The 543,120-nt window shown below is 36.7% G+C and overlaps 12 protein-coding genes, 1 long non-coding RNA gene and 1 other non-coding gene across 28 annotated transcripts; 7 read left to right on the top strand and 7 right to left on the bottom strand.

The window, feature by feature from the left end:
* The first annotated feature begins 10,060 nt into the window (after positions 1-10,060).
* Positions 10,061-95,932, top strand: LOC139118329 (mediator of RNA polymerase II transcription subunit 14-like). 4 transcript variants are annotated; one of them, XM_070681588.1, is made up of 40 exons: positions 10,082-10,115; positions 10,542-10,708; positions 15,950-15,976; positions 17,367-17,472; positions 18,235-18,329; positions 19,800-19,878; positions 36,044-36,173; positions 36,841-36,881; positions 37,369-37,485; positions 40,678-40,756; positions 42,585-42,628; positions 45,254-45,342; positions 47,360-47,510; positions 47,861-47,959; positions 48,628-48,670; positions 49,093-49,218; positions 50,711-50,789; positions 53,561-53,723; positions 53,988-54,189; positions 54,329-54,360; positions 54,809-54,946; positions 57,371-57,447; positions 59,530-59,641; positions 61,675-61,870; positions 62,020-62,105; positions 69,088-69,237; positions 69,644-69,718; positions 70,398-70,474; positions 71,481-71,530; positions 71,930-71,997; positions 74,938-75,274; positions 75,980-76,081; positions 76,190-76,372; positions 76,763-76,983; positions 77,473-77,596; positions 88,423-88,484; positions 89,420-89,527; positions 91,265-91,384; positions 91,855-92,050; positions 92,554-95,932. In XM_070681588.1, exons 2-40 carry the CDS (start codon positions 10,548-10,550, stop codon positions 92,613-92,615), a joined length of 4,407 nt encoding a protein of 1,468 aa, XP_070537689.1. In that variant the 5' UTR covers positions 10,082-10,115; positions 10,542-10,547; the 3' UTR covers positions 92,616-95,932. The 4 variants fall into 4 exon arrangements, with proteins under 4 accessions (XP_070537690.1, XP_070537691.1, XP_070537693.1 ...); XM_070681589.1 differs by having other exon boundaries at positions 10,061-10,708; positions 47,891-47,959; XM_070681590.1 differs by lacking the exon at positions 75,980-76,081 and having other exon boundaries at positions 10,061-10,708.
* Positions 95,933-104,663: 8,731 nt separating this feature from the next.
* LOC139118330 (uncharacterized) lies at positions 104,664-106,141 on the bottom strand. The gene is made up of 2 exons (XR_011548681.1): positions 105,626-106,141; positions 104,664-104,783 (listed from the first exon to the last, which is right to left on the bottom strand). It is a non-coding gene; the product is annotated as an uncharacterized lncRNA (long non-coding RNA).
* Positions 106,142-112,748: 6,607 nt separating this feature from the next.
* On the bottom strand, positions 112,749-114,416 carry LOC139118327 (methylglutaconyl-CoA hydratase, mitochondrial-like). The gene has a single exon (XM_070681586.1). The coding sequence runs from the start codon at positions 114,381-114,383 to the stop codon at positions 113,430-113,432; it is 954 nt and encodes a 317-aa protein (XP_070537687.1). The 5' UTR covers positions 114,384-114,416; the 3' UTR covers positions 112,749-113,429.
* Positions 114,417-120,983: 6,567 nt separating this feature from the next.
* Positions 120,984-141,717, top strand: LOC139118328 (sucrase-isomaltase, intestinal-like). The gene is made up of 22 exons (XM_070681587.1): positions 120,984-121,634; positions 123,415-123,560; positions 126,433-126,625; positions 127,527-127,626; positions 127,892-128,004; positions 128,192-128,317; positions 128,545-128,676; positions 128,955-129,065; positions 129,223-129,336; positions 129,644-129,731; positions 129,881-129,998; positions 130,221-130,357; positions 130,612-130,646; positions 130,992-131,108; positions 131,356-131,510; positions 135,034-135,118; positions 135,268-135,324; positions 135,906-136,036; positions 136,269-136,369; positions 137,142-137,191; positions 139,841-140,011; positions 140,425-141,717. Exons 1-22 carry the CDS (start codon positions 121,155-121,157, stop codon positions 140,491-140,493), a joined length of 2,829 nt encoding a protein of 942 aa, XP_070537688.1. The 5' UTR covers positions 120,984-121,154; the 3' UTR covers positions 140,494-141,717.
* Positions 141,718-144,287: 2,570 nt separating this feature from the next.
* Positions 144,288-160,029, top strand: LOC139118326 (ectodysplasin-A-like). The gene is made up of 10 exons (XM_070681585.1): positions 144,288-144,808; positions 145,395-145,473; positions 146,216-146,242; positions 146,808-146,861; positions 147,693-147,800; positions 154,223-154,294; positions 155,205-155,233; positions 155,481-155,553; positions 156,020-156,135; positions 157,399-160,029. Exons 1-10 carry the CDS (start codon positions 144,554-144,556, stop codon positions 157,630-157,632), a joined length of 1,047 nt encoding a protein of 348 aa, XP_070537686.1. The 5' UTR covers positions 144,288-144,553; the 3' UTR covers positions 157,633-160,029.
* Positions 160,030-161,927: 1,898 nt separating this feature from the next.
* LOC139118346 (LIM and senescent cell antigen-like-containing domain protein 1) lies at positions 161,928-201,183 on the bottom strand. 2 transcript variants are annotated; one of them, XM_070681617.1, is made up of 13 exons: positions 201,027-201,183; positions 185,578-185,697; positions 183,184-183,229; positions 181,074-181,140; positions 180,057-180,177; positions 179,538-179,578; positions 179,173-179,203; positions 178,770-178,847; positions 177,932-178,082; positions 174,972-175,064; positions 173,463-173,514; positions 172,852-172,927; positions 161,928-165,652 (listed from the first exon to the last, which is right to left on the bottom strand). In XM_070681617.1, the coding sequence occupies exons 1-13, from the start codon at positions 201,038-201,040 to the stop codon at positions 165,499-165,501; spliced, it is 1,044 nt and encodes a 347-aa protein (XP_070537718.1). In that variant the 5' UTR covers positions 201,041-201,183; the 3' UTR covers positions 161,928-165,498. The 2 variants fall into 2 exon arrangements, with proteins under 2 accessions (XP_070537718.1, XP_070537719.1); XM_070681618.1 differs by having other exon boundaries at positions 201,023-201,153.
* On the top strand, positions 201,169-227,683 carry LOC139118340 (sodium/hydrogen exchanger 6-like). Its single transcript, XM_070681604.1, has 16 exons — positions 201,169-201,617; positions 202,640-202,857; positions 210,007-210,084; positions 210,474-210,550; positions 211,499-211,596; positions 211,971-212,076; positions 214,766-214,892; positions 216,663-216,768; positions 217,152-217,240; positions 217,674-217,787; positions 218,822-218,933; positions 219,964-220,117; positions 220,523-220,577; positions 222,808-222,893; positions 225,266-225,362; positions 225,633-227,683. The coding sequence occupies exons 1-16, from the start codon at positions 201,368-201,370 to the stop codon at positions 225,861-225,863; spliced, it is 1,998 nt and encodes a 665-aa protein (XP_070537705.1). The 5' UTR covers positions 201,169-201,367; the 3' UTR covers positions 225,864-227,683.
* A 14,672-nt stretch (positions 227,684-242,355) lies between these two features.
* LOC139118338 (centrosomal protein of 63 kDa-like) lies at positions 242,356-294,278 on the bottom strand. 2 transcript variants are annotated; one of them, XM_070681601.1, is made up of 17 exons: positions 293,941-294,278; positions 292,946-292,988; positions 292,287-292,473; positions 284,789-284,884; positions 281,972-282,115; positions 274,583-274,696; positions 274,210-274,338; positions 273,364-273,489; positions 268,856-269,001; positions 266,520-266,663; positions 265,901-266,018; positions 263,362-263,559; positions 255,136-255,303; positions 254,795-254,925; positions 246,940-247,100; positions 243,972-244,177; positions 242,356-243,724 (listed from the first exon to the last, which is right to left on the bottom strand). In XM_070681601.1, the coding sequence occupies exons 2-17, from the start codon at positions 292,984-292,986 to the stop codon at positions 243,575-243,577; spliced, it is 2,259 nt and encodes a 752-aa protein (XP_070537702.1). In that variant the 5' UTR covers positions 292,987-292,988; positions 293,941-294,278; the 3' UTR covers positions 242,356-243,574. The 2 variants fall into 2 exon arrangements, with proteins under 2 accessions (XP_070537702.1, XP_070537703.1); XM_070681602.1 differs by lacking the exons at positions 281,972-282,115; positions 284,789-284,884.
* A 279-nt stretch (positions 294,279-294,557) lies between these two features.
* Trnav-cac (transfer RNA valine (anticodon CAC)) lies at positions 294,558-294,630 on the top strand. The gene has a single exon. It is a non-coding gene; the product is annotated as a tRNA-Val (tRNA).
* Positions 294,631-309,196: 14,566 nt separating this feature from the next.
* On the top strand, positions 309,197-312,925 carry LOC139118341 (zinc finger protein 91-like). 4 transcript variants are annotated; one of them, XM_070681607.1, is made up of 3 exons: positions 309,197-309,336; positions 310,000-310,072; positions 310,740-312,925. In XM_070681607.1, exon 3 carries the CDS (start codon positions 310,743-310,745, stop codon positions 312,660-312,662), a length of 1,920 nt encoding a protein of 639 aa, XP_070537708.1. In that variant the 5' UTR covers positions 309,197-309,336; positions 310,000-310,072; positions 310,740-310,742; the 3' UTR covers positions 312,663-312,925. The 4 variants fall into 4 exon arrangements, with proteins under 4 accessions (XP_070537708.1, XP_070537709.1, XP_070537706.1 ...); XM_070681608.1 differs by lacking the exon at positions 310,000-310,072 and having other exon boundaries at positions 309,199-309,336; XM_070681605.1 differs by lacking the exon at positions 310,000-310,072 and having other exon boundaries at positions 309,206-309,424.
* A 3,565-nt stretch (positions 312,926-316,490) lies between these two features.
* Positions 316,491-360,952, bottom strand: LOC139118344 (remodeling and spacing factor 1-like). 2 transcript variants are annotated; one of them, XM_070681612.1, is made up of 14 exons: positions 360,797-360,952; positions 355,486-355,580; positions 347,390-347,482; positions 346,905-347,036; positions 346,192-346,268; positions 339,964-340,067; positions 338,837-339,641; positions 330,889-330,993; positions 330,000-330,079; positions 329,530-329,581; positions 328,872-329,049; positions 327,277-327,442; positions 324,208-324,419; positions 316,491-323,309 (listed from the first exon to the last, which is right to left on the bottom strand). In XM_070681612.1, the coding sequence occupies exons 1-7, from the start codon at positions 360,924-360,926 to the stop codon at positions 338,941-338,943; spliced, it is 1,332 nt and encodes a 443-aa protein (XP_070537713.1). In that variant the 5' UTR covers positions 360,927-360,952; the 3' UTR covers positions 316,491-323,309; positions 324,208-324,419; positions 327,277-327,442; positions 328,872-329,049; positions 329,530-329,581; positions 330,000-330,079; positions 330,889-330,993; positions 338,837-338,940. The 2 variants fall into 2 exon arrangements, with proteins under 2 accessions (XP_070537713.1, XP_070537712.1); XM_070681611.1 differs by lacking the exons at positions 339,964-340,067; positions 346,192-346,268; positions 346,905-347,036; ... (1 more) ...; positions 355,486-355,580; positions 360,797-360,952 and having other exon boundaries at positions 338,837-339,506.
* An 8,452-nt stretch (positions 360,953-369,404) lies between these two features.
* LOC139118337 (P2R1A-PPP2R2A-interacting phosphatase regulator 1-like) lies at positions 369,405-411,623 on the bottom strand. 2 transcript variants are annotated; one of them, XM_070681599.1, is made up of 8 exons: positions 411,219-411,623; positions 409,202-409,310; positions 406,561-406,658; positions 397,811-397,862; positions 389,650-389,775; positions 383,577-383,733; positions 379,427-379,517; positions 369,405-375,374 (listed from the first exon to the last, which is right to left on the bottom strand). In XM_070681599.1, exons 1-8 carry the CDS (start codon positions 411,335-411,337, stop codon positions 375,233-375,235), a joined length of 894 nt encoding a protein of 297 aa, XP_070537700.1. In that variant the 5' UTR covers positions 411,338-411,623; the 3' UTR covers positions 369,405-375,232. The 2 variants fall into 2 exon arrangements, with proteins under 2 accessions (XP_070537700.1, XP_070537701.1); XM_070681600.1 differs by lacking the exon at positions 389,650-389,775 and having other exon boundaries at positions 373,580-375,374; positions 411,219-411,473.
* An 11,462-nt stretch (positions 411,624-423,085) lies between these two features.
* LOC139118335 (conserved oligomeric Golgi complex subunit 6-like) lies at positions 423,086-499,629 on the bottom strand. 3 transcript variants are annotated; one of them, XM_070681596.1, is made up of 19 exons: positions 499,285-499,629; positions 491,147-491,290; positions 484,159-484,230; positions 472,410-472,468; positions 470,195-470,306; positions 462,413-462,495; positions 454,932-455,002; positions 453,826-453,919; positions 451,261-451,337; positions 450,827-450,970; positions 446,971-447,035; positions 442,573-442,664; positions 435,432-435,546; positions 431,866-431,997; positions 430,888-431,055; positions 430,502-430,609; positions 429,243-429,296; positions 427,792-427,871; positions 423,086-424,733 (listed from the first exon to the last, which is right to left on the bottom strand). In XM_070681596.1, exons 1-19 carry the CDS (start codon positions 499,411-499,413, stop codon positions 424,586-424,588), a joined length of 1,947 nt encoding a protein of 648 aa, XP_070537697.1. In that variant the 5' UTR covers positions 499,414-499,629; the 3' UTR covers positions 423,086-424,585. The 3 variants fall into 3 exon arrangements, with proteins under 3 accessions (XP_070537697.1, XP_070537698.1, XP_070537699.1); XM_070681597.1 differs by lacking the exon at positions 499,285-499,629 and adding an exon at positions 498,998-499,096; XM_070681598.1 differs by lacking the exon at positions 429,243-429,296 and having other exon boundaries at positions 499,285-499,615.
* A 6,565-nt stretch (positions 499,630-506,194) lies between these two features.
* On the top strand, positions 506,195-538,181 carry LOC139118325 (ras-related C3 botulinum toxin substrate 1-like). Of its 3 annotated transcripts, XM_070681584.1 has the most exons (7): positions 506,217-506,376; positions 507,654-507,781; positions 524,529-524,643; positions 525,113-525,230; positions 529,132-529,292; positions 529,823-529,859; positions 536,624-538,181. In XM_070681584.1, exons 2-7 carry the CDS (start codon positions 507,669-507,671, stop codon positions 536,629-536,631), a joined length of 552 nt encoding a protein of 183 aa, XP_070537685.1. In that variant the 5' UTR covers positions 506,217-506,376; positions 507,654-507,668; the 3' UTR covers positions 536,632-538,181. The 3 variants fall into 3 exon arrangements, with proteins under 3 accessions (XP_070537682.1, XP_070537685.1, XP_070537684.1); XM_070681581.1 differs by lacking the exon at positions 529,823-529,859 and having other exon boundaries at positions 506,195-506,376; XM_070681583.1 differs by lacking the exons at positions 506,217-506,376; positions 529,823-529,859 and adding an exon at positions 506,397-506,585.
* The last annotated feature ends 4,939 nt before the right edge of the window (positions 538,182-543,120 follow it).

Below are 543,120 nucleotides of genomic sequence, written 5' to 3'. Positions count from 1 at the left end.
ATTATTATTAAAACTAGCTGCAGTAGACCTACTGTAGCTCAAGGTTTTGCCTGTGTATTTGGTTGGACGGCAAAGGCAAAACCTCGAGCTGCAGTGCTGTTTCCATTTCATACAAAGTACGAAATTTATTTTTATGATTTCTTTGTCTTACGTCATTGTGTAATACTGTTATGTTCAAAAGCTACGCTCATATTTTCATTGCAAGGTTTTGACGAAACAGCTAGTGTGTTCTACCACATTTCTAGCTGTATTCAAATTGGTTTCTAAGGTACTGGTCAGTTTCTTCGGCCGGGGATGGATCTTTTTTGCGGACATCAAGAAGTGGCTGATCCCCCCCTGGAAAAAACAAAACAGTGGCTGACTTCCATCTCCCATTATCTGATGTGCACTGTGTAATTGAAAGTCCCTTTTTGTAGCTGAAACCATAAAACCACAGCTAATAATGACAATAATGCCTTTATTTGAAAACCTGTCGCTGAAAGTAAAATACTTTCCTTTTCAGTGCATCGATGAGAATGTCATTTTTGCCTTTGTAAAATATGTCACTGTATCAATGTCTTGTGAAATATTTCTTAATGTTGCTTTCTCATACTGAGTTCTCATAGAGAAAACAATAAAAGATCAGGCTTTCGTCATGCTTTATATATTAGCTGCAGCTTTCATAATGATGAGTACGCTTTGCGAAACAAACTTTAGGCTAAATTTACAAACATCCAGATGTCTCTGATATATTTGTATGTATTCGTCAAAAAGGTGCACCAAAACTGTAAGTGAATGATGCTAGTGGCAGGTATGATGCTTTGCAAAGCCGACTTTCAATTTGCAAATAGGGCCTATCCAGACATGTATCACTGATATGTATAAAGTAAAACGCCCGAGGACGCGCTGAAAACTGTAACTGAACGATGCGATTCGTGGCTGGTATGGTGCATTTTATAAGCCCGTGTCAAAAACACACTGACCCCAAAAACGTAGTGAAACCCTGAATGACCAGAGTAAAAATCAGGGTGAACCCCCTAATGGATCCAGCGATCCCTCCTGACTGAAGAACCTGACCAGTTCCTTAGTGCACATATTCCATAGCAGCCTGAAACCAAAATTTCATGCCCGCTGATCAGCTTTCACAATAAACGCCCGAATAAATGTCAGTCGTGCGGTCCGAGACTGAATGTTTTCCTTCAGGATAGAGAGTTTGCCATACAGATGGTCCTTGTGACTGACCAAATACATTTACTGTATTATTTCGTTGGCATTCTAACAACCGGTTGGTTTCATAATAAAGATGTTTGGCCTTTTTAGTTTTTTTTTGTTTTTTGTTTTGCATAGAGAACCGTCGATCGTGAGAAACGTTTGACCGATCAGATCACACATGGTGAACTGTTAACCTGTGCAACGTTTGTTTTTAATATCTTACACAATCGGCTTATTTCACGGGGCTTTTATCTTTTTAAACACAACTTGAAATCATTCCGGATGGCAGAAATGTAAGCTTTATATCCCAATTTGTCGCACGTATTTCACTGCGACTTGGTTTCAGTTTCAGCCAGAATATGATCCAAAACAAGTCGAGATCGTTGAAGTTTTCTTGACAGGAGGAAATTCAGGTTCTTAAACCATAGGTAATAGGGTAGTCTTGGTGTTTAATGTGTGTTTTGTTGTTGTCTGTTTTATTATTTGGTAATAAAATTGAAGAACACAAGAATTTTCAGCTTTTGTTTCATTTCTATAGTTTACCTTCAAAATAATAGTAAAGAAAATTAAAATTATACAGCTTCCAATCCAAGGCTTTGATCGAGGTGCACTTTATTGTCCATTGAAATTTGAAATGCCACGATAAATTTCCTTTTGGCAACTCAGAGTCCCAGTATACAATCAAACACAACGCTGACTTGCAATCAACACAACAGACGATCCACAAAACAGTAACAATGCATTCAGCTACAAATTGTACGTATACCAGACTCAATTATAATTGAGAGAATCCAGAGTTTTAAGTAGAAATAGCTGATGGAATAAAGTATTTTTTTTAATTATATAGGAAATTTTCCGTCCAAGGGGAACCTTGAGTCGCCGACTTGACGGTAGGATTTGGAACTGAGCAGTGCTTGTGATTGATTCTTGAAAATTGGTAATTATTAGTGAATGATATTGTGATGTTAAAATATCCCTACTAACGTTAAAACTATCAAACTCAAGAAGGAGGTAAAGACGTTATTTGCTCTTCTTTAAAATGTAGTCTAAGGTTGGAATAAAGAATGGTTCCAAGACATTTATTTATTTATTTATTTATAATTTACTACCTTCTCTACTTCCTCTCCGCTTTAATGATGCATCGGTGATAGGTAGACAAAGCGACGAGTCTTCTTTCCGCACACCTCCTTCGTTTTCCGAATCTGTGAGTTCAAGGAAACTCATCTCAAACCAAGATATTAGAGTTCTGCAGTACTGGCGCAAAGAATTTTTTCTGCAAGTGAAAATTTACCTTTCAAGCGGGCGACCAACGCAATGCCATCTGTTAATTTGATTATACAGTATAAGAATTCACGTTATTACACATAAGTTCATGTAAACAGAGAAAAGGACGGAAGACCAGACTCATCCCTGAGGAACACCCTTGTTCAGTACTAATTCGTTTGAGAAAATCATGGCCTTTTACGTTGACATGCCGTGATCGATCGCCTACGCTTTATTCCGAAGTATGAGCGCCGTGTGTAGCTGGATGGTACTAAAAGCGTACGAACAAAGGCTACTTAACTGGAGAATCCATGCAGGTGGCGTGAAACCATGTCAAGAAGTTTTAAAGTGGCACCCCCGGCCTTATAAGCAAGCTTAGGGTCCTGCCAATTTGTATTTTGTGTGTTTTTTTTGTTTGTTTATACAAATGAAGAGGTACAGGTGTACATTGTTAACTATAATAAATATCTTGAGGTACTGCGTTGAAGGAAAATTAAAAGAGAAGTTTAAATTGATGTTGCATTGAAAGGGATTTAAAGGATTCATACGGGATACATGGTGAAATTTTAAAAGTGTTGCGTTCGATGTACTCTCAAAACAAATCCTGTATAAAATGTTCCTCTGGTCTTAAAGATTTTTGATTGTGGCATTGGCACCAGACAAGGGTGTATGTTAAGTCCCTTTTTATTTTCACTCTTCATAAACGAACTGTCAAACTATTTGGGTAGAGAGTCCGATGGTATATATTTAAATGAGCGTTTTCCATCTGTCGACCTCCTAATGTATGCAGATGACGTAGCCGATTCAGCCGATTTGCCAATTCGATTGCAACGTAAAATTAACCAACTTAAGACGTTTTGTCATCAATGGGCCATGGAAGTAGATCTCTCCAAGTCTAAAGTAATGGTTTTTCGTAATGGGGATACTTAAGAAGCTATGAAAAGTGGGTTTTCGGAGGAGAGAAAGTGGAAATAGCCAAATACTACAATTACCTTGGTCTTTTATTCTCTTCGCGTTTGTCTTGGTCTCCAGCGAAGAAAAATCTAGCACTTAGGGTTTGAAGGGGCTCTTTTCTATTCAATCTGTTATCAAAAAATTGGGTGGGCTTTCTATCTCAAGTGCTTTCAAACTATTTGATTCTGTAATTGTACCTGCTATCTGCTATGGAAGCGAAATATGGGGTTATGAATATTCTGATGAGTTAGAGCGTATTCAGCTGAGATTTTGTAGATATCTACTAGGTGTTAATAGCAATGCTAGTAATTATGCTGTCCTTGGAGAATGTGGAAGATTGCCATTATGCTGTATTTATTATAAAAGATGTATTATGTACTGGATAAAACTTCTTGAAATGAGTGACAATAGACTACCAAAGGCTTGCTATAGTATGTTAAAAAACTGGATGACGCAGGTAGAACACTTGGGCCACCCACATCAAAACTATTCTTTTTAAGTATGGTTTTGGGGTGGTCTGGATAGAACAGCAAGTTGGGGATAAAAACAATTTTTCACATATTTTTTCACAAAGAATAAAAGATTGTTTCCGGCAAGAATGGCATGGTAATGTAACAGAGTCACCTAAATTAAGTCTGTACTGTAAATTTAAATCGCTGCTTGAGCCAGAAAAGTATCTGAGTCATCTCAACGGTATTAATAAGATTATTTTTTCAAATTTTCGTTGTTGTAGTTATAGACTGAATGTTGAAAGAGGACGACACCTAAAATTGCCACTTCAACAAAGAATTTGTATGCATTGTGAGATTGTAAATGACGTTGAACTTGTAGAAAATGAATTTCACTTTGTTTTTATTTGCCCACTTTATAGTGATATAAGAACAAGGTATATATCCACATTACTGACAACATTTCCATCCGATGAAAATCTTATTCGTACTTTATCTTCGCAGAATATTAATGAGATCCAACAGTTTGCCACTTTCCTGAGAAAAGCATTAATTTTAAAAGACGAGACGAAAGTGTAACAGAGTTAATTTAAATGTGATTGTAAACTATTTCATCATCGTATTGTATTTATATGTTTATTTGTCAACATTTGTATTTTTGTTAATTTGTTTAGTGATATGTTTGTCACTGACCATCTTCCGTCTTTTGTATTCTTCTTTCATTGAATTGTACGATGGGCCGAGGCCTTGTACTGCAATAAATTATATGTTATATATGGATTTAAAGGAAAATACAACAACACCGTACACAGTGCGATGTGATATCTTTCTGCTTAAATTCATGTAATTCCCTGCATACATTCATAGAGTAAGATGAGCTATAATTATGCCCATGCGCGTGTCTACACTTGCCGTGTTCATCATGTCTTGAAAACAAAATAATATCATCAAAGGTATCAACTCTCTGTGACGACAGTGGCCATGTATCGATCGTTGTATTTTGCACATCATCCATGGCCAGTAGTCAAGAATTATGCACGTTTGCACCGTTGCATTTATTCATGCACGGAATACATTTCAATGATGTCCGGAGGAAATACACCTAATGACTATCAGGACTCAGTCGGGAAGGCCGGTCGGACATCATCGGGAGTTTTGGTCTTGCACGAAATACATTTTTTACATTGAATACAATTATTACATGGAAGGTCTGCACGAAATACATTCTGTACATTTAATACATTTTTACATTTACTACATTTTTTACATTTATTGCATGCACGAAATACATTCTTTACATTTAAGGCTGCATTCACAAACACCTGCGGAGGGGGCCGGGCGGGCCGCAAATTCCCAAAAAAGTTCTCATATTTATTTTCGAATACCCCCTAACAAACTCGCAATATTTTGAAGTCCCCCCTTCTGACTTGCTATAATTTTGAAACCCCCCCCGGAAGGCAAAATGTGGCCGATATAGTGCTTCGTCCAAAAATATCGAATCATAATACATGGCAGTCTGTTGGGCAAACTATTAACATTTGTCCCATAAAAACAAGCTATATCTCTACATTTACATATGTGCGGTAATTTATGAAAATGTATCTTGCTTGAAGTGGCAGGTAAAAAGTGCATGTGTGTAAAAAAATTGAATTTTGGATTTCATCAATGTTGTTGTACATGGTAGTCTACAAGAAAACTTTACTATGAACGCGTATTTTTCAATATAAAACTAGCATTATTTTAATACGTTTGACTGTGATATGTATTGCCAATAAAGAATACTGCCAATATTTGGTGTCTTGGTCTAATGTTAGCACTGGTTTTGAGACAATTTTCATTCTCCTACTTGTTACGTATTTGTCCTTTGACAATCTTACGCGAGGTTTTGTCGTATCTGATGCGTTTGATTGCCTAATGCACCAAAGCAAGCAAGGCTAAATCATTAATCTTTGGACGCTGTCACCAAATTATCACCGGATTAACTTTGACAAAGTCAACAACGAACGCACCAGCAAGGGCTGGTTCTCGAGTCCAGTCCATGTTTTAGACTCTGCCACCAGCAAAGTATAACAGAAGATTTTTCGTTGTTGACTTTGTCAAAGTTAATCCGATGATAATCTGGTGACCGTGCGTCAAGGATTAGTAATTTACCCTTGCTTGCTTTTGCGCTTTAGGCGATCAAACTTCAGATAATAGATGCAGCTCGGTTATAAACCGTTTACAGAAGATTGTCAAGAGCAGTGTAAGTTAAGACCAAATGTAAAACACCAAAGGTTGGTAGAATACACCTTTACTAGCAGTACAACAAAACACCCATCCACCCTAGGGTGTGATCTTAGAATGTATTTCGTGCAGACCTTGCGTGTAATAAATGTAAGACCCTGAACAGTTCATCAGTTCCACAGCCACTACGTATTTCTCTCTCTCTCTCTCTCTCTCTCTCTCTCTCTCTCTCTCTCTCTCTCTCATATATATATATATATATATATATATATATATATATATATATATATATATATATATATATATATATATATATATATATATATATATATATATATAAAAGCTTATATATACTGAGAATCTAGGAACTTGTAGTTGTCACTCTACGGGCTGTTTCATGCGCTAAGCAATCAATCATCCTGATGATTGCTTAGCGCATGAAACAGCCCGTAGAGTGACAACTACAAGTTCCTAGATTCTCAGTATTGCCGCCCTGCAGAAATGCATTGAGCACTATACTTTGCCAGCATTGATTTTCGTATATATATATATATATATATATATATATATATATATATATATATATATATATATATATATATATATATATATATATATATATTTATGTGTGTGTATAATTAGATAGACAGGTAGATAGGTATAGATAAAGATATAGATAGATATAGGTATATATATGAGTGTCTGTCTGTGTCTGTGTCATGCAACTTTAAGGCATTGCATCAAACATACGCCAATACATTATCATTTTAAAATTACTCAGTATTTTCCAGCAGTGAGATGAAAGAAAGGAAAGCATACGGCTGCAAGAAAATACAGGGACATTTTGAAACCTGATACTGTGTTAGTAGTCGCTGTATTATGCGATACCGCTAGTGTGTTCAATGATCAGACAGCTGTATTACAAGTAGTGAATTTATGGTGAGGCCACAGTCACTTGTGATCGGTCTATTCCGCTCGGCGTTTATGCCCCCATAGACGTGTGTACATGTCTAGGGGGGGGGCATAGACGCCGAGCGGAATAGACCGATCACGAGTGACTGTGGTGAGGTCAGGAGTCTTAGTCAGCTCCTGATGTAGAAACGTTTGAAAATTTTACGTTAAAAACGGTCGTTCTCTCGAGGGACACCATTCGGTAACACTTTAGAACAATTGTTACGCATGAACATTTTTATTAGCTCACGTGTTCACACACTTGAGCTAATGTCACAGCGATATCTGTCTGTATATGTGTGTCTGTGTGTGTCTGTGTTTGTCTGTCTTTGTGCTCGATATCTCAAAAACGGCTCATCAGATCAGAATCAAATCTGGTCATAGATTTAGTATGCAAATGGCAATGACTCATGACTCAACATTATCGAAAGTCATTAAGCATAATTTACATATTAGGGATATATATTTTAATTGACTTGACCAAAGTTGATGAAAGTTGCTACATATATTGACACAACATTATTGAAAGTCGTTACATGTAAAGGCACAATAGCTGTATCTTTTAGCATTATTTTTGTAATTTTACTTCCAAACTAAAACAAGTTCTTGGGAATGTACTCATTCAGGGGTGTTTATACAAGCATAAGAAACTGTCCACTGGGACTGCATGTGCAATTTTGAGCAAAATAAATAGTAAATGTTTGCCCAAAAAAATGACACCCTCATGCAAATAAAGCAAAAAACACTATATGGTCTGTATGGTGTGCATATATGTATTGGAATCTTCACAGAAACAACAGAGTAGTCCAATATAATGCATAGTGCTGAATGTTTCTACTGGGACCTCATATCTTTGTAATATTACCAGTTAAAAATGGTGGGAATCAAAGTGACAGTTAAAATTTAAATTTACTTGTCCAATTTTCAGTTGTAACAGACTGTATCCTTTAAATTTGTAGAATTTAAAGAAAACTAGAGAAAATAGAAAGCCTTTTTCAGGTTAACAAATTTCACAGGTTAAAGTCATTAAGCTATTAAGCAATTTTACTTCAGCCAAATTCTAATTTGCATAATGAACTTTCCTAATTGGGGATATTTATCTGAATTTACTTGACCAAAGTTGACAAAACTTGCTATGTACATTAAAGATACTATGATACAACATTCATGAAAGTCTTTAAACGTTTTTACTTCAGCCAATTCCAAATTTTGCATATTTAATGAGATCATATCTGTCAATTCCTTATTTGAATATTTAATGAACTTTCCTAATAAGGGATATATACTGAGGATTTACTTAATCAAACAGCAATGAGGTTCAAATTTACACATAACTGCAATATATAATGAAACACCTGAGTATTTTCAGTTCATATCTGGTTACATAAGACGCTATTTGTTATATTAGTATAAAGCAAAGGAAGGGTCTGCTATATTGCATATGTGGCATTGTATCAGAAATTTTATTAAGTATCATTTGTCGGACATGTTTTTAAGTCAATAAATAAATTATAAACAAGAAAGCATGCAAGCAAACAAACAAAAACACAGCTTTTTAACTGACCACAGTCACCTGTGGTCTATTTCGCTCTGCGTCTATGCGCCCCATTGACTTGTCTACATATGCCTTAGAAGATCTCAGGTATATGTACACACGTCTATGGCAGAGCGGAATAGACCACACCTGATAGGTGACTGTGAACTGACCCCGGAGGGTAACTCCCATAGATGGCTATACGGGGAGGGTCCGCGCGAAAGGGGTCGTTTTTTTTTTCTCTGTTTGGTATCAGAAAGGGTATACTTTTCACGAGGTGTTGGTATGAGAAATGGTCCGGTTTTAAACACAAACTGACATTTGTTAAAAAATCATGCTGTCAACACTGGAAACCCATGTATCTAGGCCTACATCCCAGATCTAGGCCTACCATCAAAATTTCCGATCTGTCGGTTGGACTGTTGGTACCCCTGGTACCCCTAGACTATAAATATATTGTATGGTATCAGAAAGGGTAGGGTTTTTTGCTCAAAACTGGTATCACAACAGTTTGGGTTTCCATGTTCGTGAGGAGCCCCCTCCCATACTATCGTACTGTTAGCCATGGTGTTACCCCCCCCGGGAACTGACACGCAAACATGGACAAAATTACAACTCTTTATTCATTTTTTGTCGTTTATAGTAAACACATCTTATGTAATAAACAAACACGCATTTAAACAAACAAGCAAACTAGAAGCTGAACCGTGCCGTGTGATTTGACTGCAGCATGCAGAGCCCTTGCAGAGCGCCTGTCTGTGAGCCCGGACGTTGGACGTTGCGCGTTGCGGATAGGCCGCAAAGCCCAGCAATGCCAGTTGAGCCACAGGCGGCCCAATCACTATTTATAAGCTTATTATTGAGTTTTTCTCAGTTTTCTCTATCAGTTCTCCTCCTTTTCTTCATGCTCTAACTGATTGTAGTAAATAAAAATAAATGACTTCATAGTCTAACCTAGCCTCTCGACTATTTATTTATTTTACACCCCATTACAAGGACGTTTATCTCTCATATACACACATCATGTAATTAATAATCAACATGACTAATTATGCTAATCTGTGGACTTATCAGGGATTTCACGGGTTAGTCAACATCGCGAAAGATAGGAAAGGTAACTTAAACTTTTTCATTTACATCTCTATCTTTGCAATGTTGACCAACCCATGATAAGTCCACGGATTAGCATAATTAGTTTTGTTGACTAATTAATTACAAGATGTGTATACAAGATGTGTATACGAGAGATAAGCGTCCTTGTAATGGGGTGTAAAATAAATAAAGAGTCAAGAGGCTATAGGTTAGGCTATATAGTAATTTATTTTATTTACTACGATCAGTCAGAGCATGAAGAAAAGGAGAGGGGCTTACACTGACAGAGAAAACTAAGAAACTCAATAATAAGCTTATTAATAGTGATTGGGCCGCCTGTGGTGTAGCGAATAAAATAGCGAAGGCTGGAGTGAATAAATTACCACCAAACAAACTATAGCTCTTCATTTTGCTCTTATGCGCGTATCACCGGAACGTGTCAATACGATGTGATACATGTGAGTATGTATATCTCAGTTTGCAAGCATTTGCACTCAAGTCGTAACGCCTTTTCGGAGCTTATTGTGTTTCTCTTGGGATAAGGTGTCATATTACCGTGAAATTCAACGAGTTACCGCAATCTGCGCCTCAGTCTTCATTGGACTAGAGTTGTCGTTGGTCTGCAGGTTTTCCAGAACTTAGGACAAAACATTTCCGGATAGATAAGCTTATCATTTTGGTGAATATCGTAACAGCGAATCGAAACCCTACAGCAAACCTGTGGACAATCATTTTCTACAATCTACGGCAGATCGTGCATATAAGTTACTACGGTAGATATGAATTAAAACACAGTGTTTTGCCGACGGCACTGGTGCGTAATTGACTAACGATACTCGATAGAGGCGATTCGCGACATTTTACCTACCATTTTTGCAAAATAGAGCACCATGCCCCCCATAGAAAGTCAGAACCAGATGGCTTTAACGCAAGCTACTACACCAGGGGGTGCTGGTGGTGGACCAGGAGCCTCCAACACTGTGTCACTCTCGATGTTGATCGAGTTCCTATTACAGAAGACATATCATGAGATTACTGTTCTAGCAGAATTGTAAGTAGCTTCATTGTTCTCCGTACACACCAAAATATTACCGTGAGTCTTTATTATTATTATTATTATTATTATTATTATTATTATTAATTCTTTATTTCGGACAATGAGCATGTCCATATATGAGAATGATTACAGGATTGGGAGAAAAGAATGATACAAAAATGGGGACATCAAGAAATATTTATGGGTTAGACCATGAAGACATATCTCTGTACAAAGATTAGAAGACTGAATTTATAACGTTTAGGGTGACTTTCACATGGGTAGTCCATATGTCAACCATTCCATCGATCTTCAGTGCTTTCATCTGCAGTTTGAAAATGGCAAAAGCTGAGTCTGTGTTGTGCCTTGTGGTTAGCTGCAAAATTGTAGCTCTAGGGTGAGGCGGTCGGTGAGTTTTGGTTTTTGCGACCTTGCTCAACAGTAGCTACAATACTGAAGGCCCTGTAGTGTTCAAATAAGCACGTTGCACGTGACGTGGCATTTTGATATGAAATCCCACATAATTACTGCATTTGGTCATACCAATTTATCACTACTGAAGACTAAACACTATACTACATTAACATTGTCGTTTATGGGGTTTGGTATTAGTTCAAAAACATCGATCGCGTTCCAAAAACATTGAGCGTGTTTTAGGGAGCTGCCATAACTGGAAGTTAATTGCGGCTCCCAGAAATGTTTTTGGAACGCAATCGACATGTTTGAACAAATACCAAACCCAATAAAAGATGTAGTTAATGTAGTATAGTGTTTAGTCTTCAGTAGTGATAAACCGGTACGACTAAATGCAGTATATATGTGGGGTTTCGCATCAAAATGCCGCATCATGCGAGACGCGCTTATTTTGAATGCTACAGGGCCTTCAGCATTGTAGCGCTTCTGGTGAGCGAGGTCGCAAAAACCAAAACTCACCAACTGCCTCACCGTAAAGCTACAATTTTGTAGCTACCTTGTGGTACCTTCATCGGATAAGTTTCCCTACCATTTGGCCTTTACGGCAAGATTTTCAGCAATTTGGTTAAAAATAAGTATTATGAAGTCTTCCGGGTAATTGGTCTAAAATTGTTCATAATATTTTTACATGAAATGAATTTTACATGCAAAGGGAGAATCTTATAAAATAATAAGAGATACACTGTATTTGAAGCAGCAATAGATTTTTATTAAGAAATTTTGCTTTCTAAAAATAGTGTATATTCCTTCTAGATTAGAGACATACTAAAAGAGGTAACTCAGCTGTTGAATGAATTTCTGTTGTGAAAAGAAAGAGGTAATCAGTTTTGATAAATAAACTGAAATAAAGCGTAATTGTTTATAGCTGATAGGTATGGATGGAATGATCAATGCTTTAACCCTTTCACCACCATGGTTTGGTCCAAACACATTGTTATCAATGGTAAGTCCGGACCTCTAGGCCGCGTTCAAAAAAAAATTGTGAGGGGGGGGGGCTGGAGGAATCGCGATTGAAATCTTATTTTTTTTCAGATCCCCCCTCAATACCCTCAAAAATTTTCAAGTCCCCCCTCAATACCCTCAAAAATTTTCAAGTCCCCCCCCAATTACCATATAGCCGCGTATTTATTAGGAATGCACACATAGTAAAAAAAATATGTAATGTGTCGTTCTGCACACAGATGTTCAACACTATCTCTAATCAGCAGGTTGTAGAGCTATATACCTAGGGCAAGTTCTTGAATTGATTCATTTTTAAATGCATCAGTGAACTTTTTGGATTTCTCAGTCTAAGCCGACTTGAGTTTATCCAACTCTGGCCAGTTCAATGGCACCAGCTGAAAAGCACACAAAATGACAATCATGAGAGAGTATGAAAATTGTGTATTCCTAGCTACGTTTAACCAAATTGTGAAAAAATGAGCACAGTGACCTACCAAATTTTTTTTTCAAAAGTACAAGACATATACAACTTAGATGCCACTGATAAAATGTTTTACAAAATTGAAAATACTGGAAGGTCAAAATATTCCATGAAATTAATGTTTTAATCTCAGAAATTTTGGGTGTAATAATGGCAAATTTGATAAAAAATAAAGTTTCCATTTAGTCACACATTTTTCCATTTAAATTAAAGTCTTTACTGTTCAAAGTTTTACTTTTGTGTTATTGGTACAATGAGATGTGAAAATTTCATTCACTGCATGAACTTGAAATGAATGGTTTTATATATGATTTTAAGTGATTTTAGAAAAACTGACTTTTTTCATCGTACATTTGTATAAGATCAAATGTGGTGACCCCATCTTTTTTCTCTAATATTTGATTGTTCTCATATGCCAGAATTCAAAATCCATGGTAACTGTTAGTCCCCTAGTCTTCTATGTGTTGCTCTCTGGCTGGATCTTGTGTACAAGTGATGTATGTTTCACTGTCAATTGAGTGTCCTATGACCGAAACTCTTCTTAACCCTTTTCCTGCCGAGCGCCCTTGTCCGTTGTCCTCGCCAAGTCAGTAGAAAACCGCCCCATAATATGTGCCTGCAAAAGATTGGCTCTCCTGCATGTTATCCTGCCAGGCATTTGGCAGAAATCGCCCATTTTCAGGGTAGTTTTAGCCGTACTTATACGTGTTAGACTTCAATAATTTCTACATGCCCGTAGACAGGGGAAGGAGCTCAAGGGTTACTGCAGAAAAAAATTGAGGTCACCGGCTTTGTTTGCCCCTGGGAGTGCGTCATTTTATTGCCGTTTCATGTTTATTTTTTCGGAAATAAACTCCTTCAGTATTGCGCACGTCCGCTAGGCACAAACATCACCTCACTCGTCTGTTAGTCAGAGACCCTGGGGTCGTGCTAGGGGTGCAGTGCACCGGCAAACCTGTCCTGTTTCCCCAGGGTAGGGTCAATTGAATACGTACCTTCAACAACTTGGCAGTGTAGCACAAAAACTACGTTTTTGCCGTTGTATTAACGACATGGCTGAGCCATTGAAGCACAGCTCCACGTAGTTTAGCCAGCTCAGTTGGGAGTTGGTTTACGAGTGTTACCGTTCATTACTGACTTAATCGAGTGGTCCTCAGTCAGGTACGGGTTTGTACCGACATGGCTTGGGCTGCAGCTAACCAGTGATAACCAGTCACTACACCCAAGTCTTCAGTTCACTTTTGCGATGCACGGGTGCAACGCAATATGCTTCCATTGTTCTAGCTATCGACGTGTCCACATGCCTGGCAGCCATATTGTACTGCTAGCTGGTTTGCATAACAAAAGCAGTCCCTGCTCAGTGCAGGCGGTATCCCCGTAGCTTATTGACCTTATGTCACCTTTTGAATTCTCTGTACGCAAACAGCGTACGTAGTTACCAATGCGTCGGCAAGAGGATACGTTTGCCTGCAAACCAGAGCCAATACTTCGGACGATGGAATAAATAAAAAATCCAAAGCTACGTCCATTGAATGGCACGGCCAAGGCGGTGAAGGACGTTGCCTGGCTTGAACTTGCAGAGCTGAAGCCCAGCTTAGTACGTCGGACACCAGTTTGTAATGGTATCGTCGTTTACAAGAGGTAGCCTTCTAGATTAGCATTGCCGAGTTGGTCAAGTTCGGCAGCAATCTCTATAGTGCCAGGCAGCCAAGTACGTCCAACTCCGCCAGAAAACGTCACCATGCTATCCTGCCAAGTCCGCTAAAAAGCGGTAAAAAAAACCCAGCCCCCCTCGGGTGTGGGGGACTGGCGGACAGGTTTCTGCACCTTTCCCTGTCTATCGACTCCCTGTGAACCCATTTCGAGGGGAAAAGGCGTTCCTTGTCAGAAAACCTCTCCTCGGATGACCCCTAAACGCACAGGGGATAGCAAAACGTAGTGCCGTCGACTTGGCAGGAAAGGGGGTACCCAAAAAGGGCCCGATTTCCACCGGGTTGGGAGAATAACGGTCACCAGTGCTTAGATTCTGGCTACACCGAATTTCAAGCGGATTTTCACCGACTTGGCAGGAAAAGGGTTAAACTACATCGGAGTCAGAGCTACATGTATCACTGTCACTGCCAGTGTGTAGTAGCAGGGCAGTAGTTGTATTAACATTTTATTTTGACAATATTTTTGTTCAGTGTATACAATTGCATTCTTGTTCTACACCCTACAGCATGTTGAGCTGTCCAGTTTCAGCTTGCCAACACAGCCTACGTGTACCGTGCATTTGCATCATTCAATTATCACCAATATTTAGACAAACAGACTTTGTTGACAAACTGAATATTGTGTTTTTCAGCATGCTGTAGAGAGACACCAAGAAACTGTGTTTGATACATTGCATAGAAATATTGAAAAATTATCAACAGTTGTAGCTCCTGCCCCATTACAAGGCCAACTTGTTCTACGAAAATTTAATGGCATTCATACATTTTTAACTTTTTCGAGATTAAAGACATAAAATATGACAAAATGGTTTTAGATTTTGTTTAATTATTACTAACGTTAGAACCATTGGACGACATCAAAATGTTGGGAGTCAAATATTTTCAGGTCCCCCCCCCTGTAGGCAGAGCAAAAACTTTCAAGTCCCCCCTCGACTACCCCCAAAATTTTCGAATCCCCCCCCTGAATTCCTCCAGCCCCCCCCCCACCACTTTTTTGAACGCGGCCTAAACAGGGAATTGGGGGTGAAAAGGTTAAGATGTAGATACATGGCAATATTCACTTACAGTTAGACAGAAACCAAGGCTGTCGTACTGGAATAATACAGCTCCAAATTACACTTTCTGTATAAAGTAAGGTAAAAAAGGAGTGCAATTTGTTGCAAATAATCTTCCAACATTTTATGATTAAGTGCTTTTGTGTTGGACAACTTTGAACAAGAAGAGGGAACAAGTTGTAAAAATAAAAGAATTTTATACTCCAAATAATATAGTTCCAACACATTATTTAGAGCACCCAGTTACTTAAATGATATAACAGCACCTTGAATTTAGAGAATACATCAATGTTGATTCAAATTGTATGTCTGATGTGTTTGTAAACAGGTTGGTTTTATGAAATGATAAAGGAAAAATTGATATTGAAGGAAATATTTAAAAAGGCAATTCCAAAAGACTGGTTGTTCAATATGGGAAATTAAAGGTGTACACTCATTTAAGTAGAAACAAGAAAAGTACAGGATAGAGGCCATGAAGCTGAAACAAAGTATCCATTGGTCATAAATTTTTCCTTCTTATGTCCACTGAAGAGCAAACCAATAAGAAAATACCAGTGATACAAATAACCATTTCTTTTCTTGTATGTTGTAGGTTGCCAAGAAAAACAGATATGGAAAGGTAAGTATTTGCCCACATCTTATTCAGGATATCCAATAATTAAAGTGGTTGTATGAGTTATCCAGACAGTAAGTAAACTTGCTAATTGCCAAGCAGGTTCACTGATGATAAGGAGACTTTGATCAGTAATTACTGAGGCACTTGTTTATACAAAAAATATAAAATTTAGTTGAAGCTGAGAATTTAAAGTTTCATATCTGAGAAGCAGCACTTAAATGGTTCGATGGACAGACAGACAGACGAACAGATCCAAATCCATAAGTCCCTGTTCTACACTTTGTCAGGCATGGACTAACAAGCATATCAGGCCCAAGATGGCAATTTACCATACAAAGATCACATAAAAATACAGCTTGCCAGACAGGGTTATCTAGTGGGGGATTACAGGGTAATCTACTGAGGGATCTACCCCTGTCGGCCACCCCTCTGCTTTGAGCAATTGATTTATTGATATACAGAACCATGTGAAAGAATACCTTTTTGCAATGTGTGAAGACATACAGGTGTAGAGAAGTTTTTTCGTGATATGATCTTAAATAGCTATCTAGTATCTGTCAGTCATTTGCGAGGGTGTTGTAGCATGAAGTGCAAATGCATGTCAATAGTTTTATGTGATGTCATTCAATATGGCCGTCTGGTGGCTATCTTGTTTTAATTTTTGTCAGACTTGAGCCGTAACTCAGACATGCCAAGACCAATTCTATTTAAACTTGACACAAAGAAAAGGTGCTATGATGTGTAGCTTTGAGTGTATATACATATGCTTAGTAGTCACATATTCTTATTGGTGCATTATTTGGGCTTTCAGTTATGATTTATCCAATCATTTTAGTTATCAAATCAAATCAATGTGTCATTTAGAATGACTTGTTGGACCCTTTGTTACCGTTGTGCATCAAATCAGACTTGTAAAAGCCAAGTGATGTCAGGTGAAATTAATGTTTCTAACATTAGTGTACAAAGATAATACTTTGAACTGCAGTGACCCTAAAAGACCTTACATGTAAACCTCTGATCATATCTCTTTACCCTAAAATTATATGATAGGTATCCCTTAAATTTTACTTGGGATGTCAAAGTAATGTTACCAGGTTTCCCTTTGGAATACCAATGCAATCCTATATGAGACGACAGAAATGGTACAGATATTGCAAAGCCATTAACGATTTTCTCAAATCTTTGGCAAAACCCCTGTTGTATTACATTTCCATTGAATACCATGAATTGGATTTCTTATCTAGCATTTGTTGACAAAAATCAATTTCATATCCTCATTGACGCCTAAGAGGTCCATTATGTAGCTATTAGATATCTATTAAGTTACATTGTATATAAATGTATCAACCTAGACCTTAAGTTTGACACGAAATCATGCTGGTTTTTTTTTCAGAAAAATTGAAATTGTTCAATTTGCAAGTCGGACCAGACAGCAGTTTGTAAGATTGCTAGCATTAGTGAAATGGGCAAACAGTGCTGCTAAAGTTGATAAATGTGGGGTAAGTCATTGATCAGCAATATTTCTTAGAATAATACAGGGTACAGTATCTCGCACACAGATTGTCATTGATCCATACAGTTTAAAGATATGTTGTAAATCATTGCTGAAAATGGTAAATGTGGGGATGTCATTGATCAGCGATAGTTCATAGAACCATACAGTTTACAGATACTGTCGTAAATCATTGCCAAAGTTGGTAAATGTGGGGATGTCATTGATCAGTGATAGTTAATAGAACCATACAGTTTACAGATACTGTTGTAAATCATCGCTAAAGTTGGTAAATGGGGGGATGTCATTGATCAGCGATGCTTCTTACATAGATATTGCTAACAAGGGCATTACTAAGAGGTTTCCATACGAATTGTTTTAATTTGCAGAGATGCTCCAAAATCGGTTTTGTTGAAGTACAATGTTTCACCTGTTATACTCACTGGAAGCTTTTAAGCTATTTTCAATGTGTTGTTTCTCAAACAAACAATGGTAGGCATTTGGTGAGAGGAATTCAATTCAACGTACCAAGATGATACTTAGTGATATGTGGTCCTGTAGAATTCATTGGAAATTTATCTGTTCAATTTCATCACTGTAATGGGGACGTGATAATGTCAAATGTTGATTGTTGTCTCCAAGCTTGTTTGATTCTTGCATAAATCATAACATCCCTTAGATCTTTTATTTTTCTAATCACATTAATTATATGGACTTGACAATAAACATATGGTGGAAAATTAATAGATCATTCAATCCTTTTTTCCAGACAATATCCAATTTTCTTGATCAACAAGCCATGTTGTTTGTAGACACTGCTGATCAGCTAGCCAGAATGGCAAGAGAAGTTCTTGTGAATGCCAGGTAATTGACACATATCATTGCTTAGCTATTTTGACTGTAGGAACAATAATTACAGTACCATTTTCTGAAAAAAATAATGGTGATACATACCTGTATTTCAGTAATAAAAAATTAGAATAAAGTTATAAAACATGGTACATTATTATATGAATACTTCCATAAGGAGAAGACAGGTAGGTACACAGGGATAAGCATTTATGATGTCAAACGGCCAAATACTCTTGCTCTTTTACTTTCAACCTGGCCTTTCCACCAGTGTGATAGACTAGTAAATTGCATTGCACCTGTGTATGCAAAAACTAACAAACTAGAGTAGAGAATTCCTGAAGTTACATTGATACTGATCCATGGACCACAAACTTTGCATGTATTTGTTCAAACTTTGGTACTGCAAACTAAGATTCCATGGTGATACCAAACCACTTAGCAACTTTTACTAAGGCTGTGAAACATTAACCTTTTTCCTGCCAGACAGTATCACTTCCCCATCAGCCAAGTCACTAAAAATTGGTATTGAGCCAAAACATGGAGTATTTTCACCCACTTGGTTTGGTATTTTATAGCATCTTTAGTCCCAAAAAAATCAAGTTTACAGTATTTATGTTTTCAACAGCCTTCAAATGTACAGTATTATGTTAAAATACACCATATGGAATATGTTGTGTTTCCTTAATTTTAACCATCTTGACCTGATGATGAAATATTGACTTGGTAGGAAAAGGGTTAATATAGAATTACTTGAAGTGAAAACAGGAGACTTTATGTATATATAGCATGTAAAGTAAAACATGGAGTCTTAAAAACGAAAATATTTAGTGCTTTTTGACTGCGTTAAGGGCCCGTGCATAATTAAAACATGCGCACAGCAAACATAACTTCTGCATTTAGGGCAGGGTGTTTAGCTGTATTTCGATTACCATGCGCAAAAATCACACTACATGTTTTCATATCAACATCTTGCTCCACTCTTTACTGTATCGCAAAATATTGCGCTATACTGTTTGTAATGTACCAGGCCAGTGCAGCACCTGAGCCATTCTTTTGACATACATGTGGTTCAGAGTACGGTGTAAAATAATAACAACCATTTTGTATACATTGCGTTGGCGCTGAACAAAGATTGATTTTAGAGGGGGTATGCCAGGGGTAGTGGGAGCGTGTGCGTTATGCGTGATTTTGCCAAGTATTTTTGTCTGTCGCTTCCCCTCTATGTGACTGGATGCTGTATGTTGTGGGTTTGAACCCAATTGAAAACACTATTCATGGCCACGTGGTTACCAATTGTAGGTATATGATACAGAATGAGGCTGCGTTGGATTTTGGCACTTCCAAACTTTCTTTTAGGAGGGGGTGTTGAGGCCAAACGCACTTAGTTTTGTTTACCATGGGCATGCTTTAATTATCTACGGCCCCTAAGTATGTGCTTTCTGTATTCAGTTATTTCATTGCATCTTTTGATTTTCTTTTCAGACTTCCAAATTTTTCCATTCCACATGCTGTTGATGTGCTTACAACAGGCACCTTTCCAAGATTGCCAGCCTGTATCAAGGTATAAATTAGTTATATATATCAGGATACATTATTTTCCCCAGGAATTTATGAAACAGTATTGGCTAATTTACATAACAATATCCATTTGTAAATTTGCATTTATGCTAATTTTGCAATACAAATCACTTTGTAACATCAGAAAAGAATCACCACCCACAGGATAAAATAGTCTTTTTATGCTTTTTTATTTAAACCTAATTTTAATTACATGTACTGGTATATCATATATATATATATATATATATATATATATATATATATATATATATATATATATATATATATATATATATATATATATATATATATATATAGATGAAAGTCCGGAGCTGGATTATAAGATTAAAACATTTATTCGCTACTCAGAGTTTCGTGCATCTTGCGATGCAGTCATCAGGCAACTGCCAAATACAAACCAATACATTCTAGAGTAATGAGAAAATAGAACAAAGGCATTCTGAATGGAACATATCGTGATGCGCGTATTTACGCGCGCGTATACGTGTTTAATTTATGTGGGATAGCAGAAATCTTTTAGAGTGCCTGCAGCACGAAATTAGCTCATTTCTTTTGTTGAGCGTTGCCATGGTTGGTCTACATATGATAAAAACTTTTCCCACAAACACAAGTTGCACTTCTTGTTGGTATTGGAGTATGGCTTAGCTTGTTTTACCTTTCTCCATTTGATTTCATACTCAATGTTCTGGTCTTTTAAGTTCCAAATATATTTACTTAACTCAGTTGCATTTTTATAGCATTGGTTTTTGAACGAGCAAATATGGTTTCTATATCTAAATTTAAATGTTGTATCACATAGTCCGATGTAAGTTTGTTTTGTGTCCGATGTAATGACTTCCGCTTGGTATATTATGTGTTCATCATTGCAACTACCATTCATCGGGCATTTATTATTGCAGTTGCAGTTTGTCTTATTCTCTTCACTGGGGTTTAAGTTGTTTAATTTAGCCTTGTTGTTGTTTGTTATTATTGTACCAATATTACTCATGCAACTATAACTGATTTTTAGTGTATTTCTCGAAAAGATTTTGTGCAAAGGATTTGATTTGGTGAAATGCTTATCGATCAGACTAAGGAAGCATTTTCCTATATTAGTATCCACGCTTTTGCTGTAAGGGGGGTTGTACCACGTAATGTTTCTTTGTCTATTTCTTTTCCTTTTAGGTGGTTCTTCTTTGTATGTAAGATTGTAATGGTACCCACTCTTATCCAAGGCATCCTGGTATGCAGATTTGGTGTTGTCGAAAGATTCTTTGTCTGATGATATTTTAGACAGTCTCGATTCAGGGATATTTTTCAGGATGGATGGTGGATGATTAGATTTGCGGTGTACATACAATGGCACATTACCCGGTTTCATGTATGGCGTGTGCTTACCACTCTTCAGGTCTAGCGTCACATCCAGGAAATTGACAATGGTTTGGTTAGCCTCAACTGTGATCTTTAAACCGTTGTTGCGGAAGATTTCGCAGATTCCTTTCTTGATGTTTTCAATCTCTTGCGGTTTTCCCTTGAAAGCTGCTAACCCGTCGTCCCTATAAAGCCCGACATTTTGGCCGTACTTTTCAGTGAGTAGAGACAGTATATACAACCACCGACCAATTCACATATTTCCGCTCCGTCGAATGAACCCATGGTCACGTCGAATTGGTCAGATGACGATTTCTTCTCCCATGGTATGTTGGTTTCGAATAACAATGAGCGCCTGGCCTGCATGATGATGTCACGTTCGTCACTACTTATTTGGCGGTATTTGCTGGCAAAATTTAGGGCTTTGGTCAGTAACTCTTCATTGATCGATGGGTAAAATTCGCATATATCAAAGCTTATCAAGGAAAGCGTCTCTTTATGCTCTAGATTGTTGAACCATTTAAGGACGTCTGATGTGTTCTTCCACAGGTTGATGTTCGTGGCATTGATGATTGGCTTATTAATTTTATCGAGGATTTGCTTGCTTACCATGCCAATTTCTGATTTGGTTGGGTTGACGTCGATGATCATTGAATGTGGGTTTATGGTCTTTAAGGTGATATATATGCCTCCTTCTGTGCTATTTTTTCTATGCGATCGTCTAATTCAAGTTTATAGGCTATTTTGGCTGCTTCTGCGTCCTGCTCGTATATATATATATAATATATAATATATATATAATATATATATATATATATATATATATATATATATATATATATATATATATATATATATATATATATATATATATATATATATATATATATATATATATATAATATATATATATATATATATATATATAATATATATATATATATATATATATATATATATATATATATATATATATATATATATATATATATTAGTTCAGTTTCTTCCAGTTCTCTTTCAAGTCACATTCCAAACCAATGACATTTCTGTAACCCTCTGTTGCTACTTGTTTGTTAATAGTCAGCTTGGTAATATGGGTACCCAGTACTTGAGTCCAAACACCCAAAGCTGTTGTGTGACTGAATGTTGTATTTACTGCACAGTTGGCAGAGCATGCCTGCAAAGGAAATTTACAGACATGCATTCAATTCCGAAATGAATGCCTGCAAAGGAAATTTACAGACATGCATTCAATTCCGAAATGAAGAGTAGTTTGAAAAAAAAAGATACCAGGTTTTTCTGAGAACACAATGTGAAATTTCACTGAGTTACTTCAACAGCAAACGCACAAAACTTCAACAACTTCGAGCGTCGCAGCATGGGCCACCATGTTTGTTTGGGTGTTTGTTATGCACTGTACATCACATGCAACCTTTGAACCACATGGTATACAGTCTGGGTCATTTCCAAAATTGGCGACTCATTATGATACTGTATTCCAACTTTTAGCCAATCATCGACCAGATTATGTCAATAATAAAGTACAGGTCATGCCAGGTCACAAAATTATGTGCCAAGTGTGATCGGCAGTTTTTGACTGCTTATTGAACCTCTGTCTTATGAATTTGGACAAATTTCGACTGTCAACATAATCCATGTGTTCTGTAGAAGATCAACAACACAGTCCGATAAGTGAAAAAATATTTGAAATATTTATGATTCATTTCTACCCCCAAATTTTCGATTTCTCTCAAGTACTGAGAATCAGTTTGCAGATGTCTGTCATGTCTATTAGAAATACTGTTTTCAAGGTTATTTGTGTAGGTACACATATGGCATATGCAAGAAGTAAAAGCGATGTCAAAGCTTTAAAATGATACCTATGTTGTGGTAGTCCGACGCAGAATTAAAATGGTATGCAATTTTGAAAATGTGTTGACAGAGTGGCCACATAACTTTGACATTATGACAGAGAATTTTTGATAGCTGCCATCTCTGATACAAATGGAGTTTTCTGAACAATCTGTGTGGGTGCACAATTAATATTTCACAGAACTTCAGGCCAGAGTCCGGGGATCACAGCGATATATGGGGTTTGGTTGTCTGAGCCAGACTAAAAATGGTACGCAATATGTGTTGACATAGTGGCCACACAACTTTATGACAGAATATGGTACGATTAATTGTTATTTCACAAACAACATCCGTATTCCCGTGAAATGTGCAATCCCTAGTGTTTTAGCAAAACCCCTCTTTGACAACTGACAATATTTTTGGCACGGATCTACGGTAATACACAAGAAAGTTATGTGAATGGTGCAGCAGAGGAGTTCTTAGCAAAATAGAGTTAAACAGAGTTCAACACACTATGGTGTACGTAACCATGGATGCATGTGGAGATTGCCAGGAAATGCAATTTTTTCTGAACGCGTGCTGGCCGCTGATTGGCTAATGATAGGGAAACAATATTATGGTATAGCATCGCCAATTTTGGAAATGACCTGGACTTGTATACGGTATACCCTAATCATACATACATAATGTACTCTATTCATATGATCATATGAATTTATGATTTTACTTGTGCAGTGCGTTTTTATTAGCTTACATTTGGTTATACCAATGTGAGTTTATCATATAAGCTGAAGTCGATGGCGTCTGTATTTGTGTGTGTATGTATGTATGTACAGTATGTCCGTCAACATCAAAAACACGCAAACCGCTGCACATTCCAGCTTGGTATTTGGTGTGTGGATGCATCCTGGGCTATAGATGGGATTTTGTTCAAATGAAGTCTGCATTGCCAAAATTATGCAAATGAGCTCACAAAATGTGAAAATGGTCAAGAATTAATATCTCCAGAACCGCTGTTTTGATTGCTTTGAAAATTTGTGTGCAAGTACCTTAGGTGAACTTTATACAGTTTTATGAATATTGTGAAGATATCCTTAATTTTGTATTTTTACTGAATTTTTTGGTGATTTTTCTCATTTTCAGTAAAACTTCTTCGTCTCTGAAACTGCCTGCCCAATCGCTCTCAAATTTGGGTTTTGGGTCAAAAAATCTTAACAGTATTTTCTTTTTAAAACCCCTGGACAGACAGCTTTTGTATTTGGTACACAGATGTACAAAGATGACAATACTTAGATATGTGGAAATTGTCCTGAAATATACAAATTTGTATTTTTAAGACAATATTGTCATTTTTGGTCAAGAAAACTTGTCCTCAAAATTACTTGTTTGATAGCTTTGTAATTTGGTATAAAGTCCCGAGGGATGTTATTAGATAAATTTTCTGCTCAAAGTGTTTGGAAACCCCCAAATTTGTATATTTTAGGTAATTTTCTCAGTTTGTGACCTTAAAGTCCATATTACCTCTGAAAAAATATTTTTTATTTTTTTACTATAACTCTTATTGGAGTCATGTGTCAAAGGCTGGTATCATTTTATTCATTTCTGTTGATAAATAAATGCAATCTTGCTATAAATTCACGGCTTGAGAAAAAAATCTCTGTTTGAACCACGCCCTCATCTGTGACGTCACGTGAGGCAATCGTTGTGCAAATCAATCTATGCCTCCTGCTGTACATACACAAGCAACAATGGCGTCAAATTTAAACTCGGCAAGCGCAAATGAAGAGATAGTTTTTGGACTCGGAGTGTATGATTCAGATGATAATGAGGAGTCTTGGGCTCTACGGTACTATTGTTCAGGAAATTCAGAGCCACGGCCGTATAAGTTTTGAGCCAGCGAGGTGCGAGGATCTCCCCAACCTGCGGATCAATGGGCCAAGCGACAAAATACCTTCAGACCCAGGTTCACCCGAGCCTTCACAAGTGGGAAACAGAGATAGGTAGTAATAAGAATCATTTAGGCCTTCGATTTTATGATAATATGCCCAAACGAAATTTTTTAAAGCGGCTGTGTGAAACTCAGTCTGTCATCAGATGCCGATATACGAGTCTGAGTAACAGCCTGGGTAATGAGAAGAGAGCACCCGGTATACACGCCACGTTGTACTCGGCATCGCACTAAAATGTCTTGTGTTTGCCCATTGTTTTAAAAACGCTTAAAAAATCATTTTTGACATTTATGTAATAAACAACAGATGAAACCACGATTATTTATTTCCCTTGTTGTTGTCCACTGTGTCATGCACGTAAAATAAACCTACATTGCTGTATGCACAGTGCATACACGCTATTTTTGTCGAAAGTTTACCGGTACAATTAGTCAACATCACCTTCCCTGCAGCTGTAGTGGCCGGGGCCGTTTTGTCCGTGATGTACCTCAATATAATCATCGTTGCTGGAGTTTTGATCTGCTTCTCCAACGTTATCCGACAGTACTGGCACAGCAAACGACCTTCCCGCGTTCCGGAAATAACTACTGATATTCGCACTGCATTAGTTCCTTGAACCTTCATTCCTTGTTGAAAGACCAACAAAACGATCTGTGAAAGTTTTTTTCTCTTGACCATATTTGTTTGTATCGCAGGATTACTAATTTTGTAATGGAGTCAGGTTGATTCGTGTATCTCCACCGATCTTCACAGTATAGTGGAGCCTAGCCGGACCAGGTACGCGGGCTCTCCGACTCATTGATACCTACCAGACACTGTGTCATACCGTCGTACGCATTTCGTGACATCGACACAACCTTGATTTAATCATGTCTCGCAGTCATACTGTGTTAGTCAATCTGTTTTCAAAGTTGGATCACATACTTTGACAAGCATACCAAAAGCAGTCTTCAGATAGAAAGAAACCACAAAGTATTGAGATAAGAGTTTCATGCCCAGTTTATTGAAGTTAAAAAATAGTGTTTTCAATTGGCTTCAAACTCACAAAATACGGTTTCCAGTCACCTTGTGGAGATGCAAGAGACACACGTCAGACGCAACGCAACGTAGGAAATATGTCAACAGTGACAACACATAAATTTGTAAACAAAGGAGGTCACCGCTCTCGATCTCGCTACAGGCTGGATAAGGCACGATATCAACAGCTTATCGATTGCAAGTCACTTGAAAATCAACACAATACACTTCAGTTTAACTAAAATCTTACAAATTTCTTTATCATGCACATTGAAAGAAAACGTCAACCACGGGGACCGGAGCATTCAGCATCATGCAATGCAATGGCCATGCTGCCATCCAACACTAAGTTCAATCGCAATCAACTTGGCTAGCAAATCGCTCGATTTTTCCATAGAATATTATCAAAAAGAGGTAAAAGCTACCATTTCTATCACTCAGAGAGCAATAGCTGTACATGATATAATCGTCTTCTGTGTCTGAGTTGTAGAAAAGCTATCATAAGGTCTCTCGACTCTCGTTGAGTGCACGGCATGGCAGCGGGGCAGCCGACCTGATTAAATATTCATGTAAACCACTGACCCCTTCTCGGAAAGTTTCGCATAATTACTGGATCTCTCTGCTGTTAGGGTGGATGATGTCATTATTTTAGTCCTTACATGGTACTAAACTGGGTTCAAGGGTAACAAAAACTTTTATGGCTTGCCGAGTTCGGCAATGAGTACCTAAGCTGGACAGAACGCATAGTACGCAACCATGGTCGGGTATTGTAAACTTACGTGGCGCTGAGAGCGAGAGTATTGTCACATTGATTTAATCACCTGATAGTATCACATTGTCCACCGTGAATTTGACTGGGGTCTTTTAGTTTGACGACAGTTCGCCACAGTTTCATGAGTGTGGCGAACCAAGAAGACATTTTATTTGCCACTCAGCACTTTCTGTCACATTTTGCGAATGTAGCGAGCGCTAGTGCGACCCTGTCACTACACACTGCACTGATGGCCTCACATGACGTCATGTCACGTGACCATTTTGCGGCCAATATGAATTCAGATTTTTTCTGAGGACCAGTATTTCGAGTGTTTTATGTATGAAATATAATATTTTAGAAATGAATACCAAAAATAATTTTTAATTATTTGAGTATTATGGCTTTTTTACTAAACAATAGTATTAAGTTCAAATTAAACAAAATCAGGTAATATATGGACTTTAAATGACCTACACCAACCCAGGATATGTTGTGAGACAGTTTTGAAGGCTGTGAACATAATTTTGTCATATTTGGTATCAATTTGTATGAAAATTTGATCCAGAAAACAAAGCTGAGGTGAATTTTTTCATTGCTGACCAATTTTTGCAACTTTTCTTTGTAAGACATATAAGAAGTGATGAGAAATTTGGATCCAGGATAATTCCAGATGTGATCACCGCCCACAGTGGAAGGCATTTCACCATCTGTAACTAACTTAAGTGCTGTTTACATTAGAATGATAATACTCATGGCATTAATTAAAAATCCCCAAGGTTTTACATATATTTCCTGTCATCTGGCGTTATGTAATACCAAGGGATTGAACATTTGATATTCAGGAGGGGGTAGGGTCTAAAAGATTGATGAGGTAGCATTACTTTTTTACCAGATCCCTTGTACATTTTTTTACCCACTCCAACCTTTTCTTCTTATCAAATCTTCTCTGTCTATTTTTCGTTGTTGACATTTGCTTATGTATTTAGGATCTGCTTGTCCCATTGCTATAGAAGTTGATATGCATGTTCCTAAAGATGACCTCCAATACCTAAGTTGGAGACCTTATTTGCTTTTGTCATTCTTGTTTTTCCTGGTTTAAATATTTCTCGAATGGACCAATTCAAACCGAATGTGAGCACACTGTCCTTGGCGGTATTTTTTCATTTCACGATGCCATAAATATTGTAAAACTGATTATAGATTTTGAAACTGGATCAACTGCAACTGTTTCTCAAAGTCAATTGAATAAATCCGTACAAGCTACAAATGCATGACACACATGGCTTTTGATGTCGTGTGGATACACACAGATCTGGAAATGGGTAACTCAGACATGCAACTATCTATACAACCCAACAATGCTATACACCAAGGATACAATTGCAGCCATTTCTGATCAAAGCCACGTCTCAGGGATACTTACCACTACCAGACATCGGTGACAATGGCAGTTGTTTGTGCTTTAACTGAGTGCCCGCAAGCAAAATATGCAACTCTGAGCCTTTCTTCGAGTACACTTCCTGTCCAATGTAAGCGTTGTGTGAACAATGGGCAGCTGAACACACTTCACACTTTAAAACTGAAGTTTCCATCCTTCTTTGGTCATGTTTGTGCGTCTGTGCGGTCGTCCATTCATGCAGAGATCTCAGAGATGACTGGAGCGATTTCATTCTAACTTGGCACATGGATTACTCCCTATGTGGATGTCATACATATGCGTATTGATTTGTTGATTTATTTGATCCAATATGGCCGCATGACAGCCATTTTGTTTCCTGTATTTGATGTGGGTGCATCCGTTCATGCAAATTTCTCAGCAAGGCTGGGAGCGATTTCATTCAAACTTGGCATATGAATTACTCCCTATGTCATACACATTGATTTATTTTTTGATCTGATCCAATATGGCCACGTGATGGCTATTTTGTTTCCTGTGTTTGATGTCGGTGTGTTCGTTCACGCTAATTTCTCAGTGATGCCAGGAGCAATTTCATTCAAACTTGGAAAATGGGTTACTCCCTATGTCATACATATGCACATAGATTTGTTTTGTGATCGGACTCAAAATGGCTGCATGACAGCCATTTTGTTTCCTGTATTTGATGTTCATCCACAGGGGCTCCAGGATCCATCAACCTACAGATATTGCAGACATGCGTGAACCAATTCTTTTCAAACTTGGTACAAGGATAATACAGTGTGGCATACATATGCACATCCATTTTGGTTTGGCATGCATAATTTGTGCTAATTTGTATAAGTAGTGATTGGAACTCTGTTTCAGTTGCGACTTGGCCAAATTTGATGAAACTTTGTACAGATGTTGGTCAGACAGATTTCTAATAGCAGATAATGACATATGTCAGTATTGTGTCAATTAATTGCTACTTTACACATTTTGATGAATTTTTGTAATTAGGGTGATTCGTCAAGAAATACTGCAACAAATTTAATGAAACATGGTACAAATCTTCAGCACATAGTCCTTCTATAGTGTACAAAGACATTTAGCAGTATCATATTAATTAACTGCTAATTATTATATTTAATTTCATAATTAGTTGGCTGTGTCCTGAAATACTGCATTAAATTCTATGACGTGATACAGATGTTGATCTGACAGTACTGTATTACTGTGTGAAGACGTTACGAAGTATCATGTCAATAAATTGTTAATTTGCGTATTTTATGAACTTTCATAATTAGTGTGATATGTCTAAAAACTCTGCATCAAATTTGATGAAACGTGGTACAAATGTTGATATTCCAGTAATGGAATGGCGTGCAAAGATATGTAGCATTATATTACCATGCCCTGTCCATCGCGTTTTAATTGGTCGAGCTGAACCACGTGACTGCCCACAAATACACTGTAATGGTTTGTTTTCATGCCTGTGAATATGAATAATATCGTAAACACAGTTACTTTACGGCTAAAACGAAAAATGTGATGTGTACAAAGGTCAACCACAAAATAAAATGGAGCATTTGTGGTCCAAGTTTAGACACTTTTTTCAAAAAATCTCTGGATTTGCAGAATATTTGCAGTGCGCGCACTACTCACTGACAGGTTCTGGGGCCCTGTTGTCGCTCACACGGGAAATTTTCGTAAATTTTGATGGTTTTTCAGGGTTTGTTGATAATATAATGGAAATAACAGACTCCGCGTTGACCATTAATGTTTATTTATGGGCACGGGCAAGAGGAAAGCCAAATTAATGGGCTTGGCAAGCCTCGCCCATTAATTTTTGGCTTTCCTCTCGCCATTGCCCATAATAAACGTTAACGTTCAGCGCGTCGTCCGTTTTTCTATAGTATCCTGTCAATTAACTGCTGATTTGTATATTTAATGAATTTTCATAGGTAGGCTGTCAAGAAATGGTTCATCAAATTTTTATGAAACTTGGCACAAATGTTGAGCTTACATCTTTATTCACTGTTAAAGCAATTTAACAGTGAATAAAGATGTTTATTAGTGTCACGTTAATAGATTTTAATTTTCAAATTTAATGAACTTTACTAATTAATGTGATATGTCCAGAAATACTGCATCAAATTTGATGAAACATGGTACACATGTTGATCTCATAGTGCTGTAATAGAATTCAGTGCCACTTAGCATTATCGTTTAAATTAATTTGCTAATTTGGGATGACTTGTTATTTATGATACTTGTGATTCATAGACTAAACAGATAAGATATAATACTTGTTTTCAGTTTTTAAGACTATTAATCCCAGTGGACAAAGTATTTATGGATTAGGCTCCATCTGTGCAGCCTTCCACAGCTGTTTCTCAGACAAGCATGGACCAATTTTATCAAACATGGAACAAGAACAATATAATACCGTATTAAATGCATATGCTCATTAATTCATTTTGATATACCTCCAGATGACCATTTTGTTACTGTGTTTTTTACCTTCTCGTGTCTATTTATAGACAGAGAAGGTATTAGAGTTGAAAACCAATATGCTGCTGTCAAGAACTTCCGTCTGTCAAGACTTCCGTCTGTCAAGATCCGTTGACGTCATGCCACTGTGATGGGTCATATCATAAACTGGTGGGGGTGTTCATGGCTCAGGTTGAGTGTGGGAGAACGATTTTGAGCTATGACAAAAATCAAAAGGGACTTAGCGGCATAGCCACAGTGTTAAGCCTTTCTCCAAGGTTTCTTAGTTGACTACAATCTATTACAGACTACTGAGCTGACGTTAGGGGTACTCACTTTGTGTTTGCTCACTCTGTGAGCGCTAGTGTTTGGTACTGAGTTGCGTGGATATCCCCTCATGGCCTCACGTGATCTGGGCCTGTTGCATAATCTGCAGAGATGATCATATGCCTCCGAGTCTGAAAACTGTCATTGTGTAAGCCTGTCGGCATTTTCCTTGCATTTTTTCTCATTTAATTTTGCAAAATATCGGCGAGTACCTCAATATTTCAAGATAACCCTTTCTTCCCAATCGTTTCCTGGAGTTTCAGAGTCATATGAACGAAATGAGTGAAAGTTTTAGACAGGAAAATCGGACGTCGGCCATGTTCAATGTTTACAGTACAATCAGAAGTTTACGTGGAGGAATTAACCAACAAACACAGGAGTGTTCATGATGCCCGCCCTCTAGAGGCAGACCCTCCTATATGAAGTACCACATTTGATGCTTGTGGAAAGCTTGACCACACAATGGAGCATTTAAACTTTTAGAAAATGACAAACTGAATAAGAAGGTATTCAGAAAATGTCAAATACTGAGGAAAAATGCGCAAATATTCAAAATAAACAGGTTAACTGATTGGTCAGCTATAAAAAACAATGAAAATGTTTATGATCAAAAGTTTTTGAGATGCGCACATTTTAACAAATACAGAAATTATTAACATTGTAAATATAAGACCAAACTATTTTTTCAGGGATGGGACAGGTTGGAAATGAGGGGTGAGAGACAAAGGCACTCCTATTGCTGCATGTGGATGCAGCCACACCATTTCATTTACAGCATACTTATTCACTGTGTTGTGTTCAAGTTCCATATTGTACTGACTGTCATACAAGGATAACATAAGCAAATCAATCAAATTAGAAAAGGATCGATGCTGTTGTGTGGATTTTGCTGAACATGGCTGATATTTCGCCCTATATATTTGGTATCCAGCAAAGGCATATTTTGATGTAAAGTCAAAATTAACACTACATTGCTGACAATATATTTTACGTTTCTGCATGAATTTTTCTTTTTTAAATTATAGTATATTAGTACTTCAAACAGATTAACAGTTATCGTGATGTCAACCCATAATTTTACATCACAAAGACTGTAATTCTGCCAATTTTTTTGTTTTTCAGTCATTTTATAAATTTTGCACTGCACAAGATGATTGAACAAATTGCAATGTTTGAATTTGTAAACTCAAGAATAAAAATCCTTTGGTCACAGATTAAATTATTTTTTGAAAAGAAATTTACTCTTAAACACTTTTAGCACATATTCTTTACACGGTCATGTATTTCAAGGAAAATATGCCTATTGAAAACAGTAATTTCTTCACTTTCAATTTTTTTCAATACTATGACAATTATCAGCCATGAGGTTATACAAGCACAAGACCAGATAAGCGTTTTTAGCTACTATAGACTATAGTCTATAGAAGCTATTGGGATGGGTATCCGTCCGGCGTCCGTCGTCAGTCTGTATGTATGTATGTATGTATGTATGTATGTCCGTTTGTGAGGCGTCCGTCCACTCAAATATCTTGAGAACCGCAGTACTTACTGATTTGATATTTGTTGTGTAGATGAAAAATATGATTTTGAGAAACTATTTTTTTTAATTTTTGATATTGTTGAAAATAGGCAAATTAATGCCAAAAAAGGTGTTTTGGTAAAAAATCTTCTTCATAACCGCTGGTCAGACAGCTTTGTTATTTGGTATACAGGTCCCTAGGGTAACCCAACTTAGATTTGTTCAAATTGTGATGAAATATGCAAATGTGTATTTTTAAGGAATTTTTTGTCATTTTGGTCAAAATTTGACTTACATTGTATGTAATTCTTGTACTGTATAAACCCTATCAATTCACCCAGAAAAAATAATTAATATGATTTTAAATAATTGAATTAATTAGGAAATCATCAAAGCCAAATAATTTTAGTGTAGAATATCAGAAAGTTCAACTTTTTTGACAGTTCATAGTGAAATGCTTACCATCTTGGAGGATTAAAACATGTAAAGGCAACTTTCCTGAATCCCAACTTTGACATATTCTGAACCGTCATTTATTGTGCCTTGTATGTTATCTAAAAGAAATTGCTCAAAATAGTCAATAGAGATAGAGATAGAGAAAGTTCTAATTTCCATTTATGGTTGACTTGGTAAGGATAAAATAAAATTACTTTTTGAGGAAAAAAATAGAGTGGTCAATTAAAAGAGTGGTCAAAGTGATAGGGTTTTTATGGTAAAGCTGGGCTGTAAGATTCCTCATGTGCTATTTATAGCAATTATGCAATCTGTGTAAACAGTGCAATGAAAGTTACATGATTCCTCATAATGCTTTTGATGACCTTGAACTTCTTAAGTTTCAAACATTTGTCTCTTCAGTGTGCTTTCTCTGAGTATGTACAGTCTCAACTTATTCAACAGAACTCACTTACAATGTTAATCAAAGATATCCACCTTCTTCATCAATAATCAGGGTTCGCGGTAGAGGTCGCCACAGTCGCAAAATGCGACTAAAACTTGTTTGTGGCGAACAAAAACCCATCGGCAATCGCCACGATCTCAAAAGCGTGGCGACAGCTGATTTCTATAGTCGAAATTGATAAAACAGTCCAAATCTTAATGCTTTTCCACTGATATGCTAAAGACAACATAAAAAACTCTTTATTTAAAGCACTTACTTGAAATTGTAAAGGAAGACAAAATACAGAAAACAGTTACAATTACATTCTCACGATCTCGATCTCCATGAACTGGCATTCCGATCACGTTGATACTATTTAAAGATAGACAACCATAGCCAAAAGCAGCAAAACTCAGTGACGATTCCGAGCTTTATTGACACAGTATTTCATATCGGACACAGTATTTCATATCGGAGTATCAAATCAAACTGATTACACAATCCCTGGATCAGCGACGTTTTAGTGAAATTTCCACATTAATCATAACTTGAAAAAAGTAAACGTGAAACAAAGACGTCGTGTATGCTGTCGATCAACAGCATAGTGTGAACCGTAAACTAACTGGCATGGCATGTGCATTGACTGCACATAAAAGCAAGTCGACATTGCAATATCAAACGGTCTACATCTTGTGAAAACAACGACATAACAGTGAAAGTTGTAATAGTCACCGGTAAAAACTCTTTACTGATGAAAGGATAATAGCGTCAAACAAATGAAATTGCATATTTAGAGAAGGAAAACCAACGTCGCATCGTGGCCTTGAGTGAGAATAACAATGGCGGATGTGCGGAGTGGGACTATTCCATTTAGGTAATGGGGGTACGGAGGGACACAGATTCATGAAGGTACTGGCAAAACGTGCCATTTCCCTAACGATGCTGTCGCGAGAACTTCAATGTCTCATTGTTGTAACACCTTTTTAATAGTTTTGCTGATCGGAAAAGTAATTTTACTAACTTAATGATCTATTATACGCTCATCACCTTTCCGTATCGGGGTTTAACTAGGGTAGGCATGTAAAGTAAAGTGAAGTAAGCCTTTATTGAAATCCTATCCCAATTGGGGATCTTGATCATAAAGTGCAATACAGGTTTTGCAAAATCAACAACAAAAGAGTATATATAGATGAGGATGTAACATGTTCATCAATATTTTACTCTTTTTCATTTTTATTTTGGTCTGAGTTCAAACAATTTTCCCATATCACATAATCATGATAATGATGATTTGACTGTTCTTGAAAAATGTTTATAAGGTCTTGTGTGTCTCTGAATGTGTTTTTACAAATGTTTAGTTTACTTAAAGATCATGTCTACTTTCTGTGTAGCCTTTGCAGTGAAAAAAGAAATGAATAGTCTCATGTATCTCATATATATATATATATATATATATATATATATATATATATGTGTGTGTGTGTGTGTGTGTGTGTGTGTGTGTGTATTTATGAATGTATCACATCAAAAACTTCAAGACTGAAGCATGTTTCTACCAGTATTTAGTATGTGTGGCTAATGAAAGTTGCGTGTGGCTAATAAAATTAGGACCAAATTAGCCACACTGAGTAAGTGTGGCTACTAACTTGAAAATCCTACCGCTAACCCTGTCAATACATGTGTCACAAAAGGTATTCTCTACATAACACAGCAGAGCTCTGCAAACTGTTGAGTTGCTTGTTCTTCAAAAACGCTGGTCAGACAGCTTTAATGTTTGGTTTACATGTCCCTAGGATGACCTTAGTGAGATAATTTCATAGAGTCAGGAAATACTTAATTTTGTATCCATGTCTATAGTAGCTTCAGGGACTTTGGCCCTATGTTTCATCATTTCCACAGGACTCTTTGGAAAATCCATTAAAAACAGTTAAAAGTGACTTAAAATGATCACTTGGTATACATTTAATTTACAGATGCCAGGTTGTGTATTTCACATGCACTCAGGTCAGTAGGGAAGTGCGTCATTACTATTTTGGACTGTTAATTCTTATTTCTGAATTATTTAACTTTTTCCACATTGAACTATCTATCTTTAGGCAGTTTATACTGTAGCTTAGAATTTTTTGATTGATGTATTTAATCATCTTTTGGGTTCTTTGGGTCCATATCCCACCTCATGCCCCTACATCATCAACTATTTACCAACAACTCCATGCCAACAACCAATTACCTGACCTGGCCACACATTAGAGAAGGTACAGCGTCATTGACGGTATTTTTTAACATCTAGAGTCATTATGCAGACATGTTTGGCAGATGTGTTGAAGCAGCTCTATTTCAATCAATCATGGTTATACCTGTATGGACAGTGTACTGTGATTTACATACATGTCAATTTGTTTTGCAATATGGTCAATGTACCATGATCTACATGTGTGTCATTATGCAGCATGGTACAGGCCATATGTCAATTAGAAAAAAAACTACAACTAAGTCATTACCAAAAGGGATCAACATTTCCCATCAATGGTTGATCCATTTGGGGACTTTGTCATTGTGTTGATATAATAATTGATGCAGTGACTTCTCTTATTTTGTTGATTTAGGAAAAAATAATCCCACCTGACCCAATCACAGCTGATGAGAAGGCAGCAACATTGTCACGATTGAATCAAATCTTACAACATAGACTAGTTACCATAGATTTACCACCACAACTTGCAAATTTAACCATCAGTAAGTATATGAATTTTTTTGAAATTGTGGCAAAAATATACTTCAGTATTGCGACTTTTAGAGCATTTATATTGTGCATATTTTCACTTTTTCTTCTTTTGGGAACATGTGGAAATGCTCAGAATTAGTTCCGTCAACACTGGACATATATATATGCAATCCGTCAACACTGGACATATATATATGCAATGCCTTTTCTATTGTATACATTTTTAAAAAACTAGACTTCAGTCATGAAAAACAATGTAACTTGTGGGAGATTTGGCTGGTTCACCCAAAAAAAATTGTAAAAAATTGCTCACTACCCCTGTAGCTTTGCTTAAAATATCCCAGGAGTTTTTCAGTCTCTGGCCTCACCCGAAAAAGTATGGCATGACTCAATAAAGAGGCATTTTGACCCTTATACGGCCATTTGCCATCTTTGTAGCATGTATGTACATAGGTGTAGCATGGCTTGAGACAGAGATGTTTTCAAAATGTGATCAGAATATGATTTCGACTCGAAGGTAAAGAATTGCTGAATAATCGTATCCTTCTGTTGATGTACATTTGTGTACCATGCATTATTTCTTGAAGTAGTGAATGCAAAACTTACTGTTATATAAAACGATGCATTTCTCATGGACAATGGAGTCTACCAACCATCTAATCTACATTTATATTACAGAGGATGGAAGAGTCAAATTTCATGTTCCACATGAATTTGAGGTGAGAATATCAATCTTTATTACTCACTGAAAAATGATGTAAGGAAGCCAAGAAAATCATCTAATATTCAAATCAATACAGATAACACATTCTGATCAACCACAAGGATGTCACCATCTGTGTGTCTGGTGGAGAGACTTTTAATGAAACGCTCAGTAATCTTGCAGAGTATAAAGCTGCAATAAAATATTATGAGATGATTATCAAATGGACATAGAGGTACACCATTGTCACTCATTACCATCCAATACTAGTTCATTCTTTGTAGCATCCAGCATGATGTTTAATGGTTATCTGAGTTTCATTTCCACAACAGTGACTGAGTTCCTTCACATACTTATTTTCAAGGTCACTAACAAACAGAGTAACACAAGATATATCTGAGTATCATTTGTTGTTCAGGAAAAGCAAAGGTTTGTCTCAAGTAAATACAGGATTCTGTCATTTGATACTGGAATAGTATATGTTATACTGAATATCTACATAGGCAACATTGACGGTGATGGGTGATGACCCTACCATACCATGGAGGTTACTCAGTATTGAAGTGTTGGTACAAGATCCTGAGACTGGTGATGGCAAAGCGTTGGTACACAGTGTACAGGTAATGTTGTAATTGTAGTAAAATGAAATGTTGACAATTGAAGACACGATTAGTACTAGAGGAATTATCTCCATCTGCAGTGTTCAATCTAGGTTGTCAAAACGGGGCCACTGTGGCCCCACTCCTGTCCCAAGGGGGCCATTTAGAAAATCGGGGCCATCATCAGCACACATGTAAAACCCTTGAATTTTCTGCGGAAAATACTATTTATAGTTTATCAAGTCAAGGAAAGGAGAATACAAGAGATCACACCCCTGCAACCAACCAAGCCGCTGTGAAAAGTTGTCCCCATCCATATCCAACAGGCCCAACAATGGCAACAGCAAACTAACCTTTTAGTTTGATTCGATTGTTTATGAAACTTATGTGATGAATTATTGATATATATGTCAGACTTGAACAACTGTACAAATTGCTAAGGACTGTGATTTTGACAGTGGAGACAATCAAAGCTTAGTGTACCCGTAGGAATTCTCTGAGAGAAGTCCCAATTTGCATACATCGACAATTACTCATACACTGATTTAGTACGAGAGAGTAACCTGTGTGACCCAAATAAAGTGATCGATACATCACTTTTAAAATAACATGTATGTACTAGAAAATTTATGATCAATGGTTCTGACCAAAGGTTTTTACACAACGGATTTGTTCTATGCAAAGAGTCGGCTACTCTAGAAAACGAGATATGCCCGACCTAAAATGTTGCTGTTCAAAACAATCATCTGGATGCTTTCCTTGCAGTGTTCAACTTTTGTATGGATGGTAGACATCACAAACGCTTCAATTTAAGGGCCTGTCCCATCATCTTTATCTAAAACGGGTTCATCAACTATTGGTGTTAAAAATTCAAGTGGCAACTAGCCTTTCCCCAGTACATGGCTGCTACTGCCATAGTTTACATTCATTGGCCATATCACATGCACACGGCTCCAATGCACCATTGCCCATACATCAGTCCTTTCTACCCAGCTTCCTACACACCACCTTGTACGCTGTCCTGAGGTATGTAATCGTCTCAAAACGGACGAACTACGAGCAGACCTACGAGCTCGTACGAGCGAAGTACGAGTGACGTAATGTGCCGTACTTTCAAAGGACGAGTGACGTATGCAAGCTATAAGTTACACATGCCTTTTGACCTAATTTTTTATGAATACGCCTAGGACTATGTTGTATTCCATAGATGAAAGATTTTTGTTTATGTGAAAGGATTTTACGACAAACGAACGCTTAGACACATTTTCTGTGTATATTCGAAACTCGGAAGTAGGAGCGGGTGTGAACTTCGTATGATTATTTTTTTGGTCGTGAGAGCGGGTTCAGTGCAGTGCGGAGGAATACTAGGCTTTGACTTTCGGACGAGTCTGTACGTACGGGTCAAGACTGGAGACGACGCGACACTCTCTCACAGTGTACAATGAATAATATGAAGGATTTTATGAGTTGGCGGGTGTTTTTGTGGCACCCGTTTGTACCTCATGTTGTACAGTCTATTTGAAAATGACCTCTACTCAACAATGATTTTAAAGACTAACATTTTTCTGACCTCGCATTCAACTTCAAGTTTTGAAAAAGCACATTATCGGAACTACACTATTATTGGTGTGTATTGTTGAGAATACGGCCCCGCCTATTGAATAATGGTATAGTCAGGTCACTGTGGGGTCAATATTCCTGTTTGTCATCGCGGAACGTGCAGAGGCCATACAAGATATCGATGCTCGATACTTCTATATTCAATTCGTTCGTTCGCGCTCCTGAACAAAAAAAAAAAAAATCACTCAAAACCAACTCATCACATTCCAAACTTACCTAGCTACACTCAGTTCGGTAGATAAGTTCCAGGCATCAGTCGTAGTATAAATGTTGACGTCAATTTGTCGACGTCAATGAAGTCGGCGTCGACGTAATAATGTATTTTTACAAATATATTTATTTATTTGGCGTTAATTAGAGGAAAATCACATCAGAGGGTGGATGACGTATGTATTACAATATCGTGGGTAGGCTAAACTGGCCGTTTTGTTTATCGCTATTATTGCCTACTCCCACAACCGTACCTCCCCATCGTCTGTAACTTGCACGCGATGTTTGCACACGAACGAACGCCCAATGCCAGTCACTCAGACGTCGGTTTTCTTGCTACCCAAGTTGAAATATATGCAATTATGAATGTCATTTTTGAAAATTCACTAATGCATGCAATACCAATTATGATGAACCCACAATTTATTGTTGTTGAGATTTTGTCAACAGTGTTATTGCTGCAAAGTCGTAGTTGGGCCTACCCACGTGAAAGACGTTTTGAACTCGTTCCTGTACTTGCTATATTCAAGCTGAAATCAGTCAAGTCATTACTTGTTTATTTCGCACCCGTACTCAGAACCCCACTTTGACATTCTGTTTGGCATGTTTCTACGTTCATTTCGAATCCTATTTTGTCTTTTTTTTTCAACGCTCAGTTCGACGCTGTTTTTGTTTTTCCACGCTCAGCTTGACGCTCACTTTGTCGATTTTGGGACATGCATTACGTCACTCGTCCTTTGAAAGTACGGCACATTACGTCACTCGTACTTTGCTCGTACGAGCTCGTAGGTCTGCTCGTAGTTCGTCCGTTTTGAGACGATTAGATAAATGCTGTCTGTGTATTGAAATTACAAAGGTCGATAGGCAACTGAATCGTTTTACATGTCACACTGACTGAGGTGATGACAGTTACTCTCTTGCATCGCTAAGGGGAGCCCAACTTCACTGCATGAATGTATGTACTACGTAAACCTCTGCATGACCGACCCATTGAGAGAATGTTGTGCCCTCAGTGGCGCATCAAATTGTAACATGAGGGCCATTTGAGATTTATTGCGTGAATTACGCAATGGCGCATCCTAGAATTAGTACTGCATCTGTAGTATACTGATGATATTTATTTATGCTAAGATGTGCTATGGTCGTAAATTCTGAGCAATTAGAAAACCAGTTCAAATTTGTTCTTCTTTACACACAAAACTAGTATGAAAATCCCTTGCAATAAATAAAGGCATAAGGTCATAGTATAATAATAAAAATGCTACTCTTCAGAACCTATTCACAGGAGATGTACCACAAGGTTCTTTCTATATAACTCTCTATGTAGCTGTGTCACTGCAACATTTGCTTGCATGACCTGTTCTGTCTGTTTTTGCTTCACAGGTCAATTACATTCATCAGTTGATTCAGTCCCGACTGTTCGACGATGACAAACAGTTACTGGATTTGTATAATTGTTTACGTATCCTTTTATTATTAAAGTAAGATAAAAGTACAATTCACTGGCAACCTTTTTGGGGCAAACACTGACTTTTGTTGTCCATTGTTAACACTGTAGTCATTCTTTTGGCCCGGAAAATATTTTCAGCTTTAACAAAAAACCAAGCAAATCAGCCAAGGTCAATGATGGAAAATTGTTGAAGTTTTAAAAGCCAACATTGACTTTTGATGTGAAATTATTGACAGGAATAAATGCTTTGTATCGAAACAACTGAGCTATCATAAAATGGACAATTTACCTTTGAAATCAGCTGAGGAATCTACTGAGTAGATAGGATAGGATAGGATAGGATATTTAAATAATAACACATGAGAGCGAGGGCCATATCACGATTTATTGCCTGCCCAAGGGATGGTGGTCATGATCGAAATACTGATGATGCCCGAGCCGTAGGCGAGGGCATCATCAGTATTTCGATCATGACCACCTGCCCGAGGGCAGGCAAAAAATTGTGATATGGCCCTAGCTCTCATGTGTTATTATTTTTATTACACCGAACAAGCAAACATGCAAAGAAACAAAAGTACAGTACGCCTTCTGAGTCCGGACCTCAGCGTATAGCCTAAAGTTGTCAGTGCCGAGTCTAGGGTTGCCGCTAAAGTTTGCCGATCTCCTCGGTGGCGTATCCAAATTTGCTGCTTGCATAGTCGCTGAACACAGAAATTGCATTCCTTGTTGCCATTTTCGTTCGTTTGCTGTTTACTTGCATCAAAATATCGTCTAAGTGTGCCGGTGACAGCTCTGCATGACATTTCGCAGCCATAAGTTGCCAAATGCAAAGTACAACAAGCGAACGACAATTTGTTTTGCGCAGAAAGGATGCGCAGTAAGTAAAATGACGTCATCATGTAATATCAAATGCAGAGGGCATCATCACATTCGCAGACGGCATCATCACATTCGCAGAGGGCATCATCACGTTCTTTTACATGTCACGTGAGTCGTGTTTAACCAATGGCAGTGCACGCTGAATGAGTGAGGTGTAATAAATAATTTATATAGCACCTAGTATCCATCAGCAATGTTCACTGGCGCTTTACACTAGGTCACAGGTAAGCTCTCTTGAAGAAATGAGTCTTAAGCAGAGATCTGAAGGTGCAAATGTCCGGGGCTGATCGAAGAGGAGCTGGCAGTTTGTTCCATAGAATTGATGAGGAATAGGAGAAGGATCTGTCACCATATGATTTTAACCGAGTTCGTGGAACTTTAAGTTCGTGGAACTTTAAGTGTGGTTTGTAGACTTGATCGGAGAGATCTGCTAGGGGTGTTGACTTCAATGAGTTCAGCCAGGTATCAAGGAGCAAGTCCATGTATTGATTTATATGTGAGAAGTAGGATTTTGAACTGAATTCTGTAAGACACGGGGAGCAAGTGAAGTTCCTTCAAGATTGGTGTAATGTGATCCCTTTTCCTTGCTTTTGTGATGAGACGGGCAGCCGAGTTTTGTGCTCTTTGTAGTAATCTGATGTATGAGTCCGGTAAACCGTAGAGAAGGGAGTTGCGGTAGTCTAGCTTGGCAGAAAGAGTTGAATACATGAGAGTCAGATAAGTCTGTTCAGAGAGATATTTCCTGATGAATCCAATACGGCGAATAAGTAGATAGATGCTCTGACAGGTCTTAATTATGTGTTTCTTGAAATCGTGGCTACTGTCAAACAGGAATCCAATATTGCGTGCTGCGTCTGCCATTATAATCATACAAAGTGGTAAATTATATATTTCTATATTTGTAAATGAATATAGATGGCCTTCATAGCTTGTGTCTGTCATTCCTAAATGATACAAACAGATAGCTTTTGTCAGTCTCTACAGTTAGAAGTCCTGCACTCACAGGTAAGTTTTGCAGTCTATAGTATTAAAATAATAATAATAATATTAATAATAACAACTTGTGTTAATGAGGGCAACATGGTAAGTATTCACATCTCTTCCCTATGGCCCTTAAAAAGTAACACTATATAACTGCAATCAATACAACAGAAAACAGCAACATAAACAGTAAATCAATATATACAAAGTCAAAGCACATGTAAATTGTATCTAAAAATCACTTGGTAAAGAGATCATTGGCAGCCAGCAGCTGCATATCTGGTATTAACATTGTGAATATTTCTAGGATATATTAACCTGTCTCGGTATTGTATTTGTATTGTATAAAGGAGAGGAGATGTATATATTAGAGTTGCAATACAGAATTACTTGGGAAGGGGTAACCAATTAAGGGACCTTTAAAGAGTGGGTCCAGTCCGTCCGTCTGTCCGTCCGCAGCCGTTTCTCAGACATTGCTGAACCAATTTTGTTCAAACTTGGCACAAAGGCATAGCAATATGACCTACAGATGCACATTGATTTTATATCAATATTTTGCGATACGATTCAATATGGCCGCAAGGTGGCCATATTTTTGTGATTTTTCATGTGTTTGAATCATAACTCAAACATCCTTGAACCGATTCTGTTCAAACTTGGCACAAAGGCATAACACTATGGCCTTCATATGCATGTAGAATTATATTGCGATATGATCCAATATGGGCGTGAGGCGGCCATTTTGTTTGTGATTTTTCGTGTTTTTGAACCATAACTCAAACATCCTTGAACTGATTCTGTTCAAACTTGGCACAAAGGCATAACACTATGGCCAACATATATGCATGTAGAATTACATTGCGCTATGATCCAATATGGGCATGAGGCGGCCATTTTTGCGATTTTTCGTGTTTTTGAACCATAACTCAAACATCCTTGAACCAATTCTGTTCAAACTTGGCACAAAGGCACAGCACTATGACCTACAGATGCACAGGTCCCTAGGGATGACCTATCTTAGATTGTTCACATCGTGATGAAATATGCAAATTTGTATTTTTAAGGAATTTTTTTGTCATTTTTGGTCAAAAAAGTTATTTCATCAAAACAGCTTGTTTGACAGCTTTGATATTTGGTCTAACCCTTTTCCTGCCAGACAGTATCACTTCCCCATCAGCCAAGTCAGTAAAAAGCGGTATTGAGCCAAAATATGCCGTATTTTCACCCACTTGGCTTGGTATGTTATAGCATCTTTAGTCCAAAAAACTCAAGTTTACAGTATTTATGTTTTCAACAGCCTTCAAATGTATAGTATTATGTTCAGAATATACCATATGGAATATGTTGTGTTTCATTAATTTTCACCATCTTGACCTGATGGTGAAATATGGACTTGGTAGGAAAAGGGATACAGGTCCCTAGGGATGACCTGACTTAGATTTGTTCACATTGTGATGAAATATGCAAATTTGTTTTTTTAAGGAATTTTTGGTCATTTTTTGTCAAAAAAGTTAGTTCATCAAAACTGTTTGTCTGACAGCTTTGATATTTGGTACACAGGTTTGTAGTGATGAACTGAAGTTGATATATTAAAATTATGATGAAATCTGCAATGTTGTAATTTTGAGGCAATTTTTGCCATTTTTAGCTCATATTTGGTTTTGTATATAAATACCAAAAAGAGCTTATATGATGAGTCGGTGGTGTCTGTATGTCTGTATATTTGTGGGTATGTATGTGCGGATGTATGTGTCACACACAAAGGCTCCCATACCGCCAAAGCTACCATCTCAGTATTTGGTGTACAGGTAGATGCAGGGGTTGAGATGTGAATTTGTTCAACTGAACATGTCAGTGTCAAAAATGTGCAAATGAGGTAAGAAACAGGGAAATCCTGTAAATGTGCAGGAGTGATGGCCAGTGTCTGAAACAGTCTTGAGTCATTTCCTGTCATTGTTTATGAACTGTTACATATTAACAGACCAGCTCAAACCATAGACAGTAGAGGGGGGAAGACTGTCTATGGTCCAACTAAGAGGGACTAACTGTTTCTGCTATGCATGTTGCTAAAGTTGACCTCCAGTACCTAAAGTTTCAGACCTTATTTACTTTTGTCATTCTTTTTTTTCTGGTTTAAATATTTCTTGTTGTTTTTCTGGTTGTACTGTGCAGAAATCATTGTCATAACATCAACGTAGAATTTTCCTGCACTGAACAGATAGAAACAATATTTATTGTTGATCTTTGGTACCCATACTGGTATATACCAATCTGATCAAATTTGAGCGACACCGTATAATTGCGGTATTTTTGATCAAAAAATTTGTCTCTCAAAAACTGCTCATCTGATAGCTTTGATATTTGGTACACAGTTTTGTAGGTGTTATGCATCAAAATAATGATGAAATCTGCAAGTTTCTATTTTTCGGGCAATTTTTGCCATTTTTATAGGCATAGACGGCAGTTTTCTATGCTAGCTATTGATGAGTGTCTGTGTTTATAGGGGGCTCTGTAAGTATGAGCGATACTGAAACAGTTCTCCTGCCATAAGAATACATTGTATTGCCAAAGGACCTCAGGTGTTATGTCTTCTGTACCATCTATAGTAGCTTCAGGGACATTGGCTCCATGTTTTAATCTTTCCTTCAGGCTCAAAGACTGATCAGAGAAAGATGGGGTGAACATTTAATGATAAGCAAGTACACCGCTGGACAAAATCTAACTCTTGACTATTGGAGGTATGATTTTTTGCAACACATTTCATTTATTGCCAACATAGGTAATGATTCCTGGAATGTTTTGAGTGTGTCTGTTTTGAGTCTATCTATGTTTTGTGTCCATATTGTGTTACGACTTGTTTCCTTCACTTATTGGTATTGTTACCAGATCATATTATTTATCACAAGAAACAGAAAAAAACGCAGCCATTGACATTTTTTTACAGACAAAACATACAGACAATGTAGCAAATGTCATGACATCTTTTTCTATCAAAAAAGACGTGCTGGCGTTACCAGGACTTACTTTTTTTAACATGTTAATTTCATCATGGATGGGTTAGACAAATATATCCATGTCTTGAACAAAAAAAACGGAAAAAAGTTTAATTTCAATACTAGTATTATCAATGATTTTATCCAACTCACAAACTGAAGCAAGGGTTTTTCATATTTAGGAAAAACAACTGATACCAAACAAGGCTAGTGCCTATGCAAAAACACTACAGATAGTCGCTGGTGTGTGTGTGGAGGGGCAGAGGAGTCAGTCACACAGTCGATGACAGTGTGATCGCTGTCGTCGAAATTTCATGTGGATGTTTATAATAGACATACTGTGATGAAGGTGGCATCGAATAATATAGAAGGCAATACGATGGCAGCAATATGATTTTGAGCTGCTTAATGTGGTGTTTGTTCGTTTGATGCTGTCTCAGTCTCACTTAAGATACCACCTCGATTAACCAAGGAAGTTTGTGTAGATGCAGACGCACAAAACGTGATACCGTGCCGTTCAAGCTCATGTGCAGTATTTTTTGTTTTATTCTCAACTTATCATGAGGAACTTTTTGATATAATGAGAATACAAATTGACGTTTAGTTTGGTGTTCTGTCTGAAAAAAAACCAGTGGCTGCAATCATATAATTACATAATTAGTATCATACTCAGTGTTCACACTAACTCTCACCCACTCACAAAATGCGATAAAAACTTGAATGTGGCAAAAATTCTATTAAATGATTCGCTATGCTTCTGTATATTAAAATTTTGACATGAAATTTAGTTTTACCAGCCAAAGCTACCAGTTTTGCCAATTGATCGAAGCGAGTAACACTCCCTGGTTGAAACCGAGGCAAGTTGGAAGCAATGCCTGTCTGAGGGCGTATTGGCCACAGTCACTTATTGTTCCATACACGATGGCTGCTGCTGTGTGGTATGCATTATGTATACCACACAGCAGCTGTCATGTATCGAATCACAAGTGACTGTGGTACTGACACATTGGATGTATTCGCTTTGTACATGTCCACGGAGGCGTCATTGGCATGAGCTTCCTGGCGTAGAAGTCCACAATGGATTTAAATCAGGGCAAACCGTCACGTTTAATGAAGCAGACTGAGCTTGCAGCATTCTTTGGGTTGAGCAATTCTCCAACAGAAGTAGCGCTAGTGGGAGAGTCTACTGGTGAGAAACGGAAGGCTAGCGTGGATTGCACTGATCACAAATGGGCCTTACTTTGTTGTGTTAGTGGATATGAGGCAGAGATACACGAAGGCATTGGACTGCTATTCAATGTAAATGAAAAGTGTTTTGAGGTCACAATGCCATTGACCATGATCCCACTGAGGGTGTGGCATAAGTGTAGCAAAATTACCGATACACATTGTACATAGAAATATACAAAATTAACACTTGCGCATACTTTAAAGTTGCAATTCTGTTGCGAGTGTAACAATATTGCCCACCCGACGTTATGTAGTCAGCAGAAACTGGTTGATTTCACCAGACCTTTAAAAGTTGCAGCTTCAACTCTATGAGGAAAACAAAATTTTGGTTTTCACAAAAAAGCCAATGAAATCATTTCTTACTCCATGAGCTTCAAAATGAGCCCCATACAAGTAGTAGACCAAAAACTTAAATGTTTGACAGTCCGATTGTCTGTCCCCATGGTGCATTTTATCTAACAAGACAAAACTTTGCAATGAAAAGAGATCTGAATCAGTGAATATGACATTGATTTCATGACTTGTCTTTCAGAGCTCAGAATTATCATGCAGATAAATTTAAGAGAGAGACTTACACATTGACAGTGTGTATAGATCAACATGATAGTTGTAAGCCATTGCAAGTACAACATCATCCTGTGATGAGCAGCGATGAGTCAAAACTAGCTGACCAAGCCATCAAGGTAAAGCAATCTAGTCAAATTCAATATTCACCAGTGACTGTGCTTAGCTTGAGTTCTAAAAATACATATGTTGGTACAGCCTGTGATACCTTAGCAGCATTCTGTAGTCTGTAGTCTGTCTTACCAATTACTCTCATTATCCTAGTAACTTTTTACAATGTGACAGACTGGTGGATTGCTTCCTTCCTACATACTCTTCAGTGGTGTATCAAAATTTGACATGATGTAGTGGACCAGTGTGCATCAATGATTGACTCGTTTGGTAACGACATTATTTAACAAGGAATTGTTTGGTTGTTGTATATTTAAGTACTTATATATTAATGTTGGTTGTTTGTGACATGCTGTAGTGGATGTCATATGTCATACATCTCTTGCAGTGTGATCAATTATCCATAGAGAAGTTACTTGTCCAAACAGTTCAAGTCAGGTCAAAGGTCAAACTTCAGGTAAGAATTATGGAGCGTATGAATTACAAAGTAATGTCAAGTTTGTGTCAGCCTTTTAATTATACTTTCATTCTTCAATTCATTTACATTCAGTTTGTTGCTCTTGACAGCTGGTCATATGTTATCATAAAAACTTTATGATGTGGAATACTTCCTGCATGTTAATCGGCCTCTTGTTTTACATTATTTTTACTTTAGCTGATAGATATTGAATCAAACTGGCTAATGAAAACCTTCAAATATTGACATAATGTGACAATTGATAAATACCATGTTCAATTTATTTATTGAAACAATGGATTTACCATCCATTCTATGAAGAAGCTATATTTATAAAATTTTATGTGATTATAACTATATTGGTTTGCCAATGAATGACATAGTACTGTTTTGACTATAAATATTGAGATATCTTCCTGTGCAATAATATCAGGGAAGGGAATTTTGTATGTTTGTTTGATTTGTACAAAAGGCCATCACAGAAAATTGATTTCCTTCCCTCATGATATAGTTGCTGAAATTATCAGTGACTGTTGTGTAACATTTTTCACATCAGAGATGTAGTCCTGGCAGCACATTAGAAAGCCAGTGTATGCATGCTGGCGTGATTGAAATCAATGATTTCCATATTAATTCTAGCTCTTTATCTTTTCTGTTTTCTCTTGTAGGAATTAAAATCAGTTTTTGAGACTGATTTGTCAGAACTCATAGGTAAAGTACTTATTGACCAAAGGCAAAGTGAAACTATAAGTTGAATGTGCTCTTTGTTTTATCTTCAATTTGAATTACACCTTTTCCAGTTTTTGTCTTGAAAGCTTATAAAGGCTTCCATTAAAGTTCAGTTTCTAAATCTTCAGAAATCCCTGATGGCATTCTTTCTTGTTTGTTTACTCAAGCTTATAGCAGTGAAGAGGTCGTCTAGGCTGAGGATAAAATATAAAGTGACAGTGATTTAAATCAGTGAATGATATCAGTATGAAGCTTGCCAAAGTAAACTAATTCAATGTTCTACTTTTACTTTATATGTACTGGTCAATGAAACTCTATACTGCTGCAGTACATGGAAATCTTACCCATAGTAGTGCTATCAATAAGCCGTATTGTTTCATCTTCTATGGTTTATACATAAACAGTGTATCTAGATGGCAAGACACCAGTGCTAACAATTGCTGTTCTCCAACCATGTGCAAGATCTGAGATGCTGTGCATTTCATTGGATTTACAAACTGGTACACTGCAACCAAGTCTACCTTATTGTGGTAAGTTTTTAATAGTTCACTAATTGTCTCACAAAATATTAAAGATTTGCAGCAAGTGCATCTCTTTGTCGGAAACCGTTACAAATATGCTCCAACATTTTTTCAAATTTCTTAATTTTAGGTATATCACTAACATCAGTGGTTATGTTTTTTGGTTTGTATATTAACTAGATGAAGTTTTACTGATATATAGAGAATTGTGTAGGTGCATAAGATGAAGTTTTACTGATATATAGAGAATTGTGTAGGTGCATAAGATGAAGTTTTATTGATATATAGAGAATTGTGTAGGTGCATAAGATGAAGTTTTACTGATATATAGAGAATTGTGTAGGTGCATAAGATGAAGTTTTACTGATATATAGAGAATTGTGTAGGTGCATAAGATGAAGTTTTACTGATATATAGAGAATTGTGTAGGTGCATAAGATGAAGTTTTATTGATATATAGAGAATTGTGTAGGTGCATAAGATGAAGTTTTACTGATATATAGAGAATTGTTTAGGTGCATAAGATGAAGTTTTACTGATATATAGAGAATTGTGTAGGTGCATAAGATGAAGTTTTACTGATATATAGAGAATTGTGTAGGTGCATAAGATGAAGTTTTACTGATATATAGAGAATTGTGTAGTGCATAAGATGAAGTTTTATTGATATATAGAGAATTGTGTAGGTGCATAAGATGAAGTTTTACTGATATATAGAGAATTGTTTAGGTGCATAAGATGAAGTTTTACTGATATATAGAGAATGTGTAGGTGCATAAGATGAAGTTTTACTGATATATAGAGAATTGTGTAGGTGCATAAGATGAAGTTTTACTGATATATAGAGAATTGTGTAGGTGCATAAGATGAAGTTTTACTGATATATAGAGAATTGTGTAGGTGCATAAGATGAAGTTTTACTGATATATAGAGAATTGTGTAGGTGCATAAGATGAAGTTTTACTGATATATAGAGAATTGTGTAGGTGCATAAGATGAAGTTTTATTGATATATAGAGAATTGTGTAGGTGCATAAGATGAAGTTTTACTGATATATAAAGAATTGTTTAGGTGCATAAGATGAAGTTTTACTGATATATAGAGAATTGTGTAGGTGCATAAGATGAAGTTTTACTGATATATAGAGAATTGTGTAGGTGCATAAGATGAAGTTTTACTGATATATAGAGAATTGTGTAGGTGCATAAGATGAAGTTTTACTGATATATAGAGAATTGTGTAGGTGCATAAGATGAAGTTTTACTGATATATAGAGAATTGTGTAGGTGCATAAGATGAAGTTTTACTGATATATAGAGAATTGTGTAGGTGCATAAAAACACAGTCCCACTTCCCTGTGATGCAACTATGGTTTATAACAGAATCAACAGGATCACAAACAAGAAAGAGACAATATTACAGTTTAGTTATAAATTCAGATATGAATTAACGTACTGTGTACATCTGACCACAGTTTTCTTATCTTACTTGATTTGATAGAAGGAGCTTTATTAGAAGATTTAGAACAGTCATTGAATACAGATTTGTCACACCTGGATGAACTCATCATAAAGATAAGGTAAAATATAGATATCTTTTGTAGCAAATTTGTTGTGCCATAAATGTTGCTATTTCGCAGCTGTAGTTTCTCATTTACCAAGAATAGAGTAAATTAGACCAGTACATTGTGGCCAAACAAGGCACTTTGTACTCATAGTAGACAACCACTGTGATCCTGTACTCATAGTGGACAGCCACTGTGGTCCTATACTCATAGTGGACAGCCACTGTGGTCCTATACTCATAGTGGACAGCCACTGTGGTCCTATACTCATAGTGGACAGCCACTGTGGTCCTATACTCATGGTAGACAGCCACTGTGGTCCTATACTCATAGTGGACAGCTACTGTGGTCCTATACTCACAGTGGACAGCCACTGTGGTCCTATACTCATGGTGGACAGCCACTGTGGTCCTATACTCTGTGGTCCTGTACTCATAGTGGACAGCCACTGTGGTCCTATACTCATGGTAGACAGCCACTGTGGTCCTATACTCATGGTAGACAGCCACTGTGGTCCTATACTCATAGTGGACAGCCACTGTGGTCCTATACTCATAGTGGACAGCCACTGTGGTCCTATACTCATAGTGGACAGCCACTGTGGTCCTATACTCATAGTGGACAGCCACTGTGGTCCTATACTCATAGTGGACAGCCACTGTGGTCCTATACTCATAGTGGACAGCCACTGTGGTCCTATACTCATGGTGGACAGCCACTGTGGTCCTATACTCATGGTGGACAGCCACTGTGGTCCTATACTCATGGTGGACAGCCACTGTGGTCCTATACTCATAGTGGACAGCCACTGTGGTCCTATACTCATGGTGGACAGCCACTGTGGTCCTATACTCATAGTGGACAGCCACTGTGGTCCTATACTCATAGTGGACAGCCACTGTGGTCCTATACTCATAGTGGACAGCCACTGTGGTCCTATACTCATAGTGGACAGCCACTGTGGTCCTATACTCATAGTGGACAGCCACTGTGGTCCTATACTCATAGTGGACAGCCACTGTGGTCCTATACTCATAGTGGACAGTCACTGTGGTCCTATACTCATGGTAGACAGCCACTGTAGTCCTATAATCATGGTAGACAGCCACTGTGGGCATCTTCTCTGGTAGACAGCCACTGTGGTCCTATACTCATAGTGGACAGCTGCTGTAGTATATCGCATGTTTTGTGCTTTCTTTGTCTGTGATTAACTTTGATTAAATTACCCAAAACTTCAAAAATTTAATTTCAATTGATCACTGAATTAGAAACTGGTCATCAAAATGGACTACTGTCTAAAAATTGAAAGTTCAAATTCTTTGCAAACACAATAGCACTTTTACTTCACAAGTGAAATAGGAATACATCTTTTTGTTTGCTTCATTGGAGCAACATTGTGCACTTGGTGGTATTTTCTTTATAGCCGCACTTTTCAATCCCAGGTTCTTGCATTAGTGGAGTTCTCCTCCCAGTCAAACGCTTGGCCAGTACAATGTTTGATTTCTATAACACTGATTACACAAACTGATCTCAGCCTTTTGTCACATTTTGCTAATGCTGCAAACAGAGTTTATGCAAGCTTTTGATTGACGGTCGGTTCAAATCGCCAACGGTCATTGATTCCCCACCACAAACGCTTGAATTTCCTAAAAAATTGTCTTCCAGTTGCGTTAGACTTTGAATATAACCACCGAGTATAACCGAGTTCGATCGGCAGCAACTTCATGCTGACCGCTTGGCAGTCTGTCTGTGTTTTTGCGGCCGGGAAAACTAAAAAGTTGTATTTTCTGGAGCGTGTGCCTGCGTGTTGCCTGTTTGGTGTCCACTTACACAATGAACACCACCATAACTTGGCGTCCTTTCAAAGGGAGGCTCCACCTTTAAATTGCTGTGAGAATTAATTTTTATTGCCAATGTTATTATTAATTATGGTTTTGCCAAAAAACGACTCGCACCCATCCTGTGAACTCTCTATAATATCACAGCACAGCTATATCAACCACTAGACTATTTGTTGAAACATCTATTTCCATGGCTTTTATCTACCTACTGCTATGCTAAGTGAATTAATATTGGAGGTGTTTTGAGTTCAAGCCCTTAAAAAGTAATGTATCCAGTAAGACTTTCAAATTTGATGACACTTACTATACATGTTTGTTCATACAGAGAACTACTGACACTGAACAGTACTGAGCAGTATCAAATTATTGCTTTAATGAATCTTCCTCAAAGAAACCGCTTGTCAAATAGGTCTTTAACATTTTTAGATTGTTTATCCAGCTGCCAGTATAAGTGTCCACCTAGTGAGAGAGACAGATGGCAAAGACACTATAAGCATAGATGGCAGTTTTTTATGCTGGCTATTGATGAATGTCTGTGTATATAGGGGGGTCTACAAGTATGGGCCATACTGAAACAATCCTTCTGCTATGAGAATATTGTCTAGGACCTGTATACTCACTGTATCTGGTGTAATGCTATGTACATATTCCATACCATCCATGTCTATAGTAGCTACAGGGACATTGGCCTCATTTTAACCCTTAGAGCGCCAAGGTCAACTTTTGTCACATTCACAAAATATACCACAGTCAATTTTTTCAGATTTTTGCTAGAATTTTGCTAAAACATTGTAGTCAATTGAATATGGTGTCAATTTGGTCCAAAATTAGCAAAAAATTACAGAAAAATTTATAAAAATTTGAAAAATGTTGCACTATAATTTTGGTGGGAAAAAATTACAGCACTCAAATTGTTAAGTGTTTAGGTTTGGTTTTTTTTTTTAGGTTCAGACTTGGTTTGGAGAGATGTTATCGTACTATCAGTTCACTGCCATGCCATTGGACAAAGAAACTGCCATTGTTACCTGTCAGTGAAGATCACCCACTGATGAAACTGTCAGAAAACAAAGTTTACATTCAGTTCACAAGATATCCCAACTACTATTTGGTGAGTTTGCCCTTTTAGTTGTTTTGGATGCTTTGTAAAACAGCAGGAATGTGTCTGGTCATTTAGAATGGTCCCTTGGTCCATGGCAATAATAGAGCCATTCATCTGTTTGTCAAAGTCCCAACAATTTCAAATTTACACCAAAATTTAAAATTGGCAAGGAGATTAATAAATTCTTTTTCTGGCAGGTTTTGTAATTACTTTTGACACTTCTGTGAGACTGTGATATCAAGGCTTGGTTGTCCCTGTATTTTATCTTATTAGCTTGTTGAACTTCAGCAGAGTGGAGGGCATGCAGAACTCTACTATAAATATCACTTACTGTTTGTGAGGCAAGCCACATACCAAGAATCCACAGCTGTATCACATATAGATACAGATACATCAGAACATTACCTGCAACCTATCAGTTTGATACCAGTCAATCCACACAGTACCACACATGGACCTGATACATACTTACATGGTAGGTACAAATACATAAGTTTAGCTAATTCTGTCCGTACTATCCACCAATCCATTGATTTCATTTACATCTTGCTTATAACAAGCTTCAATCAAGGTGAGTGTTTGATGAAACAATACCGTTTTCTTTTTCATTTCAGACAATAACATCATATCTGGTCGGAAAAGAAAGGTAAGCTGAGTTTGTCAAATAGCATTTCCATTCTACAGAAAGACAGCTTTATACCAATGGCAAAGTTGACAGTGCTATCAATGAGAAATCTGATTTCAGCAATCATTTTACAAGATAGTCAAGTTTGAATTTAAAACAGGCTATGTGCCTTACAATCTCTATTCTATGATACACATCAATAGAACAAATTACTAAAAAACTTTGGAGTAAGATTTCAAATGTTGAAATACTGCTGCTGTAACAAGATACTGCCTTCCATTTTATAGCTTTTGGTAGAGCCCCAGTACTTATAATTTTTCAGTACAGTTTTGGAAACTCTAAAATATCGTTTATGTTTTCAGGCATACATCTACCTTGTCATATGAAAGCTGACATTTTTGAAAATTGCAAATCTATTTACATCGTTTATCTATATTTTCTCTGAAGTAAGTTTTTGTCCTTATTTCAGCATACTGCCCACGGACTGTCAGAGCGATTATCAAAGTTACTGCGTAGTTCAGATGATATCCCATATTTCCTACCAGAATTAGCTCATACAGTTGCTATGTGTGATGCTAGGATTCCATTTATTGGCCTATGTGATGAGGTAATTTCAAGCTTCATATTTTGGAAAAATTGTAGTTGTTTATTCATTCAAAGCCAGTACTGTACCTTACAATTATTACAGAAAACATTTCAGTACAACTATCATAGTAACTTACTTGGCAACATCTACCCAGGAGGTTGTGTATATTGAGTTATATTGGTGGTGTGCCTCTCTAAGGAATGTGCTCATCCATCAGTCAACAAGCAAATGCTCAAATGAATATACGTTGTCTTAAAGAGAAAGGTTATTGTATCAAGAATTCAGTTCTGTTTGTCTGTGTTCACTGATTGACACCAATGCTGTTTGTCTGTGTTCACTGATTGACACCAACTCTGTGTCTGTGTTCACTGATTGACACCAGCTCTGTGTCTGTGTTCACTGATTGACACCAACTCTGTTTGACACCAACTCTGTTTGTCTGTGTTCACTGATTGACACCAACGCTGTTTGTCTGTGTTCACTGATTGACACCAAACTCTGTTTGTCAGTGTTCACTGATTGACACCAACTCTGTTTGTCTGTGTTCACTGATTGACACCAACTCTAACTAGCTATTATAGACTATAGTCTATAAAAGATATTGGGATGAGTATCCGTCCGGCGTCAGTCTGTATATATGTATGAATGTCCGTCCACTCAAATATCTTGAGAACCGCAGTACTTACTGATTTGATATTTGTTGTGTAGATGAAAAATGTGATTTTGAGAAACTGTTTTTTTATATTGTGATATTGTTGAAAATATGCAAATTAGCGCCAAAAAAGGTGTTTTTGGTAAAAAATCTTCTTCTTTATAACTGCTGGTCAGACAGCTTTGTTATTTGGTATACAGGTCCCTAGGGATAACCCAACTTAGATTTGTTCAAATTGTGATGAAATATGCAAATCTGTATTTTGAAGGAAATTTTTTGTCATTTTTGGTCAAAACTTTATTTTATCAAAACCACTCACCTGACAGCTTTGATATTAAGTATACAGGTTTCTACAGATAAACTAAATATGATATATTGAATATATGATGAAATCTGCAATTTTGTATTTTTGGTGTAATTTTTGCCATTTTTGGTCAAAAAATGTGTTTCTCAAAAACTACTTGTCTGATGCCTTTGATATTTGGTATACAGGTTCCTAGGGGTTGTTTCAGTGTGATGTATTGAAATTTGATGACATCTTTAATTTTTGTATTTTTGGGTCAATTTTTGCCATTTTTGGTCAAAATATTTGTTCCTCAAAAGTTACTCATCTGATCGCATTGATATTTGGTATATACAGGTCCCTAGGCTTTATCTTCATATAATATATTGAAACTATCATGAAATCTTCAATTTTGTATTTTTTGCAGCTAATTTTGCCATTTTTGGTCAGGCAATCCTGAAATGAGCTATCAAAGATATCCACCTTCTTCATCAATACATGTGTCTCAAAAAGCTATTCTCTACATAACACAGCAGAGCTCTATCGACAGTTGGATCACAGTTTTTTCAAAACTGCTGGTCAGACAGCTTTAATATGTGGTTTACAAGTCCCTAGGATGACCTTAGTGAGATAATTTCATACAGTCAGGAAATACTTAATTTTGTATCCATGTCTATAGTAGCTTCAGGGACTTTGGCCCTATGTTATTGAAAATATGCAAATTAGCTAAGAAAGCCATTTCTGGTAAAAAATCTTCTTCTTCATAATTGCTGATCAGACAGCTTTGATATTTGGCATGCAGGTCCCTTGGAATGACCTTATTTTGGTTTGTTCAAATATGCAAATTTGTATTTTTAAGCTTTTTTTTTTCTTTTTTAGTCAAAAAAAAAAAAATTTTTCAAAACCCCTTGTCAGACAGCTTTGATATTTGGCATATAGGTCCCTAGGGATGACCTATTTCAGATTTGTTCAAATTGTGTAGAAATATGCAAATTTGAATTATTAAGAAATTTTTGTCAATTTTGGTCAAAAATTTGTTTCTCAAAAACCACTTGTCTTATAGCTTTGATATTGGGCGTACATGGATGATCCAAATATTATATATTCAAATTATGATGAAATCTACAATTTTGCAATTTTTGGTCAAAAAATTGTTTCTCAAAAATTACTCAACCAATAGATTTTGATATTTGATATACAGGTTCCTATGGATAAGCTTAATGTGATTTATTGAAATTGTGATGGAATCTGCAATTTTGTATTTTGGGAGCAATTTTTGCCATTTTTGGTTAAAAAATTTGTCTCTCAAAAACTTCTTGTCTGATAGCTTTGATATTTGGTATACAGTTTCCTAGGGTTTATAGTAATGTGATATATTGAAATAATGATAGAATCATTAATTTTGTATTTTTACAGCTATTTTTGCATGCTTCCTTGACATTGGCTGGCTATTATCATATATAATTATTGAATATGGTATCTAAAATACATGTATAATTTTATTTTTCAGTTGGCATTATTTAATTTGTGTCATCAAGGAGTACAAGTAGAGGGAGAAGGTCTTGGACTTTGTGTCAAAATTGTCAAGTAAGCTTATTTTATTTATTTATGTGTTTTACAGTGTCTTTTTACAGATTAAGGGTGATCAATTAATTGCCTTTACGTTCTAAGACAAGTATTGAAGCCTTCCAATTAATGAACTCTCTGCAGAAAAAATGAACTCGTAACCCCATCAAAGTATATATTTTGTGGAAGCCAGATATTGGCAAATACTGTGTTTTGTATTATTAGGCAGCTGTTTACATAAGGACCATGTGACAGTCAATTTGAATAACTTCATGAAAATCCGTTTTTACATTTCCCTGTGGCAATGCTCAAAATTAGCACGATAAAAAGATGTCTTGCCAATCTTCCAAAGTGTGTCTGTGATTTTATAAAATGTGTTCTATGAAATTGGTCTTAGGGATCCCTGGTAATTTTTGAGCAGAGTTCTGACGACACCCCCCCCCACCCCACCCCACCCCCAGACACCCCTGGTTAAACAATAAGTTACATTCTTAAAACATTAATGAATGATTTTAGTGGTATAATTAGTGAGGACATTGTATAGTTGCAATACTTGACCAGTAAAATGTGTTGTATGACATTTTTCAGTAGTTTTCTTTGTATACATCCCAAAAGGGATTCTCTGTGCCATTTGTCCAATTTCAATTGATGGCAGGTAATTCTAAGTTTCTGATGGTTGCTTCCTCTATGCGCTCATCTTGTTGCAAACTTCATGTGTAACTGGAAAAGTGTTTTGTCCCCGTACCATGTTAACTGAAGAAAGTACATACGGGATTCAAATTTCATATCATGGAAGGAGGAGTTAGATAAGGCTACATTGAGGGTCAGCCAACCAGTATCTGACAACAATCACCCAGAGTTTCAGATTGGAGTGCTCTGTCCTCACTTCCCACATCCAGTTTCAGATTGGAGTGCTCTGTCCTCACTTCCCACATCCAGTTTCAGATTGGAGTGCTCTGTCCTCACTTCCCACATCCAGTTTCAGATTGGAGTGCTCTGTCCTCACTTCCCACATCCAGTTTCAGATTGGAGTGTTCTGTCCTCACTTCCCACATCCAGTTTCAGATTGGAGTGCTCTGTCCTCACTTCCCACATCCAGTTTCAGATTGGAGTGTTCTGTCCTCACTTCCCACATCCAGTTTCAGATTGGAGTGCTCTGTCCTCACTTCCCACATCCAGTTTCAGATTGGAGTGTTCTGTCCTCACTTCCCACATCCAGTTTCAGATTGGAGTGCTCTGTCCTCACTTCCCACATCCAGTTTCAGATTGGAGTGCTCTGTCCTCACTTCCCACATCCAGTTTCAGATTGGAGTGTTCTGTCCTCACTTCCCACATCCAGTTTCAGATTGGAGTGCTCTGTCCTCACTTCCCACATCCAGTTTCAGATTGGAGTGTTCTGTCCTCACTTCCCACATCCAGTTTCAGATTGGAGTGTTCTGTCCTCACTTCCCACATCCAGTTTCAGATTGGAGTGTTCTGTCCTCACTTCCCACATCCAGTTTCAGATTGGAGTGCAATATATTGAAGTAGCTCATACCTCTAGCACTATGAAGGAGATTTCATGTATAATTACCTCTGAACCATATCACTGTGTTTCTACAGCTTAAGTATTTCTTATGTTGCGACATTTCCTTCCAGCTTCATCCAAGAAATGAACTGCGTGCAGGTCTTGTTGAGATATGATATTGATTTAGTCAAATATTCTAACATTGTTTCACGCAGATAATTGTTCTGCTTGAACTTGGGTTATCCATTTATGTTCAGATCATGTGTCCCAATGCTTTCTCAGAGATGAGAGGTTTTCTCAGCAACAAATATTGTGTCACAATAGCTCTGAAAGGATCTCTATGGGGTAGATCCATGGTTCTTTAATATCATAAACTTGATCAATGTCACAATTTCAACAATCAACTTCTGCCTTTTACCCGTACCGGTCTTTTACCCTGCAAAATACAAACCTGTAAGAGGTCATTTTTGCTGTTAGTAAGTGCTAATCAATGATAAGTTGCCCGACATTTGAAGTTGCTGCCCTGGTACAGTAAAAAAGTAAAACTTAGACATAAAGAGTTCGATTATGTTATGATTCTTTGACCTTCATTGCAGCATGCCAGTATGTGAAGGTATACCATGTGAAATAAATGACATGTTGAGTAAATCTGTATTGGACTGTTCAATTCGATTGCAAGGAAAAACAAACAAGACATGGCTTGTACATGTAAGTATCTAAAACGAAAATTTACACAGATCATAACCAGTACAGTGAAAACTTCCAGTGCCCTACATAGAAACACAGGCCCTGGAATCACAGGTCTGTGATTACAGTGGTTTGTTCTTGAGAGTCAAAATCCTACCTACCATACAATATTTAGGGGTTATTACACGAAGTTTGGGCGATACGGCGTCGTATTCGAGTGATGTGTCCGTATTTTGACGAGTTGCGCAGCAACGAGTCAAAATACGGACACATCACGAGAATACGACGCCGTATCGCCGTAACTTCATGTAATAACCCCTTTATCATACATGCATGCTTTGGTTATGACTGTTTTCCTACAGACGCTCCAAAATTAGCAACGAAATCAACTTAAAATCGACCTTGCTTCCTCCAGGCTGTACTTATAAAAAGTTGGTTGCTAAGGAGTGATGACAACTGTATCACTTCTTGATATTATTCCGCTATCGGGCCATTCCACTTCAATGGCGGGTTGATGGAGCACTTTTAAAGCAAACAATTTAAATATTATGATGTTAACACAGGTTTTCACAATTTGAAGAAGATTTATTTTAATTTAAAATGGCGGTGGATGTAAAACATCATAGGCTGGAATGTGTAAAATAAAGTGTTTTCGTGTTTCGATACATAACCTCATCCCTGTGTGAAAGTTATGAGGCCGCCAAAATCAGGTCAAAATGGTCGCGCCACGCCAGCGTTCGATTTCACACTTGATCGAGTATGAACAGCTTAGAGTATGGAGCAAGTAGCTCTCTGCGACATCTATGAATGCACAGTGGATATAATACCCGTACCAGTCAGTTTATCTCGAAGAATTTTACATGTCCCCAGACGTCAAATATGCCGAATTTACCATCTTAGTTAGCGGATTAGGGAAAACATGTAGTGAGTACACTGTAAGCTGTAGTGTCGTAACTCGTTCGTGATTTTGTTGCTGTACGAATAAAACATTTCAAAGGTATTTCTGTCGTCTGCTCGTATATTTTCGTTCCTGGCTTGCTTAAATAGAACTAAACATCCTTTAACAACCTAAGCGAAAATTTGACTTTCCCTAGACCTTACATGCACATTGTATCTGAAACCCGCACCGCATCAGTGCCACCAGACACGATCATGACCTGTGAATCTCACTAACAGGTACAAATCGGAAATATGATGTGCACCTTCAACCTTGTCTGTCGCGAGTATTTTCAGTGCGGTTGGATTTTTGTGGCTCATTTACGGCTGTAAACGATGTAATTAACCGCCCAGATACTTAAGCTAATCAACAGGAAACTTGTCGTAAAGCGGTTCTATCATGATGCACTGTCAACCGATATCTTACATGTAATCTTCAGCAGCGTACACGGACACGAAAACACTGCACCTCCACGGGACCGGCGTGAACGATAACAGGTGTCGGCAAATGATACAAATTTTCAATACTTTTGTTTGTATGTTTTTGGTACAACTGTACTTGTGCCTGAGTGCAATGCCCATGAAATGACTGCAAACAACAACATTTCGACCATAATCATAATGATGTTTCGGATTGTCATTTGTCTTATTCGCTCAGCTGTTTTATATGTACATATACCAACGAAGGTCATGCATACCAGCAAAGGTCACGCGTACGCGTTGCTTTAAGTAGTTCGGTTACATTGAAAATATAATTCGTATTTTCACTAGTTAAAATATGGGTTCATATCAGTACCGTTTGAACAATAGAAAAATGGCAATACAGGCATAGCATGTATGATAATAATTAAGTTTTTACTTGTTACTGGCTTGTTCTCACAGAAGAGATATATGTTTACAAGACAAACAATCCAATATTTAATTTAGATGGTGCATGATCATAATAGTAAAAACCAGTGCGTTGACAAAAAAATTATTTGTGACATAACCCAACGCAATATTTTCCATCAAATCATAATTTTGAAAATGTATCACTTTGTATAATGTACTCTCAAGTTTCTTTTACATTAATCTTGCTATGTTGTTGTTATTTATTTTCTTTTCTCTTTCTATATCAGTTTATTTTCAGTGACTGTCCATTGAACAGTAGTTACGGTAACCATCGTGAGCAGGCTGATGTCAGGCATATCTATTTACAGTATGACAGTTTTAGTGGACAGACATACACACCAGTGATACAACAACTAGTACAAGATTGGCAAGCCATTGGCCAACTGTATGTTTTGGCAGCTGATCTTGCTACGGCAATACAAGGTAAACATCTGATATCTTTATTCACGTGCACTCACGGAAGAATTTATTCTGAGGGCATTGTAAATGTGACACTCTGTTTGATCAATATTTTAAAATTGAAAATATCATAGCTAATATCAGATGTATTCATGTATTAATTTATATTTCAGATCCCACATTCAGTGCCATAGTTGAAGTGAGATCATACACATATCGCAAACTCACTCTGGCCTATGGAAGAGACAAAAGTAACATAGTAAGTGTTATTTTATTCTGTAGTGTGATTGTCTTTCAAATATAGCAATAGCTGGCAGCGGTCTTTGAAATGTGACCATAGCTGGCAGTTGTCTTTCAAATATAGCAATAGCTGGCAGCGGTCTTTGAAATGTGACCATAGCTGGCAGTTGTCTTTCAAATATAGCAATAGCTGGCAGCGGTCTTTGAAATGTGACCATAGCTGGCAGTTGTCTTTCAAATATAGCAATAGCTGGCAGCGGTCTTTGAAATGTGACCATAGCTGGCAGTTGTCTTTCAAATATAGCAATAGCTGGCAGCGGTCTTTGAAATGTGACCATAGCTGGTAGTTGTCTTTCAAATATAGCCATAGCTGGCAGCGGTCTTTGAAATGTGACCATAGCTGGCAGTTGTCTTTCAAATATAGCAATAGCTGGCAGCGGTCTTTGAAATGTGACCATAGCTGGCAGTTGTCTTTCAAATATAGCAATAGCTGGCAGCGGTCTTTGAAATGTGACCATAGCTGGTAGTTGTCTTTCAAATATAGCCATAGCTGGCAGTGGTCTTTGGAATGTGACCATAGCTGGCAGTGATCTTTGTAATTGGACCATAGCTGGCAGTGGTCTTTTAAATATAGCCTTAGCTAGCAGTGGTCTTTGAAATGTGACCGTAGCTGGAAGTGATCTTTGAAATCAAGCTAAAGCTGGCATTGGTCTTTGAAATGTGACCATAGCTGGCAGTGGTCTTTGAAATATAGCCATATCTGTCAGTGGTCTTTGAAATGTGACCATAGCTGGCAGTGGTCTTTGAAATATAGCCATAGCTGGCAGTGGTCTTTGAAATGTGACCATAGCTGGCAGTGGTCTTTGAAATATAGCCATATCTGTCAGTGGTCTTTGAAATGGCAGTGATCTTTGTAATGTGGCAGTGATCTTTGTAATGTGGTTGTAGCTGGCAGTGATCTTTGCAATGTTGTAGTAGCTGGCAGTGATCTTTGCAATATAGTTGTAGCTGGCAGTGATCTTTGCAATATAGTTGTAGCTGGCAGTGATCTTTGCAATATAGTTGTAGCTGGCAGTGATCTTTGCAGTATAGTTGTAGCTGGCAGTGATCTTTGCAATGTTGTAGTAGCTGGCTGTGATCTTTGTAATGTGGTTGTGATCTTTGTAATGTGGTTGTAGCTGGCAGTGATCTTTGTAATGTGGTTGTGATCTTTGTAATGTGGTTGTAGTTGGCAGTGATCTTTGCAATGTTGTAGTAGCTGGCAGTGATCTTTGCAATTTAGTTGTAGTTGGCAGTGATCTTTGTAATGTTGTAGTAGCTGGCAGTGATCTTTGCAATATAGTTGTAGCTGGCAGTGATCTTTGCAATGTTGTTGTAGCTGGCAGTGATCTTTGTAATGTAGTTGTAGCTGGCAGTGATCTTTGCAATATAGTTGTAGCTGGCAGTGATCTTTGCAATATAGTTGTAGCTGGCAGTGATCTTTGCAGTATAGTTGTAGCTGGCAGTGATCTTTGCAATATAGTTGTAGCTGGCAGTGATCTTTGTAATGTGGTTGTGATCTTTGTAATGTGGTTGTAGCTGGCAGTGACCTTTGTAATGTGGTTGTGATCTTTGTAATGTGGTTGTAGTTGGCAGTGATCTTTGTAATGTTGTAGTAGCTGGTAGTAATCTTTGCAGTATAGTTGTAGCTGGCAGTGATCTTTGCAATATAGTTGTAGCTGGCAGTGATCTTTGCAATGTTGTAGTAGCTGACAGTATCTTTGCAATATAGTTGTAGCTGGCAGTGATCCTTGCAATGTTGTAGTAGCTGGCAGCGATCTTTGTAATGAAGTTGTAGCTGGCAGTGATCTTTGTAATGTGGTTGTGATCTTTGTAATGTGGTTGTAGCTGGCAGTGATCTTTGTAATGTGGTTGTGATCTTTGTAATGTGGTTGTAGTTGGCAGTGATCTTTGCAATGTTGTAGTAGCTGGCAGTGATCTTTGTAATGTGGTTGTGATCTTTGTAATGTGGTTGTAGTTGGCAGTGATCTTTGCAATGTTGTAGTAGCTGGCAGTGATCTTTGCAATTTAGTTGTAGTTGGCAGTGATCTTTGTAATGTTGTAGTAGCTGGCTGTGATCTTTGCAATATAGTTGTAGCTGGCAGTGATCTTTGCAATATAGTTGTAGCTGGCAGTGATATTTGCAATATAGTTGTAGCTGGCAGTGATCTTTGTAATGTTGTAGTAGCTGGCAGTGATCTTTGCAATATAGTTGTAGCTGGCAGTGATCTTTGCAATGTAGTTGTAGTTGGCAGTGATCTTGATAATGTTTTAGTAGCTGGCAGTGATCTTTGCAATGTTGTAGTAGCTTGCAGTGATCTTTGTAATGTGGTTGTAGCTGGCAGTGATCTTTGCAATGTAGTTGTAGTTGGCAGTGATCTTTATAATGTTGTAGTAGCTGGCAGTGATCTTTGCAATGCAGTTCTAGTTGTAGCTGGCAGTGATCTTGATAATGTTGTAGTAGCTGGCAGTGATCTTTGTAATGTGGTTGTAGCTGGCAGTGATCTTTGCAATGTAGTTCTCAGGGCTGTCAATGTTTTTCAGAATAGAAGGGTACAAGTGAAAGAACAGGAGGGTACAGCCATGTGCGGAGCCAAGTGGAGCAAGGCGTGCGCGGGGGGAGGCCAGGAGGGGGGTGTCCCCCTCCTGAAGCTGAAGCTTTTCTAATTATTCATCTTCAATTGGTGGCCTGTGGTGGCACTTTTTAGGGCAATTTACTGTCAAGTTTATTATAACTGAAGCCCTATCAAAAGTAACATGAAATTGGATCTTGTGAAATAAATTATGAAAGACAAACAGAAGTATTACAGAGTTTATATGTTTATTGATACACCAGGTTATTATTATTTGCATACAAATTCTGTTGAATTACAACCTTAATAAAGATCATAATCTGAACCATATTTAGAATCACTGGAGTACTCGTCTAAGCCCAAGGCTTGTATGGCAGTACCAGCTGACAATACCTCAATATTGTGTGATTCTCAGGCTGATGAAACAGTAGCTTCAGAGACTACATCTGCAAAAACTATTTCTTCAGATGTAGCTTTAAAAACTACACCTGCAGAAACTATTTCTTAAGAAACAACATCTGCAGAAAGTAATTCAATAATTGTATTACGTTCCCATTCAAAAACAGCTAATCGTATTAGAGTTAAAAAAAATCTTGTCCCCACTGCAAAACTGATGTTATAACGTCACGACAAATAATTCCGATCTGTGTCTGGTTGATACTGCTGTAATTTTATTTTGTCTCTTTCAAGACCTCTCCTCAGAGTTACCGGCTATGAATTTCCAGTGTGAAAATTTACAAATGTAATGGGGTAAATAGGAGACCATTACCAGAGACAATTTGAGTAGACGCTACGTCATACAATTACAATACTCAAGTTTACATCCGCTAATGAAATTGCGTGGCTTCGTTGTCCGTCGGCCTCTCAATCGACAAGATTGAGAATATGTTGATTTATTTACGTAGTAAATCCTTGCGCGTGAAAGTTAATGATCAAATCTTTTCTCCTGATGACTATCTATTCTAAAATCCCTCACAGTAGTCCGAGTTTTGTCGAAACCCACGCCTGCCAAGTGGGTAGGCTCACTACAATATCCATATTCAAAACATGGTTTACCACCATACATGACGTAAGTGCAAGATACAGCGAAAGTATATAGTCAAGCCTAGCTAAATTTTGTGATTGCCCTAAACATTAAAAAAAATGTTGGTCATGGTAAATGATTTTGAAGGATCGGAATACCGATATTTGCTTTTGAGGAAAGATTTCGGATGTCGGTAAATATTTATCAAACTTCAATTCTCGGGCCTTCGAAACAACCACAGTACACAGCATGTACTACCGTAACTAAGAATACATTTCATAGAACGGCGGCTCGGTGCAAACAATTTCAGTGGTAGTCAAAACTCACTAAAAATTTTGTCAATCCCCACAAAGTTTTTTTTTGCACTGAGTAAACGATTCTTACTCATTGTAAAGAGTGTTCACGATCTGCAAACAGGAAAACAAATCAAAAATTCCAGTCGCTAAATACACGTAATGCTATGGCATTTTGCTCAGACGCGGCGTGAAATCTACATTGCATTCTATACCATTGATGGATTGAACCCCCGATCACTGAAATTCCTCAGGAAAATAAAATGATTTACAAATATGAACATTACTTTTATATCCAGAGCTAGTAGTGTAAGCCTCTCGGGGTCTTTTTAGACCTATGAATCCAACATGTCTGTCGTTCTTTTCGTAACCATATCGATCGTTGTACGTCCGAAAACCAATCAGAACACGCAAAGCTTTTTGACAGTACCAATTGAAACCAATCAGAAATCGGCTACCAACGAGCCTTAGGGGCTGAGCCTCTATAGCACAGCGCAGCCAACGATAGAATTGGGACAGGAAAGAATTCATAACGTGTGTAAAGATCATCACTGCAGGCCTTGAATAGGGAAAACAGCCAGCGGCAAGACCTGTCTCAGATGGCGATTTGCCGCCGGTGACCGGCTATAATTGAAAGCCCTGAGTTCTAGTTGTAGCTGGCAGTGATCTTGATAATGTTGTAGTAGCTGGCAGTGATCTTTGCAATGTAGTTGTAGCTGGCAGTGATCTTTGCAATGTAGTTGTAGCTTGCAGTGATCTTTGCAATGTAGTTGTAGCTGGCAGTGATCTTGATAATGTTGTAATAGCTGGCAGTGATCTTTTGTAACATGGTCATAGCTGGCACAGTGATCTTTACAATGTAGTTTTACCTGGCAGTGATCTTTGTAATATGGTTTTAGCTTGCAGTGTAGCTGTAGCTGGCAGTGATCTTGATAATGTGGTTGTAGCTGGCAGTGATCTTTGTAATGTTGTAGTAGCTGGCAGTGATCTTTTGTAACATGGCCATTGCTGGCGCAGTGATCTTTACAATGTGGTTTTACTTTGGCAGTGATCTTTGTAATATGGTTTTATCTTGCAGTGATTTTTAGCTCACGTTTGGTATATGCGTATACAGTATAACAAAGAGAGCCTATATGGTAAAGTCGGTGGCATCTGTATGTCTGTATATATGTACATGTGGATGTATGTCCGTCCACATCAAAAACTCCAAAACCACAGCACCTTACATCAAAGTAATTTGGTGTACATGGGGTGGAGATGTGAACTTATTCAAATGAACATGGTAGTGTCAAAAATATGGAAATGGGTTATAAAGGAGAAAATCCAGCAAATTGCAGGCCAGATTTGGTTGAAACTTGGTATGCAGGTTTTTAGTTAGATTTGTTCAAATTGTTGTGAAATTATTATATTTGTATTTTTGGGCAATTTTCTCCATTTTTGGTAAAAAAATCTTTTCTGAAGGTGCAGGTCCAATTGCTTTGAAACCTGGTATGCATGATCATAGGATTTGCCTCGGTCAGATTTGTTCAAATTATGGTGAAATTTTCATATCTGTAATCTTTTTGCAATTTTTCCCATTTTTGGTCAAAAATTTTCTCCCACAGTTCTCATTGGATTGCCTTGAAATTTTATATTCTCTGATCCTAGGGTTGACTTCTGTCAGATTTGTTAAAATTGTGGTTAAATTTTCATGTTTGTACTTTTGGGGCAATTTTTTGCATTTTGGGCGAAAAATCATTTTCTCTGAATAACTATTCTGATTGCTTTTGAATTTGGTATGTATGTACCAGGAGGCAACCTTCATTGAGTGTCTTCAAATTGTAGTGAAATTTTCATATTTGTATTTTGGGGGCATTTTTCCCATTTTTGGTCAAAAATCATTTTCTCTGAAATTGCTCGTCTGATTGCCTTGAAACTCGGTATGTGCCTTGAAACTTGGTATGTATGAGTAATGACATACTTTGTAAACTTAGTTAAAGTGTCTATGCCAGGCCCAAAACAACATTCTGTAAAAACTAGGCTGGGCAGGTTGAGCCTCTGAAGCCAGCTGAGGTATCTGCATACTGCTGACCAGGTACATATGATGACAATTGTCCTATTTGATATGCATGATATGTAAACCAAACAAAGTGGTACTTCTGAAATCCGATTCACAAAGAAAGCTAAAATTGACACAGTCTGGTGGATGCGATGCTCAGGACAAGCAACAATGTACCAGCATGGAGGTCTTCTGGTACCTCCATGCCTACACTCAATGCAATGCGATGTTAAATTATTTGGAACAAAGATGCTGATTTTACAAATAAATGGCCATTGTCCCAGAACCGATTTTGTTCAGTGTCGGTACAAAGATAAAGTACTATGGCATATTTGTGCAGGTCATTTTATTTTGTGATACAATCTAATATGGGCATCAGGCAGCTATTTTGATGGAATTTTTCATGTTTTTGAACCATAACTCAACTATCCCTGAACCAATTTCGTTCAATGTTGGTACACAGATATAGTACTATGGCATATATATGCACATCAATTTATTTTGCGATACAATCCAATATGGCTGCCAGGTGGCCGTTTTTTAATTATATTTTCATGTTTTTGAACCATAACTCAACTATCCCTGAACCGGTTTCGTTCAGTGCTGGTATAAAGATAAAGTACTATGCTATATATATATGCCTGTCAATTTATTTTGCCATATGATCCAATATGGCCACTGGGCAGCTGTTTTGTTGTGATTTTTTCATGTTTTTGAACCATAACTCAACTATCCCTGAACTGACTTCGTTCAAACTTGGCACACAGACATTGTATTGTAGTGCAAATGTGCATATGTATGTCAATTATAATCCAGCGGGGACTGTGTCATCAGCGATGACTTGTTAAACTCATTTTGCCTGAATACAATACTTTTTGGGGGATCTTGCTTTTAGAATCAACTTGACTCCTCCTGAATTCATATCTATTTCAGGCCCTTCACCAACTTGTTCACAAGGTATGTCATTACACTCATTTTAATTGCATAGTATTTTTTCATATCACTTACATCAACATTTGTTTTGCATATGATAGGTTACTATCCATTGGCAGCCATCTGATGGAAGATTCCATTTGAGTGTTGGTGTAGTTGGTCCGTCAAGTCTTGCTAACTGTCATTCATTTGTGTTGGCTCAATTGGAACAAGAACTCAACCAGCATGGCAACCTTCCCTATCTTGTACAGGTTAGATAATTTTGCTCATTCATTTCTGAAAATATCAGCTTTATATATCCTATATCAGTTTATCATCCAGGTTATACAACTTCACAGTTTTTTTCAGTATGACAAGCCACACATCACTTGTCAAAAACATTGAAGGCATCGCTCATTGCATCCTGGAAGATGAATTGTCATACCATTTTCTGATTAATGAAAATGTGAAGACATTTGCTGTTACCCACTGACAAAACAAAGCAATGTATTCAAGTACACTTAAAATCATCTAGCTCTAAAATGGATATTTGCTTGTATCATTGACAGTAAAGCAGAACTACTGCCGTCTATGCTTCTACCATAATTTTATTGCGGTTTTATAGTGAAGTGTCAGAGTCGGATCAACTTATTCTAAGATTCTCAATCTATGCTGCAGGTTCTTAATGATACACAGAGTCCACTACAAGCCATATGTAAACTACAGATGTCACCAATGTTAGGACTACAAACTGTAAGTGAAATATGTCTTCTTTTCTTTAAATGTAGTATGCACCTCATAAGTGAACAACGTAAACCTTTGCTCAAACTTTCTGCAAGGAAACTTTTAATTACTCTTTTTCAAAATCAATTATGAAAATTCTAGAACTAGAAAAACAAATTATCTTAAATTTCCCAACATTTGAAATTCAAAAGAGATGCTCTTCCTGTATTAATTCCATAGGAAAAAATTACATTTTCGATTTTCACAAAAAAAACTGAAAATCTTATTTATTCCAAGAGCTTCAAAGTGATCCCACGTAAGTGGTAAATAAGTTCTGTAAAAAAGAAAAGTGCTGTAAAAAATGGAGTCTGAATATCTGTCCTAGAGGTGCATTCTACCTAAAATAAACACTATAATCGTCAGTCATTCACTGTCATCTATGTAGTCTTGAGTATTGATCACTCTAAGCAGTTTCCATTATTCATTAAACCAAACACAGTGGGTTTTTTGTCCAATTCACAATTCAACTCTTGTTCTTCATTTAAAATTCATGTAACTACAGTTGATATTTTGCATGAAAAGATCTGGAGGCAAGTGTCAGTTTCCTAAGATGATAAGTCATTTGATGAATTGTTTAGTTTAAATTAATTATATGTGATTTCCATATTCCTTGTAATGCTGGCATTTTTTAATGTATTGTTACTTTCAGAGACCATTGGCACCCTGGCAGACATTTAGTATATTGCCTCAGTCATCAACCCACATTAGAATTGCATTTAGAAGCATGTATCCTCTATATACACTGTTCAGGAACAACTTAAACAGGAAAATTGACCTTCCTGATTTATGGTGAACATTTACAAAATTGAGAGGTACAATATTATGTTCAAACTTTACCATCAGTTCTTAACAGTTGATGAAAACTAAGTTCTATAAAGCTTGACATATTAAAGTAGGAGCCTCCCTTTAAAAGGACGCCAAGGTATGGCGGCGTTCACTGTGTAAGTGGACACCAAACATGCAACACACGGGCACACGCTCAAGAAAATGCCACTTTTTAGTTTTCCTCGGCCGCAAAAACACAGACAGACTGCCAAGCGGTCAGCGTGAAGTTGCTGCCGATCAAACTCTGTGGTTATATTCAAAGTCTAACGCCACTGAAAGACAATTTTTTAGGAAATTCGAGCGTTTGTAGTGGGGAATCAATGACCGTTGGCTATTTGAACCGACCGTCAATCAAAAGCTTGCATAAACTCTGTTTACAGGATGAGCAAAATATGACAAAAGGTTGAGATCAGTTTGTGTAATTAATGTTATAGAAATCAAACATCATACTGGCCATGTGTTTGACTGGGAGGAGAACTCCACTAATGCGAGAACCTGGGATTGAAAAGTGCGGCTTTAAGGAAGTTCAAGCTTTGGAATTGACCTTTTCGTTTTGAAATCCAGAATAAAAATTAGGGTTAACTTTATGATGAAAACATTACATTTTTGAAATCAGCCGTTGATTACTCTTGTTACTCTATGAGCTTCAAATTTGCCTTCACATGTGATAGACCATAATATTGATCAAATATCTGTTGCTATGGTGCATTCTATCTTAAGCCAAGCAAAGTTGTGTGGGATGGTTTCATGTACATCATGTACTTTTTTTCTGTGTTGAGTAAGTTTCATTTTGTTCAATACAGGCAACAATCCTGCAATACATGTCATTGGCATTTTCCCATTCAAACATTGCAAATGCTGTCTTCTAGAAAGCTCGTCAATGTAACATTCCTCAACACTGTATCAGATATTGTCTTGACATCCAGTGTAAAGGCAAGAACATGATTGCAATACGAGGTAAGAATCGGATATTTGCTACATGTGGTGCACACATAGTAGTCTGATTTGCTATCAGTAACTCACTGTGTTTGTATCTATTCTACAGAACACATACATTATCCTAAGAACTTCAATTGGCCATAAGCTATGTAGTTGTTGAAATACAAGTGTTGTTGGGGTTTTTTTTGGCATGTGAATATTTAATTACTCATACTACTCATAGCAAGGAAAGAGACGACAGTTCAGTGTAAGATAAGTTGACATAAAAGTGCTAGAGACAAAATTCATATCATGGCTGACTATAGCATACTGAAACTTGTGAAACTGTCAGAATGTCAGGTCATGAAGCAGGTATTGAAATTCACATCGTGTGAAAGTTAAAACACTGAGTGCAGTATAATGTATTTTTACGTACAGATGGAGCTTATAGTCTGTTTGACATCAGCAAAGTAGTAGAAGCATTCACACCGACCCCTGGACTCAAGGTAATACAATTCCGTCTCGATGAATTCAACTATACTGCTTTATGTCAAGATTATCAAGAAAGTTTTTATTTACTATTCTACTCCTAATTCAACCATGCTGTGTGTCAGCATTTAAGTGTTTGTAAGAAGTAGGTCTATGACTGCTCTTTGCATCTCACATTGATATGGCAAACACCATGTGGAACTGGTCTCGGTGCCATCGGTGACTGTACACAATCATTATGTGTGTCTCACAAAGAAATAGTCATGACAACATGAAAAGATGATACTATTGGTGAAATTATAAATGATTATTTGTCTCCTCCTAGAATGATAATAACATATTATTACATACAGTGCGTTTCACCTAGCTACAGCAACTCAGCCTATGAGACGGACACAATCCACGTACAAAACACACGATTAGCTTGGGTATTTGACAGTCACGTCACCGACTCATTGATTAATTACAGTAAACCAGCATGGGGCAGCCGCTCTGGCTAGACTGAGAGAGACACTTGATCTACAATGTGTGGCTTTTCAGTTAGTTTCTGTTGAGAATACCTTCACCTCTTGAACTCTTAGCTGAAATTGTAAAAGAAACAGTTACATTGTAGATCAAGTCTAGTCAACTGTTTATCTCTCAGTCTAGACAGCAGCTGCCCCCTGCTGGTTTACTGTAATTAATCGACAAGTCGGTGGCTTTGAAATGTGTCCGTGATACCCAGCTAATCGTGTGTTTTGTACGTGGATTCTGTCCGTCTCATACGCTGAGTTGCGGTACCTAGGTGAAACGCGCTGTATGTACCACAGATTGCCAATCTGTTGGCAGCGAAATGTATTTTCATAGACAGAGTATATATAGTCCCTCTATTTTTTTAGCATTTTCTCAAAAACTTTGAGACTTTTCTAATTAATTTAACTTTTGACTGAGCTAATTATCACTGCTTTTAAATATTTTACTAATTGCTTGCTTTCAGCAAAATATTTTACATGTTTTGCCAACTGCAAAGCATTTTGAAAACAGGTCACGTGCCATTAAATAATGTTTACATAGAAAACCATGGTTAAGAAATTATTTCACGCTAAATTATGCAAATTAGTTGACATTTGCTTGTGTATGTAGGATCTGCTTGTCCTATTGCTATAGAAGATGATATGCATGTTCCTAAAGATTACCTCTAGTACCTAAGTTGCAGACCTTATTGCTTTTGTCATTCTTGTTTTTCTTGTTGAAATATTTCTTGAACGGTCCAATTCAAACTGAATGTGAGCACACTGTCCTTGACGGTATTTTTGTAATTAGGATGGCGGCCCAGATTGGTAATATACGTTTTCACTACCATGGAGCTCATCTTGGCCATTAAGCCTCATCTGTAATGCTGTATTTTTAATCACAGACCCAGTTAATGAACAGGACTCTATCCTTGCTCTCCGAGGACCTGCGATCCGTTATCAACGATGACTTGTTTGTGTCTGTTTTTGTAGTCTTAGTCGAGATGGAAATACAGTGATGTAGAGTGAACTTGGTACGCTGCATCAAAATATGTGCATATACATAGTAGAAGTTTCCTTAGCCAATCAATGAGCTCACAGCTTATGAAAAGTTCGTTGACAGCATATCAATGCGCACTATATAGAATCTATGTGCAATCAGGCCGTGTCACGATTAGCTGTTTTTTTCGACGGCGATCGACAAAATTGTGGAACGTGTAATAATAACAGCACCCCATTGGCCTTGGAGGGTGCTTTATGGCGTTCCGAAGGTATTTCCCTTGAATACAGTGTATTCTGCATGTACTTTTCCTTACTTCACTCTGAAAAGTACTGGTGGCAGAATACACCGTATCCCTCAGGAAATACCTTCGGAACGCCATAAAGCACCCTCCAGGCCATGGGGTTCTGTCATATTATTGCCTGAGCACAGATGAAGCCAGGGAGCATGTACAGTAGCAATTATTCTTGATGCAAGTCAAATGGTGTCGCCATCATGTTGCCACAAAAGCGTAGTTTTCAGGTAGTAATGTACATGTGCCTCAACAGCCAATGATTTTCAGCTCAGTTTTTGCGTGCGTGTGTGTGTGTGTGTGTGTCTCTCTCTCTCTCTCTCTCTCTCTCTCTCTCTCTCTCTCTCTCTCTCTCTCTCTCTCTCTCTCTCTATATATATATATATATATATACATACATGTGTGTGTGTGTCTCTCTCTCTCTCTCTCTATATATTATATATACATATATATATATATATATATATATATATATATATATATATATATATATAGTGTGTGTGTGTGTGTCTCTCTCTCTCTCTCTCTCTCTCTATCTCTATATATATATATATATATATATATATATATATATATATATATATATATATATATATATATATATATATATATATATATATATATATATATATATATATATATATTATACCAAACACAGCTTTTATATGGTCAGTCAGCAGCATCTGTATTTCTGTATGTATGTCCTTTAAACTTTAACCTTTAAAACCACAGCACCTAGCTACCATCCTTGTATTTGGTGTACAGGTGCACCCATGGGTGGAGATGTGACTTTGTACAATGATCATGTCAGTGTGAAAAATATGCAATGGAGGTGAAAAGAAAGATCCTGCAAATTGTTAAAACTTTTCTAAACAGAGGTCAGATTGGATTGAAAGGTGTTATAAATTTTGGTGAAATTTGCACTTTTGGGCAGTTTCTACTTCTCTGAAAACACTCGTCCTATTGCTTTGAAACTAAGTGATAGTTGACTTAGTGAAATCATAGTTGGCTGAATCCTACCATCACAATGAAATCACAAGCTGGGTTACAAAAAAAGGATATGATGAAAAATGTTAATACAATGGTACTATGTTCAGTTGTTCATTATCTGTATTATCTGTATATTGTCAGAGCCATTATTAAAATAAAATTTTCAATTTTTCTAATTTTTCAGTCTTTTCTGACGCTGTTTGTTGATGACAGTGTTACGCATCCCAGACGTCGTTCCATCAGTGAAGACGATGATCCTCCATCACCAATCAGATTGGATACCATAGAAACAATTATGACACAGGTATCCACAGCATCTCCCATTTCTAGGGCAGGGGGATTTGCACATCCAATGACCCCACCAAGTAATCCTGCAACCCCTGCATCACCACATGGTTCAGTCGTATCACAAGGTCAGCAGTATGGTTCATCACCTGGAGCTAGTGCATATCCATTAGCATCTCCCCCCTCTATCTCAAGTGGTATCACCCCATCTCCAATGATAGGAACTCCTTCACCAGGTAAAACTCAGACTTGTTTTATTCACCATGCAATTTGATGACTGTGATATTGATGCCCTTGAGAAGTCCAAGACACAACAAACATACCAGCTAGTTACAACAAAAAGGAAATAGTTCAGCCCGGGTTACAACAAATTCTTTTATGAGCTATGTAGGATTTTATGATTGCTGAATATCATGGATAAATTGTAGAAGAAGTGAATATACAGAACTTCTCATTTATATCCAACTGTACAACTTATGCTGTGATTAGATCTCTTGTAACAACTTCCAGAAACATAGTGACAAATACTGTTTATTTCAACCAGTTACAGAGGAGGTATTGTGGTTAATCTAATCACCGCTTACATGTACAACCTCCATTGTGTATAATTTTATTGCTCAATATTTGGAAACATTGCATTCCAAAGACCATTAACACTTGTAACTTTCCTTGAATCATGCTAATTTTCCAGATAAATGTGCATATACTATGATATACTAAATTATTTGTCTTAAATGTTTAAGGAGACTTGCCATGGCTAATAATTAATAAAGTTTTACCATTTTTCCCATCAAAAGCAAATATTAATCTTTGTAGACAATTCAAAGATGTTTAATGCTCCCCAAATGACTTGAATCACTGCATTTGTTGCCAGTGGCTTTCACATTTACTAGGTTTCCTTACAAAATCAAACTGAAAATTACTCTTGTTTACAATTGTAGGAAACCTTTTGATGGCAAGTTCACCTAGTAGTGCAGTTCATGTACCATCACCAAGTTCATTTGTTCATAATGCTTCACCAAGTCCATTTATAGGTCATACAGGTGAGAACTGTCGATCATTGCATTGACAATAACTTGATACATCACTTCACTTTATGCTCTTATCTGAAATTCTCTAACACTTAATTGATATCTTTATCCATGTTGTAGGTCTTGAAGGAGGCTCACCATACCCAAATATTGGAATTACTATGCCTTCTCCTGGTACTCGGAATTGGCCTGGTAGTCCCTCCCTACCAGGTCCCTCCCCTGTAGCTCGGCTTGGTATGGTCCATTCCCCTGGTAACCCTATGATGCACTCACCAGGTGGAGCCACTTCTTTACTTCCTGCAGGTGAGTCTTTCCTGTCTGTCAGTGTCAGTGTTACCATGTGGTCAATTGAATCAATTATTCATTGTCTTCTTTACAAACACCACAACACCACACTGTCTAGTTCCTGAGTATCATCAGAATGTTTGGAAAGCAGATTTATAGTTAAAATGATATGTAGGATTTTTAAACCCAACTCTTCACTGCATGTACTATTGTCAACAGGAATAGGCTACTTTGTACCCTCTAACTCACCAACTCTGTGAGTCAACTTGGAAATGTCTGGCATCAGGCCAATACAAGTACATGTAATATGTAAAATATTCTTGCACCAGAGATAACTTTCTTGTATCCATGATGTGTCAATTAAATTTTGAAGCACGCTGATTGGTTATTGTCATGTCACTTTTTCAGCTCTTACCAGTCCGCCATTCAGAATATTGCCACAAAGATCCTGGGCAGCATCAATACCAACACTGCTATCCCATGAAGCTTTGCACAGTTTATTCACGCCATCGCCACCACCTGGGGTCATAGGTGGCCCATCATCATACATGTGTTGTCCCATGGAACGATTCTTAGGTTCTGTGTTCATGAAGAGACACTTGCATCGAGTTATTCAGACAGATGATTCTGTAAGTATAAATCCATCTTAGCCTTGACAGTTATGACCCTTTTACCCCAGTTCCCTGTATACAGGTCCAACTTTACCATAGAAAACAATGGATTTGGGACAAACCATGATGGTGAAAGGGTTAAACTAGTCTTAATTATTCTCCCCAAATACAGTTACTGTAGCCTAAAATGGACCTTAGGAGAGTTAGCCTTTTACTTCATTTGCACAGAATGTACAAAACATTGAATTCTCATACTACTGATAAAGAAGAGACCTAGACACTCAGGATAAATATGTGCAAACCATCTGTTCATAAAGTTTTGAGAAGAATCTCCCTCTCCAGATCGAAAAGTTTGTTTCAAAATAAAAATGTTTATGTGAAAATCTACAAGGGCCTTATTGTGGAATCCTACGCGTTATTAAAATGTTGATGATATTGCAGCCCTGTATACAAGGATGTTGTGGGAAACTTTTACAATGTTTCTTTTTTTACTTGACTTTGCATTAGTTACAATCAGCCACATCAAATGAGCCAGGAGTTATCCAGTTCAATGTTGAATCTTTACAATGCAGAGTTAGTCTCAATCCTAACACACTGCAAACTTTACATCTCAAATTGACACCCAAACCAGGTAAGTACATTGCAGAATTGATTCTAGTTTAAACATACCCCTACAAAGTTATCAGTGCTGTTGTGTTTTCTGTACCAACAAATTGCTCTGAGTTTCCTTTCAAAACTTTCCTTTAGGAAAATTTCAACCATTCTCTTACCAAATCAAGAGTAAAAATCAGGGGTCATAGTGCAAATTTTGGTACTGGAAAAAAAAATTACACAATGTTTACCGACACTCAAAAGTCAAGATGGCCACAATCCGTGTGTTAACTCTAAAACATATTTTGTGATTTTCAAACAATTAAGCTAGTGAAAACTTTATTTACTCCGTGAGTTTCAAAATGAGCCCCAACAAGTGGTATAACAAAAGATTATTATATTGTAAAAAATTTGAGAGTCTGAATATTTCTCCCTGAAGCACATTCTATGAGAGATATTAATGTTTTGTTTGTCCCCATAGACACCATCTGGGGGGGGGGGACTTATAGGTTTGGTCATGTCAGTGCGTCCGTACGTCTGTCCGTTCACGCAGGTATCTCAGAGATACCTGGAGCGATTTAATTCAAACTTAGTACAAGGATTACTTCATATGTCATACATATGCATGTCAATTTGTTTTGCGATACGATCCAATATGGCCGCCGTGCAGCCGTTTATTTTATTTTTCATGTACAAAGCCATAACTCAGACAAGTTTAAACCGATGTTATTGAAAGTTGATACAAGGACATTGACCTATTTCATACATATGCACGTCAATTTGTTTTACGACATGATCCAATATGGCCGCATAGCAGCCATTTTGTTACAATTTTTTCATGTCCTTAGCCATAAATCAGGCCCGTCTCAACCGATTTTATTCAAACTTGGTACAAGGACTTTGACCTATGTTATGCATATGCACTTTGATATGTTTTGTGATACAATCCAATATGGCTGCCATGTGGCCATTTTTACCTTCTCGTGTCTATTTATAGACAGAGAAGGTATTAGAGTTGAAAACCAGTATGCTGCTGTCAAGAACTTCCGTCTGTCAATACTTCCGTCTGTCAAGATCCGTTGACGTCATGCCAATGTGATGGGTCATATCATAAACTGATGGGGGTGTTCATGGTTCAGGTTGAGGTGCAGGAGAATGATTTGAGCTGTGACAAAAATCAAAAGGGACTTAGCGGCATAGCCACAGTGTTAAGCCTTTCTCCAAGGTTCTTAGTTGACTACGATCTATTACAGACTACTGAGCTGACGTTAGGGGTACTCACTTTGTGTTTGCTCACTCTGTGTGCGCTAGTGTTTGGTACTGAGTTGCGTGGATATCCCCTCATGGCCTCACGTGATATGGGCCTGTTGCATAATCTGCAGATGATCATATGCCTCCGAGTCTGAAAACGGTCATTGTGTAAGCCTGTCGGCATTTTCCTTGCATTTTTTCTCATTAAATTTTGCAAAATATCGGCGAGTACCTCAATATTTCAAGATAACTCTTTCTTCCCAATCGTTTCCTGGAGTTTCAGAGTCATATGAACGAAAATGAGTGAAAGTTTTAGACAGGAAAATCGGACGTCGGCCATGTTCAATGTTTACAGTACAATCAGAAGTTTACGTGGAGGAATTAACCAACAAACACAGGAGTGTTCATGATGCCCGCCCTCTAGAGGCAGACCCTCCTATATGAAGTACCACATTTGATGCTTGTGGAAAGCTTGACCACACAATGGAGCATTTAAACTTTTAGAAAATGACAAACTGAATAAGATGGTATTCAGAAAATGTCAAATACTGAGGAAAAATGCGCAAATATTCAAAATAAACAGGTTAACTGATTGGTCAGCTATAAAAAACAATGAAAATGTTTATGATCAAAAGTTTTGAGATGCGCACATTTTAAAAAATACAGAAATTATTAACATTATAAATATAAGACCAAACTATTTTTTCAGGGATGGGACAGGTTGGAAATGAGGGGTGAGAGACAAAGGCACTCCTATTGCTGCATGTGGATGCAGCCACACCATTTCATTTACAGCATACTTATTCACTGTGTTGTGTTCAAGTTCCATATTGTACTGACTGTCATACAAGGATAACATAAGCAAATCAAATCAAATTAGAAAAGGATCAATGCTGTTGTGTGGATTTTGCTGAACATGGCTGATATTTCGCCTTATATATTTGGTATCCAGCAAAGGCATATTTTGATGTAAAGTCAAAATTAACACTACATTGCTGACAATATATTTTACCGTTTCTGCATGAATTTTTCTTTTTTAAATTATAGTATATTAGTACTTCAAACAGATTAACAGTTATCGTGATGTCAACCCATAATTTTACATCACATAGACTGTAATTCTGCCAATTTTTTTTGTTTTTCAGTCATTTTATAAATTTTGCACTGCACAAGATGATTGAACAAATTGCAATGTTTGAATTTGTAAACTCAAAGAATAAAAATCCTTTGGTCACAGATTAAATCATTTTTTGAAAAGAAATTTACTTTTAAACACTTTTAGCATATATTCTTTACACGGTCATGTATTTCAAGGAAAATATGCCTATTAAAAACAGTAATTTCTTCACTTTCAATTTTTTTTCAATACTATGACAATTATCAGCCATGATGTTATACAAACACAAGACCAGATAGGCGTTTTTCATCATTTCCACAGGACTCTTTGGAAAATCCATTAAAAACAGTTAAAAGTGACTGGAAATGATCACTTGGTATACATTTAATTTACAGATGCCAGGTTGTGTATTTCACATGCACTCAGGTCAGTAAGGAAGTGCGTCATTACTATTTTGGACTGTTAATTCTTATTTCTGAATTGTTTAACTTTTTTCCACTTGAACTATCTTTAGGCAGTTTATACTGTAGCTTAGAATTTTTTTGATTGATGTATTTAATCATCTTTTGGTTCTTTGGGTCCATATCCCACCTCATGCCCCTACATCATCAACTACTTACCAACAACTCCATGCCAACAACCAATTACCTGACCTGGCCACACATTAGAGAAGGTACAGCGTCATTGACGGTATTTTGTTACAATTTTTAGCTCCCATTTGCCATACATATATGGCAATTGGGAGGTTATATGGTTGAAAAAAGTCTGTATGTGAGATGTCTGTCTTTATGTATGTATGTATATATGTATGTATGTGGGATGTCTGTCCGTCCAACGCAAAAACTCACGAACCGCAGCACGTATTAAGCTGAATTTTCGTGTAGTGATGCCATATATGGTGTAGATGTGCCGTTGTTATAATGAACTTTTTAGTCTCATAAATATGCAAATGAGGTAGAAAAAAGGGCGAAAATGGTCAAAAATCAATAACTCAGTAACTACTCATCTGATCATTGTCATATTTGGGTTTTAGGTACCTTAGGCCAAACTCATTTAAACATATAGATTTGATGTCAATATTTGATGCTTTCTATTTTTAATGAATTTTTTTCTTTCTTTTTTCGCCATTTTAGTAAAAAATCTTTTTCTCTTAAACCAATGGTCGGATCGCTTTAAAATTTGGCGTGCAGGTGCCTTGTGATAACTCAAAATAGAATTCTACAAAAGTGTGGCAAAATTTGCATATTTGTATTTTTGGGCAATTTTTGCCATTTTTGGTTAAAAAATCTTCTTTGAAACTGTGTATGCCATTACTTTCTAATTGGGTGTGCAGGTTCCTAGGAGTGACCTGAAGATGACTCTATGAACTCAATACTCTGTGAACTCAAGGCGAAATTTGCAAATTTGTGGTACTTTTTGTCATGCTTTCAAATTTGATACATAGGTGAAATGTAGTAGGTCATTCATTCAAAGTCAAGTACTGCCTGTGTGAATGAGCAGATTATGATTGTGCTGTTCCAGGCTGAGGTGCTATTTATGGGAATGATGCAATGTTAGACGGTAATTGATGTTTTAACTGAATTTGACTTACATTGTATGTAACTCTTGTACAGTGTAAACCCTATCAATTCACCCAGAAAAAAATAATTAATATGATTTTAAATAATTGAATAATTAGGAAATCAACAAAGCCAAATAATTTTAGTGTAGAATTATTAGAAAGTTCGACTTTTTTGAGAGTTCATAATGAAATGCTTACCATCTTGGAGGATTAAAACATGTAAAGGCAACTTTCCTGAATCCCAACTTTGACATATTCTGAACAATCATATATTGTGTATCTAAAAGAAATTGCTCATAATAGTTTGTCATGATAGATTGGTCAAATAAATAGAGATAAAGTTCCAATTTCCATTTATTGTTGACTTGGTAAGGATAAAATAAAATTACTTTTTGAGGAAAAAAATAGAATGGTCAATTAAGTGTGTGGTCAAAGTGATAGGGTTTTTATGGTAAAGCTATGCTGTAAGATTTCTCATATGCTATTTATAGCACTTATGCAATCTGTGCATACAGTTCAATGAAAATGTTACATGATCCTTATAATGCTTTTGATGACCTTGAACTTCTTAAGTTGCAAACATTTGACTCTTCTGTGTGCTTTCTCTGAGTACCTACAGGCTAAACTTATTCAACAGAACTTACTTGCAATGTTAATTTGAAAGTTAAAATGTGCTTTGTTAATAGGATGAAAATACTGATTATCCAGCTTAAGATTCTTTATAACCTGACAGATATACTTGATAAGCAAGTCTTGTTTACTTTAATTAGAATGTAACTGACTCTCGTTTATATTATTATAAGCAGTAGTATCAAGTTGAACAAGCTGATATTGACAAGTTGGTTGGCTGTTGGAGGTTAAAAGCTGTAAAAATAAATGTATGCATGTATGCATGTCTATCTGTTTGTCTGTCTGTATGTATGTATGTATGTATGTTAGTTAGTATATGCGGATGTATGTCCGTCCACATTAAAAACTCCTAAATCGCAGCACCTACCATCTTAGTATTTGGTGGACAGGTGCACCCAGGGGTGGAGATGTGAATTTGTTGAAATAAACATGTCAAAGTCAAAAATATGCAAATGAAGGGGAAAAAAGGAAAAATCCTGCAAATTGCTAAAACTCTGTAACCACTGGCCAGATTTGGTTGAAACTTGGTATGCAGGCTCTTTATAGTGACTTAAGTTACATTTCTTCAAATTGTGGTGAAATTTTGAAAGTTGTATTTTTTAGGCGATTTTCCTGGATTTTGTCAAAAAAATCTTCTTTTCTGAAAGCGCTCATCCCATTGCCTTGAAAACTTGTATGTATGATCCTAGGGTTGGCCTTTGTCAGATTTGTTCAAATTGTGGTGAAATTTTCATATTTGTAATTTTTGGGCAATTTTTCCCATTTTTGTCAAAAAATCATTTTCTCCCAAAGTATTTGTTGGATTGCTGTAAAACATGATAGTCTTGATCCTAGGGTTGTTTTCTGTCAGATGTGTAAAAGTCATTATGAGATGGAGCATTTCATATTGCTGGGGTATAAAATTAATTCGGACTTGCAATTAGAATGCAATGTCATGTGTGTACTAGTACTTAGTATCTCTGTAAAATGGGAGCAAAGTGTCATTGACACTATTTTTGATGTACGGAGCCATAACTTAGGCATATCTCAACCGATTTTATTCAAAGTTGGTACAAGGTCATTACCCCATGTCATACGTATTGACGTCAATTTGTTTCATGATATGATCCAATACGGCCGCATGGCAGCCATTTTGTTACAATTTTTTCATGTCCTTAGCCATAAATCAGGCCCGTCTCAACCGATTTTATTCAAAGTTGGTACAAGGACATTGACTTACGTTATCCATATGGATGTGGATTTGTTTCACAATATGATGCAATATGGCCACATGGCGGCCATTTTGTTATGGTTTTTTTATGTCGAGAGCCATAACTCTGGCAAGTCTCAACCGATTTTATTCAAAGTTTGTACATGGACATTGACTTATGTCATACATATGCATGTTGAGATCAAGATCAAATATTGCTGCGAGGTGGCCATTTTGTTACGATTTTTTCATGTACAGAGCCATAACTCAGACATATTTCCACCAGTATCACTCAAAGTTGGTACAAGGATATTGACCCATGTCATACATATGCACATTAATTTGTTTCACGGCATGTAGCAGTATCATGTCAATTACTTAAGTTTCATAATTAGGCTGATATGTCAGGAAATAGTGCATCAAATTTCATGAAATTTGGTATAGATGTTAAGCTTACATTGCTTTAACAGCAAAAAAGACATTTATCAGTGTCATGTTAATTAATTTGTAATGACTTATGTAATGAACTTTCCTAATTAGAGTGATATGTCCACAAATACTGTGTCAAATTTGGTACAGATGTTGATCTCACAGTGTTATAAATACTGCATCAAACTTTATGAAATGTGGTACCGGTGATAATCTGTCAGTGTCAGGATAGTATGCAACAATGTTTGGCAACATCCTGTCGATTAATAACTAATTTCCTTATTTAATGACCTTTTGTAATTAGGATGGCGGCCTACATTGGTTTTATGTTTTCACCACCATGGAACTCATTCTTGGCCATTGAGCGCCATCTGTATCGCAGTATTTTTATCACAGACCTAATTAATGAAGAGGACTCTATCCTCTCTTAGGACTTATAATTGAAGTACCCATTAACAAGTGGGGACTGTGTCATCAACGATGACTTGTGTAACTGTCAAACAGTGTGCGAAATTAAGAGAAAATAGCTTCAGGTCATAAGGGCCTGCACCAAGCCAAAGCTTCAGGTCCTTACAGAAAACTGCCGGTCCTCAATAAATGCAGTTGTTAACGACCATTAAAGTCAACTTCTCCACCAATACTATGCTTTTGAATGTTGTAATATTTAATTTTTCATGTCCTTTTATCAATAGAGTCAGTAAGTATTCACTCAAAAGGACTATTGTTCACATAGATGCAGAATAGTGTAGGTGAATGACAATGAATCATGATTCATCAACATGATCTGGAATCTGAAATAGATCACAGCCCTCATCTTCCTCATTGTCATGCGCACACATTTATCAATGTTTTCTACCACAGAAGAATTTGACATTTTTTCTAGCCATGTCAAATCCCCCACTCTCGGACTATAAAATGATGTCAAACACCCAGGGGCCGGGGAATACAGGCTCATGCACTGGCTACATGTGGCTGATGAAAGCGAGAAAATTTCTCTCTCATGACTTTCAATGGGGAATGGTGTTCTCTACATTGCTGTGTACAAATGTACACTACACCAGGGCATGTGATATTTTGATTTGAAAATGGTTGGCAAGCTGAAAATCACTTCTGAAATTAGCCAACGCAAGTGGTAGAAGAGTGAGTGAATAACTTGGTACCTTGAAAACAGTCATATGTGTATGAATAATTTTTATGCAAACATTGATTACTGCGTCTTTTTTAAACAGAAGGGAGAAAATACTTGGTATGTATTTTGATATGACATATGCATTACTTTCAACATTTTTCAAAAAATAAATATGCTTAAATGTGGCCTCTGTTGCATTCATGAAGAAACAGATGAAGTTATACTTTTAATTAAAAGGACAAGTATCGTAACTTTTCTCGATTATAGAAATTGCAGACAACATGAATGGCAAACGCCACTCGAGGAAATGAATGCATATTTTCTGATCGAAAAGTTTTGCCTGAGCGATTGCTGGGTCTCATCGCCCTTTGAAAGCTTAAAGTTATTAAAATGACTCTGAAAAAATTGACAGACACTCGATACTGCTGAAAACCATCGACACCGTAAAATCTTAAAAGACGTATTTTTGCGACATTTAGGCCTACAGCCAAGGATGACGGTGAGTTTGCATGCCTGTCGTAAAATGGTGCCGGTATACATCGAAACAATTTGAAGCCCTACTCTCGGCCTCAGAGAGTATACACGACGGATCGTGCAACTCGACAAAACTGTTATGATAAGGCCGCTCTGTTTTATAAAATGTATACTTATTATCGCGTCGATATATCGTGGTAACAGTCGGCCTTGTGAACTTTGGTTAAAGACCAACGAGCAAGCAAGATGTTCTAGCGGTCCACAAACAAACGCAGCGAAACGTGAACTTGATTGTCGACTGCAAGTAGCACAATTGGGCTGTCGTGTAACATCTAGTCCTTGTATCGGGCGTAGTTCAAAACCCCATGTTCAAAACCAAATATGATTAGTCAACATCATTGTTCTCTTAGTAGATTTTTTTCTTAAACTCTTCTATGAACAGTTTGTGTTTTGAACGCTTCAATGGAAAATCAAATCAAAGAAAACTGAGTCAGTTTGATAAAACAAAGGGCTGTATTATGTACTTTATGTACATGTAAAGTCCGAACACTTAAAGTGTAGAACTAGTGAAGTGATACTGGGTGTTGTTATCATATATGACACAGATATGTTAACATTACCAGGGTTACACTCACTAGACGAGTATTATTATAATATTGTGTCGCATTATTGCACCAAAATCAATTCATTCATTGCTAGAATCTGCATTCATGGACATAATCATACTGATCTGAATGTAATCAGCTGCACCATGCTATGCGCGTCGATCGGAGGGATTAGACTCTTCGTAAATGCAAAAAGTCGCAAGAAAAAAATTACTATGTTGCAACATTGTCAACTCCCCATCCCCAGTCTGGCGTACCATAGAGATCAAATTCCCCACTACCAGGACACGAAGTGCGATCAATATCCCCTGTTGCCCTGCACTCCCATGATGGAAAACATAGATAGATGCATGGCATTCAAGTCTGAATCACATGATTCAGAGTCAGTCATCATCTGCATCTTTTACAGGTCTTGACGGAGAAATTTTCATCATTTATTCCAAATTTCAGTCGGTCATAAGGACCGACATGTTGCTGAAAACTTTCGGCCCGACGAGATATCTGTCGGTCTCGGACTGTCAGACCGTCGTTAATTTCGCACACTGCTGTCAAATGGTACGAATGATAGCATTGAGATTGAGAGGTGGGGTAATTATTGAAATAATAATTATAAGACATTTTTGTACTGTTTAGGATCATAGCCTCACATTATTGAAAAAATCTTCACAAATTATGGTGGAGGTAGTAGTAGTACAAGTCTGGTCAAGCTTAAAGCGCAGTGGTGGTCAAGCTGCGTGTGCGCGATATTTATGTTGATAAACATAAATGTTTGTAAACATCATAGTCTTCTCACCTTCAATCGGAGGGAGATGGGAGCGGTCCCTCACTTTGTTAACGCCTTTGTAAGACTCAACATAATGCAATAGTAAAATATTAAGATCGGAAACGAACTTCAGAGGTGTATTTCTATTTATAAACTCATGTAAGGCTACGAACATTGAGACACTACACTTGGCACATTATGTCGCTGAGTTTACTGCTCGCAGTCACAGTGGACAAATGGGTTTGATCGCGTGCAGTCATGCTGGTTGTACACAATGCTATGTGCAGTACAGTAAAAATACATCGCTGAAATGATCAACATTGTATATATATGTAGACCAGCAAATAGCACAATGCCTAAAACAAAAGTTACACTCAAGACCATGATCGGCAAGCCAGAGCAGGACACGGGAGATGCTGTTGCTTCGATAAAGGGAGAAGGTCACCGCGTTGACGTACACCGATATAAGAGAATCTGGTCCCACAGCGTACCAGCCACGGGACGACTTGGCCCACGACCCACTGTTGATTACCTTTTCTTACTTCTTCAAGTAATACGTGGCAAGAAAAAGTCAAATGAGAGGACACAATAGACAAAACAAGCAGGTTTTCGCGGCATTTGGCAGGAAAATTGCACGGCTACACATAGGGTAGCTCTGCATGGCAGGGCTGTGTGTTACGGCATTACACGGCCTCCCACCACCACCGGTAACACACAGCCCTGCCATGCAGATCTACACATAGGGACGTATTGAGAGATCCTGTGCACGGTCATGGCAGTGATCCAACGGCTGGCTAGTGTGTAGGCACAGAGTCTCGCGAGCAGTATTCATCTAGAAGTTATGAATATGATCAATAAATGTCTTGCATTAAACTTTTATTTTTCATTATACAAGCCTTACCTGTGTCTAGTGTGTGCCTATTACGTTACCCTAGCTATCTGTGTATATCTGTGTACAGTATTTCAAAGAAAACAGTCTATATCTGTTAATTGCCCTCCCCAATCCCCTTCATTAATTTGTTCTGCCGATCACCGACGCGGGGGCTTATCGCCCTGACCAAATACCTCGTTAGCAGCTCATAAGGTAGTAGACAACTACCTTATGAGCTGCAAATATGCAAATGAGCATAACTGATGGTCAAACAGTACAGCCAAATGAACTTAGTAATGCTCCTGCTACTTTCAGTGTCGGAATATTCTAATTGCAAAGCTTTCTAATTGTAGTAAAAAGTGAAAATTTATGGAATTTCTCCGGAATATCTGTAGTATTTTCACACATTGTTCAACTTGAATCACATTGCCAATTATGATAATACTTTTTACAGTCAATTGTATTAAACTTGTCAGTATTTAAATTGATCAATTGAAATTGAACACTTTGTAAATAGCTTATTGACTGGAAAATTCCAGCATTTACAGAAACATTGGCATAATTGATGTTGAAGTGCACACTTTCACATCTTTTAATTGTAAATGTGATGTGTATATGTACCTTCCAATCAGAATGACAATGAATATTCGTGTAATTTTTCAAGATTTTTTTGGTAATTTAATATATAAAAAGTATATTTTGGATATGATATTCATCAAGTGTGTTCTTTTGTACTGTAGATTTGTCATTGTTGTTAAGAACTTCAAAAAAGAAGTAGACAAAATTCAAGATGAAATCATGCAAAGAGCAAGAAGAATTGGCAATTTCAATCTTTTTACATTGACAGATACCAAAGAAAACTGGTCACAAGAAGAACTACAAGTTTTGGAAAAATTCTTTGAAACCAAGGTAAGGCTATTCATGGCTGTTTTAGGGTACTCTGTGTAACGCTCAATTGCTACAGTTAGCAACTGTGAATATTACGCCATTTAATTGCTACAGTGGCAATTGTGAATATTACGCCATTCAATTGCTACAATGAGAAATTGTGAATATTACGCCATTTAATTGCTACAGTTAGCAATTGTGAATATTACGCCATTTAATTGCTACAGTTAGCAATTGTGAATATTACGCCATTTAATTGCTACAGTTAGCAATTGTGAATATTACGCCATTTAATTGCTACAGTTAGCAATTGTGAATATTACGCCATTTAATTGCTACAGTTAGCAATTGTGAATATTACGCCATTTAATTGCTACAGTTAGCAATTGTGAATATTACGCATTTAATTGCTACAGTTAGCAATTGTGAATATTACGCCATTTAATTGCTACAGTTAGCAATTGTGAATATTACGCCATTTAATTGCTACGGTGACCAATTGTGAACATTACACCTTTCGATTGCTACAATGAGCCATTCAAATTTCTATGACAGAAGAATAACACAATACCATCAAAAGTAAGTCTTGAAGCTAAACAAAGCAAAACAAACTTCATGGAGAAATGGAATTTTGTGCTCTGCTGTTCTAAAGCAAACCATAAAACATTCTTACTTCTTACTGTTGTAAAATGTCAGGTTTTCCTTTGTTATTGTCTAATTAACAAGGTGTGTATTTATTTAGTAATATTTCAACCTGGCAATATACCGTACTTCTAATTATTCACATAATGAAAAAGTCGGTGGCTAAAACTGTTAGCTAAATCTTCAACTCTATCAATGGTGGTTCAAGAACTAGTCTTCAACTCTATCAATGGTGGTTCAAGAACTAGTCAAAGTTGTTGAAGGTTTACACAGCATCACAAAGCAAGAATTCTGATCAATTGTTTTCACTTTAGGTTGTATGTCCACCATTCAAAGCTAATGCCTTGACTGCATTTGGAAGACTACTGGGAGCACCAAGTGTTATTCTCAAAGATTGTGTCAATATTATGAGACTAGAAATGGTAAGTTTGTTTTTGACACTTCCATACTTTTACAGGTTTCCTATCCAAAACAATGACTTATTGATGTACCCTCACTGTCACATATTGCTTGACTAATTTCAATGTTGTAACAGCTTTTGTCATGAATCATGTGGCTGTCATGTCACTTACAATGATTCTTTTATCCTAATGCGTAAGTTTTTCTCAGAATTACTTCACGCAATTTTCGTGGCATGTATGATCACAGGCAGTTGATAAACACTGATATAAGTTTGAAACTGTAGTATCTTTGACAGTTTTCAGTCCGTCATTTCTTCCTGGAATAATAAAGTGGAGAGCTGTAGTAGATGTATTGAGTTACACTTAACTTTCTTGCCAGAATTACTTTCGACGTCTAGTGTTCGGTTCAGAAGGTTCAAATGTTTGTCCCCACCATACTGAGTCCGGACAGGGGACTTATAGATTGGGTTGCATGCATTGATGCATCTGTCTGTCCAGAACTGTTTTTCGGACATGACTGGACTGATTTGTCTCAAATTTCGTTTATGTACAACACACTATTGTATATGCATGTCAAATTATGTTGTCATCTGTTCCAATATCACAGCCAGGTGGCCATTTTGTGTGAAGAGCTATGATTTACACAATCATGCCCTGACTGATATTATTCAAAGTTTGCACAAAAGTAATACATATGTGCATTTCAGTTTGTTTGGCGACATGTTCCAGTATGGGCGATCGGAAGCCATTTTGCTTAAATTTTTGTCGGTGAGAATCCAGAATTCTGACATGACTAGACCAATTTTGGCAGGAGGATGTAGTACCATGACGTTCAGATGCATGTTAATTTACCCTGCAATGCAATTCAATACAGTAGCCTGGCAACATAGGTTTTTAAATATGGGTTCCCCTCCCAACTTTTAGAGATTTTTGAATTGTGTAATTAAGATTGTGATTATTTTGAGGCATTTAACACCTGATGTTCATGTAATTTAATAATATTGGATGTTGGTCAGTTTCAATGAAAATTAGGTATTTGCATGACATTATGACTTGTTTTACATAAGGTACCTCCATGGTGGATTCAGCTAGCCCAGTGATGCAGCATAGTCTTATGCACTATGAGCTATTACTGTTCTTGATTCAGTGTTATGTGGACATTGCCCCCATGCTCTCTTGAGGCAATTTTTGGCCAATCACTGCAATTTCTCGTCTATTATAAATCCCCATGCTTTAGCTGCCAAGTTACATATTTTTGACTGGCTAGGTCGTCATTTTTGCCAGCTGCCAGCTTTTAGTAAAAGCACTGCAATTCCATTTAACCCTTTTCCTGCCAGACAGTAATAACTGTTTCACTTCCCCATCAGTCAAGTCAGTAAAAAGCAGTATTGAGCCAAAACATGGCGTATTTTCACCCAGTTGGCTTGGTCTGTTATAGCATCTTTAGTCCAAAAATATCAACTTACAGTATTTATGTTTTCAACAGCTTTCAAATGTACAGTATTATGTTAAAATACACCATATGGAATATGTTGTGTTTCATTAATTTTAACCATCTTGACCTGATGGTGAAATATGGACTTGGCAGGAAAAGGGTTAAACATGTACAAAGACAAGGTACTATGATGTATAGTTGTGACTATACATACCTATGCTTACCAGCCATGTGTTCTAATTGGCACATTATTTGGAGTTCACTCTCATCAAATCAAATTAAAGGTGGGGACTGTGTCATTTACAATGACTTGTTGATTTCAGGTTCCAGATAGGACATTGAAATGGACAGTGCAATGGTGTCTGAGTATTCCACCCAGTGCACCACCAATAGCACCACCAGGAACACCAGCTGTTGTCATCAAAAATAAAGTCTTGTTCTTTGTAAGTTTTTATGTTTCTAAAAAGTCTTTTGTGGTATATGTTTAGCATACAAGGTCTTTTAAATGGAATAATAAAACGTTTTCAAGAGCAGATCAAAATAAATGTGGATTAAACCTATGGTATAACAAACCACTTGAGAGCACATTTCTTTTTATTCTTCAGAACAGTTGTTAGACATACTTACCAAACGTGGCATGGAGTGAAACTCTGGATTGATTATCATACATGAGATTAGGTTTAACACACTTTCTGTGGCATTTTAGAGGGAGGCACAGCAGCTCTGCCAGACACTTTGTCTAAAATTATCTCTTGCATTCATATCTTAGGGATTTTAATACCATTTGGTTCAGTTAGGGCACAACTATCAGTACCAGAAGTGTGTCCATACTTTGCCATTATTGAAATGTTTTTGAATTCAATACAAAACAAAATATTACAAATAATAATTGACATGTCATTTATAACCATAGATCCAACTGACTCGTATTGGAGTGAATTTAGCGGCTGGTACAGAACCACAAACCATTGTTGTACCTATCATATATGACATCCAGTCCAATACAACACAGCAAACTGATGTCGCATTACGCAACTCTCCAACACCACCAGTAGCTACAGCTGTCAGTAACATGCTGCGACGATTTGCTGAAATGAACCCACACAGCAGTGAGTAACTGGCATTATTATTCACCTGTTGCCAGAATCAATGGTGATCTAGCATTCAGCAATTGTCTTCATTTTCACAGTGTCAGAATGATGCTAGCAATAGTTGTACATGTGAATTTATCACAGCAGCATACGTGTGTTTGATTCATATCATGTTGCATGTCTTTCAACTCCCAAAATAACCCTATTAAATGATGTAAAATGAGTGTTTAATTTGGATGTTTTCGCACGCTCAGTGTTTGAAAATAATTATGAAATTTCTTACTTCATAATCATAACTGAAAATGACAACAACAGATCTTTAGATGAGTAATACAATTGCAAGGACAAGTCTCTTTTGAGCAGAAAATGAATTCTTTTTGATTATTTTATTTCATTTTCAAAACCACATACTACCCCAATGCAATTTTTTGAAAGAGTTCAAAATAGTTGAAATTTAGAGTTTTGGTCACATTCTAATATTATTCTTGTGGATGAAAATTGTTCCATAATGTTGTTTGCAGGTGACTGTACAATATTTGCTGCTGTACGAGAACTGATGGCAAATCTGGTAATTCCACATTGAATTTGATGTCTGTCAAGAAACCATCAAACTACCTGATTCATATCAAGGGATTTCACCACAGAAACAGCTGAAATGAAAATAGAATAACCATAGGTTTCTCTGTTATTGTCTTTATTATCTAAATCATGTGTTCCGTTTCCGTAGGCACATTTCCATTTTCATGTATGCATGAATTGAACACATTTATATGTATTGAAATCCATGAAAACACTCCTTTCCTTTGTGGATTGATTTATTTATAATACATTACAAGGAAACAAATGGCTGCAATGACCTGAAAGCCTTTGTTCTATACATATGTTAAGGAAATGATTTTTGGCCCTACTTCAGAAACTTGTCGTAATACTGTATGATCATAATGATGGTGAAAAGCCTGGAAAAATTACCCTTACATCAGTATTTGGGAAGACAAGATTTCCCACCGTATTTCCACATATGGTATCATTTGAAATGCATCACCTAGGCAATGTTCATTTGCCTCAGCTTTTTTCTGAAATATCTTGTGTTTGTAAGACAAACTACAGCCAAGACATGTTGATGCTCTAGGAATGTGTCTTTTGGATCTCTGCTACCAAGTCACAGCTACTTTCACAACAAGGTTTTTTTTTGCCCGGATCGAATCCTTAGAGCTGTATCCGGCATTCATTCTTCATAACAACATGACAGAATGGTAAACATGATGTACTCATGGATGTACATGTAGCTTCCTCCATAGTGTACTCTATGGACATGTAAAATCAGCAATTTTAACTCCTAAGTAATTATTAGCATCTGTTTGCTGTGTGCGTATTTCACTTTGTTAATAGCTGGATTCTCTCTCATTATTTCAGGAAGTTATTATTGCCACTGATTTGTTGACAAAGCTTCATTTCGACATGCTTCAGAACTAGGGCCATGTGTTTGTCTGTTTTGAAATATGAACCACTATCCTTTAGTTCATTAACAGTTTCTAGCCAGGCTTCAAAATAGAGCATTGGTGTCCAGGAAAATTGCTTACAAGGTGTTTTTTCTGTGAAACAGAAACAGAAACAGACGCAAAACTTATATATTGATGGTACTCAATGTATTCCCTATGTTAGCCATTTCTCTAGGACATGGGAACATGCTTACATTTGGAAACAGATAACGTTATCTTTACTATGAACAGCTTGTACCATTTCAATGAGAACTTTGTTAAAGAAGTGTACCTATCTTTTTAGTCCCCATGGACACCGTCAGGGGGGGACTTATAGGTTTGGTCATGTCCGTCCGTCCGTCCGTCCGTCTGTTCATGCAGATATCTCAGAGATGCCTAGAGCGATTGCATTCAAACTTGGTACAAGGATTACTTCATAAGTCATACAGATGCACGTCGATTTGTTTTGTGATACGATCCAATATGGCTGCCAGGCGGCCATTTTATTACGATTTTTTCATGTACAGAGCCATAACTCAGACATGTTTCAACCAATGTTATTCAAAGTTGGTACAAGGACATTGACCAATGTCATAGATATGCATGTCAATTTGTTTTGTGATACGATCCAATATGGCTGCCGAGCGGCCATTTTGTCATGATATTTTCATGTACAAAGCCATAACTCAGGCATATCTCAACCGATTATATTCAAAGTTTGTACAAGGACATTGACCTATGTCATACATATGCACATTGATTTGTTTTGTGATACGATCCAATATGGCCGCCGTGTGGCCATTTTTTTACGATTTTTTCATGTCCTGAACCATAACTCAGACATGTATCAAGCGAATTTATTCAAAGTTGGTACAAGGACATTGACTTATATTATACATATGTACGTCGATTTGTTTCACGATATGGTCCGATATGGCCACATGGTGGCAATTTTGTTATGGTTTTTTTCATGTTGAGAGCCATAACTCTGGCAAGTCTCAACTGATTTTATTCAAAGTTGGTACATGGACATTGACTTATGTTATACATATACGTGTTGATTTTTTAAACAGTAAGATCAAATATCACTGCGTGGCGGCGATTTTGTTACGATTTTCTCATGTACAGAGCCATAACTCAGACATATTTCCACCAGTATCATTCAAAGTTGGTACAAGGACATTGACCTATTTCATACATATGCTCGTCAATTTGTTTCACGTCATGTAGCAGTATCATGTCAATTATTGAAGTTTCGTAATTAGGCTGATATGTCAAGAAATACTGCATCAAATTTCATGAAACTTTGTACAGATGTTAAGCTCACATTGCTTTAACAGTGAGAAAGACATTTATCAGTGTCATTTTAATTAATTTGTAATTGCATATGTAATGAACTTTCCTAATTAGAGTGATATATCCACAAATACGTCAAATTTGATGAAACTTGATACAGATGTTGATCTCATAGTGTTGTAAATACTGCATCAAACTTTATGAAATATAGTACCGGTGTTAGGATAGTATGAAAAAATGTTTTGCGACATCCTGTCGACTAATTCCTAGTTGACTCATTTAATGACCTTTAGGATAGTGGCCTACATTGGTTTTATGTTTTCATCACCATGGAACTCATTCTTGGCCATTGAGCGCCATCTGTATCAAAGTATTTTTATCACAGACCTAATGAAGAGGACTCTATCCTCTCTGAGGACCTGTAATCAAAGTACCCATTAACAAGTGGGGACTGTCATCAACGATGACTTGTGTTTCATAACATGTGTCATTAATTGTGATCACAAGTGCAGTGTTAATATTTTAAAACTTTAATGTAAACTGCATTGCAGGCTGTTGAATTGTGTTTGACTTTCACACATCACACACATATGTATCTGCTTTGTCATGGTATACATACACACTTTGTAATAAAGTTTATCAACAATATGCATGAACAAACCTAATACTCAATATCTTTTTATAAAATGAAAAGAAAGATCTTCACCTTCTTCTTATACTTCTTTTTGATCATGCTTTCCATCAGGAAACATTTTGTTGCTTTTCATACAAAAGAATGCAATCTATAAATTGCTCCATTGGGAAACAAACCACAGCATGGATATCTATCTAATTTCAACCTCCATATGTATTATTCAGTGTCCACACACAATAGTTCCTGACATTATCATTGTGTGGGACTGCAATATTTTATGTTTTGAAACAACTAGGATTTTCTTCAATAATGTTGTTGTTAAGTTTAAAGTATTTTGTTAAGATTATATCACTATTTTAAGATATTTTGGTGGATTTAGAGTTCAATAGCCATACAGAAAAATTTCAAAAAGTGCTGAGAAACTTGATGTAGTTGACGATGTCTCCACAGAAGTGAATATATGTGAATAAAAAATGTTTGTAAATACAACAATGACATAAAATCGTTTATATTTTGACATAGAATTGAAGGAATTCAAAAATGTATTGATGTAATCCAAACTAGGCAAATTTTGACATTTCTGTTAATTTTGTTAAAATCTTCAACAGTAATTCTGATACCATGGCATTACCAGCCAACATGTAGCCTTACCCAAATGCCTTGCATCTTTTACATTATTAGCTCCCATTCATGATGTGAGTAGCTGCTTGGATGCATCAGTACTCTATGTGTATTTACGTCTGTATGTCCATGTACTGCAAAAACGTAAGAATTGTTGCATTTGTCACCCTGGTTGTATGAGTGTGTATAGTTGACATACGCTGTATGTAAAGCTTGAGTTGAGGAAGTTTTTACGATGGCTATCAGTCTCAGAGAAACTGGAAGTTGATGGTATTTCTGCAAAATTGTTTGGATAGTACTGCAAATGTTTTCAGCAGTTTGTTGTCGAACGACTGGCATAAAATGGAAGGACTGATATGAAAAATAATGCCAATCTGTTGGTGAGTGCAAAAACAAAAAGAAGAAAACAGGAAAGATCTGTCAGACTCAACCATTTTTAGCAAGTTATGCTGATTTGAAAAGATCAGGGTGATAAAATGATACAGGAACACAATACATCAAAGGAACAGACACATTCAACCAATAGAAAACAACAATACATCAAAGGAACAGACACATTCAACCAATAGAAAACAACAATACATCAAAGGAACAGACACATTCAACCAATAGAAAACAAAAGACATCAAAAGAACAGACACATTCAACCAATAGAAAACAACAATACATCAAAGGAACAGACACATTCAACCAATAGAAAACAACAATACATCAAAGGAACAGACACATTCAACCAATAGAAAACAACAATACATCAAAGGAACAGACACATTCAACCAATAGAAAACAACAATACATCAAAGGAACAGACACATTCAACCAATAGAAAACAACAATACATCAAAGGAACAGACACATTCAACCAATAGAAAACAACAATACATCAAAGGAACAGACACATTCAACCAATAGAAAACAACAATACATCAAAGGAACAGACACATTCAACCAATAGAAAACAACAATACATCAAAGGAACAGACACATTCAACCAATAGAAAACAACAATACATCAAAGGAACAGACACATTCAACCAATAGAAAACAACAATACATCAAAGGAACAGACACATTCAACCAATAGAAAACAACAATACATCAAAGGAACAGACACATTCAACCAATAGAAAACAAAAGACGTTTGACAACCTGAATACATTGCCATGATGATGTTTCTATTGTATTCTTTATAGTTTTCAAATTGTCAGAATATTGGGGCTAATGTGCAGTGTCTCAGAAACTTATCCAATTGGTTGGCTGAATCTTACCTTGATAATTGAATATTACAAGTAGACTCCCTAAGTTGCTATGAATAGTGACAATCGACCAATCAGATATAACCTTTTGAGCATGTTGCACACCAGCAGGGAATAATGCAGTCAAAATTCACGAACTTCACTTCATCTAGAGCTTTTGAAGCAAAACTTTTATTCTTACCAACTGTGAAGTCTATCCTGTGCAGTTTTCACTTGATTTTATTTTCAAATGTCTACATTCAGAAATTGTCAATGGGTCACAGTCATGGTTCAAATTTGGACCATGAGATGTTCATTTTTGTCCAATTTATTTTGGAAGTTTGAATTTTACTTTCATTCTACCAGTATTATGCAAAAGCAGGTTTGTATCTGCATGTTACTAAGGACACTGGTAGTTCACAGGTGTTTTGTACATAGCTCTTTTATTGAATCAATGATATTCAAATTTACCATGCATGGAGTTGGTCCACCCGTAGTTCAACTCCATCACTTGCGGTCAGCACTTTGGAAGAGTAAGACTTGGTTTCTTGATCTCTGTCTGTTCATTTACTACCTCTGAAAACATCACCAATGTAGGTAAGACCCATATTTATTACTCCTAATGAACAGAGCCATGTCTGCAAGTTCACAGTAATTTTTCCCATGGTGTATACTAATTTCTTCATTTCAATTGCTCAACAAGCATTTTTTAGCTCATATTTGGTATGTATATAAATACCAAAAAGAGCTTATATGGTGAGTCGGTCATGTATGTATGTATGCATGTGTGGATGTATGTCCGTCACACGCTAAAGCTCCCAAACCGCCGCACCTATCATCACAATATTTGATGTACAGGTAGACCCAGGGGTTGAGATGCGACGTTGTTCAAATGAACCTGTCATTGTCAATAATATCTAAATGAGGTAAGAAAAAGGGGAAATCCTGCAAATGTGCGGGAGTGGTGGCATTAACTGAAACAGCCCACACATCTGAGTTGGAGATTCTGTAATCTCTAACCTATTTGTATGTAGTGTACCTATTATGTGTAGGAGTGGTGGCAGTGACTGAAACAGACTACTCCACTGACCTTGAGTCATTTCCTGTCATTGTTCATGAACTGATACATATTGGCAGACCTGCTGAAACCATGAAGGACTGTGTTGAAACATTCCTCTGCTAAGCCTGTTCCTAAAGTTGACCTCCAGCACCTAAAGTTTCAGACTATATTTTACTTTTGTCATTCTTGTTTTTCTGGTTGAAATTTTTCTTGATGGACCAATGCAAACAAATATGAGCACACTATCCTTGACGGTATTTTTTTAGGAACCTGGAGGACTCTTGATTTCAGGGTTGGCCTTAGCTGCAAAATTGTAACACTACGGTGAGGCGGTCAGTCAATCCCGTTCCGAAACATTTCTGGGAGCCGCTATTACCAACTTCCGGTAATGGCGGCTCCCAGAAACACGGGTGCCCCACGCTCAATGTTTATGGAACGCGATCAACGTGTTTGAACAATTTCCAAACCCCATAAACGACAAGGTTAGTGCAGTATAGTGTTTAGTCTTCAGTAGTGATAAATCAGTATGACAAAATGCAGTAATATGTAGCATTTTACATCAACACGCCTGGTCCAGTGGGATGCGCTTATTTTGACCTCTACTGGGCCATCGGCATTGTAGCGCTACTGGTGAGTGAAGTCACAAAAACCAAAAATCACCGACCGCCTCACTGTAGCACTACAATTTTGCAGCTAGGTTGGCCTTTGTGTGTCTTGACTTACATGGTTTTTAAGTTTAAATCAATTTTAGCTTTCCAAATTGTTTGGATTTTTATTATTTTTTATATGAGATCTTTCATTCTCTCATTTTGTCTTCTATGGTTAAGTTGACATGACAGAATTCTATCTTTCAGTTGCTGGTGCACGTTTTTTGTTCAGAAGCATGTGTGCATTTGTCACACCTGTTCCACACAGTCTCTGAATTGTATTGAACAGTGCTTGTAACAGTCAAACGCTATGCTGTATAGCATTGCCGTTAAAATGCATTTTGAGTCTTGTGATTACAAGTGTCCAGAGAGAGAATAAGAAGGGCTCAAGTTTATAGGCTGCTGACTGTAAAAACAAAAACACCTGCTGCATTGATCTCTTTGATATTTAGAACGTAGCTGTTTATTGGTGGTTAGAAACTCCCATTGTTTAAATGTAGGTACAAATCTCCAAAATTTGCAAATGAACCCAAAAAGTGAAAATTGTAAAAACGTTCAAATGTACAAACAACCAGTCAGATTGTTCCCATATTGGAGTTACAGATATTGCATTCATAGTTGCCTTGGGTTATCACTTGACAGCAGTATCTTCAATTTTGTTTTTCAGTCCGTGATTTTTTTTCATTTTTTTCCAAAAAATGTTCAACACTGCCAGATTACAAAGAAAACTTTGGCTGGCAAGTCTCTGTAGATGTTCTCAATCATAATAAAATGAGCAAATTGTAAATTCTATGTATACTATTATAATTGTTTATTCATGAACCAACCTTACTGTTTTGAACTTTATTATGGAATGGTTGGAAGTGATAATGGCCTTATTGAACATTTTGTCAGGTTTTAGTGATGTGGAGCCTATCTAATTGGTGGATGTGTGCTGTCAGGCAACATTTTACATTCAAAACTTCTTCAAAACGGCCAGTCCGATTCCTTTAATTTTTGAGTACAGGTTGGCAGGGATGACCTTAATCAGATTTGTTCAAATTGTGATGGAATATACAAATTTGTATTTTGAAGATAACTTTGCTTTTAATTTTGAAAAAACATTTCTTTTGCACCGTTGGTCTGACAGCTTTAACCCTTTTCCTGCAAAGTCCATATTTCACAATCAGGTCAAGATGGTTAAAATTAATGAAACACAACATATTCCATATGTTGTATTTTAACATAATACTGTACATTTGAAGGCTGTTGAAAACATAAATACAGTAAACTTGATTTTTTTGGACTAAAGATACTGTAACAGACCACGCCAAGTGGGTGAAAATACATCATGTTTTGGCTCAATACGGCATTTTACTGACTTGGCTGATGGGGAAGCGATACTGTCTGGCAGGAAAAGGGGTATTATTGAGTAAACCGGTCCCTGGAGGTGACTTTAGATTTGTTCAATTTATGAAACATACAAATTTGTAGTTTAAAGGCAATTTTTGTCAAAAATTTTTTTCACTAAAAAACCGCTCATCTGATAGCTTTGATATTTGGTATACAGGTTCCTAGGAATTATTTTAATGTGTGATATATTGAATTCTGATAAAATCTGCAATTTTGTATTTTTTCTGTAATTTTGTCATTTTAGGTCAAAAAAATTTCTTTCTCATAAACTACTCATCTGATAGCTGTGATATTTAGTAGACATGTTCTTAGGGATGATCTCAATCTGGTATGTTCAAATTATGATGAAATCTTCAATTGTGTATTTTTGCAGCTATTTTTGTCATTTTTGGTCGGGCCATCCTGAAGTGAGCTATCAAAGATTTTCACCTTCATCAACACATGTGTCACTAATAGTTATTCTCTGCATAACACAGCAGAGCTTTATTGGCCACAAGGTTGCTTGTCTGTTCTTCAGTGACATTTTTAGCTCCGCTGTCAGCGACGCGGAGCTTATCAAATAGGTTGATTTTCCGTCGTCGTCGTCGTCCGTCAACAATTGCCTTCTCCTCTGAAACCGCAAGTCCATTGCTTTGAAATTTTATATGCAGTTCACTTGGGGTGACCTCACTTAAGTTTGTACAAATCGTGGTGAAATTTGCATATTTGTATTTTTGGGGCATTTTTTACTGTTTTTGGTAAAAAAATCTTCTTCTCTGAAACCGCTTGTCCGATTGCTTTGAAATTTGATATGCAGTTTACTTAGGGTGACTTCAGTCAGATTTGTTCAAATCGTGGTGAAATTTGTATATTTGTATTTTTAAGCCAATTTTTGTCATTTTTGGTAAAAAAATCTTTAAAAATCTTCTTCAAAATATCAGTCAGATAGCTTTGATATTTGGTACATATGTCCCTAGGGATGATCTATTTCAGATTTGTTCAAATTGTGCAGAAATATGCAAATTCACATTTTTAAGGCAATTATTGCCATTTTTGGTCAAAAAATGTATTTCTCAAAAAGTACTGGTCTGATAGTTTTGAAATTTGGTATACAGGTTTCTATAGATGAACTAAGTAATATATATTGAATTTCTGATGAAATCTGTAATTTTGTATTTTTGGGGCAATTTTTGCCATTTTTGGTCAAAACATGTGTATTTCCAAAACTACTCATCTGATAGCTTTGAAATTTTGTATACAGGTTCCAATAGATGATCTAAATGATATTTATTTAAATAATGAGGAAATCTGCAATTTCATATTTTTGCAATTCGGGCAATTTTTCCATTTTTGGTCAAAAAATGTGTTTCTAGAAAAGTACTGGTCTGATAGCTTTAAAATTCGATATGCAGGTTCCTACAGATGAACTAAATTTGATCTTTTGAAATTATGATGAAATCTGCAATTTTTATTTTTTGGGGCAATTGTTGCCATTTTTGGTCAGAAAATTTTATTCTCAAAAAACTACTCATCAGATAGCTTTGGTTGACATGTTCTTAGGGATGATCCGATGTGATATATTCAAGTATGATGAAATCTTCAATTGTGTATTTTTGCAGCTATTTTAGCCACTTTTATTCTGGCCATTGCATTGAGCTATCAAAGATTTCCACCTTCTTCATCAACATGTGTCAAAAATAGTTATTCTCTACACAAACACAGCGGAGCTATATCGGCCGCTAGGTCACTTGTTACCACTATGAACAATTGAGTTCATAATGTAGAGATTTAGGAACCATTTGGCATGTTCGAGTACTATAGGTGTCAAACTTGGGTGAAATTTTAATGTAGAAGTAATGCTGAAGGTGAAATTTGAAAATTATATCTTTCAAAGATGTACCATAATTTTGGCAATATTAAGTATTATCAAGCATATATCAATTTATATATTATATAATAATATGGCACAGAAGTGTTGATACCTACACTTTCTTTGATCTGTACACACTGAAATCACTCATTGAATTGAAGCAAATTACTTCTGTACACATGACACTTTGGTTCATATTTCAACAGCTGCTGATAAATTTACATTGAAAGGTGTACAATTTTTAGCACCTGAAAACATTAGCTTCTTATTAAATATACGCTTGAATTTTAGACATAATTGGTGATTTTGGAGCACTTTTAACAAATCTTAAAATCACATTCTAGGTTTCAAATTGTTCAGAAATGAATAAAATTGAATTGGCCTTTAGCAAACAGTGTCTGTATGTACAAATCAAGGAGCATTGTGGGTAACCTCACTGTGTCTGGCCCACCAAGTCCTAATCACACAGCACTGAAGATATCCCATGATTCTTTTGTGAAGTCTTTCATGTTTTCCATGTGTAGACAAATTAATAAATTTTGTAAATTTTGAAAATGTACTTACAAGTACACCATGTTTCTTCTTCATTCATTTTGAATAGTTTGAAAAAAGTTTGAGTGAGAGAAAAGATGGCACTTTTGTTAATTCTTCTGGTTAGTGTTGTCAGCCGTAGATAATAGTGTAATAAAAATTAGAGAAATTTGTCAGACCTGTTTTGTCAAACAAAAGACTGATTTTTTTCTATGTTGGCTTTCCTTAACAGGTGACCACTTCAGTTGGTCAAACTTTCATTCCAAAAGTATGGCATTTGTAGTACCTGCAGACCATGACTTTTGTTGTTGTTTTACAGTAATTTTGAAACTTTTACAGTAATATCTAATTGTATTTTTATTGGATATAATTAAATAATTTTTGGATACTTTACTTTATTGCCAACATGTGAAGCAGAAATTAGGCAACCTTCAAGGGTAAAAATCAAAAAATTGTAGGTAATTTATAGTTATGGATCCACTTCTTTGGTGTCAATACTTGTAAAGAAAATTAATAAGAAGAGGCTTCAAAAAATATAGTTTGGTCAAGAGATTTGAAAGGTGAAACATTCTGAGGGAATCCTAAAACATGACAGGATTTATCTTAAGAGAATTGAAACTCAAATGAGGAAAGTAACTACCCATTTATTATTATCTCCCAGTTTACAATATTTCAATATCAGTGTAGATAGTCATACTCTGTCTTTTGTATGTAACTGCATAAACTGAAAACTGCATGTATGGTATTTTGTAGGATCATAGGTTGGACTTTGATTCAAATGAACATGTCAGTCACAAAAGAGAGTGAATGAGCCTCAGGAACCAGTCAGTTGACCTTGGGTGTATATGACAGACAGTGGTGAAATAAATTTTTTAGCGATTTTCTCCATTTTGCAGAAAATTCTAATTTTTGTAAAGAAGTTAGCAGAGAGTTTTTGAATTTGACTGGCAAGGTCATACAATATATTTGGTGGCATTTGAAATTTTTGGAATGGTGAATACTTTGTATCAGTTGTATGTCCAGGGTCTAACCAAAAATGAAAAGACTTCCCATGTTATACAATCTACATACCAATAATGGTCTTATAAATTTGTTTAATTGATTCAATATACTATGGTTTGGTCAGACGTATTTATGTAGATTAAAATAAATTGGCAACATTGTATTCATGTAGATATTTGTATCACCTTTTATGGTTTTCTTTTCAGAAATCTGTGGCTTTCAAAAGCGACAAACAGTCTGACTACGCCCTGTCAAGATCTTCACAACCTCCAAATAGAGAGAACCCCTGGGTCTACTAAAATTGCTCTACAGTACAAGACTCCTCAATATTCTGATCAGAATGGGGCGCCTAGCGTCACTGACACTTTGTAGCAAATTCAGAAAATAAAATATTTAATAATACTTCAGAAACTAGTTTTGGTGATGAGTATTTAGATTCCCGATTGTAACCATGACAAAAATGGAGTATCCCTACACAAATTTGTAACATCAATGGGATGAATGGAACAGCCATAGCAACCCAATTTTTAGCATGGATACAGCCCTCAACTTTGAACACTTTAGCCTTTGTGTATACACACGTATGCCCCATATTGAAATTGATCAGCCCCAAAATACACTTGATATGGAAGAATCTTGGTACAATTTTACTCTTATTTACTCCTTTATCAAATTGGTTCAGCATCTGTATAATGGACACCCCAAAATTTGCAATGGTTTACCCCAGGTTCCCTGCCCAAAGTCTTGCTTATATATACTCACAAATTTTCAGTTTTTGTGCTATGCCCCTTTGCTAAAGTAGCATAGACCAAATAACTTACAAATTTGTAAAAGCCAGTCTTTTCCCCGATTCATCAACATCATCCTGATAGAAAAGCCAATAACGTAAAAATGTATGAAACTTTATTAAATTGAGTCGTGTATTGTTTAGGTTTCAATTCTGGATCTCATTTTCTGTATTAGTGTATTGGATCCATTTCTTCTGTGGGTTGATGCCATTGCATACCTGGAAAAAAGTTTATAAAAGTTCATCTGTGAATGAATATTTTAAAATGCAGTGTTTCAATAGAAGCGTTGTTCTCCATACTACTACTTCACATAAATCACTTTTTGCATAGACAACGAATTCCGCTTTTAATACTGTTTATGCATAGCAAATTATGTCGTTGTAGTAAATCACTTTAAACTCCAGGAAACAAATGATTGGGAGTTTGAACTGGTGAAAATGTGTCGGGGTAATTGGTGCAGGGGTACAAAAAAGGCTGACGAAACCTATCATGACAAGTATTTGAAGGCACGAGCTATATAATGTGCTTCATCTTGACTACCCGCTGAGATCTACCCAGAACCCACATTCCCATGTTCGAAGCAAGTTTCAGGCGCCAATATGCAAAATTGAAAATCAAAACCAATGAAACAATATCACAGGTGCAACTGACTATCATAAAACTGAAAAGCATTATATGTGACCGTCTGCAATGCAGACTCCCCAAACCTTACCATGCATGGCGCAATAAACATTTATAAAACGTCAACGTAGAAGAAAAACAAACTTAGCTTAGCTTTTTGACTTCTTGCAGTTTGCTGTTAGCTATAGCTTCAACAGCGAGCGCGATGCAAAGTAAAATATTTCTGTATTAACATATAACTCGAGCAAATATCACTGGTGTAGAACCTAGCCATATGCAAACCTTTTATTTGTCTGGCCATACAAACAACAACAGCAAAATGACTAACAAGTGCCTCTCTGCTATAGCCAAATACAGGTTGTGTGGATAGCAAATATGGGCCAGTAAAAATCCACTAATCAAGTTCGGTAAAGCTTTTTGAAACGCGTAAAGTACTCACAGTCCGAAAGGGTTGTTTGAATCCACCGAAGCTCATTCCAACTACGTCCGCTTGAAGAACGTTCTTTACGAAACAAACGTGTTTTAGGGACGTCTCAGATTGTCGCAGAAGTTCAAGAAACGAAATTTCTTCGTTTAGATCAAAACCCCCTCCCCCCTCCCTCTAAACGAAACTTCAAAAGTGCAAAATGTTCATTGTCTGCCTGAGAGACAATGTTGCATTTTGCTATAGCTACTAAAGACGTATTCCCCGTCACATTACAATTAAAGTAAACGATCAGATTTGAGTACTAACAGGGCATTTTACCGCATAAAAGTTTCATTTTATTTTACTTTCCCTTTTTGCATCTCTTGTGCTGTTCTTTGTCTTTGTGAACACGCAATTTGTACTTGGTAAGGGCGGTAAATAAGCGAAAAACTTTGACAAGGGGCCCAGGCATGTTCAATCATATTAAAACGACTATGACCAGGTGCATAACAAGTGAGAATAAAGACATTTAGTGGTTAGAGCAGACGCTTATAATTGCACATTTTTAAAAAACTGATACTTTTCGAGTTTGTATAATTTGATGAATGAAATGTTTAGGATACAATGTTCCTATCGGTAAATTGTGTTTGGGGCACAAACAAGATGGAAACAGTTACAAATTTGTTGGCACGAGTGTGCAGTTTTTCTTTAATTTAAAATAAACACACGAAAACTTGTGATCACAAAATAAATGTGCGAAAGTGAAGTTCACTAATTGAATGGAGGTCAAACCCCCTCCCCCCCTAAACGAATAAATTTCGCTTTTTGAACTTCTGCGACAATCTGAGACGGTCCTTTAAGCCTTGGCTATTTAGGTCCACTGGAGTATTGAAATCTCCCTCATACAGACATCGCATAGACAACGTCACTCACATTGGTGTAATTCATGGCAAGCAGTCAGTTCCGACAATGGCGACATCACACTTCACTGGATGCTGAAGTCGTTCTGGCCAGCTGGTATTAGCATCAAGAGTTTTTATACTGTGCATAGCAGGTGCCTCATTCCACTTCCTCCACCATTCATTGGTTGGCAAACAGTGTGTGGAGGGACTCTGGTTGGGAGAATGCATTCTTGGTATTACATGTATTCAGTTATCCACTGTCTATTGCATTTAAAGTTTGCGCTGCATATTCATGAGTGTTCCAAAACTTGCTCATTGTAGATCTGGATGAACCATTTGGTATTCCTGTGGATGCACAATTCGGAAATTTGATAGAAGTTGCATGGCAGATTCCTCTGAATCGTCAACATTCACAAAAACATCAAATGGCACACACAAACAATAAACATAAACGAAATCATAATGGCAGTGTGGTTGAGACTGTCAACAGCCACTTTTGCAGTTTCCCTGGGTAGACAAGGGAGGGTCTTCACCCGAAGAAACACCCGTGGCTTGCGAAGTTGTCGAGGCTTCGGTCTTCGCTTGTGGGGACAATAATACTAACCTCCACGGCACCTGCTACGTATGTATTTTTTTCGAGGGACTGTCGATCGGCAGTCTAGATGTGGTAAGAATATATGGAGAAATATTTTGATTAAAAACAAGCAATATGATCAGTCTTCTGAGGTTCCCTTCCCTAAATGAAAATTACCAATGCCTACTTAGGAACAACATTTTAAGGTGGAGGTGCATGTTGCCAACACAGTTTTTTTCAAAGCAATATTTCTCATCAAAGATGACAAGGAAACCCGCTCATACCATATATTTTCAAAAAGCAGAGACTCTAAAGTTTAGTATGGAAGCAGTAGTTTACTTAAAGGATGAAGTGGGTGTGTTATTGGGGTAAAAAACCTCAATTTTGGTATTAATGATAAAAATAAATTTAAGTAAAAAAATTGACACTATTTTCTGAAATGTAATATTTCACTTGAAAGAAGAGTATATGTAGAAAAAACGACTATTTTACTTGGCATTATCTATCCTCATTCTAAAATGGTAGGACTGACACTCTAAAAAATTAATTAAAATCATGATAAGCAAAATTAAAATGCCTCTTTTTCAAAATGTAAGAACTTTATTGCCAAACAAAGTAGTCGTTTTGTTAAATAGCATTTAAAGAACATAATGTGAAAATTTCAGATAATTTGACCTAGCCAGAGTGGAGTTAAATTCTTTGGAAATTTTGAAATTGGGAGGAAAAAGAAGCCAGGAAATTGGGTGATTTGCATACATTTGTATAAATTAACACTTCTTTATCACACAATTTTCTACTGCTTGACAAGCTACAAGGTGAACCCAACCAATGGCTTAACACATTAATTAAAATTGAGTAAATATTTGCAAAAAAGTTATTTTTCAGCAAAATATGCTGTGTTGGGTGCAGCGCCCCCTTAATATGCAGGTTTGCTGTACCCAATGATGCATGAAAGCAGCAAATGTGTGAGCAATGCAGCTGTGATAACAGTCTACAAGGCGTGTTCACCCTGTCTAGGAAAACAGTATTGTACATCGTATGACCTGTGTATACTCTCTGTAACTATATATGATATTTTGACAGAAAAGGCTCCTTTTGTTGATGTTAAGAAACGGAATAAAAGTTGTTTTCAAATTTGAAGAGTGTGAGTAGATCTCAACTGTTACTTTAGGATCTGTACCCACTTACTTGGCTTTTTATACGCATAGAGCAGTGCATGGACACATGAAATACCTATCTAAAAACATAGACGTGTCTACCTAAAAACATTAGCATATTTTCCCCAGGAAGACTCTGGTGTGATGGTAGATGCACAAGAAACGTTATAAAACAACCTGTTGAGTAGTTGTGGAATAGTTGAAAGACAACTATTGTATTAAAAGACGAAGAAAAATGTTTGGTAACACATTTTGCCGTTGGTTGCCCATAATAAAACCCAAGAAGAAATATCCACAACAGAATTATGGACAGAGAAAAATCAACATGAATTTTTAAGAATTAAATCTCCATAATTGCTTGAATGTATTTAAAACGTTTAAATTATTCTAAGTTACTAAGACGATACTGACCCAGAACATTGGCATTAAAACAGGTTGCAAAAATCAAATGAAAATTACCGTTTAAATTCATTCAAATGCTTTTTTGACAGGTGTCATAAACTGATAGATAAGTATGATGTATCACTTAAACAAATGATCACTCAGGCTGATGGTACAGGTGACATTTGTCTAGATCAAAACCACTTCTTCCTGTCTCGACTTACAGATTGGTATATGCTGGTTGTCACATATGGGGCAAAATGTGCTTACCATTTTCGAAACACCTACCATTACTTCTGGATCAATTGTCTTTACCGGAGGTCCACATATTTCTCTTCTACGGATTTGACTTAGTTGTGTGTACCGGTACTCGTTTGTTGTCTATCTGTGCTGTGCTGTTTGTCTTTGTTTGCGAGTTTCATGTGGTATGATGTAGACTATGATGTAGACTATGGCTTAGTACGATTGTCCTGACACACTGAAGTTTAAATGAGTTTATAACCAAAGACATTTCAGATGAACCTATTGGTGCATGTTTTACAAGGGTTGACAACATTGCACATGATTGATTTTGTAATTATACTGGTTTGTTACCATACAGGGTATAATGCACCAATTGACACATACACTAACAGACAGGGAAAAAATACCCTTGGCTTCATCCAAACCCGTCTATGCATTGAAAATATGCAATAATTTGATAATTTAGTGAGTAGTGTATGTTTTTTTCTTACTGAAAGATAGAATGATAAATGCAAGATAAAAAGGAAATATTGCAAATCGTTGATTTAATTGCTTTCCTTATGACGATTTCTTTGCAAAGGTTTTTGGAATTAAGATCTTATACCATAAAGAAATCAGGATTACCAACAAATGTCTTACAAGGTCGCTTGTGACAAGTTCATGTTTTGTGTTTTTATTACAATTTCTAAATTATCATATGCCTTGTCTGAATCTAGACATGTGATTGGCTAAAGCCAGGATTATATTCTAGAAGACACGAATTCTGAATGGTGAACAACAAGTAAAAACTGAAAATCAAAGTGTTTGGATGATGACAACTGTTGTCTGCATGGCATAAGTAACACTCACACCCTTTGGTTATTTCGGCAACAAAGAACTTCTACCAAGTATCAATTCAGCATTGTTATCAGTGAGAGATGGTCAGAGATTACACTCGTGGTCCTTTCTAGAGTGTTTTGGAACATCAGGCCCCTGAACTTGGTCCAGCATAATGTATCCCATACCCGAACACTGTATTTGAAATACACCATGTTAGAAATTCACTTTTATCAAGCTTTTATCAAATATATTTTTGTGACATTACAACAAAGTGATAGAAGACGCTCTCAAGTATTTGGTAGCCGATATGAGACAGCTCACGTTGGTCCATGATAATTTCCAACCAAATAACCCTGCTTTCAATTTATTACCTCTACTTGTTAAAATAGGTGAGTCAATCCTGTAAACAGCGGTATTATATCCTTCTGAGGACCTGTGACGCACCCCTAAAAATCTTGTTCTTTTATATTTAGTTCCACTTTGAAGATAACCAACTTCAGAAAATGGTAGCCCAAGTGGACTACCAGGCTAAAAAGTTAATTTCGAGCCCTGTCTTCTTAGTATTTTGGCTTATTTCAGTAGTAAATGGGAAACTCTCTTCACTGTCGCACAAGCCAAGATGTTTTACACGGTGTTCTTGCACTGTTCATTACATTTGCAAATGTATAAAAATATATTCAGTTGGAGTTGTGAATAAACGTGAATTGCTGCTTGCTTGTTTGTAAATAAGAGCAAGTTATTGTCCATGTATGTCTCTGTAAATTGTTTGCTTTCCTTTTCTTCTTTCACACTTTCATGAAACTTTTTGGTAATTAGGGACTGGTCAGTTTCTTCAGCCTGGGGGGGATTCATGGGGGGGGATCACCCTGTTTTTGACTTTGGTGATAGGGGGAATCACCATGTTTTTGAAATGCCCAAAAGGGCGGATCAGTGTGTTTTTTAAGTTCTCATACGGGCTCATACTTGCATAAAATGCATTGTGCCAGCCACAAATGTCATCATCGGTTGCATATTTCACCGTGCTCTTCGGGCATATTTTTCAGAGCCCCGTCCTAGCCCAGTGACAATGGCTGGTAGTCCATGAATATTTAGTCTAGGGATACTGTACGCGTCCGAGTATAAGCCCCGGTTCAGCAACACAAAATAGCAGTAAAACTAGGGGCTTCAACTCGAGAAACCCCATGTTATGAGTCACGAACGCTTAATTTATGCTAATTTATGTACATTTTTAACACTTTCTATCACTTTCAAAATCGGCTTATACATCCAAAGAAATTGTAAATTGAGTAAAGAAAACCAGCAAAAAAATATTCTCATGATCTTTATGAACTGGCATGCCTTGTTACACCCGAGTTTCTCTACACAGAACGTAATAGAGTGATACTGATCGACAACCATAGAAAAGACAGTGAAACTTAACTGACACAGTGTTTTATATTACTATTTCAAATCAAACTGATTACACAATCTCTTGATATAGAAGTGACAGTTTTGTGAAATTTCCGCATCAAAACCCAAAAACTTGACACAAGTACGTCTTGTATGCTGCTGATCAACAGCATAGTGTGAACTGGCATGCAAAGACTGCACACGGAAAAGCAACTCGACATTCTTGTATCAACCACTCTGCATCTTGTGGAGACAACAACATAGCAGTGAAAATTGTAATAGTCACCAGAAAATACTCTTCACGGATGAAAGGATAATTGCTTCAAACAAATGAAACTGCATGTTGACTGCATTTAGCTCGTCCGAAAGTGACGGACATCGCACGCCAAGTATTTCATGTCCCAGGCTTTGGTAGTCTGTGTGGGCTACCATTTCATGGACTTTGGTAGCCCAAGGGAAAAGTTGGTAGTCTGTGGACGCGGGACTACCGCTAATTTCGAGCCCTTGAAGAGTTTTATCAAAAGAATCCAACTTTCATTTCAGTGGCATTGTTCTTGTCAGTGTGGATGTCATATTCAGACATCATCATCATCAGTATTACCCAATTTAATATAACAAATATTTACTGTACAGAAATAAATATACATCTGTGCTGTGGTGAAGGGTAAACGGAAACTGAAAATGGCAAATGCTATTCAAGTCTGTTCCAAGAGCCATTTTAAGTTGAGGCTTTAAAAAATTACAAAAAACTCAACTAGTTGGAGGGTGGTGTAACAAGAAAGAAACACGATAAGAAAGGAAAAGAAAGATAAATAGAACATAAATAAAGTGTTGAATAACGTATGGTTAATTTGGTAAATAAATACTATAAACTAGTTTTGTGTGAGTAGAATTGTAAGGAAGTGCCTAAAGGAACTGTGGCTGGTTTTGACTTTGATTTGTTGATGTAATGTATTCCGATATATACAAGCCAAATAAGATATTGAGAATTTACTCATGCATGTGTTGACACTTCGGACATAAAAGGTTTCCTTTGATTCTATGGAGTGTACTATAATGATGAGAAGGCAACTGACAATTAATTGGTAGTCTGTGTGGTTCACCCTGTTTTCGAAAGTTGGAATGGGAGGGTCACCCTGTTTTTGAAAGTTAGGATGGGGGGTCAGCCACTTTTTGACATGGAAAAAAAATAATCCACTGCGCCCACCCCCCCCCACCCCCACCCCCCAGGCCGAAGAAACTGACTGACCAGTCCCTTAATGAAACTCAGATTTGTGGTTTGACATGAGGTGTGAAACTAAAACGACATCACAAGGGATGAAAGCAAACAAATACAGGGAATCAAACAGTTGTTGAATTTTTCTTAATAATGTCCCAAAGAAGTTGATATTATGAGAGTTACTTATGTTAATTTTGTAATGTTTATGAGATACACACAAAGGCTCTGGTTTTAAAATAGTTTGAATGTTTGCAAATTTTCTCCGGTCACCAACAAATAAAATTCACTAATTGAGTCTTAAACTCTGTACCCTTACTTTCACTTTTATAACCTCTAATACAGTCTGAGATGGTCACTGAATAACCTGCTTTGTAATTTCACTAGAATAATCCATATCATTGAAAAGTCTATCTTCTCTCTATGTTTGCATTTAGCCTTTGTAATATAACGTACACCCAATGATCGACGAACCTAACGGTTCAAACCACTTCCAAAGTTTTATTTGATAAGATGTCCATCCAATGTAAGCTAATCTAAACATGCACAGTTATTTTGAAATATATAACTTAACACTCAAAATAATTTAGTTGTAAAAAATTGGTAATATCTAATCTTTTAGGAGTATTGGGAATGCCTTCGTCTACCTGAACAATGACCAGTGAGTCTGACTGTAATGAAGTTGATGACAACAGTGTTCCAACTCTACTGTGGCATTTTCTTTCAACACAAATTACATAGAAAGCTTTGAATAATACTTGGAATAATTAATAAAGTTAAACAGGAAAAATCACCACAATTTGTTATTATTTTGTCCATTCTAGCATTTATTCAAAAATTCATTAATCTAATCTTCTCATTGAGATTTGACAGGTGGTCAGTTGCCAGATATCAATGATAGGACTACTTACAGGCATGATATGAGAATATAATCTTGAGAGTCGAGTCCTTCCATCAAACAAAAATCCCTAAAACAAAGACTGGCAAATTATTCCCTTTACATGTAACATTTGGCCAGAATGTTCATAGAAATCCCAAGTATAAAATTTGTCATAATTTGACCAATCAATATGCCATTCTGAGAAAATAAACTTTTGGACAAATTACGCAAAAATTGACTGTGTCAAATTGGATGTTATGCACCAAGTGACCCAGATTACTCCCCTGTGAAGATCGGTTTCTTCTTTTCTGCAAATGCCTTCAGCGCTATGAGTCTGTCCTTAGTGGGAATAACTTGAGCGTAACAGGCTTCCTCGATGGCCAGACCAGATTGCAAATCAACCTCCTTTCCTTTATTGATGGCAATTTTAGCCATTTTTACACCAATAGGTCCATTTGGACATATAGCTTTAGCTACATCGACAGCTTTTTGATATGCAGCGTCACCGTCTTCATTTTGTTCCACAGCATAATTCACAAGTCCAATTCTCTGCGCCTCTACTCCATCGATGACTTTACCCGTGAATATCATCTCCTTTGCTAGACTGACACCTATGGCTCTGGGAAGACGCTGTGTTCCTCCACCGCCTGGAATGATGGCCAGTTTCGTTTCTGTTAATGCCATTTTAGCTTCAGCAGATGCAACCCTGATGTCACAAGCCAGTGCCATTTCTAACCCTCCTCCATATGCAAGCCCGTCGATAGCAGCAATAACTGGCATGGGTAAATTCTCCAGGTTGGCAAGTAATCCCCGTACCGAAGCTACAAAGGGGCCAACTTCATTCGGTTTCATTTTGGCCCGTTCTTTCAGATCAGCGCCTGAGCAAAACATCCCAGGAGACGTACTTCTGATGATTACAGAGCGCACACTCTTGTCAAATTTTAAAGTCTGCAGTGCATCATGAAACATGATTGCCATTTTTTTACTGATAGCATTTCTTGTTTTTGGTCGATTCAGACCCAACACGGCTATAACACCGAAGTCGTGACTAGGATCATCACTGCCGTCAACATATTCGACGATTAAATCTTCCGGTTCTCCGGAACTACTCACCTTCCTTAGATTGTGAATTTCAGGAAGGTATCTTGGAAGAGTGAGGAGTCGTCGTGAAGGCAACGAACGACAAATACTATTGGAGAACGACGTTACAGCTCGAATGCTGGTAGCCATTTTGACCGCTTATTGAACCCCCTAACTCACTCCTAATAATATCACACTTCTCACTTCTCGGGATAGGCTTCTACGATCGGTACTGTTTCACCGTAGAGAGCTTTTCTCTCTACGGTGAATCAGTACTGATCGCGAAGCGACAGGTCAAGTGCCTGTGTCTACGTGTCCCTACATCGGGCTCTGGAAATATTGCGTAGATATCTATCCGAAGCGAGGCCTAGAGTTTAATGCGCATTTGCACTTTAGGCCGGCATTTTAGGCAACTCGGTGACACTGCAGCTATGCTTGGGCGATAGACGATCGAAGGCCCGGGGTTGAAGTGTGAGGCCGAAAGCCTCACCACAGTCACTTGTGATCTATTCAGCTCTGGGACTATGCGGCCCATGTGTAGACGTGTGTACATATGCCTGAGAAGTAGATATGTACAATAGATATGTAGTAGATATGTAGGCATATGTGATCGGCAGAACAAATTAATAAAGGGGATCGGGGGGGGGGGCAATTAACAGATATGGACTGTTTTCTTTGAAATACTATACAGAGATAGCTAGGGTAAAGTAATAGGCACACACTAGACACAGGTAAGGCTTGTATAATGAAAAGTAGTTTCATACAAGACATTTATTGATCATATTCATAACTTCTAGGCGAATATTGCTGACCAGACCCTGTGGTAACTCCTGAGGTGTGATGAGAAGTCCAGTTGTTAACTTATCAACGCAGCCATATCTGTAGCCTACAGTAAACATTATTATTGTTTAAAATTTGATTCGTCCGGACTAGAATTCATTTTTAATCAATTATAATGATTACCATCTTTACATAACCGTATTTATTTTGCCAACATTTGTTATTCTAGCTAAGGCTGCGTTCACAAAAAACGGTTGGGGGGGGTGGAGGAATTCAGGGGGGATTCGAAAATTTTGGGGGTAGTAGAGGGGGGACTTGAAAATTTTGCTCTACCTGTAGGGGGGGACTTGAAAATTTTTGGTTCCCTTTTGTGTTTTACATTTTCCAAGTCCAAGTTTTTGTAGGTAATTTAATGTAAAATGAATACCATTTTTGATGTCATCCAAATGTTGTAATGTTAGTAATAATTAAACAGAATCTAGAAGCATTTTGTCACATTTCATGACTTTTATCTCGAAAAAATCTAAATATGTGTGATTTGTCGTAAAAAAACAAACTTGAGCCTAGTAACAGGGCAGAAGCTGCAACTGTTAATGATTTCTGCAATATTTCTATGCAATATAACAACTACAGTTTCTTGCCATCTCCCTTTAGTATGCTCAAACACACAATATTTAGTTTGTCGACAAAGCCTGTACATATAAATATGTATTTGGTGATAATTTAATTGGAGTCCAGATTGACAGTCAGTTGTCAGTGATACAAATGTATGGTACGCATACATAGGCTGTGATAGCAAGCTGAATACTGAACAATTCAACATGCTGTAAGGAGTAGAACAAGAACGCAGTAATTTTGACAATATTTTTGTTGTTTTACAACGTTAACTGTTGTAAAACAACAAAAATATTGTCAAAATTATCAAAGTTAATACAGCTACTGCCTACGGGTAGTGTCACTATAATTAATGCTCTGCTACTGCAGTGTCACTGTTACTGCATACGTACCTGAACAGTGACAGAGATAGCTCTGACTCTGATGTAAATGGTAGTTGAAGAAAGAGTTTGGGTCAAATGACGCTCATGACAGTGAAACATACTTGTCACACAAGATCAGGCCAGAGAGCAGCACATGGAAGAACACATGGAAATTTTTGAATTCTGGCATATGAGAATATCAAATATTACAGAAAAAAGATGAGGTCACCATGCTTGATTTTCTATATTTTCTCATTTTTGTCATAAAATAATAAAGAAGTAAAAATTTGAAGAGTAAAGACTGAATGAAAAAATATGTGACCAAATGGAATTATTTATTTTTTAACCAAATTCGCAATTATTACACTCAAAATTTCACAGATTAAAACATTTATTTGATGGAATATTTTAACTTCCAGTATTGTCATTTTCGAGTAGCATCTAATTCATATATGTCTTGTACTTTTGAAACAAATTTTCGGTAGGTCACTGTGCTCAGTTTTTTACAATATGGCAATTAGCCAGAATTCACAATTTGCCTACTCTCTAATGATCGTCATTTTGTGTGCTTTGCGGCAGGAGCAATTGACCTGGCCGGACTTGGATTAACTCAAGTTGGCATTTAGACCAAAAAATCTAAAAAATTCACTGATGCATTTAAAGAACTTGCCTTGGGAATATGACTATACAAAGTGCTAATGTTGAACACCTGTGAGCAGAACGGCGCAATACATGTTTATTTTTTCTGCGCTCACATCCTCTACAAATATGCGGGCCTGTGATAGTTGGGGGGACTTGAAAAATTTTGACCATATAGAGGGGGGGCATTTGAAATTTTTTTAGGGTACTTAGGGGGATCTGAAAAAAAAAGATTTCAATCGAGATTCCTCCAGCCCCCCCTATCGTTATTTGTGAACGCAGCCTAAGCTTGCTGTTGGGAGTAAAACAAGATACTGCAGTTGGAACGCTGAAAAAATGTACTGAAAAATCGGCCAAAAGGTAAAGCCAATGTTCCTTTTATATATTGTTTTCTTGACAAACGAGGGGAATCAACCTGTTTCCAAAGCTTTTTTTATGTGATCGCTGTTTTATTTTTTGTTGTACATGAAAGTTTTCCTGCAAGAGAAAATGTCAAAACAGCGCAGTCCTTCCCTGAAGAGACACACACACACACAAACACGCACACATGCACACGCGCGCGCGCGCGCACGCACACACACACACACACACACACACCGAAAAATCTGTCCATTTCAAAATCAGACCAGTTTCATTTTGGGGGATTTCAAAATTTTCGGAAACCAGAAGAAGGAGCCTTTGAACGTATTTTGAGTTTGTTACGGGCATTTGAAAAAATCAAAGAAATATTTGGGGATGCTCCCGCCCTCTCCCAGAGGTGTTTGTGAATGCAGCCGAAACGCTAGGCCGCGCCTTGGGAAATTCACCCCAGGGTAGCTGATCTAGACTACTTCGGACTACTTTTGAGCACCATTATATACGTCTCTGAACTGTAAATGTCATCATAAGTAATTGCTTTAGAATAACGTTTTATTGATCTATTCATTCATACAACACTGACTCGTGAGGCTTATGATCTGGGTTGTCAACTGGACAATACACATACAGATAATTGGGTGTCAGGTATTAAACAATCGTTGCTGCTCGTAAATATTGGAGATGCCATGAATGTAAAGATAGAAAATGACAAACAGTTTAAAACTAATTTCAATGTAAAAGTTAAACAGCTATTTGAAAAATGTGCATTTGAATTGATTCATGATGATACCAGACAAGGGCACCATAAAAATAAACTTCGCACATACAGAGAGTTGAAAAAAGATTTCTCTCTCGAAAGCTACCTTCATGTTATAAAAAACCCAGATCACAGATCAGCCCTGTGCAAGTTACGCATTAGTGCACACATACTACACATAGAAACAGGTAGATATAGAAACCTTGATGTCATAGACAGAGCATGCCCAATTTGCCAAAACAAACAAGTAGAAGATGAGATACATTGTCTTTTTCATTGCAAAGGCTACACAGACATTAGACATGATTTTTTTCAGTAAACTAAACATTTGTAAAAACGCATTCAGAGGCACACAAGACCTTATAAGCATCTTTTCAAGGACAGATAAAGCATCACTATGTGAATTGGGAAAATACATACATACATGTTTTAAACTCAGACAAGTAAACTATTTATGAACCTTTAATATGTTGACCTCATGTATAGATATTATATATATATATATATATATATATATATATATATATATATATATATATATATATATATATATATATACTCTTCCATTGTTGTTTTTGCAAAACCTTTATTGTACTTTATGATCAAGATCCCAACTGGGATACGATTTCAATAAAGGCTTACTTTACTTTACATAAATATCAAATATAATAATAATCTTGTTGGCTATTTGCCGTTTTATTAAGGCCAGAAGTGCCATTGCGATCAAGGAGCCAGTATATTCTATCCCTACTAAGCTACAAGCCGGGATTTGTGCAGTTTTTTGTTTGTTTACCATTACAATCAGCACTGTTGCTGATAGGATCCTATTCAAATTGTTCCCATACTTCACACAGAATAAACCATATTCTATTCCAATTTTATTCAGTTTTCGGTTTATTTTAGTAATGTCACAGTTCTATATATTTTTTGGTAAAATATAACCTCCCCAAACTGCAATTGTAAATTTTGACCCCTTCATAACCGTTTTGTAAACCTCACCCTGACTCCCGATCGATTTCCACTTGCCCCCTCCCTATAAAAAAAGAAGGCCCTCCAAGTATTGAGTATACCAAGAATAATTTGTAAATTAGCATTGGACTGCTGTGGAATAAATAATACGGACAAGTTTCTTCTGTGAGGTAATGATCTCCGATGTGTTTCCTATATTTCTAAACCATATGGATTAAAAATGAGAAATAGAGTACTTGTTTTTTAAAGAAGGATAAAATGTATTTAGGAGGGCAATGTTGAATTTTTTGGTTAAATCTATCTCAGACAGTCTAATTAAGAAATTTCTTATGGTTTACACTTGAGGTATTTGATAATGTTATTGACCAACCAACAAGCAACGTTCACTTTCTCCAGTAATGTTTTGTAAAAGGAATAAGTGCCATTAATGATATCAAGGCATGAGAGATAATAATTGTTGTCTTTCTGTAAGCACTAAGGCATTGCTGTGACCTGGTGTCCCCGATACTACCGTCGCGTCACCAAAATCAGAACTGGTGTATTTTTCTTACCCTGGAACCTGGACACACTTTGAATATTGGTGGCAGAGTCAATGTTGCACAACACCCATCTTACAGAAGCTCAACATGCTTTTCTCTCTTACTATTCGCTGTATTGGCTGTCCACTGTTCAGACTGTCCAATGCTAAGTATGACAAATGACATCTATCCTTTTGGTTTAGCTAAATTCACAGAGCGAGTGTCTCCAACGTACATGCCTGTATGGTTACCACATGCGCTCCTTAGCTGGGTAATCTGCTAAATAGATCGATTTTCGGCTCGATCTATCGAACCCGTAGTCGATATGCCCGCCACTGCAACCTAAATACTGCCGGGAGTATTTAGGTTGCAGTGGCGGGCATATCGACTACGGGATCGATAGATCGAGCCGAAAATCGATCTATTTAGCAGACTACCCAGCTAAGGAGCGCCTGTGATGGTTACGTCCAACATTTACCCGCCTGCTTCTACTGGAAAAAACGCGCTTGTCTTTTTCACGACCAATTTTGTCATCTGCGCCTTGTACCCAGGATCATTATTAAAATGTAATATTTACCTTGGTGTAGTGTTGCATTTCATTTTACGGCTTTTATTGCAGTTCCTTGTTTTTAAACAAAGCCGCCCGGCATTCACTGTGCTTTCATCAAGTGACAGCAACCGCATCACGACAGAGGTATGGCGCAGGTATATGCAGTTGCTGCATGCATGGTTCCAAGTCTCTAATAATATTGATTCCCGATCTCGTGAAATGCGGGATTATTTGTATCTGTCCCGTTCAAATAGCGTCCTATAACACAAAATATGACATGCCACAAAATATGACATCATTTCCCGTGATTTTTCTTTCTATGGAGGAGATAACATGAACAAACCAAATGACATCATAGGTATGGAATGTCACAATACAACCTACGCCAGCTCTAAGCATACAAACATGTTTGAAGTATAGCGGTTTGTTGTCTGTGTGTGTGAAATTGAGCATATAAGACCGCTGCTGCTTAGGAGAATAAATTCTGTAATTTACAGTAAATAATGACAGTCGTTTGTGCTGTCCTTCGTTCGTTAGATTAGTTTTAGGGGTCTTTCAAAGACCTATCATTGACATCACAGGACTGTTAATGTCAACTTAACGCCAGTAGGGGTATGGCATATTTTACCAATCATCAAGGCTTTGCTTTAAGGTCAAAAATACGTATAATAAAGTGACAACAACCGCTACACAATGAGCATCAAAAAGTTTATCTGACTTCAGGCATCTTATTTGTGGAAACAGAAAAAACATCGAGAACAGGCATCAAAGATTTGAACTGTTAAACTATGAAGCATCAAAGGTGAAAAGTTGTGGGCGGTATGAATACCAGTGTAGGCTAGTCAGGTCTGCGAGTGAAGCCTGTCACTGCACAACTAGCAACTGTGACCTCATGACAACAATCCTAGCTATGCTGTCACTATCAGGGTATGCAATCTCGACAGTTTAATATTTATGTGGGTGTTCAGACATTGTAGAAATAAAAAAAAATCATATATACATATCTTTGATGCACTAGGACAACATTCCATTCGTCATCTTGTTAATTCGTTAATGTAACAGACAATTACCGAAGTTTTGAATCAAACAGATTTTGTGGCGCAAGATCGAATAAATTATTGTGTATCGCACCTATATGCATGATTGAACAAGGTACAAAGTTCCATAACGATTTTTGCACTACGTCACAAGACAATTATTAACAAGTGTGTGGTAGGAAAACTTGATAAGGTATGGCATTTACACGCACCCTATAGGATGCATGCTGGTTAATACTTAACTAACTCTGATGAGCTTGGGCGGGTAACAAAGCGATTACAGTCTCGCAAACAGCCATTTTGTAAAATTCGACGACCATCTACGTCGAAGACAAACATGGCGGACGAAAACCCTAAAAGTTCGCAAAGATCGTCAAGATATGGTGAGGATGAAGATGACAAAAATCGAGCATGGGTGTGGATTTTGATTATCGTGCTGTTGATTGCTATGTTGGCCGGTATTCTTGTGCCGTTTATTTTAGAATACACGGCACCCTACTATGCATGGAGATGGGAAGAACCAGTATGTCCGTCGATTATGGAAGAAGAAAAAATCGATTGCTATCCGGAAGATCCAACACCAAACTGGTACAGATGTCTTAAGAGAGGTTGTTGCTGGCTCCAATCTACAACAAGGGCCCCATCATGTTTTATGGCAGCAAACATAGGGTATAACTTGAACGGTGAAGAAAGGAAAACGGTTTCCGGCTACCAGTTTGACTTACTGCGACGATCCACACCTAGAATCTATGGCGGCGAAGTTTGGAGACTCAGGCTTGATATTGAAATGCAGACGAATACTAGACTTCGAGTCAAGGTGAGTGTAAAACGCTTGTGAAATGCATGGAACAGATACTTCATATTTCATTAGAGTTGTTTTGAACCTAAATGCAACGTAACTGTGTTTTGCCACGGTCCCTTGGTTTACACTGAAGATATGTTAAAATTTAAGTTTCAAATTCTCACAAAGTATCATGCGCGTTATCATTTCAGGGTTTGATTAGTTTATATGCAGAATCGTGTACGCAATACAATATTTCAAAATACGGATCACTGAAAACGTCCTAACTGTCGCTTAACCAGTATGCGTGTTTAATGACGGAATATCGTCTTCGCACGATTATCGGTCATTTGTCGGAAAAGTTTTTGCACAAAATCGTATTGCACAAAATGGCTTAATTTTACTCTGGTTTGCTATACACTAGACCCTTCTATCTTGTAAAATTTATTGTGTTATGTTAAGTTGTTGGCCTGCAGGCGAGGTACACAATGTTTACTTTGTTGGTAAATTCCTGTGAAACTAGGCAAACTCTAACCAAGTTTTGTTAAAAAATACTTATTTTTTGTAAAATTTGCTCCTTAAACCGACTGCAATTTATAAAAGGTATTAGAAAACAACGATGGTGTGCCTTTTTCACTGGCAAAATATGGATGTTATATCAAGGTAGTTGAAAACTGAATAGAACCATAAATTTCTGATATGATTTCAACATGGCTGCCAGCTAGGTATTACGGGGTCAGCACTGGCGATAGAGACGGACTGACACCGTTAGTTGCTTATTAACTTCAACATACATGAGTAATAAACATTGCATACCAACTGTGATGCCTGGTGCAAATAAAATGTCGATGTTTCCCTCGTTTAAATATAGTATTTACCGACGACAAAAATCGCCTTAGGACACAATTAATGTTTGTCAGTATATATTGACTTTCACCAATTATATAAATCGACACATAGGGTCATTACCACTATAGAGGTCATTGTCATCGCAAAATCTATCCCTTACGTATTGACCCCCGGGTTAATGAACATATAGTGTTTTGGATAGTCTTATATTATATATATTGTTTTATCAGTTTTTCTAGCAAGCAACTCGATACATAGTTCCTTAATAGAACTGATAAAAAAATATATTTTTCAGGTTCCAGCGTGCGCATTGTGTCGGTCATTTCGTTAATATTTAACAGCAACACGCTCTACATTTATAGTACTTGCCATGGTGTGTCATTTGGATTGGCAATAATTACAACGAAAAATATGTTAAAATGTTATTAGTTTATTGAAATATTGGATAATACTTAAGCCTAGGCTTTGTCAGTTTCTGAGTATAATTTTGAAGAAAAAATTGTCTGTAATAAGCAGTGGAAATGCCAAAAATAAGTCTTATATATCAGAACACTTAGAACCCTTGCTAAAGTAAGTAATGAATACTATGAACAAATGGTTGTTATTCAGCAAAAATGAATTTTATGCATTGGGTTATATAATTGACTATGTGGCCACTATTGATGGGAGTCGTCGTTTAACACCAGGAAAAGCGAAAATCAAATAAACTCCACGGTTTAAGTGTAATCTAGTAGCACACTGTACACCAGCTCGCTGTTTCGTATTCAGAGTCTGTGATTACGGTCAAGGGAAAATGAAACATTGCAAAGTGGATTTTCGATTGCTCAAGATTGTCAGTAATTTATTCCGTAAGTCTACGTGTCATGTTAATGCAATAATGACATGTCTCTGGTACTGAAATTATAATGATACTGTAGTCAGTCCATTTATCACACAGAATTTCAGAATTGTCATTCCTTTTTTACAGTTTTATGATCCTGGCTGGAAAAGATACGAACCGCCAATTCAGACACCACAAACCACCAGTGTTGCACAGTTCCCCGAATACAAAGTGGATTTTACGAAAGAACCGTTCACATTACAGATTAGAAGAAGATCAACCGATACTGTTGTGTAAGTAACTCAGTGGAATAGCTGTTTGTATTAAACAAATTAGTAATAGTAGTGACGGCACTTTACTTACACTCATCATAATTTTACAATGGTAAAAAAATACCTACGCCACTACATCGTCACCGAATGTTTATTCAGTAAAGTGATACACCCCCGTATGTATTCGCTGGAATGCGAACTTGAGTGGTCAAGGTGATAAATAATGGTACTGTTATATTTCCTGATCACGTGATTCATGTTGGCGAATGGAATTCTTTACACATCTCATAACATAAAGGTACACTAAAAACATGGGATAGTACAGCGGCAGCAAACTTTTACCATTGATAGAAATATCGGCTTCATACATACTTGTTGGTGTACAGATGTCATTTTAACTCTCTGATAGATGACGGCAACATTTATCTAAAATCCATACTAGACCTGTAATTTTTTTCTCTCTTTAAACTTTTATTTACGTGTTATCGATCGCACTTTCATGAATCAGGTTCCACAAAACGCAATGTATACAGCCCTGAGTTAACTGATATTGCACCTAGTAGCCTACTAGTAGCTCTTTATATGAAGTGTAAAAAATGGGGTGGTTCTTGTAGTCTGTTAAGGTAGAACGCGCTTCGGGGACAGAAATTCGGGCCTTCAAATTTTATCAATTTTCTCCTGATCTACCACTTGTGGGGACTCATTTTGAAGCTCTTGGCGAAAGAAAAGTTTTCATCGTCTTAGTTTTTCGAAAATCGAAAATTTTAATTTTTCCCATAGAGTTAACACAGGGATGGCGGCCATTTTGAATTTCAAATATCGAGAAATCGCAAGTTATTTGTCTCTGTAGTACCAAAGTTTGCACGGTGACCCCTGATTTGTTATTCTTGCTTTGGTAAGAGAATGGTTGAAAGTTTCACTGAGAAAAGTTTGAACAAACATTTAAGTCTTTCACTTTCGAGGTGCATATTACCTTATACGGACAATTCTACCATAAGCTTAAGCTTATTTCCTTTGTCGTTTTTCAAAGTTCATCTTGCCATAGGCCTACCTTTGCAAACATATGGGAGGAGGAGGGAGGGAGAAAAATATACTGTAGCAGGGGTTCCCAGGTTAGAGTGCATATTTACTCCAAATCTTAGCAAGAAAGACCGGATTGGTTACGGCTTCACTTGATTCTTCTGACAACTCGTTCAGCCCATTTCCATGTCCAATCGCTCTTTGTGGTTGTGTTCAATGCAATTTACACATTTTGACCAATACTGCGAAAGTTTTGTAGACACGTGACAATATATCAGTAAATCGAAATAGTTATTCCGGATTCAGTGTCGTACGACTGGTTTTTGCATGAAGAATATAACCGTCCAATTGCTTTATGCGTATTTTTCAAGGTTAATCATTTATCTTTGCCGTCAACATGTAGACCATCATGAGATTCAAATCACATGTTTCTAGATCAACAGATTGCGCAATTTGTCACAGTCTTGAGTTTATCAAAATCTGTGCAGAGATAAAGTTCTTAACTGGACAATATTTGTTGACACTGACATTTTATGAAATAGTTCTTTTCTGCCCCGTCGCTCTTATAACTTATGTGATGCTTTCGTGATTGACTGGATTTGTATAAATCAATGTTATTGATAGACGAAATTGCGATGCTTATATACAGAACAGTCCCATCTTTGATTATCAGTATCTCACAGTAAATCAAAAGATTTGAACAACTGCGCCGTTGAAATAATGTTTTCGTTCATATTTAATAAGTGCAGAGAATCATAAAATTACAAGACATGGGAATCATAGCCACAGCGATGTAACTGTCATGTTGAAATTCTGTCCATAAGTCAATCAATGACTGACCGTCTGTCCTTGTCAACATGTATAATGGATACAAGATTTGATCAAGCCAACATAAAGTTTTGATTTGTTAAAACTTATTGTGCTGTCTGTTGATGCAGTTTGTATGAGACGTAACATATTTGCAAAGTGGGTCGTGAATTCAAAGCCTGCATTTTAGGAAGTCGCTCTTTCTGAGCCTTTTTAATGAATTTATTTGATATGAAAAGTAGTTTGTGTTATTTGATTTCTTGGAACATGCTGAAATACTGTGCACAACCTCTAATTTTTTGCACTGCCAGACAAGATTGAACATTTAGTGTGAGAGTTTACTGTCTGTACCAACTAAATCAAAATTCAAATGTACAACTCCCATCATGTATTGATGAACATACACTGTTATATAAAGTTTGGACGGCAGACAAGCTTTTGGAAAGAAATTTTATCGGCGGTGCCTTTCATATAGATAAGGATAGCGGCTTTTCCTTACACTTGAAGCAATGTTTATTTGTCATACGAGAGCAAGTCGGAATAGGAAAAATCCGTTTTGTCTGGATGTCACAAATGAAATAATCTGTTTGCATTCAGTTAAGGGGCTCTTTTGACAATTTTACAGTTATGTACCGTTGTTATTGTGTACACTGAGTGACTTTATGCAAGTCTTCCATTAATCTTGATAACACGAAAAGGTCAAACAAGAATGACTCTGTCGAAATATGCAAGTCCATACACACGAATGCTCGTCCTCGATTACATGAGTACTCATAATAACAGTTATCAAGTGCTCACCTATATATCTGTGTAATTTATTCATAATATCGCTAGTCATGTATCTCCATATGAAAACGAATCACGTTTTAAGTTTTGGAGTGAAAACAAAGATTTCAACATCAAACTCGAGACCCCTGTTCGCATTGGTACGGGTCGAGTGCAATGTTGTAACAAGTATTTAAATGCTACCAATGCAATCAAACACTTCAGACGAGGGAATTGGAAAACAATCAGACAAATATAATTATATCACATAATAACATTGCCTATCATTTTGCATCCACAGATTCAACACATCTCTGGGCGGTCTATATTTCTCTCACCAATATCTGACTATTTCAAGTCGTCTACCGTCTGAGAATTTCTATGGATTGGGTGAAAATCGTCATCCACGTTTGCAACACATGTTGGATAAGACTCAAAAGAACATAAGGACCTGGCACGTCTGGGCTATGTTTGCCAGAAACCAGTTCCCGGATGTAAGTAAATTTTGAAATATTGTGCATACAAAATTAAGTTGGGACTGCACATAACACAGTGTATTTTGCTCAAAATCGCCCTTTTTTATTTCATTAATTTGTTAACCCAAGAGTAAAATATTGGTCGGGTTAACTTTTATGCATACGACAAACAGATGTATGTTGGGTGAGAAAGAAGAGCAATTTATGCAAATGTATGCAATTCACCCGATTTCTTAACCTTTTCCCTGTATTAATCAACATTTCAAAACTTTAACTCCGCTCTGGCTGCGTCAAATTTTGTGAAATTCTCTAACTATTTTCTTGAAATACTGCTGGCAAAAAGAATTCTTTTGGCAATGAAATTCTTATGTTGTGACTATTCAATTTTGCTTATAATGATTTTAATAACGTTTTTGATTGTCAACCTTTCAACCCCTGCCATTTAAGAATGAGTATAGATAATGAAAAATAAAATTTCATCTACACATACTCTAGTTTCAAATTAGATATTTAAGTTCTCAAGGCGGTATCAACTTTTTTATTTCAATAACTTTATCATTCATACCCAAAGAGAGGTTTTCTACCCCCTTCACCCGATAAGTAAACTATTGCCATCATACATAACTTAAGATTCTCTGCGTCTAGGAAAATGTAGTATGAGGAGTTTTTATGTCTTCTTTGAGAAGACGCAGGGCCTATTGCTTGAAAAAAAGTGTGTTAAGTTATGCAACACCACTTAAGTGAATGGCATCCGGTGTCAGTTCCCTCACCTGGTCCATTTAATATGTCAAGCGTCAACATTTATAAACTTTTCAACTTGTTTTTAAATTTCAATCTGACATACTGCACATGCAACATTTTTGTAAATACGGGGGAATTCCATTTATGAGGTAATTAAGTTATCTGTTGTTTGTTTCAGGACGAATCTCAGAATCTCTACGGTCAGTTTCCACACTATGTTGTAATAGAAAACGACGGCAATGCTCATGGTGTCCTGCTGCTTAATAGCAATGCTATGGGTAGGTTTTATTCTCATTTTATCATATTCTAGGAAATGTAAAAGAATAGGTTTTGCATGATTTACAGACCGGGCTACTGACTTAAACTGACTTGAACTGACTTAAACTGACTAATGGCCAAAAATAATACTGTGGAAATCCTCACTGCAGAATTGAGTATCTTTCAGTAACGTCAAATTAATACCGGTGTATTATGATAAAGAATCTATTAAAACGCATCTAATCTAGGATTTACTGTGAATTTTCGACAAATTCAATTTTACAGAGGCATCCCTGACACCGTTACCATCTATTACGTATCGGACAACGGGAGGCGTTCTAGATTTCTGGATGTTCTTTGGCCCTACACCTGAAAGAGTGGTGGAACAATATACCGAGGTGAGTATTAAAGAAAGCTGTATTCCTAAATTTGAGTAGAACTTCAATTTTTAATAACGATGAAATCACTTGCATTATGCAAACACCCAAATATGTTCTAGATTTTGCCTAGTCTTTAATTTGTTGGAAAATGTGCAATCGACTTAATAAAATACTTTACAATTATAATCATATTCTTGCATTTCAGACCGTTGGAAAACCAGTAATGCCGCCATATTGGGCGCTTGGATATCATTTATCGCGATGGGGTTACGATAGTACTGACCGAATGAAGTACATCGCCGACAGAAACAGACTTGGAGGCATGCCATTCGTAAGTCGCCTGTGTGATTTATGTTAATAACAGTTTGTAGCATTTGATTTTGAAATACCGTGTTCTTGGTCGTGTTGTTCCTGACGTACAATTTTTTCTCCAGATAAAATTGAAAGATTTTTCCCACGAAGTTTAAAAGAGTCATTTCTGACTCATTATCTTCAATAACACTTAACAAGTATGGTTAGTGGAGCCTAACATTGAATATTTTCTGATCTTGTTTTCAGGACAGTCAATTCTGTGATATCGATTACTTGGACGGCAAGAGAGAATTTGTCCTTGCGTCACAGTTTGCCAACTTGCAGGATTACATCGACAATGTCTTGCACCGCTTTGGATATAAATGTGTTCTCCTTTTTGTAAGTCATTGATTTTTATTTTTCATCACTCTGACCTGATATGTGGGCTTTGTCAAAAATTTGAAAAAAGGACAACAAATGCAGAATGCGTAACAGACAGTAACTTGCTAGACAGGATTTATGTTATTGTAAACTACATCAAGTGTCAAGGATAAGACAATCTCTGGTTGGCTCGTCCGGTCATCCTTCATTTTATCATAAATTACAGAAGATTTCATTTAATTAGATATTTTATTAAAAAGCTGTAACATTTAATGATATTTGTTTGGCTGCTATAGAATCCAGGTATGGCAACAGACGCACCTATCCAGTATGAACCTTATCAAGAAGGTCTCAGAAGGAAAGCATACATCACCAAATCGGATAATAGGACAGTATTGGTGGGAGAGGTAAGACAAGATAATTCATCTCGCGTCGTAAATGCCAGAGAAGCCAAGACTTTGATTTAATCCTTGGAAAGGTACAGGATTCGTATTCTTGTGATGCGTTTCATGTATTTATGTATGTATGTATTGATTAATTGATTGATTGATTATTGATCGGCAGTCATGGCCAGGATGGGTCGCTTATCCAGACTTCGATGATCCAGTAGCTCAAGAATGGTACAGAGATGAAGTGAAGAAATTTCATTTCCAGGTTCCCTTTGATGGCATGTGGCTGGTAAGTACAGCCTTGGCGTAAGCTATTTGCAACTAGTTTCTTGGAGTTTGCAAACTGTTGGACAGATCATGCTGCACTTGTTGAAACGCCATGAATGAATGGAAGGCAGGGTGAAATATTACTGGCTCAGCGATGGGGAATGTTTTGTATTACAGTCACCCTCATACAGACATCTACTTCTACCATGAGAAGGGCGCAGTTATTGATTTTCAAGTATGCATTGTTTACAGTATCGGATGAAAGTGAAATCGTTAGTTTTCCTACGTAGGCTTACATACACCAACTTTCCGTCGTGTTTTCTCCTCAGAAACAAAACGAACCTGACAATTTCCGCCATGGTGCAAGGGGTGGCTGCTGGAGAAACAGATGGAACTATCCAGTCTACGTCCCGAGATGTAGGTCTATTTACTGTCTTTTGGTTTCTCTACGGTTTTTGTAATGACAGTGTTTCCGCTTTACTGTTCAGTCAAAATTTGAGTTATCCTGAATATTTACCAGAAACACGACTTAGTGAAATCATAATTCGCTTTTTTTCTTTTTTTAGACATGCATGATCGTCGGATGTGGGACAGGACATTGTGCATGGACGCTACGCAGAAGACCGATAGACATTACAACTTACACAGCATGTATGGACATCAAATGGCCGTCACCGCCTATGAGTGAGTTTGCGTAGTATTTTGAAGGTGTAAATGGTGCCTTTACTCTCACAATTGAATTTGAAATACAACCTTAATAGTGTACGCTTTGATCGATTCCCGGTATTTCTTCTTTCTTCTGCAGTCGTAATTTTCATTAGGCTTTCATCGCTTATAGTCACTGTACCAAAAATGTCCATGTAAGCACTTGTCAGAATCTTGAATCCTTCCTTTATTTCATTTCAGAGGTTTCCGTGATGCCAATCCAGGAAAGCGTGGTATTATTATCTCAAGATCAACATTCCCTGGTACCGGAAGATATGCTGGCCATTGGTTAGGTGATAATATGTCAATTTGGAAAGATATGCACTATTCCGTAATCGGTAAGTCCATTGCGACACCAAGTCTTTTGAACACTCTGGGAATATATTCATGCATTTTTGTCACCAAAAGGCCACGCGATCTCAGCGACAGTTTTTTTTTAAATCACAAAACTTCATAAGTGTTTTTTAGATTTGCTGTAATCGATGTCACACAAAATTCGACCGTAGGAATAAAACTTTCAAGTTTCTGAACAGATATCGAAATTGACACATTTGACAATTATAAGTGAAAGTATTTTTTCTTTAATTGACAGGAATGCTGGAATTTAGTCTCTTCGGAATACCATTCGTAAGTATATAGGTTTCCATATCTATTATTTCACCCAAGCCAATCGACATTGCAACAAACGATATTAGATATCATTGGACAAGTGCAAGGTCAACAGCAGTACCAACCGAATAACCAGAATAATACCAGCGCTCATGATACCGTACATTTTATAGCTCTGAATACTGTAAATTTGACGTGATAATTTAAAAACAGTGGTGCGTTATAAAGTCAGTAACTTTGCATCGATTTGTCACAATACGTCATCCTTTGAAATGGTAGTCCAGTAGTCCAATGGTAGTCCGGCAATGATGGTACATGATACACCAAGTGACTATATGACCGTCGTGTTTTATGTTTCTCTAGGTTGGTGCAAACATTTGTGGTTACTTCGGTGAATCTGAGGAACAGCTGTGTCTCCGTTGGCATCAACTTGGAATGTTCTATCCATTTGCCAGAAATCACAACGTCAGAGATGAATTGGTAAGGTTGAATATGCATTTTTGGAAATTTAGTATCGTAATTTCTCCGTTAAAAACTTTTTCCTTCGAAGTGACAGATACCAATTGCAATCAATGTATATCAATAAACCGATGCTTCTAAAAGTAAAGTTCTGTCTCGTCCAAATACGCGTTATTTAATATATCGCTGCAATCAACATAACAACCTAGATACTTTATAGAAGTGAGTCAAAACGCTTTTTCTATTGTAATTTTGTTTATCCTTGCAGGACCAAGACCCGATGGCCGACCAGTACAGTCTTGATTTCCGTATCGCTGTCAAGAAAGCACTGGAGACAAGATATACCCTTCTGCCATATCTTTACAGTTTATTCCACCACGCTCACGTCAATGGTAGCACTGTTGTCAGACCAGTGTGGGGAGAGTAAGTCAAATGTTTTTACATTTCATGGAGAAACTTAAGATTTTAAGGTAATATTGAATGTTGGACCAGTCAGGTGTTTCTAGTAATATTGAATATTGAACCTGTCAGTTTACCAACATTTTAATGAATGACATTTGTTGTCGTTGGTTGATCATATGTTATGGGGCAAACAATGATGGTTTTTTAACATAATGACCGTAGGTCATCATGTTATTGTGATGGGGTTGAGTGGATGTCGGACAGTGAAAATTTTCCGTATACGACAAACAGTCAAAAACAGATATTTGGTACAGATGTTTAGACCATGTTCAAGGTTCCGATTCCTCAAAATGGTGCCAAACAGATCAGCGGTTACATAGATATGGGAAATTGTTGACCCCCTGTTTCAACTAATTGATTTTAGGGGCCTTCCATATGTGTAATTTTGGAAGGTACACCAATCCTGCATTTTGGACTGTTTTATGAGTTATGGAACAGAAATGTGTGTTAGATGAATGCTAGAAACATGGAGGATGCACTGAATGGAAGTATAAGAGATTTCCATGCTCTTTTGGGCATCAAAAGCGATATAAAAACCATATTTCATATTTTAGATTCTCACATTTGAGATGACCCTAGGCATTTGTCATATTATCTTATATCTGCTCACTTCAATCTTGAGTAAACATCCTTGAGTCAATATACAGACTTTGACATTCACATTCCAGAGATTAAACTGTTCACCCCCAGTTCCCTGTAAACAGGTCCAAGATCACCATTGATAACAATAGGTTTGGGTAAAACCATTGTGGTGAAAGGTTTTAAGTATCCAGGACATCACATGTTACAGTCATTACTCCCAGACAATGAAGTTACAAGTTTTAGGTTAGTTATCAAGCTAGCACCAGCATCTGTCCTGAGCATCTGTCTGTGTGTTCTCACAGGAAATTACGGGGAAAAAAAATTATTCGAGAAGTTTCTCTCCCCTTAATAGGAGCTATATTACAGTTAAAACCTGTCATGGATGGATTGCTCTCAAATGATCTGAAACACAGTTATTGTCCATAGCAACAAATCTACAGCAAGATTTATGTGAAGTTCATGAACTTACACAAGGTATTAGACAAAAAGATGACCATGACTTTGGAGCCCTACTTAATCATCTTGCCCCCTTAAATTGACTAATATTTATAGACCTTTTTTGCTCACGTGTTAACACACGTGGGCATATGTCGCAGCGATGTCTGTCTGTCTGTGTGTCTGTCTGTCTGTCTGTCTGTCTGTGTACTCAATATCTCAAAAATGGCTCATCAGATCAGATTCAAATCTGGTACATAGATTTAGTTTGCAAATGGCAAGAACTGATTAATTTTTGGTGGGTGTGACTTGCTTACTTTTTGCTCATTTGCATAATTAATGATTTTAGAAAAAACTGATATATATTGACAACGACCGCACACAATTTGATGAGATTCGCTACAAATGTTGATCACACCAAGATATATCAGCTTTGAAAGATATTAAGGGGTGACGTGAAAGATAATTACTAATTTGCATGTTTCATGAAATTTCCTAATTAGGAGTATATATCTGAATTTACTCGATCAAAATTGACGAAACTTGGTATGCATATTGAAGATACTATGATTTAACCTTATTGAAAGTCATTAAGCATTATTCTACATCCAAATCCCAATTTGCATATTTAATGAATTTTTGAAATTAAGGATATATATTTGAAGTTACATGACCAAAATTGATGAAACTTGCTATGTGCATTGAAGATACTATGATAGAACATTATTAAATGTAATTCAGCATTTTTACATCAGCCAATTCCTAATTTGCATATTTTATGAACTTTCCTAATTAGGGGTATTTATCTGATTTGACGAGACCAAAGTTGATGAAACTGGCTATGCACATTAAAGATACTATGATAGAACATTATTGAAAGTCACTAAGCATTTAAACTTTAGCCAATTCCTTATTTGCATATTTAATGAACTTTCATAATCAGGGATATTTATCTGTATTGACTAAACCAAAGTTGACAAAACTTGCTATGTACATTAAAGATGTACGATACGACATTATTGAAAGTCATTAAGCATTTTTGCTTCAGCCAATTCCTAATGTGTGTTTAATTAACCTTCCTAATTAGGGATATATACTTGGATTTATTTGATCAAAGTTGGCATAACATGCTATGTACATTGATGATTATACCTGGTTATACCAATATTGGAATCATTTCGCACCTAAGTTTTCATGTCAGCTAATTTATAGTTTGCATATCTAATGAGCTTTCAAAGTCTGGAATATATAGTTTGAAGGACTTGACCAAAGGCAATTAATTACACTTGCTATATAAAGTGGTGATACAATGATAGCAGTCAAAGAAATCAATTATTTTTATTTCAGCTAATTACATATTTGAATAGACCGCACGTCGGGGACAGACATTCGGACTCTCAAACTTTTACGATTCTCTTCTGATATACCACATGTGGGGGTTCATTTTAAAGCTCTTGGTGAAAGAAAACTATTTACTGGCATAGTTTTTCGAAATTCGAAAATTTTCATTCTTCTCCATAGAGTTAACACAGGGATGGCGGCCATTTTGAATTTCTAATATCGGTAAATCTTGGGTAATTTGTTTCTCTAGTACCAAAATTTGCACAGTGACCCCCTATTTTTATTCTTGATTTTGAAAGAGAATGATTGAAAGATTCCTTGAGGAAAGTTAGAGCAAAAGTTTAAGTCTTTCACTTTCGAGGTGCATACTACCTTAATGACCTATAGAGTTAATCTGTGGTGAATATTGTTTATTATGTTGATCATAATTATTTCAATGAAGTTGCAAACATGTGGCAAAGGTTCAAATTTACATATAACTGCAATATATAATGAAACACGTGAGCATTTACAGTTCATATCTGGTTGTAATAAAGGTGACAGGTAAGATTGGCTTTACGTTTGGACCGATTCCTGTGATGGCCTTTTACCAACCTTTTAGCAGTAATTCAGTTTATTCCTATCTTAGCTTCAATTACTTCTTTCAACATTTATTTCATTCAGATTTCCTTAGCTTAGTGTATAATTTTGTAATCTTAATTACTGTCAACTTAGCTTTACTAACTTATTCTAACCTCATTATTCTTACACTACTGTTATACCTTATAACCCCAAAATTTTTCAAGAGATGCATACATGATTGTCACTCAACAAACCATTTACAAATATGTCTTCTGCTTTTTTCTCCATATACATATACATATCCCTTTTCTCACAAAAATGGGCTTAAAATCGCAATGTGAAAAATAGTCTCTCAGCTATATGTTGCACATTAACTTCGTGGTCTGTGTAATTCACAGTAAGTGGGGTTGTTGATAAATTCCGATAACACTAGGTGGTCATTATGTCCAAGCGCCATTGGCGGTATTTTTCATGTTCCTGCTCCTGATGTTTGTTCTACCACTGTCGTCGTTGATTTGATAACTTATCCATTTATTGTGTTCCTTTTTCGTTTTTCGATGGACAGATTCCCAAGAGACCCCAATACATGGGATATTGATCGTCAATTTATGTGGGGTTCTGCTTTGCTTGTCTCGCCTGTACTGGAGAAGGTAAGTCATTACAAACATTTGTTCAGTTTTATTTACGAAATTAATGTGCGCTAAACATCGTGTTTTGTTTTGCTGAATAATCCCATTGAAATTTACAATGTTGTAGCCTACTTGATAAACTCATGTGTGTATACTTTATTTCTTTACAGGATGACGTCAAGGTCAACGCTTATTTCCCTGACATTCGTTGGTATGACTGGTGGACTGTAAGTGACAAGTTTCTTCAAACCTTCATTTGTTTTCACAAAGCGCTCATGTCAATATCATTGTTGCATTTCAGTACCTCAACTCCATACCGCGTATGGACACGTTGTTGACCAGTCAATAGTCAGTGACTGATCACATATGGTAGGGACTGTATTTGTAATACGCCCGATCTTAATCTTGCTGATATCTTTGTGCAGATATCGTTTTCATAATCGCTTGTGTCAGAGAGTTCATATTTGGCTAATTTTGGTCTGTACGTTTAATAATTTTGTGAACTAAGCAGGCAAACTGCATTGATCAGACACCTAGTAGATTTGAACATATACGACTACATTTTTGACGACATACATGTCACAATATTGATATGTAGACTAATATTTTAGGGGGTACAAACATAAACAAAACATTTTCCGTTGATCGCTATAGCTAGTGATGTTAAATTCAAACTTTATGGCAGGCGTTGATACTATCGTATCGTTGAATTGCGTGGCGATTATCGAATAAAGTTTCCGTGGGTGTTGCAAAATACTAAAACATTTCCTTCGTTACTGTAATTGACGTGATATGATGGTTTTGACAGGGCTACCCAATGGCAAGAACAAGTCAAAGAAGATATGTATCAATTGATGCACCCATGGACCAGATACCAATCCACATCAAGGGTGGATCAGTCATCCCGACTCAGTGGCATTCTCAGAGCACTCGTTATGCGTGAGTGAAAACCTATTGAGAAATCATGATACGATCGTAAATCAATAAGCGAGAGAATTAGCAAAAGGCTGATTTTTTGTGGTTTCCTTTCCCCACTTATACATTGTTGTGTTGTAATAGTATAAGACGTAATAAATTGGAAGTAACGTAACCTTCATGGATGATTGGTCAGAATTTGAAATGATAACAAATGATAAGGAGGAATTAATCCTTTGTTTTGTTTGTATTCCAGACGTTTCCTTGGTATGGGTCTGATCATTGCTCTGCCAGATATCGACTACAGTGATGGAACGGCTTTTGGTGATTTATTCTGGGACGATGGAGAGTCAAGAAGTGAGAATAAATTTTGATAAATTTTTAATCAAACATGCTTTGACTAATTTTGTTATTTCATCAATACAAGTTACGCAACTATTATTCTGATTTTGCCTTTCAAGCTAGTGTCATCTTTGTATTTCAAACTGGTGATATTTTTGTACTTGATTGTCACATTTGTTTTATATTTTAATACATAAAATGGGAAGTCTAACTTCTGAAATTATGTACTCCACGTGAGAAATGCCTTACGCTCAGCAGCAGACAATTATAGAATTGAACGTAAGGTAGTATGCGCCTTAAGAGTGCAAGACTTAAAGGTTTGCTCAAACTTTTCTCAAGGAATATTTCAACCATTCTTTTTCAAAATCAAGAACAAAATTCGGAGATCACCGTGCAAATTTTGATACTAGAGAAACAAATTACCCAAGATTTGCCGATATTTGGAATTCAAAATGGCCCCGTCCCTGTGTCCCTTCTATGGAGTAAAATAACATTTTCGAAAAACAAAGAGTGAAAAGTTTTCTTACACTAAGAGTTTTATAATGAACCCACAAGTGGTAGATCGTAAAGAATGGTAAAAGTTAGAGAGCCCGAATGTCTGTCCCGAGGCGCATTTTACCTTTAAGCAAATGATAACGGAAATTTCGGTCAGAGAGAACGAAAATTTTATTTTACTCCATAGAGTTAACAGGGACGGGGGCCATTTTGAATTCCAAATATAGGCAGATCTTGGCTAATTTGTTTCTCACATGCTTACTGACGTCATCACATGATCTATTCTATGTAGACACTTATGAATACCAGAACGACATCTTTGTAAGAATCGAAGCTACAGAGGTACGTTACATCATTAACATTTGTTGAACTGCATAAGATTACATATCTGCATATGAAATAACAGGCCTATTCATGGAATGGACAATGGGTCGATCCACTTTTTTCTGATATCCTGGTATTGAAAAGTATATTTCACACACACAATTTTTACCTTCTCGTGTCTATTTATAGACAGAGAAGGTATTAGAGTTGAAAACCAATATGCTGCTGTCAAGAACTTCCGTCTGTCAAGACTTCCGTCTGTCAAGATCCGTTGACGTCATGCCATTGTGATGGGTCATATTATAAACTGGTGGGGGTGTTCATGGCTCAGGTTGAGGTGTGGGAGAACGATTTTGAGCTATGACAAAAATCAAAAGGGACTTAGCGGCATAGCCACAGTGTTAAGCCTTTCTCCAAGGTTTCTTAGTTGACTACAATCTATTACAGACTACTGAGCTTACGTCAGGGGTACTCACTTTGTGTTTGCTCACTCTGTGAGCGCTAGTGTTTGGTACTGAGTTGCGTGGATATCCCCTCATGGCCTCACGTGATCTGGGCCTGTTGCATAATCTGCAGAGATGATCATATGCCTCCGAGTCTGAAAACTGTCATTGTGTAAGCCTGTCGGCATTTTCCTTGCATTTTTCTCATTTAATTTTGCAAAATATCGGCGAGTACCTCAATATTTCAAGATAACCCTTTCTTCCCAATCGTTTCCTGGAGTTTCAGAGTCATATGAGCGAAAATGAGTGAAAGTTTTAGACAGGAAAATCGGACGTCGGCCATGTTCAATGTTTACAGTACAATCAGAAGTTTACGTGGAGGAATTAACCAACAAACACAGGAGTGTTCATGATGCCCGCCCTCTAGAGGCAGACCCTCCTATATGAAGTACCACATTTGATGCTTGTGGAAAGCTTGACCACACAATGGAGCATTTAAACTTTTAGAAAATGACAAACTGAATAAGAAGGTATTCAGAAAATGTCAAATACTGAGGAAAAATGCGCAAATATTCAAAATAAACAGGTTAACTGATTGGTCAGCTATAAAAAACAATGAAAATGTTTATGATCAAAAGTTTTTGAGATGCGCACATTTTAACAAATACAGAAATTATTAACATTATAAATATAAGACCAAACTATTTTTTCAGGGATGGGACAGGTTGGAAATGAGGGGTGAGAGACAAAGGCACTCCTATTGCTGCATGTGGATGCAGCCACACCATTCATTTACAGCATACTTATTCACTGTGTTGTGTTCAAGTTCCATATTGTACTGACTGTCATACAAGGATAACATAAGCAAATCAAATCAAATTAGAAAAGGATCAATGCTGTTGTGTGGATTTTGCTGAACATGGCTGATATTTCGCCCTATATATTTGGTATCCAGCAAAGGCATATTTTGATGTAAAGTCAAAATTAACACTACATTGCTGACAATATATTTTACCGTTTCTGCATGAATTTTTCTTTTTAAATTATAGTATATTAGTACTTCAAACAGATTAACAGTTATCGTGATGTCACCGCATAATTTTACATCACAAAGACTGTAATTCTGCCAATTTTTTTTGTTTTTCAGTCATTTTATAAATTTTGCACTGCACAAGATGATTGAACAAATGCAATGTTTGAATTTGTAAACTCAAAGAATAAAAATCCTTTGGTCACAAATTAAATTATTTTTTGAAAAGAAATTTACTCTTAAACACTTTTAGCATATATTCTTTACACGGTCATGTATTTCAAGGAAATATGCCTATTAAAAACTGTAATTTCTTCACTTTCAATTTTTTTTAATACTATGACAATTATCAGCCATGAGGTTATACAAACACAAGACCAGATAAGCGTTTTTCATCATTTCCACAGGACTCTTTGGAAAATCCATTAAAAACAGTTAAAAGTGACTGAAATGATCACTTGGTATACATTTAATTTACAGATGCCAGGTTGTGTATTTCACATGCACTCAGGTCAGTAGGGAAGTGCGTCATTACTATTTTGGACTGTTAATTCTTATTTCTGAATTGTTTAACTTTTTTCCACATTGAACTATCTTTAGGCAGTTTATACTGTAGCTTAGAATTTTTTGATTGATGTATTTAATCATCTTTGGGTTCTTTGGGTCCATATCCCACCTCATGCCCCTACATCATCAACTATTTACCAACAACTCCATGCCAACAACCAATTACCTGACCTGGCCACACATTAGAGAAGGTACAGCGTCATTGACGGTATTTTAAAGTAAACGCCTTAAATTTATAATTTTTGACAAAATAATGAACTACCTACAGTTTCATGTACCAAGAAATATTTTTGCATTTTTGGATAATTGCATGAGGGTAGGGGATCTACAGCCTTAATTCATCCAATTTTCACAATATCAACTGTTTCATTAGCATAAAACAGGTAATTAGACATCCAATTTGACTGTTTTTGTGCTAAAAATATTCCAAAGAAAGCAAAACTACACTTTTCACTTCATGCAGTTACCAAAAATAGTTTCAATAGTGCCATCGAATGATGGAAACAGTCGTTGATTATGTATACATGGAAATAATGGAGGATCGCACTATCTGTTAGAATTGTTGTTGAAATATTCTGTTGCATCAGAATCAACAACAAATGTAACTGTTTCTTTTTCTCTTGACAGGAACGTATCTCGTTTGTTGCTGATCGTGCTGGATATGATGATCCATACTTGCCAATCCTTCAGAACATAACAATGCTTGGTGTTCGTCGAGAAGTTTATCAAGTCTTTGTAGATCATCAACAATTACAGCCATGGCAGGTAGAAACGACAGACACTCTTTACAATTTGAAGGTAAGATACTACCTTGTCACTCGGTGAAATATGTTTTTCTTGATCGTTGCCTTTAACCACCGTGAATGTAGTGCAGAGTTGTTAGTTGGACCATTTTGCGCGAATGGTTTGGTTTACCGTCAGACCAGAAACGATGTACATGCACACGATGGAAAAGGCATGTTACAAATAAGAACTTAATGATAAAGGAAGTTACGAGCTAATGACAATAATTTCCCCGGAACTGTGAAGCAAAGTAAGGTGGACTTTGAAATGCTATCGGTGAAATTAAGTCGGGTCTCGCAGATTATCAGCCATAACACCATTGTCGTTTAACATACTTTGTTTAAATTAACTTTGCTCTCTGTCTCTCTGTCTCTCTGTCTCTCTCTGTCTCTCTCTCTCTCTCTCTGTCTCTCTGTCCTTTTCTCCAGACGTTGGTTTTGTACAACGTGGATGTGACGATAAACGAAGATCACGATATTGATATTCGTTACATCTAAGTGTAGTAGTCTTTTCCCAGAAATTTTATTTCAAAATGTTGTGCCTTGCCTCTTCCACTTTCCGCCACAAAAGTGTAGAGAATCAACGAACAGTTACAAGGGCGACCATTTTAGGAAATCGCCAAGCATCCATAATGTTTTGCACGAAGATACAAGCCTTACCACAGATATTCAAGTTTTAATGTTTCGGTATTTTAAGTTTTGTGTAACATTGGTTGTCCTGACCAATTATGGATAAAGGTTGATTACCACACTTGTTGTCCATAACCACGGCTGTCAGTAAATCTGAGGTGTAAATTTTTGAAACACAGTATTGACATAACATTTATCGTGTGAAACTAGTGATTTTGGTAGTTTTGGATATAAAATTTTTGAATTATAAATTCAGTGAACTTTTCCCACCAGTTGGAACTATTTAATGGTGCGAACGTTGGCAAAACAATTTTATTTTCTTTCCATAGCCTTGTTTTCTCATAAGATATGCCATTTTATATTAGATGTAGAGCATCATAGTTGAAGTGTATGTACGCTTCGTTACCTACAATTAGCACTTGTTGAATGCCGTATTGTTGACCTCAATTTACCGCATTTTTATCGCCAGTTTGAAAAATAGCAATAATTACAATTCATTTTTGGAGAAATAACTTTACGGCCCGTGGTTTTGAGAGACTGAACGAAGTTTGTCGAAGTTTGTGATTTAAAAGACAACTGACACGTCAGTGATAATCGTAATGAAATATCAAGTTGTAAAGGTTGAAAGGCCAATTCTGTGATCTCCTTACACAATAATAGTTGTTGTAAGAGCTCACACAGCTAACCAACTAGTTGTCAAAGCATATAGTTAGTGTTGATGTTTTAAGACATCAATACAAATGTAGTTTATTTTACATACGTCATATAGAAACTTCAGTTCTTTTTATTAAAAAATGAAAATGTAACAATTGTGATCCTAAAGACTTTTGATCTGGGCTTGTATATCAAGACTGTAAAAAGTAGTAGGACAACATGGACACAGTATTTTCGTGGACATGACTGTCAGTAGGTCATTAGTGTCTTTGCTCTTAATACTGCCGGCTTGTTAAATCTGTCAGATGAAGGTAATGTTTTTCTTATGTAAAGACTTTCAATACGCTCCAGTTTGGAAAAGCTCATATTGAAGTTTTAATCATATTGATACTTAAAAGTTTTACATACTCAATTTAAATAAAAATCATGAAAATGAAATGTTTGTGAAAGCCGTCCTCTGTTCAACCGTCTTAAGTCTATGATGGCAAATTAAGATTCAAGGTCAAGTAGTGTACCATTCCTAACAATGAATTCTCTGCAAAAACTGAGCTCGTAACCTCATTAAAGTGTATATTTGCTGATAGATATTCGTGAATGCTTTGATTTGTATTTTGTAATCATTGTTTACAAAGGAACCACGTGACAGTTAATATGAATAACCAATCAAAAATCGCTTTCTCCTTGTTCTGTACAAACGCAACAAGTGTTTCCGGTTGAAATTTGTGAAATTACATGCTGATATGTTAAAATTGCAAAACGTGTCCGCGATGTTGTTTAAGGCTCTGAATCATTTTCTGTGACCGAGACAATTTTCCGGCTTGTAATTGATCCTTATTCTAACACTTTTAACTGTTCGTAGCTAAAAAACTAGTACGGAAATCCGTGACACAGCTTTCAAGTTTATTGTGCTATCATCATTGGTTCTAACTTCGACCAGAAACAACCACAGCGTTTGTGCGGGAAAGAAAAACGATTTTTGAAAGATTATTCAAATTTACTGTCACATAATCTTCATATAAACAATGATTACAAAATAAAAGTTACAGCACTCAAAATATCTAGGCTGTCAGAAAATATACAGCTGAATGGGGTTAAGATCAAAATATCTAGGCTGTCAGAAAATATACAGCTGAATGGGGTTAAGATCAAAATATCTAGGCTGTCAGAAAATATACAGCTGAATGGGGTTAAGATCAAAATATCTAGGCTGTCAGAAAATATACAGCTGAATGGGGTTAAGATCTCAGTGTCAAATATTTGTCCCGCACACTTAACTTTTTCAGAAACCGTCAACTCGGTTTTGCAACCTATTATACACTTTTTCGTAACATGGTTCTAATTTTGAAGACAAAGACATCTCGGATAAACAAGTAAATTGACGCATGTTACTGTTATAATGTAATCTTAAAAGTACAAATACTTGGAGAAAACATAAATTAGCAAGTGTAAAAATTTCCTAAAATTGACGCGCTACCGACTAAGGTTTAACTTGAAAAATGACTCTTCACATCAAACTCTATTCAATTTATATCTTTTAAAAGCATCGACCAGAGAGAGAGAGAGAGAGAGAGAGAGAGAGAGAGAGACAGACAGACAGACAGACAGACAGACAGACAGACAGACATGTAACCGTTAAGTCTTAGGAAAACTACATTTATAGGCAACATTAGGTAACCATGGCAATAAGTTGGACTTCTACATTCCAATCAATAAAACCTATTAAAACTAACAAGCATTCACCAGTCATGGAACGCCATGACTTCTTGGAAACTTGACCTATTCACACATGGGGTGAGAGGGTCGAGAGAGTCAGTCACTTTTGGGGTGAGAGGGTGGGGGAGAGTCAGCCATTGTGATGTCCGCAATAAATCCCTCAGGTCGAAGAAACTGATTAGTCCCTTATCCTGTAATTTTGCTAAGTCCTATGGATGATGGCCAAAATAAAGTTGATATGGTCTGAGAAAACATTCGTGAGCTTCGTTTGTAGCTTGGAGATTTTAATCTTTCAGTGGAGTGTTTTCTTACTCTCACTACCTTGCCACTCATTATCTATGCAAAGTTTCAAGAATGATTGAAATTATTTCTCTTATAGACATCGACTTTGAGAAAAGTAACAAACCATTTAAGATCTATGGACCAACCAACCCATCAACGTCTTTCTTGGAGCGGCCTAGCGGTAATCCTTCCAAACATAATATCACCGGCGTTATTTTATAAACTGCCTTCAATCGACAGCGTCCAGTTCCAGTTCAAAAGTGACACAGCAATACAAATTTTCTTTTGATATTCATATTTTTTAACCATGCGTACAAATACTTCACGTGTTTCTTGTTATACGAAGTCATGACCCGCCATAGTGTGTATTCAGTACTCCCAGCATAATCACAGCCCAATCACTTGAAAGCATGACCTACAGCAACTTACAACGTCACTTAAATTGCCCTGTCATTGAGACCGAGTCCCGATCGTGATACAAATATATTGAAACCACTTCATCCAACATACAAGTCAAAGGACAATGACAAATGAAAGAGGTCGGTTGCCTAACACTTAATGGTCATTTTGAAGTAATATTCAAGGCGGGTAAATTCCATTAACAAATATCTCAGGCAAAAACTCTTCAATTCTACTCGAGTTCAGTGAACCGTTACTCTTTTTACAACATCCGTGAAAACTGAAAGCTTGATGTTTCCGAGCGAAAAGATAAAAGCGTCAATATAACAAACATTAGAGCCGATAAGATAAAATGATGTTGTCTTGTTTTCAAATCTCTAGGACAATACCAGAATTATTGATGACTTGACGATGTAGATTCCCCTGGCAAAAACATACCATGACCTCCAAGCTTAATATGCATCGAAGCTTCAAACCATACGATAAACTGACAGACGTTATTGCAAAATATTGAAAACATCTATGAAAGTACAGGAAAGAGGGCGACTACACTGCTGATGAACCAAATGACGTATGACACGGACTTAATCAAGACATAGTTACAGTATAGGTCGTGATCTATGGTCATATCTTTGCAGGGTGCAGTTACCCTGACATGAAGGTGCAATTTGTTATATGTAGAAAATTCAAACCAGTAACCAAATTGTTGCTAATTGGCACAGAGACCGTGAATACCACTAGCTTCGGTTCAAATTCGTCAGCGTAACCAGTAGAGAAGGAGGGCACTTGTCGGCCATATCTGTTCTGAGGGAACAGACGCTGTGATTCTGTACCACCAAAAAGATACAGTTATTAAGTGTAACCGAAGAAAGGCCAGGAGATGACTCAAAACCAAGTGTCTTCAAAAGTTAGCATGGCTCCTACGTTACTGAACGCAAATCTTCACCTAAACTGGTCGATGTTACTTGGAATTTTAATGTTTGTCTACACAGTTTTAACGACGTATTTGGTGTTTGACCTGAAAACCAGAACTGCAAACTTTGCCGCTGAAATAAAATCTTTAAAGGAAGATCTGGAAGAACAACAACAAATTGTTCACCTATTTCGAAGGCAGAACAACGTCAGATGGTTCCATGTGAGTACGTCAAAATATTACCTCCTGTCCTTTTGTTAGTCTCCTATGTATCTTTTTATGGGCTAATGGCAGCTCAATACTTTCATTGAGTTAAAAATCATCTGTCTGGTTCAAATGTCGGTAAGAACCATGAGTAGCTTTAGAAATGTATCGGTGGGGGAGTTTCTTTGGAAAAAAAAGGATGGCGAGAGAAGAGAGGGGAGGGGAGACAGAGATGCGGAAACAGAGATAGAGAGACAGAAATCCAATAATTAAGATGTTCGGAACCTTTTGTCGACACTGTAACTTTTAAGATTAGAGCAAACCATATACTTGAAGTGTCTATGAAATACTCTGATAGATAAACATAAGATCATTGCTAGTGGCCCCTGAAACATGATATGTTGATTTCTGCCGTCACTTGTCAGTTTGTGTAGAGAATTGCCATAGATTTAGTTACAGATGGGCTGAGAATGGTGAGACCTGGTTTATAATCCTTAGAATTCTTTGAGAACACCATCTCCTAATCAGCAGATTTACATTCTATTCGATGATGCCCTGAATGTTCGTAATCATAAATGCCTAAACGTCAATGTCTTTACCAAAGCCTTCTCGTCGACGTCGCGGTACAAACCCTGGGGGTGTCGATGGAGAAGACCTGATCAGCTGTTTTGTCTGTCCACCAGGTGAGAAATGATTTGCTAAAACAACAACTCAATGGTATACGTAGCTAAACCAAGAAATGCATGTACGCCTTGGTTTGTGACTCATAATCTCAGCCGGTATAGGTTCCGTACGTAAATTGAGATGTAATATGAATTCATAGCAATAACAGATGGGTTGATCTCTCATCTCAAAATGCCAAGGATACACATACATCATTTGTGATGTGGTGAAGATGTGTTTATGTATTCTCATTAAATCAAATTTTCGTACTTTTGATGGAACATAGACCATTTAGGATCTATGGATTGAATTACAAATTATCAGAACAATTAAGAGTAATCTGGATTACAATCATATCTGTTAGATTTGCATGCCCCAGCTAATCCAACCTAACCAGTATACCTATGAATTACTTCTATATTTTGAAATCAAACTCCAATGATTTGATCGTGTTACACAAAGAAAGGTTACCGAGATTTCAAAGTTTGATGAAGTAAAAACAAAAACGGACACAATCTTTCTTCCACTCTGGTAGGCCTAGATGATGAAACTAGTAGGCCTATGTAAACTGTATGGGGATTGTATTGGTCTGCTGGCCAGCTGGTGCCTATGTAAAGTGTATGGGGATTGTATTGGTCTGCTGGCCATCTGGTGCCTATCTTAAGAAAGTACATTCAACTCTTTAAAGGGTTGATTGTGATCTACTATCTGTTACATCACCAAACATAAAAAGTATTTATGATTTCATACAATTTGTTTTAGGTCCTCCTGGACCGAAAGGTGATACAGGTGAGATGATGTCTTACTTTAAGGACATATTTTAACTTAATTAACGCGGATTAATCGTCCGATGCTGCCATTTTAATCATCTGCCGACCAGGTCATCGCATATTGAGAATGATCGTGAATTCTTCATGTCAGTCGATGTCTTTGCGACGGTCACAATAACTGTGTCTGTCACTATGTCTGTCATTATGTCTGTCACTAGCTTTGTATCTATCACATCTATCACTGCCAATTGTAGAATTCGAGGGTTTTACTTTAACATTTGACGGTAATTACACTTTACAATATAGCTTGTTCAGAAAATAAAGAAGAAAGTGATGCAGTAAAATATCGATATCCGATGTCAAAATCAGAAACAAAATGTGTAGTGTCATAATTAATGTTCACCCTAGTTGTAGATGCATTTGAAAAACATTGAATAAGTTATAAGAAGTTTTAACAATCCAGTGCATCATTATTCTTTCACAATCCATCGAGTATTTGTGACGATGTCACTTCCTCACGTAGTAACCTTAATCCATGAAAATGACGAATTCTGCGTGTGCAATATTTTTGCTACACGTATTAGGTGAGGAAGGCCCACGCGGTAAACGTGGACGACGAGGTACGACGGGCAAACAAGGTTGGTATTTCATCATGATTTGAAATCATCAAATAGACTGGAGGACTTCAAAAGTAGGACAATAAGTGCAAGAAAATATACTTTGTCCAAACCAGAAAAATGTTTTCACTCAGTAAACTTGTGGTAGTTCGGCCGTAAATGTATTGGAACTCTGTATCCAAACACAAATTCCGCCTGGAAAACCCTATGAAAAAACGTGTAATGTCTGTATGCAATATTCAACATCTTTGTCATGTGAAGTTATTTCAGCGTGAACTTTTCCCTTGACTTTTTCTGATCATTATTGACCTTTACATCAGTGCTACCAATACTGTTGACTTAAAGATTTGCCGTCACTTTTGAAAAAAATTACCAAGTAAAATCTTGAAACTATCCGATTGCAATATCTAAATATACATACGTCAGTGATTTCAATGATTGAAATTTGTGTTAATATTGTGAAATGTGTACAACGGATCACCTATCCAGATATATTTTGCTTAATAGTCGGTTTCAATCAAACAGTCCTTGAACTGAACCTCTCTGAGTAACAAAAAACCTGACAGTAAAAGGCAACATGTCCTCATCTATTGCACTGAATCAATTACGATAATTTACACTGTAACTAGATAACTTAATATCTATGGTTCAGAAAAATCAATACTTTGTACTTGTAGAATTCAGGGTAAAAAAACACCGCCTGTATCAAAATATTTAGACAATCAAGACATTTTTATCTCCGTTAATTTCTGTCATCCATGAATAGCGTCTCACTACTACCTTACTCTATTCTAAAACGCATTGCATTTTGCATCAATTATTTCTCAAGTCTCGTCATTTTTTACTTTTAAGGTGGAAAAGGACCACCTGGACCAATCGGAAGTAAGGGTACTAAAGGTGACAAAGGTGAGGCAGGATCACGTGGTATGCCTGGACCGAGGGGAGAAATCGGACCAAAAGGTAGAATGTTTACCTTTGATTAGGTGACAATAAAGTGTCCTTACCTTAACACTACAATAAATATTGAGGAAAGTTCTGTGGCATGATAATATCTTGGACATCATGCCTGGCTCCCTTCGGACGTCTTCGTTTGGAAGAGCAAAATGAACACGGTGATTGATACCAGTTAATATTGAGGAATATTCTTGCTTTCCTCATCTTTGCTACAACCATTCTGTATGCAATCCGAGAACATACTCCGCAAAATAATAACCATTTAATAGTAGGACCGCTTATAATGGCACTTCTCTGTTGTAAATGAACAGGTTTCAGTAAAAATGTGTCAAATATTGCATTATTTTAGCAGCTTTGATACATTTGAAGTTCGTTGATCGTTGATTTTAGCAGCACAGCACAAAGATGATATGCAGTCAAATGTATACTCTAGCAGCACAGCACAAAGATGATATGCAGTCAAATGTATACTCTAGCAGCACAGCACAAAGATGATATGCAGTCAAATGTACTCTCGTCGTATCGAACGTCATGCTATATTTTGTTATCGTTTGGGGTTTTGGACTCTTTCATAGGCTACATTTCTAATTGTAACGATGAGGCGCTATGTGACCATTGCAAAACTGTTCAGGCAGAAGCGAATATCAACTCAAATAGGTCAGCAACCAAATGGCTCTAAATTATATCTAATTTCCAGCGGCCTGTAACAACTATCCATAAGCTCATGAAGCAGTATCTACCTTAATGTTCAACTGCTGGAAAACAACAACCCCGAAATTAAACGTTGTTGTTTGGGCCATAAATCTGAAACTAACAGATGAGAGAGCAATTTTAAGACCACGTTTATGGAACGCCGTTGCTGCCTTCTGAGGTTTATTTGCTGTATTTGATGAAATGACATCAATATATGATTTAGTAATGCCTTTATATGATTAGGTCGTGTCAATATATGATTAGGTGACGCCTTTATATTATAAGGTGGTATCAATATATCATAAGGTGCTGTTATTATATAATTAGGTGACATCAATATATGATTTAGTAATGCCTTTATATGATTAGGTCGTGTCAATATATGATTAGGTGACGCCTTTATATTATAAGGTGTTATCAGTATATCATAAGGTGCTGTTATTATATGATTAGGAGACATCAATATATGATTTAGTACGGTAATGCCTTTATATGATTAGGTCATGTCAATATATGATTAGGTGACGCCTTTATATTATAAGGTGGTATCTGCAAGAGATTTCCAAGTCCCAACTCCCATATAATCCGTTCCATCCATTGAGATTTGAGCGATGTACCCCGCAAGAACTTATGCGTCGGGCAAAGCGAATGAAAGTTTGCACGCTCAAAGATAGAGTCCGAAGGCGTGCGCCCTCTATATAATCATTTATTACACCTCACGTATTATTCAGGTAATATGTGTGATTGGCTGAGCCTCACTCACGTGATATAGAACAAAAAGTGATAGAACATGGCTTATGTGATATAGCCCTGTCGCGTGCAGTGATATAGCCCGCTACCACGTTCTGGAATACCGCGCATACTTTCTGCGCGTACAACATCGTCGCGTACATTTCCTTGGTATTTTATGTAAAGCAATGGCTTTTGAAAAGGCACAAGAAATTAGCTCGACCTGAAGTACACGACGAACTTTAGACTAATACATTAAACGAGAAAAGCTTGAACAACCCTGTCTTCGTTTGTAGACGTTAATTCAACCTCATGTAGCATTGCAATCGAGCAACAAATAGAATGTTTCACTGTGGCGAGTCTCGATCGACACTTGACTGCATTCTGAGGAAAGTTTCGAAAACAAGTGTTTGTTCGGTGTAATAAAATTAATAACACACGCTAGCACGGGCAAGATCACGATTTGTTCTGGCCTCGGGCTGATGCTCATGACAGTAATATTGATGATACCCTCGCCTTCGGCTCGGGCATCATCAATATTACCGTCATGAGCACCATCCCTTGGGCGGGCAACAAATCGTGATCTTGCTGGCATGTGTTATTACCCGGGTGTTATTATTTAAATAATGACTTTAAACATAATAATAAAGACGTTACACATAATAATAATGGCGTGCGCACATAATATATTGACGCTACTAAATAATATATTGACATTACCTTATAATATAATGGCCTTTTCAATTCATATAATGCTGTGATCTAACAAGATATAAGCACTACTTAATCATGTACTGTTATTGACTCGAAATATAACGGCATTGCCTATTCACATGTGGATGTCACCTAATTATATATTTACGGAACCTTATGATATATTGACACAACCTCATAATATAAAGGCGTCACCTAATCATGTATTGACTCGACCTAATCATATATTGATGTCACCTAATTATATAATAACAGCACCTTATGATATATTGATACCACCTCATAATATAAAGGCGTCACCTAATCATATATTGACACGACCTAATCATATAAAGGCATTACTAAATCATATATTGATGTCACATAATTATATAATAACAGCACCTTATGATATATTGATACCACCTTATAATATAAAGGCGTCACCTAATCATATATTGACACAACCTAATCATATAAAGGCATTACTAAATCATATATTGATGTCCCCTAATTATATAATAACAGCACCTTTTGATATATTGATACCACCTTATAATATAAAGGCGTCACCTAATCATATATTGACACGACCTAATCATATAAAGGCATTACTAAATCATATATTGATGTCAACTTATCATATAATAACAGCACCTTATGATATATTGATACCACCTTATAATATAAAGGCGTCACCTAATCATATATTTATAAGACCTAATCATATAAAGACATTACTAAATCATATATTGATGTCATTTCATCAAATACAGCAATAAAACCTCAGAAGGCAGCAACGGCGTTCCATACACGTTGACTGAGAATGATTATGAAATAGGTTACGGCTCATCTAAAATACAAATACTTTTCCAATCCTATGACGTAATTACTATGATTGGTCAAGTGAGATTCACATAACAAATGCTAGTCCTCGTTACATGCAGATCATGACAATGAATGGCCTTGCTTCATGTGCTCTTTTCTGTCTGTAATATGTGTGGAACATGTAATGAAACGATCGTTTTCTGAGACCTGGCCATTACCATTAACATATGGGGGACACGATCGCCATCTTTCCAGTTCTTTTAGAATCTTTGTTTCACCATATCGTGCATTTACATTATCTTAGGCAGCCATGTTGTTGATCTGCAAGCCAGAATTTGAAAAAGTGTTCTCGTCCCTTTCAAAGAGGCTCACTTGTGTCCTTTCGTGTGCCAGCCCTGAATCGGTTAAATTTACCAGAAATTCATTTTATACGAACTGTGATTGAAGTTTACTCTTTAAAATGTCAACAAAAACGGATGGAGACTCGGTCCGTGATTAAGTTTGTTCCAAGTAGTAGTATATGCTACTAAGGTTTTGAAAGACTGCACAAAGGGATAAGAACTATATACACTTAAGTGACCCAATTAATCGCACTATTCTTTGAGGTTAGAATGAGGCATCCCCCTTCCGACACAGTCATTTTTAGCTCACGTGTGTAAACACGTGGGCTATTGTCATAGCGATGTCTGTCAGTCTGTCCGTGTGTGTGTGTGTGTGTGTGTGTGTGTGTCTGTCTGTCTGTTTACACGATAACTCAAAAACGCCTGAACAGATTCAAGTCAGATTTGGTACACAGGTACCATATGCTACTTGCAAGAACTGATTAGATTTTGGTTAGTGTGGCTTGCATATTAATGAAGTTATGCAATATCGTTTTTTTCCGTACAATGGTTTCCCTATAGAGACGGTAATGACAGTGTAGACATATATCAAGAAATACTGCACAAAATTTCATGAAACTTTTCACAGATGACAATCTTAGAACATTATGATGATACTGTGAGTGTCATGTCAATTGCCTTCTCATTTGCATATTTAATGAACTTTTGTTATTAGTGAGATAACTCTGAAATTCCTGCACCAAACTTGATGATACTTGCAACAAATATTGATCTGATATATATCTAATTATATTTAGAAGCATTTGGCAATGTCAAGTTAATAAATAGCTCATTTGCATATTTTATGAAGGTTTGTAATTAGTCATATAACTCCGATATAACTTCACCAAATGTGATGAAATCTGCTGCAGATACTGATCCGACTGATATCTAAGTGTAGTGTAAAGCATTTAGTAGTATGAAATTAATTAAGGGTTCATTTGCATATTAATGAACTTTATAATTAGGTATATAACTCTGAAATTACGTCACCCAAGTCAGTGAAATTGGGTACAGATAGTGTTTTGATAAATATCTAATTGTACTGAGAAGTATTTGGCAGTGTCAAGTTAACAAATAGGTCATTTGCATATTTTATGAAGTTTAGTAATTAGTGATATAACTCCAAAATAACTGCACCAAATGTGATGAAATCTGCTGCAGATACTGATCCGACAGATATCTAATTGTGGTGCAGAGCATTTAGTTGTGTGAAGTTAATTAAGGGTTCATTTGCATATTTAATGAACTTTGTAATTAGTGATATTACTCCAAAATTACAGCATTGAATTTGATGAAACTTGCTACAGATGTTGATCTGATAAATATCCAATTGTACTGAGAAGCATTGAGCAGTGTCAAGTTAATTATTAGCTCATTTGCATATTCCGTGAAGTCTTATAATTAGTCATATAACTCCGAAATAACTGCATCAAATGTGATGAAAACTGCTGCACATACCGAGACGACAGATATCTAACTGTGTTGTAAAGCATTTAGTAGTATAAAGTTAATTAAGGGTTCATTTGCCATATTTAATAAACTTTGTAATTAGGTATATAACTCTGAAATTTCGGCACTAACATTTTGTAAAACGTGCTACAGATATTGATTTGATAAATATTTAATTGTGCTATGAATCATTCAACAGTGTCAACTTAATTTAGGGTTTCTTTGCATTTTTAATGAACTTTGTAATTAGGGACATTACTCTAAAATTACAGCATTAAATTAAATAAAACGTGCTACAAATGATGATCTGATGGATATCTAATTGGTCCATAAAGCATTGAGCAGTGTCAAGTTAATTAACAGCTCATTTGCATATTAAATAAAGTTTTGTAATTAGTGATTAAACTCTGAGAGTAATGTGCGAAGTTTAAAAAAATCCTGCTACGTATCGTGATATAACAGATATCTTATTGTTCTGTGAAGCGTACTACTAGTAATGAACCTGTTGTAAAACACGTGAGCATATTCAGTTCATATCTGGTTGAATATATAAATTGGAATGAAACCACTTGGTGGCCACTTGCAGTGTTTTCGAAACACAATTTTCATGAAGACTCAAAATTATATTAGACACGAAATGATTTCCTTGTCGACAGAGAAATGTGAATATCCAAATAGGAAAAATTTCTTTGTGAAACCAATCCAGTATATGACTTTGCTACTGAAGTGCTTTGAATTTCTGAAGTTTCAAAAATTTATGTCGTACATGTGCATTCAGGGTATGGCTATTCATTTTTTGAATGCAGCGTCTATTTGGAAACTATTAGGTGTATCTTAAAACCATGGAAACTATTAGGTGTATCTTAAAACCATGGAAACTATTAGGTGTATCTTAAAACATGGTTTGAAAGACAATCAATCATTACGCGAAGTCGGTCTACTTGAAGGCGAATGCCCTTGTCTAACCCCTGGTGAATTTTATCACAAATGTTGTGTTTAAAGTTGTTCGAAATCGAAACAGAGGAGTTCGAAAACATTCCATATCAGAGATGGCTACTGGAACCCTGTTAGAACAAAACATTTTGTTGACAAGTAATGATAGGGCTTGCATATACAAGTAAATTGTAAAGAACAACAATAGACATTAGATATCTGATGTAAGCTATCTGGATAAGCTGAATTGAGTATTCCAGCATTTGTAGGGAGTAATCGTAATTAAGGAAGAGAAATTGTAGCAGAAGCACAAATAATATTACTGAAAGAGTCAAATCTAAAAACTGGGAATATGTAAAACACACGACAAGTACATGTTACAGTATGTGTCATAGCAGGGTGTTATGATCTAGTTAAAAACTAAAAACTGAAAGATGCCATGAAAATGGAGCGCCCAAGGGCACATCCAAAATGACAATGACCGAAAGTAACCGTATGTGCATTATTTCACTTCATATCTGCTTGCAATCTTTTTTATTTTTGCTTGTCCTTTGCTTGATTTTTTTTCAAAGGAAATCTCTTAAAATCTTTTCTTTCCCAAAAGCTTCAAGACCCCAGGATATCAAACAGTCCACTCCTAAGTGAATGAGTGATTGAATGAATGAATCAATGCACGAATGAAAGAAGGAGGTTTTTCATCTTGTGTGTAAATTCTTTTAGGTGATCAAGGTTCTAACGGACTTCAAGGTGATACTGGTTTGAGAGGAATGCCTGGACCACAAGGACCACGAGGTAAGCTCACCATCGTCTACCATTTATGGTGCTTACTCACCATCGCCATCATTTATGCAGCTTTGCGTGGCAGGGCTGTGTGTTAACTTACCGGCGTTATACGGCTAGCTCTGCGTGACAGGGCTGTCGTGTTACTGGCGTTATACGGCCTCCCATCACAGGCCGTATAATGCCGGTAACACACATCCCTGCCACGCAGAGCTACCATTTACGGTGTTTACTCACCACCGCTACCATTTTTTATGTTTACTTCAACGCCTACTATTTGTGGTGGTTACTTCATGTTATTGAAAAGCACAATGGTTCTCTTCGGTGACATCTTCAGTGAAAATGTAAAACAGACCTATCTTATCTTCTGTGATGAATGCTAATTTAAAAGTATTTCAATCGATGAAGAGTTTGATACCTTGTAAATATATCAACCATAGCATCTCTAAGATTAAACTTGTGTGGAACGCATGGTAATTTACGCAGCACATTTCATCTTAAACATTCTATGACAAAGTTTGTGACCAATCAATGGGAAAAAGCTTTCTTACATTGGCATAAAGTTAAATGGTACAGGAAAACTAAATAGAGCACAAATTGATTTGAAAAACAGAGCTATGAAGGCATGTTTTAAATTGAGACAGTTACGCTTTGCGGATTAGAGACTACAGAATCTCCAACTCAGATGTGTGGGTATAGAATATGATAACATTACAACTTATTATTAGACAGCTTTTCTTTATAGGACTAATGAATTTAATTGTGTACATATGTACCGCTCAGTTTTTTTTAGGCCATTAAAAATATATGAAAAAGACCAGAGAAATCTACAGCAAAGATTAAAATCTCCAGCCTCTATTGAAGTTGTTAAGCAATACTTCAAACAGTCTTTAGCGTAAAAATCTTTTCTTTCACTCTTTAGGTCCAACAGGTAGTCACACAATATCTGAGGCAAGTATAGGATCATCTGTTTTTATTGTTTGACGTTTGCATTAGTGTAGAGACAAAACAATCTTTCAAATGTAAATGCAATGCAGTCACCGGCAGTGAATACTTTAGAAGTTTGCAATAGGAAAAAATGACGCACCATATGTAAACTTTTATCTTATTGATTTGATAATGTTTGTCTGATATGTGAAACAACTGTAAAATGTTGCTTCGGTTCAATCTTTGACAATTCTCTTGTTTATCTGACAAGGTACGAAGGTCAGCTCAAGCTATTCATCTCCAAGGTGACAGTGATAACAAATTTCCAAGTCTCAGAATGCTTGGTGAGAAATATTTCCTGAAATAAACTTTGAAAAGATATAAAAATATCAGTATGGGCCTTATTCATTTCAATCATCTAGCATATAATCATCAGAAGTTACCCTCTACCCCACAGCTGCAGCTTCATTGCTTTATGTTGAGTCATAAAAGCAAACCTTTTTTTACAAAATAGCAAATGTGTGTTTTCATACCTTTTCAAGAAGCAATATGAACATAATTAAAACTTTTTTGAATAACTGCATGAGGTGAAAAATATTCAATATTGGTGTCTGTAGAGCAATGGACCCTTCATCATCAACTTCAGTTGAATACGAATGACTATGTGAAATCAAAGCCAGGGAATATGTGATTGCATAGGTAATTTCCAATGGTTTTTCCCACCATATGATTCTCCAAAAATTTCCAATACAATGGTACAGATGCTCTTTTCTTGACAAGATGTTTCTGATGTATTTGTTCATTGATTAGATGCAAGTGGAGTCCTAAGGAACTGGCAAATTGGCAGCAATACTGGAGGATTCACTTTGTTGGCAAACGGCAATGTAACCATCGCTGAGAGAGGGCAGTATTACATTTACAGCAATGTAAGACAAAGTTACAGTAATGTAGCCCGTACCCTTGGCATATAATTGTCTCTATGTTCCTAGGAAACAAAGAGAAAAAACCTACAATCATCAAGCTTGTATATGTTGAAAATTGACTCCATGATCAATGTTTATTTCCTTTGACAATCACAGAAGTTTAGTGTTTACCTTCAACCAAGTAAAGATTCGATAAAGCTGGTATTCAGTTAGGATAAAAGAACCTTCCTTAACGGAAGACAAGGGGTATTGGAATTGTGCTCAAAGGTTAAATGGGACTCATATCATGACAAATGTAAATTTGTATCCAAGGGGTGAAGGCGATTGATGAAAGATAAAATATTTTTGTCATAATATACATCATAAAATTTAAATGTTACAGCTATGTTGACATTATGCATCTAGATATCTTGTATCAAATACATTGTTAACACTAGGTGCAGTTCCAATGACCCCCTCCCAACAGTACAATAAATTACAAAGAATTCTATTTGATTTGTACCAGCGATGGTAGTTTTCTTGTAACTTTTTCAGTTCTGCATAAAAGCAATAATGTGAAGTCTCAAGATAATTGATTGTATTAGTTAAAAGTACTTTGAGATATTTCAGTGTAAATTTCAAAGAAACTGTTAAATAACCATAAAACTTACATTCTGCAGGTACTACAAATGCTATACTTTTGGGAAGCAGGTTATGACAAACTGAAGGAGTCATTTTCTGTGAAAAGTCAGCATGTAAATTTCATTTGTCTTTTCTATTTGGAAAAAATTAATATCCTTTTGTTTCATAAAACAGGTGCAACTAGTCTCCTTACTTTCCATCACATTATTCTGTATGGCTGAAGACACCATCAGTGGAAAATTTTTCAAAAATTCTATCTCCTCTGTCAATCAAGCATACTTATCAAAATCATTTAAAATGAGAATTGAGAAGAATGCTGTCCTTAAAAGTCAGTTTTCAGAATTTTACAATTAGTCCAGGAATTTGTCTACACATGGGAGACATGGTAGACTTCATCTCGGGGGACTTCATAGAGGAATCTACGATGGTACAAATTTTAATGAATTATGGGAAATCTCTAGTACTGTGCTCCCTATAACATGGATATATTTATTCAATTTTCTGTATTTTTTAAGCATGAAAGAAAATCCATGCACACAGGTACTTTTAACTTTTCAACATTTCCACTCATTTAGACAAACCCTGACTTGAATTCTGGCTTCTTTGACAAATCTTTCTGAACACTTTCATTTATATTTTTCACAGGTTCTTTTCTATGATGATAGCGCATTCTATGGGGCTCATACTACAGTCAATGGAATTCCTTTCTTGACATGCAGTGGCATGAGAGCCAAGGCGTCATTGAAGTTTGGAACTTGCTATTCCAGTGGAGTGATAGTCCTACAACCACAAGACATGATTGGAATTCGCTCTGTTTATCCCTCACGTATTGTGGATGCTCACAGAGAATCTACCTATTTTGGTGTTATCAAACTCTAAAGTTTAACACCAAATATTGTTACGGTAATGAATTTAATACATTTCAAATAATTCATGTTAGTATATAAACCACTTATAATTGTAATTACTCAATGAGCTGAGAGAAGAAGATAATGTCCAATATTTTTTGTCAGAAGTGATTTCTTATGAAGTTATTTGGAAATACATGGCTAGTAGATAGAAGAGATGTGGATCATGATATTTTTAAATTGTCAATAGCATATTGGTAGCTTGTCATTCAGTATCAATAACATTGTCATATTCAACTTTTAAATGGTAAATGTTGCAACTCAATTCTTTGAAGATGGCAGACTATACACAACAAATACATAATGAGGACAGAGTTAAGGACTGTATTAAAAGTACAATGCAAGATGAAAACCTTAATTCCTCATATTGCCATGGTAACCTATTCCCGTAACTTCCTTGACACATAACCTTTCAGATTGACCGGAGTTTACAGAATTTTAATGCCACTAACAAAGAATTTTTCAAAAGCATTTTTTTCGGAAAACCTAACCAGCCTGAAATGTTAACAACTAGAAATCTCTCTGAGCCTTGTTAAATGACAGTCACTTCATTCATGGATGGACAATACCATCATTTCTACTTCATTGTTGCTAGTAGCAATCACTACCAATTCCTATAGATTCTCGTGTGTTTGATTCCACCATGTAATTCATAATTGCGGTTAATTCCAACCATACATGGAGTCACATTAATGAATATGCCTGAAAATGTCAGGGTCACAAATTCTTTTCACAATCCTCACTTCAAAGGTACAGAATGAGGAAGTTTTTAGTCCTCAAATTATATTTGAAATGTATTTTGGGATAGATTTGTGATTCATATTACGTTTGTTGCATGTAAATATTTTAAGAAACTCAATAATAAGTGATGGCAGAACTTCTATGGAGATATGACACAATGGTCATTTCTGTTACGGCTTCAAACATTTTTACTCAACTAGAGGTCTCCTCCATTTTAATTTGTTTATATTTGTGTGTATGTGCATCTAGACCATTTCTGTGATGTCTTGATGAGATTTCACAACAGTATTGATGCATTTGGAGATGTGTACAAAGGCTACTGGTATGATGTAAATTCAGCAAAGTTCTTAGAACAAATGAGGTGTATTTCCACTCTAGCAACTATTATAATCGAGTCATTCAAATGTATATCATTATTGTATGTGTACTCTTACATTTCAGAGGCAATTACTGTCATGCAGCTGACTATTAGAATTTCATTTTATAATCACTTAGCTAGAAGAGATTTCTGTGGCAACTTGTTGAGATTTCAACTTCTGTTCAGTCAAGAATATACCCTACATTTTGATTAGTGGAGGCAAGGTTGACAATCTTTCAATCATATTGCTCAATTCAACTCCTGGTCTCTGCTGATAATGTTTCCTAAAGTTTCCACATTTGAAGTTTAAAACAATTTAAAATATTGATTGAAATTCCCAATATGATAAATCCAGACTGTTGCTAGGCACTGCATGAATGGTTCGAATATACATTTTGTGATTTCTTCTAAATTCCTTGATATGGAGCAGTTTGAAAACAAAATGCTTGTTCAAATCTGACAGTATAAATTCATAAACAAAGTGCATTAATTGTTAATATTTATCAATATTTGGTTTAAACATATGATATCAATTATATCAATTTACTCTCCATACTTTGCCCTGAAAGCTTTGCAGAAGTATTTTGAAATTTCTGTAAAAGTCATGAGTTTTTCCTGTGCATTCAGAAGATTCATCAGTTTTTCAGTTTTAAACAGGAACTTCCGCTACAAAAGCCGGATTATCGTAAATCTATGTAAATGTAAAAAAGCCATGCTACTGATTGGACGTACCGTGTTTTGTCCCAGAATCCCATGATTTTACCATGTTTCAGGCATTCATTGTCATCGAATCTTGCATACGATGTCTGTGAATATATAGCGACTAAACTTGAGTCGAAAATAAAACTGACAAAATGTTCCGTTTGTTGTCGGAGAACACATATGTTTCAAAATGTGTTCCCTGTACAACCATTTGACCCCTCTTTGCATATGTCACGAAAGTGTCCATCATGATTATTCAAATTCTCATACGGTCAAACCGATGCTGTGAGAATTAAAAAACTCCCCGCCCAGTGTATGCAAATGGCTGCATCATCGGTAATATCCATGTTGTACACCCACAGTCCTTTAAGTTCCTGTTTAAGTATTCATAAACTTTTGGTGATTTGGTTTTACAACATACCATTTAGATGTTGAAAACTTCTTAATTCTACAAAAGGAGCTGTTCAAATTTTCTGTTAGCTACGCATATGCAAATTTAAATCTTAAACATGGAAGACCATAGCTTTCAACAATATTGATTAAAATAAATATGTCTTGATGTAAAAATTCATATTTTTGTGCAATCTTGTCAGGTAAGAGATTACAGCTCAGCTGTGAGTTAACTTCAGGATATAATTTTGTACACAACACAGTGACATTATATCACAGGGTACACAGAAAACAAACAAGCAAACAAATAAACAAACAAACAAAATATTGGCAAACATACAAACAAGCATACAAATACATAATAAAAACACAGACATAATAGATAAACAAACAAACAATGAAAATATAGAACGTTATATATATATATATATACATATATATATATATATATATATATATATATATATATATATATATATATATATATATATATATATATATATATATAACATATATAATATATCGAAGTATGGAGATGTCCTCGTGAGAAATTACAGTGCTTGATGCTGAGCATTATAAATCAGCGTTTTATATATATATATATATATATATATATAATCATATGAATGTGAATATCATGTGAATGAAGTGAATCTGAAAACTTTTCAGTGTTATACATTTCTTCCCCTTCTCTCTTTCTTTCTGAGCCAATGTCATTATTGTGAACACGGCTAATAAATAAATAAATAAAATATATATATATATATATATATATATATATATATATATATATATATATATATATATATATATATATATATATTATATATATGTGTGTGTGTGTGTGTGTGTGTGTGTGCATGTGAGTGTGAGAGACAACAGCATATTGAAAAAAGATTGAAATGATTGACTGAACAGCTCATGCAACATATCAACATGCGACGGCAGTACCACTACTCCCTATACTTCCCCAAGGGATGTGACTCAATGGCCGCCAATGCCAAGACAAGGCCGGTGATATAAAATTCCCAACCGCGCATAAAATGACCGTCTCACTGCAAATGAGCAAAAATCCATACCAGTTGGGAAGGACATGAATGGGGCTCTCAAGTTCAACATGTAAAATAAATGTGCGACCAAAAAGAAAGCAATTTTCCGGCTATTTCTGAAATCGTGCTGATCCCATTTCTTCCGGTTTCTGCTTTTCTGCATGAGGAGTTTAAAACGCCCGGGTTGCTGTGTTGTCCGTTGAGCTATGCCAGTCCTTTGAAATCGTATATGGGCCAATCAGGTAACCAGTATCGCGCCAAATGAGTCGATCGACTCTGCTAATACGGGTTACATAATATCATAATCATTGCCACAGAGTCAATGTAAAGCCTTCATAATCCCACATTTAAAGGCGGAGCCTTCCTTTAAAAGGACGCCAAGTTATGGCGGCGTTCACTCTGTAAGTGGACACCAAACAGGCAACACGCAGGCACACGCTCCAGAAAATGCAACTTTTTAGGTTTCCCCTGGCCGCAAAAACACAGACAGACTGCCAAGCAGTCAGTGCAAAGTTGCTGCCGATCGAACTCTGTGGTTATATTCAAAGTCTAACGTGACTGGAAGACAATTTTTTAGGAAATTCAAGCGTTTGTGGTGGAATCAATTACTGTTGGCGATTTGAACTGGCCGTCAATCAAAAGCTTGCATAAACTCTGTTTGCAGGATTAGCAAAATGTGACGAAAGGTTGAGATCAGTTTGTGTACTCAATGTTACAGAAATCAAACATCGTACTGGCCAAGCATTTGACTGGGAGGAGAACTCCACTAATGCGAGAACCTGGGATTGAAAAGTGCGGCTTTAAAAGACAGGAATAGACTTACAAGCAGATATTTGGATTCCTGTATGTGACAGTGCCATGCAAATTGACATCTGTGGGCAACATATGGGCAAAGGTTATTGTCATTTGAGGTGCAAGCTACCAATTTTCTTCCTATCATTTGTCAATCTTTTGCACCAAACAGTGCATGCACATGTGTGGAAACACAAACACACACACACACAAAATAGACAGCAACAAATACAATCGATTTGTTAAGGCAATTTTAATGATCTGAAAATTTGGTAGCAAGTTGTGTTTATGCAAATACTTGTAAAATTTAGCCAGATTAAATAATAGATGACTGCTGGATAGCACTTAGCTAAGGTTACACTTCTTAGCTTGGTCAATATAACAATTATCATTTTCAAAAAGAATACGCCTGAGTTGTACATGTGAGCTGACCCTAAGGTTTGAACTGACCCAAAGGTTTATGTGGACTGACCGTCAGGTTTATGTGAGCTGACCCTAAGGTTTATAAGGGCTGACGCTAAGGTTTATTTGAGCTGACCCTAAGGTTTGAACTGACCCAAAGGTTTATGTGGACTGACCGTCAGGTTTACGACCCTAAGGTTTATAAGGGCTGACGCTAAGGTTTATTTGAGCTGACCTTATTAGGTTTGAACTAACCTTAAGGTTTATGTGGACTGACTCCTGACTGTAAGGTAAATGTGAGCTGACCCTAAGGTTTATGTGGGCTGAACCTAAGGTTTGAACTTGCCTTAAAGGTTTATGTGGACTGACCCTAAGGTTTATGTGGGTTGACCCTAGGATGTGTGTGAGCTGACCATGAGGTTTGTCAGTTTTATATGAGGTCAACAGAGGACGCTAAATCCAGGTTAAAGGCACAAGCTAGCTCTGCATTATAAAAAATATTTTTGGTGATTTTAGTTTGAAACAAAAACTATTTTTTGTTACTGTACTAACTAATTGATGTGTATCGACCAGTTACAGTACTCATGTTGTAGAGGGAACGCAAAGTTTTGAAAACACAAGTGTTTGCTTGGTGTAGTAAAAATTAACAACACATAATAGCACCAGCAAGATCACATTTTGTTGCCTACACTCAGGCTGGTGCTCATGATAGTAATTGATGATACCCTCACTTTCAGCCCGGACATCATCAATATTACCATCATGAGCACCACCTCTTGGGCCTGCAACAAAGTGTGATCTTTCCCTTGCTAGCACGTGTTATTATTATGTCAAATGAAGATCATTGATTTTGTGCATGTGAAACTACACAGATTCAATTCTTACATGATAGTAATGCCCATGATGAAAGACTGAATGGTAAACTTGTGAAGTTGTGGTCTGACCTGGTATCATACCTTGAATTCAGTACTACCCCACCACCAGTGAAAAGCTGTCAAACCAAAGACCCTTGTTTTTTCAAGGGTCTAGTAAAATGAAAGTCAAATTACCCAGTACTGAGTACATCATCAGAGAGGATAAGCAGCAGGTCAGAATGTAATGCGTATAGATGCGTTAATATCTGATGAAACCTGTCCAACTGACTGGTGGTGGTTGCTCACGGTATGGTATCAATGTGGCTTGTTGGCCCAAATATGGGGGTTGGGGTTATTGTAGGAAATAAAAACCTCTATGCTTGTGTTATCAAGACTACCCACACTGTTTCAATGGTATATTTCTCTCCTTTTCTATTGTGTTTTATTTTTTGTATACTGTGATAGAGGTTCTGCACAGAGAGTTTGTGCCTTTAAGGTGTTGGTGGTACTGCATGTCTTCCCAACATGATTTTACACTATGATTTTAGTTTTTTTGCAAAGTATTTTAACAATTTTAAATCAAACTTTTCTTAAATATAAGCATTTTTCTGAAGCTTGGTTGATGAACTGTATGGCCATTGTATAGCATAGTGTCATTATTTTGTACTGCATTTCTAACATCAAACACAGTCAATTCAATGATAAAAGTGGATACTATGGCAGATTTTCAGAATTGAAGTAACAATCACGTTTGGAAGTCAAGTGAATTTTGAGAAAGAAAGCAGGTAACACCTCCATCCTGCACTCTAAGGTGATGAAATAAATGGAAGAAGCTGAAGATTAGCAAGTTCAACTGATTAATTTTTGATCACTTTGGATATAAATATGGAATTGCAGTTACTCTGTTATCAAAATATTTTAGGTGAATGCAATTTCTAGTGGTAATACATGAGGTTCATAAAATAGTGACGAAGTCATTGTCCATGTCATTAACAAATTGCGATACATTGTGTCAAACCATAGGTAATGTTCTGAAATATGCCAATTGACTAATTCAGTGAGTCTATCCTTTTATAACTTCTCATTTGTCAGTCAATCTCAGACTCTTAATACTTTTTAATTAGAGAATATATATGTGGTCCAGCATGCATTATGTTTCATTATATCGTTACATTCATACTCATATATTCAGAGCAATTTTCCATGTCAATAATTCAAAGTCAAAAGAAGAAAGGGTAAAAAGTCATGCAAGATTACACTTTGATCTACAATAAATGGAAAAGTTACAAGCCAGTTGGAATATACATCATTGGCTCTAATGAAAACACATGAGAGCAAAATATCAGCTAGGCTATGGATTGTCTCAATAGAATTGAAATCCAGACTTACTATACTGATCTTTATAATATTTGCAAAACAATCTCATACTACATTTATGCACAGGAAAGAAATCAAAGCAAGGTTTAGATATTCTATAGCTTGGAAAAGATGAAAGAGTTAACAAATTCTCAGTACCTTAAATACAATTTTGCCAGAAATGCCTAAAAAGATAAAAAGATGAATGCCTTTAGATAGTTTCAAGAATAAACAGAATGTTTTGCCGTGACAACGATTACATTTTTATTAAAATTAAAAGTATTTATGAGATCACTATCTCAACTCTTGCTGTAGTAAGAAGTCAACTTTCTACCCATAATGCATTTCAATAGTCTGTAGTTTGCATCCCACCAACCCATAGCACAAGACAAAAGCCATTTAAGGTAGCGAGAATTGAGTCTACTTGAAAAATTAATGAAGTAATGGCATAAATGTTATATAAAAAGATGAAGTCATGTAATCATTCACAATACTGATTGCATCAAGTCATTTCAATATTTAAAAAGCTACCATCTACAAGGTATGACAAATGCTAAACTGTAGCTGGTAAATGGATTATATGAAGGCAATATACGTTTCCACAGTCTATTCTTCATAAAATACAAGAGTAATAGTTGGGTATACAACAGTCAGTAAATAAAAATGAACTACAACATCAGAGAATAGTCACTAAACAACGTGCAAAGTCTTTATATCAATCCTTCACAACATGAAATCTATATTAATAAAAGTAACTGCTGTTCAAAACAGCCAAGATAAATATGGAACAAGATAACAAAAATATATGAAGATTCCCGTGCAATGAATTGGCTAACATCCTAATGAAGTGACTAATAATCCTATATTGTATTTAAAAGGCTGATAGTTGATATTGACCAAATGGTTATTTGGACTTTAAAATTGCATTACTGTTAACATTTCAAAGATGTGCTATTTTTGTTGCGACTATGACTTACGGTAATAAACGAAGATATATGATGTGATCAAGTGTTTTGATAAATGGACACCATCAAGTGTGTTGATATACAGACACCATCAAGTGTGTTGACATATAGACACCATCAAGTGTGTTGATATATAGACACCATCAAGTGTGTTGATATATAGACACCATCAAGTGTGTTGATATATAGACACCATCAAGTGTGTTGATATATAGACACCATCAATTCCTAGAATTTTGGGAGAGTTGGAAGAACAATAGGAATTTTGATCTGTTTCACTTTTTCTTCAGTCCATTTCTTCAAACGTTTCTTCAAATCAGGTGGGTATTTCTCATAGCATCTTTTACAGACTGGTTTCATGTCAACTTCAACAAATTTACTCCTACAAAGGAAAAGTCAAGATGCAAGAAATAATTTACACAAACAAGTATAAGCAAGAGGTTTAGGACCGCTGAGTATTTTGCCTTGACAACTATTTTGCTATTCTGGTGGTCCAATCACCACTTAAAGTGTCTATGCCATGTCCAAAACAATAACTTTTAACATCAATCTCTATGCCTTGGAGATAATGTCTACCCATATCAGACATTGAGATTTGTGCGCTGTAGATAGTTATAAGCAAGTAAAAGTTGCAGGTGGGTGTGTCCCCCAAAGCCAAGGCGGTCGATCTTTTTTCGCCTTTCTGAAGTTCACATGAAGTTTATCCCAGTATTTCACACCTCTAAAGCTCTCCTTGAAAATAATTGTGAATTGTAAGGCATTGTGTTTACACAATGACAATACTGCTGAACTACCTCACTCGGTACTATTTCTCAAACGTCGAGTTTGAGTCACCTCATAAACGCTCAACCCGTTGTTCCTGTTTAGCTTCAGGTCAGCCAGATGCAACAAATCGTGACGAATTGGAAGATTTACAATTTTGTCCAATGAACGTGGGAAATGTGCGAAGATCGTAGGGCGATGTTTGAGACCTAAGCTTGTATGATTTCAACACAAGTTTGTGTAATTTGCTGAAACTAACATCGACATCTTAGTCAACTACTACTTTATTTCATTCCTGGCACAAAATACCAGAAAGTGTTCTCCCAAGAGAGTTTTCGAGTACAGGGCCTGATGTCCTTTAATTTTTGCGTATATATTATCAACCAGCCCGATAACCTATCTGATATCTTATGAAATTGTACCTTAATTCAACTTGAGTTTTTGACATCGGCCATTGTATTTTTATTCATAAAATCAGCGTCTTTTGAACTAAACAATGTAATATTGCATTGGATTGAGTATAGGGTACATTCAATTTTCAAAGCTTGCCTTGCTTGAGTGATTGACACGACGGCAATAGCTAGAAGTGAATGAGATATTGGCTGAAGCAAAACAGACTTTGGGCAAAGCATGGTCCCTCTAGAGGGACCATGCTATCGACAATTACGCTGTTCGATGCAGATTACCGATAAAAAAAATTGGTATGGCTACTCAATATATTTGGCCGCAGTTTGTGACACCGTTTATGAATTTATATATCTTCCAAAGTGGCAATTGCGCGATGCGCGAAGCAACCTATGGAAACAAAATGTCGTTTCAAGTGGCATCATGACTGAACAACGAGTATTAGTATTACTGTCTATATAGTAAAAAATTGGCCGACTAGCGGGAAATACAGTACTCGTTAAAATAAAGAGCAAAGTTAAAACAAATACAGTAAAATACTAACCGACCAGCGGAAGATAAAACACTTGCAAAGCAGAGACTAAAATGCGCAGACGTTTCGGGTGCAACCCTTCGTCAGTACTAAAAACTCGCTAGAGAAACGTGAAAACACAAGAAAGAAAAACAAAAAAGAAAAACAGCCAATCAAACAAGGGAACGATCAAACGCGTTAAAATATGCATTCATACCGGCTGGTGCCAGAGTACCGAGTTTAAAAATAGTGGCCTGTTCGAGTTTATGGCGGGTAGAGTCTGTGGTGGAAATTATAGCAGACACTGCCATGTCAGACCGACCGCGGTGGGGTGGTGTACAAAAATGCTTGGCCACCGGGTATGCGAGCTTGTTGTCGGTCACAGTGCGAAGATGTTCAGCAAAGCGATCGCCTAGGCGACGCTTTGTTTCGCCAATATATAGCATGCTGCAGCGTCTGCATTTGATGCAATAGATGATATTAGCCGACGTGCATGTGAACACGCCGGCCTTGAATGAAATTCGTTGTAAAAGTATACGGGCAGGTGTTACACACTCGACGGCCACATGATGATGTTCCAGTAGCGCAGTCGCGATTAGGTAAACTGGAACGCACCAGCCGGTCTTTGATGTTCGTGTCACGTCGAAATGCCATGATGGGAGGTACGGAAAAATATTCTGTGTATTGGGGGAGTTGGTTAAGATGGAAAACTCCTCAAAGATGATTTTACGGATTCTATGATTAAAAGGATGGTATGTTAATACAAGAGGAATGCGATCGCATTGAGAACGGGTAGTTGACTTTAACGCATCCTCCTGTGTTAGTGGTTCAACGCGCTCTTTGGCTTTGTCCACTACAGAGCGGGGATAACCCGAGCCGAGAACCAAGTGCTAATAGTGTCAAGCTGCTGCTCAAAATCCTTTTGGTCAGAACAAATGCGCCGAGCGCGTAGAAACTGTGAAAATGGAATGGATTCCTTGCACCGACGGGGGTGAGATGAGCTGAATAGAACATATGCATGAGAGTCTGTGGATTTATAATGTATGGAGGTAGACAGCGAGTCCCCAATTGATTGATACTGATATGTCAAGAAATGCAACCAATGTGTCTGAAACAGTTGAAGTAAATTTCAGTGTGGGGTGAAAATGTGAAACGAAATCAATAAAATTATCCAATTCTGTGCGGTGAACAAGATGCTGCACCAAAGCAGTCATCAATATACCGTTTAAAGAGCTCGGGAATGTGACCGGTATATGTTTGTATTATCTGTTTTTCGATGTAACCAACGAATAAACAAGCGTAAGAAGGTCCCATGCGTGTACCCATGGCAACACTGCGAACTTGTGTGTAGAATTCACTATTAAAGGTGAAGCAGTTTAAAGTTAACACTAATTCAGCTAAGCGAATTAAAACGTTTGTGGGTGGATCCATAACGTCGCGTCGGTCAAGAAAATATGCAAGGGCCTGGAGACCATCCTTATGAGGGATGGAAGTATAGAGGGCCTTAACATCAAGCGTGAATATATATCTATGGGTAACCGTAAACTTAAAGCTGTTAAAGATCTTGATGGCACGAGCTGGTCTTTGACAAAAGTGGGGAGTGTATTAACGATGCCGGCGAAAATATTGTCGAGGAATGTTGAAATGAGTTCGGTAGGGCAGGAACATGCAGAGACAATGGGGCGGCCAGGATTACTGGTTTTATGGATTTTGGGTAATAAGTAAAAGCGAGATGTGCGTGGATGTGAGATGATCAATGATTTTGCATTGTCGGGCAGAAGGTTATCATGAACTAGATCACTGATAGTACGTTTGACGATATTATTGTGTTTATTGGTGATGTCGGTGTCGAGATGTTGATAGAAGGATGTGTCAGAAATGGCAGTGTCTGCTATAATTTCCACCACAGACTCTACCCGCCATAAACTCGAACAGGCCACTATTTTTAAACTCGGTACTCTGGCACCAGCTGGTATGAATGCATATTTTAACGCGTTTGATCGTTCCCTTGTTTGATTGGCTGTTTTTCTTTTTTGTTTTTCTTTCTTGTGTTTTCACGTTTCTCTAGCGAGTTTTTAGTACTGACGAAGGGTTGCACCCGAAACGTCTGCGCATTTTAGTCTCTGCTTTGCAAGTGTTTTATCTTCCGCTGGTCGGTTAGTATTTTACTGTATTTGTTTTAACTTTGCTCTTTATTTTAACGAGTACTGTATTTCCCGCTAGTCGGCCAATTTTTTACTGTATTCCTTCACACTTGCTGCAGTTTTATCCCTCTTTTGAGGTCATTTGTAATTATTACTGTCTATATATGTAACTGACCAGTGCTAAACAATGCCAGAGATCAACAAACTAACATTTCCAGGCTACGTGAACACAAAAAAGGAAATCTGATGTTGAAAACATTGTCTGGTTCACAGTAAGTGAGGCTACCCACAAATTCCCCTTGATTTGTTGACTCAGACATTTTTTGCTAAACAGTAACCTAGTATGGTGGATTTTTTGCTCAAGGCAGTCTGTTAACAATTTTTAACTTACAATTTAAGTTCAGGATTATTTCTTAAAACTATGTTCCAAAATTATTGATTATGTTATGTTTAAAATTCAAGAGTAAATTGAATGAGAAGTCGATACTTGGAGGTGCTAAAAATTGCACACTTGTCAAGATAAAGTTATCAGCAACTAACATGGTCTCATCATACCACCTGTCAGACATGCAAATTTCCTGTGTTACGAACATTAAAAAAAATCAATACCCTTTCTTTTGCCAACACAGATGCTACTTATTCCCTCAGTTTCCTTGAAAATATTGTGTATGGCTGTCAAAAATCTATGTCGACAAAATTACAAAATTGCTATCTCCTCCGCGGAAAAGGGGTTGATCTCCTCATTATTCAGTGAGAAATCAAAAATTATGATTATCAGAACTATGGTCCTAGAATTTTTGAAATATGGACCGATTTGTTCTGTGTACAGAAGAAATTTGCTTCAGTTCAGTGAATGATCTACGTGTTTACAGATCATGGAGCATTGTGGGTAGCCTCACTTACTGTGTGGTTTGTAGGCACGCGATAGAGTTTTGAGCAAAGGGATTTATTTATGTTATCTCATTATTTAAAGCACGACATTGCCAACATTGCAAATTTTCATTACAATCTTGTCACGGTGTCGCGTTGCTAAGTTGTGTCACAATCATGTCATCATTTGTGCTATGCTCTACCACGCATGGACATATTTACAAGCTAGATGCACTTGTTACATGTAGGTCAAAATGTAATACTATAGTCTCTTCTATGTGAGATTTTGTCAGTCGTGAACGATCTTGCACAAAATAGGAAACATCATAAAATTATAAAATTAAATGTTCAAATCGAGGTTTTAATACATATGGTTAGAATATGGAAGTAGTGGGGTCAGCATAGCAACAGATGTCACGGGAAATTTCAGAACAGGTAGTGGGTTTTTTTGTTGATGAAAATGAATAAATTCTAGATTGATTTAATTTTTCTTTGTAAGTTAATACTCTGTCTTTTTTCAGTACAACTAATGTTTAATGCATACTGTACAATTAAACTGCCCGCAATACAATAATCCTCAGGACAACTTCCCGTCATCATCATCATAAATCAGGTGTCTCTTTACAGCAACAGCTTGACGCTACCCCTAAGATTTTTGCATAGGTCTGCGGAGCGGAAAGCATGCTCTGGCTATCGAGAATGCTGAAAATTTACTGCTCACATCCACGGCAATGACTGCTTATACATTAGTATGATACTGGTTGCTGGTACTTTATTGCTTGTCCCACAGTCCATCCTGTGCTTGTCCTCATAGGCATCGTGTCCACCAGACTGTTTGGATTTTAGCTTTAATTGTGAATTGGATTTAAGAAGTAACGCTACATTTGATTGACATATCATGCATATCAATTAGAACAATTGACGTCATTCGTCCCTGGTCAACAGTATGCAAAAACCTCGGCTGGCTACAGAGGCTCAACCGGAAGAGCCAAGCCTGGTGCCTGCAGGCATCTTGCAGAAGTAGAAGGTGTGACAAAACAACCCCGGAGGAAACGTTTTGAAGAATGTTGTTTGGGGCATGGCATAGACACTTTAACAGAAGTGCAGGACTACCATACTAGGTTATAGAACAACCAAATATGCAATGGCTATAGGACAACGAAATGTAAAATGGCTATAGGGCAACTAAATGTGCTATGGCTATAGGACAACAAAAACATACAATGGCTATAGGACAATCAAAATGTGCAATGGCTATAGGACAACCAAACGTGCAATGGCTATAGGACACACCAAACGTACAATGGCTACAGGACAACCAAATGTTCAATGGCTATAGAACAATCACAATGTGCAATGGCTATAGGACAACCAAACGTATATTGGCTATAGGACAACCAAACATACAATAACATTGGCCTTAGAGAACAACAACCAATCGTAAGGTGTATGAATTATTGATGACATCATTGATGACAGAGTCTATCACTGCAATTACTGTTACAGTAGATTGTACTTCTGTTATTGGATAACTGAAAACAAGCAATAACAGTACTATAACACAATAATGCCATTGCTTTGAAACAAGTCAATGTACCTGGTACTTGAACAAACACTGATTTTACAATGCAATACTCTGCTGCTGGGTGGTATGCCTCATCTAATTTGTTGTTATCAACTATGAGCAACATATTAGACTGAAAGATTCAGTTGTGTGCGGGCATTCCGGCGCACTGCGACCTTCGACCCTTTACTACGACTGAAGGCACACTGTTGAAATCCTGTTCTCCAACAAAATTTTGTTGGAACAATCATATTACAGGAATGAGTTAATTGATAGAATGTAGGGTAACAAGACCGCCCACATCACTTACTCAATGCGTGATCACGATTAGCACATGCAAAAATGTTGTCAGGCTTTTGCCCCACCTATATCCTGTCTTGTTTGTCAAACAACACAACTAGGGAATCCCTAACGTGTTTTCTCAAACTCAAAGTATTGAAATGTGAACGGCCGAAGCTATACACACATCAACGTCTGCGTCTACCGTTCCGATTTGAACATTTCGCTTTTGTAAAGCCAGGTGATCATAATGGCCGAACAATCACTGACTCATATTGCTGAGGCAGTCAGTAAACGTTCTGATGTATATAATATTATGTTGAAAACAGAGCAAAGAGACGCACTCGAGAGTTTTTGTGGTGGCGGAGATGTGTTCGCATCAAGTTTTCCTCTTTCAGCATACAGACTCATGACATTGTCGTAGCATTTTTTACAAAGGTAGGCTCTGCTACGATGTCCAGACATCAGTTCCACGGTAAAGAGTCACTTCAGTTTCTCGGTGATATTGGTCATTCTCGAAAAGATCAACCTTTTCTTCCAAGAGTCTCTGTCTCCCCGCAGACTGCACATTCTGCTGCGCTCAGCGAGAAAGACACTGTGGACTTTTTTGTAGGCATTACGTGAGTCATACAAATAACTGTATCTAAGTTTTATCTCCGCAATGCGGCTAGCTGTACATACACATGTCGTTGTTTTCATTTGCCAAATGGAGTGATTATGCAATGTCGGCCGATACAGTTGATTGACATTGTTGTGTTGACTACCGTGGTCATTATGTACATAAACAGCCAACGTGATGAATATTCAAATTACATTACCATGATTTACATATATGAGAAGTCTGTAATGTCAGTTGTGGGCAGTCCTTTTTCTTTGGAGTTTGATGCAGCCAAGTACAGTGTGCCGTCAGTTGTAGTAAAGGGTTGTAGGTCGCAGTGTACTGGAGCGCCCACACACTACTGAATCTTTCAGTGTAGTTAGACGTGTTCCAGTGAATTCAAGTAGAAGTAAAGGTTCTACATGTAACTGGATATTGCTATACTTACTTGAGAGTTAGTTTAGCATCACATCCACAGCAGTAGAAATGATCTGGACACCAGGCTTTATTCATTGTAGTTATCGCTAAAAATTAACAAAATATTTTTACAGTTGAGGCAAGAGGACAGAACAAGACTCAATAGGTTAGGTATGGCGTAAAAAGACCTTCATTCAAGCCTGTATTTAGCAACAAATGCAAAATCCAATTTTGTATTCCTAAAATTGTTCACATGCATATGAAACCTACTCTCACTGAAATCAATGAATGACAAATGATGCTGCAGTGCAGGTATAGAAGACACATGTGCATTGATGTTTTTGTCAAAATCTACATACTAAATCATTACCGTATTCTATTCTTTCAAGACACTACAGCTAACAGTAACATAATCACATCTATCTTTTTTCATTGATGAGTCACAGAGCAGAGTAGCATTTAGAATAATTCAAGGGCAAACACAAGCTTCTGTGAATGAGAAAGATTGTTAGGATATTTGTCTTGATAAAAGAAAATCAAAATAACTACAGTTTCTTATATAAAGTTTTGATATTACAAAGTATTGTCTGTGTAATTGAAAGTCTTTCATAAGATTGTGCAGACAATGTACAGTGTACCAACCTTCTCCACCAGTCACCACCTTGTTGCAGACAAAGCAGATGTTACCAAATAACTGAAACAAAATGGAGAAAAAGAATAAAGGTAAAATTAATTACATGTGTGTGTGTGTGTGTGTGTGTGTGTGTGTGTGTGTGTATTAACACTGTACACTGTGTATATAAAATTCATGAAAATGGTCTCAATCCTCATGTCCCTGAGAACATTTACATGTATCCATAAGGAATGGGTCATAGTATTATTATTATTATTATCATTATTGATCTTTATTTAAACTTGATAACTCCATAGGTGAAACATCTCTTTTTATGGAGGTCGAATAGATAAAAGAAAACAATTATAAAACAGGTCCAAAAAACTTGAAAACACAAGAAACACAGAAGTACAAATAGCAAGAAATATAACTACAAAGAAGCATCAGACAAGTAAATAGAATACAGAAAGTTATTACAAGATTTCTAGTCAGTGACTAAGAGTCCCTAATGGCTTTGGGTAGATTGTTGTATTCTTCAACACCCCAAACAGACATGGTATTTTGATAAAGAGTTGTACAAGCTTTGGGAACTTTAAGGAGGTTGTGATTGGAAGAATGCACTGATCTGGAAGGAATATAGGGATTGAACATACTAGTTATATAATCAGGGATTAGATTGTGAGTTGCTCTTTAAATTTGGGCCATACAGTTGAGATGGAGTTTCAAGTTAATCAGCAGCCAATGAAGCTGAGTATACATTTGATAAGTGGAAAGAGGCAGAACAGTGTCAAGAATAAGTCTCATTGTACGTCTCTGTAGATGCTCCAAGGCATAGATATTGTTATTGGAAGTAAAGCTCCATACATTAGAACAGTAATTGATGTGTGGTGAGATGAAACAGTAATAGAATAGATGGCGTGAGTGGAGAGGGAAAAATTTTATGTGCATGCCAATAGAAACAATATGGAATTGATATTCATAATATAATGCACTGCCATAAGCAAGTATGTCACAGGACGACAGAGGAGTCAATCTAAACATCCTATGTGAAGAATGGTTGTGGCAAGTCTATGTTTTGACAATGGTAACTATAAATCCTGGCAAAACAGTTCAGGGAGTGCCTTTCAGTGAATGTTCAAGAATATGATGTACATAGATTCAGATACATCTATGAGACAAAGGAAGACAGACACACTGATAACTATAGCACTAATAGCTAGATGACTGGTAACTAGACGACTCATAACAAGATGACTGATAACTATATAACTGGTACCTAGATCACTCATAATTAGATGACCGGTATCTAGACCACTCATAACTAGATGACCGGTAACTAGATCATGCATAACTAGATGACCGGTAACTAGATCATGCATAACTAGATGACCGGTAACTAGATCACGCATAACTAGATGACTGACAACAGTGTCTACACTACCCCTCTTCAGAATTTGACTTATATTAGAACCTTACATCCACTGAAATTTTACAACGGGCACTGAGTTGAGACATTGAAATACAAGTGATATCTTTACCTGGTTGTAGTGGGTCTCACAGTAAGCCAATCCTTTCCTTTCATAATGTTTGTGACCAAGGAAAGGCTTCTCACATTTGGCACAGACAAAATGCTGCAATCAATCAGAGAAACAAAGTAATCAAAACATCTGTTATTTCTTTACTTCTGAAGGACACATTGAAACGGTTACATATATATTCGGAAAACTACTACTTTATCTTCCCAATGTGTTCTTTATTCCATAACGATGTTCGACATTATTGTTTAGATCACAAAACACAATATGGAAATAAAAAACATTGAGAAAAGTAGTTGAATTATGGTTCAAATGGACAAAATTGAAGTACAATGGTACTGACATTCATCTGACAGCTCTATATTACTGTTTCTGTGCTATATAAATACAGGACAATGACTTGCCACTGATACATTGATGAATGAGATATCATTGCAGTGTCTTTCTACAAGATTGTTGTATTCAATAGTAAACACTGCTGCGAATACAATTTACGTGTAGACAACTTCGGCACTATACACAATATGAGCAAAGTATTACACTCTTTTGCATCTATCATCGAACGCTCAACTTCATGTGAATGTTGATACATCTCATGAATTCATCAGTGTGTTTCCTTTGAAACTTCATGAGTTGATAAGGAACTTCCTAAGAATTTCCAGACGCCGCCGAGCTGGCGACAAGTTTATGTAAACATGTAGATACTGTGTAGCTGACTGTGTGCACCTAACCGACCGACCGACGTGAACGTCATATTCCTACGGGATACTTACCGTTACATTAGCGATTCGTTCAAAAATAATGGGCAATATGATGCAGTGAGATTAAAACAGAAGTTTCAGCCAAGTAAATTTTATGTGTGAATTTCAATACCACAACTGAAATGCGAATATGATACATGATAACAACAGATCGCCGTTACAAAAATAGTTTTAAATTTGGCGGCATAGTTGACAATTGCAACATTGTACAACTGCCTATCTGCATGCACAGTACACACTTCCACCGACAAAATGCAACGTGGTTTACGACACCATTTCTGATGCGAAGACGCATCTTAAAACTTCCCTTAAAAGTTGTTTCTTATGGTGAAATTGCATCGATAACTGGAGTCTCTAAATCAACAGCGTACAGTATCTGCTGTAAGTACGAGAGAACAGGCTCCCTGACAGCCAGTGATAGACCAGTGTGAGAACCCACCTGAGTTGTGGACAAAAGTTCTCCAACATATTGAGTTATACAAAAGGCGGCAGCCAAGTATTTACTTACACGAAATCAGAAGAAAACTTCTTGATGATAACGTATGTACGGTCGAAAACATGCCATTGCTGGCGACAATCCACCGAGCGATAACCAAATACCTGAGCATGAGTCGAAAGAAATACTAAGTCTTGCCGCTGAATCAATGACTCCAGCTATCGAACAATATACACTGGAGTTCATAGAAACTGTTTCTGACTACAATATAAATCAAATTCATTGGTTTGATGAGTCTTCGGTGATCCAAACTACAGGCAATCGTCGTTTTGGACACGCAGAAATCAGAACACTGGCAGTTGAAATACAACGGCATGCATCGAACGCTACATACACGATCAACCTCCTTGTCAGTGCTACGGGTGTCGATCATTCCGATGTGATCATTGGCCCATCAAACGGGTTGGAGTTACTGAACTTTTTCGATGAGGCTGTTCAGGTTACTAATAATTTTGGCAATCCGTGTTTGGCCGTTGGTGACTGTGTGGTTATGGATAATTGCGGTTTCCACCACACGCGATATGTTGAACAAAATCTCCAACGACTATTGATTTGATTCGACTGATTTACCAGCCACCACATAATCCCCAGTTCAACGCTTGCGAGCCGTGTTTCAACTATATAAAGAGTGAGCTTAGATCTAATCAAGATTTTGCTTACAGGTTCACTGAACTAGCGACTGCTAATGCCATAGCAAACATTACTCCCGGTGCTTGTCGTTTCTTTGCGAGAGAATGTGGTTTCATTTGAAAATGGGACCATCATCATTCGTAATTGTCACGATAAGTTACGCACGTACATTTGTGCTGGCGTGAGGAAATGAACCAGCGCGATGTTGACTTTCAAAATGAACCAGCGCGATGTTGACTTTCAAAATGAACCAGTGCGATGTTGACTCTCAAAATGAAAGTTCGACTAAAATTTTTTTCTCACTTCAAATGTGAATCTTAGTTTCCAATTTCACACATTCTGAAGCGTTTCTTTGTCGGCCAGGACTCTGCACAGCACAGAGCATGATATTTAGGCACGCGACCTTCGGCAGTTGCTTGGTTACCAGACGTAAAATTTTCTTTCAGCATGGCTAAAAATAGCAGTAGAACTGGACTAGAAGTTGACATTTGTTGATCATGAACATGAGATTTCTGATGGTCGAGCAGTGTCCAATCTTTGATTTAATCTGATATTGTTGCCTAGATACAAAGATCTTTGTGCACCATAGTATTGGAAGTGAACATTAAACACAAATTCCGATGACATTTTCATGAACAAAACTCATTGGTACCATGTACAAACCAACGAAAGTCTGAAGCATCGAGCGCTCCCGCGACCACTGACTGTGCATTCTATGTAAAGTGAAAATAAATGTGGCGCACGCGTGTTGTGTGCCCCAGCAAGTTTTATTTGTTGGTGCCGTTTTGTCTGGTCAGTTTGTAGCTATATTATTATTACATGGTTAAGGCCGTGAACTCTTTGAGGAAGTTCCTTATCAACTCATGAAGTTTCAAAGGAAACACACTGATGAATTCATGAGATGTATCAATATTCACATGAAGTTGAGCGTTCGATGATAGATGCAAAAGAGTGTAAACGTACAGCACAGTGCAGTAAAGTACAGTCTATGGGTATGAAAGAGAGAATCCTATCGATCAAAACAAACTTGACATACTGAACATGTCAAATATCAACTCAGGGTGAATTCAGGTTACCTCAACATGCCAGGTCTTGCCAAGAGCATGGACAACACGTTCCTCAATTGGACGACGACATGCACCACAAATAGGAATGCCCATTTTGTCATGGCAACGTAAACAATATAGTTCTCCTCTAACTTCCCTGGCATCAGCAGTTAATTCTTCCCTGTTGAATAAAAACACATTATATGTATATCATTTTGATGATAATGGCTACTATATCACAGAATATACCAGATAGTTCAACATAGCTACCATATCACAGAATATAGCAGATACAGTAGTCTCAAACATGGCTACTATAATATCAAACATATCAGAGAATACACCATAGTCTCAAACATAGCTACCATATCAGAGAATATACCAGATAGTTTGACATGGCTACTATATCACAGAATATGCCACTGCCAGATAGTTCAACATGGGTACCATTGCAAAGCATACACTAGATAGTCTTTTAATCATCTTCTTAAACATTTCTAAAAGAGAATATCTTTATAATTTCTGACACTTTGAACACACAAAGAAACCTTATATATAGGTCAACATCACAGTTCTTATACACCTTTTTTTAATTTCACTACATAGGATCTGATTGTCCACTCTCAATGCCAATTTCTACAATGGTATAAAAACACTAACATAGATACAGCTGAAAGATCAACTGCCTTTAGAGAATGTCAACAGGTTTAAATAGTAGATGTGCACTAAAGGCTCTTGAAAACGCCTTTATTATCACTTAAAGATGGAGAGACAGTTGTTCTATCAGTCTACATAATTTTCTTTCACACTTTTCTTAAAAATACAGCTGAGATATGTTCAATTGAATTAAGAAGTAAATTTTACTCACCCACAATTCTTACAATTGAAATGGTACGGGTGATAGGTTTCCATTTGAAACTTCAGATGACCTTCAATAATGATTGTACTGAAATAGAGACAGACACTGCGTTGCTTGCTGTTTGTTCTAACACAAGTGACAAACAGTAAGGATAGAATAAAGGTGTTGGTCAATGCACTACAAGTAGAAGTTCTAAAGCTAGTGGATGTTTCAAGCAGTAGTTTTGACATTGGGATGAGATGAGCAAATGGATTACTATTATTGTTGTTATGCATTGACCAACAAATTTTTGTCTTTGTATTAGAGTTCACTTACAGGTAGGTTGGTATTATTATCAAAATTAATATTATTTTGAACATATCCATCAAGGACTCACTGCTAAAATATACAGATGAAAGGTATGAATACTCACTGGCAACGGTAGCATACATATTTTCCAGAAGCTGTACAAGAGAATAAGTACAAGATTTATTAGCACATGCTGACACTTTCTCATGTATGTCAAATGATTGACATAATTTTGTGAACACATGTACTAGACTAGCACCATCAATTAAACTTGACCATTCCAATTCTATTTCAAATTCATTTTCCAAGTACACATGGGTATCCCTCCTTTGGATTAAAAAAAATTGTAATATCTGCCAATTGTTGAATCATTTACACTGCAACTGCAAAGTTGATATGCTTCATATTCATCTCCATTGATACTGATAAGGGAAAATAAAACGTACATCAAGAAATTTGGAACAGTATATAGATGGTGTAGCAACTTACTTTCAGCTCTTTCTCTCATGTGACATGGCCTACACAGAGCTCTGTCCAAGAAAAAAAAAAAATAATAAAGTGCTACATGTATTTAAAATGCTAAATCTTTCTTGAATTTCAAAAATTATATGGTTGCTTAAGAAATATTGACAATGTGAGATCACATCAATGACAGGACTTGCTTTCCCAGAAGAAATTACTGTATCTCATACCAACAGCATCAGTTTAAACAACTCTGTGTAATCATGGCACTGTTTTGTAGTAATATTTGACAAGATTTCTCATGATGAAGATGAGATTATTTGGTTGATAAATTTTGATGCATTTTGCGAGCCCTCCTATAGCACTTGGAAACAACTGGACCCTTTGGGCTTACGTTGATTTGTAAAACTGTTCAGTGTGAGCCCAGTGTTTGCCAGTGTTACTCTTGGATATCATTGTTTTGCAATCCAAAAAATATGAAAAATTGTTGGTGAAACACTAATAATGTAAAACATGGATTGTGTAAAACAAAGAAATACCGTATACCTGTTTCTACTCTTGACAAATCCAGTATCGGAGAGAATAGTGGCACATATCTGACACATGAAACAGTCTGGATGCCAACTCATATTCATTGCACGAATTACACGACCAATTACAAATTCACCTATAACAAAGTGAAAACATCGACTAGAGTAGCCACACAACTACCACACATTTCTCTTTCTCTTCAGTTAACACTAATATTTCAAACTCCTCATACAGGTTATGCTTGTAACATTTCTGCAATAATCATAATTCAAATTGGGATTGAGTGAATTAGTCAAATTGTTATATGTGAACAATAAAAAGATGGAATTCAAAACTTGGTGTTACAATTATTTGTCACTGACATGCATGAACTCTGTGTAAATTGTAGTGGTGAGTTACTATGATGTTCTATTATCATCACCATTTGTCTGAGTATATGTACCTGTCACAGAATATTATGAGGTTATTACAAAAATACCGCAAAGGATGCACTCAGACATTGGCGCCGCGCATCGCCCTCCGCTTCGCATCGGGCAATACGCAGCGCCAATGTCCTCGTGCATCCTTTGCCTTTGCGGTATTTTCGTAATAACCTTATTATTATTCATCTTACATTCCTGATTAGGGCATCAAAATGTCAAAGTAGTGACCGTTTTCGTGCAATGTCAACAATTTTTCTTCCGATTTTATCGCGCCAGTGTGGAACGCTATCTTGGACGCACTTCTGCAAGTTTTGGCAGTCTCAGTTTTGGAGTGTGTGCACTACACACATACGTACGTACAGAGCGTGCATGAGACTTGTTCTGGCACTCGTCCAAGGGGTCCCTTGAAACCGTTCTACAGTGAACGCGCAGATACAGCAGCCGCAGGGAATGGGGCGCCTTGAAACCGTACGTGTTACGGAACGGGCATTCCGTACGGCTTTTTTAGGACACTCAAAATTCTATTGTTCTCGATGGTAGACATATAATAATACATAATATTTCTTTGGATGGTTTCCATTTCTGGATAAAAAGTACTACTAAGACTTACCACAGCGCCCACAGCATGGAGCAAATAAGACATGGAAGTCATGCTCACAATACTTGCGACCTTCAAACTAAAAATGAAATGTCACAATTAGTTACAATGCTACACTTGTGTAATGACAAGTTGGGACTGAAAATTTTCACAGATATATGTGTATGCTACAGTGGACCTGAACATGTAAAGGAGTTTTATGCATGGCATATATCCTGCTTTCTAACTGGTATGTTTATATTTGTACAACTGTGCTCTCCCTGGCCTTTTAAAATTGTTAGTAAATTTACGAATTTGGTTTAAAAAATATTAGTAAGCACAAATTATGTAATGCTGAGCCTGCCAATTTTCAACAAGCACTTCTGGTACTCAATGAATGATTTTAAGGGGATAGGAATGATGAATGATTTCATGATATACAAGGCAAATTTCTTTTTAGCTATTTTTTGACGATGAACACTCATATTTTGAAAAGCATTTTCAAAAGATCCATTGCATAACAAAGTACATCATGGAACATAAATGCTTGTAAAATTGAAATTTCTTCTTTGTCTCAATAAAGTGTGTCATTTTGGTCAACCGGCCCATGAATGTTATTCAATTTATCAATCTTTATTATTACTTTATTTCTCAGTGGTTGATGATTATATATATTAATATATTAAGTGGTCATTAATATTATCAGTGTTTGCACAAGTTTTAGATGCTAAAAAATCTGTTCCCTGTTTTGCATATTTGGAAAGCCCTGTTACTTTGAAAGTATGCATGTCATCCATGGGTACTAGGTGGTGCCTCTACAAGCTGCAGTCATTATGCCATGTTCAGCTCTAAACTTCTTTTAAGACAACCACTGATCAGAACATTTGGCAGTCAGTGGTTTCGCACAAATTTTGTCCCGTTTTAATTGCAAATTTAAGTGCGCAAATTGAAACTTGTGATCTGGCTTATGTTTTCTGAGAGACAGTTACATTTTTCTGATTTTTAAAACACTGCAGATAATCGTCTTTTTTTTTTGGTCTGGATAAACTTTTGCTGTGCGACTGTGCACAGCCTTGTCTCTGGAGCGTCAAAGAAAACTATCAGTATTCATTGGCAAGTTCACTGAAAAATTCAATCTGCATATCGTCAAATGACAAATCTATGACAACTAAGATTTCAAGCTCACTTCTACCTCCCTGCACAGACAAACACTTTGCGGTACGTCGTTCAACCATCTGAACCATGCGCCGTCCAGACTGTTGTTCGACTGTCTTTCAGGCTGACTGTTCTTGATCTCTTCTCAACGGTTTCATTGTTTCCAATTTTTTCATATCAGTTGCCGTTTTTATCCCTAACTTTCTTTCCGAGCTGAGGATACTAGCCATCTAAAGCCTTTGTTACTGGCCGCTTCCCTCGATCGGCTTCAACCGTCCATTCGGAAAGTTGACAGCATGTGAATGTTTGGGTGTCTTGAAACTACCGAAATGCATGGCACACCAGTATCAAAGTACACGATCCGGGGATCTTGAAACCTTTTCGCGCATGCTCATGTTAGCACAGGTCAAAGTCCAAAGCTAGCTATCACCATGTGTTGATGCGCCGATGATAGGGGCAGAGTAGGTTTTGAGAGACGAGATATGACAGTATTTCCCCAGAATTCACAATCTTAACTTAAGGTTTCAAACTTAACAAAATTGTTCGTAAATGGCCGAACGGACATTTATTTTTTTCGTAACTTTTCATTTTTGTTTGTAATTTACGAACATTACGAGCGACAGTGAGAGCACAGTACAAAATCTGTGACTGACATTGAAATGGATAATGTTGTAAATGGTGGCCAAAAATTAAGCTATGAAACATTGCAATGTAAATGGTGGTTCTGATATTTCATTATGACATGCTGGTCCATGGTACTGTATATCTAGGATGTTTAAATATGTATGTAATTCTGCTTTAGCTATGTGAGTGACTGAGTCTTGCTGATCTGTAGTCTTACTGATTTGCAAATCTTTGGGTTAGAAAGAAACTTTGCTGAGTCAAACCGAACTGTTCAAAACTAAAACTACTGTGTGTTTTAATCTGACATTGATTTTGAGAGTATCCTTAAAAATTTTAATACAGACAACTGTGTAGATTACATTACCTCAAAGAACATGCCATCTGGAAATGGTCTAAAACACTGTGCACACCTGATAAGGTAAACAGATATGATTGTATGTCAATGTGAAATAATCAACGAAGCTTAAGAAATGTTGAGGATCTAATGAAATATGAGACAGTCAACTTGTATAATTATTAAAAATTATCATATCTATGCAGATACATGAAGGTTTACTTGTACAAATATCATATTTCCTGAAATATCCCAAGCACGTACATGCCGATAAATTATGGGAATTTGATATGCTTGTTTGGATTTTCTTCACTCTTTGAGTTATGAACAAATTTCGTTCTACTTAGGTTGTGTCATTTTACATGGTAAATAAGACTGGAGTTCTATTTGGTCCCCCCTGAAATTGATTCTGGTGGCACCTGGGGGACAAATGAGCTTTGAAACGTTTTAAAAAATACTAAAAATTCATAAGCTAAAATCTTTTGCAGTACAACAAAAACACTGTTCTTTTGGAAATTTTGGAACTGGGAGTTTGGGAGCACTTACTATGACAACAATAGCACAAATGGTACACTCAGTGTGACAGTTTTCGGACAGGGTAGTGAATTTCACCCAAAGCCGTTTCATAAATGACAACCAGTACGAAATCTTATTACCATACCTTTCGAAACTTTATTGTGTTTATCCTCAAACTGTTAACACGACGGAAGTGGTATTTAGGGGGTCAAAGTTGCAAAATTTTGACCCCCTGTTGAGTGTGTAGTAATCGGACTGCTATCGCAGTAATCGGACGTCATATTTGGAATATGATTATAGGGGCTAAATATTGATATTTTGAAACTTCAAACCCCTGATTTTCAATTTCGATGTGTTAAAAAACTTTTTTCAAAATTTTCATGATAAATTAGTTACGTTCAATCCATGGACGACACAACTATATTTCGACGTGTGTGGTGCTTACATATCGGACATGGGCCGTCTCTGGTCTCGCTTCCAGACCTCGTCGCTTCGCCAGTGCAAAGTGCGCCGCTGGCGGTAGGAACATGAAGTCATTTTTCCACTGGCTGGGCGACGGGGTCTGGAGACTACTGACTTCCGCATTCCAAGATATTTATACCCACCAATCATATGGCTCAATCGACAACCACGACAACAGGCAAACTTTGATGCATATTCAATAGAAGGAGGGGCTTGTAAAAATATCTACCAACAACTATGAGGAACTTCTACGACTGACAACGTCAATAAGCTCGACTACGCAATGATATGACATACATAAAAGGATTCCCTCGGATTCCCCAAATGACGCACTGGGCATTCACAGTACGCGGACGCGTGTAAATTCAACTGGCGAAAATGGGGCTGACAGCCGAACTTAGGAAAGCAATCGATTGTGGCAAAGAATAATTAGCCATAGAATGCCTGAAAGACGAGCAAATTGAAGCAATTGCAGCTTTCTACCGGGGGGGGGGGGGGGGGGGGGGGGGGGGGGGGGGGGGGAGGGACGTCTTCGTAAACTGCCAACTGGGTACGGGAAGTCTGTTGGCTGTTGTCTTCACATGCTCTCCGTATATTTTCACAGGAGTTTCAGCATGGTCACTGTCTACAGAGTACATTTGCCCCGGACATTTGCGACGAGCTCGATGTTGACTATCGCATGCATTTGTCTTGGTTTTTCGGATTGAATATTCAAGTAGGTCAAGGGTCATATTTAAATTTGGTTCTCCGCCTGTCCTGATGCGTCATCACAGTGGAATGCAGTGGTAGTCACCAGACCCTCGTCGCTTCGCGACTCGAAGCTCGTCGCTCCGCGACTCGCCATGTCCTACCGCCAGCGGCGCACTTTGCAGTGGCGAAGCGACGAGGTCTGGTAAACGAGACTTGGGCCGTCTCTGTGTGTTGCTTTCGACACCTTGTATCGTACACTGTGTTAACTTTACCAAGTTTGTAGCCCGAAATAGCTTCTACCGAAAAAAAAAAGACTATCCAAAATGAGGCAGCAGTGTCACCTGACTTACTGTGCGGTAACATGACTTTCAAAATGCTATCAATAGAGAGCGAAGTGAGTACAACAAACAGCATGTCATTAAATGTCCGAAAACTGACGTCGTCCGAAAACTGTCACACTGAGTGTATAGACATTACCAGTTATGAAATTCAACAGTTGAAGCCATTCAAGTGAACACTAAGTAAACAGAAATGAATTTTGATAAGAGTACCTTTTTTAAATGAAGTTCATTTCTTGAACTTTTCTGACAAACTGGAACAGTTCCTTAAAAGAAGTGATTACATGTACCTATATGTAATACTTTTGAAGTTGTCTCCAAATACTGGTACCAAGACAACACACAATACTTGAAAAGAAGATCAAAATTGTATTTTATGAATTGATACCACCATTATTATGGGATTATATGTACTTACACAAAACATCCTTCATGCCAAAGTTCTCCATTGCAGTTGATCATCTTTTCTTCAACAGAGAAACCGTCACTACATCGCGTACACATGGCATGTGGCACCGCCATGCTGTCTGAATTCTCACTGAAATACAGTAACAAATTATAAATGTAATGGTCAGTAAGAATAAGTAGGCTGTTTGTAATTTGACAACTCACAGTTCTTATGCAATGATTAAACGTGGCAATTATTGTTGGATAAGCCAGCTGAGGGTACTAAATGTTTGATAGTAAGTTACCAAACCTGCTTTATCATCTAAGTGGCCTGTCCTCTCTAGCATCTAATTGGCCTGTCCTTTCAAGTATCTAATTAGCCTGTCCTCTCTAGCATCTAATTGACTAGTCTTCTCTAGCATCTAATTGACCTGTCCTCTCTATAGCATCTAATTTGCCTGTCCTCTCTAGCATCTAATTGGCCTGTCCTTTCAAGTATCTAATTAGCCTTCCTCTCTAGCATCTAATTGGCCTGTCCTTTTGAGTATCTAATTAGCCTGTCCTCTCAAGCATCTAATTGACTAGTCCTCTCTAGCATCTAATTGACCTGTCCTCTCTATAGCATCTAATTGGCCTGTCCTCTCTAGCATCTAATTGGCCTGTCCTCTCTAGCATCTAATTGACTAGTCCTCTCTAGCATCTAATTGACTAGTCCTCTCTAGCATCTAATTGACCTGTCCTCTCTAGCATCTAATTGGCCTGTCCTCTCTAGCATCTAATTGACTAGTCCTCTCTACAGCATCAAATTGACCTGTCCTCTCTAGCATCTAATTGACTAGTCCTCTCTAGCATCTAATTGACTAGTCCTCTCTATAGCATCAAATTGACCTGTCCTCTCTATAGCATCAAATTGACCTGTCCTCTCTATAGCATCAAATTGACCTGTCCTCTCTAGCATCTAATTGACTAGTCCTCTCTAGCATCTAATTGACCTGTCCTCTCTATAGCATCAAATTGACCTGTCCTCTCTAGCATCTAATTGACTAGTCCTCTCTAGCATCTAATTGACCTGTCCTCTCTAGCATCTAATTGGCCTGTCCTCTCTGGCATCTAATTGGCCTCTCCTCAACACAGAATCTGCTATCAACTTAAGGTTCCAAGACAAGAAATTGACCTTTTTAATCTAACAATTCTCTGGTGGTTAATAAACTCAGAACCCCCGTACATTTTCTGAAAGCCTGGATATAAGGGAACATTTTGGTAACCACAGTGTCAACATTATTTACATAACTATCATGTGACAGGTAATTTGCATAACCTTTCAAAAGTGAGACTGACAACCCTCTGGGGCAAACAAAGCCGGTGACCTAAATTTTTTTCTGCAGTAACCCTTGAGCACCTTCCCCTGTCTACGGGCATGTAGAAATTATCGAAGTCTAACACGTATAAAGTACGGCTAAAACTACCCTGAAAATGGGCGGTTTCTGCCAAAATGCCTGGCAGGATAACATGCAGGAGAGCCAATCTTTTGCAGGCACATATTATGGGGCCATTTTCTACTGACTTGGTAGGATAACGGACAAGGGCGCTCGGCAGGAAAAAGGTTAATGAATATATACCTACATTGAACAAAATCAGTTCAGAGATAGTTATGGTTCAAAAACATGAGAAAAAATCGCAACAAAATGGCTGCCCGGCAGCCATATTGGATCATATCACAAAATAAATTGACATGCATATATATGCGATAGTACTTTATCTGTGTACCAACATTGAACGAAAATCGATTCAGGGATAGTTGAGTTATGGTTCAAAAATATGAAAAAATTGCAACAAAATGGCCGCCCTGTGGTCATATTGGATAGTATGCAAAATAAATTGATGTGCATATATATGCGATAGTACTTTATCTGTGTACAAACATTGAACGAAATCGGTTCAGGGATAGTTGAGTTATGGTTGAAAGACATTAAAAAATCGCAACAAAATGGCCGCCCGGCGGCCATATTAGATTGTATCGCTGAATAAATTGACATGCATTTGTATGACACAGTACTTTATCCTTGCACACAGTTAGAAAAAAATTGGCTCAGGGGTGACAGAGAAACTGCTGCTGATGAATGGACGGACGGACGGACGGGATCCAATTTTTAAGTCCCTGCCGGACTGCATCCGTGGGGACTAATAACTAAACTTGACAGAACACAACAAGTCCATTTGACAGAACACAACTAGTCCATTCTCTAATTAGTCTGCATATCATATTTTGGTAAGACATCCAAAATCCTTATCCTGTAGTTGAAATCATTTTAACCTGGGGGATATCCAACAGAGAACACTCATCAAATCTGACCTTGGAAGGGTCTTGGCTTAGTTTGAGGGTTTGGATTAATTAAAAAGCAAAATTTAACTTTACTCTAACTAAATAAAGTAAAAATTCAAATTAAAGGGTTTTTGTCAAGGGTTTTCCATGTTTAACTTTATCCTGTTTTGCCTAAATGTTGGTTACTTCCGTAAATAATAGCTAAAATTGAAACTAAATTTCTGTTATTTTGCCAATCAGATGCAAGTGTCCAGTTTTCAATATCTTACATGATCTTATTTCTTTGAGTTAGTCCCCACAAAGCTATCAATAAATTTTGAAAGCTATTACACCAGCAGTTTTTGAGAAATGATAGCTAATAAACTTTCTTTTAAAAAACTTTTGTATTTGATCTTTACCATCGCTAAGACAAATTATACGGTCATTTTAAAGAATCTTAAAGCTGAGTTTGACACCTATTGGATAAGTGATGAAGAGAAGAAATGTCACAAAAGAATGTTTAAAATATGCAAATGTTATGCTAAATGAAATGTGTTTGACATTGGTTGTCTCTACATGCATACAAAGTATCAAAGTAACAGCTCTGTCATTGAGTTTTGAAATTCATGAAAAAAATCATAATTATTCAAATTTTTCTAGATTATGCAATCCATGCGTATAAATTCTAGTAAATTCTAGTTAATTATTCAAACACTTCAAAGTCATAACTGGTAAAATTTGGTACAGTAATTTACAATGAGCTCTGGATGGAGAGACAGTGTGATGACGTTGGCCCCTGGTAAGCCTTTGGCACACAGTAGACCAAACTTTGGGGTAGAAGCCATGTAGAATTTCAAATATTGGTCAATTGTACCATACTTGTACTTCTCTACTTTTACCTGAATTCTACAGGGGTCATACTTTTGACTTACAGTCAGGCATTATTAAAACATGGGGCCCGGGGGCACCGACGTCCTTTGTGCCTCCTTACTGTTTATTATTTGCCATAAATGTGAAATTTGGCAAAAAGTCAAATTGTTTGGACATAAATGAAAGTTAATATGAAAGTGAATCAAGTGGAACTCAATAGGATCAACAATATCTAAAACAGGAAACGGTGAACTTATATGATACAGAAGGGGAGAAAATTTAGCCACAAACTATTGTAATATAATGGACAATGGCTAATCTAAACCAAATTACTTAAACTGGATTGTTGGCATTGATTACACATGTATTTATTGTCCATCAAATAGAAAATAAATTTGGGCCATTGACTAAAAAACATTTGCTTGTTACACTCACCACACTTGTACTTAGTATTTGGAGTGTACACCTATCTACAATACAATGATAACAAGTCATCGTTGATGACACAGTCCCCACTTGTTAATGGGTGCTTTGATTACAGGTCCTCAGAGAGGATAGAGTCCTCTTCATTAGGTCTGTGATAAAAATACTTTTGAATAAATTCGCTTGATACATGTCTGAGTTGTAGTTCAGGAGATGAAAAAATCGTAATAAAATGGCCACATGGCGGCCTTATTGGATCGTATCACAGAACAAATCTATGTGCATATGTATGACAGATCATCCAGCTCTATGGGTTTGCTCAGAATTAGATATATGCATAATTAATGAGGTACAGTATGAAGCATCATAAGGTCTCCCATCACACCATATATGAAGGGTGTACCACTTGTGGTTCCTGAGTTATGGACAAATATGTATATTTGAGGTCAAAGGTCACCGAGGTCACATGACATTTTGTCAAAAAATTGTATTGCTAAGTTATCCCTATATACCAAAAATCAGACCTCTAGCTCTATTGGCTCGCTCAAAATTAGACATGCGCATAATTGATGAGGTACAATATGTGGCGTCATAAGGTGTCCCGTCATACCATATATGAAGGGTGTACCACTTGTGGTTCCTGAGTTATGGACAAATATGTATATTTGAGGTCAAAGGTCACCGAGGTCACGTGACATTTTGTCAAAAAAATTGTAGTGCTAAGTTATCCCTATATACCAAAAATCAGACCTCTAGCTCTATTTGCTTGCTCAAAATTAGATATGCACATAATTAATGAGGTACAATATGTGGCGTCATAAGGTGTCCCAAATATGAAGGGTGTAGCACTTTGGTCACTGAGTTATGCACAAATATGTATATTTGAGGTCAAAGGTCACCGAGGTCACGTGACATTTTGTCAAAAAAAATTATGCTAAGTTATCCATATATACAAAAAATCAGACCTCTAGCTCTATTGGCTCACTCAAAATTAGATATGCACATAATTAATGAGGTACAATATGTGGTGTCATAGGGTGTCCCATCATACCATATATGAAAGGTTTAGGACTTGTAGTTACTGAGTTATGGACAAATATGTATATTCGAGGTCAAAGGTCACCAAGGTCACGTGACATTTTGTCAAAGTGTCTGAGATATCTGCGTGAACGGATGGACTCATGGATGGACTCATGGACGGACATGACCCAATCTAAAAGCCCCTTGACTTTATCTTTGGGGACTAAAAACTGTGTAACTGCATCCTTTTTGCAATATGAATACGATGAGAAACTAAATTTTTATTTTTCTTGGCCTTATACATGGGAGGCTATGGACTGCCTTATACATGGGAGTCTATGGACTGCCTTATACATGGGAGTCTATGGACTTCCTTATACATGGGAGTCTATGGACTGCCTTATACATGGGAGTCTATGGACTGCCTTATACATGGGAGTCTATGGACTGCCTTATACATGGGAGTCTATGGAGGTGAAAACTAAAAAGTCTCTAACACGGCCAAATTTGATCGCATTGTGAAACAAATCGATGTGCATCTGTATGAGGTAGGGTACTATCCTTGTACCAAGTTTGAACGAAATCGCTCCAGGCGTCTCTGAGATATCTGCGTGAACGGACGGACGCACGGACGCACACACGCACGCACGGACGCACGCACGGACATGACCAAACCTATAAGTCCCCCCGGACAGTGTCCGTGGGGACTAAAAAGTTTTGACTCTGAAGGTCAACAGTGCATCTTTAACCCTTTTCCTGCCAAGTCGGTGAAAATCCGCTTGAAATTCGGTTGTTGTAGCTAGAATCTGAGCAGCCACGGCCGTTATCCTGCCAAGGCGGTGGAAATCGGGCTACTTTTTGGTACCCCCTTTCCTGCCTAGTCGACGGAACTACGTGTAGCAAACCCTTGCTCGCGCTAGGGGTCGTTCGAGGACAGGTTTTGGGCGAGGAACGGCGTTTGCTCTCGAAATGGGTTCACAGAGAGTCCAACGACAGGGAAAGGTGCGGAAGCTACCCAGCCAGTCCCCCACCCCGGTGGGGGACTGGTTTTTTTTTTTGGGGACGAGTAGCGTACTTGGCAGGTTAGCACGTTGACGTATTCTAGCGGAGTTTGGGGTAACTTGGCTCTGAGGCACTACATAGATTGCGGCCGAAATTGACCGTCTCGGCAACGCTAATCTGTAAGGCAACCGCCTAAGACCGCCTCAGCTGGCAGTGCAATTTTTTGCCAATGGTGCGAGACGAAAATCACGGACTTGGTCCTGATTGACGGGAAGTGCGGACGGATTTGACGGACTCGGCTTTCTCGAAGGCAACCGCCTAAGACCGCCTCAGCTGGCGGTGCAATTTTTGCCAATGGTGCGAGACGAAATCACGGACTTGGTCCTGATTGACGGGAAGTGCGGACGGATTTGACGGACTCGGCTTGATTAGTCCCTGACATGGAACTGATCCGAACGGACTTGAGCGACATTTGTGAAGGGTAACCACCGCTTTTAACCGACTTGTTACCTTCTCGAAAAGACTACCCACTCAGATGTCGGACGTTGTCGGCTGCACTTGGCTCTAGACGTTCAAGCTGTGCAACGAAACACACCGCCTCAGCCTTGCCATTCAGGAACATGGCCTCAAAATTTGATACCATTGTTCACCGACTTGGCGGCTGCGGTTAGGTGCGTGAACCGTTGTTCACCGACTTGTTACGCCTATGTTGTCCCTGTGAAGTTCGGCTAACGGCCGAGTCTAACGGGAGTTGGCAGACCTGTGTTTGGTTTATACCGTAGTATGACCGACTCAGGTAGAGGTACTGTCGGTATATTCCGAGTTTTACGCACTCGGGCGTCAATGACGGGTCGTCATCACCGCTGATGACGTAGATGTGCTGGCCACGTTTTTGAAGGGGCCATTTTTGCCCCACGGACGAGGCCGAGACAGCCGTTGACAATTTTGGCATCCTTCATCTTTGACCGCCTTAGTTGGGTAAGCCGCTCGGCAGGCGACGGTTATGACCTAAACAAGCCGCTGAAGCACTGTTCGTTGCCGTACAAGAACGAGACGGCCAGTCCATTACTGCTTAATGGGCAATCTGTCGGGTTGGCTTGTCACCGACTTGGATGACAATACGCCCTGCACAGGCGTACTTAGAAGGGACATGAGGTTAAAGATACGGGTTTCCCACCCGTACTAAACATGGGCTTGGGGCAACGTCCTTGGGTGGCAGGTGCGCATGCCACGTACCCAGCTGGACGGAATGTCAAGTTGAGATGCTAATGACATTGACTATGTTATGCTAAGTGCTCGATTGATTTGCATCGCAAATGAGTATTATTAGCATATCAAATGGTGTGGACAGGCAATTTACATGACGGGTAGGAATGTCAGCGCCGGTTGGTGGACTGATTGCCGTAGGTCCATTATAATAACAGGTGGATGCATATATTAACACCCCTGCGTCCAATCATGTCCAGGGCTTTGTTTCCCTGTGGCTTTAAAAGGGAGGGACCTGCTAGTCTGTCGACACTGTTCCAGACATGAGCTTGACGGACCGCAAAAGTTTTCTGAAGGCGAGCAGACGACTGAAAGCTCAAAGATGCAGAGTCTCCGGGCGGTAGGTAGTGGTAGCGATCGTTGTGATGTCCCTAGTAAACGTTCTAAGAAGTCGGGCAAGAAACGCTCCCGTAAGGCGAAGCCATCTCCGGCTGAAAAACCCAGTGGTAAGCGTAAACGTAAGACCGATCGTTCTGCCGATGAGGATGATGACGGGTCACCGGTTGCCAGTGGTTCTCACCCGGCTGCTCCGGGAGAGACTACTTCACCTGCAGAGACTACATCTGCTCTTGTGGGAGATACTTCACCTGCACAGACTACGTCTGCTGCTGCTAGTGAGACAGTGAGTAATGAGACGGCTGATGCCATTGGTTCTCCCCCGGCTGCTCCGGGAGAGACACCACCTGTTGCTACTATGAGCCCTCATCCTGCGTCAGGAGAGGTTCCTGTGCCCAGTGCGAAAGAGCTTGAGTCCTCGTCATCAGCAGAGGCTGCCGAGCCCGCTCCTGCCATAGTTTCGTGTGCTGCGATGTCCCCGCCGAAAAAGATAGTGCGGAGGGTTCGTTATCAGGATAGCCCACCTGATTTTGAGCCAGATATGATCCTTGATGCCGCTACGGGCGAGTTCAGGCCCAGACGCCCAGACGACGGTGATATCACCGCTGAGTCCGACTCGGAGGTTGACGAGGATGCGGCAGAGGACGATGACTTTTATGACAGGCAGTACGTAGGTGAGGCAAGCTCTGACGACGATGATGACGTTGCTGCTGTGTTGGCGGAGGACGACACACCTCCTGTCTGGCGTATGTCGGAGACTACCGATGCTAATATATTTGAGGAGACCGATTTTGACCATGAGAGAGGACCGACTTTCACCTTGCCCAGCCACGCCCGTGAGCTCGATTACTTTTTAAGTTTATTCCAGCTACACTGATCAGATTGGCCAAGGACGAGACTAATAAATACGCCAAATTCCACCAGCGACATATCGCTAGGAAAATAGATAAATACTGGCGTAACGCTGACTACCGAGAGGTGCAGGCGTTCATTGGCGTCTTAGTCTGTATGGGTATCGACCGTAAATCATCAGTGGAGGATTATTGGTCTAGCGATCCCTTTCTGAGAAACCAGGGTATTTCTACTGTGATTACCCGCAGTCGCTTTCAGCAGCTTATGCGATACTTTCATCTGGCAGACCCAGAGAACGATCCACGTCGTGATCCTGATGAGGCACGCCGCCGACGTCGGTGTCAGGAGGATCCCCTGTATAAAATCAATCCATGGATGGAGCCCATAGTTGACCGGTGCGTAAATAATTATAAGATGGGTAGAGAGATCTCCATCGACGAGGGCATGGTGCGATTTAAGGGCCGTTCTAAATTTAAGCAGAGATTACCGCATAAGCCTGATCGAGACGGTTTCAAGATATGGCAGCTGTGCGACTCCACCACTGCATACATAGCTAACTTTGCACCGTACCTAGGTGTGAAATATCGGGATTGGACTGATGGGAGACGGCAGGAGCGAGGTGTGGTGAAAAGAATTACGATGGAGCTGGTCCAGCCATTCTGTGGATATAATCACAGCCTATTCTGTGATAGCCTGTTTAGCACGGTCGTTACTGCTAGAGAGCTGATGGAGACCGGGATCTACATGGTCGGGAGTTTCAACCGCCGTAATCGTCGCACCATGCCCCCTCAATTAATTCCGCCGGGTAAGAGGAAGCGCCTTCCTCTGTCTGTGGGGATATGAAAGCCACGACCAGAACGGACTCTCGTCTTAACATCACTGCTATCAGGATAGTAACGCTCAGGTGCTGATCTTGAATACGGTCTATCCACCCTTGGAGTGCGTGCCAGTGGGGGAGGGAGACGAGCGGCGACAAGTGCCTCTGTCGCTGTATAATTATCGCCGGTACATGGGAGGCGTCGACCGAGCCAACCAGAAGCGCAAGTACTTTCACACTGGGCGCAAGAACCACAGATGGTGGACATATCTGGCATGTTACCTGATTGATGTTGCCCTGGTAAATGCATATTGCTTCAAGCATGTACACCCTGATAGTAAGCTGACCCATAAGATGTTTCATCTGCGTGTCGGGAAACAACTCATTGGCGGTTATTGTGGGCGATCGCAGCCCAGTGTGAGAGAGGTCGAGGCCACTGTTTCTCTTGCCTCGTACATCAATCCACAAAATCAGCCGATGCACGTTGTCAGCCGTTTGGAGGGGCGGCAGAAATGCTGTAAAGTATGTAGCAGAGAGGGTAAGACCACTGCGAGCGGACGACTGTCTGAGACGTCCAAAGGATGTAGTCTGTGCGGGGTTCATCTTCACGAGGGCGAGTGTTTTGCGGCTTTTCATCATCGCATGATGCTACGAGGTAAGAGGAGCATTGGCGTGCAGACCTCTACTCACACAGCCCCGACGACACCCATCAGCAAGAGAACCCGACGTAAATAACGGACAGGGGACAGCTTCGCCTAACAGTGGCTTGACTGTATTCTGAACACGGACCATGATCACATTTTGAGCACGGTTGTGCCGTTTGTTTGTGCTTTACGATCCGCTGATTGTAAATTGAAACACGGATTATTTTGTACAATCCCCCGATTGTAATCTTTGTAACACGGACCATGCACTCGGACGTCGAGACAGACTCTGAGATTTATTATTCGGCATAATGTAAATTATTCCCGAATAAAATACTATCTATGGATCGCATATTTTCGTTTTGTTTGTTTTGTTTAGACGGATTATTTTGTACAATTCCCCTATTATAATTTTTGAAACACGGATCTGCCACCCCGATTGTAATTTTTGAAACACGGACCATGCACTCGGACGTCGAGCAGACTCCGAGATTTATTGTTCGGCATAATGTAAATTATTCCCGAATAAAATACTATCTATGGATCGCATATTTTCGTTTGTTTTGTTTTTACCCCCACTTTCGTTTTTGGCAGATCCGTAAGGACGCTATAGTAATGGATGAACGTGCGTTGTATCACGTGGGAGGGGCACAGCCCAACGGAGGCTGTGCTCGTGCGACGTAGACGTTGTACCAACCATCTGTCGTTGGGGTTAGTGCATAGAGCAGTTGCACTGTCAGAGCTAAGGTGGTACAAAACTGCACCTTAGTAACAACTGCACAACTAACGTGTTAGGAAACGGTAACACTAACGAGCTAAGTGTTCACTGAACTGGCCAAACTACGTACACGCCTTCCTTCAATGGCGGAACTATGTCGTTGACACTACGTCAAAGCAGACTGCAATGTGCGACTCTTCCAAGTCGTTCAAAGTACGTGGCCAAGTGACACAACCCAGGGGAAACAGGACAGGTTTGAGGGTGCTCCCGCACCCATAGCACTAACCCCTGGGTCTTCTACTAACCCACGAGAGAGGTGACGTTTCCCCGGTGTGGCCGTGGTGCCGGCGAACGAGCTTTACTTCCGCGAAAGTAAGCTAGAAAAGGGCATAAAAGTGCACGTCCCCCGGGGCAAACAACGCCCGTGACCTCGTCATTTTCTGGACACAACCTCATCAGCGGTTGCCCCTCTATACGGGCATGCAAAAATTTTTGAAGTCTAACACGTATATGGTCGGTAATCGTACCCCGAAAAATGCGGTATTTTCCCGCCAAATGCCTGCAGGAAAGCATGCAGGAGAGCCTATCTTCTGTAGACACGGAAAAGGGGGCCGGTTTTGACCGACTTGGCAGGATAACGGACAGGGGCGCTCGGCAGGAAAAGGGTTAATGTATGAGACTAAATAAGCTTACCCCTCAAGTATGTATAGGCCAAAAACAATATTTAATTTTGAATTATGTAGTGCAGGGAAGGACATAGAATATGGTGAAAAGCAAACTAAATATAAAACTGAATATACAATTATATGGAAATGTTGTTTTACAGTCATGAGTATCTAGTGTGTGCCGAGAGACAAATATTAAAATTGGACAGTATCATCCTGACCAGAGTTTGTCTGAGTGGTTGTTTCCTTCTGATTTTCTGACACGGTGATAGGTACAAAATATTATGTTATTCACCATAGTTATGCAACATAGCTTGCATTTTGTTCACAGTAGAACTGAGTTTTACATGCAAGATAACTTTCTCATAAACTGTAAATTCTGGCTTGTGGCAGCTCAAACATCGCAATACTACATTTTTGATATGATATGGAGTGACTTGCACACATATGCAATATGCAGTGACAGTCGATATATTCATAGTAAGAGTCTACTACATTCAAGCATAGTGATGTTGACAACTACATGCATGCCAGTGCACGATTTCAAAGTAGCCAGGAGGAAATTCTAATGGTCTTTTAGTGGAAATATAGGTATTAAATGACAGTGAAACAAACAACATTAGTTATCGTGACCTTGCTAAAGTGCAATCTCGGATCATGTATGATCTGATGATCATGCCAAATTACCATGTCGGATTATGCCGTGATTCTGAAGTGCGCGTAAATCGGTCAACAAAAGCAGACATAGACTCTCGCCAGTCGCTTGTACTGCTTGGTCTCGCGTAGCTTTCGGTACCGTATTTATACAAGCTCGTGCCTTCGGCACTCGACCTTGCGCCTTCGGCGCTCGATCGCCTACATTGGATTACCCGCAAGTGACTCCGGATCCGGTCAAAAGAAGGCATGAGGACTGTCGACAGTCGAAAGCACACACTGTCTTCAACAATGATGTCAAAATCAATGCACAACTGTCGAAATTACCCAAGATAAGCAACAGAAAACTTAAGTTATCGCTGTGTCGAAAGGACAGTACATCAACATAAAACGACGCTAGTTTGTTATGACATGGAGGTAGAAGGACAGAGCGAATTCCCTCGCTCTCACCCAGCTATTACTAACGGGCCGCCGGTGGGATTGCCTCGCTAAAGCAATGGATTCGCCGGTAACGAAGGAGCGTTTCGTGCCAAAAAAATACATGACAGCAACAAAAATACAATCACTGTGAACTTATATTTACAAAATATCATCAAATAAACGCTAAAAGCTTCAAAACGTCAAAATTCGCACAAGACCGAGAAACAAGACAGCGTCAGTTTGATTTTTCAAAGTCCTTGCCAGGAGCTGGTCCTTGCAAAACAAAGCTAACTTGTTATATGCGCATGCGCATATTAAGGGGAGACCCATTTGATTTCAGGGGGGTATGGAGGAAGTAGGATGGGAACTTTTTTTGTCAGAGAGACAGCATTTTTAAATTTCAACTGTCACACCTGCATCAATTTTTTTATCAAATGGAGTAGCAGTGCAATTTTTCAAATTTAAGCCAGTGTTTCACATATCACAGGATGGTTTTATATATTCATTTTACATTCCAACGAATGAAAACAAAATGGAAAGTCTAGTATATATACAACTTTAAATTATAGAACACTTTTTTGGCAAATCAACAGTGATCAGTACTATACCTGCTTTTCTTTATAACAGTCAATTCCTTTTAAGTTCTCAGGGGAGATGTTATCTTTTGTGGTCAGAGAAACAAGGCTCACACATTGTACTTCATTATATTTGTTGTTCCTCAATTTTTCTTTGACAACTTGTAATCTTTCTAACATATTATGTTGAGAGAATAATATATTGGTTTTTACACTAGTTTATTGACTCCTGTCTTGTGTTTTAAATTTTCACAATGTACAGAAGTCAAATAGTCCCATCTAGATATTGCCTGTACCATTGAGATATTGCAACAGAAATCCTGAAACATGATTTCTTGGGTCAGAAAAGGGAAGGAAAACATCGAGTGCACTGAGATGTAAAATAGTCAATGCTTATATCATAAGTGCTGGGAAAAAAAACACATGAGAATTGCTTGTGGTAAAAACATTTGTGCTGCCTATGGCAGCATGCTAGCAAAGAACACATGAGAATGAAGTTTCCAAAATTTTGCTCATTTCAACTGCATAATGACAATTCCTTTTTTATTTCTGTCTGTTATGAGAATTTTTTTCTCAAGCCATTACAGGCTTATTTTTTTCTTTTATTTCACCTGGTGACAATTTTTTTTCCTCAAAATCCTCCATACCCCCCCCAGAAATCAAGTGGTTCTCCCTTAAGTGAGTCCCTGACCTATGCGGGCCAGTGGATTACTTCCTCAGTAGAACTGATATGCCTGCCGTACCATCATTATTCAGTCGATCAAACGCGCCTTTCGTACCAAATAATACACGACAGCCGCAAAAGTGCATCACTGTCAACTTCATAACTATAGAACATATTGAAAGACACAGTGAAACGTTCAAAAAGTAAAAACTGTGCCGAGACCGAGAAACAAGATGGCGTCGATTCGATTCTTCAACTCAGATTTGTCCTAGAGTTGTGCGCATGCGCAGACGGTAGCTTTAACGAAAGCGAGTCAAACTCAAGTAAATATAAAATAAAAATGGATAAAAATATTGTTTAAAAATAATACAAGGCATGTATCACCAAATTTTGAACATTTCTGACGGCATTTCAACTATACGAACACCCATGCCAAATATCACAATAATCAAATCAGTGGTTTTGAGAGAAAAATTGAAAATAGTGGTTTTCACAAAAAAGCTAAAAAAGTGACTTTAAAATGATTCAATCAAAAAAAGAAAAAAGACCGTTTGAGATACATGCCAAAATGACCACCAGACCAAATTTCAGAAAAAGTTACTGAAGCGTTTCCGAGATACCTGCGTCCACAGCATACGGCCCACTGTATGCAACAACAGAGGCCGCGTCATCACATTAGTACTTTGGGCCAAAGGCCCAAAGGACTAATAATATTAATCACAGACAGTTCAGTGACACAAACAAATGGATATATATCACACATATGTAGTAAATGATACACTGGTGTAATGAAGATCGAAAAATGTAGAGTAATGTAACCTTCGCTTTTAAAATCTGTACCACGATGTTTATTCTCAAACCTGGTTTCGTAATCAACATCCATTCCATAAATCACAACATACACAAAAACCAAAGATACAGAGTATCTGTGATGATGCTATGCAAAACAAACAAACAAATAATAAAGAACAAATGAATAAGTGCATACAGAAATACACTTTGTGAGCAAAACCTTGACTGTCAGTAAGTACTAGTAATGGTGTATTGGTTCTGAAATTCTATATTGGTGAAATACGAGATGAAGCAGTTTTGATTCATTGGTTTGTAATGAAATTACACCCTGTCTCAGTCATTTCCTTGAGGTCTTCTCAGGTCATACTGCACTATGGACACTTCAGAGTCTTGACAAACTACATTTCAAAGTTTTTAATATACCATACTGTTATTGGATTGTTATCTCATGAGAAAAATCATGACGGATAGCGATTAGGCAATATCACACATTAATGTTACTATCATAATTATTCATACAGAATATTTGTGAGTGAATGAAGCAACAGGTGAAAGTACTAAAGACAGTATGTTACTGTTGTTGTTCGTTGGCACACATACTTAGGGGAAGAAGCTGAAGTCTTTTTGCAAATATGACTGAAGCAAAGTCATAGCTCACACTTTGGAGCACATTCTCTACTTTACTAGATCAATCTGGAAACACACAAGTTGTAACACATCCCGAGTGTCTTGTCACTGACCCTATTAAACTGGGCCTGATGGATGTTCATGGGAAACATTGAAGACAATGTATATTAACACTGACATCTAACTAAGCATAGCGCTGCGCATAGACCAAGTTCGACTGCCTTGACAGTTTCAAAGATGATGTTATACAGAAACTGTTATGACAATTGATGCAGTAAGATACAGAATTTGTACAGGCAATACGATGTGAAAACAAACTGTTTAGGCATATCTGTATGTATATGGTTACATTGCATGACCATATTTGGAGTTGCTTCTCTATCAAAGCTCAACAGTGCAATACAGTAAAACTATCTGCTTGAAGGAATTCGTTTTTTTGACGATGTGGGTAACCAGTTTGTGTAATCACAATTGACTGTACTTCAATGTCGTATTAGAGTCTAACTTATATCTATCTATACTTCTTCCATAGTTTCGAAGACGAAAACTATCGCCAGAAGATGATATTATAAAGCAAGTCTGAGCTGAAATAAATAGTTGATAATTGCTTGTGCTTGTGAAGAGTGAGACATCTGCGGATGGGTTGGGCCGGGCACACACAACAATCTGCAGTACGTATGTAGAAAGAGTTTTGTATCTCGTTGAAATAAAAAGCTGTGTTCGTCATTAGACATATCACGATCAAAGGACAAGAAGACGACTGACATGATCATGCAAGCAAGAAATACTGTTTTGCTTTAGCAAAGGTACTAGAGTAGCACAAACTTACTGACCTTCCGAGCGTCATCAGCCCTGCCAAGTTTCTCCCAACATTTGACTAGAAGAACCACCTATGATTACGGTCAATTTATCGATATGAGTCACCCAGTTTTAAGCTTTGAGTAAAACCGTCTTTGAATATTTCCTTTCCAACAGATCCCTGAAGTAGACTGATAAAACAAATAGTTGCGATGATTCAAATCACTTATAAACGTTATGACTATATTGTCGTTGTCGATGACTTCGTCGGTTTGAGGCTGCCATACATGAAGTGGTTATTATTTTCATTAACTTAAAAGGTTACGCAGGGGCCGTCGACGTCTATGTGGAGAAGCAGTAAGGGGGCCGTCCCAAAATGGCGTTCAGTATCACTCGAATATGTACATTGTTGTCATTTGCGATATTACCGATTGCCTTCGCCGTACAGGCAACATTCAAAGATCCGGAAGCTGAGTTAGAAGCAGAAGCTATCCAAAAACACCGACTAGATAGCATCAACCTTCTGGTTTTTATATTCTTGTTGGTTTTAACTGTGTTGACTATATGGCTCTTCAAGCACCACAGGTTCCGTTTCTTACACGAGACAGGGCTGGCAATGATATACGGTAAGTCATGTTAAACTCCGATCGGATCCTATTAAGCAAGGATCACGTAAAGAACGGTATATTGTAATAGATCTTAAGCCTTCTGCACAACTCTGTTCAAATTTTTCCGACCCAAATAATGAAATAGCCACAATCATGTGACAGTCACTCTCACTTTCTGCATAGCATCCCCTATGTGATGTACTTGTCAAGTTAATAGTATTGCAGTGGAGCTTCCGGAAAGCATGCTCCATTTATTAGAAAATAGATGAACACTACGTCACTGTGACATGAAAATTCCGTAGTATTTACATTAACAGCGTCACAAAAGAAGGTAATCCCCGTTACATTAGGAAATCATCAATTAGGTGAATATTTAGTGAGTCCTGAAACCGGTATATTTTCACTGCCCACATTGTGGGTATAGACACGCTGCAAGTAACATACGCTGTCTATGTGTCTGCAATATTGGCAGTAGGTACCCCCAGTTCTCTATGATCATGAAGTCAGAAGCTGGTGAATTTCCTCCAGGAAGCAAAATATGATTGATATATATGTTGCAGGGAAAACTAAAGTGTATCGTAGCTGTATTGAAGTCGTAACTTTCACCAAACCTTTATTTTACATTAATAGTATTGGATCCCAATGTGTTACGACTTCAATACAGCTACGATACACTTTAGTTTTCCCTGCAACATATATATCAATCATATTTTGCTTCCTGGAGGAAATTCACCAGCTTCTGACTTCATGATCATAGAGAACTGGGGGTACCTACTGCCAATATTGCAGACACATTATGACATAGACAGCGTATGTTACTTGCAGCGTGTCTATACCCACAATGTGGGCAGTGAAAATATACCGGTTTCAGGACTCACTAAATATTCACCATTTGCGTTTATTTTGAGGAGGATTTTGTTTAAATAGGGGATTCACTCTTTGGTATATTCTAAAGAAAACATGAATTATGCATTCTATTGAAACACTTGACTTAATAGCTTGCAAAACATATAGATATGTTGATATGCTGTTTTTTGTAGGAATGATAGTTGGAGCCATCATCCGTTATTCTAGTAGAAGAATTTCCAGAACACCATACAGCATCCATGAAGCCAGTAACTATACATTAGCACCAGAAATCTTATGGTTGTATTTACATCATCCAAATGAAAGTCACCCAGTCAAGACATTTTCCTATGAGTTACAGGGTATAATTCATGATACTATATCAGAAGTACAAGTTGAATTGGAAGAGAAGGTAAAGTAGTATTTTTCATCATTCTAAAACTGTGACAGATGTATACTCGACCGTGTAGTTACACTCAGGTGATATACCGGTAATCTGACAGAGAGTGTCTTATCATCAAGTGTAAATGCTCTTTAAAATAATGCATTTGAAGGTGGATAACAGAGAATATTTCAAAGGAGCTCGATACACTGAACTTACCATTGTTCTGGTTTTTGTTTGACATATTTCTTCACAGGGATAGAAATACTTTTTTATTTCTCGTGGCAAAAGTTTGCCACCGGATATAAAATCAGGTGGCAATTATGAAAAATCTGGTGGCAGTTTAACACATCGTGTGATCGGTATAATACAAAATTTTGTCATTGCCACATACTCATTCTAATTTATAAATTCTTGAAAATATGGTAAGTACACGTCACAAAAAATCAACCCATACTGCAGGCCTCGAAAAAAAAATTTCAAATTTACTAACAGTGGGACTCGTGAATTTCATTTTTACTTGCCCGAGAGGAAAAATCACTTGCCCTAAATATCTAATAACTGGACAAGTAATTTGTAACAGAGAGCAAGAGTTTGGCCATATGAAGTGAATTCAAAGAGGGAAAAAACAGATTCAAACATTAACTACATTCTTGTATAGATGAAGGACTATTACCAAATCTGAAATGTCGCAGAAGAAATGTGAGAATACTTTGGTTTTTAGTCCCCACGGACACCGTCCGGGGGGCCTTATAGGTTTGGTCATGTCCGTGCGTCCGTGCGTGCGTCCGTGCGTGCGTCCGTGCGTCCGTCCGTCCGTTCACGCAGATATCTCAGAGATGCAAGGAGCGATTTCATTCAAACTTGGTACAAGGATTACTTCATATGTCATACAGATGCACGTCGATTTGTTTTGTGATACGATCCAATATGGCCGCCAGGCGGCCATTTTATTACGATATTTTCATGTACAGAGCCATAACTCAGACATATTTCAACCAATTTTATTCAAAGTTGGTACAAGGACATTGACCAATGTCATAGATATGCACGTCGATTTGTTTTGTGATACGATCCAATATGGCCGCCAGGCGGCCATTTTATTACAATTTTTTCATGTATAGAGCCAAAACTCAGGCATATCTCAACCGATTTCATTCCAAGTTGGTACAAGGACATTGACCTATGTCATACATATGTACGTCTATTTGTTTTGTGATACGATCCAATATGGCCGCTAGGCAGCCATTTTATTACGATGTTTTCATGTACAGAGCCATAATACTCAGACATGTATCAAGCGAATTTATTCAAAGTTGGTACAAGGAGATTGACTACTGTCATACATATGCATGTCAATTTGTTATGTGATACGATCCAATATGGCTGCCGTGCGGCCATTTTATTACAATTTTTTCATGTACAGAGCCATAACTCAGACATGTTTCAACCAATTTTATTCAAAGTTGGTACAAGGACATTGACCAATGTCATAGATATGCACGTCGATTTGTTTTGTGATACGATCCAATATGGCCGCCAGGCGGCCATTTTATTACAATTTTTTCATGTATAGAGCCAAAACTCAGGCATATCTCAACCGATTTTATTCCAAGTTGGTACAAGGACATTGACCTATGTCAAACATATGTACGTCTATTTGTTTTGTGATACGATCCAATATGGCCGCTAGGCAGCCATTTTTTACGATGTTTTCATGTACAGAGCCATAATACTCAGACATGTATCAAGCGAATTTATTCAAAGTTGGTACAAGGAGATTGACTAATGTCATACATATGCATGTCAATTTGTTATGTGATACGATCCAATATGGCTGCCGTGCGGCCATTTTGTTACGATTTTTCATGTACAGAGCCATAATACTCAGGCATATCTCAACCGATTTTATTCAAAGTTGGTACAAGGACATTAATCTATGTCATACATATGTAGGTCTTTCTTGTATGTAGGTCATTCTTGGCCATTGAGCGCTATCTGTATCAAAGTATTTTATCACAGACCTAATGAAGGGACTCTATCCTCTCTGAGGACCTGTAATCAAAGTACCCATTAACAAGTGGGGACTGTGTCATCAACAATGACTTGTTTTCTGTAGATTTGGCCATCTAGAAAACATCTCTGAATTTGGAATTTTTCCACAACCTAACCCAAATTAAAATATTTGCATAAGAGTAATAAGATTGTGTGATTTACAATGTGCATAGCTGGCTGCTGCTCTTTATTATCAAGCTGAGATCACAAACAACTGCTCTGCTAGTGTTTATCTGCCAATGCATATGCACATGTACATCTGCAACCCTTTTACCTGTTTACATGTTTACTCACTGAGCACAGCCTTCTTTCAAAGTTTTATTTTGATAAATGTATTCGTCAAGAGAGCAGATTCAAGTTTCGTTTGAATTCGTTATACTCTTCAGTGCAGATTTGTTTTCTGTAAGTGAGAGCCGATCCCTAACAACCAAGGTCACGTAATTTGAAACTGTCTGCATGTCGACTGAGCCCGTTTCGACTATGATGTAAACTTGTACTTTTTCAACTGGGGGTTGATTTGCGTTGAACAGTAAGCATTGCCGAGATCCATGGCTTCGAATAAGTTTACATCCATTTACCAAGCACATGGTGCAATTACACTATCGAGTGAAGCCGATCGACTGTCATACGACTCATACACTTGCACAAAGAGAATGGCAACCACTGTCAAGACCGTACCACTTTACGGCACACATACAAAACAGTGAGAGTTCACTCCGTGTCGTCGGAGAGAATATGTCGCAAAACTCTATTTTTACGACTTTTTGTGTTTTACAACAGCAAGAACGATTATTTTGCGATGTCGGGCGGATTTTCAAGGGTTTTCAGAAAAAACTTCTGAGAGTTGAAGGACTTCACAATGATTGTAGGCGTGTACAGACCTAATGAAATGCGTTTTCAAGCTTGAATTGTCCAGAGCTTAGTTAATTCAACCGCTGGTGCACTTGCCCGTTGGACAGGAAGCATATTGATTTTACTTGCCCGAACGCAAAATTCACTAGCCACGGCTGGGCGTCGGGCGATAGGAATTTTGAGCCCTGTACTGGCTAATGAATTGCAAGTATTTATTGTTATTTAATTCATGCAGGCTGCAGTTTGGCTTTGTTTTCAAAATGTCACAACATGCTTTTATCTTGTGCCGTATGACTGCATATGCGGCTATCACAGAGGGCAACAACATGTCAAGTGTACAAAAGCTGCTGTCATCGATATGGAGATTAGCCAATCACAAGTTTGGATTCACGCTATGTTTTCATTCATGCCAAAATGTCGCAATTAGTTTATTTTGCTAATGAGTTTTTCCGCCGTCAGACAACTCGTGTTCCTTCGATGTTCCTTTATTCAAGCCGTAGGATCGATGACATGATGACCCAAAATTTAGTGGCAGAAAAATACCACCAGAAAAAAATTTTGGTGGCAGATTGACAGGTTTTGGTGGCAAATGCCACCGTTGCCACCGATTATTTCGAACACTGTCTTCATGATTAATTTCCGTTTGTTATTGGCAGTTATGTGGACATTTTCTTTGAAGTATTCAAGTCCTTCATCTTCCTGAACTCAATTTCTCATCACTCTTTTTGACATCATTCCAGTGTACTCTACATAGATACATCTCAGATTTATCAATGGCTGCTTGCACCTTTTATGAGACAACAATACAAAAGAGGAACATTTTCAGATATATACACAAAGTTTTAGTTGACCACAATTCCTTTAGTATGTCTTTCATCATTTTTGAACAAGTAATGTTTGTCAAATCTTATAAAATACTGAGCTCTGGAAAGCACTACTGGAGATTTTTTTACAGCAAGCAGATTTTATGTATTAATCAAGTTCACATCATATTGCTATTGAGGTAATGTTTGGTTAAACAAGCATCACTTTCTGTCATCTATAATATGCTGATCAGAATGATGGTAGGTCATACAGACATTACACTCTGTTGCCCAGTTCATCAGTCAGTGACTTCGAGACAATGGATTGTGTGACTTGCATCAGTTATCATGTAAAATGTGTGATCATGGAGAAAGACTTCAGAATTCAGGCATCCATAATCAGCCTTTTGTCTCCATATCATGTCATGTCATGGAGCAGTTATAAAAATTGTGCATTTTAGAGCAATGTTTGATATTTGTAACATCCAAAGTTGATAATCATAACATATTGTACATGTACCTCTACATCTACCTGTTTTCACATACTAGCATCATGTCTATACATATGCATAAATATGGTGACATTGTAAGAAATCAAATTGAACAAATATTGGATGACTTGTACATGAGGTGTGCACACAGATAAATTTCAATGATGGAACTCATATTGACAAATAATGCTGTTTCTTTATTCTTTGAATCACTATTGACTATTTTCTGTTAATTTCTTTATGATGTTGTCTCCTAAATCGATTTCAAGATTTTTTGCTCATGTGTTCACACACTTGAGCATATGTCGCAATGATGTCTGTGTGTGTATGTCTGTGTGTATGTCTGTCTGTCTGTCTGTCTGTCTGTCTGTTGGTCTGATATCTCAAAAACAGCTGATCAGATCAGAATCAAATCCGGTACATATATTCAGTTAGCAAATGGCAAGAACTGATTAGGTTTTGGTGGGTGTGGCTTGCATACTTTTTGCTCATTTGCATAATTAACGATTTTAGAAAAAAATGGATATACATTAAAGAGGCACTCCCACTTAGTAACATTTTGAAACACATTTTTTTAATGCCAACGGTCGATATTTGACGTGGCGACTGCACGCGGATCACAAGATATGGATAAAGACATGTCTTCAAAAAAGTAAAAGTTTGAATTCTGGTGGCCCACCTAAATTCAGCTTCCGAACATCGAATGTTCCACACTGGGGCCATTGTCAACTAAGCTATGGAGTACGAGTCTACACTTACGCTGCTGTACGCCACAGTACCACTCGCGTCGGTGCTCGGTCATGCCCCAGTGGGAGAAAGCTGAGTCTTACTGAATTAGTGAAAAAATGAAAAACAATTTTTGCTGATTCCACCAGAATTTGCATAGGGGACTAGCACGGTTACATGCGGTTGATACATATCGTCTGCCACGTGGTATGCATAGACGCATACCACGCACGCGGTGAACCACATGTACTGTGTGGCAGACAACAAAATGTAGTCATAGGAGGCGGCTAATATTTAACACGTAAAACCTGATGTTTATGTGGTATTGGTTAAAAATATAATACAACTGATTTAGAATAATGAAAATGACAAAAATAAGGAGAAGTTTTAAAAAACTCACCTGAGGTAAAGGCATAATGCTGTATATAAAGTCTTTGCAGTGGGAAGTAAATTAATTGCGTCGTTTGAACTTATTATAGACTCTCTAGAATATCGTCAATGAGCACAACAACAAACCTTCGGGGGATTTCGGGTCAAAATCAGAAACAATCGTAAAACTCCGGGATGTGAAAAATACGCTCGGGAAATGACATGTTTTTATTCATATCTCACGATCCGCGCGCAGTCGCCACGTCAAATATCGACCGTTGGCATTAAAAAAATGTGTTTTAAAAATGTTACCAAGTGGGAGTGCCTCTTTAAAAACGACTTCACACAATTTGATGAGATTTGCTGCAAATGTTGATCACACCAAGATATATCAGCAGTGGGAACCATTAAGGGGTGACATGAAAGATAATTGCTAATTTGCATATTTAATGAACTTTCCTAATTAGGGATATACATCTGATTTGATTTGATCAAATTGACCAGACTTGGTATGTATATTTAAGATACTATGATTTAACATTATTGAAAGTCATTAAGCATTTTAACTTCACCCAATTCCTAATTTGGATATTTAATGAACTTTGCTAATTAGGGATACATATTTGAATTGACTGGACCAAAGTTGATGAAACTTGCTACATGTATTGAAGCTGCTATGATACAACATTCTTGAAAGTCATTAAGCATTTTTACTTCAGCCAATTCCGATTTGCATATTTAATGAACTTTCCTAATTAGGGATATATATATCTGAATTAACTTGATTGTAGTCATTGAAACTTGCTATATACATCAAAGATTCTGTGATATTACAGAAAGTCAAAAGACATTTTTACTTCAGCCAATTCCTAATTTGCATATTAAATGTATTTTCATAATTAGGGATATATATCTGAATTGACTCTATCAAAATTGATGAAACTTGCCATGTACATTAAAGACTCTATAATACAATATTATGAAAGTCATTAAGCATTTTCTTTTCAACCAATCCTAATTTGTATATTTAATGAACTTTCCTAATTAGAGATAGATACCTGAATTGACTTGACCAAAATTGACAAAACTTTCTACATATATTGAAGATACTATGATACAACATTCTTGAAAATCATTATAAAGCATTTTTACTTCGGCCAATTCCTAATTTACATATTTAATGAACTTTGCTAATTAAGGATATATATCTGAATTGACTGGACCAAAGTTGATGAAACTTGCTATATACATTAAAGATACTATGATACAACATCATTGTTAGTCATTAAGCAGTTTTTCTTCAGTCAATTCCTAATTTGTATTTTCAATGATCTTTTCTAATTACGGATATATACTGGGATTTACTTGATCAAAGTTGGCAAAACATGCTATGCACGTTGATGATTATACCAGGTTAAAACAATATCAAAAGTCATTTCACATTTTCATATCAGCTAATTTATAATTTGCATATCTAATGAGCTTTCACAGTTCGGCATATATGGCTTGAAGGACTTGGCCAAAGGTAATTACACTTGCTATATAAAGTGGTGATATCTTTAAGATTTGATGTCAGTTTTTAAACAAAGAAATTTTGGGATGTGGATTATATGTCTTTCTGTTGGCAGGACCAAAGCACTGATCTGAAGACAAAGTATTCTGTGTAGGCAGTGCATTATAGCCACTCATCATTTATTATTAATAAAACAAACAAACAAACTAACGATATGTTAGAAAAGGACAGATTTTTCTCTGTGAATATAATATAAATTCCCTCTTGGGAACTAGAAGGAAAACTGTCTAGAAACTGAAATGCATCAGTGTTTTATTCTGGTACATGTCAATGATCTAACGTAAACTCAATTACATATGATTCTTTCAAGGCAACATTTGATCCTGAGGTATTTTTCAACATTCTACTGCCACCAATTATTTTCAATGCTGGCTACAGTATGAAGAGGGTAAGTTGTTATTTGGTTACACTGAATTGAACTAATAAATAGGGCATAATATTACTCATGAATTTGTCATCTATTATAAAATTTTAATCTGATATATCTGATACCAAATCTACTGGTATCTTTATTTAGACGATAAACTTTGTCAGCTCATCTGTTTTGTTCAGATTGTTCATTTACAGTTTAAAAACAAGTACAGTATCTGAATGTGAATGTACAAAAAGAATGAAATGTAAATAAGGTTGACACAAAATGTGATGTTGTGAGATAGTTTCGAATTACATGAATAAAATTGATAGTTTCAAATTGCATGAATAAAAAGGAAATACCTGTATGCATAGTACAGTATATTTCTTATCTCGTAAATCTGTGTATTTTTCATGTCTTTTCAGAGACATTTTTTTAGAAATTTGGGAGCAATTCTGATGTTTGCATTCATTGGTACAACTGTATCATGTTTTGTTGTTGGGTAAGTTGTAAATTTACTTTTTCAAATGTGCAATTATTTCAAAACTGTACAGGTTCCAACACACAGTCCATAAAAGTTTTTTATAATAAAGCTCCCATTCTGTCAGTACTCTTTGTGTGAGCAACTTTGCTTCCCAGTCAACTTTGTATTTGTTAGTATTTGTGTGTAACTTTGAACCTTGTCAAAGATAACATGACAGTTCTGTGAAAACTTATTGATGAACTGCAACATGTCTGAAGGTTCCGTCTTGCTTTGAACATAGACATATCTATACACTTTATCTTTAGAATAGAAAAAACTTTTCTAAAACTACATCATGAAATAGTATAATATAGTTAAATGGAATTCTTATGGTGACCATCTGCTGGTTTGTAATTATTTTTCTGTACTTTGATACTGCAAGTACATGTAATCAAGGCAATAGCTACGCCTATAGCAAAACAGCATCAATATTCCCCAAAGCCATCAGGGACTCCAAGTCACTGACTAGTTTAAAGAAATCTTGTAATAACTTTCTGTATTCTATTTACTTGTCTGATGCCTCTTCGTAGTTTTATTTCTGCTATTTGTACTTCTATGTTTTTTGTGTTTTCAAGTTTGTGCTGTAATATAATTTTCTTTTATCTATTCGACCTCCATGAAAAGAGGTGTTTCACCTATGGAGTTATTGAGTTTAAATAAAGATTAATAATAATAATAATAATAATAATAATAATAATATTCCATGAAGTATAAACAAAGTGATTTTGAAGTTCTTTCAATAGTTCTGCTACCTATCCAAAATGTTTATCCAGCATTTTGTTTTGCTTACAAATTATAACTTACAAATTCATTAGAAGGGAATGTTTATTATGATGAAAACAATATCCACAGCAAGAAACAAGTCATGGTTCCACACTTATTATTCATACATCAATAGTTATAAGCTACTTTATGTCTCCTTTCTAGGTTCATAATGTTTGGCTTTGTCCAGTTAATGCCTTGGAGTAATTTTGCTCTGAAAGACTGTTTATTTTTTGGAGCTTTAATTTCAGCGACAGATCCAGGTAAGTTTAAATTACCAGTAATGTCATCTTAGAAGCCATATTATTTTTGAAACATAATCACTCATTCATTTACATATCTCTGTTTTATAACCGTGCATACACTGAACTCGACCTTTTAAAGTGATTTGCTTCCGATGTAATGTAATCATGTTTAAAAATTGATGAGTTTGGATTTTTTCACTAAAATTTCACATAAATACACTTGTGAATGTAGGATACATTGTTCTGCAAAATATAGGATAGTAACAAAAATGAGATAATGAAATGTACATCTATAAATGCTGATTATATTCTTGTCATTGAAGATCACATATCATCATTTTGTATATGTTCATCACAGATACATGTAATTAATGTGGTGCTGTGTTTTTCAGTGACGGTGTTGGCAATATTTCATGATTTACATGTGGATGTTGATATGTATGCCTTAGTATTTGGAGAAAGTGTTATGAATGATGCTGTTGCCATTGTGTTAGCTGCGTAAGTAGACATAGATACATCAACTATTTAACCAATTTGACTTTTTATTGTCAGTGGATCATTCCAGAATGTTTACATCTTGCATAATGTAAGCAGAAGTGTCAAACAGTAATTGTCATTGTTTAAGTTATGTTATCACTAATGATTTGACGTGTCATCAATTCAATGATTTGATTTGCCATCAGTGATTTGACATGTCATCAATGTACTATCAATGATATGACTTGCCGTTAGTGATTTGGCATGTCATCAATATACTATCAATGATATGACTTGCTTTCAGTGATTTGACATGTCATCAATGTACTATCAATGATTTGACTTGCCGTCAGTGATTTTACATGTCATCAATGTACTATCAATGATATGACTTGCCATCAGTGATTTTACATGTCATCAATTTACTATCAATGATATGACTTGCCGTCAGTGATTTTACATGTCATCAATGTACTATCAATGATATGACTTGCCATCAGTGATTTTACATGTCATCAATTTACTATCAATGATATGACTTGCCGTCAGTGATTTGGCATGTCATCAATGTACTATCAATGATATGACTTGCCGTCAGTGATTTTACATGTCATCAATGTACTATCAATGATATGACTTGCCGTCAATGATTTGACATGTCATCAATGTACTATCAATGATTTGATTTGCCGTCAGTGATTTGACATGTCATCACTGGTGATTTGATATACCATCAATTATTTGACATGGCATTGATCAAAGTGTTGTATAACATGACTTACTTTCAACTGTCAGACTTAATAGCTAACTGTTTATGTCACAGTTTCCATAAGTGAAGGGATCCAAACCAGAGTATTTTTATAACCATTATACATGTACATCCATTGTAATATGTACCACAGTTTAAGTTTAAACTTCCATTGTCTGTAACTTTGTATTGATTTTCTATCCTTGTTGTTCTGTTTGTAAAACACATTTCTTGATCTACATCTAAAGTCATGTCAGACTGTGCCATGGTCAGCTTGTCAACACATTGTGCATGCATATACACAATGGCAGTCAGGACTAGAATTTATTTGTCAACAATACACAGTGTATCTAGGTTGGAAGACTAATACTTTGTAATTCAACAAACTTCTGAGAGAAGTGCAAGAAATGTGCATGTTTTCTGTAACAAAAATAATTGTCAAAAGTTAGAGCTATTGTCTCAATTTAATTTAGTTGATATAAAAGTACGGATATGAGCTGTAAGTAAAACAAGTCATCGTTGATGACACAGTCCCCACTTGTTAATGGGTACTTTGATTACAAGTCCTCAGAGAGGATAGAGTCCTCTTCATTAATTAGGTCTGTGATAAAAATACTTTGATACAGATGGCACTCAATGGCCAAGAATGAGTTCCATAGTGGTGAAAACATAAAACCAATGTAGGCCGTCATCCTAATTACAAAAGGTCATTAAATGAGTCAATTAGGAATTAATCGACAGGATGTTGCCAAACATTTTTGCATACTATCCTAACACTAACAGATTATAACTGGTAACATATTTCATAAAGTTTGATGCACTATTTACATCACTATGAGATCAATATCTGTATCAAGTTTCATCAAATTTGAAGCGTTATTTGTGGATATATCACTCTAATTAGGAAAGTTCATTACATATGCAATGACAAATTAATTAAAATGACACTGATAAATGTTTTTTTTCACTGTTAAAGCAATGTGAGCTTAACATCGGTACCAAGTTTCATGAAATTTGATGCAGTATTTCTTGACATATCAGCCTAATTACGAAACTTTAATAATTGACATGATACTGCTACATGCCGTAAAACAAATTAATATGCATATGTATGAAATAGGTCAATGTTCTTATACCAACTTTGAATTATACTGGTGGAAATATATCTGAGTTATGGCTCTGTACATGAAAAAATTGTAACAAAATCACTGCCATGCAGCCGTATTTGATCTTACTGTCTAAAAAATCGACATGCATATGTATGACATAAGTCAATGTCCATGTACCAACTTTGAATAAAATCAGTTGAGACTTGCCAGAGTTATGGCTCTCGACATGAAAGAAACCAGAACAAAATGGCCACCGTGTGGCCATATTGGATCATATCATGAAACAAATAGACATACATATGTATATATATGTCCTTGTACCAACTTTGAATAAAATCGGTTGAGATATGCCTGAGTTTTGGCTAAGGACATGAAAAAATCGTAACAAAATGGCCGCACGGCAGCCATATTGGATCGTATCACAAAACAAATTGACGTGCATATGTATGACATAGGTCAATGTTCTTGTACCAATTTTGAATAAAATCGGTTGAAACATGTCTGAGTTATGGCTCTGTACATGAAAAAATCGTAATAAAATGGCCGCATGGTGGCCATATTGGATTGTATCACAAAACAAATTGACAAGCATATGTATGACATATGAAGTAATTCTTGTACCAAGTTTGAATGCAATCGCTCCAGGCATCTCTGAGATATCTGCGTGAATGGACGGACGCACGCACGCACGCAGGGACATGACCAAACCTATAAGTCCCCCCGGATGGTGTCCGTGGGGACTAATGACTTGATTGAGGTTGATTGTTAAGATTTGTGTACAGGGAAATACTGGAGTTTTTGTATTAATTATCTCAACAAAGATATCCTATATTTCCTTTCTTTGATCTTGCAGCACCGTTGACAGCTACAATGCTTCAGAATTTGATGTGGTTGCAATATTTTCAGCAATTGGTAGTTTTGCCGGTATATTCCTAGGTTCTTTCATCATGGGTGGTCTAATTGGCTGCATCAATGCACTGATATCCTTTACAACAACAAATAAACATCAGCATTTACAATATACTAGTACATAACATTCTCGCGAGCCAGAGCAATAATTTCCGCTCCGCTGACCTACGCAAAAATCAAATCTTGACAGGTAGCGCTGAGCTGTTGCCGTAAAGAGGCGCGTGGTTTACGATGATGGTACATAAAGAAATACATGAACTGACAAGTTGGATATGATACATGTCAATGATAGAATGCCCTTCCAGTTCATGATCTGTTGCTGATAATTGTCATGTAAAATTAATCCCGTTTTCATTTTCCTGATTCTGCAGAGATAATATAAGTGATAGTCCTAAGAAATTGTATAACTCAAGCATTTTATTCAATGACATGTGAAAACACCATTGCTGATAAAAAGACAATACATTGTCAGTTAATTCCAAGAGTAAAAGTCTTTTATATCTTTTGTCAGATTGTATTTGTAGCTCCCATTTGCCATACATATATGGCAATTGGGAGGTTATATGGTTGAAAAAAGTCTGTATGTAAGATGTCTGTCTGTCTGTATGTATGTATGTATGTATGTATGTATGTATGTGTGTATGTATGTATGGATGTCTGTTTGTCCATATCAAAAACTCCCAAACCGCTGGACGTATTAACGTGATTTTTGGTGTCGTGATACCATATATGGTGTAGATGTGCCGTTGTTAAAATGAACTTGTTAGTCTTATAGATACGCAAATGAGGTAGAAAAAAGGTGAAAATGGTCACAAATCAATAACTCAGGAACTACTCATCTGATCATTGTCATATTTGCGTATTAGGTATCTTAGGCCCCACTCATATAGATTTGGTGTGAATATTGGCAGCTTTCTATTTTTAATGAATTTTTTCTCTATTTTTTTTTGCCATTTCAGTAAAAAATTGTTTTCTCTTGAACCAATGGTCTGATTGCTTTTGAAATTTCGTGTGCTTATGCCTTGTGATGACCTAAAACAGCATTCATTAAAATGATGGCAACATTTCCATATTTGTATTTTTGGGGCAATTTTTGCCATTTTTGGTCAAAAAATCTTCTTTGAAACTATGTATGCCATTACTTTCTGATTGGGTTTGTAGGTTCGTAGGAGTGACCTGAAGATGACTCGGTGAACTCTAGACAAAATTTGAATATTTTTTGGTACTTTTTGCTATGCTTTCAAATTTGGTACACAGGTGAAATGTAGTAGGTCACTGATCCAAAATCAAGTACTGCCTGTGTGAATGGTTTTGTAACATGAGCAGAGTATGATTGTGCTGCTCCAGGCTGAGGTGTTATTAGAAGCTTTGTGAGGTAATTGGTATTTTAACTGAATTTGACTTACTTTGTATGCAACTTAGGTTATGTACCGTAAAAACCCCATCAATTTGACCAGAAAAATAGTTAATATGGTTTTAAATAATCAAATTAATTAGGAAATCAACAAAGCTAAATAATATTAGCGAAGAATTATTAGAAAGTTCCTCTTATTTGACAGTTCATAGTGAAATGCTAACCATCTTAGATGATAAAAACATATAAAGGCAACTTGTACTAGTACTTAGTATCTCTGTAAAATGGGAGCACAGTGTCATTGACACTATTTTTGATCACAGTGTTTCCTCAATGGATTCATGCTCAAATACATGAACAATAGAGTACAACTTGAACTATTTGTAAGTTATCTGATTTAGTACAACTTGAACTATTTGTAAGTTATCTGATTTATCCAAATATTCATGTTTATTCATGATTATTTTCCTTAATGTTTTCTCCTCACCTTACCAAATTTACCAAAATTCAGGATTTCCCTCTGTTGGAAACAGCTTTATTCTGTTTGTTGTCATACAGTGCATTCCTAATTGCTGAAGCTCTTGGATTGACAGGTAAGTAGATACAATTTAATAACTTTACTTTCATTTGTTTTAATTCAATGAAAGCCAAGGACAGAGGTGTAAAGGAATGATGATGTGTGGAATCTTTGTGTCAGTATTTGTTCATTCACATATGATGTACTATTGCAACAAAATCAAGATTTTTAGGTGCCGTTGATTTTGCACCTCTATATCCATGAAAAACAATATTGTAGAAGTCGATAATCAAAATATAGTATGATGTTTTGGAAAATTGAATATCACAATCATTATTCTATGAGGTTTAGATATGTAAATAAAAGATGAGACATATATTGTAATTTTGTACTGTAATTGCTAGGTACGACTATACATGACAGTATCTGACTGCAATGTTTTGTGTTTTCTTTTTGAAGGTATTGTGGCCATGTTGTTCTGTGGAATGGCACAAGCACACTATACTTTCAACAATTTATCAACAGAGTCCCAAAGAAGAACAAAAGAGGTAAAAACTTCAGCATCTGGTATTAGAGTCTGTGTGGCAATAAACCATGAAATTTTCTGTCAGGTTTTGAATTCATATATCTACAGGCATATTGATCTCCAAAATGTTCATCCTTGGTTTTGAATTCATACATCTACAGGCATATTGATCTCCAAAATGTTCAACCTTGGTTTTGAATTCATATATCTACAGGCATATTGATCTCCAAAATGTTCATCCTTGGTTTTGAATTCATACATCTACAGCCATATCAATAAAACTGTTTTATTGATCCTTAGAAACAGGTGAATTGTTTGCATAATATATGTTTATTTAAAATATCTCAGATGAAAAGACTATAATGAAGCCATAGAAACTTTGGTAATGACTCACATGGAAACCAGTGCCAAAACCTTTCCCTGTTCTAAGTGAATTTTGTTTCTTTTTTTTGCAGTTGTTTGAAGTACTTAACTTTTTATCGGAGAACTTTATCTTTTCTTACATGGGTGTTGCCATGTTTACATTTCAAAGTCACCAGTGGCATTTTGATTTCATTGCTGCAGCTTTTGTATCCTTTTATATGCAAACCACCACTCAAATCAATTATATTGACTTTCACAGAAAAAACCATATCTCATCGACTTTTCATTGACAATCAATGTGTCAAATCAAGTATACTTACTTTCATCGATAAAAACCATTTGTTATATCAAGTATATTGACTTTCCATTGATGAAACACAAGTCAAATCAAGTATATTAATTTCATAGACAAAACCATAACTCAACAAGTATATTGACTGTCATTGACAAACCCTGATTAAAAGCAAGTATACTGACTTTCATTAACAAACCATGACTCAAATCAAGCATATTGACTTTATAGACAAAACCATGAGTCAAATAATAAAGCATAATGATTTTGTAGACAAAACCTTGACTCAAATCAAATATGTTGACTTTCATTGACAAACCAGGACTCATATCAAGTATATAGACTTCATTGACAAAACCATGATTCAAATCAAATATATTGACTTCATTGACATTTTAAATATATGACATTCATAGACAATCAGGAGTCAAATCCAGGTCATTATTAACAATGGTGTATAGCAACACAGCAGGCAAGTATTGGTAACAGCCTGTGATAGCTATGGTCAGTTACTGGTAGTATTATAATAATTGTTTAGCATGAGTAGTAGCTGTATAGCAAATTTATCAGAGAATCTATTTCACTTTATAGTACATTTACCAGAGTTTAGCAAATGTTTTGGTCAGACATCTTGGATCAACAAATATTTTACCCAGACAGATTTATGTGCTGTTTTGATTGTCCAGTAGATCCTTTATTTAAAGCTAACTGAGATATATAATATTAACTGTCTACAGGACTACTATTTGCATCAGAGACTACCAAAGCAACCTTGATACTGGCCTTTTGGACTGTCAAACTAAACTACATGATTGAATATGAGTTTTTGTGTCATGGTTCAGATTTGAAATCATGATACATTGACAATTAGCAGGCAGTATTCCTATCATGCTGTAAGAGCTCCATTCTTTATTTGAATTCCTAAATTTTCTTAATTATGTGTATCAGCTTGCAATTGGAATTGCAAGAGTGTTCAATATCTACCCACTGTCTTTTCTGCTCAATTTGGGAAGAAAAAATAAAATATCATGGAATTTCCAGCATATGTTAACATTTGCAGGTAAGTACAACAAAATGTTATCCATGTAAGAGAATGATTCCATTGTAGAATTTACTGACAGGAGTCAAGATTATTGGAGACAAATACATTTTGCATTTGGTTGTAATGTCAGGGGTCATCAGGGTTTGGCTGGAGTACATAGCTAGAGGTACTCAGGAAACCCTTCAGTGCATTTTCAAGGTTTGTGTGCGTTAACCATCCAGTGCGTGTTAACCTTCCAATGTGTGTTAACCTTTCTGTGTGTGTTGACCTTCCAATGTGTTCTGTATGTGCCATTGGCCTGCAACAAGAGGCCAATATCTGCAACAGTCATTCATTTGCACTACAGCTACTCTATAAAGGACAATGGTGTACATGTATTTTTTATCAATATGTACCAGTGGCATCTTATGTATGGCCATGCATTCAATTCTGCCCTGAATACAGCCAGTATATGTATGCATTCAATTCTGCCCTGAATACAGCCAGTATATGTATGCATTCAATTCTGCCCTGAATACAGCCAGTATATGTATGCATTCAATTCTGCCCTGAATACAGCCAGTATATGTATGCATTCAATTCTGCCCTGAATACAGCCAGTATATGTATGCATTCAATTCTGCCCTGAATACAGCCAGTATATGTATGCATTCAATTCTGCCCTGAATACAGCCAGTATATGTATACCCTTGTGACTTTCACATAGTTACCTTTGTCCTTGTTTGATTTATGTAGGTTTCCCTTCCTAGGATGTAAGTTAGAATATCTGTCTTAATTACTGCTCAGTAAAACTGTATAATGCTTGTTTTCAAGGAATGGATCAAAAATGATTTTAATCATTTTCAAAAATTCAAAAGGAACAAGTCAGTTGGTCACAGTGTTGTACAAAAAGTGATAAAAAAGTCTACAACAAATCAACCTATGTCTGTGAGTCATGTAAACTCATGAATCTTCAATCATTACTTGATTGATAACATTGAAATAAATTAAACTTTGATTTGAACATTGATATGGACTATTGTAAATCTAAGATCTGTTGTGATTTCAGGTTTAAGAGGAGCCATAGCATTTGCACTTGCTATTCGTAACACAGAAACAGCTGGAAGACAGACCATGTTGACTACAACTTTAATGATAGTACTGGTAACTGTAGTAGTGTGTGGTGGTGGTACAACTCAAATGCTAGCATGGTTGAAAATCAGGTATTCTCATCTCTTGTGTATTTTTGTTGACATTCAACAAATCACGGACGATTTCAATGTAATTTAGGGTCATGTTTTAGTTTTAAATATGATTTGATGATCATAGATATATTTTGTTCTTCTGACTTTAGCCAAAACACCTTTTATAATCTGAGAAAATTGTCTACTATTCATTGTTGGACATAAAATGGACAAAAGATAGAAAAAACGCTAGAAGGAAATTCATCTTTCATTCAAAGATTTTGTTGAATGCTGTAATGATGATATTTCTGATATTGTATACGTATATCTGACAAGCATTTCATCAGCTACAGTAGCTGTGTTCAAATGCTGCATCCAACAAGCAGTGAAGGAATGATTTTTACATTATCATTTGTAATAAACTTGTCTGTTATTATGTTTTAGAGTTGGTGTAGATGATGATGACCAACCACAAAGTGTATTTCATCAGCTGGATGGGGTAAGTTTGTAAATACAAAAATTTATATATCTGCACTCATCCAAGTGTAAGTCCCACTGATTTCAGAGGATTTTGAAAATGCTGTACAACCATGTATAGGCCCCTACCCTAGTTTAACTCAAATACAGAAAGGTTAGGAGACTATAATGGTCGTTACAGTTGGTAAAATTACTTTTTAGATCAAAGAAACTATTATAAGATATAAAAACAGTGGGACGTTGAAGCTCCCATGATAACATTGTAACAAAAATGGCTAATTTTCCAGTACCTTTGTGATTCTATGACCATTTGTCCCCATTTCATGAATAGATTAGTCACACTCCAAAGTCACAGTTACCATTGTCAGGGCTCGAACTTAATGGTTGCCTGCTTGCCCGGAGCAAGTAAAACCTGATATCAGACAATTAAAAATAAATTGCACTTTCCTGTTTGGGCAAGTAACAGACTGATAGAATTTACATGTTCTGGAAATAAAAGACTCATTTTGTTGAACAATACTCGCTGTTATTGAGGTTTGAGTCACTGAAGTGGGGATTACCAGCATTTCTGTTACGATTTCAAAACTTGTGTATGATTACACGCAAGTAGGTTTTTATTTGTATAAAACAGATAAAAAATGCATACGCACGTTACTATGAGTACCTAGGAATCGGTATCTTGAAGCGAGTTGGGCGGTTTTTTTTTCTGGAGAACTTGGGGGGTGGGATTTTCCTTTAATGAGCAGCTCTATTGACCAAGGCCAAAAAAAAGGATAAATTGTGCTGTTCCGATAACATGGTTTTCAAAAATAGGGTAGATGGTCGGCAGGAAATTTTTTTCCAAAATATTTTTATTTTCAAATATGCATTTTTCTTGGGTTCAGGGCAGTCAAACACTGGCCACAACATTTCTAGAAAAATGCGTCATACATATAAAAGAAAAAAAACCACAAAGGCGTGAATTTTACGGATTTTTCTTTCTTATTTTATTTCCATGTTAACGTAGCTCAAAAAAGTTTGGGGTTGGCTGGTAAAAAATGGGGTAGGTCGGGTTATCGGAACAGCGCAATTTTTAGCTCATATTTGGTTTTATATATAAATACCAAAAAGAGCTTATATGATGAGTCTGAGTGGCGTCTGTATGTCTGTATATTTGTGGGTATGTGTGGATGTATGTCTGTCACACACAAAGGCTCCCATACCGCCAAAGCTACCGTCTCAGTATTTGATGTACAGGTAGATGTAGGGGTTGAGATGTGAATTTGTTCAAATGAACACATCGGTGTCAAAAATGTGCAAATGAGGTAAGAAAAAGCGAAATCCTGAAACAGGCTTGAAACAGGCTTACTCCACTGACTTGAATCATTTCCTGTCATTGTTTATGAACTGTTACATATTAACAGACCTGCTCAAACCATAGACAGTAGAGGGGAGGAAGACCGTCAGTAGAGGGGAGGAAGACCGTCTATGGTCAAACTAAGGGGGGCTAGCTGCCTTTCTGCTATGCATGTTGCTAAAGTTGACCTCCAGTACCTAAAGTTTCAGACCTTAATTACTTTTGTCATTCTTGTTTTTCTGGTTTAAATATTTCTTGTTGTTTTTCTGGTTGTACTGTGCAGAAATCATTGTTATAACATCAACGTAGAATTTTCCTGCACTGAACAGATAGAAACAACATTTATTGTTGATCTTTTGTACCCATACTGGTATGTACCAATTCTTATCAAATTTGAGCGACACCGTATAATTGCGGTATTTTGTTTGTTTGGCCTAAAAACAATAGCCTAGGGGCTTCAATATAAATGTTACTGAGCTGACCTGTAACATAGCATAAGCACTTTCCATGCCATGATGGAGGACTCATATATATTTGTTGAGCAGCAAATTAAGCTATACAGTGTCATAGTTGTGTGGCCTACAGGATTCAGCAATAATACAATGTCATGGTTGAGTAGCCTACAGGATTCAGCAATAATACAATGTCATAGTTGAGTAGCCTACAGGATTCAGCAATAATACAATGTCATAGTTGAGTAGCCTACAGGATTCAGCAATAATACAATGTCATAGTTGAGTAGCCTACAGGATTCAGCAATAATACAATGTCATAGTTGAGTAGCCTACAGGATTCAGCAATAATACAATGTCATAGTTGAGTAGCCTACAGGATTCAGCAATTATACAATACTAAGTTTTCTTCCAGTACTTGTACAGCCTTGGCATTCAACTTTTTGTCTTTTGTACTTTTACAGGATTCAAATGATGAAAGATTGAGAAGAAGAGCCAAAAAGCGTGAACAGGCATGGCTTGTAAGTCGATGGTACAATTTTGATCACAAGTATCCTTTCATAATGCATAAAGTATAATTCAATATTGTTGATAAATAACAATTGAGATTTTTTACTGCGAACGTCAAAATGAACCGGAGACCAACTTTGATAAGTCCCTATCAATTTCCCTCGCAATCTTCCAATATCCCTTGGAAAACACCGAGGTACTTTGGTTAGTGTTGCCGATAAACAGGCCAATAAACATACAAGGCACCTGCTGTGTTATCGCCATTCGATCTCCCTTCTATTTCTGGCTCCCTTTCCGGAAGAAACCATTTTGAAGCCCAAAGTGGATGACAAGAAATGAAATAAAGCATGCGATTTTAAGACCTGTAATTGTAATAATAATTTCAACTCGATTTTTCACAGAACTTGTTCTGCATTATTACCTGCGTCGATCCTGTTATCGTGAAGTATTTCCTCGTATGCAGGCATGTCACATGACATACTTTACCCAAACTTGAATAGTAAATTCCATGAGCTTGCAAAGTAAACAAATGTCAGTACCCTGTAATAGGCAATGGCAATGTTTCAAGTACAAGTTGAGTTCCACGGTAAAATTAGAAACATTCACACGGAACGACTGAGATACAGCCAGTTAGTATATGTAGTGAAAGACAATGTCGTTGTACTGAGCGAGGCCCTGATTTAACTCTCGGCCGGCCGCGCCGGTGAACTTCTACTCGTGGAAATGCCCGGTTCTCTGGTATTTCATTATGACATCGTTCACAGTGCTGAGCATGCCATGCATTTCTGCGGTGATACCGGTTTGGGAAATGCCTGTCAACCATTTTTCTAAGATGCTCTTTCTTGCCTAAAAATCCATTGTAAGGCAAATCGATGTCGACAGAGAAAAAAATATTCTCATGATTTTATGAACTGGCATACCTTGATTACATCAGGGTCTCTCTCTACAGGCCCTAATGCAGTGCACATACTGATCGACAACCATAGATAAAAGACAGCAAAACTCAGTCGAAATTTCCGAGATTAACTGACACGGTGTTTTATATCTCTGTTTTAAATCAAACTCATTACACAATCTCTGGATACAGAAATGGCATTTTGGTGAAATTTCAGCATCAAAAAATCCCAAAACTTGACATGAGGACGTCATGTGCCGATCAACAGCATAGTGCACATGTGAACTGGCATTTATTGACTCATGGACTGTAGATAAACAGTCTATCATTGACTACAAGCAGTCTGCATCTTGTGAAAACAACAACATAGCAGTGAAAATTGTAATAGTCACCAGTAAAAACTCTTCACAGATGAAGGATAATTGCTTCAAGATAAGAAACTCCATGTTTAGATGATCGTGGTCCGTGAATGACAATAAACAATGGCGGACGTAAAGTTCTGTGTAATGTATTATTCTATTTAGGTGATGGGGTTGGGCAGGGTCAGGATCAAGAAAGTACTGGGAAAACGTGTCATTTTTTTAAACGATACTGTCTCGGGAACTCCAGCCTCCCATTGTTTTGTAATATATATCAAACAGCCATAGCTGTAAACTGGCGCAAAATGGTTTGATCCATGCAGAAGCTTGCATAGGGAGCTCGAATGGAGATAGCACAGCAGGCGCAATGTATGTTTACTGACCAAAGTACTTGGGTGTTTTCCTAGGGATATTGGAAGATTGCGAGAGAAATTGATAGGGGCTTATCAAAGTTGATCTCCGGTTCATTTTGACGTTCGCAGTAAGTAGTGTTAGTGTGTACTCATTGAGTTGAATCTCATGGTAGCTTTTAACCATCAACATTAAAGGTTCATTTTTCACAATAACTAAACTTTCAGGAGTGATCATCATTACCTGAGATATGGTATCACATGCATAGATACAACCTGAGATATGCTATCACATGCATAGATACAACCTGAGATATGCTATCACATGCATAGATACAACCTGAGATATGCTATCACATGCATAGATACAACCTGAGATATGCTATCACATGCATAGATACAACCTGAGATATGCTATCACATGCATAGATACAACCTGAGATATGCTATCACATGCATAGATACAACCTGAGATATGCTATCACATGCATAGATACAACCTGAGATATGCTATCACATGCATAGATACAAGAATCTGACATGTAATAGCTTGTCCATGTTTTATCCATGTTATATTTTACTCATTTTCATGTACAGAAATGTACTTACAACTCTATATCCATGTCTGTGTTCATCCAAATGTACTTGGTCTTTCAATCTACAATCCTCCAGAAAACAACCCTTCTTGGTTGACAATTCACTTCTGAACTACTCAAAGTGATGTTATTACAAATAAAGATATTAAAGGATTTCTTTGTCCATGAGAAGTACATGCAGTCACCATTATCCATCCTTAACACATGCATAGTTATATGAAACCAATACTAACAAATCGTGGAGCTGATTTATACAAAACTCTGCCAAACTGTTGTGCTCCAGTGGCTAAGTGTTTAACAAGAAAACAGGTAAGGCCTGTTTAATACATCTAAACTAGTGGTATGTTTCTAAACAACCAATAAGGTTACTCTACGCATAAAGCTTTGCATCAGAGTTGATAGGACAATTGTCATGGATGATAATTGAATGAAAGATTTTACTGAATGTGTTACGATTCACTATTGAATTTTTTTGTTAAACTTACGATGAAGAATTGAAAAATATTCATAAAAAATTAATCAATCACATAAACTGAGGATGGAAATATAATGTTTTATAATTTTATTTTTTTCTTGAAGGAGGAAAGCAGTGTACGAGAAGACAGTGATTCTGAGATAATTCTTGACAATGATGTAACATATGGTGACTCTATGACCAGTCCTAGTGCTAGTACCAGTACTGAGCAAATTATACCAAATATTACAACAAATCCACAAAATGCAGAAGCAACAGCGGATGGAGATCTTGGATTAGGTGATCATGAATTGAAAACAAAGACCGGTGTATCGTTGGATGCATCTCTTGTATAACATAGATATGCATGTTTAGTGAAAGATTAAGCAAATAGTAGCAAGTAGATGGTTTAAGGATTGCAAGGTGATGGTGTCTGGCAATCTTATCTGTGATCTTAAGGTAGTATGCACTTTGAAATTGAAAGATAAACTTTTCCCCAACTTCACCTGAAGGAAACTTTCAACTGTTTTCTTTCAAAATCAAGAAAAAATTGGGGGATCACTGTGCAAATTTTTGTACTATCAAAACAACTTACTTAAGATTTACCTGGCCATCCCTGTGTTAAGTTAATGAGGAAAAAATTAAATTTTTGATTTAGGCTGCTTTCACAAAAAATGGTGGGGGGGGGGGGGGGGGGGGGGGGGGGGCGGCAGCTGAAGGAATCGCGATTGAAATCTCATTTTTTTACAGATCCCTACTCAATACCCTCAAAAATTTTTGAGTCCCCCCTGTCTATATGATCAAAATTTTTGAAGTCCCCCCAAATTATCATATCGTTGCATATTTATTAGGAATGCATGCAGAGTAAAAATAAATATGTTTTGCATAGTTCTGCTCCCAGATGTTCAACACTACCTCTTATCAGCAGATTGCAGAGCCATATTCCTAAGGCAAATTTTTACATTGATTCATGTCTAAATGCATCAGTGGACTTTTTGGATTTATCAGTCTAAGCCAACTTGAGTTTATCCAACTCTGGCCAGGTCAATTGCACCAGCTTAAGAGCACACAAAATGACAATCATGAGAGATTATGCAAGTTGTCAATTCCTGGCTACATTTTGCCAAATCGTGAAAAACTGAGCACAATGACCTACCGAAAAAAATAGTTTGTTCAAAAGTACAAGACATATACGACTAAGATGCTACTTGTTTTACAAATGCACGTGTTTGTAAATACTGACAATACTGGAAGGTAAAATATTCCATTAAATAAACATTTTATCTCAGAAATGTGTAATAATGGCAAATTTAGTAAAAAATAAATTATTCCATGTAGTCAAACATTTTTTCATTTAAATTAGAGTCTTTACTGTTCAAAGTTTTACTTTTGTGTTATATGTGAAAATTTCATTCACTCCATGAACTTAAAATGAATGGTTTTATATATTGATTTTAAGTGATTTTCCAGAAAAACTGTGACTTTTCATCATACATGTGCAGAAAATCAAGCATGGTGACCCCATCTTTTTTCTCCAATATTCGATTATTCTCATATGCCAGAATTCAAAAATTTCTGGTAACTGTTAAGTCTACTACATGTGTTGCTCTCTGGCTTGATCTTGTGTACAAGTATGTTTCACTGTCAATTGAGCGCCCTATGACCCAAACTCTTCAACTACATCAGAGTCACTCTGATGATCACTGTCACTACTGGTGTGCAGTGACAGTGACACTGCCCGTAGGCAGTGGCAGGGCAGTAGCTGTATAACTTTGTATTTTAACAATAATTTTGTTCAGTTTATACAACTGTGTTCTTGATCTACTCACTACAGCATGTTGAACCATCTGGTATTCAGCTTGCAAACATAGCGGCTAAGCCTGTGTACACGTACCATGTATTTGTATCATTGACAAATAACTTTCAGTCTAGACTCAAATTCCTTTATCACCAATATTTAGATATACAGGCTTTGTTGACAAACTGAACATTGTGTGTTTCAGCATACTGTAGAGAGACACCAAGAAACTGTATTTGATACATTGCATAGAAATATTGAAAATATTGTCAACAGTTAAGCTTCTACCCCGTTACAAGGCCAACTTGTTGTTTTTACAAAAATTTAATGGCATTCATACATTTTTAGATTTTTTTGAGATTAAAGTCATAAAATCTGACAAAATGGTTCTAGATTTTGTTTAATTATTACTAACATTAGAACCATTAGGTAACATCAAAATGTTCGGAACCAAAATATCTTCAGGTCCCCCCCCCCCCCCCCCCCCCCCCCCCGTAGGCAGAGCAAAACTTTCAAGTCCCCCCTCAACTACCCCTAGAATTTTTGAATCCCCCCTGAATTCCTCCAGCCCCCTCACCACTTTTTGTGAATGCAACCTAACAAAAAAAAGAATGTTAAAACTTTACTTTCTTCAAGAGCTTCAAAATGAGCCCACACAAGCAGTAAATCAGAAAAGTTTTGTAAAGTGAAAATTTGAGAGTGAATATCTGTCTCTGAGGTGCCTTCTACCTAAAGGTAAAGTCTGTCTTTCATAGAGACATTCTTTTCACAGATAGCTCAGTAATTAAGGAAGTGGTGGTTCTGTCTCTAGTTCAACAGTACCTCAACCGTCAATATAATATGTTTGACTTATTTCATTCAATTTACAGTTTTGCAAACTACCTTAAATTTTGCTACAGTAAAGAGAACCGTTGATGTGAGTGTGGTGTGTAGATAAATAATAGTCACGCAATCTTATTTATTTTATGTCAGTCATAATGAATCACCTGGTCTTATCTTTATGGAACTGTGATTTTCCGTCGCTTGAAAGCTTAATGAGAACACTTGATACACTGATAAGGAACCAAATGAATTCATTGACAATTATTTACATGGTCAGAGTTCCTGCCAGTAATTTGATGTATAAAATGAAAGATCAGATCATTAGTCGTAGCATGACACGTGTTGATGAATACTCCCAGTCATGGCAATGGCGTGTGGAGAAATGCTCCAAGACCATAGATCACATGACATGATTACAAGCATCTTGCAATCCACAGGATCGGTAGTTAGCTGAAAAATAGTGTCCTTTGTTGTATTCAGTTACTACCCAACAACCCTACCTGTTTTCATATGATGTACCAATATTGTCTTGACAACAAGAAGTCAATTATTGGTACAGGTAACAGGTATTTTGCATGACATATCATCATACAAATGATGATAATTTGCTAGAAAATAAAGTATTTAGGTTTCAGTCTTTCATAAAATGCTGACTCAAAGTTTTTATCTCTGTTTGCTAAAAACTATATTTTTCCCAGTTTTGAAAAGAATTATAATAATTGTAAATAGTGACCTACTATGAAAGGTACACTGTGAATCTGTAAAGTCATGTTGCTCAGCAACAGTTGCTTTGGTAACACATAAAGACATGGTGTGGTAATTCTTTTGCACCAACTAATGATGCATGTTGTCTTTTGCAAATGAACAGAGCAAATATTGACTATTATAATATTTTAGTCACCTGCAATTATATGATTACAAGTATCTTCATCTTTCTGTAAATTTTAGGAGTTTGATTTACAGACATCTTTCCAGAGCTGGCAGTGTAGGTGAGATTATCCACCAATGATAAATTTGGATTTTTACAATTTGTTTGTCACATGTTATCATTCTATCTGAAAGATGACAATTATGGAACATGTGATTAGTAGAATATCTTCAAAGGGTTGTGTCTTATATCTGCAAGAAGTTATGATGACCAGGAACATTGAATGTTTAAGAATATAAATCATTTTTTACATGAAACTAAAGTAATCTAATTTATGTCCATAGATGGTGACTCTGTGTCTTTCACTATTTCACTTTTGTACATTTTATGCCATATTATTTGGTATTTCATGTAATATTTTTCAAAGTTTTCAAGTATTATGGTGTATTCAACAGCTGTTCAGTAGAGGGTCATATACTTTGATGATTGTAGGCTAGTTAATGTGATGTCCAACACAAAGCACCAAAATATGTACAAAGAACATTGAAATTTTCACGAGTGAAAATAGACATTTACAAAGTACTGGATATAAAACATCACATTCATCAATCAATGTCAATACATGACATGGAATCCATAATTATTACTGTCAAGGGGAAATATGCCTTGTTCATTTTTTTTTATTTTGATAAACTTACAAGGAATTCATTTTTTATCAAGTCCTAACAGGTTACCTTTTCATAGCTTGAAAGCCAACACTTCACTGAGAGAATTATCCTTGGGTGCCCTCTACAAGTAGTCTCATTTCATACAGTCAACCTTTCCATAGCTTGAAAGCCAACACTTTACTGATATAGCTCATTGTAGGGTGCTCTCTATAAGCAGTCTCATTTCATACAGTCAACCTTTCCATAGCTTGAAAGCCAACACTTTACAGTCAACCTTTCCATAGCTTGAAAGCCAACACTTTACAGTCAACCTTTCCATAGCTTGAAAGCCAACACTTTACAGTCAACCTTTCCATAGCTTGAAAGCCAACACTTCACTGATATAGCTCATTGTAGGGTGCTCTCTACAAGTAGTCTCATTTCATACAGTCAACCTTTCCATAGCTTGAAAGCCAACACTTTACAGTCAACCTATCCATAGCTTGAAAGCCAACACTTTACAGTCAACCTTTCCATAGCTTGAAAGCCAACACTTCACTGATATAGCTCATTGTAGGGTGCTCTCTATAAGCAGTCTCATTTCATACAGTCAACCTTTCCATAGCTTGAAAGCCAACACTTTACAGTCAACCTTTTCGTAGCTTGAAAGCCAACACTTTACAGTCAACCTTTCCATAGCTTGAAAGCCAACACTTTACTGATATAGCTCATTGTAGGGTGCTCTCTATAAGCAGTCTCATCGCGTACAGTCATAATCTGCAGAAAGTCTGCTAATGTCAACTAGTATTCGGTTACATGTAAAGTTTTACAAAAATGGTAAAGTTTATGTCTGTTTTTCTTTTTGTATACAATGTACTCAAATTCAAAGCAGCATTATTCATCATGGTTGTTGTGACTTGTACACACTGTGATACCCCATTATTGTCCAAATACTGTAATTTTTCAAAAGGTATGGGTAGCAATGCTGTGTGATACTCCTTCATTCAATGCTGTGTGATACTCCTTCATTCAATGCTGTGTGATACTCCTTCATTCAATGCTGTGTGATACTCCTTCATTCAATGCTGTGTGATACTCCTTCATTCAATGCTGTGTGATACTCCTTCATTCAATATTGTTTAAAGGGCCAATAGCTGTAATTTTTTATTTTTTTCAAAATTTTTGTTTTTAATGTCAATGACAGATTCTACTGCCCAAAGCATGTTGAGATGCATAGTATTCAGCTGGTCAACTCAGCTTGTAGGTGTACAGACTGCATTGCTATTGTTGAAGTGAATTCTGGTCTGAACTAGAATTCAAATGTAAACAATAACAAAGCACCAGTAGATGTTGTGTTGACAATAGTACAATACAATAGTAAGTGTTTCAAATTCTTTGGGAAGTAGAACAAAAATCTGTAACTGACATACAAAAAAATAGCGAACCATCAAAAGTTACAGCTTCTGAACCTTTTAAATTGTTCAACATTTGACATTACAAGGAAATTCACCTCAAGTCACTTGAGGTCACAAGAGTTCCCAAAGTAATGAAGATTGTTGATCAGTAAATGTTAAAATATCTGGATATTGTATTTTGATTGAAACAAATCGTTAAGGTTCATGTAATTATCATTTGTAAAGGTATGTGACTTTCGATGATATTCACTTCAACTGTAAAACAGCTAGGAAGTGAAAAAGGCTGTATATATACTTATATTTATAACTTTTTATTTGCTGATATTATCCTGTGACCATCAAGGCTTTGTCAAAATACTTCGAAAGCAACAGTTGTCTGTATTCAACAATTTATTCCTTGTATAAATAGAAACTTTCCACATTAACATTCAACCATGCATACATGTACCACCATTCAACCATATACCACCATTCAACCATGCATACATATACCACCATTCAACCATGCATACATATACCACCATTCAACCATGCATACATGTACCACCATTCAACCATGCATACATGTACCACCATGCATACATGTACCACCATTCAACCATTATTACATGTACCACCATTCAACCATGCATACATGTACCACCATTCAACCATGCATACATGTACCACCATGCATACATGTACCACCATTCAACCATTATTACATGTACCACCATTCAACCATTATTACATGTACCACCATTCAACCATTATTACATGTACCACCATTCAACCATGTTCATGTACCACCATTCAACCATTATTACATGTACCACCATTCAACCATTATTACATGTACCACCATTCAACCATGCATACATGTACCACCATTCAACCATTATTACATGTACCACCATTCAACCATGATTACATGTACCACCATTCAACCATGCATACATGTACCACCATTCTACCATGTACATACCATTCAACCATGATTACATGTACCACCATTCAACCATTCATACATGTACCACCATTCAACCATGCATACATGTACCACCATTCAACCATGCATACATGTACCACCATGCATACATGTACCACCATTCAACCATGCATACATGTACCACATTCAACCATGCATACATGTACCACCATTCAACCATGCATTACATGTAACCACCATTCATACATGTACCACCATTCAACCATTATACATGTACCGCCATTCAACCATTCATACATGTACCACCATTCAACCATGCATACATGTACCACCATTCAACCATGCATACATGTACCACCATTCAACCATTATTACATGTACCACCATTCAACCATTATTACATGTACCACCATTCAACCATGCATACATGTACCACCATTCAACCATGCATACATGTACCACCATGCATACATGTACCACCATTCAACCATTATTACATGTACCACCATTCAACCATGCATACATATACCACCATTCAACCATGCATATATGTACCACCATTCAACCATTATTACATGTACCACCATTCAACCATGCATACATATACCACCATTCAACCATTAATACATGTACCACCATTCAACCATTATTACATGTACCACCATTCAACCATTAATACATGTACCACCATTCAACCACGCATACATGTACCACCATTCAACCATTAATACATGTACCACCATTCAACCATGCATACATGTACCACCATTCAACCATGCATACATGTACCACCATTCAACCACGCATACATGTACCACCATTCAACCACGCATACATGTACCACCATTCAACCACGCATACATGTACCACCATTCAACCATGCATACATGTATCACCATAATGCTAAGGCTACATACAGAACAATGTATACAGAAGGCAGTGATACTAATGTTCATGAATATGTAAAGAACGTACACATTGTTGTGGTTTTTCTTGGTGATATTACTCAGTCTTCATTGCTACTTTCAAGGTTAATGTTGCTGCTGTCGTCTGAATATTTCCTTTTTGCAAATATTTCAAGGAAGATTGGATCTTTGATAAATGTAAGGTATATTTCACTCAATGATTACTTTGTGTATTTATGCAGGGTAAATGCATTTTTCAGTACGTTAATGGTCAGTAATTTGCCACTTTAGGTCAACCAAGATGATCCCTGTCATCGTACAAAAATATTTTTTTTACATTATTGATCAACAAATGTAAACTCTTAATGTAGAGTATTTGGCACATTGGAAGGACATACAGCCTTGGTTTTCTTGCAATGGCAAAAGTGTTTTCTACAGATGGTCTTTCACTATTAAAATAGAAATAGCCATCTAATATAGTGTTGAACTGTAGGATTGATTTAATATGGTAACCTTCATGTCTGGTTTGTGTTCCAAAGAAAGTTCACTGTATTTGCATCAATCTATGTTATGTCATTTCTTACTACAAATTACAAAAATGTAATTATGTCTACTTTTATTTTATTGAAAGTTAACGTTCTGCATAAAAAGTTTGAATGAATTCCTTTTCGAAATGCTTTGCAAAATCTCATCCTTGTTCTTACTATCAGTACATGCATTATTAACATCCTGCTGTGTGTGACATGAACACACCATAGTTTTAGTGTGTGTTTCCTCATGAACCACTGCATTGGATTTATGTATACACATGAACTGTCACATTGAATCTATGTATTCACATGAACTGTCACATTGAATCTATGTATTCACATGAACTGTCACATTGAATCTATGTATCCACATGAACCACATTGAATCTATGTATTCACATGAACTGTCACATTGAATCTATGTATTCACATGAACTGTCACATTGAATCTATGTATTCACATGAACTATCACATTGAATTTATGTATCCTCATCAGCTACCACATTGAATTTGATCCACCACAGATAATTTATATATCCACATGAACTACAACATTGCATCTGTGTATCCACATGAAGTATAACTGTGACATTGAGTTTATATATTCAAATAAACTATCACATTGAATTTATGTATCCTCATAAACTACCACATTGAATTTGATCCACCACACATAATTTATATATCCACATGAATTACCACATTGAATTTATGTATCTACTTGAACTATGTCATATTATGTATCTACTTGAACTATGTCATAGAATTTGAGTATCCTCATAAACATGATGTATTAAATCAGTATACGATACAAACATAATGCATTTAGACTATATCTCTAACAGTGTACAGTGCATTCAATCCATATACCAGCATGCTTTATATCTGTTTAGTTGTATGGGTATTTAACATTGGTTCTTTCCACTCATTAGAATATCTGTAACTCATCATATCATCCATTCTAGTCTGTGTATCCATAAGAACAATGACTGGGATCCATCTTTGTGAATAAACTGTTGTATATGTCAGGCTAAAAGTCTTTGTTACCTTGATTGATAATAAATTGGAACAGCAACACAGCAAATTGATCGTAAAATTTTTCCAATAATAAGAAATATATCTGAACTTAAAGGGCCAGTAGTTATAAATTTTTGATGATTTTTCTATTTTTGTAAAGGCAGAATGTGCCTCATGGATAGATATTGGGACTCTCAAATTTTTCCAATATGCTTCTGATCTACTGCATGTTGGGTCTCATTTTAAAGGTCTTGGGGTAAGAACATTATTCATCTTTGTATTTTTTCGAAAATTGAAAATGACATTTCCCCTAATAGAGCTAACATATGGATGGCAGCTATTTTGAATTTCAGATATTGGTAATTATTATACATCTACCATTGAGAACAATAGAATTTTGCGTGCGTTAAAAAAGCCGCACAGAACGCCCGTTCCGTAACACGTACGGTCTCAAGGCGACCCATTGGACGAGTGCCAGAACATGTCTTGCACGTGCTCTGCGTGAATGCTGCATACGTTCTAAAACTTGCTGAAGTGCATCCTAGATAGCGTTCCACACTGGCGCGATAAAATCAGAAGAAAAATTGTTGACATTGCATGAAAACGGTAACTTCTCTGACAATGTGATGCCCAATCTGTTAAGATGTATAATAATAATAAGGTTATTACAAAAATACCGCAAAGGATGCACTCGGACATTGGCACCATGCATCGCCCTCCGCTTCGCGTCGGGTGATACACTGCTCCAATGTCCTCGTGCATCCTTTGCGGTATTTTCGTAATAACTTCATAATATTATTTTTTTGTCTACATAGTTCCAAAGTTTGCTTGGTGACCCCTGATTAATATTGTTGATTTGGTCAGAGGATGGTTGAAAGTTACATTGAGGAAAGTTTGAGCAAATGTTTAATCTTTCATTTGTTTGATTTGCACAAACACTTTAATATCAAATACAGTTTTTTATCTCCCCTAGCCATATGTATATATGGCAATGGAAGCTATTCTTATAGGCTACGGAAATGTCTGTATGTATGTATGTCTGTATGTCTGTATGTCTGTACGTCTGTATGTCTGTATGTCTGTATGTCTGTATGTCTGTCCGTCAACATCAAAAACTCCAAAACCGCTGCACATTTCATCTTGATATTTGGTGTGTACATGGATGATGGGCTGTAGATGAGATTTTGTTCAAATGAAGTTGTCATTGCCAAAAATATGCAAATTAAGTGAAAAATGTAAAAACAGTCAAAATTGAAAATCTCAATAACCACTGAGCAGATTACATGAAAAATTAGCATGTAAGTACTTTGGGCTGACCTGAAATAATTGAGCTTTTTTTGATTTTTGATATTGTTGAAAATATACAAATTAGTGCCAAAAGGCGTTTTGGTAAAAAATCTTCTTCTTCATGAACCGCTGGTCAGACAGCTTTGATATTTGGTATACAGGTCCCTAGGGATAACCCAAATTGGATTTGTTCAAATTGTGATGAAATATGCAAATCTGTATTTTTAAGGAATTTTTTGTCATTTTTGGTCAAAAATTTATTTCATCAAAACCACTCGTCTGACAGCTTTGATATTTGGTATACAGGTCCCTAGGGATAACCCATTTGGATTTGTTCAAATTGTGATGAAATATGCAAATCTGTATTTTTAAGGAATTTTTTTGTCATTTTTGGTCAAAAATTTATTTCATCAAAACCGCTCGTCTGACAGCTTTGATATTTGGTATACAGTTCCTACAGATAAACTAAGTATGATATATAGAATATATGATGAAATCTGCAATTTTGTATTTTTGGTGCAATTTTTGACATTTTTGGTCAAAAATGTGTTTCTCAAAAACTACTTGTCTGATGCCTTTGATATTTGGTATACAGGTTCCTGGGGGTTCTCCTAGTGTGATATAGTGAAATTTGATGAAATCTTCAATTTTTGTATTTTTGGATCAATTTTTGCCATTTTTGGTCAAAATATTTGTTTCTCAAAAGTTACTCATGTGATGGCTTTGATATTTGGTATACATTTTTATACATAATTATGATGAAATCATCAATTTTGTATTTTTGCAGCTAATGTTGCCATTTTAGGTCAGGCCATCCTGAAATGAGCTATCAAAGATCTCAACCATCTTCATCAATACATATGTCACAAAAAGTTGCTCTCTACATAACACAGCAGAGCTCTGTCGACTATTGGGTCGCTTGTTTTTTTCAAAACCGCTGGTCAGACAGCTTTAATATTTGGTTAACAGGTCCCCAGGATGACCTTAGTGAGATGATTTCATACAGTCAGGAAATACTTAATTTTGTATCCATGTCTATAGTAGCTTCAGGGACATTGGCACCTATGTTTAAGATAATGTTGTGATTCAGTAAGCATTTGAAATGGTAAACTGTATTTGGTGTTGAAATGCGGTAAAAAATAATGAGAAAACATAGCTGAGGTGATTTCAGCAGGTTTGGTTTCCAACAAATATATTCAAAGTTTTTTTCAATGTTAAAGAGTGATGGAGGGGGGGGGGGGGGTCCTGAGGTCCTGGCAGATTTCGAAAAAAATCCAAACAAATGTCAATAAAAAAATCAGCCACAGAAGGTTTGTCAAAAAGAAAAGGTGGGATAGTGGGAAAAAAAGAATGTACAGTGTATCGGATAAAAAAGATGTTCCTCATCAATCTTCCAGACAACCCCCTTTTATCAAATGGTACACCCCTGATGTATTTTTGTGTGCCATTAAACATGCAGTGTATTTTAGTTTAAGATGTCAATCAAGTTAGGTAAGGATTTGAAAGGAATAGTCAAGTTCACCACAGTTTAACTTTATCTCTTGTGTCATCATCCTTGTGTAATTGGTTAAGTTTGTAAGTTGTTCCAGATGTGGATATACCAGCTGTTCTGGAAGAAAACAATGTTTACTTTTCCCTATAGGGTTTCTGAGTTAATGATTGCATGTTGAAATCTCTCCAAGTATCTGGTGCATGGGCAAAATGTAAATATTGGTTGCATGTTATGTATTTCAGTCTATGTCAAATATTGTAAATGAAAAATCAAGAACAGTTTGCTGTGTGCTTGTAAAAGATAACATGTATGTCAATTAAATTATATAAATAATTAAATATTAAATATTAAATTAAATTATGTCAATTAAATATTAAAACTGCCTTGCAGTTTGATTGTCTTAAAAATTATCACAGAAGTAGAAAACGAAAAGAAACTAATCAAATTGCTGTAACATATTCACCCTCAGTGTCTGTAGGCCTATACTTAACTATTTTATCATTACATTCAGCTATTTGTTATATCTTTATCACTCTCCATGGGCCAAGGCACACTTGGGGTCAATGTCATCACTCTGTGCCAGTCTGTGAATGTCAGTCTGTCTGTATTTAGGCCCATGTTTCATACAATTGGTGGTTTGTTTTGATAACTATATTTGGTATATAGGGATACCTAGCAATACAATTTTTTTGACAAAATGTGACATGACTTCGGTGACCTTTGACCTCAAATATACATATTTGTCCATAACTCAGTAACCACAAGTGCTACACCCTTCATGTATAGTATGATGGGACACCTTATGATGCCACATATTGTACCTCATTAATTATGTGCATATCTAATTTTGAGCAAGCCAATAGAGCCAGAGGTCTGATTTTTGATATATAGGGATAACTATAGGAGAGAATTTTTTTTGACAAAATGTAATGTGACTTCGGTGACCTTTGACCTCAAATATACATATTTGTCCATAACTCAGTAACCACAAGTGCTACACCCTTCATATCTGGTATGATTGGATACCTTATGATGCCACATATTGTAGCTCATTAATTATGCACATATCTCATTCTGAGCAAGCCAATAGAGCTGGATGTCTGATTTTTGGTATATAGGGATAACTATAGGAGAGAAATTTTTTGACCAAATGTCATGTGACCTTGATGACCTTTTACCTAAAATATATGTTTATGTCAATAAATAAGTAACTACAAGTGCTATGTCCTTTGTATTTAGTAGGATGGGAGACCTTATGACAACACATGCTTTACCTCATTAATTTTGCACACATCTAATTCTGGGCAAGCAAATAGAGCTAGAGGTCTGATTTTTTGGCATATAGGGATTAATTAGCAATATAATTTTTTTTTCAAAATGTCATGTAATCTCAATGACCTTTGACCTTGATTATACATATATATGCATATCTCAGTAACCACAAGTTCTATACCCTCCAATTTTGATAGGATATTAGACCTTAAGATGTCACATCTTGTACCTCATTTATTATGCGCATATGTATTTCTTGGCTGGCCAATACTGCTAGAGGTCTGATCTTTTTTCCCGATTTAGAACCATAACTTAAGACATGCCTCATGTGTTTCAAATTGGGAACAACGACATAGACCTATTTGCCCATAGATCTCAACATATACACTCCAGTGATACTTCTTAATGACCACATTTCCCTGCCCCATCAAGACTAATACTCCTATTACAAGTAGGGACTGTCATTGTCAATGACTTGTTTAGTTAATGGTTGTATCACAGTATTCGATATTTCTAATTCTGTATTTTTCCATTTTATATTCTGAATAAATACATTAAACATATTTCACTGTCTCCAGTACATTACATTTAAGTATTTTCACTTCATGCACTTTATCCCTTTCACACATGTTCAAATATCTGACCAGAGAACAAACACTAAATAGTCCAGGATGGGAGCTACAGTGTCATTGACGCTATTTTTTTATCCTCCCTAGTCGTATTGAGATACACAGTATTCAGCTTATTAACTTGGCCTGTACATGTGTGGGCTGCATTGTTATTGTTGAAAAGTGGAGTCTGGTCAGGACTACTTGGTAAGATTCAAATGTGAACAATAATTATGCAATTTCCATGTCAAATGCTGTGTTGAAGCCTCATAGCAGGTGTTTAAACTTGCCTTTTGTAGTAGAACAAGAATTTGCAATGGACATACAAAACAAAAATAGTGAAAAAAATCGTCCAAGGTTACAGCTACCGAAGTGGCTCTCTAAAGACAGAAATTTATTCCTCTGCATAAATTCTTGTTTGATTGGTCAGGTTGATTGTGACTTCTCTTGTTATCTGACATTCATCTGTTAACTTTTTGCACATTTTATAGGCATTACAAGATTGGATACATTTTTTATGTTTGCTACCTCAGTGGTTTCATCACAGTGCAATTTTTTGTACATTTTGTAAGTATTTATGTATATTCATACTTTATATTTACCTGTTGATATTGCTTGTCAAAACTTCTTTTCCATTGACAACAATCCAATGATAGTTAATGCATAAGAGGTTTGAGGGTAAATCATTTCATTCTGTAACACACTGTCAAAGTGGCACTGTTAGACAGGATTTTGCTGTCCTGATGCCTATATGGATGCTGACAACAGCAAGCTATGAGAACTTACACAGACCATACAGGATACATTTAAAGTTTAAGCTTTTACCAACCATGGTTTGCCAAAACATGTTGTCACAATGGTTATTGTGGACCTGTTTGCCTGAAAATTTGATCTTTAAACAATTTTTTGAAATTTTCTTACCTTATCGATGTTTTTCAATTCTTTTGTAATGGATATAATTAGGAAACCTTTCTTTTTAGAGGCTGAAAATAACCCATTGATATAATGTGCAATAGCGCTGATCGCAAGTGACATCACTGTTTTCTCTCATTAATATGCATAAATATTTGTCTGCATTTTCCGTATGAATGATGAAAATAAAACCTGCTAGCGTTACAATGGTTACTAGAAGTCATGCTAGTGTTGTGGAATTTATGGCTCAGACTACAAGCTGCAACAACAAACTATGTCTGAATTTTAGGCAGCGTTGTCCGAAAGTCACGTGTGTGCAGCTATTTTTAGTAACAAAGCTGAAATCACGAGCAACATTATTGTTAGATGTTATCAAGAGACTGTCGTACTTGAAGGACACAGGACTATAAATTAAATGTTTAATTTTACTATTCTGTTATGTTCAAGTACACATTTTGTACCTTTTTTCCATCAAGGTGTCCTAATCAATGTCTTATTGTCCTTCAATTTTACATGTACTCAAGAAAACTTGCTACTATAAGATAGTATAGCTACTTGGTCTGGTGATGTGTCTATGTTTAAAACAGATGTATGATTAGGGTTCAATGCAATGCATATTGTACATCATTATTGAAATAAAGTTTCTAATGTGTGTAACAAACTTAATTGTTGTTTGAAATGTTGGAAAAACATTTCAAGTTGACTGAGTTGTGATGAGATGAGAGTGAACTTTATAGGGAAATCTTAAACCTGCACTGGCTTCATGCTGCCAAGTGAATCTAACAGGTTGCTTAGGTCTGGCTTGAAGTAAAAATAAAGAGAAAAGTAAAAGTAAAAGTTGTCCTTCCAATGCTAATACTATGAGTGACTTATACAGACAACTTACTACCACAGTTAATGGTAAAACACATTTCTGCATTTTGCCTGGCCATGTTCCACATGTACTTGGTTCCTTTCAAATATGTTCCAACATATTCCTAACCTTAAATCTTATCCTTATCTCTTGAACCACAACTGGCAAGTTAACGCTTTCTCCTTCCTTCACACAAATTGAAAGAAAACATAGTATGGATATAATATATTTGATAGAAACAGCAAAATAGTCTGGTTGTTTTCATCAGGTGGAACATGTTTAATTAACAAAGTGGGCAATTTGTTGAAGATATCAAATGAGAAAATATAATACAACAGCAACATCCCTGCAACATTCACAAATCATTACACAGGTCTTGTGATACAATTCAGCATGGTCAAGTTTTTATACAACTGTGTACTCTGTGTTGAAGTGGTTGAAACTATGCTTTCAGACCTTAGATCTGGAAGTTACCCGTCATTGGATATCTAGCTCTTGCAATGATCGACAGTCTGTATGCAGATACAACAAAGAACTGTTCATGAAAAAATCTGCCATGTTTCAACTAAGTTCAGAATCAATGTTTTTTATTACAGATTGAAACAGACTTCCAGCATGACTTGTCTATTCTTGTTTTGGTATTGCTTTTCTTTTAAACTCATGTATTTTCAATGCATTATTTTTCACACGTAAGCTTCAACATAATAAATATTTATGTCCCATCTAGGGTTCCAAATATAATATTATGGAAGAGAATTCCCTTGCATTTTTCCAAAAGAGGCAGAAGTTATAGTTTCCTTTTCAGAGTTCAAAAACCTTTCACAGACAAAAATTCAGAAAGTCATTTTCATGTTCAAATTGTTTTCATCGCTCAATTACAATAACATTCCCTTGTCCTGGAATCAATAAATCCAGACAGGAAACAAATGGCAGAAATAAGGTAGAGCACGCCTCGGGGACAGAAATTCAGGCTTTCAAATTTTATTAATTCTCTTCTGATCTACCACTTGTGGGGGCTCATGTTAACGCTCTTGATGAAAGAAAAATTTTCAACACCTTAGTTTTTAGAAAATCAAAAATTTTTATTTTTCCCCATAGAGTTAACTCAGGGATAGAGGCCATTTTGAATTTCATATATCGGGAAATCTTAGATAATTTGTCCCTCTAGTGCCAAATTTTGCACAGTGACCCCTGATTTTTATGCTTGCTTTGGTAAGAGAATGGTTGAAAGTTTCACTGAAGAAAGTTTCAACAAAAGATAAAGTCTTTCACTTTCGAGGCGCATAACAATTCAGAAAAAAAGTTTCTTCTTTAAAATAGGTGGACATTGAATCAGAGTATAAAACTGAAAAAGTAAATCCCTAGTGAAAGTCATTACAGACAATTAAAACAACACGCAATGTATGTCATGGATTGTCTTTTGGCAAGCTTTCCATGCATAACTATTTCCTAGATTATATAAACATAATCCATCCGAGAGCAAGTATATTGCATCAGGTTCTTTAAAGAATACATTTTATTATCAAATTAAAGCTTTACAAAATATTGTAACAAATATAGATAAAAGAAAAGTCACTTAAATATAACTGTGTAAATCTTGCTTTAAAATTTTTTTAGCATTCGAGTTAAATATCATGTGATGTCATCATGCTGTGAGCAAAATTTGGGTGGAAAGTTCAGTAATAGAGAAAATTCATTGGACAATTTGGAACTTAGATATATACACAGTTTGGAGAATCATAGACCCTCGTTTTTCTCGAGGGTCTATGGGAGAATTCAGCATAATTGGGAAACATTCATTGGTAACTTAAAATACATTTTTTAACATCATATGTATCATAATTTATATTAATTTATGAAAAATGCTTATTTTTTACAGACAATGAGCTATCATGGTTGGACTTATGCTTCAGTCAAATTTGCTGTATTTACTGCAGTTCTTAATTAAACCACTGCTAATGAAAATGCCAGGAAGGAATATCCAATTTTTATTCAGTGAAATGGTGTGATATCAAAAGCTGTATGAGTGAAGTCTTGTACCTTGTAAACAATAACTATGTACATTACTGAACATGGAAAGGAAAATATAGAAAAGAAACCATATTGAACGTGTTTGAGTGTTATTGAGTGTAACAGTGGGATATGTTGTGCATTGATTTGCTACACTGTCTTCTCCAACATCACAAGTCATCTTGAGTCATTGTAGAATCTACTCATTACATCTTGTAAATCTCCAAGTGGATTTTCAGTTCAATGGTACAGTAGAATGGTTAACGCTTTAAGCACTGCAATTTTTCCCCCCAAACTTATAGTGTGCAACATTTTACCACTTTTGTGAATTTTTCTGTAATTTTTTTGACAATTTTGGACCAAATGAGCATCACATTTTATTGGCTTCATATTTTTATCAGAAGTTTAGCAAAAATTAGAAAAAAATTTACTGTTGTATATTTTGATATAGGCGACAAAATTGACTTTGGCGCTCAAAGGGTTAATGATATGAGTATGTAGTGATAAAATCATGTTATTAGTCACTGTGACAGCTCTCAAGGAGCAAAAGCGAAATTTGACTTGACACAAAAACAAAGAATGATACATACAGAAGGTCATGTAGAATCTTTGTTTAATTTATTCTTGCAATTGATACCATATGTAATGTATGACAATATTGTATCCATCAGGATCAAAATTACATATTTTGTTGAGGAGTGACTACCTAATACTTGTAAATTTCCTCAGTGTTATTTCAGTGTTTTTATGTAAGTCAGCTATGTGGTCATCCAGTAAATGCTCCAATTCTTTTCCTCGTCGTCTTTCTTCAGATACAAAAGACGCAGTCACTGATGCTCTGGATGAGGGTCTCTGTAATAACACACAAAGGTAGCATAAGAAGAAATTCTTTGCAGAACTTTCATACTCAAAATGGTACAACTAGTTCAAAATACCATGATCAAAAAGTTATGAACATTTTACTTTCTACTTGAATTTGTTCTGAAGAATACAGTAAACTGAATTTGGATAATGATTACCTTACATCATTTCTACAAGAGTAAGTGATACAGTCATATACAAAAACCCTGAAATATCTGAATCATATACTACATCTCACCTCATACTCATATTTCTCTGGAGTAGGTAGCAAACTTGGTAATTCTAATGGTTCTTGTGTTGTGTTGAGACTGTCATCTTGGTGTTTACTGGGTGATCTACTATAGGATGATCTACTATGAACTGATGATCTGCCAGGTGATGTACTTGTAATATGATCAACTGCACTGATAAAGTTTGTCATTATACCATGCTCTCCCTCTAATCCTATTAAATTAAATGTACAAATGACAAACATTACTCACCCAAACAAATACTGGATTTATTTCAGCGAATGGAAAGTGATACTATGTTTAAAGAGACACTAAAAGGAGCCTTGTGAAAGTAGCATTGGAACCTTGTGCCTTGCTTGACAACTTTTTTACGATAAGAACAGGTCATCCTTTAAATGTACATGTACAGTAATATTGAATATGATAAAAATTGAAACATACAGTGTGTTTTAGACAATTTAGTAAAATCAGGTGCAATGATGATGTACACCTCCCCAGAGAGACAATAAATAACAGCAGTTTCAAGACATTTCAGGTGGAAACACTGCCATCTCTGCATACGATTTTAATCTTATTGATTTGAACAATCTTTTTTTGTTTTTTTGTTTGTTTGGTCAAAGTCAGTGATTTGATGATAATGAAAACTGTACAACTGCTTTATTACACTCTGATAATGCTATGCAAACAATTTTACAGCATACAATACTGAATTTTCCTTATCATTTATCAATATTCACAATGTATACATGGTAATTATAATCTTTTCTCAGTCTTTTAAGTCATACAAACTAATTGTAATATCACTGTATCACAGATTTCTTCATAGTAAACAAAGTAGTACCAGGTTTATTCATATGTCACCCTGCATCAGTTCTGTATGCCTCCACAATTATAAAACATCAATAGTAACACTGTGTTTCCATTTGAAGAGAAAAGAAGTACTTTTGTTATCCAAAATATGAAAGCCATCACACAAGTTACAGAGATGAAGATGTTTTGTCAAAATGTTAGAGATTTGACAAAGAAATGAATGTGGAAATTGCACAATCATGTAATCAAATCTAAATGAAATCATCAAGGCATGAATTATTTTTACAAAAAGTAGAGCTATTGGCCACGAAAACATACATGTGCAAATTTCACCATCATTTCATCAAAAATGAAGGTATCGCTGGAAAAACCTAATCAATAATTTGAAAGCTATGTTATTTGTACTTTTGTTAGATACAAATTATAAAGGACTGTATTTGAATCCTCACTCTGTTAAACTATATTTAAACATTTTTCATTGACAATAATCATTGACACAAGTTCTGTTGTACAAAACTTTTTACTTATGACATAGTGCATCTACAATATAATGTACCTCATCATTTTTGTCAGTTTGATGATACATGTACAATTAATTACTAGTATTGTCAAATAAGAAGTTGCTGACAACATTTGAAGTATGATTTCAATTTTAATATTGAAAACATCTACATTGTTGAATTATTATCCTACATACATTGTGTGATGCCTCAACATTTTTGAAGGGTATTCTTCTTTCATTGGGAGATTTGTCTTATTACATCTCATGTATTCAGAGATCCTGACTGGCTGAGACTCCCTCAAGTGATACGGAACACAAAGTGATAAAACATAGTTTGGGTGATACAGCCCACTACAGTGTTCTGGCATATTATTCATTGCTTTTGCCGGTACCGAATCATTGCATGCATTGTCTGGGTAATTTCTTCATAGCAATGGATTCACAAAAGAGGAAGTGGCATTAACTTGCTGAATCAAATGACATTTTAGTACAATTTTACAGTAAGAACACAAGATATGCTTCAAACAACACTGTCTCTGTTTTTAGACATTTTAAGTTGACTATTAACGTAAAGTAGTGTGGCAATCAAGAAATGGTGCTGTTCACAGCGGCAACCCTTGCTTGACTCTCAGCAATATTCTATATAAAGGTTTGGAAACAAAACTGTTTGTTTGATGTGATGAGAAACAAATAAACACAATGGCATGGGCAAGATCACAATTTGTTGCCTGCTCTTGGGCTGGTTGCTCATGACAGTAATATTGATGATAACCTCACCTTTGGCTCAGGCATCATCAATATTACCATCAAGCACCATCCCTCGGGCCTGCAACAAATCACGATCTTGTCTTTGCTATCATATGTTATTATTTAACATTTTTATCCATTCAAGTTTTTTCTTCCTCATAGCAAACTATTAAAGACTATTATCACACCATAGAAAATAATTTTCAAAAAATGATGAAAAAGTTCACATATTTATACGTGGAATACCATGGTAATAATTTTGTATATATCCGTGATTGAAAGGAGAGATCTTGCCTTCCACCTTTAAGAGAGGACAATTGTGAATTGTAAACTGCCTTGTGTTGCCATGATCCTGATACATGACCCATGTTGACCTCTCTGTACATGTACAAAACACTTTTCACAAAATATTATATTCAGGTCTCTGTGCCATCATAGCTGTGCTGTTGATGCAGCCAATTACATATTGTGTAGTTGAAACTACTAAATGCTTGATATGGACTGATGGAGTGGCACTGCCAAATTGCTGAGTTTACAACATGATTGAGTTTATGACCTCTGTTCATAGTTCACAAGATCACCCCAGGAGACTGCCATAATAAAGAGATATGCATATTGTCAATAACAATGATAGCAATTGATAGCTATATATTGATATGTAAACTGTACTTACAACCTTGTTATTGCTCAATATATGAAATATATGAAATATCTTTCAAAATCAGCAAAATTAATTGTAATCCGTTTATGGTATTGGAGGGGTTATAGTGAACTTGGGCCAAACAAGTTGTAGGTTTGTTTCTCATCCTACTTCTGCCACAAAATGATGTTGACAGAGGGTTAATTCTTGTTTTCAATTTTGAACTGAAAAGATTAAACTCCTATCATGAAACTTGAATTTAGAGTTTGAAACTTACTTTTAAGGGAGTCTGCTTGATGTTTGATCACTGTTTCTAACTTGGTGTTTCCTTGGTGCAATGATTTGATCTCTCCTTTGTATCTACTCAGTGTACTTTCAAATCTAGACATTTCATTCTGTAATCTCTTTTCAAAGTTGTCTTCTATCTCTTGGATTTTCCTGTAAGATAATTAAAACATAATTTTGTTTTAAATAAATTGTTTATTTGGAATGGATGAGGAACCTGAGATGTACAGAGAAAATCACTGACACAGCAGACTGCAGTTATTACACCATAATAAAACTGCTTATCATATTTCTGTCTGGGTACTCACCAATTGTAAGTTTGACACAAGTCGAGAACAAAATACCAAATTGTCTGGTGTATACACTGATGCAACAACATCTAGTACAAAGTCATTGTCAAATATCAGTTAATCTTTGCTGTAAAATGGTACTTTAACCACAGGGGGCTCTTACTTCTTGTTTATTTGTGTCTGTGTTTGTTTGTGTGTATGTGTTTGTGTTCATTTATTTGTTATTTTTAATAAACAAGCAGCAAAAGCTGTTTTGTTAATATTTGTCAATAAAGAGCAGTTTATTTATTTATTTGTTTGTTTGTTTTTTGTTTGTTTGTTGATATGTATTTCCGATGGTTAGGGTTAGGGTTAGGGTTAGACTTATTCACTCCCTCTATATATTTAGACAAGGGGAGCAAGTGGGATTTCAACATCTGTATTTTCAAGTCAAGAAAAACACACCAAATAAATGCCAGACAATTGAAATATTGGGTTTGTGGCAGCATCATGTCCTGTACTTACCACACCTATCCTGTAATTCGATGGAAAGGGCAAAAATCGGCGATATTTAGCATCTTTCTCCTTTGATTCGTACAGTTTGTACGGCATAACTTAAATGTCACACTTTGGCAGGTTAGTATGTCAGTGAAATTTAAATTGGACCAATCATATAGCTTGTTAGACTCACAACACTACGCCAGTTCTCAAGCGACTATACCACACAGCAAGATGCAGTCATGCCTGTGACTAATACGTGTTCGCAGATATCGAGAATGCAACAAAAAGAGTCGTTGAGTCACTGTTCATGACAACGGATCATACTTTAATTAATAAAGAAACCATTAAATTAAAGATATCTTCACGATATTCGTAAAACTTGTTTCGTTTAGAACAGGTGTAGGGAAGTTATTTTAGTGAGTACGATAGTGTTTTGTTTGTACGTGTGTTTGTCCATATCGACCAATACACGGGTGCATGCAGTTCTGGATTAATGATCAGACACAGGAAAATGAAACATAAACTTGCTTGTTTTCTTCAACGGCGACTCGTCGGAATGCATATCGACATCAGGGGGAGCCATGCAATCAAAAATTCTCTTCTTGTAAATGTCTTTGCTGATGGCGTCTCGATAAATTGATTGAAACACGGTCCCTCCCCGTGTTTGAAACAAAAAGAGCTTAGACAGTAGTCCTGCGTACACTGATGTGTGTTCCCGATGTTGTAAGGCCTCCCACCACATGTGGTTGGAGGCCGTAAAATGTCAGGGAAACACATAGCATCGTACGCAGGGCTACGTAGACAGCAGCTGTCCAATGTTTGTGTCTGCCATTGTGAGCTAGCGATTGATCTCTGGTCCAGTGAATACCGCTGAGGACGCTTGCCCCGAACTAAATTTATACCTTGTTGATTGACGTGTAAATGTGAGATCGCTTAGATCGCTGATAAGGAATATTCACAGAGCGACTAATTAGATTCCTTCAGGTTTAAAAAAATACACGTGTAACCGTGACTATAATGACCGCCTAGTATTATCGGCATTTATCAACAACCCCATTCACTGCGAATTAGACAGACCACGAAGTCAATGTGCAACATATAGCTGAAAGACTATTTTTCACATTGCGATTTTAAGCCTATTTTTATGAGAAAGCAGAAGACATATTTGTAAATGGTTTGTTGAGTGACAATCATGTATGCATCTCTTGAAAAATTTTGGGGTTATAAGGTATAACAGTAGTGTATGAATAATGAGGTTAGAATTAGTAGCAAAGCTAAGTTGACAGTAATTAAGATAACAAAATTATACACTAAGCTAAGGAAATCTGAATGAAATAAATGTTGAAAGTAGTAATTGAAGCTAAGACAGGAATAAACTGAATGGCTGCTAAAAGGTTGGTAGAAGGCCACCACAGGAGTTGGTCAATACCATGGTGGTGGAAACGTAAAGCCAATCTTGCCTGCCACCCATATTACAAAAAAGTCTATAAATATTAAAGTCAATTTAAGGGGGCAAGATGATCAAGTAGGGCAGCAAAGTCATGGTCATCTTTTTTGTCTAATACCTTGTGTAAGTTCATGAACTTACATAAATCTTGCTATAGATTTGTTGCTATGGGCAATAACTGTGTTTCAGATCATTTGAGAGCAATCCATCCATGACAGGTTTTAATTGTAATATAGCTTCTATTAACTTCTCAAATAATTTTTTGTTCCCTGTAATGTCCTCTGAGAGCACACGGACAGATGCTCAGGACAGATGCTGGTGCTGGCTTAATGACTAAACTAAAACTTGTAACTTCATTGTCTAAGAGTAAAGACTGTAACATGTGACGTAGTGGATACTTAATCTCTGGAATGTGAATGTCAAAGTCTGTATATTGACTCAAGATGAATACTTGATTGAAGAGAGCAGATGTGAGATAATGTTGGGACACAACATCCATAAACATTTTCAGGAAGTCTTTTATCGTCTCAGGCTGTTATCAGTCATGGGACACAAAAAATGTTCCTATGCAGCATGGGTCAGCCCATTTTAAAAGTACATCAATGAGAAATGAACTGAAGTCACAAACAAATCTTATCTCCATGCTAACAGACCATGTTTGAACAACACTTCAATCTCTGCCACTATATCATGTACATAGAACATCTGGTCTTGAAATCAATGCGTGTATAAATAGGTCATTGTCATGTGACTAAGTCTTATGACAAATGCCCAGGGTAGTCTAAATTGTGAGAATCTAAAATATGAAATATGTTTTTTTTATCACTTTTTTGCCCAAAAGAGTTGAAATCTCTGATACTTCGAATCAGCCATCCAGCATATTTCTTACATTCATCAAAACCACATTTCTGTTCCACAACTCATAAAACAGTCCAAAATGCAGGATTGGTGTACCTTCTAAAAATACATACATGAAAGACCCCTAAAAATCAATTAGTTAAAAAAGGGGGTTAGCAATTCCCCAACACTATCTAACCGCTGCTCTGTTTGGCTCCATTTTAACAAAGGAGAACCTTCAACACGGTCTGACGATCTGTACCAAATATCAACAGAGTCTATTCAGTGGTTTTTGACTTTTTGTCGATTACGCAAAATTTTCACTCAACCCATCACAATAACCATAATGACCGAAGGTCATTATGTTAAAAATTGTTCATAGTATTTGAAGAATGTTACTCCAGTCAAGTTAAACTGTAACTGTTAGATTACTGCTAACACAGTCATTAAAGGGCCAGTAGCTGTAATGTTTGATGATATTTTCATGATTTTCATGTTTAATATCACCTACAGATTGTTGTTATACCACAGCATGTTGAGATATACTTGTCCACTTAGCCTGTACTTTGTGTAGCCTGCAATGTTATTGTTGAGGAGTGAATTCTGGTCTAGACTGAAATTCAAATGTAAGTGCATTTTACACACATAGATGCTATGTTGACAAGGTAAATAGTAAGTGTTTCCAAATGGTTTGGGCAGTACAACAAGAACCTATAATTGATATAGAAATAAAAATAGCTAAAAAACAATCATCAAAAGTAACATCTAATGGCATGCACTCCAGCTATTTGAAAGTTTTTGTACCACCTACACCACATCATCTACATTGTTGTTCTTTATTATCAATCAATCAATCAATCAATCAGCAAGAGTTTATATAGCGCCAAAATCCAAAACAGAAGTTTTGCTCTGTGACGCTCAATGGTTAAGCCACACTGTATGCTCTGGTGAACATGTGAGTTTTCAGCTTTCTTTTGAAAGTTTCTAGGTTTGTAGATTCTCTGATGTCAAGTGGTAGTGCATTCCATAGTTTAGGGCCAGCGTGAGAGAAGGCACGGCCACCATAGGTTATGTTTTTGTAGGTTGTGCAAGTTAAAAGTTTCTTGGCAGAGGAGCGCAGTGTGCGTGTGGGAATATAAGGCTGGAGTAGATCACTGATGTATGCAGGCGTTTGTTGTGGATAGCTTTGAAAGTTAACAACAAAATCTTGTAGTCAATCCTGAGACGAACTGGTAACCAATGGAGACGGGCCAGAACTGGAGTGATTGGTGTGAATTTCCTGGTGCGTGTGATTATCCTGGCTGCAGTATTTTGTGCTCGTTGTAGTAAAGAAATAGTGTTATCCGGAAGGCCGTACAGAAGGGAGTTGCAGTAGTCGAGTTTGGCTGATAAAGTTGCATGTATGATAATTTGACATGTCTCGTTACTAAGATAGCGTCGTATAGAACCAATCCGGCGGAGGTGACTGTAGATTGACTTGCAAGTTTGCCTGATGTGCTGACTGAACATGTGTTTATTGTCGAAGATCATACCAATGTTGCGCGCAGATGAGACAGGTGTGATGGAAGTAGAGCCAATGTTGACAGCGTTAACAGGATCACGTGAGCAGTTGAACTTTGAACGAATCAGCAGGACCTCGGTTTTACTATCATTAAGCTGGAGTTTATTGTGGGTCATCCATTCCTTTATGTCATGAATGCAGGTCTCAATTGAAGATAGGGCTGTGGGAGAGTCGCGATGAGAAAATGAAAGATAGAGCTGGTTGTCGTCTGCGTACTGGTGGAAGTGTAGATTATGCTTATGTACCAAATTTCCTAGTGGACCGATGTAGATAGTGAACAAGAGAGGGCCGAGAACCGAGCCCTGTGGTACGCCGAAATTGACTTCTGAGGGTTCACTGATGGCATCATTGAGTTTGACGGACTGGACACGTTGCTTCAGATATGAATTAAACCACTTTAGTGTAACATCAGAGATACCAAGATGAGCGAGTCTATCGAGTAGTATATTGTGATCGATTGTGTCGAAAGCAGCAGAGAGATCCAGGAGGATGAGGAGAACATATTTGCCAGAGTCAACGGATAAACAAATGTCATTGTGTACTTTCAGGAGTGCAGTTTCCGTACTGTGGTATTTTCTGTATGCTGACTGAAATGGTATCTGGAGTGAGTTTTCAGTAAGGTAGTTATTGATTTGATGTGCAACGATCTTCTCGAGTACTTTGGAAAGAAATGGCAGATTTGAAACAGGTCGATAGTTCTTTAGAATGTTGAAGTCCAGGGAAGGTTTCTTGAGAAGTGGAGTTACGATTGCTGACTTGAATAACTGTGGAACTTCACCAGTGTGAAGAGACAGATTGACAGTTTCTGTGATGAACGGAAGCAGTGGGTCAAGACATTTCTTGAGCAGTGAAGTTGGAATTGGATCGAGGCAGCATGACTTTGATGGTGAGTGGATTATGATTTTCCTGACATCGTCTATATTGACAGAGTTGAATCGTGGTAATCTGGATGTTGTCATGATTTCAAGATTGCTCTGTTGACTGGTCGAGGTGTTCAAGTCGAGGCTATTACGGATGTCACTGATTTTCTTAATGAAATACTGGCTGAAACGTTGTGTAAGATCTTGAGTTGACGTATGGGTAGGTAGAGGTGTTGGTTTGTTGAACAGAGATGACATGGTTCTGAATAGTGACCTCTGATTGTCTGCGTTGTCTTTTATGAGGTTGGTGTAGTGGTTACGCTTGGCATGGCGAATTAATTTGTTGACCAGGTGGCATTTATCTTTGTAGATCTGCAGATGAATTTGCAGTTTAGTTGTGCGCCATTTATGTTCAGCTGATCTTCTCTGCTGTTTTGCCTGACGTATTTCAGTAGTGTACCATTTAGTGTTTGGTCTGATAGTTTCGATGCGTTTGTTGAGAGGTGCATGATTATCAAGAAGATTGGACAGGTGTTTATTATAGGTGGCTATGGCTGAATGTACATCGGTTGGAGGACGACAAAGGTCTGGTATGGCGGTAATATCACTGGAGAAAACATTGGAAGAGATGGCAGATATGGAGCGATACATGACTTGACGTTTCTGTAGTGGAGGTTTTTGTAGCATAACCCTGGCGTGAACAGGACAGTGATCAGAGAGATTTTGATGATGCACATCTATTGAATCGATGACTGACTCAGAGTTTGTGATGATTAAGTCCAGGATGTGACCGCGGATGTGAGTTGAAGTTTGTACCCATTGTTTCAGGCCAAAGGAGTCAATAATGTCGGTGAACTTCTTTGTGTTGGTATTCTGTATGTCATCGATGTGCAGGTTGAAATCCCCAACGACGAACAGGTGGCTATCACATGAACTAAGCTGTTCTAGCAGATGCCAAATTCAGACAGGAATTGTTGTATGGTGAATTTATTCCTCTTGTTTGGTGGTGGACGATAGAGAACAATCAGTTTTATTGAGATACCATTGTATGATAGAGTGGCTAATGTGGCTTCAAATGATTTGAAGTTAAATGGTTTCCAGGATAATAATTTCATAATTGACTTGTAGACAAGAGCAACACCACCGCCAGATGACATGTTGCGTGGTGTGTGACAAAATGAGTACCCGTTGGGAGTGCACTCATTGATGACGTGGCTATTTGTATCTTTTATCCAGGTTTCAGTCATGGCTAGTAAATCAATGTTGTGTTCTGTGATGTAATCACCAACTTCAGTTGCTTTGTTGCAGACTGATCTTACATTCCAGGTTGTAAGCAGCAGCTTGTTTTTTCTGAGTACTGGTTTACATTTGTCACGTGTTGATGAGACTGAGGGAAACTGAGTGATACGATTGGTTGGAAAGTGTTGATGCAGCTGTTGGATAACACCCATGGATTTCTGCTTACGAGTGCCTGCTCTCACACCACGATGAGTTACTGGTCTTGCTTGCAGCTTGCAGGCTTTGATTGTATTCCAAACTGGTGTTGGCAATCTTGTAAGCTTATTGGACGTTACATTGTTCAGCAGGTGTAGCATCTTACCAGAGTATTGCATGGTGGTGATTACCATAAATAGCAGCAGGATGTTCACCAGGAGAATGTTCATTATCATGTGATTAACATAAGAAAAGAGTCCGCATGGAGAACAATACAACTGCAGAACTTCAGTGGCAGCAAAATTAGATGAATCACAACTTCCAGGAAATAAAATCCAGAAAAACTAGTTGAGAAAGCTTGCGATCGGGTTGAACTTACAGAGTTCCAGTCTGTAGACATTCATAGAGCATATGTGATGAAATGAGACTTCTACAGCCTTGACAAGGCAAGACATCAGCCAAAAGCTGAAGAGCACAGTGTGGAGGCTGCCTGTGAGGCGCTCTACCAATAACGCTGTTCATGGTTACAGGTTTGTTACTAAATATAGCTGTACGTGCGCGACATAGGACATGCAGCTTGAAATGCGGACAAATTTTGTCAATGTTGCATGCATGGCTGTTTTTGCAGCTTATACCCTGAGTCATGAATATGTTTTTTAGTATTCATTGTTACAGTAGCAGTCGCCCACTGAGGTGTATTTCCGTCGTTCTTGCATGCATAATTTTCAAAAGCGTAATCTAAAAATGTGGACAAATATTTATTTTTGCATATTTATGAGAGAACAGTGACGTAAACTGTGAACAGCCCTATTCATAGAACAGTTATGACATCAAACACAAGAAGTTCAAATGTGTTCAATGATAATCTGCATTTACCATGAAATTTAATTCACACTTTTCATTGAAAGATATATGGATACACTGAGTATTGCACTAACCTGTCATCTTTGACTTTGATATTTGTGATGGTATGTTGTGTTTCCTGAAGGGCAGCATTATACTGGTGTTTGAGACTGGACAAGTCTTGTCGCAACCCTGCATTCTCCTGACGTAGTCTGCTACCCTCATTCTGTTCAAAACAATTGTGACACAGTCAAACCATGAAACATATTATATTTGATACTTGTCAACAAAAATGACATTATCAAGTGAATGCAAATCTTAAATTGTTTATTTGTCAACAAGCAAGACATCATACTCTACCCTTAGAATTTACAAGTAACTCAACACTTGTACAAGATATTCACAGTATGCAATGCTATCGAGAAGTCTAACTTACTTCTAATTTTACAATTGTCTTATTGGAATCAACTTGCAGCTGTTGTAGTTCATTTAGTTTGGCTTCTATCTCATGCAGATCCTTGGTATTGGCAAGTTTTTCATTCACTGTGGTCTCTCTAAGATGTTTATTTTCAACTCGTAATGCATCAAGCTGTGCAACAGTCACCTATTGGAAGAGGAAGATATTGTTAAATAGAATGAAATTCATCTTTTATTTATATCAGAAAGACTGTGGCAGTAAAGCACCTTGTTTCTTGGATATGTCATTCATTCACAAACTTGGACAAAAACTCTTCAACTATAGCAGCAATATAACTTTGACACACACTTGTCTGACTGGAATAATCAAATCGGGCTGACAGCAATAAGCTTGATTGGAATGTATTCTAATTGGCCTGAGAGCAATTAGCCTGACAGAACTGTATTCTGATTGGCTTGATAGCAATTAGCCTGACAGAATTGTATTCTGGTTGGCCTGATAGCAATTAGCCTTACTGGAATGTATTCTGATTGGCCAGATAGCAATTATTGTGACAGAATTGTATTCTGATTGACCTGATAGCAATAATTAGCCTGGTAGGATTGTATTCTGATTTGGCAATTGCCTGGTTTTAAATCGTGAAATGCTATGTAATTAGCCTTGCTGGACTGTCACCTGAGTAGCCTGTATTGATTAATGGTTGCTGTAATCTGATTACCTGTTGGCTGATATGTAATTAGTCTGACAGGACTCTGATTGGCCTGATATTAATTAGCCTTGCTGGACCAAAGTCTGACTGAAGCAAAAGACAATTTCTCCACTTGTTGAACTAAACATAGGGCCAAAGTCCCTGAAGCTACTATAGACATGGATACAAAATTAAGTATTTCCTGACTGTATGAAATTATCTCACTAAGGTCATCCTAGGGATATGTAAACCAAATATTAAAGCTGTCTGACCAGCGGTTTTGAAAAAACAAGCGACTCAACAGTTGACAGAGCTCTGCTGTGTTATGTAGAGAATAACCTTTTGTGACACATGTATTGATGAAGAAGGTGGATATCTTTGATAGCTCATTTCAGGATGGTCTGACCAAAAATGGAAAAAAATTCCGTAAAAATACAGATTTGCATATTTCATCAGACTATATTAGTCTATAATAGCAAATAAACGAGAGTTAATTACATTCTAATTAAAGTAAACAAGACTTGCTTAAATCAAGATTTACGTCGAAATATACAAAAAATAGTGACAACATCACTGTTCGCTCCCATATAGTTACCAAAACAAGTCAACAATTGTATGAAACATGGACATACATATACAGACAGACTGACATACACAGACTGGCACAGTGATGACATTGACCCCAAGTGTGCTTTGGCTCATGGAGATAACGAACAGCTGAATGTTATGATAAAATAGTTAAGTATAGACCTATACAGGCACTGAGAGTGAATATGTTACAGCAATTTGATTAGTTGATTAGTTTCTTTTCCTTTTCTACTCCTGTGATAATCTTTAAGACAATCAATCTGCAAGGCAGTTTATGTATTGACAAATATGTTATCTTTTACAAGTACACAGTAAACTGTTCTTGATTTTTCATTTACAATATTTGACAAAGATTAAATACATAACATGCAACCAATGTTTCCACTTTGACTATACACCAGATACATGAGAAATTTCAACATACAATCATCAACTCAGAAACCCTACACGGAAAAGTAAACATTGTTTTCTTCCAGAACAGCTGGTGCATCAACATCTGGAACAACTTACAAACTTAACCAATTACACAAGAATGATGAAACAAGAGATAAAATTCAACTGTGGTGAACTTGACCATCCCTTTCAAATCCTTACCTAACTTGACATCTTAAACTAAAATACACTGCATGGTTAATTGCGCACAAAAATACATCGGGGTGGACTATTTGATAAGGGACTGTGTCTGGAAGATCGATGAGGTACATTACAGTATCTTTTTATCCGATCCATTGTACATTCTTTTTTCCCCACTCTCCCACCTTTTCGTTTTGTCAAACTTCTCTGGCTGAATTTTTTATTTATTTGTTTGGAATTTTTTCAAAATCTGCCAGGATTTTTTACTGCATTTCAACACCAAATACAGTTTACCATATCAAATTCTTACTAAATCACCACATTATATACTCTTAGTTCCAGGAGGTATAAAATTACCAAAAAAAATCTTAAAAATACAAAATGAAAGATATCCCAGTAAAACTGAAAGTTTCGCAAAGTTGCCCCAAAAATTCAAAATTCCAGATTTCAACTTAATTTCAATATATCTTATTAACAAAAACCCTAAGAACCTGTTTACCAAATATCAAAGCAATCAGACTGGTAAATTTTGAGAAACAAATTTTTTGACCAAAAATGAGAAAAATTGCCCCCCAAAATACAAAATTGCAGATTTCATCCTAATTTTAAATATATCAAATTAAGATAAACCCTAGGAACCTGTACACTAGATATCAAAGCTACACAAGATTTAGGAGAAAATTTTTTTGACCAAAAAAGGCAAAAATTGCCCCAAAATAAAAAATTGCCAGTTTCAACATACCTTAAATACATTATATTGGGATTAATCTTAGATACCTGTATACCAAATATCAAAGCTATCAAATCAGTAGTTTTTGGATAAAAATTTTTTTATCAAAAATTATGAAAATTGCCCCAAAATTACAAATATGACAATATCAATACAATTGCACAAGTTTGACTGAGGTCATTCTGAGGAACATGAATATGAAGTTTCAGAGCAATCAGATGAGCGATTTCAGAGAACAAGATTTTTTGACAAAAACGGAAAAAAATACCCTAAAAATACAAACATGCAAATTTCATCCCAATTTTTGCACAAATACTTTAGAATACCTAAAAAAATCTGCGTACCAAGTTTCAACCAAATCTGACCACTGCTTACTGAGTTTTAGCCATTTGCAGGATTTTTCCTTTTTTTCCCCTCATTTGCATATTTTTTGCACTGACATGTTCATTTGAACAAATTCACATCTCCACCCCTAGGTGCACCTGTACACCAAATACTAAGACAGTAGGTGCTACGGTTTAGGAGTTTTTGATGTGGACGGACATACATACATACATACATACATACATACATACATACATACATACATACAGACGACATTTTCCACCTTATACGAATACCTCCCATTTGCATATATACATATGCATATTATATGGGAGCTAAAAAACAGCATATCTGTCAGGTTATAAAGAATCTTGAGCCGGTTATCTTTTAATATCAGTATTTTCATCCCATTAACCAAGCACATTTTAACTTTCAAATTAACATTGTAAGTAAGTTCTGTTGAATAAGTTGAGACTGTACGTACTCAGAGAAAGCACACTGAAGAGACAAATGTTTGAAACTTAACAAGTTCAAGGTCATCAAAAGCATTATAAGGAATCATGTTACACTTTCATTGCACTGTTTACACAGATTGCATAATTGCTATAAATAGCACATGAGGAATCTTACAGCCAGCTTTACCATAAAAACCCTATCACTTTGACCACTCTTTTAATTGACCACTCTATTTTTTCCTCAAAAAAAAATCTTATTTTATCCTTACCTAGTCAACCATAATGGAAATTAGAACTTTCTCTATCTCTATTTATTTGACCACCCTATCATGACAAACTATTATGAGCAATTTCTTTTAGATAACATAAGTGGTGGTTCAGAATATATCAAAGTTGGGATTCAGGAAAGTTGCCTTTACATGTTTTAATCCTCATTCACTATGAACTGTGAAAAAAAAGTTGAACTTTCTGATAATTCCACACTAAAATTATTTTGGCTTTGATGATTTCCTAATTAATTCAATTATTTAAAATCATATTAATTATTTTTTTCGGGTGAATTGATAGGGTTTATACTGTACAAGAATTGCATACAATGTAAGTCAAACTTTGACCAAAAATGAAAAAAAAATTCCTTAAAAATACACACATTTGCATATTTCATCACAATTTGAACAAATCTAAGTTGGGTTATCCCTAGGGACCTGTATACCAAATAACAAAGCTGTCTGACCAGCGGTTATGAAGAAGAAGATTTTTTACCAAAAACACCTTTTTTGGCATTAATTTGCCTATTTTCAACAATATCAAAAAATTAAAAAAAAAGTTTCTCAAAATCATATTTTTCATCTACACAACAATATCAAATCAGTAAGTACTGTGGTTCTCAAGATATTTGAGTGGACGGACGCCTCACAAACGGACATACATACATACATATTACATACATACATACATACATACATACATACATACAGACTGACGACGGACGCCGGCCGGATACCCATCCCAATAGCTTCTATAGACTATAGTCTATAGTAGCTAAAAATCTAATTTTTTTTAATGTCAGCCTGTTCATGTGTATTTCCAAACTGATACAAAACAGGCTGAATGAAAAAGGTGATTATAAGAATTGGATGATGTTTAGCTTTGTGACAGGAAAATCAGATTCTTTGGACAGAATCAAACCTGCTTACATCACATTGATATCAATAAAGGATAAATTTTTGTTAACTATATTTCAATGTTTCTTTATCAGTTAATATTTATATAATTTAGGTTATGCATACAGTAATTATTATCAACAAGTCATCGTGATGACACAGTCCCCACTTGTTAATGGGTACTTTGATTACATGTCCTAAGAGGATAGAGTCCTCTTCATTAATTGAGACGTGCCCAAGTTTTGGCTAAGGACACGAAAAAATTGTAACAAAATGGCTGCCATGCAGCCATATTGGATCATATCAAGAAACAAATTGACATACATATGTATGACATAGGTTAATGTCCTTGTACCAACTTTGAATAAAATCGGTTAAGATATGCCTTAGAGTATTATGGCCCTCGACAGGAAAAATCGTAATAAAATGGCCGCAAGGCAGCCATATTGGATCGTATCACATAACAAATTGACATGCATATGTATGACATTAGTCAATCTCCTTGTACCAACTTTGAATAAAATCCGTTGAAACATGTCTGAGTTATTGCTCTGTACATGAAAATATCGTAATAAAATGGCTGCCTAGCGGCCATATTGGATCGTATCACATAACAAATTGACGTACATATGTAAGACATAGGTCAATGTCCTTGTACCAACTTTGAATAAAATCGGTTGAGATATGCCTGAGTTATGCCTCTGCATATGAAAAAATCGTAATAAAATGGCCACACAGCAGCCATATTGGATTGTATCACAAAACAAATTGACATGCATATCTATGACATTGGTCAATGTCCTTGTACCAACTTTGAATAAAATCGGTTGAAACATGTCTGAGTTATGGCTCTGTACATGAAAAAATCGTAATAAATGGCCGCCCTGGCGGCCATATTGGATTGTATCACACAACAAATTGATGCATATCTATGACATTGGTCAATGTCCTTGTACCAACTTTGAATAAAATCGGTTAAAACATGTCTGAGTTATGGCTCTGTACATGAAAAAATCGTAATAAAATGGCCGCCTGGCGGCCATATTGGATCGTATCACAAAACAAATTGACGTGCATATCTATGAAATTGGTCAATGTCCTTGTACCAACTTTGAATAAAATCGGTTGAAACATGTCTGAGTTATGGCTCTGTACATGAAAAAATCGTAATAAAATGGCCGCCTGGCGGCCATATTGGATCGTATCACAAAACAAATCGACGTGCATCTGTATGACATATGAAGTAATCCTTGTACCAAGTTTGAATGAAATTGCTTCTTGCATCTCTGAGATATCTGCGTGAACGGACGGACGCACACACGCACGCACGCACGCACGGACGCACACACGCACGGACATGACCAAACCTATAAGTCCCCCCGGACGGTGTCCGTGGGGACTAAAAAGTAACTATTCTTTGACTTTCTATTAGACCAAGTCCGTGTATTATTATACATCTGTACTGCGTCTGTAAGCTATGGAGTTTTGTCGTACAGTAAGTTTCAGTATCAGGAGACGCGGAGTCCAATAACTTTGATGCGGAGTACAATAACTTTAGAGGTTATTGAACACTATTTGACCTTTGACCTAAGCACACCTTTACGTCAACATGTGGAAAAAGAAGAGAATATTTTACATGTGTTACAAGAATATATACTTCTTAGCATTCAGTACTTCACAAATTAAATCATGGTCAGTCCAAAACCTGTGAATTCAAGTGAAATTATGCTGCTCACATACAATTTCTACCTTGTGCACTGCGCAGCGCGGGTTGAAATTTTGTTCTGTGCGCTCAGTGGACGCACTCGACACCTCCCCAGCCTACTCAAGATCATCGCTCAGTACAGTGTGTGACGGGCATTCGAAAGACGCGTCAATTTCGATTTTTTCTGGTAAAAGGTGTATAATAATAAGGTTATTCCCAAAATACCAGGATTTATGTCCTTGTACATCGTGCAGCAGAGGTATTGTCCTCGACGCTACGCATCTCAGACAATACCTCCGCTGCACGATGAACTCGGACATAAATCCCAGTATTTTGAGAATAACCTTGTATTATCAACAAGCGACCTAATGGCCGATATAGCTCTGCTGTGTTTATGTAGAGAATAACTATTTTTGACACATGTTAATGAAGAAGGTTGAAATCTTTGATAGCTCATTTTAATGGCCACAAAAAGTGGCTAAAATAGCTGCAAAAATACACAATTGAAGGTTTCAGCATAATTTTAATATATCACATTGGATCATCCCTGAGAACATGTCAACAAAAGCTATCTGACGAGTAGTTTTTTGAGAATGAAATTTTCTGACCAAAATTGGCAAATATTGCCCCCAAAAATAAAAATTGCAGATTTCATCATAATTTCAATATATCATACATTAAAATAATCCCTTGGAACCTGTATACCAAATATCAAAGCTATCAACTTGCAGTTTTTGAGAAACAAATTTTTTGACCAAAAATGGCAAAAATTGCCCCAAAAATACAAAATTGAAGATTTCACCATAATTTCAATATATCACATTTAGTTCATCTGTAGGAACCTGCATATCAATTTCAAAGCTATCAGACCAGTACTTTTTGAGAAACACATTTTTTGACCAAAAATGGAAAAAATTGCCCCAAAAATACAAAATTGCAGATTTCACCATAATTTCAAAAAATATCATTAAGATCATCTGTAGGAATCTGTGTACTAAATTTCAAAGCTATCAGATGAGTAGTTTTGGAAATACACATTTTTTGACCAAAAATGGCAAAAATTGCCCCAAAAATACAAAATTACAGATTTCATCAGAAATTCAATATATATTACTTAGTTCATCTGTAGAAACCTGTATACCAAATTTCAAAGCTATCAGACCAGTACTTTTTGAGACACACATTTTTTGACCAAAAATGGCAAAAATTCCCTTAAAAATGCAAATTTGCATATTTCTGCACAATTTGAAGAAATCTGAAATAGATCATCTCTAAGGACCTATGTACCAAATATCAAAGCTATCTGACCGGCAGTTTTGAAGAAGATTTTTAAAGATTTTTTGACCAAAAACGACAAAAATTGCCTTTAAAATACAAATTTCACCACGATTTGAACAATTCTAACTGAAGTCACCCTAAGTAAACTGCATATCTAATTTCAAAGCAATCAGACAAGCGGTTTCAGAGAAGGAGATTTTTTACCAAAAACAGTAAAAAATGCCCAAAAATACAAATATGCAAATTTCACCACGATTTGAACAAACTTAAATGAGGTTACCCAAAGTGAACTGCATATAAAATTTCAAAGCAATCGGACTTGTGGTTTCAGAGGAGAAGGCAATTGTTGACGGACGACAGACAACGGACAACGACGACAGACAACAACAGAAAATCAACCTATTTGATAAGCTCCGCTTCACTGACACCGGAGCTAAAAAGTAACTATACTTTGACTCTCTGTTAGATCAAGTCTGTGTATTTAAACTGTTACTTAAAGCCAGTCAATGGTTCTTAAAAAGACAGATAGATCGTGGTATGAGATTAGTTCCCAGGTACACACACAAAGCCAAAAAAGTTGAATGTAATGAATTTATGTCATTATATGTACAGAGTCTCCATGCTGTAGTGGGTTAAAACTGTTCATGCTGAACTGCAACAGCTTTTACACACATCACACATGGACTACAGAGGAAGGTGGGAGTTAGGATCATGGAGAACACAAGTACTTCTAAACTAACCTGAAGTTCATTGTTCAGCCTATCATCATTATCACTGACTTCTCGCAGTTTTCTCTCCATTGCAGACACATCATTACTGAGCGTTGCTACAGTGACATCTCTCATTTGAAGTTCAGAGGTCAATGTGGATATTTCAGATCTCATTTTGTCCATTTCAGAGTTGTAATACATTTCTTGTGAGTAGTACTTGTCTCTACTCTGAAAAGACAAAGGTTTCAATATGTAAATGTACTTCATTTTATACAGAACAGTGAAGAAATTCTTGAATTGTCAGAAAAGACACACTACATATTACAGTCACAAATTTGAAGAGACAAAAGTTCAAAATTATTCCATATCTGTATTGATGGCTTGATTCATTGAAATTTGTGCATCTTCATAACCTGGGAAAGTTAAGTATACAGCATTCATACATTATGCTTAGTCTGGTATCACTGATTTTATCTCTGAAAGAAAACTGAATGAGGACTGTGAGTGAGATTTCATAGCATGTAATGAATGTGAACTGCACATCTATATATGATGAAGAAGCACTGTTATTTCTGTCAGCAGGAATATGTCGTATTGCACTTCTATCCTCCAAAGACCAGTGTTCTCCCCAGGCCATTTTAGCGTAGCGGTCCCGCTACGCTTTCGCCTCTCCCCGCTACGCTTTGATTCTCCCCGCTACGCTTTAAAATATTCCCGCCATCCTTTAGTTCACACGCTAGCGCTCTGCGTAGCTACCAGCTGTTGCATGCGTTGTCTACACATTAGCGCTCACTGCAACTTTCAACCTGGTGAAAGAGTGGAAGGTGTGAAGTACGGTATGCGTCCGATAAGTTGTCTGGAAGTGTTGAGAGGAACGTTAAAACAATAGAAGAATCGGCTGGGTTGTTCACAAGTTTTCATTCTACAACGACCAACAAAGACCTTTAGTCGGTACATCGAGGACAAATATTCACGAGAAGTATTCACAGAGTTAGGCGATGTAGCACTAGTGGGGCCTTTGATCACATTCCCATGCTTTGATCAACGAAATGGACCGCAAAAGAAACAAAAGAAGCAGTTGTCTAGTGAGGTTGATTATGATTTTACAACGATGATCTTTTTTTTTGTCCGAGTACGATCACGATCGCGATCGAGTTCACATTGCATAAATTCCAATATGGCGGCGGCCATGTTGGCCGACGTGTTCATAACGTGTTGACATTGATCCTGGCGTCGCGTGTGGTGCCACTCTCACGTCCTCTGAGAGATTTTACACCTGATTTTCGAGAGATTCTAGTTGTACTTAGTTCATGTCTTGTGATCATCTTGGTGGTATTTTTAAAATCAAGAATCGAACGTCGATGTTCAATGGCAGTGATATACGCGGCGGCGGCTGGTTGAAATTGATCCCCGTGATGAAACATCATTCGCGGTGTTTGTCGTTCAAAAATGATATAAAACTCAATTACATTTGAATTGTGTAAAGCTTAAACTTATGAATTTTCCTCTTTGTTGGCAATTTTGACAATTTTATTAGCAATATACATGTATGTATTAATGAAACTCCAATCAGACGAACCATTTCTTGCTTTCAATCTGAACTTGTTGTTACTGTTTGAATCTTCTATTTTAATTGCAATTGTACTATACTGTGATGATTTATTTAAGTGTAATAAAGAGTTTCCATGATGTTCAAATTGCATACTTGTGTGTTACCATTGCATTTTGTTGTGAGTGTACATGAATGCCTGGGTGCATGTGCAAGCTTATATCCATATGCAAATATAAATTAATGATATGCAAATGATTATGCAAATTAGCCGCTACGCTTTTGCTTGATCCTGGGGGAGAACACTGAAGACAGTTGTTCTGGCATGTTTGTCACTGCTATAGGTGACAGAAAAGTGAAAATTTGTCTTGAGACTACTGGTCAATGCAGTTACACCAATGATAAATTGTCATGAATTTTCGTACAACAGATGTGAAAGTAGCTTCATCAGTCGGAATGCCATAAGCCAAGTATCATTTTGTAAGAATAAATGTTATCAAATGATTGAATGACATAAGATGAGAATATTTCTGAAAAGGATATTATTTCCCTTCAAAACATAAACACCAAGGGAGGACACCAAGCCTGGATATGAGAATATCAACTCCTGTTAGGTCAAACCAAACAAATTACAGGTCTATAGTCTATAACAGGAATATGTCAGCTGATCATAGTATTACTGCATTGCGATAACATTGCCAATTCTTGTATACCACTGCCATAGCTGAGCATGCATATTTATGTGTCCCTCTTGTCAGCAATGCTTGGTTCTGGATGCTGAAGTTCCACTCAACAATGGACAATCACTTTTTCATTTGCTTTTGTCATTGTAATGCCAGAACACAAATGATGATATGATACAATGGCAATAATCCCTGCTGCAGGCTGGTACACTTTTTATTGAGGTACAATACACTTCATATAGTGCTTGCCTTGCTGCTTTTGCTTTATGTTGAATATTTTATCAAAATTGTATATATATCCAACTGTGGCGAGGTCAATACATCCCTTATTTCATACCTTGTTGACTTCAACATTTAGTTTCTTCACCTCTGTGGTTTCAATTCGTCTTATTTCATCAATTTTCTTTGCAAGTTCCATGTTCAGATCAGTGCATTCCCTCTGCAAATCATCAATTCTGAAAAATAAATATAAAAACAAAATCAAAATTTTGATCCTTTTTTGCAGTTGTACTCACAGTTATTTCTCTAAGGGGAACCTTCAGACACTGAACACAAAAATTAGCTATTGGCTATCATATAAATTTGGCTAATTAAATTGATTCATTCTGTGTCAAACTGCCAGGTACATTCTATGATTATGAAAAATATGTGACCTGGTATTTTGCCTTAAAAACATGAGATTAACAAAGCCCAGAAAAACCACATACGGCAAAAGGCATTTTTACAATTATGGATTCCACATGGATGCAAATCAACAAGAATTTTACATCATTTTATCTTACTTACAGTACTCACACTTGGGACAGATGTGTGCATTAACCCTTTGAACCCGGCTCAGACAGAAATGTCCGATGATGTCATAGAGTACCAGGGGGTCAGGGTGCAAAGGGTTAATACAGACATGGCAAATACAACATACAACAAAAGCAATTTCTTTATGCATGTTAATGACTCACTTGATTTGTAATTTGCTATTTTCTTCTTGTAATCTTTGCTCATTCTTGCTGAGGACTCTGATGTTAGTGTCTGCATCTGATAGCTGTTTTCTGAGTTGGTCAATTTCAATGTCTCTGTCTTGCTGTTTGCCTTGTTCCAATGCCCTGCAAGTTAAACACAAACATTTGAACACCACCAAAGTTTTCATATTGACAACCTATGCAGCTCTCATCAAGTGTATGGGATTGAAAGAGTAAAAGTCATGCGCCAACAGAACATTAGGGGAAGACTGCATTAACTTGCATGGTACCTGAAACCCGAGTCCTTGCCTGACCAACTCGGCTGACAAACAGAAGACTTTTAATCCCCCAAGGTGTGAATGTTCCATTGTTATGTTTATCTAATCCAGCTGGTGCCATTGTAGGAAAGGCAGGTCTGTGAAATTGATCCTCTAGGGAAGTAGGGTATTCCTAAGTTAATGGAGCTTTCCCGTAATGAGAGAAAGGTAAAGTGTTATGGATTATTAGTAGTAATACAAATATACAAACTAAAACATAGGGCCAAAGTCCCTGAAGCTACTATAGACATGGATACAAAATTAAGTATTTCCTGACTGTATGAAATTATCTCACTTAGGTCATCCTAGGGACTTGTAAACCAAATATTAAAGCTGTCAGACCAGCGGTTTTGAAAGAACAAGCAACTCAACAGTTGACAGAGCTCTGCTGTGTTATGTAGAGAATAACCTTTTGTGACACATGTATTGATGAAGAAGGTGGATATCTTTGATGAGTTCTGCTGAATAAGTTGAGACGGTACATACTCAGAGAAAGCACACTGAAGAGACAAATGTTTGAAACTTAAGAAGTTCAAGGTCATCAAAAGCATTGTAAGGAATCATGTAACACTTTCATTGCACTGTTTACACAGATTGCATAATTGCTATAAATAGCACATGAGGAATCTTACAGCCCAGCTTTACCATAAAAACCCTATCACTTTGACCACTCTTTTAATTGACCACTCTATTTTTTCCTCAAAAAGTAATTTTATTTTATCCTTACCAAGTCAACCATAAATGGAAATTAGAACTTTCTCTATCTCTATCTCTATTGACTATTTTGAGCAATTTCTTTTAGATAACATACAGGGCACAATACATGACAGTTCAGAATATGTCAAGGTTGGGATTCAGGAAAGTTGCCTTTACATGTTTTAATCCTCCAAGATGGTAAGCATTTCACTATGAACTGTCAAAAAAGAATGAACTTTCTGATAATTCTACACTAAAACTATTTTGGCTTTGATGATTTCCTAATTAATTCAATTATTTCAAATCATATTAATTATTTTTTTCTGGGTGAATTGATAGGGTTTATACAGTACAAGAATTACATACAATGTAAGTCAAATTTTGACCAAAAATGACAAAAAAATTCCTTAAAAATACACATTTGCATATTTCATCACAATTTGAACAAATCTAAGTTGGGTTACCCCTAGGGACCTGTATACCAAATAACAAAGTTGTCTGACCAGCGGTTATGAAGAAGATTTTTTACCAAAAACACCTTTTTTGGCATTGATTTGCCTATTTTCAACAATATCAAAAAATTAAAAAAAATAGTTTCTCAAAATCATATTTTTCATCTACACAACAAATATCAAATCAGTATTTACTTCGGTTCTCAAGATATTTGAGTGGACGGACGCCTCACAAACGGACATACATACATACATACATACATACATACAGACTGACGCCGGACGGATACCCATCCCAATAGCTTCTATAGACTATAGTCTATAGTAGCTAAAAATGATACTGAGAATCATATGCAGGGAATATTAATCACCTTACGGAAAAGCAGCATATTGAATAATTCATATAAATATGCCTGTTCAGATATGATGTAGGGTGCAGTATCCTTTCTACAGCCATTTCATCTACAGAACAACCTTTCAAACTTCACATTTTCAGTATTGATAGTTATTTAGCAAGCGACTGAAAAATTTGACAGAAAGTCAGATTGAACTTGTATGACAAATTGGAACACAGCATCGAGGGATCAGACTTGGACATTCTATTCAAGATAAAATGCTTGGTGAACACTTAAGAAATTACAGCATATATGGTTGAAATTTTTTGACAACATAAAAAAGCATTATCTAATTGATTTGTGTGAGCACAATCTAAGAGACTACCAGTTTCTTAATTATACAAACATACTCCCTGCCATATTACATATGGGATGGCAGCATAGTAAGTTAAAGTATCTTGATGAAAATGATAGAGTGTTTTCTTTTCCTCATCATTATCACTAAATTAGCACATTATCTGAAATTGTCATTTTACCTTATCATATTGTCTTTGATGCGAATTCTTTCTTCAAAATGTGATAGATCTTTGCCATGCTGTCTCTGTTCTTGGTCTGCAATCTTCAAAAGATCATCTCTTGACTGCAGTTCCAGTTGTATCTGTCCCAATTCATCTTCCAGTTTCTGATTATGAAATTAAATTGAAAGACTATTGCAGTTAAAATGAAGTAATACATGTAGATGCATGGACGGCTCAAGAATCACAATGGTAAATACAAAGTGATGGAATAACAAATTTGTCATTTGATGTACCTGATTTACATATCTGTCGTATCACCATTTCCTAGTCTAAGATGCAGACATCTTTTGCTAGAGTTACAAGATTAACCCTTTGAACGCTGTAATTTTCTCCTGCCAAAATTTTCGTGCAAAATTTTACCCATTTTCATGAATTTTTCTGTAATTTTTTGATAATTTTGGACCAAATGGATATCATATTTCATTGGCTATAGTTTTTTCTCAAAATTTTCACAAAAATATGAGAAAAATTGACTTGGGTTTATTTTATAAAGGGGACGAAAAGAGACTTTGGCGCTCAAAGGGTTAATTCTGCAAAATATGGCTGTACTTTCTGGCTTGAAGAGATAGTTTTGCTGGTGGAAAGCACTATCCCTGAAGCTTTGGAAAGCCAAGTTCACCCTTTTTTACTTTCCTTTGAATGTGTTTGACTGTGTAATAAACATTCAGTGTATCAATTTGCTGATGTGTATGAACGGTATCTGAGCTTACAACTTATGAACTGTGAAGGGATTTATGTTCAAAACTGACAATTGTGAGGTGGGGATTCGGTCTGGCAGTTTGGCCATGGACTTATTTGCTGGCAGTGATGTTTTATGGGTTGCATGTTTTAGTTTTGTGTGTATCAGTACCAATAGTGTATTAATCTGTTTTTAGGTTTGCAAACTTCTCCAGCAATCTTAATTAATGATGGAATTTTAAAGTGGGCAATTCACCACATTTTCTCCTTTACACACATATCTGAAAAGGCCAGTAACCGTAACTTTTGATTTTCTCAGTATCTATATTTTGAATATCAATTACAAGTTCTTATTCTACTTCAAAAAGCTTGTTGAAACATCCACTACTTAACTTGTTAACATAATGTCTATACAGATAAAATGCATTGTTATTGTGTGCATTTTAATTCTCGTCTGGACCAGAATTTACTTGTCAACAATAACAATGCAGTCCGTATATGTACAGGCAAGTTGACAAGCTTAATTCTTTGCACCTAAACATGCTTTGGGGAGTAGAACTGGAAACAATGGTTGAACATTAACACTTTCACCGCGGGAGGGCGCATTCTGCGCCAACGGCCAGACTGCGGGAGGCGCGTAAACGCGCCAAGAACGTACACGTTTATATACATTTGATATACGTTGGCTTTGTCTGATCTACATCATGTTTGTTGACTATTTCCTCAAGCCTAGTGTAGCGTACGAGGTAGAGGTCAAACCTAAATGAGCATGCGCGCCAAATTTGTAAACAAATGCCGCTATACTCGGTCATTTCTCCGCCGTAATTTGTAAGGATCGTGTGATCAGTTGTTATTTTTCTGTCAGGGGGTATCTAAAAATGGCGACGCGGGCACAGTTTAACACTGACTAAGCCCTTGAGCATGTTTTTCTAGACAGTGATAGTGGAATTGTCACAGATCGTGAAACTGAACTCGACGGAGATAGCGGAAGTCAAATTTCAAATAATAACTCTAATACCGAACTTGAATATGTTCCCGAACCAGTTGAGCAAAGACGGAGATTGCAAGCAAGACAGAAAGGTAGGCCAGCTGAGCATGCTGAGAGAAAAGTGCTACAAAGAGTCGATGACCGACGTCACAAATGTCGATGGGGTATCCTGTGGATGATGTACGACATCAATCTATCAGTGACAATTACACATCGGACTAGCTACAAGTATATAAGCATATACCCTATATAATATATATCTCTTTTGAATGTCAGATGATACCTGTTGTTCGAAGATGAACTTGTAATAAATATGCATATTTACCTCCTTTATGTTGAATATGTTTTAGAGTATGTGTTCCCCCTGCTTAATTTGAGTTAATATAATGTAAGTAGTAATTTTTTAAGTGTTACGCTGAAAAAAAATACATTTATATATTGAAATAACAAAAAATGCAACATTTTTTGAATTTTTTCTGTCAAATCCAATATGGCCGCCATTATCACGTGACCTTTGAGATGAGTCACGTGACATTTTGTTCATTTTTATGATGCTCTGTCATATTGCAATACTCACTGAAAAAATTGTCCCGAATACTCGTATAGTTACAAAGATACAACTCATGCATGTAAATCAATATTTATAAGGCCATATATCCGTAGAAAACTACGCACAGGAATGCACGTATAAAAATTAATTACGCAGTGAAAGTGTTAAGGTAATATGCATCTCGAAAGTGAAAGACTTAAACTTTTGCTCAAACTTTCCCCAGAGAAACTTTCAACCATTCTCTTACCAAAGCAAGAATAAATATCAGGGGTCACCATGCAAACTTTGGTACTAGAGAGACAAATAACTTGCGATTTCTCGATATTTGAAATCCAAAATGGCTGCCATCCCTGTGTTAACTCTATGGCAAAAAATAAAACTTTTGATTTTCGAAAAGCTAAGACCATGAAAACTTTTCTTTCGCCGAGAGTTTCAAAATGAGCCCCCACAAGAGGTAGGTCAGAAGAAAATTGATAAAATTTGAAGGCCCGAATTTCTGTCCCCAAGGTGCGTTCTACCTTAAAAACAAAAGTATAGTGAAAAAAATCATCAAAGTTAGACTTACTGGCCCTTTAACAATTTTACATAATGAATTACATAATGTACAGTTGAATAGAAGTGTTTGTCTCAAAACCATTTGAAACTATGACAATGATATCTTATGTTGTCATGGTTACCTTCCACACTTCAACAACAACGAAATTCTAAAAGTTACCATATATGCCTGTTCTAGCGACCAAATCTGGATCTTGACAAAAAATTACAGCACAATGCTATGTACTTCTTACACGTAAAGGTCGAACAAAGGGACAAATAGTGGCTTTCAGAACAAAGTACGTTTGTATTGTTGGTTGTACCTAGTAGTTGAATGCAGCTCATTCTGTTCTTAACCTTAATCATTATCCTAAAAAGACATGGTCTGTTTGTCAGCTTATACATTAATAGCATACAGTGGAGATGGTTACTAAATTGTCAATGATTTCAGGTGGTTTCTGAAATATTTTCTTACATCACCACTGTATGACAACAAGCTGTCATGAATTGTTATGAATGAGAAGACACTGCGAAAAATGTCATACAGTATCAAGTTTTTTGAAAGCTACTACCATATATACACTGAAAGGGAATGCACTAATCCACTAGGTCAATGGAATTGTATATGTATAGCATTTAAGGTAAAGGGTGACGAATTCGGACGCGCACACGCTTTAGAACGTTTCTGCGCAGATTTAACTCCAGCCTGCCGCAAATGGGTTATTTTGTAGCGCATGTATTTAACATCACCTGTCATTGTTGAAATTGCGCTTTTACCTAATTTTTTGACCCAGTGTCTCAGAAATACATGTGACCTATAACCTTGTCATATTTTGACCCCCTAGGAAGCTGGTTTTTATTCAATATGAGCAAAAAATTAACATTTCTCTCCCATTTATCTGGCGCAAATTACCCATTCACCTGGAGATATTGTAAAAAGTAGCGTGGTGACACCTTTTATTAAAAGTGTAAACTAAATGGTATTATGTCAGGAGTTTATTCACCAAGTTTGGTCAAAATGACACCATTCAAAGCGACAGGAAGAAAGTTCGAAAATTATGTAGTGATATAATTTTGATATCGTCATTTTGTAATCGATACTTATGTTAAAATTTCTTCACAAACATCATGAAAACTATACATTCGATAGATATGGATCTTGAGTCTTGGTATTTATTAAAATTAACTCATTTGCTAAGCATTTTATAATTGCTTTCTTTAGTTTAAGTGAATTATATCATTTTTATTTATTTCTAACGATGCCATTTTAACGTCCGTTTCCATGGAAACAAGCGTGGTGACCCCCATTTTTTATTTCATTTTTGCACTTGCACAACTTCCAAGAATATTTGTGCAAAGTTTCAAGAAAATGACACCACAACTTAATTTTGACGTAATTCGTAGTACTTCACCTTAATGGTTCGTATAACAAATATCAATAAATCCATTCTGACTCAGCAGTCCCAATTATAAGTATTATACCATACAAATGATATAATCTGGTCAACTGACGGTGCAAAATGACTAATTTGCCAACTCCACATTAAAACTTGAAGTCCAGTACTGAAGACTATGAGATTTACTGTGATGGTCACATGCATACACATACAGTGATGGTCACATGCATACACATAGTGTCACTAAGTCTTTGCCTTCTTGTGTACTGTCCCAATAAATATTTCCATAATACTCTTTGTGGTGAAGACAAGAACTTACTAAATTTTTCCTCTGAGCATTTTGTAAATCTTCAATGAGTCGGTTATGCTCCTCTGTAAGTTGTTTATTGCTTGTTAATGTTTCCTCTACCGATGTTTTCAACTTCTTCAACATTGATTCCTTGTGCTACAGAGAGAATGACAGGGAACATTTTTGACAGATCTTCCTACTTTGCTAATCACTGATGGACTTTTCCACCTATCTGTATCAAAACAACTGACAAGATGTTTGGTGAAGTGAAACAGTGTAAATGATAATTTGCACTAAACTGGAAAAAACAACTGGTTTCTAATAATTGTTAAGTTTCCATATTAAAAGATGCCCTAATGAGAAAACATTAGCATCATTTCATGGGATCACATCATATTGTGTTTCTTCTTGCAATAAAACAAGTATTGTTTCACTGTTATTTCATCTCGGGACTTAAAGTTTCATGTATAGAATTTTCACAAGGCAGTGCAGTGACCACTTTTCACACATACTGACACAAAGTACATTGTTAATGTTATTTCTCCTTTTGTTTGAATTCTGGTTACAAACAGCATCAACAGTCTTTCTGTTTGTGAAGACATCAGTATCCTATCTCATGTGCCTGGGCTTCTAGGACACTGAATGGAACCTAAACTGCCAATGGTTGCCACACAACAGATAGAAAACAGAAATCACACTGCTTACTAACTAACTGTAAAATAAACTGTACACTGTTTGTACTGCCTCATTTATTGTAGGGTGCTGCTGCACAGGCAGGAAGTACACATACTCTATGGCTTTGTCAATAAATTGTTCAGAACAGTTATCAGTGATTGTCAGTTGACTGGCTGGCCTTGGCTACACAACTCTGCATACCTCAACAGTTTCTTGAGCGCGGGCTAACTGTCCTTCCAGCTGTGATTGCTGTGTTCGAAAGTTGATCTCTGTCTTTTCAAGTAGTTGTCTCCTTTTACTAAGCTGCTCTTGGTAGCCTAATGCTTGTTGCTGTACATGTAGAGGAAAAAAAACACTCAGTAGAATTTGGAGACTGTCATAAAGGAATTTTGAATAATACCTGAAGACATTCTCTTTGTCAAAAATATAACAGTAAATGACAAACATTGCTGATACATTTCTGTGATTGATTTGTTTAAATTCCAAATCTTTTTTGATGAACCAGGGTTGATTTAACATTGTGGACACTGACACCAAATAAACTTGCATCAAGAATGATAAGGACCATACTCACTTGTAAAAGATCACATTTTTCAAGCACAGTTTTGTTTTGGGATTCTACAACTGATATCTGTTGTTGTAGTGACCTCTTCTGACTCTCACACTCTCCAAGTTTCAGTCTAAATTCCTGATTAGGAAAGATATAAACAAAAACATAGGGCCAAAGTCCCTGAAGCTACTATAGACACAGATACAAAATTAAGTACATTATATTTCCTGACTGAATGAAATTATCTAGCCTAGATTCCTTTTCCGTCCGCTTGACTCCGTACCTCCGTCCCCACTACCGTCTAGCCTCGTGAGCAGTATTTCGAGCTAGAGTTGTAAAAACTGCTCATTTGAATGTCAATGGTCACCAACTGAGACCATGATGTCACTAGCGTCCCTTTCAAAGTCAATCACTGAAAATGACCCTCTCATGATTGGCCTATGACTTGGTTGGGCAGAGCTAATTAATATGACGTCAAATATGTTAATTGTGTTGACACTGCAGCTCTGCCCAACCAAGTCATACGCCAATCATGAGAGGGTCATTTTCAGTGATTGACTTTGAAAGGGACGCTAGTGACATCATGGTCTCAGTTGGTGACCATTGACATTCAAATGAGCAGTTTTTACAACTCTAGCTCGAAATACTGCTCACGAAGCTAGACGGTAGTGGGGACGGAGGTACGGAGGCAAGCGGACGGAAAAGGAATCTAGGCTAGAAATTATCTCACTAAGGTCATCCTAGGGACCTGTAAACCAAATATTAAAGCTGTCTGACCAGCGGTTTTGAAAAACCAAGCAACCAACAGTTGACAGAGCTCTGCTGTGTTATGTAGAGAACAAGTCATCGTTGATGACACAGTCCCCACTTGTTAATGGGTACTTTGATTACAGGTCCTCTGAGAGGATAGAGTCCTCTTCATTAATTAGGTCTGTGATAAAAATACTTTGATACAGATGGTGCTCAATGGCCAAGAATGAGTTCCATGGTGATGAAAACATAAAACCAATGTAGGCCACTATCCTAAAGGTCATTAAATGAGTCAATTGGGAATTAGTTGACAGGATGTTGCAAAACATTTTTTCATACTAGCCTAACACTAATAGATTATCACTGGTACCATATTTCACAAAGTTTGATGCAGTATTTACAACACTATGAGATCAACATCTGTATCAAGTTTCATCAAATTTGACGCTGTATTTGTGGATATATCACTCTAATTAGGAAAGTTCATTACATAAGCAATTATAAATTAATTGAAATGACACTGATAAATGTCTTTTTCACTGTTAAAGCAATGCGAGCTTAATATCTGTGCAAAGTTTCATGAAATTTGATGCAGTATTTCTTGACATATCAGCCTAATTACGAAACTTCAATAATTGACATGATATTGCTACATGATGTGAAACAAATTGACGAGCATGTATGAAATAGGTCAATGTCCTTGTACCAACTTTGAATGATACTGGTGGAAATATGTCTGAGTTATGGCTCAGTACATGAGAAAATCGTAACAAAATCGCCGCCTCGCAGCGATATTTGATCTCACTGTTTAAAAAATCAACAGGTATATGTATGACATAAGTCAATGTCCATGTACAAACATTGAATAAAATCAGTTGAGACTTGCCAGAGTTATGGCTATCGACATGAAAAAAACATAGGGCCAATGACGCTGTACCTTCTCTAATATGTGGCCAGGTCAGGTAATTGGTTGTTGGCATGGAGTTGTTGGTAAATAGTTGATGATGTAGGGGCATGAGGTGGGATATGGACCCAAAGAACCCAAAAGATGATTAAATACATCAATCAAAAAAATTCTAAGCTACAGTATAAACTGCCTAAAGATAGTTCAATGTGGAAAAAAGTTAAACAATTCAGAAATAAGAATTAACAGTCCAAAATAGTAATGACACACTTCCTTACTGACCTGAGTGCATGTGAAATACACAACCTGGCATCTATAAATTAAATGTATACCAAGTGATCATTTCCAGTCACTTTTACTGTTTTTAATGGATTTTCCAAAGAGTCCTGTGGAAATGATGAAAAACGCTTATCTGGTCTTGTGTTTGTATAACCTCATGGCTGATAATTGTCATAGTATGAAAAAAATTGAAAGTGAAGAAATTACTGTTTTTAATAGGCATATTTTCCTTGAAATACATGACCGTGTAAAGAATATATGCTAAAAGTGTTTAAGAGTAAATTTCTTTTCAAAAAATAATTTAATTTGTGACCAAAGGATTTTTATTCTTTGAGTTTACAAATTCAAACATTGCAATTTGTTCAATCATCTTGTGCAGTGCAAAATTTATAAAATGACTCTGAAAAACAAAAAAAAATTGGCAGAATTACAGTCTTTGTGATGTAAAATTATGGGTTGACATCACGATAACTGTTAATCTGTTTGAAGTACTAATATACTATAATTTAAAAAAGAAAAATTCATGCAGAAACGGTAAAATATATTGTCAGCAATGTAGTGTTAATTTTGACTTTACATCAAAATATGCCTTTGCTGGATACCAAATATAAAAGGGCGAAATATCAGCCATGTTCAGCAAAATCCACACAACAGCATTGATCCTTTTCTAATTTGATTTGATTTGCTTATGTTATCCTTGTATGACAGTCAGTACAATATGGAACTTGAACACAACACAGTGAATAAGTATGCTGTAAATGAAATGGTGTGGCTGCATCCACATGCAGCAATAGGAGTGCCTTTGTCTCTCACCCCTCATTTCCAACCTGTCCTATCCCTGAAAAAATAGTTTGGTCTTATATTTATAATGTTAATAATTTCTGTATTTGTTAAAATGTGCGCATCTCAAAAACTTTTGATCATAAACATTTCATTGTTTTTTATAGCTGACCAATCAGTTAACCTGTTTATTTGAATATTTGCGCATTTTTCCTCAGTATTTGACATTTTCTGAATACCTTCTTATTCAGTTTGTCATTTTCTAAAAGTTTAAATGCTCCATTGTGTGGTCAAGCTTTCCACAAGCATCAAATGTGGTAGGAGGGTCTGCCTCTAGAGGGCGGGCATCATGAACACTCCTGTGTTTGTTGGTTAATTCCTCCACGTAAACTTCTGATTGTACTATAAACATTAAACATGGCCGACGTCCGATTTTCCTGTCTAAAACTTTCACTCATTTTCGTTCATATGACTCTGAAACTCCAGGAAACGATTGGGAAGAAAGGGTTATCTTGAAATATTGAGGTACTCGCCGATATTTTGCAAAATTAAATGAGAAAAAATGCAAGGAAAATACCGACAGGCTTACACAATGACAGTTTTCAGAATCGGAGGCATATGATCATCTCTGCAGATTATGCAACAGGCCCAGATCACGTGAGGCCATGAGGGGATATCCACGCAACTCAGTACCAAACACTAGCGCTCACAGAGTGAGCAAACACAAAGTGAGTACCCCTAACGTCAGCTCAGTAGTCTGTAATAGATTGTAGTCAACTAAGAAACCTTGGAGAAAGGCTTAACACTGTGGCTATGCCGCCAAGTCCCTTTTGATTTTTGTCATAGCTCAAAATCGTTCTCCCACACCTCAACCTGAACCATGAACACCCCCACCAGTTTATGATATGACCCATCACGATGGCATGACGTCAACGGATCTTGACAGACGGAAGTCTTGACAGACGGAAGTTCTTGACAGCAGCATATTGGTTTTCAACTCTAATACCTTCTCTGTCTATAAATAGACACGAGAAGGTAAAAAACCATAACAAAATTGCCACCATGTGGCCATATCGGACCATATCAAGAAACAAATACACGTACATATGTATACTATAAGTCAATGTCCTTGTACCAACTTTGAATAAATTTGCTTGATACATGTCTGAGTTATGGTTCAGGACATGGAAAATCGTAAACAAATGGCCACATGGCGGCCATATTGGATCGTATCACAAAACAAATCAATGTGCATATGTATGACATAGGTCAATGTCCTTGTACCAACTTTAAATAAAATCGGTTCAAACATGTCTGAGTTATGGCGCTGTACACCAAAATGGTAATAAAATGGGCGCCTGGTGGCCATATTGGATCGTATCACAAAACAAATCAACATGCATATGTATGACATAGGTTAATGTCCTTGTACCAAGTTTGAATAAAATCGGTTGAGATATGCCTGAGTTATGGCTCTGTACATGAAAAAATCATAATAAAATGGCCGCCTGGCGGCCATATTGGATCGTATCAGTAAACAAATTGACATGCATCTGTATGACATATGAAGTAATCCTTGTACCAAGTTTGAATGAAATCGCTCAGGGCATCTCTGAGATATCTGCGTGAACAGACGGACGCACGCACCCAAGGACATGACCAAACCTATAAGTCCCCCCGGACGGTGTCCATGGGGACTAAATAACTTTTTGTGACACACGTATTGATGAAGAAGGTGGATATCTTTGATAGCTCATTTCAGGATGGCTTGACCAAAAATGGCAAAATAAGCTGCAAAAATACAAAATTGAAGATTTCTTAATAATTTCAATATATTACATTAAGATAAAGCCTAGGAACCTGTATATCAAAGCTATCAGATGAGTAACTTTTGAGAAACAAATATTTTGACCAAAAATGGCAAAAATTGACCCAAAAGTACAAAAATTGAAGATTTCATCAAATTTCAATATACCACACTAAGACAACCGCTAGGAACCCATATACCAAATATCAAAGGCATCAGACAAGTAGTTTTTGAGAAAGACATTTTTTGACCAAAAATGGCAAAAATTGCACCAAAAATACAAAATTGCAGATTTCATCATATATTCAATATATCATATTTAGTTCATCTGTAGGAACCTGTATACTAAATATCAAAGCTGTCAGACGAGCGGTTTTGATGAAATAAAGTTTTGACCAAAAATGACAAAAAAATTCCTTAAAATACACATTTGCATATTTCATCACAATTTGAACAAATCTAAGTCGGATTATCCCTAGGGACCTGTATACCAAATAACAAAGCTGTCTGACCAGCGGATATGAAGAAGACTTTTTTACCAAAAACGCCCTTTTTGGTGCTAATTTGCATATTTTCAACAATATCAAAAATTTTAAAAATTTGTTTCTCATAATCATATTTTTCATCTACACAACAAATATCAAATCAGTAAGTACTGCGGTTCTGAAGATATTTGAGTGAAAAGACGCCTCACAAATGGACATACATACATACATATAGACAGACTGATGACGGACGCCGCACGGATATCCATCCCAATAGCTTCTATAGACTATAGTCTATAATAACTAAAAACCAATATACCTTAAGCACTGTCCCTCTAACATGGCCAGTGACCAGTGAAAGATGTGCTAATATTACACTCAATTTTAAACCTGAAAATGTAAATACCGGTGTGTCCACTTCAGTAAAAATTTTTCTTAAACATCTTGATTAAGTAGTCTTGTCATTAAGTAATGGAAACAGGGCGTTTCTTGAAATTACAGGGTTCTCCACGGGGGGTTTTTGAGGGGCCCCTCTGTTTTTGGTGACCGCCCCTCTAGCTAATGTGCCGCCCCTGCAATTGGAAACGCCGCCCCTTTGTTTCTGATGGAAATGAAGCTCGTAGTTGTCAATTGTTAGCGAGCAACTTGCGTACTTGCCGTGATTAAAATGTACAGTACAAATGGTAGGTCGTTCACACTTCGTAATCTTGATGGTGACACTTGGTCGTGGCAAATGGAAATCGTTTCACACCTCTTTTTTTGAAGCGGAGTTTGTCAAAGTACCGATCTGATCAAAGACGTGTATCCAAAAAATCATTGCTTATGTCCTGTTCTGCTACGCGCACGCTGCAGCTATGGGGGACTCCGCAAAGTCTACAGTCGTGCAATTTCAAAGGATTTGAACTTCGAAGGTGTTAATATAGACGCAATTTGCTGGTGCACAACAAAGTTTTTCTACAGCGTACACGAAACTCTCACAGTGAACTGCTATGCATGATCAATCGAAAGTTATTACTGGGTCTCGCTTTGGCTCCAGCAGTCCGTACTAAATGGAATCTTCCAGTCTTTATAGCCAATCAGCAATCTTGTACTATACAGAAATATTTGTCTATGCTCATAATGCTAAGGCTTCGTTGCTGAGTGTACTTGCGCTATGAAATATACCTTTCTATTGGACAAAGGTACTTTCCCTATCAGCTGTACAGAGATGTCAAAATGGCGGCTGTTTCAATAGCTGCCGTCGCGGCTATCGATAGCGGTCCGATCCGTGCATATTGTTTAGCACTAGAAGTTCAGCTTATGCATGCAAAACTGTGAAATCGCGGAAGACTTGTCTTAATAACCATGCGTCGGGCGGGAGATATGGTTTCCGTGTTGGAAAGTTGTGCACAGCTCCATATACAACGTTTGCAATAGGAGTTCACCGGTACCACAATTCAACTCTTACTCGGTATTAGCTCCATGATACAGCGACCAGAATTGTATAAAGATGGTTTTAGCTTTACATTTAGCCCTTTCAATTACTGTTTCCAACTGTTTGCAAATCGGCCGACGATGGGATACATGCGTTTGTCTACCCATAGACGTCCATAGTCTGGTCTACCGTACGTCCACGCTCAGACTTTGGAGATCGGAAGGTTCATTCGCCTTTGATCATAAACAGTCAAGCGGAAGACTCATTTCCTTTAATGTTTCAAAGTGTTATTTGTTAAAACTATAATTACTTGAAACGGAGGGTCAGCAAGTTGAGAGAAAGCTATTACTTATGTCTTTGTTCAATTGTTAGAGAATACCGTGATTAAAAAAAAATAAAGACGATTGTTTTGAAGTAATTTGCAGTCCTCATTCATCCTGATAACAACAATCCCTGAATAATCTTACCAACATTGGTTCTGGTGGTGGGTCCCTTTTTACCTGATTTTTTCTGACAGAAAGGCAACTACTTTATTAACATGATTCCATCGATCTGGTCTTTAGTCTATGGATATGTCGAAGGCTGTTGCATGTTACTGATAACACTGTATGCTGCATTTTGAAGGTACTGGCAGTAATCTTTATCCTACTGCAGGTCATAGGTTAATTTATGCAAATTAATATGCAAATTATAATGCTAATTAGCCGCCCCTCTGACAAAAATTTCCGTGGAGAACCCTGAATTACAATGAAAATGATCTAAAACCACAATATTTCACAGCTTATTCTGTTTCTTTTTTCATTGTACACACTCATTTAAAACAGTATGTAAATGTACATGCATTGTTCAGTCAAATTGAATTCAACAATATCAGTCAATTATGTATACCAATGTAGTAAATATTTCCAGTCAGTCATTTCTTAAATGCCTGTATAGTCACAGACAGTAGACAAGAGACTCCAGTCTATTGTACAGTAAACCAATTATTGCTTACATTCAGTTTTTGATATGTACGCTGTAATTCAGAAGTGTTTCCATACAAATCCATGGACACTTTCTCTTTGTTTCTTTCTGCATGGAGTGCTTGCTTGTTGTGATGTTTCTCAAGTCTCTCGTAGTCTCGTCTCAAGCTGCTCAACTGAAAAGAGATACTTTTGAAATGTCAGAAAAGTCTGAGTAAAAGAAAGAATTTTATTGACTGCTGGTAAAATCAAAGAAATACTAAAATGGTAATCATATTGGCTAATCTTATTTTTGTAATGTTGTTTAGTTTATTTCAGTCTGGCATACACACTAAAAGATACTGAGGATTCTGTCCTGGTTTCAGTGAGCAGTGCCCTTCAGTATAAATATTATGTACATGTACACTATAGTGTAATTAGTGAAAATCAACATGGACACTATCATAATGAGACTATATTCTCCAATACATGTAGTTGACTAAGGTCAGTCACATAAATCTTAAATAAGTCTTACTCTGTTGTTAAAATTTGCAATAAACACAATTTTACCGAGAACACCGTTCTGTTCTTTCATGACTCTTCACTGTACAGCAAGCAAAACCTATTTACAATATTAAAGGGGAAGTTCATCAAGGATGATTTTTACATATGTGCTGGCTTTGTGGTCACTTACCATGGAAAAGCTATTTTCGCCATTTATAACTCGCCTGATTTTTTTACAAAAACCGATAGAAATAGTACAGGAAGTTGCCCATGTAATTTGAATCATGAGAAAAAGCGCCAAGCTTGGAGCTTGCAAAATGTGATATGGAAGGTCCCTTCCATATCACATGATGCACATGATGCTGGTCCCTTCCATATCACATCAGTGTTCGCGCTACCGCTCGCCAGACGGCAAAATGGCGAATTGATTCACTCATTGGCGACTCAGACGGTCAGAACAATAGCCAGACTGGCGACTCAAAATTTGTACGTTCGGTCGCTTTGTTCTACGATGTTGTGGTGCATTGCGGTATTTTGTTTACTTCTTGGGGAGTCTTTCGCCAGAGTACTACCTACGTACTCATCTAAGTATAAGCCTCGCCACTGTTTTCAGAGTATAATGGGTCATTAAAGTTGGTAAAATTACTTTTCAGATCAAAGAAACCAATGGGACATCGAAGTTCCCGTGATAGTATCGTGAGGAAAATGGCACGTATACCCAATACATGTACTTGTGCCCCTCCGAAATGTCCCCCGTTACCTAAATAGAATAGTCCCACTCTGGTGACGTCCACCATTGTTTGTTCACGTTCACGCTGTAGGTTTTCCCGGGGGGTTGTCATGGTCTAAACATGCAACTTCAGTTGTTTTCAGCGATCATCCTTTCATCTGTGAAGATCGAGCTTTTACCGGTGACCATTACAATTTTCACTGTTATAGTGTTGTTTCCATAAGACACGGACCGTTTGATCTTGGAAAGTAGAGTTGCTTTACGTGCAGCCAATGCACATGCACCAGTTCATGGTTCACACCATGATCTTGAACATGAATGGCAGCATACATGATGTCTTTGTTTCACGTTCATATTTTATTTCAAGTATGATTCAAGCTGAAATGTCACCAAAATGTCACTTTTATATCAAGGATTGTGTAAATCAGTTTGATTTGAAACAGCTTTGTAAAACACTGTGTTTACGTACGTAGCTCGGAAATTGTCACTGAGTTTTGCTCTCTTTTTGCCATGGACGTATAGTCAATGCCAATTGCCATGCCACGTTCATGAAGATCTTGAGGATGTTACTCTTTTCTGTATTTTTTTTGTACTTCACAATTTCTTTGGTCGATTTTTGAAAGTTCAAGTCATGGATGAGTTTTGGTACGAAGATTTCTTTTTTATTGAGTCTGTTAAAGCATCACTGAGGATACATATGATGATGAGAAAGTGGCGGACTTCTAAAATATTTGATTATCATTACTCTTTGTGTGTTTAATGATATGACCTTTGACCCTTTGAGATGAATATATGTGTGACCCTTGACCCCACCTCTCAAAAAAATTCTGACTACTTGTGTTCACACTGTATTAGCCAAAAAGGCTAATCAGCTTGAGTAGCCAGAGCAAACCCTGCACATGATGCAAGCTCCAAGCTTGGAGCTTTCTTCCCATAATTCAAATTACATGGGCAACTTCCTGTACCATTTTTATTGGTTTTTGTAAAAAATCGCGCGAGTTATAAATGGTGAAAATAGTTTTTCCTGGGTAAATGACCACAGAGCTACCACATATGTAAAATTCATCCTTGGTGAACTTCCCCTTTAAACAGTATCTTCAACTCCATTGATATTACATGATTATCTGAAACAATTTGGGTGATTGGAAGCATTTGAAAGGTCTACACTAAAGTGGTCTCTGTGGAAATTTTGCAACATAAAACCCGATCTTTTTTCCCGGTTGACAATGATACAATTTCCTGTACATACTAGTACACAATACACACACATACTACATGATAATGGTAAATACACTGTGGGGCACATACTAGAGTACCTGAGTTGTCAATTATCCTGGTACTTCATAAACACATATGTCAGATATTCAACATTTGTAAGTGTTTTTGACAGATGCAATCACAATTTGTACAATAAATAAATATATGAAAGGAAATTGCAATCTATGATTCAATTTTTGTTTCAAACAAGACAGTCTTCTGTCTTTCAACATTTCTCAACTCTTTGAGTTAATTTAGGAATTATTAGATTCTACACCAGTTCATGCAATGTGTAAAATTTCTTATGATTAAATGTAACTGTTTCTGTGACATATCAGTCAGGGCACAGAGAATCTTTCATGTGGACATGTACACTGACCTCACTACGAAGTCTTTTCACTTGATCTTCATACTGACTGGCCAGATCTTTCTTTGTTTTTTCCAACATGTCCACCTGATGTTGCATTCTACCCATCTGTAAGAAGACCACACAGTGATACATTGTGGAATAAAATGTGCAAACTTCACAAGTTTGTATGTCACTATAAGGTTAAGTTGGTTAAAACCAGTGAGCATCAACATTTCTTGTGTATTGCATTTGGACAAAAATTTGAACATTTGAAGGCCTCTGAAAATGTAGATACTGTAAACATGCTTTTTACTGACTTCAGCTGTAAGACTCCATACAAAGTAGGTGAAAATATATAGAGATTTTGGCGGAACGCTGCTCTTTACCGACACTTTTTTCTGGCAGATGGGGAAGTGACAGGAAGAAATTAATAGAAAGACTTCAACATTCCTAAATTTCTCAACTGCCACTTTTACGCAACATTCATTTTAAGATCTGTAGTTTTACACATTTAGGAAACATTGACTGTGCAAATACAAACAGGGTTAATGTCCTTCTACCAACTTTGAATAAAATCGGTTGAGATATGCCTGAGTTATGGCTCTCGACATGAAAAAAAAAAAATTGCCACCATGTAGCCATATTGGACCATATTGTGAAACAAATCGACGTACATATGTATAACATAAGTCAATGTCCTCGTACCAACTTTGAATAAATTCGCTTGATACATGTCTGAGTTATGGTTCCGGACATGGAAAAAATCGTAAAAAAATGGCCACTCAGCGGCGATATTGAATCGCATCACAAAACAAATCAATGTGCATATGTATGACATAAGTCAATGTCCTTGTACTAAGTTTGAATAAAACAGGTGAATAAAATCGGTTGAGACGTGCCTTAGTTTTAGCTGAGGACATGTAAAAATTGTAACAAAATGGCTGCCATGCAGCCATATTGGATCATATCATGAAAAAAATTGACGTACATATGTATGACATAGGTTAATGTCTTATACCAACTTTGAATAAAATCGGTTGAGATATGCCTGAGTTATGGCTCTGTACATTGTAACAAAATGGCCGCACGACAGCCATATTGGATTGTATCACAAAACAAATTGACGTGCATACAATGTATCTATGACCATATTGGATCATATCACAAAACAAATCGACGTGCATATGTATGACATAGGTCAATGTCCTTGTATCAACTTTGAATAAAATCGGTTGAGATATGCCTGAGTTATGGCTGTGTACATGAAAAAATTGTAACAAAATGGCCTTACGGCAGCCATATTGGATCGTATCACAAAACAAATTGATGTGCATACAATGTATCTATGACATATGAAGTAATTCTTGTACCAACTTTGAACAAGCGACCTAGCGGCCGATATAGCTCCGCTGTGTTTATGTAGAGAATAATATTTTTTGACACATGTTGATGAAGAAGGTGGAAATCTTTGATAAGCTCAATGCAGTGGCCAGAAAAGTGGCTAAAATAGCTGCAATACTTTGAACATATCAAATCGGTTCATCCCTAAGAACATGTCAACCAAAGCTATCTGAGGAGTAGTTTTTTGAGAATAAAATTTTCTGACCAAAAATGGCAACAATTGCCCCAAAAAATTGCAGATTTCATCATAATTTCAAAAGATCAAGTGGAAAAAATTGCCCCAAAAATACAAAATTGCAGATTTCATCATAATTTCAATAAGTATCATTTAGTTCATCTGTAGGAACCTGTTTACCAAATTTCAAACCTATCAGATGAGTAGTTACATTTTTTGACCAAAATTGGCAAAAATTGCCCCAAAAATACAAAATTACAGATTTCATCAGAAATTCAATATATATTACTTAGTTCATTTATAGAAACCTGTATACCAAATTTCAAAACTATAAGACCAGTTCATTTTGAGAAATACATTTTTTGACCAAAAATGACAAAAATTGCCTTAAAAATGCAAATTTGCATATTTCTGCACAATTTGAACAAATCTGAAAAAGATCATCCCTGGGGACCTATGTACCAAATATCAAAGCTATCTGACAGGTAGTTTTGAAGAAGAGGATTTTTAAAGATTTTTTTACCAGAAATGACAAAAATTGCCTTAAGGTGAAGGGCGACGAATTCGGACGCGCACACGCTTTAGAACGTTTCTGCGCAGATTTAACTCCAGCCTGCCGCAAATGGGTTATTTTGTAGCGTATGTATTTAACATCACCTGTCATTGTTGAAATTGCGCTTTTACCTAATTTTTTGACCAGTGTCTTAGAAACAGTGTTTCCCCTGGGTTCCAAAATCTTGTAGCAAATTTGGCTAGAAGCCCTAAAAAATTATTCGCCAAACCAGATATTCAATTAGCCAAGCCGATACCACTGATCACAAATGACGTCATTTCTTTCTCATTAATATGCAAAAATAAATATTTGTCTGCATTTTCCGTAAAAATGACGGAAATAAACCCTGTTAGTGCTACTATGGATACTAAAAGTAACACCAATTTATGGTTCAGATTACAAGGTGCCAACATCAGCCACGCATACAACATAAAATTTGTCCGAATTTCAAGCGACACTTGTCCAAAGTTGCATAGGCGTATGCAACTATATTCAGTAACAAACCTGAAATCACTATTGTGCGTTACTGTACAGTACATATCGCTGCAGACAACGGCACGAAACCTGGTTCAGCATACTAGTTTTATCAAACAAATCAGATATCCATTCTCGTAGCAGTTCGAAAGTAAAATACTATCAGACTTGAGAAATATGTGCATTTTTTTAGACTTCCAATACATTTGCTTTACGCTTGAAGTTTAGCAAGCGAAGCTCGGACAGTGCATAGTGTATCAATGGCGCTTGGGTAAGGGGTCATCATCAAAGACGTCAGTGTGTATTCACAGCCAGCTTGAATCATGCCATGAATCGCAGAAATCACGGATCATAAATCCAAATGTTCACCTCTACATGTATTATGTGAACAGAACCGTAAAATATCAAATATGTACCCTTTTGATATGGAGAAACATTTTTTTGTTTCACTGACGATCAAGTTAAATGCTCAAATATCGCGACAAGACTTTGCGTGTTTGCACGATGTGAATGCGGAACTAATAGGCCGACTCAGCAGACGAGCGAGCGCCTTCTCTGAAAGTCTGTATACGATGTCACGTCACAATACACCACGGTCCGTGATACACTGAAAGTTGTCGCGAATTTATATTTAAGGAAGCCAATTCACACAAGTTTCTAACGTCAGTAAAGGTATTTTCTTGTTGGCAGCAATACACCACGAACATTTTCACTATTCAGGAGTGCCTTACTCGCTCTACGTTCTAAAAAATGCCATGCGTATGCTTTTGACCATGCATGCCGGTACCTTCCTTTCCAGATTCACGGTCGACTTTCCTACACTGATCATAATCTTTCTTTCCATTTCATAGCTTTACTTGCGCTCAGAATGTGTGTTGTAGGGGTGGTTCCCCCCATATTGGTGGAGCAGCCAAAGTCAAAAAAGAAAGTTTGCCGTGTTTGCTTAGTTTCACCGTCACTACGATCATGGAAGTAGCTCTATGGAGGTAGCAGAGCTACCTCCATGCTACGATCCTTCAGTGTTGACGATGACATGGCTGTCACTGCACGGAGTTATCTGTCGGCACACATTGCGCGTAGTCAAACCCAAAACTTCACAACATTTTAGTCAACTAGTCATGATATACATGTGGTACTATTGATGTGTGAGTTATTTCCTAACAATTTTATTCATACTGTATGTGTTACAAATAGGATCTCCTGACGCATAAGGTCGGGCATGGACAGAGATAAAGCATGACTGCACGACATGTGCGCGCGGACAGACAAAGTGATGACGTCATAGAGCAATTTTCGATTCGCAAGTTTGGCTAACTTTTGCCCATATCTTCTCACCAAACGCTACTTTTTTCTCGCATTTGCGATTTGGCGAGCGGGCAGCGGAAACACTGAGAAATACATGTGACTTATAACCTTGTCATATTTTGACCCCCTAGGAAGCTGTTTTTTTTAAAAAAATTAACATTTTAAAAATTAAAAAATTAACATTTCTCTCCCATTTATATGGCGCAAATTACCCATCCACCTAGAGATATTGTAAAAAGTAACGTGGTGACACCCTTTTATTAAAAGTCTAAACTAAATGGTATTATGTCAGGAGTTTATTCGCCAAGTTTGGTCAAAATGTCACCATTCAAAGCGACAGGAAGAAAGTTCGAAAATTATGTAGTGATATAATTTCGATATCGTCATTTTGTAATCGATACTTATATTAAAATTTCTTTACAAACATCATGAAAACTATACATTCGATAGATATGGATCTTAAGTCTTGGATTTATTAAATTAACTCATTTGCTAAGCGTTTTATAATTGCTTTCTTTCGTTTAAGTGAATTATATCATTTTTATTTATTTCTAACGACGCCATTTTAACGTCCGTTTCCATGGAAACGAGCGTGGTGACCCCCATTTTTTATTTCATTTTGCACTTGCACAACTTCCAAGGATATTTGTGCAAAGTTTCAAGAAAATGACACCACAACTTAATTTTGACGTAATTCGTAGTACTTCACCTTAAAAATACAAACATGCAAATTTCACCATGATTTGAACAAATCTGACTCAAGTTACCCTAAGTAAACTGCATATCAAATTTCATAGCAATCAGACAGGCGGGTTTCAGAGAAGAAAATTTTTTTACCAAAAACACCAAAAATGCCCCAAAAATGCAAGATTTGAACAAACTGAAGTGAGGTCACCCTGAGTGAACTGCATATAAAATTTCAAAGCAATTAGACTTGTGGTTTCAGAGGAGAAGGCAATTGTTGACGGACGATGACGGACGATGACGGAAAATCAACCTATTTGATAAGCTCAGCGGAGCTGACAGCGGAGCTAATAAAATCGGTTGAAACATGTCTGAGTTATGGCTCTGTACATGAAAAAATCGTAATATAATGGCCACCTGGCGGCCATATTGGATCGTATCACGAAACAAATCGATGTGCGTATGTATGACACATGAAGTAATCCCTGTATCAACTCCGAATAAAATCGGTTGAGATATGCCTGAGTTATGGCTCTGTACATGAAAAAATCGTAACAAAATGGCCAGGCGGCCATATTGGATCGTATCACAAAACAAATTGACGTGCATATGTATGACATATGAAGTAATTCTTATACCAACTTTGAAAAATACCGCAATTATTCGGTGTCGCTCAAATTTGATCAGAATTGGTATATACCAGTATGGGTACCAAAGATCAACAATAGATATTGTTTCTATCTGTTCAGTGCAGGAAAATTCTACGCTGATGTTATGACAATGATTTCTACATAGTACAACCAGGAAAACACTAATAAATATTTAAGGTAGCGGTAAAGGCTATTTTTGCACCAATTCTTTTCTCAGAGTTAATGTCAAGTTTCAAGTGTTAGAATCAAGATATTTAGTTCAAATTTTCAGGATAACTCCCTTAGTTAATACTTTCTCCAAAGAATATAAAAATATATATTTGTAGCCATGATTTTGAAATATGACACCAATCATATTAAAATTTAATTTTTCATATTTTTTTACATCTTTGAATTTAATAATAAATTAATATTACCAAATTAGTTATAAATATGTTGACACTATTAATTGTAAGATTTGTACGGCAGGATTTGTAAATAAAATTTGTTTTTATGATTTTACATGGGTTTACATATCAAAAAATTATTAAAAATTCTTTCAAATTTCAAAATGTGATTTTACAAAAAGTACTTCAAATACAGGAAAATTGTGCCGCACAAATCTTATCTGTAACCTTGTTAATAGGCTGTAAAAATTCCATGTCCCATATCTCATTTCAAAGGTTGGATTTAATTGGTATCAAATTATGTAGGAAAACTGTTATTCTGTCAAAATTGTTGAAAACAAGCCATATTTGCACCTCTTTTGAAGTCAAAGAGCAGTCTTTTTGGTTAATCTCACTTTTGACACCTCTTTGACACTCAAAGAATCTAAAAATGCATTTATAATAGCAGTCACGCATTCTGAATGCAAGCACTGCCTTGTCAAACTTTCCTAAAAAACAGTAAAAAATGACTTTCCCTTTTCAAACATTTTTTTAAAAGCTAGGGGACCTCTACCATAGTTAATACACTAAGGACTCCCCAACTTCCTCTTATTTGGTCAGTTTTTCAGAAGTTTCAATGGGCTATAACTCTGCAATGCTTATGACCCCAAATGTCTAGTTTTTTTATTCCACAGAGAATGTTGACTTCTTTCATGTTTTAATAGTTTTATTGAAGTTTATAACTGACGCTCTAGCCTTTACCGCTACCTTAAACCACCAAAAAAAGAATGACAAAAGTAAACAAGGTCTGAAACTTTAGGTTATGGAGTTCAACTTTAGCAACATGCATAGCTGAAACAGTTAGTCCCTCTTAGTTGGACCATAGACAGTCTTCCCCCTCTACTGTCTATGGTTTGATCTGGTCTGTTAATATGTAACAGTTCATAAACAATGACAGGAAATGACTCAAGCCTGTTTAAGACACTGGCCATCACTCCTGCACATTTGCAGGATTTCGCTTTTTCTTACCTCATATGCACATTTTTGACACTGACAAGTTCATTTGAACAAATTCACATCTCAACCCCTGCATCTAATTCACATCTCAACCCCTGCATCTACCTGTACACCAAATCGTGAGATGGTAGCTTTGGCGGTATGGGAGCCTTTGTGTGTGACGGACATACATCCGCACATACCCACAAATATACAGACATACAGACGCCACTCAGACTCATCATATAAGCTCTTTTTGGTATTTATATACAAAACCAAATATGAGCTAATAAAATCAGTTGAAACATGTCTGAGTTATGGCTCTGTACATGAAAAAATCGTAATAAAATGGCCGCCTGGCGGCCATATTGGATTGTATCACAAAACAAATCGACGTGCATCTGTATGACATATGAAGTAATCCTTGTACCAAGTTTGAATGAAATCACTCCAGGCATCTCTGATATATCTGCGTGAACAGACGGACGCACGCACGGACATGACCACACTTACAAGTCCCCCTGGACAGTGTCTGTGGGGACGACAAAAGTACCTCAGAATCAGGCCTTATTTTACTGTAATACAATGTTACTGTAAATTTGATAAAATGCCAACACACTTGTGGTTGAATTATAGAGGAAAAAAATCATGCAGTTAAACACTGGTCGAACAATTGGAGGTTGTAAAATAATTAATTATCCAAAAAATAGTGGGTGGTCGAATTAATGGAACAGTCAAATTGATGGAGTGATTACGGTAATGTCAAGGTTTCCTAGTATACTGTAACATTAATGTACACATTTGCAGCACTTATGGAAGCTTTGATATTGACAGATAAACAACTTGAATGATTCATTCATAGCAACTAGATTTTGAAAGATACTGTATATGCCTGAGTTCACAAGAGTATTGACACTAGACTTACTTCTTGGTTTTTGCTCTCAATTGTGGCTCTAAGAGAGATTACTTCTTTATCTCTTATATCTAGTTTTGTCTTATTGTCCTGTAACTGCATGTCCCATTCTAATTTCTTGTTATTAACCATGATATCAATCTGCCTCATCAGCTCTTGTAGTTCAGCTTCACAAGAAGACAAGGAACCTTGAAAGAGTCTACAAAATATACAAAATTTGCCACAATGTCAGGTTCACAAACAACAATTCTGACAGCAAGGGAATAGTATACATTTATTCACAAATTCAATATGATTGCTCTGTTCTACCGATATGCCTTGGGGTTTTGACATGCGAAAATCTTCATCACAGGATTAAACAAGTCAATGAGCTACACTTGAAGGTATTGAAAGTAACTTTCTGTGTTTAAAATAATATTTTAACTTAATTACTGCAGATTTAAACTGATTTGCAACATTCACTACATCATGGACCCTCGACTTCATATAGAGTCACCATACTTCATATAGAGTCACTATACTTCATATAGAGTCACTTTTCTACGTAACTTTCTACGTAACTTGACAATGATGCATTGCTGTTTGTCCAGTCATTAAATAATATATTATATTGTAATGTACTGCATAAATTGCATGGTATTTTAAATATCAGCATAAAATTTACTACTTACCCAGCTTCCTGAGCTTGCTTGTGAAAGTCGGTCATCATCATCTCTATAAGGCAACACAGCATAAGAACACATTCAAGCATGGAAACAAGCTCAGATGCAAGCAAGGCTATATACCTTGAAGAATAACCTTTACTGACTTTTTACATGTAGAAGTGGTACCCTACTGCCAGGTGTTAAATGCCAGATGTAGCCCGTATAGTTCCCTAAATAAATGCTCTTGGGGAGTACCCTTTAGATTTTTGATCATCATGTAATGGCTATCCTTTGGAAGTTTGGTTGTAAATATCTTAATTTATGCAGAATGAACTTGTTACAAGTAATGTAAATGGAAGTGTTTATTATAATTCCATCAGTATATTAGGTTAAATTAGTTGTAAATCTGTTTTTTCTCTTATGGCTTATCCTTGTCAACTGTCCAACAGATGTTATTGCGGATGCCAGTCTGCAGCTCGGTCACTGAGCAAAACGTTCTTTAGATGTTACTGTTAAATTTGTGTATGAGCATAGCATTTCTGTTTTATCCTCTGAATGTTAAAAAATGGCGTTGCAAGGTGCTCATACTGCTGATACAATAACAACTGTATGAAAATTGGTATTTCAACACACCACTGTTTTGCAGTGATATGCTGTTTATCAAAAACTTTGTCCACTGCATCAATATGATTATGAAAGATGTACAACAATTTTCATGGTTTGAGGATTTAAAAACATTCAGAAAAATTTCGAATACAGTGGTGTAATTATCTCTTCCATAAATGCAATTATTACTTTCATTCGTTATTACTTCATTCTGATATTCAAAAGTGATGATTTCCACCCATACAACAAGCGAACGAATACCAGTCATTCTTCTTCAAGGATAGGAATGCACACCTGAACAACACTGATTTTTAAATTCTGAAGACGAAATATCAGTATCTCACCATGTAAACATTTTCAAAAATCAAATAAAAAGAACTGCATGACTCGGTTATTGTTCATTCAAAACTACTTACCGCCAACTGGTTTGGACGCTGGGCGCCTGTGCAGACGAGCAGCGAGCCAAACGCCGCTAAATTCAAAATAAAATTGGAAGCTCTGCTTGCACAAGTTCCTCTGTATTAGTCTGTAATTCTTCAGCGGGTGCTGTGCCTGTTCGCACAATTTTTGCCGTAATTGCAAACTCTAAAATGCTATTACGCAAAAGTTTAGGGAAACATAAAACTGTTATTACAAGAAGTTCATTCCGACCTTTGATGAATCAAACAAACTTCCAATATCTGTGAAATACAGGTTCCTGCCTGTCACAACTTGCTGTTGGACGTTTAACAACATTGTGTGTGCATTGCACTATGGGAAAATACCTTTTAACTTGCCAATAAAAAGACACTTCTAGAACCCTCTAGCTTCGTCCGGCTTTGGCTGCCAGTTCTTTGTGCAGCTGTTGGTTGGTTGGTTGCGCACAACGCAGGGTCGCAGAAATGACAGGCATTAGGGGGGAATTACAACCGAGTGACAGTGGGATAGATTAAAATTTCTTTCCCATAGCATAAATAGTGCAATACTAAACCTAAAAACAACTTCATGGTGTATTTTTTCTAATCCATATTTATCCTTCGATGTCAACATACAGGTTTTCGTAGTGTAGTGGTTATCACGCTCGCCTCACACGCGAGAGGTCCCCGGTTCGAACCCGGGCGGAAACAACTGTTAAGGTTTTGCTTCCCAGTTTTCGTTCCTGCAAATTTTTGCATTGAAAGTCATTATCTTCTTCACTATCTTTTTAAATTTTCAAATGGAGACACGCAACAGGGGCTTTACACCGTGGAAAGGCTCGCCTCACTTTTCTCGAGAAGTATATCTTCTGTAAACTAAGTAAAGGTGACTGCGTTGTTGAGTTGCAGAAGTCTCGAATCGTGCTATCTCAGTATCTGATTAAATTCAAATTTAGAGTATGGTGATGTCTATACTTACGCGGTATTCTCTTGCCGTCGCATAAGTATAGACGTCGCCGTACTATACATCTGAATTTAATCAGATTGGAAACAGGAATGTTCGCAAATTGTTATCAGGTGTAGCTGACAGGACACTGCTGCCAGAAATTCGGACATAGCTTACACAATAACAACCCCTTACTCAGGGAAATGGTGATGGTTACAACTTGAAAAGATGAAAAATTACAAGAAATCAAATTGGTAAAAAATCGTCAATGAAAACAAAAAGTTACACTAATAACTATTCCAGAAGAATAACTAACTCTACAGGTCCAGCTGTCATCAATAACAACATTCACTTACATTTGTAACACATCTTGATGTACCATACCATACTCTCTGTTAGTATTTGTTGAGTAAATGAAGATTGATTGATTGAACAATGAAAACCTCAATCCTATTGGTATCAATCCGTTGCATTTTCAGGCAAACCGAATTTAATGTCGAAATCGAGGATGCAATTTTGAAATATCGTCATATTTTTTTCAGTGATTGTCGTTATAGAGTTGACATATCCAACATCGGATTTTACATGTAAGGGAGCATTCGTTTTTTACAGGGAGGGGGATCGGTGGAAATCAGGGGGTTGCCAAAACCGTTTTTATGGGGGGGGTCAAATTTTACAATCAATGATTGGAAGGGGGTCAAACTTTACAAAGGGTGGTAACAAGTGGATGTTTGTGCAAGAAATTCGATTTTGGAATGTCACCGAAATGTTGATTCACTATCTTGTCTATGAGGAAAATATGAATAATTTTTTCAATACAAAACTAGGTAAATCTGTGTATTTAATTACTCTTGATTATTGATATTAGTGTATTTGATTAGACTAGAGTGATTACAAGTTCACGTGTCTGCAAAAAAAAATTGATTTTGGAATTTCACCAAAAATGTTGATTCGACATTGTGGTATGTGAGGAAACTTTAAATATTTTTTACAATACAAAACTAGCTATTAAAATCTGTACTTTAAAAAAAAATTGACAATTGATGTAAATGTACGTGACGAGAAAATCATATTTGAAAGAGCAGATCTGAAAAACCAATATGACACTGGAATTTCACCCAGTGGTTATTTGTAAAGTTCAAAAAGGATTCTTTAAAGTTCAAAGGTCAAATGGAAAATTATAAATCAATTAAGATATTATTGATACGGACTGTGACATCTGGGGGAGGGTCGCTGTTTTTGTGCATGAAAATTGGGGTGGGTAACTCTTTTTCTTGCAAACACTTTTGGAGGGCCTAATTTTTCAGCCTAAGGCCATAGGGTGCGAAGGGTTAATGAATTAAATCTGATGAATTTTTTTTTCCGGGGGTGTAACATTTTACAATTGATGAATTTAGGGGTTGAAATTTAGAAATTAATTTAGAAATTTAGAAATTTGATTTGGAGGGACTCACTTTTTACATTTCATTTGTCGCTCAAGTTTCACTGAACCCCCTCCCCGTAAAATACGAATGCTCCCTAATTAGGATCACTTTTCACTGATCTTCGCTACACTGTTGCTATCCAAATGTGACAATCTGTCGTGAGACTCCCCAGCACCCGTGTACAATATTTGCTGCGAAAACAAAATGCATAAAAGACAATGAAACCAGTTAAGTCAAATGCTTTACATCAAAGTCGGGAACATGTCATGGGTGTTTGTCCCTGAAAGTTGCTTTTACATGGTGTAAATAATTTTTCACAATCTGCTGATATGGGGTGTCATATACTTGTACACGGGTTTTGACTCATAATCAAATCAATAGTGTTTTTGTTTACTAAAAGTGAATTAAATCACGTTAATCATTTTGCTAACAAGTCCAATAAACATGTATGGAACACAGTCTACTAGTCATCATTTTTTATTCGCCAAACAGTAATAGTCATGTGGGTATTGCTATTCAGAGAAACGAAACAAAACAAAACAAAACAAAACAAAACGTAACGGGGAGGTGAACCAGTACTCCTGGCTTGTCTTACCTTTTTTAGTTTTATTTTTACTATTTGTTTGTTTTTCTAACTTTTCTTACTTTATATTCAGGTATTTGATGTAACAAGCATTTAACTGGCAACACTTTGTCTTCAAATCGCTCAATTAGAGTTTGTCTTGTACAAATCACTCAATCAGAGTGTCTTGTACAAATTGCTCAATCAGAGTCTGTTTTGTACAAATCACTCAATTAGAGTTTGTCTTGGACAAATCGCTCAATTAGAGTTTGTCTTGTACAAATTGCTCAATCAGAGTCTGTTTTGTACAAATCACTCAATTAGAGTTTGTCTTGGACAAATCGCTCAATTAGAGTTTGTCTTGTACAAATAATTCAATCAGAGTCTGTTTTGTACAAATCGCCCGATCAGAATTTGTCTTGTACTCAATTGCAGTCTCTCTTATACAAATCACGCGAACAGAGTTTGTCTTGCACAGATCACTCAATCAATTATTTAAATCACATAAACAGCGTTTGTCTTGTACAAATCGCTCAGACAGATTCTCTTGTTCAAGTCACTCAAACAGACAAATCGGTCAATCAGAGTATGTCATGTACATATCACCCAAACAGACTTTATCTTGTACGAATCACTTAATCAGAGTCTCTCTTGTTCAAATCACTCAAACAGAGTCTGACTGACTGATTTGTAGAAGACAAACTCTGATTGAGCGATTTGTACAATACAAACTATGTTTGAGTGATTTGAATGAGAGAGACTCTGCTCGAGTGACTTGTGCAAGACAAACTCTAATTGAGCGATTTGTAAATGACAAACTCTGACTGAGCGATTTGTACAAGACAAACCCTGTTATAGTGATTTGAACAAGACAGACTCTGATTAAGCGATTTTTACAAGACGAACGCTGTTTAGGTGACATAAACAAGACAGACTCTGATTGAATAATTTGTAGAAGACAAACGTTGTTTAGGTGATCAGTACAAGATATTGTAATAATAAGCTTGTGGTTCGTAATTTCATCTGCCAAATTTTGTTAAATTTACATAAATTTTCATATGCAGATTTTAAAGAATTTTGTTTACCTCATTTTATTTGAAAAAAAAATTCTTAAAATCGGTTGGGATCTTGTAAGGCAGCATCTATGCTTGCCAAGGTCTCTTGTCTTGGCAGTTGGATGCACCTAGAAATCAGGTAGTTAGTGCCAAGTAACGGGACTCAAGCGAGCGGACGATGGGACAGGCAGTTGTTGTGCAAAAGAGCTGCCCTGGGCTGTACCATTATTTTGCGGGGAGGGCAGAGGGGTGTGAGGCACTGCAAAACGGGTGACTGTGTAAAGCTATGGTGAACGGGGGACCTATCGTCCAGGACAACCATCCAAATAAAAAATGTGAAAATTGATATATCCAGTCATCCTTTTGGATTCACTTTATAATAATCATATCCATTTACAATTTTTTTTAAATATTTTATGATTTTTTTTATTGAGGTCTTCAATAATGCTTACAACACTTGTAGAAATGTGAATACAGTTCTATCAAATCATGAAGGTAGGAGAAAATCACCTCCATGATCAAACCTTAGACAGTAAAATCAACCATATCCATAAGAGTCTGAGAGATACAATATTATGAAACTCTAAAATGGATTATTCATTACGATGTGAAGTAGGAATAAGTGTTTTTAGAACACCTCCCCATTTTTTGCTGTGAGAACTTAATTTGTTCTTTTTTATTGCCAAACAGTACTCTACCTTCTGAATAGTTTGTAAATATTTTTTGAAAACCAAAAGGTCAGGTTTTTTATTGTCAAATTTGGCCAGATAGATGTGTCTTTTTGGCAACCAATATCAAAAAGTTGATCAATATAGAGTATTTCACATCACCAATTATAATTTGACTGGCTTCTGGTAACATGTTTAGTCCTGCTTTACTACCCCACAGTCTTAGAAAACCATCCCAAAACTCAGCTACATATCTACAGTTGTAGAAAAGGTGTAACGGTGTTTCATCTTCTTCTTTACAGAATGTACATTTGCTAGATACAACTCGGGGTGGTTTCATTTTACATAGTGAATAATTTGTAGGCAGAATGTTGTGCAGAATCTTAAATTGAAATTCTCTGAGTTTTGAGTCAATTGTTACCCTAAAAAGAAGAGCATAGAGTGTAGACCAATAATTAATATGTTTGTTAAATATAAAACTGAAATAAATTCTGATTTTGGGCTAATAAAGTACTGATTTACAATATGCTTTGTAACAATTTTTGTTGTACAGCAGTTAACTTCTATGGAGAAATTGTCGAAACTAATTTTTGTTTGCAGTTCTGGAACAGAGAAATTTCAAATATATTCTATGTTTTTCCATTTAGCTGGAATGGCCCTCATCAAACCAAACCATTTCAGAATAGATGATTGTGGGACTCCCTTTTCTCTCACCTCATTCCAGTCCAAAAATTTACCATTTTGTTTGAAAAGTTGACCAACATAAATCCACAATTATAGAATTCTGGGAAATAAACTGATTTCCCTCCAAAGAGAATGTTCTTGTTGTTCCATATGACTTGATTCATACTTTCATCTTCATTTGTTTCATTCTTGTAACCATTGTAGTCAGACCACACAGAAAGCATAGTGTAAAAGAAACCAGAGATTTTGACATGTAGCTTTTTAAGGTCAAAATTACATTGTAAAAGTAAATCAATGTTACCAAGATTTCCTTTTTTTTTTTTTAAATTTTCCATGGATGGTTCACATTTTCATCACACAAGCGTCTAACCCAATTTAGTTTTTGAGCTTTATAAATAGCTTTTAAGTCTGCCATGGATAGACAACCCTTTTCAATCTCTCCAATAACAGTTTGTCTACAAATTTCATCGGGACCTTTCCATAAAAACTTGTACAAAAGTTTGTTGACTTCTTTTAATCTATCATAAGGAACATCAATCACATTCATTTGGTGCACAGGTACCATGTGCTACTTGCAAGAACTGATTAGATTTTGGTTAGTGTGGCTTGCATATTAATGAAGTTATGCAATATCTTTTTTTTCCATACAATGGTTTCCCTATGGAGACGGTAGTGACAGTGTAGACATATATCAAGAAATGCTGCACAAAATTTCATGAAACTTTTCACAGATGACAGTCTCAGAACATTATGATGATACTGTGAGTGTCATGTCAATTATCTTCTCATTTGCATATTTAATGAACTTTTGTTATTAGTGAGATAACTCTGAAATTCCTGCACCAAACTTGATGATACTTGCAACAAATATTGATCTGATATATATCTAACTATACTTTGAAGCATTAGGCAGTGTCAAGTTAATAAATAGCTCATTTGCATATTTTATGAAGTTTAGTAATTAGTGATATAACTCCAAAATAACTGCACCAAATGTGATGAAATCTGCTGCAGATACTGATCCGACAGATATCTAATTGTGGTGTAGAGTGTGAAGTTAATTAAGGGTTCATTTGCATATTTAATGAACTTTGTAATTAGTGATATTACTCCAAAATTAAAGCATTAAATTTGATGAAACTCGCTACAGATGTTGATCTGATAAATATCAAATTGTACTGAGAAGCATTGAGTGTCAAGTTAATAATTAGCTCATTTGCATATTCCATGAAGTCTTATAATTAGTCATATAACTCCGAAATAACTGCATCAAATGTGATGAAACTGCTGCACATACTGATACGACAGATATCTAACTGTGTTGTAAAGCATTTAGTAGTATAAAGTCAATTAAGGGTTCATTTGCATATTTATTAAACTTTGGAATTAGGTATATATCTCTGAAATTTCGGAACTAAAATTTTGTGAAACGTGCTACAGATATTGATTTGATAAATATTTACTTGTGCTATGAATCATTGAACAGTGTCAAGTTAATGTAGGGTTTATTTGCATATTTAATGAACTTTGTAATAAGTGACATTACTCTAAAATTACAGCATTAAATTAAATAAAACGTGCTACAAATGTTGATCTGATGGATATCTAATTGTCCCATAAAGCATTGAGCAGTGTCAAGTTAATTGACAGCTCATTCGCATATTAAATAAAGTTTTGTAATTAGTGATTAAACTCTGAGAGTACTGTGCGAAGTTTTAAAAAAACCTGCTACATATAGTGATAACATATATCTCATTGTTCTGTGAAGCGTACTACTATTAATGAACCTGTTGTAAAACACGTGAGCATATTCAGTTCATATCTGGTCATTTATTAATCCTTCACACAGCATGGCTTTATCTTCATCAAGTTTGGGAATGTTTGGATTGTCTAGGAAAACTGTGTCACTTTGACTAAAATCAGGGTTGTTATTGTTTGAAATTCTTGAATGATAGAGATGTTGATAATATTCTTTTATTTCAAGGTTTATTTTGTTCTGGCCAACCATCTCAGAATAATCTCCCCTGAGTAATTTATTAATTTGACTTCTTTTTGAAAGAAATTTTTTTCTCCATATTCAAGCCAATTACATCTTGATCTAACAATTAAACCCTCTAATTTATAATCATATTCATCCTGTAATTCACTTTCAGTAGATTGTACGGAAGAATTTCCTCTCTGCCTTTTGACCGTGACGTACAACTTTTAAAATATCACTTGTGAGCAAGCGCAAATGCATTTTCAAATTGTTACAATAAGTTCACTGATTAGGTATTAGGTTTTAGGAAAATAAATAAATTCCTTTCAGGGGAAAATTTTCTATTTGGCGACAGGGTTTTTCCTCAGCTCCCTAGAAGGTTGATAAAGTAAAACAAGGTTCTTTTACAAGGTATAAAGCAAAAAAAAACCTTGTAGATTATATTGGCAATGTCTAAATCGCATGCGCAATGAACTATGCAAATTTTTCAACCTGCTCCGCCACAGGACGGAGATAATGTCTGAGCTCGGAGGGAGGTCAGCGGATACTGATATTTTGCAACTGACTCGTGAAGCTATCAACTAATTTAGGCTACCTTAACTAATACTAGTAATGAAGGGGGTGGAGGAATCGCGATTGAAATATTTTTTTTTTCAGATCCCCCTCAATATACCCTAAATAATGCCAAATCCCCCTATATGATCAAATTTTTTCAAGGCCCCCCTCCACTGTCACAAGCCCGTATATCTATCAGTAAAGGATGTGCGCGCAGAAAAAATACACACGTCACGCTGTTCCATTGGCAGATGTTCAACACTACCTGTTATTAGCAGTTGTAAAGTCATACTCCTTTGATTCATTTTTAAACGTATCAGTGAACTTTTTGGATTTATCAGTCTAAGCCAACTTTTTTGAGTTAATCCAACTCTTGCCAGGTCAATTGCTCCTGCCGAAGAGCACACAAAATGACGATCGTGAGAGAATGGGCAAATCGTGAAGTCTGGCTAACTGTCATATTGTAAAAAACTTAGCGCAGTGACCTATACCAAAAATTTGTTTCAAAAGTACAAGACAAATATGAATTAGGTGCTACTCAAAATTGACAATACTGGAAGGTTAAAATATTCCATCAATTGAATGTTTTCATCTCTGAAATTTTGAGTGTAATAATGGCAAATTTGGTTGAAAAATAAACAATTTCATTTAGTCACATATTTTTTCATTTAGTCTTTACTGTTCAAAGTTTTGCTTTTGGTATTATTTTATGACGAGAATGTGAAAATGTGACCCTATCTATGCCAGAATTCCAAAATCCCCGATATTAAAGTCTCCTGCAGGTCTTCCATATGTTGCTCTTTGGCCTGATCTTGTGTACAAATATGTTTCACTGTCATGAGTGTCATTTGACCGAAACTCTTTTTCAACTACCATGTTTACATCACTGTCAGAGATATCTCTATCACTGATCAGGTATGCAGTGACAGTGACACTGCAGTAGCAGGGCGGCACCTGATAGTGACACTGCCCGCAGGGAGTAGCTGTATTAACTTTGATAATTTTGACAATATTTTTGTTCAGTTTATACAACTGTGTTCTACTCCCTGCAGCATGTTGAACTGTCCAATATCCAGCTTGCTGACACAGCCTGTGTATGTGTGTCATGCATTTGTGTCAATCACAACTGACTGTCAGTCTGGACTCTAATTAAATTATCCCCAATACATAATTAACAATAGGAGAGAGAGAGAGAGAGAGAGAGAGAGAGAGAGAGAGGGGGGGGGTTCCAATGCCTGTTTAATAGGTACGTTCATCCCATTGTCTACAATCTTAAAAGACAGGCTTGTTTCTAATTTTCGAGTACGTAGAGTACAAAGAGCCGTCATACATGATACGAAGAAAAAAACTTTGTTCAGACGTATAGTTTTGATCTCTACACGTTTTCTTATTTTGTTGCTCAGTTGGTACAATTTGTATGAAACAAAATTAACGTAACTTAAGTTCCTTTTGCCTTTAAACATGTGTAATATTACCAACATGCGAGGCTTTAAACTGTAACATCTAATTTTCTGATGGCATGTGCTCCTGATAAGAATTTTGACAACCAACATAGCATCACTGGACATCGGACAATGTAGCGCGTTTTTGCCCCTCTCCCGGGCATAAATGCGAACATTTTTATCAATATAGATTATCTTACCGCTCAGTTGACTTAGTGTTACCGTTGTCAGGATTTGGATTAGCTGTTGTTTGTGAACAATCCTAAAACAACTGATAAAATCATTATATTAAAGTTAACATAATCTCAGCATCACAATAAAATCGTGAAAATCGTACTTTGGATCTTCTGCGAGAATTCGAATCAAACCCTGTCACCCGTAACTAACGTTATTTTCGTTTCCTGTATCAAACAAATTTGGAGTTTTGGATAAGAAATAGAATTTTCATAGATCAATTAGAATAGAAGGAACAGGTTGCCGTGCAATTCAATGATATGAATATAAAACACAGCACATATAAATGTATTGAATTATGGTCGATTATGGTAATTGCATTCGATTAATGGACGTGGCATAGGCGCCTGTGATTGGTCAATTATTTAGGAGCATCAGTTCCATCGGTGATTGGCTAATTGATGACTCAGCATCCTTAAAATGCTAATTACATGTACATGTACATGTACATCAGTTCCATGCACACTTGCCACGAGTCGTCTTAACAAGCGCTATTTCGGCGAAAGTCGTCCTGTAATGTTATTGCGCCCATGGACTTTCAGTATGAGACCAACAGACAGAAAGAACATTGTGTCATTTCAGGTATTGAAGAAACTACTGGCGAATATAAATTTCACAGGTCGGAGAGACAAGTCCACTGCTTTTTAAGAATTTGGTGAAACATAGGATATAATCGTTGTAGTTATGGCGTTGGTTCAAACATGTTTGTCATTCAACAGGTAGCACCTATCGACACAATCATCGTGTGAATAGACAAAAAAATGCTTAGGGCTGGACCATTTGATATCCTGGGGGGGGGGGCTTGGAAGATTGGTGGAGAGCCATTACTTTTTTTCCCACCTGCTTCACCATGAATTATTTTTTTTCTACAGGGCAATATATGCTGGCAACTTTTTTTTTCACTTTCCTTCTTCGAGATATATATTTTTTTTACCAAATTTCGGTGCAATGTTTGTTTGCTTGGTTTTCACACCCAGTAACAAGATGCTGTTTTATCGCACACAGACTGTATTCAAGAAACTAAAAAAAGATATGTAAATACATGTACATTTTTGATTCACTTTACAAAAATATCAATTTATAGATCTTATTTATACCATGGGTGACACACTGAAAATACAAATCAAACAACCTGATTACTGAGTTCTACATTAAGCATTAACAAACTTACAGTGAAAACTTTTCTGAGAACATCACTGGTGTCAACAGTGTTCTCCCCAGGATATTTTGACAAGAGAGCGAAAATGACAAGAGATTAAAATGGTGTTATTTGATGGCACTTGGGGAGTATTTTTTCCGATTTTTTTTCGTATAAAAAACTCAAAGGAAAAGAGATCTGAGACAGTGTTCGATAACTTTTACTCCAGTTCACTGATTTCAATGAAGATTACATTTTTTGAAAACGAAACATTTATTCATCGATGTCAAAATTATACTATAACACTCACGTATTCTCATCCTGATACACGTCCGGCCGAGCCTAAAAATAGGTCGTTTTGCTTTGGGAAGGAATAGCGCTGTTCACGGTTACAGGTTTGTTACTAAATATAGCTGTACGCGCGCGACATCGGACACGCAGCTTGAAATGCGGACAAATTTTATCAATGTTGCATGCGTTGCTGTTTTTGCAGCTTGTACTCTGAGTCGTGAATATGTTTTTTAGTATTCACGTTACACAAGCAGTCGCCCACTGAGATGTATTTTCGTCGTCTTGCATGCGTAATTTTCAAAAGCGTAATCTACAAATGCGGACAAACATTTATTTTTGCATATTAATGAGAGAACAGTGACGTAAACTGTGAACGGCCCTATACACAAGCGAATTTCTAACCTCCTAAAAAACTTCAGTGTACTCTGCTGTCCTTGGTTACCCTCAAGCTCCTCCTTGGCATGTTACTCAGCTAAGTGGTTACCTAATATACGGTCCCTATGGAGGGACCGTGGATAACGTAAGGCCTGAGCCATGCAAATATGGCTGCCATCGATATGAGTTGCACATGGGCCTTAGGGACCGTTCAGTTTTTACGGCCGGGGGCCGGCAAAATCCAGGGGGGGGGGTCATCATAATTTTGGAATCCGCAAAGGGGGGGTCATTGCTTTTTCACTGGTAGGAAAGGGGGGGGGGGTCACCACATTTCAAAAACATAATACCAACAATAAAGTTCATTTTATGCCATGGCCAGGCCCGCTACAATAAATATACATTATGTATTACCCATGACCCTCTTAACGGGCAGACGCCTTTGGCGACCCACTCCAATTAGGTTTACTTCATGCAATGGCCATGATCCGACCCTCCTTACCGGCGGGCCGCCTGCGGCGGTCTACTACAATAAATTGACTTTATGTAATACTCCACGGCAATCTTACTGTAAAATTCCCAATTGAAGCCGCGGCTTGTATTTGAAACATTTTTGAGGGACCCCTGGGATCACGCACTGAATAATGGTAATGGCCGCGCGCCTTCGGTGGGGGGGGGGGGTCATCAATTTTTTTCGTCTGACAAAGGGGGGGGTCATTTTTTTTTCACAAAAAATGCAGGGGGGTCTATATTTTTTTGAACACCGCCGACAAGATTTTGCCGCCCCCCCGGCCGTAAAAACTGAACGCTCCCTTAGTATATAATGATCTCGGATGACAGCGAGATTTGCTAGATCGATGAGAATTACATTTGCAGCCTGCAGAATCGACGCTCACGCTTGCATTTTGCTTGTAAATCACCGTCAACTTTTTAGCTCCGCTGTCAGCGACGCGGAGCTTATCAAATAGGTTGATTTTCCGTCGTCGTCCGTCGTCGTCCGTTGTCCGTCAACAATTGCCTTCTCCTCGAAACCACAAGTCCAATTGCTTTGAAAATTTATATGCAGCTCACTTGGGGTGACCTCTCTTAAGTTTGTTCAAATCGTGGTGAAATTTGCATATTTGTATTTTTGGGGTATTTTTTGGTGTTTTTGGTAAAAAAATCTTCTTCTCTGAAACCGCTTGTCCGATTGCTTTGAAATTTGATATGCAGTCAGATTTGTTCAAATCGTGCTGAAATTTGCATATTTGTATTTTCAAGGCAATTTTTGTCATTTTTGGTAAAAAAATCTTTAAAAATCTTCTTCTTCAAAAGTACCAGTCAGATAGCTTTGATATTTGGTACATATATCCCTAGGGATGATCTATTTCAGTTATTGTGCAGAAATATGCAAATTTGCATTTTTAAGGCAATTTTTGCCATTTTTGGTCAAAACATGTATTTCTCTTAAAGTACTGGTCTGATAGTTTTGAAATTTGGTATACAGGTTTCTATAGATGAACTAAGTAATAAATATTGAATTTCTGATGAAATCTGTAATTTTGTATTTTTGGGGCAATTTTTGCCATTTTTGGTCAAAAAATGTGTATTTCCAAAAGTACTGATCTGATAGCTTTGAAACTTGGTATACAGGTTCCTACAGATGAACAAAATAATATTTATTGAAATTATGCTGAAATCTGCAATTTTGTATTTTTGGGGCAATTTTTGCCACTTTTGGTCAAAAAATGTGTATTTCCAAAACTACTCATCTGATAGCTTTGCAATTTGGTTTACAGGTTCCTACAGATCACCTGAATGATATTCATTGAAATTATGATGAAATCAGCAATTTTGAATTTTTGGGTCAATTTTTTCCATTTTTGGTTAAAAAAATGTGTTTCTCAAAAAATACTGGTCCAGCAGCTTTGAAATTTGGTATACAGGTTTCTATAGATGAACTGAATTTGATCTTTTGAAATTATGATGAAATCTGCAATTTTTATTTTTGGGGGCAATTGTTGCCATTTTTGGTCAGAAAATTTTATTCTCAAAAAACTACTCATCAGATAGCTTTGGTTGACATGTTCTTAGGGATGATCCGATGTGATATATGCAAAGTATGATGAAATCTTCAATTGTTTATTTTTGGAGCTATTTTAGCCACTTTTTTCTGGCCACTGCATTGAGCTATCAAAGATTTAATTTCCACCTTCTTCATCAACATGTGTCAAAAATAGTTATTCTCTACATAAACACAGCGGAGCTATATCGGCCGCTAGGTCGCTTGTTATCTCGTACATTTTATTGTTTTATTTTTCAAAAAAATAAATCTTTTTCATTTCTGGCAAGGGGGCGCTCGGAATTTACAAGAGGGCGCCACGCCCCTGTTACCTTATTCAGGGAGAACACTTAAAGTATATATTTGTAAAATCATATACATTTATGGCATTTACTTGTGCTTGAAAAAAATATGTCATTGTCTGACAAGTGTCCTGGTTTGAGTGATATTAGCAAGTTGAACAGTCCACTTGACTGACTGAGTCCACTTGACCCAGTTCATGGCAGGCTGTCTCTCTTCTTGTGGTATTTTGACAAAATCCATACATTCAGATTTACACATTTCTGGAAAACACTGGTGAGCAATTTCAATTTCATCATACTTCCTCTAATCAGAAGGTCATGTATACTGTACAATTGTTCATATTCAGTGATTTAGAATATAAAGGAGATGACTGAGAGAAAAGCCGTCTGAAATAGTGTGAAAATCTTCCTCAATGAGACCACTGCAGACGAGTTCTTGTTTTCAGTTGCTGAAAGCTACAGTGATAGTAGCTGTAACTTTTGACAATTTTTCAGTGTTTTTGTTTGTGTATTTATTTCAGTTCCTCGTTTAATAAATTCTAAGTTATTGTTCCTCAAGCTTGACACGGGTTTATGCTTTATAAAACTCCAGAGCTACTGCTTGATTTTTATTGATGCTGCAGTGTGCATCGAACAATTGCCAAGATTTTTTTTTTCCGAGTCGCAATGGTCCATAATTGTTTTTCCATCAGCCACTTAAAGCCAGATTTTTTTTTTCGAGCAACTCCACCTGGCATCTTTTTCTTCCCCCAAATCTTCCAAGCCCCCCCCGGATATCAAATGGTCCACCCCTTAATGCCTCATCGGGCAAGCAAAAGTATTTTTACAATGCGTATCGCCGCAATTGTCGTCCTTTACCTAAGGCACAGTGCTTTGTAATTTTAAAGTTGTAAATCTCCATCAAAGGCCATCATGGGTTTCCTTTCTTATTAATTTAGGTATGAAGATTGAGTTTATGAAATGTCATGGGTTTGCGTCATTAAAATGAAATAAATATGCTGCCCTTTTAATGTATTATTTATGGCTGTCTACTGTAACAAAAATTTATACATAAATAGTTATCATTTTATTTTATTTACGCACTATCTAAGAAGGGTAATTTGATTAACAAACTAATTGGTGGTCCATTCGAATTCCGGGTTTGACCTATTACAATAATTTATGCGCGTTTATGAGACCTACTTTCTGATTGGCTCCGTTCAGCCAGCGCTGGAAACCAGCGATAGATCCGCGAATCTCTGCGTAATCAACCACGGGCACGGTCTCTTAACGGGTTCGCTGATCACTGCGTCTCACGTGACTAGCTAGACGCAGCACGTAGTAAGACGCATCTTTGTGCTTGTCACTGAGGCGGGGACCAGCCAACTTAACGGGTAGCGCCAGCTGTTGCCGTAAAGAGGCGCGCAGTTTACGACGATGGCGTTGACTTGACTTCCGGAGTCCAGAGATACACTCGCGCATGCGTATTGCGTTTGTACAGCGTCAACAGTACGGTAACCAGTCCGGGTTATGTCCATACAGAGAGGATAGTACGATTGACCAATCAGCGAACCTGCCGCCGCCAACGTCATGAATACTTAACCATGCAAACCTTGGCTCGTACATTGCAACGAGTTTGGAACTTTTCGGCTTGATTTCGCCCTTTATTTTTAGCACTGGGTAGTTTTTAGATATAGACGTTACGCACAATGTTCAGTGCGGCCGAGATGGTGACCGACACAAGTGGTTAGTACATTGAAAATTACTTATTTGGATGAATTTCCTGGCCGGGTACGGCTCCCAGAAATCAGCATTTGACCCTTGTAAATCTACAGTAAGTTATTTGTCGCCAAATATCGCCTATTTTTGGTCAAATTTCAATTTAACCTTGCCATCTGCAGTATGCAGAATTTTTCAAGCTTTACAAAGATGGGTCAACTGTTTTAGTCGGTCATCGGAGCACGATGGAGCACGATTTTTTCGATCACCATGCGTTTCCCGGTACGATTGACCCTTCGCTCAGAAAAACGCGCGCCGGATCAATCGCCGAGAAGTTAACCAAAAGCTGGAAAAGAGAACGAAAAACGTCCAATAACTCTTTGTCGAATATGGTTAAGGGTAAAGAAACTCAGAAAACTATTCCTGAAGAAATCTTACAATTTTTAACACGGTAGAACGTCGCCAATCGACTGGAGCTAAGATACTTCCGGGTAGCCAACAGTCTCACTCGATCGGTGGATCTGTCAGGTCATATCGCGATCTGAACAAAGTGAACCAACGTAACCTTTGACCCTTGTTACATATACAGTACGTGATTGGTTCTTGCCTTAATTTCATTACATATACGGTACGCCATTGGCTCTTCCCTACTATCCTCTATATGGACATAACCCGGACTGGTAACTGAAGTGAAGAACAGCACTCAGCTCAGCGCCACAGACCAATCTTCGTTCCGTCTGAAACATCCTTTATTTACCATTTGGTGTGTACTGGGTAAAATCTGCTACGATTTCCTGTGAACGAGGGGAGGGGGGGGTTGGTGGGGTGGTGTGGTGTTAAGGCAATCAGCTCAAACCGTATTCACGCTGCACACTAGCCCTGCGTACCGTGCTGTGTGTTTCGGGCGTTACACGGCCGTGTAACGCCCGAAACACACAGCACGGTACGCAGGGCTAGCTGCACACCAGCTATCCGATATTTACAAATTGTAAGGAACAGATCGCTCTCAGTCAATTGCATTTGGTTTCTTGGTCACAGCAATGTAACTCATTTTACGTCGTCTGTAAACGTATGGGACAACTTTCTCTTGAGTAAATATTGATTTATTTCATCCCATATAAGTGAAATGGGCGTGTCTGGGCATTGCCTAGACTCCAGACCTCGTTTGATGTCAATTTACACCGTTTCTCTCTCTCTCTCTCTCTCTCTCTCTCTCTCTCTCTCCGTTTGGAGAGAGGCAAATCTACAATCATCCTAACAGTGAGATTGGCAGGCCCCACAGTTTATTTGTGGAAATTACCTCATCTTTATGAACCATCTTGTAAATTTCAATACTAATAATGCACATCGTCTGTCAAAGTGAATTCTGCATGAAATACATTTGATCACACCAATTAATGCTTTCATTTTAAATGTTATCTTATACTTAGGAAATGTTTTGTACTTATACCAACATGGCTGAAATGGAAATTGGATCTGAGAGAAGAAAGACGAAGAATCCAGTACGATTAATTGTTAGTAAGAACAGTCTTCAGTGTGAGGTGTGTGGATATGAAGCTGCAAGTGCTGCAAGTCTGAAGATACACATTAGGATTCACACAGGAGAGAAACCATACAAATGTAGCCAGTGTGACTATGCATCAGCTAAAAAGTGTAATCTCACCAGACACAAAGAAAAACATTCCAATGCCAGAGTGGAGTGTGAAATCTGTGATGCTCAGATTAAGTCATCATATGTCCACAAACACAAAAGACTTCATTTCAATGTCTCTGATCACAGTATGGAGTATGGAGAAACAGACAGTGACTCTGCAGTTCAGGCCCAACAGAATTCACCAAAGCCATCAAGTTTTGCAGCACACTCCAAATCTTGCAGCAGAGATGATATTGGAACACGTGACTCCATTGAGGTTTTGGAAACATCTAGACTTGATTTGAGGTTACTTTGTAATACGGTATTAACACTTTTGCAAAGACACTCTCTTAACTGTGAGCAGTGTGGACCTGTCTTACAAAATCAAATGCATGTTAGCATTCCAGAAACATTATCACCCTCAGAAAAAAACACATTGCCAATTTCACAAGGAGAAAATCACAAAGGAATGATACAAGGTCTTTCAAATTCAAGATTTCTTTCACAAGGTAATATGCATAAAGAGCACATACCATTAGCGCACCAAGAGGTATCTAATAAAAAGCATTGTGGACTTGAAAATTCACAAATTTTTGTGATAGACAATCATAATGTCACACAGACTTTTCAGTCACCTACAGTGTGTAATAATGTCCATGATATGAACATCATTGATAATAATAGTGATAATAATTATCTCCATCAAAGTGAATTTGGAAACAAGATCAAAGAAGAAATGCATTACCAAATTAGTGAGTCAACTGTCGGTTCACAAACTGGTGGTACTGCAAAAGGAACAAGGGAAGCTGATGGTTTCAACCATGGTCAAGAATGCAAAACAGGCATTGTTGCTAAAGAATCAGCCCTGAAGAAAATCAAAACACAGGCAATCCATAAAGAAGCAAGAGAAACAATATCATTGAAAAATGATAACTGGTGTCTGAACGGTCAACAAGATTCAATTCTTGAAAGAACTTTTAGCCATGTCTGTGAGCATATTCCCAATTCTGATGATATTAAGAACAAAGAACAGGTTATAAAGTACAAATGTAAATACTGTTTATATTGTGCTAGCTCAGAAGTAGACTTATCTCAACATTTGAATAGTCATACAATCCATGATTCTGGTGACGTTGTAATGTGTTCGCTTTGTCCCTTCTTCCCATACAACCAAGATCAATTGAACAGTCACAGGGAAATTACCCACAAAACAAAAACAGCTTTAGCAGAAAGGAGGAAAGATCATGAATGCCTGTTTTGTGGTAAGATATTCCACTCCACGTGCAAACTCAAGGAACATTCCAAAAGAATGCACAGGAGACAGAAATTGAAATGCAATCAATGTGGATATACATCAGACAGATATAGCAATATGAAACGTCATAGAGAATCACATGGAGGCCATCATGACAAAGTTGTGAAATGCAGTCTGTGTGATGCAGCGTTTAATAGCAAGTCTGCTCTTGGAGCACATGAACGCACACACAGTGACATCCTGGATAAACATTCTGTACATAAATGTACAACATGTGGGAAAAAATTCCGACATAAAATTGATCACACATTCCACATGTTTATTCATTTTCAAAAGAAATTGTTTCAGTGTCCTGAGTTGAGCTGTAGCACAGAAAGTACTTCTGTTGCAGATCTCAAAATACATTATTTTCAGGAACATTCCAATACATCACATTCAAATATGCAAAATGACTCAAAAGATTAATAAGTGTAATTTGAATTGGTTCTACAAATTTGGTAAATATTGGGCTCAGGGATATTACTTTCATTGAGTGTTCCAACATGCTGTTTGCTATTGTGTGAAACAAATAAATTGCTGCCGATACATCAAACAGAAACACTGAAAATATTGCAAAATTTTTTTAACATAGGTGTCAATACAGGGACGACATCAAGGTGTAACATTTAGGAATTGCATGAGAAGATACAACACAGAAAGTGTAGAAAAATAAAGTGTATATCAGGATATATAGACATCTTACTATTAATATGCAAGCCAAAGTCGGGGATTACAGACTGCAAATATTATTCATATTAGAAGGATTGAAAGTTGATGTGATGTTTATTAAGCAATAATCCTTGCTACAGGCAGGTATACTACAATGTGCAATATGAAGCATGAACCGCTCAGCCAGAAATACACAGGGTGAATTGTACTAAAATTGAGTGATATGCACCTGTGGTTTACCATTGTATCATATCAAAATTCATGGTTCTGGCTTTTCAAGTTGTTTTCTTTGTAGTTTTAGCCCCCCCCCAAAAAAAAATAGAAAGCAAAATCAAAATGGAGGGAAATGTTATCAGAGGGAAATTCAGTGCCCTGGACCTAGCATTGTTGAACAGAAGGATATATATGACACAGACTTGACTATGGCTGTGAGATGGGCGAAGACGACAAAGGTGACAAAATAGTACGGCAAAGCCCTAGCTAGACTGAAAGATCCATCGCTCTAGGACGCTTCCTACGCTTCCCTCCTCTTATGAGAGGGGAGCGTAGAGAGCGCCCTCACCCGACGGATCTTCAAGTCTAAGCCTTAGCAACATGCTGCAAGTAATGCAATTTTAAAAACGAAACTACCAATGTTTACATTACTAGTACTCTGTTAATTATCTTGATGTATTTTAATCATGGAATTAGTTCTAAGTTTCATGCTACTTAAACACACTTTATCTTCACATTAATATTCTGTGCCAGCTGATGAGAGGCCTGACTTGGCAGGATATATCACTATTTTAGCACAGCTAGTGTGTGAGCTCTTTTTTAATCAGAAAGAAACACTTGACACATTGATATTATAGAATTTTATGATTAGTTTTTGTCAGGCCTTTATAATTGAGTAGCTTGTACATTTCATCACAATTTGAACCCACTGCCATCTAAGTAGAGTATTATCCTTTAGTATTGGAATTCTTAGACATTGCAAAGTTAGTAATCAGACCAGAAACTGCCATTTCTGCATTGTTGATTGGTATACAACTACATGTACAGGCTGTGAACATCGGCCCTCATTTCCAATTGGAAAAACGTTATTGCTAACACAATGAGAATGTTCTATTAGACCCCCTAATTTTACATATTGCATGGTTATATATATTCTTGAATTCTTTACTGTCAAATGATGTCATATCCAGTCATATGCGTATTTGAATTTCCAGCTGACAGGCAACGTGCGAGTACCGCATGCCACTTTGCCCGTCTCTAATTAACTACAATTTTGTGGTTCACAATGCCTAGATCATGTGATTGATATTGAAGAACTGATTTAAGAATAAGAATGCAGAGATCTCTACAGTTATAGGGCACACTGTGTTTGTGCTATGCATGTCTAAACCACTATAGATATACCACTATGATATCACTCCTTAAAAGTTAGATCTTACAAATTTGCTTGTTAATGTTTTCAAACAATTTTGCAACTTTTGCCAAGTGGGAATTAAAAGTTACTTGTCAAAATAATCAATATATGTACCATCATTCACATCAGATTAAACTTCACATACTGTTAGGGTTTGATACAGATTGGTTCAATGATTTACAGCCTTCCACATCTGTTACGTATGATAGAGTGTAGACTTTCTTTGGAAGATGTACTAAGAAAGAGATTTTCTTTGTGTTTATAGTAAACACCTATTGCCTGGTCATGAGGGCTATAGCACCCATCTATTACCCCAAGGGGCCATGTGTTACTAGAAACACATCGCTATTCCCCAAGGCTGTAGGCCGAGGGGTATAGCGATGTGTTTCTAGCTAGCTGGTAACACACGGCCACGAGGGGTAATAAACGGGTGCTATAGCCCGAATAAAGACCAGGTAATAGGTGTTTTATAACACACCACATGCTTATGTTGTAGTTTTTAGCTACTATAGACTATAGTCTATAGAAGCTATTGGGATGGGTATCCATCCGACGTCTGTTGTCAGTCTGTATGTATGTATGTATGTATGTATGTATGTATGTCCATTTGTGAGGTGTCCGTCCACTCAAATATCTTGAGAACCGCAGTGGTTACTGATTTGATATTTGTTGTGTAGATGAAAAATGTGATTTTGAGAAACTGTTTTTGTTAATTTTTAGCTCCCATTTGCCATACATATATGGCAATTGGGAGGTTATATGGTTGAAAAAAGTCTGTATGTGAGATGTCTGTCTGTCTGTATGTATGTATGTATGTATGTGGGATGTCTGTCCGTCCAACGCAAAAACTCACGAACCGCTGCACATATTAAGCTGATTTTTGGTGTAGTGATGCCATATATGGTGTAGATGTGCCATTGTTAAAATGAACTTTTTAGTCTCATTGATATGCAAATGAGGTAGAAAAACCGGCGAAAATGGTCAAAAATCAATAACTCAGGAACTACTCATCTGATCATTGTCATATTTGGGTTTTAGGTACCTTAGGTCCAACTCATTTAAACATATAGATTTGATGTCAATATTTGATGCTTTCTATTTTTAATGAAGTTTTGCCATTTTAGCCATTTTAGTAAAAAATCTTTTTCTCCTAAACCAATGGTCTGATCGCTTTAAAATTTGGCGTGCAGGTGCCTTGTGATAACTCAAAATAGAATTCATCAAAATTATGGCAAAATTTGCATACTTGTATTTTTGGGCAATTTTTGCCATTTTTGGTTAAAAAAATCTTCTTTGAAACTGTGTATGCCATTACTTTCTAATTGGGTGTGCAGGTTCCTAGGAGTGACCTGAAGTTGACTCTGTGAACTCAAGCTGAAATTTGCAAATTTTGTGGTACTTTTTGCCATGCTTTCAAATTTGGTACATAGGTGAAATGTAGTAGGTCATTCATTCAAAGTCAAGTACTGCCTGTGTGAATGTGCACATTATGATTGTGCTGTTTCAAGCTGAGGTGCTATTTGCACCAGTATACCAAATACTAAGATGCTACATGCTACATGCTACGGTTTTCGAGTTCATTCATTCATTTTATATATATACATGCGTCCGTCCATCCATCCATACATACAGACATAAAAACGCCACCGACTTACCATATGAGCTCTCTTTGGTATATATACATATCCCAAATGTGAGCTAAAAACAAAGAAACAACCTTGGCACAACATTTATAATTGAAGAAACACTATGGTTGGCAAAATACACACTATGGGTTCGAATGCTGGCAAGAGTCCAGAACAATGAAATCGTTGGGATAGGTGGGATGTGGATATTGTAGCAGGGTTAAGCCAAACAGAGAGAGTAAATTGTTAAAACTTTAATTTGGTGTTGTTTGCGGTTTTCAAGATTTCATGTCAAACCAACATAAGTTATCTTTTATAATACATATACACACATACACACATACATACATACACATACACACATTCATTCATACATACATGTACACACGTACATACATGCATGTATACACATAGATATGTGCATACATACATATACATAGATACAAATGTACATATACAGACAGAGAGAGACACAGACTGATTTTGATAGCTTCTCACACTCTGCATACATATGGTAATGAAGGCCAAAAAATACAATAAAAATGCAAGAAGTGAAGTTGTAAGATTACAGTGGCGTTTTAATGTTCCAAGAACTCTTTGTAATAAATATGAACTCTTCCATAATATTTTAAAACTAACTAGGAAAATAAACAACATGTTCATTTACATCAGGATCCTTAAAATGTTTTCTTCACAATTTTTAAAAGCGAATGCTAGAATAAACTACACAAGGAAAACAAGTACATGTCCAATTGAGGAGATACATTATAGAAGGATGAAATGCATTGAACAAAATACATCTAATGACATATACAGTGAGAAAAACATGCACAGACAATGAAAATACTATTTTGTCATCAATGGAACACACGTATTTTATGCTGTACAGAAGTTTGCGGATTTTTATGTGATTTATACAACACTGAAAAGCAGAGTCAATGTAAAATTCTAAAATGTTACTTTTCTACATCTTTTTAACAGTTCTCAAGTTCTGGTAAAAACATCTTCGAATTTGCTAAAAATTTATGGTGACCCTTTTCAAGGTAAAGATACTAATTTCAGAGAATGAAATTATGAAATAAAACTATCATCATTAATTATGCCAAAAGTTACACATATCCATAAGGTTGCAGTTTGGACTAACATTTTGAGTTATCACTTCCAATGAAGATCTGTAAAAGGCAAAGTTTATGATCAACTTACATAGTGAGGAAATTTGATATATAGTCAACATACCCATGATTAGAAATGTGAAGAATATACCAGCATTTTTTATTGTTTAATGACTTATAAGTGGAAAAATGACTGATTCTCACTGAAATTTCTGTGTATTGGAATTAATACAAAAATGAAGGCCTACTCATCATCATGTACTTATAATTTCTGTATGACAGAATGAAGAGGCTTGCTCATTTTGATATGATTTGAATAAACACATCAAATGTTATTTTTAAGGAAAATTGTTTTGCATTTACCCTACAAAACATGATAAACATAGGGCCAAAGTCCATGAAGCTACTATAAGACATGGATACAAAATTAAATATTTCCTGACTGTATGAAAATATCTCACTAAGGTCATCCTGGGGACCTGTAAACCAAATATTAAAGCTGTCTGACTAGTGGTTTTGAGAAAACAAGCGACTCAACAGTTGACAGAGCTCTGCTGTGTTATGTAGAGAATAACTTTTTGTGACACATGTATTGATGAAGAAGGTGGATATCTTTGATAGCTCATTTCAGGATGGCCTGACCAACAATGGCAAAATTAGCTGCAAAAATACAAAATTGATGATTTCATCATAATTTCAATACATTACATTAAGATACAGCCTAGGAACCTGTATACCAAATATCAAGGCTATCAGATTAGTAACTTTTGAGAAATAAATATGTTGACCAAAAATGGCAACAATTGACCCAAAAATACAAAAATTGAAGATTTCCTCATATTTCAATTAAAGACAACCCCTAGGAACCTGTATACCAAGTATCAAAGGCATCAGACAAGTAGTTTTTGAGAAACACATTTTTTGACCAAAAATGGCAAAAATTGCACCAAAAATACAAAATTGCAGATTTCATCATATATTCTATATATCACATTTAGTTCACCTGTAGGAACCTGTATACCAAATATCAAAGCTGTCAGATGAGCGGTTTTGATGTAATAAAGTTTTGACCAAAAATGACAAAAAAATTCCTTAAAAATACAGATTTGCATATTTCATCACAATTTGAACAAATCTAAGTTGGGTTATCCCTAGGGACCTGTATACCAAATAACAAAGTTGTTTGACCAGCGGTTATGAAGGAGAAGATTTTTTACCCAAAACGCCTTTTTGGTGCCAATTTGCATATTTTCAACAATATCAAAACATTAAAAAGATAGTTTCTCGTATCATATTTTTCATCTACACAACAAATATCAAATCAGTAAGTACTGCGGTTCTCAAGATATTTGAGTGGACAGACGCCTCACAAACGGACATACATACATACAGACTGACGCCGGACGGATACCCATCCCAATAGCTTCTATAGACTATAGTCTATAGTAGCTAAAAACTAAGAATTCATGAACATGTTTGAATGCTAAACTAAATACAAATCTGATTTTCCACAATTGGCAAACTAAAAACTCACTTGTGCTCATAATACAAGGTCAAATAGAATTGCTCGGGGTGTGGCAGCTGTTTGAGTTGTATGTCGTGTACATCAATGTACAAACACACACACAGACACACACATTCATTCAGTCATCAACAGGCCCAATCATACTTTCACTAAAATAGACACAAATTCCTTCACTCAAATACACATACTTCCACATGTATACAGAAAGTACATATATCCATTGCAGAGGAACACACACAAACAATTGAAGCAATCATCCAATCACATGTTTTACATTGTTGTATTACTATTATTAAACCTTAATCCCAAAGACTGATACTTTACCAAATGACAGTTAGAATTGTCAATATCACTTAAAGCTTTAAAATTTAGCAATAACTTTATGTTATGGATAATATTCTAGATTGATAACTTCTCTGGTCACATGTAAACCATGATATCCATCATCTTGTCTGAAACTGTAGTTTCCTTGTCTTTTCTTGCTGTATATACTGTCCTTATTTCATTTTACATTATTGTTGTAACATAAATCACTGAAAAAACAATTCTTTCTGGCCAAGAAAGTCTGAGTATCAATGGTTCATTCATTTTTGCAGTCACTTTTTTCATAAAACTTAGAAAATGCATGTTTTTAACATCCTGATATGCCTGATATATTTTCACCAAAAAAAAAACCCCAAAAAACCTGAAACTAAACTGAAACTATTTTGCAAGATTTGATATTTACATTACTATTCTACTTAAAGAAAATCAAAACACTGGCATTTGGTAAAATATTCTTGAATGGTAGTTTTCAGAGAATGGAGCCATCATAAAATAACCAACAATGCCAGTAAGTTTCACCAGATTCTGATGGTTTGTCAAGGATTACTACATCAGCTGTTGGCTTCTTTCATGGCTATCAGCACTAGTTGACACCCAATGATAATACTCTTAATCAGACAGTAATAGTGATATTGACCCTTCAACTCCTACATTACTCTGTATAGATCCATCTGCATCACTGACAGCAATTAGGTTAAAGCAAGTTTCGGGGCAGTAAAGTAGGCATCATAATAAAGTTCAAGTCATATTTTTGTACTCACTGACAGATGAGCACATAGTGCTTTGGTACTCATATCCACAGAAAGAGAGAAATACACAGGTAGAGTAACTATGGGTACTGATAGATTTTAGAGTTATTTCCAGGTTGCAATTCAATGTAGCTGCTATTGTATAAATTCATAGAAAATTACAAAGTATATGTTTGATCAGGGTAAACAACATAAAACTAACATGATAAACATACTTTATCAATAAACTGCTATCAAATTTTGATGTTTTAAGAGGCTGATATGGGTTGCCATTTTGAAAATGGCAGTTGAATTTGTCTGATGTTTATAACACTGATAGATACCTATCATAAGGAAACTAAGCTATGGCTTACATTGCCTAAATGATGTCATTGAAAGAATGTGAGAGTAAAATTAGAAACACATTTTGTGAACTATGAATATTTGAAATAATTCTGCTGTGTACTGCTTATGACCAATATACACAATGAAAAATTGAATAAGTGAAATTAAACAAATGATATTGCTGTGTAATGTATTAATTACCATCAGTATAGAGGATATGAATGATTTCAATGTCAGAACACATACACAATGATAATCATAGCAGAAGGTTTACACCACTGAATGGATAACAGATAGTGGGTATTGCCAAGGAAAATACACATCTTTACTAGAATGACCTATAAACAAATATCTACTATACTGTTTTATATCATGTACTCTTTTCACATTAAAAACTGGAAAGTTAAGTAATAAAAATGGGAAAATTAAAAAATGTTACAATACGTAACGTAAAATGTTACAATACGTAGTTTAGAATATGTGCATTTGTCTTCCATCATTGCCTACCACTGATATGAATTCACAAATCAAGAAAAGCCGAGGATAGGATGTTGTTGCATTTGTCTTCCATCACTGTCTATCACTGATATCAAGAAAAGCTGAGGATAGCATGTTGTTCCTGAGAAGGCATACATTGACCCTTTCAACCCCAGTTCCCTGTGTACAGGTCCAACTTTACCATAGAAAACAATGGATTTGGGAAAAACCATAGTGGTGAAAGGGTTAAAACTTATGATGTGAGTTCAAAGGTCAGATGGGTTTTGACACAGAAAGTCACTTCACAACAAATCAGATGATGTGAGTTGAAAGATCACATGAATTTCCAGAGAGAGACTCAGCTCACATGAGTGTAAAGTTTACCATCATCATCATCAGAATCAGAATCCGCTTTGCGTGACCTTTGTAGCTGTTGAAAATGTAACTCTCTTAAGAATAGTGTTGAAAATCTGTAATGCGTAAAATTTGCCGACATTCATAGGAAATAAATATTGAATCTGATGTAAAAGTGCTATTTATACAGAAGACGTAAAAACCATGTACTGGAGTACATGTAACCTACAAGCTTAATATTGGATGTCATTTGGACTTTCAGGAACACCAACAAATCATATGGCATTTAAATTTGCAGTTGTAAACACACCATTGTAAACAGGCATTAGGGGACATTATCTAATGTCATTGGACATTTTGGACATTATCTAATGTCAAAGGCCAGAGTGTTTTCGTGAATACCTAAAGTGATTGCATTTCTTACATTTGCCAGAAACACATGATTCAGAATAATTCCATAATCATTTAATTGGACACAGTTGGGATTGGTTGGATCTGATGCCAGTGAAGAATCAGTTTTGCCTGACTACTGAAGCTGAGGATGAGGAGGATGAAGTCAACTTTACACTTGTTCACCTCATTACAATTCAGATGAAAAGTTGAAAGGTCAGGATGCTGTAAAGCCCGGGAGTCAGCTCATAATAATTACCCTTGATACAAAAGACAACTTCATTATAACTAGTGAATAAAACACAAAAACAGTGAAAAGAAAGAATAAACATAGATTGTAGAGTTTACCAGAGCTTACAAAAACTTGCATTTCCAAATAATTTTGTGTTACAACTCTAAGATATTCTGACAATCTAGTAGTTAGATTCATGTCATTATGGACAAGTTGATATCAGTACATGGAAATACTAAACACTTGCATCATTGTGCTGTCCTGGCTAACATTGTATTGTAGCTAGATTTATGAATTAAAATTACAGTAATAGTTTTTAATGGCTTTTTTCACATCTGGCTAAAATAGGAATACTACAAAGGCAGAACATGGCATGTTAACATGGCAGATTAAATTAATGCAGTGTTAAGTTTGATTTCAAATCACCAATTGCTTTCAACACAACAATCTTAAAATGACCAACATTAAACAACAAATTCAGTACAATGTCACTTTTCAAAATTCCTTTCACTGATGTCATCTCAAAATAGATAAAAAAAATAGAGTGTAAAATGTAATCTATTTTGTCTTTGATTTTGCTGGATAGTGTTTGAAGCTTTCTCAGAATACAAATAATAGTAGCCTAAGGTTAGCAGCAGTTTTGGTAGCATCAGTAGCAGCAGTTTTGGTCATAATTTCCATCATTAGGACAATATATGTCTTAGAAAAGTTTAAATACCTAAAAATGAAGGGACTTCACTTTCTATTGATTGTTCCATTACTAGAGTTGTGTTGGTTTGTGCTCATAATATTCACAATTCCTATCACAGTACCAAAGCCATTGTCAATAATGCTAGGGCTTTGAGTCCAATCAGTTTCCACTTTGCTGCTTTGTTGAGTTGAATTCTCAGTGGATGCAATGTTTAACATTGTCTTTAGATGCTGTGCCATTCAAATCACTCAGAAAAATAACAAAGTTACCCTTTCCATTAATTTCAAGTTTGTACATAATTGTATTCATATGTCCCTTGTGACATAATCTACTAAGTCTGTCACATTCAACAAATCATCTTCGTCTTCAATATCATCTTGTACATGTCCATTGTTAGCATTACGATGGTTGTTGTTTTGTTGATTTCCATTCAGCTGTTGATTGACTGGTTGAACATTGGCAGCGACAGCCATGCTGGGTACAGCTGGTGTTACAATATGTCCCACTGATGCACTGGCATTCACATCCTTACTCATACCTTTCATATGTGATTCCGTTTTCACTTTAAACTCCTCATTAACAAACTCCCTCCTTTCTTCCGTCTTTATTGTTCCATTTCCCTGTTATTTGAATGCCATTTTGAGGTAATTTCATTTTACTGTCTTTACTGCTATCATGATCATCATCTTCATCTTCCTCAGAATCCATTTCACTATCATCACTATTTCCAGCCATCTCCCTGTAATTAACTCTCTTTTTTTTTGCCCTCTCTGATTCTCTTTCTTTCCTGACCTTTGGTTTTCCATATTCAATTTCAAAGTCACTATCTTCTTCATATCGCTTTCTCCGTTTTGTCTGCTGATCTGGCTCATCATCACCACTAAGACTGCTATTATTTGACACTTCGTCATCATCATCATCATCATCATCGTCGTCGCTCTCAGCCTGATCTTCCTCACTTCCCTCTTCTTCACCATCTTCACTTTCTGAAACAAGTCGATGCTTCACAACTCTCGATTTTCTCAGTTCTTGTGGTAACTGTTTAGTTTTTTCCCTTTCAGAGTCCTCACTGTCATCTAATTCAGACAATTCTTCACTTTCAGATTTTTCCTGGTATCTAACACGTCCTCTCTTGGACCTACCTGGTCTTCTACCAAGCACTTCATCACTGTAATCACTTGAATGATCACTTTCTGTAGAAGAAAACACTCAGATTGTAGTCTTTGACATTGACACTGGTGACATTTCAAAATCACTGACACACACATAACACATTCTACATTCATCAATGCAATGCTGTCAATTTGTTTGATTTTATTTCACGATTATAATGTCCAAAATGTGAGTTCAAAGATGTTAACAGGTACTTTCAAATGAGAGACAAGAGAAATACAATTGTGAGAAGCTATAACCCATTGTATTTGTATTGAATAAATCCTAGAATTTGATAGTTTAACTGATTCACTAATACTTCTACTATGTCTGTTGTTTTGACTACTAATGGGATGGCAATTTGCTTGTTATCAATTAAAAAGATCATGAGTTGGTCTCCCTGCTCCGTGAGAAACTATGTAAAATACAGTGCCAATCTGTAGTTATAGAGACTAATTATGATTACTAATGATACTAAATACAGTGCCAATCTGTAGTTATAGAGACTAATTATGATTACTAATGATACTAAATACAGTGCCAATCTGTAGTTATAGAGACTAATTATGATTACTAATGATACTAAATACAGTGCCAATCTGTAGTTATAGAGACTAATTATGATTACTAATGATACTAAATACAGTGCCAATCTGTAGTAATAGAGACTAATTATGATTACTAATGATACTAAATACAGTGCCAATCTGTAGTTATAGAGACTAATTATGATTACTAATGATACTAAATACAGTGCCAATCTGTAGTTATAGAGACTAATTATGATTACTAATGATACTAAATACAGTGCCAATCTGTAGTTATAGAGACTAATTATGATTACTAATGATACTAAATACAGTGCCAATCTGTAGTTATAGAGACTAATTATGATTACTAATGATACTAAATCAATATTCAGCTGATGAAATCACTTACCATAGTCCTCCTCTTCCTCTTCATCGCTGTCACTATAGTAACGCTTTCTACGTTGGTTCCGTGAACTTCTCCTTGTCGGTGGTTGATACCGTCTACCACGTCTTCGCTTTGATGCATATCTCGATCCCCTCCTTTGATATCTATCACTGTCACTTTCACTGATATCATCATCATCAGGCACCATGAAATCTGCTTCACTTTCACTGTAATTACTAATTTTGACAAAAGTTTGATAATAGTTAGAAATCCAGGATAGGAGAAAACTGAGAAATAAGTAAATGATACACTTAACCAAATTATACAAATCTCAACAGTCCATATCTGTGAGGATTCTTTTGACACGTAAACAAGTATTGTGATCTCAGTCTGATAAAATCTTTAAGACACTGTGAACAGAACAATTGTAATCACTGGATATTGCAAGGACTGCTGTCAACTGTTAAAAATCTACATTTATCGATACCTCTAAACAGAAGCCTTTAGAGCTTAGCTGATAGACTCAAGAATCATCATAGATAACAATATAGATAAGAATACATTGGATTTCAAAATAGTTAGAATTTCATTGAACTTGGGTATTATTTTAAACAAAAACGTTTCTGGCGATGAAAAGAACACCACTCATTCATTACAAACCCTCTTTTCCTATAGATTTTGCAACAATTTGCGCCACAGTCAACCTTGTCAGAAAGAAAGAATTGCAGTGCTTCGACTAAAAACTCACCTGTACACTGTACTCACATTCACAACAAAACATTAAATTTGTTTTGTGTTTTGAACACTGAAAAGTTGTGTCATTTCAGAACCAAGCACTGCAAAATATTAATGTTCATACACAAGTACAACAAACTATTATATCTGAAACCTCAGAATGCTGAAAAGAACACTCACCAAAACACAATAAACACGTAGGGCCAAAGTCCCTGAAGCTACTATAGACAAGAATACAAAATTAAGTATTTCCTGACTGTATGAAATTATCTCACTAAGGTCATCCTAGGGACCTGTAAACCAAATATTAAAGCTGTCTGACCAGGGGTTTTGAAAAAACAAGTGACCCAACACTGTGTTAGACTGGGTTTGGAAAGCTGTTAGCCACTGTGGCGAATAGTTTCAAATTTTATTAGCCACAGACAAATTTTATTAGCCACACATTTTTATGAAAACAAAGCTTTCTATAATGCTATCATCTCCAGTGTCGGTTGCATGCACAAGAATAAACTATCAACACATCAACCTTGTATCCAATTGTCTTCATTTTAACACTGAAAAATTGCATGATTCTGGACCGCGCTGCAAATCGACAGCAACACGGAACGTTGAGACCGCGATTAAAATGAACTGCAACATGGAAGGTTGGGCCCGCGATTCAAATCAACAGCATGGAAGCAACACTGAACGTTCGGACTGCGATTAAAATAGAAGTTTGGTTACACTTACATGTAACGTTCCATCCCGCCGATATGTCTTGGTGTGATCAACATCTGTAGCAAATCTCATCAAATCGTGTGCAGTTGTTTTTAATGTATATTTGTTTTTTCTAAAATCATTAATTATGCAAATGAGCAAAAAGTATGCAAGCCACACCCACCAAAAACTAATCAGTTCTAGCCATTTGCTAACTGAATCTATGTACCAGATTTGATTCTGGTCTGATCAGCCGTTTTTGAGATATCAGACCAACAGACAGACAGACAGACAGACAGACATTGCTGCGACATATGCTCACGTGTGTGAACACGTGAGCAAAAAATTGATGATTTCACCATAATTTCAATATATTACATTAAGATAAAGCCTGGGAACCTGTATATTAAATAGCAAAGCTATCAGATTAGTAACTTTTGAGAAACAAATATGTTGACCAAAAATGGCAAAAATTGACCGAAAAATACAAAAATTGAACATTTCATCAAATTTCAATATATCACACTAAGACAACCCCTAGGAACCTGTACACTAAATATCAAAGGCATCAGACAAGTAGTTTTTGAGAAACACAATCAGCCGAAATGCGTAAACGAGTCAGAGATTTTGTTCACAACAGGAGTAAGGGAATGAGCAATAATCAGAGTTCAGGCAGGTATAGGTCATTTTATTGAATTACACTCACTTTGGTTTATTTTGCCGTTTAAAGTTCCGATACAAGTGGTGTCGTCGTAATGGACCCACTTTCGCCGGTAGTTGGCCCGCAGCTATCCGTGGCAGGGTTGACCTTTTGATGACCCACATAGCGACACACGCTACCCCGCCAACAGACAGCTGCGCTTCCACAGCTAGATGTGGCTTAGTGCATGGTCTGGGTGAACATTTATTGTCCTTGTGACTCAATTGCCTCAGTCAGTAATATAGAGGCTGCCGTGATAGCAATGCTTGGGTAGTATAAAAGGGGCATCGTTTTGGGGTAGGGTTGGATATTTTCATATGGATATGGCTGCTACGATGATGGGTGACCAGTGTTAGCACTCCCAGGTTCCTGTGCCATGGCCATTACACAGTATAATGACAACCACTGACCATAGCGATGCACAGGATACATTTGGCTAGAATATTGATTATGTTGATGAATGCTGACACTGCTTGGCAATTGTTTTTCATAAGTGAGAAAAGTGAACATTGTATTGGGTTAAACTGTTGCAAAATCTATCAAAGGAGACAGTTTGTAATGAATGCAGTTGGTTTATTTTTATCACCTGAAAGGTTTTTATTGTCACCTGAGCAATTGCACCTGAGCAAGCTGAAATTCCAAGCTGTTTTGAAATTCACTGTAACTATGGACCAAACCATGGCAGTGAAAGGGTAAGTAGAGTTCTTTTGAAAGTTTGCATGTCTAGCTGTTTGGCAAGTTATGGCATATCCATCTGAGAAAGGGTAGGTCAGATGACAAAGGGAAGGGTAGATACTGTTTTGTGCAATGCTAATGGTGATCAGAATTATGCAACTGAGACCCAGTGCAGTACGTGTAGTGTGCAATGATGGTATCTAGTGACAAAATGTGGATGGTGTGTTTGGTGAAAAAAGGGAAGTGTTAGCCAATCATCTGGATTATACCATTGTTGCAATACCTACCTACTGTTACATTGATATTCTTCACTTGTGTAGGATTCTTCACTGGTTGCATCTAAATCCATCAATCTTCTTTTCCGTCCTTTTCTAGCACTGCTAGCTCTGCTTTCTGCTATCTCTATGGTTGACATATCTTTCCCTCGGCTTATCCCACTCTCTTGATATTCGGCTATAAAACATCAATATTTAGAAGATATTGTACACTTGATATATCCAGATTGATAATACAAAGAAATTTGTGAGTACATGTACATGATCGTTTAGACTGAATCTCTTCTGTAACGTCAGATACACTCACAAATGTCTCATTTGAAATGAATATTAACCCCTTGACCACCTTGAACACCGGATATATCCGGCGCCATATTGAATTACCATATACCTTTAGTGCCGGAAATATCCGGCACAGTTAAATAGGCGTATTTGCTTCGTTTTTGTCCCTAAAAATCCGGTAATTTCGGCATCGGCATGCAGCGTGACTAAGATAGATGTATTCCGACCTGGCCTGAATGTGATTGCGTCCCATACGTCCGAGTATGGCCAAAATCTGGAAGCAAATGTCGTGACGCATGACCTCGACCCTGAAAGGTCAGGTTGATCACTGAATCTGATGACAGTAGTTTGAAGCTGGTTGATGTCATTTACTTGCCAGATTTTTACGGTTTGTTTGTTTTAATGAAATGAAATGTTTATTTATTGAAAACAAATGATTAATATGTAAATGTGTTCTATTAACAGCAATATTCTGTGAATGAAACTGGAGGAAAATATAATTTTTTACTATAACCCAGTGAAATTATATAGCAGCCATATTGGCAATATGACTGGTCACATGACTGGTCATGTGATTGGTCATGTGATATGTTGTTCCCTAAATGTATTTTAAATATTGTGAATTATTTTTTGATAAATCATAACCATTTTAGATGCATGTTTCTGCAAGGAAAATGTAAAGCAGGTATTTACAAATAAAATGTGTTGGTTTTCAAATACAGAATTATGTCAGATGCTGATGTTTGTAGTTCATTTACTCTGCCTTTTTTGAGAAAAATCTTAAACAGGTACATCTATAAATAAAGTAAAGGGTAGTTATTATTACATATATGTAAAGACAATGTATGTAAAGACAATGCCACGAAAATTACAACTGTATTCAAATTTGCGTCATTTTATGGATTCAAAACACGTCCTGATGCTTCAAATATTCTTCCCCAGCATATTCTTTGCCAACTCTGGTCACATGATGAGTCATGTGACCAGTCACGTGACCTGGAAATATAAAACTTATGTATGAGAAAGTGGGAAATTTCATGCTGATTCAGAAAATATATGGTTTATTGGTACTTACTTAATTTTTACTCTAAGCAGTGTTGATGCAATGACCACACCCCAGATTTTATCAATATTTACATAAGGGGCCTGGTATATAGGAATACATTGGCCTTGGTAGTCAAGGGGTTAACTGAGTCTCTCAAAGAGAAATTCTGTTATCTTGTTGAATGGGTAGAATAAATTTGCACAACAATTCCAAAGTCCACATGTTTTGTTTAAGTCTGGTCTCATTTAACATTTACCACTATTGCCATAACAACACCTACCTTCATATTCCTCCCTGAGTGCAACTTCATCTTTGATGGCGGAATCAATAGCATCATCAAACTCCTCAAATCGATAACTTATTTGTCTCCTCTGTCTTCCAGAACGCCTTTCCAATATCAATTCTTCAATATTTTCCTTTCCCTTTTTACTTATCTTTGTCGTTAATTTCTCATTGTCCTTAAATATGATAAAAGCAACATCACAATGAACTTACGCTTATGAAAACATGGGTGTCTGTGCATATCATATTGGTAGATTATGACATAAGATGATTTGAATCTGGGGGCAAAGATTTTGAACTTGAAGTACATTTGTAGGTGCACTTTGATAAAGAAACTGTCTTGACAGGTATTCAGCATTGCAACAGATAGTTGTAATCCACTCATTATGCTTCTTTAAAATTTCTAAATGAAACCAAAATATAGGTACATCTTGGAAGCAGCAACTGATAAATCACTGCAAATACTGCTATGGTACAGAGTGTTGAGTGTTTCTGGATTATACATTAATAGTCAACAATGAAATCAGTTCGTGCATTTTAAATGGTAAGATGTCCAACAGAAAGAAAATACTTTTCTTGAAGAAATGCACAAAAGCGTCTCACATAATAACTCTTTTTCACAAATATTTCTAGAAGGGTTTACGAGAGCAACTTACCATTTGTATGATGTTTTCTGGGTTTATTCCGACAAAGGTCAACCGGTCTTTCCTGAAACAGAAAATTGTATCATATCTCAAACATGTATGTTGATGGCGATGATTTCAATAGCTCCTATAGTTTCCATCTTATTTCACACACATCACAATGCCAACAGAACAGACAATTTGACAATGATATGAAATATCAAAAACACAAGAAAATATTCCAGAGGTAACATGCATAGTGCAAACAAATGAGGCTGATATAATTTTTGAGTAGCTGTTCATGCCAGGTCAATGAAACACTGTTTTTAAATATGTATGCATATTGTTTTGAAATCTTGTATCACTTTGAATTTATAGCATAATTCTATTCTGATACATTACTTATCATTTTTGTTTCACTGCTGATAAATCGTTTTGCTATCTAACATTACAGAAAATATAATCTTATTGAACTTGATGATATTTTGTTGAACATGACTTACTGCTTTTTCTTGCGTTCTTTCCGTTTCATCAGATTGTCTAGTACACTAAGGTGTTCTTGTAATCTTGTGATGAGTTTACCCTGACATCAGAGAGAGGATACATGTTTTGTTAGATGTTATTGTAGACTATTTACAGACAAGTTACCCAAGCAGAGTAAGGCTTGATGATGCCAAATATCAGCTAATTCTTTACAGTAAGATTATTGTACACGATGTGAAAATGGTTGAGAAAATGTAGTATACATAAGGTTTTAAGTACAATATTTTATGATGCTCATGACTCTCATTGCATGTGAAACTGAAACAGCAAATTAACCCTTTTCCTGCCAGATAGATCACTTCCCCATCAGCCAAGTCAGTAAAAAGCGGTATTGAGCCAAAACATGACGTATTTTCACCCACTTGGCTTGGTCTGTTATAGCATCTTTAGTCCATAAAAATCAATTTTACAGTATTTATGTTTTCAACAGCCTTCAAATGTACAATATTATGTTAAAATACACCATATGGAATATGTTGTGTTTCATTCATTTTAACTATCTTGACCCGATGGTGAAATATGGACTTGGCAGGAAAAGGGTTAATAATGGTAGAAAGAAAGCTTACATTGACATTTACAGGTTATAAACCATATATAAAATGCATCTAATGTTGTGTTTAAGGCCTACCATAATTAACACATTTTAGTTGAGGACTTTTGAACAAAAAGAGTAAAACTTATGGCAGTTAATGAGAACCCTACATAAATTTCAATTATTTCATTTCTATAAAGACAGATCTGTTTGAAATAAAGCTTAAAAACTTCATCACGAGGGAGTATTTTTAGAGATTAGTCTAAACAAAATGTGTTAGATAGGTATTCACAAACAGATATTTGATTGATACATACATGTTCACATGTAGGACAGAACCATTCTCCATCTGGTATCATCATTAATGGTGGACGTAGACATGCCGTGTGATATCCACTGTCACACTGGTCACACAGTAAAATCTATAAAACAAAACAATTGGACAAATATCCACTTGTCAAGGTAATGGCAGAGATACAATCACTTCATTATCATGGAATAACTCAGCTATACAAAGGTTATGAAAGATCAACAATACTTTGTAGTCAGTGTATACCACGGTTTGACCTTGTCCACTTTGTCTGACTACATCTAAGTCTCACAAACAACATCTCAACTTTGAAATCACCTTTCATCAATCCTTTTTCACTTGACACACATTTGATATGCTGACACGGAGTAACCTTCTCTGTCCTCACTTTCTCTGATTTACTCATCTGATGTAATGGTATCTTCATTATGTGATCCTGTGTGTTGTGTCATGAAGCTACAAACACTATTGGTATTATCTGATGAAACTGATGATAGCATCTTTCACCTTCTGTCCTTCTACAATTGGATTGTAATTTAGCAGGTAGACATTTTGATTATTACATCTTATACATCAGCATGTCGGGCATGCGCCACTTTCTAAACTTCTAATATTAGACTCTATCCAAGCATGGACAGTAGAGAACTCCTGTCCATGATCTAAGAAGCAAGACAGTACTATCCTGTATTGCAAATGTTTGCAATGCCGCAATATCCTCTATTTGCAGCAGTTGTTTCAAAAAGTTCTGAATGTTGAAATTGATTACAACTGAGATAAAGGTATTTTGGTGAGATCACTGTGGATGATCACTTTGGATGATCACAGTGGATGATCACAGTGGATGATCACTTTGGATGATCACTGTGGATGAATACAGTGGATGATCACTGTGGATGATCACAGTGGATGATCACTGTGGATGATCACAGTGGATGATCACTGTGGATGATCACTTTGGATGATCACAGTGGATGATCACAGTGGATGATCACAGTGGATGATCACTGTGGATGATCGATCACAGTGGATGATCACAGTGGATGATCACTGTGGATGATCACAGTGGATGATCACTGTGGATGATCACTGTGGATGATCACTTTGGATGATCACTGTGGATGATCACAGTGGATGATCAATCACAGTGGATGATCACTGTGGATGATCACTGTGGATGATCACTGTGGATGATCACTTTGGATGATCACAGTGGATGATCACTTTGGATGATTGATCACAGTGGATGATCACAGTGGATGATCACAGTGGATGATCACTTTGGATGATCACTGTGGATGATCACTTTGGATGATCACAGTGGATGATCACTTTGGATGATCACAGTGGATGATCACTTTGGATGATCACTTTGGATGATCACAGTGGATGATCACAGTGGATAATCACTGTGGATGATCACTGTGGATGATCACTTTGGATGATCACAGTGGATGATCACTGTGGATGATCACAGTGGATGATCACAGTGGATGATCACTGTGGATGATCACTGTGGATGATCACTGTGGATGATCACTTTGGATGATCACTTTGGATGATCACTGTGGATGATCACAGTGGATGATCACTGTGGATGATCACAGTGGATGATCACAGTGGATGATCACTGTGGATGATCACTTTGGATGATCACTGTGGATGATCGATCACAGTGGATGATCACAGTGGATGATCACAGTGGATGATCACTGTGGATGATCACTGTGGATGATCACTGTGGATGATCACTTTGGATGATCACAGTGGATGATCACTGTGGATGATCACTGTGGATGATCACAGTGGATGATCACTTTGGATGATCACAGTGGATGATCACTGTGGATGATCACAGTGGATGATCACAGTGGATGATCACTTTGGATGATCACAGTGGATGATCACTGTGGATGATCATTTTGGATGATCACAGAGGATGATGATCACTGTGGATGATCACTGTGGATGATCACTGTGGATGATCACTTTGGATGATCGATCACACAGTGGATGATCACAGTGGATGATCACTGTGGATGATCGATCACAGTGGATGATCACAGTGGATGATCACAGTGGATGATCACAGTGGATGATCACTGTGGATGATCACAGTGGATGATCACTGTGGATGATCACAGTGGATGATCACTTTGGATGATTGATCACAGTGGATGATCACAGTGGATGATCACAGTGCATGATCACCGTGCATGATTACAGTGGATGATCACTGTGGATGATCACTTTGGATGATCACAGCGGATGATCACTTTGGATGATCACAGTTGATGATCACAGTGGATGAATACTGTGGATGATCACTGGATGATCACAGTGGAAGATCATTTTGGATGATCACTGTGGATGATCACTGTGGATGATCACAGTGGATGATCACAGTGGATGATCACTTTGGATGATCACTGTGGATGATCACTGTGGATGATCACAGTGGATGATCACTGTGGATGATCACTTTGGATGATCACAGTGGATGATCACTGTGGATGATCACAGTGGATGATCACAGTGGATGATCACTGTGGATGATCACTGTGGATGATCACTGTGGATGATCACTGTGGATGATCACTTTGGATGATCACTGTGGATGATCACAGTGGATGATCACAGTGGATGATCACTGTGGATGATCACAGTGGATGATCACAGTGGATGATCACTGTGGATGATCACTTTGGATGATCACAGTGGATGATCACTGTGGATGATCACAGTGGATGATCACAGTGGATGATCACTGTGGATGATCACTTTGGATGATCACTTTGGATGATCACAGTGGATGATCACAGTGGATGATCACTGTGGATGATCACTGTGGATGATCACTTTGGATGATCACAGTGGATGATCACTGTGGATGATCACTGTGGATGATCACTTTGGATGATCACTTTGGATGATCACAGTGGATGATCACAGTGGATGATCACTGTGGATGATCACTGTGGATGATCACTTTGGATGATCACAGTGGATGATCACTGGGGATGATCACTGTGGATGATCACTTTGGATGATCACTGTGGATGATCACTGTGGATGATCACAGTGAATGATCACAGTGGATGATCACTGTGGATGATCACAGTGGATGATCACAGTGGATGATCACTGTGGATGATCACTTTGGATGATCACTTTGGATGATCACTGTGGATGATCACAGTGGATGATCACTGTGGATGATCACTTTGGATGATCACTTTGGATGATCGATCACAGTGGATGATCACAGTGGATGATCACAGTGGATGATCACTGTGGATGATCACTGTGGATGATCACTTTGGATGATCACAGTGGATGATCACTGTGGATGATCACTGTGGATGATCACTTTGGATGATCACTTTGGATGATCACTTTGGATGATGGATCACAGTGGATGATCACAGTGGATGATCACTGTGGTAGATCACAGTGGATGATCACTGTGGATGATCATTTTGGATGATCACAGAGGATGATCACTGTGGATGATCACTGTGGATGATCACTTTGGATGATCACTTTGGATGATCGATCACAGTGGATGATCACAGTGGATGATCACAGTGGATGATCACTGTGGATGATCACAGTGGATGATCACTGTGGATGATCGATCACAGTGGATGATCACAGTGGATGATCACAGTGGATGATCACTGTGGATGATCACAGTGGATGATCACTGTGGATGATCACAGTGGATGATCACTTTGGATGATTGATCACAGTGGATTATCACAGTGGATGATCACTGTGGATGATCATTTTGGATGATCACAGAGGATGATCACAGTGGATGATCACTGTGGATGATCACAGTGGATGATCGATCACAGTGGATGATCACAGTGGATGATCACAGTGGATGATCACTGTGGATGATCGATCACAGTGGATGATCACAGTGGATGATCACAGTGGATGATCACAGTGGATGATCACAGTGGATGATCACTGTGGATGATCACAGTGGATGATCACTTTGGATGATTGATCGCAGTGGATGATCACAGTGGATGATCACAGTGCATGATCACCGTGCATGATCACAGTGGATGATCACTGTGGATGATCACTTTGGATGATCACAGTGGATGATCACTTTGGATGATCACAGTGGATGATCACAGTGGATGATCACTGTGGATGATCACTGGATGATCACAGTGGATGATCACTTTGGATGATCACTGTGGATGATCACTTTGGATGATCACAGTCGATGATCACAGTGGATGATCACAGTGGATGATCACTGTGGATGATCACTGTGGATGATCACAGTGGATGATCACTGTGGATGATCACTGTGGATGATCACAGTGGATGATCACTGTGGATGATCACAGTGGATGATCACAGTGGATGATCACTGTGGATGATCACTGTGGATGATCACTGTGGATGATCACTTTGGATGATCACTTTGGATGATCACTGTGGATGATCACAGTGGATGATCACAGTGGATGATCACTGTGGATGATCACAGTGGATGATCACAGTGGATGATCACTTTGGATGATCACAGTGGATGATCACTGTGGATGATCACAGTGGATGATCACTGTGGATGATCACTTTGGATGATCACTTTGGATGATCACAGTGGATGATCACAGTGGATGATCACTGTGGATGATCACTGTGGATGATCACAGTGGATGATCACAGTGGATGATCACTGTGGATGATCACAGTGGATGATCACAGTGGATGATCACTGTGGATGATCACTGTGGATGATCACTGTAGATGATCACTTTGGATGATCACTGTGGATGATCACTGTGGATGATCACAGTGGATGATCACAGTGGATGATCACTGTGGATGATCACAGTGGATGATCACTGTGGATGATCACTTTGGATGATCACTTTGGATGATCACTGTGGATGATCACAGTGGATGATCACAGTGGATGATCACTGTGGATGATCACTTTGGATGATCACACTGTGGATGATCACAGTGGATGATCACAGTGGATGATCACAGTGGATGATCACTGTGGATGATCACTGTGGATGATCACTTGGATGATCACTTTGGATGATCACTGTGGATGATCACTGTGGATGATCACTGTGGATGATCACTTTGGATGATCACTTTGGATGATCACTTTGGATGATGGATCACAGTGGATGATCACAGTGGATGATCACTGTGGATGATCACAGTGGATGATCACTGTGGATGATCATTGTGGATGATCACAGAGGATGATCACTGTGGATGATCACTGTGGATGATCACTTTGGATGATCACTTTGGATGATCGATCACAGTGGATGATCACATTGGATGATCACTTTGGATGATCACTGTGGATGATCACAGTGGATGATCACTGTGGATGATCGATCACAGTGGATGATCACAGTGGATGATCACAGTGGATGATCACTGTGGATGATCACAGTGGATGATCACTGTGGATGATCACTGTGGATGATCACTTTGGATGATTGATCACAGTGGATGATCACAGTGGATGATCACAGTGGATGATCAGAGTGCATGATCACAGTGGATGATCACTGTGGATGATGACTTGGATGATCACAGCGGATGATCACTTTGGATGATCACAGTGGATGATCACAGTGGATGATCACTGTGGATGATCACTGGATGATCACAGTGGATGATCACTTTGGATGATCACTGTGGATGATCACTGTGGATGATCACAGTGGATGATCACAGTGGATGATCACTTTGGATGATCACTGTGGATGATCACTGTGGATGATCACAGTGGATGATCACTGTGGATGATCACTTTGGATGATCACTTTAGATGATCGATCACAGTGGATGATCACAGTAGATTATCACTGTGGATGATCACTGTGGATGATCACAGTGGATGATCACTTTGGATGATCGATCACAGTGGATGATCACTGTGGATGATCACTTTGGATGATCACTTTGGATGATCACAGTGGATGATCACTTTGGATGATCACAGTGGATGATCACTTTGGATGATCACTTTGGATGATCACAGTGGATGATCACTTTGGATGATCACTGTGGATGATCACTGTGGATGATCACAGTGGATGATCACAGTGGATGATCACTTTGGATGATCACTGTGGATAATCACTGTGGATGATCACTTTGGATGATCACTTAGGATGATCACTTTTGTGATCACTTTGGATGATCGATCACTTTGAATGTCCACTTTGGATGATCACAGTGGATGATCACTGTGGATGATCACTTTGGATGATCGATCACAGTGGATGATCACAGTGGATGATCAGAGTGGATGATCAGAGTGGATGATCAGAGTGGATGATCACTGTGGATGATCGATCACAGTGGATGATCACAGTGGATGATCACAGTGGATGATCACTGTGGATGATCACTGTGGATGATCGATCATAGTGGATGATCATAGTGGATGATCACAGTGGATGATCACAGTGGATGATCACTTTGGATGATCACTGTGGATGATCACTTTGGATGATCACAGTGGATGATCACTTTGGATGATCACAGTGGATGATCACTGTGGATGATCACAGTGGATGATCACAGTGGATGATCACTTTGGATGATCACAGTGGATGATCACTGTGGATGATCACTGTGGATGATCACTTTGGATGATCACTTTGGATGATCGATCACAGTGGATGATCACTGTGGATGATCACTTTGGATGATCACAGTGGATGATCACAGTTGATGATCACTGTGGATGATCACTTTGGATGATCGATCACAGTGGATGATAACAGTGGATGATCACTTTGGATGATCACTGTGGATGATCACTTTGGATGATCACTGTGGATGATCACCATTCATGATCACCGCTCAAGATCACTTTGGATGATCACAGTGGATGGTCACAGTTGATGATCACTTTGGATGATCACAGTGGATGACCACTGTGGATGATCACTGTGGATGATCACCATTCATGATCACCGCTCAAGATCACTTTGGATGATCACAGTGGATGATCACAGTTGATGATCACTTTGGATGATCACAGCGGATGACCAATGTGGATGATCACTGTGGATGATCACTTTGGATGATCACTGTGGATGATCACTGTGGATGATCATTGTGGATGATCACTTTGGATGATCAATCACAGTGGATGATCACAGTGGATGATCACAGTGGATGATCACTTTGGATGATCGATCACAGTGGATGATCATAGTGGATGATCACTGTGGATGATCACAGTGGACGATCACTGTGGATTATCACAGTGGATGATCACTTTGGATGATCGATCACAGTGGATGATCACTTTGGATGATAACTGTGGATGATCACTTTGGATGATCGATCACAGTGGATGATCACAGTGGATGATCACAGTGGATGATCACTTTGGATGATCGATCACAGTAGATGATCACTGTGGATGATCACTTTGGATGATCACTGTGGATGATCACTGTGGATGATCACAGTGGATGATCACTTTGGATGATCACAGTGGATGATCACTGTGGATGATCACTTTGGATGATCACTTTCGATGATCACCGTTCATGATCACCGCTCAAGATCACTGTGGATGATCGATCACACTGGATGATCACTTTGGATGATCACTATGGATGATCACTTTGGACGATCACTGTGGATGATCACCGTATATGATCACGCTCAAGATCACTGTGGATGATCACAGTGGATGATCACAGTTGATGATCACTTTGGATGATCACTTTGGATGATCACAGTGGATGTTAATCTGCTGCCAGTACTGTTTTCAAACATATAAGTTTTTTAGATCAAAGATTGTCTGCCATAGTTTCCTCGGAAATACCTTCGCAACTTCACAGAGTGCCCTCCAAGGCCATGGGGTTCTGTCATAGCATTTAAGGGCTCTAACAACTTAAGTCAATCTAACCAATCGCAACTTGACTTACCCATTCTGGTTGATCATATTGATGACATTTACAACATGGCTTGTCATCATCATCTTTTGTCTCTTCTTCAACATCACTTTCTTCTTTATAAACAGGTTTCCTAGTCACCACAGCTTTTCTTGGACTTCTTTTGGAGTAAATCTTGCACTTCCCCTTTTCTTTTTCTTTCTTCCTCTCTTCTTTGGAACTTTACATTCTGACAATCTTTCTCCTCCATCTTTCAATTCTTCTTTTTCCTTTTCTGTTCCCTTTTTCTCATTTTCTGTATTTTCACTGTTTTCATTTTTAATTTTTTCTGTCTCAGAAGTTTCATTTTCCATTTGATGCTGATCAGATTCATCTTTTGGTTCTTCTTTAATTCTTCCATCCTTGCTCTCAAGTTCTGTTGATTCTTTTTCACAGGGTAAATCACCCTCTTTATTGTCTTTCTTGATATCTTGACAAGTTCCATTCTTCTCAGCATTTAATGTGAGTTCCTTGGAGTTCTCTGTCTCTTGCTCTGTGCTATCAATTTTAGTTTTCACTGAAGTCTCTTTTTTCTCTGTCTCCTGCTGTTCCTTGCTATTCTCAGTTATTGCCTGATTCTGTGTTATTTTACTGTCATCATCTTTTGAACTTTGACTGTCAGTTTTTGTATCACCTTGCTTTGAGCTATCTGGTGGCTGGCTCTCATCCTTTGTCTTTATTCTGTTACTCTCAGACTGTGTTTCTTGCTGAGTTGTGGATGTGTCTTCTGGATGTGTCATTCTTTTGTTTTGTGATGTCATCACACTGTCAGCACTGTCATGACTATTGTCATCTTCATCTAAAGTACAACAAGCAATAAACAATACCATTATGTACATGTAATTACAGATTACAGCTGTACTCAATGACTAACATTTCAACATGAAATTTTAAGAGTAGTCTATAATGTTTAGATTCATTTTTGGAGAGTTAGTTACTATGATAAACATAATTTTGGGCACAGAAACTACCAAATACAGTTACTTTTTATATATAGTACATCCAATGATAAAGCCATTGACCTCATAAGGTCACACAAGGGGACACCTATCAATGATACTTTTGATTCATTGCAAAGCTATCAAATGATTTTTTCCATGGCTTGATTTATAGATACTCACCTAATTGTTTGAGATCAGTGTTTGTAGAAGTTGAATCAGACTCTTCATTTTTCTTGTCTGGACCTTGTAAATTGGAGATCAGTCTTCCAAGTTCATTGCGATTACTACAGGTACACAATACAAAGACGATCAACTTCTGACTTGTCTATCATCACACTTTTCAAGGATAAGAACAGTAACTATACATGCAAAATCTTTTGGAATTCAAGGACTTTCGAGAACCCTTTCAGTTATCAAGGATTTTTAAGGTCCAAAATACCATTTTCCAGTTATAAATTTTATATTATATCATACAAGTATATTGATGGTGCAAATACAGTGATATGATTGGTCGAGACGCGAAAAGAGCCTTGGTATATTGGTGATATACCAAAGCTGGCATACACACTAGCTCTCAGCTTGAGGAAAATACCTTTTATGACGTTCCACGCCAGAATTTCAATATACTGTTATTAGGATATAATAGCAATAAATCACACCCAGCGACAGTATCGCTCGTGCATATATGTCGTAAACTGGTCAAAATTTCGTAGTATACCATCACTGGGTGTGTTTTATTGCTTAAATATATCATTTTTATGTATCATTGAAAAGTATTTTCAGGATATTATGATCGATTATTTTCAAAAAATTTAAGTTGCTTGTCAATTTTCAAAGGAAATTTTATGTCTTAATTTTTTTATTTTCAAGGACTTTTCCAGATTTTCAAGAAGGACTTTCCAGGAGCATAGAGACCCTGCAGTAAGTACAGGATGTACATGTTCCTGTATGTATCAGGGCATCACTAAATTCACTGAGTCTTGCAATAATAGCCTTTAAGACCCTCATACAGGTTTTGTTGAGTAAGACTGTACAGTGAAAGGGTCTGATGTTTGGGAGGGACCAATGCTGTATTGAGTGAGACTGTACAGTGGGAGGGTCTGATGTTTGGGAGGGACCAATGCTGTATTGAGTGAGGCTGTACAGTGGAAGGGTCTGATGTTTGGGAGGGACCAATGCTGTATTGAGTGAGGCTGTACAGTGGGAGGGTCTGATGTTTGGGAGGGACCAATGCTGTATTGAGTGAGGTTGTACAGTGGGAGGGTCTGATGTTTGGGAGGGACCAATGCTGTAATGATGTATCGAGTGAGACTGTACAGTTGGAGGGTATGATGATTGGGAGGGACCAATGCTGTAATGATGTATCGAGTGAGACTGTACAGTTGGAGGGTATGATGATTGGGAGGGACCAATGCTGTATTGAGTGAGACTGTACAGAGGGAGGGTATGATGTTTGGGAGGGACCAATGCTGTATTGAGTGAGGTTGTACAGTGGGAGGGTCTGATGTTTGGGAGCGACCTATGCTGTATCATTAACTCTGTTATCAAGTTTTATATGAAGTCAAAACTCATTTAAGTGCAATGATACATCATATACCATACAAAACATGTTGTTAAAATAATACTCTGTAGTTTTGAGATGATGCATGCAAACTCAAAAACTCAAAATTTATCACCTTTTGTTTTGATTGTTCAGAAAAACGATATGACCGTATCATATTATGGATTGTGATGTAATTTGATTGGCAGTAAAACCAACCCAACATACTTGTATCAACAAAGAATAAGATGGACATTGAGGTGTTACAAGGAAAGTTGAATGTTGTAAGTGATAATACATGTATTGATTTGGGACGTCAATCGAATCATTGGAAAATGTTTGAGTGATAGAACTTTTATGCTATACAATGAAGTTGCAACCATTATTTTGAATATGATTGATCTCAGTTACTGTATGGCAGACAATCTTTGATCTAAAAAACTTACATGTTTGAAGACATAGAGTAAAAATACCGTCAATGACGCTGTACCTTCTCTAATGTGTGGCCAGGTCAGGTAATTGATTGTTGGCATGGAGTTGTTGGTTAAAATAGTTGATGATGTAGGGGCATGAGGTGGGATATGGACCCAAAGAACCCAAAGATGATTAAATACATTCTAAGCTACAGTATAAACTGCCTAAAGATAGTTCAATGTGGAAAAAAGTTAAACAATTCAGAAATAAGAATTAACAGTCCAAAATAGTAATGACGCACTTCCTTACTGACCTGAGTGCATGTGAAATACACAACCTGGCATCTGTAATTAAATGTATACCAAGTGATCATTTCCAGTCACTTTTAACTGTTTTTAGTGGATTTTCCAAAGAGTCCTGTGGAAATGATGAAAACGCTTATCTGGTCTTGTGTTTGTATAACCTCATGGCTGATAATTGTCATAGTATTGAAAAAATTGAAAGTGAAGAAATTACTGTTTTTAATAGGCATATTTTCCTTGAAATACATGACCATGTAGAGAATATATGCTAAAGTGTTTAAGAGTAAAATCCTTTGGTCACAAATTCAAACATTGCAATTTGTTCAATCATCTTGTGCAGTGCAAAATTTATAAAATGACTGAAAAACAAAAAAAATTGGCAGAATTACAGTCTTTGTGATGTAAAATTATGGGTTGACATCACGATAACTGTTAATCTGTTTGAAGTACTAATATACTATAATTTAAAAAAGAAAAATTATGCAGAAACGGTAAAATATATTCTGTGTTCGCGCTGCCCATTCGCCACGTTCGCAAATGCGAATTGAAATCAGCAGTGGCGAAGAAAAATCGATCCTAATTCGCCACAGTGGCGAAAGTGATTTTTGTTGAAAAAATTCCGCAAAATAAGCAAAAACGTGGGGTTTTTTAGTCTTTTGTTGATCTGCGCTTCTCTTTCGGCGATTCGCGAAAAAACTATATCTATTTCCGTATTGTTCTCTCCGACGTACGCAATTGCAATCGAGCCAAGTCTCGCGAGAGATTTGACGTCAATTTGTATAGTGTACAGCATGCACTGCACATAAATGACTATCGCGAGAATTGAAAATGCAGGCAGACGCAATCGGGCCCTAGTCTCGCGATAAATTTGACGTCATTTTGTCTAGTGTACAGCAAGCAAAGAGAACACTCGCGAGAATTGAAACTTTTGCTACAGCAGACACACGCATTTTAATCGTGGTCACAAAGTTCGGTGTTGAAATTTACATGCATCGTGGTCTAGACGTTCCTTGTTGCGCATTTTAATCGAGGTCTTATTTTAATGGTGGTCGATTTGCATCGCGGTCCTCATGGTCCCCTATTGATGTTCATTAAAATCGCTATCCCAGCGACGCATTCCGTGTTGTTGTCGATTTGCATCGCGGTCTCGACGTTCCGTGTTGTTGTTCATTAGAGAGGTTATAATCTAATTACGTGTACGTCTGAAGGCACACAGTGGCGTACGCGTATCCATGCTCAGTTGTGATTTTTTTGGTTGATTTTGCCGTATTGTTTTTCAGAAACATACGAAATTCGTCTAAGTTTTAAGAAACAATTAATTTCTCTACGCGAGGACTATTCAAGCTCGTTGTATCCTCGCATTAAATTTACCGGTTTTCTGTAATACAGTTATTTATGAGGTTTACGGAAATTTTTGTGACAGCTTCATAGCACGTACGTCTTTGTGCAGGTGAACTCTGCGGAATTTTCTGATATCAAAGATGTTTGCTAATTTACAATGATAGGTCATACTAGTACTTAACGAGATTTCCTGTCTAAATTCCCGCAAATCACCAAGAAAATCTAAAAATTACTACACGTAATTAAGACTACATGTGGAAGTGTCGTTTGATGACGTTCCGAACGTCTGTGCCACATTTACGCGACGTCTTGTATGACGTGACAAAGACGCTACGTGTAGGCCTACTGATGGAACGTAATTACGTGTAACCAAACTTCTATTTTAATCGCAGTCCGAACGTTCAGTGTTGCTGTCATGCTGTTGATTTGCATCGCGGTCCCAACCTTCCGTGTTGCAGTTCATTTTAATCGTGGTCTCAACGTTGCGTGCTGCTTTCGATTTGCATCGGGGTCTAGCCCTGCGTACGATGCTGTGTGTTCCGCTCCGGGGTTCCGCTACAGCTAATCGTCCCGCTCACCTCGCTTTGTAGTGAGCGGGCGATTAGCTGTAGCGGAACACACAGCATCGTACGCAGGGCTACATCGGGGTCCAGAATCAAGCAATTTCCACTGTTAAAATGAAGACAATTGGATACAAGGTTGATGTGTTGATAGTTTATTCTTGTGCATGCAACCGACATTGGAGATTATAGCATTATAGAAAGCTTTGTTTTCGTAAAAGTGTGTGGCTAATAAAATTTGTCTGTGGCTAATAAAATTTGAAACTATTCGCCACAGTGGCTAACAGCTTTCCAAACCCAGCGCTAACACAGATAGTGTCAGCAATGTAGTGTTAATTTTGACTTTACATCAAAATATGCCTTTGCTGGATACCAAATATATAGGGCGAAATATCAGCCATGTTCAGCAAAATCCACACAACAGCATTGATCCTTTTCTAATTTGATTTGATTTGCTTATGTTATCCTCGTATGACAGTCAGTACAATATGGAACTTGAACACAACACAGTGAATATATAAGTATGCTGTAAATGAAATGGTGTGGCTGCATCCACATGCAGCAATAGGAGTGCCTTTATCTCTCACCCCTCATTTCCAACCTGTCCCATCCCTGAAAAAATAGTTTGGTCTTATATTTATAATGTTAATAATTTCTGTATTTGTTAAAATGTGCGCATCTCAAAACTTTTGATCATAAACATTTTCATTGTTTTTTATAGCTGACCAATCAGTTAACCTGTTTATTTTGAATATTTGCGCATTTTTCCTCAGTATTTGACATTTTCTGAATACCTTCTTATTCAGTTTGTCATTTTCTAAAAGTTTAAATGCTCCATTGTGTGGTCAAGCTTTCCACAAGCATCAAATGTGGTACTTCATATAGGAGGGTCTGCCTCTAGAGGGCGGGCATCATGAACACTCCTGTGTTTGTTGGTTAATTCCTCCACGTAAACTTCTGATTGTACTGTCTGAAACATTGAACATGGCCGACGTCCGATTTTCCTGTCTAAAACTTTCACTCATTTTCGTTCATATGACTCTGAAACTCCAGAAAACGATTGGGAAGAAAGGGTTATCTTGAAATATTGAGGTACTCGCCGATATTTTGCAAAATTAAATGAGAAAAAATGCAAGGAAATGCCGACAGGCTTACACAATGACAGTTTTCAGACTGGGAGGCATATGATCATCTCTGCAGATTATGCAACAGGCCCAGATCACGTGAGGCCATGAGGGTATATCCACGCAACTCAGTACCAAACACTAGCGCTCACAGAGTGAGCAAACACAAAGTGAGTACCCCTAACGTTAGCTCAGTAGTCTGTAATAGATTGTAGTCAACTAAGAAACCCTGGAGAAAGGCTTAACACTGTGGCTATGCCGCTAAGTCCCTTTTGATTTTTTTCATAGCTCAAAATCGTTCTCCCACACCTCAACCTGAGCCATGAACACCCCCACCAGTTTATGATATGACCCATCACGATGGCATGACGTCAACGGATCTTGACAGACGGAAGTCTTGACAGACGGAAGTTCTTGACAGCAGCATATTGGTTTTCAACTCTAATACCTTCTCTGTCTATAAATAGACACGAGAAGGTAATAAAATTATTTGTTCAGAACAGGCTTTGCTTGAATGAAAATGAACAATCTACTACTTTTGGCAAAACATGTCAATCCTCTACACTAAATTGACCATTCTTATGTTCCTGTATATACAAGAAATCATGGTAGTTAAGCCTTCCCACAAATTTTTCAATCTGTGCACACATAGGATTTGAGAAGCCACTGATATTTTCAGGCATCTTTTTAAGGTCTATGTTTCAGGCTACTAAATAAAGTTTTACTGAGGTTTATATGAAATTTTCACGACATAAAGTAAATTCACAGAAGACAGACAAAGGTGGAGTTGAAACAAGTGTAAACAAACTTTGTGAAAGGTCCGGTGTACATAGCTGTATCATACAATTTACATGTATGTGTATTTGGGAAGGCTGAAATTTGAATTGCTGATGCATTATAACGACACATTTGAACTATGAAAAGCGCTGCTTTGATATAAATAGTATGTGTATCTATCATTGGCTCTAAAATAATCCAAACACAAATGCATGATATTTACTGCCATAAAATCTTCAGAAAAATTAACTGTTTATCTGGTTTTGAAACCAGATGGGGTTTTACATCGAAGAAAACTTAGGTCAATAGTAGAGATAAGAACTCTGTAACTCAAGATAAAATTGACACACCTGACAACCATCTGCCATGTTGAGCTGTCAGCATCATCTTGCTCCTCTCTGTAGATGAAGACATTGTCTTCTACATCCTAGCAACAGTGAAATCAAAAAAATAAAACACCCACTATTGATATGAACTGCCAATAACACAGACAGCTAGTGTTATTGATATGTGATTTGGAGTTATAGTCCTAGTATAATTTTTTATTTGTAGAGTACATGTAACACAAACACAGTCTTTTATCACATGCTAGTTTTGCATGGATAATTTTCACATGTTCACACATACATATACATATGTGAGTATTAAATTAATTTCTGAAACTGAACCAGGCATGCAAGTTTGAGTTAAATCAAATTCAGTTACTGAGTGAAATGGGATAGTCTGAAAAAAGGTAGTATTACCTATAGGGTAGATCTGTGTACAGTGTACAGATACAGTGAGAAAAATTGAGGAGTGTCTCAGATAGGTAGCTTAAAAAAGATAACTTTATAAATTATAAATGAAAATGTTGAAAAAAGCGTATGTATGTAAAATTCATTGGATCATGTATACATGGATCCCAGAATACAACAGCTGACCATACCTTGTAGTTATTTGTGATTCCATGAATCAAGCAATTTTCAAAATCACAAAGTATAAAATTTGTTGAGGCATTTTTCCTGCATTATCTGTCAATTAATACATTATTTAGAAGTTATATGCTGTTTTTATTTTATCTTACCTGTTGATACCAATAGACAAGGCCATTTTTATCACGCCCCAGTGGTTGAACTCTCATCTTCTCCGCATTTTCTTCTTTATTCACAAAGTTCTTGAATTTAATATTGTCATCAAATTGAAGTTCACAGAGAAACTGAAACAGAGTAAAGTCAGTGACTTCAATAATTACATGTTGGATTCAATGTGACTTTGAATTTGTTTATGTTACATTACATGTTAATTACATGACAACACCAATCTAGCAAGACATCACTGTGAGATGCTACATGTATACATTTGTAATAAAATATCAACAAAGGTAAAATGGTGCAAACTGACACACTCTCACTGACAATGTGACATGTAAATGATGCTGTAGGGAACTAACAGTCTTGCCAAAACTTTTTGCCATACAAGGTATAAACACACTTGACTATGAACAAATTCAAGTACATACTGTACTGATTATGGAATTAAATCACAGACTAAGAAATGAATTAGAGTTACCTTTAAGATATCGACTTTTGTATCTGGTTTCATTTTGGCATAGCCTAGCTTGTGCAATTCCCAGTATGCTACCATGGAAACATGTTTGCTTATCTGAAAGTAAGCAGTGAGAACAAAGTCAACAATACATGAATTAATGTCACTGTGAATACAGAACTGTGTTTGTTGTTGATCAGAGAATCAAAGAATTTACTACACATCAAAAGTGGGGTTTACATGTGCGTGTTTACTCCGGAGTTGACACTGGAATAAATTTAAACCTGTGTCAGTTGGACGTGTGACCAGACAACACTGAACTAACAAAGAACTAAATTAATTCGGCGTCGGAGGGCTGGTTCAGGTTCGGTGCTCCGTACTAAACATGGCCTCTTTACATGTGTGACCAGAACACCGAACTAAATACTGAACTATATATATCCCAGTGTTCGCGGTGACTTTTTTCTCCTCGCGTACGGCATACGCATTAGTCTGCTAAAATTGCGTAATGGCTGGATTTGAGTGCGTAATTTCACTTCCGCACTCGATTGATGAAAAAACTGACAGCAAAATACAATGTGCCGTTGAATAAACCTACACTACATATTCGGATTGTACGATGTAACATTATTTTAATGAAAACAGTTTAACAAACAACTTGAACAATGTTGAAACGTAACAGCGAAGGGTATACATGCACCGTCACAACACATCGGGCACCCAAAAGTTAGAGTTATGGCAGCTTATCCAGACGGTTTCTGGACGTTTCGGCACCAAGTCGTTTCGGCCCAAGATGTTTCGGCCTTCCAATTTCAGGCCCCAAGTCCGAGTCGTTTCGGCACCACAACCCAAGACGTTTCGACACCGCTGAAGGCTACCTGTGGGAACTAGTGCTGGAGCGTAATGTTACAAATCAAAGTACTAAAAAGTTATAGTGTCAACTAACATTCACGTACATGCTTAATCTTTGTGAGAACATGGGAAGAGACCGTAAGAAAAAACTTCATATCATTTTCAAATCTGTGACACAAGTTTATCGATATCAATAGCCGCCGACACGGAAAAAGTTTGAAAGCGGTGAGGAAACAGCACGGCAAAATTCACACAAAATGCACATAAAGTACTGGTCAGAACGCAAAGGTCACGCTTACGAATATGACGGATCAGTCAATTACTAAATAGTTTGGAAAAAAAATTGAAACACAGATGCCGAACGTCTTGGGTTGCGGTGCCGAAGTAACTTGGGGCCGGAAATTGAGAGGCCGAAACGATTAGGGCCGAAACGACTTGGTGCCTAAACGACCAGTTACCATCCAGACACTTCTGCAGTGTTCAAAATTTATCGGGATTCCGACGAGCTCTACCAATGAATCATTTTTTTCACGGACTCGTAGAGCAAAGTTGAAAGAAATTATTGTCTGCTTCGACGCCATGCTGCATGTGTGCTTGATCAAATTTGGGAACAGCGAGATGCGATGATCGTGCACGGTTGGCATTTATATAATTTGTCGCAACATTTCTGTCAATCACTCACTTTCAGAAACTATCGCTCGCCTGAAAATTAGCAACATAATTCATAGGCACAGCTGACATGATAACGTGCCTAATGTGATAACATGTGGACTACGATGCCGATTTTTCAGACAACGCCCAGAGAATCCGAAACTTTCCACACAAAATGAGTGATTGACAGAAATGTGTTGCAACAAATTTTGTCTGGTTGTCGCCTTAGCTCAGTCGTGGGGAGGGCTTTCGGTGTATCCTTTGCGTATAGAAAACGCATAACGATGAAAAAAATGCGTAGAGAGTCAATTTCAATGCGTAAATACGCACGATTTTGGCGTAAACACGAACTCTGTATCCTATCTTCCACCTCGCATAAAAATGTGAAAGAGGCTCCCCACCTTACTATCCAAAAGTTTGTGTTACAATATTGTTTGTTGCGTTTAGGATATGTGTAGGGAAGTTTATCATGTGTACGATCGTGTTTTGTTTGTGTAGGGAAATCTTATGGACAGACGCAGCCGGACCTACAGTGTTACAAGAGTTGATAGAGTCCATCACTGTCCCTTGTGACCGTGAGTGCACCTTTGTCGCTTGCGTTTCGAAACCGGAGTGTGGTTTCTCATCAGTCGCAGAGTAAATTCTGTCCTCAGTTTGTGTTTGTGCAATTTTAAGTGAAGTCAGTGTTCTTGTTCTTCAAGTACCGACACAAATGTTCGGAAATGTTGTGAATCCATTTGGGGATCAAGTTATTTTGTTTTTTGTTTATTTACTTTTGTAAATTTTATTTTGACTAGTGTGTCTTTTAAATTTTTGTTTCTCTTGTAAGCAATGATTGGTGATTCTGGGAATACCGGTAGATTCCTCAGTGTTGTGTCTTTTTCCAGCTCTGCTCAGTGTTTCAAAATACTTCCTTTCGTTTTAAGGTATCGGCTGTATGTTGTGCTTAAAATAAATTTGTTCGTTCAACTTGTTTCTTTTCGTGTCACTGTGCTGGTTGCAGGTATGTAAGCGGTCTGAAATCACCAAGTGCGCCTGCAATCTGCGCCGGCGCATTTCAAACTGCGCCCCCATTTTGCGCCGGTATATTGCGCCGCCCAAACTGCGCCCTTACTCTGCGCCAAAACACTTCCGAGTGTCACAACATCGAGTAGTCGCACTTGCGTAGCACTAGCAGGACGCTTTAGCAGTGTAGACTGTAGATATTAATATCCGTGCCCTAAAAAATGCAGCTAGAAAAATGATATGACATGTTTTCACGGAGTCTCGGAGGTACGATACCATGTTATGTTTGTATGGGACGGATTACACTCACTTGGCGGTATCGTGGCTTGGCCTCAGCAGCAGTCAAAATTTGTGAATTTTGCATCTCCATAAAGGCCAGGGACTTGATACCCGGGATCAAGTTAATCCCGTTCACCTTTGACATCCCCGGACGGGATCGAATGTTTATTATGTCTGTGTAAATTACGGTCACGATTAGTGTGCACAGGAGGTTGTACACAGGCCAATGTGTTGACATGCAAACTACAGATTATACGACACTGAATATAACGGCGAGACCAGTATACATGTACAGAGAAACAACGTTTCATGAAGCCCACAATGCTTGTAGCAATAACAGGTGTACTTCAACAGAAATGACAAAGGTACAGTCAATCCACGACGCCGCTGCAACTGGCGTTATTACGTTCCGAATTCGGCTTACCCGGGGCTCTGGCTGCAACTGTACAATTATTGCAGCTAAACGATAGCGTAGATGTCGTGCCATTGCCAAGATACTCTGCTGTTTCCGATCGTTTTGTCTACAGAACTACTAAAAACTCTCTCAATTCGACAAGAAAAAATAATTACGGTTTGAAATCGGTGCATTAATTTATATTTATAAAAATAATAAAATGTGACATCACCGATCATAAGAAACGTGGTGTTGAAGAACATATATTTTTTGGACAGAAGACTACGGCGTCCATTTTCTGTATACATGTAATCTAACTTTAGCAAACTTGCGAGTCAAACATCCGAAGAGTAACGTCAATATTTTTGGTTTTGTTCTACTCATGTTATAAAATAAGTCAAATTTCGGGAAAGTATCTGTACATTTTCGATATCTGTGCAGCGCAAATGTGTAAACCGACTCTGCATTTATCCATCCTAAAGACCATGATCAGTTCGCGACTGCAGAACCCCCCCCTCTCTCTCTCTCTCTCTCTCTCTCTCTCTCTCCCAAAAAAGTTTAGCCATTTGATGTTTTATTTTGCCGACATTTATTTAACGGTTCACGATCACAGCTCAATGTTGATGTCGCGAAGTTTCTTTGTACTAGAGACATGTCACGGCCTGGAGCTAGTTATCACTATAAAAACATTCTGTGTAAACGTTTTTGCTTCCGAATGGAGGTGACAGGTGACTTCGTGTGTAAAATATTGAATGGCAATATGAATTTCACCGTTAAGAAAGTCTATGACTTTCAAACTAGTCGCACAAACAACAATAAACATGGCGGAGCAACGATACCGACATAACTTTTTTCTCGACCTCTGATGAGAGCGGCTCGGTGAAATTTTCCAACCTGGTATTGGTTAGTATTTGGCTTTGCCCCGTGTGCTGGGTTATGTACACGTAAACTAATTATACAAAAGTTGTATTCACTGTAAATCAATAAGCCTTTCGAACACGAAATTTATATTCGGATATCTGAACCTCAACATCGGTTACGCAGCTCGAAAGTTATCCTCCGAAACAGGACAGGAACATTGGTCAAAGCCGGATTTCGTATGGTATATAGATATGGAAACACGCAGCTCTTTGTTAGAAAGCATGCAATGCATGATGCTCCCTAGCTTGGTCCTTGGATTCACCCCTACACACCATCAATTGTCTAACAATCACAGGATTCAGTCACATGTGTCTTCAAATTTTGATACATTAATTGTACCAATCATCAAGCACGGAACACATCAAAAAACAATGATCGCGGCTACGGGTTCAAGGACGTTTGAATTCACGGGGAGAAACACCACGGATTTGTCGCAGAATTGTTATAACTAGCTTTATCTGTTTATGGAGAATATGGGCGATCAGCGTATGGTCGCACATCGAATCGACGCCAAGATAAAAATATGATGTCCGAAAAGTTTAGTATTGTTTCATTCAACTGAGACCTCGCCTTTGTTATCGCCTAAACATCCTCGGGTTTTGTTTTCAGGCAGACTGCAACATGAATATCTTCCCAATGCATAGAGTACGGCCGTTCACGCAATCATAGACCCATGTGCTTTGGCAAACGCTCGGGCCAATTTTTTTGGACGTTGGTTAGAAACTAATGACAATATATAGGTGAAGATGTTGCATCTGTCAAAGAGTATTGAAGATTAAATTACTTTCATCGATCGATAAAGAAGAGAAAGAATGAGTCCGTGAATATCGAATCATAGACGGGAGAATCGAGGGTTTATGATCAATTGGGAACAAAAATATTTCGATTAATTGACTAACACAACCAAAAAGGAAATTTTATTCAACTTTGAAAAAAGTCACCACCTTTCGTTGGCATAGGATTCCATGGCAATGGACCAACACATGATGTCGTTTAGGTCCTCAAAAATCTTCTAAAACGGCACGATGATAGTAACTAAAATGAATGAACAATTAAAAGCCCGTATTTAAATGACACGATATCAGTTGTCGTTTCAATTTTTTCCTTTCTGTTAGAAACTCCACGATGATGTTTTGGAAATCAAATGGGAAATGCCATATTCTCGGTGCTCCGATTGATCCATCCATTGAGGTAAATTTCACTTCCATGATCCGCCCATGGATGTAAAAAAATAGATGATCCGCCTCAGTAAATATCTGAAGTTTCTACAGGAAATCTCTCGTCCGTTCACGGATCTTTTTTCGTCTTTCATTTTAGTTTCAAGTTGTTTATAGGGTAAGGAAGCTAGAAATCCATCAAAACATCGCTCCAGGGTCTATGATCAAAAGCATGAGCGTGTTTTGTCATCAGCTGTCAGCAGGTCGTTTTCCGAACCGCGACAGGGACTCGGAAACCCGCCATAGTGTCACAGGACGCTATAGACCTAGATTGTATGTAATTGTGTGCTATCGTTTGGTCAGTTTCAAGGTTAATTGACTCTGAATAATCTAATCACGGTCGTGACTCCTGTTTTTGACATAACTATATAAATACCCATCGGGATTGAGTGTTCATGGCGTCCCCTTTCACTTTGACCAGTACTTTGAATCAGTCTGTGAATCGTACGTCCCAGCCCGATCAGTCTCTCGCTGATTTTTAAAACCTGGTAAATAATGTTCTTCGTAGTCTGATATAATATTCTATTCTCCATTATGTAAAGATGAATGTCTCATTCATATTTTTATTTAGACGAATATATCAACTTCTTGGTGTTTGGAAATAAGAGTGTTGCAATAATTTCCATCGGGACTTCAATGATGAATTCACTCAGCGGTTCGCTCATGATACACAGCACTGTACTTCCATGGAGATTGTATCACTGTTTTAGCAATGACTTTGATCGTAAGTTTTCATTCGACCAAAGTGATGAAATAAATGCTGACAAGCACTAACTATGTACAGTCCGAGTTCACTTCACATTCTCACTATCATCGCACTTTCATAGTGAGCACGTACACTTCAAGCCCTCACATTCGCTCTCCTAACTTTAGCCTCGCACTTGTCGATTTCCGGTACCCTTACATACCTTGCGTCAGGAAGTCAGTCGTAAGGATGGTCGCATTTGCTGTTTGGACGTTAAATGAGAGTCTCAGACCCGGTCTCAAATTCACTCGCAAATGTACATCACAGAGCGAAATGGGAGTCTCAAGTTCAGTCGCAAACGTGATCGCACTTTGACTCTTCTCTGAACTGAGAGTCTCAGTATCAGTTGCATTCCTTATCATTTCTGGTCGTATATGCTCCATGAGTTGGAAGTAGCAATTATTGGACGATTCAAAGGTAGCAGAATTAGAGCAAGAATTACGGTCCAAGGCCCACGAGGTTCCGATCAAACAGGGAATGAGTATGGAGTGTCCGGTTTACGGCTGCAGCGCCTATTCAGACACTGAGACAGCCAGGACACTCTCGCCATATACTGAGTATAGAGTTACCATACGAAACTTATAATGGCAGAGATATTTGGCCATCGAAATAGTTTGAGAGTAAAATTTAGCGTCTTTTTTTAACTTTGAAAGTATTTACCGACAAGGTTCGGGTAGAAACTACAAACAGATTTAAAGGTCGATTTACGATGCAAATGACACTCGACTGGCTCGGAGTTACCTTCCCTCTCGGGTGATGTTATTACATACTTCACATACGTGTCGGAAAAAATTACTCCCATCCTCCGCATTTTAGTGACACATTTCACCATATTTCCCACGAAAAACATGAATATTTCTTTGAAATCGCCTGACTAAACCAAAATAGACTATTAATACCGTGGTTGACATTGAAACTTCGCAATGGCGCAGAGTAAGGCGCATTTGGGCGGCGCAATATACCGGCGCAAAATGGGGGCGCAGTTGAAATGCGCCGGCGCAGTTTGCAGGCGCACTTTGGTGATTTCAGACCGCTTACATAGCTCCTGGTTGTTAGTGTATTTTGAATTCTGTGGTCTATTTCTGCTGTTATTTTAGTGATTTTGTTGTTATTGTATTCTCTGTCGAGTAGTTTACTTGTGAAGAATGCTACTTTTTTTTTAGTAAAGTTGTCAGTGTTGTTCCAAGTGCGAGCATATCTGAGGATTTTGTTTTTGATGATACCATTAGAGTTTGCGCTGTCGGGTGACACGATTTTCTATCCATCAAAATAAATTCTCTTTCTCTTGTAAATGTCTTCGCCAAAGGCATCTTGATCGGCTGATTGCAAACAAAAAGAGCGTAGACAGCAGCTGTCTGATGTTTGTGTCTACCGTTGCCAGCTAGCGGTTGTTCTCTTGGCCATTGAATACCGCTTGGCCCGAAATAAATTTATATCTTATTGCTGACGTGTAAACTTGAGATCGTTTGGATTGCTGATAAGGAATATTTACAGAGCGACTAATCTGATCCCCTAAGGTTTAAAAATAATACAGGTGTAACCGCTGCTAAAGACTACAATCTGCTACCTTGTATGGACAGTTTTGAATACTGTTTGATTTCAAATAGATTATGCAGGTCTATACTCTCTGTTACTCCTTTCTGATCACACACTCACAAAGAGATGTTGGCTCAGAGGCCACAAACAACTGATCCAAATGCCAAACAGGAAAAAATTGAATTGTATGGTATTTCATAAATTTGGTTGATTTCAAGTGAGATGAATTACAAGTGAGGCTGGATGGAGAGTACAATGCAATCCTGTATGCAAACTTTATATGCAATGTCAATGTTATTGTCACTTTCTACAGACACTTGACTTGTAACAGTGTGTTGGTCAAATTCTCACACTGGTCAGCTCTGATGTTGTAGGTAAAATGTGCTCACGTTACAAACCAACATCAATGATGTTACAAGACATGATATATCTCTACATGGCACTTACAGTAATGCCACTATGAAAGCTAAAAACAAGAAGACACATGGATCTGTTGTCATTACGCTTTGACCATACTCACCTTTAGTAAGCATTTCTCCCATCTGTCATAGGCCACAGCTTTGATTTTGGATTTTCTCATCAATTTCACATGAAGATCTATCAATTGCATGCTCACTGTAATTCAATCATTTAGGAAACACTGTAATTTTGGTCAACAGGCACTTGCTCAATAAAGGGTAAAACTCTGAGAACAAGTCATCATTGATGACACAGTCCCCACTTGTTAATGGGTACTTTGATTACAGGTTCTTAGAGAGGAAAAAGTCCTCTTCATTAGGTCTGCGATAAAAATGCTTTGATACAGATGGCACTCAATGGCCAAGAATGAGTTCCATGGTGATGAAAACATAAAACCAATGTAGGCTACTATCCTAAAGGTCATTAAATGAGTCAACTGGGAATTAGATGACAGGATGTTGCAAAACATTTTTTCATACTATCCTAACACTATTAGATTATCACTGGTACCATACTTCATAAAGTTTAATGCAGTATTTACAACACTATGAGATCAACATCTGTATCAAGTTTCATCAAATTTGACATTGTATTTGTGGATATATCACTCTAATTAGGAAAGTTCATTACATATGCAATTACAAATTAATTAAAATGACACTGATAAATGTCTTTTTCACTGTTAAAGCAATGTGAGCTTAACATCTGTACAAAGTTTCATGAAATTTGATGCAGTATTTCTTGACATATCAGCCTAATTATGAAACTTCAATAATTGACATGATTGGATCATATCACAAAACAAATCAATGTGCATATGTATGACATAGGTCAATGTCCTTGTACCAACTTTGAATAAAATCAGTTGAAATATGCCTGAATTATGGCTCTGTACACGAAAAAATCGTAACAAAATGGCCGCCTGGCAGCCACATTGGATCGTATCACAAAACAAATTGACGTGCATATCTATGACATTGGTCAATGTCCTTGTACCAACTTTGAATAAAATTGGTTGTAACATGTCTGAGTTATGGCTCTGTACATGAAAAAATCGTAATAAAATGGCTGCCTGGCGACCATATTGGATCGTATCAGAAAACAAATCGACATGCATCTGATGACATATGAAGTAATCCTTGTACGAAGTTTGAATGAAATCGCTCCAAGCATCTCTGAGATATCTGCGTGAACAGACGGACACACGCACGCATGCACGGACATGACCAAACCTACATGTATAAGTCCCCCCGGACGGTGTCTGTGGGGACTAAAATAGAAACACACACTGATTCACATACTGGTTAAAATACACCATATGGAATATGTTATGTTTCATTAATTTTAACCATCTTGACTTGGTGGTGAAATATGGACTTGGCAGGAAGAGGGTTAAATATGGATAGGCTGGTTGACTACTTCACAGTAATTCTTTGTCTATGCCATAAATGGTCCTGTCAAGACAAACTGGATAGGTTTTTTTATAGAGTAACTACATCAATCCTTTGGGCAAGTTTGTGGATGTGAATCTGGGAGTCTTTTTGCTTGAGCAGCCTGTAACTGTATTTAAAAACTATCTACTGTTGATATACCAATCAGAGTGCTCAATTCAGGGTGTTTTATCTACTCGTAAAGCCTTGGTCACCAAATTCCAGAAACGAATGACAGCGCCGTAGTGAAGTACTGTCCAATCAAAAGTGAACATGTCATATTCTGTAGACATCTGGTACGTTTTAATATTCAAATTTGGTAACACAGCGGAAACCAGCTGCAACACAAAATCTGCTGTGGTACAAACATAAACTAATGTGCCCTAGGGCATTTATAGGATGTTCCATTACATTTGAAGGCTATTTCACAAAATCTGCTGTGGTACAAACATAAACTAATGTGCCCTAGGGCATTTATAGGATGTTCCATTACATTGGAAGGCTATTTCACAAAATCTGCTGTGGTACAAACATAAACTAATGTGCCCTAGGGCATTTATAGGATGTACCATTACATTGGAAGGCTATTTCACAAATAAAAGTTTTAATTCATATCCTAAACATGTTACATTGACAAAGGGGACGGTTGACGTAAACACATTGAAAACGAAAATATATCAGTTAGGGGGATAGTTTTTAAGTCAGATAAAACCCTCGTACTCGGGCTCTTCTGGTATATAAAGTCCAACCCTACGATAAAATGTCTCGGCCTGCGGCCTCGACATTTTATCGTTGGGTTGGACTTTATATACCAGAAGAGCCCTCATACCCGGGCTTTATCCTATACAAATGGCAGGGAAAATGGGAAGTACCGGTAGGAACTGTTGTGAGCTTGTGTTGAATTAGCATACAACAATATACATATAGCTAAAAAGCAATTCAGCTGGAATGCACGCGGCCGATTTTAACATTAAAAGCGGCGTTCTATAAACGTACATGACTTGCTGTTGCTCAGTGCCCTCACACATCCACCCTAGGTATCTCAGATGGTGGGAAAAATCCATGTGTGTTTAAAATAGCGTTTTACTAATTAATTAGATTAGACCTGCTTAATGAACCCATACCACATAAAATTATGTAGACACATCAAGTTTGTATTTTTTACCAATAAAATTGGGGTTACGTGCGATTTAAAACAATAAAATCTTCAATCCTGCCCCGACCACTGACCTGGGGTTTCACATTTGTTTACAAAAAATAGCCATATTGTGAAAGAGCGCATTTACACAAAAAAAAACTATTTGATAAGCTCTCTGTCGCTGACAGCAGAGCTAAAAACTTGTAACCACTTTTCACTTTTGATATAGCAGTTACTGAGATCATTATATTATATGGCTTATTATTGTTACTAATTACTGTACACAATCTGCTTAGAAATATATGGATTGATTTAGGTTCTCTTCTTTGCTTCTTGATTATTGTATCATTTTTTATATTCATTGAAAGGCCAGTAACTGTAACTTTAGATAACTTTTTCACTGCTTCATATGTCCCTGGCATGGCAAGCTTTTGTTCTTCTACCCAAAGCATATTAAAAGACCCACTCTTTAGCTAACAAAGAGTCCATACAGTACATCTAAAATGCACTGTTATGGTTTAAATTTGAATTTAGTGTGGACAAGTATTCAGTTGCTAACAATGATAATGCAGTTTACATATGCACAGGCTGAGAAGACAAACGGAATACTGTGCATTTTAATATGTTTTGAGAAGTTAAACAAGAAAGATGGTTGATCTTAAAGAACAAAAATAGTTCACAAATCATCAAAAGTTATAGTTATTGGCCCTCTAAGGTTTGTCTTCATCTATCAACAACTGAGATGAGAGGAGACAACAGACGACATCACAGTTAAAAAGTATATCACAGGCAAAGACTGAGCAAATTTAATAACATTGAACTGGAGAGGGATCAAAAATGATGTTTTGATCTTTTACTAGTCAAAAGATCACATACTACATGTAGTTTCCTTCAGGTCTACAGAAATAACAAGCAAAGTCGAAAAGGCCTGGTACAAAGTACAACTACAAAATAGTGATTCAGGATAAGTCTTTTGAAGAACCCACTCATGTATCATACAGATTCTAACTGTTACCATATCTTCAAGTTACATGTACTCACATACACAGTCAAAAGAAACATTGACTGGACATTTCCACATACTGGCATGCAGGGGTATATATCGTAAAATCAAAAGTCTTGAACCTGGAACCCTTCATGTTTCAAACCCAAGAAGATAGCAAATGTGTCACTGTCATCTAACAAATGCCAGAAAGTCATTCAAGGATTTTGCAAAACTGGCCATGTTATAGTTTTCCTTCTTTGTTGACAGAAGCTGAGAAAATTTTTTCATATAACCATTTACTTGTAAATGGTAGTAAGCTCGCAGAAAGTCAGGCATGAAAAGGGTTTACATATACATATACAAATTCTTTGCACCTATCAGCCGTTTCAATGGAGGGGATGAGGCTTCATTGTTACTAAGAAGTTCCAGTCAACTACCGGTATATTTCCAACAAAGACAGTAAACAAAAAGCCAAGGTGCAGAGAAAACCTGTGAACAGATTTCTGCTTGGCCAATTCATTCTGCATGCTTCATTAAGGTTCCAAAAGGCATTTAATGTGAACTGGCAAAAAAGAATCCTGGTAATTGTTTACATGAAACCCTCATGAAGCCATACAGAGACAATGTTCAATGTCTTCATTGTATTTCCTTACAAGCAGAAAGGTATCTGTGAGCTGTGATGAAGCAAAAACTGTCAAATATTAATTTCAACATTGTAGGTTTTACTTGTCAAATATTACGCCCATTTATTGCAAATATTGTCTTATTTCATTATCATTTTGATAACAGTCATACAAATTATTCTGGTGAAGCCTTTGTATTGAGAGGTCATAGAGATACAGAGTCAATGTACATGTTATTCACATGGCTTGAAAATGAGCACAACGTGCTTTGATTTGCAAAATTTATGAAAGAGAGTAGTAAAATATATTGCAATCCCTCAAACGGTAATCCTACTACACCCATTCATAATGGTGTCGTCTCTATAAGCTGAACTGGCATTGTTTACATGAAGTCAATTTGCATACTCGACCTAAAGTGGCTTGTATGCCAAGCGTACTCACTAGCGTGCATGCGTTTGTAACACTCAGTTCCGTTAAATTTCGCTAAATGAAAGACTTTCAGACGACAATTATGAAAATGCAAGCCTCTTGTAGTCAGGGTTATTAAAATATTAGTAACCATGTGATACATATTTGAACTAAAATAACAATGAAATCAAATGTTTTATCATAACCGACCAGTTCGTATCCGAATGTACTAATACTATGTAGACACAACCAATGCAAAATGACATTGACAGACGAACACAGCTAGTAGCATGCTTCACGATGCTGCAGAAACTGAACATTTGCAATTAACACATCCGTAACCATGGAAACAATGACTATACAATACTAACCATAAAGATGCGATTAAAATCTTCAAACGGTAGCAATCGTGAGCACAGTTGCACCCACCACAATGGACAGTAAACACTGTATTAACGATGGTACCTTTTAACAGTCTGTTCTGTTGTACATGCAGCACTACTGATTGCAAATAACGATAATAAATGCTATATGCGTCGAAAGAAGCGGTACGACAACAACTATGTATTTCATTACCTTTGGTTGAACGCCATATTGGCAATGAATAGAACGATCTAGTGTTGCTGTGTGATCTGAACTATCGGTTTTTAAGTCCACATCAAACAAGCCATTGCAACAAAGACTGCTGTGTGCCTGCAAAACTGACCTGCACATAAACAGCTCGTATAATTCATCGAGATGCTACAGATCTGATACCAACACCATACTTTGAAAAGCTTTATGCATACCTGTCTTTTGGTCATCTATAGCATCTTTCAGCTCCGGAAATGTAAATTCTGGAAGCTTCAGGAGCCTGCCATATCGCTCAAGAAATGAGCAGATCACGGCGTAGTTTGGGTAATTGACTACAGACGCCATGTTGGATAGTAATTATGTGCGCTTGAGGGCGCACTGTTTATATGTTCGTGTTTCTAGTCCACAGGAAGAGAAGTCGATCACCTCAGTCCTCACAGATATGAGTCGGGCCCCCTTTGCCGGGAAAACATGCATATAAAAAAACCTCCAATCCATGGGGAAAGGTAGACAGTCGAACAACTCTCTAAAAACGTTCATTTATGATATAAAGAATACACTTTTACGGCACACTTTTTGAGCGTAATGCATCATCCTTTCCCCGCAGTTGGACAAAATTGTTTCCAAATATATTCCAGTTTATGACTCAAATTGTATTCTTCTAGCACAGGGGGCTCTTTTTCCTTGTTTGTGAGTGTCTGTGTTTGTTTGTGTGTAAGTGTCTGTGTTTGTTGAAATAACAGCGAACAGCTGTTTTGTTTATATTTGTCAATAAAAAGCAGTTTGTTTGTTTGTTTGTTTGTTTGTTTGTTGATATGTATTTCCGATGGTTAGGGTTAGGGTTAAGTTAAGGTTAGGGTTAGGGTTAGACATATTCACTCCCTGAATAGAAAACAGCTGTTTGCTGTTATTTTATTAAAAATAACTGACAAATACAAACACACACAAACAAACACAGACGCTCCCCCTGTGCTTCTGGTACTACACAAAATTGTGTCGGACTGGACATGTAGGTAAGCTTATACATATCACAGTAAATATCCTTTCTTAACCTCTGTTGCTTTCAAATACTACTACTGCTACTACTACTACTTCTTATTATTATTATTATTATTATTATTATTATTATTATCGTTATATTATTTACATCATATTTTGCAGTAATAAAAGTATTACATATAATAAGTTAAAATTTTTCTGACACAACAGTAAATGTTATACTCATAATAATAAAATCATATAGGTATTTAATTTAATTTATTGTCTGTAAGTTGTTCATTAAATGATGGTCAGATTCTTGCTTTGTTAAAAGAAACAAAGCTGATTTAGTTCCAATTAGAAGAGTAATTGTATTGAGAAAGTCTGTTTCTGTAAAATTCATAATAAATGTTGGACCGTCATAGTTTTTAAATTTCTCAAAAGTGTTAGGTTCCATATAGATGTATGTTCCAATATTACAAATTGCTCATAAAAACAAGTGTGTGACTTAAAAAGAGAGCAGAAGAGTTTACATTTGTAGATTAAATCGACATTACTTCACCATCCAAATTAGTTCCTATCCTGTTTAAGGGACAAGTCAGTTTTTTCAGGTGGGGTGTGGATAGGGGATTTACATCATATTTTGTAGAAATAAAATTGTTACATAATGATAAACATGATAATGACTTAGATGAGAAAGTAATAAATGTTCTAAGGGACTGGTCAGTTTCTATGGCCAGGGAGGTTTGGGTTGGATTATTTTTTGCTGACGTGAGTGGTCACCCCTTCATGAAAAAAAAACGAAAACTGGCGGACATTACCCCACCCATTCCAAGTTTCAAAAACACAGTGTGCACCCCCACTGAGCCATCAGATCAGTGTTTGAGTGAAATTGATGACATATCAGTCGTAAGTATTATAGGAATGCCAATTAACATAAGCCGAAGTGTGAATACAGTACTTTGAATGAGCTGTGAATGTATTTCACACTTTTGTGCTTATCTAGAACTGTTGTATATTAGATTGATGTAAGTGCATATCCAGAACTGTTGTATATTAGATTGATGTAAGTGCATATCCAGAACTGCTGTATATTAGATTTATGTATGTGCATATCAAGAACTGTTGTATATTAGATTGATGTAAAAGTGCATATCCAGAACTGTTGAATATATCATGTATGTGCATATCAAGAACTGTTGATGTAAGTGCATATCCAGAACTGTTGTATATTAGATTGATGTAAAAATGCATATCCAGAACTGTGCATATCCAGAACTGTTGTATATTAGATTGATGTAAGTGCATATCCAGAACTTTTGCATATTAGATTGATGTAAAAGTGCATATCCAGAACTGTTGTATATTAGATTGATGTAAGTGCATATCCAGAACTTTTGTATATTAGATTGATGTAAAAGTGCATATCCAGAACTGTTGTATATTAGATTGATGTAAAAGTGCATATCCAGAACTGTTGAATATATCATGTAAGTGCATATCCAGAACTTTTGTATATTAGATTGATGGGAATCACTAGTATAACAGAATTTGAAAGCACAGCAGTAAACTTCAGTGGGTATAAATTAGACCTTAACTAGCCATATCACAGTAAAGTTAATGAAGCCACGCTTGACTCTGGCTGAATGTCTGGTTTTCTCATTTTTGGGTAAAGCTAAATATTCAAGAGACAGTAGCTGTATCTTTTGATAATCTTGCATATTTTTCTGGCAGAAATACCAAGAGTTCAATTTGTCAACATAGTTTTCATATGAATAAGGCTGCGTTCACAAAAACGGTTAGGGGGGCTGGAGGAATTCAGGGGGGATTCGAAAATTTTGGGGGAAGTAGGGGGGGGGGACTTGAAAATTTTTGGTTCCCTTTTGTGTTTACATTTTCCAATTTCAAGTTTGTAAAATTCAATGAAATGTCATCAAAATGTTGTAATGTTAGTAATAATTTAACAAAATCTAGCACCATTTTGTCACATTTCATGACTTTCATCCTGAAAAGAATTTAAACGTGTGATTTGTCGTAAAAAAACAAACTTGAGCCTCGTAACAGGGCAGAAGCTGCAACTGTTAATGATTTCTGCAATATTTCTATGCAATATAACAACTAGTACATACATTTTCTTGCTATCTCCCTACAGTATGCTCAAACACACAATATTTAGTTTGTCGACAAAGCCTGTATATATAAATATAAATATGTATTAGGTGATAATTTAATTGGAGTCCAGGCTGACAGTCAGTTGTCAGTGATTATCACATACATAGGCTGTGATAGCAAGCTGAATACTAGATAATTCAACATGCTGTAGGGAGTAGAACAAGAACGCAGTTGTAAAACTGAACAAAAATATTGCCAAAATGATCAAAGTTAATACAGCTACTGCCTATAGGTAGTGTCACTATCATTAATGCTCTGCTACTGCAGTGTCACTGTCACTGCATACCTGAGCAGTGATAGAGATAGCTCTGGCTGTGATGTACATGGCAGTTGAAGAGTTTTGGTCAAATGATACTCATGACAGTGAAACATACTTGTACACAAGATCAGGCCAGAGAGCAATACATGGAAGAACACATAGAAATTTTTGAATTCTGGCATATGAGAATAATCAAATATTAAAGAAAAAAGATGGGGTCACCGTGCTTGATTTTCTAAATTTTCACCTTCTTGTCATAAAATAATACAGAAGTAAAACTTTGAACAGTAAAGACTAAAAGAAAAAATATGTGACCAAATGGAATTATTTATTTTTTAACCAAATTTGCAATTATTACACCCAAAATTTCAGAGATTAAAACATTTATTTGATGGAATATTTTAACCTTCCACTATTGTCAATTTTGAGTAGCATCTAATTCATATATGTCTTGTACTTTTGAAACAATTTTTTGGTAGGTCACTGTGCAATATGGCAATTAGCCAGAATTCACAATTTGCCTACTCTCTCATGATTGTCATTTTGTGTGCTCTTCAGCAGAAGCAATTGACCTGGCCAGAGTTGGATTAACTCAAGTTGGCTTAGACCAATAAAGCTAAAAAGTTCACTGATGCATTTAAATAACTTGCCTTGGGAATATGACTACAGAAAGTGATAATACAGGTAGTGTTGAACACCTGTGACCGGAACAACGCAATACATGTGTATTTTTTCTGCGCTCACATCCTTTACAAATATGCGGGCCTGTGATAATTGGCAGGGGGACTTGAAAAATTTTGACCATATAGGGGGGGGGGGGATTTGAAAATATTTTAGGGTACTTAGGGGGGATCTGAAAAAAAATAAGATTTCAATCAAGATTCCTCCAGCACCCCCCCCCAAATCGTCATTTGTGAACGCAGCCCAGAGTGTTGAATTATTGCCAATATATGATTTTGTCTAGACTGAAAATTCTTTTTGCACATACATTAGCAGGCTATTTCAATAAGCTTAATTAACACTTAGTAATTGCAGTATACCTTCAACCTTTTCATCATCATGGTGGATCTCTACAGAGGAAAATTGAAGTGAAACCGGAAAAGGTTCAGAGAGTACACAATACAGTGTGCTTGATATTGTATTGTCATAAATAACAGCTACTTTCCCCGTAAAGGAGAATTAAGACAAGAACTGTATTTTCATGATAATTTAGGGAGCGTTCAGTTTTTACGGCCGGGGGGGGGGGGGGGCGGCACAATCTTGTCGGCGGTGTTCAAAAAATATAGACACCCCCCTGCATTTTTCATGAAAAAAAGATGACCCCCCCTTTGTCAGATGAAAAAATTTGATGACCCCCCCCGCCCCCGCTGAAAAACAACCAAAACCCATATGTCAAATTTACCCGCATGGTTTGGATTTGAACTCCGGTACGCGACACACTTTATTCATGTAGCAGAAATGCCAGTGCACAAACTACTCAGCCACATCCATTGAAACGTCTGTTAATTAGACGACTGTAAGGCAATTTTTAACTTCATTTCCATAGACAACTTATGTCCATGGACATTGTATAAAGTAAACTTTATTGGAGTGGTTCGCCAAAGGCAGCCCTTCGGTTAAGAGGGTCATGGGCCATTACGTAAAGTCAACTTTATTCTAGTGGGCCACCAAAGGTGGCCCGCCGGTAAAGAGGGTCGATCATGGCTATTGCATAAAGTAAACTTTACTGGACAGGGCTGCTGAAGGCGTGCGGTCATTAAGATTGCTGTGGGGTATTACATAAAGTCAATTTATTGTAGTGGGCTGCCAGAGGTGGCCCGCCGGTAAAGAGGGTCGATCATGGCCATCGCATGAAGTAAACCTAATTGGAGTGGGCCACCAAAGGCGTCTGCCCGTTAAGAGGGTCATGGGTAATACATAATGTATATTTATTGTAGTGGGCCGCCAAAGGCGGCCCGCCGGTAAAGAGGGTCGATCATGGTCATGGCATAAAGTGAACTTTATTGTTGGTATTATGTCTTGAAAATGTGGTGACCCCCCCTTTCCTATCAGTGAAAAAGCGATGACCCCCCCTTTGCAGATTCCAAAACTATGATGACCCCCCTGGATTTTGCCGCCCCCCCCCCCCCCCCCCCCCCCCCCCCCCCCCCCCCCCCCCCCCCCCCCCGGCCGTAAAAACTGAACGCTCCCTTAGGCATAAACATTTATTTTTAATGGCTACATGTTTCAATTCTTTGAAACCATTATTTTCAAAGTTGCCCTTCTACTGGCTTCAAAGGTATTGAAAGGTATTGGATTTTTCTATCTTGGTTGTCCCTGTTACCATTTTAATGACAGGTTCATTGAACTTCAAAAACTTAAAAGGAAGCTTTCACTGCTGTAATAGTATTAACAAAGTAGACCATGCCCTTTTACCAAAACCATGGACAGGAGCAAAGAAATATGGGCCTTTTTGCTTGGTTCCAATTACATCTCCTGAGAAGCTCTAGAGAGCAGTAGTAAGAGGTGATGGCAGCATTGTGTGGATAGTCAATTGAACGTGGAAGGCCCTGTGTGTGAAACTGAAGGCTGAACCTCATCAGTAGTGTTAATTGTTCTACTTCGCTACCAAGATGAGTAATTTGACCTCACCCTGGGGGCCTCAAAGTCAGGGCCTTCGGCTCTTTGTTGAACTATCCAGGCAATGCTGCAAGTGCTTGTGGCTAATTTGTGGCTGGTATGATGCATTTTAGCAATTATATAAAGCCTGTAACTTAATTCAGAAACACCCCTCCCCAAAGACCAAAGTCAAAAACGGTCTGAAGAAAGACATAACCATGTTTTAACTAGTTTTATGTCATGTAATTCAATTTTATTGTAGTGTTTATGCATGCATCTTGTTCCTTAGATGCAATCGAGACAAAAATATAATACACTTTGACTATCAACCATCTATTTTTATGATCTGTATAGAAGCTAAGAATTCAAGAACTGAAATCTGCTGGGATAAAAGACATATAAAAATATGTGAAATGAATGTCATATGCGTTTGAAAAAAATTCAAACCCAAATATTTAGTGTTGGGCAAAGAGTCTCTTGCATTGTCTGGAATAGTTGGAGTTAGAGATGTGATTATGCATTTGTCTTTAGCAGTGAATTAGGAATTCCTTCTCATTCATAATTTCAGAATTCTGTGAGCCGGCAAATCAGTTTTTGCCAAAGGTTATTAGACTAACAGTAGATATACAATAGTCCATTTGACAGCGTTCAAATATGTAAATTAGTATTCAGTCAGATAATATGTTGACGGGCCTCATGGGCAGAATTAAAGGTATACTGTCACCTGTTCCAATTTTGCCACAGTTACCATGGAAAGAGAACATCTAACCAAATACAGACTTTAAGCAGGTGGCCGCTTTTTAAAAACAGCTCCCTCACATGGGCATTTTGAATACAAAGAACGCCCTTTTGACCACATATGGGCATATTTAGATTACAGGTGACTGTATACCTTTAAAGGGAGCCTGGTACCTTGTTTAAAAAACTGAGATGCACTACAATAGATAGAGTGGGAGCCTTTCTACATTCCAAATAGGAATACCAAGGCACAGACCAAGAGAGAACACCAATTAACAGACACAATGAAGACCTGAGTGGAGTGGGGTGAATCTGTTTATTTCTTGTTATATTCTTAAGGGTTATGATGCAATTTTGTCACCAAAGTAATATATTAGTGTATGTGGTACAGACTTTTGATGTAAACCTCTCAATGAACTATGTAATTTTCCAGCTGTCAATATGACATACTCATCAGAAAAATGTACACATTTCAAGAACATAAAATTTGGAAAATTTGGGAAAAAAAATTATCAGAATAATCGGAAGATTGATCCTGATCGGTGTTTGCAAATTTCACGGAGTTTGTTCACTAGGTTAACTACCAAACAGAAAACATGAGAGAATACTTTAGATTGAGTCCTTTTAAACTTAACACTTGTTCCTAAAAAGGCATGTCGGACTAAAAATGTCCGAAATCGGGACAACTAGAAATTGTCACAATAGGGAATATCTACAAACTGTCACAATAGGGACTATCTTATATTGTAATAACGGTTCAGAAAACTCACTTTTAGATCAAATCTCCTCCGTCTCTGAAGGTTAGTTTAGCTCACACTCCCTTCCCTCTCTGAAGGTTAGTTTAGCTCAAAGTCCCTCAGACTCTGAAAGTGCAATGTCTGTGTATGTGTTAATGCAGTCAAGTAGTTGACTGAACTCGCTTTGCACGAAACCTCACCTTACCCTTTACCTAAATGAACAAGTTTTGTTTTTTGAACTGCTGTACTCTGAAAAATTTGAGATTGTGCTTTGTTTGAGCTGAAAAAAATAGTACGGTACTTAGAACTGAGTTATAATGTTACACAATTATTCATGCGCAAATCTGTTTTATGCAAAGAAAAAGCAGTGATAGTGGAATGAAATTACAGAGGAATATTAAAAATCCAAACAATTTCATTGTCTTTGTCAGTCATGACAATGAAATATGGATCAGGTCCACTTGAAGGCTTGACATTACATGAAGTTTCTGTTGGGATAGCCTTTTGACCACAGGTATCAGGTGATATAGCCTATACAACATGCATGACTGGTGGAGTGGTTTATACATCATGGGTGACCGGTGGGATGGCCTATACACCATGGGTGACCGGTGGGATAGCCTATACACCATGGGTGACCAATTTGATAGCCTATACACCATGGATGACCGGTGGAGTGGTTTATACACCATGGGTGACCGGTGGGATGGCCTATACACCATGGGTGACCGGTGGGATAGCCTATTTACCATGGGTAACCAGTGGGATAGCCTATACACCATGGGTGACCAATTTGATAGCCTATACACCATGGATGACCGGTGGAGTGGTTTATACACCATGGGATGGCATATACACCATGGGTGACCGGTGGGATAGCCTATTTACCATGGGTAACCAGTGGGATAGCCTATACACCATGGGTGACCAATTTGATAGCCTATACACCATAGGTGACCGGGGGGATGGCCTATAGACTATACACCATGGGTGACTGGTGGGATAGCCTATACACCATGGGTGACCGGTGGGATAGCCTATACACCATGGGTGACCGGTGGGATAGCCTATACACCATGGGTGACCGGTGGGATAGCCTATACACCATGGGTGACTGGTGGGATAGCCTATACACCATGGGTGACCGGTGGGATAGCCTATACACCATGGGTGACTGGTGGGATAGCCTATACACCATGGGTGACCGGTGGGATAGCATATACACCATGGGAAATGTAAAAAAATATTCTAGGTTAACATATAAGAAATCAAGAAACATTATCCTGAAAAAAGTTAATCATCATTTCATTTCCAAACATATATAGACAAAAAGTATAAAAATTTTACCCTGCTCTCTGAAAACTGACCTTTTATTGTTCTTTTTTAGTGCAAGCAGAAAACACCTCTATACAAATTCTGCAGGATTTCACAAAGCAAATTTAGTTTTAAAGTATCGAAAGAGTTTGATACTGTTGTCAAGGATAAAATTTCACTGCAAAGTTCATTTCTTCCAAAAGATACATTGTATTTGCACACTCGAAAGTGATTTTTTCATGAAATCTATGATGGTGTAAGGGTTGTGTTTACATCTAGTAAATACATGGAACAAAGTCTATACAATGATATCATATAGAGTACTGATGTCTTAATTACAGAAGTTATCTGTTATGTAAAATGATACATTTGAAAGACCTGTCATTGATAGTCAGGTGTCTTGATGAGAGTTATATCTGTAAAATTACTTTCACCAAATGCATATTTTTTATAAATATTACTTAAAATTACCATATCCTCATGGCAACAATGGATTCTAACTTGTCAGAGTTGCTACTGAGGTTAGCAACACCAAAAAATTCATAAAATTGATACTGGGGTATGTGAATTACAGGGGATGTTCCACTTAATAAAAAAAATTGAAATAACAAGTTCATGGTTCATTATATTTCTCCAATAACCAACTGAAAACATGATCAATGCCATTTTGCCCAGAGACGGGCTTTCTCTAGAGCATGGTTAATTTAAATGTCTACTGAATTTATTCTCAATACTCCTGGGTGTTATGTCATTGATTACTCCTTGAACTTATACTAAGGCAATTGTACAATTGAACATCTTACAGGGCCAAAGTTGTCAGCTGAACACATACATGTATGAAATGATATAGTCTCTGTAACAATTTACAAATTGTGGTATTGATAGTAACAGTTTAATATAACACTTGATATTGAATGAACGTTTCTAAAAGTATGCAATCAAATGAGTTGTTTCCCGGTTTTATCTGGCCAATTATGACAAATACGTTTACAATTTTACATCAAAGATTATCATAGTGGCTTGTGCATTAACTAAACAAGGACAGTGTGCTCACATTCGGTTTGAATTGGTAAATTCAAAAAATATTTAAACCAGAAAAACAAGAATTGCAAAAGCAAATAAGGTCTGCAACTTAAGTACTGGAGGTCATCTTTAGGAACATGCATATCAACTTCTATAGCAATGGGACAAGCAGATCCTACATACATAAGCAAATGTCCACAAAAAAATAGCCAGAGAAGCTTGACAAAAAGAAAAGGTGGGAGAGTGGGGAAAAAATAAAGAGTGGGAAAAAATGTACAAGGGATCTGGTAAAAAGTAACGCTACCTCATCAATCTTCTATCCCCTACCCCCTCTGGAATATCAAATGTTCCACCCCTTGGTTGACCATGTTTACATAAGACCAGCTGGTAGAAAATGTATTTACAACTTTGGGGATGTTTTAATTAATGCTATGAGTGCTATCATTCGAATGTAAACAGCACTTAAATCAGTTACAGATAGTGAAATGCCTTCCACTGTAGGGGGGGGGGGGGGAGATTACAATATATGGAATTATCCTGGATTCAAATTTCTCATCAGTTCTTGTGTGTCTTACATGCAAAAGTTGCAAAAATTACCTCAGCTTTGTTTTCTGCATCAAATTTTACTACAAATTGATATTAAACATGACAAAATTATGTTCACAGCCTTCAAAACTCTCTCACAACATATCCTGGGTTGGTGTAGTTAAGGTTACAAAACAAAATTACCTAAAATATAAAAATTTGGGGGTTTCCCAACACTTTGAGCAGATAATTTATCTAATAACATCCTTCGGGACTTTTGTAGCAAATTACAAAGCTATCAGAGAAGTAATTTTAAATACAAGTTTTCCTGACCAAAAATGACAAAATTGTCTTAAAAATACTAATTTGTATATTTCAGGACAATTTCCACATATCTAACTGTTGTCATCTCTGGACATCTGTACACCAAATATAAAAGCTGTCTGTCCAGGGGCTTTAAAAAGAATATATTTTTTAAGATTTTTTGACCAAAATTGACAAAAATTGCCCCAAAACAGTAATATTTCCAATTTTGTCGTAATTTCAACAATTAGAATGGTAACACCCTTCAAACATCCAATCCAAATTTGAGAGCAATTGGGCTAGCGGTTTCAGAGAAGAAGAAATTTTACTTAAAATGAGAAAAATAACCAAAATATTCAGCAAAAATACAAAATTCAAGATATCTTCACGATATTCATTAAACTGATTTTGATCAACCTTAGGAACCTGTATACCAAATATCAAAGCTATCAGATTAGTAATTTTTCAATAAAAAAATTTTTGACCAAAAATTTGGAAAATTGCCCCAAAATCACAAATATGAAAATTTCAATTCAATTTGTATACACTTGACTGAGGTCATCCTGAGGAACATGTATACTAACTTTCAAAGCAATCAGATGAGTGGTTTCAGAGAAAAACATTTTTTGACTAAAAACTGAAAAAATTACCCTGAAAATAGAAACATGCAAATTTCATCCCAAATTTTAAACACCTACTTTTGGCCTAAAAGAACCTGCACACCAAGTTTCAACCCAATCTGACCAACGGTTACAGAGTTTTAGCAATTTGCAGGATTTTTCCTTTTTGCCCCTCATTTGCATATTTTTAGCACAGACATGTTCATTTGAACAAATTCACATCTCCATCACTAGGTGCACCTGTAAACCAAATACTAAGACAGTAGGTGCTGCGGTTTCGCTGTTTTTGACGTGGAAAGACATACATACATACATACATACGTACATACATACCGGTATATACATACAGACATGCAAATGGCATGCAAATGAACTGATTCAGCTTATACGATTACCTCACATTGGTATACCAAATGTGAGCTAAAAATTGGCACATGCACAAATGACCCCTTTGAACTAAAACTTAAATTAACTGTTACTGAGAACTGTGCTTATTAGCAACAGGATTATGGCAAGAATATTGTTGGATTGCATTATAAGAAGTTGAAATTCAACTGTTATCTTAGTTTCTGAAGTGTTTGCTTTGGTATGACAATCGTGAAAATTGCCCATTAATATCACCACGCGTTTCTGGCACATTTCTTGATGTGATATAAATATTCTGATGAAGAAATTTTCACCAGCAGAAATTATAATGTCAATTAAAACAATTCACATAGTGAAATTTACAGATTTTCCTCACTGCAGAACTGACAAGGTAAGCATTAAGAAACTACTGATGACAAAATTACAAGCTTCATCATTGAAAAGCCTAAAAAACTTGAAAGGCAACGGTAAGAAAATCATGTGGTCTCAGGTCTAGGACATCCACTTTTTTTACTCAGGGCCTCTTAGTTTTGCTGTTGATGGTCCAACGGACTGACCAGTGAATACTAGGACAAAGTAATGAAACTTTGATTGCAAATGAAAGCAGGACTACCAGACAAAATTGTAGTACCTCTACTTTAACTTTGATATTTTCCTTGGACCATTGGTTTCAAACATATCTACTCACCCCTAAAAGGTATTATTTTAGCTTGGGAAGGAACATTGTTCACACAAATATCACTTGTACTTATAAACTACTCAGCAGAACATGGCAGGTAACTTGAACTATCTGCTAAAAGTGGTATGAACTCTGTGTAAAAGTGCAACACCTTTATCTAGCACCTCATTTTTTATCAATTCGGCAATATATTATGTGTGCGCCATTTGGTAAGATAGAACAATATGTAGTGCTTTGAATTCCATTAACTTACAACTGTAAGTTTTTAGTTTGGAAAAGTAAAGTATGGTTTCCATTGTTACATGACAGTAGTCATATCACAACAAAGCAGAAATATTATCAGAGTATAACATTACCTATGCAGTATCTTTGCTGACAAATTTCTTTAAAGTAGGAGATTTTATCAAAGTCTGCATTGTTTTACTTTATGCAAGAAACTACAATGCAATAAGACCTCATAAAGATCAATATAAATAAATATTGTACATTCTTTGATTTGAAATGAATTCATTACAACATGTCACATAAAACAATCTAGATGTATGAATAGCATGTCATGAATCTCATCTACTCTGTGTATCACATCCTAGTACAAGCAAATTAACCCTTTGAGTGCTGTATTTTTTCCCATCAAAATTTTAGTGCAACATTTTACCAATTTTTATGAATTTTTCTGTAATTTTTTTGATAATTTTGGACCATATGAGCATAACATTTCATTGACCACAGTTTTTAATCAAAATTTTGGCAAAAATCTGACAAAAATTGACTCAGGTATATTATTATAAGGTGACAAAAATTGACTTTGGCGCTCAAAGGGTTAACCATCAACTTAACTTCTCATTGACCTCTACATGCAACAGTTGACTGTATTGTGACAATTATCTTGAGTGAAACCATAAAAGGTAAGTAAAACTTTGCAGGAGCATTTTTTCTGGTATCAACACATGAAAGTTGAAAGGTAATGCTAGGCAAATATTGCAGTTAGGCTTCATAATCTCAATGTGAAATAAATTTCCATCAGTGTGAAAAGGAAACAACAGAATGAAGTCTATAATTACTGAGATTTTGTCTTAAAAAAGTAAGTAGTACAAATCAATCAGATTACAAGGTGTGAGTAGAGCTTTGAACTACAACCACTTTCAAAATTAGTTAAGTTTTTCCAGAAGTTCTCAATCATTAAATTTAATTTAATTTGAATATATCAATTTATGTACCACAAACAGCAATGAACTTTACATCAATTTAAATTCATTACACTTTTTTCAAGGGAAAAAAGCTTTTCGGATTCAGACAGCCTTCTCTAATAAATATATCATCAAGTACAACTGTTTTCTTTTGTGTGTCTTGAGCATAAATAGCCCTATTCTACAAGAGTTCATCCAAACCCTGTAAGATGTCTGTGTAACAACTAGCTACATACTCAGTGTACTATGTACTGGAAAGACTCAACCTGACAAATAGTAATACACTACATATATACCAAGGACTAACAGTGCAGACAAACAGAGAGAAAATGTGAACAGAATAAAAAAGTGAAAAGTAGAATATCCTGTCCAAATGTTGACAATCTTTTGCCATGTTGACATGTTGAAATTACCAAAAACATGGCTGCATTAGGTTTGTACGGGACAAACCAAACAGCCTCTGAATGAAATACTCATATCTTTAATTTAAATTGAGTAATCATGATAGAAAATAACCTAAAAATTAAAATATCTGCACTGAAAACAACAAGAATGCTAAATACTAAATATTTGTATTCCTTTTAGTCTGTTGAGAGGATTATGAGAAAATTTTGCTTTGCTTACCGAAGACACGTTAATACAAAGCAAATTCATAATCTTTATCGTCTTTATGTAGATTCTCCTCATACAAATGTTACACTCCATAGATACATTTATATCTAAACAAGGTATTGTTCAGGAATAAAAACAATAAATACTACCAATGGTGAGATTTTAATCTCATTAAAAGTAAACATACAGAGGACATACAGTCATAAAATGTATGAAATAGACAAAAACTTTCACAGAAAATGCTGCTATAATCCAACTCTGATATGGCAGTAATTTCAGTCTTTGATATTTCCTTAAATATGCATGAAAATGCACCAAATAAATTATCATATTATACAGCAGCTATCTGACTTTCTGTAATCTACACTTTACTATTAAATCTTATATACAAACAACTCAACTTTGCAGTTTAAATTTATCAATTGCACAGCAGTGGAAAATTTAATAGCCATCCCCACATAAATGTACCCACCCTTAGAATGCTTCTAAATTACTTACAATCCTACCAACATATTTACATTACCAGGACATCCTTTTGGATCAACTGGTGTTATTTCGTACTGGTTTAAATACATTAAAACATGAAGTAGTGGTGGTTGTAGGTGATGATGTCAGGCTGACAACAGGTCCAGATGGTATGGACTGTGCTGGACTTGTGTCTTCTAAACTACTATTTGAAGAACTGAAACACAAAAGAAAAGAGGATTTCAGTTTGAATCTGAAGATTACTTTACCGGCTTCAATAGAATTGAAAGTTAAAAAGACAGACAATGACCTGTTGAACATCATTACAGAATTCACCCAGCACAAACTGAAAACAAACTTGTTGTTGAAACTTTGCACATATTTTAACCTCAAAAAAATATTTTACATGCTGTCTTAATTCATAATGCATGTATGGGTGAAACATTATGTAAATCAATTTATCCAACAACTGGAGTCCAGTGGTAAGAAAGGAAATCAATATAAGTCACAGAACCAGCAGTTTGTCAAGATGAACTAATACAAATTTGATAAAGATTCTGATGAGTAAGTTACTCTACAAGCAACTATCGTGCGACTGATCCAGAAGGATACTTTAGGATTTTCTGGATATTGTATATTATCATGTTATCAGTACTTCATTTTTATCTCATGTCCATAGTGTACAGGAAGATGGAGTTTACGGGAGACAATGTTAGGGATCGCCTAGCTTTCCAACCCTATTAAATCATCAAACAGACTTGTCACTTTAAAAACAAAGTCTGTAAATGCAATTTGTCCAGCATAAAGATAGATTTGTACATGTATATACAAAGTCTCTGAGGAAAGTTTCCTTTCATGATGACGATCCAAATAGGGTTGGTCGAAATTTGAAAAATTTACAGCGAAAATGAAGCTCTTGAAGCCTTGCTACTTTAGTAACAAGTCATTGACAATGACATAGTCCCCACTTGTAATAGGAGTATTAGTCTTGATGGGGCAGGGAAATGTGGTCATTAAGAAGTATCACTGGAGTGTATATGTTGAGATCTATGGGCACATAGGTCTATGTCGTTGTTCCCAATTTGAAACACACGAGGCATGTCTAAGTTATGGTTCTAAATCGGGAAAAAAGATCAGATCTCTAGCTGTATTGGCCAGCCAAGAAATACATATGCGCATAATAAATGAGGTACAAGATGTGACATCTTAAGGTCTAATATCCTATCAAAGTACGTTGGTTTCGAGTTGTCAGAAAACGCACAAATTTTTAACATCGGTCGCATGGGGGCGCTCGAGATTTTGCAAAAGTGAGGGCTAAAATTTTAGTCATGGAGGGAAGTCGCAACATCACGCGTGAAGACGTCCGCAAAATGAACATGAAAGAGCTACGATAATTTTTAAAAGAAAGGAAGATTCCTCCTTCCAAAGCTAAAAAGGCTGAGTTGGTAGAGCTTGCTGAGAAATCCATTGACCTTGGATTAGAAACGAATGTAAAACATGTGAAAGAGGCTCCAAACCATACTATCCAAAACGTTTTTGTGTGTGTGTGTGTGTGTGTGCACGTGTCGAGTTTGTGTTTGATTCGTTTTGAATATGTGTTCCTACATTCTTATCCGATTGCTTATGTTAATAAAAATGTTTCTTTCGTTTCGGATATTTGTAGGGAAGTTTGGAATTGTGTGTACGTTAATGTTTTGTTCGTGTGGGGTGAGCTTATGGCGAGACGCAGTCGGGCCTATGGTGACAAAGTTGATAGAGTGGCCCTTTGACGCTTGCGTTTCGAAACCCGAGTGTGGTTTCTCATCAGTCGCAGTGTAGATTCTTTCCTTAGTTTGTGTTTGTGAAAATTTATTTTAATGCATTTTAATGATCTTGCTCTTCGAGTAGCGAGGCAAGTTCCCGTTTTACATGCGTTGGCAAGACGCCGACATCGAGACTGTTGCCGTTTCGTTTAGTATTATAAAAATCATCGCCCTCGAATAAGGTCGAATAATGTCGCTCAAACTTATGTTTTGGCGATGTGTCCGTCGAATTCAGCAGAAAATCACACGAAACGAACGATTGTGAAGCAAATTGAGTACCAGGTATGAATTTTGAGAATGATAGGGAACGATCGACCGTTACATGATAGATGAACTTGCTACTTTTCACAGTAAAATCGAACGTCGAAGATGACATGGTGGCATAATCCCTATATATAGGAAATATAGTCATTTGGTTTCCTGACACACTTTTTCTCAGGCATATGTACACACGTCTATGGGGCGCAAAGTCTGAGAGCAGAATAGATCACAAACATGTGGAAACGGTTAGGTACCCAGCTAAGTTCACGTCGTATCATCCTTATCCATTTCGATTTCAGGCGTTTCTCTTTCTTAGCATCGGGGAAACGGTGGAAGGTCACGTCATTCATCCATGGGTATTTGTCGAGTTTGCCGGCTTTGCAGGAAAAGTTTGGCATAGTCAAACGCTTACAGTGACAACAGAGCAGATGAAAGTAGACTAAACTTAGGTTAGGAATACGGAGTCTGTGTTATCGCAATGTACGCAGACCAGAGTCCAGAAAGTAGCCCTCACTTCCGGTCAAAGGAAGAGCCCCCCTAGTGGCGAAAGCTTAAAATCCTTGAATTACCGCATGGTCTTATGGTAACTCGAAACCGACGTATTGAAGGGTATAGAACTTGAGGTTACTGAGTTATGCATATATATATGTATAATCAAGGTCAAAGGTCATCAAGGTCATGTGACATCCCTATATACCAAAAATCAGACCTCTAGCTCTATTTGCTTGCCCAGAATTAGATATGTGGATAATTAATGAGGTAAAGCGTGTGTTGTCATAAGGTCTCCCATTCTACTAAATATAAAGGACATAGCACTTGTGGTTACTTATTTATTGACATAAACATATATTTTAGGTAAAAGGTAATCAAGGTCACATGACATTTGGTCAAAAAATTTCTATCCTATAGTTATCCCTATATACCAAAAATCAGAAATCCAGCTCTATTGGCTTGCTCAGAATTAGATATGTGCATAATTAATGAGGTACAATATGTGGCATAATAAGGTGTCCCCATCATACCATATATGAAGGGTGTAGCACTTGTGGTTACTGACTTATGGACAAATATGTATATTTGAGGTCAAAGGTCATTGAGGTCATGTGACATTTTGTCAAAAAAATTGAATTGCTAAGTTATCCCTATATACCAAAATCAGACCTCTAGCTCTATTGGCTGGCTCAAAATTAGATATGCACATAATTAATGTGGTACAATATATGGCATAAAAAGGTGTCCCATCATACCATATATGAAGGGTGTAGCACTAGTGGTTACTGAGTTATGGACTGAGTTATGGACAAATATGTACATTTGAGGTCAAAGGTCACTGAGGTCACGTGACATTTTGTCAAAATATCTGAGATATCTGGGTGAACGGAGGGACATGACCCAATCTATAAGCCCCCTGGACTTCATCCGTGGGGACTAAAAACTGTGTCACTGCATCCTTTTTGCAATATGAATACGATGAGAAACTAAATTTTTATTTCACTTGGCCTTATACATGGGATTCTATGGAGAGCTGACTTATACATGGGAGTCTATGGAGGTGTAAACTAAAATGTCTTCTAACATAGCAAAATTTGATCACATTGTGAAACAAATCGACGTGCATCTGTATGGGGTAGGGTACTATCCTTGTGCAAAGTTTGAAAGAAATTGACCGGGGCATATCTGAGATATCTGCGTGAACGGACGGACGCACCGACATGACCAAACCTATAAGTCCCCCCGGACGCTGTCCGTGGGGACTAAAAACCTATATTCATGTAACTGTAAACTAAAGACAAATAGCATTTCAGTAAAAATATATTCATGTTACTGGAAACTGAATACAACATTTGGGTTGGAAGCTGCAGTAAAAAACAAGCACAGATTGTTTAAAACAAGTACAATTTCAGTAATAGTTTTAGGACACTGAATGCATAGTCATTTCAAGCATAAAGCATGGAAAGCAAATTTATACTAGTGACTGTTTCTAGCAAGTGAGTAACATCAATGACATTATAAAATGAACTTTGAGATCTACTTAAAATCTTAGTTGCATACCTTTATACGTCACGCCTTGCTTGATATGATTTAATTCACTTACTTGCCAACTTTAGACAATTTTTAGTCTCTCCCGTTACAGTTTAATATCACCAGTGATGAAATCACACATTTGGCATCATTGTTACTGACTTCAATTAAGACACATACTCACCTATGATTAATTGGCTGAGGACAAGATAATGGTACACTATCTGATGACGCATATCGTTTTGGTGGACTCATCTCAACATCACAATCACCTACTAATATTAGAAGACACCAAATGACAATTAGGGCTGATACAAAGTTAGTATAATGTGTCAGAAAACTTTTAAAATAGCATATACCAATTGGATCAGTTTAGGTCAAAGCTTTAAAACCTGTTTTTACTATACACTAATGCAATGTTTGGAATGTGTTGGAATCAAGTATATTGAACATTACAATTTTATAAGAACCATTTCAGCTTTATAACTCTGTCATTACTACAAGATGGCCTCAACCCTTTTGCAACCATAGTTTGAGCTAATTATACTGTTTTGAATGGTGAAATTGAAAGTTTAAAGAGGGAAGACGGCCTATATGGATTTGGGGTTCTGTCTCCACACATATCATTGACATGATATTATTCTTTTAAATGATATAATTATACATGCTGTACATACTGAAGGCAAGCAAATACCCTGTGGATTTCATGACAAGTTTGTAATTTATCATTCACATCATCTTATTCTTTTCAATGATATGGTAATTATGCAAGTTTTACGTACTGAAGAAGAGAAAACACCTAGCTGATTTTGTGCAAAGTCAAAGTTCATAACAACAAATGCAGCATCTTTTCATTGCATGTGGGAGGAAAGGGTAATGATCCATATTAAATAACGGTTTCTATATATTTTGGTGATGACATCGTTTTCACCATGGCAAGAAAATCATGCTTACATCATGAAGAAACATACTGCATATCATTTCCAATGCATGCTATGCTACACAATCAAAACCACATTATGGTTTTGAAAGGAGACAAGCGACCTAGCGGCCGATATAGCTCCGCTGTATTTATGTAGAGAATGACTATTTTTGACACATGTTGATGAAGAAGGTGGAAATCTTTGATAGCTCATTTCAGTGGCCAGAAAAAAGTGGCTAAAATAGCTGTAAAAATACACAATTGAAGATTTCATCATACTTTGAATATATCACATTGGATCATCCCTAGGAACATGTCAACCAAAGCTATCTGGTGAGTAGTTTTTTGAGGATAAAATTTTCTGACCAAAAATGGCAACAATTGCCCCCAAAAATAAAAATTGCAGATTTCATCATAATTTCAAAAGATCAAATTTAGTTCATCTTTAGGAACCTGCATATCGAATTTCATAGCTATCAGACCAGTACTTTTTGAGAAACACATTTTTTGACCAAAAATGGCAAAAATTGCCCCAAAAAATCAAAATTGCAGATTTCATCATAATTTCAATAAATATCATTTAGTTCATCTATAGAAACCTGCATACCAAATTTCAAAGCTATCAGATGAGTAGTTTTGGAAATACGCATTTTTTGACAAACCAGATATGAACTGTAAATGCTCACGTGTTTCATTATATATTGCAGTTATGTGTAAATTTGAACCTTTGCCACATGTTTGCAACTTCATAAGTATTATGATCAACATAAAGAACAATATTCACCACAGATTAACTCTATCGGTCATTAAGTATTCAAATATGTAATTAGCTGAAATAAAAATAATTAATTTCTTTGACTGCTGTCATTGTATCACCACTTTATATAGCAAGTGTAATTGCCTTTGGTCAAGTCCTTCAACCTTCAAACTATATATTCCAAACTTTGAAAGCTCATTATATATGCAAACTATAAATTAGCTGACATGAAAACTTAAGTGCGAAATGCCTTCCAATATTGGTATAACCTGGTATAATCATCAATGTACATAGCATGTTATGCCAACTTTGATCAAATAAATCCAAGTATATATCCCTAATTAGGAAAGTTCATTAAATACACAAATTAGGAATTGGCTGAAGCAAAAATGCTTAATGCCTTTCAATGTTAGCCTACATAATACCCTAGTATCTTTAATGTACATAGCAAGCTTCATCAATTTTGGTCATATAAATTCAAATATATCCCTAATTTCAAAACTTCATTAAATATGCAAATTAGGAGCTGGATGAAGTAAAAATGCTTAATAACTTTCAATAATGTTCTATCATAGTATCTTTAATGTACATAGCAAGTTTCGTCAACATGTTTGCCACATGTTTGCAACTTCATAAGTATTATGATCAACATAATGAACAATATTCACCACAGATTAACTCTATCGGTCTATCGGTCTGGTCAATACAGATTTAATATCCCTGATTATGAAAGTTCATTAAATATGCAAATAAGGAATTGGCTAAAGTTCAAATGCTTAATGACTTTCAATAATGTTCTATCATAGTATCTTTAATGTACATAGCAAGTTTCGTCAACTTTGGTCTAGTCAATACAGATAAATATCCCTGATTATGAAAGTTCATTAAATATGCAAATAAGGAATTGGCTAAAGTTCAAATGCTTAATGACTCTCAATAATGTTCTATCATAGTATCTTTAATGTACATAGCCAGTTTCATCAACTTTGGTCTCGTCAATTCAGATAAATACCCCTAATTAGGAAAGTTCATAAAATATGCAAATTAGGAATTGGCTGATGTAAAAATGTTTAGTGACATTTAATAATGTTCTATCATAGTATCTTTAATGTACATAGCAAGTTTCATCAATTTTGGTCATGTAACTTCAAATATATATCCTTAATTTCAAAGGTCATTAAATATGCAAATTAGGATTTGGATGAAGTAAAAATGCTTAATGACTTTCAATAATGTTAAATCATAGTATCTTCAATATGCGTACCAAGTTTCGTCAATTTTGATCGAGTAAATTCAGATATATATTCCTAATTAGGAAATTTCATTAAACATGCAAATTAGTAATTATCTTTCACGTCACCCCTTAATATCTTTCAAAGCTGATATATCTTGGTGTGATCAACATTTGTAGCGAATCTCATCAAATTGTGTGCAGTCGTTGTCAATATATATCAGTTTTTCTAAAATCATTAATTATGCAAATGAGCTAAAAGTAAGCAAGCCACACCCACCAAAAACTAATCAGTTCTTACCATTTGCAAACTGAATCTATGTACCAGATTTGATTCTGATCTGATGAGCCGTTTTTGAGATATTGAGTACACAGACAGACAGACAGACAGACAGACAGACAGACATCGCTGCGACATATGCTCACGTGTGTCAACACGTGAGCAAAAAATGGCAAAAATTGCCCAAAAAATACAGAATTACAGATTTCATCAGAAATTCAATATATATTACTAAGCTCATCTGTAGAAACTTGTATACCAAATTTCAAAGCTATCAGACCAGTACTTTTTGAGAAATACATTTTTTGACCAAAAATGGCAAAAATTGGCCTTAAATTACAAAATTGCAGATTTCATCATAATTTCAAAAGATCAAATTTAGTTCATCTTTAGGAACCTGCATATCGAATTTCATAGCTATCAGACCAGTACTTTTTGAGAAACACATTTTTTGACCAAAAATGGCAAAAATTGCCCCCAAAATACAAAATTACAGATTTCATCAGAAATTCAATATATATTACTTAGTTCATCTGTATACCAAGTTCAAAGCTATCAGACCAGTACTTTATGAGAAATACATTTTTTGACCAAAAATGGCAAAAATTGCCTTAAAAATGCAAATTTGCATATTTCTGCAAAATTTGAACAAATCTGAAATAGATCATCCCTAGGGACATATGTACCAAATATCAGAGCTATCTGACTTTTAGTTTTGAAGAAGAAGATTTCTAAAGATTTTCTTACCAAAAATGACAAAATTTGCCTTAAAAATACAAATATGCAAATTTCATCTCGATTTGAAAAAATCTGACTGAAGTCACCCTAAGTAAACTGCATATCAAATTTCAAAGTAATCAGACAAGCGGTTCCAGAGTAGAAGATTTTTTTACCAAAATCACAAAAAAATGCCCCAAAAATAGAGATTTCACCACGATTTGAACAAACTGAAGTGAGGTCACCTCAAGTGAACTGCATATAAAGTTTCAAAGCAATTGGACTTGCGGTTTCAGAGGAGAAGGCAATTGTTGACGGACGACGACGACGGACAACGACGACGGAAAATCAATCTATTTGATAAGCTCCGCGTCGCTGACAGCGGAGCTAATAAAGATAGAGCTATGAATTTTTAGAGTACACTTACATTTTCTTTTTAAAGTCTGTGCAAGAATACTTGGCCTTATTGTTACAGGACTCATGCTTCTCTTACTTGAAAACGTTCTTCTTGTTGGACTAGGTGTGGGACTTGGAGTCAATGAACTGCTTCGTACTGGCATTTGCATCGACGGTGAGTAGCATTGCTAGAAATCAATAGACAAAACATTTAATTGGTAGTAGATAATTCTGGATACGATTTAGGTAGCAAACAACACAGCTGGTATAATGGATGATATGGCTTTTAGGAAATATTTGCTTACATGTTTTAGAGATGGTCATGACACAAATGAAACTATTGACTATCCATCAGCTATCTAGACAGCTAAATTGCAGGACAATATTGAAAATTTAAGTCACAAGCACAAACCAAACTGCAGTGAACATCACACATGAAATGGTACAGCAGACAACTCGTCAGAAAACATACCTAAACACAACAAATTAGCTTCAGGTTTGTTGACATCAGGTCCTGCTCTGAAGACTTATCTGTTCAAATGCTAGCTTACTTTCTTCTCAAGTACTGAACAGTGCTTCGAGCTCATGGAGATACTATAGATGCTTTATAAATATCCTTTACAATAATAATAATAATAATTAATATAAGTATTATATAGAAATAATAACGCTAATAATAATAGGTTCAATTTCTATTAAAATTTCACCATAAGGGTATTTTGGGTCGAAAAGACCAAATATGATATCGATTTCACTGCCCCATGTTTCCATGGTAACCATTTTAGGGGTTGAAAATTTAAGTTTTTCTAATATCCAATGAAAAGTTACTTTGATTGATATGGAAATTATCTAGCGGGGGAGTTCGGGTCAGAGATCACAAAAAACAGACTTATTTTAATGTTTTGAGTTGCCATGGTAACTATTCTTGGATTGAAAATGTTACTTTTTTCCTACTTCCTATCAAAGAACTATTGATTGATGTAAAAATTGACAATAAGGGTTTTTTTCTGGTTAGAACACAAAAGACTCACACTCATTTTAATGTGAGATGTTTCCATGGCAACCATTCAGGAGTGAAAATTACCATTTTTTCAAAGATTCCACCTTAAATCCAGGAATCAACAGAATGTGTTATATCAAAGGTATATTTTGGGTTAGAAAGACCACATATCCAGTGTAAAAATCCAGTAATCAACAGAAATATTATACCAAAGGGTTATTTCGGATTAGAAAGACAAAATATGATATCCATTTTTACTGCCCTGTGTTTACATAGTAACCTATTTGCGTTTTAAAATTTCAATTTTTTCCCAAAGTCCAAAGTAATCCCAGTTACTATGCAAATGCTCTCCTAAGTGTATTTATAACGGCATGAACTCCATGTTCATTTTTGTTTTATGCTGCCATAGTAACCATTTCGGTAACCACAGGTTTTTTATTGAAACCATAGACCCTCGAGAGGGTCTATATTAAAACATAATTCACTGTTTTTTATTTATTTTCTGGATTTCTAAGTAACAACTTTTAACATTTGTTCCATAATAATAATAATAATTGTGATTTCTTTGCCTACATTCTAGAAAGAATAATAAAGGTCTTCTGGCCAGAGGTTTATATGTCTTTCTTTCATGAATATGACTTTTTGTGTGTACCGTCTATTTACTGTCTGTTTTGTGCTGTTTTTATGTCTATGTTTACAACCGTTGTCTTACAAATTCTGTCCTAATGTCTTCGGAGTATGGATTGGTATGATTGCGATTATTTTATTTTATAATGTATATTGGGGCCATTCTGGTCAAAATTATGTTTTCCGTTAATTTTAGTGTGTTAGAATTAATTTTACACAGACCAGAAATAATTTTTCAAGCATTTTTAATTGTGTTTCATGCAGTCATCCCAAATAAGTGTTATATAGTATATTACTAACTTATTATGCATTTATCGAATTAAGTTTATGCCTTCAAATTAATTTTATGTGCTGAAATTAATTCTACTAGTATCCGAACCCAATCCTCCTTATCATCCAATGTACCATTATATTTATCACAAGCAGTTACAGTAGCGCACAGTTTTGTTGTTTTATTTAAAACATAATTCACTGGTACTTATTTATTTTATGGATTTATAATTATCAACGTATAATAATGTTCATTTCATAATAATTTATTTTGATTTCTTTGCCTCATTCCAGGAAGAATAATGAAGAAAAATTATTTCTGATTGTTTAACTTAAGTAAAATTATGGCCATGTAGTGGTGCATTATATTTTGTGTGACTTGGCGTGACCCCATAAACTCTATGATTCTGATATTTGAATATTGAACTGTTATTATATTTCTATATAATACTTATAGCCCCTAAACTTGTAATAATAATAATAATAATAATAATAATAATAATAAGTCATTGACAATGACACAGTCCCCACTTGTTAATGGGTACTTTAATTACAAATCCTCTGAGAGGAAAGAGTCCTCTTCATTAATTAGGTCTGTGATTAAAAATACTACGATACAGATGGGGCTTAATGGCCTAAAATGAGTTCCATGGAGGTGAAAACATAAAACCAATGTAGGCCACCATCCTAATTACAATAGGTCATTAACCCTTTGAGAGCCAACGTCCATTTTTGTCCCCTTTATAAAATAAACCCAGTAAATTTTTCTCAGATTGTCACCAAAATTTTGAGAAAAAACTGTAGACAATGAAACGTCATGTCCGTTTGTTCTAAAATTATCAAAAAGTTACAGAAAAATTCATAAATATTGGTAAAATTTTGCACTAAATTTTTGGTGGGAGAAAATTACAGCGCTCAAAGGGTTAAAATGAATCAATTACTACTTAATCAACAGGATGCTGCCAAACATTTTTGCATCCTATCCTAACACTGACAGATTTTGATGCAGTACTTTGGACATTCAACCTAAAAACAAAAATACCGTCAATGACGCTGTACCTTCTCTAATGTGTGGCCAGGTCAGGTAATTGGTTGTTGGCATGGAGTTGTTGGTAAATAGTTGATGATGTAGGGGCATGAGGTGGGATATGGACCCAAAGAACCAAAAAGATGATTAAATACATCAATCAAAAAAATTCTAAGCTACAGTATAAACTGCATAAAGATAGTCCAATGTGAAAAAAAAGTTAAATAATTCAGAAATAAGAATTAACAGTCCAAAATAGTAATGACGCACTTCCCTACTGACCTGAGTGCATGTGAAATACACAACCTGGCATCTGTAAATTAAATGTATACCAAGTGATCATTTTAAGTTACTTTTAACTGTTTTTAATGGATTTTCCAAACAGTCCTGTGGAAATGATGAAAAACGCTTATCTGGTCTTGTGTTTGTAAAACCTCATGGCTGATAATTGTCATAGTATTGAAAAAAATTGAAAGTGAAGAAATTACTGTTTTTAATAGGCATATTTTCCTTGAAATACATGACCGTGTAAAGAATATATGCTAAAAGTGTTTAAAAGAAAATTTCTTTTCAAAAAACAATTTAATCTGTGACCACAGGATTTTTATTCTTTGTGTTTAAGAATTCAAACATTGCAGTTTGTTCAATCATCTTGTGCAGTGCAAATTTACAAAATGACTGAAAAATAAAAATATTGGCAGAATTACAGTCTTTGTGATGTAAAATTATGGGTTGACATCACGATAATTGTTAATCTGTTCAAAGTACTACTACACTATAATTTAAAAAGAAAAGTTCATGCAGAAACGGTAACATATATTGTCCGCTATGTAGTGTTAATTTTGACTTTACATTAAAATATGCCTTTGCTGGATACCAAATATATAGGGCGAAATATTAAAATCAGCCATGTTCAGCAAAATCCACACAACAGCACTGATCCTTTTCTAATTTGATTTGCTTTGCTTATGTTATCCTTGTATGACAGTCAGTACAATATGGAACTTGAACACAACACAGTGAATAAGTATGCTGTAAATGAAATGGTGTGGCTGCATCCACATGCAGCAATAGGAGTGCCTTTGTCTCTCACCCCTCATTTCCAACCTGTCCCATCCCTGAAAAAATAGTTTGGTCTTATATTTATAATGTTAATAATTTCTGTATTTGTTAAAATGTGCGCATCTCAAAAACTTTTGATCATAAACATTTTCATTGTTTTTTATAGCTGACCAGTCAGTTAACCTGTTTATTTTGAATATTTGCGCATTTTTCTCAGTATTTGACATTTTCAGAATACCTTCTTATTCAATTTGTCATTTTCTAAAAGTTAAAATGCTCCTTTGTGTGTTCAAGCTTTCCACAAGCATCAAATGTGGTACTTCATATAGGAAGGTCTGGCTCTAGAGGGCGGGCATCCTGAACAGTGTTTGTTAGTTATTTCCTCCACATAAACTTCTGATTGTACTGTAAACATTGAACATGGCCGACGTCCGATTTTCCTATCAAAAACTTTCACTCATTTTCGTTCATATGACTCTGAAACTCCAGGAAACGATTGGAAAGAAAGAGTTATCTTGAAATATTGAGGTACTCGCCGATATTTTGCAAAATTAATGCGAAAAATGCAAGGAAAATGCCGACAGGCTTACACAATGACCGTTTTCAGACTCAGAGGCATATGATCATCTGCAGATTATGCAACAGGCCCATATCACGTGAGGCCATGAGGGGATATCCACGCAACTCAGTACCAAACACTAGCGCACACAGAGTGAGCAAACACAAAGTGAGTACCCCTAACGTCAGCTCAGTAGTCTGTAATAGATCGTAGTCAACTAAGAACCTTGGAGAAAGGCTTAACACTGTGGCTATGCCGCTAAGTCCCTTTTGATTTTTGTCACAGCTCAAAATCGTTCTCCTGCACCTCAACCTGAACCATGAACACCCCCACCAGTTTTATGATATGACCCATCACAATGGCATGACGTCAACGGATCTTGACAGACGGAAGTATTGACAGACGGAAGTAGTTGACACCAGCATACTGGTTTTTCAACTCTAATACCTTCTCTGTCTATAAATAGACACGAGAAGGTAAAAATCCATCATGTAAATGCAAACTAGCAATTAATTTATATATATAAATGATACCACTAAGGGTCATTGATTTGTATTTACAACACTAAGAGATCAAAATCTGTACCAAGTTTCATCAAATTTGACGTTGTATTTGTGGATATATCACTCTAATTAGGAATGTTCATTACATGCAATTACAAATTAATTTACTTGACATTGATAAATGCCTTTTTCACTGTTAAAGAAATGTGAGCTTAACATCTGTACCAAGTTTCATGAAATTTGATGCAGTATTCTTGACATATCAGACTAATTACGAAAATTCAATAATTGACATGATACTGCTACATGCCGTTAAACAAATTGATGTCCACATGTATGACATAGGTCAATGTCCTTGTGCCAACTTTGAATGATACTGGTGGAAATATGTCTCAGTTATAGCTCTGTACATGAAAAAATCGTAACAAAATGGCCACCAGGCAGCCATTATATTGCATTGGACTGTGAAACAAGTAGACAACCGACAACATCGGTTGAGACGTGCCTAAGTTATGGCTCCGTACATCAAAAAATTGTAACAAAATGGCCGCCATGCGGCCATATTGGGTCATATCGTGAAACACATTGACATGCATATGTATGATATAGGCCAATGTCCTTGTACCAACTTTGAATAAAATAGGTTGAGATGTGCCTGAAAAATCATAACAAAATGGCCGCACAGTGGCCATATTGGATCATCTCTCAAAACAAATCGACGTGCATATGTATGACATATGAAGTAATCCTTGTACCAAGTTTGAACAAAATCACTCCAGGCATCTCTGAGATATCTGCGTGAACGGACAGATGGACCAACGCACGGACTCACGGACATGACCAAACCTATAAGTCCCCCGGACAGTGTCCATGGGGACTAATAATGATAATGATGATGATAATAATATTGTTATTATTATTATTATTATTATTATTATTATTATTATTATGATCATCATCATCATCATCATCACGTTCAGTTTTGATCTAAGTCAAACAAGTATCTTCAGCGTATATGCCATTTGACTAGACTGCTTGTGTTGTGTGATAGCTTACCTTTCCCAGTATTCTTGTTGGTGATGGGGATGGTGATGATGAAAGCGGCAAAGATGATGGAAATATTGTCAAAGGTTCAGCAAATTTACTGAGTGACTTGTCACTTCTTGAACTTGGGGAATCACCCTGGATGATATAGAAAATAATGCCATTCAAGTGGAAGCACATTCTTATTAGAATGTGCTTTCACTTGAATAACATGTCAAAATATCACAAATATTGTCAAATTGTAATAGGAATGGAACTTTTGGATGCACAATTTTTGACAATTTTTAAAACAAAGATTTACTTGTCTCATTTGCAAGTAGTCATTTTATAAACTTGCAAGCCAATTTACAGTCATTTGGAAGTTTTAGACAATTGTTTAGCTGAAACTCAATGTTCCTGTTCAATTACTTTAAATTGTAAGTCAGGTAGACCTCATGTTTTAGACTCTTTAAGTTGCTCTTACTTGTAATAATGAGAATCAACCAATGAGATTTAACCTTCACAGATGATGAATACTGCCAGAAATCTGGTAGACACACACATACAGTGTTTCATCTAGGGTACTATACCAGGGGGGATTGGTCCCCCTCTACTGAATTTTTGAGGGGGATTTTAAAATTTGGGGGGGGGATTTAACTGAAACATTTAATGACATCTTATATGTAAGTTTTAATGTTGCAGTGATGTCACTTGTGATATCTCATACTACAAGTCATAAATCACTTGCTTACACAATCCAAGCTTCTGGCTGCAAACGCCATCCTCTATAAGATTTTGTCAAAAGTCAACAAATTTTGGTATCACTGTTTTGAATGTATAGGGCTTCAAAGAATGCAGACAGCTCATTAATATTTATAAGTATTAATATCCCTTAAGAAATTGTAGCACATTCCCTCATGCTTAAATATTCTGTATTTGTTTGTACATATTCTGTAAGTTTGCTTTCTTAGGGCTTAAAGAGGCACTCCCACTTGGTAACATTTTGAAAGCACATTTTTTTAATGCCAACGGTCGATGTTTGACGTGGCGACTGTGCGCGGATCGTGAGATATCGATAAAAACATGTCCACAAAACATAGGGCCAAAGTCCCTGAAGCTACTATAGACATGGATACAAAATTAAGTATTTCCTTACTGTATGAAATTATCTCACTAAGGTCATCCTACGGACAAGTAAACTAATATTAAAGCTGTCTGACCAGCGGTTTTGAAAGAACAAGCAACTCAACAGTTGACAGAGCTCTGTTGAGTTATGTAGAGAATAACCTTTTGTGACACATGTATTGATGAAGAAGGTGGATATCTTTGATTAACATTGTGAGTTCTGTTTAATAAGTTGAGACTGTACATACTCAGAGAAAGCACACTGAAGAGACAAAGGTTTGAAACTTAAGAAGTTCAAGGTCATCAAAAGCATTATAAGGAATCATGTTACACTTTCATTGCACTGTTTACACAGATTGCATAATTGCTATAAATAGCACATGAGGAATCTTTATACAGCCCAGCTTTACCATAAAAACCCTATCACTTTGACCACTCTTTTAATTGACCACTCTATTTTTTTCCTCAAAAAGTAATTTTATTTTATCCTTACCAAGTCAACCATGAATGGAAATTAGAACTTTCTCTATCTCTATCTCTATCTCTATCTCTATTGACTATTTTGAGCAATTTCTTTTAGATAACATACAGGGCACAATAAATGACGGTTCAGAATATGTCAAAGTTGGGATTCAGGAAAGTTGCCTTTACATGTTTTAATCCTCCAAGATGGTAAGCATTTCACTATGAACTGTCAAAAAAAGTTGAACTTTCTGATAATTCTACACTAAAATTATTTTGGCTTTGATGATTTCCTAATTAATTCAATTATTTAAAATCATATTAATTATTTTTTTCTGGGTGAATTGATAGGGTTTATACAGTACAAGAATTACATACAATGTAAGTCAAATTTTGACCAAAATGACAAAAAAATTCCTTAAAAATACAGATTTGCATATTTCATCACAATTTGAACAAGTCTAAGTTAGGTTACCCCTAGGGACCTGTATACCAAATAACAAAGCTGTCTGACCAGCGGTTATGAAGAAGAAGATTTTTTACCAAAAACACCTTTTTTGGCATTAATTTGCCTATTTTCAACAATATCAAAAAATTTAAAAAAATAGTTTCTCAAAATCGTATTTTTCATCTACACAACAAATATCAAATCAGTAAGTACTGCGGTTCTCAAGATATTTGAGTGGACGGACGCCTCACAAACGGACATACATACATACATACATACATACATACATACATACATACATACAGACTGACGACGGACGCCGGACGGATACCCATCCCAATAGCTTCTATAGACTATAGTCTATAGTAGCTAAAAAGTAAAAGTTTGAATTCCGGTGGCCCACCTGAATTCAGCTTCCGAACATAGAACGTTCGGCACTGGGGCCATTGTCATCTAAGCTATGGAGTACGAGTCTACGCTGACGCTGCTGTACGCCACAGTACCACTCGCGTCGGTGATCGGTGATCGGTCATGCCCCTGGGGAAAAGTAGAGTCTTACTGACTCTGAGAAAAAACGGAAAACAAAGTTTGATTCCACCAGAATTTGCACAGGTGACTAGCACAGTTACGTGCGGTTGATACATAGTGGCCGCCGAGTGGTATGCATAGACGCATACCTCGCGCGCGGCATACTGTGTGGCAGACGACAAAATGTAGTCATCGGAGGCGGCTAATATTTGACACGTAAAAACTGATGTTTATGTGGTATTGGTTAAAAATATAATACAACTGATTTAGAATAATGAAAACGACAAAAACTAAGGAGAAGTTTTACAAAACTTACCTGAGGTAATGGCATAATGCTGTATATAAACTCTTTGCAGTGGGAAGTAAATTAATTGCGTCGTTCGAACTTATTGTAGAACTCCCTAGAATATTGTCAATCAGCACAACAACAAACCTTCGGGGCATTTCGGGTCAAAATCAGAAACGATCGTAAAACTTCGGGATGTGAAAAATACGCTCGGGAAATGACATGTTTTTATCAATATCTCGAGATCCGCGCGCAGTCGCCACGTCAAATATCGACCGTAGGCATTTAAAAAATGTGTTTTAAAAATGTTACCAAGTGGGAGTGCCTCTTAAATGTACATTCAAACATAAAACATAAAATTAACGACAGCCAGCCATTCCAATTGTACCTTCAAGGGATTTTTTCAGTTTTCACTGAACTGTCTGCACTACAAAAGCAAGAAAAAAATCTATTGTAGTTATAAAAGAATGTTTTGTAGCTTCTGAAAAAAATAGTGTGCTTGTTTGTCACGTTTTTACTGTGCATATATCATCCCTCACTACTGGTAAGTTTTGATCAACATTGCCCTATGCAAACCAGTGAGCTGTATTTTTCTAGTGACCAAGCTGGTCTTGTGTGCAGGCTCAGTAGAACTAAAACGAACAACTTAGAGGGTCAGATCCTAGTCTGCCCTGTTTTGAATTGAGTGCAGAGTTTTTTTCGATGTCCGATTCGCTCCAGTTGCTTTTTACAGTCATTTTAGAATGGGGAAAATAACAAACAGAAAGTTGGTTGTCACCGACAGTTAATTTTAGGGTTTATTTGCCCGAAAAATTAGTCGATGTCTGTTCACATAATTCAAACATAGGGCCAAAGTCTGAAGCTACTATAGACATGGATACAAAATTAAGTATTTCCTGACTGTATGAAATTATCTCACTAAGGTCATCCTAGGGACCTGTAAACCAAATATTAAAGCTGTCTGACCAGCGGTTTTGAAAAAACAAGCGACTCAACAGTTGACAGAGCTCTGCTGTGTTATGTAGAGAATAACCTTTTGTGACACATGTATTGATGAAGAAGGTGGATACCTTTGATAGCTCATTTCAGGATGGCCTGACCAAAAATGGAAAAAAAATTCCGTAAAAATACAGATTTGCATATTTCATCACAATTTTAACAAATCTAAGTTGGGTTATCCCTAGGGACCTGTATACCAAATAACAAAGCTGTCTGACTAGTGGTTATGAAGAAGAAGATTTTTTACCAAAAACACCTTTTTTGGGGCTAATTTGCATATTTTCAACAATATCAAAAATTAATAAAAAGAGTTTCTCAAAATCATATATTTTATCCACACAACAAATATCAAATCAGTAAGTACTGCAGTTCTCAAGATATTTGAGTGGACAGACGCCTCACAAACGGATATACATACTGACAGTGCACGCCGGACAGATACCCATCCCAATAGCTTCTATAGACTATATTAGTCTATAGTAGCTAATAAACGAGAGTTAATTACATTCTAATTGAAGTAAACAAGACTTGCTTAGATCAAGATTTTCATCATAAAAAAACAGCATATCTGTCAGGTTATAAAGAATCTTAAGCTGGTTATCTTTTTATCAGTATTTTCATCCTATTAACCAAGCACATTTTAACTTTCAAATTATCATTGTAAGTAAGTTCTGTTGAATAAGTTGAGACTGTACGTACTCAGAGAAAGCACACTGACGAGACAAATGTTTGAAACTTAAGAAGTTCAAGGTCATCAAAAGCATCATGTAACACTTTCATTGCACTGTTTACACAGATTGCATAATTGCTATAAATAGCACATGAGGAATCTTACAGCCCAGCTTTACCATAAAAACCCTATCACTTTGACCACTCTTTTCATTGACCACCTATTTTTTTCCTCAAAAGTCAAGTTTTTTTTTTTATCCTTTAATACCAAGTCAACCACCAATAAACAGAAATGGAAATTAGAACTTTCTCTATCTCTATTTATTTGACCACCCTATCATGACAAACTATTTTGAGCAATTTCTTTTAGATAACATACAGGGCACAATAAATGATGGTTCAGAATATGTCAAAGTTGGGATTCAGGAAAGTTGCCTTTACATGTTTTAATCCTCCAAGATGGTAAGCATTTCACTATGAACTGTCAAAAAAAGTTGAACTTTCTGATAATTCTACACTAAAATTATTTTGGCTTTGATGATTTCCTAATTAATTCAATTATTTAAAATCATATTAATTATTTTTTTCTGGGTGAATCGATAGGGTTTATACAGTACAAGAACTATATACAATGTAAGTCAAATTTTGATCAAAAATGACAAAAAAAATTCCTTAAAAATACAGATTTGCATATTTCATCACAATTTTAACAAATCTAAGTTGGGTTGTCCCTAGGGACCTGTATACCAAATAACAAAGCTGTCTGACCAGCGGTTATGAAGAAGAAGATTTTTTACCAAAAACGCCTTTTTTGGCATTAATTTGCCTATTTTCAACAATATCAAAAAATTAAAAAAAACAGTTTCTCAAAATCATATTTTTCATCTACACAACAAATATCAAATCAGTAAGTACTGCGATTCTCAAGATATTTGAGTGGACGGACGCCTCACAAACGGACATACATACATACATACATACATACATACATACATACAGACTGACGCCGGACGGATACCCATCCCAATAGCTTCTATAGTAGCTAAAAATTGACATCACAGCTTGCTTCGATGCTTGTGACTTTCATTGTATGCAGTCTGCACTGAACACGTTTCTGTGACAGTAAAGTCCAATTTCTCGTGTCAATTTTGCTATCAGATTTATTTTCAGAGTGTTATGGACATTCATATGATGCACAAAAACTTATTTTTGTCTCCTTTTCTAAATTATACAGAGATGATGTGACACAGAGACCTTATCGGGCTAGGGCAATGAACTTTAGTGAATGTAACTCTCGACTAGCTGATAGGCTTTCATATGCAAAATCAGCGTACAGAAATTAACTCGTGGTATTGTTTCAACAGCATTTTATTGAAGCAGTTCAAAAAGTATCAAAATTGAACTAAAATTAGTCCTGTCCATGTAAATGTTCTTGCTACACTATACAATGCCCATTGCCACACTATTAACAGGTGACAATAACAGGTCAAATGTATCGAAGTGTGACACCCATGATAGTAGCCATTCCGCCCAGCTCAGTACATTGTGCGATGGGTCGCCCCTTCTACGTGCAATTGGCAGGGCCCAGCACACACAAGAGGGGGAAGCTGCGCAAACGCACAGCCAAGATGAAACACTGCACAGAACCATATTCCAGCCAGACAGTATCACTTCCCCATCTGTCAAGTCAGTAAAAAGTGGTATTGAGCCAAATCCATACGTATTTTCACCCACTTCCTTGGTACGTTATAGCAGCTTTAGTCTGTAAAATCATTTTCACAGTATCTCTGTTTTCAGATACCTTCAAATCTGCAAGTCTATGTTAAAATGGACCATATGGGACATGTTTTGCTTAACTAGTTTTAACCAACTTAACCTAATGGTGAAATATGAACTTAGCAGGAAAAGGATTAAATTTGCATCAAAATAGAAACATACCGTACCTACAACATTTTAAAGCCCTGGGGCAAGCAGTTTTTCATTTTGTAATTTTTACCATTTTCACAGTTGTATTGCTCATTAGCATATCAACTTTGGTTTTGGACTTAAATCTGCATCGAAATAGGAAAGTTTCCATAATGTCAAAAGTCCTACAACAGGCAGTTTCTATATCTAAGATTTTTTACCAAAAATTATGGTTCTGCTCATTTGCATGATAGTCATGTGATCAACTTCATTTGAACCAACTTGGATCTGCAACCCAGTAGGACTATTTTTGATCAATTAAACAGGGTCAATACACTAAAAGTCAATTGAATTTGAGGACTTTCAAGGACTTTTTCATCAATATTAAAGGACGTTTTGATGACTAAAATAACACTTTCCTAATATCATTTGTTTACATCATTTTTAATTATCATTTTTACAATATCACATCTAGTTACCTTGTCAACTTTTACACTTGTGGGTTGATCATCAATTTTCCAGGACTATCCCAGATTCAATTTCATTCTTAGGACTTTTCCAGTGCTTTCTTAATAGAATATTTTAAAATTCAAGCCTTTCAACGACTTTCCTAGAGTGTAAGGTCCCTATTCAAAGCTGTATATTTAATAGTTTTAACATTTACAATTGTTAATAATTTCTGCATTTATTAAACTCATTTGCTCATTTTGGAGCCATGTCAAAATTCCATCTTTGACCAAAAGTTCATGTACACACCAAAGTTTAAGCGGATAAGTGTTACTGTTTCTGACAAAACAGAATGGAAAAAACAACAGACATGCAGACACACAGCAGATACTAGACAGCTACTACCACTATAGTTTCATATGCCATATTATTTATATGGCAACTGGAAGATGAATAATGCAGAGAAATTCATTGATAATTCTGTGAATTGTTACTGTCACCACAATAAAAATACCTATGTCATCATGAAACATACCTTAACAACCAAATCAAATGTTACTTCCTTATCTGTTACTTCCTAATTCACAAGTATTGTATCTATTACTGCTTTCATATTGGTAATATATAAATATAGCCCTCAGAACAGACATCAAAAGTTTAATATACATACTTTTAACAGTATCATATAGGCCATATCAATGGGTTGCCTTCTGAATGGTTTGGTGACTTCTACTTACAATTGCCTCAAGTAATGATTCTAATATATATATATATATATATATATATATATATATATATACTTGATAAAGATATGCAAGTCATATCGAAACGTTGCCAATCAGCCTAAAATTTTACTTTGGAATTGGAGGTGAGATCGACTTGGAACAAAACACCAGTTCAGCAAGTCACTAGAGTTTTATATATATATATATATATATATATATATATATTATATAAGTATATATATATATATATATATATATATATATATATATATATATATATATATATATATATATATATATATATATATATATATATATATATATATATATATATTACTAAGTGGCCCACAAGATGAAAGATCTTTTGCAATATAATAACACTCAGTTGACAGTTTATATTGTCATAATTCCATAGTTCATTCTGAGGATTTAATGAATATACCTGTAGAAAGACTTACTGCAGAACTTGTTTGTATTATTTAACCGGTTTGACCCAAATCCCTGTAAACATGTTGATGATCATTTATACCAATAGGTTTGGGCGAAACCATGATTGTGAAAGGGTTTATATACTAGGATGGTACTGTAAAATATACTTACAAGTGTAAAATCATCCCAGGAATGACTTAACTGAAATGAAGACGTTACCTCCCTGTTGGAAAACAGATGATACACTTCATTTAACAAAACGATATCAACCATAATTTGTGGCAAAGTAAGCTCAGATCCACTGAATGACACTTAAAAGAGTAGGATGTGACAACTTTGAAAATTGAGTTTCAAGTATGCTCTGGAATTATCCTATAAGCAGAAGTGGAAAAATCTGATTTCACACTAACTACATGAACAGACTCTTTCATAACCCCTCAATGGCAATGCAAAAACCTCCTCTGACGCATTTTCAAAAGTTAAACAGGAACTTCCCCTATAAAAGCCAGATTATTGTAAATCAATGCAAATGTGAAAAAGCAACGCTACTGATCAGACGTGCCGTGTTTGGTCCCAGAATCCCATAATTTTGCCATGTTTCAGGCATTCATTGTTATTGAATCTTGTATACGATGTCTGTTAAAGCGCAGTGGTCGTCGCGCTGCGCATGCTCCTGAGGGCCCCCCCCCTTGTTGACAACGTATTCGGTGTCAAGAGAACCGGGTATATGGCGCGCTACACTCGGCTGTAGAGAATCCAACTCCACTACCAAGTTTACCACGTTCTTGGGTCACAAACGAGAATTCAGAGTACATGTATCAAGTCAAGCGAAGGACCTTTCATAGGTCTTCTTGTTATGTGGGGGTTATCTCATTTGAAAGAGGATTAAGACCTACTCGGCAATCAGGAAGTACTACAACGAAGTTTGTGTAGCACCGGTAGGCCTACACTAGCTAGCCGTTGGATCACTGCCATGACCGTCCACAGGATCTCTTAATACGTCCCTATGTGTACATGTAGAGCTGCATGGCAGGGCTGTGTGTTACCGGTGGGGTTGGTGGGAGGCCGTATAACGCCGGTAACACACAGCCCTGCCATGCAGAGCTACCCTATGTGTAGCCGTGCAATTTTCCTGCCAAATACCGCAAAAAACCTGCTCGTTTTGTCTATTGTGTCCTGTACTTTGACTATTTCTTGCCATGTAATACTAGAAGTAAGAAATGGTAATCAACAGTGGGTCGTGGGCCAAGTTATGGGCCAAATCAGGGCCGGTACGTTGTGGGACCGGATTGTCTTATATCCGTGTATGTCAACGCGGTCACCTTCTCCCTGTATCGAAGCAACAGCATCTCCCGTGTCCTGCTCTGGCTTGCCGATCATGCTCTTGAGTGTAATTTTTGTGTTAGGCACACACACACACACACACACACACACACACACACACACACACACACACACACACACACACATATATATATAATATACACACGGCATATATATATATTATACCGTACTCGTCCGAGTATAAGCCCCTGCTCGTGTATAAGCCCCCCTACTGATTTTAGAGGATTTTAGAAAATGCATTACATCCGTGTATAAGCCCCTACCCTAGTGTAACTCAAATACAGAAAGGTTAGGAGAGTATATTTGGTCATTTAACTTGGTAAAATTAATTTTAGATAATAAAGAAACCATTAAAAGATGTTAAAACAATGGGAAACTGGAGTTCCCTTGACAATATCGTAAGGAAAATGACACGTTTTTCCAGTACTGTCTTGATTCTTTGACCCTACTCACCCCCGTCGCCTAAATAGAATAGTCTCACTCACGTCGGCCATTGTTTATTTTCATTCACGGCCACGATGTTTTCATGCTTGAAACATGCAGCTTCTTTTGTTTGAAGCAATTATCCTTTCATTTGTGAAGACTTTTCCTGGTGACTATTACAATTTTCACTGCTATGTTGTTGTTTTCACAAGATGTAGACAGTTTGATATTGGAATATTGAGTTGCCTTTCCGTGTGGGCAATGCATGCCTGTTCACAATCACATGTCATTACTGTTGATCAGCAGCATACATGACGTCTTTGTTTCAAGTTTGGGTTTTTTTTCGACGCTGAAATTTCACCAAAATGTCACTTCTGTATTCAGAGATTGTACAATCAATTTCTTTGGATGTGTAAGTCGATTTTGAAAGCGATAGAAAGATCGAGTGGTGTTGAAAAAAATCGTGCATAAAATTAGCATAAATTAAGCGTCCATGCCAGATAACATGGGGTTGCTCGAGTATAAGCCCCTCCCCTAGTTTTACCGCTGTTTAGTGTTGCCGAACCGGGGGCTTATACTCGGACGAGTACGGTATATATATATATATATATATATATATATATATATATATATATATATATATATATATATATATATATATATATATATATATATATATATATATATATATATATATATATATATATATATATACACAATGTTGATCATCATAGTGATGTATTTTTACTGTGCTGTAAATAGCATTGTGTACAACCAGCATGACCGCACGCGATCAAACCCATTTGTTCACTGTGACTGCGTGCAGTAAACTCAGCGACATAATGTGCCAAGTGTAGTGTCTCAATGTTCGTAGCCTTACATGAGTTTATAAATAGAAATACACCACTGAAGTTCGTTTCCGATCTTAATATTTTACTATTGCATGATGTTGAGTCTTACAAAGGCGTTCACAAAGTGAGGGACTGCTCCCATCTCACTCCGATTGAAGTTGAGAAGACTTATGTTTACAAACATTTATGTTTATCAACAAAAAAATCGCCCATGCACTGCGGGACGACCACTGCGTTTCAATATATAGGGACTAAACTTGAGTCGAAAATAAACTGAAAAATTGTTGCATTTTTTGTCGGAGAATGTATCAACATTTGTTCCCTTACAACCATTTGACCCCGCTTTGCATATGTCACAAAAGTGCCCATCATGATTATTTAAATTTATCACCTGGTCAAAGCGATGCTATGAGAATTCAAAAACTCCCACCCACTGTATGCAGATGGCTGTGTCATCAGTAATCCCACTATTGTGCACCCACGTTCCTGTAACTTTCCGTTTAAGCCGATCCCAGCTCAGCTCAGTGAAATGGTGAGGTGTTTTATCATTCAGTTTTTTTATTTTACTTGGTTAGACTGTTTTTCAGACGTAGTTGATTTTTATGGGATAATGAGCCTATTACTGCAACATCAAATAGCCCATCAAATATCACTGAAATATACACTAAATTTAACAGATACACTACAAAATCACGTCTGCACGGCAAAGGAGAAAAATATACCTGGGGTGTTCAAGGGAGAAGCAGAACAAGATAAACTTGTACTGAGGAGTTTTTGAACGAGACTTCTCTCTCTTGTTTTGGTCATTGGAAGCTTTGCTAAGTATTAAAACCATGGAAAGATATGTTGTAGCTTGCACAGTTGTACTTTTGCCACAGTTTCAATGCATCTCGTCTATTCACAGTCATGTATAGATTTCCTGCATTTCCTGCTTAATGTGCTTCAGCTACATGTAAAAGCCAATCAGAAAAATTGAAATAAATTTGATACAGTATATGTTAACGACCCAAAGTTAGGCTATATAAATGCCAAGCTGACTCAAAGGCCCAGTTACAACCAATAACGTAGTAACTAACCGATAACGTATCAAACCCGATAACGTTGTAAACATTTACCGATAACATAGTAAATCAACCGGTAATGTAGTAACGAACCAATAACGAAGTAAATTTTTCTAATCGATAATGTAGTAAAAATTTACCGATAACATAGTAATTTTTCCTAACTGATAACGTATCAACAAATTTACTGATAACGTATCAATGAACCAATAACAGATTAAATCAACTGATAACGTAGAAAAGTCAACCAATACAGCATCAAAACAACCAATAACGTATCAATTAACTGATAATATCTTATTTAGGGATTCATGGGGAGAGATAGATCGATTGATTTATAGACGGCTAGATATTAGATAGCTAGATAGATAGATGGATAAATAGGTCGATCAATGTATCGATACATAAATCGATCACTCAACCGATAGATCAATTTATCTATCTATCGATGTTTGATAGATGGTCGGTCTGTCGATTGATCAATCAATTGATCGATAGACAAATTGATGGGCAGATCGATCAATAAAATGAAGGATCTATCAATTCGATAGAAAGATAGATCAATTAATTGATAGATAGATTGATCGATTCGATAATTTGGTTAATAGATAGATGGATAGATAGATCTATAGATCGATTTGTTATCACATTTTCTTTTCTTCTATTTATTTTTTTCCGTTTAGCGTAAATTGTTACAAATAATTATATGCTTGTTTCTCATCCTAGACATTGTAAAAATGATGAGGTGTCACTGTTTTGTTTCTTCTCAATTTTTTTTTACTCTTCTACCAACAAGAATGTGCAAAAAACATGAAAACGACATAGAAATGCACACAATGATAAATGCACAGCATATGTGTATGTGTACAGTTCTGGAATGTTAATGTCAGTTATTTTGTTTACAGTTCTATTTTAATTATACAGCACTGTGTTATGCACTATCGTCGCATATTTATTCATTTTTTTTTTATTTCCTCATGAGCAGAAAAAAAGGTTAACGTAGCCGGTCTAAATTGACGCGTGCGAGGTCGATAATTTTGCGATGTCTTTGTAATCCTACTTCAAATAAGATGTGGCTAGATGTGAATCACGACAGAAAGATAAAAATACCGCAATTATATGGTGTCGCTCAAATTTGATCAAAATTGGTACATACCAAAAATCAACAATAAGTGTTGTTTCTATCTGTTCAGTGCAGGAAAATTATATGTTGATGTTATGACAATTTCTGCTCAGTACAACCAAAAAAACAACAAGAAATATTTAAAACCAGAAAATTAAGAATGACAAAAGTAAATAAGGTCTGAAACTTTAGGTACTGAAGGTCAACTTTAGCAACATGCATAGCAGAGAATCTTTCAACCAAGGATGTACAAAAATAGACATCCATGGTTTCAGGAGGTCTGTTAATATGTCACAGTTCATAAACAATGACAGGAAATGACCAATTAGCTGTTTCAGTTACTGCTACCACTCCCAAACATAATGGGTACCCTGCATACAAATAGGTTGAAGGTCAAAATCCTCTTATTCAGATGTGTGGGCTGATTCAGTTGCTGCAACCACTCTGCACATTTGCAGGATTTCTCTTTTTCTTACCTCATTTGCACATTTTTGACACTGACGTTTTCATTTGAACAAATTCACATCTCAACCCCTGCATCTACCTGTACACCAAATACTGAGACGGTAGCTTTGGCGGTATGGGAGCCTTTGTGTGTGATGGACATACATCCGCACATACATACCCACAAATATACAGACATACAGACGCTACCGACTCATCATAAAAGCTCTTATTGGTATTTATATTCATACCAAATATGAGCTAAAAAAGGAAAGAAAAAGCAATATGTCTGCAAAATCTCGTGACTTTACTTGCCTACAGGAGTACCTTGCAAAATTAATGGATTTTGATTATTAGAATTCAATTGAGCAATGAGTCAAGATTTATCTGTCATTCAGTCCAAGAATGAGAGTTACATGAGTGTGTACCAGTGCTTTATGGATGGGTATGATTGCAATTATTTTGTAAAGGCTTATTGTCATTTTGATATACTGACATTGTAAGTAACAAATTTCATAATCGGTCATGTTGAAAACTTTTTTCCAAGTCCTCCCAACTTAGATAGTGTGTCAATAAAGACACTCACATGTGTTTTGTTCCTTCAATTCATCCTGCAGGAATACTTATCAATTAGTTCACATTTCCCAAATTGATGAAATTTGATTTGTGATGTCTGAGTAATAGCACGAAAACAGTATATACTCCCAAGTATATTTAACTCTGAAGGTGTAACTGATTGATTTTGAAAAAATACCGTCAAGGACACTATGTGCTCACATTCGGTTTGAATTGGTCCATTCAAGAAATATTTAAACCAGAAAAACAAGAATGACAAAAGCAAATAAGGTATCCAACTTAGGTACTGGAGGTCATCTTTAGGAACATGCTTATCAACTTCTATAGCAATGGAACAAGCAGATCCTAAACACATAAGCAAATGTCAACAACAAAAAACAGACAAGGCTTGATAAAAAGAAAAGGTGGGAGTGGGCAAAAAATGCACAAGGGATCTGGTAAAAAAGTAATGCTACATCAGCAATCTTCTAGACCCTACCCCCTCCTGAATATCAAATGTTCCATCCCTTGGTATTACATAAGACCAAATGACAAGAAGTTGGAGATTTTTTAATTAATGTCATGAGTGTTATCATTCTAATGTAAACAGCACTTAAGGTAGTTACAGATAGTGAAATGCCTTCAACTGTGGGCAGTGATTACAACATCTGGAATTATCCTGGATCCAAATTTCTCATCAGTTCTTGTGTGTCTTACATAGAAAAGTTGCAAAAATTGGTCTGCAATGAAAAAATCACCTAAGCTTTGTTTTCTGGATCAAATTTTCCTACAAATTGATACCAAATATGACAAAATTATGTTCACAGCCTTCAAAATTGTCTCACAACATATCCTGGGTTGGTGTAGGTCATTTAAGGTCACAAACTGAGAAAATTACCTAAAATATACGAATTTGGGGTTTCCCAACACTTTGAGCAGAAAATTTATCTAATAACATCTTTTGGGACTTTATATCAAATTACAAAGCTATCAAACAAGGGACTTTATACCAAATTACCAAGCTATCAAACAAGTAATTTTGAGATAAAGTTTTCTTGACCAAAATGACAATATTGTCTTAAAATACAAATTTTTATATTTCAGGACAATTTCCACATATCTAACTATTGTCATCTCTGTACGTCTGTGTACCAAATATGAAAGCTGTCTGTCCAGGGGTTTTAAAAAGGAAATACTGTTTAAGATTTTTTGACCAAAAATGACAAAATTGCTCCAAAAAAGTAATTTTCCCAATTTTTCATAATTTCAAACAAATTAGAAGAGTAACACCCTTGCAAAGAGACAACCCAATTTGAGAGCGATTGGGTTGGCGGTTTCAGAGAAGAATAATTTTTACTGGAAATGAGAAAAATCACCAAAAAATTCAGCAAAAATACAAAATTAAGGATATCTTCACAATATTCATAAAACTGTATAAGGTTCACCTAAGGTACTTGCACACAAATTTTCAAAGCAATCAAAAAAGCGGTTCTTGAGTTATTTATTCTTAACCATTTTCACATTTTGTAAGCTCATTTGCATAATTTTGGCAATGCAGACTTCATTTGAACAAAATCCCATCTATAGCCCAGGATGCATCCACATACCAAATACCAAGCTGAAATGTGCAGCGGTTTGTGTTTTTGATGTTGACGGACATACTGTACGTACATACATACATACATACATACATACATACATACACACATACATACAGACGCCATCGACTTCAGCCTATACGATAAACTCACATTGGTATAACCAAATGTGAGCTAAAAAAACCCGAAAGATGCAACACTCATTTATATTCCGTTTGTTTCCATTTATTAATACATTATCGGTCTATTCATAATTTATTTGTTGACTTTATGCATTATCTGTTGATGGGAATCTTACTCTTTGACTTGGCTAGGTTATTGGTTGACTTGATACATAATTGGTTGATTTAATACGTTATCGCTTGATTTGATACGTTATTGTTCACTTGCCCACATTTATGGGTTGATTTGATACACAATCTCTCTATTTGTCTATCCTTGTTACAAATATATTTTTGTTTCTCATCCTAGACATATTGTAGAAATGATGAGGTGAGACAGTTTTTTTCTTCTCAATTTTTTTTTTACTCTTCAACCAACATTATGTGTTGATTTGATACACAATCTCTCTATTTGTCTATCCAGCAATCTATTTATCCTATCGAAATACATATATATATATATATATATATATATATATATATATATATATATATATATATATATATATATATATATATATATATATATATATATATATATATATATAAATATATAGATTTATCAATCGTTGTATTGAGCAATTGATCAAGTCATTCAATCATTCAATCGATAGAAATATCAATCGATTGATTGATAGATCAGTACATCGATCGATCAATTGGTTGATCTATCCTTTGATCAAGGATTGATCCTTCAATCAAGGATAGATCTATCCCTATGAATCTATTCCCATGAATCACTTGATCCAATACATTATCAGTTGATTTGATAGGTTATCGGTAAATTTGTTGATACGTTATCAGATAGGAAAAATTACAACGTTATCGGTAAATTTTTACTACTTATCGGTTAGAAAAAATTACTACGTTATCAGTTTGTTACTATGTTATCAGCTTTACTATGCTATCGGTAAATTTTTACTACATTATTGGGTTTGAAACATTATCGGTTGCAACAGGCCCTCACCTCATGTGATTGACCACTGAGGCAGGTCACTCTATGGTAAGATATGAGAGGGGCAAAGCAAATGAGGGATTGTTCCAAGAATACTGGCTCCACATTCCACTTTCAACATCATGAAAGCTATCGTTCTTTGAAAGAAAGGCATGCAATGCTTCATACTCTGATGTAACAAGTTGGCATGTTTTCATAAGATTACAATTATAATTTAGGTGAGTTCTCTAAAATTAGTTGGCCAATGAAGCCCCATGTAACATCTTGAATATTCATCATGCATAATTGTACGGTTTTAGTGTAAAGGAGCTTTTACATGACAATGTAGAAAGATGTGGCCACTTGGATTAATCAAACCTTCTTGAACCTGCAAAGTTGATGATGTGTTTGATACTTTTTAACTTACTTTTCGTGCACACTTTCTCTTCTATTGACATCATGAGCTAATCTTTCTTCTTGTTTTATCTGGTTTATGCGTGATGGAATCTTAATCGGTGTTGATGACTGAGAATAAACAAGAAAATTTCAAAGGAATATGAAGCTTTATATGTTAACAGCTTCTGATGCTGGGTTGAGCTTTAATTTTGCTATACCTGCAAAAATCCTGCTTTAACCATTTAGCTTCAGGAAAATGCTGAGTCTACTGAGTGTGTGCTCAGAGAACGGACCAATGACATAGATGCATTATGCTCACAGATCAAAGTGTAACTTTACACAAACAGACTGTCACAGTTGAACAGAAGTGGACTCTCTAACTAAAGACATTTCAAAAAATTCAATTGTATCAATTTCAAAATTTTATTTACCAGAGTACACGGAATATGTAAACTTTTCAAACTCTTTTGAGTTAATGGTGCATCGATTTAGCAACAGTGGGTTCTTATCTAAGCTGATACTGGCAGCAACACGATGTCAACATTGCTTTGCATTCATTATTCGTTGCCAGTCCAGGACCCTGGGATCACTAGCGGTGGTTTAAACAGGGCCATTGTGCAACTGACTATGACACTAGTCTGGACAAACAAGAAGGCTTGATTGCCAGTGTTGACAAACATAATCCAAGAAAATTTGTCCATGAATTATCAAGAATTAGGTTGCGTGTTTTTATATCTATACTTTTGTAACAAAAGCATTTTACATAAAAAGACAAAATCACTCTCTTTTCTGTCATTGGATCTAAAAATTGAATACCGGCCAGTGTTCTCCCCAGGCCGTTTAACAGGATCGGCCCCGATCCTTTATTTTTTTCGCCCGACCCTTTATTTTTCATGCCAACCCTGTTTCATGTCCGCTGATACTCTTTAATGTGGCTGAAGACCTATTGTTTCTCGGCGGCGATTTTGACACTTTTATTTCAGCGAGCGTATCAAGTGTGAAACGGTTCTAATGTGGCGATAACAGGACGTGCCAGATGATTAAAAGGTTTATTCCATCGCTAAAATGTGTGAAATGGTTAGACTGTTCTCCTTTCATGTCAATTCTTTACATGTTTTACACACAATGAGGCCGGGTTATCGGGTGCAAAGCACCCAGAGTCGCGCTTGTCTGTGAGGAAAATAAATGGCCCGGCCGTAGTGCAAATGAACATCGGCTAAGACGGATGAAACTTAAATTCAAAAAGCATGAAATGTGTTACGCTGCCGATCGTACAGACAACGGCCATTTTATACAACGGACATGGAGTATACTCAACGAAAGGCTCGTTGTTGTATCTTTGCCAGCGGGCACTCAGTCAAAGCATCATCTATACTATAGGCGACTGGTTGAACTGCCGTTGCCACCAATGTCTCGCACTGATAAGGATCCTAAGGTCAGGAAAAGTGATTTCGATCTGAAGTGGCTGAAATCGTAAGATTGGTTGAGACAAACATCAGATGCAAAAATGTACAGTACTGCCGCTTTTTCAGAACGTTGCGTGTCCTAGTTAGCCATTTCAAGATCTGTGTACGTCAACATGACGTTGAAGCTATGCGTGTCACCTCGTGTCACGCATTCGTAACTTGCATGGATTCGTTTGATTGACTTTGAGAAACAATTGCACTTGATCCACTTTCAAAACCCATGACCCGTTTTACAATATTCAAGGCACCATGAAATGAAATAAAAAGGAACTGCATGAGCTAAAACAATCATTCGTGTGATCATCTGAATACAGCAGCAATGTACGAACGGTTAGGGTATACAGTATAGGTTCAAAGGTCGCGTGTGTTCAAGTGTGCTCCAGTACCACACAATGCATGGCGGCCAACGCCGCGCAGTTGTCGAATTTTCGTACGTTTGTCGAAGTAGAAGTCGATGCGATTTCAAATCTTGTTCTTGAAAATACCCGGTATCAATATTTTCGGGCTTCTCTTTATTATAAATTGAGTTTTAAAGTCAACATATTTCTCTGCAGGCAGTCCCGTATGAACTTGTCCGTGTGTTAAACTGTTTTGCCCTGGACGTTTAAAAGGACATCCTTGGTTTTAGCAGTCTGGCTACAGACAAACCTGTAGTAACAGATGATCACATAAAACGTCTGATTTTGAATATTATTCTAGAACTAGAACTGGAAGACTTTGAATGAAAATATGGATGTAATATATGAAGTGCTTAGTTTAGAGTGCATAAAAGATTTTACTTTATCCTTTTATTGTGGGATTTTTTCTGATGCTATGGAGTGATGTGTGTATTGCATAATTAACATAAAATTTACATAGTTATTGTTATGTCAATTAGCCGATCCTGTTTCAGAAATTTCTGGGAAGAACACTACCGGCTAACAATCAATTTCTCAATCAATTTTGAAACAATGTTGCAGTAGCAAATAATATTATATGTGCTACATGTAACCTCCCTTGACTGTAACATGCATTTATGGTAGACACACACAAAATGGTGTTATATTGCTTCGGTGAATGGTTGTGTATATATGCACAATTGATGTTTATTGATGTCCCTTTCAAAATGTTTAACGACATCAAAAAATTATAAAGAGCCTACAAAAACTGAAACAAGTATGAGACGGTGACTTGATGTTAGAGTCTGATCATTTCCACTATACTTACTGCTCTTGATGGTGATTTGTTCACATTGTTGTTCACATTTGCTGATAGGCTTGTGCTATGTCTTCTGATTCTACTCACAACAAAAGGTTCAAAGTTCGGTGCCTCATGACTGGAAAAGTATAAAATTTCATGGTTAGAACTTAGAAATTTTCTGCTTTACAAATTTTAATAATAACTGAATTGCTATCATGATTTTACTTTTACAGGACATTTACATGACATTTAACCTTGAAAATGAAATCACATTGCTGACTGTTGACCCTACTACTATACTCAGGAAGTCTGCATTGGTGATTTACATAATGTTGAAAAACAAAATACTAGACTTATAATGAGTCAAAATAAGAAGTACTGACACTAATTACTATAGCTTTAGCCTGAAGTACAATCACACACACACTGGTATCATTAAAATCAGATTGATCATAATACGTTAAGCATATGTATAAAAATGAACAAATTTTGTACAACATCACCATTCAGATTTAGGTTTTTATTGTCTTACCATACGATTTCTTCTCAAACATAAACTTTTACTTGCTAATTGATTGAAGTCACATTTTAGGAACAAATACCTCTGCACTGTTATTGCACAGGCATGTGAAACTTCATCTTCAAAACTTACACAACTCCATGGCAGCTAATTTGCAGTGGCTTGTGTGGAGTAGAATATGCTAACATATAAACATGAACAAAATCTGTGGCTGATATATATTATTGTAGACAATTTACGACAGTTTACATCACACTTAAGAGTCACTGTCAATGTCACGACCAAACTTATCGGTTGCAACAAAGCTGTAATATGTTATTGTTAGGTTCTCTGACATAACTCTTTTATTTATTTTATTTATTTATTTATTTATTTATTAAACTTCATCACTGGATACAAAGACAAAGAAGACACAAAGTCAAACAACTAGCCCACCAGGAGTGGCACTCAACATTAGAATAAAATGGCCGCCAGTGAAAGGTTGAGACAAACAGGTGACGAGCACCTCTATAACTGCCCCACCACACATTAAAAATTGAAAAATAAAAACAACAAGGCACATAACAAAATGCACAATAAAAAACAATTTAACATACAGTAAAAAACAAAGTCGACAGCTGTGGAACAGTGAAAAGACTGGAAATAATTAAATTGGACGACAATTATGACAGCGACATGCTGAAACCCATGTACAAGTATCAGTACAATTGAAAATATTTACAAATTTCTGCTGATAAAATGAAGTTACTCTTGATTTAAAAAGAGAGACGCTCCCCGACATTCTAATATCTGAGTGTAAATGATTCCATAGTGGTACAATTCTATTAAAGTAAAAACGTGTAAATGATTCTGTGTGGCAAGACTGTGGTTTAAGTTTTAAATAGTCATCAATTGATCTCGTATTGGGATAACTCGAATTGGCTGAGTAAAGTGAACAAAGTCATTTAAATTTACATCATAATATCCATGAATACACTTAATGAAAAATATCAAATCTGACATTTCTCTTCTGTATGTGAGAGGCATAATATTAAGTTCTGTAAGCCTTTCTTTGTAATCAGAATCGGGATAATGAAGTATAAACTGTGTGGCCCTTCTTTGCACCCCTTCCAAAGCCTTAATGTTTTGTTTAGAGGGAAAGTCAAAAAATGATTGTGGTTCAGCGTGCAAACTGGTAATACTACTGACCCACAGTTACGTTGCTTCATCCTTGACACGAACATACACAATTATTAGGACGAATAACAGACTTGGAGGTCGACATTGAAAGCAATGACCAATACGTCATTTTTTCATTTATGTGGATGACTATTCGTTTCGGTCCTACCTTGGAAGGCATGAACATTCCTATCTTTAATATTATATCACATGGTTTACTTGTACACAAACAGATACATACAATATTGACAGCGTTAATGTCTATGGTCGCCCTGCCAATATCCCCTTTGCAAAACATTCCAGAACATGGTTTGGCAGGACCAGATTTCTGAGTTTCATTCAAACACTGAAGTTGTGAACGCTCACCTGGAAGTTGGGCCAGACGATGTATTTATCGATGGCAGGCTGTTTGATCGTCTCAAATTGGTACCGGCCTGAGAACAAGGGGGTTGGTACGCATCTACTTCCATTTCACCAGCATCCATGGCTCAATTCATAAGCAAAAGAACATAGACCGTGAAAATGAACTACAAAGACTTCGTATCTGAACGAGGGGAGAAACAACGACAAACTTTACGGTATTCCACTATTCGTCAAACGTGACAAAAGTTGTCGCTAACAGAAACAAAAGAAGACCGAAACAGAAGACGGAATTTACATCATTCGCGCGTCTGCGGTTTAAAAAACTGCCAAAAGACCATGTAAATCCAGTGAAATCCCGCAATTTCGAATATTTTAGTAGGTTTTTGTTATTATGAGAAGTGCTCCAACAACGCATGCGCGGAAGAGTACAACCTGCGCCGAATAAGCCGTATAAGCTGACGTGTTTGATTGGTCAAAATTTTGAGAGGCGCTGACGTTTAGGGCTGCCCTTGTTTTTCATATTTGTATCAGTCATACTTCTCCGCGTCTTAATTCAATGTCAAGTTGAATGACAAATGTACGATATATCGACAATTACTAGGTCTATATTGAAGAAAAAACAAAGCCAATCAAAAATTGTGCAGCTGACATTTTTGTACAATCAGATTGTGGTTTGCAGCACAATCTCTCATTATGGTTGCACGTCAATCTATCAATGGGAGTCAGCTTTACTGTTGTACCACAGTCATAGTGGGGGGCGGGGATACAAAACGATACTTTAGTCCATCGCAAATATAAAGGTGTTCTTTTCGACAAAAGTGTTTTATAAAACACAAGCAAGTATTTAAGTATAAAAACTTGAACAAATTTATGAACTTGGTAGGAAGCACTATTTGTTATTGGAAAGCTAAAAGTGGTTATTCTATACAACTACAGAGAAAATGTTTAATTATGCAATTTTAAACTTAAAATTCAGTATAAAGTTTTCAGGGTACAAACTGTGCATAAAAAATGTGGAAAAAAATTATAAACTGTCATTTGTCATTCTCTGAACTAAAATATTATTAGTATATTTTATCAATAATAAAATTTTACCTTTTTCAGAAGATTTGTCTGTTTGAATTTATCAAAACAGCCTTTCTTCTAAAGCATTTTTTGCCACAACAATGTTAGTTTGCAATACTTTAGATGCTTTAGATATCAACTTGAAGATAAATATCAGGAGGAGATGCTCAAAGACTTTTGTCAATATATATTTTTTTTAAAATCTGATTGAAATCAGATGCTTGGAATTGGCTAAGTTGGTTTGCTCCTTGTTTGTTTTTATCACTTACAGACAGAAGGACACTGCTGTAAACGTGAATGGAAACATACAAAAAGTAACAACCTAGCTCATCTCATCTATGATATTTGATTTGTATCAGATTGTTAGGGTGGCATTTACACACCACGGAACTTTATTATTTTTGAATATAAATTCTAATTTTTTCTTGACAATATTTATTTGTAAGAGATTTTATTTCTCCACCACAAACTTTTAATTTGGACGGGAAACTTTATTTGGAGTAAAAAGTTTTAAAACACTTTGAACAAAAAAATTTCACTTTTAAAAAAATAAACTTAACTTTAACGTCAACAAAATATTTGTTTCTCAAAAGTATTTTTTATTTTGTAAAAAAAGTAAAAATTGTTCAAGAGTACCAACTTCCATACACGTCATAGAAATTCATTACTTTTGTATATTAACTCTCATTTCTTGACAATATATTTAATATTTGTAAGAAATTTTATTTCTCCACTTTTAATTCTGTAGGGAAAACTTTATTTTTGGGGTAAATTGTTTTTAAAAACTTTTAACATAACAACTTTAACTTTAAAAAAAATAACTTTAACTTTAAACAAAATGTTTGTTTCTCAAAAGCTTTTTTTTATTTTGCAAAACAGAAGTAAAAACTGTTCAAGCATACCAATAAAAACTTGTTTAAGATTTTTGCAGAACACAAACTGTGTTACTTAATGGATGATATAATCTTATGTCTCTGGAGCAGAAAAATTAAATTCTTTAAAGAAAAGTTTTATTTTCCAAGAGTAAAATTAATTTCTTTATGGAAAAGAGATTTTCTCACAGCAGCAAATTGAAGAACAGTAAATAAAACTTTTTTCCTAAATGGAGCGAAACTATTTTCTGAAAACAACAAAATTAAATCCTTTAACCCTTGAGTGCTGTTATTTTTCCAACCAAAATTTTACTGCATCATTTTACCAATTTTTATGAATTTTTCCCTAATTTTTTTTTAATTTTGGACCAAATGGATATCATATTTAATTGGCTACAGGTTTTTATTAAAATTTCGGGAAAAATCTGAAAAATATTGAGTTGGGAATATTTTATAAGGGTGACGAAAAAATTTACTTTGGCGCTCAAAGGGTTAAGATATATTTTCTACATATGAGAGTGATTTAAGCATTTGGTAAAACTGAACTCAGAAAGAATGAAAAAGGAAGGATTAAAAAGTCAAACTTACTGTTCTTCAGAGCGCAATTTAGTTCTAAGGAGGAATATTTCATGTGAGGGCGCAATTACCTATAATGCATAGCAAACTCTTTCTTGTGAGAGTAACATATTTTAGGGAAGAGTGAAACATTTTTTCCAACAAGCGCAAAAAATTTATTTTAACAGGGGCAGAAGTTAAAGTACCCCACCATGCAACATCCAAGTTTGATGACCAAGTGTCTCAAGACAACCATGACTGACTCCATTGGCGTTACAGGCACGCTAGCCCGGCCCTGCGTACGATGCTGTGTGTTCCTGGCATTATAAGGCCTCCAGCTCGTATAACACTGGGAACACACAGTCATCGTATGCAGGGCTACGGGCATGCAAACGGGTCAGTTGCCACTTGAGCGGGATGATTATAAAGGAAATGAAGGCAACTTCTCATATCGGATCTGTACTGTTGTTAGTGCTACGATAATTTGAATGAGTAGATCATGTCTATTTTGTGTGGAATACATGACGAGACATGGGTGAATCGATAGTGTTTTGACCCTGCTTATTTGACCTGAGTCCCTGAAGAACGGTTTTATGTTTGAGTGATTGGTCCTGACGGCAGACGGTGTTCCACAGGACTGCTTTTGGTGTCCTTCATCAGTTGCTGTGTTTTTTATGTTATGTATCCGCTCCTCTTTGTTGTGTGCTAGTCATTTTTTTCTAAAAGGAGAAGCCAGATTAGTAACTAATAGAGTCTTCGACTGAAACTAAACAGGGCCCACCAAATTTGACCAAAGTAACGCATGGTTCAATACACTATAGCTGTGGGTCCATAGCTGTGGTGTTTTCGGACGGGATTTATCCCTTTTACAGGCTGTGTTGACTTTCACATTTTTAATCCTGCCACCACACGTGAAAGTCAAAACCAGCAGTTAAAAAGGCTGAAATCTCCTAAAAAAACACCACAGTTAAAATACACGGCAACCGCTGTGTGCTAGGCATTAGAAAAAAATACCGCCAAGGACAGTGTGCTCACATTCGGTTTGCATTGGTCCATTCAAGAAATATTAAAACCAGGAAAAACAAGAAAGACAAAAGCAAATAAGGTCTCCAACTTAGGTACTGGAGGTCATCTTTAGGAACATGCTTATCAACTTCTATAGCAATGGGACAAGCAGATCCTACATACATAAGCAAATGTCAACAACAAAAAATAGACAGAGAAGGTTTGATAAAAAGAAAAGGTGGGAGTGGATAAAAAATGTACAAGGGATCTGGTAAAAAAATATTGCTACCTCATCAATCTTCTAGACCCTACCCCCTCCTGAATATCAAATGTTCCATCCCTTGGTATAAACGGCAGATGACAGGAAATGTATTTACAACCTTGGGGAGTTTTTAGTTAATGCCATGAGTGTTATCATTCTAATGTAAACAGCACTTTAAACAGCACTTAAGTTAGTTACAGATGGTGAAATGCCTTCCACTGTGGGCGGTGATTACAACATCTGGAATTATCCTGGATCCAAATTTCTCATCAGTTCTTGTGTGTCTTACATAGAAAAGTTGCAAAAATTGGTCTGCAATGAAAAAATTCACCTAAGCTTTGTTTTCTGGATCAAATTTTCCTACAAATTGATACCAAATATGACAAAATTATGTTCACAGCCTTCAAAAGTGTCTCACAACATATCCTGGGTTGGTGTAGGTCATTTAGGGTCACAAACTGAGAAAATTACCTAAAATATACAAATTTGGGGGTTTCCCAACACTTTGAGCAGAAAATTTGTCTAATAACATCCCTCGGGACTTTATACCAAATTACAAAGTTATCAAACAAGTAATTTTGAGAACAAGTTTTCTTGACCAAAAATGACAATATTGTCTTAAAAATACAAATTTGTATATTTCAGGACAATTTCCACATATCTAACTATTGTCATCTCTGTACGGCTACAAAAGCTGTCTGTCCAGGGGTTTTAAAAAGAAAATACTGTTTAAGATTTTTTGACCAAAAATGACAAAATTGCTCCAAAAAAGTAATTTTCCCAATTTTGTCATAATTTCAACAAATTAGAAGAGTAACACCCTCGCAAAGATCCAACCCAAATTTGAAAGTGTTTGGGCTGGCAGTTTCAGAGAACAAGAATTTTTACTGAAAATGAGAAAAATCACCAAAAAATTCAGCAAAAATACAAAATTAGGATATCTTCACAATATTCATAAAACTGTATAAGGTTCACCTAAGGTACTTGCACACAAAATTTCAAAGCAATCAAAACAGTGGTTCTCGAGATATTAATTCTTGACCATTTTCGCATTTTGTAAGCTCATTTGCATAATTTTGGCAATGCAGACTTAATTTGAACAAATCCCATCTATAGCCAAGGATGCATCAACACACCAAATACCAAGCTGAAACGTACAGCCTTTTGCATGTTTTTGATGTTGACGGACATACTGTACATACATACATACACACATACATACAGACGCCATCGACTTCAGCTTATATGATAAACTCACATTGGTATAACAAATGTGAGCTAAAAAGGGGTAATGTGCAGCATACCACACAGCGATCGCTGTGTATTTTAGCTGTAGTGTTTTCAGACGAGACTTCTGCCTTTTTTTAAATGGTTTGTTTTGACTTTCATGTGTAGTTCTTCACAGTCAAAAGGCAGAGAGGAAATTCTTCCCTACTGATTTCCTGTATTATTATTATTATTATTATTATTTGGTGGTTTCCAAAGCTTACATAAAACCAAAAAGAGTAACATTTTGACAGGACAGGAACCGCCAGCTGAAAGCCATATTAGAGGATTAAGTGTTCCTAAACACATAAGCTTATTATCCGCTGCAAAAAGTTTTAATATTTTATTAAAGCTCGGCCTACAGACACATTATGAAGTTCACAAGGTTAAGTTTTAATTTTGATTAGAAGGTCAAAATTATCTCCATGGCAATTTAGCAAATATTTACAATGAAAACATAATGATATTTCTAAAAGTTAACAGTTAACAGAGGTCATTTTGTGAACACTTGTCAAGGAAGTGTTCAAGTATTAAAGAAAACTCCTCCATGGCTTTCATTTCATTCTCTCGATTGTACAACACACATTGTGATGCAAATAGATACCAACTTTCCGATTGCTGCTCGTCCAATTATGAGATATAAAAGTTGACACGAGAATACCCTCCATGAATTGAGAAGATTACAGTAGCATGTAGTTGTGACACAAAAATAGTTTGCAGCAATCTGTACAATCTGACTGTACCAGCCATGCGTGTAACAAAATTATTTGTTTGTCTCAGACTGAGGGGGGGGACTGGTCAGTTTCTTCGGCCTGGGGGGGGGGGGGCGGGTGGATTATTTTTTGCCAACGTCAAAAAATGGCTGACCCCCCCTATTCCAAATTTTGAAAACAGGGTGACCCCCCCCTATTCCAAATTTGAAAAAAGGGTGACCCCCCCCCCCCCCCCGCGCGCGACATAGGTAAAACAAAAGGTGGACATAAATTATATATATATATATATATATATATATATATATATATATATATATATATATATATATATATATATATATTTTACATTTTACATATATTTATATTTTAAATAGTCATGCTATATTTTAATGAAATTGTTGACATGTCAGTTGTAAGATAGGAATTTCAAAGTGTCAATCTTAAAGTTTGAATACAGTACATTTTGAATGAGCTGTATTTTGAATGAGCTGTGAATGTATCTCACACTTTCTATGCTTAACCAGATGTCCTGAACTGTTGTACAGAAATGGATGTCAATCATTAATATCAAAGAGGAAAAAGCAGTGAATCAAAGACTTTGATGGGTGTTAAGACTTGCCAACCATCCAATTAAATCTCCTGAGGAGCCAAAGAGAGCTTTTTTAGCCAAATCTGATGTGTACAGTGTCTGAGAGGACCTTTTCTTGTAACATTGAAACCATAGAAGCACAGCTAATAATGACAAAAACTGCCTTTTTTAACTGTTATTTCATCTTTCTACAGAGAACCTGTGACAAAAAGGAAAATAGTTGCATTAATGAGAAGGAAAGATATCTTGTCATTTTTCTATCTCTAAAATAAGTCACTGTATCAAATATATATTGTGAAATATTTGTGCATGTTGCTTTCTCATACTGAATTCTCATAGAGAGAACAGAAAAGTATCAGGAATTTGTCATCCTTTTCATATGAAATGCAGACTTCATAACGGTACACTTTCACTTAGCAAACATCAAGATATCTCTGATTTATTGAAGTATGGCGCCCGAAGGGCGCGCCGAAAAATATGAAACATCCTGATATCTCTGATATATATGCCTTGTATATTAAAGTCATGCACCTGAAGGGCATGCTGAAAAATGTCTGATATATTAAAGTAATGAGCTTGTAGAGCACACTGAAAAATATGGAACGTACAGATATCTCTGATGTATGTATGCTTGATATGTTAAAGTGGGGCGAGCTGAAAAATATGACTGATTATTAAAGTCACGCGCCCGAAGGGCGCGCCGAAAAATACAACGAATGATGAAATTTGTGGCTGACACTAGCATTTTAGGCAATGATGAGCCTGTGTCAAAATTCAAAAACACACTGACCCCCCCTATTGGGCATTTCAAAAACATGGTGACCCCCCCTATCACCAAAGTCAAAAACAGGGTGACCCCCCCCCATGAATCCACCGGCCCCCCCGGCTGAAGAAACTGACCAGTCCGTAACCTGCACTATAGCGTTAAACTCCTCTTTTGTTAAGACCCCTAAAAATCAAAGTTAATTAACAAGCGCCCTAGCGGCCGATATAGCTCCGCTGTGTTTATGTAGAGAATAACTATTTTTGACACATGTTGATGAAGAAGGGTGGAAATCTTTGATAGCTCGATGCAGTGGCCAGAAAAAAGTGGCTAAAATAAGCTGCAAAAATACGCAATTGAAGATTTAATCATACTTTGAATGTATCACATAGGATCATCCCTAAGAACATGTCAACCAAAGCTATCTGATGAGTAGTTTTTGAGAATAAATTTTTTGACCTAAAATGGCAACAATTGCCCCCAAAAGTAAAAATTGCAGATTTCATCATAATTTCAAAAGATCAAATTTAGTTCATCTATAGAAACCTGTATACCAAATTTCAAAGCTGTTAGACAAGTACTTTTTGAGAAACGCATTTTTTGACCAAAAATAGGAAAATTGCCCCAAAAATTCAAAATTGCAGATTTCATCATAATTTCAATAAATATCATTTAGTTCATCTATGGAAACCTGTATACCAAATTTCAAAGCTATCAGATGAGTAGTTTTGATTATACACATTTTTTGACCAAAAATGGCAAAAATTGCCCCAAAAATACGAAATTACAGATTTCATCAGAAATTCAATATATATTACTTAGCTCATCTGTAGAAACCTGTATACCAAATTTCAAAGCTATCAGACCAGTACTTTTTGAAAAACACATGTTTTGACCAAAAATGGCAAAAATTGCCCCAAAATTACAAAATTGCAGATTTCATCATAATTTCAATAATTATCATTTAGTTCATCTGTAGGAACCTGTCCACCAAATTTCAAAGCTATCGGATGAGTAGTTTTGGAAATACACATTTTTTGACCAAAACTGGTAAAAATTGCCCTAAAATTACAAAATTGTAGATTTCATCATAATTTCAATAACTATCATTTAGTTAATCTGTAGGAACCTGTATACCAAATTTCAAAGCTATCGGATGAGTAGTTTTGGAAATACACATTATCGGATGAGTAGTTTTGGAAATACACATTTTGACCAAAAATGGCAAAAATTGCCCCAAAAATACAAAATTTCAGATTTCATCAGAAATTCAATACATATTACTTAGTTCATCGATAGAAAGCTGTATACCAAATTTCAAAACTATCAGACCAGTACTTTTTGAGAAATAAATTTTTTGACCAAAAATGGCAAAAATTACCTTAAAAATGCAAATTTGCATATTTCTGCACAATTTGAACAAATCTGAAATAGATCATCCCTAGGGACCTATGTACCAAATATCAAAGCTATCTGACAGGCAATTTTGAAGAAGAAGATTTTTAAAGATTTTTTTACCAGAAATGACAAAAATTGCCTTAAAAATACAAATATGCAAATTTTGCCACGATTTGAACAAATCTGACTGAAGTCACCCTAAGCAAACTGCATATCAAATTTCAAAGCAATTGGACAAGCGGTTTCAGAGAAGAAGATTTTTTTACCAAAAACACCAAAAAATGCCCCAAAAATACAAATATGCAAATTTCACCACGATTTGAACAAACTGAAGTGAGGTCACCTTAAGTCAACTGCATGTAAAATTTCAAAGCAATTGGACTTGCGGTTTCAGAGGAGAAGGCAATTGTTGACGGACGACGACGGACGACGGACGACGGACGACGACGACGACGGACGACGACAGACAACGACGGAAAATCAACCTATTTGATAAGCTCCGCGTCGCTGACAGCGGAGCTAAAAAAGGGGGTTAGCAATTTCCCAACACTATCTAACAGCTATTCTTGGCTCCATTTTAACGAATTGGAACCTAAGTTCAACATGGTCTGAAGATCTGTACCAAATATCAACGCAGTCAATTTGGTGGTTTTTAACTTTTTAGTCATTTACGGAAAATTTTCACTGTCCGACATCAACTCAACCCATCACAATCACATCATTATGTTAAAAAATTACAGCTAGTGGCCCTTTAAGAAATATGTTATATTTGAAATTGCTCGGAATACGTCCTAAAAATGTAAGGATTGAACCAACTTTCACATGGAAAAACAAACAGCAAGTCTTTCTGAGCAATTTATACCACTACTACTATGACTTGAAGGTACACAATATCAAAAATAGTACATTTATGCTTTGTGGTATTATTTCTATGTAACTTTAGTTTCATTATACAAGACTTTTAAATTCATGTGGACATACAACATGGAGAGTGGGGAATAAAAATTATCCGTTGTAATATGGACTTTATAATGAATTTTGGCTAACCATGGCAAGCCATGAAGATAGGAGGTAGGAAGGACCTCTGAGGACTAAGGTCATAGGTTGTTATTTAGTGAAGTAGGAGTAGTTGGCTTACTGTACCTGAAGTTTTGTCACATACCTTTCAGAAATTGGGTGGGTAGGCATGAAATTTTTTTGGTTTTAATTGAAATTATGACACACCATATGCTAATTCCTTGTCATGATTTGCCAGAATACGTCACCTGATGATAAAATAGATACGTATAGTCCCCACCAGATTGACAAAAGTGACGTTAGAGGATATTTTTTGAAAAGCCATTTCCCTGGGGAAATAGTTTTGACCAAATTTGGAAAAGTGCCGGTCACGTGACAGTAGTGTCGTCTGCAGCTTTGCAACAATGGCGAGTGACTAGAATGTGATGTGTGTCGGGGATAAGCGACAACACTCTCTCTAAAACAGATTTTTCAACATTTTCCAACATTCCAACAGTGTGGAACTTGAACAGCTCATCAACAAGAAAGATTAAAGTGCAACTAAGGATGTTGCTAGGTATGCTTGAAGTAGTTTTTGAAAAAAAGTGGTACCATGTACAACTGAAACCGCTGTGGAAACATCGCCAAGTAAACTTGTCACAATGGATTGTTGTGGTGCAAATTATCAACACACATTAAACATAGGGCCAAAGTCCCTGAAGCTACTATAGACATGGATACAAAATTAAGTATTTCCTGACTCTATGAAATTATCTCACTAAGGTCATCCTAGGGACATGTAAACCAAATATTAAAGCTGCCTGACCAGCGGTTTTGAAAAAACAGGCGACCCAAAAGTTGACAGAGCTTTGCTTTGTTATGTAGAGAATAACTTTTTGTGACACATATATTGATAAAGGTGGATATCTTTGATAGCTCATTTCAGGATGGCCTGACCAAAAATGGCAAAATTAGCTGCAAAATACAAAATTGATGTTTTCATGATAATTTCAATATATTACATTAAGATAAAGCCTAGGAACCTGTTTATCAAATATCAAAGCTATCAGATGAGTAACTTTTGAGAAACAAATATTTTGATCAAAAAATGGCAAAAATTGACCCAAAAATACAAAAATTGAAGATTTCATCAAATTTCAATATATCACACTAAGAAAACCCCTAGGAACCTGTATACCAAATATCAAAGGCATCAGACAAGTAGTTTTTGAGAAACACATTTTTTGACCAAAAACAGCAAAAATTGCACCAAAAATACAAAATTGCAGATTTTGTCTTATATTTAATATATCATATTTAGTTCATCTGTAGGAGCCTGTATAGCAAATATTAAAGCTGTCAGACGAGTGGTTTTGATGAAATAAAGTTTTGACCGAAAATGACAAAAAAATTCCTTAAAAGTACAGATTTGCATATTTCATCACAATTTGAACAAATCTAAGTTGGCTTATCCCTTGGGACCTGTATACCAAATAACAAAGCTGTCTGACCAGGGGTTATGAAGATTTTTTACCAAAACGCCTTTATTTGTGCTAATTTGCATATTTTCAACAATATCAAAAAATAGTGTCATTGACACTGTGCTCCCATTTTACAGAGATACTAAGTACTAGTACATACATGACATTGCATTCTTACAGATTGACTAAGAAAATTCCATTGCAAGTCTGAATTAATCTTTTACCCCAGCAATATGAAATGCTCCATCTCATAATGACTTTTACACATCTGACAGAAAACAAACCCAGGATCAAGACTATCATGCTTTACAGCAATCCAACAAATACTTTGGGAGAAAATGATTTTTTGACAAAAAATGGGAATATTAAAATTTCACCACAATTTGAACAAATCTGACAAAGACCAACCCTAGGATCATACATACAAGTTTTCAAGGCAATGGGATGAGTGCTTTCAGAAAAGAAGTTTTTTTGACAAAAAACGAGAAAATCGACCAAAAAATACAACTTTCAAAATTTCATCACAATTTGAAGAAATGTCACTATAAAGAGCCTGCATACCAAGTTTCAACCAAATCTGGCCAGTGGTTACAGAGTTTTAGCAATTTGCAGGGTTTTTTTTCCTTTTTCCCCTTCATTTGCACATTTTTGACTTTGACATGTTTATTTTCAACAAATTCACATCTCCACCTCTGGGTGCACCTGTCCACCAAATACTAAGATGGTATGTGCTGCGATTTAGGAGTTTTTAATGTGGACATACAGACTTTTTTCAACCATATAACCTCCCAATTGCTATATATGCATGGCAAATGGGAGCTGAAAACATTAGAATGTTACTTCATACTCCTATCGCTCTGCAAACACTCTGTACTACAAGAGGTCAAGAGTTCATAGGACATCAGTTGACTTTAAATATTTGTTTATTTATTCATAATGAATACACTATGTATACTATCTAGTAAAGAAATTTAGAAACAAACATGTTTGAATATTTAAGAGAACTCTGAACTGACAGTAACATGTTTCCTCTTATCATTTCCAATGAAAAAATTTCTCTTTCAGTCGAGTCAACAGTAATGAAATATTCAGTAATATGTCATTGGGCATGTGATCTTTACAACATTTGTACAATGCAACTCTATTACACATTTATTACATATTGGATACTCAATAAACATTATGAAATGAAAACCTTTTTAACCTTTGACACCTTCAGCAGACAATGATACTACCAACCTTACATAGTTATCATCATATCCAAACAAATAAATACAAGAGAATAATCTCTCAAAAAAGGCAAAACCGCTGAAGGACAATATTTCAATATTTTATCTTCAAATGCACGTCTTCAAAGTATTTACTGCAAAGAAGTGCTGACACAGTGTCTATTTCTCATATGATAATTTGTTCAAATAATAATATAATACATTGAAAAGACTCTAGCATCTGATGGGATCAATATGAATAAAATAACAGTATTTGATGATGGTTCATACGTTGATTGAGACACAATAAAAATTGTGTATCATTGAGTAAACATTTACAGTGTCTTGGTAATTTACCAGACATACAATAAATAAAATTAGGGTTAACTTTAAACACTGAACAATATTCATGGACACTGGATGACAAATGTTCCGAGGATAAGAAGTCAAAATTTGATAAAAAGAATGATTTACTATACTGACACAATTAACATACAGAAAGTAAAATAATTTCAAGTGAAAACTGAGACTATACTTCATTGACATATTACTTGGTGACACTACTGTTCATTTCTCTCTCAAATACTTCACATTAACATATCCAGTCACTATTACAACAGAATGATAACAAATACTTTGAAATCATCCATGAACACTGCTTTATCTCTTACATATTCCACCTCGGCATATGCTATCATCACAGACAGAAAATTGCAGATTTTTGTTGTATAAAAGTGTTCTATGACTCCCAGCCCTCTCTTTGCAGTTTTTCACATATTGCTACATTTTAATCAATCAGTAGGACAAATTTCATGTCACATGATGTGATAGTCTGAAAATAACAGAGCTTATTTCAAAGTTTGCAGAGACACAGGAACTTCAAAATCATTTCAACCATTCATCTGTAATAATCATGTGATTAAAGTTTTGTTGAATTCAGTGATGTCAGAACATGGAAAAACTATAATGGTTTATACGGCAATTGATACAATGGTGATCAGTTTTCATGACACATGATCACAGAAAGGAAGATTATTTTCCAAAGGTGTAATTTTTCAGTGAATATTTTGATAGTAATGTCAGCAGAAACAAAACTTGTTTTTGGAGTACATTGGAAAAAAGACAGCAATGCAGTGTGATTTGCAGTATTTTGGAAAAAGACAGCAATGCAGTGTTTTTGGTGTAAGACAACAGAGTCTAGCCGAGGAGTGTTTTCACTTGTTGTGGAGTCCTGATTAATATGGATCTTGGTTCAGTGTATCCACTCTTAGAATCCATGATGTGCTGGTAAATGTATTCATAACTTGCAGATACCAACTCTGTAGACTGTTTGTAAACTTTATCTCTGTGTTACAGAAAATATAATACAAATCATTATTTAAAAAATAAATATTTGGTGTTTGGATGGTATGTTATGTTTGTCTCAAAAGTAGTGGATGTGTGTCATCACAGAATGACACATGCATCACAGGTTGCCATGGCAATTTTCAGAGTAAAAGAATAAAAATGCAGCCAGTCTAAATGAATATTTCCATATTCACACGCAAGTTCTCAGCAAGAGCAAAATTTTTTTGATGTTCCACACCAGAATTTCCATAAACTGTTATGATATAATGGCAATGAACCACCCTAGCAACGGGTATACCACCCTAGCAATGGGTATACCACCTGGTTTTGCACCCTAGCAATGGGTATACCACCTGGTTTTGCACCCTAGCAATGGGTATACCACCTGGTTTTGCACCCTAGCAACGGGTATACCACCTGGTTTTGTCCCGCTCACTCTATATATGCTCTTGCTATTGCTTGTGCATATATTTCCTGAACTGGTCAAAATCTTGTGGTATTGCTGTCACTGGGTGTGCTTTATTTCTTAAATTATCCTGCAATATTTTGATCTTTTACTGCTTGCTTCATCAGATTTTTTGACACCATGATGAAATTTCAATTTGTAATCGTGTTGCATCAACATAGATTCTTTGTTCTGAAGGCTGTTGTGATTGATCTATTATTGCTTTGATTCACACAGTCTTCTTCATCAGGACTACAGGCCTGATGGATATCAGGACCTTATGGACATCAGGACTACAAACCTGATGGATATCAGGACTACAGGCCTGATGGATATCAGGACTACAGGCCTGATGGATATCAGGACTACAGGCCTGATGGATATCAGGACTACAAACCTGATGGATATCAGGACTACAGGCCTGATGGATATCAGGACTACAGGCCTGATGGATATCAGGACTACAGGCCTGATGGATATCAGGACTACAAACCTGATGGATATCAGGACTACAGGCCTGATGGATATCAGGACCTTATGGACATCAGGACTACAAACCTGATGGATATCAGGACTACAGGCCTGATGGATATCAGGACTACAAACCTGATGGATATCAGGACTACAGGCCTGATGGACATCAAGACTACAAACCTGGTGGATATCAGGACTACAAACCTGATGGATATCAGGACTACAAACCTGATGGATATCAGGACTACAGGCCTGATGGACATCAAGACTACAAGCCTGATGGACATCAAGACTACAAACCTGGTGGATATCAGGACTACAGGCCTGATGGATATCAGGACTACAAACCTGACGGACATCAAGACTACAAACCTGATGGATATCAGGACACGCTGAGAGCTGGGTACCAATTTGCATAAATTCATGGTATGCAAATGATATTATAATAGGGGAGAGCCTCTCTTTGAGATGCTGCCTTCATCAGCATCATGGCCGCCCTGCCGACCACAGGGTACGGATCACCTGAAATTTCTTGCTCTATTAATCCTTAATTGTTCCTTTTCAAACAAACAAAAATCATGTATAAGCATTTTGAAGAGTAACGGACCACCAGGTTCCTTGTTTGTGCAGTTTTATATCAATAAAGTAAGCGAAACGGACATTTATTTTCGCCGTAGCTTTGTGGCCTGGTCCATAGCAACATTGTAAACATAGGGGGATACGCATCTGTAGATTGATTGCTAAGAAACAAGGGTTAAAGGCTGTGAACCCCATTCAAACTCTGAATACATATTCATTATTGGTATTCCTGCGTTCTGTATGAATGGGAACAGTGTAGGACTATGTTAATGCAAACAACGCATTTGTAACTATGTGATGACCCGGTGGTAAGATGTTAATGCTTTCATAAAGTTTACTGTTTATTATCTCGTGTATAAAGATTCTGTATACCTTTCTATTGATATCGTTAGGGTTAATTGTCGATTAAAAGTGACTCGTAAATCCGGAATTTGTTTCGCCATATAATAACTACACAGTGCATGTGTGTTGGCAAAGCCACAGAAGCTGCACAGACACGCCAGATACTGTGCATAGAGGAGCATTACGTACAGATACCCATGTACCCTGTAACTGAAGTGGTACGTCCACGGTCAGTGTATACGTGCGTGTCCACTGGTGGCCATCTTAGTATGAATAGGGAGTGGCGACGTCAGATTTAGAGCAAAGTAAGTAACTAGACCTCGAACACAAAAATAATTGGTTACACAAAGTAAAGCAGGTCTGTTGTTGGAAAAAAATAAATACCTAATTGGGGTCGTCAAAGATGTGTTAACGAAAACGATGCAATCATTAACGGGACCTTGCACTGGTCGTGGTCAAAAATAACATCGGGGATTCACAAAAAACTACTCCAAAGAAGTCAATTTTTTTCCCTCCAGACTATGATAACACTTATTAGGAACGCATAGAACAAACAACTTGAAAATCTATGGAGCGCTTGAACGAAAATCTGTATTTTCCCACTACGGAAAAAAACGGCCAAATGTCACTTGTGAGCGCTGGGTGTGCGTGTTGGTTTGAAGCAAAATCCTCACTATGCACGCAAATTAGGTACCCAGCTCTCAGCATGAGGACTACAGGCCTGATTGACATGGGAACTACGGGCCTGATGGATATCAGGACTTTGAGCCTGATGGAGATCAGAACTCTAATGGAGATCAGAACTACGGGCCTGATGGACATTAGGACTACAGGCCTGATGGATATCAGGACTATGGGCCTGATGGACATTAGGACTATGGGCCTGATGGATATCAGGACTATGGGCCTGATGGACATTAGGACTATGGGCCTGATGGACATTAGGACTACAGGCCTGATGGACATTAGGACTACGGGCCTGATGGATATCAGGACTACAGGCCTGATGGATATTAGGACTACGGGCCTGATGGATATTAGGACTACGGGCCTGATGGATATCAGGACTATGGGACTGATGGATAAATTGAATGCTCAGAATGCTGTTACAATTAATGATGTCATGAATAACATATCTTATAAAAATTAAAGTTACTGTGTCATAACTTTAATTAATCTCAAAAGTCATCGATATTCTTTAGAGGATTTAACTCACCTTAATGAAGTACTCTGTATAAAATTCATTTGTGGCATGATTAAACTGTCTGGTGATGAAAGGTAGGAATCAAACTTGCTCTGTAAGGTAATGATAGGTACTTGATAAGAACGAACTCTACCATCAAAATAATCTAGAAGGATCTAATGATATAAAACACACTAACTGATTGAACTTTTGCACCATTTTCATGTAAATTTCGGTCAGGTTGACATTTGCATTTGCATTATTGGTAACCAAGATGATACTTGATAACAGAAACTTTTGAAATTTTTAAATTATTTTCAGCAGTCAAACAGTTGTTTTCAGCAGGCAAACAGAATGATGGCTCTCAATGCTGACGATCATTATTGTTTGCTTAGCATAATATATGCATATATATCACATACAAATGTGTCACATGTATACCAGTATCTTATGATAGTATTTCTTCAACAAAGGTAAAGTGGCTCATATACTGTAAGATGTGTTTATCAGCCATGAGAAGCACAGATGCTGAGAATTCTTCTTGAGCTAATGCCCTTTGCATACAAATTTGTGAATTGACCACTTCAACTATAATAGCAAGTTTGTATTGCTTTGCCACAATATGGCACCCTCTGGCACCACATGATTGGACATAAGGAATAAACCTTCAAGGATTCCTAAACTGAGTATAATTCTAGTGCCAAGTTGACAATTTCAGTACAGCTGACTTTTATGGACAAACTGATGTGAGACTACGACATGTTTGTGCATGAATCCTGTGTCCCACTCCAGGGTCTATGTATGGTTTGTCTTACATGCCAGGCACATCAAATGTTGTTCTCTGTGGCAAATACAAACTCCCTAATGATAACACAATACATGACAAGAATCATAAGGCACCGATTTACAGCAATGATACTGCATGATTCAAGTTCTATTTACAGGACATACACCAGCAAGGTTTGTTTTGTCACAGTTTTTTGTTTCATTGCAGGAAAGTATATAAGTTAATTAATATTTATACAACATACGTTTCTCTATGGCTTTAGTAAACTGGCTCTTGCAGCACTGCCAAATGTTAAGATTAGGAAATTCTTTTCATATATTTTGCCTAGCACCTGTGGACTGTAATAGTCTTTAATTAAACCTGAACCGGAAAGGTTGGAGGGGGGAATTACATGGTTTTAAGACACTGTGATCATGATCATATTTTATAGTCAGTGTATACCTTGTATTTGCCTAAGAAGCAATACATACAATATATAAACAGGAATTTACATACAACATGTACATAGGGATTTTCTAATGAAGCACTTTGGGAATCTTTACAAAAATTACTCTATGACACATGCAGAGTTGGTGAAAATGTCTAGACAAATATTTCAATGTTTGTCGAAAAGTACTTCTTTTTCTTACATTATGCTTCAATGGACAAACAAGTAGTTTGTATAAGCTTAAAATATTGTGTCTGTCAACTAACTTACCACAGCTGATTTTAGTGAATTACAGTCCATTCCATGAATGGATGACAATGGACCCTGAAAGTGGAATAATTTGAAACAAATGTTACTCTCTACAATGGTTGTTCACAAAGGCATGGCTGATTTTTGATTTATGTCATTTTGAAATCTGCTGATTTTTGATTTATATCATTTTGAAATCTGCTGATTTTTGATTTATATCATTTTGAAATCTGCTGATTTTTGATTTATATCATTTTGAAATCTGCTGATTTTTGATTTATATCATTTTGAAATCTGCTGATTTTTGATTTATAACATTTTGAAATCTGCTGATTTTTGATTTATATCGTTTTGAAATCTGCTGATTTTTGATTTATATCGTTTTGAAATCTGCTGATTTTTGATTTATAACATTTTGAAATCTGCTGATTTTTGATTTATAACATTTTGAAATCTGCTGATTTTTGATTTATATCGTTTTGAAATCTGCTGATTTTGATTTATAACATTTTGGAATCTGCTGATTTTTGATTTATATCGTTTTGAAATCTGCTGATTTTTGATTTATAACATTTTGAAATCTGCTGATTTTTGATTTATAACATTTTGAAATCTGCTGATTTTTGATTTATAACATTTTGGAATCTGCTGATTTTTGATTTATAACATTTTGAAATCTGCTGATTTTTGATTTATAACATTTTGAAATCTGCTGATTTTTGATTTATATCGTTTTGAAATCTGCTGATTCAAACATGAAGATGAACCTTCTACCTTAGAAACCCAAGGGACGGGCAATTTCAGGAAAGAAACAAAACTTGGTGGAATTTTAGGAAAGAAGCCTAGCTTGGCAGAATTTCAGGAAAGAAGCCAAACTTGGTAGAATTTTAGGAAAGAAGCCCAGGTTAACAAACTTCAGGAAAGGAGCCCAGCTTGGTGGAATTTCAGGAAAGACGCCCAGCTTGGTATTATTTCAGGAAAGAAGCAAAGCTCAGCGAAATTTCAGGAAATAAACCAAGCTTAGCAGAATTTTAGGAAAGAAGCCAAGATAAGTGGAATCAGGAAATAAGCTAAGCTTAGATAAACTTAGAGGAATTTCAGGAAAGGAGCCAAACTCAGTGGAATTTCAGGAAAGACATGTTTTCTGATCTTCTCATCTTGATTTCTTTCTCAACGCACAATTTCTCTTAATTCTTGATAAATGTACAGAGAAATGGTTTCTTGAAGACTGGAATTGACCTTGAAGACTGCAATTGACCTTGAATAAATGTACTACTTACTTCCTGTGGTTGATGTCTCTGAATAATACTATAGATGTGAGCTAAACCTGCCCTGGACAATACAAATGATGCTTGCTCATTTATGATGGTGTCTAAATGGGCTTCAATCTGAAACACATAAAACAGGCATGTGAAAACACCAGTAATAAATATTATATTTGAATAGCGCCATGCTGTGAGGTTGATTTGTTATAGAAAGATGCACGTAATAACGGAAAGGAAATTTAGTCGATGAGCTGAGAACTCTCCTATATCAGAATGCCAACTTCCCAATACTAATGTGGCAAGGAAGGAGGAATTATTTCCAAGACTGTAATCACCTGTAGTTGTGCTTCCCCAAAGCCTTTTAATAATTCATGTTTCCCTCTTGTAATTGAGATACTTACTTGGCCCTCTAGCATCTCTAATCTTTGATCTGTGAATTCATAGAGTGCTAGTGTGGACTGCATGGCATAGATACAATTCACCATGTAGACTGCCATATCTGCTGGGTTTAATTTACTGGCTGACACTGCAGACATCTGAAGTAATGGATCCAACACACATGATAATACCTGGTACATGGTATGGAGAATACACACCAATTATAATGTAATTTCAACTGCATGTGTTCAACACTAGCAACTGAATACAGCATGTACTTGTCTGACATGGGAAATTTTGTGAATGTTGGACAGTTTATAGATACCGCTGGCTGGGAAATTATTAGCTTTTAGTAATTTTGATTATCACTACTTTCATGCTTGGTCACAACTGTGAAATTATAATATTTTATGATATGTACATCCCATGCATGCTGTGGATAATATTGTGCTATGTTAGCATAAAACTACGCTTTAATATCCAAAACGCTACATGCCTAAACGAAGATAAACCTGTATCCTAATATTTTCCAAGAGGAAAACTACCCTTCTCACATCTCTGGTACACTGAGGGTGTGAGAACACAAGTGTGCAATAGATTTGCATAGCAACAGTAACTTAAAGCTCCATAAGCTGTATCTTTTGGCATTTTTTAAAACTTTTGTTCTGTGGTTTCCCTACACTTTCTGCATTGAATCCCTACACTGTAATTTAATGCCAAATATTTAGCATATCAACACAACCTATATGAGTATAATCTACATTGTTATTGTTGAAAATTATATTCAAGTCAGGACTAGAATTCATTTGTAAACAATAAACAATGATCACTACATACATACAAGGTGTGTTGACAAAAAGAATACTCTAAATTTCAGCATGACAAACGGATTAGGGTCAGACACGGTAGTTGATATACAGAAGCAGAATACTGAAAAACTTGCCATAAGTTACAGCTCATATGTCCCTTTAAATTTTGCACAGCTGAATTGTGGAGATTACCTTGGCAAAATCATCTTGTCTGGCATCAAGAGGTACAACTGATGAATCATGGGATGCTAAAACTTGTCTTAATAATGACAGTGTTTGGTTCAAGGATTGAGTTGGTCCAAGGTCTGCCGGTGGAAGCTCTACCTAAAAATAATCAAAAAAGATCAAAATTCGGATCAAGTATAAGTTCATGCCTAACCTTTGTAGATTAAGGAGGTTGGTCTAACACTGGACCTTAGTGTTTATAATGTCTATATCTCCACAGCTGCATGTACTTTTACTATGTTAAAGATGACATCCTGGCAATCACATTTTAAGGAATACCTTTGAACAAAGTTCTTAGTAGACCATAGTAATGACCATTAAAACTGTAAAAAGTCTTTGTCTCTGCATTCCAGCATACAATAGACACAGTGAAACTAGTATAACAGCTGTGTTATGATTTACTTCAAGACATTGCAGTAAGAGGTACTGATCAATGCCATGAAGAGATTGGATCACAAGTTGCCACTTGGAGCAAAAACATGTCAGGATAGCATAAATATTGGTCAGTTGACTGTATGAAAGTCAAGGTTTGTATCTGGCCCTGAGGCAACTTAACTCTTGTTGAGTAATTTCATGACTGGATCCTGGAATGTTTATCTTCATGATTTGATGTGAGAATTACACTAGACAATCATTACAATTCAATATCTAAAGTTCACTGTTGTCATAACCGTAACTCTCTATTTTATCTATAAACATTGATTATAGTTGCTGAAAATTTAAACTTGACTAAATGAGTGAGATACCTTTCTTCGGTTTGATCGATATATTCCCACACAAATTTTGAATAAAGACATATACTTGACATTCAAAAATATAAATAATTCAATATGATATTATCAATGCACAAGTCACATGAAGGATGTTGACTTTTAATTCTGAATTGTTGTTTCAACATCTCTCTGAAGTATATATAGAGAAAGTATCATTGCATTAAACTTGCTAAAATTGTCAAGTGTGGAATTAAAGGTGAAATGAAAAGAAAAAAAATTCCAAAAAATTACCCTGGTCAGTCGATTTCTCAAATTTGCTACCAGAGGGCGTTTAGTGACGTCATGTGAGTCAAATAAAATGTCGCTCAGTAACAGTGAGAACGGTTCAGACTATTCAGACCTTGAAAACTTTGCTAGAGAACAACGGTATTCTGGCCTAATACTCTCAATATTTCATTTTTTTCTATTAATTCAATAACATGAAAGACTAGGTTTGAAAATAAAAGGCACAAAACTCTGTAAATGACTCTGTACACACGTGCACATGATGATCAGAAATTACAGAATACCATTCGCTATGGTGTCGAGGCTACGACACCCCGTACTTGTGCGTTGAAGCACCAGGTACCTAATGCTGGAAAATCTTTACTACCAGCGATGCTGGCTGACGATCGATATCACTGAAGTATCCAAACCAGTCGTTCAATATCGTATATGTACACCTCTCCGATCTAGCTGGAGTACTTGCCTGACGAGGAGCCTTCAAATGGTTTTCACAGTATTGTGGTAATAAAAAACACTGCAATTATACGGTGTCGCTCACATTTGATCAGAATTGGTACATACCAGTATGGGTACCAAAGATCAACAATAAGTGTTGTTTCTATCTGTTCAGTGCAGGAAAATTCTACGTTGATGTTATGACAATGATTTCTGCACAGTACAACCAGAAAAACAACAAGAAATATTTAAACCAGAAAAACAAGAATGACAAAAGTAAATAAGGTCTGAAACTTTAGGTACTGGAGGTCAACTTTAGCAGCATGCATAACAGAGAATGTTTCAACACAGCTAGTCCCTCTTAGTTTGAGCACACAGTACAATAAATTACCCACAATGCTGTTTGATTTGTACGAACGACGTTAGTTTTCTTATAACTTTTTCAGTTCTGTATAAAAGCAATAATGTGAAGTCTCTAGATAATTGATTAATTATATTTATTAAAAGTACGTTAAAATATTGTAGAATAAATTTCAAAGAAACCGTCAATTAATCATAAATGTCACATTCTGCAGGTACTACAAATGTCACAGTTTTGGGAAGCAAGTTATGGCAAACTGAAGGGGTCATTGTCTGAAAAAAGTTAGCATGTAAATTTCTTTAGTCTTTTCTATTTGGAAAAAATCCATTTTGTTTCATAAAACAGGTGCAACTAGTCTCCCTATTTTCCATCACTTTATTCTGTATGGCTGAGGAAAATTTACAAATATCCTTTCTCTTCTCTCAATCAAGCACAATTTTCTTAATCCTTTAAAATGGGAATTGAGAAGAAAGGTGTTTTAAAAGTACGTTTTCAGAATTTTTACAACTAGTCCAGGAATTTGTCTACACATGGGAGACATGGTAGACTTCACAGGGGAATCTACGCTGGTACAAATCATGATGTATTATGGGAAATCTCTAGTACTGTGGAGCAGGTCTGTTAATATGTAACAGTTCATAAACAATGACAGGAAATGACTCAAGGTCAGTCACTGGCATGCCACCACTCCTGCACATTTGCAGGATTTCCCCTTTTTCTTACCTCATTTGCATATTTTTGACACTGACATGTTCATTTGAACAACTCACATCTCAACCCTTGCATCTACATGTACACCAAATACTGAGATGGTAGCTTTGGCGGTATGGGAGCCTTTGCATGTGATGGACATACATCCGCACATACATACCCACATACAGACATAAAGACATACAGACGCCACCGACTCATCACATAAGCTCTTTTTGGTATTTATATACATACCAAATATGAGCTAAAAAGTGTTGAAATAGCATCCGGCTTCTGGCGGAATGACTTTTTTGTAATCCAATTGATGCTATGATGCTCAGAGAAACGACAAAAACGACAAAAGTCTTCAAAGTGCACCGAACACATGCACAGCCTTGAGTATTGACTCAGCTGCCAATAGTTTCTCCGGACTTCCTTTTTCTTTGTCGGGGGGGGGGGGGGGGGGGGGGGGGGGGGGTCTGTAGGGAAGCTAAAAAAGCTTGCTCCTGACCCTGTACAGTTATTGCCCTCCAATCCCTGGCTGGTTGTGTTGGGGCCCCCACTCCCCCAACACAACCAGCCAAAGAGTGACAGGGCTATGGAACCACAGCAATGAATAGCAAGCACGCCACTTGTGTTTGACTCACATGACGTCACTGACCACAGAACCAGAAGTATGGACGTTTGCGGGTATGTCAAATTGCGTTTTGTGAGCGGGGCTGACACCCAACTACTTTTTCGAGAATTGTGACTAATTTTTCGCATCGCTGACAATTTTTTCATTTATATAAGCATATGTGAGATAGGATAAGCAAAATGGTATTATAGTTTTTGAAAATTTGAAAATTATGTTTTCATTTCACCTTTATTTAAGCTATCAGTTGCAGCATGCTAATGATACAGGGTATGAAAAATCTTAGAAAACAAGAGTTGTGTTTGAAGATATCACATCAATACACTGGTAATATAGAATTCTAAAAATATATCAACTCAGGATATAGACACTGTGACTACTGTGGTGTAAAATGAACAAGTAGCAAAACAATTACCTTTTCCATCAGTCTCTGAGCATGACAATTGAGAGAATTGTAAAACATTCTATGACATAATTCATGCACTTCAGATATTGTACTCAGAAGTACTGCATCAGAATTCAACAGTTGTCTGCAAATACAAAAGAATATTGAAGAAATAAAGGGCATCACACAGCAATGTTCTTTATGGGCTTGGGAAATCAAAAATAGTGCCAATAGCACTGGGGACACAACTGGCATATATGGCTTATTTGCGACATTTACAAACTATATAAGTCTCTGTGATCAAGAATGACCAATGAGTTAATTTGCAGTGAAGCTGAAAGCCATTTTTCACAACGTGAAATATTAACCCATTTTTGTGCCAAAGATGCTGAAACTTGATGTTTGCTGCTATTGGCATATTAAAATGTTAAATAGATAAGGAAGAAATGTGACAGGAGACACGTATGTGAAATGCAAATAAAATTTATTGAATATGATAAATAGTGAATGGTATTGAAAAACAAGCAGACAATATATTTGTAAGTGGATGTTTACAGCAAAAATAATAATAAGTAATCCAAAAACAGTAACAAAAGTAGTGGCTTGTGTATAGTTTTGGCACCACAAGGTCTTAAATGGAATCATCTAAAAATGTCATCAAAGTCATGGGCGTCTTTTTGTCTTACAGCTTGTGTAAGTTCATGAAAGATTTGTTGTGAATAGCCTGTAACTGTTTCAGATCATTAGAAAGCCATCCATCCCTCAGTGAGGCTACCCACAATTCCCCTTGATTTGTGCACTCAGACATTGTTTGCTACAGGCTTCTTCAATTTTATCAATTTCTTAACTATTTGTAACTAAGAATTTAATTTCAGGACTATTTGTTATAACTAGGTTCCAAAATTATTGATTATGGTTAAAAGTCAAGAGTAAATTAAATAAGAAGTCAATGTTTGAAGGTGCTATAAAAAATTGTACACTTTTCAAGGTGAAGTTATCAGCAACAAAGATGGCCTCATCAAAACACCTGTCAGACATGCAAATTTCCTTCGTCACAAAATCAACGCCCTTTCTTTTGCCGTTTAATTTCCTTGAAAATATTTGTGTGGCTGTCAAAAATCTATGTTGACAAAATTACAAAATTGCTATCTCCTCTGCGGAAAAGGAGGTTTATCTTCTCAATATTCACAATGGGAAATCAGAAAATTATGAATATCAAAACTATGTTGTCAGAATTTTGAAATATGGATCGAGCTGTTCTGTGTATAGAAGAAATTTGCTTCAGTTCATTGAGTCTGATTTGTGAATCTGATTTGTGATTTTGTTTACATGAGACATGCTAAAAGTCATGAACCAAGGAGACATGCACAGGTGTTTAAAATGACAAGTGTACAAGAAATCCTGGCAATCATATTATATCAATGAAACAGATAAAGATAAAGAATTTGATTTGCTTTGCCAGCTAAATGGATCAACACACAATAACATACCAGTCTCAAGGTGCAATATTGGTTATGTGGACTATCTCAAGGTGCAATATTGCAATATTGGTTATCTGGTATCTCAAGGTCCAATATTTCAATATTGATTATCCAGTTAATACTTCTTGATTGCAGTCTAAATTGTTTTATAGTACTGTGGCAATAGAGGGTCCAAAACCATAAATTTAAACAGACTAATTTGGGTGATGGATTTGTACAGGCTCATTGGTGATGAAAGATTCCACAGAGTTGATAAGGTCACATTATTTGAGATTTAAGGTGAATAAGGTAACTATACATGTAGCCCTAGGCCAGGATCAATGCATGTTGTGAGTAGATAAAGATTGATGTGATAGAGGGAAACCAAATGTTGATACAACCAACAACAATGATAAGGGCTTCAATTTCCAACTTATATACTATACCTCAGTCTTCATTATGATTTCTGTAATGATAAACTTTTCCATCAAATACATATACTTATGGTCACTCTTATCAGCTATCACTCAACAACCCACTGAGTTGTTTAGTGAGAATTGGGCAGATCGTCCATGTAGCCGACACGAACACGAAGTGTCTGTTACCGACTACCAAAAACTATGAAAAATAGTAAAGAATGAGCTACAAAATCACTATCAGTTTTAAGTTGAAGGTAGAATAAGTCTGTGCCTTTGTATAAAATACTATAAAAATAGTAGAAAGTGAGCAACCAGCTGAAAGTTAGTGGAGGAGACCTTTACCGCATATCATTTGCATCTCATTGTCGGCTACATGGACTGTGTGCCGAGAATTGAATAACTTGTAAATGACAAGAATGAATGTCTCCATCTTGTTACTTGATTCCATCGTTGAAAAATACCGTCAAGGACAGTGTGCTCACATTCGGTTTGAATTGGTAAAATCAAGAAATATTTAAACCAGAAAAACAAGAATGACAAAAGCAAATAAGGTCTGCAACTTAGGCACTGGAGGTCATCTTGAGGAACATGCATATCAACTTCTATAGCAATGGGACAAGCAGATACTACATACATAAGCAAATGTCAAAAAGTAGCGAGAATAGGCTTGACAAAAAGAAAAGGTGGGAGAGTGGGGAAAAAATAAAGTGGGAAAAAATGTACAAGGGATCTGGTAAAAAAGTTATGCTTCTCATCAATCTTCTAGACCCTACCCCCTCCTGAATATCAAATGTTCCACCCCTTGGTAGACCATGTTTACATAAGACCAGCTGGCAGGAAATATATTTACAACCTTGGGGATGTTTTAATTAATGCTATGAGAGCTTTCATTCAATGTAAACAGCACTTAAATTAGTTGCAGATAATGAAATGCCTTCCACTGGTGGGGGGTGATTAATAGAATCTCACACCCCCAAGGACCTGGGATCAGATTTCTCACACGAGTTGGGGATATTTTGTCTCACACTCGCCTGCGGCTCGTGTGAGACAAAATATCCCCAACGAGTGTGAGAAATCTGATCCCAGGTCCTTGGTGTGTGAGATTCTTTTTCTCACATGACCACAAAATGCGTTAAATTCATATTGGACACGTACAATATTATCAAAAATCGTGACAACTCTGTCGTCTGCCGCTGTACTTTGACCTGCTTACTTTGTAGTTCTAGTCCGTGTGTTACTCGTCATGCCATTGGATAACATTTTGCGCGTGGAACAAAACAGACTGCTTATCATCCAATCAGAGGTCGTGTAATATTTACTGCAGAGTGTGGGACGGTTTCTGAGAGTGTGGGATCGATTTTTCCCACACTCTCGATCCCGCACTCCCAGCAGCCAGGAATGTGAGAATACGACATCTGGAATTATCCTGGATCCAAATTTCTCATCAGTTCTTGTGTGTCTTACATGCAAAAGTTGCAAAAATTGGTTCGCAATTAAAAAAATTTAACTCTGCTTTGTCTGGATCAAATTTTACAACAAATTGATACCAAATATGACAAAATTATGTTCACAGCCTTTGAAACTGTCTCACAACATATCCTGGGTTGGTGTAGGTCATTACAGGTCACAAACTGAGAAAATTACCTAAAATATAAAAATTTGGGGGTTTCCCAACACTTTGAGCAGAAAATCTATCGAATAACATCCCTCGGGACTTTTGTAGCAAATTACAAAGCTATCAGACAAGTAATTTTGAGAACACGTTTTCTTGACCAAAAATGACAAAATTGTCTTATAAAAAATACAAATTTGTATATTTCAGGACAATTTCCACATATCTAACTATTGTCATCCCTGGACATCTGTACACCAAATATACAAGCGACCTAGCGGCCGATATAGCTCCGCTGTGATAGTTAAGTGGATGACAATGAGGGAAAAAATGACAAAAGTGTTTGAGATATTGAACTTGAACTGGGCAAAAATGATTTTGTTTAAATTATTGTAATAATAGCAAAACGTAGTAAATATGTAAATTTGGCAGTAATTATCAGCGTATTAGGTTTGTTGTTGACATAGAAGCGAAGAATGGTGAAAAATGATTTACAGCAATATGTGCACGAAAATTCATACAATATAAATGTTACCATAATTTCAATGAACAAAATTAAGGTCAAATAGAAAGCTGCATATAATAAAACTGAAAGCATTTAGGCCTATATAAGAAATTTAGAAACTATAATTTTTTGACCAAAAAACAGCAAAATTTGACAAAAAGAAATTCTGCAAATTTCACCACAATTTGAACAAATCTGATGGAGATCACCCCTAGGAACCTCAATACCAAGTTTTAAATCAATCCGACGTGCGCTTTCAGAGAAGATGATTTTTTTACCAAAAACAGGAAAAATTGCCCCAAAAATACAATTATGCAAATTTCACCACAATTTGAACAAACTTGACTGAGGTTACCTCTAGGAACCTCTATACCAAGTTTCAAAAACATAGGGCCAAAGTCCCTGAAGCTACTATAGACATGGATACAAAATTACGTATTTCCTGACTGTATAAAATTATCTCACTAAGGTCATCCTAGGGACATGTATTAAAACCAAATATTAAAGCTGTCTGACCAGCGGTTTTGAAAAAACAAGCGACTCAACAGTTGACAGAGCTCTGCTGTGTTATGTACAGAATAACCTTTTGTGACACATGTATTGATGAAGAAGGTGGATATCTTTGATAGCTCATTTCAGGATGGCCTGACCAAAAATGGAAAAAAAATTCCGTAAAAATACAGATTTGCATATTTCATCAGACTATATTAGTCTATAATAGCAAATAAACGAGAGTTAATTACATTCTAATTAAAGTAAACAAGACTTGCTTAAATCAAGATTTACGTCATAAAAAAACAGCATATCTGTCAGGTTATAAAGAATCTTGAGCTGGTTATCTTTTAATATCAGTATTTCCATCCTATTAACCAAGCACATTTTAACTTTCAAATTAACATTGTAAGTAAGTTCTGTTGAATAAGTTGAGACTGTAGGTACTCAGAGAAAGCGCACAGAAGAGACAAATGTTTGAAACTTAAGAAGTTCAAGGTCATCAAAAGCATTATAAGGAATCACATTACACTTTCATTGCACTGTTTACACAGATTGCATAATTGCTATAAATAGCACATGAGGAATCTTACAGCCCAGCTTTACCATAAAAACCCTATCACTTTGACCACTCTTTTAATTGACCACTCTATTTTTTCCTCAAAAGGTAATCTTATTTTATCCTTACCAAGTCAACCATAAATGGAAATTAGAACTTTCTCAATCTCTATTTATTTGACCACCCTATCATGACAAACTATTATGAGCAATTTCTTTTAGATAACATAAATGGTGGTTCAGAATATATCAAAGTTGGGATTCAGGAAAGTTGCCTAAACATGTTTTAATCCTCCAAGATGGTAAGCATTTCACTATGAACTGTCAAAAAAGTTGAACTTTCTGATAATTCCACACTAAATTATTTTGGCTTTGATGATTTCCTAGTTAATTCAATTATTTAAAATCATATTAATTATTTTTCTGGGTGAATGATAGGGTTTATACAGTACAAGAATTACATACAATGTAAGTCAAATTTTGACCAAAAATGACAAAAAAATTCCTTAAAAATACACATTTGCATATTTCATCACAATTTTAACAAATCTAAGTTGGTAATCCCTAGGGACCTGTATACCAAATAACAAAGCTGTCTGACCAGCGGTTATGAAGAAGAAGATTTTTTACCAAAAACACCTTTTTTGGCATTAATTTGCCTATTTTCAACAATATCAAAAAATTACATAAAATAGTTTCTCAAAATCATATTTTTCATCTACACAACAAATATCAAATCAGTAAGTACTGCGGTTCTCAAGATATTTGAGTGGACGGACGCCTCACAACGGACATACATACATACATACATACATACATACATACATACATACATACATACAGACTGACGACGGACGCCGGACGGATACCCATCCAAATAGCTTCTACACTATAGTCTATAGTAGCTAATAATCTGACTTGAAGTTTCAGAGAAGAAGATTTCTTGACCAAAAACAGGAAAAATTGCCCCAAAAATACAATTATGCAAATTTCACCACAATTTGAACAAACTTGAGTGAGGTCACTCCTATGAACCTCCATACCAAATTTCAAAGAAATCTGACTTGCGGTTTCAGAGAAGAAGACCATTGTTGACGGACGGACGGACGGACGACGACGGACAATCAGCCTATCGGATAAGCTCCGCGTCTCTGACAGCGGAGCTAAAAAGCTGTCTGTCCAGGGGCTTTTAAAAAGTAAATATTTTTTAAAATTTTTTGACCAAAAATGACAAAAATTGCTCCAAAACAGTAATATTTCCAATTTTGTTGTAATTTCAACAATTAGAAGGGTAACACCCTTGCAAACACCCAATCCAAATTTAAAAGCAATTGGGCTAGCGGTTTCAGAGAAGAAGAAATTTTACTTAGATTGAGAAAATTAACCAAAAAATTCAGCAAAAATACTAAATTCGAGATATCTTCACGATATTCATAAAACTGATTTTGATCAACCTTAGGAACCTGTATACCAAATATCAAAGCTATCAGATAAGTAGTTTTTGAATAAATACATTTTTGACCAAAAAATCGGAAAATTGCCCCAAAATTACAAATATGAAAATTTCAATTCAATTTGTATACACTTGACTGAGGTCATCCTGAGGAACATGTATACCAACTTTCAAAGCAATCAGATGAGTGGTTTCAGAGAAAAACATTTTTTGACTAAAAACTGAAAAAATTACCCCAAAAATAGAAACATGCAAATTTCATCCAAAATTTTAAACACCTAATTTAGAATACCTAAAGAAACCTGCACACAAAGTTTCAACCCTATCTGACCAACGGTTACAGAGTTTTAGCAATTTGCAGGGTTTTTCCTTTTTTTCCCTAATTTGCATATTTTTGACACTGACAAGTTCATTTGAACAAATTCACATCTACACCCCTAGGTGCACCTGTACACCAAATACTGAGACAGTAGGTGCTGCGGTTTAGGTGTTTTTGATGTGGACAGACATACATACATACATACATACATACATACATACAGACATGCAAATCGGATGCAAATGAACTGATTCAGCTTATACGATTACCTCACATTGGTATACTAAATGTGAGCTAAAAAATCTGTATAAATTGACAAATAGGAGAAATACTTGTACATGTCTGGTACTTACCCGATAATACTGTGATAAAACTTCAACAGGTTGGCTAATTTGTATAAAACTACAGGACCTGGTTCTGATACTAAAACTTGCTCCACACGGACCTGTAAAAATTGTACAAAATACACTCTTATTCATGACAACCATTGCCACATGACTAAAATGCTTGAATAATAAGTTTTAAGATTCACATAATAGTAGTATGTGTATATATACTTTGTATGGACAGATTTTATATGTCAATATTTTCTGTAGCTTTAATATTTTTCTGAACACATTTTGAAACACTATACTTTCTGTAATTTCAAGCAAGACATACAATGCTTGAATCTACGATTGTACCAATACTTGCAATAATCGTATAGCATGATGGTTGAAAAGATTAAATAAATAAAATTTGTGGCACATGGCAATAGAAAATGAGCTAGTGGCTTTCTGTAAAGGTACTTTGCACTATGTAATCAAAGCAGACTTTCCCAGGGTCATATTTCATGCAAATCAGTAAACATAGGGCCAAAGTCCCTGAAGCTACTATAGACATGGATACAAAATTAAGTATTTCCTGACTGTATGAAATTATCTCACTTAGGTCATCCTAGGGACTTGTACACCAAATATTAAAGCTGTCTGACCAGCGGTTTTGAAAGAACAAGCAACTCAACAGTTGACAGAGCTCTGCTGTGTTATGTAGAGAATAACTTTTGTGACACATGTACTGATGAAGAAGGTGGATATCTTTGATTAACATTGTATTTTTTTCTGTTGAATAAGTTGAGACTGTACATACTCAGAGAAAGCACACTGAAGAGACAAATGTTTGAAACTTAAGAAGTTCAAGGTCATCAAAAGCATTATAAGGAATCATGTAACTTTCATTGCACTGTTTACACAGATTGCATAATTGCTATAAATAGCACATGAGGAATCTTACAGCCCACTGGGCTTTACCATAAAAACCCTATCACTTTGACCACTCTTTTAATTGACCACTCTATTTTTTTCCTTAAAAAGTAATTTTATTTTATCCTTACCAAGTCAACCATAAATGGAAATTAGAACTTTCTCTATCTCTATCTCTATCTCTATCTCTATTGACTATTTTGAGCAATTTCTTTTAGATAACATACAGGGCACAATAAATAACGGTTCAGAATATGTCAAAGTTGGGATTCAGGAAAGTTGCCTTTACATGTTTAATCTTCCAAGATGGTAACATTTCACTATGAATTATCAAAAAAGTTGAACTTTCTGATAATTCTACACTAAAATTATTTTGGCTTTGATGATTTCCTAATTAATTCAATTATTTAAAATCATATTAATTATTTTTTCTGGGTGAATTGATAGGGTTTATACAGTACAAGAATTACATACAATGTAAGTCAAATTTTGACCAAAATGACAAAAAAAATTCCTTAAAAAAACACATTTGCATATTTCATCACAATTTGAAGAAATCTAAGTTGGGTTACCCCTAGGGACCTGTATACCAATAACAAAGCTGTCTGACCAGCGGTTATGAAGAAGAAGATTTTTTTCCAAAAACACCTTTTTTGGCATTAATTTGCCTATTTTCAACAATATCAAAAATTAAAAAAAATAGTTTCTCAAATCATATTTTTCATCTACACAACAAATATCAAATCAGTAAGTACTGCGGTTCTCAAGATATTTGAGTGGACGGACGCCTCACAACACGGACATACATACATACATACATACAGACTGACGACGGACGCCGGACGGATACCCATCCCAATAGCTTCTATAGACTATAGTCTATAGTAGCTAAAAATGATGTAATTGGCCAGATGGTTTCTATCTGCTACACCTATATTATTAACGATGTATTCTCATTGAGACATTCAGGTAGGAAGATTGAAATAGATAGAAGGTTGTATGTGGCCATAATGATGTGACAGTTACTGGTTACAATTATTATGGTAAAATCATGAAGTTACATAAAAAGGTTACAAAATATTCACAAAAAGTTACAAAATAAGTCATTGACAATGACACAGTCCCCACTTCTTAAATGGGTATTTTAATTACAAATCCTCTGAGAGGAAAGCGTCCTCTTCATTAATTAGGTCTGTGATTAAAAATACTATGATACAGATGGGGCTTAATGGCCAAAAAAACATAAAACCAATGTAAGCCACCATACTAATTACAAAAGGTCATTAGGTCATCACCAATGTAAGCCACCATACTAATTACAAAAGGTCATTAAAATGAATCAATTAGTACTTAATCAACAGGATGCTCCCAAACATTTTTGCATCCTATCCTAACACTGAATATTCAGCCTAAAAACAAAAATCCATCATGTAAATGCAAACAAGCAATTAATTTATACATGTAAATGATATCACTAAGTGTCATTGATTTGTATTTACAACACTATGAGATCAAAATCTGTACCAAGTTTCATCAAATTCAACACAGTATTTGTGGACATATCACTCTAATTAGGAAAGTTCATTACATATGCAATTACAAATTAATTAACTTGACACTGATAAATGTCTTTTACACTGTTAAAGCAATGTGATCTTAACATCTGTACCAAGTTTCATGAAATTTGATGCAGTATTTCTTGACATACAAGTCATTGACAATGACATAGTCCCCACTTATAAAGGAGTATTAGTCTTGATGGGGCAGGGAAATGTGGTCATTAAGAAGTATCACTGGAGTGTATATGTTGAGATCTATGGGCACATAGGTCTATGTCGTTGTTCCCAATTTGAAACACATGAGGCATGTCTAAGTTATGGTTCTAAATCGGGAAAAAAGATCAGACCTCTAGCTGTATTGGCCAGCCAAGAAATACATTGCGCATAATAAATGAGGTACAAGATGTGACATCATGATTGGAGGGTATAGAACTTATGGTTACTGAGTTATGCATATATATGTATAATCAAGGTCAAAGGTCATCGAGGTCACATGACATTCTGAAAAAAAAATTGTATTGCTATATGCCAAAAATCAGACCTCTAGCTCTATTCGCTTGCCCAGAATTAGATATGTGCATAATTAATGAAGCAAAGCATGTGTTGTCATAAGGTGTTTCATCCTACTAAATATAAAGGACATAGCACTTGTGGTTACTTATTTAATGACATAAACGTATATTTTAGGTAAAAAGTCATCGAGGTCACATGACATTTGGTCAAAAAATTTCTATCCTATAGTTATCCCTATATACCAAAAATCAGACCTCTAGCTCTATTGGCTCGCTCAAAATTAGATATGTGCATAATTAATGAGGTACAATATGTGGCGTCATCAGGTCTCCCATCATACCATATATGAAGGATGTAGCACTTGTGGTTACTGAGTTATGGACAAATATGTATATTTGAGGTCAAAGGTCACCGAAGTCACGTGACATTTTGTCAAAAAAATTGTATTGCTAAGTTATCCCTATATACCAAAAATCAGACCTCTAGCTCTATTGGCTCGCGCAAAATTAGATATGCACATAATTAATGAGGTACAATATGTGGCGTCATAAGGTGTCCCATCATACCATATATGAAGGGTGTAGCACTTGTGATTACTGAGTTATGGACAAATATGTATATTTGAGGTCAAAGGTCACCAAGGTCAACTGACATTTTGTCAAAATATCTGACATATCTGCGTGAATGGAGGGACATGACCCTATAAGGCCCCTGGACTTCATCCGTGGGGACTAAAAACTGTGTCACTGAATCCTTTTTGCAATATGAATACGATGAGAAACAAAATTTTTATTTTACTTGGCCTTATACATGGGATTCTATGGACAGCTGACTAATACATGGTAGTCTATGGTGGTGTAAACTAAAAAGTCCTCTAACACGGCCAAATTTGATCGCATTGTGAAACAAATCGACGTGCATCTGTATGGGGTTGGGTACTATCCTTGTGCAAAGTTTGAAAGAAATTGACCCGGGCATGTCTGAGATATCTGCGTGAACGGACGGACGGACGGACGCACGCACACACGCACGCACGCACGCACGCACGGACATGACCAAACCTATAAGTCCCCCCGGACGGTGTCCGTGGGGACTAATAAGACTAATTACGAAAATTCAATAATTGATACTGCTACATGCTGTTAACCTGTTCACCCCTCAAATGACTGTGTCATAAAACACTGCCACCATAGATGACTGTGTGTTACTAGTGAGATATTGTAGAATGACTGTGTCATAAAACACTGCCACCATAGATGACTGTGTGTTACTGCTGAGATATTGTAGAATGACTGTGTCATAAAACACTGCCAACATAGATGAGTGTGTGTTACTGGTGATATATTGCAGAATGACTGTGTCATAAAGCATTCAATCATAGTTTGCAATATAATCAATGAAAGTACAAGAATTGTCTTGTCATGACAGATCATCTTACCTTGAATGGTCTACACACACCTTCAGTTATGTGACCAATAATGTCTTCAAGTTGTAGATTACCAGCTGAAACAGACATGTGAAAAAATCTGGTATATTTCTACTTGTTATTCTGCTGTAGAAAATACTGACTTTAAAGAAAATGATACATTAACAAACCATGTTTTTGACATACATACTATCATTTGTAGTGTTCAAATTTGGCATGATAACAAAATCAAAATTCACAATATTTCCTTATTTATCCTATTCCATCTCACAACTGGTTTAGTCCTGAACATCATGACATGATACAAAGACATAAAGATGGAAACGATGACTTTAAGGAAAACACATGCATTATGGTATTGCAAAATAAACTGCCAACTATAGCCGTCAGAGTTGTGCAACATAGGAGTCAACACACTCAGAGCAGTTGTATGTTACTATTTCATATATATTCCTTTCTATTGACAAACATCTCCGTTTCAATGTTCAATAAAACTCTACAAACTCCTTGTAAAACCACTCTGACAAACACTGTTGGATCATATCATTAAAAACACATCCTCTTGTGGTTCTCAGATTTCTAACAAACTCTGTCTATGATAAAGGACACTTACTGATTATACACTGAAGCTGGGTTGATCTACTTAAGGTGGAGCTGCATGTTGCCAACACAGTTTTTTTTCAAAGCAATATTGCTCATCAAAGATGACAAGGAAACCCCCTCATACTATTATTTTTCAAAGAGCAGAGACTCTAAAATTTATTACGGTAGCAGTAGTTCACTCAAAGGATGAAGTGGGTGTATATTTGGGGTAAAAAACCTCAAGTTTGGTATTAATGATAAAAATTAATTTAAGTCGAAAACTTGACACTATTTTCTGAAATTTAATATTTTACTTGAAAGAAGAGTATATGTAGAAAAAAACGATTTAATTTGGTATTATCTATCCTCATTCTAAAATGGCAAGGGTTTAAAAACTGACACTCAAAAAAATTGACTAAAATCATGATAGGCAAAATTAAAATGGCTCTTATTCAAAATGTAAGAACTTTATTGCCAAACAAAAATGTCGTTTTGTTAAATAGCATTTAAAGTACATAATGTGAAAATTTTAGAAAATTTGACCCAGCCAGACTGGAGTTAAATTCTTTGGAATTTTCGAAATCGGGAGGAAAAAGAAGCCAGGAAATTGGGTGATTTGCATATATTTGCATAAATTAACTTCTTTATCAGGCAACTTTCAACTGCTTGACAAGCTACAAGGTGAACCCAGCCAATATTTTGATCTTCTGTTAACAAATTAATTAAAATTAAATATTTGCAAAAAAGTGATTTGTGAGCAAAATATGCTGTGTTGGGTGCAGTGCCCCCTTAAGACAACATTGGCGTGTGAAAGCTTGAAATATCAAAATATATTCCAGGGCATACTTAAGTATATGAATCTAATTATTCATATATGAAGTGAACTGGTCAAAATTGAGTGGTATACCATCGCTGGATGTGATTTATTGCTATTATATCATAACTGTATATTAAAATTCTGGTGTGGAATGTCAAAAACGGATTTTTACTCAAGCTTAGAGCTCGCACACATGCCTGCCATGGTATATCGCCAATATACCATGGTTGTTATCGCGTCTAGACCAATCAGATCGCTGTATTTGCGCCATCAATATACTGGTATGATATATTATTATACACCTACTGCCGTAACCTATGGGAGTTTGACCGTCCAATAACTTTCCGTATTTTGTATAGTACGCGGAGTTCCGAATACGGGAGACGCGCGACGCGCCTGTTTGACCTTTGACCTAGCGATTATCGGATGTAAACAAACTATTTTATGTTGAGTTACAGACATAATAACAACTTCCACCAAAATGTGTTCGTAGTATAAGGTTTAAAACACGCTAAACACAAAACTGAGTCTAAATGCAATTGATTTTTATTTTAAACAAGCGACCTAGCGGCCGATATAGCTCCGCTGTGTTTATGTAGAGAATAACTACCGGTATTTTTGACACATGTTGATGAAGAAGGTGGAAATCTTTGATAGCTCAATGTAGTGGCCAGAAAAAAGTGGCTAAAATAGCTGCAAAAATACACAATTGAAGATTTCATCATACTTTGAATATATCACATCGGATCATCCCTAAGAACATGTCAACCAAAGCTATCTGATGAGTAGTTTTTTAAGAATGAAACTTTCAGACGAAAATGGCAACATTGCCCCAAAAATACAAAATTACAGATTTCATCAGAAATTCAATATATATTACTTAGCTCATCTGTAGAAACATGTATACCAAATTTCAAAGCTATCAGAACAGTACTTTTTGAGAAACACACTTTTTGACCAAAAATGGCAAAAATTGCCCCAAAGTTACAAAATTGCAGCTTTCATCATAAATTCAATAAATATCATTAAGTTCATCTGTAGGAACCTGTATACCAAATTTCAAAGCTATCAGATGAGTAGTTTTGGAAATACACATTTTTTGACCAAAAATGGAAAAAATTAACCCAAAATTACAAAATTGCAGATTTCATCATAATTTCAATAAATATGATTAAGTTCATCTGTAGGAACCTGTATACCAAATTTCAAAGCTATCAGATGAGCAGTTTTGGAAATACACATTTTTTGACCAAAAATGGCAAAAATTGCCCCAAAAATACAAAATTACAGATTTCATCAGAAATTCAATACATATTACTAAGTTTAACTAGAGGAACCTGTATACCAAATTTCAAAACTATCAGACCAGTACTTTTTGAAAAATTCATTTTTTGACCAAAAATGGCAAAAATTGCCTTAAAAATGCAAATTTGCATATTTCTGCACAATTTGAACAAATCTAAAATAGATCATCCCTAGGGACATATGTACCAAATATCAAAGCTATCTGACTTGTAGTTTTGAAGAAGAAGATTTTTAAAGATTTTTTTACCAAAAATGACAAAAATTGCCTTAAAAATACAAATATGCAAATTTCACCACGATTTGAACAAATCTGACTGAAGTCACCCTCAGTAAACGGCAATCAAATTTAAAAGCAATCGGACAAGCAGTTTCAGAGAAGAAGATTTTTTTACCAAAAACACCAAAAATTGCCCCAAAAATACAAATATGCAAATTTCACCACGACTTGAACAAACTTAAGTGTAGTCACCCCAAGTGAACTGCATATAAAATTTCAAAGCAATTGGACTTGCAGTTTCAGAGGAGAAGGCAATTGTTGACGGACGACGACGACGACGACGGACGACGGACGACGGACGACGACGGACGACGACGGAAAATCAACCTATTTGATAAGCTCCGCGTTGCTGACAGCGGAGCTAAAAACTAATTAAATTGAAAACATTCAGCAAAGTTTGCTTGTACTGCACTCAAAATTAATTGGCTTCGTGCCAACGCAAGGGAGTTGTACAACGGAGCAGTAGATCGCGCGCGTTCAACTCATATCGCGCGTGCCGCATCCCTCAAAATTTACCATAGAATTAGTTTATACGGACGATTAATGGAGGGAGGTGTACAATAATAGGGTTATACACAAAATACGGCCCTGTATGGACTCGGGCTCAGTGAGCCCGAGTCCATACAGGGCCGTATTTTGTGAATAACCCTATAATATTATATATTGCACTTGAATACTATTGTGGATTTATTGAGAGACTGAGCTTGCAGAACAGTTTCTATTGTTACATGGAAATCACACTTGTTTGATAACATTTTTGAAAACTACTCACAATGTAATTGTGTTGGTCACAATAACTATATCACAAAATGTGCATATTACCCTGTCTGTACAGAATGGCGCATCAAGTATTTGGTTTTAAAAAAGTGCCTGCCTAACTGCCTTACCTTTCTCTGAGACCAACTTGACCAAACTCTGCAAATGTTCTTTTTCTGAAGCACTAGCCTGATGAAGCCAAGCAAGCATATCTCCAACATAGCGCAAAGGATCATGGGCATGCAATTCTATTGGTCTTGGTGTACCAGATGGACCTGTGTTCAACAACAGTTAGAAAATGTGACTGTGGTGAAAAAATTTGAGCAATGAAATACATTGCTCTACTCTGTTCCGTTGTCTGGTTTGACTTATCATTTATTCTGTGCTAAGAAAGACAACTGAATTTACTCTTTAATGTAGTTGCAATAAGGTCTTGTACTCTTGTACATATACTCACTTTATGTATTGTATAGATGAGTATACATAAAGTTTGAATCTGAGGAATTCCTGTACTTTTCCAAGCACTTATGAAAATGATTGACTAGCTGAGTGACTGAAATATTACCTCCCCGTGTTAGTGCATCAATGAAACCTCGTACAACAGCTGTTCTTCTAGCTGTACCAAACTCATCAAGAGAGTATCTGAAAGCAGAACATATATGCATCCACGTATGAGAGATTCAGGCTGAAAAAGTGATAGTTGACAAAATAAATTGGACTTATTCCACAAATAGATATACTGGTGTACAGGTACAGAATCAATAAGACTCCCCCCCCCCCCAACTTTTCATTGTGAAGTTACATATTTTGTCAGGAAACTAATACATAAGAGACACTTGGCAATTGGAATTCATATGTGAGTGATAGATTATCATGAACATGCATTATCTCTGGAATTATTAAACAGAATCAGATAATGTTGAAGAAATACTTTGTGCAACATATTTGATCTGACTATAAAGAAATCAAAATTTTTTTAAACAGAATCAGACAATGTTAGAGATATGCTTTATGCCCCGTATTTGATCTGAATAAAAAATCAAAATATTTTGACATAATCATGAATGGTCGAATTTAGCACTTATTAAACATGCCACATCCATTAAAACTCTGGTGAAATGGTCCCGTTGTGTGACTGAATATCTTCCAGGGGGTCAATACTATTACACTCGCAACAGAATTGCAACCTAAAAGTACGCGCAAGTGTTAATTTTTTGATATTTCTATGCGCGGCTTTCATGGGGTCATTTTGCGACACTCAGGTCACGCCCATAGCGGGGATTAATAGTTGGCCGTCTGTGACGTCACAGGTGTGTTCATTTACATCGAATAGCGGTCCAACGCCGCCTTATCTCTGCCCGGTATCCGCTAACAAAACAGGCTCCAGTCTTCGCGCTGCCCATTTGCCACGTTCGCCAATGCGAATCGAAATCCGAAGTGGCGAAAAAAAAATCGATCCTAATTCGCCACAGCGGCGAAACTGATTTTGTTTAAAAAATATGGTGAAAATAAAGAAAAAACGTTGGTTTTTTAGTCTTTTGTTTAATCTGCGCTTCTCTCTCGGCGATTCGCAAAAACTGTGTCTACTTCCGTATTATTGCGTTCTTTCCGTCGTACGTATTTGCAATCGAGCCAAGTCTCGCGAGAGATTTGACGTCATTTAGTCTAGTGTGCAGCATGCATAAATGGCTCTCGCGAGAATTGAAACTTAGACACACGCAATCGAGCCCTCGCGATAAATTTGACGTCATTTTGTCTAGTGTACAGCGGGCATAGGAACGCTCGCTCGCGAGAATTGAAACTTTTGCTATACATAGCAGACATACGCATTTTAATCGAGGCAACAAGGATCGGTGTTGCAGTTGATTTACATGGCGGTCTCGATGTTCTGTGTTGTGCATTTTAATCACAGTCTTCAACATTCCATGTTGCGGCCGATTTGCATCGCGGTCCTCGTGGCCCGGTATTCCCCGTTGTTCTTCAATTGCCGTCCCAACGACGCGTTCCGTGTTGCTGTCGATTTGTATCATGAAGGACTCTACCTCCATGATTTGTATCGCGATCTCTACGTTCCGTATTTGTGTTCGTTTTAATGGTAGTCTATTCAGTGTTGCTGTTCATGCAGCTGATTTGTAGTTATAGTGCATTTTAATCACGGTCCCATTTACGTTTTAAGTTACTGTCGATTTGCATTGCGTTCCCGACGTTCGGTGTTGAAGACAAGTGCATTTTAATGGCAGTCACAACGTTCAGTGTTGGTGTTCATGCTGTTGATTTGCATTGCGGTCCCAACCTTCTGTGTAGCGAGTAGCGAGGCAGGCTCAGCCGAGGGACCGTGGCCGATCGTACGAACCAGCAGAGACAAGCACATTCTGGTTCAAACACTAAACACTTGACGGGAACTTGAAAAAGTTTACAGTTGAGCCGTTCATGTTCTTGCCGCTGTCACAGGCACCAAAAGAACAACGTTCTCCCATAGTGAAGGAGGACACTGTACTGATCATGTAAGCGGAAACCCTAGAAGTTACCCCCCGTAGGGAGCTTACGGAGGTGTGAAATACTTTAATTCCCGTTATGAGATACGGCGTCGGGCAAACTTCGGAAAGCCGAAAAAAGTCGACTGGAGAGGCTCGGGGGACACGCCCACATTGCATTTTTCTTTTGCCATATTTCATAATCACGCGCGCTAAACGAAAAAAGAAATGAATGTAACTGTTTTATAGACCATCAACTGTATTTCTGTGATTTTGCAACATGGGCATTTCACCAGACCTTTAAAACTCATGTTGTCAAGAAACCAAATCTTATTCCCTGCACATGCAAAGTGATATTATTGTAATAGTTCATTTAGTACCTTTTAAATTATAGCAGGAACAAATATGTCGATATACATGGGACATTTGCCCTGAGATATTGGACACGAGCAGCAGTAATATGGTATATGTTTTGTGTTTCAAGATGGAATGGCAAGTGGAAAAGCCTTGAAAAGCTATCAACTTCATGTTCAAAGAACTATGATACTTCTGGCATTTTCAATAAATCACTGTGTCATCAGACCACACGGCCATTTTGAACCATTGATTGTGAAGAAGCTTGCATTAAAGGAATAACAAACCTCATCTGCACTTACTTAAAGAGAACTGGTCTGTCCTGTAAAGTCTGCATGGCTTGACAAAGTAATGGTGACACTTCTACAGAGTCACTGCTTAACATACGACATTCACCTGGAAAATGCATTGCAAGGGAAAATAGAAATAATGCATGCATGCCGGTTAAACAATAATATTGCCACCTTATAGTGTCTTGGAAAGTACAGTGCAGTAACAGTAAAACTATTTTTTTGCTGGAAAACTGACTCAACCAGGGACACTCTGTTGTTTGACTTGATAGTATGAATTTAGGATCAATGATTCAAATCCACATTAGCTTGAAAATAAATTAAGCAAATATGTTAATACAAGATTTGATGTAACAGATAAATGTATAAAATACAATTGATAACAGAATGCCTACAGATTGAAATACCAAAGACAGAATGCATACACTCATGCTACTTGCGCTGTCGTCTCATGTAATGATATAATACACACAAGGGTTTGCAAATCATTTCTTGGCGATGTGTATTGACTGATGATGTGAGTTGAATTCCAATGCAAAAACAATGTCTAAAATTTGAAATGACATTGTTACAAACATTGAGAAATGACAATGGCTGAAGTGTAGTGGATATTTGAAATATCATGGGAAATAAATGTTGTCCTAATCCTGACTATGTGTGTTACAAATTACTATTGTGTGGGAGTGACTTTGAAAGTTTGAACATGACAAAATAGGCTTACTGTTAATGCCGATCTGTGGTTGTCATGTGCAGAAGAAAAGAAGCAACTTTTTTATATATAGGTTTTGTATATTTTGCTTTTCAGTGAAAGCCTTTCAGTAGAATTCTAAGGATTTTTTTTTCAACTCCATGATATATAACTTTCAAACTCTGTTTTGATCATACTGAACTTGCAGAAGCTTAGGAAGTCAAGGGTGATGTTCAGACTTTTTTCCTTTTTTTGAAATTCTACATTCAAACAATAACCCCACCACAGGCAGGTATACCGGTACATGAGATTTTGGTACAATTTCCGACATATCACTTGAAGCCCCAAATCCAAAAAACGGATGTCTGGTGGGTAACAACAAGCTTTTTGCATTTCCGTTCTTTATTGTGACATATGAGATGTCTCTTACCTTGCGTCCATCGATACAGTCTTTCATAAGCAGTTTCTTGATGCAATGCCATTGCTTCCATGATCTCCAGCCTGTAACCAAACAAATGTACAAGAATTGAATCTGTAGGGCCGTTCTGACACAGCATTTAACAACGTTGTGAACGCCGTTGTTATGGTAAACAACGACGAAAACCACGTGTGAGAACAGTTAACGACGGTGCTGCGACGGCGTCGATCTACGGCGTCGAATTTCGTCAGACCTGCAACGGCGCGCCGACGCAAATTGTGTGTCAGAACGGTTAACGACGGTGTAAACGCCCTCTCGCGACGACTTTTGTCCAAAACATTACCTCTGACCTATCAGCTCGAGTGCACAGTACGCATAGCTGGACTCGACACGAACCATGGAAGACAACAGATCTCTCGCTCCCATGTATAAAGTGTGAAAGAGGCTGCCCACCTAACTATCCAAAATGTTTTTGTGTCGAGTTTGTGTTTGGTTCGTTTCAAAATGTGTTCCTACATTCTTATCCGATTGTTTGTGTTAATAAAAAATGTTTGTTTCGCCTCGGATATTTGTAGGGAAGTTTGGATTAGTGTGTACGGTAATCTTTTGTTTGTGTGGGGAAAGCTTATGGCGAGACGCAGCCGGACCTATGGTGTTACAAAGTTGATAGAGTGGCCCTTTGACGCTAGCGTTTCGAAACCCGAGTGTGGTTTCTCATCAGTCGCAGTGTAGATTCTTTCCTTTGTTTGGTTTGTGAAAAATTATTTTAATGGGTTTTAGTGATCTTGCTCATCGAATAGCGAGGCAAGAATATCAATGTTTGGGTCTCGTTGTGAGTCCATTTATGCATTCCTGAGGCGACGATTGAACTGTTGAATCCGTCTGGATCGCATATGAAGGTGAAAATACAGGAGACACGCCGCTACAGTTGCGTCCTGGACATCCGCCATTGTTGTTTATATCCAACCTGTACTATAGACGATGCTGAAGTTAGACTCGGTTTCGGATTCGGTTTCGGATTCAGTTTCGGATTCGGTTTCGGATTCAAGTGACTGAAAGAAATTTTATATTTTCAGCCGATTTTGTTAAAATGTGGATTAATTTATTTTCACTTGGAATTTATTTTCTTTACTTTCCCTGGACCTTTTTTTCAGCTAAAATCAAATCAAATCAGACTAGACAAAGTGAAAATATATCACAGTGAAACAATGAAAATCTATTCTTAGCTGAAATAAATTTCTGTCTGTTCTGTGCTGTTTTGTGTCTGTGTTTACAACTATTATCTTACGAATTCTGACTAGTGTTATTGGATTATGGATTGGTATGATTGCGATTATTTTACAGTGAAAATAAAATGGTCCATAGTACTTCGGTATGTTGCAAAGATAAATACTTGTCGTCAAGAACAAGTTTTTAATGGGTTGCCTGTCGGTATAAATTGTGCTATTTACAAAATAAAATAAAATGGTTAAAAAATAGAAATTACAGAAAACTTCAAAGCACTTTAATTCGAAATTGACAGTAAGTGGAGGAAAACAACACTTACAAAAACATTTATACTTTAATTTGTTTATTTGTCACAATGTGTGTCACATGGTGTAATGCTAATGTGTTGTATTACTTTGATGTTTGGTTGATGTTGATCAACATGTACTATACTAAACTCCCGGACTAAGCTATCAGTTAATATGTTGTGTAATAAAGATTGCATTGAATGCATTTCTTTGAATTGTGCGTAGTACTATTAGCGTAAAGGTATACTGTCACCTGTTCCAATTTTGCCACAGTTACAATTGAAAGAGAAAATCTAACCAATCACAGATTTAAGCGGGTGGCCGCTTTTAAAAACAGCGCCCTCACATGGGCATTTTGAATACCAAGGAACGACCCTTTGACCATATATGGGCATATTTAGATTACAGGTGACTGTATGTCTTTAAATAGTCCTAACTGCATAATGCTAATAATTGAGGTGGACACTTTTGACTTGTGTAGTCATGCACATGCACCATAGTTTCTTGCTCTAGTGCCGAAAGTGTTTAGTAATTTTGAACTGTAAGCTTAGAAGTTATGGTTATGTGTGAAATATTTATGTCATGAAATACATGCTACAATTTATGCTGTGAAATATATATTACATATGCCGACCGGTTATCCATTAAAAACTTGTTCTTGATGACAAGTATTTATCTTTGCATACGGAAGTACTATGGTCCATTTTATTTTCACTGAAATTTATTTCAGCTGAAAATATTTTCATTGTTTCACTGTTATCTTATTTTCATTTTGTCTAGTCTGATTTTATTTTATTTTAGCTGAAAAAAGGTCCAGCGAAAGTAACGAAAATAAATTCCAAGTGAAAAATAAAGTATTCCACATTTTAACTAAATCGGCTGAAAATATAAAATTTCTTTCAGTCACTCGAATCCGAAACCGAATCCGAAACTGAATCCGAAACCGAATCCGAAACCGAGTCTAACTTCAGCATCGTTACTATAGACATATATTGAACGTAGAGGGCGCAAAACACCGGTGTTTTCCTAAAAAACACCGGAGGAAATTCCGTGTATGGACATAAGTAGAGATTAAGGGTTAATCCACAGGTGTTTACCAATCAAAACCGTTAGTTACCGGCGGCGTTGGTTTGGCTAGTGGGAACACAGTATGTGTCTTCAACTTCATGCACCACCTTTTGGCTGAGTTAATCAATTTCTTTTACAATCTTACTTTTTCATAATCCCTTGAATTCTGTTGACACTTCATACAGATTGGTACTACCATTATACGACAGCAATAAACAACACTATTTGCCATTTCACATAGACAGCCAAGTTTTGAAAGCTATCAAATAAATTTTTAAGCACTGTTGAATTGGATTTCTACTCATTATCTGTACTAATTCATATATTATCCAGTAAGTAGTATTCTTCGATGTTTCCTGCAGTATGTAAATGGTTGACATCCTGAACATTTCAACCCTTTTTGGCAAGAATAATTTTTGAACAAAAGTTACACTCTTTTTTCAACATTCAGTTCATTTTAACAGTAAATTTTAAGGCCTTGTATACAGTAAGGTATTTCGAGGTATCAAAAACAGAGGAGTGAGGGACAAAGTGCGGGACACGCAAACTGTAATTTATGGCACTCTGAGGGACGTCCCGCACTGTGTAAAATATGGGACTCTGAGGGAACGTCCCGCAGAGTGTTAAAAACTGGACTCTGAGGGACGGGGCGCCCACTACGATGTGCATTGGTCCGGTACGCGCTGACGCGTTACTTTTCAGTTTGGCTTTTCGTTTGCAATGGATCGCCAACAGCGTCGTCGACATTTTGAATCCCGCCAAACAGAACGTGAAAAGAAAGATGAAGCTACGCCAGGAAATCGCTTCCAACGTTTATTTCGTTTTTAGCAAAATCATTAGAAGAAAATATAACTTTCTATGTAGCCCATTCATCATTATGCCCTGTCTGATGTGGCGCTTGGATTGCCACCACTGTCATGGCGAGAAATGGTATAATATCACAAGCAGATCGTGCCTCGAAGTTTATCGAAATGCTTTTACGTAAAATCTGTATGGAGACGTAATTTCTCGTGTGAACAGATTATGACATAGCAATCATAGTCCTAGCCTTGCGTACAGGTCTGTGGTGTTCCCGGCGTTATACGGCCACTCACATGTAGTAGGCCGTATATAACGCCGGGAACAGAGTAGAGTAGATCGAAACGCAAACGGGGTGTTATTATAGGAAAGGCAGTGACTTATTTTAAATCTGAATAAAATGCTGTTTCTGGTTGTGTAAGTCTGTCGATCGAAATATATATTTTGTTCCCAGTTGATTAATCATGGGAGAGGGCAGTCTAGATCTCCCCTTTATGGTTTGATATTTACTGACTCGTTCCTTCTCATTTTGGTCAATCGATGAAAGCATTTTCGTCTTCCATATTTCAATCTTACTTTGACCGATGTTATATCCTGACCTATAGTGTCATTAGTTTTGACCAACGTACAAAGACGTTGCCCATGCGCCCGGTTGACGAGATATTTTGCAAAACTGTGAAGAAATATTTGAACACGTACGACCATACTGTATGCATGGGGGCCCGGGACACATCGATGTCAGTCTTTCCGGACTGTTTACATGTAGCTTAGGGGATATCAAAGCAGATGAATCAGTCAGTTTAATAAAACATAACTTTTCGGACATATTTTATGTCAATTTTGTCAATGTCGGACTTTTGATTCGATTGAGAAACCAGAATCACCTACAGAGATGTCTGTATTAAACACGGACGCACAATTCGGAATAGTTTGTTGTGCTACGTCGGTCTCAGTCTTGGTGTCTCTCCCATAAATTTCGAAGCTATAGGCCTACACTTGTCGTTTCGATTCACAGGTAGCGGTACACCGATGACCAGATATTGTATGTTCTTAAAACTAGTCTATAAAGCAATTTTACGACACTCTTTGTCATCGTGTCTCCCCGTGAACGTCCTTGAACCTATGGACGTGACCATTGTTTTTCTGCGCCCATTATAGTGTAAACACCTGCTCGTTCCCAGCAGAGTACTTTTTTAAAGTTCTGCACATCATTGTACACTGTGTGTGTAAGCCCTAAACATTGTTCAATTATGGAAAGGTATTAGTAAAGAATAAAGGGTCGTTACAGTTGCAAAAATTGCGAGAAAAACGGCATGTTTTTCCAGTACTTTTACAGTTCTGTGCTTTCCGTCCCTGTTACTCAAATAGAATAGTCATATTCACAAGGGCTATCGTTTTAAATCACGTCCAGGATGTGCTGTTGATTTTCATTCTTTCGTGCAATTTCATTCGTTTGAAGCAATTATCCTTTCATTTGACTGCTCTGTGGGACTCCTCTGGATATGTGTTTTGGATAAAAAGAACTCTACAGAGAAAGACATAAACTTCGACGGTGATAGGTATACAATATCGGTTTGATGTGAGATTACAAGTTATTTTAGAAGTTCTCAAAACCAGTAAAAATAATTCTGCGCACCACTTATTGATAGTGTCTTCTTGTGAACGTCTTTGAATCCGTGACCACGACACCATTGTTTTTGACGTGTTCGACGGTCGATGATCGGTAGATTAATAAGGACATATGTCACTGAACTATCGTGTGATTATTAGCATGGTTAGGTAATAGACGGTGTTGTAGAGGCTATGCGGCGAAAGTCCACGGCCCAAGGAGCATGAGACGTACAGCGCATGCTTTCTTACAACGAACGAGCCATCGGTTTCCATAGCTACTACGTGAAATCCGGCCTCACCGATGTCCCTGTCCTGATTCGGAGAACAACTTTCAAGCTGCGTGTTGAGGTTCAGATGTCCGATTTTTTCATATTCAAAAGGCTTATTGATTTACAGAGAACGCCCGTCTTTTCTTTAGCTTTAACTTAGCACATGATGGCAATTGAAAATTCAAAGCCAAATAGCCAGTGGGAAAAAAAATCGACGACTCGCTCTCACCAGCGGTCGCAATGAAAAAAAAAAATCGAAGTCTCTGAAGTCGGTATCATTGCTGCTCCATGTTTATTGTTGGTTGTACGGCCAGTATGAAGTCAAAGACTTTCTTCACGGTAAAATTCATATAATTACCATACCGCGAAGTTCCCTGTGCATTTCAATATGTCTATTTGGAAGCAAAAGCGTCACGGACATTCGATCGATGGTGATGAACTCTCTCCAGGCCGTGACATGTCACCAGTTACGAACTTTACCGGTTTTCGATACGAAAGATGCAATATATTATCAGCGTTGTTCACATTGTGTTTTGAGTCTGATATCGAATATAACAGGAAAAAAACTAACGATTAGAGTGACGACAGAGACCATGCCCGATACGGGAAATTGACATCAACTTTTGCATTGAGCAGTGACTTCGGACTAATATATAAATGTCGACAATATAAAATATTGAAAAATGCCAGAGAGAGAGACAGAGAGAGAGAGAGAGAGGTGTTTACGCTGTCGCAAACTGATTATAGGATATGACTTCGGTATAGACGATACACAGACATCGAAAATGTACACCTATTTTCCAGAAATTCGACAAATCTTATAATAAGAGTAGAACATATCCAAAAGTGTTGGTTGAAGTAAATCTTCAGATGTTGGTTTTCCAAAGTTTACAGAAATATGGTCGTCATAGTCTTCTCTTAAAAACTATTTTCTTCAACACCACGTTTCTTATGATCGGTGATGTCATTTTTTATTATTTTTACAAACTTTCAATGCATCAAACGCCATTAGACTATCACATATGCCTGTCAGGGAGTTACAATATGTTTCAGGGGCTGGCACGCGATGTCAACTTACGCGTCGTCTGTCGAGGCGGCCGGTGCAGTGTCACAGATCGCTCCGTCTGTAATCGCGGCCACTTTTGATGTGACACCCACGTGCGTTTGAGGATTTTTTGTTACCTAATTTGTCGACCTCACAAAATTTCACAGTCCATGCTTTGAATTAGTCTCAACATGGCAAAACATGTCATGTCTCGCGTAAATTTCATCCTCGTCGTTCCAATTATTCAAGACTGCCCATGGCATACAGCCCCAACACGGGGAACACGCAACTCTCTTCACCTACACGCCCTTCGATAAATTTTCACGCAGTACATGCAGTTTCAGCGACCTGCAGCGCAATGTTTAGTAAGCCCTATCTCCATGGGCCTGATCGTGATTTTGTGCTATACCAATGCACATCGTTGGGGGCGCCCCCGTCCCTCAGAGTCCAGTTTTAACTCTCTGCGGGATGTTCCCTCAGAGTCCAATATTTTACACAGTGCAGGACGTCCCTCAGAGTACCATAAATTACAGTTTGCGTGTCCCGCACTTTGTCCCTCACTCCTCTGTTTTTGATACCTTGAAATACCTGTATACAGTACTTGCTAAGCCAATGATTTGTGGAATTTTTTGCAACTTGGTTTTCCTGATTTGAATGAAACTGGCACCACTATTTGATTGTCTGGGCTATGAACTGAATAATAATATCACATGTTGAAATAGTAAACCATTCATAATGATTGGTTTTTGTTTGACCATGAAACAAAACCATTCAATGACTGAAATTCTTTCAAGCATGACGGGAAGACCACATTTTTTTTGGCATATTCATAAAATATCAAAATTGTAATAATACAGGGATGTAGAAAATTTTAGTTACAGGTGGCAAAAATAAAAGTACAGGCGGTTACAAATAGTGTGTGTGCACATTATATTTATGCAAAATGTCCTGATTTTAAAACTAAATTTTCACAGCTGGCAAATTTTAGCTGACAGCTGGTTGTGTGTGACGGCTGCTGACCATTTTCTACATCCCTGTCTTGCAAAAATGCCATGGTTAGTTGCACCTCAGCTCACAAATAATTAATAAGAATCAATCTCCGTATTTGCAACAAAGCATTTCATTTCTTTACGTCATTTTGTGTATCTTTCTTTGAGAAAGGGATAACATTATAAAACCAGAACATACCCTGCAGTTTGTTGGTTAGTTCTCAGCAGGATTTTACAATCATTGTGGATTTGTTTAACTCTAGCCATTGCTTTGAAGAAATCCTGAAAAACATGAAATTAAATTAAAATTTTACCAAAAAGGAAACATACATGTATACATATTATCATGTATAAATTTTTAAATTAGTCATGCACTCAAAGAATGGAAATACGGTCACACAGTATATTATGATTTTCAACTTGAAGGCACAGATACTAACAGCCCCACTGGCTATGGTAACTTTGCAATTAGCACAACTCAGGGTTTGTGTTCTATCTCTTTACAGCAAAGGATAGAAATTGGATAAATGATTTCAACAGAAAGAAAAAATAATTGATAGGTGAGGATTTGCAAGCAGATTATTATTTTGGGGTCATAGCTGGGTAATAACAACATTTCCAAGGAATAATCACGCACTTTTCACAGAAATACTATCCACTGAAGGAAGCAGTGTGGTACAAATATCTGCAGCAATTATTAATTACAGTCTCAGTGCTTGTATAGTATCAATCTCATGATTTTCATCAGTGATATGCAAAGTGTACATTTACAATTTGAAACAAACAGAAATCTATCTTATTGTAAATAACAGCTACATCTACCTACATCTATCTACATCTATCTACATCTAAATACATTTACCATCGAGAACAATAGAATTTTGTGTGCACTAGAAAAGCCGTACGCAACGCCCATTCCGTAACACCAACGGTTTCCACGCGCCCATCCCCTGCGGCTGTATCTTATCTGTGCGTTCACTGTTGAACGGTTTCACAAGACCCATTGGACGAGTGCCAGAACATGTCTTGCATGCTCTGTACGTACGTGTGTAGTGCACATACTTCAAAACTTGCAGAAACGCATCTGACAAAGCATTCCACACTGGCACGATAAAATCGGAAGAAAAATTGTTGACATTGCATGAAAACAGTCACTAATCTTACAATGTGACGCCCTAGTCAGGAATGTATGTATAATAATAAGGTTATCATGAAAATACTGTGGTATTTTTGCAATAACCTCATATTATTACACTGAGAAAACCAAACTTGCATTCATTAGCAAATCTCCTTACTGACAGGAAGTCAACTTCAATTTGTTGCCATGCTGCCATGGCAATATCCTAATTAACAGATAGATACCTCCATTTTATGACAATGTGTAAAATGCACTGAACAAGGAAAAAAAGCAACACCGATACTTCTTTCAAATGTGATCTTACATAATGTCTATTGCTGTCAGTCGACATGCTCTATTTAAGCAATAACCCCCCCCCCCCTGCAGGAGGGTATACACAAGATTTTGGTACAATGGGGGACATATACTATAGCAAGAGCTGATAGGCGAGTGCTATATGGAGCGAAATGTACCAAAATCGAGTGTATACCCGACTGCGATGGGGTTATTGCTATTATATTATATCAACTTTGTTGTCTTGCCTCAGGTATGTAAGGGTGCCAGAAATCGACAAGTGCGGGACCAAAGTGAGGGCTAGCACAATCAAAGTGCGAGCGAATGTGAGGGCTTGAAGTGAGGGCTCTCACAATCGAAGTGCGAGCAAATGTGAGGGCTTGAAGTGAGGGCTCTCACAATCGAAGTGAGAGCGTATTTGAGGGTTGAGGCTTGCGAAAATCAGTTCTAAATTCACCTTGATCGAATGAAGACTTGTGATCAAAGTCACTTCTAAAAGCGCGATACGATCTCCACTGAATGGCGCAGCCCTGTGTATGAGCATGCATGGAGCTACAGCATCGATCAAAGCTTCACGATATGAGCGAACGGCTATTAAAGTACATGGCGTCCCTGACGGAAAAAAAATTGTCAAACACCGTAAAAATATGAATGAGGCATTTTGTAATCTTTACATCGTTGAGTTTCTTTAAGAATATAATGTCTGGCTGATTTTAAAAATCTGCGACTGACTGATCGGGCAGGGATCGCACATTCAAAGTGCTTTTCAAAGTGAAATTGAACGCTTTTTGTGCGACAGGCAGAAATATTAAAACATCAGTCATCGCCATGATTAGGTTATACACTGTCAGGACTAAAAAACACTTTCTTGTAAAGCTTTTAAACTTGAGACAAGCCCATCGGGCAATTATCGTTATTGAAATTAATGCCATGACAATGACACACGACTGATCACGTCGTTCAAAATCTCAAGTGTCTCTCGACTCACATGAAGGCGCGACTTTGCACAATTTTTAAATAACGGATATTTACAATCTAGTATCGAAGTTTGACATATCGACGATTTCGGGACTAGATGATACTAGAATGAACTGCGGTTGTCCCATGGGAAGCTGCATCTGTGTAACCGCCGATATTCACCGGCGTTTTGGGGACTGTAATATCGATACTACACGATACCAGAATAAATTGCTTGGTGCCATGGCACGCCCGGTCGGTTAAATCGATGATATTTACCCGATATTTATCGGCAATTTGGGGATTCTAATATAGATATTAGACGATACTTTAATGACTAACCCTGTGCCTCTGCACGCCGGATCTGTGAAATCTCTGATATTTACCCTACATTTTTTTCGGCGATTTGGGTACCCTAATATCGATACTAGACGATACAAGAATGACTTGCCCTGTGCCTCGGCACGCCGGATCTGTGAAATCTCCAATATTTACCCAATATTTATCGGCGATTTGGGGACTCTAATATTGTCGGGAATGGAAATCCAACAGAAATAATGCAAAACAGATAGTATATTTTCTGTCTGTTATCCAGGGTTCTGTACACATACTAATGACGATTTCACAGCGTCAGTTTATCTATTAGTTTATTTGTTAGTTAAATGAAGCCATAACATGCAAATCTGACCTTTCCGTTGTTTTTTATTATATGTCAACTTTGACATTTAACTTTGGTCATAGACCCTCGAGAAAAACTGTGATCTTCATTGTTACCAGAACATTCACCATGACTGGTATCAAAAAACCCTCAAAATTCTCTGTGTCATTACTCGGAACGTGCCATGCAAGAGCATATTCAGAACGTCAGTTTGATCGTTAATGAGATTCAGTGTTAAGTACGAAGTATTGTTGTCGGGGACCGCTTGGCCAATAAACTTAATATATTCCAAGATAGATCGCACAAAAAAAACCCCACAGCAGTTGCCTGTCCCGTTATTCTCGAGGGTCTATGCTTTGGTGTATATATAGAAGTAGAACCACGGAATAAAATGTGTGTGTTGTAGCAGAATAACAGAACACATCGTGTCTGCTTGTCTGTCCATCAGTCACACCAAGACGAATTTCCCTTCGCCACAAATATCGATACTAAACGATACTAGAATGACTTGCCCTGTGCCTTACAGTTGTCCAAACCCGACTTCCAAGGACTGACTCTAGCTTCGATACTAGAGAATACTGGATTCTGTCAAATCGCAAGTAAATATCTGAATGTATCAGAGATTTCACCACCTCACACTTCTTGCCAAACCCGACTTCCAAGGACTGACTCTAGCTTTGATACTAGAGAATACTAGATTTTGTCAAATCGCAAGTAGATATCCGATATATATCGGAGATTTCACCACCTTACAGTTCTGGTCAAACCCGACTTCCAAGGACTGACTCTAGCTTCGATACTAGACAATACTATTCTGTCAAATCGCAAGTAAATATCCAATACATATCTAAGATTTAACCACCTTACAGTTCTCGTCAAACCTGACTTTCAAGGACTGACTCGAATGTAAAGAATGTGAAAGAGGCTCCCCACCTAACTATCCAAAATGTTTCTGTGTTGACTTTGTGTTTGATTCGTTTCGAAAATGTGTTCCTACATTCTTATCCGATTGTTTGTGTTATTGAAATGTTTGTTTCGCTTCGGATATTTGTAGGGAAGTTTAGATTGGTGTATACGGTAACATTTTGTTTGTGTGGGGAAAGCTTATGGCGAGACGAAGCCGGACCTTAGTATAATCACACAGTGGATAGAGGGACTGTGGTATAATGGTGTTACAAAGTTGATAGAGTGGCCCTTTGACACTTGCGTTTCGAAACCCGAGTGATGTGGTTTCTCATCAGTCGCTGGCTTAGGTAGCAAACACTGCAAACTTAACTACAACTAATTAACAGATAACTAACCTATGGACTAAAGTCCCCAAGACCCAAGATACCTGTAGACATAGGGTGTATTAAGAAGTAGGTAGGTTTTTGGCAAAAATACTGATTGCCTCAATGCGGAGGGGAAGGGAAGGGTGTAAATAGTTTCTAAAAGAATCACATTTACGCTGACCTATGTCTCTTGTCCAGTCAGCCTGATGCTCCCCAAAATGGGAGACTGCAGTCGAACTGTTACGACCTGTGCAAGGGGACGATGAGCAGCGTGCAGCACATAGCATACTCTTCTCGGAAAGAAGGTTGCTGGTTGTCCATGGTCACCATACCGTTCTGTCGTACAATGTCCAGTCTAGACCGATAATATACCGTCTAGCTGCATAGCTAGTAGCGTCAGGGTTCAGGTGTCCGAATTTAACGTGTTCATCGGGTCGATGGCATATTCAAGCCAAATACCGTGATGTAATATTTTTAGACTCATACTCTCGCCATTGCTGTATTGGTAAGGTTGAAAAAATACGCGGAGTCTGTGAGGTCGGCAGTATTGCTCTGTCTTATTTATTGTTGACAGTACAACCGGCTTAATTTTGAAAGTCAGAAAATTTTCAACGGTGAGTTTTAGTTACACGTTCAGTATTTTACGCGTGCGCCCCTTCGGAAGCAAAAACTTCCGACTTTTATACAAGCTGATAACTTGCTCCAGACCATGACAAGTGTCTAGTTATGACGTTTGGCCAATTTCAAGATTAAACTGCAATGATCATTTCCATCTAACAAAAATTAGAATGACGGTACGCTGAGAGACCACACCCGATATTGACACATGAGAGAGAGAGAGAGAGAGAGAGAGAGAGAGAGAGAGAGAGGGAGAGTTTGTGAAATTTACGTATTTTACTGGGAAATAGTAGCCACTGCGTTCAGTTGAAATATGTTTCAACACCACCTTTCTTACGATCGACTAAGTCTTTTATTAAGTTGTTGTAAACGTAAATGCACAAAATTTCTTTGGCATCCTACATGCCTGTCACAGAGTTAATGTTTATTTCAAGGCTGATACACGATGCATGCATACACCGTCCCTCCACCCACGGGAGGGACGGTGATGCATATTCGTTTCACAGCAAGTGATTCGGTCGCGATGTGTTGCTCGCCGATAGATTGCTTGTTCTAATCATCCAGTCGTTGGATTAAAAGTTTCAGAGTCAGAGACGGCACAATCATTTCCGCTACAGACAAACAACGTATAAATGTGATGCAAGGTCGCAGAGCTTTCCGATTATATAGTATGAAACAAAGGAGACAGTCAAATTTCTATCTAATGACTGGTCAATCGCTGACTACACGGAGATTATAGCTATGATTTCTGTGACAATATAATTGACCATGAGATTGATTCAGTGAACAATATTCAAGGGCTCGTTGACCAAAATGGCATACTTTATTGAGGTAGAATATCCATCATTGTTAACAAAATGTAAAGGTTACAAACATTCATGACCCCTGATATTCTGATGCAATTGATCTTTTGAAATGATTATCAAACTTTGTGTACAGAGAAAATAAAAGCATACTGTAAGTACAAACGTAAAAAAGAACTTGTCATTTGCCATTGTCTGATTTCTCAGAGTTTTAGTAGCTATTGAATCTTTTTTATCCTCAAAAAATCAATCATAGAGAACCAGACAAGTCTCCAAAAATACATTTTCCCATGATCTTACTTTATCTGGTGAACAAGCCACTCTAAAATTTCTTCAAAAAAGTTTCCTCTTTCTTCGAAAATTCTCCGGCAAAAACTCTGCATACGACGCCATGCCGGATAAACAGTATCAGAGTTCACGTGCCCAGGTCGTGAACTGTTTTGACTGAAGTCACATTTATCAGTCACGCTAGTCGTACAATGGTACCAGAAGAAGTATTGCTCGCTTGAGTTGCATGTATTAATAATAAAAAGGATATCTGTGATATTTGAAATGCAATGACTAAAAAACACGAAAAGGTTAGCGAAAAAGACCGAAGTGATGTAATGGGTCATGATCTGTACGCAAGTCATTGTGTACTCGTTCCGCGCTCACAGCCGTTCAACTGTTCACAGAGCTATGCCACGCCGCGACTGTGTTCTGGAGATAGTAAGTTTTCATTCAACGTTGAAAACGACTTGACTCTCATTTTTCGTATGCCTGAGCCCGAATTTGATCGGTTCAAGGCGCCCCTCACTTCAAGCCCTCACATTCGCTCGCACTTCGATTGTGAGAGCCCTCACTTCAAGCCCACATATTTGCTCGCACTTCGATTGTGAGAGCCCTCACTTCAAGCCCTCACATTCGCTCGCACTTTGATTGTGCTGGCCCTCACTTTGGTCCCGCACTTGTCGATTTCCGGCACCCTTACATACCTCCTTGCCTTGGTATTTTCGTCACTTTAAGGTGGCTGGAAAGGCTATTTTTGCACCAATTCTTTTCTCAGAGTTAATGTCAAGTTTCAAGTGTTAGAATCAAGATATTTAGTTCAAATTTTCAGGATAACTCCCTTAGTTAATACTTTCTCCAAAGAATATAAAAATTGTATATTTGTAGCCATGATTTTGAAATGAGAGATCGAACATTAGAAATTTAGTGCCCGAGACCGAGCGTTTTTATATAAAGTTTGAATTACGTTGACAACACACGCACACAGTATCCTACAATAACATACGCATTACGTTCATCAACATTGCATTTTATTCACATGCAACGCAACTTGCGACCTGCATGCTGCAAATAGGTCAAGAGTTCAAATCACGAGAAAAAGTAACATTTTTTTCATGGCATGCTTGTCTCATTTTATACTGATGCGTCGACCATCGCAACATTCAGCCTTGGTACAGTGAGGTTACAGGTGCTATTAATGAGTGATGGATAATTTGGACGTTATTGTACCAGTAAACAAGCAGTTTTGAATTAATCTAGACTTGGGATGACAGCAACTGTGATCAGCAGTTTTGCAGAGTGTGCTGCCTGATTCAGCGAGAGCTGGATGCTAGCCACTGCTTGTTGCATTTGATGTCAACTTTTGTCGCAGTCACCAGGAATAATCCCATTGTTATTTTGAACTTCTTGGTCTACATTGTTAAAACATCCTCGTCTGTTACAGCCCAAACTTTGGCAAAGAATGTCTGACATACCATTATGGTGAGAAAGTGTCAATTTATTTGTGTATGAGCGAATACTAGCTTCATTTTAAAGAGCTGTGTGTCGCGTCTCAACTCCCACTGAATCAAGCAAAAGTGTATGGAGTGCCATTGCCCTAATGCAATGATTTGTATACATTTAACCCAAATGTGCTGCTTCAGAGATGTCTTTCATCATTGATCCCAACTTATTTTCACCAACAGACCCATACTTTTGTCTGTGTCTTAAAATTCAGACTTCGGTCTTTGAAACAAAGCAGACTGTTTTGGATTAAGTTTAGATTGGTACGTTCAAATACACCGACGGGCAATTTTCGAAAATGCTAGTTTTGGGGCCAATTTTAGCACTGCTAAAACAGTATTTTAGCATCGGTGGAATGAGCTCTTGTCCAATCAGAATGGCGCATGGTAGCATGATATAATATAATAAATGTTTACCAGGTGTGATACGTACTTCATGCAGATGACTGTAAATTGATATGCAATATTAAATGTTTACCAGGTGTAATACATACTTCATGCAGATGACCATCTCTGGTTCCTCTCAGCACTTTTACTTCTTCTGCAGTCAACTGAAATCTGTTGAGAAATGCGTCAGCCACTTCTGCTCTCATCTGTAACCGTTGACTACATTGAACAAATGTAAAGATTTCATATATGAGAATATACTCGTCATATAACAGCAAATGCTTTCTTTATCACAAGAACTGAATCACAATTCAGTACAAACCAGCTGAATGAGACAATATTTTGGAACAATTGGAAGGTATGTGAACAAGACTGGCTACAAACAATAGTCTTTCTTTTTAGAAATTATTAAAATCAGGTCAGGTACACAATCAAGAAACTGTGGAGTTAAAGGCAGCAAACTCTCTGTCAGCACTGATTCTGTGCAATCATTCAAATACAGCAGCATTTGTTTGTTGTAATGAAATATACAATAAATGATAGCAAAGCCACAATCATGGTTTGTTACTTGGTCTCAGTCTACTGGGTACTGCTTATGATGGTACTATTGATGTTATAGGCTTGTCTTCAGCTCAGTTATCATCAATATTACTGTCACATGCACCACCCCTTGGGTGGACAACAAATCATGATTGCTATCATACATTATTATGTAAATATTAGGCCTTGTTCACATGCTCTAACATTTGGGCTGAAATAGTGCATAATAAGATTGAAAAGCAGATATAGGATTCAGTTGATATAGTATGTTTCAAATCTAATGGTAATTTATATCAACTTCATTGACACAGGGAATATACATTTAATTTACAGTGACATACACCATAGACCCTCGAGAAAAACGGGACAGGCAACTGCGATAGAGAACAAAGGGTCTATGGGATTAGCAGCGTGCGATCTATCTTGGAACAATTAAGAGGTGTTAATGGGTCGGGGACGGAATGAAGCTGGACCCGATCGACTGCACAACGTCCGGTTCATAGACACGTGCATGCGGGTATACGGTAATAATGTTCTGGATTACAAGTGATTCCAGATTACCCACAAGTCCATTTTTAGAAAGAAAAGTGTTACAACTATTTTGAGAAGAATTTGTGAAAATGGTTTTAAAGTACTTTTTACATATTGGTAGCGAGATTCGATGCAACTAGAAGTCTGCAGGGAGTTAGTATGTTGCTGTAAAGTGACAAAGTTTTGAATAGAAATCCGAAACACATATCGCTGCAGTTCCAGACTTGACAGCAGTTGACATCACAGAGTTGTTTACATTCCGCAATCGTCCATGTATCTCCGAATTTTCCCTCGTTTTTGCAGTTTTTTAACCCTCGGAATATTTTCTGTGCGAGGAGTGCTCCATGATTCGGTAAAGCATGTATGTTAACTACTGAAATGTTGTTGTTTGAAAACTGTGAACGGCCAAATTTACGAGGACAGCGTTCAGCTTTGTGTAAATGCATGTCTACCTTACCGCTTCTGACTCCACCAACCGTTGGAGAGTCCCGATTTATCGCAAAGTTTCTCCTGACAGCGAAAGTCAGTGTTACAAATATATTTTCTAGTACTCTGCGGATGTACACATGTGTAGCTTATCCGAACTTTGGTATTTCTTTAGGCTAAAACAGTACCGAAATGTTAGAGGTCGTGTATTTGAGCTCCGATGGAGTAGTCATTTTTTATGTACCCTGATTTTCGTCAAATGTTGCGTGACAGATGAAATAAAGGTCAGATTTTCGTTTCGCAGGACTGGGGAAGTGTAGAGCTGTCTAACTTGTAAATGTTTGTTGTTATCGGAGATTTTTATGGTAGGGAATGTAAATTTATATTGTCGATACCTAGCAAGAGTTTTCTGCAGCGTCTATGGCTAAGTGTACACTGTTTTTATCGTCTGGTTTTTTCCCGTTGGCTTCGGCTAGAATCGAAAATGTGATCTTCATCGTTACCAGGACATTCACCATGACTAGTATAAAAAAAACTCTCAAATTCTCTGTGTCATTACTCGGAACGTGCCATGCAAGAGCAAAGTGTACATATTCAGAACGTCAGTTTGATCGTTAATGAGATTCAGTGTTAAGTACGAAGTATTGTTGTCAGGGACCGCTTGGTAAATAAACTTTAATATATTCCAAGATAGATCGCACAAAGAAACCTCAGCAGTTGCCTGTCCCGTTTTTCTCGAGGGTCTATGCATACAAAAACCACACTGCACTGCAGCAGAACAGAAGCTAAAGCGTTTCAAAAACAAAATCTGGGAAAGTCTCTTACCTTTCAGTTTGAAGCTTTGTTGTCTTGTTAATCAAATCTGATGTTTGGTTTCTAGCAGTCTGAAGGAAAGAATTTCTATTTTTCAGAAACATTGCAACAAATTGCTACCTCAATCATGTGAAATGTCACTTGATACTGAATGTACATCTCTCAAAATTGTGGTTACCATGACTTTTATCAAAATACAGAGCTATGTAAGCGGTCTGAAATCACCAAAGTGCGCCTGCAAACTGCGCCGGCGCATTTCAAACTGCGCCCCCATTTTGCGCCGGTATATTGCGCCGCCCAAAATGCGCCCTTACTCTGCGCCATTGCGAAGTTTCAATGTCAACCACGGTATTAATAGTCTATTTTGGTTTAGTCAGGCGATTTCAAAGAAATATTCATGTTTTTCGTGGAAATATGGTGAAATGTGTCACTAAAATGCGGAGGATGGGAGTAATTTTTTCCGACACGTATATGAAGTATGTAATAACATCACCCGGGAGGGAAGGTAACTCCGAGCCAGTCGAGTGTCATTTGCATCGTAAATCGACCTTTAAATCTGTTTGTAGTTTCTACCCGAACCTTGTCGGTAATACTTTCAAAGTTAAAAAAGACGCTAAATTTTACTCTCAAACTATTTCGATGGCCAAATATCTCTGCCATTATAAGTTTCGTATGGTAACTCTATACTCAGTATATGGCGAGAGTGTCCTGGCTGTCTCAGTGTCTGAATAGGCGCTGCAGCCGTAAACCGGACACTCCATACTCATTCCCTTGTTTGATCGGAACCTCGTGGGCCGTGGACCGTAATTCTTGCTCTAATACTGTGACGTTTGAATCGTCCAATAATTGCTACTCACAACTCATGACGACTCCAAATGATAAGGAATGCGACTGATTCTGAGACTCTCGGTTCATAGAAGAGTCAAAGTGCGATCACGTTTGCGACTGAACTTGAGACTCCCATTTCGCTCTGTGATGTACATTTGCGAGTGAATTTGAGACCGGGTCTGAGACTCTCATTTAACGTGCAAACAGCAAATGCGACCGTCCTTACGACTGACTTCCTGACGCAAGGTATGTAAGGGTACCGGAAATTGACAAGTGCGAGGCTAAAGTTAGGAGAGCGAATGTGAGGGCTTGAAGTGTACGTGCTCACTATGAAAGTGCGATCGATAGTGAGAATGTGAAGTGAACTCGGACTGTACATAGTTAGTGCTTGTCAGCATTTATTTCATCACTTTGGTCGAATGAAAACTTACGATCAAAGTCATTGCTAAAACAGCGATACAATCTCCATGGAAGTACAGTGCTGTGTATCATGAGCGAACCGCTGAGTGAATTCATCATTGAAGTCCCCGATGGAAATTATTGCAACACTCTTATTTCCAAACACCAAGAAGTTGATATATTCGTCTAAATAAAAATATGAATGAGACATTCATCTTTACATAATGGAGAATAGAATATTATATCAGACTACGAAGAACATTATTTACCAGGTTTTAAAAATCAGCGAGAGACTGATCGGGCTGGGACGTACGATTCACAGACTGATTCAAAGTACTGGTCAAAGTGAAAGGGGACGCCATGAACACTCAATCCCGATGGGTATTTATATAGTTATGTCAAAAACGGGAGTCACGACCGTGATTAGATTATTCAGAGTCATTACCTTGAAACTGACCAAACGATAGCACACAATTACATACAATCTAGGTATAGCGTCCTGTGACACTATGGCGGGTTTCCGAGTCCCTGTCGCGGTTCGGAAAACGACCTGCTGACAGCTGATGACAAAACACGCTCATGCTTTTGATCATAGACCCTGGAGCGATGTTTTGATGGATTTCTAGCTTCCTTACTCTATAAACAACTTGAAACTAAAATGAAAGACGAAAAAAGATCCGTGAACGGACGAGAGATTTCCTGTAGAAACTTCAGATATTTACTGAGGCGGATCATCTATTTTTTTACATCCATGGGCGGATCATGGCAGTGAAATTTACCTCAATGGATGGATCAATCGGAGCACCGAGAATATGGCATTTCCCATTTGATTTCCAAAACATCATCGTGGAGTTTCTAACAGAAAGGAAAAAAATTGAAACGACAACTGATATCGTGTCATTTAAATACGGGCTTTTAATTGTTCATTCATTTTAGTTACTATCATCGTGCCGTTTTAGAAGATTTTTGAGGACCTAAACGACATCATGTGTTGGTCCATTGCCATGGAATCCTATGCCAACGAAAGGTGGTGACTTTTTTCAAAGTTGAATAAAATTTCCTTTTTGGTTGTGTTAGTCAATTAATCGAAATATTTTTGTTCCCAATTGATCATAAACCCTCGATTCTCCCGTCTATGATTCGATATTCACGGACTCATTCTTTCTCTTCTTTATCGATCGATGAAAGTAATTTAATCTTCAATACTCTTTGACAGATGTAACATCTTCACCTATATATTGTCATTAGTTTCTAACCAACGTCCAAAAAAATTGGCCCGAGCGTTTGCCAAAGCACATGGGTCTATGATTGCGTGAACGGCCGTACTCTATGCATTGGGAAGATATTCATGTTGCAGTCTGCCCGAAAACAAAACCCGAGGATGTTTAGGCGATAACAAGGCGATGTCTTAGTTGAATAAAACAAAACTAAACTTTTCGGACATCATATTTTTATCTTGGCGTCGATTCGATGTGCGACCATACGCTGATCGCCCATATTCTCCATAAACAGATAAAGCTAGTTATAACAATTCTGCGACAAATCCGTGGTGTTTCTCCCCCGTGAATTCGAACGTCCTTGAACCCGTAGCCGCGATCATTGTTTTTTGATGTGTTCCGTGCTTGATGATTGGTAGAATTAATGTATCAAATTTGAAGACACATGTGACTGAATCCTGTGATTGTTAGACAATTGATGGTGTGTAGGGGCGAGACCGAAAGCAACAATCCAAGGACCAAGCTAGGGAGCATCATGCATTGCATGCTTTCTAACAAAGAGCTGCGTGTTTCCATATCTATATACCATACGAAATCCGGCTTTGACCAATGTTCCTGTCCTGTTTCGGAGGATAACTTTCGAGCTGCGTAACCGATGTTGAGGTTCAGATATCCAAATATCTTTCGTGTTCGAAAGGCTTATTGATTTACAGTGAATACAACTTTTGTATAATTAGTTTACGTGTACATAACCCAGCACACGGGGCAAAGCCAAATAAATACTAACCAATACCAGGTTGGAAAATTTCACCGAGTCGCTCTCATCAGAGGTCGAGAAAAAAATATGTCGGTATCGTTGCTCCGCCATGTTTATTGTTGTTTGTGCGACTAGTTTGAAAGTCATAGACTTTCTTAACGGTGAAATTCATATTGCCATTCAATATTTTACACACGAAGTCACCTGTCACCTCCATTCGGAAGCAAAAACGTTTACACAGAATGTTTTTATAGTGATAACTAGCTCCAGGCCGTGACATGTCTCTAGTTACGAAGAAACTTCGTAAATCAAAATCGACATCAACATTGAGCTGTGATCGTGAACCGTTAAATAAATGTCGGCAAAATAAAACATCAAATGGCTAAACTTTTTTGGGAGAGAGAGAGAGAGAGAGAGAGAGAGAGAGGAGGGGGGGGGTTCTGCAGTCGCGAACTGATCATGGTCTTTAGGATGGATAAATGCAGAGTCGGTTTACACATTTGCGCTGCACAGATATCGAAAATGTACAGATACTTTCCCGAAATTTGACTTATTTTATAACATGAGTAGAACAAAACCAAAAATATTGACGTTACTCTTCGGATGTTTGACTCGCAAGTTTGCTAAAGTTAGATTACATGTATACTTACAGAAAATGGTCGCCGTAGTCTTCTGTTCAAAAAATATATGTTCTTCAACACCACGTTTCTTATGATCGGTGATGTCACATTTTATTATTTTTATAAATATAAATTAATGCACCGATTTCAAACCGTAATTATTTTTTCTTGTCGAATTGAGAGAGTTTTTAGTAGTTCTGTAGACAAAACGATCGGAACAGCAGAGTATCTTGGCAATGGCACGACATCTACGCTATCGTTTAGCTGCAATAATTGTACAGTTGCAGCCAGAGCCCCGGTAAGCCGAATTCGGAACGTAATAACGCCAGTTGCAGCGGCGTCGTGGATTGACTGTACCTTTGTCATTTCTGTTGAAGTACACCTGTTATTGCTACAAGCATTGTGGGCTTCATGAAACGTTGTTTCTCTGTACATGTATACTGGTCTTGCCGTTATATTCAGTGTCGTATAATCTGTTGTTTGCATGTCAACACATTGGCCTGTGTACAACCTCCTGTGGACACTAATCGTGGCCGTAATTTACACAGACATAAACATTCGATCCCGTCCGGGGATGTCAAAGGTGAACGGGATTAACTTGATCCCGGGTATCAAGTCCCTGGCCTTTATGGAGATGCAAAATTCACAAATTTTGACTGCTGCTGAGGCCAAGCCACGATACCGCCAAGTGAGTGTAATCCGTCCCATACAAACATAACATGGTCTCGTACCTCCGAGACTCCGTGAAAACATGTCATATCATTTTTCTAGCTGCATTTTTTAGGGCACGGATATTAATATCTACAGTCTACACTGCTAAAGCGTCCTGCTAGTGCTACGCAAGTGCGACTACTCGATGTTGTGACACTCGGAAGTGTTTTGGCGCAGAGTAAGGGCGCAGTTTGGGCGGCGCAATATACCGGCGCAAAATGGGGGCGCAGTTTGAAATGCGCCGGCGCAGATTGCAGGCGCACTTTGGTGATTTCAGACCGCTTACATACCTGTTATCAAAATACAGTTTGAAACCAGGTAGGTACAGGATCTTTGATCAACAAATCCTCTACATGCTACAGATGACAGATCATAAAGGTTCATACACAAAATATTTACACACATTACAAATATTACTTCCTTTACAATATCTGTCCTTGTATAAATGTCAATTCTGACAATGGTACAACATAGCTTTGTGTCACATTGATGATTCATATAGTGCCATTCAGAGTCAGAGGCCACTCTCAATTTGACCACCACCACTTTCTTCAATGCATTTTTCAACATACTAGATTACTTCCACAGCTATTTTGTTTACATCCTTTTGTGCCTGAATTGAATGATCACTTCAGCAATACGATTCTACGAATGCATGACTACTAGTCACAGTAACTGTTAAACAGACTTTAATTATCTTCTCAACATGATGTACTTATTCATTACAGGATGTCACATCCTACGTCAAATTACTTCGCTTTCAAATCATGCCTTCAAAACAACTTTAAAACATCAAGCATGGTTATCAAGAGTTTGTGGTTAGGTCAAGTCAAGGGAATATAAAATAGATAACATTTGGGTCTCAAATGCCTTGCTCTTGGTAACGGCAACCGTTTATTGGAAATCTGCAAAAATAGCATCAATGACACTTTGCTCACATTTGCTTACATGTGGCAAGGCAGAATGCGTGTATACACGATATTTAACATGCTTCTATGTACCTTAGCTTGTGATATTCATAGTCAAGTGTATTTGAACAAATTTTGATACACCATCCATTGAAGTATGGAATGGTTGGCAACTTGCAACTGTTGATCACATACACTTACACAATACCATGCAACCTAGTACATCATAACTAATGATAAAATCAGCCATACCAAACTAAACGTGTCCCTAATAATATAAAATGCATAAAATTAATGTAGACAGTATTTGGTCTCTCTACGGTCTATAGTTGCACAAACGAAGACTAAGGTAATATGTAATAATGGGCATTCCTCACCTTCCACTGTTGATGAAGCTGCCACACCTACATGATAATGGTATGTCTCAAACTGCCACCAAGTTAAACAAACATTGCAGTGACATAGACAAATAGGGAAATTTCCAAATACAAACATATAGCAAGAAGCCTGAAGCTTCAGATATGTACATCTGTTTTAAAGCTATTCTAACAGACTTTCAAAGCATCAAACGAGGGATTTGTGTAGAAGCCATTGCTTACACAGACAAGCAATTCCATAAATATACAATATGACAATGGAAAAAACCCAAATCCTTTGAAATCAAAGTTGGAACTTTTTTCACACAAAATTGTCATATTTACATCCACAGTTGTAAGAGTTTGTAACTAGTAACCTGACCTTGTTGGATTAAGCATCAAAGTTTACTGACTATACAGATGACAGTACTTATATTGTCCTGCATCTTGAAAATGAAAGACTGGTTGTATACAAGATCTGTACACCATAACTTCTTTTAGATTCACTCATAGCCACTTCCATGCAACACTTTTTGTACAATATCGTATGTTAGCTGCCTTGCCAAGATAACCTGACCAATGTTTTATTCACCAAGTTTTCACTTTTGTTGCTCTGTAGCATTTTAGTAACCCTGACTTCATTTGAACAAGTCATCGTTGATGACACAGTCCCCACTTGTTAATAATGGGTACTTTGATTACATGTCCTCAGAGAGGATAGAGTCCTCTTCATTAATTAGGTCTGTGATAAAAATACTTTTGAATGAATTCGCTTGATACATGTCTGAGTTATGGTTCAGGACATGAAAAAAATCGTAACAAAATGGTCGCACAGCGGCCATATTGGATCGCATCACAAAACAAATTGATGTGCATAGCTATGACACTGGTCGATGCCTTGTACCAACTTTGAATAAAATTGGTCAAAACATGCGGATATGCCTGAGAAATGGCTCTGTACATGAAAAAAATCGTAATAAAATGGCCGCCTGGCGGCCATATTGGATCGTATCACAAAACAGATTGATGTGCATATGTATGACATAGGTCAATGTCCTTGTACCAACTTTGAATAAAATCGGTTGAGATATGCCTGAGTTATGGCTCTGTACATGAAAAAATCGTAATAAAATGGCTGCACAGCGGCCATTTTGGATCGTATCACAAAACAAATTGACATGCATATCTATGACATTGGTCAATGTCCTTGTACCAACTCTGAATAAAATCTGTTGAAACGTGCCTGAGTTATGGCTCTGTACATGAATAAAACGTAATAAAATGGCCGCCTGGCGGCCATATTGGATCGTATCACAAAACAAATTGACATGCATATCTATGACATTGGTCAATGTCCTTGTACCAACTCTGAATAAAATCGGTCAAAACATGCCTGAGTAATGGCTCTGTACATGAAAAAATCATAATAAAATGGCCGCCGCGGCCATATGGATCGTATCACAAAACAAATTGACATGCATATCTATGACATTGGTCAATGTCCTTGTACCAACTCTGAATAAAATCGGTCAAAACATGCCTGAGTAATGGCTCTGTACATGAAAAAGTCGTAATAAATGGTCGCCTGGCGGCCATATTGGATAGTATCACAAAACAAATTGATGTGCATATCTATGACATTGGTCAATGTCCTTGTACCAACTCTGAATAAAATTGGTCGAAACATGCCTGAGTAATGGCTCTGTACATGAAAAAATCGTAATAAAATGGCCGCCTGGCGGCCATATTGGATCGTATCACAAAACAAATTGACGTGCATCTGTATGACATTGGTCAATGTCCTTGTACCAACTCTTAATAAAATCGGTCAAAACATGCCTGAGTAATGGCTCTGTACATGAAAAAATCGTAATAAAATGGCCGCCTGGCGGCCATATTGGATCGTATCACAAAACAAATTGATGTGCATATCTATGACATTGGTCAATGTCCTTGTACCAACTCTGAATAAAATCGGTCGAAACATGCCTGAGTAATGGCTCTGTACATGAAAAAATCGTAATAAAATGGCCGCCTGGCGGCCATATTGGATCATATCACAAAACAAATTGACGTGCATCTGTATGACATTGGTCAATGTCCTTGTACCAACTTTGAATAAATTGGTCGAAACATGCCTGAGTAATGGCTCTGTACATGAAAAAATCGTAATAAAATGGCCGCCTGGCGGCCATATTGGATCGTATCACAAAACAAATTGACATGCATATCTATGACATTGGTCAATGTCCTTGTACCAACTCTGAATAAAATCGGTCAAAACATGCCTGAGTAATGGCTCTGTACATGAAAAATCGTAATAAAATGGTCGCCTGGCGGCCATATTGGATCGTATCACAAAACAATTGATGTGCATATCTATGACATTGGTCAATGTCCTTGTACCAACTCTGAATGAAATCGGTCGAAACATGCCTGAGTAATGGCTCTGTACATGAAAAAATCGTAATAAAATGGCCGCCTGGCGGCCATATTGGATCGTATCACAAAACAAATTGACGTGCATCTGTATGACATTGGTCAATGTCCTTGTACCAACTTTGAATAAAATCGGTTGGAACATGCCTGAGTTATGGCTCTGTACATGAAAAAATCGTAATAAAATGGCCGCCTGGCGGCCATATTGGATCGTATCACAAAACAAATCGACGTGCATCTGTATGCCATATGAAGTAATCCTTGTATCAAGTTTGAATGAACAAATACAGTTTACCATATCAAATGCTTACTAAATCACCACATTATATACTCTTAGTTCCAGTACGTATAAAATTACCCAAAAAAATCTTAAAAATACAAAATGAAAGATATCCCAGTAAAACTGAAAGTTTCGCAAAGTTGCCCCAAAAATTCAAAATTCCGGATTTCAACTTAATTTCAATATATCTTATTAACAAAAACCCTAAGGACCGGTTTACTAAATATCAAAGCAATCAGACTGGTAAATTTTGAGAAACAAATTTTTTGACCAAAAATGAGAAAAATAGCGCCAATGGCACTTGATCACAACTGGCACATTGTGAAACTACCTGTACCTGAAATACTGAATGGGTAGGTGCTGCGGGTTCGGAGTTTGTCAGTACATGTACACACACCCACACAATCATATCATATACATACAGACAAACTCAAAGACAGGCAATCTCAAACCTATAAGAAAAGTTTTCACTGGCACATATACTCTTGGCCATATGGGAGTTTGAATGGGTTAGCTTTACATACTGACATAGAGGAGAAGTTGTTGATTTTGCCTGCACTTCAAATGTTAAAGAATAGCCACCTGGTATTTGTAGCTGACAGCTGGGGAAAAAGTGACATGGGACAAGTATGGATTTTAACTGTTAACAAATTTATTCAATATATAAACACTTAACAGTATTAAAAAATCAAGCAGGTAGTATTTTGTAAAAAATACCGTCAAGGACAGTGTGCTCACATTCAGTTTGAATTGGTCTATTCGAGAAATATTTAAACCAGGAAAAACAAGAATGACAAAAGCAAATAAGGTCTGAAAGGTAGGTACTCGAGGTCATCTTTGGAAACATGCATATCAACTTCTATAGCAATGGGACAAGCAGATCCTAAACGCATAAGCAAATGTCAACACAAAAATAGACTGAGAAGGCTTGATAAAAAGAAAAGGTGGGAGTGGTAAAAAAAATGTACAAGGGATCTGGTAAAAAAGTAACGCTACCTCATCAATCTTCTAGACTCTACCCCCTCCTGAATATCAAATGTTCCATCCCTTGGTATTACATAACGCCAGATGACAGGAAATATATATACAACCTTGAGGAGTTTTTAATTACAATGGATGAGTGTTATCATTCTAATGTAAACAGCACTTAAGTTAGTTACAGATAAGACAATCAATCTGCAAGGCAGTTTATGTATTGACAAATATGTTATCTTTTACAAGCACACAGCAAACTGTTCTTGATTTTTCATTTACAATATTTGACATGGACTGAAATACATAACATGCAACCAATGTTTACACTTTGCCCATACACCAGATACATGGAGAAATTTCAACATACAATCATCAACTCAGAAACCCTATAGGAAAAAGTAAACATCGTTTTCTTCCAGAACAGCTGGTGCATCCACATCTGGAACAACTTACAAACTTAACCAATTACACAAGGATGATGACACAAGAGATAAAGTTAAACTGTGGTGAACTTGACTATTCCTTTCAAATCCTTACCTAACTTGACATCTTAAACTAAAATACACTGCATGGTTAATTGCGTGCAAAAATACATTGGGGTGGACCATTTGATAAGGGATGGTGTCTGGAAGATCGATGAGGTACATTATCTTTTTTATCCGATCCATTGTACATTCTTTTTTCCCCACTCTCCAACCTTTTCTTTTTGTCAAACCTTCTCTGGCTGAATTTTTTATTGGCATTGTTTGGAATTTTTTCAAAATCTGCCAGGATTTTTTTACCGCATTTCAACACCAAATACAGTTTACCATATCAAATGCTTACTAAATCACCACATTATATTCTCTTAGTTCCAGTAGGTATAAAATTACCCACAAAAATCTTAAAAATACAAAATGAAATATATCCCAGTAAAACTGCGAGTTTCACAAAGTTGCCCTAAAAATTCAAAATTCCGGATTTCAACTTAATTTCAATATATCTTATTAACAAAAACCCTAATAACCGGTTTACTAAATATCAAAGCAATGAGATTGGTAAATTTTGAGAAACAAATTTTTTGACCAAAAATGAGAAAAATTGCCCACAAAATACAAAATTGCAGATTTCATCCTAATTTTAAATATATCTGATTAACATAAATCCTAGGAACCTGTATACTAGATATAAAAGCTACCATATCAGAAGTTTTAGGAGAAAAAATTTTTGACCAAAAAAGGCAAAAATTGCCCCAAAAATAAAAAAAATTGCCAGTTTCAACATACCTTCAATACATTATATTGAGATTAATCTTAGCTACCTGTATACCAAATATCAAAGCTATCAAATAAGTAGTTTTTGGATAAAAAAAAATTTTATCACAAATTGGGAAAATTGCCCCAAAATTACAAATATGACAATATCAATACAATTTGTACAAGCATGACTGAGTTCATCCTGAGGAACATGAATATCAAGTTTCATAGCAATCAGACGAGTGATTTCAGAGAACAAGACTAAAAACGAAAAAACTACCCTAAAAATACAAACATGCAAATTTCATCCCAATTTTTGCACATGTAATTAAGAATACCTAAAGAAATCTGCATACCAAGTTTCAACCAAATCTGACCAATGCTTACTAAGTTTTAGCCATTTGCAGGATTTTTCCTTTTTTTCCCCTCATTTGCATATTTTTGGCACTGACATGATCATTTGAGCAAATTCACATCTCCACCCCTAGGTTCACCTGTACACCAAATACTAAGACAGCAGGTGCTACGGTTTAGGAGTTTTTGAACTGGACGGACATACATACATACATACATACATACATACATACATACATACATACGTACATACATACATATATACATACAGACGACATTTTTCCACCTTATAAGAATACCTCCCATTTGCATATATACATATGCATGTATGGGAGCTAAAAATCAAAATATTGTTATCAAAACCAGAATTTCCGTGCCAGAGAGCGAAACAGTGCTGAAAAGTAGCCGGCCAAAAAACGAATTAAAGTAGCCGGTCAATTTGGCCGGCATCCGGCTAAAAATGAATACGCTGAAAGATGATACATTGACATGACTTCCTGATATTTTCCTTTGTTCAACTGAAAATTACATAAATGCAGATTCACAAAATCACATTTCCTTTGGTGACATTCAATTTTGAACAAAGGAAATGAAGGAAGTATCATGTAACTACAAACATAGCATACTCTCCTGTTATTTGCCAGCATCTATGAATTGATAGTTTTAAACTGATGGTTCTTACCTTGAGTCTGTTTGTCATTTCCTGACAACAGCTACCCATAGCTTCTACGTCCAAATACACACTATCTAGTTGCTACAATATAAAGACAAAACAGGATAGTGTAACTCAATTAGTCATTCAAATTTCACTCTAATTCTAAATTTTGCAAACTGCTTGTGTGAAGGTCTCAACTTTTTCATGCTGGATAAATTGACAACAAAATTGTCTGAATCAATAAATCATGATTACTCTGTGTGCAAGAAACTTTGTCCTCTTTCTATCAAGAAACTTGCATTTCACAACAGCCAGGTTGAATTTGGTCAACAGCCAAGCAAATTCTAAATGAACTTGTACTTCAGTTGAAAGTAAATGGTATGATCTACAATTGCATGGCAAGCCAGGCCAGAATTGAAGTGGCTGCATTCATCTAAGTTGTCCATCTTCTGACCAGTCATTTCCTACAAAATATTTTGAGTTTATAAAATGGCACATAAATTTATAATACATGTGATAACAAGCGACCTAGAGGCCGATATAGCTCCGCTGTGTTTTATAGAGGATAACTATTTTTGACACATGTTGATGAAGGAGGTGGAAATCTTTAATAGCTTAATGCAGTGGCCAGAAAAAAGTGGCAAAAATAGCTGCAAAAATACACAATTGAAGATTTCATCATACTTTGAATATATCACAGCGGATCATCCCTGAGAACATGTCAACCAAAGCTATCTGATGAGTAGTTTTTTGAGAACAATATTTTCTGACCAAAAATGGCAACAATTGCTCCCAAAAATAAAAATTGCAGATTTCATCATAATTTAAAAAGATCAAATTTAGTTCATCTATAGAAACCTGTATACCAAATTTCAAAGCTGTTAAACCAGTACTTTTTGAGAAACACATTTTTTGACCAAAATGGAAAAAATTGCCCTAAATATTCAAAATTCCAGATTTCATCATAATTTCAATAAATATAATTTAGTTCATCTATAGAAACCTGTATACCAAATTTCAAAGCTATCAGATGAGTAGTTTTGGAAATACACATTTTTTGACCAAAAATGGCTAAAATTGCCCCAAAAATACAAAACTACAGATTTCATGAGAAATTAAATATATATTACTAAGCTCATCTGTAAAAACCAGTATACCAAATTTTAAAGCTATCAGACCAGTACTTTTTGAGAAACACATTTTTTGACAAAAAATGGCAAAAATTGCCCCAAAAATTCAAAATTGCAGATTTCATCATAATTTCAATAAATATTATTAAGGTGATCTGTAGGAACCTGTATACCAAATTGCAAAGCTATTAGATGAGTAGTTTTGGAAATACACATTTTTTGACCAAAAATGGCAAAAATTGCCCCAAAAATACAAAATTGCAGATATCATCATAATTTCAATATATATTACTTAGTTCATCTATAGAAACCTGTATACCTAATTTCAAAACTATCAGACCAGTACTTTTTGAGAAATACATTTTTTGACTAAAAATGGCAAAAATTGCCTTAAAAAATGCAAATTTGCATATTTCTGCACAATTTGAAGAAATCTGAAAAAGATCATCCCTAGGGACATATGTACCAAATATCAAAGCTATCTGACTAGTAGTTTTGAAGAAGTAGATTTTTAAAGATTTTTTTTACCAAAAATGACAAAAATTGACTTAAAAACACAAATATGCAGATTTCACCATGATTTGGACAAATCTGAGTGAAGTCACCCTAAGTAAACTGCATATCACATTTCAAAGCAATCGGACAAGCGGTTTCAGAGAAGAAGATTTTTTTACCAAAAACACCAAAAAATACCCCAAAAATACAAATATGCAAATTTCACCACGATTTGAACAAACTTTAGTGAGGTCACCCCAAGTGAACTGCATATAAAATTTCAAAGCAATTGGACTTGCGGTTTCAGAAGAGAAGGCAATTGTTGACGTACGACAGATGACGACGACAACGACGACGGAAAATCAACCTATTTGATAAGCTCCGCGTCACTGACAGCGGAGCTAAAAATCTGAGACACACTTTGGAACAGCGTTGTGACAGCTTGCATTCCAGCAAGTTTGAGTGAGATGTTTTACAGGGTTTCTGAGATTATTAACCACTAGAGAATCGTTAGCTTAAAAAGGTCAATTTCTGGTCTTGGAACCTTAATCTGTATGGTTTCTAAAGGCCAGGGACTTGATACCCGGGATCAAGTTAATCCCGTTCACCTTTGACATTCACTGGCGGGATCGAATGTTTATGTCTGTGTAAATTACGATTAGTGTGCACAGGAGGTTGCACACAGGCCAATGTGTTGACATGCAAACAACAGATTATACGTAACTGAATATAACGGCAAGACCAGTACACTGAGAAATAACGATGCTTATAGCAATAACAGGTGTACTTCAACAGTAATGACAAAGGTACAGCACGACGCTGCTGAAACTGACGGCACTATTACGTTCCGAATTGGGTTTACCCGGGGCCCGGATGCGGGCTGCAACTGCATGTACAATCATTGTAGCTAAACGATAGCGTAGACATCATACAACAAGATACTCTGCTATTTCCGATCGTTTCGTCTACACAACTCCTAAAAGCCCTCTCACTAAAAAAATAATAATGGTATGAAATCGTCGGAAATTAACACCGTGGTGCATTAATCTATTAGCTTATTTATAGAAAAAATAAAATGTAACATCACCGATCATAAGTAACGTGGTGTTGAAGAACGTATCTTTGGACAGAAGACTACAGCGACCATTTTCTGTAAGTATATAACTTCGAGCAGAGTTCCTACAATAGCTCTACAAAGCAGGGTCTAAAAAACTTGCAAGGCGTTTTAACAACACGCACAGATATATTGATGATCTGATTAGTCTAGACAATCCAGACATATCAAATTACTTACATCATATATCTACCCTGATGAGCTGGAAATCAAGGAAACAACTGAGAGTAAGAACTCAGCTTCATATCTTGATCTGTTCCTACAAGTGGGTATTAATGGGCTACACACTAAGCTGTATGACAAAAGGGATGATTTCGATTTTGAAATCATAAATTATCCCCACTTATCAAGTAATATTCTATCTGCACCTGCTTATGGTGTGTATGTGTCTCAACTTCTCAGATATTGTAGGGCTTGTGATTCCTACGCTGATTTTCAAATGAGACACAGCTTATTGGTATCCAAACTAGTGAGACAGGGATATACATCCCAAAGACTCATGAGGACTTTCAAAAAGTTCTACGGTCGATATGATGACATTGTGGCTTTAGACAATTTTGGGACCAATCCTGACGGGTGTAGCATGCTAGCAGGCAGTGTTCACGCTAGCGCTCGCCAAATTTGCTATCGCGAAATCAAATTTCATTTGGCGATTTTATTTTGCACAGAGTTCGTCACTTTGGCAAAGCCCCAATTTGGTCTTGGCGGCAGCTTCGATCGTGATCGTAACGTAGGCTCCCCTACGACAGCCATTTTGTTTGAGTGTTTTGATCGCACTCAATCTCACGATATTTAACCAATTTGTGGGAATTTGTTGTCATGGCTGTAAATTTAAATAAACATGGCATCGCGGGATATGTCTCGCTCGCGCACGCAACGCATGTCACTGTTCAAGATGTCGGGGAAATGGAAAACGGCATCGAAATCGAAAGATATATCGTCATATTTTGGCAGTGGTAGTCGTGGTTCAAATGGTAGTCGTGGTTCGTGTTTACCGAGGGGAAAGCTGACGTTTGCCCGAAAAAGGATGATTTGGTTAAACATGAACGATCTCGCGATCACAGGTATGTACTGCCCAACTTTTCAGAAATTTGATCACTGATCGGTTCATTGTACATGTTGTGGGAGACTCGTGCCGTGGTCGTCATGCAATGTTGTTTTGGCACATTTTGACTGTGGCACGCCACAGTCAAAATGTGCCAAAGCAACATTGTAATGGCGATGGTGACATATGAAGTCGGTACGGTGAATTTCAAAGGAGCTCAGAAAGTTTTAAGGTTGATTTATTTTCGCCAAAATGTGCGGAAAACTAAATCACTAAGAGACAGCCGTTGACAATTTTGGCATCCTTGATCTTTGACCGCCTTAGTTGGGTAAGCCGCTTGGAAGGCGACGGTTATGACCCAAACAAGCCGCTGAAGCACTGTTCATTGCCGTACAAGAACGAGACGACCAGTCCATTACTGCTTAAAAATGGGCGATCTGTCAGGTTGGCTTGTCACCGACTTGGATGACAATACGCCCTGCTCGGGCGTACTTAGAAGGGTCATGAGGTTAAAGATACAGGGTTTCCCACCCGTACTAAACATGGGCCTGGGCCAACGTCCTTGGGTGGCAGGTGCGTACTGCCACGTACCCAGCTGGACGGAATGTCAAGTTGAGATGCTAATGACATTGACTATGTTATGCTAAGTGCTTTAGGGATTTGCATTGCAAATGAGTATTATTAGCAAATGGTACGGACAGGCAATTTAACACAGACCATGATCAAATTTTGAGCACGGTTGTGCCGTTCGTTTGTGCTTTACAATTGTAAATTGAAACACGGATTATTTTGTACAATTCCCCCAATTGTAATTTTTGTAACATGGACCTGGCACTCGGACATCGAGACAGACTCCGAGATTTATTGTTTGGCATAATGTAAATTATTCCCGAATAAAATACTATCTATGATCGCATATTTTTATTCGTTTTGTTTTTACCCCCACTTTCGTTTTTGGCAGATCCGTAAGGACGCTATAGTAATGGATGAACGTGTGTCGTATCACGTGGGAGGGGCACAGCCCAACGGAGTCTGTGCTCGTGCGACGTAGACGTTGTACCAACCACCTGTCGTATGGGTTAGTGCATAGAGCAGTTGCACCGTCCAGAGCTAAGGTGGTACAAAACTGCACTTTACTAACAACTGCACAACTAACCTGTTAGGAAACGGTAACACTAACGAGCTAACTGTGCACTGAACTGGCCAAACTATGTACACGCTTTCCTTCAATGGCGAAGCTAGGTCGTTGACACTACGTCAAAGCCGACTGCACTGTGCGACTCTCCCAAGTCGTTTAAAGTACGTGGCCAAGTGACACAACCCAGGGGGAACAGGACAGGTTTGAGGGTGCTGCCGCACCCAAAGCACTAACCCCTGGGTCTTCTACTAACCCATGAGCGAGGTGATGTTTCCGCGGCGTGGACGTGCGTGACGGCGAACGAGCTTTACTTCCGCAAAAGTAAGCTAGAAACGGGCATAAAAGTGCATGTCCCCCGGGGCAAACAACACTGAAGACATTGTTATTTTCTCGACACAAACCCATGAGCGGTTGCCCCTCTATACGGGCATGCAAAAATTTTTGAAGTCTTACACGTATATGGTTGGTAATCGTACCCCGAAAATGCGGTATTTTCCCGCCTAATGCCTGGCAGGAAAGCGTGCAGGAGAGCCAATCTTCTGTAGACACGGAAAAGGGGACCGGTTTTGACCGACTTGGCAGGATAACAGACAGGGGCGCTCGGCAGGAAAAGGGTTAATGTCATATTAGCAGACTACCCAGCTAAAGAGCGCCTGTGCTTGCGGGTCTGCACTGTGGTCGCCCCATATAATTACAATGCTGTACGTATCTAACATGTTGACATCGCAAACATTTACTGATTCACACCTGTAGCGCGTCCTTTTTTGATTGACAGCTTGCAGACCTTTGTTATGGCCGCTTGCCATGCTGGTTAAGTTGAAGACAAAGAAAAGTAACTTCATCGATCAAAATCACCTTTATTTATGCTCAAATCATAAAATTTTAGCGATACATTCAATCACTAGACATTCATAATTAGGTTTATGTGCATGGACGCCTAAGTTTCTTCTCCTGTGACCATTTTGGCATGGATTTTAAGGAGCGATCAAGCATGACGCCACCCAAGCCACGCTTTGCATAAACTAACTCCAACAGGGGCAGCTAGATATTTATACCCGGCCCTGGCCTTTAAGGATAAAGGGACATAAACTGTAACTTGTGGCAAGTTTTTTCAGTATTCTGTATATCAACTACCATGTCTGACCCTAATCCGTTTGTCATGCTGAAATTTTGAGTATTCTTTTTGTCAACACACCTTGTATGTGTGTTGTGATCATTGTTTATTGTTTACAAATGAATTCTAGTCCGGACTTGAATACAATTTTCAACAATAACAATGTAGATTATACTCATATAGGTTGTGTTGATATGCTAAATACTTGGCATTAAATTACAGTTTAGTGATTCAATGCAGAAAGTGTAGGGAAACCACAAAACAAAAGTTCTGAAAAAATAGCCAAAAGATACAGCTGATGGAGCTTTAAATGTGAGTAGTTTTGTACATCTTTATTGTTTTTTCTGACACAAAGAAATGCTCACCCATTTGAAAGTTTGGTACTTTGCCAAAATTTATCATGGAATCAGAATGTAAGTCTTTATGGTATTTCAATATGTCCACCCTACATGAATGTCATATCTATGTAATCAGCATATGTTTATGCAAATATTGTAACAGTTTGATATGCCCTCCATGTTGCATCAAAATTGTCTTTTGCAGTAGTGTGCCAAGTAAAATTATCAATTTCAGAACTCCTTGTTGTTGTCCCCAGTTAACAGATCTATGGACACCTCAAATAATATTATATATTCTTTACCTAAAATATAACTTTTGGTGATTTTAACAACAGTAAAGTGAAAACTTGCAATCCAAATTTTCACTCAGTATCATCTTTCACTTTAACTAATATTGCAGTGTTCTTTTATGTTGTACTTGAGTGTGCTTTTTTTAATCTTCTTTGCAATTCACCTATGTAAAAAGAGCCTATGATATATTTCTCACAGGCTATCCTGAATGAATGAATGAATGAATAAACAAAGAAACAAACAAAAATAAACAAGTAAATAACACATAAATAAATAAATTAATTAATGACTGTTTAAAAATTCAAACACAGGTTTCTCTGATAATAGTCCATATTGTATGTCTTTACTACCTCTTTAACTTCCTGGATTGCCTGTGCAAATTGTTCATTGATGGCCAAGCTTCGTCTTTCTATGTCACCTCTCAAGTTACGGCGACTTCTCAGACTGTTTTCATGAAAGAATGTTGATAAAGCCTTCAGAGCCTCTAACACTTCCTGTAGATACACAAACAAAATGAAAAGGATGAAGCATTATTATGTTGAAGACAAAATGTTGAATTTACAAAATTGCACGTTTTATACTGTGTAATACAGCATTCTGGCTTGCTGCATTCCAATGCTTCCCATCAATGCTTGAAAGTACTGAACATTTTGAACACTTCTACTGAAACTACAAATTTAACATATACTATTACAATGCAAAGCCATTGAGGCAGAGGGACTGTGGTAGTAATGATAAACTTACCATGTTTAATTTAAAAATTTTTTGACATTTGCTGAACAGGATGGAAAGCACATGTGATGATGTCATACTATACTACTATACTATAGTATACTTACGCAATAAAGCACACCCAGCGACAGTATACCACGAGATTTTGACCAGTTCACGACATATATGCACAAGCGATAGCGAGTGCATATATGAAGTGAACTGGTCAAAATCGAGTGGTATACCGTCGCTGGGTGTGATTTATTGCTATTATATCATAAAAGTATATTGAAATTCTAAAAGTATATTGAAATTCTGGCGTGGAACGTCAAAAACGGATTTTTTCTCAAGCTTAGAGCTCGTGTGTATGCCAGCCGTGGCATATCGCCAATATACCACGGTTCTTTTCGCGTCTCATCTAATCAGATCACTGCATTTGCGCCATCAATATACTGGTATGATATAATAAATGATATACAATAATGTCTTACAAATGAAATTCTGCCGTTTCCCTGGTGGTGTTACAGCTTTGTCTCTTTAGAATTGAGCAATTTTGTTCAACGCTTAGTCCAGCCATGGAAAAATGCGATTTTCTTGCTTATAAGCAAGAATGCTTTTGATATTGCCAAAGATATAGTTTTGTTCTGTGTTTATTTGCCACCAGAAGGATCATCTACTTATACAAATGAAGAAGTGAATGGAATTGAAATGTTGGAAAATTATCTTGTTCATTTATATTCATCAAATATAGATTTCGACTTATCATTGGTGATCTTAACGCCAGAATAGGTGCCCTAGAAGACTATATCGTTGACGATGGAGATAGTAATTTGTCTTAGGTGTAATCGATGTCACAAAAAAACGTTGACGATTCATTAAATTCAAGTTAATTACGACACCCAAAATTTGTTCAATTTGTGCGAGATTGGGAAGTAAAACTCGGTTCGTACATCGGCAGAGCCATTCCATGATAGCAAATATCGACATCGCGTCTGGGGACAATTTGTCGTGTCTATTTTTTGTCTGCATTTGATAGCAACATGAATGTCCTTGCACTCAATAAAGAAGGCCCTGAAATTACCAGTTAAAATCGGCGTACTACGATGGGTTGCAACGTTTTAGCCATTTGAGTCAACATCACATCGTTTACCCCACGACTACGTAACCACCTATCACCAACCCGACATGCGAACCGGGCAGGCGAAATTTATTCCTTTATTCCATTTTGATATTTATACGCCTACAGACTTGGAGCAAGTTTACGATCACATGTTTATGTAAGAAACTTCATAATCACGTTCAATAAAGAAAGCATTCTGCTATAAAGCTCGGGTCAATAAAATACGCTGCTGGTATAATTGTTTTGAAGTCCGAAGCTCTGCATTCAAGATTACAGATTGGTAGGTATTCTTTGAACTTTGAGCAAACAGAACAATGGATGTAAGCAAGGAATAAACTAGAAATATTTATGTGTTATCACACGACCCCAATATTATGTCTTGTGTTGATAGCATTGTTTTTTACAGAATGATAGAGATATTGCAAATCTAGTTGGCGCGATCACCATGAAATAATCAAGAAAATATAAATTGACCGACATATCAATGTTGTTTATGGCTCTGCACGCATCGATAACCATAGCCGCGACGGGGTATGTGCCGCTACGGACCACGCTTATCTAGATAAAATGCTCTGCATTTTGATGATTTTGAATGAATGTGTCTGTAGACTACTGTAGCTGCACAGTAAAATTTCTCAGATCATTTCTGCTCTGATCGCCATAAAATGCCGACGTTTTGTCAAGCAACACCGCTCACCGGTACCATTTTTGTATATCCATGGCACAGGTGCACGGAACGTTTCGTAGATCGTCGACCTCGGTACAGTACCGAGGTTTGGCCTTCGGCCTCACAGTGTCAGTCACAGTACCGAGGTTCGGCCTTCGGCCTCACTTCCCATCCGACGACGATCTACGAAACGTTCCGTGCGCCTGTGATCCATGGCGGTACATAAGCCCAGTGCAGCACTGAAAATTCCGTGAACTTGATTTGTTTGAAGACCCATCAGCGTGGCTAGACTTGGCTGACGTACAGCTACCGTACGTTCAATAATGATTCTACATAAATCAGACTTGTTATCCAAAGACTCTTGGTGTTGAAAGGTCAATTTAGACATTGCCAGATTAAAAACATTGTCCCGAAATCATTTGCTGAACGTGACACTCTATGCGATGATCGTTTTTTGGACGTGCGATTCTGTGCATGTGATGACGACGTCGAGTTCGTGAACCCTGTGACGTATTTGATTTGCATAATTGATGTCAACGTCACGCGTCCAACTGCCCGAAAGTCAGCAACATTGCATTGACCATGAGAGTACAGTGCGACTTTACCATACGTATTTAGAGATCAGCATCCAGCTTTGATGTCCCACATATTTCTGTCATAAAATCGATACTTGACGTGATGCTCGGTCTGTAAAATCATCAATATATGTTGGAAATTTGTGACTCCATTTCTCAACACTTTTTATCGCACGTCATGTATCTCTGGGCACGCTGGGTTCATGAAATCGCCGAAACTTTATGACTTCTCCACTCTAAACTTTATGACTACTCTAACATCGATACTAGATTATTTAACCATGACGTGTACACTCTGTCTGTTAAATCGTCCATCTTTACATCTGACCATATTTCCTCTGCAAGTTGGGGATACCCATAAACAATACTGCAATGAAATGACGTGCCTCTATTTTTTTTACATCCATGATTTTAGCTACCGTACGCCGGTATGTCAAATCGCTGATAGAAGATTGCACTCATAGCGAGAACGCAATGCAGAGTGGCTTATGCGTACTGTGCGCGTAACTTTTTGCACAGATTTGGATTGAGATGTGCCGACTCACAAAACATGCTCACACAGTCGCATTTTCTGGAGAACTAAAAATTTACTGAATGCAACATTTTCGTGGTTGCCAAGCAACTTGTGGCCATAACCCAATTCTGAGCTATTTGGCGCTTCGTCGCGTTACTGACAAGACTTGCTCCAAGTCAGTCTTGTCATTCACTCAGTTTCCAAATGGCTGTCCGCAAAAATCAGACGACTTCAAAACAATAGTTTACTAATGACGTACTAAGTAGCGCGGTTTTCCGCGGTCTCATTATGCATGCAAGCTCATTAAAAGCTGCTAACTGCTTTACCGCCCGTCCCTCCAGGGTTAGAGGTATACCGCGGGAGGTATTGGCGGTACCGCCTATTTGAAAATGACCTCTTCCCTAATACTATAGTATAATCCTATCCGATTTGGGCAGACTATAGTGAAGCATACCTGATTTCAACAGATCCAAGGCTAACATGGCTGAACTAAAAAAATTATCATACAATAAAATATGCCCCATGTTATGGTACATTCTTGATAATAGCTACCAAACAACAGCATATCCAAGGACTGTCTCGGTGACTTGGCCATGTACCCTTTCCTGGGCCCCTGCCTGAGCCTTATGCACATACCTTATTGTGATCTTCCTATCAATGCTACAGAAGTTTTTTTTGTTGGATGTATGTAACTAAGGGACCAACATGCTTTCTTGTATTGACGTATGTTTCAACTATTGGATTTATGCACTTTCGATGTATTACAGTGACAGAATTATTATTTTGCACGGACTATGTCATTGACAATGACTTGTTTGTCTAGAACCGGGGTTGAATATATGCATTGGCACCCATCCATTCAGTATCTTTCAACATATCAAAAAAAAGTTAATCATCTTTGAGCCATTTTAACCATATTGGGTCCAATTTTTGGTCACACTATCTCATTATTCCTCATTACAATATTCTCAGGGAAAGAATTTGGAAACTTTGATTTTCCAGAGGCTGCCAAATTGAGATTATGCTAATTAGCCAAATTATTTTTCTAGATTTGGACTTTAACCCTTTTCCTGCCAGACAGTATCACTTCCCCATCAGCCAAGTCACTAAAAATTGGTATTGAGCCAAAACATGGAGTATTTTCACCCACTTGGTTTGGTATTTTATAGCATCTTTAGTCCCAAAAAATCAAGTTTACAGTATTTATGTTTTCAACAGCCTTCAAATGTACAGTATTATGTTAAAATACACCGTGTGGAATATGTTGTGTTTCATTAATTTTAACCATCTTGATCTGGTGGTGAAATATGGACTTGGCAGGAAAAGGGTTATGCTAAAACTTTCAACAGGTGTCATCAAGATTTTGGCAAAACATTTAAGCAATAACCCCCGCCGCAGGAGGGTATACATGAGATTTTGGTACAATGCACAACATATAGCATGAGTCGATAGGTGAGTGCTATATGGAGCGAATTCTACCAAAATCGACTGTATACCCAGCTGTGAAGGGGGTTATTGCTATTATATTATATCAACTTGCGTGTCTTTGTTGTCTTACTTGGGTATTTTCATCACTTTAAGCCCTAAATGCAGAAAACGGACGTCTTCACAAGAGATCGACCGTAAGAAATTCTGCGCCCGAGACCGAGCATTTTTAATAAGTTGGGCACACAGTATCCTACGATACGTATTACGTTCATATCGACATTGCATTTTATTCGCATGCAACACAACACCATACTTGTCAAAAAATACCTGCTACAGTCACACAGAAAATGGGTCAACAGAAAATGGGTCAAGAGTTCAAATCAAAAGAAAAAGTAACCATTTTTTTCGTAAATTTACAAAAGAACAATATAGTCCTGGCTTTTTTTGCAAACTAAAAATAGATTTGTCTCATTCTGTACCACATATGCGTATACGGTATACGTTGACTGTTGCGACATTCAGAGACGGCACAGTGTAGTTACAGAATCTATTTTTGATGGATAATTTGGACGTCAATTGTACCAGAAAACAAAAAGAAAAAGTTTCTTTCAAAAAGTTTTGAAAGAATCTAGACTTGTGATGACTGCAACTGTGATGAACAGTTGTGCAGAGTGTGTTGCATGATGCAGCAAGAGCTGGACGCTGACACTGCTCGTTGCATTTGATGTTAAATTTTATCACAGTTGCTAGGAGTCATCCCATACAATGTTATTTTGAACTTCTTGGTCTACATCGTTAGGACACTCCGGTCTGTTACAGCCCAAACTTTGGTAATATCTGACATACCATTACTGTGAGAAAGTGTCAATTTATGGGTCATGAACGAATACTATCTTCATTTTACATAAAGAGCGGTAGGATATATCACGTTTTGACTCCCGCAATATCAAGCAAAGTGCACTGTGCACTGTTGCACTAATATTTGTGTGCATCACACCCAAAATATGCTGCTTCAGAGATGTCTTTCATCATCGATCCAAATTTACACCAAGAGGTGAGTTACAGACCCACACTTTATCTGTGTATCAAAATTCAGTCTTAGGCCTTTGAAACAAACTGGAATGTTTCTGTTTTTCTCAAGGGTCTATGGTTATATAGGTACGTTCAAATGCACCGACCAGGCAATTTTCGAATATGCTGCTTCAGAGGCCCGTTTTACCACCGCTATCAGTGCTAAAAGTTAAAACAGTATTTTAGCATCGGTGGAATGAGCTCTCGTTCAATCAAAGGGTCCTCAGGCTCCGATGATGATGATGTTGTTGTTTTTATTATTGTTGTTGTTGTTGTTGATAGTATTTGCAGAAAAGAACAAAGTATGCGCTGCGAAATTCAATACAGCCTAACTATACATGTGCGTTGCAGCCTAACTATACTATGCGTTGCAAATTCAATACAGCCTAACTATACATGTGCGTTGTTGCCTAACTATACATGTGCGTTGCAAATTCAATACAGCCTAACATTACATGTGCGTTGTTGCCTAACTATACATGTGCGTTGCAAATTCAATACAGCCTAACATTACCCAAGGGTTGTCACTTCATTGCCACACACTTCTTTTCAATCGCCAAAAATGCACCTAGCCAGCATCGAAATCGGTAAAATTCGACATAGGGTCAAAGCACATTAGTCCTTCTCAATCATACTCAGACATTTTTACCTCTTGCCGATGAAAAGTCGACAAATCGGCAGGTTTTTCAATGCATCTAGTGGTCTCTTGATTCCAGATTTAAAAGGCCGCGCGAAAGATCTAGTCACGTGGGCGCATTTCAAATCGAACCAATAGCAGAGCTGGATGGGCCCAGCGTGAAAACCCGGCAGTAACGTAAGTTTCTCACGTCTTTGGAAAGAACGTTCTCTTGCTATGGGTGAACTGGAACTGTTAAAGTTACCAGAATTTCATACGCAGACGCACGCAGACAGTGTCACCCATAGTCTTCAAAAGACGTGAGAAACTTACGTTACTGCCGGGTTTTCACGCTGGGCCCATCCAGCTCTGCTATTGGTTCGATTTGAAATGCGCCCACGTGACTAGATCTTTCGCGCGGCCTTTTAAATCTGGAATCAAGAGACGACGAGATGCATTGAAAAACCTGCCGATTTGTCGACTTTTCATCGGCAAGAGGTAAAAATGTCTGAGTATGATTGAGAAGGACTAATGTGCTTTGACCCTACGTCGAATTTTACCGATTTCGATGCTTGCTAGGTGCATTTTTGGCGATTGAAAAAAAGTGTGTGGCAATGAAGTGACAACCCTTGGGTAATGTTAGGCTGTATTGAATTTGCAACGCACATGTATAGTTAGGCAACAACGCACATGTAATGTTAGGCTGTATTGAATTTGCAACGCACATGTATAGTTAGGCAACAACGCACATGTATAGTTAGGCTGTATTGAATTTGCAACGCATAGTATAGTTAGGCTGCAACGCACATGTATAGTTAGGCTGTATTGAATTTCGCAGCGCATACTTGTTCTTTCTGCAAATACTATCAACAACAACAACAACAATAATAAAAACAACAACATCATCATCATCGGAGCCTGAGGACCCTTTGGTTCAATCAGAACGACACAAGGTAGCATGATATATATAATATATATATATATATATATATATATATATATATATATATATATATATATATATATATATATATATATATATATATATATATATATATATATATATATATATATGATATAGTTTTAAAAATCGTCCAGTCACCCTATTGCCTAGACCCTATACTTCGCTTACGGCCGTGCCTCCGACCCCACTCCGGCCATGCGAAGTATAGGGTCTAGGCAAGTCACCCTATAGTAGTAAAGGATACTGGCTATAATGCCTCATACCCTGACACGCCCACTTCACCCACAACGTGAGTGTGTTTTGTGTTCAAAAGTAAATCAGTGAGAACTAAAAATAATGCATGGCTCAAATCGTTGCAATTACAGCCACTCATTGTAAATCTGAGACCATTGGTGCACTGACTGACCAAATTGAGAACGGCCCTGAAACGAAACCATGGTAGTATTGGTACTCTGCAGCCCGGGCTCTGCAGTTTCTTTTCCTTGTAATTTTCCTAATGCTCTCGGAAGTGGCGGAACTCCAGAAAGTCGCTTACCGGCAAAGTTACAATGACCTTGGAGTTCAATGTCGAACCACCAAAAACCACTGCATCAGACAATCTACGTAAATTTACATCCATGCATCAGACAACCTACAGTTGAGATTTACAGTTACCGGATACGCCAGTCGTGATGACGTGGAAACGAAACGTCCACACTGCACTGCTGTGCCACGATTCAGAGAACACTGGCAAAGCTGACGACCGCATGCCAGCCAATGTCGTGTCGGCAAGCAAAGGGAAATAGTGACTTGACGCAAAATTAGCAGAGGAGAATACTATACCTTGTCATTGTCTAGCCTCGTCTCTAATATCTTATTCAGTTTTCGCGACAGCGGATTGCTAGCTTGCGAGTCCAAAGGCACTTGCTCCACTTGGACAGGTTTGTCGGTGGCCGCCATTTCTCTGCTCATGACAATTTAGTATTTTCATTCAATTTCAAATTTCTCAGGGGTAAGAATAGGTTACTGGGTACGTCAAACTTCCATAACAACAGCAACAACAACAACTTTATAAGCACAAAGTTTAACAATAACAGTGACACCGACTCAAATCCTGAACAAGGTAAAAGACGATACGGAAAGAGCGAGTCAACAGCCAAGCCCGAGTTCACAATAGCCAATCGGATTCGGATTCGAATTCGGATTTAAGGACCATTTCATATCGACCTCCATATCGGGGTGGGGGATTCTCAGCCACTTTGGCCACTATGGGTAGAACGAGTAACATGCAATGATATCAATATACCAGCGAATAGCTAATGTCAACTCATTTCACTTTTTCGTCCTTCCTTCGAGGGAAGATATCACCAGATCGTTTTTGTTTTCAGTTTGCCCTGTTACCGTAGGCCTAAAGGTGTAGTTTTCACAAAAAGCTCTCAATTTCATTAGGCCTACTCGTCGAGCATTTCATAGGTAATGCCCTTTTTCACATTTTTCAAGTACAGCATACGCGTGATACGTATAAAGCTATTAAATGCAGCTGTATTCTTTTGACAAACCACTGCTAAATTCTGCTGACTTTACTGTAGGATTAGTGATGCATCTTACCATAAGCTTTAATTGTGACTTTAAAAGTGGAAAAACTTATTTTTCTAACAACGGAAAATAACCGAATGCAAAAACAAAACAAAACAAACAACAACCAAAACCCCAAATAATTGTTGCTCGAAGCATGGCAGGTCAGCATTCGTTCATGGAGAGAGTAAGGTTGGCATTCATTATGCAAAGTGTGTATTATCTGAGTACCAGTAGGCCTATCACAGGGGCACAGGGCATTATCAGTAATAGCAAGAGTGTAAAAAAATTAATAAATTTATGATTATGAATACTGTTTATAAAATTAAATATTTGTCATTACTGTATACTTACAAAAGTGCCCTACAGCATTTGAGTCCTGAATGATGATCAGTTTTCATGCCAAAATTCGCGCAGTTGTATAATTTACGAGTATGAATATTTTTGATAAAAAATTTATATTTGTACACTGTATATATATTGTACTTCCAAAGTACTCTACAACATTCGAATCCTAAATGGTGATAAGCAGTTATGCCAAATTCCTACAGCTGCAGCACAGACCCTCAAATAATAGTTGCAGCATTGCGCAGTATTAAACTTGATGCAAGGTCACAGTACTGCCTCGACAGAGAGTCTACCGAGGCTGTACAGTGACAGCGCGCATCAAGTTACCGTGCGATGTTACTGATCCAACTATATTGACCATATTTCTGAGGGTCTGTGCTACAACTGCGTGAGTTTGGCATAGATACGTATCATTACTCAGGATTCGAGTGTTGTAGGGTACTTTTGTAACTGTACATTACTTTTTGTTAAGAATATCCGTAATCACAAATATATTATATTACAGGGTCTGTTGTACAACTGCGTGAATTTAGCATGAAAACTAATCATCATTCAGGATTCGAGTGCAGCAGGGTTCTTTTAGAAGTGTACAATGATAACAGAAATATATAATTTTATGGACAGTATTCATAATGATAAGTTTATTCTTTTTTTACACTCTTGATATTACTGATAATGCCTTATGACCCTATGGGTCTATATAGTATATGTAGATAAATGTAAAGTTACTGTCCCTTTCTAAAATGTAAAATTGACCTTCAAATTAGACATTTGTTAAGAGAATGTACCCCAAGAAGTACTATTCCTCTTTTGCGATTTTGCATAGTACTAGTTTCAAATTTATTCTTGTCCCTTCAATACTGTTTTTATTATTTCGACTTTTAACGAGAACACAAATATGTATTTTATGTTTCTTAATTTAATGTCCTCTTCGAAATTTAAAGCAAACCCCGTAATCAATTTGAAAACAAAGCAATCATTATCATAGTTTATAAATTGATTAAAAAGAATGTGATACATTCAGAGTCTCTTTGGTTGGAGGTATCAGTCAATAATACTAAAATAATAATAGGAATCATCTATAGAAAGCCAAATACCGATATCTCTGAGTTTCAGGTTAGTCTGCTTGATGTGCTAAATACGTTCAAACTTGATAAAACTAAATGTATTTTAATGGGAGATTTTAATATAGATTTATATGCCAGAACACATACAACTATATGCCTTGGTTTTCACCAGTTGATTTCTACACCTACCAGAGTGACCAGCTCATCTGAAACATTAATTGACCATATCTACACCAATATTGTACAGCATCCAATTCATGCCGGTACTTTGATTACAGATATTTCTGACCATTTTCCATTTTTTATCGTCATAGAAAATATCACAACTAATCTCTCAAAACAGTATAAGAAATTACAAATTCTACAATTCTACTCGCTTCTGTGCAGATCTAACTCATGCTCCGTGGGATCGAGTTTATATATGTAAGGATGCAAATGAAGCATATAATAATTTTCAGAGTGTTTTTGATGAATTGTACCATGGGTCACTAAGGCAATTAAAAAATCAATTAATACAAAAGAAAAATTGTATAGTAAAGTGCTCAAATCAAACTTTGATGTCATTGTTGTTGATAGATATAAGAGATTTAGAAATGTGTTGTCTACTGTTCTTAGGAAAGCTAAAAAAATGTATTATAACAGTATTTTTATAGAAAACAAGGGTAATACCAATGTAATTTGGAAAACTATCAAGCAAGTCCTCAGAAATCATGAGGAAAAGGCTAAAAAGACCTTGCCAGACAGTCTACGAGTACTGTCAAATGGAGTGCATAATACATTGTCTGCAAAACCTGACATAATAAATGCATTCAATAATTATTTCGTCAACATTGGACCTGACCTTGCCAACAAAATCAATTCTCCTCATAAAAACTTTAATAGTCAAATAGTTACCTCACTGAACCCACAACACATTCCTTTTTCATGTCCTCCACTACACAATCTGAAGTTCATAACATCATTTGCACCCTGAATCCAAAAAAGGCATGTAGCTATGACAAAATGCCAGCCAGACTTATAATCGATGGGGCAGCTATAACATCAAAACCCTTGGCATATATATCAATCTGTCATTTCAGACCGGAATTTTCCCCCAATCTCTATAGCCAAAGTCACACCAATCTTTAAAAAAGGCACAACAGATGATCCCGGAAATTATAGACCTATATCAGTATTGCCCCTGTTAAGTAAGATTCTAGAAAAAATTGTCAATGCACGCTTAATTCAGTACATAGAAAAAAACAATATTTTATATGAGCATCAATATGGATTTCGTCATAAATACAGCACAACACTTTCAATTGTAAATCTAATCAATTATCTTATCAAACAACTTGATAATGGCAAAGTTACACTTGGTATTTTCCTTGACTTTTCTAAAGCTTTTGATACAATCAATCATGAAATTCTTCTTTCTAAGCTTGCTCACTATGGTATTCGAGGTCTTCCTTTACTTTGGTTTAGAAATTACTTACACAATAGATCCCAACTAGTCTCTGTCAATAATAATACCTCATCATACCTTAATTTTACATGTGGAGTACCACAAGGATCTGTCCTCGGACCTACCCTATTTTTACTATTTATCAATGACATTGCCCGTTCCTCCACATACTTCAATTTTAGATTGTTTGCTGACGATACAATCTATTTCATACGTTCCCTGGTAACCAAGTTAATATAAATTTAAATACTGTCGACATTCACCTCAATACTGTAGTGGACTGGTGCAGGGCTAACAAACTTACTGTAAACCACCTCAAAACAAATTACATTGTCTTCAGAAATCATACCAAAAATATTTTCTTGAATGTCACTCTACACGTCAATAATAAGCTTACAGTTATCAATGAGGTTGAAGTGACATCATTTGTAGGTATTCACATGGACAGACATCTGAAATGGTCAAAGCACATTAAAATGATTAATTCTATTATCAGAAAAAAGGTTGGCATCCTATTCAAATTAAGACAGTTTTTACCACGCAATATCCTTATTCTTCTATACAAAACTTTCATCCTACCACACATCACTTATGGCCTTGAAGTTTGGGGTTCAACATATCCCTCACATCTCAATAGTATCTTTATTTCGCAAAAAAATGGCAGTAAGACTTATAACTTTCAGTGACTTCACAGCAAACTCAGCTACTCTGTTAAAACAACTAAATATTCTCGATATATACAAATTACATAAATTACAAATCAGTACATTCATGTATGATCTTATAAATAATAACTTGCCACACAGTCTTACAACATACTGTCAGTTGCCTTCTCATTGCTACAGTACACGTCATAAAATTAATGGTAACCTTTATGTCCCAAGTGTCAACACTTCCTTGGGTAAATTCTCAATATCATATACAGGTTGCATCTATTGGAATACATTACCTAAACAAATTAAAACAAAAACTAGTAGAAGTTCGTTCAGACACTCCCTTTCAAGTCTCCTCATACACGGTTAGTGTTTTAAGTGATGAAGAGTTATATTCAACTTTACAAATATGTATATCATATATAAATATATATATTTCTCTATACATTTTGTTGTTGTTTTTATTTTACTTATTTTCTACTTACTCGTAATGTATTTATTTAGTTATATATTTATTTATTTATTTATGTAGTTGTTCTTATTCACTTAGTTACTTAGCACTTTCAAGTCTACTCTTAAGTGACGAAGAGTTATATTCAACTTTACATATATGTATATCATATTTAAATATATATATTTTTCTATACGTTTTTTTTATGGTTTTCTGTTTTACGTATTGCTACTTACTCGTAATGTATCTATTTAGTTATATATTTATTTATGTAGTTGTTCTTTTATTCACTTAGTTACTTTGTTACAATTAGGTTACTTTGCAGTCCAGCTACTTTCGTGTTACACTACCCTCGATATACTTCAGTTTTCTTGTTTCTTCTTCTTTTTCTTGCTTTAACATCAAATGGCTTTGGGAACGGACTAGACTAGCATTTGCTATTTTCCGTTTCCGTTTACCCTTTATCACAGCACAATTCAAATGTACATTCATTACGGAATTGTAATATTAATATGATTAAGGGTAATCAAGATATTATTATTATTATTATTATTATGTCTTCCCAACGGACCCATAAGTACCTTCAACACCGTGACTTACCGTAAATTGAAATCTTACGAATCAAGACAAGCAAATCGTTCAAAAATATCATACGGCGGGAAAAGAAGAGAGAGAGAGAGAACAAAGTGTTCACGGTAGACTGTCGACAGTCACTTGCGCCTTTTCTGTCTCTCATTGGTGTAGTCTCTCTCACATGCGACAATGTTATGGTGGAAATCGCAAGCGAGTGCCGTGAAGCGCGTAAGCTTTCGGAATGCCCAGCTCGCGCCTTCGGAGCTACTCTTGCGATTCCCCCTACCGTCATAAGGTCGAGATACAACACTAATGAGAGACAAAAAAGGCACAAGGGACTTTCGACAGTCTATGTTCACAGATGTAGTCTTATGACAGAAATATATGGCGATCTCCGTTCCATATACTCCCGTGTCCGAATCGATACTGATAGACGGATTGACGGTGTGATAAAATGATTTTCATCGTCTGCTTTTCATATAACATGCTCAAGAACAACGTAAAATCTCAAATGACGTAAGTTGCAGTCTTGTTGATTAACAAGCTCGAGCGCTTTACGAAACGAAGTACTGAAGTTTGCACATTGAAACAAATACCTAAACAGAAATACTGACGCCAAAACTCTCGAATGTCACCAGTTATTCAAAGACATTCCAAGAAAGACACGTAAAATATCCTCCTTTTTAACTTCTATTTAACACGTTATTATAGGTGATTGAAAGTTATCAATGGTTGCTATGATGAGGTACTGGTGTAAGGTAGCTTGGGTTATCAACCGAAAAGAAAATGAATTAAAATTCTGTCAGTGAGATTTTTTCTTTTGAAAATCGACTTCGGGCCGTTTCGCGGGAAGCTGACTTTAGACTTGTCCTTGCAATGATACCGAAGACACTCCAATATGTTTCTATGTTTCATAACTATTCACAAATCGTAGTATCACAGGGGAGCATTTCATTCGCTGATCTCACACTACAACTCGAATTCAGGGACCAATTGTTTAGTCAATGAGTTTAATAAAAGAAGCCGGGTATAGATTGTTGAACAAAAGGTAAGGATGTAAGTATGAACCCGAAAAGTATAAATAGCAGTTCAGACTTCAAATATAGGCCTATACATGACGAGCTGAAGTTTATTCTGATTGAAACGTCAAGTAGTTATTTCAGCTAAAATAAATTGAAAAGTGAGAGCACATAGAGGTTAGTTTACAGAATAGTGTTTTTCCAACAATGACCAGCCTAGCATACTGTAACCTAAAATGAACAGGTTAAAAACGACAAAAACAAGAATTGACCTAGCTGAAAATATGAACAATCTCTTGATAGAGCGTCTGCAACTTATTCAGTGAGGATTATGCACTCCGAAGAGTCTAAAGCATACAGCCACACGAGATTTACGTTAGATTGTGGTGGAGGTAGCTGCAATAATTGTAGCCCTGGTGGGGGCTACAATTATTGCAGCTAGTGGTGGAGGCACCGTGATCTACCGTGCAATGGATTTTCTGTGCTGAACGTGGAAGTAGATACACGATTCAACATGTTCAGTGGAACTCTAGCAGAGAGATGGATTATTGCCTTATGCAGTACATACAGCTTGTACTGTGACACACTGTGACACACATTACTTGTAGAGTGGCGCCCTCAGTGTTAACAATAAAACTTCAACTCGTGACGATTGGTCACTATTTTTAGTACCAGGTGAGGAACTTGACATCCTATAAAGAAACCCCAATATATACTTCCTGGTACATGATATTTCTTTATACATGTCACCAGTGCTCTACGTTCTGTTCAGTTGTGGTACTTTTAATTGTGGATATCCGTAAAGGTATGTGTACGTTTCCCATTATATAGAGTAAGTCACCGTGGTAATTGTTATCACCGGACAGCGAGTGAGTGTATATTAAGTCGATAACAACCAACTCATTCGCTCATTTGCATTTCATTATGAGACTGTGTTTATTCTCGAAATGCTTGTCACAAAGTGTGTCAATCGAATTGTGCCATTGAAGAAGACTGTTTGATAGGGAAGTGACGGTAAGACAGACCTGTGTTGTAGAGTCACAGGAGGCGCGCGTCACGCAAAGGGCGTTGTAGTCTAAATAGCTCCATTACCGTACAATCTCAACTTAATACATAACTTCTAGGGGTGTGAAGTATCCGTTCAAAGTCAGTAACAACTCTTCACGTACATTTCGTCACTCCATGGCGGTCGGAAGCTAAACATAGTTCGCGGAAGTGTACATCGGTTGGATGATTTTGAGGAAGTAATGGGTTAACTTCCAAACTTGCGACGAGATCTAAACACTACTGGTCCCATTCTTTCGTTGGTTTCGACACGGTTGGGCGTCAACTGTGCAGTTCTCAAGTTTGGTCGGAATGTCCCCGTGTCTACCTATATCTGCCGTTTTTATAATCTAATAATTATATTACTGCCGTGTTTTAGAAACAAAGTAGACCTGTTATCACCGTATAATGACAGAAACAAACATCAATTCAAAAGTCTGCAAACGTTGCATTGTCACGACAATCGTGATGGTCGCATTCTGACCTTTCCGAGGTCATTTCATTATTCTTATGCTAATTATGATTGCTCCTGTCTGAGGTATGACAAAGCGAGCGGCGCTGACGTACGACCCTGAATTCGATTTTGATAAAGAACATAAGATTTGCATGGGAAAACAGACTCTTAATTATGCAAATAGCCTGAAGGATAATGATACCAGTAAAATGCTTAAAATAATAAATGAGTTGATAAATAAATAAATAATCAATCAAGAAAGCAATTTAAATAAATGAAAATAAATATAAATAAACTTGTTTGAATACATAAGTGTCTTTAGACTTGAATTTAAATGGGTATCTACTGGTATATAAGCAGCCTTGATCTGAAATTTAAACAGCTGCAAAATAGCCAAAAACTAATTTTAGAGATTTGTTTCAAGTAAATTTTTCTGTGGTTTGGAATTTCTCCAATGTTTCATAACACAATATATCATGAATGCTTACTGTACATTGCAGGTACATCTCAACATTATATATTTGTAAAAGAAAAGTTTATGATAAACTTGTCAATAAAAATGTCCTTTTTCATATTTGTTGCAGCAATTGACATTAACAATGTCAACAAGAAATATAAAATGTGTGGTTGTTGGTGATGGAGCTGTTGGCAAGACATGTATGCTGTACGTTTATACTCACAATGCATTTCCACAAGAATATGTGCCAACTGTGTGAGTAAAAACTATTTCATACACAAAAGTCATATGATTTTCTTGGTGACAATAGATCCAATAGTCATTATGATGACTGTTTGAGTAAGAACTACATGTATTTCATACTCAAAATTCATATGATTTTCTTGGTGACAATTAATATTCACCATGATGACTGTGTGAGTAATTAGAATTACTCAAAATTCATATGATTTTCTTGGTGACAATAGTACCAATAGTCACCATGACGACTAAGTAATTAATATTACTCAAAATTCATATAATTTTCTTGCTGACAATAGACCCAATAGTCACCATGACGACTAAGTAATTAATATTACTCAAAATTCATATAATTTTCTGGCTGACAATAGACCCAATAGTCATAATGATGACTGTTTGAGTAATTTGTATCAATTGTTCAAAATTCATATGATTTTCTTGTGACAATAGACCCAATAGTCACCAAGATGACTGTGACACATTCCTCACAGAACTTTCTTTTCATTTTGATGGAATAAAACAAAACTTTAACAGAAAGCAAATGTAGCTTTCATTATAACTGATACATAATATAGGCCATGTGCGGTTGTTCACAAAATCTGTTCATTTTTTTTTTAAAACCCGTAAACTTTTCCGATAATAAACATTTAGATAATTTACTGCAATGGTAAATGCTTGTATGGTTGCAGTTGCATACTTCTACATGTCCAAGTTACAAAGGTGAATCTTTTGTGTTTGTTAGTTTGCGTCAACTTTGAGATATTTATTTTGTTTAGGCCAATCACCAAAATTGCTCTAAATGACCAGATTTTACTGAAGCATTTGAACCTCTAAAATATTCATAAACAGGTATGCCATGTCTACTGTCACTAATTCTTGCCACTCTGAAATGGGAATGTCTTCCAGATTTGATTACAATCTGCCCATGTCAAATATTTATGAACTTGAATGCTTAATCATAGCAAGTGTACATCATGGTATAAACAAACATTAAAGTGTGTTTCTAAGAAATGGATTCAGTGTGAAATGTAACTCCATGCATATGAATGTAATTAATCACAAAGAAAAAGTACATTATAGAAGTATTTATTGGTGATTTAATAAAAATTCAATGTCAACAAAAGTAGGAAAAGTGATAGTGGTACCCAAACATTAAACTTTTTTGGCTGTCCAACATTATTGCTGACTAGTGACAATGATGAGTATGTTCAGTGATGTTATTGTTCAAAAAACGCCTTTACAGTTCCGCGGACCAGCATTCTATACCCATGATGCCTTGCGAAACTAGCAGTTTTGAGGGTACCACTTTGCGCGTATCGCCTATTCTATAACACAGTTCTGCTATAGCAAGAATCTTTTTTTGCTTGTTATCCGACTTATTCTGTAGAAAAAAGTAAGCTAATTAGTCATTTTGTATTTGAAAGCTGTCAAATATAACAGTTGGTCAATTATTTACTATTTTTTGGAAATCTGGAGGTACTTTGTGTTGTTCTAATTTATTTACACCTGCTGATGTTGATCACAATAATCGGCTGTTGCTTTTGACAAGAGATTTCACGTAAAAGTATACAATAATATTATTGCCGTCAAATTAAATGTAGAGGCTGCACTGAACATGTAAATATTACATACAAAAAAGTACTGGTGATTTTAATATCTACAGACGAAATCTATTGAACAAAATTTTAAGCTGAGAGACAAATTGGAATCCCCACTCATGTAAACAAACACGTAAAACTTGATGCGACACAGCCGCAATCATTGGACCAGAAAAGAGAACACCACCCGTCAAAATGTCCTGAAGGTATGTGTCTCGTGTAAGGTTTTCGTTGCAACCTCACAAATCTAATTTTGCAAAATCAAGAATACTTGCTACATCAGCACTGAACACAGAAGTATACAAATGCGATCCCACAAACATTTTCTAGATTTCCGTAAAATTGTTGCGCAATTGGCAAACTATTGCATCGGACGGCTATAAATACTAGTACATCGACATATAAAATATTACTGCGTAGCTCACAAATTCCTCGCACAATGAGTCTAAAAACACCTGAAAAATGAAGCTGGATGTAGTTGGACTGTGTTAAAGAATAGGCGATAGGCTCAAAGTGGTACCCTCGAAGCCACTAATTTTGCAAAGCATCATGGGTATAGAACGCTGGTCCGTGGAACTGTAAAGGGGCTTATTGTCAGTCTATGGAACACTGGATAGTTTATAGTTAGGAATAGCTTTGATTTCCAAATGTTCTTACTAGTATCTGACAAAAATCAGTGGAATATTTCAATGTGATCAAACTTGTGATAAAATAATAGAAAAAACACCAAAGCAACATGTTCATAATCAACTTTCAAATCGACTGAGGTAAGAATTTATAAATTGATGATCTTCTGTAGAATTTCTCTATTGATGTGTATTCTCAATGACTTCATGTCAATCCTATCCTTGTTTTCATTTCAAAAGAATTTCTGTTGGCATTCATTGAACTCTATCAAAAATTAAAAGAGGTTGCATATTCTGACTCTAATTCCTCTAAACTTATAATGTATAGTGTGTCCATGACAGGGAAGTTTACCAGTGATAAATGAAGTTCATTAAATGAAATTCATCAATAAATTACCTGTATTAGCCAAGAGTACCAGTAGGTCACTCTAGGACATAGGAATTAATTTAGGAAATATAATCTGAATAACTCGATCATCCATGAACAAAATAGAACGTCTTCATGACAGTACCAGTGCATAGAGGGTAACTCTTTAAATGTGCATCGTCATAAACCACGCGCCTCTTTACGGCAACAGCTTAGGGCTACCTGTTTTGATTTTTGTGTAGGTCAGCAGAGCGGAAATTATGCTCTGTCTTGCAAGAATGTAAATGCGGTGTTCCATAAGTTTTGTAAACAAGTTCAGAATATTAATGAAGTTTGTGCACAATTTCCTTTGGGTCAAGTTGACTTATGCAACTTCCACAGTAGGATATTATTGATGCATTGCCGGTCAACAGTTGAAACAAAACTGCTAGAATTTTAAATTGTTTGTCATATGTTAGGTTTCAATTAATAGAATATGGCAATATACTTTTTAAAGGCTGACCTTGTGATAAATCTCTGCGTTGTGTGTTTTTACTTTTAGTCATTGCATCAGCAGCTTTTTGGTATTCAGATATTACCAATAACTATATGTTGAGTTTAATTCACATCAATGTGGTTGGATCAAATTTCAGATGCAAAGTGGGTAATATTATCTTGGTGGTGTACTGCTTGATACAACAACCATTCACTTTACAATCTGAAGTCAAGATCAGTGTAGGCATGGTGTGGGGTAGAGTAACTGTGGTGTAGGCAATTTTTTTCATCCAATGAACCAATGCTTTCCTCATCTTTTTTTATGAGCTCACATTTGGAAATATAATGTGAGGTTATATTGTAAGCTGTAGTCAGTGGCGTCTGTATGTATGTGTGTATGTGTGTATGTATGTATATATGTATATATGTATGTACGTACATATAGTATGTCCGTCAACATCAAAAACTCGTGAACTGCTACCACTTTTTAGCTTGGTATTTGGTGTACCGGTGCACGTAGGGGTGGAGATGTGAATTTGTTCAAATCAACATGTCAGTGCCAAAAATATGCAAATGAGGGGAAAAAAGAAAAAACCTGCAAATGGCTAAAACTCAGTAAGCATTGGTCAGATTTGGTTGAAACTTGGTATGCAGATTCCTCTAGGTATTCTAAATTATATGTGCAAAAATGGGGTGAATTTTGCATGTTTGTATTTTTATAGTATTTTTTTCCGTTTTTAGTCAAAAAATCTTGTTCTCTGAAATCGCTCATCTGATTGCTCTTAAAGTTAATATTCATGTTCCTCAGGATGACCTTAGTCATGCTTGTACAAATTGTATTGATATTGTCATATTTGTAATTTTAGGGCAATTTTTCCAATTTTTGATAAAAAATTTTTTTATCCAAAAACTACTGATTTGATAGCTTTGATATTTGGTATACAGGTTTACCAAATTTGGTAAGATTAATCTCAATATAATGTATTGAAGTTATGTTGAAGTTATGTAGTGTATGGGTTCCTAGGGTTTATGTTAATAAAACACATTGAAATTAGGATGAAATCTGCAATTTTGTATTTTTTTTTGGGGGGGGGGCAATTTTTTTAGCTACTGTAGACTATAGTCTATAGAAGCTATTGGGATGGGTATCCGTCCGGCGTCCGTCATCAGTCTGTATGTACAGTCCGGGTAATGTCCATATAGAGGATACTATGATTGACTTATCAGCGAACCTGCCGTCGCCATCATCATGAATATGACCTAGGCTCGTAGATTGAAACAAGTTCATAACTTTTCGGCTAGATTCCCCCCTCTATTTTTAGCACTACATGTAGGTAATTTTTAGATGTACACGTTATGCACAATGTTCAGTACGGTGCAGATGGCGACCAACACAAGTGGTTAGTACATCGAAAATTACTTCTTTGCATGATTTTCCTGGCCAGGTACCGCTCCTAGAAAATCAGGATTTGGCCATTGCAAATCTACAGTAAGTTATTTGTCGCCAAATATCGCCTATTTTTGGTCAAATTTCAATTTAACCATCCAATCTGTAGTATGGAGAATGTTTCAAGCTTTGCAAAGTTAGGTCAACTGTTCTTCTTGTCGGTCATCGGAGCATGATGGAGCACGATTTTTCGATCACCATGCATTTCCTGGTACGACTGACCCTTCGCTCAGAAAATTGTGCGCCGGATCAATTGCTGAGAAGTTAACCAAAAGCTGGAAAAGAGAATGAAAGACGTCGAATAACTCTTTGTAGAACATGGTCAAGGGTAAAGAAAATCAGAAAACTATTCCTGAAGAAATCCTTACAAATTTAACATGGTAGAACGTTGCAAATTGACTGGGGCTGAGACACTTCTGGGTAGCCAACAGTCTCACTCGCTCGGTGGATCTGTCAACGATATCAGCATAACATTTCAAAGCAAACCAACATAACCTTTAACCCTTGTTACATATACAGTACGTGATTGGTTCTTACCTTAACCTTATTACATATAAGGTACACCATTGGCTTTTCCCAACTATCCTCTATATGAACATTACCCGGACTGATGTATGTATGTATGTACCCTGGTATGTATGTATGTATGTATGTATGTCCGTTTGTGAGGCATCTGTCCACTCAAATATCTTGAGAACCGCAGTACTTACTGATTTGATATTTGTTGTGTAGATGAAAAATATGATTATGAGAAACAGCTTTTTTTAATTTTTCGATATTGTTGAAAATATGCAAATTAGCACCAAAAAAGGCTTTAAGCCATAACTCAGGCCCGTCTCAACCGATTTTATTCAAACTTGGTACAAGGACATTGACCTATGTCATGCATATGCACATTGATTCGCTTTGTGATATGATCCAATATGGCTGCCGTGCGGCCATTTCGTTACGATTTTTTCATGTGTGGAGCCATAACTCAGGCACATCTCAACCTATTTTATTCAAAGTTGGTACAAGAACATTGACCTATATCATGCATATGCAAATTGATTTGTTTTACGATAAGATTGAATATGGCTGCATGGCGACCATTTTTTAACGATTTTTTCATGTTCGGAACCATAACTCATTTAATGACCTTTTGTAATTAGGGTGTTGGCCTACATTGCTTTTATGTTTTCACCACCATGGAACTTATTCTTGGCCATTGAGCGCCATCTGTATGACAGTATTTTTATCACAGACCTAATTAATGAAGAGGACTCTGTCCTCTCTGAGGACTTGTAATTACGGTAAAGTACCCATTAACAAGTGGGGACTGTGTCATCGATGATGACTTGTTTATTGACATTTGCTAATGTATGTAGGATCTGCTTGTCACATTGCTAGAGACGTTGATATGCCTGTTTCTAAAGTTGATCCCCAGCACCTAAGTTGCAGACCTTATTTTGTTTTTGTCATTCTTGTTTTTCGGTTGTACTGTGTAGAAATCATTGTTGTAACATCAACGTAGAATTTTTCCTGCACTGAACAGATAGAAACTACATTCATTGTTGATCTTTGGTACCAATACTAGTATCTACCAATTCTGATCAAATGTGAGCAATACTGTATCATTAGCAATATTTTTGATAACTTGGATTTGAAATGGCTTTGGAAGGTGAGGTACAGTCAGTGTGTCCTTTTTTGGTGTAAAAATGAAATCTGTGTTTGTTGGCCGTAAACATGTTTAAATCAAAATTAACACCCAAATCAGAAGTACAGGATCATATTCAGTGTTTTGCTTTAAATGCCACCTACTCACAGTCTTATTATAGGGGAAAAATTATAACATTACAAAACTGTCATGGTTGAACTCTTACACTAAAATTGGATATTGACAAAGCTCAGATATTGAATTTGACTTGTGTATAGAATTTCCTGTGACAGGTACACTAAGAAATGTCATGTAATATATCAGTGGTGAAATATTAAGAGAAGAAGAATGCTTACTTCTGACATTCAATTATCATGAAATAATACTACCATACTTTATAGTGCTAATATGAGAGTACAGGATAAATAATACTACATGCATACTTAGTGGTAACAGCAGGGTGCAGTATAAATAATACTACATGTACCATACTGTACTTAGTGTAATAGCAGAGTACAGGATAAATAATAGTACCATACTTAGTGATAACAGCAGCATACAGGATAAATGATACTACCATACTTAGTGCTAATACCGGTATGAGAGTACAGGATAAATAATACTACCAATACCATACTTAGTGATAACAGCACCATACAGGATAAATGATACTACCATACTGAGTGGTAACAGGACAGTACAGGATAAATGAACTGAAAAATCAATTTGCATATTTGTAATTTTAGGGCAATTTTTGTCATTTTTAGTAAAAAATATTTCTCCAAAACTGTTTGTCTGATACCTTTGACATTTGGTATACAGGTTCATAGAGATGATTAAAATTTGATATATCCAAATTATGATGAAATCTGCAATTTGTATTTTTGAGGCATTTTTACCATTTTTTAAAGTTTTTTCCCCCAAAACCACTTGTCTGATATTTCATATGGCGTACAGGTTCCTAGGGTTGACCTAAATGTTAAATATTGAAATTATGATGAAACCTGCAATCTTGTATTTTTCAGGCAATTTGTCATTTTTAGTCCCCATGGACACCGTCCGGGGGTACTTATAGGTTTGGTCATGTCCGTGCGTGCGTGCGTGCGTGCGTGCGTGCGTGTGTGCGTGCGTCTGTCCGTCCGTCCGTTCACGCAGATATCTCAGACATGCCCTGGTCAAGTTCTTTCAAACTTTGCACAAGGATAGTACCCTACCCCATACAGATGCAAGTCGATTTGTTTCACAATGCGATCAAATTTGGCCGTGTTAGAGGACTTTTTAGTTCACACCACCATAGACTACCTACCATGTATAAGTCAGCTGTCCATAGAATCCCATGTATAAGGCCAAGTAAAATAAAAATTTAGTTTCTCATCGTATTCATATTGCAAAATGGATTCAGTGACACAGTTTTTAGTCCCCACAGATGAAGTCCTGGGGCCTTATAGATTGGGTCATGTCCTTCCGTTCACGCAGATATATATCAGATATTTTGACAAAATGTCACGTGACCTCAATGACCTTTGACCTCAAATATACATATTTGTCCATAACTCAGTAACCACAAGTGCTACACCCTTCATATATGGTATGATGGGACACCTTATGACGCCACATATTGTACCTCATTAATTATGTGCATATCTAATTTTGAGCGAGCCAATAGAGCTAGAGGTCTGATTTTTAGCTCCGCTGTCAGCGACGTGGAGCTTATCAAATAGGTTGATTTTCCGTCGTCGTCCGTCGTCCGTCGTCGTCGTCGTCGTCCGTCAACAATTGCCTTCTCCTCTGAAACTGCAAGTCCAATTGCTTTGAAATTTTATATGCAGTTCACTTGGGGTGACCACACTTAAGTTTGTTCAAGTCGTGGTGAAATTTGCATATTTGTATTTTTGGGGCAATTTTTGGTGTTTTTGGTAAAAAAATCTTCTACTCTGAAACCGCTTGTCCGATTGCTTTGAAATTTGATATGCAGTTTACTTAGGGTGACTTCAGTCAGATTTGTTCAAATTGTGGTGAAATTTGCATATTTGTATTTTTAAGGCAATTTTTGTCATTTTTGGTAAAAAAATCTTTAAAAATCTTCTTCTTCAAAACTACCAGTCAGATAGCTTTGATATTTGGTACATATGTCCCTAGGGATGATCTATTTCAGATTTGTTCAAATTGTGCAGAAATATGCAAATTTGCATTTTTAAGGCAATTTTTGCCATTTTTGGTCAAAAATGTATTTCTCAAAAAGTGCTGGTCTAATAGTTTTGAAATTTGTATACACGTTTCTATAGATGAACTGAGTAATATATATTGAATTTCTGATGAAATCTGAAATTTTGTATTTTTGGGGCAATTTTCGCCATTTTTGGTCAAAAAATGTGTATTTCCAAAACTATTTATCTGATAGCTTTGAAATTTGGTATACAGGTTCCTACAGATAAACTACATGATATTTATTGAAATTGTGCTGAAATCTGCAATTTTGTATTTTTGGGGCAATTTTTGCCACTTTTGGTCAAAAAATGTGTATTTCCAAAACTACTCATCTGATAGCTTTGCAATTTGGTATACAGGTTTTTACAGATCACCTGAATGACATTTGTTGAAATTATGATGAAATCTGCAATTTGTAATTTTGGGGCAATTTTTGCCATTTTTGGTCAAAAAATGTGTTTCTCAAAAATTAGTGGTCTGATAGCTTTGAAATTTGGTATACAGGTTTCTACAGATGAGTCAGTAATATATAATGAAATTATGATGAAATCTGCAAATTTGTATTTTTGGGGCAATTTTTGCCATTTTCGGTCAAAAAATGTGTATAACCAAAACTAATCATCTGATAGCTTTGCAATTTGGTATACAGGTTCCTACTGATCACCTTAATGATATTTATTAGCTACTATAGACTATAGTCTATAGAAGCTATTGGGATGGGTATCCGTCCGGCGTCCGTCGTCAGTCTGTATGTATGTATGTATGTATGTATGTATGTCCGTTTGTGAGGCGTCCGTCCACTCAAATATCTTGAGAACCGCAGTACTTACTGATTTGATATTTGTTGTGTAGATGAAAAATATGATTTTGAGAAACTATTTTTTGTAATTTTTTGATATTATTGAAAATAGGCAAATTAATGCCAAAAAAGGTGTTTTTGGTAAAAAATCTTCTTCTTCATAACTGCTGGTCAGACAGCTTTGTTATTTGGTATACAGGTGCGTAGGGATAACCCAACTTAGACTTGTTCAAATTGTGATGAAATATGCAAATCTGTATTTTTAAGGAATTTTTTGTCATTTTTGGTCAAAATTTGACTTACATTGTATGTAATTCTTGTACTGTATAAACCCTATCAATTCACCCAGAAAAAAATAATTAATATGATTTTAAATAATTGAATTAATTAGGAAATCATCAAAGCCAAAATAATTTTAGTGTGGAATTATCAGAAAGTTCAACTTTTTTTGACAGTTCATAGTGAAATGCTACATCTTGGAGGATTAAAACATGTAAAGGCAACTTTCCTGAATCCCAACTTTGATATATTCTGAACCTTAGTTCTGAACCGTCATTTATTGTGCCCTGTATGTTATCTAAAAGAAATTGCTCAAAATAGTCAATAGAGATAGAGATAGAGATAGAGAAAGTTCTAATTTCCATTTATGGTTGACTTGGTAAGGATAAAATAAAATTACTTTTTGAGGAAAAAAATAGAGTGGTCAATTAAAAGAGTGGTCAAAGTGATAGGGTTTTTATGGTAAAGCTGGGCTGTAAGATTCCTCATGTGCTATTTATAGCAATTATGCAATCTGTGTAAACAGTGCAATGAAAGTGTAACATGATTCCTTATAATGCTTTTGATAACCTTGAACTTCTTAAGTTTCAAACCTTTGTCTCTTCAGTGTGCTTTCTCTGAATATGTACAGTCTCAACTTATTAAACAGAACTCACAATGTTAATCAAAGATATCCACCTTCTTCATCAAAACATGTGTCACAAAAGGTTATTCTCTACATAACTCAACAGAGCTCTGTCAACTGTTGAGTTGCTTGTTCTTTCAAAACCGCTGGTCAGACAGCTTTAATATTAGTTTACTTGTCCGTAGGATGACCTTAGTGAGATAATTTCATACAGTAAGGAAATACTTAATTTTGTATGCATGTCTATAGTAGCTTCAGGGACTTTGGCCCTATGTTTAAAAAATAATGATGAAATCTGCAATTTTGAATTTTTGGGGCAATTTTCCCATTTTTGGTCAAAAAATGTGTTTCTCAAAAAAAGTACTGGTCTAACAGCTGTGAAATTTGGTATACAGGTTTCTACATGTGAAGTCATGAACTAAATTTGATCTCTTGAAATTATGATGAAATCTGCAATTTCATTTTTCGGGGCAATTGTTGCCTCTTTGGTCAGAAAATTTTATTCTCAAAAAACTACTCATCAGATAGCTTTGGTTGACATGTTCTTAGGGATGATCCGATGTGATATATTCAAAGTATGATGAAATCTTCAATTGTGTATTTTTGCAGCTTATTTTAGCCACTTTTTTCTGGCCTCTGCATTGAGCTATCAAAGATTTCCACCTTCCTAATCAACATGTGTAAAAAATAGTTATTCTCTACATAAACACAGCGGAGCTTTATCGGCCGCTAGGTCGCTTGTTGTTATATAGGGATGACTTAGCAATTCAATTTTTTTGACAAAATGTCACGTGACCTCAGTGACCTTTGACCTCAAATATACATATTTGTCCATAACTCAGTAACCACAAGTGCTACACCCTTCATATATGGTATGATGGGACACCTTATGATGCCACATATTGTACCTCATTAATTATATGCACGCTTTACTTCATTAACTATGCACATATCTAATTCTGATTTTTGGCATATAGGGATTAATTAGCAATACAATTTTTTTTTCAAAATGTCATGTGACCTCGATGACCTTTGACCTTGATTATACATATATATGCATAACTCAGTAACCACAAGTTCTATACCCTCCAATTTTGATAGGATATTAGACCTTAAGATGTCACACCTTGTACCTCATTTATTATGCGCATATGTATTTCTTGGCTGGCCAATGCAGCTAGAGGTCTGATCTTTTTTCCCGATTTAGAACCATAACTTAGACATGCCTCATGTGTTTCAAATTGGGAACAATGACATAGACCTATGTGCCCATAGATCTCAACATATACACTCCAGTGATACTTCTTAATGACCACATTTCCCCGCCCCATCAAGACTAATACTCCTATTACAAGTGGGGACTATGTCATTGTCAATGACTTGTGGTCAAAATATTTGTTTCTCAAAAACCCTGATAAAAGTCCTGACACAGCTTTGATATTTGGTAGACATGTTCCTAGGGATGATGTTAATGTGATATCTTTAAATTACAGTGAAATCTTCAATTGTGTATTTTTACAGATATTTTGCCAATTTTTGGTCAGGCTGTCCTTAAGTAAACTATCAAAGATTTCCACTTTCATCGACAGTCGTGTCACAAATAGTTATAAGTCCCCATGGACGAAGTCCAGGGGACTTATAGATTGGGTCATGTGCGTGCGTGCATGCGTGCGTCTGTCCGTCCGTCTGTTCACGTGGATATCTCAGACATGCCCCGGTCAATTTCTTTTAAACTTTGCACAAGGATAGTACCCTACCCCATACAGATGCACTTCGATTTGTTTCACAATGCGATCAAATTTGGCCATGTTAGAGGACTTTTTAGTTTACACCTCCATAGACTCTCATGTATAAGGCCAAGAAAAATAAAAATTTAGTTTCTCATCGTATTCATATTGCAAAAAGGATGCAGTGACACAGTTTTTAGTTCCCACGGATGAAGTCCAGGGGTCTTATAGATTGGGTCATGTCCATCCGTGAGTCCATCCATTCACGCAGATATCTCAGACATTTTGACAAAATGTCATGTGACCTCGGTAACCTTTGACTTCAAATATACATATTTGTCCATAACTCAGTAACCACAAGTGCTACACCCTTCATATATGGTATGATGGGACACCTTATACCTCATTAATTATGCACATATCTAATTTTGAGCAAGCCGATAGAGCTGGAGGTCTTAATTTTGGTATATAGGGATAACTTAGCAATACAATTTTTTTGACAAAATGTCACATGACCTCAATGACCTTTGACCTCAAATATACATATTTGTCCATAACTCAGTAACCACAAGTGCTACACCCTTCATATTTTTTGTATGATGGGAGAACTTATGACGCCACATACTGTACCTCATTAATTATGCAAATATCTAATTCTGAACAAGCCAATACAGCTAGATGTCTAATTTTTGGTATATAGGGATAACTATAGGATAGAAATTTTTTGACAAAATGTCATGTGACCTCGATGACCTTTTAACTAAAATATATGTTTATGTCAATAAATAAGTAACCACAAGTGCTATGTCCTTTATATTTAGTAGGATGGGAGACCTTATGACAACACACGCTTTACGTCATTAATTATGCACATATCTAATTCTGGGCAAGCGAATAGAGTTAGAGGTCTGATTTTTGGTATATAGGGATTAATTAGCATTACAGTTTTTTTTTCAAAATGTCACGTGACCTCGATGACCTGTGACCTTAATTATACATATATATGCATAACTCAGTACCTTAAATATTGATAGGATATTAGACCTTAAGATGTCACATCTTGTACCTCATTTATTATGCACATATGTATTTCTTGGCTGGCCAATACAGCTACAGGTCTGATCTTTTTTCCCGATTTAGAACCATAACTTAGACATGCCCCATGTGTTTCAAATGGGGAACAATGACATAGACCTATGTGCCCATAGATCTCAACATATACACTCCAGTGATACTTCTTAATGACCATATTTCCCTGCCCCATCAAGACTAATACTCCTATTACAAGTGGGGACTATGTCATTGTCAATGACTTGTTCTCTACGTAACACAGCAGAGCTCTACCTGCAGCTATGTCACTTGTTTACCTTACTTGTAAATTCCTACTTCACAAGGTATTTTTAATGAGATTATTCACAAAGTTCTGGGAAATTTATCTGACTACATCCTGTAGCAGAGGTCTTGTCATCTCTTAGACAATATGCCTGCTGTCTAATCTACCCAAAACATAAACCCTGGTATTTCATGGCTAGACTTACAGTATAAAGTGCTGAGTACTATTTAAGTTAATTCTTTGACAATGATTAAAGAGACACAAGTGAATCAAGTTAAACTTTTTGAGTATCAGTTCCCCATCACTCCACTACCCATATACCGGTAAATCTCTAGGCTGAATGGCAATGTATTCTGTTTGTTTTACCTTTGTAACAAAAAAGTTCTGCTTTGAAGAACAATGTAGGATAGAGACATTCTATAACAATATTTATCAGGGATAGAAATACTTTTTTATTTTTGTGGCAAAAGTTTGCCACAGATATAAAATTAGGTGGCAATTATGAAAAATCTGGTGGCAGTTTAACATCATGTGATCGGTATAATAAAACATTTTGTCATTGCCACATACTCATTCTAATTTATAAATTCTTGAAAATATGGTGAGTACACGTCACAAAAAGTCAACCCATACTGCAGGCCTCGAAAATTTTTTTCAAACTTACTAACCGTGGGACACGTGAATTAATTTTTACTTGCCCAAGAGGAAAAATTACTTGCTCTAAATTTCTAATAGCTGTACCAGTATTTGTAACAGAGAGCAAGAATTTGGCCATATGAAGTGAATTCAAAGAGGGAAAAAACAGATTCAAACATGAACTACATCTTGTTAAAATGAAGGACCATTACCATATCTGAAATGTCGCAGAAGAAATGTGAGAATACTTAAGTCTTTTCTGTAGATTTGGTCATCCAGAAAACATCTTTGAATTTGGAATTTTTCCACAACCTAATCCAAATTAAAATCTTTGCATAAGAGTAATAAGATTGTGTGATTTACAATGTGCATGGCTGGCTGCTGCTCTTTATTATCAAGCTGAGATCACAGACAACTGCTCTACTAGTGTTTATCTGCCAATGCATAGCACATGTACATCTTCAACCCTTTACCTGTTTACATGTTTGCTCATTGAGCACAGCTGTTTTCTTTTGATAAATGTATTCGTCAAGAGAGCAGATTCAAGTTTCATTTTCGTTACTCTTCAGTGCAGATTTGTTTTCTGTATTAAAGTGAGAGCCGATCCCTAACAACCAAGGTCACGTAATTTGAAACTGTCTGCATCTCACACACTACGCAGCTGCAATATGTGGCCTCCTTGGTCGACTGAGCCCGTTTCGACTACGATGTAAACTTGTACTTTTCAACTGGGTGTTGATTTAATTAGGTTGAACAGTAAGCATTGCCGAGATCCATGGCTTCGAATAAGTTTACATCCATTTTAACAAGCACATGGTGCAACGACACTTAGTATCCCGTGAAGCCGATCGATTGTCATACGAGTCATACACTTGCACAAAGAAAATGGCAACCACTGTCAAGAGCATACCTCTTTACGGCACACATACAAAACAGTGAGTTCACTCCGTGTCGTCGGAGAGAACATGTCGCAAAACTCTATTTTTAAGACTTTTTGTGTTTTACAACAGCAAGAACGATTATTTTGCGATGTCGGGCGGATTTTCAAGGGTTTTCAGAAAAAAACTTCTGAGAGTTGAAGGATCGACTTACAATGATTGTAGGCGTGTACAGACCTAATGAAATACCTCAAGCTTGAATTGTCCAGAGCTTAGTTGTTTCAACCGCTGGTGCACTTGCCCGTCGGACGGGAAGCATACATGTGTATTGATTTTACTTGCCCGAACGCAAAGTTCACTAGCCACGATCGTCGGGCGATAGGAATTTTGAGCCATGTACTGGCTAATGAATTGCAAGTATTTATTATTATTTAATGATGGCTGCAGTTTGGCTTTGTTTTCAAAATGTCACAACATGCTTTTATCTTGTGCCGTATGACTGCATATGGGCTATCACATAGGGCAACAACATGTCAAGTGTACAAAAGCTGCTGTCATCGATATGGAGATTAGCCAATCACAAGTTTGGATTCACGCTATGTTTTCATTCATGCCAAAATGTCGCAATTAGTTTGGTTTTTTTTTTTGCTAATGAGTTTTTCCGCCGTCAGACAACGCGTGTTCCTTCAGTGTTCCTTCATTCAAGCCGTTGGATTGATACATGATGATCCAAAATTTAGTGGCAGAAAAATACCACCAGAAAAAAATTTGGTGGCAGATTGACAGTTTTTGGTGGCAAATGCCACCATTGCCACCGATTATTTCGAACAATATTTATTTTCTGCCATTGCCGATGGTCCCTTGCAGGATCACACAGAATTACTTTGTCAGTAAGAATTCGTTAACCCTTTGAGTGCCAAAGTGAATTTTTGTTTCCTTTTACATATGGCCCTGTCAACGTTTTACAGATTTTGATCAACAACTTTAGCCAATGGAAATATATGTCCATTTGGTCCAAACTTATCAGAAAAATTACAGAAAAAATCATAAAAAGTGGTAAAATTTGCACTAAAAATTTGGTGGGAAAGAATAACAGTGCTCAAGGGGTTAATGGTCTGTGTGAGAGTGTATATATCTGTTCAGACTTAACTGAAGTTGTTGATTTTATAAAATAAGGTCATTTTAGCAAGTTATTATGAAATAATGTTACTTTTTATATGTAATGCTTTGACCTAAAGACTGCAATACAATTGTACACTGTCTTAACCAACTTGTGTGAAAGCGTAGCACCTGTTTATGTGTGGGATGAATGCAAATCGTATATTTCATCTGCCAATGTCCAAATGACTGCCTGGTCATGATAACTCTACAATCTGTTGTGATAACTTTAGAACCATGGTATATTACCTCTGTACTTAGCTTGTTGATGTAGAATAGTTTGTAGAACAGATTTACAGCAAGTGAATGTCCCAAAATATGCAAATTAATGGGAAAAAATATCAACTCAGATTAAACAATGTCAGTATTGTACAGTGGACATTTAATGATTTTTCTTAATTTTTGTGTAAATGGTTATGTTGTTGGATTGCTAAGAAATGTTGGTTTCAGGTTCCAAGAAATTTTAATTCACTTTTTACAAACAATGGCAAAGACCAATTGTTTGATTACTACCTACAGGGTCCATACACTCCCAGAGAAGTCCTTAAATTCTAAGGCTTCCTTGAAAGTCCTGGAATAGTCCTGGAAAATGAAATCAAGTCAGGACTTGGAAGGTCCTGAACAATTGATAATCCACTTACTATTTTCAAAAATAACAACTTAGAGGATCAGTTGTGTTATCCTTAAAATTATATGTAACTTAAGATGATATATAAAAATGATACCTTGAAAATGGTATTTTTGACCTCTCAAAAAGTCCTTGAAAGTTGGTGAAAAAATCCCTGAAAGTCTGTGAATTTTAAGTGACTTTGAGTTTATGGGTATATGTGTTTTTAACATTTGAGTAATAAGTTTAGTCTTTGTACCAGTCTTACACAAATTCCTATCAAATGGGAGCATCAATTGATACTATTTTTATGTGTTTTATTTACAGTAATGCAAAGTTTTTTGTTTTTGTTTCATTGTGCCAGTTTTGACAACTTTAGTGCAAATTTACATGTTGATGGGCTGCTTGTTAACCTTGGACTGTGGGACACTGCTGGACAAGAAGACTATGACAGGCTTCGACCTTTATCCTATCCACAGGTAAGTTGACTTTAATATTATGAGTATGTTGAGGAACACAGTAGACAAAACAATGTTCAGCAGAATTTTATAGCTATTGTGTGTATTGGTTGTGATTTGATCAGTGTCTGGATTATCTAACAAGTGAGAACTTTTTGTAAAATGACCTTCTTTAATGTTGAGGTAACATTTATGCCGAGAAGGGAATCTCCAAAATTTGATGACAGAATTTCTTTTGATACATGATTACTATCAACTGTTTGTTATCATGTGTGCCAGAGCAATAAGATATTCAGAAGTCTTCATCTGTGTTCTTTGCTGTTTGCTGTTGTCTTGTTGTGTTGTAGTGTTGATGTGTAGTTAACATTCATCTTTTTGACCAATACTAAAATCAGCAGAATCGTACAATAGTTTTCAACACTGGAGCTTTTATAGGTACCTTTCTCAAGAGACTGAATTCCGTGTTTTTGAAAATGACGTTCTCTTTCAGACAGATGTCTTCATAATGTGTTTCAGTGTAGTTAGTGAGGTGTCCTACGACAATGTTTTATCAAAATGGGATCCAGAAATTAATCATCACGTACCTAGTGCTCCAAAAATACTTGTTGGTAAGTAACTTTGACCTGACAGGGTGTAGAAACTTTGACCTGACAGGATGTAGTAACTTTGACCTGACAGGGTGTAGAAACAAACAAAATATTCTTAGAAATCCATTCATATTGAACTGAAAAATGTACACAACCAAGACTTAAGCAGCAAAGTTTAGAAAATTTTGAATAGCAAAGGGGAGTAAATATTTTACTAGTATCTTTCAAGTTGCAACCAATGTCAACAGAAATCAGAATCTGCCTTTACATATCACTGAGAATTCCTATCTTGTCTCAAACAACTCTGAATAACCTTGACTACACTCTTATAAAGAGCATTTATAAATGAAGAGCTTTATTACCTTTTCACTGCAGGTATGTGCCATGTACTGAATGTATTGTACGGTACAGTAGCAACCCACAGTGCAGTGTCAACAATGATTTATTAATTAGATTCTTCTCGTAACATTCTTGTTTGTCATAAAACTTTGTTATTTTACAACAGATGACACGTTGTGGTAGCACTGTCTTGAATTCATGGCTTAAAGAAAAACATTGGAACTGGGCCTGTGCGAGTTTCTTGTTTACAAACAATGTATTTCGTGCATGATTTATATTATAACATGTGCAATATTTTGTTTTGGGGACAATATTTGCTGTTTTTGGTCCATAAAAGCCAAATATCTCATATTTGAATTCCCTGGTCCAATTGCAAAAACTAAAGGGAGATCGTCGTCTGAACTGCGCCTGTGAAAGTTTCTTGTTTACAACCAATTTATTTCATGCACCATATCTAGATGCACCTCATCATCATAGCTGCAACATTTAAATTATATGATGCAGATTATGACAGACATGTTTTAACTTTCATCAATCACCATTGTACCTTGGATACATGTACATTAGTCATATGGGTCCCATATGATCTTTGAGTGCGTACAAGTGGTAAATCAGAAAACCAATGGTAAAAATTTGAGAGTGCAAATATGTATCCCTTAGGAGCATTCTATCTTTCTACAATATCCCCATATGTGGTCTTGTAGCAACATTGGGTGTTGTAGTAGATATTACCATAGTTTCCTTCTGAACTTTGACCCTGCCATGAAACTAAAAACCAATATTTTGTCTGTCTCTCTGATGCATATAAAATTGCATTAGATGGTCTCCGCTAGTCAGTATCTTTTCAAATTACAAAAGTCTATTTATTTATTTTTAATATGAAATTCCCTTACAAATCAAATTTACAATGCAATATGAATGTCACTATGTGACACCACTGTAACTTCCTCCCTTCCCGTATACAAAATTTCCATACTGAATTTTCACTTTGAATTTGACATGTCACCTACACAGGATTTCTGTTCAGTGTACCTTCTGCATTTTGATTGGTTGCACTATTTATTCACAAAGTGCACATGACCATGGAAAGCTGAACAGTTTACATTTATTAAATATATTTTAAATATTCAACAAGATAATGAGATGAGTAAGTGAATACTAATATCAAGTCTGCAGCCTTTACGTTTATTCAATCAACAATAAAATATAAATATAACAGTTTACAATCAGTAGCATATGTATAGAATCTTGGATTCAGTGCAAGAATTTTGTCAGAGAATTGATCAAGTTTAAATTGATCAAATTGCCAGAATAATAACATACACCAATTAAATGATAAACTCATGCTAACAAGAGCAAGAACACATTTGTTGCCTGCGCAAAAGATGATTCTCTTGATGGTTATATTGATGATGCCCGTGTATTTGATAGGGCAACAGCGTATGCAACAGGCTTATCACCCAAAATGTGTTTATCACTTTGTGTTCTATATCACGTGAGTACAGTAAGGCTCAGCCAATGACAGTAGTTGGATAATACGTTAAATGTAATTATGTGTAGATGTTTCTGGCATACCTGTATGACCTCTTAGATACATTGCTGGTACACCATCAATTGTATTTGTGTGCAGTGATAATGTTCTAGTATAAATCAATGTTCCACTCTGAACTTATGATATCTCAAATATTTCAAGGAGCTAGTAAGGAGTTTTACACACTTCAAGTCATTGATTGCAGTGGACCCAATGTACCGGTAGAAGAAGGGCTCAGTGTCTTCAAAATATTTTGGATAGTATAAGCCCAGATTGTGGTCATGATTATATTTTATGTTTTCCATGTAAAATACAGTGTTTATACATCAGCATTCCAGACATTCTTTTAATTCAAACTTGGTAAACATGAACAAAAAGCAGAAGCTCACAAAATCCTAAACTTCCAAAATTATTCCATTGTTTACCTTGTCTCATGCTTATCCTAATTGGGCTAACTTGTTGATTGCAATGTATAAGAGCAGACACTGTTTTGTCTGTTTTAAAAGTGAGTATATTAAGTATGAAGTGATGCAAATACCATGTACCCTTAAAACAAGTTAACATTGCTTCATCACAACCAAAGTATGCTACATACATATGCAGACTTTTATGGCTTCAAGAGATTATAAATACTGCCCCCAACATTTTCATAAGCAATACTTCATGCAGAAATTATTTCAATACATCCTCTAGATCTTCTTGATACACTGTAACACAGAAAGCAAGTCTGGCTAATGAAAAATTCTTGGAATCCAAATCATTATTTCATTTGTTAAGGAAATAAATACACTAAGAACTGTTAATATGTTAAAGTACATGTAATCTCGGAATACAGAACACAGATAAAATTAGAAATGGAAAAGCATTGTCCATTACAGCCAGAAATTTAAGTTTGAATGTCAGTTTTTTATTAGCTCAACTGTCAGCGACGCAGAGGTTACTAGGCTGATTGTCTGTTGTCATCTGTCTGACCATCTGTCCGCCTGTCATCCATCAACAATTGCCTTCTTTTCTGAAACTGTATGTCTAATTGCTTTGAAATTTGATAGCCAGTTCACTTGGGGTGACTTAAGTTAGGTTTGTTCGGATTGTGGTGAAATTTACATAGCTGTATTTTTTGGGCATTTTTTTGCTTTTTTTTTGGTCAAAAAATCTTCTCTGAAACCGCTTGTCCATTTGCTTTGCAATTTGATATGCAGATTCGTAGGGGTGTGACCATAGTACAATTTGTTCAAATTATGCAGAAGTATGCAATTTTATATATATATATTTAGTCAATTTTTAACATTTTTGGTTAAAATGTTTTTTTGTCATCAAAATTGCTTATTTAATGGCTTTGATATTTGGCATTCAAGTTCATTGGTATGATCAAAATATGACATATTAAAATTATGATGAAATCTTCAATTTTGTATTTTTGGGACAATTTTTGACATTTCTGGTCCAAAACTTACATCTCAAAACTTGCTAGTCTAATAGCTTTGATATTTGGTATACAAGTTTGTAGAGATGATCAAAATATGATATATTGAAGTTATGATGAAATCTGAAATTTTGTATATTTGGGGCAATTTTTGCCATTTTGGTCAAAAAATTTGTTTCTCAAAAATTACCTGTCTGATAGCTTTGATATTTGGTAGACATCTTCTTAGGGATGATCTGAATGCGGTATGTTCAAATTATGATGAAATCTTCAATTTTGTATTTTTGCAGCTATTTTTGCCATATTTGGTCAGGCCATTCTGAAATGAGCTATCAAAGATTTCCATCTTCATCAACATGTGTCACAAATAGTTATTCTCTACATAACCCAGCAGAGCTCTATCAGCCATTAGGTCTCTTGTTGTGTGTGAAATACAACTCTATGACCACATGTTTCAGTCTCAATTATCAAAATATTTTCCTCTATTCATTGAAGATTTCTGATAATTTAAAAAAAGACAGTGTGTTATTCTATCACAACTTGATAGTATCTATAAACAAGTATTTCCAAACATTAGATAAAAATAGTCAAACTATGGAAATTATTTTTTTTGTTTTATAATTGTACAGGAACAAAAATAGATTTGCGTGAAAATAAAGAAGTTCTTGAAAAGTTAAAAGAAAAAGGCAAATCACCAATCAAGAAAGATGCTGGACAAAAATTAGCAGGAAAAATTGGTGCTGTTCGGTATATGGAATCATCAGCACTAACACAGGAGGGTATTAAAGAGGTAAGATTTCTACTTCTAAGAGTTTATCTGCTACAAGAGCATGATCAATATCTTAGTATCTCACTATTTTCTATACTCTATATATTGGGCTGGGGAAAAAGATGTATTGCAAGTCCAGACTTATAGATTTTAACAAAAAGACGTGTTTATGCATTATTCTCAAGTCATTTTGGTGTGAGAGTTTTACTGCAGCAGACTCTTTTTTCATGAACTATGAAGTACTTTCTTATTTTATGTAACATTTTAGCAACACCACAAATCAAGTCTAAAGATTTCACTGATGTGATATCGTTTACCATTCACATTGTTGTGTGAACTGTTTGTTTGGGAAAAAACGACGGTGATGAATTAGTTGAACACTCCTATGAAGGAAACCTAAATATGATGGGCAGGTTGAACTAACCAGGAACAAAGCCAACCATTGTTGGCTTTTTATATCGCTGATACCAAAACTGTTGACTCAGAAAAATTAACACAGCATGTTTTCACATCTTTATCTTGATCAAATAATTCACCTGCCTGGAAATGAGTGCTGGGAGATACAGAAGGAAAGCAGTTTACAACAAAGTTAGTTTTTCTGTTTTCAAAATATCTTTTTAAACTAGTTTCATTTCCTGTTACATTGTGTTGTATATAATGATGGAACAAGGCAAATCTACTTGAATTTCAAATACTGCTTGTCAACAGGTCATCAAAGTCAGATTTAAGAAATGAAAATTCTTGATGATGAATAATGTTAAGGGTATATCATAGTAGCCAACTTCATTGTTAATGTATTAAATAGGGAACTGTATATTAAATGGTTTCCCCCTCCCAACTGCTGAAGATTTATTGTTTGAGTACTTATGATTGTGATCATTTGGTGACACTTAAGGACCTGATTTTTCATACAATTGTATACAGAGATTTAACAAATTTTATCAAAATTAAGGTTTGTAGTATATGTTTTCAGTTTACCTTCATCAGTAATTATCATCACAAAAATCATCATCATCTGCATCTGAAAGATTATCACAATATTACTGCTAATTGCTTTAGAATACAAGTGGCTAAATCTGCTTCCTCGGCAACATGTGTGGCTATGTCAACCTGTACTCCAGTATCAACAACCACTGGACTAAGGAAGTGAATGGTCTATAGGGTCTATCCCCAGTCACTACGGTGATGGACGATTTGAATGTTTCATGAAACTTCTTCAAAAGGCAATTAGGGAGAAATGCCATTTTAGAAGGAAGGAATACTGTTTTCCAAGGAAATTTTGAAAGTTGCTAATATTTTTAGGTGAAGTCATGAGCTTCCAGCAGACCAAATACAGACATAGGCATCCGAGATCGATAGACAAGCATTCCATGATTTGTATAGTATGCTGTCAGCTATGCACTGTGTCAATGTCAAAAGGTATATCAATTCTTACCTGCCTGTTGTACGTAAACTGTTTCATTTTCAAGTTGGCGATAAATAAAAATTTTGGTGAAAAGTTAGTTGTTGTTGTTCAAACACAGTAAAAGTATTTTCCCCTCAGCGTGTACGTAGTAATGAAAAAATATATCAAATTTGACATGTTGGATGGTCTGAAAAAATTCAGTAGCCCATCTGGGCTACCACATGTGTAATTAGATAACTTAAGGACCAACTTTGGTAGTCTGTGAATGCCGGGCCGCCGGCCATATCCCCGATCCAGTAGTGTCAAGCACAAGAAAAATACGCTAGTTACATTTCAAAAACACATGATTCACTTTAATGTTTAACTTTGCCTAATTTTTGTTTTTAGTAAAGTAGTGTTGAATATTGTTAGATTTCTTTTTCCCAAGTTCCGCTCGCTCGAACTTTCATTGCCATTGCGTCTGCAGTTTGAGAAAAATCACGTATGACCCCTTAGGCATTGTTAGAGGGCGTGTAAACGCTTCCACCAATCACTGCAATTATTATATCTTGTGAAATCTTATCTTATTTAATCCCTTATGTGTTGGAAAGCCTATGCAAGAACGCTCAATCTGATTGGGCATGATACATACGTACGGTATGCAAGGTATAATGTAGGTTCTTCTGTTTACGGAAGTACGACGTCTTGGCTTTATCGGGATGTGTTGTCGCAAGTTTCAATTCGTTTTTTTCCATTATTTCAGACATTTTTTGGCCAATTATGCAAGGCTTCAGTGAAAATACGATATTTAGTACTTTACTCTGTGAAACCAGCCGGCAGGTCACGTGCTTTTGAGACTCTTCAGGCAGCTATTTTATAAAATTTGCACTGCACAAGATGATTGAACAAATTGCACTGTTTGAATATGTTGAACTTAAAGAATAAAAATCCTTTGGTCACAGATTAAATTATTTTTTGAAAAGAAATTTACTTTTAAACACTTTTAGCATATATTCTTTACAGGGTCATGTATTTCAAGGAAAATATGCCTATTAAAAACAGTAATGTCTTCACTTTTAATTTTTTTTTCAATACTACGGATAACCCAATTTAGATTTGTTCAAATCTGTATTTTTAAGGAATTTTTTGTCATTTTTGGTCAAAACTTTATTTCATCAAAACAGCTCGTCTGACAGCTTTGATATTTGGTTTACAGGTTCCTACAGATGAACTTAATATGATATATTGAATATATGATGAAATCTGCAATTTTGTATTTTTGGTGCAATGTTTGCCATTTTTGGTCAAAAAAATGTTCCTCAAAATTACTTGTCTGATGCCTTTGATATTTGGTATACAGGTTCCTAGGGGTTGTCTTAGTGTGATATATTGAAATTTGATGAAATCTTCAAAATTTGTATTTTTGGGTCAATTTTTGCCATTTTTGGTCAACATATTTGTTTCTCAAAAGTTACTCATGTGATAGCTTTGATATTTGGTATACAGGTTCCTAGGCTTTATCTTAATGTAATATATTGAAATTATGATGAAATCTTCAATTTTGTATTTTTGCAGCTAATTTTGCCATTTTTGGTCAGGCCATCCTAAAATGAGCTATCAAAGATGTCCACCTTCTTCATCAAGTTATTCTCTACATAACACAGCAGAGCTCTATCGACTGTTGGGTTGCTTGTTTTTTCAAAACCGCTGGTCAGACATCTTTAATATTTGGTTTAAAGGTCCCTAGGATGACCTTAGTGCACGGTCCCTCCACAAAAGTGGAGGGACCGTGCTTAGTGAGATAATTTCATGCAGTCAGGAAATACTTAATTTTGTATCCATGTCTATAGTAGCTTCAGGGACTTTGGCCCTATGTATATATTTGGTGTACAAATGTCCAGGGATGACAATAGTTAGATATGTGGAAGTTGTCCTGAAATATGCAAATTTGTATTTTTAAGACAATTTTGTCATTTTTGGTCAAGAAAACTTGTTCTCAAAATTACTTGTCTGATAGCTTTGTAATTTGGTACAAAAGTCCCGAGGGATGTTATTAGATAAATTTTCTGCTCAAAGTGTTGGGAAGCCCCCAAATTTGTATATTTTAGGTAATTTTCTCAGTTTGTGACCTTAAATGACCTACACCAACCCAGGATATGTTGTGAGACAGTTTCGAAGGCTGTGAACATAATTTTGTCATATTTGGTATCGATTTGTAGTAAATTTGATCCAGAAAACAAAGCTGAGGTAAATTTTTTCATTGCGGATCAATTTTTGCAACATTTCCATGTAAGACACACAAGAACTGATGAGAAATTTGGATCCAGGATAATTCCAGATGTTGTAATCACCCCCCACAGTGGAAGGCATTTCACTATCTGTAACTAATTTAAGTGCTGTTAACATTCGAATGATAGCACTCATAGCATGAATTAAAAAATCCCCAAGGTTGTAAATATATTTCCTGCCATCTGGCCTTATGTAAACATGATCAACAAAGGGATGGAACATTTGATATTCAGGAGGGTGTAGGGTCTAGAAGATTGATTAGGTAGCATTACTTTTTAGTCCCCGCGCCAGGCTGCCATTTTATTACAATTTTTTCATGTACAGAGCCATAACTCAGACATGTTTCAACCGATTTTATTCAAAGTTGGTACAAGGACATTAACCAATGTCATAGATATGCACATTGATTTGTTTTGTGATACGATCCAATATGGCCGCCAGGCGGCCATTTTATTACGATTTTTTCATGTACAGAGGCATAACTCAGACATGTATCAAGTGAATTTATTCAAAGTTGGTACAAGGAGATTGACTAATATCATACATATGCACGTCAATTTGTTTTGTGATACGATCCAATATGGCTGCCGTGCGGCCATTTTTTTACGATTTTTTCATGTACAGAGCCATAACTCAGGCATGTCTCAACCAATTTTATTCAGTTGGTACAAGGACATTGCCCTATGTCATACATATACCTGTTGATTTTTTAAACAGTAAGATCAAATATCGCTGCGTGGGGGCGATTTTGTTACAATTTTCTCATGTACAGAGCCATAATTTTCTCATGTACAGAGCCATAACTCGGACATGTTTCCACCAGTATCATTTAAAGTTGGTACAAGGAAATTGACCTATTTCAGACATATATGCTCGTCAATTTGTTTCACATCATGTAGCAGTATCATGTCAATTATTGAAGTTTCCTAATTAGGCTGATATGTCAAGAAATGCTGCATCAAATCATGAAACTTTGTACAGATGTTAGGCTCACATTGCTTTAACATTAAAAAAGACATTTATCAGTGTCATTTTAATTAATTTGTAATTGCATATGTAATGAACTTTCATAATTAGAGTGATATATCCACAAATACAATGTCAAATTTGATGAAACTTGATACAGATGTTGATCTCATAGTGTTGTAAATACTGCATCTGGCTTTCATGAATATGACTTTGTTTGTGTACCATCTATTTACTGTCTGTTCTGTGCTGTTTTGTGTCTATGTTTACAACTATTGTCTTACAAATTTTGACCTAGTGTTATTGGATTATGGATTGGTATGATTGCGATTATTTTATGAAATATGGTACCGGTGATTATCTGTTAGTGTTAGGATAGTATGCAAAAATGTTTTGCAAAATCCTGTTGATGAATTCCTAGTTGACTCATTTAATGAACTTTAGGATGGTGGCCTACATTGGTTTTATGTTTTCATCACCATGGAACTCATTCTTGGCCATTGAGCACCATCTGTATCAAAGTATGTTTATCACAGACCTAATTAATGAAGAGGACTCTATCCTCTCTGAGGACTTGTAATCAAAGTACCCATTAACAAGTGGGGACTGTGTCATCAACGATGACTTTTTTCCAGATACCTTGTACATTTTTCCCCACTCTTTATTTTTCCCCCACTCTTCCAACCTTTTCTTTTTGTCAAGCCTTCTCTGGCTAATTTTGTTGTTGACATTTGCTTATACTATGTAGGATCTGCTTGTCTATTGCTGTAGAAGTTGATGACCTCCAGTACCTAAGTTGCAGACATTATTTGCTTTTGTCATTCTTGTTTTTCTGGTTTATATATTTCTTGAATGACCAATTCAAACTGAATGTGAGTACACTGTCCTTGACGGTATTTTTCTTTGAACAGACCAGTAAAGTGTCTGTCAGTAGTTTTACCATGAACAGACAAGTAAGGTGTCTGTCAGTGCATGGTTTTACCATGAACAGACAAGTTAGGTATCTGTCAGTGGTTTTACCATGAACAGACCAGTAAGGTGTCTGTCAGTGGTTTTACAATGAACAGACAAGTAAGGTGTCCATCAGTGGTTTTACCTTGAACAGACCAGTAAGGTGTCTGTCAGTGGTTTTACCTTGAACAGACCAGTAAGGTGTCCATCAGTGGTTTTACCTTGAACAGACCAGTAAGGTGTCTGTCAGTGGTTTTACCATGAACAGACCAGTAAGGTGTCTCTCAGTGCATTGTTTTACCATGAACAGACCAGTAAGGTGTCCATCAGTGGTTTTACCATGAACAGACCAGTAAGGTGTCTGTCAGTGGTTTTACCATGAACAGACCAGTAAGGTGTCCATCAGTGGTTTTACCTTGAACAGACCAGTAAGGTGTCTGTCAGTGGTTTTACCTTGAACAGACAAGTACGGTATCTGTCAGTGGTTTCACTATGAACAGACCAGTAAGGTGTCTGTCAGGGTTTTTACCATGAGCAGACCAGTAAGGTGTCCATCAGTGGTTTTACCTTGAACAGACCAGTAAGGTGTCTGTCAGTGGTTTTACAATGAACGTACCAGTACGGTATCTGTCAGTGGTTTCACTATGAACAGACCAGTAAGGTGTCTGTCAGTGCATGGTTTTACCATGAACAGACCAGTAAGGTGTCTGTCAGTGGTTTTACCTTGAACAGACCAGTAAGGTGTCCATCAGTGGTTTTACCTTGAACAGACCAGTAAGGTGTCTGTCAGTGGTTTTACCTTGAACAGACCAGTAAGGTGTCTGTCAGTGGTTTTACCTTGAACAGACCATGCAGTAAGGTGTCTGTCAGTGGTTTTACCTTGAATAGACCAGTAAGGTGTCTGTCAGTGGTTTTACCTTGAACAGACCAGTAAGGTGTCTGTCAGTGGTTTTACCTTGAACAGACCAGTAAGGTGTCTGTCAGTGGTTTTACCTTGAACAGACCAGTAAGGTGTCCATCAGTGGTTTTACCTTGAACAGACCAGTAAGGTGTCTGTCAGTGGTTTTACCATGAACAGACCAGTAAGGTGTCTGTCAGTGGTTTTACCTTGAACAGACCAGTAAGGTGTCCGTCAGTGGTTTTACCTTGAACAGACCAGTAAGGTGTCTGTCAGTGGTTTTACCATGAACAGACCAGTAAGGTATCCATCAGTGGTTTTACCTTGAACAGACCAGTAAGGTGTCCATCAGTGGTTTTACCATGAACAGACCAGTAAGGTGTCCATCAGTGGTTTTACCATGAACAGACCAGTAAGGTGTCTGTCAGTGCATGGTTTTACCATGAACAGACCAGTAAGGTGTCTGTCAGTGGTTTTACCTTGAACAGACCAGTAAGGTGTCTGTCAGTGGTTTTACCTTGAACAGACCAGTAAGGTGTCTGTCAGTGGTTTTACCTTGAACAGACCAGTAAGGTGTCTGTCAGTGGTTTTACCTTGAACAGACCAGTAAGGTGTCTGTCAGTGGTTTTACCTTGAACAGACCAGTAAGGTGTCTGTCAGTGGTTTTACCTTGAACAGACCAGTACGGTGTCTGTCAATGACATACGCTGACAGCATCATTTGATCTGGGAGAGAATAAAGAAGTACCATTTTATAATCATCCTCAAGGACATCCTCATAGTTATCAATAAGGGGATGGGTATTTATGTACATTTGTAACTCCCAAGGACATATTTCATCTAACTTGAAAATCATCTCTTTCAGGTCTTTGAAGAGGCGGCCAGAGTAGTTGTGTCACCAAATCGCAAGAAAGTGGGATCAGGAAAGAAGTGCATTGTTTTGTGAATATCTCACCTTTGACCTTGACAACTTGAACATTACAGTACAGACAATTCATGAAACCATGCATTTGTAAATAAAGTTTTGTCCTATTTTAATGCGCCTTTAGATATTTTACCTGGGAAGTCTTCAATGTGCAGCTATTTATGGATTATTGAGTAGATGATAGTACCAAATTATCACTGACATTATTGGCTGATAATAGTTTTGCACATACTAATATATATTTCTTATCCATGTTTCTTGGTTCCTCTTTGCAATTTCCTTTGTGATGAGTGAGAAACTTCCACTGTTTTACTCCCATCTTCCAATCATTTTGAAAAATGAAAGATACAGCCCCAATTTGTATCGATGGCACAATTTGAACCAATGTTTTTCTTTTTTCTGAATTGATACAAACAAATAAGCATTATCCAATGATACGCATATACAGACTAATTACCATAATATTGCATTTGTATTGCAAGGAAAGCATTAATCATGTTCCAAGGGGGTCTATGACAACTTTGAAGAATATCAATTTGGAAAGTCTTGCTCCTTTGCAAATCAATTCTGTTCTTTGTTTACCATTGTACAATTGTGTGAAAATGTCCCTGTCTGCTGACAATTGATTTGTTTAGGTAGTAAAGTAAAGTGGTTGTTATGGAAACCTCTCAGTTTTAATTTGTATTGTTAAACTTGGATGCATCAATTCCTTGTATACGTTAATGTTTTATCAACACTGATATGTACAAACATTCCTCGAAATTTCAACAGAAAGATATTACTATTACCTAATAACAGCTCCTGCTAGGCATAGGGTTAGGCTGCCACCCCTACATTGAATCTTTGGATTTCATTAGAAACACTCATCTACTATCTTCAATGAAATGTGACTCAGGGACAACTGACTGTCTCTCCTGTAACCAGGATATTTTTAACCTGCTTTATCCGTAGGGAGACTAAAGCTAGCAAAATAGCTCATGATAGGCAGTTATAGAATCATTGGAAAATTGCTCATGATGGACAAATATATCATTATGTCCTTGGCACTTTTACCGGCTTTTGGTAAACTCTGACTGCTTTAAGTACAAATAATGTAGTCTGGAAGATAAGTGTCTTAGAATAATTGATTATACAAGAGGTTGATTAAGTTGCAAAGCCATTCGTTTCACAGGTTGTTGCTCAAAGCAAGACATGTAAGTTATACACTGACAGGCTGTTTTAATTGGCAAATCATGTATTCAGCATGGTTCATTACTATTATGATGATGACAATGATACATTCTTAGCAATCTTCATTCTCTAGAAACTGGTTTATTGATAGTGTAACTGTTATGAATACATTGTACAATATTTCACATCCAAATAACCGTGGTAACAGTGAATCATTTTCAAGTACATGGTATTGAGGTAGTTATCACTTGGGAGTATACTCAGTAAACACAATCTGAGTTTGTATTTTTATTGAGATAATAAATAAAAATTATTGATGTCTTGGGTACCTGTAGTGTGTGTTTTCTTTTTTTCAGCGGACAATTTTTAACTACTATAGACTATAGTCTATAGAAGCTATTGGGATGGGTATCCGTCCGGCGTCCGTCGTCAGTCTGTATGTATGTATGTATGTATGTATGTATGTATGTATGTATGTAGTATGTATGTCCGTTTGTGAGGCGTCCGTCCACTCAAATATCTTGAGAACCGCAGTACTTACTGATTTGATATTTGTTGTGTGGATGAAAAATATGATTTTGAGAAACGGTTTTTTTTTAATTTTTTGAAATAGTTGAAAATAGGCAAATTAATGCCAAAAAAGGTGTTTTTGGTTAAAAATCTTCTTCTTCATAACCGCTGGTCAGACAGCTTTGTTATTTGGTATACAGGTCCCTAGGGATAACCCAACTTAGATTTGTTAAAATTGTGATGAAATATGCAAATGTGTATTTTTAAGGAATTTTTTTGTCATTTTTGGTCAAAGTTTGACTGACATTGTATGTAATTCTTGTACTGTATAAACCCTATCAATTCACCCGGAAAAAAATAATTAATATGATTTTAAATAATTGAATTAATTAGGAAATCATCAAAGCCAAAATAATTTTGGTGTGGAATTATCAGAAAGTTCAACTTTTTTTGACAGTTCATAGTGAACTGAGGATTAAACATGTAAAGGCAACTTTCCTGAATCCCAACTTTGATACATTCTGAACCACCATTTATGTTATCTAAAAGAAATTGCTCATAATAGTTTGTCATGATAGGGTGGTCAAATAAATAGAGATAGAGAAAGTTCTAATTTCCATTTATGGTTGACTTGGAAAGGATAAAATAAGATTATTTTTTGAGGAAAAAAATAGAGTGGTCAATTAAAAGAGTGGTCAAAGTGATAGGGTTTTTATGGTAAAGCGGGGCTGTAAGATTCCTCATGTGCTATTTATAGCAATTATGCAATCTGTGTAAACAGTGCAATGAAAGTGTAACATGATTCCTTATAATGCTTTTGATGACCTTGAACTTCTTCAGTTTCAAACATTTGTCTCTTCTGTGTGCTTTCTCTGATTACCTACAGGCTCAACTTATTCAACAGAACTTACGATGTTAATTTGAAAGTTAAAATGTGCTTCGTTAATAGGATTAAAATACTGATATTAAAAGATAACCAGCTCAGGATTCTTTAAAACCTGACAGATATGCTGTTTTTTTATGACGTAAATCTTGATTTAAACAAGTCTTGTTTACTCTAATTAGAATGCAATTAACTCTCGTTTATTTGCTATTATAGACTAATATAGTCTGATGAAATATGCAAATCTGTATTATTACGGAATTTTTTTCCATTTTTGGTCAGGCCATCCTGAAATGAGCTATCAAAGATATCCACCTTCTTCATCAATACATGTGTCACAAAAGGTTATTCTCTACATAACACAGCAGAGCTCTGTCAACTGTTGAGTCGCTTGTTTTTTAGCTCCCATAGCCATATGTATATAGGCAATGGAAGCTATTCTTATAGGCTAGGAAAATGTCTGTATGTCTGTATGTCTGTATGTCTGTCCGTCAACATCAAAAACTCCAAAACCGCTGCACATTTCATCTTGATATTTGGTGTGTACATGGATGATGGGCTGTAGATGAGATTTTGTTCAAATGAAGTTGTCATTGCCAAAAATATGCAAATTAGTGCCAAAAAAGGCGTTTTTGGTAAAAAATCTCCTTCTTCATAACCGCTGGTCAGACAGCTTTGATATTTGGTATACAGGTCCCTAGGGATAACCCAACTTGGATTTCTTCAAATTGTGATGAAATATGCAAATCTGTATTTTTAAGGAATTTTTTTGTCATTTTTGGTCAAAATTTATTTCATCAAAACCGCTTGTCTGACAGCTTTGATATTTGGTATACAGGTCCCTAGGGATAGCCCAACTTGGATTTGTTCAAATTGTGATGAAATAAGCAAATCTGTATTTTTAAGGAATTTTTTTGTCATTTTTGGTCAAAAATTTATTTCATCAAAACCGCTCGTCTGACAGCTTTGATATTTGGTATACAGGTCCCTAGGCATAGCCCAACTTGAATTGTTCAAATTGTAATGAAATAAGCCAATCTGTATTTTTAAGGAATTTTTTTGTCATTTTGGTCAAAAATTTATTTCATCAAAACCGCTCGTCTGACAGCTTTGATATTTGGTATACAGGTCCCTAGGGATAGCCCAACTTGGATTTGTTCAAATTGTGATGAAATAAGCAAATCTGTATTTTTAAGGAATTTTTTGTCATTTTTGGTCAAAAATTTATTTCATCAAAACCGCTCGTCTGACAGCTTTGATATTTGGTATACAGGTTCCTACAGATAAACTAAATATGATATTCAGAATATATGATGAAATCTGCAATTTTGTATTTTTGGTGCAATTTTTGCCATTTTTGGTCAAAAAATGTGTTTCTCAAAAACTACTTGTCTGATGCCTTTGATATTTGGTATACAGGTTCCTGGGGGTTCTCTTAGTGTGATATAGTGAAATTTGATGAAATCATCAATTTTTGTATTTTTGGGTCAGTTTTTGCCGTTTTTGGTCAAAATATTTGTTTCTCAAAAGTTACTCATGTGATAGCTTTGATATTTGGTATACATTTTTATACATAATTATGATGAAATCATCAATTTTGTATTTTTGCAGCTAATTTTGCCATTTTAGGTCAGGCCATCCTGAAATGAGCTATCAAAGATCTCAACCATCTTCATCAATACATATGTCACAAAACGTTGCTCTCTTCATAACACAGCAGAGCTCTGTCGACCATTGGGTCGTTGTTAGCTCCCATAGCCATATGTATATATGTTTACAAGTTTACATTTTATTGAAAATCTCAATAGCCACTGAGCAGATTAGATGAAAAATTAGCATGTACACTGTAAGTACTTTGGGCTGACCTGAAATGATTGTGCACATCTTGGGTCAGTATCTTGGACTTGCTATTTTTCATGAATTTTTTTGTAATTTTCTCCCATTTTTGGTCAAAAAATCATCTTCTCTGAAACCACAAGTCTGATTGATTTGAAACTTGGTATGGAAGTGCATAGGAGTGACCTTTCTCAAATCTGGGCAAATCGTGGTGAAATTTGCATATTTGCATTTTTTGGCTATTTTTTTCATTTTTGATCAAAATTTTTTTTAACTCTGAAACCACACGTCCGATTGAGTTGAAACTTAGTGTAGAGGTTTTTACGGGTGACGTCAGTAAGATTTGATCAAATTCTGGTGAAATTTGTATAATTTTATTGGGGGAATTGTTTCTATTTGTGATAAAAAAATCTTTAGCTTGATTTTAGCTTGTTTTGATAACTATATGGGAGCGACCAGTGACATTGTCGCTATTTTTTAAAACCACTGGTCAGACAGCTTTAATATTTGGTTTACATGTCCCTAGGACGACCTTAGTGAGATAATTTCATACAGTCAGGAATACTTAATTTTGTATCCATGTCTATAGTAGCTTCAGGGACTTTGGCCCTATGTTTAACTAACCGGTAATTCAATTTGGTATATTATATATAGTATTAGTCTTGTTTGTGAGATTTTAAACCTGAACTTAGAATAGCATTGCAGGTGATGTAAGCATTGTAGATGATGTGTGCCATGAATGGCCTGTGAGCGCTGCAGATGTGTTTGCCACAAGTGGCCTGTGAGCGCTGTAGATGTGTGTGCCACAAGTGGCCTGTGAGCGCTGCAGATGTGTGTGCCACAAGTGGCCTGTGAGCGCTGCAGATGTGTGTGCCACAAGTGGCCTGTGAGCACTGCAGATGTGTGTGCCACAAGTGGCCTGTCAGCGCTGCAGATGTGTGTGCCACAAGTGGCCTGTGAGGGTTGTAGATGACGTGTGCCATTATAAAGTCGCCTGTGAACATTGCAGATGATGTGTGCCATATTAAGTAGCCTGTGAGGGTTGTAGATGATGTGTACCTTGAGTGGCCTGTGAGCATTGCAGATGACCACAGACCCTCGAGAAAATGTTTCTTGAGGGTCTATGAGATGATGTGTACCATGAGTAGCCTGTGAGCACTGCAGATGTGTGTGCTAAAGTGGCCTGTGAACATTGCACATGATGTGTGCCATGAGTGGTCGAGGTCTGTGAGAGTTGTAGATGATGTGTGGCATAAGTGACCAGGAGATTAAAGTTTGGTGATTGGTGTACTGTACTAAGTTTTGGATATTATGTGACATTGTGCAGATATTGCAATGTCAGTGGTATGCAACATTCAATAGTCCATATAAGAAGTATATTGCAATGTCAGTGGTATACAACATTCAATAGTCCATATAAGAAGTATATTGCAATGTCAGTGGTATACAACATTCAATAGTCAATATAAGAAGTATATTGCAATGTCAGTGGTATACAACATTCAATAGTCCATATAAGAAGTATATTGCAATGTCAGTGGTATACAACATTCAATAGTCCATATAAGAAGTATATTGCAATGTCAGTGATATGCAACATTCAATAGTCCATATAAGAAGTATATTGCAATGTCAGTGGTATGCAACATTCAATAGTCCATATAAGAAGTATATTGCAATGTCAGTGGTATGCAACATTCAATAGTCCATATAAGAAGTATATTGCAATGTCAGTGGTATGCAACATTCAATAGTCCATATAAGAAGTATATTGCAATGTCAGTGGTATGCAACATTCAATAGTCCATATAAGAAGTATATTGCAATGTCAGTGGTATGCAACATTCAATAGTCCATATAAGAAGTATATTGCAATGTCAGTGGTATACAACATTCAATAGTCCATATAAGAAGTATATTGCAATGTCAGTGGTATACAACATTCAATAGTCCATATAAGTGGTATATTGCAATGTCAGTGATATGCAACATTCAATAGTCCATATAAGAAGTATATTGCAATGTCAGTGGTATGCAA

Source organism: Ptychodera flava, chromosome 19, assembly GCF_041260155.1.
Source record: "Ptychodera flava strain L36383 chromosome 19, AS_Pfla_20210202, whole genome shotgun sequence".
Classification (NCBI taxonomy): Eukaryota; Metazoa; Hemichordata; class Enteropneusta; family Ptychoderidae; genus Ptychodera; species Ptychodera flava.
The sequence above is the reverse complement of the archived record's forward strand: the minus strand, read 5'-3'. Positions and strand labels throughout refer to the sequence as shown.

Excerpts from the sequence above, each read along its gene's own strand:
- LOC139118329 (XM_070681588.1), top strand. The coding sequence starts at position 10,548 with ATGCCCCCCATAGAAAGTCAGAACCAGATGGCTTTAACGCAAGCTACT. Across the intron at positions 10,709-15,949 it reads ATTACTGTTCTAGCAGAATT|GTTGCCAAGAAAAACAGATA; the intron begins GTAAGTAGCTTC and ends TGTATGTTGTAG. Across the intron at positions 57,448-59,529 it reads CTTTGTGTCAAAATTGTCAA|CATGCCAGTATGTGAAGGTA; the intron begins GTAAGCTTATTT and ends CCTTCATTGCAG.
- LOC139118327 (XM_070681586.1), bottom strand. The coding sequence starts at position 114,383 with ATGGCTACCAGCATTCGAGCTGTAACGTCGTTCTCCAATAGTATTTGT.
- LOC139118328 (XM_070681587.1), top strand. The coding sequence starts at position 121,155 with ATGGCGGACGAAAACCCTAAAAGTTCGCAAAGATCGTCAAGATATGGT. Across the intron at positions 126,626-127,526 it reads CCAGAAACCAGTTCCCGGAT|GACGAATCTCAGAATCTCTA; the intron begins GTAAGTAAATTT and ends TGTTTGTTTCAG. Across the intron at positions 135,325-135,905 it reads GTTGGTATGACTGGTGGACT|GGCTACCCAATGGCAAGAAC; the intron begins GTAAGTGACAAG and ends TGGTTTTGACAG.
- LOC139118326 (XM_070681585.1), top strand. The coding sequence starts at position 144,554 with ATGACTCAAAACCAAGTGTCTTCAAAAGTTAGCATGGCTCCTACGTTA. Across the intron at positions 146,862-147,692 it reads AGGTACGACGGGCAAACAAG|GTGGAAAAGGACCACCTGGA; the intron begins GTTGGTATTTCA and ends TTTACTTTTAAG. Across the intron at positions 155,234-155,480 it reads GTAGTCACACAATATCTGAG|GTACGAAGGTCAGCTCAAGC; the intron begins GCAAGTATAGGA and ends TTATCTGACAAG.
- LOC139118346 (XM_070681617.1), bottom strand. Across the intron at positions 181,141-183,183 it reads CAGATGGCATGTTCTTTGAG|TTTGAAGGTCGCAAGTATTG; the intron begins GTAATGTAATCT and ends TTTCATTTTTAG. Across the intron at positions 178,083-178,769 it reads TTCAATTGTAAGAATTGTGG|GGAAGAATTAACTGCTGATG; the intron begins GTGAGTAAAATT and ends TTTATTCAACAG.
- LOC139118340 (XM_070681604.1), top strand. The coding sequence starts at position 201,368 with ATGGCGTTCAGTATCACTCGAATATGTACATTGTTGTCATTTGCGATA. Across the intron at positions 214,893-216,662 it reads TTGGCTGCATCAATGCACTG|CTTACCAAATTTACCAAAAT; the intron begins ATATCCTTTACA and ends TTTTCTCCTCAC. Across the intron at positions 218,934-219,963 it reads GCATATGTTAACATTTGCAG|GTTTAAGAGGAGCCATAGCA; the intron begins GTAAGTACAACA and ends TTGTGATTTCAG.
- LOC139118338 (XM_070681601.1), bottom strand. The coding sequence starts at position 292,986 with ATGATGATGACCGACTTTCACAAGCAAGCTCAGGAAGCTGG. Across the intron at positions 266,664-268,855 it reads ATCAAAGACAATATGATAAG|GGCATTGGAACAAGGCAAAC; the intron begins GTAAAATGACAA and ends TTTAACTTGCAG. Across the intron at positions 244,178-246,939 it reads TCAAGCAGACTCCCTTAAAA|GATTAGAGGGAGAGCATGGT; the intron begins GTAAGTTTCAAA and ends TTAATTTAATAG.
- LOC139118341 (XM_070681605.1), top strand. The coding sequence starts at position 309,365 with ATGAATTTCCTGGCCGGGTACGGCTCCCAGAAATCAGCATTTGACCCT. Across the intron at positions 309,425-310,739 it reads TTGACCCTTGTAAATCTACA|GAAATGTTTTGTACTTATAC; the intron begins GTAAGTTATTTG and ends TCTTATACTTAG.
- LOC139118344 (XM_070681611.1), bottom strand. The coding sequence starts at position 330,933 with ATGATGATACCAGATGGAGAATGGTTCTGTCCTACATGTGAACAT. Across the intron at positions 330,080-330,888 it reads TCTGTCCTACATGTGAACAT|GGTAAACTCATCACAAGATT; the intron begins GTATGTATCAAT and ends CTCTGATGTCAG. Across the intron at positions 323,310-324,207 it reads AGAGGAAGAGGAGGACTATG|AAAGTGATCATTCAAGTGAT; the intron begins GTAAGTGATTTC and ends TTTCTTCTACAG.
- LOC139118337 (XM_070681599.1), bottom strand. The coding sequence starts at position 411,337 with ATGGATGCTGGTGAAATGGAAGTAGATGCGTACCAACCCCCTTGTTCT. Across the intron at positions 389,776-397,810 it reads CCTGGGATGATTTTACACTT|GGTGATTCCCCAAGTTCAAG; the intron begins GTAAGTATATTT and ends TATATCATCCAG. Across the intron at positions 383,734-389,649 it reads CAACAAGAATACTGGGAAAG|CAATGCTACTCACCGTCGAT; the intron begins GTAAGCTATCAC and ends ATTGATTTCTAG.
- LOC139118335 (XM_070681596.1), bottom strand. The coding sequence starts at position 499,413 with ATGAGCAGAGAAATGGCGGCCACCGACAAACCTGTCCAAGTGGAGCAA. Across the intron at positions 442,665-446,970 it reads GTGTGTGTAGACCATTCAAG|GTCCGTGTGGAGCAAGTTTT; the intron begins GTAAGATGATCT and ends CAATTTTTACAG. Across the intron at positions 424,734-427,791 it reads ATACAGAGTACTTCATTAAG|AGATAAAGTTTACAAACAGT; the intron begins GTGAGTTAAATC and ends TCTGTAACACAG.
- LOC139118325 (XM_070681581.1), top strand. The coding sequence starts at position 507,669 with ATGTCAACAAGAAATATAAAATGTGTGGTTGTTGGTGATGGAGCTGTT. Across the intron at positions 507,782-524,528 it reads CAAGAATATGTGCCAACTGT|TTTTGACAACTTTAGTGCAA; the intron begins GTGAGTAAAAAC and ends TCATTGTGCCAG. Across the intron at positions 525,231-529,131 it reads TGCTCCAAAAATACTTGTTG|GAACAAAAATAGATTTGCGT; the intron begins GTAAGTAACTTT and ends ATAATTGTACAG.